At 43.7% G+C, this 471,982-nt stretch overlaps 3 protein-coding genes across 3 annotated transcripts; 1 reads left to right on the plus strand and 2 right to left on the minus strand.

Annotated features, from left to right (window-relative positions):
- Positions 1-20,610: 20,610 nt before the first annotated feature.
- On the minus strand, positions 20,611-165,536 carry ASPG (asparaginase). The gene is made up of 16 exons (XM_030213781.1): positions 165,235-165,536; positions 155,862-155,991; positions 134,299-134,410; positions 124,153-124,278; positions 119,359-119,442; positions 118,444-118,570; positions 79,080-79,192; positions 68,017-68,202; positions 57,955-58,068; positions 55,263-55,382; positions 54,529-54,624; positions 49,417-49,580; positions 43,352-43,438; positions 26,769-26,868; positions 24,202-24,262; positions 20,611-21,437 (listed from the first exon to the last, which is right to left on the minus strand). Exons 1-16 carry the CDS (start codon positions 165,491-165,493, stop codon positions 21,412-21,414), a joined length of 1,905 nt encoding a protein of 634 aa, XP_030069641.1. The 5' UTR covers positions 165,494-165,536; the 3' UTR covers positions 20,611-21,411.
- A 15,590-nt stretch (positions 165,537-181,126) lies between these two features.
- TDRD9 (tudor domain containing 9) lies at positions 181,127-444,958 on the minus strand. Its single transcript, XM_030214425.1, has 36 exons — positions 444,819-444,958; positions 398,786-398,892; positions 396,977-397,074; positions 393,714-393,935; positions 390,090-390,212; positions 368,258-368,338; positions 360,217-360,381; positions 358,686-358,786; positions 348,900-348,961; positions 342,547-342,601; positions 334,088-334,172; positions 331,526-331,583; positions 328,813-328,917; positions 319,413-319,510; positions 314,673-314,804; positions 311,937-312,102; positions 311,786-311,849; positions 311,339-311,402; positions 303,725-303,769; positions 299,394-299,447; positions 285,341-285,457; positions 281,268-281,375; positions 273,654-273,754; positions 252,408-252,581; positions 244,035-244,143; positions 243,575-243,787; positions 231,644-231,733; positions 225,558-225,818; positions 220,744-220,896; positions 216,120-216,190; positions 196,642-196,751; positions 194,427-194,523; positions 193,473-193,611; positions 192,572-192,690; positions 185,558-185,630; positions 181,127-181,417 (listed from the first exon to the last, which is right to left on the minus strand). Exons 1-36 carry the CDS (start codon positions 444,956-444,958, stop codon positions 181,319-181,321), a joined length of 4,059 nt encoding a protein of 1,352 aa, XP_030070285.1. The 3' UTR covers positions 181,127-181,318.
- On the plus strand, positions 408,394-411,338 carry RD3L (retinal degeneration 3 like). The gene is made up of 2 exons (XM_030214426.1): positions 408,394-408,692; positions 411,053-411,338. Exons 1-2 carry the CDS (start codon positions 408,394-408,396, stop codon positions 411,336-411,338), a joined length of 585 nt encoding a protein of 194 aa, XP_030070286.1.
- Positions 444,959-471,982: the final 27,024 nt, after the last annotated feature.

The following is a 471,982-nucleotide window of genomic DNA, read 5'->3' on the forward strand; positions in this document are numbered from 1 at the left end:
TTAATCAAATAAAAATATTTCAAAGTTAAATTGTGGTTAACTAATCATGAGGGTAGATTCTATAGAAACTATATATGGAATTGTCCAAACAATGCATCATCTTTAAGGGCAGTATGGAGGATTTGTAGAGAACAGCATCTGATAGCTGCAACTTCTTTCTCAGATTCTTGGGTACATTAACAGAGGACTTGCTTCAATTCATATTTACGCTTAAACTTTGAGTCTATGTTCAGCTGCTTGACAAAGAGTCACATAATACTCAAGCATTTCAGAGCAAGTGCTATGACAGCTGCCTTTGCATGGATTAGTAGCTAAAGCCTTATGTAACAAAATTTATTCCATAGACATAAAGAGGGCTTGGATACTTACGCTCAATTTCCCCTAATTAGATTATAAAGGCAAAGTACAAACACTGTGTTCTTCTGTATCTTGCCTTCAGTAGGCTGCAAGGATTATAGTGAAAGTGAGTCAGGGAACTATTCCATCACTTTTCTCTCAAATGGAGGTGTTTTCCTGCTCCTACTGGATTTATTAAACAGTTTTCCAAACCTTGAATACAATGTATTTTCATATCATCCTTCAGAACTTTAAAAAAGTGTAGTATATAGAGAACATAATAGTGTGACGAGGAGTCACGTGATGCGGTGATTGAGGCAGAGCATGTTTCTGGCCTGCTCTGAGGCTCCCTGTTCCAGCCACCTGCATTGAACTAGTTTCTGGGGCTGAAACACACAAACCTGAAAAAAATTCTTCTTCAGAGTGTGTGGACAAATTTGTTACTAAGCCTGGTGAAACAATGTCAACTAAAACGACAAAGAAAGACAAGGAGCATGTCAAAGCCATGGAGGACAAGATGGTGGAGGTGAAAATGGGATCTGTTTTGAAATTCATTGAAATAGCATTAGCAGAGTTAACAGCTGTGGTGATGCAAACATTAGAGCCCCAATTTGAGAAGCTGTCAGGTCAGATAATGAATTTGGAAAACTTGCTAGCAGAAACTACTTACTGAGTGGCTGAATAAAGAACCACAGGTCTCTGAGGTTGAAGACAACACTCATACCATGTGCTCTGACCTGGAGGCCCTCCAAGCCCAGAACTATGGCCATACAGACAAATTGGAAGACCTGGAGAACCACTCCAGGCAAGGAAATCTTCTATTTTGGGGGCTGCCAGAGATGGTGCCTAAACAACAACTCATCACAGCCATGGAACAGTGGCTTGAGAAGGTGTTGTCACTGTGCTAGGGAATAGGCCCAGCATGCCTGGAGCGGTTACATTGCCTGGGCCAGAGGAAGGGTGGTGCCCCAAGGCCTAGAGTTGTCATTGTGAAATACCATAATTGCATCCACAAGGCTGAGACACTAAAACAGTACAAGGTAAAGAGAGACTCATTATCTTATGAAGATACGCTGGTGTGGATATTTCAAGACTATTCAGCTGCTATAACTGAGAAGCATCAGCATTTCAATCCTATTTGCAAAAAGTCAAGCTTAAAAAAAAAAAAGGTGCACTTTATATCCTATATCCTGCAGTGTTGAAAATATTCCACAAAGGCAAATGGCTAACTCGACTCGCTGAACGGCGTGCAGGATTTTGTTAATAAATCAGAGCACCTCAGCCACTTCATCGCCATTGGGATTCATTCAGTTATTTGTTTGTTGAAACAGAGTACATGCTTATATTAGGGTGGTTGTTGCTAAATTTGCTTTCTGTGAAGACAACACTGATGGGGGGTCAGGGATCCTTACATTGACTTTTGTTTGGCATTTATCCACAAACTAGTTAAGTTATAAACTACTTGTTGAACAGACCCTATGGTACAACATAGTTGCATGTTAAGGAAATTTGTTTGGACTCAGATCATGTGGATTTACCTACAAGCATAGCTCACCTTCTGGATGTTGACAGTAATTTTGCCATTTGGCTGTCATCTTGGGTGCTGCAGTGTGGTTTATGGTTTAATGGATTTAATATACTGCTTTTTGCAAGTAGTGTCAAAGCAGTGTGCAATAATTAAATAAAACATATAAAAAAGGTAAGAAAGGAACTACAATACGGTATAGGAAAGTTAAAACAAGTGAGAGTACCAAGAAAATTAAGTTACATAATTACAATACAAAAAAATATGTGGAAAAGGAGAGAACCAGATGGCGGCATGAAGCTGGACAGTTGAGCTTGGCTTACCTTGGAGATGCATTCCTCAGGTACTACCTAGAAACAGAATCAGTTCATCGCGATCTTATCTGAACTTACATTACCCAGACTGCAATGGCTTAAAGCAAAAATCAATTTACACCTCAAACTTCACTTGCATTGGCACTCAACTGTGGAACGCCTTACCCAAATTAACAAAAACTACCCAGAACTACCTAAACTTTAGGAAATCATTGAAAACAGTATTGTTCAAGAAGGCTTACTCCCCAGGTTCAACATAATCAGAATTATCCCTTACTATTATAAGATCCAATAGACTCTAATTACATCTTATCTTTCATATTTACTACTGATTAATTGTTATTCATATCCTACTTCAATACCCATCGCTGTTTAACTGTTATTTTTTATTCTGCTAAATTTGAAAAATTGTACTTCTTGCATTGTAACTTACTACAATATTTTTGTAAGCCACTTTGAGCCTGCTATCAGTGGGAAAAGGTAGGATACAAATGTGATAAATAAATGAATACATCAGGACCAATGCCACATACAAAAAGGAAGGGGATGGTTAAGGCTGCAACTTTGGTGGCCAAAACATCTTTCCCAATGCAGTAAACGATAGTCAGGTATGCTGCCACACCTCCATCTGGAACCGGAGAGGTTTGCTCCGCTATTGCCGCAGGTGAAGGAGCACTTGAAGCCCAGGGCCAGGACACTATCTCCTCAGGTATTCAATCCTCCACCATGTCCAGCAGGCCCCATGGGCGACATGGTTTCCCTCTCTTGCGGAAGACACTAGTCAGAAGGGACTGAAGATGTTCAACCCAAAGGTGGCGCCATGCAAGAGAATAATTCTGGAGTATACACTAGAGTGGCTGCCAATGCTAGTGTTCCCATGGTAGTAACTTTAGAAGGCATTTGGCTGGCTCTCAGAAAACTGGATGCAACAGTTGCAAAGTCCACTGAAAATGTTGCTACATTAGTGAGTAAAGTTGACTTACTTTCTAAGAATTTGGATGGGTAAAACTGGAACATTCCTCTCAAATTCAACATATTCAAGGAGAGGTTCAAACTTTGCAGGACCTTACATCATCTATTGTTAAGGATAAATTAGTGTTACTTTGTCGGGTTGAACAGATTGAAAACTATAATGGAAGGACAATCTGTGTTTCTTGAATTTTCCAAGGTCCCCTGGCACACTCCCTATAGATATTTATTTGTTTTTTTTTTTTTTTAAGTATTTAATGAAAATATTGAATTATTTACCGGATTCCTCCTTTGAACAGAATGTACTATATTTCCTCTCCTATAAAATTAATATAGAAGGTGTACCAGGTGCCTTAAATCAAGAAGCAAAGTTGGATGTTAAAAATATATCAGCGATACTGGAGTCTTCAATATCTGATTCTGAAAGGGCCACCTTATTGGTCTCTCTTGTTTATGTTTATTAAAAACTTGTTATTCTGTATATTCCAAACATGTGGATCTAAGCAGTTTACAGCCATATTCAAAAATAGAAAGGAAGGAAAGGAACTCCATGTTAAAAAGGACAGAAGAAACCAACATTCTGAAACATCCACCCAGAGAAGTTATCCAATTCCAAGCAATTGAACCAACATCTAAAATCCAGATTTTCAACACTAGCTGTAGCTTCCCAGGTCAGCCCCTGGACAGAAAACTCACTGCAAATCAATCTGAGAAGCTAATGTAAAGTAATGGGTCTAACAAAGCCTTAAATCAGGAAAATGACTGTTTGGTACAAATATGTGCAGGAAGAGAGATCCATAGCAGGTGGGCCAAAAAATATAAAACAGTATGTTACGTAGACTCTAAATGTGCCAATCTTGGTCCAGAGAGAGTCATACAGTTGACATTGAGAGAGCAGGACAGGGAGTATGAAATAGTTAAGCTGAAAGATACAAAGAAGCACCGGAATAAAAGGCTTTATGAGTGAGGGTAAGGATCTTAAATGTGATTCAGAACCGAACCAGAAGCCAATGCAATTGAAAGAGGTGACGTGATCAAATTTACTAGCTTTACAAAGAAAATGTGCTGCACAATTCTGAAGAGTTTGAAGGCAGTTAATTTGAGATAATGGAAACCTACATAGATGAATTACAGTAGTCAAACCTTGAGATAAGGAAGGCATGTAATACAGTGTGCATGGACTTGCTTGGTGAATGTTAGCCAAGAGTCAATCCAGATACCTAGATATCAGAAAGATGAGATTGGAGTATCTGGGAGGTAAAAAAGGGTTGGAACTATGGTCAGCTGAGATGATTCAAGAATCCAGCAGGCATTTCCATTGTCTAATAATAGGGGTAGGAAATACAAATTACAAGAAACAATCAGGTAATCACACCAAAGAATATCAGTGGGCGTTTTCATTGTCTAGATTCAATTTAAGTTTATAAGAAGATAACCATAACAACTACATGAAGGCAGTGTTGGAGAGGTAGCAAGTCAATATCAAGAGGGGAAACAGAAAACAGAAGCAAAATGTCATCCATGTAAATGAAGAATCTAATATTAAAAGACTGAATTAAAGTAGCCACGGGACTAAAAAAAAGAGGTTAAAACAATAGAGGAATGAGCATAGAATCCTGGGGCACTCCACATCTGAGAGTGTATGGGGATGAGGTGCCAGAACCCATGAAAAATGAAAAGGAGCAGACAGACAAGAAAAAGGCGAACCAACTGTGCAGCACCCCAGAGATACCTAATTGTGAAAGCCTAGACAGAAGAAGAGTGTGGTCCACAAGATCGAAAGCCGAAGATCCAATGATACTAACAGAATGATATTACCTGTATTTGAACAGGATCTCAATGCAGTGTTGAGACTATATATCAGGAATTTACAAACCTTGTTCTACAGTCAAAGGATATAGGTGTATCCTTATGTGACTAAAAGTACTCAGGATCAGAGAAGAGTATTTTTCACATTGAGACAAGAGACTAAGGGGCTCATTTTCAAGAGAGAGAAAGTCTCAAAGTGGAATAAAGTGGCATTTGGATGTTTTTCTCCACCCCAAAATATCCAAACCGTGATTTTTGAAACTCTGATTTGAGACATTTTTCTCTGCAGTGTCCAAATCACAAGGAGGCATGTTGAGGGTGGGATTTGGGTGTTCCCAAAACTTGGGACTTTTTTTTCCTGTCATAACGTCCAGGGCTAAAAGTTAGATACTTTGGTCTAGACCTGTTTCAATCACACCTAAGTCACTGGAGGGATTAAGGCATGACCCCCTCCCACCTCCAAAGATGTGAAAGAAACAGTACATACCAGTTTCTTTGACAGCTTCAGATGTTGTGACCAGTCCTAATTAGAGCAGCAAGCTGGTCTCTGGAGTAGCCTAGTGGTTGATGCAGTGGCCTGTAGACAAGGGGGCCCAGGCTCATATCCCACTCTGACTGGTACACTTCTGTTGGAAAGTATGTGCCCTCCTGTACCTACTTATAGGTGACACCTGCTATTGTAGTGGTGTACAGTTGGGTACAGCAAGTTGCTGGTGTATTTTGAAGCAGGGGCGTAGCCAGCCTTCCGTGGGGGAGGGGGCCAGAGCCCGGGGGAGGGGGCACATTTTAGCCCTCCCCCCGGCACCGCCCCCCCCCCACCGCCGACATTGCCGCCCCCCCCTCCCGCCATGAACCCGCCACCGCAGCCTACCTTTACTTTTACTGGCGGGGAATCCCACTCCCCGCCAGCCGACGTCTTCTACTCAGTCGCTTCCTGCTCTTCAATTTGTTTGCTGACGTCCTGCACGACGTCAGACTCAGAGAACAGAACTGTTCTCTGAGTCTGACGTCCTGCACGTACAATTACGTGCAGGACGTCAGCAAACAAATTGAAGAGCAGGAAGGGCTGAGTAGAAGACGTCAGCTGGCGGGGAGTGGGATCCCCCGCCAGCAAAAGTAAAGGTAGGTGGCGGCGGGGGTGGGTTCGCCGGGAGGGGGGTCCTGGGGTGGATCTGCGGGGGCCCCGGCCCCCTCAGGCCCCACGTAGCTACGCCACTGTTTTGAAGGGCTTACCTTACAATGTAAGAGGGAAATGGTGAGATGGGTACCTGGGACCTTTTATATGACACCCACTGCAGTGCTCCCTTCTGGGATGTCCGGTTGGCCAGTCTACTAAGAATGCTGGTGCCCCATACATCCCAATGGCTTGTTTTTGTGTGTTTTTCCCTTGGCCTTGTTTTTTTGTCCCAATAATGGTCCTAAAAGAAATACACACTGAGCAAAAAAATGTCTAGCAAATGGCCATTAAAAAAAAAAAAGTTGGATATTTTTCTGGTTTGAAAATGGCCATGTTCACTACTGGAATTTTGGACTTTTTTGCAAAACATCGAAAACTGGATTTAAACTTCATATTGAAAATGCCTCTCTAAATCTTTAGGAACAACCTTTTCATTCAGTTTCCTTGCACATAGTTGGTTAGATATGTTGGTTTTTTTGCTCAGGAACAACTTAAAGCTTTCTTGGACTTAAAGAAGATCTTATAATTAAAGATTGAAGTATAGAATTATGGATGGGGGTATTTACATAATTGCTGTTTGATTTTGTTAATATTTTGGCTGTTTGATCTCCCTAGCTTACGTGCTGCTTCTCCATCTGATTTGTGGTCTAAGAAAGATTTTGATTTTCTTGGAAAATATTACTTACTTTACTGTGTTATCTCCTTGCCTTAACAAGTGTTTACTTGTGCTACATATTTCTGGAAAATAAAAATACTATTGTTCCAAAGAGGGGATGAGTCTACTGCGGGGAGTGGTTAATGTTGAGATGAATCAAAGGCAATAAAAAACAGGTGAGTCTTCAAGGATGAAGCATCTTGAAGCATCCTATCCACGATTTAAGTCTTCAAGGATGACTTAAATCGTGGATAAGATGCTTCAAGTCGGAGAAGTTTAGAAAGAGAATTCCAGTGAAAGGATGCAAGATAAAACATTGCAGAAGAACAAGTAGACACATGGATAGCATGGGGGTTCCTCGCAGCACAGAAAGCTAGACTGTGCTCTCCTCTGATGCAAAAGTGTTAGTGCAAGGCAATTTGTGGGGTTGGGGTTGCTGCTCAAAATTGTGAGGCAGCAGGGGAGTGGAAGAGGGAAGGCTTCTTGGATGTGAAGCTAATTCTATTTTAAGATCATGTTACGTTTTAGATCAAGGTGGTTGTATGGGCAATGGGCTGCTGTACATATTCTGTCATCTCATGATTGTTTGGGTGATAATCTCAGTAGCAGTTGGGTGAAGGCTGGGCACCCGAGTGCATTGCTGTATGCCTCATTTGGCCTTTTACAACAGATTTGGTTAATGTGATTCCAGTAGCAGGCTTACCTTAAGGAATGTGGCAGGGATCACCTCCCTGATCAAGCATGACAAAATTTTGACTGCACTAAAACACCATCATGTAGATACAACCTGTTTTAACAGACCTGGAGCATCAGAAACTGCAGAGGGGCTGGGTTGGCAAAGTACATTATGCCTCGTCCACACAGAAGCTGGGAAGAGTGGCAGTTGTAACCAAAAAGGCTTTGCAGTGTACTGCCATTTTGCTTACCAAAGATCAACATGATCATGACTTATTATTGCCTATCACCCTTACAGGGAAGGAGTTATTACTGTTAGTGGTGTATGGCCTCAACACCTATGACTCCAAATTTTATAACCATCTGATTCAGATTGGTACACCATATATAGGGATGCCCCTGATAGTGGTTGGTAACTTTAAAACTTGGCTTTTGACCCCTTATATGGACAGAGCGTTGGGATGTAGGGGAAGTTCTGGAACCGGTATCTGAGGTCTACATGCTTTTAATACTGCTTTGGACTTGGTAGTTCCCTGGTGTCTCCTCCATCATTGAAAGAGACATTTTATAAATTTATCTTGAGCACATGGAACACTTTCCCTCCCGTAATATCAGCAAAATTCACCCTTTCCTTTCTGAGCACACTACCAGAACCCTCATCCACACTCTTATCACCTCTCGCTTAGACTATTGCAACTTGCTTCTTACAGGTCTCCCACTTAGCCATCTCTCTACTCTTCAATCTGTTCAAAATTCTGCTGCACGACTAATATTCCGCCAGTGTTGTTATGCTCATATTAGCCCTCTCCTCAAGTCACTTCACTGGCTTCCTATCCATTTCCACATACAGTTCAAACTTCTCTTATTGACCTATAAGTGCATTCACTCTGCAGCTCCTCAGTACCTCTCCACTCTCATCTCTCCCTACATTCCTCCCCAGAAACTCCATTCACTGGGTAAATCTCTCTTATCTGCACCCTTCTCCTCCACTGCTAACTCCAGACTCCGTTCCTTTTATCTTGCTGCACCATATGCCTGGAATAGACTTCCTGAGCCGGTACGTCAAGCTCCATCTCTGGCAGTCTTCAAATCTAAGCTAAAAGCCCACCTTTTTGATGCTGCTTTTAACTCCTAACCCTTATTCACTTTGTTCAGAACCCTTATTTTATCATCCTCACTGTAATATTCCCTTATCTCTTGTTTGTTCTGTCTGTCCTAATTAGATTGTAAGCTCTGTCGAGCAGGGACTGTCTCTTCTTGTTCAAGTGTACAGCGCTGCGTACGTCTAGTAGCGCTTTAGAAATTATAAGTAGTAGTAGTAGTATTGATATTTTAGTGTCTATGACTCTTTTTCCTGCCATACAGTCTGCAGTTATAGGCCCCACATAAATATCAGATTATGCGCTTATCTGGATAGAATTGACATCTGATTCTATGTACAGTAAAACAAGATCGTGTTGGTATCTCACCTACCTAGATCAAGATAAGGAATTTCAGAAACATCTACGTCAAAAATGGGATGAATATTGTACACATAATGCTATACATATCAACGACGCTCTTTTTTGTTTTGGGACACCGCCAAAGCAACACTTAGGGGTAGTATTATTGCCTACATGAGTGCTAGCAACACCCATATATCCAAAAGCATTATAGCACTGGAAAAAGCACAAAGAAGGGTTAAAAAGTCCTATATTAACAACCTTACCCACAAAACAGAGGAGTTGGCCTCTAAGCAAACTGCCTTGAACGCTTTCATTCATGAACATATCAAAAAAATGTTCTCATAAATTTGGTAATAGACCAGGCAGACTATTGGCCCATATTACCAAAGCTTGGGGTGGTTCTTAGATACATAACTAGCTCTCAGGAATGCCCAGGAAGACCTTGCATCAAAAATTGAGAATACTTTCAATATTCTGTTGGAGTATTATACAGTAACATATAGCTCTGAAGAGAGGGCAACTAGGGAGCAAATTAGAGAGTTGCACACGGACAGAAATCTTACCCATCCCCGCCCGTCCCTGCTGGAATCTTACCCATCCCCGCAAAAATTTAACCCATCCCAACCCGTCCCCGCAAGAATTTAACCCATCCCCGTAAGAATTTAATGGTACATAAAAGAAAATTCCAGTCAGCTCCCTCAGTCTCTCTCTGGATTTGAGCCACAGCACTGTAGGCAAGGAAGGAATGGAAGTTGGAACACTCTGGTGCGCACATGCAAGACTTGTCTTCAATTCACTTGCACTGTGTGCTGAGAGGTCGCCACATGCACGCACCAGTAGCTCAGGTGACATCTGATTCTTGTGCCTGTGTCAGAGCTGAGGTCTGTGCACCAGCCTGGTAGCAAAGAGGATTAATAGTAACATAGTAAGTGACAGCAAATAGACCTGAACGGTCCATCCACTCTGCCAATAGTCATGATCAAGTCATCATTAAATCAACGACTGTGATATTATATACTTGATTATGGTCTTTCTTTTGTGTTTCTGGAACAAAGACCACAGAAGTCTATCTGGCCCTATCCTTATGTTCCAACTACTGGAGTTGCAGTTGAAGCCCACTACAGTCTATTTGTCTTCTCATTTGTGGGACACAGACCGTAAAAGTCTGTCCAGCACTGTCCTCATGTTCCAGCCACTGAAGTTGATGTCTAAGCCCTTTCCAGCCCATCCTAAACCAGATCGCCATGTATGAGACACAGACCATATAAGTCTGCCAGGTATCAGCCCTAGTTCATCACAGCCAGAGTCGCCATCTAAGCGTCACTTGACACATCCACACACATGCAGCCATTTAAGGTTAGGTTTTATATAACTTCCATTTTCTAATTAGAGACCCTCTGTGTTCATCCCACGCCTTTTTGAATTCCGTCATCATTTGTGACTCTACCACCTCCTTAATGGAAGACTTTCCACATTTGTGCTGTTAAAGCAAGGAAGAAGAAGAGGAGAAGACAGCACTCAAAGAAATTGGTATTCGGTAGATGAGAGGCTGGTGCAGGTGCAGCTTACACTTCTACGAGAAGACCGCCGAACTGCTTCCATCCCCGCAGGAACTGCCTCCGTCCCCGCGGAGCTGTTTCCATCCCCACGGGAACCCTGCAGGAACTGCCTCCGTCCCCGCGGGATTCCTGCGAACCCCGTTCCCGTGCAACTCTCTAGAGCAAATTAAGGATTATATAGAAGTGTCAGTAGTATACCTCACTAGCATTTGTCAACCATCAATTATCTTTAATTGACTTTGACAGGTGGCTACACCCAATTCTGGTCACATCAGCCAATCAGAATTGAAGATCCACCAAGGCCACACCCACCCCCTGCCCAAGCCCTGCTTTATCCCCCCTTATTTGTATAATCCTGCCCCATCCCCACCTTATTTGCAAAGTCCCACCCCAAACCCTGCCCCTTTGGTGACATCACAGGAAGTGATATAGCCACACTGTACACATCACATCACTTCCTGTTTCATACTACTTGCCATCTTGAATGGGGTCACGTGCCAAGAAGCAACATCAAAAGCACCCAGCACCACCCTCTGCAGCCTTGGAGGACCATGCATAACTCAAACTTTTTTTCTCTCTCTCTTTGTCAGAAAGAAAATAGTTTTGTTTTTTGTTTTTTTAGCCTTCACACTACCTTAAGCTTTTTTTCTGAATAGTGCAACAAAATAAAATAGACAAAAAGAAACTGGATGGCCATTTGGCCCTTATCTGCTGTCATGTTTCTATGTTTCTAAATGGCGGAAGACATGAGATTCACATTATTTACAATTAGCTAAAACACAATTTTATCAAAATAAGCAAACTCTTCAGGATACTAAGAACTATTTTACTCACAAACAAAGCACTTCATTCAGGTAAAATGTATAATTTATTGAAATCCCTACTAAACTCTCATTAGATTTCACTGTTGATACTATGATTCCCACATGGCAAATGAGAGGAAGCCCATAGGAATTGAATGGGCTTCCTCTCATTTGCCACTCTGGGAATTGCTACTGTGGTTTAATAAAAGAGGCCCTATATTAGCAAAATTCTTTCATTCTAAAATTTATGCTAGTCGAGCTTCTTTTAAATATTCTTCATTACTTACACAATCTGTTTTACCATCAAATGAAGAAATGGTTGTCAACTACCATTTTTTCAAAATTCTCCCTACTTTCAATGCAAGAAACATATAACTTTTTAAAAATTCTTTCATCAAAAACATCTCCACATGACACAATGCCCTCTACATTTGTTAAAGCTCTAGGTATGATTCTTCTCCCATATGTATCCCATCCATAACACACGATTCAAACAAGTCTTCGACTAGGTGAGGTACCTAAAGCATTGGAAAAGAGCAGTTATTACCTTAGACTTATACATCAGGTGACACATTTCATCAGCTTTGAATCAACAGTAGAATATGTAGTATCTCAACAACTTAGTATTTTTATGAACAAAACAAACACCCTTCATCCAAATCAGTCTGGATTTTGCAAAGGCCTACAGTACTGAAACAGCATTGTTAGCACTATTGACTTACATTGATCAAAATAAAATTGTTATTCTCCTGTCTTTAGATCTTTCTGCTGCATTTGTTGTAAATTGATCATACACCGATACTTTCTCAACTTCCTTCCATAGGAATCTCAGTAGTAGTTCTCTCATGGTTTAAATCATACCTCACCAACCGTGAATTCTCTGTACAATGGGCATCATCCCCACTCAGCTTCATACACACTTAGCTGCGGAGTTCCTCAGGGTTCTCTACTGGCACCGACTAACACATTTATGGCAGCATTACTCAGTTTTATTCAATCTCTTAACAGCTTTCACTTATGCTGATGACTTTTAAATACTGACAACACTTAATTACACAAGGCATTAGCAAATGTGCTTCCTTAGCTCTTATAGTTCATGGGCCACCAGATGTTACAGAATTAAACTTAATTCTAGCAAAATAGGAGAAGACAAGACGTGAAACCCAAATTTACAATTAGTCTTATAAAAGAATCAGTTTCACAATCTGCCAATTTTAAAATATTTATACAAAAATATTTATTCCAAATGAAACTAAAGGATTTCTAACAGTATAAGAACTGTATATGTAGTTCTTGCTTCATAGAGCTCGCCGGATGGTTAATTTCAAAACAGTTCTGTCTTGGGGGGCAAGGTGAGCAAAGAGGGGGAAAAAATCAGAGTAACATGATGACAGAACTTGTTTGTAAGTGCATTAAGAAAACAAATGTACTTGTTTTCTATCATAGTTTTTTGTTTTGTATCTATAAGCATGTAATTAAAGGCCTCAATATCTTAAGAACCAAAGAACAAAATGGGTACCAGATGAAAATCATACAGCAAATTTGCTATGTGACTTTCATCTGGGACCCATTTTGTTCTTTGGTTTGTGACTTACTTACGGATCCATAGTGCCTCTCCTTTTTTTTTTTTTTGATTGTACTCAAAATCTTAAGGACAATACATTCATACAGGTCAGTGGCAAAGCCTGGCACTGATAACTCTGACTCACTGCCATAATCCTAAATTCTGCCAGTTTTTGCTATTATAGCATATATTAAAATATCTCTCATTATTTAAAATCCCATTGGGGTTTTTTTTCCCCACATTTTAAAAAATTTTAAATTTAGTTCATACCTTTTCATTGGTAGCCCATGAGAAGATGAATTCCAGGTACAGTAATATTTCTCAGCAATCTAAGGAACCTAATCATGTACATGCCCCACGTTTTTCATGTAGAAAGCTTGCAATACGTAGTTCAAATTCCATATTGTTCAATGGAGGTGTTAATGGGAGTGTCTCATTAACACAGATTGTACACACTAAAGGGATGCCTTTGTAAAGCATGTTTTACATATGGAAACAGGCTTTATAAAACTGCACATGGGTATACACACAAGAAGTACTGCAAGACTGTTTGCTTTTGTGGAATCTAGACATATGTATTCAGAGGAGTATAGTTTAGGTGCAATCACAACGTAAGCATGTATTTAAAAAAATACACCATGTATGTGATGCAGGTGTGAATTTGTGCACTACTAGGGGATCACTGAACAAACTTATTTTGGCACATAAACAATCATGTTCCCTTTATAAAACATATGCCTTTATGGACTTTTTGCACAAGCATGCATTTGTGAATAGGGTCCCAAGTCTGTACTTGAGGCAGCAGAGGGTGTAGTGATGTGTCCACATCCTCCAAACTAACTAACATGAAAAACATAATACAGTATTCTGGATAGGCATAAATCTGATATTAATGTTTTTTATTCCTGAGAATTACATTCAAAATACAAAACAGTGAAATAAAATATTTGCTCTCACCCAAATTATTAAAATGGCACACTAACAGGGTCTTTTACTAAAGTGTGTTAAGCACTTACCACCCGGATTCTATATTGCGCGCCTAGATTTATGTGCGGTTCTGCACATAAATCTAGGCATATTCTATAACTACGCACATAGATTGTTTTAACAAACTGTTAAGTGTTAATAGCTCTTAATAAGCAATAACGAGCAATAATTGGCAAAGATTAGAATTTAAGCGCACAGATTGGTAAGCATATTCTGTAATGTACTGTGCCTAAATTCTAATGTACGCAGGTAAAAAGAGGTATGCATTGTTATAAAATACGGGCCAGTGCGCGTAAATCTACACACAGGGATTTACACCAGCTTTTCGTTGGTGTAAATGGATGCGTGTGGACTTAATCTCATGAACTACACCTAAGCATATTCTAAATACTGCGCGAAATTTTACACACGGTATTTAGAATATGCTTAGGCGTGATTTCCTAATGTGCTTTAATTTTAGGTGCCATATATAAAATCGGGCCCTTAATGTGTGAATTAAGTACATGTTAACTGCTACTGCACAAATGTGTCAATTGTCAGTACAGTGATTTAGTAGTTAGCTTGTGCTAATTCATGCAAATAAAATGGTCATGAAGTAAGATTACTCTTGCCGCGTAGCCATGTGGTGGAAAGTACTTACTGTCACTCACTGAAGAAGTGGTAAGGTCTCCCGCGGTAATCAGGCAGCGCCACCAGGTCAGCAACATGGTAAAAATAACAAATATTTTCCAGCACGCCAGAAATGGCGCACACTTGAAGTGGAACTACCACCGGAAATAGTTCTGGGTTGCCACATGGCAACCCTTTCGTAAAAGGGCCCCTAAGTGCAGGAACTAGGTGGGGCAAGGGCAGAGAATGGGCATGGATAGCATATTGCAGTTGGTGTAAAAAACATACTATGCGCTGTTAGCTTGGGATCACTTAGTGCTTCCTCAATAGTAGGTAGTATGTATCTGTGCTAATTGTGAGTTGTGTTAACACATGGTAATTAACATTTCAGTGTGGCAATTACAGAGGATTTGTTTAAGCTTAAAAAGGCTCTTCAAATACATATCTCCTCTGAATGAACCTGAAAAAAATCACTCATATAGAACAGCTGTTATTTGAGGTCAGTAGGACATATATTCTCACATATGGGTGACGCCATCTGACGAAGCCCCAGTGTGGATGCTACCCAGCATTCAAGAATTTTCACAAAGCCTTTGGCAGTGCTGCATCGCACATGCACAGGTGCCTTCCCGCCCGATTTAAGTGCACCGGACCAGCAGTATGGTAAAAAAAGCTGAAGGAATATAGCTCCTTCGGGAGGTAGGATGGTATGTGAGAATATATGTCCTGCTGTCCTCAGAGAGCACCCAATATAGGTGAGTAACTATGCTTTTTCTCAGGACAAGAGGACATTATCTTCTCACATATGGGAAACCCTAGCTACCAGGCTCACTGAAAAACAGCAACTAGAGGACAATAGGGCCTTGCAACAGGCAAGGCTGTGAATCAATTAACCTAGAACTCATATACAATGCTGTTTTGAGGGTACAGATTGGAGTAGAACAAAAATGGGCCTAGGAGGGTGGAGTTAGATTCTAAACTCCCACCAAATTCTGCAGAACTGTCTGACCAAACCAACTGTCGGGAATCTGAGATGAAAATGTGTGGACCAAACACCCTGCAAATCTCCTGAATGGAAGCTAATCTCAAATGGGCTACTGATGCAGTTACTGACATTGTGAACTGTACATGACCCTCCCGTGTCAGCCCAGCATGGGCATAAGTAAAGGAGATGCAATCTTCCAGCCTACTGAATAATATGAGTTTACCGATGGCTGCCCCTATCCTGTTTGGGTCAAAAGAAACAAAAAGCTGGGTGGACTGTCTATAGTTTTTAGTCTGTTCCAGAGAAGGCTAAGGCTCACTTGCAGTCCAAGATGTGTAGTGTGCTTTCGCAAGGTTGGGCATGGGGTTTTGGAAAAAATGTTGGTAGAACAATTGACTGGTTAAGGTGAAATTCTGACACCACCTTTGGAAGGAACTTAGGATGGGTGCAGAGAATCACTCTATTATGATGAAACTTTGGAGCCAATATTCAGACCATGGGAGTTAGCCCGGCTAACTCCTGCAATCACCACTAAACCCAGATATTCAATGTCGGGCTGTTTCCGGTGACCAGCACTGAATATACGGTTTATTTTTGGCTACTTAGAAGATAACTGGCTATGTTGATATTCAGACTTAGCCAGTTATATTCTAACTGACCAAAGATATCCCACATATTCACATGGCCAAATATGCTAAAATGAGGCTGAAAATTAGCAGATAGCTAATTATGTCGGCTGACATAACCAGTTATCTGCTAGCTGGTGATATTCAGTGGGAGATAGCCAGCTATCCCCCGCTGAATATTGCCAGATAGCCAGTTATAGGGCATTTAACTGGTCAGGTGTCGATCCTGACTGGTTAAATGCTTTGGAATATCAGGGGGTTTGTGTAAGGTAGAACAGCTACTAAGGCCTGAAGATTGCTAATCTTGCGTGCTGAAGTGACTGCCACCAAAAAAAGGATTTTCCATGTCAAGAACTTCAGGCGGTGAATGTCTAGCAGCTCAAAAGGAGCTTTCATCAGCTGAGTGAGGACAACGTTGAGATCCTATGACACTGTGGGAGGTTTGATAGGGGGGACTTGGTCAACATCAAACCTCTCATAAATTGAACAACCAAAGGTTGTAGAGGTGGGCTTACTTTCCACATCGTGCTAATTGCACTGAGATGAACCATTACAGAGCTGGTCTTGAGGTCAGACTCAGAAAGGTGTAGCAAGTATTCAAGTAGTTTTTGTGTAGGGAAAGAAAAAAGGATCCAAGGTCTTGTCCTCATACCAGACAGCAAACCTCTTCAATCTGAAATTGTATGACCTCTTAGTGGAATCTTTTCTGGAAGCAAGCAGGATCTGGGAGACACCTTCATGCAGTCGATGGGATGCAAACTCTACACTCTCAGCATCCAAGCTGTGAGGGTTAGGGATTGGAGGCTGAGATGCAAGAGGGACCTCTCATTTTGAGTGATGACTCCAATCTCCATGGGTCTTATGATGATTACTCCAGAAACAGAGGGAATCAAATTGGTCTCGGCTAGTAAGGGGCAATGAGTATCATGGTTCCTTGATCCTGCATGAGTTTCAGCAAAAATTTCCCCACAAGAGATATTGGAGGATACACATACAGAAGACTCTCCCCCCCAATGAAGGAGAAAGGTGCATGATGCTAGTCGGCCCTGTGATCTCAGTCTAGAACTGATGGACTTTGTTGTTGGCAAAAAGATCCACCAAGGGTGTGCCCCACTCGGAAGATGTGTTGAGCTACCCCCATATTCAGAGACCACTCATGTAGTTGCATCATTCTGCTCAGTCTGACCACCAGGCTGTTGTCTTTTCCAGTCAAATACATGGCCCTGAGCTCCATGCCATAGTTGGAGGCCCAATGCCACATCCTGACCACCTCCTTACAGAAAAGGTATGAGCCCATGCCTCCCTGCTTGTTGACATACTATATTACAACCAGGTTGTCCATTTGGATTAGAATAATTATGTTCTGCAGTCAATCTCTGAAAGCCTTTAGAGAATTCCAAATGGCTCTGAAATCTAGGAGACTGATGTGAAATTGAACCTCCTGAGCTGAGCAGTGACCCTGAGTGGGAAGCCCATCCATGTGAGCTCCCCAGACCAGGTTGGACGCATCTGTCATTAAGATCTTGTGTGGAGGAGAAAATTGGAATGGATGTACCATGATCAGATTGGACCAAATCATCTACAACAAGATCAACTCCTGTAGAACGGGAGTGATAGAGATGACATCCACTCAGTTCCTTGAGGCTTGACACCACTGGGAAGCTAGGGTCCACTTAACCTCTCTCAAATGGAGATAAATAGTGTGACATGAACGGTGGAAGCTGTGTGGCACAACAACCTCAACATCTACCAAGCTGTGACTTGCTGGCTGAGAAAGACCTGCAGGGTGATGGCTATCAATGCCTCTACCGTCCAAAAGGAAAGCCTACGCCAATGAACTCCAATTGCTGAACTGGAAGGAGGTGGAACTTTGGGTAACTGATAAACCCTAGAAGCTCCAACACTTGAATGGTTCTCTGCACTTCCTGAGCTCCATTTTTTTGATGTGTTCTTGAGCAGCCAATTGTCTAAGTAGGGAAACACTTGATTCTCAGTCTGTGTAGATACCCTGCGACTACAGCAAGGCATTTTGTAAAAACTTGAGGTGCATACATGAGGCCAAAGAGTACGTGATACTGGTAGTGTCGTTTTCTCCACTCATAACCTTACTTCCTGTGACATGGGCATATCCTTTAAGTGTAGAGAGCATTGTCAATCTTTTGCCTGAATCATGAGGAGCAGGGTGCCCAGGGGAAACAGCCTAGACTTTTCTTTGACCACATATTTGTTGAGGATCCTTAAGTCTAGGATGGAATGAAATCCTCCTGTCTTTTGGGCACAAAGAAATACTTGGAATAGAATTCCTTCCCTTTTCCCCCTGGTGGTATGGACTCAACCGCATGGGCCTGTAGGAGGGATGATAGTTCCTCTGCAAGTATGACCTGGTGCTGAGAGATGCTCCTAGAAGGCAATTTGGAGGTACTTGATACCAATTTAGGACATAATCCCCTCCATTATATGAAGAGCCTACTGGTCGGAGGTTATAAGGGGCTAGCTATGGAAATTTTGCCTCCCCCCTGAACAGCCACTTTTATTGCAGCTATGCTCTCCTGGAGCCAGTCAAAAGCTTGTCCCTTGCTTTTACTGGGGAGCTATCCCCCAGAGCACTGGGAAGGGTAGACCAGAGGAGTATACCTATGTCTTTGGGAGTAGCAGGATCTCCTTTCGCTCCCACTTGAAAACCTCTGAGAAGTGAAGACAGCAGAAAGGAGTAGGCTGACAGAGGAACATCATGGTATCAGCTCATTTCTTAATGAGGTCCATGACTTCCTCCACTTTGTCCCCGAAAAGATCGTCACCTCAGCAAGAGATGTTCGTCAGTTTTTCTTAAACCGCTGGTTCTAGGTCTGAGACATGCAACCATGTAAGTCTGTGTATGCCAAAACCTAATGTAGAAATCATGGACACCACATCGAAAGGATTGAAGATTGCCTGAGCCCAGTGCTTTTGGAACTCCTTCTGCTTGGCTACTAAAGCATGAAGGTCTGCAGCTTTGTCAAATGGCAGAGAGTCTACAAACTCTGCTAGACTGCGCACCAAATTCTGTGAGTAGATGCTCATGCAGAGCTAGTAGGCCTGTATGCAGAAGACGAGCATACAGGCCTGATGAACCTTTCTCCCAAAAGACTCTGGGTTCTAGTATCTCACCCCAGGGGCACCAAAGCATGGGTTTTAGAACTCTTAACTCTTGAGAGTGGTGGGGCAGTTGTTGTTTTTCGAATCCAGAAGCCTTTTGTATTCTGTACGTAGTCTGCCCTCCAAGGCTGCAGAAAAAGAGGGGCCTCCCAACTGTTCATCTGCACCTGCCAAAGGATGCCGTTCACAGGCACTGTCATGGACTCTTTAGGGGGATTGTTGTAGTCAAGGACATCCAACACTTCAGCCCTCGCCTCATCCTCAACCCCTAAATCAAACGGGATGAACTTAGTCATCTCACTTAAAAAACTGACAAAGTCCTCTGGTGGGGATTTTCTCTTTTCCTGAGTTGGGGAAGGATCTGTTGGTAAACCATGGGGAGCCTGCCTCCGAGACCTCCGCTGGCTCAACCTCAGACATCTAGGAACAGTCTGAATCAGACTCAGCAAAGTACTCCCCCTGAATAGGCCTAGTATTTCTGCCATAGTCTACTAGATTGATGTCTAGACTCCGGCCAAGAGCGTTGAGGGACAAGTTCTGTCCTGGATACCAGGAGCACTTTCTATTCCAGTGGCCTAGAGAGGAAAACTGCCTCTTCTGAGGCCGATGCTGGCCCCCATCGAGGCACCAGTGTCAGTACACGGGCAATAGACAAAGCATGGGTCTTGAGGATCAGTTGGGTGAAGCCATGGTCAGCATCAATGACTTCAATATTGCACCAAGCTAAGTTCTACTCTACCTATTCCTGCAGCATGGCCTGGAGACATCCCTCAGGGGCAGGTATTGGTAAAGGCGGGGTCGGTGTCAGGTTGGTGACAGACTGTGATGATGTCAGAATCAAATCAAAAGGCTGGTCCCAGCGTCTACGAGACTGGCGCTTCAGCACCAACTCCATGGAGAGGGAGAGGTCCTCTCAGTACTGATGACCTGGAGTTCCTGGCACTGTGCTTCATTAGCAGAACTAATGTCAATGCTCTTTTTACCTTCTCTCGATGCACAACATTGGGATCCTTCAGTGCTAATGAGGACGCTGTTGAAACTTGATGTGTCCTTGGTGTTGGGTATGATGCAGGTCAGACTGACAGGGCCCTATCGGCATCCAATATGAAGACCTCCTTGATGCTGGTGCGCCCCCCAGTGTCTGAAGCAGCTCCACCAGCCATAGGGACCGATGTTTCTGATGCTGGTCAATGGACCGGACTTAGAAACGCCAAAATCTTTCTTGCACTGAGCCTCAACCTTTTTGTGTTCTCTTCTGCATTTTAGAACAGAGATGACAATTAGAGACTGTTTGATCAAGTCCTAGGCACAGTACGCACCAAATATGTGCATCAGTCACAGAAATGGCCTTCCTGCACCTAGGACACTTTTTAAAATCAATGGGAATTTTAAGTGACATTGGTGGGAAAATAGTGGAAACATAGTCAAATGGTTTGATTTTTTTTTTTTTTTTTTTTTAACAAAAGGAAACCCAACTAGGTGCTCGAACCTAAAAGGGCCAAAAGAAGCTGAGCAAAAATAAAACGAAACTTAAACTGGCCAAAAAATACTAAGAAAAAATAGAGAGAGGAAAAACTGAAGAAATAGATGAAAAAAGATTCCTGCGCACCACTTGGGAAGGCACTAAAACTGAAGAAGAAATGCACTGAGGAAAGCTGACAAATGTGACTACTCTGCTCCATGGAGAAACAAAGATTTTTAGTCCCATGTACTTACATCACTGTGGAAAAGCACCTGCACATGTGTGGTACAGCACAGTGCTGCAAAAGGCTTTGAGAAAATTCTTGAACACTGGGTACCATCTGCGCCAGGGCTCCGTCGAATGACATAACCCATATGTGAGAAAATAATGTCCTGCTTGTCCTTAGAGAATATAACCATTTGATAATACTTTCTAAAATGTGCACACTGATAATAAAACAAATACTGACTTTTACTATACAGAAATGCTATAGCAAATGCAAATATACTCATTTCAAGTTCTTAATATTACAATAAAGATTTTTTTTAACATACAAAAGACTACTGCACTGAAATAAAACTATAATTTTGTGCTAATGTCAGGATGGAAACAGATGATTACAGTTACTCTTGTCTATGCTTTACAACATGTTAAAAACATACAATTAAAATTGATTGCTAACATACAAATATATTATGTTACTCTAGGTAAATACTTATTTCAATGAATACAGCATGGCTTTTGACAAAAAAAGCTAATTGTTGAAATTATTGGTTTTAGTAAGGCGTCCACTCTTCAAATCCTGTAGAAAAAAAGACACAAAAGAATAATGAATGCAAAAATCACCAGATCATACAGATTGTTAAGCTTTTCCTTAGCTTGTAAGAGAAAAATTGTCGCTACTCACTAGAGCTCTGAGTGTGAGATCTGAGCAATTTAACTTCATTACTATACCAGCCAATTTTAAAGAATGTGCGTCTTAATCTGGTAAAATAAATGTATCTCTGCTGAGCTAAATTCACTAAGCACCTAAATTTAGGATCCTAGCAAAGGGGTAAAGGCCAGGGGTGGTAAGAGATCAGGGAACAAATACTCAGTGCCAATTTCCAATGCTGAGTCCTTAATTTGGGAGTCTAAAGGTAGGAAAAAGAATAACATTACAGCACCACAAATTAAATTTACATACCTATTTTCAGTCTAAAACTTGGGTACCTAAATTGACTCACCGGCCAACTAGTGAATATCAGGCTAATCGCATACAAAGCCTTTTAAAATTCCATGGTAGAACTAGCAATTACTGAACTCTACAAATTTAGGATATTTCAGTTCAGAAATCTCACTTTTATAGATATAGATGTTAGTAAATCTATTTCTGGATACTGTTTAGTAATAATTGTAAGCCTTTGAAGAGTAGGGCAACAGCCTGACCAACCTTGTGCGTCTATGATGCCAGAACAAAACTAACATGAATTTACTGCAAAGCACTATGGATCTGTGACACTGCAGTTTTTGCCCATTCTGCCTATGTGTGAAGAATCATGGACTGCATATTTATTTCCCTGATGTGTACTTGGTGAAACTGGTGCCCGAGTGGATCTATCCAAGACGATCTTCAAGTGGCAGCAATGTTTTTATTATCTTCAGCCAGCTGTGGGACTTTCGCATTTTCAGTTGCATTCCATCTCTCCACACCGAAGATACTGTACTCGACTGGTAAAATGATTAGGTGATTTTTTTTTTACTTTTTGAGAATTTCAGAAAGGTAATTCAATATGTGGTACTATCTACTTCAATTATTGTAATGGTCTTTATCTGGGCTACTATTAAATAACTTTAGAGCATTACAGGTTGCACAAAATGCAGCCATTCGTATGTTAACTGGAGTGTCTCAATTTAAATATATTTCACTTATATTGGCTAAGTTTTATTGGTTTCCTATTATTTGAATTTAAATCCTGCACCTCATTCACAAGCTTTACATGGAGAGCTTCCACTGCCATTTATGTCATCATTAATGTCCAACGAGAGCTTTGGAATCAACGAACACATTTTTACTTGAAATATCTTCATTTATGTTAAACTGTATCTTCTGATCAAAACTTTGCAGTTTCCCCAACAAGAGGTTGGTTTGTTTGATAAACTGTATCTTCTGTATACCGTCTTGGGTGACTCTTTCTATAAAGGCAGTTAATAAATCCCAATAAATAAGTAAATTTCACTTCCATGCGATAGTTAATGTCTGTAAGGTTCAATGCTAATATCCGAGAGCTCCGATGCTGCCAATCACAGAGATTTCTTCTAGAGTTTAGGCAGTGCCTGCACACAGCACCAATAAAAGAAAAACTCCAAATTTGCAGGCAGAGAAAAGACTGAGTTTTTTTGCCACACCTACACTTTCATGACACTTTTGCTTTCTGGCCATTTTCTTTACTTGACTTTTGCCACTGGGTATTTGCTCTATTTCTTTTTTGACACCTGTCTCTCACTGGTTGCCCCAAGTCACTGAGTAGGAATACCTTGTCCTGCATTCCAGGTATCAACAACAAGATTCACAGTCTCTACTAAACACAGGACTTTATCCCTCTGTATGCCTCATATACAGCTTGCCAACTGAAGGATTTAGTGGTGGAAGCTGGAATTTTAAGAAGTGATTCAGCTACCTCATCTTAGAGATCTGGGAATAGACCAGTCTACATCTGGGGTCTCCCAAGGTTTAACGGTTTGGCTTGCGGGGGGTCCCCAAGCCCGGCCAGCAGAAGCTTTCCTGGCATTCCTGCGGTGATATCTGCCACCATGCTGCCCTGCTTTCCCCCTCCTCTGTGCGCATGCTCGTTTTTAGTGAAACTGAGCACACATGAGCGTCACGCATGCCCAATTTCACTAAAAACGAGCATGCGCACCTGGGTAGGAAAGCAGGGCAGGCAGCGATGTAGTGAACATCACTGCAGGAAAGCTTCTGCTGGTGGGGCTTGGGGACCCCCACCAGACCAGGTATGTGGTGTTATTGTGGGTCAAGAGTGGTGGGGAGGTGGGACAAAATGTGCCCCCCCCCCCCCACACTTTGGGCTCATTCCCATTACAACCCCTTATGACTCTGAGCAAGTGACTTAATCCTCCATTGGCCTGGTACAAAAACTTCGATTATGAGCCCACTAGGAATAGAGAAAGTACCTGCATATAATAAATGCAAACTACTAGGGTTGTACCACAGAAAGGCAATATATCGAGTCTATGACTTTTGCATCTCATTACTCCTTGGTTCTAGAACTTCCTGTCAAAAAATGCTTTCATCTTTTACATTATTTATACCTTCTGTCCTTCAGGCGATTACTTACCCACATTTTATTGTAGGTTCTTAACTTTCATGACATTGTACAATCTACATCATTTTAAACCCTTCTCTAAATTTCCTCTACTCTTTTTGAAGATACAGCCTTCAGAACTGAACATAATGGTCAAGATGCAGTTTTGCTAATGATTTCTGCAAAGGCATCATCTTCTCCTTATTTCTGCTAGTCTTATCCCCCACCCCCATACACCCAACCATTCCACCAACTCTTACTTGCCTTTTTTCTGATCAGTCTGATTTAGAAATTCCAAGACCTCTATATTTCCTGTAGCCTCTGCCTGTAATTAAAGATTTATAATAGTAATCACTATAATAGTGAAGAAATAAATACGTATCACCAGATATCAGCAAAGTATTCTAACTCATTGATCAGATGTAACTACTGCAACATTTAATGTATGTGTTGGTTTGAATTCTAATTATTTATTTAAAATAATTTACAATAAATCTTACCAATCCTCTAAGTTCTAAGCAGATTCCAAAAAAACCCAAAGGGGTTAATATTCAGGTTGGTTTAAACAGGCAAGAGAGGCTCCTGTCCACTTAAACTTTGGTGAAGGAGCCTTTATGACTTATCTTTTCCAGAAATCCTTCAGCTCTCTGGCTGAGCCAGAGACTATGGGCTTCCGGCCGGGTGGGGTAGTTCTGCTATTCTTTGAATTTACTATTCTATTTTTTTTCTCTTTCTTAGCTGTAAAATTGAATACGGGAAAGGAATGACATTAAGTTTGTAAACTGCTTTATGTGTTCATTTGTTAGGTGATACATTAATAAGAACCCAATAAACCATATTCAGTGGCACTTATCCAAATAGGGCTGCTAAATACGGGCTCAGACTGCACCATCAAAATCTGGGCAGTACCAGGACGGTTTGGAGGCAGAGTTGGGAAGGATGGACCTAGTCCTTATGCAGGCATGGCCCATATTTAGTGCTGGTGCATGCATAGCTTAGCAGCCAGATAGGACCATACTTGCATATCATTCAGTGAATATCGGCTGGCACCTGTGTAAACTTCTGGGTCACTGATTCCATATCTGAGCCCCCTCCCATTCCATTTCCCAACTCCCCATCTCGACAGCCAGCCATTCCCAGAATATACCCAGAGATTCCATATCTGAGCCCCCTCCGATTCCATTTCCCAACTCCCCATCTCGACAGCCAGCCATTCCCAGAATATACCCGGAGGTGATCCCTGCTATCTAGTGGGATGGAGCTGGAGTGATCCCCTTTCCAGTCCTGCCACACTGGCTCCAAGCTCAAAACGATGGCATTGACCCCAAGTGGTACGCTAAGGGGCCAGCACTACCGTTTTGAACCCAGAGCTGACGGGGCAGGAGAGGAAAAAGGGACCACTCCAGTCCACATGTTTTCTGTGCTACATATTGTATATTGTTAACTGTTTTGTTACTATTTGTATTGATTTTATGCTTGTTCTTATTGTAATCTGCTTGGAAATTTTAATTAGCAGGATATAAAATCGTAAATAAATATATAATCCGGGTTCCAGTCGTTATTCAGCCAAGACCCAAATAAGTGTCTTATGCGGGTCCCAGCTGAATATCGGCTAGGAATCTACATAAGTGCTGGTGGCTAGCTCTTGGCCAGTCATGCCTGGATATGGGCCAGCATTGAATATCCAGGTCTCAGCTCACAAGAGTAAATGTTTAAAAAAAAAATGCTGACTGCCACCAGCTGAATATTGACCAGAAATTTCACACATCATTAAAAAAAAGAAAACAAACTAAGATATATGAAGAAATTCTATAAAGAAGCAGCTAAGATTTACACACGTATTATGCACATGACTAGCATACTGGCACATATGCATGTAAATGCCAAAAAGCTGCCTGAGCACCATTCTGTAAATACACATGCCCATGTCTACACTCACCTGTAAAATATATGCAAGTCTGGATGGAGTGTGGGCAGATTGCAAACTTGTATGCATAACTTTAGAGAAATGCGCAACTTATAGTTATGCAAGTATCTTCACCAGCTAGACATACAAATTTAAACTTGCTCTACTGGTGCCATAAGTGCTTATGCCTAAGCGCAGTAGACCTGGTTACACTAGTACTCAATAAGGGAAAGGAGGTGTCTACTTTCCTTTATAGAAAGACACCACATTGGAGCCCTCTAAGGAGGTCTTTTACTACAGCAGGGCCCACAGGAATAAAATGGGCCCTGCTGAAGATAACTTGAGCTAAGCTTTAGTGAAAGACCCCCTAAGTGCCTAAATATAGTGACATAAAGGGGGTCTTTTACTTAGGTATGCTGGCGTTAAATGCTAAAGACGCCCATATATTCCTATGGGCGTCTTTAGCGTGCGCCTGTTTTTAACGAGTGCTAAAAACGCCAGCGCACCTAAGTAAAAGACCTCCAAAAAGTTGTATCTCATATAGGCTAATCATGTATCTCACACTCTAAATCAAATAAAAACTCTCTCATGAAGAGAGGTTTGTACTAGTTTTCTGAAATCCAGCAATCAATCATGAGCTGAAACAACTGGCAAAGAGGGTATACTATGAAATTAAGACCAAATTTTATTTTGGAAAAATAATCTAGTAATTAAGGCGTTACTTTCCAAACCTTAAAACAAGGACCAAAATAACAGTTTATACCAGGGAGCATAGGAGCCGACTCTGTGGGTGCTTGAGCACCCTCAATATTGAGAAAATTCCTTGTTTTTGTCCAAGGAAGGGTTATTTCCACTGGGCTTAGCACCCCCAATAATTTTGAAAAGTTGACTCCCATGCAAGTGAGGAACTAGTAGCCGTACTTACTACTTGTAAAGGAGTTTGTTGATCATAGCTTAATTCATCCATGCTTACACCTGCTAGAATCCATGCTTCCAACCCTTCCATATCACCACTGGCAGCCAAACTGTATATAAAACAGTAATATTTGTTATAATGGTGTAAAGTCATACACATTATACCCTTAAACTAGATGCTTTTAAACTCAAATTATCTTGTAATCAGATTTATGGCCCAAAAGGGGTTTACCTAAATGTATACATTTTAATTTTAGTAAATGTGGACATTTCCATAAACAAACACAAAAAAAATCTATATGTTGGGCAACTCATCAATAACACACATCTGAATATTAAAACACCTACTGGATGTATTAAATCAATTCCTGTGTTTTAAACTAGTTAACATCTACTATGATTAGACAGTGAATTATGTTAAAACCATGACTCTTAGATAAGAGTTGCTATTAAGGGCACATAATTTTGAATCCCGATTAACAGCACTTGTCACAAGTCTGAGGGTTACTAAGAGGCATATTTTCAAAGCACTTTGGGAGGCTAAGTTCCATAGGTTTCTATGGAACTTTAGGAGGCTAAGTGCTTTGAAAATATGCCTCTAAGTCTCTGCTGGTAAGGAATTCAGCACTTCTGACTGACTTATTCAACAAGTTTGTATATCTAGTTTAGAGCAGTGTTTCCCAAGTCCAGTCCTGGAGTACCCCTTGCCAGTCAGGTTTTCAGGATATTTACAATGAATTTGCATGAACTTGATTTGCATACACTGCCTCCATTATATGCAAATCTCTTTCATGCATATTCATTGTGGATATCCTGAAAACCTGACTGTCAAGGGATACTCCAGGACTGCACTTGGGAAACACTGGTTTAGAATACCTGATGAACCACATGTACAGAAAGCCAAGAATGGCGGAAGGGAGTAAACGAATGACAAGCACAATATTTCTGGCATCAAGTGTTGCTGGAGCATTCTTCCCTGACAAAATGAATATACGAAGAAAAACGACTACCTCAATATTAATGACATGAAAAAAAACAAACAAACAAAACTTGTCAAGTCCAAAAGAAGAATTAAGAAAATCTCACAAGCTAAATATTTTTATACTGGGATATCACTACAAAAAACCAAACAAAAAACCAAGACTCCACAGGAGGAAGTATATTCATGGAAAAGAAGATGTAGTTTAAACATCTTAGAGAAAACATACACTAAGGGCCAGGGGAAGTAAGAATTTTTCTGTTACACACGTGGAGGGTAAATTTATAATGGGGCACCTAAGTTAATTGGGCAGGAAGGCACATGTATTTTTACAAAATACAACACAAATCCAGCCTCAGTATCACCTACACTGAAGTAACTGACATTACACCTGCTCAACAAAAGGCATAAATGTCCACAAGAAGAGTATATAAGTTCATGCATAGATTAGTGTTTTATAATCAACGTGTGCACTTCATATAGCTTGCCCAGACCACACTCCTGGTAGTATGTACTTTTACTGTACTTGCCATTATATTAACATATGTATTTATGCCTTACTTTTATGTGCAAATATTGCCACATGTGTGCTAAAATGGATTTATAAAATTAATCTCTATCCTCAGATAACAAGAAACTTTTGGAATAACAAAAGATATCGAATACAGAAAATCCCCCCAAAATCTTTTCTTAGATTGTTAATAAGAGAACTCCAGTCCAGCCTGGTAACTTAAATATTAAATAAATGAAACATCGACTGCTGGGAACATCAGCAAATTCTGTACATTTCCATAAGGTTTCCTATCACAGGTTTCTGATACATATATTTGGAAAAAAAGAACAATAAAAAAACTGCCAATATAACTAAACTAAGGCAGAAAAGAGTGCTGAAAACACAAAACAGAACATTGGGTGTATCCAAAAGTATCAAAAAATTAATTAGCTCCTCCCAAGATCTCCTAAATAACAATCTCTTAATTAGAAGGCTAACAACTTAAAAAAAAAAAAAAAAGAGTAACGAATGACTGTTCACTTATCTGGCTGAGAAACATGATCACTGCTTCTCAAAATCCAGAAAGGAAATATATTAAAGATCATTGAGTCTGGATCAAGGTCTTTCCCAATTGCTGTAGCATAGTCGAAATTTCCCCAGTGTCATTATAATCCAATTATGTATGTATCAGAAACTTGTGATAGGAAACCTTATGGAAATGTACAGAATCTGCTGATCTTTCCAGCAACTGAGATTTCATTTATTTAATATTTTAAGTTCCCAGGCTGGTCCAGAGTTCTTTTATTAACAATCTAACAAAAGATTTTTTGGGGAGATTTTCTTTAGTAAATAGGGCCCTATGGGATTCATTTTACAAAGTGCAGTGAGGATTTTGCATTTGCTGCATGTTAATTGTCAGAATTAACCCATGGTAATTTGAAACCCTCTGCATTAATTTTTGGGGAGTGTTCCAGGTAGACTTCCATTCATAGAAACATATTTTACTGTGTATTAACTGCATCGCAGATAACACAATAGTTAGCTACATCTATTCAGGTGGGTGTTAATTGTGCTGCATTATCTGCCATGACAACACATGATAACTACCACTGTGTTTCAAACTAATACTGAAGGCAATCTCCCTCTAATACTTTCTATCTGAAAAACCCCAAAAAAAACGTGAAGGAGATAGGTGGAGACTCAACTGGCTTGTACTCTAATAATGAGTTCGTTAAATAAATAAAGAAAGAGGTGAAGCCTCAAGAAGCCTCCGGCTCAAAGATTAAAGAGCTCTCAGGAGGCTGGGCTGCTTCATCATCGGCAAACACCCCACTGGTCTACTGCAAATGTTCTTACAGATCACTATTTTGCTTCATTTTTCTTTTACACTTTTTCTTAAAGGTCAAGTGTGTGTATTTTACTTAGCTTAGTATCCAGGCTCTCAAGACGCTAGATATGACCATGACCAACGGTGGCCAGCGTTTCGTCACCTGCCTCAGGGTCAAATGGTCTGCGTCAATCTTAGCCCAAGTAGATACTCAGGACTAGCGCTAGTGCTGAGTATCTACTTGGGCTAAGATTGACGCAGACCATTTGACCCTGAGGCAGGTGACGAAACGCTGGCCACCGTTGGTCATGGTCATATCTAGCGTCTTGAGAGCCTGGATACTAAGCTAAGTAAAATACACACACTTGACCTTTAAGAAAAAGTGTAAAAGAAAAATGAAGCAAAATAGTGATCTGTAAGAACATTTGCAGTAGACCAGTGGGGTGTTTGCCGATGATGAAGCAGCCCAGCCTCCCGAGAGCTCTTTAATCTTTGAGCCGGGGGCTTCTTGAGGCTTCACCTCTTTATTTATTTAACGAACTCATTATTAGAGTACAAGCCAGTTGAGTCTCCACCTATCTCCTTCACGTTTTTTTGGGGTTTTTCAGATAGAAACTACCACTGTGTTGACAGTAAAGCTCAGTTCTCAGCCACTCTCTGCCCAGATCTGCATTAGTTTTTAGCACTCATCAACTGATGCATTAACAGCTAATGCAGTTTAGTAAATAAACCCCACAATGGAAGAAAACCTTTTGTATATCTGGCTGTTATTAAAAAGCACATGAAACAATTCAGATCAATGCAAAACATTAAGCAGCATTAGAAACAATGAAAGAAAACATCTAATGGTTGAGATTATTATTATTAACATTTGTATAGCACTACCAGATGATGCAAGCAGCGCTGAACATCTGACAGAGAGAGACAGTCCCTGCTCAATAGAGCTTACAATCTAAAAATAATACAGACAGACAAGACAATTAAGGGCGAGGGAAGTACTGGGTGAGAAGGAACAAGGGGAGGCAATTGAGTAGTGGTTAGGAGCCAAAAGCAGTGGTGAAAAGGTGGGTTTTCAGCATAGATTTGAAAACAGGTAGAGATGGAGCTAAACATGCAGGCTCAGGAAGTCTATTCCAGGCATAAGGTGCCGCAAGGGAAAAGGAACGAAGCCTGGACTCTATATTTTATATAGAGATAGGTCTCTATATAAAATGTCATGCCATGATCTCATAGGAGGGGAGTTTGAAAATAGCCCTCTAGGTACAAATTGCTTAGCTAATTTTCAAAATCATAGAACTTCTGTGCTTTACCTTCAAAAATCGTCCATGGGAACAAAATACCTGAGGATCCCACACCTCTCATGCAGGTGCAATTTCAATGGAAAACAACGTCAGTAGATTTGAAAATAGAATTTGTTGTGTGTGTTATTTCCCTCCCCCCACCCAACATGCCTTTGGGAATGCTTCCTCACAGTCCAGCTAAAATCACGCACACTACGCAACCCAGTATGTACTTTTGGTTAAACTGGCTGTCTGAAAAATGTCCTCCCTCAATTTACCTGAGTAAATCACTATCTATCCTGGTAAATAACTTTTAAAAAAATTGCTCTCTTAAAGTACAACCAGCATATCTTTAAGCTGATCCTTTCACTTCTGAAGCATCCACCTTAGGTCAACCAGTTAAACAGGATCAGTAAATAAAAGGAGGTGCTAAAATTTATGTGAAGGAATACTATTTCTGAGCCGCTCCTCTGGTGCTCCTGTAACAAAGCTAGCACTATCACATAAATTAGCAGCAAAGCAATTAGAGGGTGGACACATGCAATTCTTCATTAGGTGTTTACTGCAGAAAGAAAAATATTTTCATAATTGTCTAAACCTTAAGTTGTCTTAATCATCACTTTGGTAGCAGAAAGCATTGACACTGAGGAATTTTTATTCAAAAATGTACTTCTTTGTACAATACGAGAGAAGCTAAAGCAGCCTCTAGTCTGCCAGGGAAGTTTCTGTTGAATAGTCAGAACAATTTGCATTTATTGTTTATTTATTTACTATACCGTTTCTTATTGCATTCGCAAAACAGAACGGTTTACATCATAAAAACTAAAATTTATATTAAAAAAACATAAAGAAATCCATTAATTTGATAGGAAAGCACTGCAAAACACTAACATTCATACTAAAAATATATAGACAATAAACAACCATCCATGCCAAAAATATAATTAAACATATTACTTAATAAACCGTATTCATTCTGTCTGAATGCTAAAAGCAGAGCAAAAGACACGCTTCTGAATGCACGATTCATATGCACAAATTAGGTATTTTGGAGGCCTGAGTGTTCAAGCACGTGCATCTATCTGTATGTGCATGAACGAGTATAAGCGTATGGACGTTAGTAGAGTTGGGTGATTATGATTGCAGGCTGTTATTGTCCTCCCACCCCCGCACTCCCTAGGGATTCAGTGTTCACTTATTCCTCACTGACTGGACATGCACCTCTCTCCCAGAAACCACTAACAAGTCGCTTTCATTGTGCATCTGGCAGAAACTATCTATAGATCCCAAACTGGCTAGCTGGGTTGCTGGTTAACCTCACTCTGCCCAATCCTAACCTTGGATCTCCCCCCTGTAACAGCTCATCTCTTACCAATCTCATGCCTTCTCACTCCAGAACATAAGCAGCTGAGGTTCTGTTAAGTTGATGAGAAGCAGATGTAGGCAACCTGGATTATACTTTGTACACAACTCATCATCATATTAAAATCAAACCTATACAATATATATATATATATATATATATATATATACACACATACAAATGCAAATCTAGTAGTACACACATTTTGCACTCAGCATGCTAAATGAACATAGTAACATAGTAGATGACGGCAGAAAAAGACCTGCACGGTCCATCTAGTCTGCCCACGATAAACTCATGTGTATACCTTACCTTGATTTGTACCTGTCTTTTTCAGGGCACAGACCATATAAGTCTGTGCAGCAGTATTTCCCGCCTCCCAACCACCAGTCCCGCCTCCCATCACCGGCTCCGGCACAGACCCCGTATAAGTCTGCCCTCCCCCATCCTAGCCTCTCAACCACCAACTCCTCTTCCCCATATACGCAACATCAACATAAAAAATAACAAGGGGTTTTAGGTATCCACTCGTGTTTGCTCTACAAACACTGTCCCCTTGCCTTTTACTCTTCCCAGGCTGGTACTTCAATATCAGGTAAGAGGTGAACTAGTAGTAAGGGCTGCAGCTCCTCTCTGGAACAGACCCTCCATTTCCTGCACCCCAGATGGTACTGCTGGGGCTGACCCAAAGCAAGAGGTAGCAGCAGTTGTGGTGAGAGGCTGCTCAGGTAGGAGCAGGCAGCAGGGGGTGATCTGGGGCCTCATGTGGTCATATGACACTGGCAACAAGAAGACATCAAAATCTCTTTTGGGAAGTATGAACTCCCCCTCAAATCACAAGTCAGGAACCTTGGAATACAGTTAGATTCAACACTTACTCTGATTCCCCAAAGCCAAACAACCTTCAACAGCTGTTTCTACTATTTGTGACAGCTATACTGTCTCTCTCCTTACATCGAGAAGGTAAATCTTATCCCATTTGTGTACGCCATGATAACATCAAGACTGGATTACTGCAATGCACTCCAACAGTGACTACAAAGGGCCTGCACCAGCTCCAATTGATTGAGATTACTGCACCAAGACTAATAGAAGGTTGCAAGCAACGTGACCACATCACACCATTTTTGCTACCAGTACAATACAGGGCTACATTTAAAACTCTATGTCTATGCAGGTCACGTGATGCAGTTGGAGCAGTAGCCACGCTTTTGTGCTGCTCCGCGGACCCTGCTCGCTCCCGGCGCCCTACGAACTAAACTGACCTCAAAAATAACAAACTAGTCCCATTAAAGTGTTGCGGAAGGTGTATGGACCCATTCCTCGTTCCCATGCCGCTTGGAAGCACAAGGAAGAGCTCGAAGAACGAAAAAGAAAAGCTCCCGGTAGCGAGCGGCGAATCCAAGATGGCGGCCGCATCGCCGCGAGGCGAGGCCGAATTTACTGCCAGACAGCTTGCGCAATTAGTAACGGCGGAGAGCACAGCGCTGGAACCCCGATTTCTTACATTAGAGGGGAAGCTGGAGAAATCGGATGGCCGGTTGGGTGAGATCACCAGCAGAACCGCGGAGGTGGAAAAGAGAGTCTCCGAAATTGAAGAGGCTTGGCAACAACAGGAACCAGAACTTTCCAACCTCAAGAAACGCCTGGCTGCCCAAGAGGAGAAACTGGATGAACTGGAGAACAGAGCCAGACGATGCAATCTTAGACTGGTGGGTCTGCCCGAAACAATTCCTGATAAAAATCTGGGCACACTGCTTGAAAGCTGGCTTTCTAAAGAATTTGCTATCTCAGACAGCAGAGGCCCACTATGCATTGAAAGAGCCCACAGGCTGGGAAAACCACGCCAAAATGGATCAAAACCCAGAGTAGTAATTATGAAAGTTCACAACTATATCCATAAAGAAGAAATTCTACAGGGCTTCCGTCAGAAAAGAGATTCCCTAACCTACGCGGGTGCCCAAATCCGCATATTTCAAGATTACTCAGCCAACATACAAGAAAGAAGAAGAAAATTCCACCCGGTGTGTACAGCTTTGATTGAACAAAACACCAGATTTATGCTACTTTACCCTGCTACATTAAAAATCATGAAAAACGGGAAATGGATATCCTTTACATCAGAACACTCAGCATTGCAATACATTAACCAAGAACTGAAAAGCCAGGAAGCACCGGCTTGATCCGGTTTTGGACATGTGGTGGTGAGCATAACTTGTGATTGATTGAACTGTCCTGACGGGATAAACAATGATGTAAAGACATTATACATAGAGGTTATAACTTTATAAGCTTAATTGTAACATTGAGGGGCCTGGAGGTGCGCGGGGAACCGGCATGCTGTGACTCTGCCTAGATGGGGCTATCCCTCTCGAGGCAATTTTGGGAACAAGGGGGGGAGGAAAGGGGTTTAGCTATAGGGAGGGAGGGAAATGATAGGAGTGGGGATACGTAGCAAAATTGAGGGGAGGTTCTTAATAATGTCTGTTCTTGCATATGGAGTGTTAGAGACAATGCAAGTTCTCCCACACATTAAATCACACTTTAAATCATACACCCTCCGGGGGAGGCTGGGCTCCCGGAGGACTACCTTGATGATATTTATAATAGTCTCAATGAAACAAAGCAAAGATTAGTCGATCTGGACTTAAAATATTATCATGGAATGTTTCAGGTATTACATCACCGGTAAAACGATATAAAATCCTGACCCAGATAAAGCGGCAAGGTATAGATATTGCCTGCTTACACGAAACAAAGTTGTCCGACACAGAACATAAAAAACTCTGTCAACAATGGGTGGGTGAAAGCCACTTCTCCTCTTCAGGTAATAGGAAGAGCGGGGTAGTAATACTCATTCATAAGGGACTACCTTGTACAACCAAATTAATCCACAGAGACACTGAGGGACGAATTGTACTCTTACAGATAAACTACCAAGGGCAAAAGTTTTACATCTGTGCAATATATGCCCCAAATGCTTATAGCCAAAATTTTTTCCAGACCCTTATAGCATTAGGACTGAAACATAATGATGCCCCCTGGATATGGGCGGGAGACTTCAATCAAGTACTAGACCTGAGTCTGGATAGATCCTCATCCACGGCTATTCCAGGGTTGGGTAAAGGGAAAGGGATACCAGCGCTCTGTAAACATCTCCAATTAATTGATCCGTGGCGTGCCCTCCATCCTACCACAAAGGACTATACACATCAATCTAAAGTACACTCTTCCTGGTCTAGAATTGATTACATACTGATATCACAATCCTGGTTCTTTAAAGTCCAGAAAGCCAATATTGGCCCTATGGAAATATCGGACCATAACATGATCTGGGTGGAAATCAACGTAGGTGGGAGTGGTGGAGAGGGTAACAAATGGAGATTCCCGGCATATCTGTATCAGGATAAACAACTGCTAGCTCACCTGCAAGAAAAATGGCAATTATACGAAGATACAAACCTGATATCATGTGACTCACCTATAACATATTGGGAAGCTTCTAAGGCGGTTATGAGGGGAGAAGTAATAGCATTTCAGTGTGCTAGGAAAAAGCGCCTGGCGGCCGGGATACTACGCTCAGAAACAGTATATGTGAAGGCCAAGAGGAAATACTTGAGTAACCCAACAATAGCCAATAGAGACTCAATGTCAGCAGCCCTAGTAGCATTAAATTCACTGATACATGAGCAAGCAAAGAAACAATTAACAGCACGACGGCTAAATTTTCAGCGATTTGGGAATAAATCTGGGAAACTATTGGCAAGGGTAGCAAAGGCAACCACTGTACAGCGATTTATCCCAGTGATTGAAAACTCTAAGGGAGACAAACTTAACCAATTACAAGACATAGTAAATACGTTCTATGAACACTTTACACAGATGTATACTCCCAAAAATAGGATCCAAGGCCCCCTGACTAAAGATTATTTAGAAGATGCAAAAATGCCACGATTGCCAGAAGAAGCCCGTCAAATATTATCTGCGCCCCTACAAACACAAGAAGTACTTAAAGTAATAAAAGCCTTACAAATAGGATCAGCACCAGGATTGGACGGCTTCTCCAATGAATATTATAAAATGCTGACACCACAACTGTGTGGAGCGTTGGCGGACTATTTAGATGCAGTGGTTGCTAGGGGATCCTTTTCGCCCAGAGAGAACGAAGCGTTGATTACCTTAATTCCCAAGCCGGGTAAACCTAAAGATCAAGTAGAATCCTATAGACCCATCTCCCTTATAAATGTTGATGTCAAGATCCTGTCCCGAATACTGGCAAATAGACTGACGTATCACATACCAATGTTGATCGGAGAACACCAGGCGGGGTTTGTTAAGGGCCGTCAGGCGGTTCAACAGGTACGGAAAGCCCTCTTAGCAGTGGCGTATGGGCAGGCTACAGGAGATCCTCTCCTATTGGTTAGCCTAGATGCAGCCAAAGCGTTTGATAAAGTTAACTGGGATTACATGTTTCAGGTACTTGAACACACAGGTTTGGATGGCTGGTTTTTAGATGCCACGAAAACACTATACAAAAACACCACAGCCCAAATATTAATAAATGGCACCAGATCTAAACCCTTTAGAGTAGAGCGCGGCACCAGGCAGGGATGCCCTTTATCCCCTCTATTGTTCCTTTTATACTTAGAGCCACTCTTGCGCACAATGCTACTAGACCCGGACATACAGGGAGTCACTCTACACGGGACATTAATAAAAACACTGGCCTTTGCTGACGATATGCTCCTTACACTTACTCAACCGAAGACCTCAGTCCAACGCCTACTAGAAGTCATAGACGAATTTGGGTTCTACTCAGGGTTACAATTAAATTTGCAAAAATCACTGGCCCTTTCAGTACAGGAAACAATGCAAAAGGAGTGGGAGGGACCTTTTCCCTTTCAATGGGCCGTGGGCACGCTCAAATACCTAGGGGTTAATGTACCGAGGGATTTAACAAATCTGTACAAAGAGAATATAGACCCCTTGAAGAGACATACAAAAGAAGCTCTGCAGGGATGGCAGGGCCTACCTCTGTCTTTGAGAGGAAGAATCACCATGTATAACATGTTTATTTTTCCCAAATGGACATACATCTTCCAGATGATTCCTGCTATATTGGGATATAAAGAGGAGAGGTGGCTACATAAAACCCTTACAACATTCTTGTGGCAGGGAAAACGTGCACACATTGGATTACATAAGCTTATGAGACCGTGTCTAAAAGGGGGGTTGGGGCTACTTTACTTAAAACTTGTACCAATCGCCTGTAATTTGAGGCACTTATTGGACTGGTTTCGCTCAAGGGAGTTTTTCTCCTGCACGAAAGTGGAAACCTTGCTGATGGCCCCAATGGGATTTGCTTACTGGCTACATGCCCCATCAGAAGAACTCCCAAACTTGGGCCCATATAGATTTCTACTGAACCCTTTGCGGAAAACATGGAAATGGTTGAGTAAGAAAAACAAATGGAACAGTGTAGTGTCTCCACTACTACCCATTAAAGGAAACCTAGCATTCCCAGAGGGGGGGAAATCTGCTTTGTTTAGGAAATGGGAGATTTGTAATATTAAATTCTTATTTCAGGTGGTGTCTGAGACAGGGACTATTAAAACATTCCAGGCCCTGTGAACAGAATTCGGACTTGGACAGAAAGACTATTTTCAATATATGCAGCTCAAACATTACATACGAACATTGCCTGCATTGGCTCTTACTCAGCAAGTATGGGAATCCATGAGTGAGATGCTGGGCCTGGAAGCACAGTTAAAAGTACCGCTTAAGTACTTCCATCATCATCTAAGAGATTTACAGGGGACACTTGACTACACGCAAGTGTCACAACAATGGCATCAGGAGCTGCGGTGGAAACCGGACCCAGAACAGATCAAACTGTGCTTAATGGGTCTGTATCGGGTGACAGAGAATGTGACTTGGCAGGAAATGCACTACAAATTTATCATGAGACTGTACATATCACCACACAGGGCTTATAAGGCGACCCTGAGAACAACAGACGACTGCCCAAAATGTGGAACTGTGGGAGCCTCTCTAGGGCATATGTTTTGGTATTGCTCAAAAGTGACCCCCTTCTGGATAAAACTGGGACAACAAGTATCGCAAATGTGGAACATATACTGGCAACCAACGCCAGGACAGCTATTTGATGTCTATAGGATTCGTGGAAAGTCTCCAGAGGGACTTAAAGAGTTCTTGAAAAGAGTAGTCTTAATGGGCAAACGTACCATATTACAATTGTGGTTACAACCAGACTCACCTGGAACACCGCAATGGCGAGGAGCCATGATGCAATGCTGCATGCTAGAAAAGAAAAAAGTGGGAGACTTAGCCTCGAAAAAGGGAGACCAGTTCTGTAAAGTCTGGCTCCCGTTTTGGGACACTCTGACACCCGTTGCGAGAAGCAAGATATTGAACTGTTAACAGAACCAGTAGTGGGAAAAAGTTGAGGGTGGGGATAGAGAGGGGGGGGGGGAGTTGGGGGAAGAGGGAGGAAAATTATACGCTTGATGACATCTCTCATGTATTGTTCGAATTATTTGATGTATTGTGTTCAAGTGTTATCAATAAAAATTGATATGGAAAAAAAAAAAACCCTCTATGTCTAATCTTCAAGGCCCTTAAAGGAAATGGCCCCGAGTGCCTGAAGAATAGGATGATCCTCTACACACATCCAAGGACACTAAGATCCTCTCAAGGACTATCACTAACTACACCCTCTCCAAAAGACACTACACGATGTGATACCCGCAAGCGTGTACATTGGGATTTTCTTTTCGATGTATTTGAATAAATATGGGTTTTACAGTGCTTTTATATCAGTCATTAAGGCCTTATATTCTGCCTCTCGGGCTCGTTTATTGGTAAATGGCATAGACTTGCCTGACTTCTCTATTTTCTAGGGGGCAAGGTAAGGTTGCCCTTTCTCTCCTCTCCTTTTTGTATTATCTTCAGACCCCCTATTTCGGGATGTCATGGGCCATCCAGCTATTTCAGGGAGTGTAGGTAAGGCCTCTTTGCTTTAAGGTGGCAGCATTTGCTGATGATATTTTGGTCCATCTTACTAACATTTGAAACACTTCCTGCTGGCACTTTTGGAAACTTTTAGGGAATATGGGGATTATGCAGGCTTTAGATTAAAAGTAACTAAATCGGAGTCATTACCGTTGTCTGCGTGCCTGCGACGTTCCTAGGGCCAGGTATTTCCACTGCGTTGGGCGGACAGTTATTTTAAGTACTTGGACATAGTTAGCAATGGATGCTTCTTTGATATATCAGTTCTTATGGAGGCTACTAGAAGTCAACTGGAAAGCTGGAGGGATCGTCCCCTGACGCCGATAAGCTGAATAAGCTTGGTGAAAATGGTGCTCTATCTGAAATGGCTTTATCTGTTGCAAACACTATCTTTGCGCCTTTTACAAAAGTGTCTGAAGCATCTTAATCATCTTGTTTCCCAATTTTGTTTCGCTCACAGGAAATTGTGCCTTTTACAAAAGGGTCTTAAGAGTCTTAATCATCTTGTTTCCCAATTTTGTTGGGCTCATAGGAAACCAAAGATGCGTTTTTCTTTTTTGGTGGGAGGCTGGCATCAGGGGAGTTTTGGGACTTCCTAATGTGAAATTCTACAATCATGCCTGCTTGCTAAGGCACATGGGGGATTGGTTCCACCATAGCTCCAAACATACTCCGTTGGACTTTGAAAGGGCGTATTATGCCTCGTACTACTTTTATTCTTTACTTCATCATCGGTCAGTTTGGCTTACTAAAGACCTCCAGCGAAGCCTCTTGCTAGGCCTGATGCGGGATGTGTAGAAGCTGCTTGTGCAACATTTAGGGGGTGATCCTGTGGTCACAGACTAGGTTTCCATAAGGGAGAATGTAACTTTTGAACTCGGACTGAATAACAACATCTTCGCTTTATGGAAACAAAAAAAGTATATATTTAGTGGAGCATTTACTGAATAGAGAAGAGGGCTTGCTCCTGTTTGAAAAGCTACAAAATAAAATAGGGGTCACTTGGGGTAACAGATTTGCTTATTGCCAGATTAAACATTATATCACTTCCTTAGATAACAGGCTTTTAAATGGTAGAAAGGGAGACTGGACATGGGAATTTTTCATTGAAATATCTGATAATGAGCTTACAGTTTCGGGCCTTCACAGCACCCTAACTCAGCGGGAGCCCCCAAAGTAAGGGCGCATCCACAGGTGGCCTAGGTGGGCCCAGGCCCACCCAATCTGGGTTCAGGCCCACACAGCTTATTCCGATAGGCACAGGTTATCAGTGGGAGTACACAGCCTTTCTGCCGTGGCTTAACCACATGCTATTAGGCAGCCTGCAGCCAGAAGCTCTCCTCCAGTCCAAGTCTTTTTTTTTTTTAAGTGCACCGAAGTATGGGCCCTGATCCGGAAGTCCGTTGGGCATCAGCTGCTCTAGTGCGGTGCCACACACCTGCCCCGCACCACTACTGCCCTCCCTCAAGACCGACCATCCGGCGTCTGGTTTCACTCTACCTTATCTTGCCTGTCCCCCAATGCACACAAAGGCACCGCAGTGGTGCAAGAGAAAGTCTGCTGGCTGCTGCCAGTGTTGTGGTTCCTCTACAGTGCCCTCGATTGATCAGGATCAGCCTTTTTTTTATCCTCCCCAGGCCTCAACATTCCCCTGCGGCCCCCCCAACATGCACAGGAGCCAGCACTCCAGTCTCCCCCATCGGCCACCTGTCTAAGCCCAGGTAAAATAAATATTTTTTAATGTGTACTACTATACTGTAATGCTTGCTGGTGGTGGGCTTCTGGGTAGGGGTGGACTCTTCAATGCCTAGGGGGGAAAAAGGTATATTTAATTAATGATTAAATAAATATACCTTCCCCCCCCCCCCCAGGTAGTGAAGAGTCCACCCCCACCCAGAAACCCACCAAATTTTAATAGTACCTAGGTTAAAATGTTATATATATTTTTCATGTTGTGAGTTTTTCAGTGGAGATAGTCTCTGCAGGTTTAAAAAAAAATTAAACTTAATGTAGGCAAGCGACTGGGTGGAAGTGGGCTCTGCAGTGCCCAGGACATTAAAAAAATACAACAAAAACAAAAGGTCTTATATTTAATGCTGGTGTGCTTCAGGGTTGGGGGGGATGGGTAAGGCAAGGCTGACGCTGAGGGGAGGTAGGGTAGGGCCGATGGAGGAGTAGACTAGTGGTTAGTGCACTGGACTTTGATCCTGGGGAACTGAGTTCGATTCCCACTGCAGCTCCTTGTGACTCTGGGCAAGTCACTTAACTCTCCACTGCCCCTGGTACAAAATAAGTACCTGAATATATGTAAACCGCTTTGAATGTAGTTGCAAAAAACCTCAGAAAGGCGGTATATCAAGTCCCATTTCCCTTTCCCCTTCCTATGGGATGGATGGTGGAGAAGGGAAGGGCTGATGCTGGGCTACTGGGATAGATGGAGGTAGGGAAGGGAAAGGCTGATGCCAGGCTATGGGGATGGATGGATGGGTAGGGAAGGGCTGATGCTGGGTTATGGTGATGGTTGGGGGGAGGGGTAGGGAAGGGAAAAGTTGATGCTGGGCTACAGGACAATTTCTAATTTTTGGTCCTTTATTCTGTAATTGATGAGGGTTGGTTTGTGTTCTTCATGTGACCGAGTAGGTGAGAGATTCTGCTGGCATGTGGTTTGCATGGGGATCTCCGAGTCTGGCTTTTCCAATGGGGTACATATTGCTGTTGTGTATATTCACTGCTGCCTTTTTAAAGGTACTGTTATTCGAATTGGTGTTAAGGTTTGCAGCATAGGCTCTAAGAAGCTATAAGAGCCAAAGGAAGGGGAAAAGACTCAAAGGTATTTACCTGATCTGCTTAATCAGGCATTTACATTTGTGATCAAGCAAAGTTTGAAGGATATATGCCATCGCTGTAATTATTCTGCAGGATCCTTGTCTCGTGTGTTGAAATGTTTGCCATTATAGTAGACTTATCTCTGGTCAAGTTTAAGATATGGGATAATGTAACTATATTTATGTTTCAACATTTTTATTGGAGGCATATTCATATGGTCACAATAAAAGTAAACATATATCATTGCGAGACTAAATCCATACAGGTACTACCATACATAGAACCAATTAAACAATTTTCTCTCCATACACCCTCAACTTTATTCCGCCCCCTCCCACCTTAAGGCCCCTCCCCCACCAGCGAATTCCCTTTAGTTAACGTAATAACATCTCCCCTCTCCCTCCCAAACCCTCTCAGTCCCCTCCCAGTCCCCACCTCCCAACTCCACCCCACCCTCCACCTCCCCAGGGACTTATCTGATGGCCCAGGTCCCCCTCCCTCCCTCAATGTAACTATATTTTAAAATATCAGTTTTTTCATTATGTATGTGGTTTATGTTGATGCAGGGCAGCTGTTGGGCAGACTTCTTAGAAATCCATCATTAAGTGCATTCTAAGGCATTATTGTGTAGTATCCCAAGAAACACTATTCATATCTGTATACATAGTGCCCACCCATATTAGCCCTGGGCCTGGTTACACCACTGCCCCAAAGAACTTAGAGGATTTGTGATGCAGGTAGGAGAAGGTTGTAAGAACTCCACTGCCTGGTTAGGACATTTTGAAAAGTCTGAAGAGCATCCCAAGCCTCACACCTTGCACGCAGCTATGGTAATGTTATTTTAGAATATTACACCACGCTTATTGTGCTCAATCCCAACTTTGCCATATAGGGGGCATACAATCTTCCTTCTGAAGTGTGGGAGTGCAGTCAACTCTTTTTTTTTTTTTTTTAATTTAAAGAATGGGGAGAGAGAAAAGGAAGATGCTGAGTTGTTGCAGGGGAGGAAGTGGAATCAGTTAGGCACAGCCGAAAATTTGACCAAAGATGGCCAGCTAAAATTATGCAGTTATCATGTCTGCTCAGCAAGTGTTTGAGTATCTACCTATTAGGTGATGTATTTGGGCTTTGGAAAGTGAGACAGGGGAAAAGGCAAATGGAGAAGACTTCCTAACAATATTTTCCTTTCATTTCTTGGCCAGTAAGAGGACCCGATTTACACAATGGAATTCTCCTGGGGAGTCATGATAAATAAAATGAGATGAAAATACACACTTAAAAAAATATGTTTACCTACAAAGCTTCGTTCCAACATCTCCAAGTTCCTCCCTAGAAAGGTGAGCTCCAGTTTGGCGCAAAAGACGTATTACTTCAAAGTTCCTTTAAGAAAACAGAAAACATTGATTTTTCTCTAACAAGCTTCATTGAAATAATTGTCAAGACAAAAAAGGGTCTGATTAGAGACACATTTCAATTAGGAACTATTCTGAATGTACAGAATCAAAAATGACATGATATATCATGATGTCAGATACTGTATAAGAAATTGCAAAATGCATCTAAAGGAATAGCTAGATACAAAAACTTCTATATCATCCTAATTCATTTTGTATTTGCTCAGGTAATACTTGTTTTTCATTTCCAGTAAAAGTGAGCTTACTTTTCCTGTTTTCTCACTTCTTCAGATTAGAATTCAGCAATGCATTCTCAATTATGCCAAAAAGCAGTTAACAACCTCAAATCAACAAATGCATACCAGAACATACTTGAAAAAACAAAGAACTCAAAATTTAGCTGGATCCTTTTGCTATCACAGTTTTAAGCTATGCATGCATCACACAGCAACATAATTTTCCCAGTAAATGCAAAGAGACAACTGATAAAGTACATCACTCCCCCTATTTGATCCTCTAGTCAGAATTATATGAGGTGTTATGCAGAAAGGAATTTGAATGAAATTCAGTGAAACGAAAACTGTACATATCAGCATCAAGTGTGAAAAGCTGAGTCATTATTTCTAAACCAGTTAAATATTTGCAGTTGGCAGGAATGCACTTGACTCCTCAAACACCTTTTAATATCTAATAGAAAATCTCTCATTTCTTTTATTGAAAGGCTCTTGATACCTTCCTGTCAACCTTCACATCACCTTCATGTCCCTTCTTCCCTAACAGTTCACCCTGAAAAATTATTTGCACTGAGATCTTGCAGCCACTCAAAAGACTGTTGGTAAACAATTCAAGACACCTTTTATTTATTCATCAGTCTATTTATTTATTTAGCAGTTGCCAAAAATAACATCTCAGAAGGTTGGCTGATTTGTGCAGGACTGGAAAATTGTATTCTTTGCACATGAAAAGATTGTGAAGATACTTGGCAAAACAGGAACTATCAAAATGCATTCCATACTCCGTGCATGAAGAAAGAAAAAAAATGTAGGTGTGTCCAGCATGCCCGAATAAAAACACTGATTTGTGTCTTATTTTCAGCAAGTCCCCAGATTCAGCTCTTCTTTCATCCAGAAAATGATATTTATACCTTCAAACTAAATTACATGTCCTCACCATTCAAATGAAACACAAGAATGAAATAACTATTAAAAAAAAAATTTCAACATTTATAGTTCAGGAGAAAATATCCTAACTTATCATGTGGTAAAGCTAGAACACTTTTTTTTTTTTTTTTTTTACAGTTTAATTTCTTTTATTGATTTTTGATACAGATACAATCAAGAGCTCACAACATAACAACAAGTAACATTTTACAAAGTAAGGCAATACCGGAGCTCACATGTAAGAAGCAGCAATCTACATCCAGAATCAAATTAAGTGAAAACAAGAGAGAGGGAGGAAAGAGGAAAAGAAGAGGGAAAGGGGGGGGGGGGGGGCTGGAGAATACAAATCAAAGTATAAAGCATGCATATGCCAACAAATACATCAAATTTAGTACTTATCTTTGTACCGTATCAAAATAAGAGACAAGTGGTAGCCATTTTTCTCTATATGAAGCAAAACGAGAAGATTTCTTTGCAAGGTGTGATTCGAATTTGTAAATTTGGAGCACTAAGTTCCACCATTCCTGGTAGGTAGCCTGATGTAAAGACTTCCAATGGGAGAAGATTACCTTCAATGCTAAAGAAACCAGGGTGCTAACAAGAGCCCCTTCACTAGGAGTCAGTAGACTCTTGTAATACTGATCCCTGAGAATCACAAATTGATGAGTGAGTGAGCCAGGAAGGTGAAAAATGTCTACCAGCTGTGAGCAATACTTACGAAGGCACACACAATCAAAGGTAAGATGCTTTATAGTACCCACTTGAGACTGGCAAGACCAGCATATACTAGAGTTAGAGGAATTGATAACATGCAACTTATATGGTGTCCAAAGAGATCTATGCATAAAGAAATACATAGACTTTATAGTATTAGAAGAGTTAGAGAACCGGAAAAGGGACTTCCAAAGCTGTTCCCACAGCTTATCAGACATAGGTTGGTATATGTCTTCCTTCCAGCATCTACGTAAACCAGTACATTTAGTGCGGGAGTTGCTAAGAAGGTACTTGTAAATGTGGGAAACAGCTAGAACACTTCTAAAAGAATCATGCTATATATGTTGCTACTAATTGGGTTTCTGTCAGGTACTTGTTATCTGGATTGGCCACTGTTGGAAGCAGGAAACTGGGTTACAGGGACCATTATGACCCCGTACGGCTATTCTTATGTACTTATATGGGAAATTATACCTGTATGACTACCACAATTTGGCTGTCAATTGAACTGGACTTAGTTGCACAATATAATTCAAAGCCAACTATCCAAATAGGTTGATTCTTAACTGCTTATTTATCCAAATACTCTTGAAGCAAAGGACTCAATATTTTTTCACTTGTGTGTCTATAAACATGAATATATTCAGAAACATAAATGAGTCAGTTCCTAATCTGCTCAAGTAAAACGAGTTACTCACCTGTAGCAGATGCTCTCCAAGGACAGCACGATGCATATTCTTACAAATGGCTGATGTGACCGGATGAAGGGGTGGAGGGGGAGGGTGGATGTCATTCAACAAAGCCCATGCAAGAATGCTCCCCAGATTTTTTTCCAAAAGTTTTTGAATGCATTGCACCGCATATATATATATTGTGCGGGACCTGGTCACTATAATATGTACAACTTATAAAATTCAGCTTCAAAAAGAGACGGGCAGGTATGTACGAGTACGCATCCTGCTGTGCTCAGTAAACACATGCTACAGTTGAGTAACTTTCTCCAAGGACAAGATGTTTATTACAGCTGGGAATAGCTACCCAAGATGTCTTAAGCTAAAAATACAGAACACTAAGGCCTACAACAGGGAAGGCCTATGGGATTCTGCAATTATTTTCTCTCTCATTTTTATTTTTTGGGTTAAGTAGCCTGGAACAGAAAGAAACAGAACAGTTCTTGGACAGTTTCTATTCTCTAGTTAGATGCTATATATCTGTTTTGAGTTTTTTTCAGTGCTTGACTCTATATGTTTTTGTGCATTGTGAGGATTGCTAATAAGTTTATTAAAAAAAATTGACTTTATAGTTTATTAAAACTTGCTATTCCGCCTAAGCTAACTTGTAGCTCTAAGCAGTTTACAAACTTAAATTAAATTTCAGGGTAGGAAAGGAACTACAGTAAGAGATAGGAAAGAACAATGCACTCGTCCTAAAAGCTGTCATCCTCAAAAATCACCGCAAGAAAAACAGGGGGAAATAGAGTCAATAAAGGTAGGTGGGAAGAAAGGTAATGGAATAGCAGTGGATTCAGCTGTAGAAATCCTATATGGGATCTTATGTAGAGTTAAAAGCTTGATGAAAATGCCAGGCTTTTATGGAGACTTGAAATTTTTGAAAGATAATTTGGCACGGACGTTCAGGGAAAGCGAGTTCCAAAAGAAAGGGGTCATGAAGTAGAAGGGATGGTGCCTGGTAGATTCAAGCTGAGCAGATTTGGGACTGGGAAGAACCAGCCAATGATAATTTATGCAGCAAAGAAGACAGGTAGGAGATAATGGGGGAGACCAATCTTGTAGGCCTTAAAAGTAATTGTCAATAGTTTCCAATGAATCCACTGGCTCAAGGAGTACCTCCAGAGTCCTTATTCCATTTCCCTCTGTAGAACCAGAAAAGTGATGCATTTGTTGAGAATCCTTTGATTATGCAGCATGTAAAATATGTAGCAAACATTAGTATGCAAATGAGGGTGCAATGGCACTGTTTTCTAACCTGCTCGCCTCCTTTCCCAGAATCACATACATACCTTTTGAAGACTACTATATTATTGCATTAGATGATGTCATAAAACTGTTTTTTTTTCTTAAGCTGCTTGCCATTTCAGGAAATACAGCAGTTAAAGCAAACCTCAGCAGACTCTTTCCTTTTTCTGTGCTGCCAGTGCGCAACAGGGCGCTAACTGTCCTCCTGCTGCAAGGGGATTAGGCTGCTACAACTGTATAACAAATCACACTGCAACCCGGCACAAAAGATTGGTTCCCTGCTAAGATGTGGTGGTACTGGGGACACTTAAGAAAATACTACTGGTAGAAAGAAGTTAAAAGATAAACAAAAAGCCAGCGTGAGGGGCAGTAACATGCTGATAGAGGAAGAGAAGAGGAACTGTATTGTGAACTGTGGAAAGAAGATTGCTAGGGTAAAAAAGGCTGGAGGAGAAGTGAAAGAAGTAGCACAGAGAAGCTGCAGGAGCCAAAGAAGTCCTGCAACCTATGTTACCAATGAAATCAGGGACAGGAGGTGGCTGTAATCGGTGGTGCCAGGGACATCTGGTAACCTTACTACAGGAGCTTATAAGCTGGCTGCTTATATCACTGGCCTGAAAACACTTAAGAGAAGGGTTTTAGATGGGACAAACTGTTTGTTCACATCAGTGCCCACTTAGGAATGCTCAATCTCCCCAATAGGGAAACCCACCCCAATTCAGGCCCAAGAATACCTACAATACACAGGGATATACTTTTCCTGAAAAAGAAATAAGTAACTACAATACAAAACAAAAATACATATGTGGAGGAGCATTTTAGAAAGTATGTCTATCCTCAAAAATACATGTGGAAATAACTACATGTAGAATTTGGCTATCATTTTAGAAAGGCAGGTGTGCATGTGTAGGTCCCTTCCCTAAAAGTGTAGGTGCTACATGTGTGAGTTAGGTGCCAGCTATATGCGGGAGGAGGATCAATTTTACAGATTGTTTACAGTGCTATTTAATGCGTATATCTGTAATAGTATAACAAGTTACTCCTATTTCTAGGTTTCAATTTGCCAACTGCAAGTTTACCTCATTGATTGTACTTATGTCTATGATTGACCATTTCACTATTGTTATGCTATTTAACAACATTGTTAGTTTTATGTCAAGCTGTATCTGCTGTACACCATATTAGGTGAATCTCTTCATAAACTGGTTAATAAATCCAAATTAAAATATAAATGCAGGAAAAATACAGGAGGAAAGCATAGTTTCAAAATAGCAACTTAAACCTGCACATGGCAGCACATACACGTCAAACAGCCAACCTGAAAATCTATACATGTAGCATCTCACATGTTTAATCAACCCCCGCCCCCCCACATCAGGTTTTCCCTTCCTGCATCAGATTTCCCGCACATCAGAATCCCCCTCCCCCCAATTCCTGTCTTGCATTCCCTTCCCCAGGGCATTCCATGACCCTTCCCTAGCAATAGTACCCAAAACTACCATTAGGCGTCATGGGCACCATTTTTCTTCTCGGAGCCAGATGTGTGGAAGCAGAAGGCGACCACTTCCAACCCCCAACTTAGACCGCAAGAATCCCCTCTGGGTAGGCCCTGGAGATGGTGGTTGGGTTTGGGACTGCTGGGAGGGTCTACTATTCCGAGGGGGGTGGAGGTAATGCAAGACAGCATCAAGGGGGTCTGTTCTAGGGACGGTTTGATGCAGGGAGGGGAGTTGGTTCAACTCACTTACATGTTGTGGCATAGTGCTCCTTTGGGAAGAAGTGCAGCTTTACCTCCTGCCCACAGGAGAACCTTGCCACAAATATGTTTGTGGGATAGAGCAGGCGTAAATCCCGACATCAAGGTGTTGTGTAGTCCCCTTCTAAGAAGGGGAATGCATGTGTAGATTCCAGGCCCACCCATGGACCACCCAATATATAACCCCTTGTAAAGTATACGTAGATTGTGCATATTCATAAATTCCCTCATATAAAATTCTGAAATTGGAATTTCACATGTATGCTATATACACTTGTAAGTTCCATTATTTACATGTATATGAGTTTCTAAAATGAGGGCCTTAACATAGTGCAAATTATAATGTTTGATATTTTACCTGAATTTCACAGCATTTAGCAATGGTGTGCTCCCGTAGCGATCCTTAGCATAAACAGTAGCCCCATTCTTCAGTAAATACTCAACCACAGTAACATTGCCTTCACAAGATGCTATGTGCAGGGGAGTTCGCCCATCATAATCTTCACTGCTCAAATTACCACCCTGTTTAAACACAAACACTTATCAGCTACAACAGCACACTGAATAAGAATTTGGATATATGCCATTAAGTGGTTTTCTAGTTATGTAGAATTACAAATTTATACTGCACTTTACAAATATGGGTCAGCATTTCAAGTGCCCTTGGGTGCAAAAAAAATCTCACGACACAGGAATGATTGCTGTGAGATAGTGAACGGTCATTTAACCCCTCTGTGTTCAAGTTCAAACTCTAATCTCTTGGAGGAAGAGAAATGTTATCCATGTGATTTACAATGATGTGACACTAGATTAAAACACAAATAAAACAGAATCCAAGACACAATAGTACTCTCAGCACAAAATTGAGAACATGGATAACAGTGGTTACGATTTTCTTTTGGATACGGCAGAAAATGAAATATTTATATCTTATAATTAATGGAAGATACCTGTTGAAAATTCACAGATAAGATTGATAAGAACTTCACACCATGAAAATTCTTGCTTCTTCCCACCACCCTCACCCCATTCTTTTCTTAATTCCTTTTTATGAAACTTGTAAGTCTCATTATTAGAAAATTCTATCATAGTGACTGACCTTGCTCTGGCAGTGCTAATTTCAGACATCTAACTTCAACCAAATCATATTACAAACAGCAACAGTACTAGAAACTAATTAATATGCATTTCTAACAAAATCATTGTCTCCTTTTTGATCTAAATTTAATTTCAGCTAATTCCTGATGAGCCATTAAGGGCTCCTCTCTGTATAGACACTACCCTGCTTCAGAAATGTTTCATTGGCCACTTAGCTAAAAGATCACTAGCGCATGCTCAATCCCAATAAAACTGTTGCTTGCCGGGTCACTGGTCCACTGTCTCAGACCTCGCCTACCCCAGTTCCTTCTGATATTTCCATTCCTACGGTTACAGTTTTCCGATATCTTAGAGTTCTGCTTGACTCTAAGTTGTTTCATCAACAAATCTCTCATGTCCAAACTGGATCCTTCATTCTATGCAAACTTCATTATTTACACTTCTTTCTTGACTTTGATTTGTTCCATACACTCTTGTAATCTCTCGAATTGACTAGTGTAAAGCGGCACTCACTGGCATTGCTTCTTCACAGTTAAGGCGAATCAAATCTTTTAAAACACTGCTATTCTCTTACTTTGCCATGCTCATTGTTTTGATCATGTTACTCCGCTTTTCATTCATCTTCATTTGTTACCTATTTGCTTTTGTATCCCATTCAAATTCTTATGCTTCACTCACAACATTTATTTCATTCAGAACAACTTTCCTATTTAGCTGCTTCTACAATTCCATATATGCTATCTCGTATTCTTAGGTCTCTAGACTCAAATAGATTAGTTCTTTCAAATCCGAGGCAGGCTCATTATGAGTCCACACTTTCCTCTCTGCTTTTTATTTTCTTGCTCTAAAAGTTTGGAATGATCTTCCAACATTCGTTCTGAACACTCTTTCCTTAAATTCAAGGCCCAACTTAAAACTCACTTATCTGGACTGGGTTTCAGTGAGGCCGACTTGCATTCAGCTCGGATGTGAGCATGGGGGTTCCTCGAGGACGCACAATTGTCAATCTCTCGTATGAATGAGATTCTTTCCTTTTTTTTTAAAATGAAGTTCCATTTTACATTTGTTTTATATTATATATTTCTATTGTAAACCACACTGATTCTTGCATTGTAAAACGCAGTATAGTAAGCATTATTAAAACATTAAAAGGCATTTCTTAAGGAGCTTAAGGCACCAATTGTGTGCCAATACTTACACAATACTCACACTTATGTGTAAAACTGGCACCCTTAATTGGCAATACGTGTACAAGTGCTAGGCCCTGTTCTGTACAAATGGCATGAATGTCACTGAGCATGCAACTGCAAGTAGGGCAGACCTGTGGGCAGAGCATGGGTGTATCATAGGTGTTCTGCTTAGTGACACGCACAACTTATAGAATACTAGTGAGCTACACATGTTACAAGTGCAGCAACTTATGCCTGCCACTGACAAAGCGTAAGCAGTTGCGCCTAGATATCAGCACACCCAAGGCCACTTTGCGCTAGTAGTCTATAACAGGTTAGGTGTGTCCTAATGCCATTATAGAACTGGCACTTATATTTTGACATGACTTTACAGAATTGCCAACTAAGGATTCTTCCTCAAGAAATAAAATAGAAGAAAATCTCCTACTTGCATATAAGTGTGGGAGTGGCTAAGCAAATCAGAATTTTCTATATTGATTCTTATTGCAATTCCATGTACATATTAATAGCATGCCTAGAACTGAAGAGAGGGAAGGAGATTTTAGAACAGGGATTAGCATAATGGTTGACTTGTAATCCCCTCTAGACCGAGGTCTGACTGCACAATGACCACAAAATAATTGTGTTTTATTTCCCTTTTAGGGAATGAAACAATCCTTTCTAATGTGCTGAATGTTATTTTCTATTTGTGTTTATTCTTGGATATATATATAATAACTGCAATAATTAAAAAAAATACAGGAAGCTACAGCTATAAAGGGATCCTTTTACTAAGGTGCACTAAATGTTAAGACACACATTATATTCCTATGGGCATCTTAAATCTGTTAGCGCACCTTAGTAAAAGGACCCCAAATAGAGGTACAAACCTTTTACTCCTACAGAGGGAAAAATACAAATATATCTGAACACAAAGGAAATTTAAATCACTGAAGAGCAGCCTTCATGAACTACCCTAGTTAGGGTCAATGACCAGACAAGTTTTTTACTTTGCACTCTTGAACTTCCTCAAAAACTTCCCAAACAGAAGTATTCTGAGCCAGCTTATTTAATCGTGTCTTCCTGTACCAGATCTACCTGATTTGAGACAGATTGCCCTTTTGACAACAAAAAAAATCAGCACACATATCCGCTATTAAAGAGTGGTTATCATAGTCCACTCTGAATACCAGTCAGAAAGCGAACAGTGTTAAGCAACTCTCTTGGGGCCCTGTTTACTAACGTGCACTTGTGTTTCTAGCACATGCTAAAATTAGCGCAATGTAAACGATAGAGCCACCCATATATTCCTATGGGCGTCTCTAGCATTTGGCTCACGCTAAAAACGTTAGTGCGCCTATAGTGCAGCTTAGTAAATGGGGCCCTTGGTTTATTAAGAGCTTGAGACATTTTAGATTGAAAATAATTATTTCTAACAAGCACACAGGCACTTAAATATTCCTGCAAACACAGTTTATAAGAATCATAATCATCAGCATCATGCGATTTCCTCCATTTTCTCTCAAACTGTCTTTAAGACATGTAAAGTTTCAGTAACCTTATTCCTCCAAGGTCATAAACCAGAGCCATCAAAAAAACCTCATTACTAACACCTCCATAAAAACCAGCTTGTACCTCATCTAGGCCCTCTACTAGCTCTAAATGAGATTGCAATTGCCGCATGATTTAAGATTCTATCATTTTCACTACTTTTAACAAATTAGAATTGTTTCCTGGAACGTGGCCATGGAGAGCTTTTTAAAAATAGATGTCACGTGAACTTGCCTTGACTTAATTGGATAGCACCCCATCTATATATAAAAAACTCACCCTCAACGTTCTATTTGCACTGCCGTCACTGAAGCCAGGTTCGTAAGTTCGAAGCTCTGAAGCCACACAAAATCACAGTCTGTGGGCCCCGCCCTCGCGTCAAACTTTATGACGTTGAGGGTGGAGCACATTCTCAGCTCCAACGTTGTACTGCACTATAGCTCTGCTCCGCCCTCGCGTCAAAACGCGATGACGTCGAGAGCAGAGCACACGTTACTCTATCGGTTCCTACTGCAGGGGCATTCACATGACACTGAAATCTTGTTTCGCCAGGTCAGTGGGGTGGGGGGGGCCTTCGGAGAGGGGGGAGCGCTGGCAGCGATGACATCGGTGGGGGTGGAAGGGGGTGCACTGGCAACACACACACCGAGGGGAAGGGAACGGTCACGGACGCTGGGGGGCATGCCAAAAGGGCCAGGGTCACAGTACATTCGCATGGAGGCTGCAGGGGGGGCCGGCGACACACGGAGACACAAAGGGACGGAGGGGAGCCTTGCTAGCGCCCGTTTCATTGCGATTTGAAACGGACCTTCCTTACTACTATTTAAAGATTTATAAACAATTGTATTAACCATGCCACAGCTTCTTCTGTGAGATGAGTATATAACTATGTAGGGCCTAGATCCATACTTCAGTGACCATCAGCAAACTTATTACCAAATGTTGGATCTCTTCAGTTGCAGGGGTAGCAACTGCACCCCAAATAATGGATTACTTATGTTTCCCCTGAAGAGCAGTAAACACTTCCCTATCACTACTTACTCTCCTCAGGCTAAAGCATCTGCCCTAACATTGAGAATTCTGTAAGGATTCACAAATTTGGTCTACTTTATCTTTAACAATGCTGTGCTAGCACCTGACAACTTAGGGAACTATTCTTTTCTGAATAACTTCTATCTTCCCTGGTCACAGCTTTTAGGTAGACTTCTGAAGTTACTACTTGAATTTTTACGTCTGAATAAAAATATAGTTACTTTATGGTACTATCTTTGTAATGCAGTTAAAATTAAAAAAAAAAAACCCAGACATTTATTTTACAGTTTTACTTTTATCAGTGCAGAATTTAATGATGTAAATCAAGATTTAAATGGATTTAATTTAAATCAAACTTACCTTAGGAGAGAAAGGAATAAAGTCAAGGAACAGGAATGCTAATATGAGAAATCTGGGTAATATGAATATCAACATCAGCCTCTAAATTTCTAAATTTTTTTATTTCCTGAGGCAAGGAAGAAAGTAGGGAGAAGGGAAGTATGCTTGTAGAGGTCTTGCAACTACTTCTAAAGGCATAATTTAAGATTATTTTATACAAGAGTAACACATAAAACCTAAGTCCCACTAAAAAAAAATAATACAAAAAAATATATATATACCATTTCTCTTACGGCTTCAAGGGCAATAATGTCACCAGTTTTAGCAGCAGCACAAGCCAATACTGGAGTTAAAGTGTCTCTGATAACTTCTAGGTCCTGAAATATGAAAAATATGAAAAAAAAGTTAAGTATCTTCAAACAGATGTAGAAACTATAAACCATGTGTCACATTAAGAACAAATCAAAGTAATGTATATAAGCATTTCATGATCCAGAGAAGAGAAGATAACCAGCATTTGGCTAAAATGTGCAGTTTTCCAAGGGTGAAACTGTACTCTGCTTCTCCTTCAATCACAGTATTAACAATACTGTCACCACAGAAAAGGAGTAGGATGGTGTTGGGGAGATCATGATTGTTAGGGGAGGGGCATGAGCCCAATAGTTAATTGGGAAGCACAAGGCTGAAGATTTGCCTAGGGTGCTTAATACTCTTGCACTAGCACCTGCCTCTGAACACTACTGGGCTAAACTTTAGAGACCATACAAATTATATTATAAAGAAAAACAGAAGAGCAGTTCCAGCATTATTTTTCTTCTAGTCTAGCAGTTTTAAAAATATATTGCATGCATTTAAACTAAATATTAGCTTGAACTTGAAGATATATTTGTACCAACTTTAACTGTGAGCCCATTAGGGACAGAAAAAGTACCTGCACATAGTATATGTAAACTGCTTTGGTTGTACCCACAGAAAGGCGATATTTGGGAATCTTCAATCACAAGGGTCTAGTTACCTCTTTGCAGCTTATACTAAGACACTGGGCAATTGCTTGAATGAACTTGCTCTCTCTGAGAGAGATCTTTGCTCCTGTGTAAGCTGCCTTCATTTCTCCTCGTAGATTTTCAGAAAGCATCTAAAAGAGATCCACCCTTTGTTAAGTAAATCATATTTCACAAGTTGTATTTTTTAAGCTTCATCAGTTATATCATATCCGTCATTTCTTTCATGCTCATCACTTGCTGCTTTGGTGCAGGCTACTATATTATCTCATTTTGACTACTGTGATATTTTATATTTATTTATCTATTACTACTAAACGTCACTCAAAATTGCAACCAAATTGATACTGAGACTTAAAAGATCAGATGTTCCTCCTCAGCTCTTGCTTCTCTTCATTGGCTCCTATTTCAAGCTCGTGTTCTGTTTAAACTGTCCTGTATAACATTCAAAATGTTCCTACATATATTCTTTTTTTTCATTTTCTACAGTTGACAGTTTTGTTAGAATGAGGGACCCACTTCGCTTGTTTCTGCCTTCTTTTTTAGGAGTCAGATACAAGCGTTATCTTGCGGCTTCTTTCATTTATCAAGCTCCTCATTGTTGGTCATCTCTTCCATTGGAATTATGCTCTGGGTTCTTATTATTCTTTTCATAATAACTTTAAAAAATGTTTATTTAAGAAATTTATGGGTAACATTTTTTTCTCCTCTTTTTCATTACTTCTTTGTTACCCATTTTGAACCACTTTTTGTGGGAGTTAGCCGGATACAACAGCCATATTACATTACATTAACAAGTTAACTAAAAGGAAAGTCTTGAAGCTGTTTAATTCAAGCCAATAGGCCAGACTCTACAATCACTTATTCCTGGGGGAATTCTGAGCAATTGTGCAATGCAGAAGTGCGTAGAATTCCCCCATGGTATAGAATTTACCTTTTTTCCTATCTATAATTGTTCAAAACTGGCAGGAGATTGAGCAGGTGCCATCTTTTCTCTGCATCATGTGGCTCTCTCAAAAGTGTGATCTGTGGGATCCTGAACTTCTGTGCTGGTCTCATAGAAGAGCACAGAATTTCAAGCACCTGTGCAATGCAAGAGAACGGCAGCAGGCGATCTGGCTAAAGCATTGGGAGGGACAGGAAAGGCATAACAGGTAGAGACAAACAAGGAAATTGACTTGTGAAGGAGGGGAAATGAACTCTGGCCTTATTTATAGGGGGGAGTTGAGCTGGAGTAGAATGCAATGGGGAGGGAGAATGAGAAGAGCATGAACAAGTTATGATATTTTTGGACATTTCCTCAGCTTTTAACATCTTGGTCATTTGATTACGCTTGGTTGGTTACAACTTTTAGGAATAAATGGCATCCTACTGAAGTGGTTTTAAACGATAGCAAACTAATTCACACAAGTTGTGTAAGTACAGAACCTATTACCTATAAAAGGAGGAATTCAAACTCTGTCTGAAAGTAAACTACTATACAATGAAAAATACACCTAGCTAGAAAGAGAAAATGATCACTTATAGTCACAGAACTTCAAAAAACCTTAGCAACTTAGAATGCCTTCACCTATTAAAAACAAGAATTGCAAAATTATTCTTTAAAAGCAGGATCTTCATCTCTTAATGATTATTGTTTACTTCCCTCATACAGCTGTAATATCTTACATCTTCATAATTAAGCTGCACAATTAAAAAGGAATTTTAATTTATGCAGGTCCATGCATTCTTTGTCCTTATTAGTTCACAAAAGTTTTTTTCTAGCAACTCAACCACTGACAGGGTAGAGCCAGGTAATCCTTTTCCAGTGCTTACAATGTGCATGATGTCAAACAATAATTGTTGGGATCACATACCTACAACTGGCAAATGAAGTACAGAAGGCTCATGTGACTGAAACCCATCAAGTCAATGCAAAAGTTGATGTTTGATTAGAGCATTCTTGCTTTTAAATAGAGCAACGACAGTATTCTCTCCACATGTATATTTCAAAGTCTTGAATATTTGGTAAAGCTGGAAACAGCCCAGAGGTCAGAACCAGGAAATCTTGGATTTCTGGGTTCTATCCAGTTTTTGCTTTCAAGTATGCCCTTCCATTTTAACTTCCATACCTAGTTGTGTATCTAGATGCAAATATAATTGAGTAGTAAATTCAGATATAATTATTAATAGTTCTCTTTTTGCTCTTTGGTAATACATATACAGTAGTGTCCACAGCTACCTCAGAGAAGGTTGCCAGCCCAATAATTCAGTGGTACTTATTCAAATAACAAATCTCCACAATGAAAGATGATCTACAAACGGCCAGCGACGCTACAACAGTTTCAGTATTATGAGCCCTGACGTGCCCTTTTATTGCAATTCGCTACCCTGTTAGACAAAGCTGGCTTTGCTACAGAGATCTCAGGCTTACTGGTATCAAAAGAAAAGTGCAGCTAATCATGATACTCAATAGCACTATCTGAATAATGCTGCAGAGTATCATTACAGAACACCCCAGCAGTATCCAGTAGTGGATGGAGCTGGGATGAAGTCTGCAAGTATCCAGACAGCAGAAATACACAGTGCTCTGAATACTCAGATTCAGCAATGGCATTTTAAATAACGCTAGCTGCTAAGGCTGAATATTAACCCATGCATGTTTAGGGCTACGAACTAAGCCACATGAAATTGCTGACTTAGAAGCTTAAATTTTAAAAGTTGTACCTTCTTTTTCTCCTCTCTGTCAAGTTCACTTTTTCCTAGTATATAAGAAAGTTTAGCTAAGGCTGCTTCAGGTGTCATATCAAATCCAGGTATCACTCCTGCATGCGAAAGAGCCTGTAATTAGCAAAAGACAGAAACAGATTTAATCCAAACACTTAAAATTAAATATTTATGTCTTGCCTATCAAAATTTCTAGTTAAGTTACAATAGGATAGATATTTGGCTCACCAGAGTCATTCAGCATTAATTTGCCAAAAGTTAAACCATACCCTAGGAATTCCAAAGCATATTTTGTTTTAGCTAGGTAAATTTTATGCAGACAATAATTTGCTGAAAAAGAATTAGTTGGCTGAGAACAGGGACAGGAAGTTTAAAGGAATATGAAAACAAGGTTTCTCTGATGAATTCCCAGATTTAGCCACACTTTTTGAATATGGACCTCAGTGCAAGCATATGGTTAAATAGATAACAACATACTCTGTGATACACAGTTAACTGCTCCTCCTAGTTCTGCTAAATCCAAGTTTACTATACACATTATTTAAAAAATGTTCATAAATCTTTGTACATTAGAAGAAAGTTACTTTACACCTTTCAGTGGGGTATTCTGAATCCCATTAACATAGCTCACTCTAACCCTTCCTGCTCCTCTCTGCCTCATCCATAGAACTACATATCCAGTAAACCTACTGCAATAAGCGAAAACATTTCAACAGTGTTTGTGGAAATAAACCAGGATACAGCTCTATTTGCATCTAAGTCATATAAACTTCCAGAGCCCCTATTCTCTTCCAGATGCTACTAACCACTTGCCATAGAACCAGCCAGGTCCTCTGTGTTCCTTGCACCAACCTACATAAGACCAGCTAAGCAGATGGTATCTCCTCACAAAAGGCTAGAGGGTCTCCATTTGGTGCCGTAGCACTCAGCAAGAACCACTCAAGTACTAATTCTATAACTGTTTTCTTATATTTAGGTGCCTATTCTATAGTTTAGTTAATTTAAAATCTACATATCACAGCACTGTATACAATCCTATATAATAATTCTCACCTCCAACGTTCTAATGTGCCTGGTACCGTGGCTCCCTCGAAGGTAGTCTGCTAGGCAGTTTAGAATGCACTGACGTCAGTGATGTCACTGACAGCTGATTCCTAGGCAAGGGGAGGAGTACTCCTCCCCCTGCCTGGGAAACAGCTGTCAGTGCCCCCGCCTTGGTGCAACACCCAAGCCCCTGCCCTGCAAAACCGCGAGCCAGGCAAGGGGAGGAGTAGGGAAACACGCAGAGCCTACACGTGGAGTAGGGAAACCCCCTGCCTACCAATCAGCTCTCAGTGCCCCCCCCCTCGGCGCAACACCCAAGCCCCTCCGCAGCACTCAAGCCCCTACCCCCCTCTCGAGCACATCAACTCCTTCGCCACCCGCAGCCGCCAATACTAACGCTGTCCGGCCACTGCTGCTTCTCCTGTGGAGCAGCAGCAGCCGGTACAAAAAGAAAAAAGCCAAAAAAAGATTTTTAACCAGAAACGCAGCTCCGTAGACAGCCATCTGGCATTGGCTGTCGTCACTGCAGCCGCTCCTCCTCTCCCATCCACGTCACTGCCTCTGCAGGAAGACCCCGGAGGAGCGCAGCGACGTCAGAGGGGAGAGGAGGAGCGGCTGCAGAGATGATAGCCAATGCCAGATGGCTGTCTATGGAGCCGTGTTTCAGGTTTAAAATCTTTTTTTGGCTTTTTTCTTTTTGTAGCGGTCGCTGCTGCTCAACAGGAGACGCAGCAGTGGCCGGACAGCGTTAGTATTGGCGGCTGCGGGTGGCAAGAGGGTTGATGTGCCCAAGGGGGGGGTAGGGGGGTCACTGGACATGGGTGGCTGCAGGGGGGGCAAGGGGAAAGGAGAGGAGGGTCGCTGGACATGGGTGGCTGCAGGGGGGGGCAGGGGGAGAGGAGAGTCGCTGGACATGGGTGGCTGCAGGGGAAGCAGGGGAGAGAGGAGGGCCGCTGCACATGCGTGGCTGCAGGGGCAGAGGAGGGTTGGTGAGGAGGGGGTCCTGAGAACAGATGGGTGGCTGCAGGGGGGGCAGGGGAGACAGGAAGGACGCTGCAGGGAGGGGGGATTACCTTGCTAGCGCCCGTTTCATTGCCTACCAAAACGGACCTTTTATACTAGTAAATAATAAAAAAAAAGTAAAAAGAACTACAATATTTAAAAAGCCAGTATCACTCACACCATGCATGAGAAAGAAACCACAGTATCTGAACCGCTCGTTCCGGTTCCCATTATGTGCTATCAGCCTCTGCCTGAGCTCCATAAACCAAACCAAAGAAATGGGGTTTTCAACAATACTTAAAAGTTTTCATAGTAACATTCCATATGTACATATGGAAGGATATCATTCCATTGTTAGGGCGCTACAAAAATGCCAGGTAGACTCATAACGAGCCTGCTTAGGGTTAAGAAGTACTAACCTATGCAAATCAAGAAACCTCAAAGTGCAGTAGGGAGAGTATAGGGGATAGTAAATATAGAGAGATAGGGCGAAAGGCTGATATAGTAAGCTCTATGCGCTAGGCAGAGTATCTTGAATGGAACCCAAAAATAAACAGGAAGCCAATGCAGCTTTACTAACAATGGTTTAACATGGTCAAATTTTCCGGCTTTAAGTAATAACTGAGCTGCTGTATTTTGTAAAGTTTGTAATTCCTTAATTTGTGAAACTGGGAGACCTGCATAAGTTGTGGTACAATAATCTAATCGTGACATTTAGAAATGCATGTACTAGTGAATATAGTGCAGAAAAATCAAGGACATTATGACGATACCTGATCAACCGAAGAGAAGCAAAACCTTTCTTCAGAACTGTAGAGATCTGATCTTGAAATGCCAAACAAGAATCAATAACAACACCTAAATAGCAGAAAGAGTGAGGGGGTAGCCTACTTTACTTTACAGAATACTAGCAAAACAGCAGAAATGTACACCTTATAATTTAGCAAACTCACTTCAAGCTCATGTACTTAACACATGTCCATCAGATAATAACATTCAAAATTTATGTTCTGGGCTTGTGGTGCTAGAAACTAAAGAAAACCTTTTTTTAAAGAAGACCTCAGCTTGGCAGAGTCATGGGGTATTCTTTGGTTTTAGCCTCCACTCTCCAATCGTCACTAGTCTTCAAGCATATTTTTATGTATTTTTGTTTTATATACGGCTTTCTTAATATATTTTTAGTTGATCTCTTTTTGGATTCAAAACCTCTATTGGATGCAACCCTTATGTAAGAAATTGTAGTCACACTTATCAGATTAATGCCATAATAGCACTTAACTTAGATCACTTCACAAGGGGAAATCAAATCTATGTCCCCTGCATTCAAGTAACACAGCCCTAACCCCTATGTCAAACACACATCTGACAGTGTCCCATTGATTGTTCTCCGTCCACCAAGTCTCTGAGATTTCTATTATACCTACCTCATCATTTAGTGCTATATACTCTAACTCCCTCATCTTATTTTTTAGGCTTCTAGCATTTCTATACAGACACTTCAAAACTGTGGTTTTTCCCTGCATTTACAAGCTGCTTAGAAGTTGACAGGGATAATCTGCATCCTTTCTGCCCACTTACCTCCTATCAAGCTCTTCACCTATCTTTGCCATTGCTCAGGCTCACTTCTCCCTCTTTTTATCTTTATCATGTAGCCCCTCAGACTCCACCATTCATCTACTTTTCTCCTTATCACCAGCCTCATCCCCTCAGTCTCATCCCTCTTTCACAAGCTTTCCAGGCTCTCCCTCCCTGACGTCTCCTCCACAGATTCTTAATCTCTCTCAACCATCACTTCAGTCTCATTATCCTCTTCTCCCTCCTCCCCCAACACATCATTCCTCTCTCAAATATCCCTCCCCCTTTCATCCAATCTCTCTCTAAGACTCATTCCCTCACTCTGTTCTTCCTCCAGGACTCAATCATTCATCCTTTTCTCCCCCCAGTTTCATCCTCACATTCTTCTCCTCCAACTCAATCACTCATTCACTCCCCACCTAGGTAATCTGTTCTCTCTTTCAAGCTCAGAAATGCCACTCATCCATTCATCCCAGATTTAATCCATCTCCCTTCCCCACAAGGGTAACACCTGCCATGAATCCCCAGGCTCAACCCCTCATCCTCTCTTCCTCCTAAGCCAATTCCTTTTTCAGAACTACTCATTCTGCCCCATAAGGGTCTGTAAGGGGATACCGGTGGTAAACATCAGGGTAAAACAAAAGAAGGCAGTATGGTGAGATCAAGCCTGGGCTGGCAACAGAAGAACATGCCTGGGCTGGCCTAAGGTGACAATGGAGATCCAATGGCAAGATAAAGGAGAGCAGGTCTCAACCACTGATAAGGCAGTGAGGAGCGGGACAACAGGCAGTTAAGCTTCTGGCAGAGATCCACAGACAGGGTAAAGGCCAGCAGGCTTGGGTTGGTGGTGGAGATCTGGCGACAGGGTATGGGAGAACAGCCCTGGGCTTGCAATAGCATCAGTAGGGTCAGTTAAAACACATTTGAGCTTGCCAGTGAGGTGGAGTGGCAAGGAGACTGGGATTTATCCCCTAAGCCTGCCTTCCCACTTGCAAATTGAACAGAGCAACCGCCTCCCTGCACTGTGCTCTCCTCACATGTGTCCGAGAGTGTATGTTTGTAGGTGTCAGCTAGTTCCATGGGGCTGTACATGCATTTATTTTTTTCTCATTTTGTTATACAAATTTGCTCGCAACTCCAAATGAAAATTTATGGCCCATTTGGGGCTTAAACCCATGACTTGGAAACCACTGTTTTAGGCCTTTTTTTTCCTTTTCTACATCTCAAATTATATTATAACTAATGCATTGTTAAAACTGATCTGAGAACAAACTCAGTTAATGCTTTAAATTAATTTGAATTTACCTCATGTCTTCTCAGTAATTCAAGGCAAGTTATAGTCAGGTACAGTAGATGTTTTCCTGTTCCTGGAGGGATTATATAAGGCAATTATATAACTTGGTGACTCATCTATTGTGTTCCAATACCATGCGCTGAGGGCCAATTCTATAACGGCATCTGGGGACCAAGATTTAGTAATAGAATACTAGTGTAAGTCGGCACTGGAATGCCTAACAGCACCTTGTGATGCTTGTAACTTATAGTACTCTAAGTTACACATGTGTGTTGGAGACATGACCACAGCCAAACCGATGCTCTACCCACATATATGCCCCCCCTTGCAGTTCTGCATTTGTGTGTGTAACTGCCTCTGACACGCATAAGTGTAGGTGCCAAGTTATAGAATAGCTTTTTAATTTTGTAACTGAGGCAATAGAGGGTTACGAGACTTGCCTAAAATTACGATATCAGTAACAAGTATTCTTAAAACCAAGGTTCAAAGTCGTATAAAATGAAAAATTGTTGTAAATACATCCAGAGTTACTCCACGATCAAAGTTCTTTCAAGTCTCAAACTAATAAAATCTGGCAAAAAATGAAATGTCTGGCCCTACTTTACCAGGGCTTTAACTCAAGGACATTTGTCTTTGCAGCACAAGCTCAAGCAAGATGAAAAGCTCTACCTGGCTGGGTACTAGTTACAAACACTAATTGTTTAATAAATTAGCATACAAATTCCTGTGAGCAACTGCTGCATTTTGGGACAGACAACTAGCTCTGTAGAACAGAGCAATGTTTTCATTAGATGTGATCTATTACAGGAAAGAAACTGTCAAAACCTAGTCAAATTGGATTATTACTTCTAATGTATGATTTTTGTATTGTGTGTGTGTACAGTTAGGTGTGTCTATTTAAATCAAAGGGATTAAGTTTAGTTGCCATTTTATGTCATATTGCAGTATCTTAAGACCATAATGTACTTCTCCTCTGTTTCCTACAATGGTATGCTTTTCACTTAATAGTAACATAGTAAGTGATGACAGATAAAGAACTGAATGGTCCATCCAGTCTGTCCAACAATCACATTTATTATCAATTCAAGATTTAAATAAACAATGAACGTGATATTATATACTCGATCATGGTCTTTCTTTGATGTTTCTGGGACATAGATCATAGAAGTCCGCCTGGCTCTGTCCTTATGTTCTAACTACTGGAGTTGCCATCAAAGCCCAATCCAGCCTATCCAAATTTGTCTCGTCATTTGCAGGTCAAAGACCATAAAAAAAAAAGTCTGCTCGGCACTGTCCTCACGTTTCAAACCACTGGAGTTTCTGTCAAAGGTTTTTCTAGTCCATCCTAAATTGGATCGCCATATACAGGAAGACTGAACAAGGCAGCCAAGCACCGGCCTTAGCTGATGCAGCCAGAGTTGCCATCTAAGCACCACTTGACATGCAAACAACATATGCAACCCTTTAAGTTCTGTTTTTTATATAATTCATTTTCTAATTAGAGATACTTTGTGTTTGAATTCCACCACTGTTTTTTTTTTCTATCTCCCCCCTCGGGAGATCATTCCAGGCATCCACCACCCTCTCCATGAAAAATAATTTTCTGACATTACTCCTATGTCTACCGCCCTGCAACATCAATTCATGTCCTCTAGTTTTACCACTTTCCCTTCTCTGGAAAATATTTGTTTCTATATTAATACCTTTCAAGTATTTAAATGTCTGTATAATATCTCCCCTGTCCCTCCTCTCCTCTAGGGTATACATATTCAGGTCTTCAAGTCTCTTCTCATATGTGCTTTGGTGCAAGCCCCATATCATTCTTGTTGCCTTCCTCTGGACAGCTTTAATTCTTCTTACATCTTTAGCAAGATAAGGCCTCCAAAACTGAACCCAATACTCCAGGTGGGGCTTCACCAACGACTTTTACAGAGGCATCAACACCTCCTTTCTGATGCTAGTTACACCTCTCTCTAAACAGCCTAGCATCCTTCTGGCTACAGCCACTGCCTTGTCACACTGTTTCGCTGCCTTCACAAATATATAAAACAATCTGCCCCAGCACCGATCCTTGAGGCACTCCACTACTCACCTTTCCTTCCTCCGAGTGAATTCCATTAACCACCACCCTCTGGCATCTGTCAACCAGTTCCAAATCCAGTTCACCACCAAGTCTTAACTTCTGCCTGTCAAGTTTATTCAAGAGTCTCCTATGAGGAACCGTGTCAAAGGCTTTGCTGAAATCTAAGTAGATTATATCTAGCACATGTTCTTGATCCAATTCTCTGGTCACCCAGTCAAAGAATTCATTCAGATTTGTTTGGCATGATTTACCTTTGGTAAAACCATGTTATCTCGGATCTTGTCACCTACTGGATTCCAGGAAATTCACTATCCTTTCCTTCAGCATTGCTTCTATTACTTTTCCAATAATCGAAGTGAGGCTTACTGGCCTGTAGTTTCCAGCTTTTTCTCTCTCACCACTTTTGTGAAGAGGGACCACAGTCGCTCATCTCCAATCCCAAGGAACTTCCCCCATATCCAAGGATTTATTAAACAAATCTTTAAGAGAACCCACCAGAACTTCTCTGAGCTCCCTCAATATCCTGGGATGGATCCTGTCCAGTCCCATGGCTTAGTTCACCTTCAATTTTTCAAGTTGCTCATAAACACTTTCCTCTGTGAATGGTGCCATATCCACTTCATTCTCATATGTACCTTTGCCAGTCAATCGTGGTCTTTCCCTAGGATTTTCTTCTGAGTACACAGAAGTATTTGTTTAGCATGTTTGCCTTTTCCTCATCATTCTCCAAAAGATCATCCCGCAAATTTCTCAATCTGCACTTCCCCAGCTGTAAAGGACTAAAATACAGGCTAATGCATGCCACTACCTTCTCTTACATGAGCACGCAGCTATGGAATGCATTACCTACAGACCTGAAAACAACTGACGAAATAACTAACTTTCGCAAATCTCTGAAGACATATTTCTTCAACAAAGCCTACAAAGAGAACCTATAGCCTCACTAATCCACCTCACCAACCCATCCAGTTATTAAAGTCCACCTTCTATACTTACCCACCTAATCACTTCCTTCTCCTCCCCTTACTTATTCTCTGCACATTACTAATTGTATCTGATACCCTGGAATGAGAATGTCATAACTAAATTATGTAAGCCACATTGAGCCTGCAAAAAGGTGGGAAAATGTGGGATACAAATGCAATAAATAAATAAATAAAGTTCACAGCATCTTTCAATCTCACAATTCCATTTTTAGTCTTCCTCCTTTTACTAATATATCTGAAAAAATTCTTGTCACCCCACCTTACATTTCTAGCAATTTGTTCTTCTGTTTGCGCTTTTGCCAGACCTAACTCTCTCTTAGCTTCTTTCAGTTTCATCCATTATTCCTCTCTGTGTGCCTGTTCTTGAGTTTTTCTATATTTCATGAACACCATTCTCTTTAGCCTTTATTTTCTTGCAGAACCATATCTGTTTCCTTTACTCTCCCTACATAAAGGTTAGTAGCCATATTTATAGCTCAGCCTGGACCACTGCCTTTCCATTTCTCATATATCCCCCCAGCCCATCAGCTCTTTCTTCAGGTATTCCCCCATTTTGCTAAAGTCAGCATGTTTGAAATCCAGGACTGTGAGTTTTGAGTGGCTTCCCTCTCCTTTAGTTGTTATATCATACCACTGTTTGATGATCACTGCTGTCCAGGTCGGTGCCCACTCAGACATAACTCACACCTGCCCTATTTGAGAGCAACAATTCCAGCGTTGCTCTTTCCCTCGTGGGTTCTTTCATCATATGTCTGAGCAGAGCACTTCGAAAGGCATCCACGATCTCTCTACTTCTTTCCGATCTCGCAGATGGAACTTTCCAAGCTGCATCCGGCAGGTTGAAATCTCCCAGCAACAGCACATCTCTTTTCTTTCTCAACTGTTGGATATCTGTAACCAGATCTTTATCTAGTTCCTTCGATTGTGTCAGAGGTCTGTAGACAACACCCATATGGACAGAGGTTCCATCATTTCTCTTCAAGGTGATACATATTGCTTCTTCCTTTCCTCAGGTCCCTGGCATTTCAGTCACTGCGATATCGTTTCTCACATACAGAGCTACTCCTCCACCTTTACGATCATCTCTATCTTTCCTAAATAGATTATAGCCTGGTATGTTTGCATCCTATTCATGGGAATCATTGAACCATGTCTCCGTGTCAGCAACAATGTCTAAAGTCTGCCTCTACCATCAGGGCTTTCAGATCATGAACTTTGTTGCTTAGACTGCGAGCATTTGTGGTCATCGCTTTCCAGCTGCATTTCAGTGACAGTTTCATCTTCTGTTTAGTTTTGTATTTAGTATCACTTCCTGCTGTGTTAGTACGAAGTGATTCGCTAAGATTGTTGTTTTGTTTTCTTTACTACTGTCACACCTTGTCTTTAGCTGGGGGTGACCACTGGAAGTGACCTGCCTCCATATGCCACCCCACCGTCTACTTTAAACGCCTAGATACATATTGTCTGAATTTCTTAAGGATTTTTTTTCCTGCCACAGTGAGATGCAGTCCATCATTACAATATAGTGTTTTGTTTTTCCATGTATTGCTCTATCCTCCTATGTACCTAAAACCTTCTTGATGACACCACCTATTGAAATTCTTTGTATTTTGTAAACTTTTCTGTCCCTTTCCAAAAGTAGGTAGTAATGTGAACTGCTATAAAAGTGTGGAAGAGTTGTAAAACTTTCTGATAGCTTTTTACAGGGTTATACATTTTGAAGGCTAACAGAGTTTAAATTGACAACAAGTTTTCCTCTTATGCACCCTCATCCTCTCACCCTCCTCACCAAGGAAGTGATAGGACAAGACTTAAAAGGAGCTTCCTTGGAGGATGAACCCTTTACTGTGTCTGTGTCTCTATGGAGCAGCTGCAGGCAATAACAATTCTTTTTCAATAAACTCAAAACCAAAACTGTTTAGATATATACTGGGAAAACTGCAGGCCCACACCAGAGTGAAATTTGCTTGAACTTTCTTATTCACTATAAAATCTACATCAAGCAAGAAGTAATGTATATAAAGATAATAGTAATCTCTATGCACAACTGAAAAAAAATATACCTTTCATTGTCATACCTTTCCTGTAGCATAAGATTCACTGACGGATCCTCGTAGACACTGGGTACAGTTAATAATGAACACACCTCTTTCTGTGGCTCTCTTCAGTTCCTCCAGCAAATCAAAGCGATTATCTGGTGCGTTACCAGTCCCATAGGTTTCCAGTACTATGCCCTCCATTGGGGGCTGAAGAAATGCTTTAACCTATTAAAAACAAAAGTTGCAAAATTACTCTTTAAGAGGAGAATCTTCATCTCTTAACGAGTCTTAACTGTTTACTTCCTCTATACAAAATTAAGTTGTATGATTAAAAAGGAATACAGGATGACTTCCGGTCGGGACATGAGCTGAGCAGCAGCGTGTGGCTCGAGCTCTGAGACCCCTGCCAAAAACAGATATTAAACTAATCGGAAGGTGCTCAAAACAAGATCTTGCGGGAAGTGGAGGTAATTTATGGACAAATACCTCAGCAGGTCTCCATTAGCGATGGCACAAAAATCGGTAAAAAAAGAGAAAATAAAAACGACAGCGCAGGAGTCCAAGATGGCGGAAATATCCGCTCCGCAGACGGAAGGCTTTTCGGAAGCGCAACTCCAGCAAATCACGATGGCAGTAGCGAAGGCCTGGGACCCGAAATGGGAGGCGGTAGAACACAAGCTGGAAGAACTGAATACAAGGCTGGATGGAGTGGGCATTCGAATGGGGGACCTCGAAACCCGAGTGTCGGCCCTAGAGGATGAAGGGCGCGGATACGGCCCAGACATAGCCGCCCTCACAAAACAGCTCCACGAATATCACAACAAATTAGAAGATTTAGAAAATCGCTCCAGGAGGAGCAACATACGGTTAGTGGGGATACCAGAGACAATACCTGAAAAGAATTTAACCACTTGGCTTGAAACATGGCTAGCAAAAGAACTAGCGATAACAGACACCATGGGGCCGTTCGTAATAGAAAGAGCTCACCGCGTGGGACGCAAGGCTGAAGAACAAACGCGCCCACGAGTAATTATAGCCAAGATATTAAACTACAGACATCGGATGGAGATTTTACAGGGATTCCGGATGCGGAGGAACTCATTGACACATGACGGGCGCAAAGTGCTAATTTTTCAAGATTTCTCGGCCGAGGTGCAACAGAGGAGGCGGCAGTATCATCCGTTATGCTCTGCACTTGTGAGTAAAGGCATAAGATTTTCCCTCCAATTCCCAGCAACTCTACGGATGTTAATCCAGGGTCAGTGGAAAACATTTAAAACGGTGACAGAAGCAAAGAAAGCAGCACTGGAAGAAGGCTTACTAGAAAAAATCTAATGGTGACGTGATTGAATCGAGCACCAGAAAAGGTACATTGGACAGAGTGGGCAGGGGGCCTCATGTGCCTAGGGGGTCACTTCTCTAAGGACAGGCTAGACCTGGAGCGAGAGAAGGGAGGGTTAATAGAGAGGGGGGGAATGAAACGGGAGAAGGGTGGGGGAGGGGTAGGGAGAATAGAGGGTATGGGGGGGAAGGGAATGATAAAGATAGACAAAGGTAAAAAGATAAGGGAAAACAAAAGGACAAATAAACTTCCACATAGAACAAACGAGGGGGGATCACGGGTAACAGAACTAGCAGGTATGCCGGCCACAAGGAGTCACAATGCCAGTTAGAGTAACAACTTGGAACGTCGGGGGGATTAACTCCCCGATCAAAAGAGCTAAAATCCTAACGGCCCTAAAGCGGCATAACACAGATATAGCATGTCTGCAAGAAACACATCTATCAGACCTAGAACATGCCAAATTGAAAAGAAACTGGGTAGGGGAGGTGCTTTCCTTGGAGGCACTCGGGAAGAAAGGAGGGATTGCAATTTTATTTAGGAAAGGATTGACATATAAAGCAACCCAGGAAGAGTCTGGGGAAGATGGGAGATACTTAATAATAAAAATATGGCTACCCGGTATGGAACTTATTTTGGTAACAGTTTATGGACCGAACGTACATGACCCATTATTCCTGAGATCCTTAATGGCCAAATGTGCTAAATATAATAACAAAAGATTGGTGGTAGTAGGAGATTTTAACCTAGTGTATAATCCTCAAATGGATTGCTCAAACAGGGACTCTTCCCATCATATAGGTACAAAGGCTAGGGAATTAAAGTCGTTTTCTAAAACACTTAACTTGGTTGACACATGGAGAACGCTACACCCGACTGAAAGAGAATATTCTCATAGGTCTAGAGCCCATGATACGATGAGTAGGTTGGATTATATTTTGATAGACAGATTAACACTATCGCATTTAATAAGAGCAACCATTGGTCCAGAAGAAATATCTGATCATGCGGCCGTATGGATAGACTTAGAGCTGCAAACAGATAACCAAAGTGGGAGAGGGTGGAGATTCCCGGCATACTTACACACGGATGAGAAATTTATCAAATATCTACACGCGAAATGGGAAGACTACGCCCAGAACAATAGACAACACGTTCAGACGCAATCAGTCCTTTTCTGGGAAGCGTCTAAGGCGGTTATGAGGGGGGAAATCCTGGCATATTGCAGCAAAAAGAATAAAAGTAGAGTAGCCGGCATTTTGTTATTAGAATCCAGACTGACAAAAGCTCAGAAGAGATACACCCAGAATCCAACCAAGATAAACCTAGACACAGTGAAGTCATTGCAAATTGCCTTAAATACTAAATTACATGAAATTGAAAAAAGATCAGCTCTATACTTATAAGTATAGACTTCATAGGTTTGGGAATAAATCGGGACGCTTGTTGGCAGGAGTAATTAAAGGATGGGGGGGCTCTAGGACAGTGGCTACGATAAGGAATAGTCAAGGTAGACTAACTAGCAACCCTAAAGAAATTACCCAAGTCTTCACTGAGTATTTCCAAACTTTGTACACCAACAAAACACAATTATCAGAGACGGCTTTAAATGATTATTTGGGAAACATTAAAATACCACAGATTACTCAGCAACAGCAGGAAGGCTTGAATATGCCGTTGACATTAGTAGAATTGCAGAAAGCAGTAAAAGAGTTAAAGTTGCGATCAGCCCCAGGTCCAGATGGGCTATCTGGGGAGTATTATAAACTCATGCCACCACAGGCCCAAGCTCATCTATTAGCTTACTATGAAGAAGTGATTGAGAGGGGAGAGCTACCTGCTTATGCCAATGTAGCATATATAACACTGATTCCAAAGGCGGGCAAGTCACCAGAGAGGCCGGGGTCCTACAGGCCTATCTCGTTGCTGAACGTAGAAGTCAAATTATTAGCAAAAATAATGGCAGAGCGCTTGGCGCAGTGCTTACCCGACCTGGCAAGCCCGGACCAAGTGGGGTTTGTCCGGGGAAGACGGGCAGTACACAATGTTCGGAAACTACTGGTAGCCTTGTCGGTATGTAAAACAAAAAAAGTGCCGGTTTGGGTATTAAGTTTAGATGCCGAGAAGGCGTTTGATCACGTCAATTGGGAATACTTAGAACAAGTAATGACAAGAATGGGAATTATAGGATGGTTTAGGGAGGTAATAAAAACATTATATAATAACCCGACAGCAAGCGTAATTGTTAACGGGGGGAAGGGCCAAGAATTTCGGATCAGCAAAGGAACTAGACAGGGCTGTCCGCTCTCCCCACTCCTTTTTGTGATGGCACTAGAACCACTATTAAGAACCATCGTGAACAATCAAGAGATACAGGGAGTTACAGTGGCGAGCCGACAAATAAAAGTGCTGGCATACGCAGATGACCTGTTATTGACATTAACTGACCCAACACACTCTCTGGGCTGTTTATTACAGGAAGTGAAGAGGTTTGGGGGAATCTCAGGGTTTAAATTAAACATTACGAAATCTTGTGTTTTACCAGTGGGCGCAGAAGGGGTGGAGAGGGGGGCAGATGCACAAGCATTACAATGGACGGAAGGACCCATAACATACCTAGGGGTACAGATACCGGCAGATCTCAGACAATTATATAAAATAAATGTAACTAAATTGTTAAAAGAGACAGAAGATGGACTGGGCATGTGGGGATCCCTGCCTATCTCATTATTAGGGCGGATAGCCTTGTACAATATGTGCATAACCCCGAAGTGGTTGTACGTCTTTCAGTTATTACCACTGTTCCTGAAGAGACAAGATGAACAAAAACTAAATCAATTAATACAACGTTTCTTGTGGCGGGGGAGAAAACCGCGCATACCAGTAACTACATTAGCCATCCCGGTTGAATATGGAGGATTGGGATTGTTAAGTGTGAAGCAATTGACGGTGGCCAGTGGAATGCGGCACATCAACGACTGGTTCAGAGGGACGACAGAGTTCTCTAATACAGATCTGGAACTACAGCTGGACCCAGAGTGGCATTTCACAAATTACCTACACGTAGGAGGGACAGTAATTCCAGAAGTCTTGAAATATGCATTGATAATGCCCACTGCAAAAGCGGTGTGGAGATGGATATGCAAACTGCATAAATTTTCAACTAAAGTCACGCCCTTCCGATCAATATGCGGCAATATGGACTTTGCACCGGGACAGCTATATGGGACATTTCAGAAGTGGAAGCGACGAGGAGTGATATACCTCCTCCAAGTATTAACCACAGAAGGCAAGATGAAGAACTTTGCGGAATTACAAAGAGAATATGGTTTACCAGACCGAGACAGATTTCATTACCAGCAGTTAAAACATTATGTGCATTCTTTACCGTGGGAAGATCTAGCGGAAGACGTACAAATAGAAATCTCAGAGGCATTCTCCCTGGCAGCGCAGCAGAAAGTATCACTTACATTTCATCACAGGTATATCAGGGATACGGCCGCGGAATTGGATTACAAAAAGCTGGCGCAGCGGTGGAGTGAAGATCTGATGCAGACAGTAACAGAGGAGCAGATAAAAACACATGTCTCGAGAATGAGGCACTCCACGGCTGCCGCAGTACACTGGGAACAACAGTACAGACTGGTTATGCGGACGTATATAGCACCCAGACAAGCTTTTCACATGGGTGTGTCACCCTGGGGATCCTGCCCCAGATGTGATGGTGCTGGAGCAACTTTAGGTCATATGATATGGAACTGCCCAGCAGTGGTGGAATTTTGGAAAGGACTGCTCATATATGTGTCACAACTGTGGAATGCAACTTGGACTTATGATGTGGCAATCCTCTTTGGTCATTTAAGACTAAGCAAGCCAACAAAGAGAGGGTATTCAGAATTTGCTTCAAAGACGGTTATAATTGCTAAGCAAGTTATTCTGGCCGAGTGGCTCTCGCACAGGCCACCATTTAGACAACAGTGGAGGACGCGAATGATGATGTTGATGAGGGTAGAACGGATGGGTGTGAAGAACTGGGAATCGATAGAAGGAAAGAAATTTGAGGCGTGCTGGAGTCCTCTCTTAAACACACTCCCACATGCAGCCCGTAGTTACCTGATAAACTTCTAAATGAAGAAGAGGAAGATAGTACACAGGGAGCATGAACAGACAGAGACGAGAAATTCGGACAGAAGACTGAACTCTTTGAGTAAAGATTAACAACCCAATAGGCAAGACGAAGACAGAGAACAATGAGGGGGGGGAAGGGGGAAAGAGGGGGAAAGGGAGGGGGGGGAAAGGGGGGAGGGGAAGGGGAGGGGGGGGGGGGAAAGAAAATAGAAAATTAAGATTTAAACCATAATGTATTAAATTTAACAGTTGAATGCAATTACAAAACAGAAACGTTAATGAAGGTTAAGTTGTTCACGCTGATGTTAATGGGTTAATAAATTAAGGAAATTGGTAATAGAGAAGAAGGAAGAACCATAACGATATATAACAAAACCTGGACTCAGGAAGTTTATTCCTAAAAGAAGGTAGTCCAAGCAGAGCCCAGGATTAGGAGAACAAAGACATAAAAAGTTAAGACAATGAACAAATTCTACTATAAGCAAGAAGTTCATAGTTAAGATCAAATAATTTGACCTGAAACAGATCTTATGTGTTAGGAGTAAATGGATGTTTTATAATGAATACTGTATATGTAAACGTTCAATAAAAAAGAGTTAAACATAAAAAGGAATACAGAAGTCAGACTAGTAATGTCAGTCTGCATTACAGAAGTCTATGCACAAATTTTGTGCAATTCTATAATAGAATACTTAGATTTAGGCTTCTGGAGGGCACCACAGTAGAAACCTATTTATTCTATAAATAAAAATAGGCAATTACTTTCCTTTATAGAATACTAATGCAACTGGGTACATACTTGTCTAGCATTTAGGCACAACTGCTTATGATGCCATAGAGGTGATGTAAATGTGAGTGCTGGGTCTGAAGTTTCTTCCTGCATTCCTGTCCTCGACAATTAGGTTATTTATTGGCAATGAACATGCACCTCCAGAGAACCTACAACAGAGATCCTCCACAACTACACCTTAGAATGCGGCACAAGAGAGGGACCCTGGATTCATCTGCTGCGACTAAAGGAAAGAAAATTATCAGGTAAGACATCATTTTACCTTCCTTAGCCTCTGCAGTAGATGATTCCAGGAACTGGTGGGATGTAAAAAAAAAAAAAGAGTCCCTAAATATGGTGTCTCTTAATCCAACACCATAAGTACATAAGTACATAAGTAGTGCCATACTGGGAAAGACCAAAGGTCCATCTAGCCCAGCATCCTGTCACCGACAGTGGCCAATCCAGGTCAAGGGCACCTGGCACGCTCCCCAAACGTAAAAACATTCCAGACAAGTTATACCTAAAAATGCGGAATTTTTCCAAGTCCATTTAATAGCGGTCTATGGACTTGTCCTTTAGGAATCTATCTAACCCCTTTTTAAACTCCGTCAAGCTAACCGCCCGTACCACGTTCTCCGGCAACGAATTCCAGAGTCTAATTACACGTTGGGTGAAGAAAGATTTTCTCCAATTCGTTTTAAATTTACCACACTGTAGCTTCAACTCATGCCCTCTAGTCCTAGTATTTTTGGATAGCGTGAACAGTCGCTTCACATCCACCCGATCCATTCCACTCATTATTTTATACACTTCTATCATATCTCCCCTCAGCCGTCTCTTCTCCAAGCTGAAAAGCCCTAGCCTTCTCAGCCTCTCTTCATAGGAAAGTCGTCCCATCCCCACTATCATTTTCGTCGCCCTTCGCTGTACCTTTTCCAATTCTACTATATCTTTTTTGAGATACGGAGACCAGTACTGAACACAATACTCCAGGTGCGGTCGCACCATGGAGCGATACAACGGCATTATAACATCCGCACACCTGGACTCCATACCCTTCCTAATAACACCCAACATTCTATTCGCTTTCCTAGCCACAGCAGCACACTGAGCAGAAGGTTTCAGCGTATCATCGACGACGACACCCAGATCCCTTTCTTGATCCGTAACTCCTAACGCGGAACCTTGCAAGACGTAGCTATAATTCGGGTTCCTCTTACCCACATGCATCACTTTGCACTTGTCAACATTGAACTTCATCTGCCACTTGCACGCCCATTCTCCCAGTCTCGCAAGGTCCTCCTGTAATCGTTCACATTCCTCCTGCGACTTGACGACCCTGAATAATTTTGTGTCATCGGCGAATTTAATTACCTCACTAGTTATTCCCATCTCTAGGTCATTTATAAATACATTAAAAAGCAACGGACCCAGCACAGACCCCTGCGGGACCCCACTAACTACCCTCCTCCACTGAGAATACTGGCCACGCAATCCTACTCTCTGCTTCCTATCTTTCAACCAGTTCTTAATCCATAATAATACCCTACCTCCGATTCCATGACTCTGCAATTTCTTCAGGAGTCTTTCGTGCGGCACTTTGTCAAACGCCTTCTGAAAATCCAGATATACAATATCAACCGGCTCCCCATTGTCCACATGTTTGCTTACCCCTCAAAAAAATGCATTAGATTGGTGAGGCAAGACTTCCCTTCACTAAATCCGTGCTGACTTTGTCTCATCAGTCCATGTTTTTGTATATGCTCTGCAATTTTATTCTTAATAATAGCCTCCACCATCTTGCCCGGCACCGACATCAGACTCACCGGTCTATAATTTCCCGGATCTCCTCTGGAACCCTTCTTAAAAATCGGAGTAACATTGGCTACCCTCCAGTCTTCCGGTACTACACTCGATTTTAGGGACAGATTGCATATTTCTAACAGTAGCTCCGCAAGTTCATTTTTTAGTTCTATTAATACTCTGGGATGAATACCATCAGGTCCCGGTGATTTACTACTCTTCAGCTTGCTGAACTGACCCATTACATCCTCCAAGGTTACAGAGAATTTGTTTAGTTTCTCCGACTCCCCCGCTTCAAATATTCTTTCCGGCACCGGTGTCCCCCCCAAATCCTCCTCGGTGAAGACCGAAGCAAAGAATTCATTTAATTTCTCCGCTACGGCTTTGTCCTCCTTGATCGCCCCTTTAACACCATTTTCGTCCAGCGGCCCAACCGACTCTTTGGCCGGTTTCCTGCTTTTAATGTATCTAAAAAAATTTTTACTATGTATTTTTGCTTCCAACGCTAATTTCTTCTCAAAGTCCTTTTTTGCCCTCCTTATCTCCGCTTTGCATTTGGCTTGGCATTCCTTATGATCTATCCTGTTACTTTCAGTTGGTTCTCTTCTCCACTTTCTGAAGGATTGTTTTTTGGCTCTAATGATTTCCTTTATCTTACTGTTTAGCCACGCCGGCTGACGTTTAGTCTTTTTTCCCTTTTTTCTAATACGTGGAATATATTTGTCCTGAACCTCCAGGATGGTGAACTTGAGATGCATACAGAGCACCACCTTACCGTGATGAAATCTAGTATGAAGTACATAAATCATTGGGGCCTTGTTCTCAGTGGCTCTGCTGAATGAAGTAAATGTCACACAAAAAAGCAACCCTTCTAGTGCTTGAGCACGCAAGAATTCAGAGGTTCTAAGAGAGCTTTCCTCAGCTGGTTAGGAATAACTAATGTAATGTAGGAATTCCTTGACTGTTCAATCCAGCTAGTCCTGAGTGGTTTAAAAAGAATATGAAAGACCATGAAAGCAAAAATTGGACTAAAGATACAATAAAATAATTGTATATAAAACTAGTATATTCTATTACCATCATAAATCAAAACTAGCAGGAATTTTTCAAAAAGATTTCAATCTTTTCCTGAAAGAATAAGAAGAATCCATCCTTAGTTCTAAAGGCAAATCATTTTAAACAGCGACTAAAAAATATGAAAAAGAGGCCTTCCAATGTCTACTATACTGGAGTCCAGTAGGTGATGGAAAAAAAGTAAAAAATTATTTTTTGACTGACATTCATAATTGGAAGGAGAGAATTTGAGCAAATTAATCAGAGAATCAAGAGTCAAGCCATATAAAGCTTAATAAACAAAGGACTTTAAACACAATCCTTGCTTATAATGGAAGCTTGTAATGAAAGCCAATGGAGATTTGTTAACAGAGGAGATACTCTTTCATATTTAGCCCATCTAAAAATCAATCTTGCTGCTGTATTGTGAAGTAATTGTAATTTAGTCAATAACTTCCGAAGTAAACCTATATAGACTGAATTACAATAATCTAAATGGGAGAGCATCACAGCCTGAACAATCAGAGCATAATGCTCTTCATAAAATGAAGAATGAATAAGTCTCAGTTGTTTAAGATTAAAACAATCCCTTCTCTCATGATACTGTAGACAGCTCAATGAAAGGCTTCAACTGAAATAAGCAAAAGGGATGGGGTTTCCATCTACAGCCTGGTGGTAAATGCAAATTCCAAAGAAAATTTGAAAAACACTGAAATGTTCCATTTGCACATCACAAAGAAAGAAAATAAAATGCATTTCATACAGGACAGAACATGAACATACCAAATCTTAAATGGTGTCAAAAAATCTGCCTAAGAAAATGGATTTTTTTTTAATGAAGTAAAAAAACAAAACAAAACATGCTGCTGCTAAACCCAGTGCATCTGACATATCTGGTGAACAAAAATGAACTGAGGGGAGAAGCAGGGTTGCAGTACTATGGAACCTCCTGCACATGTACAGTCAAAGTCCATGTGGTGTTATGTGCTGCTAAATGACCTATTGGTGGAATTACAGTGAACTGCTGACCTGCAGAGAATACCTAGAAAGACTAGCTTAGTTCACAATATGTTCGCAAATAGACGGCAATTTCTTTTTTTTTTTTACAGGTGGTACTTGCAGGATCAGGGGTACAAGAATTTTCAATGGAAAACTCACAGGCCATTAACCTGCAAAATATGTGGATTGAAACTGAACAGCAGGCATGGGAATTTGAAAATCAAATCCATCTGTTTGCTTTTTTCAGGGCAACCCTGGTCTCTATCTACAGTATCATCTCTTTTCCCAGCAGACAAAAAGGAGGCATACTGTCAGCAGTACACATACTTTTCCCTGTAGAGGGCCCAGGACAATTTTTAAAGAGGGTGTTGCTCAAGTAAACACCCATTTGCCTGCAAAAATCCATTTGAAACTTGCCTTGTAATGACAGGTTAAATTAGAAGTGTATCCATAAATACAGAGTTGTTGAGTCTTAGCTTTATGACACCCTTTGCTAATGATGCATTTGAATAGTAAAACAGAACTACAAATACCACAATACACTGAGATTCAAGTTCAAAACTCTTTAATAGTCAAGTGTGCCCCTACAGAGAACTGGTCACTTAACTGCTCTGATAAGAGTTTCAATTTATCAGTCATGTTCACAGTTTTAAGTTCTTTCCTTATTTCTTTCAATCCATGTACTCCACTAATCTGACCTCTCGCTCTCTCTCTGCTCTTTTTGTTTCTAGATGTGTAAATATATTTCCTCATTTGACCAGACTAGCTACATGACATTATTGCTTGATGGTTAAATCAATGGTAAAAAAAAGTTTCCCAGCTGAGAACTTTCTTCAGCAAAAAGAAAAAAAACAGCAAGTTATGCATTCAATGGTGCAGAAGATAATAAATCAAAATAAATACAATATTATAAATTCCACACATGGCACGTTGCACAACTACTCCCTCTAAAAACAGACACTAATTTTAATGGTAACTAACATAGAATGAACATAGTAAACCTACAGTGGCGGCAGTGATCCCAGGGAAGAGGCGTAATAAGCCAACGTTCCTGTTCATGTTAACATGTACTAGAAACTTCTTCGTTGTATTGGCTCTCCACACAGTTTCCCAGTTAACTGTGAAACAAAGAGGAAGTTGTCAAAGCTAATCGAATATAAGAAACAAAACCACCCATTTTACTACGAGCACTATTCTTACACCAAACTGTAGTTTAGACTGAGGCTTTGTGGGTCTACGTAGATCTACGATATCTAGGAGCTCTTTGAGGCCCTTTTCCCTTCCTGCTCGGTGCTGCACGATTTATAGATAGTTTGAGCAGCACTTCTTTTTACACAACCTCATTAGGTCATTTTAGGTGAGTGGAAATTGTTGGCGCACTGTTTTCTAACAAATTTTTTATTTCCACACCCCACTAGTTTTGAGTTTTAGTGGATTCTTAACGTCATTATGCAGCAATATACATTAACTACAACCTTGGATGCTGATGCACTTTCCAACTGAAAATATCAAACACAGATGCAGTTCACCTACACAGCAGACACCACCAACTGATTCCAGTGCTTGGATATTGCTAACGGTTTCTGAAACAGAGAACTCAAGTACATGGATATGAACAGTCTTAGCTAAAGGTTACAGTCAGTAGAAAATGTTGAGAGGAACCTATGTGCCCCCCCCCCCCCCACACACACAGTTTTCAGCCCTATGCACTAATAAGTAGATTATACCTCTATCAGACTAGATTTGATGAATCTGTCTAAAGCACAGGATCCATTGATTTGATTACTACATGCATTTATCCCTCAAAGTCTAAGATTTCACCTAATTTATTTTAATTTATTGGCATTTTATATTTTTTTTTAGAGACACTGACTCAGCATTAAAACAAATTGTAAACAGAATGGGAACGATGCAGCACTGTTGAAAACTAATCTTTTTATGAATTCTATGAATAGATTCTAATCCTGATTTTCTTCATGACATTTACAGTATTTAGAAACTAAGATCTTCCTACTTCAGCAGCTTACTCAATTGAATTTTCTCTGGGCAATTTTCAAAGCCATTTCCATAGCTGGATATCTCACAATTGCCCTTATTTTTCTAACACATCAATATTTAAACGCTGTATTAAGTGTTTAAAATGATAGCTCCAGCAAATTTTAAAAACCTGCATTTTCAGTACTGCTATCCAGATAGATGACGGCACCGAATATAAACAGATAGCGCTCACCACAGGTGCTATATATATATATATAGCGAATGCTACATACCTGTAGAAGGTATTCTCCGAGGACAGCAGGCTGATTGTTCTCACTGATGGGTGACGTCCACGGCAGCCCCTCCAATCGGAAACTTCACTAGCAAAGTCCTTTGCTAGCCCTCGCGCGCCCGCGCGCACCGCGCATGCGCGGCCGTCTTCCCGCCCGAAACCGGCTCGAGCCGGCCAGTCCAGTATGTAGCAAGACAATACACTTCAAGGGAAGACACAACTCCAAAGGGGAGGCGGGCGGGTTTGTGAGAACAATCAGCCTGCTGTCCTCGGAGAATACCTTCTACAGGTATGTAGCATTCGCTTTCTCCGAGGACAAGCAGGCTGCTTGTTCTCACTGATGGGGTATCCCTAGCCCCCAGGCTCACTCAAAACAACAACATTGGTCAATTGGGCCTCGCAACGGCGAGGACATAACTGAGATTGACCTAAAAAATTTACCAACTAACTGAGAGTGTAGCCTGGAACAGAACAAACAGGGCCCTCGGGGGGTGGAGTTGGATCCTAAAGCCCAAACAGGTTCTGAAGAACTGACTGCCCGAACCGACTGTCACGTCGGGTATCCTGCTGCAGGCAGTAATGAGATGTGAATGTGTGGACAGATGACCACGTCGCAGCTTTGCAAATTTCCTCCATGGTGGCTGACTTCAAGTGGGCTACCGACGCTGCCATGGCTCTAACATTATGAGCCGTGACATGACCCTCAAGAGCCAGCCCAGCCTGGGCGTAAGTGAAGGAAATGCAATCTGCTAGCCAATTGGATATGGTGCGTTTCCCTACAGCCACTCCCCTCTTGTTGGGATCAAAAGAAACAAACAATTGGGCGGACTGTCTGTGGGGCTGTGTCCGCTCCAGATAGAAGGCCAATGCTCTCTTGCAGTCCAATGTGTGCAGCTGACGTTCAGCAGGGCAGGAATGAGGACGGGGAAAGAATGTTGGCAAGACAATTGACTGGTTCAGATGGAACTCCGACACAACCTTTGGCAGAAACTTAGGGTGAGTGCGGAGGACTACTCTGTTGTGATGAAATTTGGTGTAAGGGGCCTGGGCTACCAGGGCCTGAAGCTCACTGACTCTACGAGCCGAGGTAACTGCCACCAAGAAAATGACCTTCCAGGTCAAGTACCTCGGATGGCAGGAATTCAGTGGCTCGAAAGGAGGTTTCATCAGCTGGGTGAGAACGACATTGAGATCCCATGACACTGTAGGAGGCTTGACAGGGGGCTTTGACAAAAGCAAACCTCTCATGAAGCGAACAACTAAAGGCTGTCCTGAGATCGGCTTACCTTCCACTTGGTAATGGTATGCACTGATTGCACTAAGGTGAACCCTTACGGAGTTGGTCTTCAGACCAGACTCAGACAAGTGGAGAAGGTATTCAAGCAGGGTCTGTGTAGGACAAGAGCGAGGATCTAGGGCCTTGCTGTCACACCAGACGGCAAACCTCCTCCAATGAAAGAAGTAACTTCTCTTAGTGGAGTCTTTCCTGGAAGCAAGCAAGATGCGGGAGACACCCTCTGGCAGACCCAAAGAGGCAAAGTCTACGCCCTCAACATCCAGGCCGTGAGAGCCAGGGACTGGAGGTTGGGATGCAGAAGAGCCCCTTCGTCCTGCGTGATGAGGGTCGGAAAACACTCCAATCTCCACGGTTCTTCGGAGGATAACTCCAGAAGAAGAGGGAACCAGATCTGACGCGGCCAAAAGGGAGCAATCAGAATCATGGTGCCTCGGTCTTGCTTGAGTTTCAACAAAGTCTTCCCCACCAGAGGAATGGGAGGATAAGCATACAGCAGACCTTCCCCCCAATCCAGGAGGAAGGCATCCGACGCCAGTCTGCCGTGGGCCTGAAGCCTGGAACAGAACTGAGGGACCTTGTGGTTCACTTGAGATGCGAAGAGATCCACCAGGGGGGTGCCCCACGCCTGGAAGATCTGTCGCACCACACGGGAATTGAGCGACCACTCGTGAGGTTGCATAATCCTGCTCAACCTGTCGGCCAGACTGTTGTTTACGCCTGCCAGATATGTGGCTTGGAGCACCATGCCTTGACGGCGAGCCCAGAGCCACATGCTGACGGCTTCCTGACACAGGGGGCGAGATCCGGTGCCCCCCTGCTTGTTGACATAGTACATGGCAACCTGATTGTCTGTCTGAATTTGGATAATTTGGTGGGACAGCCGATCTCTGAAAGCCTTCAGAGCGTTCCAGATCGCTCGCAACTCCAGAAGATTGATCTGTAGATCGCTTTCTTGGAGGGACCACCTTCCTTGGGTGTGAAGCCCATCGACATGAGCTCCCCATCCCAGGAGAGACGCATCCGTGGTCAGCACTTTTTGAGGCTGAGGAATTTGGAAGGGACGTCCCAGAGTCAAATTGGAGCAAATCGTCCACCAATACAGGGATTCGAGAAAACTCGTGGACAGGTGGATCACGTCCTCTAGACCCCCGGCGGCCTGATACCACTGGGAGGCTAGGGTCCATTGAGCAGATCTCATGTGAAGGCGGGCCATGGGAGTCACATGAACTGTGGAAGCCATGTGGCCCAGCAATCTCAACATCTGCCGAGCTGTGATCTGCTGGGACGCTCGCACCCGCGAGACGAGGGACAACAAGTTGTTGGCCCTCGCCTCTGGGAGATAGGCGCGAGCCGTCCGAGAATCCAGCAGGGCTCCGATGAATTCGAGTTTCTGCACTGGGAGAAGATGGGACTTTGGATAATTTATCACAAACCCCAGTAGCTCCAGGAGGCGAATAGTCATCTGCATGGACTGCAGGGCTCCTGCCTCGGATGTGTTCTTCACCAGCCAATCGTCGAGATATGGGAACACGTGCACTCCCAGCCTGCGAAGTGCCGCTGCTACCACAGCTAGGCACTTTGTGAACACCCTGGGCGCAGAGGCGAGCCCAAAGGGTAGCACACAGTACTGGAAGTGGCGTGCGCCCAGCTGAAATCGCAGATACTGTCTGTGAGCTGGCAGTATCGGGATGTGTGTGTAGGCATCCTTCAAGTCCAGAGAGCATAGCCAATCGTTTTGCTGAATCATGGGGAGAAGGGTGCCCAGGGAAAGCATCCTGAACTTTTCTTTTACGAGATGTTTGTTCAGGGCCCTTAGGTCTAGGATGGGACGCATCCCCCCTGTTTTCTTTTCCACAAGGAAGTACCTGGAATAGAACCCCAGCCCTTCTTGCCCGGGTGGCACGGGCTCGACCGCATTGGCGCTGAGAAGGGCGGAGAGTTCCTCTGCAAGTACCTGCTTGTGCTGGAAGCTGTAGGACTGAGCTCCCGGTGGACAATTTGGAGGTTGAGAGGCCAAATTGAGGGTGTATCCTTGCCGGACTATTTGGAGAACCCACTGATCGGAGGTTATAAGAGGCCACCTTTGGTGAAAAGCTTTCAACCTCCCTCCGACAGGCAGGTCGCCCGGCACTGACACTTGGATGTCGGCTATGCTCTGCTGGAGCCAGTCAAAAGCTCGCCCCTTGCTTTTGCTGGGGAGCCGCGGGGCCTTGCTGATTCGCACGCTGCTGACGAGAGCGAGCGCGCTGGGGCTTAGCCTGGGCCGCAGGCTGTCGGGAAGGAGGATTGTACCTACGCTTGCCAGAAGTATAGGGAACAGTCTTCCTTCCCCCGAAAAATCGTCTACCTGTAGAGGTAGAAGCTGAAGGCTGCCGGCGGGCGAACTTGTCGAATGCGGTGTCCCGCTGGTGGAGAGACTCTACCACCTGCTCGACTTTTTCGCCAAAAATGTTATCCGCACGGCAAGGCAAGTCCGTAATCCGCTGCTGGATTCTATTCTCCAGGTCGGCGGCACGCAGCCATGAGAGCCTGCGCATCACCACACCTTGAGCAGCGGCCCTGGACGCAACATCAAAAGTGTCATAAACTCCTCTGGCCAGGAATTTTCTGCACGCCTTCAGCTGCCTGACCACCTCCTGAAAAGGCTTGGCTTGCTCAGGGGGAAGAGCATCAACCAAGCCCGCCAACTGCCGCACATTATTCCGCATGTGTATGCTCGTGTAGAGCTGGTAAGACTGGATCTTGGACACGAGCATAGAGGAATGGTAGGCCTTCCTCCCAAAGGAGTCTAAGGTTCTAGCGTCCTTGCCCGGGGGCGCCGAAGCATGTTCCCTAGAACTCTTAGCCTTCTTTAGGGCCAAATCCACAACTCCAGAGTCATGAGGCAACTGAGTGCGCATCAGCTCTGGGTCCCCATGGATCCGGTACTGGGACTCGATCTTCTTGGGAATGTGGGGATTAGTTAATGGCTTGGTCCAGTTCGCAAGCAATGTCTTCTTCAGGACATGGTGCAAGGGAACAGTGGACGCTTCCTTAGGTGGAGAAGGATAGTCCAGGAGCTCAAACATTTCAGCCCTGGGCTCGTCCTCCACAACCACCGGGAAGGGGATGGCCGTAGACATCTCCCGGACAAAGGAGGCAAAAGACAGACTCTCGGGAGGAGAAAGCTGTCTCTCAGGAGAGGGAGTGGGATCAGATGGAAGACCCTCAGACTCCTCGTCAGAGAAATATCTGGGATCTTCCTCTTCCTCCCACGAGGCCTCACCCTCGGTGTCAGACACAAGTTCACGGACCTGTGTCTGCAACCTCGCCCTGCTCGACTCCGTGGAACCCCGTCCACGATGGGGGCGTCGAGAGGTAGACTCCCTCGCCCGCATCGGCGAAGCTCCCTCCGCCGACGTAGTCGGGGAGCCTTCCTGGGAGGTGGCCGCGGTCGGTACCGCACGCGGTACCGACGTCGGGGACCTCAACCTGGGCGATGGGCCCGCCGGCGCCACGCTCGACGGTACCGGTGGCGCAAGCACCGCCGGTACCGGAGGGGTAGGGCGCAACAGCTCTCCCAGAATCTCTGGGAGAACGGCCCGGAGGCTCTCGTTTAGAGCGGCTGCAGAGAAAGGCTGAGAGGTCGATGCAGGCGTCGACGTCAGTACCTGTTCCGGGCGTGGAGGCTGTTCCGGGCTGTCCAGAGCGGAGCGCATCGACACCTCCTGAACAGAGGGTGAGCGGTCCTCTCGGTGCCGATGCCTGCTGGGTGCCGAATCCCTCGGCGACCCAGAGCTCTCGGTGCCGACACGGGGAGGAGACCGGTGTCGATGCTTCTTCGATTTCTTCCGAAGCATGTCACCGGAGCTCCCCGGCACCGACGAGGAGGACGTCGAATCCACCCGTCGCTTCCTCGGGGCCGAGACTGAAGAAGGTCGATCTCGGGGGGGCTGTACCGCAGGAGCCCTCAGGGTAGGCGGAGACCCACCCGAGGGCTCACCGCCACCAGCAGGGGAATGGACAGCCCTCACCTGCACTCCACCCGATGCACCACCGTCCGACGACATCAGCAGACGAGGTCCTGGTACCACCGACGTCGATGCAGCTATCCGATGTCTCGGCGCCGATGCAGAGGCCCGATGCCTCGATGCACTCGATGCAGGGGCGGCCGAGGAAGATGGTCTGGACGCTGACGACGTCGATGCACTCGAAGATCCCGGTGCCGATGCAGACGAAGAGCCCGAGAACAACACGTTCCACTGGGCTAGTCTCGCTACCTGAGTCCGCCTTTGAAGCAGGGAACACAGACTGCAGTTCTGAGGGCGGTGCTCGGCCCCCAGACACTGAAGACACGACGAGTGTCGATCAGTGAGCGAGATAACCCGGGCGCACTGGGTGCACTTCTTGAAGCCGCTGGAAGGCTTCGATGTCATGGGCGGAAAAATCACGCCGGCGAAATCAAAAGCCGAAATGGCGAAATTTGAAGCACCAAATTTAGAGGGAGAAAAAATCTCGACCGAGGCCGAAAAGAGGCCTACCCCGACGACGAAAGAAAACTTACCGGGGCAAAAAAGCTGGAAGTACGGGGAGGATTTACACGAAACCCGGCGGGGGGTTTCCGGAGCACTTCCCGACTAGGACAAAGCTTTCCCGAAGGAAAAAAACACGTTCAAAACAAATTGGACGCGCGAGGTCGACTTTCCGGGGCTCGACACGGCGAAAACACGACCGTACCGAGTGCGGACAAAAGAAGACTGGCCGGCTCGAGCCGGTTTCGGGCGGGAAGACGGCCGCGCATGCGCGGTGCGCGCGGGCGCGCGAGGGCTAGCAAAGGACTTTGCTAGTGAAGTTTCCGATTGGAGGGGCTGCCGTGGACGTCACCCATCAGTGAGAACAAGCAGCCTGCTTGTCCTCGGAGAAATATATATATAGTGGAATATTAAGCCACTATGAGGGCAATTCTATAAAGGGGCACCTATTTGGAGCATATTTTATAAAGGAAATAGGCACTTATTTTCCTTTATAGAATACTAGTGTAACCAAGTATATATGCACATAATGGAGGCAAATTCTATAAGTGGGCACCTCGATGCCACGCAGTGAAAGCCTAGTCTAACATCTGGACACGTTATAGAATACCAACATAACCCAGCATCGACGCACCTAACATTTATGCATCCGCAGTTACACTAGATAAAGACCTGATGTAACTGCAGGGCACAGTATCCTGCAGTGGCATAGCCACAGGTGGGCCGGGGGTGGGCCAGGGCCCACCCAACAGTAATACACATTTAGCGGTAGCTGGTGGGGATCCCAATCTCTGCTAGTTGAAGATTTCCCCCTGATGGTAATGAAAACACTACTCTCCACGATACCGGCACCTGCACATTCTCAGTTTTCAGCGCCTGCCTGCTGCAGACTGCCAAGGTGGAGAGAAGCATTTTTCCACCAGCTGAGATATTTTTTTGGTGGGGTGGAGAACACTTGGTGCCCACCCACTTCTTGCCTAGACCCACCCAAAATCTGCTGTCTGGCTACTCCCCTGGTATCCTGTACGTTATGCAATGAAGTGGGAGCCCCACCCATTGCCTGCCCATGTCTACTTACGTACTATTATACTTACACACATCCTTACAGAATAGTGCTAAGGCATCCTACTAGCATTTACACCATATGTATACACTTACCAATGGAAGTGCTATTACTATATTATTTTACAGGCACACATGGTGCGTAAATATAGGTGCTCTGTTATAAAATTGCCCTTTGTGTGTTTAGGCATTAACACATAGGTCAGCCATAGAACAGTGTAAATGCTCGTGCCATTTGGGAGTAACGCATGTAAAGCAAAGTTACTCATCTGTAGCAGGTGTTCTCAGAGGATAGCAGGACATAAGTACTCACATGTAGGTGATGGCATCCACGAAGCACCAGTAAGGACGCTGCCCAGTGTTCATATACTTTCCAGAAGCCTTTAGCAAGCCCGACCACACACATGTACATGTCTTCCCACTCAACCAACTTGCACAGGATCTGCAGTTGGACAAAAACGCATAAAGAATTCAACACCTAGAGGAGGTGGGAGGGTATGTGAGAACATATGGCCTGCTGTCCTCGGAGAACATTCTGCTACTACAGGTGAGTAACTTTGCCTTCTCCGAGGACAAGCAGGACATACTGTTCTCATATGTGGGAATCCCTAGCTACCAGGTTCACTGAAAACAACAAGCAGTCAATAGGGACTTGCAACAGCATGGCCAATGTGAACCAATAACATGAATAGCAAACTTTTCTGTTGTGAAGGTGCCGACTGAAACAGAAAAGAATGGGCCAAGGAAGTTGGAGTTGAATTCTAGACACCAAACTAATTCTGTGCAGCACTGTCTGACCAAACTGGCTATAACATTGGGTATTCTGCTCAAGACAGTAGCAAGATGTGACTGAGTGGTCTGAAGACCACATTACAAGCTCTGCAAATCTCAATGGAGTCTGACCTCAAATGAGCAACTGACACCACCATAGCGCTAATACTGTGAGCTGTGACATGGCCCTTCAGAGTCGGCCCAGCCTGGGCATGCGAAGGAGGTGCAGTCTGCTAGCCAATTTGATAAAGTGTGTTTACCGATGGCTGCCCCAATCCTATTTGGGTCAAAGGAAACAAAAGTTGGGAGAATTGTCTACGGGCTTTAGTCCACTCCAGATAGAAGGCTAAGGTTCGCTTGCAGTCCAAGGACGGGCATGAGGTGTCGGGAAAAATGTTGGAAAAACTGACTGATTAAAATGGAACTCCAACGCTTCCTTAGGAAAGAACTTAGGATGTGTGCAGAGACCTACTCTGTTACGGTGAAACTTTGTGTAAGGTGGATCAGCTACTAGGGCCAGAGTCACCGAGAGGGGGGGCCAAGATTCCCTAAGCCGGCCTCCATGAGGGGCCCAGTGACGGGGTTTGTCTCTCCTGCTCTTGTGTGTCGGGACCCAAGTGATTTAGTTAATGCAATAACCCAGGATCTGGCACGCAGGAGAGTGATAGGCTGAGGGAGCAGCGGACGCAGGAAGGTAAGGAAGGTGTGGGGCAGCAGCGGCTGCCCGAGTGGGGAGGAGTGGGGGCAGTGGCGGCAGCCCTGACTAGGGCCAGCAGCTCACTAACTCTGCGAGCTGAAGTGACAATCACCAAAAATAAGACCTTCCAAGTCAGATACTTCAGATGACAGGAATCAGAAGCCTAAAAAGGAGCTTTCACCAGCATGATAAGAACTACGTTGAGGTCCCAAGACACAGTGAGAGGTTTGATGGAGAGTTTTGTCAGAAGCACACCTTGTATAAAACGAACAACCCAAGTTGTACAGAGATGGGCTTACCCTCTACAGCGCTAACTGCACTGAGGTTATCTCTTACAGAGTTGTTTTTTTAAATCAGACTCAGAGAAGAGTAGTAGATACTCAAGTAGTTTTTGTGTAGGGCAAGAGAAAGGATCTAAGGCCTTGCTCTCAAACCCGATGGCAAATCTGGAAGAATCTTTCCTGGAAGCCAGCAAGACCTTAGAAACACCCCTGGGCAGTTATTTATTTGGATTTTGCTCACTCCTTTTCAGTAGTAGCTCAAAGTGAGTTACATTCAGGTACACTGAGTATTTCCCTGTCCCTGGAGGGCTCACAATCTAAGTTTGTATCCGAGGCAATGCAGGGTTAAGTGACTTGTTCAAGATCACAAGAATCAGCAGTGGCAATTGAATCAGGCACTTCTGAATATCAAGACCTGTGCTCTAACCACTAGGACACTCCTCCATTGAGGGGATGCAAATTCTATGCTCTTAATATGCAAGACATGAGGGCTAGGTACTGGAGGTTGGGATGCAGAAGAGACCCCTTGTTCTGCATGATGAGGGTCAGAAAACATGTCAATCTCCAAGGTTCTTCGGAGGACAACTCTAGAAGAGGAGGCAATCAAATCTGCTTTGGCTAACAAGGCACAATGAGTCCTGCTTGAGTTTCAGCAGTTTTCTCCCTATTAGAGAAGGAAGGCATCCAATGCTAGTCTGCCATGTGATCTGAGTATGGAGCAGTATTGAGGGCTTTTGTGATTGAGATGAGTGGCAAAGGGATCAAATGAGGAGATGCCCCACTCTCAGAAGCTCTTACGGGAAACACTCATACTGAGAGACCACTCGTGTGGTTTATTTATTTATTAGGATTTATTTACTACCTTTTTGAAGGAATTCACTCAAGGCGGTGTACAATAAGAATAAATCAAACATGAGCAATAGACAATTACAGCAATAAAATTATTCAAATAGCAATACAAAGTATGGCATAATATACTACTTACAATGGCAACACAATACGTAATAGAACATTTTAATTGACAGTGCAGGGTATAAGCAAAGATGGAACATATAGATAGGTAAGAGAGTAAGAGGAGTTGGAAAGTAAGGTGACTAATTTAAAGTTGCACATGAGGTCATAGAGATAGCATATAAATAGGTAAGAGAGTAAGAGGAGTTAGAAAATAAGGTGACTAATTTAAAGAAAGGTGTACATGAGGGGTCAGAGAGATGATTAAATATTATCTCAGCTTGGGTAGGAGTGGATAAACATGTCCTGCTTCAGTATGTGTGGGAAGTGGACCAATGACTCCAGGAGAACGGGAGATAAGATTTCAAAGAACCACTTTATTCAATGACTCGACACAGAAACTGTGTTTCGGCCAAAAGGCCTGCCTCAGGAGTCTTTGGTGATCCTTGTATTCCCGAAAAAAAAAAAACAACAACCTTAAGGTTGTTTTTTTTTTTGTTTTGTTTTTTTTCGGGAATACAAGGATCACCAAAGACTCCTGAGGCAGGCCTTTTGGCCGAAACACAGTTTCTGTGTCGAGTCATTGAATAAAGTGGTTCTTTGAAATCTTATCTCCCGTTCTCCTGGAGTCATTGGTCCACTTCCCACTCTCTCTGTGCTGTTATATTTACGAGGGAGTTAGTGTTCATCCACTTAGGTGGATTACTCTCTGCTTCAGTATGTGCAGCCCGTGTCACTCCTTGTGTGTGTGAGTGAGACTAACAAGTTAGTTACTTCTTCCATTAAAGGCCTGGTTGTATCACTGTAGTGGAAGTGAATTTTAAAGATTGTTTTTCAACTCTGCCTTGACCGACCAGTGCACTCGGGGTCTGTATTTGTGATTAGAAGTAATTCTGTTTAAAAATGATTGCTTAACTTTGATTGTGTGAAAATAAGTCGGAATGTAAAAGATAAGACATAGCTCTAACTAATTTGTTATGTGAAGGGAAAGATGGATCCTGTTTTCGAGATCAGACTGGCCACCTGGACTAGGAAACATGTGACCACATTAATTCTTGAACACCTTCCTTTAATGTGCTCTTTGCCACCCAATCATCCAGATAGGGATATACGTGCACTCCCAGTCTAAGTAGCGATGCTGTGACTACTGCAAGACATTTTGTAAACACTCTGGGAGCAGACGTGAGGTCAAACAGCAGAACACTGTACTGGTAGTGGTGTTTCCCTACTCAAAATCTGAGATACCTGCTGTGACTTGTACGTTTCTGGATGTGAATTTAAACATCCTTTAAGTTCAGAGAGCATAGCCAATCATTTTTTGAATCACAGAAAAAGGGTACCCAGGGAAATCATCCTGAACGTTTTTTTTGACAAGATAGTTGAACAGGGCCCTTAGCTCTAGGATGGGATTAAATCTCCCATCTTTTTGGACATGAGGAAGTACTTGGAATAGAATTCTTTCCCTTCTTCCCCTGATAGAAAGGGTTCAACCACATGGAGCTTTAAAAGGGAAGAATTCTTCTACGAACACTTCCTGATGTTGAGGGCTGAATTATGAAGCTCTAGGTGCACAATTTGGAGGGGATTGATGCCAATTCAGTGTGTAACTCACCTGGGTTATTTGAAGTACTCACTGGTCTAAGGTTACAAGGGGCCACCTTTCTTGGAAAAAATTTGCCTCCCTCCAACTGGCAGGTCATCCAGGACAGGTACTTTTATGATGGCTACGCTCTGCTTTAGCTTAGACTGGTGAGCTGGTTGGGACTTCTGGGCCCGTTGTTGCCGAAGACAGGAGCATGAGGCCTAGGCCTTCTGGGGACAGCAAGCTGAGAGAGTGAACCTACGCCATTGAGAGTAGTAGGAACCCTTTCAACATCCACCCAAAAACCTCCGAAAAGTGGAAGCCGCAGAAGCAATGGGCCAAGACAGGAATTTCATTATGTCAGTTCGTTTCTTAATGAGGTCAGTAACCTCTTCCACCTTATACCCCCAAAAGATTGTCACCTCAGCAAGGGACGTCTGTCAACTTTTCTTGAACCGCTGATTCCAGGTCTGGAACACACAGACATGAGAGTCTGAGCATGCCAATACCTATGGCAGAAAGTCTGGATGCCAAGTCAAAAGCACCAAAATTTGACCAGACTTATGTGATTTCGACACTCCTTCTGCTTAGTTGCTAGCTGGCAGAGTTCCAAAGCCTTCTCTGGAAGCAGAGTGACCACAATCTCCCGAACACTGCACACCAAGTTTTTCAAGTGGATGCTCATGTACAGCTTATAAGACTGGATGTGGGAAATGACCATCAAGTCTTGAAATGCTCTCCTTCCAAAAGATTCCAGAGTGCAAGCTACCCTGCTTGGGGGAGTCTAGGCATGGGTCCTGGAGCTTCTGGCTCTTTTGAGAGTGGATTTGACCCCCCATGGAATGGTGTGGATGCTGTGATTTCTCAAATCCAGGAGCCTTCTAGACTCTATACACAGACAGTCCACCCAGCTTTTTGTTTCATTTGACCCACCCACAGCTAGACCACTTATTGTCCATGTTAATTCCATTGGAACTTTAGCTGCTATTGCAAAGATATCATATGCATCAGATAGCACGAGCAAGGGTTAAGCACTAAGCCTTCAAAGAACAGCCAGACCAGGTAAGGAATTTAAAGAAGAATTCTTTTTTGTTACACCAAAATTACTGAAGCCTGTTTACAAGCAATATTACGTACAAGACATGCCTGCCTGTGCAGTAAAGTCAGTGAAAAGTCCTCCCAGGGTTAGCTTCTTACTCACCCCAAAACAGAGGATGCAGTAGGTTAAAGAGAACTTTTCACTAATGCTGGCCTACCTCTAGCCTGGCCACACAGGTTCATATTCTCCAAGAAAAAGACTATCTTGGCTGTCTTCTATCCTCTCACATATATAATGGGAGTTACGCATGTTACTTATAGTATAGTGCACCCTGCCAAGACTCGCCCAAGTGTATGCCCACCTGCAAAGTATGCAATATCAAAGTTACGAATGTACTTACAGAACAGTGCATAGCCAGACTGTTGTAAGTTATACATGTACGTATTCACGACATACTAAAATGTGGGTGATCAAAACATAATTATCATATATGAAGCCACATTGTAATAACTCAGTCAAAATTTATAAATTAAAAAGTGAAGGGGTATCATACCATACTACACTAGACAACCTTTATTATTTAATGTCAATCATTGCATATCATCATTTACCCCAAAGTGATATCACAAAAAATACAAAATAAATTGTGCACACTTTACAAAATCCTGATGCCAGCGTTTTGGCATTTATTAATGCCTTTGTCAAGGCAGAAGAGGCTTAGAAATCCATCATAAATTTTCAAAATCCCTTAACATGGCTGCAACAAATTTCAAAATACCAGGGATTCCATACATACATTTGAAAGCGCAATACCCCTTTGCAAAAAAACTACACTGGCTCCCAATCAAAGAACGCATTGCCTTCAAAATCTGCACTATGGTTCACAAAATCATCTACGGCAAGGCACCGGGATACATGACAGACTTGATCGACCTACCAACTCGAAACACATGCACATCAACACGAAAATACCTAAATCTTCACTATCCAAGTTGCAAAGGACTAAAATACAAATCAACTTACGTATCCAGTTTTTCCAACATCAGTACACAACTGTGGAACACGTTACCAAAAGACCTGAAAACTACGTACGATCACCAACAATTCAGGAAAAAACTAAAAACTCACCTGTTTCAAAAGGCCTACCCTCCCGACCCAACTTAAATGCCTGAACTCTGCGACACTACAACACTACAGTTCGTAATGATCACCAAACAACCTCATCTGTTCTTATTTCCTCTATGTGGACCCACCACATGGACCTTTTCCTACCACAACCTAATCTTTTATTTGTTTACTCCGGAGCCTACCAACACCTCTCTGGCACCATGTAAGCCACATTGAGCTTGCAAATAGGTGGGAAAATGTGGGGTACAAATGTAATAAATAAATACATCCCCTTTCAATGAAGGTATGAGCATTACAGTAGGCGTGTCCGTATCTTCTTAAGTCATCTGGGATATATCCGAACAGGCTCTTGGGTCCGTGGAGACTGTCACAGTCTCTGATGCCATGGAGAATGAGTGGTGCTCATGCTGAGTGCTTAAAAGACACCGGCAACCTCAATGCTTTCAGTGCCTTGCTTCAATGAGAGGAATGCTGAGGTGACCCAGCCTCAGCCGGGCAACTGGCATCATGCTCCCTTGGCACTAATGAAGATGAATACGAGTCATTCCTCTTCCTCAGGAGGAACTGGACAAGAACTGATCCTGATGGCCTCTACTGATGCTCAATGTCAAGAGTGATCAAGACACTCAATGTTGATGCTTCCCCCAGCATCCAATGTAGCTCCAGGACCCATGGAGACTGATGTTTCCAATGTCAATGTTGCTGGACCAGTCTCATCAGTGCTGAAAAGCTTCTTCTGATTTCCTCTCCCATGAATACCTCTCTTTGACATCTGGGAATAGAGTACAATGAGACAGGTCACGATCAGGTTCCAGGCCCTGCAAGCACCAATTGTGAGTGTCTCTTATAGATACAGACATAGGAGTCTTCTTAAAGATTTAATCTGGGCAAATATCTGCAGCCAAATGAAACAACTTGATGATGAAAAATACCCAGACAGGAGCCAAGGCCTGAAACTGGCTTATAACAAGCTAATGACAAAAATAAATAAAATTTAAGAGATGACTTGTAAAACCAGCCTAAGGAAGCTAACAGGAAAAAAAAAAAAGACTGCATTAACCGTGAGACAGGATTTACACACAGCAATAAAGAATTTTGATTAAGTAAAATGAGGCAAGCGTGAGCAAAACATGTCCATTCAGTTCTGTGGAAAAAAAAAAAAATTACATGATCCCATGCTACAGAGGAAAGCCTTCTTGATTCAGGGAAAGATGTTCTACTAATTCAGCTCAATCTCACTTCAATGGTTGATGCTGTGCATCATATACTACTGCAGCAACGCTCAAGGAAAAGTGGATTGCGTGGTGTTCCTTTAAAGTGGTTCCACTCTTACTTTTCTCAGCACACTTTTGAGGTTTCTAATGATGTCATTTCCACTACATACCCTCTATTATTGGGTGTTCCACAAGGGTCTATTTTGGGCACAACTTTTGTTTAATGTGTTTCTTGTCCCCTTAGCATAATTTGTCCATGATTTGAGAATTCAGATTTATATTTACATGGACGACATTCAGCTCTTGATTAATGATGAGGTTCGTGAGGTTTATGATTCATGTGTGCTCAATGGTATTCTTTCTAAGATTTCCTCCTGGCTTGCAGATCATAGACTGATTTTAAATCTATTAAGTCCAACGTTATGTGGCTGTCTATGGCTCACATTCCCCTGCCTTTTCAGCCACTGATAGATCATGTTCCAATTCTGGTAAAGGATCCTATTCTTTCTCTCAGGGTGTGCTTTGATTCTTCTCTGTCCTTTGCAACTCACATATCTTGTGTTGTTCAAAGGTCTTTTCCAGCCTTGCAACAAATACGCTCTTTGCATCCTTTTCGCGATCATTCTGAACTAAAAACTTTGGTTCACGCTCCTAGCTGGGGTTCCTCAATGTTCACTGCAATATCTTCATCTTATTCAGAATACTGCGGTTAAACTTCTTTACAGTGCTTGCAAATTTGACCACATTACACCTCTTCTAGTACAGCAACATTGGCTCCCTCTTTTTTACAGAATGCAATTCAAGATTTTGATCCTTATAAAGTAAATTATTCAGGAAACCCATCTTATCTTTCAATCCTAGTACTCTCTTACCAGTACCTTACAGCTTTGTGTTCTTCCAACTCCTATCCTTTGGTTATTCCTTCTTTTAAAGAAGTCCATTGGGAGTTTATTCACTCTACAGCCTTTGACTCCATCCCTCTGGAACAAGCTCCCACCAGACCTTCGGTCAGAGCCTTCTATCATCAAATTTAAAGCTAAAAAGTCTTTGCTTTTTCGCCATGGATATACAGGTTTCATATGAGCCGGGTTCCTTCAGAATTATCTTTTGAACAGCCCGTTGACAACCCTTGAGGATTATCCCACTTTTCCCTTCCTTAATGTTGCTCGGTATTAATGTCTCTGGTTATTGTTGTTCTATGTAGTCCTTCCTTTTGTTTCCTGTCTCTTGTGGTTAGGGTATGAGGTTTCCCATGCCCCTGTTTGTTTTTATAATTGCTACATTTGATTCATCTATTGTTAGCCGCCTTGATGGTCGTACCTGAATGTGCAGGTTATGAATCTTGCAAATAAATAAATATGGTGAGCTGGCTCAAATACCTGTAGAAATTCTAAGCTAGACTACAGTTTCCCTGGCTAAACTCTGTTGGTGATGTCACCCATGAGTGAAGATTTACTGTCCTGCTTGTCCTTGAAGAATTTTTACTTCACCTCCAGGGTGCAGTAACTTCCAGGTATAATAAAGATTCTGGAAGGGGGTGGGGAGACTGTAATTTAGCACCTTTTTTTCTTTTTTAAATACAGAGCAATTCCCAGTTCTGCTGATTTGCATGCTGACTGTGCTATCTTTAGTAGAGTGAGTAAATCATCACGCTAAAGGATAGCATTGAATTTAAGTTTCCAAAAGATACTAAGTTTTGTTCCACTGCTAAGGATCTTTTTATTGATAGAGCATTAACTTAGGAGCTCTTTTACTAAGCTGCAAGTTTGTGGCACACCAAATCCTGAGCAACCTGTTCTAACTTGAAGGTGCCATATCTAAAAAGTGTGTTTAACTGTTGCAGCATACTCCCTTAGATTATGCAGATTAAAGCACAAAATTAATGACTTTAGAATACAAATTAAATAAAACAAACTCACTCTGTGGCTGGGCCAAAGAGGGTTCAACTGAACCAAATGTTGGTCCAAAGGCACCAAGTGAGAAAAATTTTAACACGTCTGGCATAGGCGCCCGGTATAAGAGGCTTGGACAGGCTAAGCCTCCCCTGCTGTGCTCTGAGGGATTTAAATTGTTGATTTACCTCCATCCTCACAGCAGGAGCTGCAGTGAAAGCCCTCTAGCCTTGTGTAACCAGTTGTAGAAATTGGTTTATGGTTTGTTACCTTACTGCTGGGAGAGCTGGGGGGGGGGGGGGGGGGGGGGGGGGGGGGGGGGGGGGGGGTTTGCCAGGGAGATATTTAACGAGGATGACTTCCTGATCTGCACTGAGGACAGATAGCAGCAGAATCGGATACTGGGCCAGCATGATCAGAAAAAGTCACCAGACAACAAAGGTAGAAAAGATCATTTTATTTTCATTATAGTGTTTGGAATATGTCCACTTTGAGAATCAGGTGCTCAACATTAAAAATTTATATTTATTTACTTATTTATGGCATTTTATCCCACATTAAATATGAATTAGGGTGTTTTGTGGCTCTACATAAGAATTGTGATGATATGATCCCTTGTTTCATATTGTTGACGGTCTGCATTTTTCGTATGGGTGGTATATTGGTGTATCAGGTTCTGCCCAGTGTAATATTTATGATACAGTAAGGTTCCGAGCGTGATTTTGCACAAAGTTTTGCATAGTGTTTTGCAGTTGAGCGATTGTGCTTAGAATATGCTTTGAGCAACCACTTTATTCTTTGACATACGACACATATCTAATATCTAAATTTAATAAAAGGTATTGTGACTTTTATTTTTATTTATTTTTTTTGTGTTATCAGACAATTAGACTTTAGCCTCCCCAAACAGTTGGGCCACCGACCGCCTATGACATCTGGAGGCATATTTTCAAAGCACATAGACTTACAAAGTTGCATAGTAACCTATGGAACTTTGTAAGTCTAAGTACTTTGAAAATGAGCCCCCTGGCCACCTATATTTTAAATCTTAAGTATCTTTCAGTTTCTAAGGATTATACTGTGTCTTATGTTTTCATGCCTGAAATCAAAAAGGCTTATCATCTACTAGATAAAAGTATGCCCCTGGCTGTACAAAAGGTTCTAGAACTAAGCAAATTATGAAATAGCTTATCTTTAAGAGGTACTTTGCTGCTGATAGAAACTTCATTTATTCCATCAGCAGCAGAGCAAGCCAGTGAGGCTCAAACTGCTTCACCTTCCAAAAAGGTTTGGGTTTTCTGACAGCTGCTGCTGCTGCCATAAAAACAGGTCTTCCCAACAGTAATTAAGGGGTAAATTCAAGAGCGGTATCTAACTTTAGGTGACCTAACATTTGAGCGCTAAGCGTCAATTCTATAACAGCAGTTCTATATACAGCCGCCAGACTCATATTTGGTAAAGCCAAATATGAAAGCGCAAAACCACTAAGAGAGAAACTTCACTGGCTTCCACTGAAGGAATGCATTGCGTTCAAGATCTGCAAGTTGGTACACAAAATTATTCATGCAGACGCCCCAATCTACATGCTGAACCTCGTAGACCTACCTCCCAGAAACGCCACAAGATCATCCCGTAAATTTCTCAACCTGCACTACCCCAGCTGCAAAGGACTTAAATACAAGATGATGCACGCCACTGCCTTCTCTTACAAGAGCACGCAGATATGGAATGCATTACCTACAGACCTGAAAGCAATCAAAGAAACATCTATCTTTCGGAAATCTCTGAAAACATTATTATTCAACAAGGCCTACAATGAGAACTTATAACCTCACTAAGTCCACTCAACTATGAGCGCACACCTCCTACAATTACCCTAACAACTCTCTTCCCTCAACCCTTCCTAAGCGCTACACATTACTAATTGTATCCGATATCCTGTTATGACAATGTTATCAAATCTATGTAAGCCACATTGAGCCTGCAAATAGGTGGGGGAATGTGGGATACAAATGCAATAAATAAATAAATAAATATGGAACTGCCAATATAGAATACAAGCAGAAGTCTGCATTTATGTGCCTAACTTTAGGCAGAAGTACTTACATCAACTCAAAGGCTGATGTAAAGGCTCACACCTATGGGCAGAATAGGCGTATAACTACATGTATTCTATAACATGTGCATGCAAGTCCTGGGCACGCCCCTCCCCGGTCCAATCCCCTTTGCAGTTGCATGCTATGAATTTTGCAAGGTCAGTTGCACGCGTAACTGCAAATTGGTGCCAATTAGCACCAACATTAAGTGTCAATTAATGCTAGTTAACATACTGAGCTAATTGACATTCAGTTACATGTACAACTGACCTTATTCCATAACCTGTGTGTGCAACTTTGCTAAGAGAATTCTTTCACTTCACTGGACTACCAGCTGAATTTAATTTTAGATCCATTTCCCCTTTAAGATGTTATATTGCTATAGCCAGTCATATAGAAAAAACTGCTATAGCCAGTCATATGGAAAAAAAATAAAAGACGAACACATGCTCAACGCTTGGAAACAAATAAAAAGAAAATACAAATATACAATAAGACAGGCCAGAAAGTCATATTACAGAACCAAAATAGGACCAGACTACAAAGACACGAAGAAACTGTATCAACTCGTAAACAAACTACCAGACACCACCCTGGTCACCACAACCAACACAGACATCCCATCTGCAGACAAACTTACTAAATATTTCAATGAAAAAATTGTAAATCTACGCAATACACTTCCTCTTGACAATACTGATATTGAAGACTTCATCAACGGTCTGGACCCAACCCCTGGAGAATACCCAGCAGACCAAATCTGGTCAAACTTCGCCCCCCTCGCCACCAAAACAGTTACCCATGTGATTAATAAGTTCTCCAACACTCACTACAAATTGGATACATGCCCCAGCTACCTAATAAAATTCATCCCCGACTGCTTCATAGCAGACCTCACATCCCACCTAAACTACTTGCTCCAACAAGGTCTCTTCCCTAAGGAAAATGGTAACATCCTACTCACCCCAATTCCAAAAGACACCAAGAAAAAGACAAGTGAACTCGTCAATTACCGCCCAGTAGCATCTATCCCACTAGCAGTCAAACTGATGGAAAGCATGGTAACCAAACAACTCGGTGATTACATAAACAAATTCTCAATCTTACATGAATCACAATCAGGATTTCGCCTCCTCCATAGCACTGAAACAGTACTCGTTACTCTCCTGGCCAAATTCAAGCAGGAAATAGCAACAGGTAAAAGCATACTTCTCCTTCAATTCGACATGCCTAGTGCATTTGACATGGTAAATCATAATATACTACTAAGACTCCTAGATTACTTTGGTATTGGTGGAAACATACTTAGTTGGATCAAGGGTTTCCTAACCACTAGAACATACCAAGTGAAATCAAATTCAAACATATCATCACCGTGGAAAGCAGACTGTGGAGTACCTCAAGGATCACCACTATCACCAATCCTCTTCAACCTAATAATGACACCACTAGCCAAGTCCTTATCCAACTAAGGCCTCAACCCATTCATCTATGCAGATGACGTCACAATATACATACCTTACAAACATGACCTGACAGAAATCACCAACGAAATCAAACTCAGTCTAAACATAATGGACTCGTGGGCAAATGCATTTCAACTAAAACTCAACACAGATAAAACACACTGTCTCATCCTCTCATCCCAACACAATACGAACAAACCCACAAATATGAACACCCCAGACTACACCCTCCCTATCTCAGACAGCCTGAAAATCCTCGGCGTTACTATTGACTGTAACCTACACTTGAGAGCCAAGTTAACTCCACAACTAAGAAAATGTTCCACTCAATGTGGAAACTCAAACGCGTGAAACCATTCTTCCCGAGGGAAACATTTCGCAGCCTGATACAATCAATGGTACTAAGCCATGCAGACTACTGCAATGGAATTTATGCGGGATGCAAAGAACAACTCATAACGAAACTTCAGACCCCTCAAAACACAGCAGCCAGGCTTATATTTGGAAAAACACGATTTGAAAGCACCAAACCCCTCCGAGAAAAACTACATTGGCTACCAACATTGGCTACCAATCAAAGAACGTATTACTTTCAAAATCTGCACCCTGGTCCATAAAATTATCTACGGCAAAGCCCCGGGATACAAGACAGACCTCATAGACCTACCAACAAGAAACACAATCGGAACCACACGAACATACCTAAATCTCCACTACCCAAGCTGCAAAGGACTCAAATACAAATCAACTTATACATCCAGCTTCTCCTACATAAGCACACAACTGTGGAACGTACTACCAAAAGCCGTGAAAACAACGCACCACCACCTAAACTTCCGGAAATCACTAAAAACCAACCTGTTCAAAAAGGAATACCCTATCGACCCAACTTAAGTGCCTAAACCCAGCAACACAACGAAACCAAAGCTTGTTATAGACTCTGCATAACTCTTCCTCTCTACGATTCCCCAATTGTGTTTATAAACACATGAACCTTACTTGACCACAACAACTCTTTGTAATTGTCTCTGTACCAGAGATGGCGAACGCCTCTACGGTACAATGTAAGCCACATTAAGCCTGCAAATAGGTGGGAAAATGTGGGATACAAATGTAACAAATAAATAAATATAGCATTAAAAGAGACAATACCACGGAGCATCAGCGTGCAACCAGCTACTGTTTAAACAGGTCAGTGTTTGTTGTCATCCTTTGTTTCGGCAACGTGCCATCATATAATCTATAAATGCTTAAATTTCCTACACATACAGTGCTTTTATGACTAATTCTTTCGGTTCTCCTCTTTTTCATTTTTATCACCTTATGCTTCACTCTACATACAGGTATTAGAGTGATGTGAAGCTATTTATTTTGTTTACTTTTACTTAATTACATAATTCTTTTCAAATATCTGTGAGTGCTGTGAAGCTATTTATTTTTTATTCTTCTCTATTTTTTTTTTTACCTTTCTCCAGACATTTATTATTACACATATATTATGACCAAGTACACTGTTTTTACTCATTTACGTATGGTTTTATTAAAACTCTTTTCCGGACCATATTTATCATTCTACTCATATGTTATAAGGAAGTACATCATTCCTATGTATCTGTGTATGTTTTTATCATTCATTTTTGTTTTTATATTTGATTATTTTATGTCTTTAATTGAATTTATTATAGTGTTCAAATTTATTACTGTACTCGTATGTTATAACCAAGTAAATCGTCTCTATGTATTTGTCTATGATTTTATCATTCTTTTATTTGATGACTATGTGTTTATAATTGATATTCACTTATTGTAGTATACTATTTTCATTATGAATGTATATTTTTATTGTAGACTCCTGATGCAGGCCTAGCGACCGAAACACAACGTTTGTGTCGAGTCTTTTCATTCAATAATCTTTTGATCTTAAGTACACGTATTTCCAGTCTTTGGCATCCGTGGTCAAACTCCCACTTTTGTTGTCTTATCTCTGTGTTTTCCCGTGGGACATTTGAGTTCTCCATCTTCGGCGGATTCTCCTAAACTTATTAGTGAAACATAACCACAAAGGCATGGTATGGTCGCATTTTCAATATGATAATACTACATAAGTACATAAGTATTGACATACTGGGAAAGACCAAAGGTCCATCAAGCCCAGCATCCTGTTTCCAACAGTGGCCAATCCAGGTTACAAATACCTGGCAAGATCCCAAAAAATTATAAAATATTTTATACTGCTTATCCCAGAAAAAGTGGATTTTCCCCAAGTCCAATTTAATAATGGCCTATGGACTTTTCCTTTAGGAAGCCGTCCAAATCTTTTTAAAACTCTGCTAAGCTAAACGCCTTTACCACATTTTCTGGCAATGAATTCCAGAGCTGAATTACACGTTGAGTGAAGAAACATTTTCTCCAATTCGTTTTAAATTTACTACTTTGTAGCTTCATCGCATGCCCCCTAGTCCCAGTATTTTTGGAAAGCGTAAACAGACGCTTCACATCTACCCGTTCCACTCCACTCATTATTTTATAGGCCTCTATCATATCTCCCCTCAGCCGTCTTTTCTCCAAGCTGAAACACCCCAGCCACTTTAGCCTTTCCTCATAGGAAAGTCGTCCCATCCCCTTTATCATTTTCACTGCCCTTCTCTGCACCTTTTCTAATTCCACCATATCTTTTTTGAGATGCGGCAACCAGAATTGAACACAATATTCGAGGTGCGGTCACACCATGGAGCGATACAAAAGCATTATAACATCCTCATTTTTGTTTTCCTATCCTTCCCTAACATTCTGCTTTCTTAGCCGCCACAGCACAGTGAGCAGAAGGTTTCAACGTATCATCAACGACGACACCTAGATCCCTTTCTCAGTCGGTGACTCCTAACGTGGAACCTTGCATGACGTAGCTATACTTCAGGTTCCTCTTTCTCACATGCATCACTTTGCACTTGCTCACATTAAACATTTATTTATTTATTTATTTTATTTGTTACTTATATCCCACATTTTCCCACTCATGCAGGCGCAATGTGGCTTACAGAGAATTAAATAAGAGTACAAAGTTAAAAGCTTAGGCAAGCATAAAAGAAGCAAATAGGAGGGGAGAAACTAACAGCGTGAACTAGGCAGGGTAGGGGACAAGGGATGCAATCAATCAACATGGTAAGTTGGGGGGTAAGTCTTAGCAAAGAGGAATGTCTTTAACAACTTCTTAAAAAGGGCATGGTCCACTTGAGCTTTAAGGTGACGAGGTAACGTGTTCCAGTGTTTGGGACTCCAATAACGGAAGGACGAGGCGAAGATTTTCTTGTACTTGACACCCTTACAATTCGGAAAATGGAGGTGGAGATAGGACCGAGCAGCAGGGTTGGCATTTCTAGGCGGAAGGTCGATCAAGAGGAGCATGTAATCCGGGGCAGCCCCATAGATGATTTTATGTGTTAGGGAGCAGATCTTAAAAGCAATGCGCTCCTGTACAGGCAGCCAATGAAGTTTAAAGCGCAGGGGTTCGGCGTGTGCAAAACGCCTCTCTCTAAGGATGAGCCTCGCCGCAGTGTTCTGAGCCATTTGGAACGTTTTCAATAAGGAGGCCTGGCAACCCACATAAATACCACTACAGTAATCCAGATGGGATAGGACAAGCCAGTGGACAAGGGTACGAAACAAGTCTCTGGGAAGGAGGTATCTGATGCGCCGAAGCCTCCACATGGCCTGGAACATTTTTTTGGAGACCAAGTGTACATGATCAGCCAGCTGGAGATGTGAGTCCAGATGCACTCCTAAAAGCCGCAGGCTGTTGGCAATCTACTACTTAACATTTCTAGAGCGCTACTAGGGTTACGCAGCGCTGTACAATTTAACAAAGAGAGACAGTCCCTGCTCAAAGAGCTTACAATCTAATAGACAAGTGAACGGTCGGTCCGATAGGGGCAGTCAAATTGGGGCAGTCTGGATTCACTGAACGGTAAGGGTTAGGTGCCGAACGATGGCGGATAAAGGATTTTTTTTTAAAAATTGACATTTATATCCCACTTTATCCCAAGCAAACTCAAGTTCAATGTGGCTTACATTTGAAAATACAGTGAGACAGAATATAATTCAGTAACATCATGGGAGCAAGTTATAAGAGAGCATAAGAACATAACAGTAGCCATACTGGGTCAGACCAATGGTCCATCTAGCCCAGTATCCTGTTTTCCAAACAGTGGCCAAGCCAGGTCACAAGTATCGCCCCATCCCCTTCCTCCCTTTTCTATCCAAGATACTTGAACGTGTTGTTCACCACCATTGTCTTGACTTTTTCATCTCAAGCTTTTCTTGATCCACTTCAATCTGGCTTTCACTCTCTACATTCAACTGAAACAGCCCTTGCTAAAATCGATGGATATGTCTGAAACATGACATTACCATATATACCCAGCTGTCAGTTAATGATGCCACATGTTCAGAAATCATAGCCATAAGTATAGACAGATATTCTAACATTATCATATGCACACACCAGAACAAGCATCCATACACACATTGCAAAAGTAAACAATAACTTCTACAGCATAACACAGTTTATTCCAAATTGTTTAAACACCCATAGGCTTCGCCTTTGGGTTTAACAAACAATACCATGTGCATGTATGTACAAGGTCTTGATAAACATATTAAAATAATCAAAGTTTACAGCAAATGCCCATAATATGTAATATTTGGTAGCAATAATGAAACAGTGAGGGTATATTCACATAGCAGGCAACCAACAGATTTATTTTCCACTGAACATAATTAATTTTGTATGAACTTGGCGACTAATAGTGTGCTGTTGGCTACTGTACATTGGTGGCATATTGTTTACCTTCATAATAAAATCACACTCATCATATACAAACACAAAGCCGTGAGGCAAAGATTTTTTATCTGGAGTGGAGTGGAGGAGTAGCCTAGTGGATCCTGGGGAACTGGGTCGATTCCCACTGCAGCTCCTTGTGACTCTGGGCAGGTCACTTAACCCCTCCATTGCCCCAGGTACAGGGTATGATACATACCTGTAGCAGTTGTTCTCCGAGGACAGCAGGCTGATTGTTCTCACGACTGGGTTGACGTCCGCGGCAGCCCCCACCAACCGGAAGAAGCTTCGCGGGACGGTCGGCACGCAGGCCACGCCCACCGCGCATGCGCGGCCGCCTTCCCGCCCGTGCGCGACCGCTCCCGCCAGTTGAATGACAAGCAATAAAATATGAAACACACAACTCCAAAGGGGAGGAGGGAGGGTAGGTGAGAACAATCAGCCTGCTGTCCTCGGAGAACAACTGCTACAGGTATGTATCATACCCTTTCTCCGAGGACAAGCAGGCTGCTTGTTCTCACGACTGGGGTATCCCTAGCTCTCAGGCTCACTCAAAACAATAACCCAGGTCAATTGAACCTCGCAACGGCGAGGGTACAACAGAAATTGACCTACGAAGAACAACTAACTGAGAGTGCAGCCTGACCAGAATAAATTCGGGTCCTGGAGGGTGGAGTTGGATTTACACCCCAAACAGATTCTGCAGCACCGACTGCCCGAACCGACTGTCGCGTCGGGTATCCTGCTGGAGGCAGTAATGAGATGTGAATGTGTGGACAGATGACCACGTCGCAGCCTTGCAGATCTCTTCAATAGTGGCTGACTTCAAGTGGGCCACCGACGCTGCCATGGCTCTGACACTATGAGCCGTGACATGACCCTCAAGAGTCAGCCCAGCCTGGGCGTAAGTGAAGGAAATGCAATCTGCTAGCCAATTGGAGATGGTGCGTTTCCCGACAGCGACCCCTAGCCTGTTAGGGTCGAAAGAAATAAACAATTGGGCGGACTGTCTGTTGGGCTGTGTCCGCTCCAAGTAGAAGGCCAATGCTCTCTTGCAGTCCAATGTGTGCAACTGACGTTCAGCAGGGCGGGTATGCGGCCTGGGGAAGAATGTTGGCAAGACAATTGACTGGTTAAGATGGAACTCCGACACCACCTTCGGCAGGAACTTTGGGTGAGTGCGGAGCACTACTCTGTTGTGATGAAATTTAGTATATGGAGCATGAGCTACTAGGGCTTGAAGCTCACTGACCCTACGAGCTGAAGTAACTGCCACCAAGAAAATGACCTTCCAGGTCAAGTACTTCAGATGGCAGGTATTCAGTGGCTCAAAAGGAGGTTTCATCAGCTGGGTGAGGACGACGTTGAGATCCCATGACACAGTAGGAGGCTTGATAGGGGGCTTTGACAAAAGCAAGCCTCTCATGAATCGAACGACTAAAGGCTCTCCAGAGATGGCTTTACCTTCCACACGATAATGGTAAGCACTAATCGCACTAAGGTGATTCCTTACTGAGTTGGTCTTGAGGCCAGACTCTGATAAGTGCAGAAGGTATTCAAGCAGGTTCTGTGCAGGGCAAGAACGAGGTTCTAGGGCCTTGCTCTCACACCAAACGACAAACCTCCTCCACTTGAAAAAGTAACTCTTTTTAGTGGAATCCTTCCTAGAGGCAAGCAAGACCCGGGAGACACCCTCAGACAGACCCAACGCAGCGAAGTCTACGCCCTCAACATCCAGGCCGTGAGAGCCAGGGATTGAAGGTTGGGGTGCAGCAACGCTCCGTCGTTCTGCGAAATGAGAGTCGGAAAACACTCCAATCTCCACGGTTCTTCGGAGGACAACTCCAGAAGAAGAGGGAACCAGATCTGACGGGGCCAAAAGGGCGCTATCAGAATCATGGTGCCGCGGTCTTGCTTGAGCTTCAGTAAGGTCTTCCCCACCAAAGGTATGGGAGGATAAGCATACAGGAGGCCGGTCCCCCAATGAAGGAGAAAGGCATCTGACGCTAGCCTGCCGTGTGTCTGAAGTCTGGAACAGAACAGAGGCAGCTTGTGGTTGGTCTGAGAGGCGAAAAGATCCACCGAGGGGGTGCCCCACTCTCGGAAGATCTTGCGTACCACTCTGGAATGGAGCGACCACTCGTGCGGTTGCATGACTCTGCTCAGTCTGTCGGCCAGACTGTTGTTTACGCCTGCCAGGTACGTGGCTTGGAGAAGCATGCCGAACCGACACGCCCAACGCCACATACCGACGGCTTCCTGACACAGGGGGCGAGATCCGGTGCCCCCCTGCTTGTTGACGTAATACATTGCCACCTGATTGTCTGTCCGAATTTGGATAATTTGGCAGGACAGCCGATCTCTGAAAGCCTTCAGTGCGTTCCAGATCGCTCGGAGCTCCAGGAGGTTGATCTGCAGATCCTTTTCCTGGAGGGACCACAGACCCTGGGTGTGAAGCCCATCGACATGGGCTCCCCACCCCAGGCGAGATGCATACGTCGTCAGCACTTTCGTGGGCTGCGGAATTTGGAATGGACGTCCCAGGGTCAAATTGGTCCGTATGGTCCACCAGAGCAGTGAAGTGCGGCAACTGGTGGAGAGGCGGATGACATCCTCTAGATTCCCGGTGGCTTGGAACCACTGGGAAGCTAGGGTCCATTGAGCAGATCTCATATGAAGACGAGCCATGGGAGTCACATGAACTGTGGAGGCCATATGACCCAGAAGTCTCAACATCTGCCGAGCTGTGATCTGCTGAGACGCTCTGGTCTGCGAAGCCAGGGCCAAGAGATTGGTGGCTCTCGCTTCGGGAAGGTAGGCCTGAGCCATCTGGGAATTCAGCAGCGCTCCTATGAATTCCAGAGACTGAGTTGGCTGGAGATGGGACTTTGGGTGATTTATCACAAACCCCAGCAGCTCCAGAAGTTGAATAGTGCACTGCATGGACCGGAGGGCTCCTGCCTCCGAGGTGTTCTTGACCAGCCAATCGTCGAGATATGGGAACACGTGCACTCCCAGCTTGCGTAGGTAGGCCGCTACCACCACGAGGCACTTTGTAAACACTCGTGGGGCAGAGGCGAGCCCAAAGGGCAGCACACAATACTGAAAGTGCCGTGCGCCCAGGCGGAATCTGAGATACTGTCTGTGAGCTGGCAGTATCGGGATGTGAGTGTATGCGTCCTTTAAATCCAGGGAACATAGCCAATCGTTTTTCTGAATCATTGGCAGAAGGGTGCCCAAGGAAAGCATCCTGAACTTTTCTTTGACCAGGAATTTGTTCAGGCCTCTCAGGTCTAGGATGGGACGCATCCCCCCTGTTTTCTTTTCCACAAGGAAGTACCTGGAATAGAATCCCTGCCCTTCCTGCCCGGGTGGTACGGGCTCGACCGCATTGGCGCTGAGAAGGGCGGAGAGTTCCTCTGCAAGTACCTGCTTGTGATGGAGCTGAAAGACTGAGCTCCCGGAGGACAATTGGAGGCAGGGAGGCCAAATTCAGGGCGTATCCGTACCGCACTATTTGGAGAACCCACTGGTCGGAGGTTATGAGAGGCCACCTTTGGTGAAAGAATTTTAACCTCCCTCCGACCGGCAGGTCGTCCGGTACGGACACTTGTAGGGCGGCTATGTTCCCATGGATCCAGTCAAAAGCCCGTCCCCGGCTTTTGCTGTGGAGGCGCAGGGGGCTGCTTAGGCGCACGCTGTTGACGGGAACGAGCGCGCTGGGGCTGTCCCTGTGCCTGACGAGGCCTTCGGGCCGGCTGGTTGTACCTACGCTTCGCAAAAGAATAGGGTGCAGCCTGCCGAGCCCGGGAAAAACGCCCGCCCGCGGGGGCGGGTGCTGAAGGCGCCCGGTGGGAGAGCTTGTCGAGAGCGGTTTCCCGCTGATGCAGTTGGTCAACCATCTGCTCGACCTTCTCGCCAAAAATATTACCCCCCCGGCAAGGGACGTCAGCCAGTCTCTGCTGGGTGCGGTTGTCCAGGTCAGAGGCACGCAGCCATGAGAGCCTGCGCATCACTATACCTTGGGCCGCAGCACGAGATGCCACGTCACAGGTGTCAAAAATCCCCCTGGACAGGAACTTTCTGCACGCCTTCAGCTGCCTGACCACCTCCTGATAAGGCCTGGACTGCTCCGGCGGGAGCTTATCGACCAGGTCCGCCAGCTGTTGCACATTGGTCCGCATGTGGATGCTCATATAGAGCAGGTAAGATTGGATGCGGGTCACGAGCATGGAGGATTGGTAGGCCTTCCTCCCAAATGAGTCCAGAGTGCGAGACTCCCGCCCCGGGGGCGCCGAGGCGGTATCCCTCGAACTCCGTGCCCTCTTGAGAGCAGAATCCACGACCGCTGAGTCATGGGGCAACTGGGGCCGCATGAGCTCTGGGTCAGAGTGGATCCTGTACTGGGACTCTGCTTTCTTGGGAATGGTGGGGTTAGTTAGTGGTCGCACCCAGTTCCGAAGCAGCGTCTCCTTCAGGACATTGTGCAGCGGTACCGTGGAGGACTCTCTAGGTGGTGATGGATAGTCGAGGACCTCGAGCATCTCGGCCCTCGGCTCTTCCACAGAGACCACGGGGAAGGGAATGCTTATAGACATATCCCGCACAAAAGAGGCAAAGGAGAGACTCTCAGGAGGTGAGAGCTTCCTCTCCGGTGAAGGCGTGGGGTCCGAGGGAAGGCCCGTAGACTCCTCTGAGGAGAAATATCTAGGGTCCTCCTCTTCCCCCCACGAGTCCTCATCCTCGGTATCGGACATTAGCTCATGTAGCTGAGTCCTGTACCGGGCCCGGCTCGACGTCGAGGCACCGAGGTCTCGGTGTCGTCGAGCGGTGGACTCCCGCGCCGGCGGGGACGGAGCTCCCTCCATCGACGTCGACGGGGACTCCACCTGCGTGGCGGTCGAGACCGGCACCGCAAGCGGCGGCGGTGTCGACAGCCCCGGCGCCGGGCTAGAGCTCGCTGGCGCCACAGTCATCGGCGCCGAGGGCGCAAGCACCCCCGGCGCCGGCACAGCCTGGCGCATCAGCCCTTCCAGGATCCCCGGAAGGATGGCTCTGAGGCACTCGTCCAGGCCCGCTGCCGGGAAAGGCGGTGGGGCCGGTAAGGGTGTCGGTGCCAGAAGCTGCTGGGGGCCAGGAGACGGCACCGAGGTGCCGGAGCCCCGACGCGTCGGTACCTCCACCACCGACGGAGATCTCTCCTCTCTGCGATGACGCTTCGGCGTCGACTCCTCTTCAGGGTGCACCGAGGGCTCCCGGTGACGGCGCTTCTTATCTTTTTTCCGGTGCACGTCACCGGCGCCGGAGGGCATGGAGGAGGAGGAGGTCGATCCCCCTCGGTCTCGAGGTACCGGGTCCGACAGGGTTCGGTCCCGTGGCTCACGAGCTGAGGGAGTGACCGGGGCCGACTGCCCACGCGGCCTCTCAACCCCACTCTCACCGGCGGACCGGCGGGCCCTGTTCTCCTGGGGTCGCTGCCATCGGTGCCGATGTCTCGGGCATCGATACCGGTACCGAAGAACCGGCCTTCGATACCGATGCCGTCGAGGTCGACGTCGAGGGGGCCGGCGCAAGTTCCAAAAAGACGGTCCCGCAGAACTTGCCTCGCAACCTGAGTCCGTTTCCGGAGACCGAGACACAAAGCGCACGACTTGAGATTGGGTGTCGGTCTGCGAGATCGGCCGGCCGCAGCGACCACACTTTTTAAATCCACTCGGGACCTTCGAGGACATCGACGGAAAAATCGCGTCGGCGAAGTCAAAGTCGGCAATGGTGGCTAAAATCACACCACGAAAAAATCAATCGACCGAGCGGCCACTAGGCCGCAACGTGGCGTCCCCGCTAGTAAGCGAGGGAAAAAGGGAACGCGTGCTCCACACGCGCGAAAAATTTCTTTTTTTTTTTTTTTTTTTTTTTTTTTAAACAATACAAACAAGATGAGAGGGAACCGAACGGGAATCCAAGCAACGATCCGCGTAAACGCGGTCGAAAATCCGGCGGCTGAACAGAGAGAGAGGCAATTGCACAACTCTCTCAGTCGCGGAAAAAAAGTAACTGGCGGGAGCGGTCGCGCACGGGCGGGAAGGCGGCCGCGCATGCGCGGTGGGCGTGGCCTGCGTGCCGACCGTCCCGCGAAGCTTCTTCCGGTTGGTGGGGGCTGCCGCGGACGTCAACCCAGTCGTGAGAACAAGCAGCCTGCTTGTCCTCGGAGAAAAATAAGTACCTGTATATACTATATAAACCGCTTTGAATGTAGTTGCAAAAAAAAAAAAAAAAAACCCACAGAAAGGCAGTATATCAAGTCACATCCCCCCAACCTTTACAACCACACAGACTCGAAGAAGAAATAAATATATACAACAGAATTGGACAATGCTGGCACATTAGACTGATTCTGGACAGAACTTCTGCATGAAGGAAGAACTTCCCTCATTATTCAACACCCATCTTTGAAATAGTAATAAAAATATTAAGTGCATCTTTATAATATACCACTGCTTTCCACAAAACAAAAGGAGCAAGTTTCCATATACCATCTTTTTCTTTTGATGTACGCACAAGAAAAAATAAAGATTTTAAATGTTCCCAGGTTTCAAACTAAGGTTAAAAAAAACCCCTTTGTACTTATAAATAAAAACTCTGAATGTTGAATATCTGATTCTGATAACATGATGTCTGCTTTGGTAGCCCTCTACTAGGTGAAAACATCTATGCACGAATACAACACCTGCTAGGGAGTCCTTATAACAAATTCCTCCAAATGACACACTGATTACAAACAAATTAATACTCTAATCGATGAAACCGATCTTCCTGTGTACATCCTTATGCTACACAAGCTGGAATGTTTGAAAATATAAGTGAGATCAAACAAAAATGATACCAACAATAAAGAACAGCAACGTGGATGCAGCAGCTGAGCCAGATGCAAGATTTTTGACATCATGCCGTCTCCTGTTCTCAGTCTAACCTCCTTGCCTCTCTGTGTTCTTAAATGACTAGAAATCATAGCTATCTTCTTTCTATTTTACAAAAGTGAATCATATCCAGCTTTCAGTGTATCACAAATATGCAATCGTAGGGCCCTCTAGATGGTTCGTGTAATAACAGTGTATAGGACCCAAGCTATTATCACAACCTCAACGGACTTTCCGGAAGCAAACGCAGTGCATTTAGCACAAGTGACCGTGGCATCACTAACCTGCTGATGCGATGGGCTTGGTGCACCTTCTGTTTCGTCCCTGAGCACGTCTTCTGGGCTGCAGCGCATGTAGCTCTCTCTCTAGACATGTCCCTTGAACTATGGTATGCACAGCTCCTCTCCTCCTGAGGTCACGTCCCACCCATGACGTCAGATGCCTTCCCTTCTTAGGGGGAGAGCCGGTCTGGATCTCATCACCTCAGCTACAACTTTGTTGGTAAGCACTGGCGCATTTTTCCCTTTTGTCTGCCTGAACCTGTAAGCCAGAACCCGACTCTGACTTCTGCTAGTCGCCTGCCTGAACCTGTAAGCCAAAACCAGACTCTGACTTCTGCTAGTCGCCTGCCTGAACCCGACTCTGACTTCTGCTAGTCGCCTGCCTGAACCTGTAAGCCAAAACCAGACTCTGACTTCTGCTAGTCGCCTGTCTGAACCTGTAAGCCAAAACCCGACTCTGACTTCTGCTAGTCGCCTACCTGAACCTGTAAGCCAAAACCCGACTCTGACTTCTGCTAGTCGCCTGCCTGAACCTGACATTGTCTTTTGAAAGCCTCTGCCTGACCCTTACAGCCTGTACTGGAAGCCTCTCCCTGCCTGGCCGTCCAATGTCTTGCCTCACTCCTCAGCTGCCTGGACCTGCAACCAGCACTTGGGGCCATCACAGGTAATCTCCTCTCGCCCAGACTCTCAAGTCCTGTTGGCCGCCAGGACCCAGGGGGCTCAACCGCTGGGGAACGGCGGTTATCACAGGTGAATCACTGGGTTTTCTGACTGCTGGTCCCGGAGCAGACTCCTGCCAAGTGGCCGGATACCACTGGTCCCGGAACAGCGCAAGGGCTCACAACCAGTGGCAGTCAATGCAACCAACCTGACAGCCATGACAGCTAAATTCCTATTTCAGGTCTCTATTTCTGAAGTCAGAACCAGAGAGACAGAGCTTACAATCCCTTTGGGAAGAAGGTAAACACCTTCTAGCTGGTGAAAGGCATCCTCTTCACTTGATCCCTCAACCAAAGAAAAGTACAACATTTGAACTGAAAGATGAAAGGAAAAGGTGAGAAAGAACCAGGACTCTAACACAGACACTGTATGGTGCACCCTGCATTTGTGCAGGTCAGGAACAATCTTAATTGTAAAAAGGGAACAAACAATTGTACCAAAAATAAAGAAAGGTTTAGAAATGTTTCCTGTGCTATGATATATAAAAATCATCTAGAAATGCTTAAAACCTGGGGTGGTGCACACACATTTATTGCGTCAGAACAGCCTAGACTCACCATCATCAGACAAAAAAATGCACAAGACAAAATGGAATACTGGAGAAATGCTGTTCTAGAACGTGAATTAGTATCTATTAATAGTCATCTACAATATTTTCAGTACAAAAATGCTTAGAGCTAGATTTCTTTTCACATTTGGATTTCAGGTCCTTTGCTTTTAATGGGTGAGAAAGCTTGAGCATACATAAGGTGTTCCACTTTAGGTCATTTTTCAAACTATGTCAGTGTGGGAGGAGCAGAAGTACAAGCCAGCTTGATATAACATGAATACAAGGCAAAAACACTGCTGTACAATTGCTTTCCTTCCTCCCTCTACCTTTGACCAAATGTGAATCAAAAAATGCATGCAAGTCAGTTCTAGAAACTGGCAATAATTTGTTTGGACAACAATGCAAGTTTAAACTCACTGTATAAGAAGAGCATTTCTAAATGTGACACCTCCCTAAGGAGTGGTGACTATACTTTGCAAGTTAAGAAATCAAACAAGAAATGCAACTTTTAATGATAGCAAAGTTCCACACAAACAGGGCTGTCTTTTAAAGGTACAGACAAGTCATACCAGTATACCAACTATATTATTAGTAATCTGGCTGAAAGTCAAGGGGAAGAGGGCTAAAGGGGTATTCTGAGCCAACTCTTGGGTGGGAAACTTGAAAAAAAAAAGGTTGTAAGCCCCACAACCCTTTTGCATGCACTAAGTTTTTATTATAAAGGTCAACTGATATACACCTTTGATAATGTATTTTTCCCTTGTGATAAATATTTATATAAGATAATCCCAAACACCTGACTGTGTGATTTTGATGCTGATTAACAATTATACACAAGGCTTCAAAAAGTTAGCTTGAAAGGCTCCCTGAGGGTGCACTGTAGAGAATGACATGGAGACAAAGATTGGCCCCATCCCCGTGGGTTCTGTCCCCGTCCCCATGGGCTCTGTCCTCATCTGCAGAAGCCTCAAACAATTATGATTTTATATTTAAATCTTTTTATTAAAGTACAAAAAGGAATATGCTGTGCAACTATTGTATATAAATTACAAACAGAAAACAATAACAGCAAGCAGCTATAATAACCCTCCTCACCACCATCCTCTACCCTTCCAACCCCAACAATAGCTGATTTCTACTACCCCAATGAATCCTAATCCATCCAGTTAAAATATCCAGAGGTACAAAATACAACCCATTCTGTATGCCCTAGAGGGGAGAAATATGCCCTATGAAGCACTGTCAAGATTTTTTAATCTGTGGATGAATAACAAGTCATCAACAATCTCAGGATTCAGTCTAGCTCTCCTGTCTTCCACTGTACTTCCTGCAATAGAAGATGTCTTCTTAGAAGATGTGCTGGTAGCAGGATGTACAGGATCTCTCATGCAAATTTTGCTAGTTGTGTTCAGCATATTTGCTTGTTTTTCCCAAAAATCAAAATATTGCTGTCTGCATCAAACATAAATAACAGTCCAGTTCATTAACAGGTTTCAAAGTAGAAAATGACATGGGGACAAAGTTTGTCCCCATGGGCTCTGTCCCCGCAAGCTTTGTCCCTGTCCCCATCCCCGCGGTTACTGCAGGTCCCCGTCCCTGTGTCATTCTCTAGTGCACTGTGCCATTAACCGTATCTGTAATGTTTCCGCTGGAAAAACAAAGTAAGTAAAGCAAACACTTACATATTTATATTTCACAATTGAAAAAATTATAAAAGTCTATGTTTCCAAGCTCAGATTGATTTTTTTGATCCAGGCAGCTTTCTTCTTGCACTTTTGGACTTCCAGATCAATTGAAACCAAGACTCAGATCCTGTGACACAAGGCTTCATTTGCAACTGCATGGGGATTTTACTCTATTTTATTTCCATGTCTTGTTTTGTATGCCGTGATAACCAGGCATTCTACACAGTTTATAGATAGACAGATACACACACATAATAATTAAAATAGCAAACATACTTTCATCCGGTCATTATTGTAACAGCCCCAGCCCACATTAGGGCTCTTTCTCAAATCCTATAATCATCAGTCCTAAGTAAGTGTCTGCCACTGCACCATTCACAGCCCTAACTGCCCCAGAAAGTTAAAGGCCTGAGCCAGGTCCCTCTACATTTGGGATCTACATTCATTTGAAATTAAATAGGAAACATCAACAAACACTTCCCATGTCATTTTTGACCAAAAATTTTTTTTCCCATCCTCAATAATACACACTCTTTTGAGAGAGAGTGTTCTTTTGCCAAGTAACAGGGCACACTGTTCCAGCAAAAGAGAACACTCCTTTTAAAGTAGAGGCCGATTGAAACTGATGGTTTTGGTTCCAGCTAAAACCGAATCAAAGGCCAAAATTTGCTTGGTTTCGGCCCGGAACCAGAACTGAAAACAGTACTTCGCAGGTCCTCCCGGGCCAGCTGCTAGAACCCCCCCCCTCCCCCCAGCCTAAAAGAGTGTCAGCCAGCTGGCCAACCACCCGATCCCAAGCTGCCTGCCCTCCAACCACTGGAAGGCCCTCCTTGGACCTACCTTTAAATGGCCTGGTGGTCTAGTGGCTTCTTCTGGGCAAGAGCAATCCCCAGTTGCTCTTGCCCCCGCAGGTTCCTCAGCCAAAATGGCTGCAAAGTCTGCAGCGGGAGGTCCCAGCAGCCATCTTCGGATTGGAAGCAGCATATGCAGGAGCAAACATGGTCACTCTATGTTGCTTCTAATCTCAAAATGGCCACCAGGACCTCCTACGACAGTCTTGCGAGGCTGCAGCGGGAAGTCCTGGCAGTCACTTTGGCTGAGGAACCTGCAGGGGCAACTGAGGATCGCTCTTGCCCAGAAGCAGCCACTAGACCACCAGGCCATTTAAAGGTAGGCCCGAGGAGAACCCTTGGGTGGTGGGAGGGCAGAGAGGCTGGGGTCAGATGGCTGGCTGGTCCAGCAGGGGGAGGGGGGTGATGGAGAGTGATAGGGGGGTGTAAGAGAATTTCTGTTTCAGCTGAAAATGAACAAGCATTTTCGGCTGAAACTCATTCAGATTTCGGGTCGATTTCTGTGCCGAATCCAAAACCAAAATTTGGTCGGCCTCTATTTGAAAGAGTGCACTATTTTGCTGAAATAGGCCCCAAAACAGGAAAAACAAAAAAACAAAAAGAAAATTCCAGTAAACACACAGAAGCTAAATGAAAAGAAAAATTTGGCCTGTACATCCCTACTCCTCATGCCTGGTCACAGCACTACCACTGAACTGGCCTAATTTTCACATTTTAATCTGTGATTCTTAAATTGAGCTGCTCTTAAAAAAACAACACACAAGAATGAAAATATAAATTTTAACAAATTCTTTAAACAAAGTTTGGGGGGTAAGAGAACTTAAAGAATATTAGAGAAGGCATGTGTGAGACGAGCGGGAGTTGGGAGCGTCAGGAGGAAATAATACAGCTGGACAAAAAGGTAGAATGCAAAAATAAGTATTTATTTACAAGAACAGGAATTCCTGAGCCTGTTTCTTCACAGGGCCAGAGTCGTAGCAAGGGTATTCATCTGTGGTTCCAGAACACAGTTAATAGTAATGATGTTCATGTACCCTCGGGTCTGTTTTCTTCACAGAGTCTGAGGCATAGAAGGGAAAAACCCCTGTGCTTTCAGCAAACAGCAGTAAGCCGCCTCTAGTGGTAGTCTCAAACACAGTTCGCAGTTGTGGGGTTGCCACGCCCCAAACACTGCCTTTCAGTTCTATTTTACTTGACAGGTCTGGCTCCAGCCAGACCTCCAGCAAACTTTCAAAGTTATAACAGTTAGCAGCAAGGGCTTACCTCAGCCCGATCACAGCATTGGGATGTCTTCAGACAAGGCATATGCAGGAGCCTCTCCAACCTCTGCCTGACCTTTCCCTTTGAACTCCCCGATCTCAGTTCCGCCCCGCCAGCTCACTTCCTCCCATGGTGGGACCTGTGCTCTTAAGGTGGCCCTAGACACTTATACAAGGATCTTTCTTAAGGTGGCCCTATCGGGGGGGGGGGGGGGGGACTTCCTTAAAGAGAGAGGGACAATGTTCTGTAGACCCAGTCACAGCCGGATTCAAACTGATTATGGGCATGCAACTCCTGCAGACAGGAAATAGCTTCAGTAAAGACCAAACTGATTGGTCAATTCAGTTTTTCCCCAACATACAATTGTGTGGGGCAGATCAGTACCCAAGAACAAATTATGAAGTCAGTTCAGAACATGTAAGACAATGCATGCACTTAAATTCAGTTGCCACAATAAAGGTGTGCATCTTCTTTGCAATGTCTTCCAATTAAAATCCTGATCAAATTATACTAATATTGCACCTTAATTCATAGGTACTAAGTTAAATTATCTCTGACAACGTACAGTATCTGTCTCCTCAATTAAAATGACTACATGTATTCTGAATTTTAAACCTTTCAAAGTTCACTTTAAAAGAGGTGTCATAATATTTCTAGTCTCAGGAGAAGCAGATGCCTTCTCGGAGGATTGAGCTCAGGACCTTCAGATTATGATACTACTATTACTACTTATCACGTCTATAGCGCTACAAGGCATACGCAGCTGACGCACTACCTACTGCGCTAAGGCCACTGGCCATCCTGGCATTCTATTCATGGTATCTTCCGCTTCCTGCTGGGGTGCCATAATATTCAACATCATCAATTTTTGATTTTTAACTAACGCAAGACTATGTAGATCGTACTAAAAAAGTTTTAACTGCATTAGAACCAACATAAAATTTGAAAAAGTGATCAAGACCGCTAACATGCTCTTATGTGTGGCATAAATTACAGGGCTACAACTTACTTGTAATATCAACCTCAGCATTTGCAAGTGGAGGCAAGTTGGGTGAGGCGAATGCATTGAAACTCCCAGCATCCACCTTAGTCACTCTGTTTCCCCTGTAGAGTTTATGGTGAAAATACAGGCACACCTGCAAGACAAGTATTAAAAAAAAAAAAAAAAACTTTCTAAGTTCAACCCAATAACACACAAATCACAATCCACCCCTTCTATTATAGTCTTTAAAGTACTAAGAACACTTCTGTTATTATTTCAACTAGTTTGAGAATATATCAGCTGCGCAGAACATTAAGATCAGCAAGGATTACATGATTAAAAGTACCATACTGTGAGACTGGAAGAATACTGAACAGCTAATTTTAATATCATTGGGCTGAAGCTCTGGAATTCTATCACATAAGATGAGAATGATTCAAAATACTGAAACATTTAAAAGAACTTTTTTTCCAGCAGGTTTTCGGTGCAGATTAATTATCGCTGAAATATTTTTAGAGTCAACTTAAATTGATGGAACTTTTATTGTTTTACATCATATAGTTTTATTGTTATCATATTCTGGCACGATGAATATGCATGTTCCACTAGTTATCTGCAGATCGTGTGGGCTATAAATACTGTCACTTAATCAATCAATAAACAGCTACAGATTTAACTTCTGGACTTTTATAAAGGGGTGAATTTATTACTGAAATGCTATTAGTGCTACTGTGTACTTACCATATACTAATCTATCATTGACTGTGAGCCCTATAGTGCTATTTTTAAATTGCAAATATCAAACATTAAAACATTTTTCAGTTTATCTTTTGACAATATAACAACAAACATGGAAAACAGTGACATTTCAGATATTTGTAAAAGTGGACCTATGATAATGGTTCTTTTTTTTTAAAGCCAAAGGGCACTATAAATACAGACCTCAGGGATAACAAACTGTCCAGCAATCAGCAGTGCCCCCAGAAGATTATCACGGCCGTCATTCTGAATCTCATATATAGGCACCTATGGAACAGATAAATTAATGGTGAAATCTCTGCATAAAAGCTCAATAGCTGGTAATATTTCTTTATGATTTAACAATTTTTATTGATGAATGCTCATGTTAAACATTTCCATACCAATCCATACAAAACTAGTAATAAACATATTCAAACTTGTGCTAATACAACTAAACATTTATCAAATATTTCCTTTCCTCCCCCCCTACCCTATCCCCCTCCCCCCCATTCTCCTGCCCCCTTTTCTCTCCCGACTAATATTCCCCAACTAATATGTTATTAGCATAAGTACATAGAAGCAGAGGTTCCATACAGAACAACTGTTGATGACTTTATATGTTCGATTGTATAATGCAGAGTGCAGCCTAAGTATTATTCCACAAAATTCAAAATAAAAATATGAACTACTGACAGCGTTTGTAGTCATTATTTGGTACTGTACTGCTTACTAAGCATCATTTCTCCTCATTCTATACTGTAAGGTTGCCATGCAACTCAGTATCGCACACATATCAGGAGACACATCGCATCTTTTAATGCCACTATCACTTTCCTACCCCCCAGTGGTAATATTTCTTTAAAATGTGAATTACAAAAATAAAACATTCTGCCCATTATTCAAATGGATTTAAGTGGGCAGGAAAGGCTCTTGTCTGCTTAAACTGCTTGGGGCTACCTAACAGTTGATATTCAGCAACACTTAACCAGGCAGTGCTGTTAAGTATTGGCTCTGACTGACCATGTCCACAGTGGGAAGGTCAGAGACGGTAAGGGAGCAGAGTTAGGGAAGAGATAGCGGTTGTACAGGTGCCAGCAATATTCAGTGCCATCATCCACTTAACTAACCAGGCAAATTTAGGATACCTCAAAAGCTGTCCTAAATTCAGTCAGTTAGCTATACGGGTGCCAGAACCGAGAATTGGCTGGCATCCGTATATCCTTCAAATATGGTGCTTTAGCCCCTTCGATCCCCCTCTCTCCCCCCTCCTTCCAATTCCTTTCCTTCCTAGCCCACATCATCAAGATCCCCTCCCATCTTATCCCATTCCCAACCCCTCCAAAATAGCCCTCCTCCCATCCCATCCCAACTCCCCCTGCCCCTAGAAGCTGCATCATCAAAATGGCTGCTGTGAGTGTGGTTTGCTCCTGCCCCTATCACCCCCACTGAACCACCAGGAATCTGAGATAGGCCCAGGGGGCCTATCATGACCGAAGGTTTGGGGATGGGATGGTGGGGGCGATGTCACAGGCTGGGGGGAGGTGGATTGGAAGGAGGTAGGCTGTTTTATTGGGGGGGGGGGGGGATGGAGATCAGAGGGGCTAAAACAACATATTTGAGGGTTATGCGGGTGCAGGCCAATATTTAGCTGGGGCCCATGTAGCTCTCTTATGCAGGTCCCGGCTGAATATTGGCCAGGCCCCACATAAGCTCCAGCAGCCAGTGCCGGTGTGATTAGCATCGAATATTCAATGCCAGTGTCTGGACATAGCACAGCACTGAATATCTGGGGATGATTTAGCTGGCGATGGTCAGCATTTAAAAAAACAAACAAACTTAGGAATATGGGCCGGATTGATAATTAAAAAAAACTGCACCTTAACCTATGTTTTCTTTAGATGGAATAAATCAGATACACAAATGGAGCAAGGGCATAGCCAGACTTTGGCGGGAGGGGGGGGGGTCCAAAGCCCAAGGTGAGGGGGCACATTTTAGCCCCCCCCCCCTGCCACCACCACCACCTCTGACCCCCCCCTGGCGTTAACCCTTTCGATCCCCTCTTTCCACTGCCGCTCACAGAAACTGAAGCCTGCCCTTGCAGATCAGCAACGCAGCTGCACTGGAGAAGAGGACTTCGGCTGGGAGGAGTTGAGGACCCTTGCCAGCAAAGGTACCCGATGGTGGTGGCGGCGGGGGTGGGGGGTTGGTGGGGGGCCAGGGCCAAATCTACGGGGGCCCATGCCCCCATGGCCCCACGTAGCTACACCCCTGAAATGGGGGACATCATCTGACAAAATCGAGTACGTGTTCCTTCTCCCATGTTGTGTGTCTGGATACTTTAGACTATACCTTAGCATCAACTTCAGGGTGGCAAAAAGGATTATGTTTCAAATGTACCCTCTTGTCTACACAGAACACCTACTACAGATAAGCAATTTTGCTTTCCTCAGTTGACAAGTAGGATACATCATCCACACAACTGGATTCTATCGAGCTGAGGGCTGCAATAGGGCACATTGACACCAGGAAAAATAGTCTTTGCAGACTCTTTGCTGTATCTTAGACTTGAGTGACCTGCACTGTTTAAACACAGTGAGGTGCTAGCTATCATTCTTCCTTCATGTTATGTTGCTGTTGAAGTTACTGTCTGTTGGTTCCCCTAGTCTAAATTTTTAGGTATCCACTCTTCAATTTCTTTAATTTCATGGGGGCCCATTTTCAGAGCGGCGGTAAGCTCAACGTAGGCTTACCACGCGCTCTTCTGGGACTACCGCCGACCCAATGCAGCTGCTGGCAGTAGTCCCGCCCCAAGAGTGCCCCATTTCTGGGGGAAAAAAGAACACTTCTGGAAATGGCTTGTGCCGTGGTAACCTGGTGGTAACTGGGCATCGTCGCACGCAGCCTGGTTACTGCGGGAGCTCTTATTGCCACCTCAATGGGTGGCGGTAAGAGCCTCCTGTCGCATGGCCACGTGGTAAGAGTCGTCTGATGTTGAAGGTTGGTCCCGGTAGGAGTTGAGGGAATCTCCTGAACCTTTCCTCTCCTTTTCCCCATTTTCATGGTGATCTGGAGCCTTCCACAGCAGGACTCGGGTCAAAAATCTTGGCGCGTCTAGAGCAGTTAACACACTACACCGCCATCCTGGATCCGCCCATCACTTTCCCATCATTGGGAAAACTGCAGGCCATGTTCCCTAACCTACCCAATACCCAGCCAAGTCCCAAGTCTGTTCTACTCTCACATCCAATCCCCAAACTTTCACTTAACTCTGAGCCCTTGCTGTCTCTATCTCCATAGCACCTATCCTCCGGCCTTTCCCCCTTGCCCCCACAATCTCCTGACAACACCCCCTTTCCAAGCACCCATCCCCTGCATTTATTTTCATTTGTCCCTCATCCCTTTTCCCTGCACCTGCCCCCCTTGTATCCCACCTTGCTTTATTCCCAGTATACATTTTACTTCTTCCCTTTATTTCTCCTGCATTTTGCTCTGTGCATCTCCCTTTCCACATCTCCGCCATCTCCTTCCCCCCACTGCACTTGCTCCTGCCTTTAACCCACCCTCCATCAAACCACAAGTTCCAGTCCCCTGCCTTTCTCCCACTCACCACTGGCCTCTGCTAGAAACTGTCCCTCTGTATCCCATTGCTGTTCCCAGTTCACTGTTCTGATGTTAAATTGCACAAGTGTGCTTTGAAAACTCGAGGGCAGCACATCCCATTGGTAAACTCTAATGATCATTAACAGAACCACACTTGACACGTCACACACACGCACATTTTGACAAGAGGGCAGCAAATCAGAAATGGATTGACTGAGTAAGGAAAGATAGCTGCTCTGCTAACACTGGATCTTCACCAGTGACAGTATAAGCTTTCTGGTGAATTCTAGGGGCCTGTGCTTCTCCAAGCCCCCGCTCCCATGACTAAGCCCCTGCCAAGGAGGCCTCTTGTTCCCTGCACTTCAGGCATCTCCCATCAGTTGTAATTATTGCTTCCAATGCCCATTTTGGATACATATAAGGTAAGCCCTTAACAGGAACTTATATTGCTGTTCTTGTAGCCCACTATTCTGTGTTAAAAATAGGATCCTCCTTAAGCAGCTAAACACCCCACTAGTGACCAAACCTCCAGTTCTGCATTCCAATTACACACACAAGGGACGGGATTAAACTCCTAGTCATTTGTTTGCAATGAGCCACAAGTCTTGGATTCCCCTCTTCTCTAAATGAAAATAATCATCCAATATATCTCTTCTCTCAGATTACCCTCAAGTAACAACAAAATATAATGTCATTACCTAGAAATTCTCCTCAGGTACCTGGAATGTCTCAGCTAGGAAATATCCTCACTGTACATCACATCCACTATACAGAAGTCAGTGCTACTTAACTGGATAGGAGCCTCTCCTACTCAGAGCCAGATGCACAAAGGCAGCCGCTGCGGGAGAACTTACCAAGTTGCAGACAGCGACCGATACACAAAGGGAATGGCAAGCAAATGAGATACACAGATCGCCCTTTGTGCATCAGTTGCTGTTTGCGACTCAAAAGCTGTGAAATGCATTTGACACTACCACCATAGATTTTACAGTTGCACGAGGGAGGGGGCTCCTGGAAAGTTCTCTGATTGGGTGGTACATCAAAAACTTAATAAACTTAGAAACTTGGAGTGGACAAAACACCCCTAAAGTATTCTCCTCCTCAAGGTAAAAATCAATAAACTGTACAGAGATGGGCTTACCCACCACATGGTGACAGTAAGAACCGACTGCACAGAGGTGAACCTTTAGGGCCCAATATGCAAATCAATTTGAATGGTGAGAGGCTCCTGGCCGTTTAAATCGCCTTTCCATGGATAAGCAGGCATTTTCAGTGGCACTTAGCTGAACAGTGTCACTACAAATGCCTGGCTATTTTGTGGGGTGTTCTGGGGGCGGAGTAAACACTTAATTAGCTAAGATAACCACATAAATAGGATCACATAAAATAACTTACCTGAGAACCTGTTAAAATGATGGTTTTACCCAGATGTTCACACATAAAAGAGAGGGCTGATGCAGTGTAGGCCATTGTATCTGTGCCGTGAAGAATTACAAAGCCATGATAGAGTTCATAAAATTTCTAGGGATTGAAAACATTACAAAAAAAAAACTAAAAATTTACATTTGTTAAAAGTCAGATTTCAAAAATTTTACTTGTCATAACTAACCTCAGCCAAAGTGGAAATGTCTCCTATGAAAAGAAATTGCAATATGATGTATTTTGCACATCAATAATCACATAGAAATAATGGAAAAATTACCTGTTTTCTTTAGTCTTTAGTTTTACCAGACTAGTCCAGGATGAATGGGTTATGTACATCTACCAGCAGATAGAGACAGGGAAAACAGTTCCAACACCCTTAAGGGTATCGTGCAGCCCGGAATGTTCAGTATTTGGAATAGCCAAACAATAGTGCTCACAATTCCTACACTATCCTTTTCCTCTTTACACATGAATTTCAATTCATACGGATTCCAAGATGTGTTTTTGATTCAAGGCTCTCCTTAGTATACAGTGCTACCCCTCCACCAATTCGATCCACCCTATCACTACGATATTTGTACCCCGTTATGACAGTGTCCCACTGGTTATCCTCCTTCAACCAGGTCTCAGAGATGCCTATTATATCTAATTTTTCATTTAGTGTAATATATTCTAACTCTCCCATCATATTTCTTAGGCTTCTGGCATTTGCATACAGACATTTCAAACTATGTTTGTTGTTCCTATTTACATCATGCTCAGTACTTGCCAGTATTAATTTGCAATCTTTTGTCCGAGGGACCATTTTTCAGGGACCATTAAGGGACCACGGAGCAAGTGCTCTTAAGCTCCGAACTCAAGTGGCATCCAAGTGGCTAGTGCAACCCATGAGACCAGCCCCACTGATGTGCAAATTAGAGCACCGGCAGCACAGAACTGTAAGCGAAAAGAACGATAACCCCCAGACAAGCCCTGTAGCTTGAAGAAGCCTCAAGCTAGTGGGAACTGCGCCCCACAGCCAAGAGGGCTGGAGTGAACAACCTATAAGCAACCAAGAGAGCAGAAGCTCCCATTTTTTTTTAACTCAATTTCCAGTGCAGGCGATGGCTTTCGCTTACCACAGGTATGACAGGACAAATGGGATCATCACCAGTACACTGTGCACTGCAGAAGGAAATCGCCTTCACAGCAGCATATTAACCAGAGCCCCAAATTCTGCCCGACAGAACACAACAAACTACCAGAGAAAGCGTGGAAACCGAGGAGGAACCTCACTGAACCCTGAGCCAGAGAACAGAGACCTTCGGTACCTGTCTGAACCTCATAGCATAAAGTAACATAAATCAGGGAACACAATACCTAGAATAAGGCAGGAACACCAAATAAACACATACTTTCAAGTGTGAGGAAAAACAACGTTTACATGAGCACAGATGTCGGCGGGAAAGCAAAAGAGCACTTCTAAGGAAGGAATTATTCTCTGAATAAAAACTCCTCAAATTAAAAACAAAACAAAACGCAAAAGGAGAAACCCTGCCACTACTTGAACGAACCAACATACCAAGCAATGCCTAAACCAAACCATCATGAAGCCATGCCCAAATAGGAAATCATCCACCACCCTCTAACACTAAAATGACTGCTGCTAGTAAAAGTTCCTAACGAGAAATAATCAATCGATTGTCAAACCCGTTCCGTCATTCAACATTAAACGTTATCAACATGTAATTCATACATAGATGGAATCACTCTGTAATCCATATACCAGTGGTCCCTGGTCCTGGGGGCACCCCAGCAAGTCAAGTATTCAAGATACCCACAATGAATATTCATGAGAGAGATTTGCATGCAAGCAGTGCATGCAAATCTCTCTCATAAATATTCAATGTGGATATCATGAAAACCTGACTGACTGGGGTGCCTCTAGGATCAGGATTGGAAACCATTGCCATACACTGTTAGACACAAACTGTCAGTTCTTTGACTGTCACTTGTTTGTCTCCTACACCTCTATTGCAAGCCACATTGAAACAATTGAGTATTGCATAACATGGGGTATGAATGACAGAATAAAATAAATAAATAAATAAAATACTACTACTATTTAGCATTTCTATAGCACTACAAGGCATACGCAGCGCTGCACAAACATAGAAGAAAGACAGTCCCTGCTCAAAGAGCTTACAATCTAACAGACAAAAAATAAAGTAAGCAAATCAATTAATGTGTACAGGAAGGAGGAGAGGAGGGTAGGTGGAGGCGAGTGGATACAAGTGGTTATGAGTCAAAAGCAATGTTAAAGAGGTGGGCTTTCAGTCTAGATTTAAAGATGGTCAAGGATGGGGCAAGACGTAGGGGCTCAGGAAATCTATTCCAGGCATAGGGAAAAGGCATAAGAGAAAAGGGCACCCACCCCTCCCTTCTGCAAATGTGCAGTGAGTGAACAGCCTGGTAATAGAGAGAGACCAGAATAGAGAGAGAGGAACACAGGACAGGGGCCTGAAAAAGGGTGCAGAAATGATGGCATCCCCTAGTAACAGAGTTCACTTATATCTGCAACAGAAATTGAGAAACAGACTAACAAATGAAACGGTATACTTGCGGTTCCAAAGATCAAATAAGAGAAGAGTTATCCGCAGCTCTCTCTATATAATCACCTAAAAAATAGAGTGTAGCTGGGGGGGGGGGGGGGGGGGGGGAGACCCGGCACCATCAGGTGTCACCCAGGCTCGGGATAAAGGACCCTGAACACTGAATACCATCCAACTCAGAGTTTCCAAACAGCAAAATCAGCCAGCAATCATCCCTTGCTCGACCAACAGCCGGGTGCACCATTCATCCACTTGGAGACAGAAAAAACACAGAGCATTTCAGGCTGCAAGATACCCTAAAGGGCAATTCACTTGGAACTATTTTCTCTGTCTGCATCTGCTGGTAGATGGGACATAACCCTTTCATCCTAGACTCATCTGGTACAGACAAAAAGGAAACACTAAATATGGACATGTATACAAGCCCTGTACCAACACCAATACATAGTATATTCTAAACAGATAAGAAACAGCAAAAAGGTAAACAAATCACAAAATGCCCCTACAGTACCTTCAACCTTAAAAGGAAAATGGGCTGAAAATAAAAGTGTTTCCCTCGATATTCAAAACTATTTATCGGGCCAGGAATGGCTCCTGGCTGGTTAAATAGCATTTAAGCACCTAACTGCAGACATTCAACGGGAGATATCCTGGTTAGCAGCTAGCCGCTAACCAGCTATATCGCATAACACAGCTGGTTAGGCACAGATATTCAGTGCTAAACCGGCTATGTTGAGTGGTCAAAATAGGCCACTTAAATAGCAGGCCTATCTTTTACCGCTAAAAAGTTAACCAGTTAGTGCTAAATATCGATATAGCCAGTTAACATTTTAGTAGCCAAAATAAACTTGGATATTCCGTCTCTGTCACCAGAAATGGTCCAGCATTGATTATTCAGTTTCAGTGCCAATCGTGGCACTTATGCGAGCTGCCTTCCACAGACTAAATATTGGCCCCTTTTGCCTAGATCCTGCTACTGGCAATCTATCCACTGATATTCATGCCATAGAGCACGTATGGCTTGGCTGTTCACATCTACCTTTGGTTTATTTTAATTAACTTTTTTAAAATTGTATATATGAAAACAGATGTTTTAAAACAAAGGGGTCAATATTCAGCAGGATTTATCCAAGTAGGAATGGCTCCTACCCCTGGGAGTTATCTTAATGACCGGATGGGTCCATACCCAGATTTTCAGTGACATTAGGATAATGCTACGGAATACCTGGTCAGATCACTTTGGCGCTATCTGCCTAGTACTGGGGAGTCTACGGACGGAGCTACAGCAAGGTCCATAGTTACCCAATTAGCAATGATATACAGTTCACTATCAAGGGTAACTACTTGGATAAGGTGAGAACAGCAGAAAGGCATTATTTAGGTACCATTCCGAATACTGCTGGAACCCTGATAAGTGTCGGCAAATGCTTTATACTTGGATATTCAACACCAATAGCTAGGTAGGGCCTGTTGCTGATATCTGGGTCTATAAGACCCACAGCAGACAGCATTTAAATAAACACCGACTGCCAAAGGCTGAATATTGACCCCAAAATACATGTCTTTTTAGGTAGAGAAGCCATTTTAATCATTTATTTTATTTTATTTTTTGTCATTCAGAATTTTACCTTTATAATTAAATATGGTTGGCTGTATATCTTACATCGTATTTTTGTTGTTGCTGTTTTTTTTGCCACCCAAAACATTCTGCTGAAAGGGTAGTCTACAAACTAAATAAATATTTGTGCCTTATTGTTAAACCCATGTACTAGAAGCAATTAGAATAAGCTTAGGGAAGCGTCTGAGGAGGAAAAATGTTAGGAGGAATGCAAATTAGTCAAATGTTTTGATTTCTTGTAGCTGACTTTACTGGCTTTTTGCACTATTAACTGAAGCAGATCGTTCACCCTGGTGTCACACATACAGAAAGTAGAAAACTCATGCTTGCCAAGCCTATATGTTGGATTGCTAGTGCTATAATGCCCTCTTGTGTGCAAAATGGTGCATTCATTTTTCACTGTAAACTACTACTTCAGGTGATAGGTATCCAGCGGCTTAAAAGGAGCACTAAGGACTGGTGGTCAATATGGAGAAGGGATCCCTTGTCCTGAGTGATGAGCATGGGGAAGCACTCCAGTGTCAACAGATCTTTGGAGGTAAGCTCCAGAAGAAGTGGTAACCAGTTCTGCCTCAGCCAATAAGCAAAATAAGAATCATGGTTTCCTGATCTTGCTTCAGTTTCAGGAGAGTTTTCCCTATAAGAGCTACAGCAAGATACGTTTACAGAAGACATTTTCCACAGTGGAAGACAAAGACATCTGAAGCTGGTCTGCTGTGGGATCCTAGTCTGGAGCAAAACTGATAGAATTTTCTGTTGAAGTGAGTCACAAAGAGATCAAGGGTGGTGCCCCACTCTCAAAAGATGTTCTGGGCTACGCCATGTCCAGAGATCACTTCTGAGGTTGTATGACCCAACTCAGCCTGTCCACCAGACAGGTGTCTTTCCCTACCAGGAAAGTGGCCTGGAGCCACATCCCATGGGATATGGCCCATTTCTTGGTCGCTTCCTAACATAGGAGGTAGACCCCATACCTCCATGCTTGTTGATATAGCACATTGCAAATGGGTCGTCTGTTTGAACTAGAATAATTTGGTTAGAGCACTGGTCTTGACATCCAGAGGTGGCCGGTTCAAATCCCACTGCTGCTCCTTGTGATCTTGGGCACCTCACTTAACCTCCCATTGCCTCAGGTACAAACTTAGATTATGAGCTCTCCAGGGACAGGGAAATACTCACCTTGAGCTACTATTGAAAAAGGTGAGAGCAAAAATCCAAGTTCAAATAAATAAATTTGGCTCACTACCAATCTCTGAAAGCCTTTAGTACATTCCAGACTGCTCTTAGATCCTGAAGGTTTATCTGCTGAAGTTTCTCCTGAGCAAACCTTGAGGGTAGAACCCATCTAGATGAGCTCCCCATCCCAGACTGGATGCATCTATCATCCATACCTTTTGAACTTTAAGAATTTGGAAGGGTACACTTCTGGCCAGACTTGAGGCAACTATCCACAAGGTCAGAGACTCCTTGAGAGGAGTTGTGACAGATATTATATCCCGCAGGTTGTCCCTGCCTGTGACCATTGGGATAACAGGGCCCATTGAGCTTGCCTCAAACTGAGGTGTGCCATGGGAGTTACATGGAGAGTGGAGGCCATGTGGCCTAGAATTCTCAAAATCTGCCAAGCTGAACCTGCTAATTCTGGTGCACGTCTGTATACTAAACACAGAGATTCTAACCACCGCTGCAGAAGGAATGTGCAAACTTGAGTTGTGTTTAGCAGGGCACCTATGAGCTCCAATCACTGGCAACTGGGATTTAGGATAATTTATGATAAACCATAATAGCTCCAGCACCCAACTGATTATGTGCTATTCTTTTGCCCCTTCTACTGGTGTGCCCTTGACCAGCCAATCGTCTAAGCAGGGAAATGTGTGTACCTCCAAGTCTGCATAGAGATCCTGAGACAACTGCTAAGTATTTTGTGAATACCTTGGGTGCTAACATAAGGCCAAATAGCAGTACTTGTTAATGGAAGAGTTGTTTTTCTACTTTCTACGTCTTGGATGTATCTGTATGTAAGTACAGGCATCCTTCAAGCCCACAGAACATAGCCAATCTACTTTTTGAATCATGGGAAGCAGGGTGCCCAAGGAAACCATTCTGAACATTTGTTTGTTCAGGGCACTCAAGTCTACGATGGAACGAATGAAATTCCCTTGTCTTTTTTGTGATCAAGAAATACTTGGAATAAAATCCCTGGCCCCTTTTCTCTGGTGGAACAAATTGATCACAATGGTCCATACGAGGGAAGAGAGTTCCTTGTTAAATAATTCCTGATGCTGAAAGGTTATCCTTGACGCTCTCACAGGGCAATTTGGAGGAATCTTTCCCATTGTAGACTACTATTTTTAGAACTCACCAGTCTGAGATTATAGGCGGCCACCTTGCCTTGAAAAAATTTAACCTCCCTCCTAATGGTAGGTCATCTGGGACAGTTACAGAGATTGAAGCTATGCTCTCCTGAAGCCAGTTAAAAGCCTGCCCCTTGTTTTGACTGAGGAGTTGGCTGGGGTTTCTCATCCCTCTGTCTCAGGTGAGAGTGAGGTCCCCGAGTCAGAGCAAAACAGGAGGAGGCAGGATACCTACACCTGTGATGGTAGTAGAACCTCCATTGCCCCCACTCCCACTAAAATACCATCTGGATGAGGAAGCCAAGCTGGGAGTGGGCCTGGAAAGTGACTTGATCAGTGCTTCTTTTCAAGGTCAGTAGCCCCTTGAATCTTAATACTCACTCAGGAGACAGTGAAGGTGACACAATGAGACAATGATGCTATGTGGTCTAGAAGATTTATTAAACAGTACTACACCTTGACTCGACACAGCCATGTTTCGGCCCAACGACCTGCCTCAGGAGTCTGTGTTGTGTAGATCAGTCTGTCTGTGTCTCTTGTTATGAGGAATGCATGAAATACCTGTTGTGGTAGTACACAAATAAAAGGGAAGGCAGGAAGCACTACTAATAGCACCGAACGGTCACTAAAAATACGCTACAGGAACTTCTCAAGACTAGTGACGCTCAGTCTACAGTATAAAGAATGGCAAAAAATTGACTGTAGAAGTCTGCCCGGAACTATCCTTAGGTTCCAACTACTGGAGTTGCTGTTGAAGCCCACTCCAGCAAATCCAAATCCATCTTGTTATTTGCAGGACATAGACTGTAAAAAATAGTCTGCCCAGCATATTCCTCACTTTCCAATTACTGGAGCAGGAGGACAGTGCTGGGCAGTGCATAAAACTATAACATGTCCAATGTCTCTGCCCTGGGTTCATCCTCAGTTTCCAACTCAAATGGAACAGACTGGGTCATCTCCAATTTAAAAAAAAAAATTTTTTTAATCAAAGAAAGTCCAAGGGATCCCTCTGGTGCTTCCTCAGATGACCAGGCATGCTCAGAATTACTCAAAAACGTACTCCCCTGGAAACCTCCAACTCTCTGCCTGCCTCTAATGACCCACACCATGGTCAGGCCTCAGCTTGGGCCATCAAGGCACTGGGTACCTCTGGTATGTCGGAGAAGCTTCTGGGGGCATGTGGCCTAGACCACCATTTTAAATGCTGCACAGAACCAAAATGAATTAATTCAAGATGGATGTTATTGATTACACAACATTATGGACTGAACAAAGCAATTTTCCATTCAGCCTGTTTCTGTGTGAAAGATCTTCGACTCATGTTTGTTTCTGACGGGTACTGAATCAAACTGGCCTGAAAACTGACAGCTGAAGCTAGCCACTATAAGTACAGAGCAACTAGTCAAGACTAAGCACTGTGTTCCAGAAAGGACTCTTTGTCATGCTATGTCAGAGCCACTGTATCTTAGATACTCAAGTGGAGAGTACCTGACCAAGTAGTTCTGACAGCATCTGCGATTTCCACTGTAACTAAACCACAAAGACTGTTGGCAAATGTTGCGCAAACAGCATTGGTCACTAAAATTTAATAAAGACTTTGCACAGACAAACTGCCATAACTAAGCATTTTGTGTTGCATGACAAGTTGAATTGCTGCCTTGGTATTTGAAGAAATAAGCAATGCAGACTAATAATAATTAATAAATCTTTGTTTTAAAATTCACAAAGCCCAATGGGAGATCAGCCACATCAAAAAAAAATCCAGCAATTGTAGAGCATTTAATGAATCCAGTTATAAGAGATATATTTATCAAATTTTTTTTGTTGGTTTTTTTTTTTGAGAGAGTAGCAAAGGATAACTTTTATTACTAGCCTGCATTTCATCTGCTTATTCCTTTCTTTGCTCACCTTTGCAGTTGGCATCAAGTCATTTGCTTATTATCACACACACTTGCCCTGGACATTAAAGGGCGTATAACTTTGCGCTACCACCCTTGGTAGAGAGCCTGTGGCTTAAAGACTTCATTTGACATTTATCACATTTATTTGTATCTATCTGCCTACATGGCCCGCTGCTCACAGTAGCCTCTCTGCTCTCTGACTAGCACCCACTCAGCTGGAGTAGATTGGGAGATGCATTCCCCACACTTCTTCCCCCAAATGGCTGGAGATCAACATCGGCACAGTGTGCACCAATCCCAATGCAAGCAGAGCACAGGTTCTGAGGATCCACTGCCTACAGGCCTGGCATCAGTGGAGGTCAGGCCCGGAGAATCTTGCCCCCTCCATCCCCCCTCTCGGCAGCCCTGTTTACAACAGGAATCATGATCAGGTCTATGCACTAGTTAATGGATCTCCATAAAGACAGTGTTGTTATACTGGGTGTACTTCTTACAGAGCTTTCTTTCTACTGAACATATCAGGAAAAACAACTGCAGTGAAATCAAACAATTCGATTGTCAAAAACCCATCCAGCCAGCTGCCCGAGGCCTAAGAGGACCTAGTGGGCTACCAAAAAGAAATAAAGCTTAAAAAGTGCCGAAATAATCCTAACTATGAGGAATTACTGAGTATTGAAGCCCCGCACACCAGTGACAGGACTTAAACAGTACAGACGAGAAAATCTAAAGAAAAAAAAATCACTTCATCAACAGTCTCAAGAAACAAGTTGAAGGAGGGCTCAAATGCATCACTGTACTGCTCAGCGGAACAAGCAGGCAGGAAGGCACATGCATGCGTGGTGCAAAGCTTCCAAAAGCTTCTAGAAAATAAGCTGAAGGGGATCCAATGGACAATGTCTCCCAACTGTAAGAATATGACAGAGTGCTTAACCTCGGACAAAAGTTTGTGGTTTTTTTTAAATTCAATATTAGTTAAACTGAGAAAAGAGAATGTAGGGTCCTGACACTTACTACTGGTCGGGATAGGAGGATCCATTGCTTTTCCATAGAGAAAAATGCAATTACCTTTGAAAGGCAAGAAAAAAAGATCACCAATGAATACTCGTGAGGAAGCAGGAGCAGCAGACTAATGCCTGAATATCAATGGCCACTGCAGCCCCTCAATCAAAACAAAGAGTGATGGGGAGAGTGGATGATTTGAACACACAGTCGACTGTACAACCCTCTACCCATCCACCCCTTCCCCAAACCAGACATCTAGTGAGGGTGGAGAGAATGAAGAATGCTGGGCCTAGCCACCTGTACCCAACCCCCCTGCACAATCACTTTGGAGATAGGCATGGTATCTTCACCTTCGTCAGGTGTGAAGCACCTGTGCAACTGGCATTAACTGTAACATAAATTTAACAGTTCTAAGTTGTAGTTTTCAAAAACGTACTACAATGTTTTGCAGCATAACAAATTATATTACATCAAAAATGCACCTACACAATGTGACAATTTAAAATCACAAAGGGGACATAGACAAATCTGAATCAGGTCAACTAAGTGGTCCTTGTCCACTGACATCTATTATATAGATTAAAAAAAAAAAAAGATTTACCTAGAAACATCTCTTTCAACCAGAAGAATAATACACTCAGTCACTATACCTGAATATCCATGGCAATTTTAGCCCAGTCATCTGTCGTCATGTTACAAGAATCAAGCAAAGGAGAGTATTCCAGAATTGTGTACACAATCCGTAAATTCTTTTTAGCGAGACTGTGGGGAAATCAGCAGAACACCAGTCAGCTGACAGTGGTAATAACCATAATGTTTATAGTATAGTAACAAAATATAATCTAGACGAGAACATCCAATTTGTGCATTATTAAATATGCTCACAAGAAACTCCAACAAATTAAATCCTGTATCCTTAAATTATATCTTAATCAATTAAAAATAAAACATCTATGTTAACATATTCACAAACGTGACATAATATCTTAAAGACATCCCCTCCCCATCCACCCTGATATTTAAGCACCGTGGTTAGTGTTGAATTCAAATCATGACTGCAGCATTTAAACATATACTCAGATACCACTGCTGAATATCTAGGTATAAGGTGGCTGCCAGAAGTTATCCAGGTACTGTGGAGGCAAAGGGCCCCTGCACAAAGCACTATAGATAGCACTGTATGCTCCTATATAACTAAAGTATATGGGATTATAATACATGGCACTATGCAGCATTACCAGCCTGACACTAAATGCAGACTCTAGCTGATCTCATCTTTAATGCAGAGGAATGTCATCTAATAAGCCTCGGCCTTGTATACACACAAGAGAACACTGCCAAGGGTGCAAAATGTATCAGAATAACAATTTTGGTATCGATACTGACGTCAACGCCAGACCAGCAAAGGACTATTGGAATTTCCCTTACGGCTAGAGAGGTCTGTGGCTGGAAAGATACTGCACGTTGTTTATGCAAACTCTTCTCAATGTCAAGGTAACCCCTTCAATGTGAAGCCAGTGAGACAATGCTGTGGTCCCTCAAGACACAACATTCAAGACAAATAAATTTATTTGTGCATCAACAACAAGGCCAGAATGCATGTCATTAACTCAGCTGCAGCTTGTGATTTTTGTATAAAAGAGGCTCATATCTGAAGCAAAAAGGCTGTTGGTATTCCATCTGTTCTGCGTCTGATTGACCTGTCTGAGGAACACTCTGCCACCTGCTGGATACCTGGTACCATCTCCATTCAGGTTGTATAGTTACCATGTATAGTTGTTTTATAAGTGCTGTGGGTTTAGAGTAACTGGCTGAATAAGGCGCCTACCTTAGGGATCTATGTGATTATTCTGTGCCATTTTCACGATAAGACCATTTCTGTTTCATGACGCCTGAATTTACATGTTGCTTTTGCTGCTATTGTAAATAAATAAGCAATCTATTTTTACAATACCCTTGGGTGTGTAGTTCATTTATGAATTTGTTTCTATAGATAAAGGGAAAACAATTTCTTTAGACACTACACTGCCTAATACCAGAACGTGGCAGTTACGTTCCCAATAACATCCCAAAAGATGTTATCTGTGTACGCTCCATAGAATGGAGGTTGCACCGAGATGTAGAAAAGGGATCTAGATCAGATAAGAACTGTCTTGTACCTCTTCAGGGTTTGGGGCTTCACTTTACTTTCAGAGCTGTCTGTGTTAGTACAGCTATTAGGAGTTCTACCCAGAGTCTCTTTCTTATCATTGTTTTACAGTATGTTGGGAACATATTTTGTAAATATCCCTGCTTTGGCAGTTTTACTGGAAAAAAGCCCTTGAAACAAACAGTTGCTTTTTCTGGACAAGTAATAATCATAAGGGACTGCTTTTAAGCGAGAGCTCCTGGATTTAAACCTTGAGATGACACTGTTTCATACGTCCATAAGCATGGGTGCCTATCTGCTGTAGAAGAGCTGTAAGTAATACAGCTCTGTTAGAGCTCTTCCCTATTAGAACAATAAATTGCAGTGGCTAAATTAATATTGATAAATTTTAGTGTGAACAAGAAACTACAGAATAATAGAAGCAAAAGGAAAAGTTAATGCTTTCTGTTTATTAATGGAACAGTACTTCTGCTTTTTCATTTCACTAATGTAATTAACTTTTCACAGTACACAATCAATCCTTAATTCTGTACAGCAACATTTGTGTAATTTAAACAAGCTAGCATTCAGGATGGCAAAGGTGGTAGCACATATTCATTATCTGTCATTAGCAGATATTCCCATTTATATTAATCTGGTCAAGATACCACTGGAAGTTGCCTACCAGAAGGTATGTTCTGTGTTCAGGGCTGAGCGAGAGTGGATGCCATCAGAGATTAGGGGATGGATGAGGCAGAAAAACTTTGTGAACAGTATCTAGAGTTCTCTGATCCTGTCAAGTATTTTGATCTATGGCAGTTTGTACATATAAAAGCCATCATAGCGCTCGAGGTGATGAGCTCATGTAGAACCCACAGACCTGCCCAGTTTTCCACACGAATGACAGATGGCCCTGGAATTGTTATAGTTGTGATCGTGACACTAAGAGGCTCATTTTCAAAGCACTTAGCCTCCCAAAGTTCCACAGAAACCTATGGAACTTAGCCTCCCAAAGTGCTTTGAAAATATGCCTCTAAGGCACCTGGTCAGGAAAATAAATATGGCTCATTGATTTTGGCATTACTGTCTAAATACTCTGCTTATGGGATTATAACTAAGGGCCTCTTTTACAAAGCTGGGCTAGCAATTCCTGTGTGTTAAATGAAAGGACGGTCATTCAATTCCTATGGGCTTCCTCTCATTTGCCGCATGGGAATCACTAGCGCGGCTTTGTAAAAGAAGCCCTAAATGCATTATACCTGAGTCTGACCATTCAAAAGTTGCAAAAGAACTGTCATTCTCAATGGGTATCAGTGGTCCCACTCCTCCTGTAAACTACGGAGACAGCTCCCGGTTAGTATCAAAGTTTCAGGTTCCCATTTGAGACAAAACTAAGAAACTGACCTTTCAGTCGTTGCCTAGTCAGCAAGCATTCTCAGAATCAGACCCATGATAACAGCAACGGAGTCTCTGACTCATATGTCTGTGTTAACGAGGAGACAGAACCAGGTTTAAACACAGTATCTTCCTTTAAGGAGGGAAACACGTGTGGGATCCCATGGAGGATATGGAGATCAGGAAGAGTTGTGGGATGGAGCATACCATGTTAGCTTCTGTTCCCCAGCCAGAGAACAGTGTCCCCAAGCCCGGCTCTCTTTTAGTGGACGCAGGAAAGAGTCCTGCCTCCACCAGTGAAACCAACAGTGTTAACTTGTCTCCGGTACAGACTAACAATATTTTACCACACGGAAATTGTGACATAGTTCTAAAGCAAATTCCTTTGTTATCTGAAACTGACAGGGAAGAACACAGTGTTGAGAGAGAAGGCACAGTTTCTGACCCTCCCCCCTCCATCCCTTCTTTCAATGCTATGGGAGTCTGTGTGAAACAGCAAGTTAATGCTGCTTCTGTGCTCTTATCAGAAAGTGATTTAACTGTGTGTCAGTCTTTTCCACAATTAAGAACAGTAAGAAAACGACATCCACTGCTTTCCCTCTCTAAGGGAACGCTGTTCTCAGTCTGACTGAACCCAGATGTACAGAAGTTATAACACTGCAGGGATTAGAAAAAGGTGGGGTGGTGCAATTGCCTCTTCTGCCCAGCATTATAGTGATTCTGGCTTTAGTACAGATTTTGAGAAGGAGAATTTTGTTGCTAGTTTCAATAAGTACTGACAAATCTCTCCCTTTGTTAAAAGCTGTTTCTATTCCAGAGGGAAATTTTCATGCTGTCCCTCCAGGGAGTGATAAGAACCTGTCATAAGTAGCCACAGATCTCTGAGGAAGAATGTATTGCATCATAACTCTGTATCCATTTCTTCTAAGGCAAATGTATTAGTTATTGAAAGAAGGCAGACCAGTCAACCTAAATTGTCCCCAAAGGGACGGGTCAGTAAAGTTAGGCATAGCATGTGTAAAAGGAAAAAAAAGAAGCACATGTACCAGATGTACTGAGGAAAGGCCACAGGAAAAGAGCAGAGCCTCACTGAGATGTTAGAGAGAGAACCTGGCAAAAGACTATGTTTAAACTAGAGCAAGTAATCTGACATAAGTACATAAGTAATGCCACACTGGGAAAGACCAAGGGTCCATCGAGCCCAGCATCCTGTCCACGACAGCGGCCAATCCAGGCCAAGGGCACCTGGCAAGCTTCCCAAACGTACAAACATTCTATACATGTTATTCCTGGAATTGTGGATTTTTCCCAAGTCCATTTAGTAGTGGTTTATGGACTTGTCCTTTAGGAAACCGTCTAACCCCTTTTTAAAACTCTAAGCTAACCGCCTTCACCACGTTCTCCGGCAACAAATTCCAGAGTTTAATTATGCATTGGATGAAGAAATATTTTCTCTGATTTGTTTTAAATTTACTACACTGTCGTTTCATCGCATGCCCCCTAGTCCTAGTATTTTTGGAAAGCGTGAACAGACGCTTCACTTCCACCTGTTCCATTCCACTCATTATTTTATATACCTCTATCATGTCTCCCCTCAGCCATCTCTTCTCCAAGCTGAAAAGCCCTAGCCTCCTTAATCTTTCTTCATAGGGAAGTCGTCCCATCCCCGCTATCATTTTAGTCGCCCTTCACTGCACCTTTTCCAATTCTACTATATCTTTCTTGAGATGCGGCGACCAGAATTGAACACAATATTCAAGGTGCGGTCGCACCATGGAGCGAAACAACGGCATTATAACAACCTCACACCTGTTTTCCATACCTTACCTAATAATACCCAACATTCTATTCACTTTCCTAGCCGCAGCAGCACACTGGGCAGAAGGTTTCAGTGTATTATTGACGACGACACCCAGATCCCTTTCTTGGTCCGTAACTCTTAACGTGGAACCTTGCATGACGTAGCTATAATTCGGGTTCTTTTTCCCCACATGCATCACCTTGCACTTGCTCACATTAAACATCATCTGCCATTTAGCCGCCCAGTCTCCCAGTCTCGTAAGGTCCTCTTGTAATTTTTCACAATCCTGTCGCAAGTCTCTTTATTCTTACTCTGTGTCGTTGGGGGGGGGGGGGGGGGAATTACCCCTCGGGCCCATCAGGATCTAGAAGAGATGTCACTGTGAACAGTTCTAAGAATGAACTAATGAAGTACCGTCTTTTCTTTCAGAAACCTGGCCGCCTTGGCAAGAGACTAAGTTTTCCTTTCTTGATAAGCATAATGTACCCAGTCACAGGTAAATTAATTAAAAGGCATGTACTTGTAAACCCATCCCATGTTATATGGACCTGCTAAGGAGAAAAATGTTCCGTTCTTTTATGATGGGTATGCTATATCACGTGGGTCACCACTTGACACTTTGTGAGCTCTACTCATTAATCAATTCCTTCTGCTACTTTTTCTGAATCCAGCGATCTAAGTTTTCCCTAACATCTGTCTTCTTCTCCTATGTTAACAATTGATTCAGGAATTCCCACACGTCTTTTATTTTTCAGAAGTGCCTAGCCTCTGAGTACCAAGCAGACTTCGGGATGAGGTCTCCCAACAGAAGTAATGGATCTTGGGAAGAAGGAAGATTTACATGTTTTTCTCAGACCACACTTTGCTATAACAAGTTACTGCAGGGTGTGTGATGATGATTATCTCCAATGCCAGGTTCATATTCATCGCTAATACTGTTCTGTTTTGTTCTAGATTACAAACAGAAAGCAAGTACAGTCATCTCGTGGTTTGAAAGAGGCTTATTAATAATCTTTTCTTTCTTTACAGAGCTTCCTGCTTCTCAAACGGGGGAGGGGGAGAAGTGAAATACTAATATATTTTCTCTTTATTGTTAAAAAGAGTGTCATGTCTAAACACTGCCCTCTGGATGGTCACATGACTAACCATTTAATACCCAATAAATACACTGTAAGTGTCATATACTTTTTGAACAGTCTAATTGTTTATGCTGCCATGGTGGGTTTTTGTTTTAAGACTGTTACTTCTGTCCACCTAGTTGCTAAATAATTTTAGAAGCAACATTTTTGAGACCTTCCTTTTGAAGGTAGTACTTGTGCCCCAATGGCACAAACACAAAGTCATTTGTGCCAGTAGGTACCCCTTTTTACCATTTTAATTCTAATTTTTGTCATGTGTGTGATCACTGATTTTTGGAATACAGCATAACTTTTTTTTTATTACTATAATAAATAAAGAAAACATTAAGACAGCCTGATCAGGTAAGTATAAATTTTGATTGTATATCAATTTAATAGTTTCTAAAATGTATTTTACATAAACACTCAAATTAATTTTCTATCTGTATGCTATGAAATCTCTGAAGCGTTAAAGCTAAAGTCTGACTCGATCGTATGAGAACAGTTCTCATACGATCGAGTCAGTCAGACTTTAGCTTTAACACTTCAGAGATTTCATAGCATACAGATAGAAAATTAATTTGAGTGTTTATGTAAAATACATTTTAGAAACTATTAAATTGATATACAATCAAAATAACAGTTCACGATGTGTAATACTGTATTATGTCACAAGAGGGAGTGCCTTACCTAGATATGAACTCCCGGTGAGCAGCTCAAAGAAACTGGAACCAATATAACAGTAAACAAAACAATTCTTTGCTGGGTCTGATCACGATGCAAATCATATCCCTCTGTATACTGTTTCATTTTATTTATTAATATTTATAACTCCGCCCAACATTATAATCTGGGAGGCCTACAGCAAATGATAACATACAAATAATGGCATACACAACCACAATAGTTCAAATAAAAATTAAAAGAAAAACTTAGCAAATAAAAAAAAAAAAGTCAATCAGCATCAGTATACCCATATCATCCAGTAATTTTCAAGGATTCAAAGACTGAAGTCCACCAAATCCATCATAGTGCAAAAGGTCTACTGGTAGTTGAGTCCATAGCTGTGAACCAATAACGTACTTCACATTCATGCTCTTTTAGCCACCTGCAACAAGGAAACCAAGTAAATTCTGCCCCCGGAGTTGCAAGGCTCAAACCAGATAATGCCTACAAATAGGAAAAGCCTATAGTAGAAATCTGTCATTATCAATTCTCAAAACATTAACAGCATCTTAACATTGGTGCCATGCAGTTATATAATGTGTCAATGGAGTTAGGATCTTTACACTGTGCAGCAATCACAAGCCTAGCTGCAACATTTTGCATATTGATACTAAAATTTAATTTCAATAATTGCAGCCAGGACATCCAGCCTTTTCTGATCCTATTTCCTCCTGACATATTTAATTCCTGAAGTAAAACAATAAAGGAAAGTTACTCACCTGTAGCAGATGTTCTGTGAGAACAGGACAAGTATTCTCACATGTGGGTGACACCATACAACAAAGCTCAGTGCGGACACAACCCAGCATTCCAAAAAAACTTCTAGAAGCCTTCAATAGGCCCGCACAGCACATACGCAAGTACCTTTCTGCCTGCCCAAGTCACGCGGGACCCACAGTTGCATAAAGAATGCAACGCCAATGGGAGTGTGTGAAAATATTTGTCCTTCTGTCCTCGGAGAACATCTGCTACAAGTGAGTAACTTCACATTTTCCAAGAACAAGCAGGACATAGTATACTCACATGTGGGAACCTCTGGCTACCAGTCTCACTGAAAACAAAACGGTAAATAAGGACTTGCACTGGCAAGGCCAATCAGAAGCAACAACACTAACTTAACATTTCCTGTTGTGAAGCTGCAGCCTGGAACAGAATACAGGGCCGCCAAGAGACCGGGCCCTTCCCCCCCCCCCCCCCCCCCCCCCCGAATCGCCGCCCGGCACCCCCAGGGTCACTGCCGCCGCCAGGATCACTGCCGCCCGGCGCAAGTGGAAATACCTTGGGTGGTGGCGATCCCAAGGCCCCACCAGTAGAAGAGTCTTCTCCTCCACTCCAGCGCTGCTGCTCTTCACAGTTCTGCCATGTGGCCTGCCCCTGGGGCTGCTTTTTATCTCAGGTTGCGCATGCTCGGTTTCAAAACCAAGCATGCGCACCTGAAGGGAAAAGCAGCCACTTGGAAGGCAATGCGGCAGCTGACTGAAGAAGATCTCTTCTGCTGGCCGGGGCCCCCTGCCAGCCTGCTGTATCTGCTGTTCCTCCCCAGCCTCCAAGGGGAGCCCGATGCCGGAGTTTTCTCTCTCCTGCTCCTGTCGGGATGCAATCATCTGGGCCCCATCAGGAGCAGCAGAGAGAGACAGAGAGACCCTGGTACCTGGCCCCCCTTGGAGGCCAGAGTCCAGGGACTTTTGCCCCCCCCACCCCCCCCACCCCCCCCCTCTCGGCGGCTCTGAACAAAAAAGAATGGTTTAGGAAGGTGGAGTTGGATTCCAGACCTCAAACAAATTCTGCAGGATTGTCTGACCAACCCGCTATCACATCGGGTATTCTGTTCCAAACATTAATGAGAAATGAATGTGTGGACTGAAGACCACATTGCAGCTTTGCAAATCTGTTCAATGGAGGCCAACTTCAAGTGGGCTACCAATGCAACCATGGCTCCAACATTGTGAGCCATGACATGACCCGCCAGAGTCAGCTCAGCCTGAGCATAAGTGAAAGAGATGTAGTGTGCTAGCCACTTGAATACAGTTTACCGAAGACTGCCCCAGTCCTGTTTGGATAAAAAAAAATAAAAAGCTGGGTGGATTGTCTATAGGCTTTAGTCTACTCCAGCTTGAAGGCCAAGGCTCGCTTGTGGTCCAAGATGCACTTTTGTCAGGATGGGAATGAGGCCTTGGGAAGAAAATTGCCAGGACAATTGATGATTAAGATGGAACTCCAACATTACCTTAGGAATAAACTTAGGATGTGTGCAGAGAACAACTCTAATATGATGAAACGAAACAGTGTAAGGTATATCAGCTACTAGGGCCTGCAACTCACTGCCCCTGTGAGCTGAAGTGATCACCACCAAAAACAAGACCTTCTAGGTCAGGTACTTCAGATGACAGGAATTAAGTGGATCAAAATGAGTTTTCATCAGCTGGGTGAAGATGACGTTGAAGTCCCATGACATAGTTGGAGGGTTTGATAGGGGACCTTGTCAACAGCAAACCTCTCATGAAGTGAACTAGAAGCTGTAAAGAGATGGACTTACCCCCTACACATTGATGGTAAGCAATGATTGCACTGAGGTGAACTCTTACAGAGTTTTAAACCAGACTCAAAGGTGTAGGAGGTATTCAAACAGTTTTTGCGTAGAGGTAAGAGAGAAGATCAAAGGCCTTGCCCTAACTGCGGATGGCAAACCCCTTATAAAGCATAACACTGCTTAGTGGAATCTTTCCTGGAATCCAGCAGGATCCTGGAGACAACCTCAAGCAGCTGGAAGGATGCAAATCTTATGCTCTCAACATACAGGCCATGAGGGACAGATTACCCAAAGCTCCAAGAGATTTATGTGAAGCTTGTTCTCCTGAGCATACCAGTGTCCCTAGGTGTGAAGCCTATCTACACGAGCCCCCCAGTTAATATTGGATGCATCTGTGGTCAGAATCTTGGAGCACAGGAATTTGGAATGGGAGTCCCAGAGTCAAATTGGATCAAATCATCCACTAGAGAAGAAACTGAACTAACTACAGTGTGATCAAGACGACATCCGTCAAGGTACCCTGTGGCCTGACGCCACCAGGAAGCAAGGGTCCATTGGGCTACTCTCATATGGAGGCAAGTCATGGGTGTGAAATACACTGTAGAAGCCATACAGCCTAACAAGCTTAACAACTGCCGGGCTGTGACCTGCTGGCTGTGCTGGACCTGACTAGTGACATAAATGAGGGCACCCGACCGCATCTGAGGCAGTTAGGCCCGAGCTTGAACTGTGTCTTGCAGAGATCCTATGTACTCCGATTGTTGTGCTGGGAGTAGATGGGACTTGGTGTAGTTGATTATGAACCCTAGTAGATCCAGCACCCCAATAAGTTCTCAGAAAACATGGAAGTGATCTGCAAGCTCCAAGATGGCGCCGAAAAAAAGCAGATTGGACCAAACACTAAAACTGGTGCCACAAATAAAAAAAAAAGCAAAAAAATATGTTAAAAAAAAAAAGAAAATACTGATGAAGTCACTGCGTGTCAATTACGTCATTATGAGTTCCAAAGTCAGCACTTATTCAAAAATGAAAGAATTTTATTTTTTTAAAAAAAACTAAAAACAAAAAGGGAGGTAAAACAAAATAAATACAGTTAAATCTTTCAGATATCTAGGGGTCATTATTTTTATTGCATTTGTACCCCACATTTTTCCACCTATCTGCAGGCTCAATGTGGCTTACATAGTACTGTTAACATAATTATTCCAGTGTATCAGGTACAGTTAGTATTATGTAGAGATTAATTAAGGGAAGAAAGAAGGAAGGAAGGGATTTATTAGGGTATTTATAGAAGGTGGGCTTTCATAACTGAATGGGTTGTTGAAGTGGATTAGTGGGGCTGTAAGTTCTCATTGTAGGCCTTGTTGAAGAAATGTGTCTTCAGAGATTTGCGAAAGATAGTTGTTTCGTCGATTGTTTTCAGGTCTGTGGGTAATGCATTCCATAATTGCGTGCTCATGTAAGAGAAGGTGATGGCGTGCATCAGCTTGTATTTTAGTTCTTTACAGCTGGGGAAGTGCAGGTTGAGAAATTTGCGAGATGATCGAGTGGCGTTTCTGGGAGGTAGGTCCACGAGGTTTAGCATGTAGGTTGGGACGTCTGCGTGAATGATTTTGTGTACAATCGTGCACATCTTGAATGCAATGAGTTCCTTAAGTGGGAGCCAGTGAAGTTTATTGATTCTGCATTAACTTTTGAGGAAGAAACATCTGATGTAGTGAAAGTCTTTTTTTCACTTAAGGAAGCTTCGTTCAATTAGAAATCTAATAAGTAAGGACTCTCTTAAAACACTGACATATGCGTATATCACCTCACGCCTAGATTATTGTATTGTTATTTATGCAGGGATTACTAAAGCTAATTTAAAAAGAATACAAAGAATACAAAATACGGCGGCTCGCATGATTTGTAGGGCTCGGAGGGATGGATGATAGAATAACACCTCTATTAGACCAACTTCATTGGCTTCCAATTGAAGCAAGAGTCAAATTTAAAGTACTCGCTCTGACACATAAGGCTTTCCGTTCACTTACTCCTAGCTACCTATCAAAGTTGATGATTCCCTACTCTCCTATGCGGACGCTTAGATCATTAACAGATAATAGGCTAGTTATTCCTCCGCCTGCTAAGGCTCGTTGGGAATCTACATGGGGATCAGCTTTTTTCTTTCTGTCTCCCTCTCTCTGGAATGGGCTTCCAAAAGAGATTAGATTAGAGAAGTCCTACATTCACTTTCGAAAACTTCTGAAAACTTTTCTCTTCACAAACTATATTGAACAGAACTTATGATAGTAGAGAAGGTGTCGAAGTTTAGGCTTAACTGTATTTAAATTTGTAGATTTTACTAGGTATGTCCTTCTTTGTCATTTTGGGTTGCAGTGCTTTTCTATCAATGATTGGAGTTGTTATTTGTTTGTATGTATGAGTTGTATTTTTTAAAAATGTAAACCGTTCTGTTTTGCAGCAGCAATAAGAAACGGTATATAAAATGAATAAATGATAAATGATGAATGATAATACTAAGTTGGGCACAAATGCTGTGCAGAATCAAAAACATGTCTTAGTTCTAATGATTGGACATAATACATCTTATAAAAATATAGATAAATCTGTGTCTATATTGAGACCTCCAGGGAACCATGTATCCAATTTAAAATATAGGCCTCTGATCCAGCCTGAGCAGGAGGTTATTCATGAATCCACCTCTCTAGGATTTCCTTGATGTTTTGCCAGTAAACAGAACTTATATTCTTCAAACCTGTGATCAACTGCCACAAAGCGTTCCACCAGTCACTTCTCTTTGACATGTTTCTTCAAAGCGCTTTTAAGTTCCATTATCCTGATATTGAATCTCCTCTTGGATTTTCCATTGTAAGCCAAACCACAGGGACAAAGTGCGACATATAAAACACTCTCCATCTTACAGTTGGAAAATTGTTTCAAAACAAATTCCTTATGAATAATAAAAATTTTGGTATTCACATTGACTGTACACACTGAGCAAATTCCCATATTTAAAATACTCTGGTGGCAACCTTTTATTCTTATTAGATTGAGGCAAGGCAGATTGCTTACAGGCAATCATTTTCTTATCAGAGAAGGGTTTTAAACTTTGGACAACGTGCCAACGTTGTTTTGAGTATCTAAACAATGTGATTAGACATATGAGTAAATGGCAGCACGCATACAACCTTATTAGTTCTTATCTTCTCCTTAGGTTTTAATAGACTCTCTCTATCGCAGGCTGCAGCTTTCTGATAACACTTCTCAATACACGGAACATGATAGCAAAGGTACTTACTTACCTGTAGCTGATGTTCTCCAAGGACAGCAGGCCGATTATTCTCACATGTGGGTGAAGTCATTCAATGGAGCCTGATGCAAACACCGGTTCACTAGAAAAGCAAAAACTTCTAGCTTTGTCCCACCATGCACGCGCTGGTGCCTGCTCACCTGAAACTCAAGGACTGATTCTCTAGTCATCTGAAAAAGCATAAAGTTCATAACTAAATACAACTCCTAGGGGAGGTGGGATGGTACGTGAGAATCGGCCTGCTGTCCTCAAAGAACACCAGCTACAGCTAAGTACCTTCGCTTTCTCCAAGGACAAGCAGGCCTTGTTACTCTCACATTGGAATCCCTAGCTACTAGGCTCACCAGAAACAAGATAGCTAGCATAATCAAATCTTGAAATGTCAAGACTGAAATGTCAATCAACCTGAAACTATATATATACTAGTTGTGGAGGTGCAGCCTGAACAGAATAAAGCAGGGCCTAGGAGGGTGGAGTTGGATTCTAAACACTGAACAAATTCTGCAAAACTGTCTGTCCAAACCGACTGTTGCGTTGGGTGTCCTGATCCAAACAATAATGGGAAATGAATGTGTGGACTAAAGACCATGTGGCAGCCCTGCAAATCTATTCTATGGGGGCTGAATTCAAGTGGGCTGCCAATGCAGTCACAGCTCTGACATTGTGAGCCATGACATGGCCCTCAAGAGAGTCAGCCCAGCCTGGGAATAAGCAAAGAAGATGCAGTCTGCTATCCAATTTGAAAACGTGCATTTGCCGATGGCCACCCTCCATCTATTGGGGTCAAAAGAAACAAAAAGTTGGGTGGACTGTCTATGGGCTTTAGTCCACTCCAGATAGAAGACTAAGAGCAAGAAGTACACTTTCGCCAGGATGGGCATGAGGTCTAGGGAAAAATGTTGGTAGAACAAATGACTGGTTAAGATGGAACTACAAAACTACCATATGAAGGAACTTAGAGCGCGTGTGGAGGACTACTGTACTGGGATGAAATTTAGTATATGGGGGATAAGCTATCAGAGCTTCGAGCTCACTGACTCTGCGAGCTGAAATGACTGCCACCAGAAATACAACTTTCGAGGTCAAAAACTTCAGATGGCACGTATCCAGAGGCTCAAAAGGAGCTGTAATCAGCTGGGTGAGGACCACGCTGAGATCCCATGACACTACAGGAGGTTTGGTAGAGGGCTTTGACAACATCAAACCTCTCATGACACGAACAACTAAAGACTGTACAGAGATGCATTTGCCCCCATACATGGTGATAACCACCAATTGTACCGAGATGAACCCTTACAGAGTTGTTTTTTAAACCAGACTCAAGAGAGGTGCAGGAAGTACTCAAGCAGTTTTGTGTAGGGCAAGAGAAGGGATCAAGGGCCTTGCCCTCACACCAGACGGCAAACCTCTTCCATTTAGCAGACACCTCTTAGTGGAATCTTTCCTGGGAGCCAACAAGATACTGGAGACCCCTCAAGCAACCCAAGGTGTTCAAATTCTACGCTCTCAAAATCCAAGCCGTGAGGGCCAGAGATGGAGGTTGAGATGCAGAAGGGACCCCTCGTTTTGTGTGATGAGGATCTCCATGGATCTTCGGAGGATAACTCCAGAAGAAGAGGGAACCAGATATGCTGCAGCCACTAAGGAGCCCTGATCTTGCCTGAGTTTCAGCAAAGTCTTCTCTATGAAAGAATTACCTGAACTGGTTATTACTCTATTTACCATTAACTTTCTCTTTGCTTCATGTACAATTTCTCATTCATAATAGATTTTGTAAATGTTAAACATCCATAGTTATCCCAGTATGTTTATGATACTGTATTGTAAAATTGGATTCTTACAACTTACTTTCTTTGTTATGTATCCTATACTGCTTATTGTAAGCCACACTGAACTCAACTTGTTTGGGATAATGCGGGCTATAAATGTCAGAAATAAATGAAAAAATCGGAGGATACACAAACAGAATACCCTGCCCACAATGCAGGAGGAAGGCATCTGACACTAGTCTGCAATGCGATCTAAGCTTGGAGAAGAACTGAGGGACCTTGTTGAGGTGAGTGGCAAAAAGATCCTCTAAGGGGGTGCCTCACCTTTATCCACGTTTGTTCACCCCTTCAAAGAAATGTTGTAGATTGGTGAGGCACGATTTCCCTTCACTAAATTCATTTTGGCTTTGTCTCATTAATCCATGTTTTTGAATATGCTCTATAATTTTGTTCTTTATTTATTTGTTGCATTTGTATCCCACATTTTCCCAGGCTCAATGTGGCTTACATAGTACCGTAGAGGCGATTTATAATAGTCTCTACCATTTTGCCCGGCACCGACGTCAGGCTCACTGGTCTATAATTTCCTAGATCACCTATGGAACCTTTTTTTAAAAATTGGTGTTACACTGGCCACCCTCCAATCTTCCAGTATCATGCTTGATTTTAAAGATAAATTACATATTACTAACAATAGTTCTGCAAGTTCATCTGCAATTCTATCAGTACTCTGGGATGAAAACCATCTGGTCCAGGTGATTTGCTACTCTTCAATTTGTCAAATTGTGCCATTACATCTTCCAGGTTTACAGAGATTTCATTCAATTTCTCTGACTCATCAGCTTTTAATACCATTTCTAGCACCGGTATCTCTCCCAAATCTTCCTCGGTGAAGACCTAAGCAATGAATTCATTTAATCTCTCATGGCTTTGTCTTCCCTGAGTGCCCCTGTTACTCCTCAGTCATCCAGCGGTTCAACTGATTCTTTGGCCGGCTTCTTGATTCCAATATACCTAAAAAAGTTTTTAACTATGTGGGGGGTTTTTTCCTCCAATGCAATCCTTTTTTCAAAGTCTCTCTTTGATTTCCTTATAGCGCTTATCGATAGATCCAAATGGAAACTTGCCTTTTTTAGTTATCTAGTTGGTCAGGATAACCTTGACAATAAAAAACTATTCACCCCAGTCAGAAGTCTAACCGCCACCAACCATACCAACAAATCACTTCAAGCTACCCCCTCTGCACAAGAATTAGCAGACTTTTTTTTTTTGAGAATAAGATTGATCAAATCAGATTAGACTTAGACAAAAGCACCCCAGCAGAGGAAATCTTAAAAATCTCAAGGTCAGGAAGCTGTCCAGGACAAGACCCAAATCAGGGAATTAAAACAAGTCAAATGTGGCAAGCTTCTCTACCGCAATCATTTGAGGATGCAAAAAACACTGCTACTAAAATGCTTTCACTCACACTGCGACCTGGATTACTGCCCAGAAATCCTGTTCCGAACAACACTGCCAGAAGTGGTTCAATGGCTAACAGATTGCCTTAATAAGCTACTTGAACTAGGCTCTCTTCCATTGAAGGGCCCAGAGTTAGATACAACATCGAAAGCAAACTAACACCCAGTGGACAGCATTCCCCTCTTTACAAAAATAATGGAATCCTACGTTTGCAAACAACTTACCTAATACTTAGATACATACCCACTCTGCACAACTCACAATTCAGATTCTGAACTGCACACAGCACTGAAACCTTTCTTCTAGGTCTAACAACATAAGTCAAGCAATATCTATGCAAGGGGAAACAGGTCCAGTTCGAGATCTTGGCTGTGCTCAATGCAGTGGATCATGGAATACTACTTAAAAAACAATCAGATAGGAACAACAGGATCGGTCCTCAAATAGTTAAACAATTTCCTCTCCAATCGCTGCTACTCTGTAAAACAAAACAAGCTTCTTTCCAATCATTGGACCCCAATATTTGGTGTCCCCCAAGGATCCCCACTATCACCCATCTTGTTTAACTTCTTCATGTCTTCCCTCAGCTCAATACATTTTAGAACACTACTATCATACGCTGATGACATTATGCTGCTCCTTCCACCGACATCCTCACATAAAGACCCAGCCCAGTCCATAACAACTGGGATGAACACTATTCAAACCTGGACTTCTGAAAACAAAATGAAACTGAACGAGCAAAAGACGAAGATCTAGCCAAGGTCCCAACCTCAATAACTCCACCGAACAATACAACCTTCTCTGTGGAATCAGAATTAGAGTTGCACAGGGACAGAAATCCAAACTGTCCCTGCCAGAATCTAAGCCGTCCTCATGGGGAATCTAGCCCGTCTCCACTGCAAGTAATCCTCTCCATCCCAGCTCCTCGCGGAGCCATGCCGCAGTCACACTGACCCCCCCCCCCCCCCCCCCCCAAAGAAAGCCAGATTCTATAAGCAATAAAAATACTAGTAAAAGTATGTCTATTGTTATTATAGCTGAGCCTTGGTTCAAAGCCTGACTTTGGTTGAGGATTTAAAAATGACAGAAAAGTTTACAGGCCGGTAACTGTAATCTGAAGTTCCAGTAAGACCCCTGAGCTATTGGGACACCACCATGCAGCAAAATAAGGAAGGGATAGGGTGCAAAAACCTCATAAACAGGATGGTGCGGTTTACCAACAGGGCAGAATCAGTTACACCCAGGAAGATATGGTCAACTGAGTGGTCTCGCAAGAAGATGACTAAGCTTTCTGATCAATGCTGAAAAAAACAAGCATGTACGGTAAATGGTACTATATATGGTCACTAAAGGTGGTGACTACAATATATTATATCCGATAAGGTGTGTTACTGTCGTTTTGTCTGTATCCTAAATGGGCATATAAAAAAGGAGTGTACTTCCTATTTCTTCGGAGACACTTACAGCCAGTGGTTGTGCAAGCAGGGCTGCTCTCTCTCTCATGAGAAATCAAATCAATTGTATCTGCATTGGCAAGTAATCCTATTGCTTTCTCACAAGTGGTTTTGAATCTTTTATACATATATTTGGAGAATAAATAAAAGCACTTGATTGCTTGTATATTCTTTGGAGTCTCAGATATAGAGGTAATTTTGTGTAGCAATGTTCTGTATTCCCAGTGAGATATCACTGATCTGCTAATTGTACAAATACTTGATAAGAAATAAGGTATCTAATAAAGAGCAAACTGCTGCAGCCTTGGGTGATTTATTTCTTCCTAGGTATTGGTGGGTGGACCACTATATTGGGAGAGATAAATGCACCCTAAAAAAATTTCAAGTAACATAAATCATTTTCTTCCATACTTTGCTAAAATAGCAGATGTACAGATCAGCACAGAATCCAAAGCAGTCCAAATGCCAAAATGTCAGAAACAACACAATTATACCTAACTGTTCAACCACCATTAGGATTCACCTTTGGGATTATAAAGCAAAACCATGTGCATTAAGGACTGGATAAATGAATTAAAACTAAGTTTAAAGCAAATGCCCTTAATATATAATACTTGGTAACAATAATGAAACAGTGATGGGATATTCAAATATCAAGAAGCCTTAGGCAACAGATTTATTTTCTATTGAACATAATTAACTTTGTATGAACCGGACAATGTTGGCACATTTAGACTGATGCTGGACAAAAGTTCAGCATGAAGGAAGCCCTTCCCTAATTATTAAATACCTTTCTGTGAAACAGTAGTAATAAAAAAGGCAAGTACATTTTTATAATATACCAACCACCTCAATTCACAAAACAAAAGGAGTAAGTTCCCACATGCCATCTTTTTCTTTTGATGTAGGCACAGAAAAAAATGATTTTAAATGCTCCCAGGTTTCAACCTAATTCATGCTTAATGTGGGATATAAATGTTATAAATAAGTAAATAACCAGAAACTCTGAATGTTGAGTACCTGATTCTCATAACATGTCTGTTTCAGTAGCCCTTTACCAGGAGAAAAATGGCAGACTGATTACAATTTATAAAAAATTACTAGTTTATGAAAAGTTATTCCATCATTATACTTCATCTGTGTACATCCATATGCTGCATAAGCCGGCATGTTTGAAAATATAAGGGAGATTAAATAAAAATGCCACTAACAATACAGCAAATAGTATAATGTCCCAAACAAACATTAGTTTAGTAGACGGTTAATCTTCAAGAATAAGTATACCATATAACATTAAGTCTTCTTCCTTATGCCAAACTCAATCCAACCCAATTAATCATTATTCAATTTTTTTAACTTAAAAAAAATACTTATATGTATACCGTGGGATCTTCAGACTCTACTGCAACACACCTCATAGGAACATTATGTTCTTTTAGAAGCAATGGTAGCGGTGCAAATCCTCATCGATCCACTGGGTTTTTTTGGTTTTTAGACTATATTACATTGCATTCCAGTGCAATACTCATATTTAATCTCATTTGTAGCTTAATCCATCCCGTACTTAAATTGGCAGCGAACTTTCAACCAGGGAGAACCTCCGCTGACTTGGCCAGGTTTCAAAAAGCTTCCTCAGGGAACAGGTTCTCTAAACAATAAAACATATTCAAATGATGGTATTGTAGGTATATGTGGCATTTTTACTTCCCTTGGGGATAACTTCCCATGTGATTAGTGCACCTGTAAATCTGCTCCTATACGCTCTCCCACTGCGGCATGACAAACCAGCCCCTTAACCCTGGCCAGGTTTCCCTCTCGCTTCCTCAGAAGGGGACCTACAAATACACACACAAACAAACATCTATATCCACACCTTAATCCACATACTCCTACAGCACTATGTGCAATAAACCCCCCAAATATAAATATTTTCAACTACTTACAACACTCGACTTAAATTTATCTGCGGACACAAACCCAGGACGGGCTTCTACAGGGTTACGCCATCCTCAGGCATCATACGTATTTCCTCCTCACACACGCACATTTTTTAATGCCCAGCGCGTATCACCATTCGCTTAGCTATTGATTACTCGTACTCCCCCATCATTCGCTGTCACAGCCATTCAATATCTCTGTTCAGGCCACGCGGTTTGATAGTGTCCCAGGTGTAAATAAAACGCTGCTCTTTATGGATCAGTAAATCACTCAACAATCCCCCTCTTTCCAGCTTCACCTGCAGCAATACTGTATAGCGCAACTCTGATATCAAAAGATGACACAAAGTCCAATGGGCCGACAACGGAGCTTCGGCTTTAATTGTCCTAATATTACTGACATGCTCGCCAATCCGAGTTTTAATTTTGCGAGTTGTATGGCCTATGTATTACACGGGCATCATATGCAGTAGATCACTCCTGTGGTATTACAATCAGTTCTGTCCCGCATGTAGAACTGTCTCAAGCTGTGGGGCAACTGAACACAGTCCCCCCTCAGCCATATATTGACAAAATGAACAGCCACTGCATCTAAAATGTCCCGGTTGAACCTCCTGTCCCCTCCTAGAGCCAGATAGCAGCTCCCCCAAATTCCAACCCCTCCTATAAGCAAAACGCGGGGTCTCATTCAGGGGAGCATGAACCCGCAAAATATGCCAGTATTTGCAAATTAAAGAACGTGTGTTCCCCGACATGGAGGAGTGTCCTGTCCCTGAGGCTTAGATTTCAACAGCCATTGCCTATCCGCATTAGATGCTCTTTTGTAAGAATTGCGTACTATCTTTGCAGGATACCCCCATTGTTTAAATCTGTTATACATCTGCCCTGCTAGGTTCCTAAAAGTCTCCTTTGTTGAACATAGCCGCTTAAGGCGTAAGAATTGCCCCGCAGATGTCTTGGATGAAAACTGGAGTAGTGCAGCACCATATTACAGTCTGTATCTTTTCTATGCACAGAGGTGACTCTCTGTCCATGCATCAACCTGAAGGTGACATCCAGAAAGTTCATATGATACTTGTTCCAATTTGCAGTGAAGCGAATGTAGTTGTCCACATGATTGATATGCTCCACAAATCGTTCAGGTTCCTCCTCAGTGCCTCACCAAATGACCAAAATATCATCAATAAAGCGCTTCCATAATATGACATGTTCCATGTGCTGACTAGGGCAGTGATGGCGAACCTTTCAGAGACCGAATGCCCAAACAGCAACCCAAAATCTAATTATTTATCGCAAAGTGCCAACAGGGCAATTTAACCTGAATAACAGCAACGTGGGTTTTAAACTGGTTCTAGCCAGTTTAGAACGCAAGTAGTAAACCGGGGACATAAACAAAAGGGTATTTTCCTGTCACAGTAGCAGCCAACGAAAATGGTATGCAAATGAGCAAATTAGTATTAAAATACTAATCCGAGGCGATGCACTACCGTTTTCCAAGGAAGTCACTGTGGAAAACCTAACGGGAGGTCTGCACCTCCCGTTAGGTTTTTCTCGTTGGGGCTGCTGCCCTCCCGCCCTCCCTCCCAGCACCAGGCAGGCCTCCCTCCCTCCCTCCCAGCACCAGCCATTCCACCAGGCATCCCGCCCTCCGAGCACAAGGCCGTCTGCCTGCCTGCCCGCCCTCCCTCCGAGCACCAGGGCCCCCCTCCGAAATTTAAAAGTCATATCTGGTCTGGGTTAAGACGGCGTCAGCAGCGGCAGTGAAAACAGGAAACAGGGAATGAGGGCGGGACCAGAGCTTGAGAGACAGAAGGGAAGGCTGAAGGCGCGCCGAGCCAGCGCTTTTCACTGCCGCTGCCAACGCCGCCTTAACCCCGAGCAGGTATGACTTTTATTCGGAGGGGGGCTGGAACTGGCTGAGGCGACGGTGCGCCTGCCATAGGTTCGCCATCACTGGACTAGGGTATACATATTTATTCTCAAAACAAGTCATATACAAGCAAGCCACTGAGGGGGGCAACTGTCGCCCCCATGGCTACCCCCTTGATCTGTAAATAATACTGGTCTTCAAAAACAAAATAATTATTCTTGATCACCAACCATATAAATGTTAACACCTATTCTATAGAATTACTCTCTAAGGGAATAATTTTTAAGCTTTTCGTGTATGCAAAGCCTGTTAAAATACAGAAAAGGAGATGTATGTAAACTGTGCACCTTCTTTTATGCAATCTGTGCATAGGCATTCCTGGGGGGCATCTGGAAGGAGCGGAGGTTGCAATATACGAGTGTATTGTATAAAACATACAGGTACACACAGAGCATGCATGATATTTATACCTTTTCTACAGCAATTACAAATTTGTGCGTGGGCATGTGTGTGCTACAGGTGCTATTCTGGTCTTCTGTTTTACAGAGGGCACAAAGGAACTTTGTCTTTCTACACAGGTGCCTTTCTATATTTCTCAAACAGGCTACCTGTTATAAAATTACCCTGCTCCCCCCCAAAAAAATGCAATACAAAAAGCTGTGTTTACTAGTAGTACCGTGCAATATATTAAACACCACAGATACTTACGGAAGAACCAAGGTGTTTTCAGAACTATCTTGACACTCATAAAGTTTGGTTTGTTGTGCATATACTTCATCATGAAGAATTGGTAATGTTTTCAAAGCTTTTGCAAAAGAATTAGCCTCAGGAGCAAGCACTAGAGATGAAAGAAAAAAAAGTGTATGAATTATTTGCTCTCCATTAACATTGTCATTCAGCTAAATTACCCTAGTTCCTAAGTATTTCACAAAGGATCAGACTTAAAGATATACATGTCCATAGATAAGGACCAGGTAGGGGGCTGAACCCATGTCCAAGAGATCAGAATATATGTGAAGGTAATCCACATGTCCCTCTGGAAATCTCTGCTTGGCTTTTCTTCTCAGTTTTCTCTCGTCCACCAGAAAGAATTGACTATTGTGGTAGGTAACAGATACAGTAATGAAAGGTCTTCTGTTCCTAAGGAAACCCATGCTAGGAGGCCAAACTGCTGCAGTTCACCCACAGAACCAACTTTATTTTTTCCCTATTGTGCATCTGTAGTGGGCCTGGTTGACAGTATGGGCATGGCACCTTCAAGCTTTGGAACAGGATGCAGTTTGCCTATGCCAAAATCCAGGCCTCACCATGCAGTATGAATTTAGTGATCCCAGTGTCTCTATGGCAGCAGCTAACCAGCACTAGTCATCTTCTACCTAAGCCAAGGGAACAAGCACAGAATAAAATAAAAACTATCATACTGGGTCAGAACAAAGAGCCATCAAGCTCAGTATCCTGATTCCAACTGTGGCCAAGTTAGAACACAAGAATCTGGCAAGATCCAAAGTAGCAAGAATCCATGCCTCATATCCCCAAGGACAATCACTGGCTTTCCTCAAATCTGCCCTAATGGTTTATATATTTTTTCCTCCAAGAAATTGTACAAAAAGAATCCAGACCACCACCAAGAACTTTTGAGCTATCATCAACATATAATATTTTATCCTGAAACAGCGCAATTTCAGAAGGGACTGAGATGGAAGAAGGATTCTGAAACCAGAAAACTTTGGTCTTACTAGCATTTGAGTAAATTAGTATTTGCCCAGTTCTGAATTTTATCCATGCAGCAAGAAACTTTATCAAAGTATCCTTGAATGTAGCACATACTGGAACCAACATTAATATGTCCGGCATAAGAAAAAAGTCTATCACCCAGCAGACTCAAACAAATTGAAAAGTCCTGAGGAATTCTGCAGGATGGATGCTAACTTTGAGAAAATTTACCTTCTTTCCAGACACAAGAACAGTGATTCAGTAAAAAAAATCCTCGAACCATCTCAAAACAGGACCCTCCAACTCAATCTCACTATCTCTGCACCAAAAGCATTTTGGCTTGCATTCTTCACCTGGAAATTACCTTACATATGTGTGAGCCTAGTCTCCTAAGAGGCAAAAAGGGAAAATTAGGTTCTTACCATGATAGTTTTCTTTCCTTTAGTCATAACAGATAAAGCCATTACATTTGGGTTGTATCCATCAACCAGCAGGGGGAGATAGAGAGCACTCAACTTTTCACAGTGCCTCATAGCCAGCTAGCTCCACTGCCTCTTCAGTATTTGAAGCTTCCAAAGCAGCATGGTAAACCGCAATGGGAATAACATGAACTTCCCTCACAGCGAACGATAGCCCCTTAACAAGGGCATGAACTCAAAAAAGGAGGGAATGAACTCATCCTCCTGGAGTAACCAAAAAGGTTAAGAACTCCTGACATAATGTATGTATGTATGTATGATGTTCCACCAGAACACCTACAGTTATGTGAAAAATTGCATACTGCAGCTTCAAAACAGCATTAAGAACTGGTTATTTCAGACTTTTGAATGTCTAATATATTTTATCTGATTCTACATATTTTGGGACCCTTTTACTAAAGCGCAGTAGGTCTAATGCGGGCCTACTGCACTCTAAAAGAGCACTACTACAGGATGCACTAAGGCATCTCGTGGTAGGTTTTCTGCTTAGCGCGCTAATCCCACACTGGGAAATATTTATTTTCTAGCACAGGAGACGTGCACATGGGCGGAGAGTAGGCATGCCTGCACAATCAGGTAGCACAGGCACATTACCACACTCTACCCAATTAGTGTGGGAGCCCTAACCGCCTTCTAAACAGGTGGCGGTAATTGGGAAATTAGCACACAGCCATTACAACAAAATATAGAACAGCGGCCATTTTATCGCTGCGCTAAAAGTGGTCACAGCACACGGAAAACCCATATGCTGACAACACCACTGGCTTGGTAAAAGGATCCCTTAGTAATGTTTGTTGCTAACAGACATGCTTAAAAAAACACATAAAACATTTTTTTTTAAATTATGTATTCATTTTCATATTTAGTTAGTATTGACACATCAGGATAGTCTATGTGTGGGAGTTTTGTTTGGTAGGATAGATGTTAGTCTTAGGTTATGGTCATATCATAAGAGGTGTTCTCCTCTGATTTTCTTTTCGTTTTGCTTCAGGAAGAATCTTTCACTTCCTGCTGGATGTGGACTTTGAAAAACAATCCAATATTTTTTAAAGCTATTTCCTTAGATGTATTATGATTGCTTGTTTTTTTCTTTTTGTTTTTTCGCTTTTGTCTTTGGCAATTGCATTGAAAATTAATTTAAAAAAATTCTGTAGGCAATGCTCACTTGTTACTACAGCAGTGAAATATGGAAGGAAAATTAATAGAAGAGAAGGGGACCCCTGCTTTGTAGCACTCAGTACAATTACCTCTTGATTTTTTGGCTTCCATCAGCAAGTTCCACCCCTCTAGCACGTTCTCCGCCAAGAACTCTGGTGCTGAACTACACCACAACTCCTCTTAACAGCTTTACTCCTAGGGGAATTCTATGAACAAAGTCTAGGTTTTTTGTGTAGAATCCCCACCCCCCCAATCATAGGACACAACCCCTCCCAAGCTCTCTCGCCCAAATACAACTTGAACCCTTTCACCTCTCGTCGTAGAGTCAATCCCTGGCTTTCTCTGTCCTTTCTTCATCATGGACACCTCCCAGCTTTCTCTACCATGCTGCCCCCTTGCTCTTGCTCCCCTCTACCCCTCTCTGTTCCCTTGTTCTCTCTTTCTACCCTCCAGCACTCTGCCCCTGACAGTTCTCTCTCCCTAATTCTCAGCAAGACCCTTACATCTGGCAGTCCTCAAGGTTTCCCTCCCCCCTCCCCGAAAAGGGAGGGAGCTAACATATGAACATAAGGATATGTCTGTCACCCGTCTTCCCTCTTTTGATCTGAGTCATACAGCTGCACAGAATACCACACAGTTCAAAATCAGATGGCAAGAGGATGTCATTTCCTCTTACAGCATGATTGCCATTGGGAGGGGGGAGGGGAAGGAAGAGGCCACTGGAGAACAACTGTTGATACCCAAGACTCCTGTACAAATTCTGCACAGGGAGCCTAAAGTAATATAACTTACGTTAACAGTAGGTTATTGAACACACCTCTATAAAGACTGAAAGGGATGCAATACAGTTGGCAAGCAGCAACATGTTTATCAGAACTGTATGGATGATTCTGGCCTTCCTTTCCACCATCAGTGCTTGCATTCTTCAAATCACAAGTGGGCCAAGAGTCACTACTGCTAGGTTCATGCAACTCAGTGTGACATGCTCAAACAGATGCCACAGTCTTCCAGCATACCATAGCAAACTTCATGACAATCATAGAACATCTTAGGTCTAAACAAAATTACTTCTTGAAGACACTAGCTCTTTTAAAAGATTTTTGGTGGATGAACATCTTAAGCTATTTTATAGTAGATTACAGAAACAAAATGCACTTATTAGTTTACTCATAATAGGAAAACTTTAAGTTTTGTCTAAACAGATATTGCTTCAGCTTTCATCAGCAGTGTCTAAATAGTAAAATTCATTGGTTCACAGCAAACCTCCCATGTGTTTGTCTTGCAACACACTTCCCGTGCATTCTGTTAAAAAGAAACTAATTGAAGAGCCTTGACCTAGGTTACAAATTATTTAAACTGTTAAAATAATGACAACAATGACAGTCACTAATTTAATCACTGAAATCATGATCTCTCAGATTTCAGCCAAATCAAAATCAGTTCAACTGAAATACTAGATTTTTCTGGCCTCTTCTCTGGTATGCACCTTTTTATATTCTATATCAAAAATCTGCAACACAGCAGACATCCTGAAGGTGTGGATATTAGCAGCTATCTGTTCAGCAAGATCTGAACTGTATACAAGCTTGTGAAAGGGTCTAAAGCAGTGTTTCTAAAACCTGTTTGGGAGGGGCGGGGATGATCCCCTAGCCCAGTGGCACTTACTCTCAGTACTGGAAGGCTGTCAATGGGTTGGGTTTTCAGGACATACCCGAGTATTCATGAGAGATTTACACACAATTGAGGTAATAGGAATACAAATCTCTCTCATGCATATAGGGATGTCCTAAAAACCTGACCTATTGGCAGTACAGCCCTGGAACTAAGAGGGAAACAGAGACCCCCCCCCCCCCCCCCCCCAGTACTGTGCCTTGGGAAAGGCAGTTCTCCCTAGATTGGATATTCAGTCTGTAATGCTTAAACGAGAGTGACAGTCAAATACCCTCCAGTGCAAACATCCCAGCTTCTGCCCAAGAGGCCGCCTGCACCCTAGTTACAAACAAAGGCGCTCTAGCGTTTTTAGCACATGCTAAAAGCTAGAAACACCCAAGGAATATATGGGTGTCTATAGTGTTTAGCGCATGCTTATTTTTAGCGTGCGCTAAACATGCTAGTGCACCTTTGTAAAAGGGGCCCTTGAGTGAGCCCAGAGACCTGAAGGAGGCTCTTTCCAAGTCAATATGTAGACTGACCCAATATCCTCTTTGATCCACCAGCAAAAGACTGACGCTGTCCCATCCCTATATAGGCCTACTGACTAAATAAAACAGACAATCAGGCTTGTGAAAGAGATTCATGTTGATTTTCCAATACCTAAGTAGAACCTTCTTGGCCACTCTGTCCAGGACTAAGCAGCAAGACTGGCTATGATCCTATCTTTTCCTCATCTATTTCCTCCACATAGCCATTCATTGAGATCTCTATCACTGCCCTTCAAACAACATGAACAGTTAAAAAGAGAACTAGACGTAGGTGTGAGTATTAACCACCCATAACAGTGCTCTACCAAAGAAACTAAGCCTTGAGGCTTCATCCTACCACACAATTCTATGTGGGCTGTAAAGGGTGAACACACAATCCATGTGTGGCTCACTCATCCTGCTTGTCCACAGAGAATGAAGATTCTCTCTGCCTCCGAGAAGACAACATGTCCTCTTAATCCCATACCCTCAATTTGGATAGGGATTGCAGCCCATGGATTGGCTCTCCTTCTGCTTTCTATTGTCAACTGCAGCCTTTCTTCTGGCCAGGTCCCTCCAGAACTGAAGAGCGCTGTTATCAGTCTAAGACTGAAATGGGCAAAGCTTAACCCTTTATCACCTGCAAGCAATAGGCTAATCTCTAATCTTCCCTATTTAGCTAAGGTTCTGGAAAAGGCAGTTTCTAATCAACTGTTAAAACTTGTTGAGTGTTCTCATGCCCTTCATCCATGTAATTGAGCTTAAGGCCTGGACACTGCACAGAAACCTTCTCAATGATTTTCACTGTGTTTTTGAGAATGTGTGAATAGCTTTGATTGTATCTATCTCACAGCCATTTTTTATCTTAATATTCTTGTCTAGACTCAATGACCTTAGTATTTCTGGTACAATTCTTCAGTGGTTCATTTCTTTTCTCTGTAATTGCACTTTTTCTGTTAAATAACCCTCTTCTAGTTCGCCGGTGTGTTTACTTTCCTGTTGGGTCCACCAAGACTCTGTCTTAGCTCCTTTGCTATTCAACATTTTTCTCAGTCCTCTTGTCACCTTAATTCAGGAGCACTCAACAAGAGCCTACTTCTACACTTATTATATCCTGCTGGTTTCCTACCAAGACGCCAATGCCCCCGATCTTACTTCCATATAGGACTGTTTGGATTCTCTCTCTTCTTGGCTTCAGATCAATCACTTTATCCTCAATCCCAGCAAAACTATAACCTCCTAGATTACAAACCATCCTTTCGGTCTCTGCCTTCAGTTCTGGTACTCCTAAAGCTCTAGGTAATATGTAACAAAATTTAGGAGTTCAAATAGATTATCATCGTTCTTTTGCTCCTCAGGTAGCCTCTGCTGTGAAATCGTTCCCATACCCTCCATCTCCTACGATTCGTTAGGGATTGCTTGTGCCACCCTTCTTTACGCATTAGTTGCTACATGCCTAGATTCTATGCTGGCATTATGTCTGCCCTTTTGAAGCAATTATAATCTGTGCAGAACATCTCTATTTGTCTACTAGCAAAATCTGGTAGCTATAATTGTGTCATGCCTCTTTTTTTTACCAGCACCACTGGCTTCCAATCCCCTTCAGAATTCAATATAAATTCTTAATGTTGGCCCACAAAGCCCTCCATGAAGAACTTCCCCCATACCTACCTACTTTGATATCTCCTTACACACCAGTTTGGATCTTAGGTTCAGACTAAACATCACCTTGTGGCTCCTTCTGTTTATCACACATGGTTTCCTTTCAGCAGAGAAAATGGATTTTCTTTTTTGTTCCCACCCTTTGCAGTTTAGGGCCAAAATGCCATCCACTAAATTTATGTAAGGTTTGAAAACCTCTCTCTGGATGGACTGTTTCATGACAGTTTGCTCTGGCAGAATGTGATCCTAACCTCTCCCACCCTGCTTTTTTTTAATATGGATTTTGTAGTTTTCCATCTTTTAAGATTGTAAATAATTTTGTTGCATCTATGAAAAGACAGTTTATAAAATGCCAAATAAACATAACCCACCATGTGTGACTTACATTCTCCTGTCCACTGAGAATATAAAAATGGAAATCCTGGAAAAGGGATTAGGGGAAAAAACAAACAACAGGAAGTGGGAAGAGACCAGGATCAGTCCAGTGATTAAAGAAAATTAAAAAAATTTAAATTAAAAAAAAAAAAAAACACACACACACACATTTATCAAAGGTATCCTCTGGTGTGGAGTCATTCTCCGACATCCCCGAGGAACACAAGAGCAACAGTTAATGCAGGGTAGAGAATGACACGGGGATAAAATTTGTCTCCATCCCCACGCCGTCCTCGTGGATTCTGTCTCCGTCCCCACCTCTGTCCTCACCCCGTTCCCGCAGGCCTTGTCTCGGTTCCTGACCCGTCCTCAAGGGTTCTGTCCCCGTTCCTGCTCCATTCCCGTGGGCTCTGTCCTCATTTGCAAAAGCTTCGAACACTTGTGATTTTATATTTAAATCTTTTTATTAAAGTATAAAAAGGAATACGCTATGCAACTTGTGTATAAATTACAAAAAGAAAACAATAATAAGAATGAGCAACTATAATAACCCCCCACACACACACCCTCTACCCTTCCAACCCCAACAATAGCTGACTTCTACTACCGCAAGGAATTCTAATCCACCCTGTTAAAATGTCCAGGGGTACAAAATACAACCCATTCTGTACAGAAGCGGAGCCAGGTTGATGGCGCGGGGGGGGGGGGGGGGGGGAGCGAAAGCGGCACGAGAGTGGACTTCCGCTGGCGCCGGAGCACATTTTCAATGAAACACGAGGAGAAAAAAATAGGCGCCGGCAGAACTCAGTTTGGGGGAGCGGCTGCTCCCCTGGCGCTCCACCTAGCTATGCCACTGGTTCTGTATGCCCTAGAGGGGAGGACATAGTATCATAGTAAATGACGGCAGATAAAGACCTGTAAGGTCCATCCAGTCTGCCCAACAAGATAAAACTCATTTTTCATGGTATGTGATACTTTAAACCCGAATTTGATATGTCCTTGCCATTCTCAGGGCACAGACCGTAGAAGTCTGCCCAGCACTGTTCTTGTACAAAGTTCTGAAGCTAATGTCGAAACCCCTTAAAGTTTACACTCCAGCCCATCCATATCTATTCAGTCACGATCAGGGTGTAGACCGTAGAAGTCTGCCCAGCACCGGTTTTGCTTCCCAATTACCTACATTGCCACCCAATCTCCGTTAAGATTCCACGGATCCATTCCTTCTAAACAGGATTCCTTTGTGTTTATCCCACGCACGTTTGAATTCTATTACTGTTTTCATCTCCACCACCTCCCACAGAAGGGCATTCCAGATATCCACCAACCTCTCTATGAAAAAATATTTCCTGACATTACTCCTGAGTCTGCCCCCCTTCAACCTCCATTCATGTCCTCTAATTCTACCGCCTTCCTGTCTCCGAAAAAGGTTTGTTTGCGGATTAACACCTTTCAAATATTTGAACCGTCTGTATCATGTCACCCCTGTTTCTCCTTTCCTCCAAGGAATACGTGTTCAGGTCTGAAAGTCTCTCCTCATACAGTTTGCAACGCAAATCCCATACCATTTTTGCAGCTTTTCTTTGACGTGAGGTCCCATCCCTGTCCCGGTATCATTCTCTATTTCAGGGTGCCACAAACTTTTCAGCCAGCGCTGGAAGGCATGAAGGCACAAGAGGGCTGGCAGTAGATCTGAAAGTACTATCTTCTTAAAATCGTAACAGTCAACCAAGCAAATAGTGTGTATTGAAATGGAGGAAAAGCCTCAACAGACTCCTAACTTTCTGGCTATACAGCTCTTTTAATTAAAGGAGTTCTCACTGTCATCATAGGCACAAAAACCTCCATGAGAATTGTTATTACCACGGACTCTGAAGCAGGTTGGGAGAGAAGTACCGAAGCCTTGGCCAATGATGGCCGTGGGAAGGAGACTCTGCGATGGCAGTTTGAAGACGGCTCAAACACAGAGATAAGTGTTGATTACTTAAGATTTTTTTTGGATTAAAGTATTGATAACAATGGAGATTTTTGTGCCTATGATGACACTGAGAACTCCTTTAACTAAAAGAGCTGTAAAGCCAGAAAGTAGGAGTCTGCTGAGGCTTTTCCTCCTATTTGCTTGGTTGACTGTTAGGATTTTAAGAAGATAGTACTTGGGTAGTGGGATCCTAGCTCATTTATATTTAGGTGCCATAACCACTACACCTCTACTCAGGAAATCTAGACTGCCCCAACTTGACATTTCGTTCTTTAGATTGTAAGCTCCTTTGAGCAGGGACCGTCCTTCTTTGTTAACTTGTACAGCGCTGCGTAACCCTAGTAGCGCTGTAGAAATGTTAAGTAGTAGTAGTATTTAGTAGATCTGACAGCCCAAGATGGTACTCTGCATACACTCTTTGCTTATAAACCAAGTTAATGCCTCAACGCTGTAATACAAACCCACTTGCATTTGCTCTTCAGGGAGCCTCGTGCAAAGCAGAGGCGCAGCTCGCGAGCAGAGGTAGCAGCAGCACTCACCGTTGTCGTGGTAGACCATGCCGATGGTGCCGCCAGTATTGATGACCAGCACGCGGGCTTCCTCAACCAGGACGCTGCTCTGCCTCTCCTGAGAGCCCGACCGACTCTGGCTCCTGGACAGCCGTCTGCGGCGCGCAGCTGTCTGAGCCGACCCGCTCGGCGCACGGGACTGACGCTCGCTAAGCAGAGCTTTGTGCAGCTTAGAGGAGGAGGAGGATGGCGGTGAAGAAGAGCCGGAGGCATCGGCGAGCTCGGCCATTCTCACTCATTAGCGGTAGTAAAGACGAGGAAACAGGTAAGTCCGTTGGTTGGTCGACTGGCTGCCAGCGCGTGACACACCTCCTCCTATACGCACGGTCGGGCGCTCTGCCAGATTCGGCTGCAGCCAGGGTGCAATGAACCGGCAGCAAGAAGGGCAAATGACGAAACGTAGATTCGGCGCGAGGCCAGGAAAGAAGGGGTGTAACTCGGGAAGGGGGGGGGGGTGAGAGCTCGGCTTTTGAAGGTTAGTGCGAGGGCACGGAGCGCGGGGTCCGGTCTGCTGTAGTGTGGAAGGAGTGAGAGTGAGCGCGCGCGCACACCACCACCTCGTTATGGGCACGTGTTACCTGTTCACACTTCACCTCAGCAAGAAAAGCCACCGGGGGGGGGGGGGGGGGATAAAAGAGTGATATTAGAGTTAGACTAAATGCCACGGAAACCCCCAATTTTAATTATGCATCTTGTAGTATTTTATATCATACACATATCGACAGACACAGGTCCAGTATTATATGCTAACCGTCTTGACCTTTTAAGGCGACATATCAACTTTTAAAATAAACATTAAAACGTTAAAAGCTCACCATTAATATTAATAGGTATACATTATGCTTGCTAACATCGTCACTATTTACCACTTTTTTTTTAAACAGTGTAGCCCTCTCATTCTTCCTGAACCCTCCACGGTCCTCATAAAGTACACCACCCACCCCCAACTGTAACACCAAGACCCCCACCCGGTCTATCTTCTTTCTCCAATCCTACCTCTGAAGCTGCTGTCCAGAGCCCCCTGTGGCCCACATGATTCAGCCAGCAGTGCTGCTGACTCCACTATCATCTTGTGCTTCTATGCTCTAGGGGCTTGTCCTGAGCAAGTGCTACAGTATTATGTTAACAACATATGTTGCATATGCCACGCTCAAAGAGAATTATTTTTTTAACAGTAGATAGGTTGGGCAAATAGGCAAAGTATGTTTCTGTATTGTAGATTTTTTAATGTTCCATTATTATCCATATTTTATGTATTCCCACTTAGATATGATATAGGTAGGTTATTAAATAATAAAGCATGCATATCAATCATGGCTCTGACTGTGTGCTCTGCAAAAATCCAACCCCAAACACACCTATACCAGGTGCGTAACCATGAGGGGGGCTCCTCCAAAAATGTGGCACCAGATTCCTGGCTGGGAGGGATCCTCAAGCCAAAGAACTTCTCTACCCGAGCTTTCACCTGTACTACCTGAGCAGCAAGAAGTCAGCAGTGTGCTTCAGCCAAGCAGGTTTAATGACAGGAGACAGCATGATGCCAAAATGCTGAAGCCGCTCCCCCAGGAGCTCTATATTGGTGGATGGAAAACAAACTATTCGCTGCGGCTTGTGTAGTATACATGTACACAGAGAAACCGTCAGAACAGAATAACCTTGCATAGGTTAGAGACTTAGAGTAGTAAATTTTAATCAGTGTGTCATTTTGAGGGGCTGGTTATAGGGACATCCTAGTAGGCATTGTATTGGTGCTGAGATGTTTTCACCTAGTAAAGGGCTACCAAAACAGACATTTTATGAGAATCAGGTGCTCAACATTTGGATTTCTTATTTGTAACTACAAAGGAGTTTTGTTTTTTTTTACCTTAATTAGGTTGAAAACTGGGAGCATTTAATTTTTTTTTCTTGTGCCTAGATCAAAAAGATGGCATGTGGGAATATACTTCTTTTATTTTGTAGAATGCAGTGAGCTTACCAGACATAAGTTGGTGGAGTTCTGGGGTCCCGCGCCTCATTAGCTGATACTTTGGCATATCTCACAGAGCCATTAAAAATCAATAATTGGTGTTAATTGACAATCATTTGGGTTTACACACAGATCTGTCCTACATTCTTTTCAATAACATGCACACCTAAATTTTATAGCATGCAACTCAAAATTGGGCATGGCAATGGGAGGGGCATGGATAGGTCAGTGATGCTCTCAGAAATTAGGTACAATGTTATAAAGTAATTTATGTGCCCAACTGCCATTAGTTGTGCGCCAACATTTATATCAGATTTCCGCAAGCATGACACACCTAAGGTAGGCATGAGATCTGCGCTAAGCTAATATTCTGTAATGGGTACTTTGCAAAATACTAGTTTAGTACAAATCTTCCCAAAACCTAACTTAGAGTGCCATTTATAGAATTCCCCCCTAAATATATTTTCTTTCCTGTACAAAAAAAAAAAGATTCCCCTGTAGAGCGATATGAATAGAATGGAAGACAGAGGGACACACCAAATACTTGTTCCAGGTCCCTCTCCCCCCACCCCAACTGCTTAGACAATATTGGTTAACACGATAAACATAAAGGAATCCTGTTCAGAAGGAATGGATCCTCAGAAGCTTAGCTGAGATTGGGTGGCAGAGCCAGTGGTGGGAGGCGGGGCTAGTGCTGGGCAGACTTCTATGGTCTGTGCCCTGAAAATGGCAGATACAAATCAAGGTAAGGTATACACAAAAAGTAGCACTTATGAGTTTATCTTGTTGGTCAGACTAGATGGACCATTCAGGTCTTTTTCTGCCATCAACTACTATGTTACTATGAGGCTTATTTTCAAAGCACTTAGCCTCCCTAAGTTCCATAGAAACATATGGAACTTAGCCTCCCAAAGTGCTTTGAAAATATGCCTCTATGTAATTTAAAGTTAAAGAGTAGTAGTGTCAAACAGAATTTTCAGAATATTTGCCTTTTATTGAACCAACACAGAGAACTGTCAAAACACTAGAATGAGCTTTCGAGACCATGTGCTGGGCAGGCCTTTAACAGGAGCAATCAAGACAAATTGTTCTATGCCCCTATACCTCAGGAAGCCCCAGGACTGCCTGAAACAAAGCAAGTCCCAGCCTGTTGGTGAACTTTGGGGTCTGCACCCAAAATTGTGGCCCTGATCCCCTGCATGTCCAACACCAGTCCCACAGCCTGGGTCCCATTTTCCATATCCCAGCCAGCCCTGGCAGACAGGAAACTGCAACTGGAGTCTCCTTTGTTGCAGCAGATGATGCTATAGTTGAAGCCATGAAGCTGGTTCCAATGGTGTTTTACATTACGTTACATTGCATGCATTCTTATATTCTACAAATACCCAATCAGGTTTTATGAAGATTACATACCACGAGATCCAGCAATATCTGGAGAATAGCAGACGAGAACAGACATTATAAAATAGCGCCAAATCATAAACCTAACAACCAGATAAAAATCGCTTAAAAAGATACATTTTCAAGGCTTTCCTAAAGTGAAAATAACTTCGCAATGACCTATCCACAATGAATATGTATGAGATAGATTTGTATGCACTGCCCTCTTGGTATGTAAATCTACATCATGCATATTCATCATGGATATCCTGAAAACCTGTGGGGACTTGGTGTACCTCAAGGACTGGGCTGAGAAGCACTGCTCATCAGCAGACTAGATCAAATCAAATCAATTCTTGTATACTACTACTAAACATTTCTAAAGCGCTGCTAGTATACCACTAAAATGTCCTTTCCAGGATTCAGTGCGGTTTACATTCTAGGTGAGACAAAAGCCGATGTTAGTGTGAGGTATGAGAACAATTAGAGACCTTTGGTGTAATGCATGAGACCAAAAGCATTATAGGAAAGGATAATGGATGATACTAGGAGGCAGTGGAGTAGCCACAGGTGGGCAGGGGCCCACTCACTTTGGACTCTGGCCCACCCACAATTGTGACACTCTTGCTGTGGCTGGTTGAGATCCCCAAACCTTGCCAGCTGAAGATTTTCTCTCCTTGGGCAGCCAGTGCTCTTCCAAATATCAGCCAGCAGCACTTGAGCTGACGCTTTGACCAGCCCTTCTGCACATGCTCAGTTTTCACACATGCAAATCACTGAGCATGCACGACCTGCTGGCAGCAGCATCCGTTTGAGGCAAGTGCTGCCAGCTGCCATTTGGTAGAATGCTGGCTGCTTGAGGAGGAGGAAATCTTTAGCTGGCAGGGTTTGGGGAACCCCACCAGCTCAAGTATACTATTTGGGGTTTGTGGGCATGGAGGGGTGGAGAGAGGAGCAAACTGGAGGGGGGGGGGGAATTCCATGCCCACCCACCTCGGGTTCAGGCCCACCAAAAATTGGCCATCTGGCTACACCCCTGCTAGGAGGTAGAAGTCAATGGATTGTTATGAAGCACAGGATAGAGTATATATAGCTCAAGTCTCACCAGTAACTTGAAATTCCAGTTGGACTGTAGCCACCCATTCAAAATTTTTCAGGAATGTCACTTTTATTTTCAGAGCACATCTTAGCTTCCCCGCATCCAAAATAAGAACTACTGATGGCATCATGTACCAATGATTTGTAATGTGTGCTGTATAGATTAGTGCTTGATTGCCTCTGCCACAGTAACTGTTGGAATTGTGCACCCTAGCATCCACTTCAGCATTTTCTTTATCTGCATATTGTCCTGCAGGGAAGGGATTTTGTATTTAGCTTGTACCTTTTTCAGTAGTAGTTCAAGGTGAGTGACATTCAGGTAAGGGATATTTGCCTGTCCCTGGAGGGCTCACAATCTAGCCCCCCCCCCTTTTTTTTTTCTACAATGCCATACAGCAATGGTGACTGTGTTTGGCATTACCACACCAGCATCCGCTAGTACAGCTTTATAAAAAGGGGGGGGAGTTAATTTGAACCTGATGCAATGGAGAGTTAAATCAAATGACTTGCTCAGTATCACAAGGAGAAGGCGTGGGATTTGACTGGACTTTGCTGGTTCTCAGCCTGCTGCAGTAAGCATAAGAAACACACTGAAAGCACTAAACCTGCTGTACAGGTTTCAAGCTACTCAGCCAGGCATAGCAAGGTGGGGGGGGGGGGGGTAGGAGCAATGAAGCTCTTGCATATTCCTACAGTAACAAATATTTATAGTACTCAGCAGGTGGCAGCATATCCATTTTTATAGTCCGCTAATCATCTGTGTGATACATGCAGGACTTTATTTATAAAACTGCCAGTGTTTATGTTTATTATAAAAATACTGCCTGGCTTGATCAGCTCACGGCAGTTAAATACATATTAATATAAATTAAAAAAGAAAGAAACACAGTTACATATAGAAAAGACCTAATCACAATCTCTCATGACTCTATTCGAAAAAATTCACAGAATGACATCTTCATATTGACAGTATACTAATAGATCCTTATCTGCTCTTACCAATAACATTAACACCTGATGACAATAATAGCTTACCATTTTTTTCCAAAGCTTTTCAAGCCATGCTATGATCTCCATTCTCTCCTCTGGTTGTACAAGGTACAAAAAGTTACCTGGTAAAAGGGAGCAGGGCCAGGCGCTTTTCCAGGGTGGGTGTTTGAATTGGTGCATATTTTTGTCACCAATTACTTATACTTACCTCTATATCCCTGAATACTATAAAAAGCACTAAACATGATGTGTGCAAATTAAGGAGGTCTTTTACTAAGCCACGGTAGTGTTTTTAGCTTGTGTAGAAATCAGCTGGTGGTAAATGCCAGGATGTCCATTATATTCCTATGGGCGTCTCAGTGTTTACCACCAGCTGATTTGTACCATGAGCTAAAAATGCTACTACAGCTTAGAAAAAGGACCCCTTAGGTACATGTCCAAATTCCATGTGCAATTTAATTGAATAACAAGCCAATAGTTGAGCAATTATTGGTGCTAATTGGATTTAATTAAAATTTACTTGCATAAATTTTGCACACAGGTCCAAAAAGGGAGCATGGTCATGGCTGGATTGGGGCGTTTCTTTAATTTATGGGTGTTGTTATAGAATAAGGTGTGGGGATTTACACCAAGATTTTGTTGGTATAAATGGTCTCACTTAAATGTAGTCACGGTTCCTGACGCTAAGCACTATTCTATAAACAGAGCCTAACTTTAAGCGCTGTATATAGAACAGCGCTTAGTGCTAATTTTGTAGGCGAGATTTACAGAATTAGTCTATAACTCCAGCTCTATGCTGGCAGTCGTAATTCTAACCATTCAAATTACATGTAACCAGTCAGTTCAAAAACTAGCCAGTTCTGGCTGTGTATCTGAATCAAAATAACTAGGTAAAATTACCCTCTTACCCACGCAGAGGGTTTGTGAAAACTGAGGCAATCTGAGCATAAAATAATGCTTATGCTCAGCAATAGCCTTTGATAAAACTACATAAGCTATATGCACATACAGTCTATGAGCAGAGGCATTCCTGGAGATTAAAAATTAAACTGGGCAATAAGTGCGTACAAAATTGCTCATGTAAAATTGTGTGGGTGCATTCTATGGGTTAATTTTCAATGAATGCGAAAGCAGGAAAACTGGTGTTAACTTATGCACACACCTGCCACACAAGATAGGTGACCTGTTATAAAATGACACTCATACATTGGAAGTTAATTTCATAATATGGTGCCTGGGCTGTAAACGTTTGCTTGTTGCTTCAGTTTGATAAAGGCAACAAGACTATTGACCATTTTGGCAGCCACCCTCTGGACCAACTCCGTCCTGTTTATATCTTTTTGAAGGTGTGGTCTCCAGAATTGTATACTATATGTTAAATGAGGTCTCACCAGTCTTATTCAGGGACATCGTCAACTCTTTGTTCAAATTACAAGGAAGCATGTTGGGGCATTTCGAAAGTGGGATTAGGGCGTGCCTAACACTTAGACATTTTACAGCCATACTGGAACAAAACAAGTATATCCAGTACTAAAACCAAGATGTTTTGGTGTAGACCTGTTTTCAGAATGAACAAGGCACAAAAAGGTGCCCTAAATGACCAGATGATCACTGGTGGGAATCAGGGGTGACCCCCCCCCCCCCCCCAATCAGTAACCCCATCCCACCCCCTAAAAAAGTGAATAAAAATATGACTTACCAGCCTCTATAAAGTCAGGTCTATTAGAGCAGCATGCAGGTCCCTGAAGTAATGTAGTGGTCAGTGCAGTACACAGCGGGGGACCCAGGTCCCTATCTCCCTCTTCCTCTCACACTTGTGGTGGAAACTGTGACAGCTCTCAAAGTCACCAAAAACCTACTGTACCCACATATAGGTGCCCCCTTCACCCATAAGGACTATTGTAGTGGGGGACAGTGTGTTTTAGGTGGCTTTTGGAGGGCTCACAGGACAAGATAAGGGAGCAAAGGTGAGCTGTGTACCTGGGAGCATTTTCATGAAGTGCACAGAAGTGCCCTTTAGGGTGCTCCATTGCTCTCCTGGGATGTCTGGCAGACCAGTCTATTAAAATTGCTGGCTACTCCTACATCCCAATGGCATTAATCTGTATATTTTGCACTCATTAAAAAAAAAAACGGATTAAAAAAATAAAAATCATCCAAAGCACAAAGCCTCCCTGGAGGAGCTGGGCACCACTCTCACCTCAGAAGACCGAGTCAACGAGCTCCAGTCAAGCTGCACCGAACCAGAATCTCTGGAGAAAGCCTCAGAGCAGCCACGCAGTAAAAGCGCGCTCTTTTTTTTTTTTATGCTGTGAGGAAAGATGGACGCAGGCAGCAATAGAGGGACTCCGGGAGGAGGGGGGAATGGGTAAGGCAGGGAAAGGGTGAACCTATATGCCTTTAAAGTGGGCACCACCAGCCACAACACCCCTGCTCAACTGGCAAAGCATAGGAGCCACCCCAGGCAGAAATCCAGGAGCAAGCTACGTCCACACCTGCTGGGAGATAGAGAAATACTGAAGGCAGATGGGGCTAGCCGTCCAAGGGTCACTGTGGTTCTTCAGTGTTTTCTATCTCCACCTGTTGTTAGTTGGATACAACCCATCAGTTAATGGATTCATCTGCTGTTGATGACAAGGAATGATAATTTGACACAGGTATTTATTTTTTTTTCATGATGAAGTAATTGCCTATAAGTGTTTTTCCACAATCCTTAATCTATTAACTTTGATTTTATATTTTAGTTTGTGTTTTTGGCCTTCTTTTTGGCATTTCTGGACTCCTGATGCAGGCTATTAGGACGAACCACGGGCTGTGTCTGGTCCTTTGTTGATTTAAATGAAGCACAATTTTAAACAACTTGCTTGCACCCTTCTTGGTGTGTTCTCCACTGTTTTTAATTTCCAAAAGCTAACATATTGTAATGAATAAATTCAGAATAAAATACTTGTTTCCATCTTTGTTGTCTGAGAATTTTATTTTTCTATTCACTTTGAATCCATAAGTACATAAGTAGTGCCATACTGGGAAAGACCAAAGGTCCATCTAGCCCAGCATCCTGTCACCGACAGTGGCCAATCCAGGTCAAGGGCACCTGGCACGCTCCCCAAACGTAAAAACATCCAGTTTCTCTTTTCTGTTTTTGCAGGGTCTCCTGTTCATTTGATATTTTCTCTCGGGCTCCATGTTTACCATCCATATTCCCTCTGCGATCCTGTCCAGCATCCCCCCTCTGTATCTATTACTCCCGCCACATTCAGTATCTGCCCTGTGTGTTCCTATCCTCCCCTATATTCAACATCTTCCCTCTGTGTCCTTACCTTGATTGTCTTGTATCCCCCCCCCCACCAGGTCCCTACCCCTCCTTCTGGGATCAGCATTGCCCATGTTCCTATTCCCCCCCCCCCCCAATTCAGCATTGAGCCTGTGTGTCCCTTGCCCCCCTCCCTCACCACTGTCCAGCATTAATCCTGTGGTCTTATTACTTCTCTGTCCATAGGGGACAATATGGAAGAATCTACTGCCTCAAACATGGGGATATTACATGTTCTCCGAGGACAAGCAGGCTGCTTGTTCTCACTGATGGGTGACGTCCACGGCAGCCCCTCCAATCGGAAACTTCACTAGCAAAGTCCTTTGCTAGTCCTCGCGCGCCCGCGCGCACCGCGCATGCGCGGCCGTCTTCCCGCCCGAAACCGGCTCGAGCCGGCCAGTCTTCTTTTGTCCGCACTCGGTACGGTCGTTTTTTCGCCGTGTCGAGCCCCGGAGAGTCGACCTCGCACGTCCAAAGTTTTTTTGAGCGTGCTTTTTCTTCGGAAAAGCTTTCTTCTAGTGCGGGAAGTGCTCCGGAAACCCTCCCCGGGTTTCGTGTCAATCCTCCCCGTACTTCCAGCTTTTTGCCCCGATAAGTTTTCTTTCGTCGTCGGGGTAGGCCTCTTTCGGCCTCGGTCGAGATTTTTCTCCCTCTAAATTTTTGGTGCTTCAATTTTCGCCATTTCGGCTTTTGATTTCGCCGGCGTGATTTTTCCGCCCATGACATCGAAGCCTTCCAGCGGCTTCAAGAAGTGCACCCAGTGCGCCCGGGTTATCTCGCTCACTGATCGACACTCGTCGTGTCTTCAGTGTCTGGGGGCTGAGCACCGCCCTCAGAACTGCAGTCTGTGTTCCCTGCTTCAAAGGCGGACTCAGGTAGCGAGACTAGCCCAGTGGAACGTGTTGTTCTCGGGCTCTTCGTCGGCATCGGCACCGGGATCTTCGAGTGCATCGACGTCGTCAGCGTCCAGACCATCTTCCTCGGCCGCCCTTGCATCGAGTGCATCGAGGCATCGGGCCTCTGCATCGGCGCCGAGACATCGGATAGCTGCATCGACGTCGGTGGTACCGGGACCTCGTCTCCTGATGTCGTCGGACGGTGGTGCATCGAGTGGAGTGCAGGTGAGGGCTGTCCATTCCCCTGCTGGTGGCGGTGAGCCCTCGGGTGGGTCTCCTCCTACCCTGAGGGCTCCTGCGGTACAGCCCCCCCGAGATCGACCCTCTTCGGTCTCGGCCCCGAGGAAGCGACGGATGGATTCTACGTCCTCCTCGTCGGTGCCGGGGAGCTCCGGTGACATGCTTCGGAAGAAATCGAAGAAGCATCGACACCGGTCTCCTCCCCGTGTCGGCACCGAGAGCTCTGGGTCGCCGAGGGATTCGGCACCCAGCAGGCATCGGCACCGAGAGGACCGCTCACCCTCTGTTCAAGAGGTGTCGATGCGCTCCACTCTGGACAGCCCGGAACAGCCTCCTCGCCCGGAACAGGTTCTGACGTCGACGCCTGCATCGACCTCTCAGCCTTTTTCTGCAGCCACTCTGAACGAGAGCCTCCGGGCCGTTCTCCCAGAGATTCTGGGAGAGCTGTTGCGCCCTACCCCTCCGGTACCGGCGGTGCTTGCGCCTCCGGTACCGTCGAGCGTGGCGCCGGCTGGCCCATCGCCCAGGTTGAGGTCCCCGACGTCGGTACCGCGTGCGGTGCCGACCGCGGCCACCTCCCAGGAGGGCTCCCCGACTACGTCGGCGGAGGGAGCTTCGCCGATGCGGGCGAGGGAGTCTTCCTCTCGACGCCCCCGTCGTGGACTATCCTTCTCCACCTAAGGAAGCGTCCACTGTTCCCTTGCACCATGTCCTAAAAAAGACATTGCTTGCGAACTGGACAAAACCCTTAACTAATCCCCACATTCCCAAGAAGATCGAGTCCCAGTACCGGATCCATGGGGACCCAGAGCTGATGCGCACTCAGTTGCCTCATGACTCTGGAGTTGTGGATTTGGCCCTAAAGAAGGCTAAGAGTTCTAGGGAACATGCTTCGGCGCCCCCGGGCAAGGACGCTAGAACCTTAGACTCCTTTGGGAGGAAGGCCTACCATTCCTCTATGCTCGTGTCCAAGATCCAGTCTTACCAGCTCTACACGAGCATACACATGCGGAACAATGTGCGGCAGTTGGCGGGCTTGGTTGATGCTCTTCCCCCCGAGCAAGCCAAGCCTTTACAGGAGGTGGTCAGGCAGCTGAAGGCGTGCAGAAAATTCCTGGCCAGAGGAGTTTATGACACTTTTGATGTTGCGTCCAGGGCCGCTGCTCAAGGTGTGGTGATGCGCAGGCTCTCATGGCTGCGTGCCGCCGACCTGGAGAATAGACTCCAGCAGCGGATTGCGGACTCGCCTTGCCGTGCGGACAATATTTTTGGCGAAAAAGTTGAACAGGTGGTAGAGTCTCTCCACCAGCGGGACACCGCATTCGACAAATTCGCCCGCCGGCAGCCTTCAGCCTCTACCTCTACAGGTAGACGATTTTTCGGGGGAAGGAAGACTGTTCCCTACTCTTCTGGCAAGCGTAGGTACAATCCTCCTTCCCGACAGCCTGCGGCCCAGGCTAAGCCCCAGCGCGCTCGCTCTCGTCAGCAGCGTGCGACTCAGCAAGGCCCCGCGGCTCCCCAGCAAAAGCAAGGGGCGAGCTTTTGACTGGCTCCAGCAGAGCATAGCCGACATCCAAGTGTCCGTGCCGGGCGACCTGCCAGTCGGAGGGAGGTTGGAAGCTTTTCACCAAAGGTGGCCTCTCATAACCTCCGATCAGTGGGTTCTGCAAATAGTCCGGCAGGGATACACCCTCAATTTGACATCAAAACCTCCAAATTGTCCACCGGGAGCTCAGTCTTACAGCTTCCAACACAAGAAGGTACTTGCAGAGGAACTCTCCGCCCTTCTCAGCGCCAATGCGGTCGAGCCCGTGCCATCCGGGCAAGAAGGGCTGGGATTCTATTCCAGGTACTTCCTTGTGGAAAAGAAAACAGGGGGGATGCGTCCCATCCTAGACCTAAGGGCCCTGAACAAATATCTCGAAAAAGAAAAGTTCAGGATGCTTTCCCTGGGCACCCTTCTCCCCATGATTCAGCAAAACGATTGGCTATGCTCTCTGGACTTGAAGGATGCCTACACACACATCCCGATACTGCCAGCTCACAGGCAGTATCTGCGATTTCAGGTGGGCACACGCCACTTCCAGTACTGTGTGCTACCCTTTGGGCTCGCCTCTGCGCCCAGGGTGTTCACAAAGTGCCTAGCTGTGGTAGCAGCGGCACTCCGCAGGCTGGGGGTGCACGTGTTCCCATATCTCGACGATTGGCTGGTAAAGAACACATCAGAGGCAGGAGCCCTGCAGTCCATGCGGATGACTATTCGCCTACTGGAACTACTGGGGTTTGTGATAAATTATCCAAAGTCCCACTTTCTCCCAGCGCAGAGACTCAAATTCATAGGAGCTCTGCTGGATTCTCGGACGGCTCGCGCCTATCTCCCAGAGACGAGGGCCAACAACTTGTTGTCCCTCGTCTCGCGGGTGCGAGCGTCCCAGCAGATCACAGCTCGGCAGATGTTGAGATTGCTGGGCCACATGGCCTCCACAGTTCATGTGACTCCCATGGCCCGCCTTCACATGAGATCTGCTCAATGGACCCTGGCCTCTCAGTGGTATCAGGCCGCAGGAGGTCTAGAGGACGTGATCCACCTGTCCACGAGTTTTCTCGACTCCCTGTATTGGTGGACGATTTGCTCCAATTTGACTCTGGGACGTCCCTTCCAAATTCCTCAGCCACAAAAAGTGCTGACCACGGATGCGTCCCTCCTGGGATGGGGAGCTCATGTCGATGGGCTCCACACCCAAGGAAGCTGGTCCCTCCAGGAACGCGATCTGCAGATCAATCTTCTGGAGTTACGAGCGATCTGGAACGCTCTGAAGGCTTTCAGAGATCGGCTGTCCCACCAAATTATCCAAATTCAGACAGACAACCAGGTTGCCATGTACTATGTCAACAAGCAGGGGGGCACCGGATCTCGCCCCCTGTGTCAGGAAGCCGTCAGCATGTGGCTCTGGGCTCGCCGTCAAGGCATGGTGCTCCAAGCCACATATCTGGCAGGCGTAAACAACAGTCTGGCCGACAGGTTGAGCAGGATTATGCAACCTCACGAGTGGTCGCTCAACTCCCGAGTGGTGCGCCAGGTCTTCCAAGCGTGGGGCACCCCCTTGGTAGATCTCTTCGCATCTCGAGTGAACCACAAAGTCCCTCAGTTCTGTTCCAGGCTTCAGGCCCACGGCAGACTGGCATCGGATGCCTTCCTCCTGGATTGGGGGGAGGGCCTGCTGTATGCTTATCCTCCCATCCCTCTGGTGGGGAAGACTTTGTTGAAACTCAAGCAAGACCGAGGCACCATGATTCTGATTGCTCCCTTTTGGCCGCGTCAGATCTGGTTCCCTCTTCTTCTGGAGTTGTCCTCCGAAGAACCGTGGAGATTGGAGTGTTTTCCGACCCTCATTACACAGGACGAAGGGGCGCTTCTGCATCCCAACCTCCAGTCGCTGGCTCTTACGGCCTGGATGTTGAGGGCGTAGACTTTGCCTCTTTGGGTCTGTCAGAGGGTGTCTCCCGCATCTTGCTTGCTTCCAGGAAAGATTCCACTAAGAGGAGTTACTTCTTCCATTGGAGGAGGTTTGCCGTCTGGTGTGACAGCAAGGCCTTAGATCCTCGCTCTTGTCCTACACAGACCCTGCTTGATTACCTTCTGCACTTGTCTGAGTCTGGTCTCAAGACCAACTCCGTAAGGGTTCACCTTAGTGCGATTAGTGCATACCATTACCGTGTGGAAGGTAAGCCGATCTCAGGACAGCCTTTAGTTGTTCGCTTCATGAGAGGTTTGCTTTTGTCAAAGCCCCTGTCAAGCCTCCTACAGTGTCATGGGATCTCAATGTCGTTCTCACCCAGCTGATGAAACCTCCTTTTGAGCCACTGAATTCCTGCCATCCGAAGTACTTGACCTGGAAGGTCATTTTCTTGGTGGCAGTTACTTCGGCTCGTAGAGTCAGTGAGCTTCAGGCCCTGGTAGCCCAGGCCCCTTACACCAAATTTCATCACAACAGAGTAGTCCTCCGCACTCACCCTAAGTTTCTGCCAAAGGTCGTGTCGGAGTTCCATCTGAACCAGTCAATTGTCTTGCCAACATTCTTTCCCCGTCCTCATTCCTGCCCTGCTGAGCGTCAGCTGCACACATTGGACTGCAAGAGAGCATTGGCCTTCTATCTGGAGCGGACACAGCCCCACAGACAGTCCGCCCAATTGTTTGTTTCTTTTGATCCCAATAGGAGGGGAGTGGCTGTAGGAAAACGCACCATATCCAATTGGCTAGCAGATTGCATTTCCTTCACTTACGCCCAGGCGGGGCTGGCTCTTGAGGGTCATGTCACGGCTCATAATGTTAGAGCCATGGCTGCGTCGGTAGCCCACTTGAAGTCAGCCTCCATTGAAGAAATTTGCAAAGCTGCGACGTGGTCATCTGTCCACACATTCACATCTCATTACTGCCTGCAGCAGGATACCCGACGCGATAGTCGGTTCGGGCAGTCAGTTCTTCAGAACCTGTTTGGGCTTTAGGATCCAACTCCACCCCCCGAGGGCCCTGTTTGTTCTGTTCCAGGCTACACTCTCAGTTAGTTGGTAAATTTTTTAGGTCAATCTCAGTTATGTCCTCGCCGTTGCGAGGCCCAATTGACCATGGTTGTTGTTTTGAGTGAGCCTGGGGGCTAGGGATACCCCATCAGTGAGAACAAGCAGCCTGCTTGTCCTCGGAGAAAGCGAATGCTACATACCTGTAGAAGGTATTCTCCGAGGACAGCAGGCTGATTGTTCTCACAAACCCGCCCGCCTCCCCTTTGGAGTTGTGTCTTCCCTTGAAGTGTATTGTCTTGCTACATACTGGACTGGCCGGCTCGAGCCGGTTTCGGGCGGGAAGACGGCCGCGCATGCACGGTGCGCGCGGGCGCGCGAGGACTAGCAAAGGACTTTGCTAGTGAAGTTTCCGATTGGAGGGGCTGCCGTGGACGTCACCCATCAGTGAGAACAATCAGCCTGCTGTCCTCGGAGAATACCTTCTACAGGTATGTAGCATTCGCTTTCTATTACATCTATTGCCTTGGTTAATAGCCAAACCCCTAAATCTCATAAAATACATAGCACTAATGCTCTGTTGGTCCTGGACTAGAGGGAAAAGGGAAAGCTGACCTGAATATATGTGCAGATTTCCCTGTCCAGGTTAAGCTTATGAGCTGAGAAAGGAGTATAAAATAACATTTACTCAAGGAGCCTGGACTTCAGGTGAAGGACATGATGAAGTATGGGACAAAATATTTAGTAAATATAGCCCTAGGCTCAGTGAGGAAACCCTTATTTCTGCTCATTAGTTTTTAACCTTGGGCTCTTTGCTTGGAGAATTGTTGAGTCCTGAAGTGTCACTGGTCCCATTCTGTACATTGTACAGATGTCACATATCCAAAGACTCCTGACCTTACTGTGAATTTCTGGATATCTGAACAGAATCAAGGTTTTAAGACAAAGTTTACAGTACTGAACTCTGGGCACAGAAATCTGCTCAGAACTGCTTTTTCTAAAACTGGGGAGATCGATCATGACAAACTCAAAGGCCAAGGTTTGGGGAGGGGGAGGAATCACAAATCTTGACACAAAGGATTGTCATTTATCATCATCTGACCCACATTTCCAGCTGGCAATTCCTCTTATAGGTCAGTAATCCAGAAAAGTAGCAATAATTTCTTCCAGCCTTCATCAGCAGGCTATAGCCACATTTAAGACAAAGACCAACTAGAGATTTGCAAAAATCAAACAAACAAAACAAAAGAAAAAGCCCCTTTATTTGCATTCAAAATACCAGTTAACAAACCATTACAAAGTAACATTTACATTGCTCAACCACATATGTTTTTATATTTTTTTCCACAATTCTAAACCCATTGAATAAAAAAAAAAAAAAGCAAACAACAACAACAACGTACCACGGAGCTACTTGCTCATTTGTGTCTTAGCACTTCATGAAGCCAAGGTTGCCCTGATCTGTGGAATATCTGCACAATGATCTATTTTATCTAACATTACAAAAAAAACAATTTTTAAGTTTCTTCAATTCTAATCTTAAGACATGAACTAGCATTTTGTTGTATAAAAATAGAAACAGTTGCTACCCAAACAACCCAACCCAATCCATTTTGGAATTTGCTGCATTTTCTTCAGTGCTAATGATCAATATTATGGATTTAACATAACGAGCTTGTGCAGCTGGTAAAGACAATCATTTCTCTCTCCATGCTTGTCTGGATACTGATCAATGAGAAACTTAGGATCCACCTAAAATGATAAAATGAAATACAAAAATAAAATCACAAATAAAAAAAACATGTATACTTGTTTGCTATTGCATAGCAGTATTGAATTGTAGCTTTTTAAAATGCTGGATTAAGTAACATCACATGTTCTCCTGCATTACACTATTTATTTATTGGGATTTATTAACCTCCTTTATGAAGAGATTCACCCAAGGCAGTGTACAGCAGGTACAGTTTAACATAAAACTTACAATTTTGTTAAAAGCATAACAATAGCAAAATAATCAAGAATAAACAAATACAATAAATGAGGTAACCTTGAAAACAGTAAATTGAAACCTAATAATTGAACTACCATGAAACAGTATTAAAAATACGCACATTTAACAGCAGTAGAATTCAAATACCAGAGATATAATACAATATTAGCATAATACTAATGATACACCTAATAAGATGCATTAGAGCATTCAACTAACAGATATGATGCTTAATAGTTTCTACAGTACAGCTTACCATATAGCTGAGGGACCAAGAGCAGATATATGATAGGAAGAAGATGCGTGGTACACAGTCACTTGGGATAATTTGATGGTTAGCTAAAATCAAGGCAAGTTCTTTGTATAGTTAAGCAAGAGACAAGGAACTGATCTAAGTTACAGTATGTGTGGCAAGCTAGTCCAGGTGCAGAATGGGTGTATAGTCAGTCACCCTACATATTAAAGGCTTGGGAGAAGAGCCAGGCTTTCACCTACTTCCTGAAGTAGAGGTAATCTCGAGTTATATGTAGCCCCTCTGGGAGTAAATTCTTGAGCGTGGGGGCTACTTCTGAGAAGGCTTGCCGGTGGGTATCACACTGTACAATTTCTTTTGATGAGGGTACAGATAGTGATGATCCTTGAGAGGATCTTAGAGGTCTTAAAGGTGTGTAAAGGGTTAACTTATTCTTTAAGTACTCTGGCCCATTTTGTCTGAGGGCCTTGAAAATCAGAGTTTAAAATTTAGCCCTGTAAGGTACTGGTAGCCAGTGTTAGGACAGGGATTCTTAACCAGTGGTGCCCACGCCCCCTTGGGGTACAGAAAGTGGTCAAATGGGGTGCAGAGAAGGGTCTTGAAATCTGAGGCAATTCATTTACAATTTTTAGACAGAGTGAAGACAGTTACTAGTTGTTTAACTGTGAAATACTGTAATTTTAGCAACATATTAGTAGTTAGCACTGTTAGTGGCTAATAGAAACATGTAGCTGTCGGTAGTCACTAGTGGACACGTGATTTAGGAGGGAGTATGAGGGTTTCATTGATCAGTTAAAGGGGTGTGGAAATTAAAAAAAAAAGTTAAGAACCCCCGTGTTAGAGATTCAAAGAGTGCTGCTAACTCCAGCAGTTTGTGACACTACAGGACAAGGTAGGCAGAAGCAAATGCAGCAACCTGAATGACAGAAGATCAGAAGTACCAGAACCAACTTTGAGGATGTACAAAAGAATAAACATAGGGACTCTTCAGGCTCCCGTCATTTTGGATGACCACCCTCTATAAAGAATACTCCCAAGCTGTTGGGGACAGGTTCACCCTGCAGCTTGACAGGAGTAGTTCTTGCCTCCGAACAGGACACAAGGGTCTAAAAGGTCAATGTGACCAGGTAAGGGACTAAAATCTCAGATAGGCCCTCCTCACCAACCCTTAGAAAACAAATTAATTTATCACAAGAGCAAAATGGGGTACAAAAAACCTGTAGCAGGTATTCTCTGAGGACAACAAGCCATTTATTCTCTTATGTGGGTGACGTGGCCTGTGTTGCCCAGTTCAGAGCTTGAAAAAAGCTTTGTATAACTCACACCGTGAAAGAGCAGGGCCTCCAGAACAATAAAATAGCATAGAGATAACTCCAAGGGGAGGTGGGAGGTTATGTGAGAATATATAGCCTGCTGCCCTCGGAGAATACCTGCTGAAGGTAAGTATCTTTGCTTTCTCCGAGGACAGGCAGGCTAATAATTCTCCCATGTGGGAATCCCTAGCTACAAGGCTCACTGATAACAACAGTGGTCAATTGAATTGAACCTCGCAACAGTGAGGTCAAAACAGAGAGATTAACCTGAAACTATATACAAATTATGTGAGAGTGAAGCCTGAAAATAACACAACAGGCCTAGGGGGATGGAGTTGGATTCTAGACCCCAAACGAATTCTGCAACACTATCTGTCCAAACCAACTGTTGCGTCGGGTATCCTGCTCAAGGCAGTAGTGAGATGTGAATATGTGGACTGAAGACCAAGTTGCAGCCTTGCAAATTTCTTCAATGAGGCTGACCTACAAATGCCGCCATGGCTTTGACATTGTGAGCTGTGACATGACCCTCAAGAGTCATCCCTGCTAGAGCATAAGTGAAAGAAATGCAATCCACAATTGGAGAATGTGTGTTTTCCAATGGCGACCCCCCATCACATTTGGGTAAAAGTAAACAAAAAACTGGGTGGACTGCCTGAGGGGTCTAGTCCACTCCAAGTAAAAGGCCAGTGCTCACTTGCAGTCCAAGGTGTGCAGTGTGCTCTCACCAGGATGGGCATGACGTCTTGGAAAGAATGTTGGCAATACAATTGACTGGTTTAGATGAAATTCCGACAAAATCCTAGGCAGGATCTTAGGTTGTGCGCAACTTAGGGTGTGTGATGAAACTTCGTATAAGGTGCATCTACTACTAAAGCCTGAAGCTCACTGACCCTGCAAGCTGAAGTAGCAGCCACCAAAAATATAACCTTTCAGGTCAAGTACTTCAGGTGACAGGAATCAAGTGGCTCAAAAGGAGCTTTCATCAGCTGAATAGGGTCAGAGCGGGTGCCTGGTCCTAGCTGTGCAGAGACCCACACACCGGTACCTCCTGTAAGAAAAGGGAGTGGTCTTCTGAGCACCAGTGCTTCTCAGGTACCGGGTGTTCTCTTGGTGTCCCGGAGCTCCCAGCACCATGCATCGAGGGCAATCAATGCCGATGCTTCTTGGGCTTCCCCCGAATCCTCACGTTGCCTCAGGGTTGGGTTTGACTTAGATCAGTTCCAGGGGGCCTACACAGTAACTGGTGTCAAGGTAGGCAGAGACCGATGCAACTCTCGACACCAGTGCCAATTAGTTTGATCTTCTAAGTCTCCGGTCTTTTGGAGTTGCGCATTTTGTTCTAAATCAAACGCCTCCAATCTCTCGTGAGCTTCTTCAGCTCTGTCAAAGATTTGCTGCAGTTTTTTTATCCAATGCCACTTCCACCATGGTGGTGATCTCCATGGTTATTTTTGAAGACCAGGTTGAGCTAATGGAAGGACTTGGAGGCAAGCATGGAGCCGCCATCTTCCTCTCCTGAGCACGCTGCTTATCCGGGTCTTTTGCTTTCAATGATCGAGCTGCCATCACACGCCGAAAAGTACACCAGAGTAGCGGATGGCATCCCACAAGCAGGAAGTAAGGTAAATTCACAACTTTGGTGATTCAAACAGATTATCGACAAGAGAAGTCTGGACTCAGAGGAGCTTCGCTTTTCAGCTACCGCTCATTCTCATCCCGTCACGTGACCCCTATGACCTATTTTATTAATACAGCTTAATAAGGCATTTTATATTTGTTATAAAGTTGAGGGTTATGTGCCACTGAAGTAACTATTTTCCAGGATACTGTGATGTATGTTGAGAGGTTGACCAGACTCAAGTCTATTATAATGGTAAAGCTTAAGTTATGAGATAATGTAACTTCATCTAAAAATCTCAGTGTTTCCATAAGTGTGTATGTAAGTTTATGTTGATGCAGGACAGACTGTTTACTTAGAAATCCATTATCAAGTGCACTCTAAGGCATTATTTAGGAGTATACCAAGTACTACTCACTCCTATATGCTTAGTGCCCCCTCCATGTCAACTATGGGCTCCCCCAAAATGCCAGGTCTGACTACACCCCTGATCTGATGCCTTGGCCTACTTTTATTTCCTCAGTATGCAATCCACACAAGAGACAGAACTAAGCAATTATGGCTCCCCACCACCACCTAAATATGCAGCCTCGGTTCCTTTTGACTGGGGAGGCAGCGGGGAGAAAACAACTGTAGTATTTCTAAGTCGCAACCTAAAACCATTCAAAGCAATGCCAGATAAACTATCACATGGAAAAACAACAGCCAAACTTACCTGGTTCCACTCGTACGGTCTCTCATACCATTTAGGAACAATGATTTCTCTGGGTTTCTGCTTGCAGATTAAACTGAAACGAGCAAGCCATCAAAGTTAAACACACACAAAATATTAGTTTTAATTGCAACAGCAAAACAAAGAAAGTGATAAAAACCTAAACCAAACTGCTACATAGGAGGTATGGAGGCATATTTTCAAAGCACTTTGGGAGGCTAAGTTCCATAGGTTTCTATGGAACTTTGGGAGGCTAAGTGCTTTGAAAATGAGCTTGATGGTGTTCAGTCTGCTGAATTTTGGTTCAACAGATGAAACTGCCAAAACCATGCTACACTACTGAAATTCAGCAGTATGCTAGGTTATTATGATACACTAGAAATGTGGACCACACTGCAGGCCTGTGCCAATTTCCTCCAAACCCCCCCCCCCACCATGGTATATGCAACTTCGGCTTGCAGGATGTACTAGGGATTGCCCTCCAGCATGGAAGATCTATGGAAGGGCTGATGTGCAGCAATTCTGATAGTACACACCAGGTTCATTATGACAAACAGCAGAAATAGGAATATTGTCTGTTATCATTCCATTAACTTTCACACAGTCTGCACTAAGGGTTATGTATAAGTTATAGCAACATGAGACCAAGGTTTTCCATCCATCAGGGCTCCTGATTCTTATACTTGCTTAAACAGCTGAAAAAGGCTCAAAATAAAATTAATTATAGTAATAAAATATCAATTCATGTAGTTGAGTACATTGAACCTTGCATTGACGTGACAAAATAATTTATATTTGTAATCTGGAAGGGATGGTGCAGACTGAGGCTACGGAAAATAATTGACAATGATCCAAATTCTTAGTCCTTTTTAGTCTCAGTCTGCATTTGGGCTGGTTGCGACTTGAAGAATCCTTCTTCCAAACTGCATCTGCTGACGGCCATTTATTTATTCTGTGATGTCTGGTGAAGGTGTGTGTGTCTCAAACACCAATACACTTTGCAAATCTGTTCTGTTCATTTTCTGCACAGAAGGTGGCTACCAATCTAGTAGACAGAGGCCAATGTTACACAGAATATAGAGATCGCAATTGAGATCTAAAGGTCAGGGCATATTCAATTTCAGCTGTCATCAAAAAACCCTTTTCCAAAATACCTCCTGGAGTGCACATGTAGTGGGAACTGCCATTTTAGAAATCTACAAATTGATAAAATGAACAGCACAATACTGGCAACCTCCATATCTGTAGCTGCTTCATTTTACAAATCTACACATGTACGTACCACTAATTTAAGTGGTGAGGCTGCAATTTTAAACTGGTTTTATTTTGGAGGTGGAAATAAATAATACATAAAGACTTGGTTGAAAGGAGCCCCTTTAAAAACTTTTGTGCCTCTGAGCTGGTATAAAACCAGATGGGGGAGAAAATGTTCCCATACATATGCCTTCCTTTTGTAAAATAAGGCATGCACATCTAGATTTTTGTGTTGTCTAAACCACATCTCCATCAAGTCCCCTTGAAATAACTGCATGGTGTGGATCTCCATCTGTAAACAGTGGCGTTTTGAAATCTCCATTTAAATGTGTATTCAATCTATATGCCACTATTTACAAGTGGAGATGCTTAAGAGCTTCTGTGTACAAAAGAAGAGCTGGACATGGGAGTGATTCTGTCTGATGACATTAAGGTGGCCAAGCAGGTAGAAAAGGTGACGCTCAAAGCCAAAAGGATGCTCAGGTGCCTAAGGAGAGGGATGACCAGCAGGAAAAAAGAGGCGACAGTGCCCTTGTACAGGTCTCTAGTGAGAATACTGTGTGCAATTCTGGAGACCACATTTACGGAAAGAGATAAACAGGATGGAGTCAGTCCAGAGGGTGGCTACAAAACTGGTCAGTGGTCTCAGGCATAAAACATGTAGGGACAGGCTCATGAACCTCAACATGTATATGCTAGAAGAGAGGTGGGAGGGGATAAGACAGAGACATTTAAATACCTCAGTGGCATTAATGTACAGGAGGTGAGCCTTTTTCAAACAATGAAAACATATGGAATGAGAGGGCATAAGATGTAGTTCAGAGGAAATAGGCTTAGGACAAATCTGAGGAAACACTCTTTCACGGAAAGGGTGGTGGATGCATGGAATGGCCTACCTGTGGAGGTTGTGGAGACGAAGACCGTGTCAGAGTTTAACAAGGCGTGGGCCAGACATATGGGATCTCTTAAGAAAAGGAGTTAGTGGTTACTGAGGATGGGCAGACTAGATGGGCCATACGGCCCTTATCTGCCATCATGTTTCTATGTTTCTAAACCAAGGGCTTTAACCTTGACAGAACAGACTTAATGATCTTTAAAATGGGTCTGAAATCCAAAGAGATAGGGGCTACCATGGGTATACTGTAGCTCTAAACTGCTCAGGTCACTGCTGTATCATTTTAATCCAGTGCTGCTGATTTTTTTTGGTCTATTTCATAATATAGTTTGTTATGTTAGAAATTGTTGTGTATCTTTTTATGTATCCTGTCCAGAACTTTTGTGATGACTTTCAGATTGCTACATACTTTTTGCTTGCTCCATAAAGAACTACCACTGAGATTTTCTAAATATTTGTTCCTTAAAGCTCTTTGCATCTAAAGAATTATATTCTTTTTTTGGCCAAAGCAGGATTATGACATAGGATAAGCAATACAACCAGATGAAAAGCATAATTAATTTCTGGAACAAACAATGGAATAAGGTGCAACTCAGTTCTGCCTGGGGAGAAGTGTGGGATTACAAATGAAGAGCTTGATGACAAATGTCTTAACTTGCTAACTGTTCTTGCAGAATATACAGTAACCAAGTAATCAAGAGGAAAGGGTAGCGAAGCAACTTGCCAGTAGTAATCTTGACAATCGCTGAAGAAATAATTATAAACTATCCAAACAGTATGTAACTTTATAAAGTATACTTCAATAAATTTAGGAAATTAGTTAGAAGAAAACTAGAAGGAAAAGATGGAAAGATTAAAATTCTGATTGTGCAAAAGTATCACCTTGGAAGCCCAGATAAAAATATATTTCACAAGTTAAGAAAAAAGGTTGACTAATGACTAACTGGTCAATACCAGCGTTTTTTTTAAACAGTGCAAGGTCATGTCCAGGCACCGGAATTGAATATCTGGAGCTAATTTCTTATGTTCTGGCTGCTGGAGCATATGCAAGTTCCGGCCAATATTTAACCAGAATCCGCATAAGACACTTATATGGGCCCTGGCTGAATACAGGCCAGGACCCAAATAAGGGATGTAGGAGCCACAGGCATTTTTTTTTAGAGGCACCCACTAGAGGCAGGAATGAGTGGAGTTCGCTCCTGCCCCCATTGAACCACCAGGAACATTTGGTAGGGCCAAGAGAGGGCCTGTCATGAGTGGGGTGGGGGAAGTAGGTATGGACCTGGAAGGGGGGATCCTGCCTCGTCAGGCAGGATAAGGGAACCAGAGGGGAGCTATGTGCTTCCAGGAGATGGGAGGGAGGCAGGAACAACTCCCCATATAAAGATGGGACACCCTTTTTGTCCCAATTTTATATGGTTGCTAAACCGGTTAGCAGACTGAAAATTGCTGCTAACCAGCCTACCTTCAGCTCTGCCCCAACTCCACCTTAATAATGGATGTTGAGAACAAATTGCAGATAGACAATATCCGATGGAGGGGGGGGGGGGGGGGTTCCAGAGACTTCAGAGTAAACACAGAAAAATGAAGGCGGATAAAGACCATTTGGCCTATCCAGTCTGCCCATCCATGCCATCTACTATCTCTATCACTCCCTTAGAGATCCTACGTACTTGTCCCAAGCTCTCCTGAATTCAGATACAGTCTTTGTCTCTACCACCTTCACCAGGAGGCTATTCCACAATTTCTCCACCCTTTCCATGAAGACGTATTTCCCTAAGTTACTAATTAGCCTGTCCCATTTTGCCTTCATCCTATACCCCATATTCCAGAGCTTCCTTTCAATTGAAAGACTCATCTCCTGCTTATTTATGCCATGGAGGTATTTAAATGTATCTATCATCTCTCCCCTCTCTTGCCTTTCTTCCAAAGAATACACGTTGAGATCTTTAAGTCTGTCCCCATATGCAGACCATTTTAGCAGCCACCCTCTGGAGAGACTCCATTCTGTTTGTATATTTTTGAAGGTGCGGTCTCCAAAATTGTACACAATACTCTAAATGAGGTTGCACCAGAGACTTGTACAGAGTGCATTAACACCTTCTTTACCCTGCTTCTATTTCTCTCCCTATGCACCCATGTATCCTTCTGGCTTTGGCTATACAACCACACCAAAGTCCCGCTCCTCTTTTGTGCACAAAAGTACTTCATCCCCTAAACTGTCCTGCTTCCTTGGGTTTTTGTAGTCCAAATGCATCACCCTGCACTTTTTTTACCATTAAATCTTAGCTGACAATTTCTGGACCAAGCTTTGCTAGGTCCCTCCTCATGTTATTCACACCATCAGGAGTGTCTACCATATTGCAGATTTTGGTATCATCCACAAAGAGGCAAACCTTACCATGCAGCCCTTCCGCAATATCGCAAAACTGTTAACAAGAATTGGGCCAAAAATTGAACCTTGCGGCATACCATCGGTAACATCCCTTTCCTCAGTGTGAGCTCAATTGACCACTTGTTCCTAACCCAGTCACTTTAGGGCCCATACTGGAAGCACTCAGTTTATTTATGTCATCAAGTGGAACTGTGCCAAAGGTTTTGCTGAAATCTGAGTACACATCATCTAGCACTCTCACCTAGTACAATCCAACTTTCTGGTAACCCAAAGAAATGAATCAGATCTATCTGTCGAGATCTGCCTCTAGTGAATCCATGCTGCCTCAAATCTTGCAATCCATTGAATTCCAAAAAACTCACTAGTCTCTGTTTAAGAAGTGCTTCCATTAATTTAAATTTACTCATCACAGAGGTCAGATTAAACTGTTTGTAGTTCCCAACCTCCTCCTTACTTACGCTTTTGTTGAGAGGGATCACATCTGCCCTTCTCCAGTCCTCCAGAAAAGCTTCAAAAAAGGCCAGATAGCAAAGCCATCAGAACTTTCCTAAATTCCTTCAGTACCTCAGATGTATGCCATTCAGCCCCATAGCTGTGTCCACTTAGTTTAGATAGTTCAACTTTTAGTATATTCACTGTATCGGTGGGGTTAAGAAAGTCAGTCAAGCCAAGGGGGACAATCAGGGCCAAGTCCCTGTCATAAGCATAGATCATGCACATTGCTCGTTGGAGGAACCTACTGTACCCTAAGGACACTGTCTCCTGCTTTCATGATTTCCCAGTGAAAGAAATAGTTATCTCCTTAGCCAGGAAGCTGGGCTCAACAGTATGGGAAGGTCACAAGACTGAAGCCTGCGCCCCCATTCGATTATCCCCCTTCTCTGTCACCTACGAACCTTAATGCAATATAACTCTATTTCTCATTCCAGAAATGGCGATCGCCATTACAGAACAATGTAAGCCACATTGAGCCTGCAAATAGGTGGGGAAATGTGGGATACAAATGCAATAAATAAATAAAGCCTCTATAGATTTTGTGATTAACAGAGGCAACTCTACCCTGAAAAATAACCTAGCTACAGTAGGATCATCACCCCTGTCTGCCCTTGAAATGTCCCAAGTCAGGGTCATCAACTGAGTCCCGAGGAGGAGCATCCTCCAAATTTATTTATTTATTTATTTATTTATTGCATTTGTATCCCACATTATCCCACCTCTTTGCAGGCTCAATGTGGCTTACAATACATCATGGGTACTGGAAATAGACGTGAATATACATTAGGTTTACAGAGGGTTTGTGTTACATGGTGGTGAATTACATGATGGTGTTAAAGCAAAAGACATTATGAGACAGTACTAAAAGTTCAAAAGATTATACAGTTACACATGTTGATCTTTGTGATATATCTTGTCGAAGAGATAGGTTTTTAATAGTTTGCGGAAATTGGTCAGTTCATAGACCATTTTCAAGTTACGTGGCAGCGTATTCCAGAGCTGTGTGCTCGTATAGGAAAAGGTAGATGCATGCATTGATATTGTATTGATTTGTGAAACAAAGTTTTCGTTTCTTAGGAAGCTGCTCCTCAGAAGTTACATGAGAGAGAGAAGCAGCAGTTTGAGCTGACTTTAAATAAAAATGCCTGATGTAATATCAGAACAAATTCAGGTGAAAATGGCAGGGCAGACACTTTTACCCCTGAAAAACCAACATCCCGGAACAAAGTAGTAAGCGAGGAACCCAATGACAAAATTGCCGCTGAAGCATCATGGAATGCAGGAGCCACTGTCACTGAGCCCGCCAAAACCGCCACCAGAGCGGAGCCCATCTGAAACCCTAGAGATGGAGCACCAACGGCAATATTAGCGGCATGGCTGTGGGTGTAGAACATTAAGAGTGCAGGAACCAGGAGCTGAGAGCTTACCCCAGCAGCGTGCACAAGACTTAACGGGTTTGGCATAGTGAGTAAAAAAATGTACTAACAGAAAATGTCCAGTCTCGTGACTACCAAGGCACTGAAGCCCCACTTTTTTTTTTTAAAGATAGAGGCAGGAGAAAAAGAGTAGGGAAAAAGAGGGAGAGGTAGAAAGTGGCAATGGGAGAGCAGAGAGGGACCTAGACCACTAGGTTTACACCTGAGGCACAGGATATTCTCAATCCCAAACTCAAATGAACCTGCAAGCAGGACAGAAGGCCACACAAAGTCATCACACTGCACAGGAACTGCTATCTTGCCTGCTGGAGATAGAGAATACTGGCTTGTTTTCTATGCACAGGACCTTATAAGCCACAACTCATTGGTGTTCTCTATTTCCACCTGCTGGCGGATGATCACAATCCATTTGTCTGGTCTGATCCTTGGGACATAATGGAAAGCTGTGATGTACAGAACATAGTCCAGGGCCATCTTTGCAATGACCAGACCAAGTCAAATTGAACTGGCTTCTCCTGCAGACAGCCAACAAGTCTGCTTACTTCAGAACTTTCTGACGGGCTTCCTCTTGAAGCTTTGCAGTCCTCGCTCGAGAAAGATTGGCCAAGTCATTTGTCCTGCTACAAACCAACTTGTTAATAGCTGTTCGTATGAAATTTATCTGTGAACAAAATGTACACATTAAAAACGCTTCTTCAAAAACTGCAGACTGAGACATGTGAAAGTTTAAATCAAGCATGAATTTAAAAAGCAGCCCTATTTGTGCACAGCAAAACACGATCAGGTCAAGGGTTTTTGTTTGTTTCGGATCAGATCAGTGGATTTCTCTTGAACAGTTAAAACAATTACAGATTAAAATCTACTGCAAGAGATGATTTTATATATACTGTTTCATATCTAAAATAGGAACATACATGTTCACATGCAGAGTTGCCTTGTAACATGCTCATTCATGTAATTATTTATATTACAAATATGTTCTACAATAGCAATTAATGTCATAGAAATTATTTCATGTCATACCCTACCCCCTTTGGGAAATAGGAGTGTCTTAATTGGCATATGGACAGAAAAGATACCTTAAGGTCAGCCCTTCAGTATACTCTCAGTCTTTCCTCCTACCCCCAAAGCCCACCATACATCTAGCAGTATCATAAAAATTACAATTAATAGTAGAATCTTAATATGCCTTTTTTTGGTCTATTTGGAATTTTGACTTTACAAGGCAAATAGTTTAATGAAGTTGCACCAAGCCTCTAACTATAAGCTTACCCTCATCCTACTGACCCCCCCCCCCCTTTCAAAAACAAATGTCAAGCAATTTTCAAATTTCAACCAAACATTTTCAGACCTCCCATAATTAAAATAAAAGTAGATTGAACCAGCAGCTCTCATCGGCAGACTGTGCTGACAGAATAAGGGAAAACTTTCCGCCCATTTTACCTCATAGAGGTCCTCTACATCGATACGCACGTCAAATGCCAATTCAAGATTATGTTCAGGAAAAACTGGAGTCCCATCTTTTGCATTATAGCCCAGGCCACACAGGGCACCAGTGAATTCTCTTCCACTGTGATCCACCCTGGGACACAAGAAAGGAAGATGACAAAACAAAGTGTCCTGTAGGCTGCAGAACTATGTGATATCTGAAATCAGCGTTTCTGAAAAATGTTGTGACTGTTGATTCAAGTATTGCAAGTCAACTTATATTAAACAATCAGAAAACTAAGCGGAAGTGCATCACTTTACTTGTGTAACCATGTTTATTTGCAGGGAATGTTTTTAGCTACGTGCTGCTGTCAGGTACATTGTAGGCAGTATAGGGAGACATCCAGTAGACTGGAGTGACAAGCTCATTGCAGGATGGCGATCTGCAAGTATGTTCGTGATTTATGTAGTGTGTATACTCACCATTATATTATTTTTAAAGGTTAAGTACGTATGTAAACTGTTATCTGCTTAGAACTGTGAATAGGAAGATTATAAATATTTTAAAGTAGGACTGCATTTTGATTAAAATTTTAATCACGATTAAGCGTGTGATTAAAGGTATGTTATTATTTATTTAGTTTTGTTCCCACTGCAGCTCCTTGTGACTCTGGGTAAGTCACATAACCTTCCATTGCCCAGAGTCACAAGGAGCTGCAGTGGGAGCAAAACTAAATAAATAACAAACCGTTAATTGTTCGATTACAAATTTTAATCAAAATGCAGTGCTAAAAAAGTTTTTAAAGAAAAAAGTAATGAAAACATAATACAAATAGAAACTGAAAAATTACAAATTAAAGACTCTAAAACAGCATGCAGAATAATGAACAGCCTTACAGTTTTCACAGCCTACTTCAGAAATGCAGCCCTAATGTTAAGTAAGTAAAACAGATCTCAGCTATCTCATACCGCAGTTCCATCACAGGAGCAAACAGCATGCTGAGGAGAGCTGGGAGACCAGGAATGTTTGGCATCAGCGAAGTCTCCTTCAGCAGCACTGTAGAGCCTGATTAAAATGAGATCAAAGACAAGTACATCAAAATCCAATTTAAGGAAATTTCATTGTATCAATTTGAAATGACTGAAGACGACTTACAATGTCAGAAATTAAAAATCTGACAGATTGCAAAAATTACTTTTAAAAGCTTGTGTCTTGTAGGCTATCCAGCTTATTTTCGAAAGAGAAAGACGCCCATATTTCGACCCAAATCGGGAGATGGGTGCCTTTCTCCCGTGGACGCCCAAATTGGTATAATCCAAAGCCGATTTTGGGCGTCTCCAAACGCAATCTGTCGCGGGAACGGACAAAGTTGATGGGGAGCGTGTCGGAGGCGTGGTGAAGGCGGGACTGGGGCGTGTTTATCAGCCGAGGAGAGATGGGCGCACTCGGCCGATAATGGAAAAAAGAAGGGCGCCAGAAGCGAGAATTTGGGTCACTTTTTCTGGACCCTTTTTTTCACGAACAAGTCCCCCAAAAGTGCCCCAAATGCCCAGATGACCACCGGAGGGAATCGGGGATGACCTCCCCTGACTCCCCCAGTGGTCACTAACCCCCTCCCACCCAAAAAAAAAGAACTTTAAAAACTTTTTTGCCCAGCCTATATGCCAGCCTCAAATGTCATACCAGCTCCATCATACCAGTATGAAGGTCCCTGGAGCAGTTGTTAGTGGGTGCAGTGAACTTCAGCCAGGTGGACCCAGGCCCATCCCCCCCTACCTGTTACACTTGTGCTGGTAAATGGGAGCGCTCCAAACCGCCCCCAAAACCCACTGTACCCACATCTAGGTGCCCCCCTTCAGCCATAAGTGCTATGGTAATGGTAGATTTGTGGGCAGTGGGTTTTGGGGGGGGGGGGGCTCAGTACCCAAGGGAAGGGAGCTACAGACTTGGGAGGTATTTTAATTTTTTTTAATTGTTATAAGTGCTCCCTAGGGTGCCCGGTTGGTGTCCTGGCATGTGAGGGGGACCAGTGCACTACGAATCCTGGCCCCTCCCATGACCAAATGCCTTGGATTTGTTCGCGTTTGAGCTGGGCGCCTTCGGTTTCCATTATCGCTGAAAAACGATACTTCCCAGCTCAAATCCGCACAAATCCAATCCATTTGCCCGGCACAAACCGTATTATCGAAAAAAAAAAAGATGGACGCCCATCTTTTTCAAAAATACGGTCTGTCCCGCCCCTTCATGTACCCGTTCTCGAAGATAGACGCCCATGGAGATGGGCATTTGCGTTCGATTATGCCCCTCTATGTATATTTCTTGTCAACCAGGTCAGTGCAGCAGATTTGGCTAGAAGACCACAGGCACAAACTAGGCTAATATTAAAATTAAGAACCGTATGAAGTTTAGTGGTTAAACATGGGAAGATAGGGGTGCTGGGAGTAAATTAAATAAGGAAGCTTGCAGGTTCATTTCTACAGGAAGTGGAATACAAAGGAAGAAGATGACAGAAACCAGAAACTGCCCTTGCGAAGGAATAATATTTTGTTGGTAATGTTTACATTTTCTGATTAATATTTACATTATCCAAATGCCTCATTTCACCCATAACATAAACAAGTATGCAGCACACTATCTCCACTGAATGTATGGGTGAAGAGTAATCACCATTGCTTTTTACAGAGACCAATTTTAAAAGTCATGGGGGGGGGGGGGGGAGAGTTGGTGCCCCTGCAAGGTGTCTGCTAGTGAATATAAACAAACAATGGTCAGAATGTGAAAAGCAAATTAGCCTTTTCAGACAAATGACATTTAAACTTAGTCTTTGTGAAAGCAATGTCAGGAAATGTATTGACTCTCTGGCTTATACATCCAATGGAAATAGTATGCTATACACTTGCCCAAGGCTAAGGAAATACCCACTCATGCTGGGCAACAACAACCTTTACAAGCAGAGTGAAACCAGCAAGCACATGAAAACCTTGTATAAAGAAGCAGGAGTGGAGGAGTGGCCTAGTGGTTAGGGTGGTGGACTTTGGTCCTGGGGAACTGAGTTCAATTCCCACTTCAGGCACAGGCAGCTCCTTGTGACTCTGGGCAAGTCACTTAACCCTCCATTGCTGCATTGAGCCTGCCATGAGTGGGAAAGTGCTGGGTACAAATGTAACTAAAATAAAAAATTACCAGATGCATTTACTGACAGGGAAGCTGCCACAAGCATTCTCTGGTAAACCTCTTCAGGCGAATCATTGAACAGGACGGAGTTAATGCTTTCCTTTTGTATACAAACGCATCTAGGACAAACAAACAAAACAGATCTCCGGTCACATTAATAACTAATTAAACAGATGGAGCACAAGAATAATTCTTAAACTCCTATTCAGATTGTCGAAGCACATTCACTCAGGGAATAAAAAAGAATGGACTAAGTAAACTGCCTCTGCACTCAATCTAGCATGTCCAGAGTCAGCATGGAAAACCAAGGATACTGTATTAAACTAAAAAAATACTGGCAGACCATGCAAAATCTTCCAGGCTGTCCATTTCTCAAGGATAATCCTCATATAATGCTGAAAACCTTCCTGCAGCCAACTCACAAGTACTGAAATGTGTGCATCAATAAAAAGCAACATAACTCTTCCGATTATAACCAGAAGAACTCAAAGTACTCCAGGAGTCCTGTAGTTTGAGAGATTTAAGAAGCTCACCCTTTCTGTGTCTCTGAAACAAATATTTCTGGAGCTCTCAGTTTATGTAACTGTCAATTAAGGATAGCCAGAGGGCTTGGAGACAAATCAGACTTCAGTGCATCCTTAGCTTGTCCTGTGATCCCTGCTCTGAGGCGTTTCAAGAATGCCACTTCTACAGCTGTGCACTCTTATTGGGAATATCTTTTCTGTATTTGTTACATGTGGGGCAGCAGCAAATATACACAAATTGAAAAACACATTTGGCATATCCTGAGCCGCAGAGGAGTTTGTTGCGTCAAGTCATATATAGATGTCAATCATTCCCATTTACCTCAGTGGTTCCCACATTGTGGGCTGTGATCCCAAATATTATTGCAAAAATCTTGATCTGGGGTTGCAAGGTGTGGCATAGATGAAAAAAAAAGGCACATATAGCCGGCACCATATATTACAATTGCACATTTTCAGCCTCATGAGAACAGATCAGGGAAGATACTAGGTAGCAGCTGAAAAGAGGTAATTGCTACATCTTTTTCTTAGTCACTGCCACTGGCTAGAGCAGGAATGGACAACCTCAGTCCTGAAGGGCCACAACCCAGTCAGGTTCTCAGGATTTCCCCAATGAATATGTATTTCTCCGAGGACAAGCAGGCTGCTTGTTCTCACTGATGGGTGACGTCCACGGCAGCCCCTCCAATCGGAATCTTCACTAGCAAAGTCCTTTGCTAGTCCTCGCGCGCCTGCGCGCACCGCGCATGCGCGGCCGTCTTCCCGCCCGAAACCGGCTCGAGCCGGCCAGTCTTCTTTTGTCCGCACTCGGTACGGTCGTGTTTTCGCCGTGTCGAGCCCCGGAAAGTCGACCTCGCGCGTCCTTTTTTCGTTGACGTGTGTTTTCTTCGGAAAAGCTTTAAAAAATTGTTGGGAAGTGCTCCGGAAGCCCCCCGGGCTTCGTTTGTCCCTTCCCGTATTTTTCAGTCTTTGCCCCGGTAAGTTTTCTTTCGTCGTCGGGGTAGGCCTCTTTTCGGCCTCGGTCGAGATTTTCTCCCTAAAACTTTTTGGTGCTCAAATTTGTCATTTCGGATTTTGATTTCGCCGGCGTGATTTTTCCGCCCATGACATCGAAGCCTTCCACCGGTTTCAAGAAGTGCACCCAGTGCGCCCGGGTAATCTCGCTCACTGATAGGCACTCGTCGTGTCTTCAGTGTCTGGGGGCCGAGCACCGTCCTCAGAACTGTAGTCTGTGTTCCCTGTTACAAAGGCGGACTCAGGTAGCGAGATTGGCCCAGTGGAACGTTTTGTTCTCGGGCTCTTCGTCGGCATCGACACCAAGGTCATCGAGTGCATCGACGTCGTCAGCGTCCAGACCTTCACCCTCGGCCGCCAGTGCATCGAGTGCATCGAGGCATCGGCCCTCTGCATCGGCGCCGAGACATCGGATAGCTGCATCGACGTCGGTGGTACCGGGACCTCGTCTGCTGATGTCGTCGGACGGTGGTGCATCGTCAGGAGTGCAGGTGAGGGCTGTCCATTCCCCTGCTGGTGGCGGTGAGCCTTCGGGTGGGTCTCCCCCTACACTGAGGGCTCCTGCGGTACAGCCCCCCCTGAGATCGACCTCCTTCGACCTCGGCCCCGAGGAAGCGACGGCTGGTTTCTACGTCTCCTCGTCGGTGCCAGGGAGCTCCGGTGACATGCTTCGGAAGAAGTCGAAGAAGCATCGACACCAGTCTCCTCCCCGCGTCGGCACCGAGAGCTCTGGGTCGCCGAGGGAGTCGGCACCCAGCAGGCATCGGCACCGAGCGGACCGCTCACCCTCTGTTCAGGAGGTGTCGATGCGCTCCACTCTGGACAGCCCGGAACAGCCTCCACGCCCGGAACAGGTTCTGACGTCGACGCCTGCATAGACCTCCATGCCTTTCTCTGCAGCCGCTCTGAACGAGAGCCTCCGGGCCGTTCTCCCAGAGATTCTGGGAGAGCTGTTGCGCCCTACCCCTCCGGTACCGGCGGTGCTTGCGCCTCCGGTACCGTCGAGCGTGGCGCCGGCTGGCCCATCGCCCGGGGTGAAGTCCCCGACGTCGGTACCGCGTGCGGTGCCGACTGCGGCCACCTCCCAGGAAGGCTCCCCGACTACGTCGGCGGAGGGAGCTTCGCCGATGCGGGCGAGGGAGTCTATCTCTCGACGCCCCCATCGTGGACGTGGCTCCACTGAGTCGAGCCGGGCGAGGTTGCAGACACAGGTTCGTGAACTTGTGTCTGACACCGAAGGTGAGGCCTCGTGGGAGGAAGAGGAAGACCCCAGATATTTCTCTGACGAGGAGTCTGAGGGTCTTCCTTCTGATCCCACTCCCTCTCCTGAAAGACAGCTTTCTCCTCCTGAGAGTCTGTCTTTCGCTTCCTTTGTCCGGGAGATGTCTACGGCCATCCCCTTCCCGGTGGTTGTGGAGGACGAGCCCAGGGCTGAAATGTTTGAGCTCCTGGACTATCCTTCTCCACCTAAGGAAGCGTCCACTGTTCCCTTGCACCATGTCCTAAAAAAGACATTGCTTGCGAACTGGACCAAGCCACTAAGTAATCCCCACATTCCCAAGAAGATCGAGTCCCAGTACCGGATCCATGGGGACCCAGAGCTGATGCGCACCCAGTTGCCTCATGACTCTGGAGTTGTGGATTTGGCCCTAAAGAAGGCTAAGAGTTCTAGGGAGCATGCTTCGGCGCCCCCGGGCAAAGACTCTAGAACCTTAGACTCCTTTGGGAGGAAGGCCTACCATTCTTCTATGCTCGTGGCCAAAATCCAGTCTTACCAGCTCTACACGAGCATACACATGCGGAACAATGTGCGGCAGTTGGCGGGCTTGGTTGATGCTCTTCCCCCTGAGCAAGCCAAGCCTTTTCAGGAGGTGGTCAGGCAGCTGAAGGCGTGCAGAAAATTCCTGGCCAGAGGGGTGTATGACACCTTTGATGTTGCGTCCAGGGCCGCTGCTCAAGGTGTGGTGATGCGCAGGCTCTCATGGCTGCGTGCCTCCGACCTGGAGAATAGACTCCAGCAGCGGATTGCGGACTCGCCTTGCCGTGCGAACAATATTTTTGGAGAGAAGGTCGAGCAGGTGGTAGAGCATCTCCACCAGCGGGACACCGCATTCGACAAGTTCTCCCGCCGGCAGCCTTCAGCCTCTACCTCTACAGGTAGAAGATTTTTTGGGGGAAGGAGGACTGTTCCCTACTCTTCTGGCAAGCGTAGGTACAATCCCCCTTCTCGACAGCCTGCGGCCCAGGCTAAGCCCCAGCGCGCTCGCTCTCGTCAGCAGCGTGCGCCTCAGCAAGGCCCCGCGGCTCCCCAGCAAAAGTAAGGGGCGAGCTTTTGACTGGCTCCAGCAGAGCATAGCCGACATCCAAGTATCAGTGCCGGGCGACCTGCCGGTCGGGGGGAGGTTGAAAGCTTTTCACCAAAGGTGGCCTCTCATAACCTCCGATCAGTGGGTTCTGCAAATAGTCCGGCAAGGATACACCCTCAATTTGGCCTCAAAACCTCCAAATTGTCCACCGGGAGCTCAGTCTTACAGCTTCCAGCACAAGCAGGTACTTGCAGAGGAACTCTCCGCCCTTCTCAGCGCCAATGCGGTCGAGCCCGTGCCATCCGGGCAAGAAGGGCTGGGATTCTATTCCAGGTACTTCCTTGTGGAAAAGAAAACAGGGGAGATGCGTCCCATCCTAGACCTAAGGGCCCTGAACAAATATCTGGTCAAAGAAAAGTTCAGGATGCTTTCCCTGGGCACCCTTCTTCCCATGATTCAGGAAAACGATTGGCTATGCTCTCTGGACTTGAAGGATGCCTACACACACATCCCGATACTGCCAGCTCACAGACAGTATTGGCGATTTCAGCTGGGCACACGTCACTTCCAGTACTGTGTGCTACCCTTTGGGCTCGCCTCTGCGCCCAGGGTGTTCACAAAGTGCCTGGCTGTAGTAGCAGCGGCACTTCGCAGGCTGGGGGTGCACGTGTTCCCATATCTCGACGATTGGCTGGTGAAGAACATGTCCGAGGCAGGAGCCCTGCAGTCCATGCAGATGACTATTCGCCTCCTGGAGCTACTGGGGTTTGTAATAAATTACCCAAAGGCCCATCTTCTCCCAGTGCAGAGACTCAAATTCATAGGAGCTCTGCTGGATTCTCGGACGGCTCGCACCTATCTCCCAGAGACGAGAGCCAACAACTTGTTGTCCCTCATCTCGCGGGTGCGAGCGTCCCAGCAGATCACAGCTCGGCAGATGTTGAGATTGCTGGGCCACATGGCCTCCACAGTTCATGTGACTCCCATGGCCCGCCTTCACATGAGATCTGCTCAATGGACCCTAGCTTCCCAGTGGTTTCAAGCTGCTGGGGATCTAGAAGACGTGATCCACCTGTCCACGAGTTTTCTCGAATCCCTGTATTGGTGGACGATTTGGTCCAATCTGACTCTGGGACGTCCTTTCCAAATTCCTCAGCCACAAAAAGTGCTGACCACGGATGCGTCTCTCCTGGGATGGGGAGCTCATGTCGATGGGCTTCACACCCAAGGAAGCTGGTCCCTCCAGGAACGCGGTCTACAGATCAATCTCCTGGAGTTGCGAGCGATCTGGAACGCTCTGAAGGCTTTCAGAGATCGGCTGTCCCACCAAATTATCCAAATTCAGACAGACAACCAGGTTGCCATGTACTATGTCAACAAGCAGGGGGGCACCGGATCTCGCCCCCTGTGTCAGGAAGCCGTCAGCATGTGGCTCTGGGCTCGCCGTCTCGGCATGGTGCTCCAAGCAACATATCTGGCAGGCGTAAACAACAGTCTGGCCGACAGACTGAGCAGGATTATGCAACCTCACGAATGGTCGCTCAACTCCCGAGTGGTGCGCCAGATCTTCCAAGCGTGGGGCACCCCCTTGGTGGATCTCTTCGCATCTCGAGCGAATCACAAAGTCCCTCAGTTCTGTTCCAGGCTTCAGGCCCCCGGCAGACTGGCATCGGATGCCTTCCTCCTGGATTGGGGGGAGGGCCTGCTGTATGCTTATCCTCCCACTCCTCTGGTGGGGAAGACTTTGTTGAAACTCAAGCAAGACCGAGGCACCATGATTCTGATTGCTCCTTTTTGGCCGCGTCAGATCTGGTTCCCTCTTCTTCTGGAGTTATCCTCCGAAGAACCGTGGAGATTGGAGTGTTTTCCGACCCTCATCACGCAGGACGAAGGGGCTCTTCTGCATCCCAGCCTCCGGTCCCTGGCTCTCACGGCCTGGATGTTGAGAGCGTAGACTTTGCCTCTTTGGGTCTGTCAGAGGGTGTCTCCCGCATCTTGCTTGCTTCCAGGAAAGATTCCACTAAGAGGAGTTACTTCTTTCTGTGGAGGAGGTTTGCCGTCTGGTGTGACACCAAGGCCCTAGCTCCTCGCTCTTGTCCTACACAGACCCTGCTTGAATACCTTCTGCACTTGTCTGAGTCTGGTCTCAAGACCAACTCTGTAAGAGTTCACCTTAGCGCAATCAGTGCATACCATTACCATGTGGAAGGTAAGCCGATCTCAGGACAGCCTTTAGTTGTTCGCTTCATGAGAGGTTTGCTTTTGTCAAAGCCCCCTGTCAAGCCTCCTACAGTGTCATGGGATCTCAATGTCGTTCTCACCCAGCCGATGAAACCTCCTTTTGAGCCACTGAATTCCTGCCATCTGAAGTACTTGACCTGGAAGGTCATTTTCTTGGTGGCAGTTACTTCAGCTCGTAGAGTCAGTGAGCTTCAGGCCCTGGTAGCCCAGGCCCCTTACACCAAATTTCATCATAACAGAGTAGTCCTCCGCACTCACCCTAAGTTCTTGCCAAAGGTCGTGTCGGAGTTCCATCTGAACCAGTCAATTGTCTTGCCAACATTCTTTCCCCGTCCTCATTCCTGCCCTGCTGAACGTCAGCTGCACACATTGGACTGCAAGAGAGCATTGGCCTTCTACCTGGAGCGGACACAGCCCCACAGACAGTCCGCCCAATTGTTTGTTTCTTTTGATCCCAATAGGAGGGGAGTGGCTGTAGGGAAACGCACCATATCCAATTGGCTAGCAGATTGCATTTCCTTCACTTACGCCCAGGCGGGGCTGGCTCTTGAGGGTCATGTCACGGCTCATAATGTTAGAGCCATGGCTGCGTCGGTAGCCCACTTGAAGTCAGCCTCCATTGAAGAAATTTGCAAAGCTGCGACGTGGTCATCTGTCCACACATTCACATCTCATTACTGCCTGCAGCAGGATACCCGACGCGACAGTCGGTTCGGGCAGTCAGTTCTTCAGAACCTGTTTGGGCTTTAGGATCCAACTCCACCCCCCGAGGGCCCTGTTTGTTCTGTTCCAGGCTGCACTCTCAGTTAGTTGGTAAATTTTTTAGGTCAATCTCAGTTATGTCCTCGCCGTTGCGAGGCCCAATTGACCATGGTTGTTGTTTTGAGTGAGCCTGGGGGCTAGGGATACCCCATCAGTGAGAACAAGCAGCCTGCTTGTCCTCGGAGAAAGCGAATGCTACATACCTGTAGAAGGTATTCTCCGAGGACAGCAGGCTGATTGTTCTCACAAACCCGCCCGCCTCCCCTTTGGAGTTGTGTCTTCCCTGGTATTGTCTTGCTACATACTGGACTGGCCGGCTCGAGCCGGTTTCGGGCGGGAAGACGGCCGCGCATGCGCGGTGCGCGCGAGGACTAGCAAAGGACTTTGCTAGTGAAGATTCCGATTGGAGGGGCTGCCGTGGACGTCACCCATCAGTGAGAACAATCAGCCTGCTGTCTTCGGAGAATACCTTCTAAAGGTATGTAGCATTCGCTTTATTTACACTATTCAATACTGGGTAAAACGTAAATATTAATAGCTGTACTAAATATTGTTAATATATCACACTAACAGCTCTTATAAATGCTCTTTATTCTGTATAACACATCTCAAACTAATTCCTCATATATCAAATACCAAATATCCCACATACATGCACATTCACGCTCACTCACATACCACCACACCTTGTAACAGCTAGCTAATACATCAAATCGCTAACTACCCCCAAGAACCTGTTGACAATTCTTATAACAAACAGCAATACAGCTCGTTAAACAGTTCCCACTCACTGCATATGTGGGAGCTCGTTAATCAGTCCCCTCTCCATGCACATTTGGAAATTGCTCAATGAATCACTACAACGCTGTAGCCAGAACCACCAGTTGAGGTAGTGCAGATGATAGTCACTGCATACATCAAAAGTGTGGTGGTATGTGAATGTGCATGTATGTGGGATATTTGGTATTTGATATATGAGGAAATAGTTTGAGATGTGTTATACAGAATAAAGAGCATTTATAATAGGTGATATATATTAACAATGAATATGCATGAGATCTATCTGCATACAATGGAGGCAGTGAATGCAAATAGATCTCATGCATATTCACTGGGGAAATCCTGAAAATACAACTGGATTGCGGTCCTCAAGGACTGAAATTGCCCACCCCTATGCTAGAACCCACTCACCCTATTACTAATCGCCACCTTTAGCCTAAGTCTACTCTACCTCATCCTACTACCAGTTGCCACTTTCAGTCTGGGCCTGCTCTCCTTCACCCTGTTGCCAATCATCACCATCAGCTCGTGCATACTTTATCTCACTGTGTTACCAGTTGCTGCTGCCACACCAGACCTACTTGCCTTCACTCTGTTGCTAATTGCCACTGTCCTTGAGATAGTCTAAATCCCTGGTAACTTATTCACTTATTGTTTGTTTGTATGCCACACTGAACTTCAGTCTATTTCGGGCTAATATGGGGTATAAAAGTCATGAACGAATGATTGAATTAATAAATGAATAAATGTTCTCCCTCCCCCTACCCTACTACACAGCACTGCAGCTATTGATTGTGTAGGAGAAACAGATGGTCCAATGCGCAACTGCTCTCCTCCCATCAGCTTTGATCAGACATCATGATAGTTCAGAAAAGGTATTAGCAAGGAAGGGAGGGATTGAAGTAGACAAGGGATGTCAGTGGGACCGGGGAGCCAATACTGGAGCCAGGCCCAACAGAGCTGGAACTACGCTCCACGGGTAGAAAAGGTATACCCTGTGCCAGAAATGCAGCCATGCTCCAAAATCAAAGGTGTAGGCATGGTCTATAGCTCGAGAGGAATGCATTCGTCTCCACCATTCCTTAGGCCATACTCGACATCCAGAAAATGAGGGACCTAGACCATCCAGCATTAGAACCCTAGAAGGGTTCATGCAGTAGGCTGAGAGGACGACACCCCCATCTCCAGAGAGGGAGCCAAGTTCCACATCCAGTAAGAGATGCACCCTCGGCATGCAGGAAAAGAGTCATGCACCGCCTGCAGAAAAGGTGGTATGCTCTACTTTTCAGAGTGAAAAGGCAGAGCTCTGATCATCAACTGGAGGAATAAAAACTTAATAACATCAGCGATAGAAGCCTCTAGGTCGCCATAATTCAAAAAGGTATGGGATGAACACAGACGAACTCGATAACAAAAATAAATTAACTCCCCCCCCCCCCCCCACACACACACATTAAATGGCTGCAGGGGGTGCATGTTTGATTGACGCTTGGACGGCTACTCTGGCTGTAAAGAACTAAGTCTAGTACCAGGCAGACTTGTAGGTCTGTGTTTGTGTATAGCAATCCAGTTTAGGACAGGCAAGAAAGGGCTTCAATGACAACTTCAGTACTTGGAACTAAGGACAGTGCTGGGCAGACTTTTATGGTCTGGGTCCTGCAAATGACAAGACAGATTTGGATAGGATGGAGTGGGCTTTGACGACAACTCCAGTAAGTGGAACATAAGGATAGAGCCAGGCGGACTTCCACTGTCTATGTCCCAAGAATGCCAAAGATAGACTCTGATAATGTATATAATATCACATTCATTGTTGATTTAATCATGAATTGATAATGAGTGTGACTGTTGGGCAGAGTGGATGGACAGTTCAGGTCTTTATATGCCGTCACTTACTATGTTACTATCAGGCTCATTTTCAAAGCACTTAGCCTCCCAAAGTTCCATAGAAACCTATGGAACTTAGCCTCCCAAAGTGCTTTGAAAATATGCCTCTATGGTTTCCTGACCCCTAATGGCTCCATTAGGTGAAAGACTAGAGGCAGTGGGGTTCTGCACTTTTATTTATGCGGACAATGTCACAATCTATATCCCTTCCAAAAACTGTCCCTAAGATTAGGCTTGGTCTTGATTTGTTGGAATCCGAGGATTCCAAATTTAAATTAACCCCTTCATCCGTACCATAATAACTTTACCAGTGACAACGCGTACTACCCCCTAGACACTACGCTTAGGGTACTGGGTGAATTAATTGACAATCACCTCACGTTCGAACCTCAGGTTTCCTCAGTAGCAAAAAAAATCCTTCAGGTCTCTTTGGAAGCTGACGAGAGTCAGATTGAGAGGTCTCACACCTTTAGACTGCTAGTTCAATCTTTTGGTTTTAACTCAATTTGATTACTGCAATTCTATCTATGCTGGATGTAAGGAGGGTGTCCTAAAATGGCTGCAAAAGGCCCAAAATACAGCAGATAGGCTTGTCCTCAAGGTATCACGCTTTGATAGAGCCACTCCATTATTATGCAAGCTGCACTGGCTGCCCATTAAAGCCAGTGTTTTTTGTCTTTCAAATATTATATGGCATGACACCGGATTACATGCAGCCCTTAATAACTATTCCCCTATGCAATATAATCTCTGGTTCTAGAAACTACCTTAGACTTCATCTTCCAGATTGAAAGAGAGTGCACTTTAAGTTGGTTCACTACACAGACTTTAGAAACCAAGGTGCTAAATGGTGGAACTTATTGTCAATGGCAATCAAGGGTCAGCCTGATTACTTGGTTATTTCGCAAAAGACTGAAAACTTTCCTCTTTGAGAGGTTTCTACCCATTGACGGAGTGTGTTAAATTGTAACTGGCCATCAATGGTTTATTATTTAGTTCTTATTTATATCTTTTTTGTGCTACTCTGCTCTTACTTATTTTGTTTATGGTATTATAAACCTTGCCTGTTGTTTTATTTATTGTAAGCCACATTGAACTCGAGTATGTTTGGGATAATGTGGGCTATAAATGTCAAAATAAATAAATAAAAATCTCTGGTACACTGTCTTCTTCCCATTATTTTACAAATAATCGTAGCCTTACCTCTCCAAAAATGTGGAAATCTGTTATAGTTCGCCCAATTTGGGGACCCCCCCCCCCCCCAAACAAAAACACCTGCTTTGGCACATTACCACCCTATTTCAAATTTATGTTTTCTCTCAAAGATCACTGAAAAAGTTGTTCAACTATTTGAAAAACATGGTAAAATTATGTATAATCATACCTGATAATTTTCTTTCCATTAATCATAGCTGATCAATCCATAGACTGGTGGGTTGTGTCCATCTACCAGCAGGTGGAGATAGAGAGCAAACTTTTGCCTCCCTATATGTGGTCATGTGCTGCCGGAAACTCCTCAGTATGTCGATATCAAAGCTCCATCCACAGGACTCAGCACTTAGAGAATTACACCCACGAAGGGACACTCTGCCCAGCTCACCACCGCCGAAACGGGGGAGGGGAATTAACCCAGCTCATCCCCACACAAGTGGGGGAGGGGAATCCGTCCAGCTCATCCCCGCGGAGCGGGGGAGGGACACCACACCCGCCGATGCGGGGGGATCTGGCTTATCCTGCAACCGCAACCGCGGGAGGAGCTGACTGACCCGAACACCGCCGAAGCGGGAGGGGTACAAAACTGCCCTACAGCCGCACGAAGCGGGAGGGAGTGCCGGCAGAATTATAAGTCTCAATCCAGCCCCGTAAAACGGAGGGGAGAGGAATGCAGCAGCTCACTGTAACACAAACTCGTCTTAACTCTTGAAGAATCCAAGTGAAAAAACTTGAACACGAAGTCTTTCTGAAATAACTGAAGACTAAACTTGAACCTGAAATGCAACCAGAATAAAAACAGAACAGATATCTGGGAGGGGCTATGGATTGATCAGCTATGATTAATGGAAAGAAAATTATCAGGTATGATTATACATAATTTTACCTTCCATATCATCAAGCTGATCAATCCATAGACTGGTGGGATGTACCGAAGCAGTACTCACCCAGGGCGGGACATTGAAATCCCTGACCTCAACACTGAAGCTCCAAACTGGGCCTCCGCCCGTGCAGCCACAGTCAAACGGTAATGCTTGGAGAATGTATGAGCCGAAGCCCAAGTTGCCGCCTTGCATATCTCTTCCAAGGAGACGGATCCGGCCTCTGCCATCGAGGCCGCCTGAGCTCTCGTGGAGTGAGCCTTCAGCTGGATAGGCGGCACCTTCCCCGCGGCCACATAAGCCGCTGCAATGGCTTCCTGGACCCATCTTGCCACTGTAGGCTTAGCAGCCTGCAGACCCTTACGAGGACCTGCAAACAGGACAAACAGATGATCCGATTTCCGGAAATCATTGGTCACTTCCAAGTATCTGAAGATGACTCGTCTCACATCCAGATATTTAAGAGCAGAGTACTCCTCTGGGTAGTCCTCCCTACGAAAGGAAGGGAGACAGAGCTGCTGATTCACATGGAAGCGAGAACCAATCTTGGGCAGGAAGGAAGGCACTGTGCGAATAGTCACTCCTGCCTCAGTGAACTGCAGAAAAGGCTCTCGACATGAGAGCGCCTGGAGCTCGGAAACTCTTCTGGCTGAAGTGATAGCCACCAAAAAGACTGCTTTCAACGTCAGGTCTTTCAGAGATGCCCTCGACAAGGGTTCCAACGGCGGCTTCTGCAATGCTCTTAGCACCAGGTTGAGATTCCACGCAGGCACCACTGAGTGCAGAGGAGGGCGCAGGTGATTAACTCCCTTGAGAAAGCGCACCACATCTGGCTGGGAAGCCAGGGAAGCACCCTTCAGGCGGCCCCTGAAGCAAGCCAGAGCCGCTACCTGGACCTTAAGGGAACTGAGCGACAGGCCTTTGTCCAGACCTTCTTGCAGGAACGCCAACACTGAAGAAATTGGAGCAGTGAAGGGAGAAAGTGAGCCTGCTTCACACCACGCTGCAAAGATACGCCAAACCCTGGCGTAAGCAGTAGAAGTAGAGCGTTTCCTCGCTCTCAGCATAGTGGCGATGACCTTGTCTGAGAAGCCCTTCTTCCTCAGACGCTGCCGCTCAATAGCCAGGCCGTAAGACCAAAGGGGGAGGGATCCTCCATCACCACGGGACCCTGATGTAACAGGCCCTGCTCCACTGGCAGCCGCAGAGGATCGTCGACTGAGAGCCTGATCAAGTCCGCATACCAGGGACGTCTGGGCCAATCCGGACCCACCAGGATTATCCTGCCGGGATGTCTTGCCACCCGGTCTAGGACCCTGCCCAACATGGGCCAGGGTGGGAACACATAGAGAAGCTCTTGTGTCGGCCATTGTTGGAGAAGAGCATCTACTCCCAGGGATCGAGGGTCCCGTCCTCTGCTGAAGAAGCGTGGCACTTGGCAATTGGCCGATGACGCCATCAGATCTAGGCTCGGCTGGCCCCAGCGCTTCGTGATGTCCAAGAACGCCTGAGCAGATAGCTGCCACTCTCCGGGCTCCAAGGTATGGCGACTGAGAAAGTCCGCCTTGACATTCATGACTCCGGCAATGTGGGCCGCTGACAGCTGTTCCAGGTTCGCTTCCGCCCACTGGCATAGACTCATAGCCTCCTTGGCTAGAGGGGCGCTCTTGGTACCTCCCTGGCGGTTGACATAGGCCACAGCCGTGGCATTGTCCGACAGTACCCGTACAGGCTTCAGCACCAGTACCGGGATGAACTCCAAAAGCGCCAACCGAATGGCTCTGAGTTCCAGGAGGTTGATAGACCACTTCGCCTCTGCAGGAGACCAGAGCCCCTGCGCTGTCCTTCCCAAGCAGTGGGCTCCCCAGCCCGACAATGAGGCGTCCGTCGTGACGACAATCCACTCTGGGGTCACCAGAGGCATTCCTGCAGACAACTTGTCTGTCTGCATCCACCAGCTCAGCGCCTTGCGCACTGCTGGATCCAAGGGAAGACGCACCGCATAATCCTCCGACATCGGAGTCCAGCGCTGCAGCAGAGAGTGTTGTAGTGGTCTCATATGAGCCCTGGCCCAGGGCACCACTTCCATCGTGGCCGTCATAGAGCCCAACAGCTGCACATAGTCCCAAGCCCGAAGAGGAGAGGCTACCAGGAACTGGTCCACCTGAGCCTGAAGCTTGACAATCCGATTGTCTGGCAGGAACACTCTGCCCACTTGGGTGTCGAATCGAACTCCCAGATACTCCAGGGACTGAGTCGGACGCAGCTGGCTCTTCTCCCAGTTGATGATCCATCCCAGGGAGCTCAAAAGAGCAACTACCCGGTCCACAGCTTTGCCGCACTCTGCATAAGAGGGGGCTCGGATCAACCAGTCGTCCAGATAAGGATGGACTTGTACTCCTTCCTTTCGCAGGAAGGCCGCTATGACCACCATTACTTTGGAAAAGGTCCGCGGAGCAGTAGCCAACCCGAACGGGAGGACTCTGAACTGGAAGTGTCGGCCTAGGACTGCAAAACGCAGAAAGCGTTGATGAGGAGGCCAGATGGGAATATGCAGGTACGCTTCCTTGATGTCCAAGGAAGCCAGGTACTCCCCTGCCTTCACTGCCGCTATAACAGAGCGGAGAGTCTCCATGCGAAAGTGCCGCACTTTCAAGGCCCGATTGACCCCTTTGAGGTCGAGGATAGGCCGGACAGAACCTCCTTTCTTTGGTACCACAAAGTAAATGGAGTAACGCCCCTTGCCAAGCTGACTTTCTGGCACCGGAACGACCGCACCCAGGCGGATCAGACTGTCCAAAGTCTGCTGCACTGCCACAGCTTTGACCGGAGACTTGCAGGGAGAGAGTACAAACCCGTCTCTTAAGGGTCGGCAGAACTCTAGCTTGTAGCCGTCTCTGATGACTTCCAGCACCCAAGCGTCTGAAGTTATTGTGGTCCACTCGCCCAGAAACGAGGACAGCCGTCCCCCAATCTGCACTGGGGCGTGGACCAATACCCCGTCATTGGGTACGAGACCCTGGGGGAGGACCGGAGGGAGCACCTCCGGGACGGCGGTCTCTGCGAAAGGAACGCTGCTTGGGGGAGAAATGCCTCTTAAAGGAAGAGGGGGCAGAAGAACCCGACCTGCCCGGGCGGTACCGACGGGCTTCCTGAAACCGTCCTCTGGAGGTACTGGGACGAGCACTAGCCCGAGCCCTGACCTCTGGTAACTTCTTGCCCTTAGACGTGCCGAGATCGGTCACGATTTTGTCCAGCTCGACCCCAAAGAGCAGCTTGCCTTTAAAAGGCAACCTAGCCAGGCGGGATTTAGAGGCGTGGTCAGCAGACCAATGTTTCAGCCAAAGCCACCGCCGCGCAGAGACTGTCTGAGCCATGCCTTTAGCTGAGGCTCTCAAGACATCATACAGCAAGTCTGCCAAATAGGCTAAGCCCGATTCCAGGGCTGGCCAATCATCCCTCAAGGAATGATCCGAGGGGGAAGCCCGCTGCACCATAGTCAGGCACGCCCTGGCCACATAGGAGCCGCAAACTGAGGCCTGCAAGCTTAAAGCAGCCGCCTCAAAGGACGACCTTAAGGCCGCCTCCAATCTCCTGTCTTGGGCGTCCTTTAGGGCCGTGCCACCTTCCACCGGCAATGCCGTTTTCTTAGTCACCGCAGTGATTAAAGAATCCACGGTAGGCCACAGATAGGCCTCACGTTCACTCACAGCCAAAGGATAGAGGCGGGACATAGCCCTAGCCACTTTAAGGCTCGCTTCTGGGACATCCCATTGAGCCGAAATTAAGGTGTGCATGGCATCATGCACGTGGAAGGTTCTAGGCGGGCGCTTCGTCCCCAGCATAATGGCAGAGCCAACAGGGGCTGAGGGAGAGACGTCCTCCGGAGAGGAAATCTTCAAAGTGTCCATGGCCTGTAACAACAGGTTGGGCAAATCCTCTGGGCAAAAAAGCCGCGCTGCAGAGGGGTCATCCGCTCCATCCGAGCGGGGATCCGTCTCCTCCAAGGAATCCACAAAGGACCGTTGGGAGACCTCAGACACGCTGCCCTCATCTACATCGGAGGAGACAAATTCCTCCAAGGCCTGGGAATCAACCCGAGGGCGTTTACCTCTGGGAACCTCAACCTCTTTACCAGACGAGGGAGCGGGGGCAGCGTTGTGCATGAGGAAGGCCTGATGCAGCAGCAAAACAAACTCGGGGGAGAAACCCCCCAGACTGTGCACTTCCGCAGCCTGGGCAACAGCCCTAGGCGCACTCTCAACCGGCGCTCGCAACAGCGGGGGAGAGGCCTGCTGCGCATCCAAAATGGCGTCCGGCGCGAAACTCCGCGAAGGAGCCGCGCGGGAAGAACGGCTCTTAACTTTAGCCGCTTCTGTGCCGTCGCCCAAATTAAGGGCGTTCATGGCATTAATGTCTCCAACCTCAAGGGCGGCCCAAGAAGAAGTCGTCCGAGCCGCGTGGCCGGCCAAAATGGCGGAGGCGAGGAGCGGGGGATGGGCGTTTATGGCGGGAAAAACCGCCACGCCGGAGGAAGGACCGGGACATTCATCGGTCACGAAACTGCCACCCAACAAGGGCGAATCAGGCTTTAAGACCCCCGCATCCCCTCTAGAAGCGCTCAAGCGACCCGGGGAGCGACCCTTTGCGCCCTCGCCCTCCGACGCCATGTGCCACGAGGAGAAGAATCGGGGAACCCCCGCCCGCTATAAAAAGGTAAAAATTACCTGCTGTCCGCTCCGAGTTGTAACGACCTGGTGTCCCAGTGAGTAGCTGCAATAGACGCTTAAATAAACGTCGAAATAAACGCCTTTAAAGACGTTTAAAATTTTTTTTTTTTTTTTTTCAACGGAGCCAGCGGGAGGGGGGAGAAAAGGAGGGACCTGGCACCACCAGGTTTGCACTTGCTCAAAAGAGCCCTCAACCCCAGGCACTCAACAAAACCTAAAAATTAGGCTTGGAGGCCTAGCCAGAGCTGCTGCTGCTGTGTGTGACCACCACCTGCTGAGATAGAGAACATACTGAGGAGTTTCCGGCAGCACATGACCACATATAGGGAGGCAAAAGTTTGCTCTCTATCTCCACCTGCTGGTAGATGGACACAACCCACCAGTCTATGGATTGATCAGCTTGATGATATGGAACTTAGCATTACACCCATGCCAGTCAGGATTCTGGTCTCATAGCACAAAGACAGTTCTAGCTTCAGTATTAGGTGAAATTCATCAACACCTTGATAAGGGGTTGATGGTGGTATTGGATCTTATTGATCATAAGATACTGCTTACCAGCTTATCAGACTTAGGATTTGCAGGAACAAGTTTTGCTTGGTTTGAAAATTTTTTTTTAAGTAATCATACTTTCAATGTAGTGACATCCGGCTCATCATCCCTGGAAAAAGAACTCAACTGTGGAATACCACAAGGGTCTATCTTATCTCCTTTATTCAATCTATTCTTGAGTCTGCTACCTCAATTCAAAATTTTGCCATTTCTTCATATTTTTATGCAGATAAAATTTTACTACTATTTTATACAGATCCAGAACACATTCATATTTCTCCTTTGCAAGTATGTTTGAACTTGTTTCCCAATGGCTTTGTGTCCAATTGATTAGTTTTAAATCCTGAGAAAACTGTAGCATGCTGGTTTACTGGACGCCTTTCCTGTCCAGCTGTTAATCTCACACTTTTTGGACAGAATATTCAGCCAGCTGAATCATTTCACTATTTGGGAGTTGTATTAGATAATCAGGTATCTTTTTCCCCTAAAACCACTGCTGTACTCGGGTCCTATGTCCGTGTTCTCTGCCAACTATGCTCTGTGTCAGTTGTTCTGACCATGATGCCTTTCATTCCTTGCATCATGCATAACTTCTATCAAAGTTAGACTATTTTACTATAGCTTACTGTGGGATTTCTAAAATCAATCTGCAAAACCTTCAGACTTTACAAAGATACAGCTTTTTGCCTCTTATGTCATGCAAATAGATTCCATCATTCTACCTCTCGTCTAAAAAAAAAAAAGCTTCACTGGCTTCCTGTGGAATTTAGAATCAAATTTAAGGTCCTCCTACTCATTTTAAGGTACTTTGGATGGGTAGTCCACCTTATTTAAAAACTCTTTGATGATTCAATATGTACCTACTGGTATCCACCACTCTTCAAATGCCCAGACTGACACCTGCTCAGCTAGAATCCACAAGGAATTCTGCCTTCTATATTTTAGTTCCATTTAGTTGGAACAATTTACCATTGTCTACCCTTGAAAACTGTCACTAAATAAATTCAAGACAACAATTAAAACCTGGCTGTTTGAGCAGACTTTTGGGGCTTCCAATGGGTGACATGTTTGCATGCCATTTCATCTAAAGGGTGTTCTCTCTCTGGTATGTCACATCTAGAAGTGAATGATGGACTCTAGAGTCCTTTTCAACTGTTTTTAAATTAGTCTGTACATTGCTTTGACCTGTGAGTTAGTAAAAGCAGTATGGAAAATGTAAATAAACTATAAACTGCCCCCCATTCACAAGGCTTGACATGAGGAACTTCTACTGTAACTTATGTCATTATTACATTTATAGTGCCCAGCCAGAGCTTTACAATCAGTGAACAAATTTTTACTTGAAATACTAGACTGGAAGAATATTGTGCACCCATATGCTATATGATAGGATCTGCTCTGTGGAACTCCTTGCAAACTGAGTTAAGGTTGATGTCTAATCATGAAAATCATTAAAGGCACATTTATACAGGAAGGCATATATGGACTTACAATCTACTAATAGTACTGTAGATGTTCCAGTATGATTAAGTAGATAATGATTCTCTTCTAAATCGAATGGGCTTCATCACTAGATTCTCCTGGTTTTACTCAAGAAGTTTTTGATGATTTGCCGATTAACTGAAATGTGACATACTTTACAGTTTCTGTGAAAAAGGCAGTTTATTGATGTGATCGGCAAATGATGAGGGTGATGTATCTGTGTTATGTATCTTATTGATAAATATTATACTGTCTGCTTATTTTGTGTTTTAGACTTTTTATGGATATTTGTAACCCGCCTAGAATTGTATGACAGGTGAGATATACATTTTTTAAATAACTGCAGAGAGATTAGTCTGAGACCTTGCCCATGAAATAGAAGGGGAAGAGAAGGGGAATGAGCCTTGAAAAGATGTGAAAGAGGGTATGTTCCTGAAATGCAAGAGAAGCTGAGCTGGGAGTGGGAGTCTGTGGGGACTGTGAGCCTTGGTTGGAGGGTAAGGACAGGAAAAGAGGGAGGAGGAGGAGAAGGGTGAGTGCAGAAGGAAGAAAGAAAGAAAGAAAGAAAGAAAGAAAGAAAGAAAGAAAGAAAGAAAGAAAGAAAGAAAGAAAGAAAGAGGGCAAATCTAGTATCACATCATCTTACCCACTCATTCACTACCTTTACAATCATACATACAACACTCACAATAGGCTCATATTCACACTCACACTTCATGCACCCACCAACCCCATCTACACAACTGTTAACATATCCCAAATACTCAAAACACACACAGCAGCTAGTCACATATACCCCCACCCACTCACTACCCATAGTCACACCTCTCCCCAAAATCCACTCTTTCAGTCACATGCTCCTCCTGCATTCATTTAGGTATTCACCCATTCATCCCTCCCACACCCACTACTAAAAAATGTCTAATTTGCATATTCAAATCTTTAAAAAAAAGAAATAAATGCCTTTGTATTATGCTTCTAGTATGCACTTTCCAAAATGATGCCCTATTATGCTGTTTGAGCAATAATTTGCTTTGATCATCCAGGGTCCCATAAATTTTCACCTGCTAAAAAAGTTTGGGAAACTCTGCTGTAACTAGAAGTAATCTACTATACCTGAATCTTGAGACCCGTGTCATACTATGAAACTGTAGCTCATAAGGGTTGAAAGGGCCATGAAGTATGACCTGCAAAGAAACATTTTACTACTGACATTAATGAAATTACTAGCCATATTTACTTAATGCAACTCTACATTTAGGATTCATAGATCACGGTACAGCGTAGTTTAGTAAAAGACTAACAACTGAACTGAACACCAGGACAAATGTCCCATACTATAATAAGGCTGATTTCAACAGAAATGATTGTGCAGAGAGATTTGTTGCTTTCTCTTTGCTCTTATTGTCCATTGTTCTTCAGATTTTATATTTCTGATACGGGGGAACAATGAATCACAAAGGATCACAAAGAAGGGAACAACTTAACAATGGGGAGAACAAGAGAGATCATTGATTCTCCAAGGAGATAGCAGATATGTTAATAAGTAAAAAGACCAGTATTGACAAAACATATTTAAAATAAGTCACAAGAAGATAAGAGCAGGCAAAATTATCAAGAAAAACAAAAAGGCAGGGAAGGCAGCCAAATAAGCAAAACTCAGAGGAGAATACTATTCAAACAATAAGAGGAGGTTTTTTTGATATAGAAGGGAAAGATGTAGAACAAAGCTAAATATTTAAAATAAAGAAAAAATGGGACCAGCACAAAACTCTAATCTTAAAAGAAGTTCTTAATTTCAAGATATACAAAAGAAGGTAATATGTCTGATGCAAAATACTGAGACAGAAATTATTTTACCTTATTCATATACTTGATATACTGCCTTTTGAAAGTAAAAATAGTAAGACATTACAACATAGCCAAAATTTCACAGACAAGAACAAATAAAACTAATGCAAAGCAACAAATATTATAAAACCACAGAAAGTAAAGACATTCTGGCCACGTATTCAAAGTGGAAATGGTTAGGAGATCCTCCTGCCCATTCAATTCGCTTGTCCGGTGTTAACCACAAATAGTCAGCAGCACTTAACCAGATAGTGCCACTAAATGCCTAAGCTGAAACTGGCTGATTCGTGAGCAGTCCGGGGGCAGAGTCAGCACTTATGTGGTTACGTGCTGATATTCTGCACTTAACTGCATATATTGGGCTGCATAAAAAACTGTCCTAACTTTATGTGGTTCACCTTATGCGGTTAATATTCCACTTAACTGCATAATTGTTAATCAGCCAAGTATGACTGGACATTCAATGCCGGTGAATATCCAGAAATAAAGCCGCTGGTGGTCAAAAAACACACTGACCACTGCTAGCTGAGGGAATTGAGTCCAACAGAATAAACATTCTGCATAAAATATATAGCAGCACGGAATCCTTATGAACAGAGAGAGAGAGTGAAGAGAGAGTGTACTAGTGGGGTTATACTACTGTCCACCAGAACAGAATGAACAGATAGATGAAAAAATATTAAAAGAAATTAGGAAAGCTGTCACACTGGGCAATAGTCTAATAATGGGTAATTTCAATTATCTTACAAAACGTCAGAAAGTGAAGGATCAACCAAACACAATCCATAAGATCCTACCAACTGTTCAACACATGAGTCAGAGGGGTCTCCTGGGAATCAAATTTGAGATAGTATCTGGAGTAAAGTCACTGAAGAAATCTACAGTAGCAGCATTTAGATTTTGAAAGAGCAACTATGATAAAATTAGGAAAATGTTTAAGAAGAAGATAAAAGGATACGCCGCAAAAGTTAGATTTTTAAATCAGGCCAAAAGAACATCTTTCAAAAAACTGGGAAAATCCACCACTGTTCTGTTCATCTTAATTTCGTAATGAAACCGCCATGCTTACCTATCTGGAGCTGATCAATAACCATACAATGCATCTGGTCGAATGAATGCTGACAATGTTGTACAATAGGAGCTTCCAATTTATTATTATTAACACAAAAACAATGTTAATAATATGAGTCTTAAACTGCGAGACGTCTAGTCCACATATAAAAGATCACAAGGGTATCAAATAATATTAACATTGGTTGAACTGTAGGTGGTATATTTTAGCGACATTACACATTGCTTAGAATCTCATTTAAAAGTGGCACTGACGTTAGCAAACAAGACAAAGAGAACAGCGGTGGATTTATGATTTAGGCACTGTTGAACCTGGGTGTTTAAATTCTTAGGTAGGGTGGAATGCATTTTTTTAAAGATAGCACCAGTACACGGATGTTCCTATCAAATAGTTATCTGATTGGCTATATTTTTGTGTTCCTGGTTGGTAAGTCTATAAGGCCTGTCATGTAGATCGGGGCTTCGCTGTGAATAATTTTATTAACCAGGGTGCAGATTTTGAACTCAATAAGTTCTTTAAGTGGGATCCAGTGTAGTTTTTCTCTTAGGGGTTTGGCGCTTTCGTATTGCCAAATATGAGTCTGGCTGCTATATTTTGGGCAGTTTGGAGTTTCTTAATGATTTGTTCTTTGCATCCGGCATAGATTGCATTGCAGTAATCTAGGTGGCTAAACCCCATTGATTGTACCGGGCTGCGGAGTATTTCCCTTGGGAAGAAAGGTTTTAATCTTTTGAGTTTCCACATTGAATGGAACATTTTCTTTGTTGTATTTTTTGCTTGGCTTTCTAGTGTGAGATTTTGATCAATTGTAACTCTGAGAATTTTTAGGCTATTTGAAACAGGAAGGGTGTACTCTGGGATGTGTATAGTGGTGGGTTTGTTCGTGTTGTATTGTGATGAGAGGATGAGACATTGTGTTTTTTCTGTGTTCAGTTTTAATTGAAATGCATCCGCCCATGAATTCATGATTTGGAAGGGGAGTTAGAGGATCAGAAGTTGTCTATATTGAATGTATATGCACCCTGTGACCCTCCCGCTAGTTTTTGGAAAAACTTGAACACATTTTTGGGAGAACAGAATCTGGGTCATTTGTTTATTTGGGGGTGGGGGGGGGGGGGGAGACTGCAATTTTAGTCTTGGATCCCATCTGGGATAGACTTCCTAGGAGAATGGATGGAGCACAGATCTCGCACAAGCAACTGCTTAGGGTAATGCAGGATTTTCATTTAGCTGACCTGTGGCATAGTCGAGGCACAGCGGGTAAGGATTATTCCTTTTTCTCCCCTTGATATCAAAGCTATTCTCCCACTGATCTACTGTTAGGGGACCACAATTGGACCCAGTGCCTGTTAGATGTAGGCACAGAATCCCAAATCTGGTCTGATCATGTCCCAGTTGGGCTACATTTAACCTGGGCAATATACTCACTGATAGAGGAGTATGGCGTCTTAATGAAAGTCTTCTATGAGATGTGCAGGTAGCTGAGGAAGAGGTGCGGGATGGACTTGTATGGCAGGGGTTAAAGACTGCACTTCTGGAAAATCAACATAAACATGGTGGTCTTTCTGCCATATACCAGTCTTTGCAAAAACAGAGAACTGAGCTACATAAAATCTGGGTGGATGACCTAACTCACAAGTTGCAAAGAGCTCAACAGACTCAACAGAAACCTGGTAAGCTTCTTGCTAGGAAGACAGCAGAATTAGAAAAGGTACAGAGAAGGGCGACGAAAATGATAAAGGGGATTGGATAATTTCTCTATAAGAAAAGGCTAAAGTGGCTAGGGCTCTTCAGCTTGGAGAGGAGATAGCTGAGGGAAGATATGATAGAGGTCTATAAAATACTGAGTGGCTTGGAAAAGGTAGAGGTGAATTGCTTGTTTGCTTTTTCCAAAAATACTAGGACTAGAAGGTACATAATGAAGGCTCTAAGTAGCAAAATTATAACAAATCAGAGAAAATATTTCTTCAGTAAACTTGAATTCGTTGCCAGAGAATGTGGTAAAAACAGTTAGCTTAGCAGGGTTTTAAAAAGGTATGGATAATTTCCTGAAAGGGGAAAGGGTGATCCACCTAAGTGGATGAACACTAACTCCCACGTGGAAATAACAGCACAGAAAAAGAGTGGGAAATGGACCAATGACTCCAGGAGAATGGGAGATAGATTGAAAGAATCACTTTATTGAATGACTCGACACAGACAACTGTGTTTCGGCCAGGAGGCCTGCCTCAGGAGTCTTAAAAAAGACCTTTGTGGTGTTATATTGGCGCGGCGTCTCGATATACTTAAAATGGCTTAAAAAAAGACCTTTGTAGTATTATATTGGCGCAGCGTTTCAATATACTTGTGATAGCTGTAGCTATCACAAGTATATTGAAACGCTGCGCCAATATAATACTACAAAGGTCTTTTTTTAAGCCATTTTAAGTATATCGAGACGCCGCGCCAATATAACACCACAAAGGTCTTTTTTAAGACTCCTGAGGCAGGCCTCCTGGCCGAAACACAGTTGTCTGTGTCGAGTCATTCAATAAAGTGATTCTTTCAATCTATCTCCCATTCTCCTGGAGTCATTGGTCCATTTCCCACTCTTTTTCTGTGCTCTAATTTCCTGAAAGGCCATAAGCCATTATTAAGATGAACTTGGGAAAATCCACTGCTTATTTCTAGGATAAGCAGCATTAAATACATTGTACTGTTCTGGGATCTTGCCAGGTATTTGTGACCTGGACTGGCCACTGTTGGAAACAGGATACTGGGCTTGATGGACCTTCGGTCTGTCCCAAAATGGCAACACTTATGTCCTTATGTTCTTACCTTGCAGTTTGGATTTCCGAGCTTATTTGCTGAAAAGTTGTCCAACAAATAATCAAGGAGATACTTTCTGTCCTTCCTGATGCCACCCGATGTCAACGTATTGTCACCTTTCATTGCTGATGAAGACATTTCCTTCAACAGTTCATGGTTTTGCTTTAGAAACAAAATTTGGCACAGTATAACTTAATTAGAAAATATTTTAATAGATACAGTATGCAAGCATTTTACTTACATTTTTTTTGTGCTGGTTTAGATTAGGCCACACTACATTTTTTTTCTCATATCTTTCCGAGTGATTACTTAGCTGTTCCTCCTATAGTCATACTTTCCATTTATTAGTGTCACTGTTTACAGATTTATGTAGATTACTAACAGTTGAAGTGACCAGGCAGAAAAAAAGCTTTCAAGAATGTTGAAGACCAATCTCTCAAGAATGAAATACAAAAATCAAAAGAGAAAATGAGATTTTCATGATGTTTAACTGTCAAATGATATAACCTAAACAAAGTTTCCATGTTAAAACTGCTGCTTTAAGGAAGGGGACACTCACTTAACATGCATTTTCAGCAGGACACAGGCTTGAAGCATCATGCATATTGATTTGCTCAGAGAAACAGAAGATCATATGGGAATTTTCAAGCCAGGCAGTCAGTGGAGTTATGCGCCAGGATCATACAGAGCTGTAGTTCAACTTGTCCGATTTGCTCACTGGCGCCCCCTCTCCTACCTGCTTCGCCACCATCAATGAGAGGAGATGGTGGGCTTGGAGCAATTTTTCCACTTTCCATACCCTGGGTGGCAGCAGTGGTTGCATAACTCTTGGCATGGCACTGTTCTGCCCAATGGCTGCCAGAGTCACTGTTTCCCTTTTAAAAATACACATTTCCAGCTGTTTTGGGGTCCTCATACTCCTGGGCAATGGTATTAACAATTGTGTTAAATATGGACGATTGCCAACACCTCTATCCTATCCGTTTTTTTTTTTTAAGTATTTTTATTAAGTGAAAAATTCTCAAATTACATACAAGAACTGCCAACTTTGTTCACTTGCTACATGTATCGTTACATATTCTTGATTGCTACTGAATGCTCAACAAATTGGATTATCCTATCCGTTTTAATGTATGCTATTTGGATGTACACTACTGCCGGTTCAACAACAGGAATCTCCATGTACATGCAAATAAGAACGTAATCAAAATTATTTGCTATGCCCTTGTTAGTTATTAGTGCTGGAGATACTATACAGTGCAAACATCTATGAGGTCTAGCAGAACCCACTTATCACAGGCGATGTCATTACAAGGTTTCCATCTTTCATAATACCAGCAGCTCAGTTTTAGAATTGACAATGCTGCCAGCAGAAGACATATCGACTCCCTCCTGTCAAAAATTCCAGATGCTTTTTTGGGAGATGGGTGGGGAGCATAGGGCCTAGAGAAACAACTAAAGGGGGCACGGAGAGGGACAGGTTTCAGGGCCTAAATTTCTGTTTTTGTGGGAAAAATGGGCAGTTTTGGGCATGGGGGCCATGTGTTTTTCTTCAGGATACAAAAGGGAACAGAAAGCTCTCCTGATGGCAAGCCCACCCCTCCCCTTCCTCTCATCCACCCTGGGTCTGCTGCATTCCCATGTTAAATCAGCCCTGAGAAATATGGCCACTTAAAACAGTTGCAGGGGACAACACAAAAGGTGCAGGCACTAAAGTGTTCACACTTAGTTTAATATGGCTATTTTAAAGTCACCATATTCTGTATCTATTTCTGCACTTTTTACATTAAAAGCGGGATGTAATGCCCATGTTAGAGCTGTGAGCAATTACACAGCGAGTAATTTTAAAAGGTGTTCCTGTGTACAAAACATAATTTTTGAGGACAATTATATAAAGCTAGTAAAAAAGCCCCGTTTCTGATGCAAATTAAATGGGGGCTAGCAAGGTTTTCTTCTGTGTGCATGTGGGAGTGTGTGTGTCCATGCCCTCTGTCCTCTCTCCCTTCCCCTGTGCTGTCTGTCCTCTCTGTCCCCTCCCCCCTGGGAGTCGAGTCCTTCAGTGTTAAGTTTCCTGCTGTGCTGTGTTTGTGTTACAGAGATAGTGAGGGCTTCTGCCTTCTCTCCCCTCCCCCCTCTGAGTCCTTCACTGTTACAGAGAGAGCGATTTGATTTCGTGCTTTGCTGTGTTTTCCTTCACTGTTTGTGTTACAGAGAGAGCAAGGGCGGGGCAGACACTCATGGGGAAACCGGATATCTCTCCCCCTTCACACTTCCAGCTGGAGGCTTCATTTAGAACGTTGGTGGTGCCTTTTATATATAGAGATAGGGACTAATATTTATGTGCCAATTACATGCTGTTTAGAATACCGGCATATATGTGCACAAGTACTGTTTTGCAAATACACACGTGTCTTATATAGCATGTATTTTTTACAGGTAAGCGTAGATATAAGTGGCAATCACACATATGTAACTTATAGAATGATATATACGTTACCAAACATTAGGTGTGGAAAAGCGTTCTAATGGATGCAAGGCGCCGAAGCAGGGCAGAAACGCTAGATCCGTGCAAAAAACACATTTACATACCCATTTATAGAATAGCGCATAAAGTGCTTCCGTGTGGATCTGCAAAAGGGGCGTGTCCACGGGTAGGTCAGAAGCATTCTCTTAAAATGCAAACAGTGTTACAGAATAGTGCAGATCCACACTGGGAATAACACCTTGTTTCAATTGGTAAAACACCCTTGCGCCCAAATTGGAGTGTGGATCCAAGCATCAATCCCGGAACGCTCGTTATAGAATACTGTTAAGCGCCAATTTTTTTTCATTACCGAATTCTGAGCGCCATTTACTGAATGCAGCTGTATGTGCATACCTCCCTAAATTAAGCCTGAGCACTTGCACCAGCTCTATGGCTCATGTAAGGTCTTGTGCCTAGCCCCATATGCACATAGATAACCAGTTATGCTAGAATCCTGTAAAGGAAAGTAGGCACTTATTTTCCTTTATAGGACATGCTCCAGGAGTTTAGACGCACAGTTACAGAATTACCCCCTTTGGGCTAGATTCTATATATGGCTCCTTAAAAATCGGCGTGGAATAAGTTTCTGCCTAAGCATATTCTATAAGTGGCACCTAAATGTAGGCATGGTATATAGAATATGCTTAGTTGATATCACAGAGCTTAAAACTACGTGCATCCATTTACACCGAGGGAAACATGGCATAAATACCAATGTATAGATTTATGCGAGGGGCATGTTCTATAACAGTGTGCATAAATTTTGGAATGCCCACGAAACGCCCATTTCCCCGCCCATAACCACACCTCTTTTGGAAGCTGCACATGCAATTGGCAGAATCCAGACCAAAAGCAGTTATGCATATAACTGCTAATTAGTGCAAACATCAATTATTATATTAAGTTATATGTGCAACTGATACTGAGTGCTAATCCTAAAATTGGGCATGCAAGTTTACAGAATTGGGCAAAAATACGCTGGTACATGCGCCAAGTACACAAACATAATTTTTTTCTGAGCAGGGCCAAATTTGTGCGTGGGCATATTTACACTATAGAGGCTGGTTCTGATAATCTAGTCTATGAAAGCAGATTGATGCCTACATTGCCTTTAAACAGAAGGCCTAAAATTGGTGCATTTTTGAACATTTCTCGTAAGTGTCCCTCTTATAAAACTACCAACATGACTCTTCAACTAGGATAAAGCAATGTGGTTGCAAGTTAGTCAGCATGAATGTACAGAAATAAATGTTCATCAATAACAAAACAAAGAAAGGAAAATACAATTACACCTTTATAATGGACTAGCATATACTTTTAACTAGCTTTCAGGAACTGAACTCCCACTTCCTCATGTCTGGACAAAGTGAGATGATTAGATTGCTTATTTGTTTTCTCATATAGCTCTATACAGTATCTTCCATTACTCTGTCCTGACCAAGACACAGAATTTCCCACCGCTGGAGAATGCACAAACTTTTGCACTTGTTGTGCAGAACTCTGTGACGGTAACGGCATCAAGGTCTCTCCTTGATCTCTTTCCCCCTCCTCCATAGAGATTACACAGCAAGAGAAAGTAAACCATTGCATACTGGCCACCTCCTCCTCCTCTATGGGCCTAGACTTGTTTATGTGAACATGCGGGGCCTCCGTACAGCCCTGTAGTAAACCTAAATAGTTGGGTCTAGGCCAGCAGACAAGGAAGAGGAAGTGGCCCAATGTGTAGCAGTTCACTCTCTCCTCTTCTTGCTGCAGGGAAGGAGAGAGATCAAGGACAGGGCTGGATGTGTGCCACTGGGATGGGGGGGGGGGGGGGGGGGAGAAACCTGAAAGTATGCCATGGGGATGAGGTGGGCAGAAAAAGCTGACTGTACACCATGGGGCAAAAGAAGGGCAGAGAAAGTGGAGATTGTGCCATGGGATGGGAGCAGAACAAGCTGACAGTGTGCCATGGATGTGGGGGGAGATCAAGCTTGAAGGTGTACCCTTGGGGAGGGTGAAGGAGAGATACAATGATAGCTGGGGGGGAGGGGGAGAAAGAATAAGAAGTGGGAGTGTGTGCTTGGGAGGGCAGAAGAATTGAGAGGTGGGGGTATATATGCACAAGAAGACAGAGCAAACAGAATTAGGTATCTTGCTGGGAGTTAGAGAACTGCAGTTGGAATGAGAGGTGGAACACGGAAAGCTGGAGCCTGAGGAGGGAAAAGGCAGGAAGGGGATTTCAGGCCTTAGGAAGGGGAATCCTGCACAAAGACACTACAAAAACTATGCAGTAGTAACAACTTTTTTTGATAACTACCTTGGATTCATAAGATTCTTCTCCCGGTTCAGCAAAGCCTTCTGCAATTAGCATGTCTCGGATGCTCCGATCTTCTTGATTTCCACAGTGGCGATAAACATCCACATTCAGAATATTGTGAACCACGGAATAAACTTTTACAACCAGAGCGCAGCCATTGACAAGCAATGTGAAGCGCTGGCTGGCTGCGGAGCTCCACTTCTCTCCACACATAAGGGACTTGGCTGAAGGTCGCATCTTACAGATCTTGAACTCCAAAGCCTAAAATACATTTTGCAAAGCACCAATTTTAAATCCTCTATTTGAAATAAAGTAGTATGGCTGTTGAGTTAGTCCCCTTGGACGTGTAGAAATAAAGGTCAATGAACAAACTGAAGGTGACACCTTTTTATCAGAAACAATGTTAAGTTAAATGAACCACTGTAATGTTGGGCTTGATGCATCAACATCTGACCCAGCATGGCATTCCTTATGCCTTTATGCTTCATTCCTTCAACTCATTAGAGAATGACCTTTGGAAAACCACCGGTATTTTTAATTTCCCTGATTTGCACTGACCCCCTGTGGCTAAAAGAAGGGTGCAGTTTTACAGTTTATTTCAATACTGTCCCCATATTATATTGTAGCAAAAACAGAGCGCAATCAGGCTAAAGTAGATTGAAATCTTGTTAGCCGAACTTGGTGAGCATCAACGAAGACAGGTGTTTGCCAAGATCAAAGGTTGTGGATGTGCAGCTGGAAAACAAGTTAATACTATAATAAAAACTGTATGGCACTATCCCATGGGCAGAATATGTTTTCCTCTCCTTTAATTGCTGTATTTCTAAACCCAGCCAGGAACAGAAACCTTTGGGCTGATTTAACAAATATCTGCTCCTGTGAAAAGAACACATAAGAACTTAAGAATAACCATACTGATACTGGGTCAGACACAGTCCATCTAGTCCAGTATCCTGCTTCCAACAGTGGCCAATCCAGGTCACAAGTACCTGGCACAACCCCAAACAGAAGCAACATTCCATGCTACCAATCACAGGGTAAGCAGTGGCTTCCCCATATGTATATCTATAATAGACTATGGACTTTTCTTCCAGGAACTTGTCCAAACCATTTTAAAACTCAGATATGCTAACCGCTGTTACCACATCCTCTGGCAACGACTTCCAGAGCTTAACTATTCGATGAGTGAAAAATATTTCCTCCAAACATTTGTTGGGGAACTTAAGAACAAAACTTAGAATTCAAAGACAATACCCTAGACTTTAATGAAAGAAAAACATTCCTTTGGACCTGTTTCGCATGAGACACATCAGGAAACAACTGTATTTTACCTCCACAAAAGGAAATATCTTTTTTTATTTAAAGTAAGCTCTCAAAACCAAACTCAACTTTATCTGAAGAAAATGTCACCAATAGAATGGTTCTTGTTGGAATATTATCAGTTGAGTCTTCAAGAAATTCAGTCAAATTTAGGCTTTGCTGAGCTAAAGGGCCAGCAACAGCCTGTTTATCTGAGCCACTAACAACAGATTTAGTAGGAATGTGATAGTAATTAGAAATAATCAGTGAATCAGCTTCTGAAAGAAGCAAAACCTCCTTGAAATATTTTCTAAGAAGAATTTCTGCAGATAATAGATGAGAACAGGGAAAAATTTAAGAAACTAAGGGCAAGATGCACAAAGTCCTCGTTATAGCCGTTCCGTACCGAATTCCATAACGAATCAGTACGTAACGGCTATGCACGAAGGAAAGGGAATGCTCGTTGCAGCTCACTTGCATTCTCTAACCCGTCGTTAAAACTGTCGATAATCGGCCCGTAAAGCATGCGCAGAACAGCCAAGCATTATGCTGGCTGCTGTGCGCATGCCAAAAACATTAAAAAAACAAAAACACGTCCTTTATGGACGCCCCCCCCCCCCCCCCCAATCAGACGAGGGCGGGCCCAGGAGGAACGTCAGAGGAGGCGATCAGCTGTTCTTGCCCATGCAGCGCCTTCATACAGAGGTGAGAGGTGCTGCTCGGGCCCGGTTTCACGGAGGGGGGCCCGGTGGAGGGGGGGGAGTGGCGGCGACGACCTCAGGGGGGGGCGGCGGGGGCGGGTCACGGGGGCGGAGGATGGCAGGAGCTGTTTTTTCTAAAGAAGGAGAGAGAGAGTGGGAGGGAGGGGGGCCGGGGCTGCCTAAAAAAGTCACGATTTTAATGCAGGGGGAGCGGGGAGCAGCGGAGATCTTGGGGGGGGGGGGGCAAGGTCATCCATAAAGGACGCTCCTGATAAGTGTTTTTGCCCCCTACCGATTTTTTTTCACTTGTTCTGGAAGCCGGGCAGCCCCAACAAGAGGTACAGACCTCTCGTTAGCTTTCCCGGAGTTTTCCAGCGTTAGGGCAAGCGGAAAACCTTACTGCATCTCATTTCAATAGATTTTCTACACAATTTGCTCATCTGCATTCCGTTTTCGTTTGCTGCTACCGTCAACGGAAATTGGGCTTTAGTACATGCCAGGGTTAAAAACTTGTTCGTTAAAGTGTGGTTAAAGGCTCGTTTAGTTTAGTGCATCTTGCCCTAAGTTTCTAGATCTGCCTGCATTCTCCAGCATCTCAAGTTTCAAATGAACAATATGCGAATCCTTAAAAGCTGAAGAAGAAACTGCTTGCAGAGCAGAGACTCGAGGTTCCAATTTAGTAACTTGTTTCTGTAAGATTTCTAAATTAGTATCCACATTATTAAACTTTGACACGGCATCTTTAGAAAAAGAACACACTTGAGCAATAGTACCCCAGAAGGAACTCTCCAAAACACACATAGCATGCCATAAGTCTTGCAAAGAAACATTCTGCTTGCCTATGTTCAAAACTGCCATACCAGCAAAAACACTAGGATTCAAAGAAGTAAACTCTAACAAGCTCAAGCAATTACATGCCTCCATCTGTGCTTCCATCTTCGGCAATGAAGCAGTGTTCAGTACTGGTCTCCGTATCTCAAAAAAGATATAGTAGAATTGGAAAAGGTACAGCGAAGGGCGACGAAAATGATAGTGGGGATGGGACGACTTTCCTATGAAGAGAGGCTGAGAAGGCTAGGGCTTTTCAGCTTGGAGAAGAGACGGCTGAGGGGAGATATGATAGAAGTGTATAAAATAATGAGTGGAATGGATCGGGTGGATGTGAAGCGACTGTTCACGCTATCCAAAAATACTAGGACTAGAGGGCATGAGTTGAAGCTACAGTGTGGTAAATTTAAAACGAATCGGAGAAAATTTTTCTTCACCCAACGTGTAATTAGACTCTGGAATTCATTGCCGGAGAACGTGGTACGGGCGGTTAGCTTGACGGAATTTAAAAAGGGGTTAGATAGATTCCTAAAGGACAAGTCCATAGACCGCTATTAAATGGACTGGAAAAATTCCTCATTTTTAGGTACAACTTGTCTGGAATGTTTTTACGTTTGGGGAGCGTGCCAGGTGCCCTTGACCTGGATTGGCCACTGTCGGTGACAGGATGCTGGGCTAGATGGACCTTTGGTCTTTCCCAGTATGGCACTACTTATGTACTTATGTACAGTTACTGGAAGATTAAGGGACTCAGGCCCTCATGATCAAAAGCCCCGCGCTGTTCCAAACAGCTCCCTAAAAATAGCGCCTGGACAGCGCAGGGCTTTTCTGCATCGATGATCAAAGATAATGCATGCTAATCTAAGCAGCGCTATTATCTTTGATTATCATGTTGAAGTGCGGGAGAATTGCGCCCGAGCATCCGCTCAGCACAATCCTCCCGCACTTGTTTGACAGGTCTGGGCTGTCAAAAGCCCAAACCTGTCAAACAGCCTGGCCCGAGGCACGAACAACGAGGCCCCCCCCAAACCCCCAGAAAACGTCGTGGCCGCCGCCGCCGGCCAAACCCTCTCCCACCCAGCGACGGGGGGGGGGGGGGGGGGGGGGCTGGAGGATCGGTGGGTCTCCAGCCCCCGAAACCCCCAGTAATCGTTGCTCCATCGACGGGGGGGGGGGGGGGGGGGGGAAAGAGGATTTGGGGTGGGCTAGAGGTCCACCGGACCTCCAGCCCCCCCCCCCCCCCCTTGATGGATCGACAATTTCTGGGGGTTTCAGGGGCTGGAGACCCACCGGACCTCCAGCCCCCCCCCCCTTGATGGATCGACAATTTCTGGGGGTTTCGGGGGCTGGAGACCCACCGGACCTCCAGCCCCCCCGTTCGAGTTTGCCTTGGGGGGGGGGGGAAGGGGGGCTGCCAGCATGCAACTGCATGCTGGACAGGGCTCACCATTCCTCCCCAATGATCCGCAACATCTAACGCCAGCTCGGAGCTGGCGTTGATTTTGCTGCGGCCAGCGACCCAATCTTTGGCGCGCTGGTCGCTGATCATTGGGGATGAATGCGTTAAGCGCCAATTAGCATGCATTTGCAAGCTAATTGCGCTAGAAGCCCTGTTTAGCATGCATTTGCATGCTACTTGCGCTGAGAGCCCTCGAGTGCGCTGTTTCAGGCGCTCGAGGGCTCTGATCATGGGTCAGCTGCAAACTCTGGCGCTAGTATGGCGTTAACAGCCTCTAGCGCCAGAGTTTGCTTTTGATCATGAGGGCCTCAGATACATTAGTGGGGGTGGGGGGGAAGAGGGGTTCTAATGGCTAGACTTAACGAACTTCCTCTATGGAGGCGATTCCTCCCAAGGGAGTAGATAGTAACCCTCTTGGAAGCACATGCTTGTACATGGGACCTACAGTTACCGAAGCAGAAGAAACAGCACATTTTATTTTAACTTTGCTTGCGATGGAAATCTTCAGTCAAAAGCTGAACTCGAAGAGAAAAAAGGTATATTGTTCCTGCAGTGCTCCTAAGGGGCGTGGCGTACCCCTTTGGGCACAGCTGTGGCCGCACGCCACAACGGCACTGGATGTTAAAGGGCACTAAGCCCCCAAACCAATATCAGGCAGAGGTAGCCACAGCGATGCCTGCAAACTGGCTCCCGAGTTCAGGCTTGATGGCAGCAGCCTCTCTGCACCCAGGTCTTACTCGCTCTCCATTGAAGGCAACTCTTAAGCCCTCCCCAGTGGGACTGCTGCTTAATTCTGCTTTATCATTAGTAATACAATTATAAAGTGGACAGAGCAGTAGGTGATCAGTACTAAAAATCCATGACTACATATGTAATATTATGTGGGCATGGACAGAAAAGGATAATTTGACTTCTCTACCTATAACATAACAGATGATAGCAAGGACGGAAATGGCCCATCCAGTCTATAATCACTGAAGTGGAAGAATCTGAACAGGACAGTGAGTGGATCAACTTGGTCTTCGTGTGCCATCACCTAATATATTACTATGATAAACACTGAAAATGCAAAATATTTCTAGCTTAATTTACTTCAACACTTTTAGGCGTCTTTCACTTGGATGCTTTAAAAACTTGGTGAGTTCCATCTTTTAGGTTGTGATCACATTTTGAACCACTAAACCTACGTAACACTGTGTGTTACACTGACAGAAGGTGCAATTTAATGTCTTCTGCAACAGAATACGCCATGGTGTTATGCGGTGTTATGAATTTTAGTAAGAATGAGTTCTGTCAATACAGAAATACAGTTTCTGTATATTTTAATTTTACTGTTGATGACGACATCTTAGAGACAAAGTGGTCAATATCCAGTGTGATAGCCAACAAAGCCATACAGGTATCTTGTCCAGAAAACTTTATGCAAACGTTTGTTTGCATAACTTTATACAGGTAACTGTATAAAGTTATTCCTGCCATTTCTGCATTTAGATGAATGGATAAATTACCTGAAGAATGCGTGAATTTCCCTGCTCTTTATAACTTTAAACCTTGCTCTTGGCCCAACTCACTTTCAACTACATTACTTTGGGCCATATAGTGAGTTGTAAGACCAAAAGTTATCTGAATAAATGCTATAAATTTTTAAAGCACCATGTAGCTTTGCAAAACTACTAAACAGCCTGCAACCTAAAGGGCACCAATAACTTTTGATTTTTGAACAAGGGCAACATTAATATGCACTTAAAATGGACTATAACCTTAGGGCATAAAAATCAAATATTCCATTAGTTCCTCACCTGGAAAGGGAGCTCTAGTAGGTAACTTGGAATGCTCCTTAGCAGACTCACGCTCACCTTTGCTCTGTTACCATAATCCACAAAGAAAACCTAGTTTAAAAAAAATTTAATTTAAGAGGCAGTTATAAGAGGCTCTAATTAGCAAGCTTCTGTACGCTTACTGGATCACAAATTTATGAGCCAGAGAAGGTTCATCAGATATAACATACCTATAATCAAACTCATTTAGGAAGGACTAGAGCAGTAATGATTATCTGCACTCCACCACATCAAAAACAATCTAATATAATAAAACGCACCGTGAACGTTCTGAAGACAACGTTCTGAAGTCACTCAAACACTCCCTGTAGGGTTCGTGGATTCATGGTGTGAAGCCAGCCAGGCTGCCAGCCGTCTCTGCCCCGCCCTCGCGTCAAACGTCGAGGGCAAACGTCATGACGTCGAGGGCGGAAAAAAACAAAAACAAAGCGCAGCGTCAGGGAAGGAGGCGACGCTCCCGACGTTTCTAGCCTTCCCTTCGCTGTGTTCCGCCTTCTTCTGACGTCAAGGATGATGTCAGAAGAAGGCGGAACACAGCGAAGGGAAGGCTAGACGTCGGGAGCGCCGCCTCCTTCCCTGACGCTGCGCTGCCAGAACCGCCACAGAGGTAAATTTAAAAAGAAAAAAAAAAAAAAGGGATGTTGGGGGGGAGAGAAGAGGGTGGCAGTAAAGTTGACCAATGGGAGCGGGAGGGCAGGGGAGAAACAACAGCATGGATGCGAAGGGGGGGGGGCATGGATGCGAAGGGGGGGGAGAAGAGGGCGGGCCAGGCGGGGACATGGGAGAGAGAGGAGCATGGATGCGAGGGGGGGTCATGGAAGGGAGAGAGGGGAATTGCTGGAAAAGGATGAATGGAGGGGGCAGGGGACAGAGGAGCATGGATGGGCATGGATTGGGATGGCAGGGCTCAGGGAGAGAGGGGAATTGCTGGAAAGGGATGAATGGAGGGGGCAGGGGACAGAGGAGCATGGATGGGCATGGATTGGGAGGGCAGGGCTCAGGGAGAGAGGGGAATTGCTGGATAGGGATGAATGGAGGGGACAGATGGGCATGGATGGATATGGATTGCAGGACAGGGCTCAGGGAGAGAGGGGAATTGCTGGATAGGGATGAATGGAGGGGACAGGTGACAGGAGCATGGATGGGCATGGATTGGGAGGGCAGGGCTCAGGGAGAGAGGGGAATTGCTGGATAGGGATGAATGGAGGGGACAGATGGGCATGGATGGATATGGATTGCAGGGCAGGGCTCAGGGAGAGAGGGAAATTGCTGGATAGGGATGAATGGAGGGGGCAGGTGACAGAGGAGCATGGATGGGCATGGATTGGGAGGGCAGGGCTCAGGGAGAGAGGGGAATTGCTGGAAAGGGATGAATGGAGGGGGCAGGGGACAGATGGGCATGGATTGGGAGGGCAAGGCTCACACTCTCTCTCTCATATACAATGTCTTACTGACTCTCACTCTCACACACTCTGTCTCACACTGTATCACATTCACTCTCTATGTGCCACACAGTCACTCACACACTCGCTTGGTCTCATACACTCAATCTCACAGAGAATCTGTGTCTCACACACACTCTCTCGCACACACACACACTCTCTCTCTCACACTGTGTCTCACATACACACTTGCACACACTCATTCTCACACACACACTCTCTCACAAACACACTCACACCCAGACTCACTCTCTCTCTCACACACACACACTCACACTTTCACTCTGACTCTCACACAGTCACTCTCACATACACTCTCCCAAACATACACACTCCGAGGAAAACCTTGCTAGCGCCCGTTTCATTTGTGTCAGAAACGGGCCTTTTTTACTAGTATATGATAAATTCACTGAAGAAGCAACATGTTGCACTGTAAAACAGGAGAGAACACAGGCACACATGCAGGGACTCAGAACATGGGCTGCTTCAAGCCTGGCACGCCAATAAGTCATTCAAAAATAATGTTTAAGTCAAGCAATTTACAGAAAAGCATGGCACTGCTGTGCAGAGACAAGTAGAGAGTTGCACGGGGACAGAAATCTTACCCATCCTCACTGGAATCTTACCCGTCCCCACCCATCCCCATTGGAATCTTAGCCATCCCCACAAGAATTTAACCTGTCCCAAACCGTCCCCACAAGGTTTTAACCCATCCCCACAAGAATTTAATGGTACATAAAAGAAAATTCTGGTCAACTCTCTCAGTCTCTCTCTGGATTTGAGCCACAGCCCTGCAGGCAAGGAAGGAACAGAAGGTGGAACTTGGAACACTGTGGTGCACACGTGTTAAGATTTGTCTCTGCTTCACTGGCACTGTGTGCTGAGAGGTCACTACACGCACGCACCAGTAGGTCAGGTGACATCTGATGCTCATGCCTGTGTCAGAGCTGATGTCAGCACATCAGCCCGGGAGCAAAGAGGATTAAAAGTAACATAGTAAGTGATGGCAAATAAAGACCTGAACAGTCCATCCAGTCTGCCCAATAGTCAAACTCATTATCAATTCATGATTAAATCAACGAGTGTGATACTATATACTTGATTATGGTCTTTCTTTGGTGTTCCTGGGACATAGACCATAGAAGTCTATCCAGCCCTATCATGTTCCCACTGCTGGAGTTGCCGTCCAAGCCCACTCCAGTCTATCTGTCTTCTCATTTGTGGGACAGAGAGCTTAAAAGTCTGTCCAGCACTGTCTTCATATTCCAGCCACTGAAGTTGCTGTCTAAGCCTTTACCAGCCCACTGTGTAATCCTGTCCCTTGCTCCTGGGGAGGGGAAAACACTTCAGCCCTAGAGGCTGGAATAAGAGAGACAATCAGACTTAGATAAAGGCGCAACCAGTAAAAATCTTTATTGGTATCTCACTAAGCCAATACAAAATAATTGTTCTCTCTGGAGCAGGTTGTCACTCAGTAGCCAGACGAACAGACTGAATAACAAAACTGCTCAGCAAAAGCTTTATTAGCCATCACATATACACTGTTGTAAGTTTTGTTTCTCCTAAACTAACTTGTGATCATATATGGATTTTCCTGTTTCCTTCCATCCAGCAGCGTACCAAGGGCGGGGCGGTGGGGGCGGTCCGCACCGGGTGCACACCGTTGGAGGGGTGCAGAGAGAAGCTGCACACCTGTCGGCTCCACTGGCGTTTCCGTTGGGTCGGGGTACACGACAGGGGTGCCCGCTGTCTCCTTTACTCTTTGCTCTGGCAATGGAACCCTTGGCGGAGGCGATCAGAGAGCACCCGGACATTGCTGGAGTGAGGGTGGGAGCGCAGGAATACAAAGTCAACTTATTTGCAGATGACGTTCTCCTGTCCTTAACAAACCCTTTAATCTCTCTTCCCAACCTAATGAAAGTGATAGATGAGTATGCTGGGATATCCGGCTATAAACTAAATGCTAGTAAATCCATTGGACTAGCGGTGAGGGTACCTCTGGGTTTAATGGAAACATTGAAGACATCCTTTGCTTTCAAGTGGGAGGGTAGTGCATTCAGCTACTTAGGCATGAAGATTGAGTAATTTGTCTGCATTGTTCGATATTAATTATCAGGCTCTTAAGAGGGAGGTACAGAGGGATCTGTACAGATGGTCGTCTATGGGGTTATCCTGGTTTGGGCGAATTGCTGCGATCAAGATGAACATACTGCCCCGACTTCTGTACCTGTTTCAGGTACTTCCTTTGAAACTGTCCAGGTCCTTCTTGTCTGGGATGCAAGACATTTTGATCAGTTTTGTATGGAATCAAAAAAGGCCGCAACTGCCCCGAGCCTTGCTATACAAGAGTAGATGGGAGGGAGGATTGGGGGTACCCAACCTGTCCTGGTACTACTGGCAGCGCAAGCTAGAGCGGTGATAGATTGGTTTAGAAGGGAAGATCACAAAAGGTGGGTAGATATTGAACAAGCCTTGGTGGGGTCGCGGAAACTAGGGCATCTAATGTGGCTGGCTGGTAAACACAGGGGAAGGATAGATAAATTCCCGCCTACAGTCCAGTCTACTTTCTACTACTGGGATCGCATGTTCCCGGACCGACAGCCGATAGCATCGGGTCTAGCACCAATAGTGGATAATCCCTCGTTTGCACCCGGTATAGGCAATAGCATTTTTTGCAGATGGGCCGCTTCTGGCCTGGATATGCTGGGGCAAATGCACGTGGGAGAGGCTGTCGTGCCCTTTGAGAAACTGGTGGAAGATTTTGGGCTTAGGCCAGGCAACCGTAACGCCTATTCGCAGCTACAGCATTTTCTGAAAGGGCCAGCCTATGGAGTATGTCTGCGGCATGATATACATCCGATGGAGGAGGTGTGTGTAGACACTAGGGGCATGCGAGGACTGATATCCTTTCTGTACGATTATCAAATGAAACGTTCGAAACCGTCCATATTGCACAGAAAGCGGTGGGAACAAAAACTACAGTTTACCCTACCGGAGGCTAGTTGGTTGGCATTAGAGAAGAGGATCCGGAAGTCCTCTTTGGCCTTGGCTATGCAAGAAAATGCCGTAAAGGTATTTTATAGATGGTATTTGACACCGGCCAGACTACACCACATGTGTGCCCAGGTACCCCAGAGTTGTTGGCGGAATTGTGGAGAGGTGGGAACTGCGGGGCATATCTGGTGGACATGCTCTAAAGCACAGGCTTACTGGAGAGGGGTTCAGTCGCGTCTTCAAGTGTGGATCAGTAGGTCTGTACAGTGGCATCCTTTGATCTTTCTTCTGGGGGGACGGCCAGGGGGACTCACGTCTGGATCAGTGGCTCTTAGTGCAGGCCTCCCTGAATGCTGCCTGTGTAAACTTAACACATAGTTGGAAATCTCCGCTGGTTCCCCCGGTGGTGAGATGGATAACCAAGGTGCGATATATTTGCGAAATGGAGAGATTGACTGCTGTGAAGGAAAAAACTATGCCCACATGGCAGAGGGTTTGGGAACCCTTCTTGACCAAATGTCCTGAATAAAAGATGTACTGAATGAAGGACAGGAAAGACGAGGGCGAGGGACGGGGGGGGGGGGGGGGGGTTAGAGAATGAGAGGGGGGGATTTAGGATAACTCTGGGGGTTGTTAATACATAAAACTGGAAAAAGTATGAAGTATAATAAGGTAATGTTATGGCATTGTTATATGTTTGGATTGATCTTTTGTTATGCACTCTTTTCATGATCCAGAACACAAGTGGAATTGTGTATCCTATTGTATTGTATCGAGAAGCATAAGGTATGTTTTGATTACCAATGCTCAATAAAGAATTCTATAAATTAAAAAAAAAAAATGAAGGGGGGTCCAATCCTTTTGCTTTAGAGCACCCAGGGACGGGATGAAAGGCGGAAGGACACAAATAGTGAGTAAAATGCGCTTAAGGTAAAAGGTAAGAGCCTCCTGTGAAAACTCTTCTACTCCTTGGTCAGTGCTGGAGACGAAATAAAGCAGTTCATTTGTCATATGGTGATGTTAGAAGGCATAATGTAGTAGTATAGCTCATCCATCGCAAAGCTGCAAACACTATGAATAATTTTTAAAGACATCTTTATGAATAAAACAATGTTTTACAGACAGAAATGCTTCCTTTTAAAAAAAAATAGACTAGACACATTCCCCTGGATTCTATATAGCACGCCTAGAGATCTGCGCTGAAATCGGGACTGATTTTATAACAACACGTGCAATTTAATTGGCTTAAGTTAATCAGTGTTTAACAAAATGGCCGCTGAATAGATGGTCGCAGGAGCACCCAGCTCCGTAGACCCTCAGCAGACCTGTCCGAGATAGGCCGCAAATCGGCCCGTTTTCACCGGAGAGTGCAGCGGAAGAAGCCGCGGAACCTAAGCTAGCTTCTGCTCACCTGGTTCAGTCCGGGTAACCACAGAGACTGCACACACGTGACCGCCCAGGACCACGTTGCTGCCCGGCTGCACCTACCTCCTGCGTCGTCGGCTGGCCGCCAGGACACAATCACGCAATCACCTCATGCACTGCCGACCACTAGCCGCCGACGACCACTGCCTGCACCAACGGCCGCCCTCCCTTCGGCGCCCACCACCCGAACAGCTGATCATCCACTGAGCCTGCCTCTGGTACCGCCAGCCAGGCCTATCAGCGCTGATCACTGAAGGAAGCACCGGCCGACGTGGAGAGAGTGGAGCGAGGTGGACAAAGGGAACAGGTGAGGGGAGAGAGTATAAAGGCAGCCGGAGAGACGCAGCGCAACTCGGAGAGTGACCCGAGGCGGCCCGAGGCCTGATGGCACTGCCTCGCATGATACACAGCGGACGGCGTGACAAGATTTTTTGAGAACGGATAAGTGTGCTGGCCACAACTGGGGGATTTGCACGGGCGATCCTGTGCACCCTATTGCTAGTGCATCACCTGGAAGGACGCCTTTATTGCGAGGGTGACGGTGGGAGTCAGGAGAGCTGGACTGAGCCCTGAGATCGGTGATGACTTACTCATCTAAACCCCTCATCACCTAACTGTATCTACTTACCTCCAACTACACCAATTGAATACAGTCAACCTTCTCCTAACAATCTACTATCATTGATTCCCCTAACAATAACCATCCCACTCGCTCCAAACAATATCATACCCATTCTACAAACCCACCAAAGGCTGAACAGAACCTCCACACCTCACCAAATTGATAACCACCAAAACAAAGGAAGAATACCCATATACGGACAACACCAACAAAACGATATGAAAGATCATAACAAGCAGACACTAACTAAGGAAAGACAGCTAAAAAAAAAATCCACACACTACCAATTATAGAAACCCCATATCAAAAGATTCAAGTGGGCTATATCAATGCCAGATCCGTAGTTAACAGAACAATAACAGACTGGATCACAACAGAAAATCTTGACCTAATTTTCATTAACGAGACCTGGATCCATGATCAAACGGACCCCATAATTCTCGACCTATGCCCTCCAGGATACAAAATCACTCACTGGACCAGAAAGGAAAAGAGAGGCGGAGGCATAGGCCTAATCTACCGCTCCCACTTCACCACCGAAAACACAGCCAAGTCCATAACAACTCAACTTGAAATTGCCTCAATTAGAATCCAAAACAAATCCCTGCTAGCTCACCTGAACTGTGTCTTGTTTTACAGACCACCAGGTAACTGGAATGAAAGCCAGTCACACTTCATGGACTTCATTTCTAATACTTGCCTAACTAACTCCAACATACTAGTTTTAGGAGACATCAACCTTCACCTAGAAGACCTAAACTCTACCAATGCACGTGAATGCAAGGTATTCCTCCACTCATGGGATCTTAAATGGCCACACATACAGGCAACACACACTAAAGGACACACACTCGACCTCTTCTCACACAAATTGTCCACTAACCAGAACCTGATAATATCAGATATTAAATAGACAGAAACACCGTGGACCGACCACTATAAGCTAACAACAAACAACCTACTCCACAAGAGGCCAAATAGACCCGACCACATTCTGGCAACGTATATATGAGAACGACTGGACACCACAGACAGACGCCACAAATTTCCTTTCTGAATGGGACGAAAGATGTAGAAACATTCTAGATGAAATAGCACCCTTACGAACAAGAACTTCACATAGACACAATCCAGTACCATGGTTCAACGACGAACTGAAAAAACTAAAAACACAAACCAGGACGTTCGAACGAGCATGGATAAAAATAAAAGATGTGTAACAAAGACATTGTAGTTGTACATATTTTTATTAATATTATTTTTTATTTACAATATATTATATATACATAAAAAATACTTAGGAACTTTAAACAATCAGCTTTTAAAGGTATAGTTCTTAATGATAATATGAGATTCTTTGATAGATAAAATTAAATTTGTGTGATTGACATTATTTTTATTAGTTCTTTTTTTAAATATGCATTTTATCTGTGTAGCTTTGGCTGTTTGTATATCGTATTCAATTAGGTCTTTGCTTAAAACAATGTACCAAAAAACAATAGACTGTTGATATTAGAACACCTGCTTTTCATTCTTACTATATATTTATTTATCTTTTAATGGTAGTTCAAAGTTAGAAATTATAGAAAATTATTAATTTAATTTTAAAGACATAATTTGCGGTGATATTATGAAATACATTTATAAATAAAATAAAAATTTTTTTTCTAGTTTCTTATAAATATGCATTTTATCTACGTATCTCTGATTGTATTTAATTAAATTTCCTCCTATATATCATAGAGTAATAGACCATTTATAGTAGTACATCTGTTCTTTGTTTCTCATTATATATGTTATTATTTTATATGCAATTATTTTAATTTTTGTAAAAAATTGATATGTTGTAAATTAAATATGATTTGTTTCATTCAGACTCCTGACGCAGGCCAGTTGGGCCGAAACACAGCTGTGTCGAGTCATATCACCTTAATAAATTGATTCATCATTTTTTTAATTCATTTTACTTGTGTCGTCCACTTTTTCTCCTTTTTTTTGATTTGTATACTTCAGTTCCTTTTCCTTTTTTAAGTTTTTCTTTTTTAATACATATTTTGTAATTTTCCCTTTTCTTATTATTTTTTTCTTTTTCGTTTTTTTTGTTCATCTGTGTCATCTTCGCTGTTTTTTGATTAAAAATAAAAGATGATCACACACTCAGCGCTTGGAAACAAATACATAGAAAATATAAATACGTAATAAGACAAGCCAAAAGGTCATACTACAAAATCAAAGCAGGACCAGATCATAGACACACAAAAAAACTATACCAACTTGTACATAAACTACTGGACACTACCTTGGTCACCACAACCAAATCAGACATCCTATCGGCAGATAACCTTGCAAAATACTTCAATGAAAAAATTGTAAAACTACGAAAACAGTCTTCCCCGGAACACTGCCGACATTGAAAATTTCATCAATGGATTAGACCCAACCGTAGGAGAATATCCAGCGGATCGAACCTGGTCAAAATTCGCTCTCCTCACTACTGAAACAATGGCCCATGCGATCAATAGTGCCGCAGACAAGCGCTGCAAATTGGACTCCTGCCCCAGCTACCTTTTAAAATCTGCCCCCAATTGCTTCATAACAGATATCACATCCCACCTAAACTTCATGCTCCAACAAGGCCTCTTCCCAAAGGAAAACGGCAACATTCTACTCACCCCCTTACCAAAAGACACTAGGAAGAAAACAAACGATCTCACCAATTACCGCACAGTAGCATCTATCCCACTAGCAGTCAAACTGATGGAAAGTATGGTAACCAAACATACAAAAATTCTCAATATTGCATGAATCACAATCAGGATTCTGCCCCCACCACAGCACCAAAACAGTGCTAACCACCCTCCTGGCCAAATTCAAACAGGAAATAGCAGCAGGCAAAAGCATACTTCTCCTCCAATTCAACATGTCCAGTGCATTCGACATGGTAAACCACAGTATATTACTAAGACTCCTAGACTACTTCGGGATCAGTGGAATAATACTCAGTTGGATCAAAGGTTTCCTAACCACCAGAACATATCAAGTGAAAGTAAACTCCAACATATCATCACCTTGGAAGGCAGATTGCGGAGTACCTCAAGGATCACCACTATCACCGATCCTGTTCAACCTAATGATGACCCCCATTAGCCAAGTCCTTATCCACTCAGGGCCTTAACCCATTCATCTATGCAGACGACGTCACAATATACATCCCTTTCAAACACGATCTAACAGAAATCACCCACGAAATCAACCTCGGCCTCCATATCATGAACTCATGGGCAAACGAATTCCAACTAAAACTCAATACAGAAAAAAAACACTGCCTTATCCTCACATCCCAATACAACACGAATATACCCACAAATTTAGTCACCCCAGATTGCGCCCTCCCCATCTCAGATAGCCTGAAAATCCTGGGTGTCACAATCGACCGAAACCTTACACTCAAGGCCCAAGTTAACTCCACCATCAAGAAAATGTTCCACTCAATGTGGAAACTTAAACGTGTAAAACCATTCTTCCCGAGGGCAACCCTCCGCAACCTGGTTGAATCAATGGTATTAAGCCATGCTGACTACTGCAATGGACTTTATGCGGGATGCAAAGAACAGCTCATAAAGAAACTACAGACTGCTCAAAACACAGCAGCCAGGCTCATATTTGGAAAATTGCGATTCGACAGTGCCAAACCGCTGCAAGAAAAACTGCACTGGCTCCCAATCAAAGAACGCATTACTTTCAAATCTACACCCAGGTTATATGTCTGGCCTTACAGACCTACCAAAAAGAAACACAATTAAATCATCACGATCATACCTAAATCTTCACCACCCCAGCTGCAAAGGACTCAAGTATAAATCAATCTACGGATCCAGCTTCTCCTATATAAGCACACAACTATGGAACGCATTACCAAAAGCCATAAAGACAACGCACGACCACCTCAACTTCCGGAAATCACTAAAGACCTTACTGATCCAACTTAAGTGCCTGGACTCAGCAACACAACGAAACCAACGAAATTATATAACTCTTCTTCTCTCGATTCTATTATGTGTCTGTAACACATACATCTCTTTCTCTACCACATCACTCTGTATTTGTTTCATCAGCGGAGGCGGCTTATGCCTCACGGTAATATGTAAGTCACATTGAGCCTGCAAACAGGTGGGAAAATGTGGGGTACAAATGCAACAAATAAAAATAAAATAAATAAATAATATACAAAAATGTCAATTTCCTGTATTCTACCATCCTCTCCTACTTGTGTTCACATGCACACTTTGTGGCAATTGGCTAATTCCTTATCAGTAAAGCGTGCTCACAGCATGCAAAAACCATGAAGCATACAATTAGTATGAAACACCTGGTGTCCTCCTTCTCTGAACACATATTTCCATTGGAACCTCTTGGACTCGCAGGGTCCTCAGTCTCTCATCACCACCAAGGTTATATCCATGTGTATCTGCCATATATGGGCCGCATAGCCTCAGTTCCTCCTGTCACCTTGACATGTAACATGTACTTTCCATTTACTGAGAAAGCACTGTAGCTTACATGTAGCTGCAGGAAGAAACTAAAAATACGATGAACAGCAAGGCTAGGAAAACATAGGGCTAGCAGGGCCATATTACAGGCCTAGTATAGGAAGGAATATACACCATCCTAAAACAGATTACCATATATGAGACACAGACCATACAAGTCTGCCCGGTATCGGCCCTAGTTCATCACAGCCAGAGTCGCCATCTAAGCATCGCTCAACACGTCCACACACATGCAGCCATTTAAGGTTAGGTTTTTTTATACCTTCCATTTTCTAATTAGAGATCCTCTGTGTCCATCCCACGCTTTTTTGAATTCCATCATCATTTGTGTCTCTACCACCTCCTTAATGGAAGACTTTCCGCATTTGTGGGCCCATCTGTTTTTGGTAGTCCTTAATAGAAACTGTAATTAGAAAATGATCTTTCTATCCATGATAGGGGTGTTATTTTGATGCCACCAGCCATAAAAGTTGTCAACCCCTTTGCCGAACACCAAGTCTAGCATATGGGCCTTTTCATGGGTTGGAGATTTGATCACCTGAGCGAATCCTAGAGCTTGCAATCATTATCAAAGAAAGCAGCAGTGGTGGTGTCTGGAGTTTTGATGGGTAGGTTAAAGTCTCCCATGATCAGTAACCTGAAGTAGCTCAGGATTACCTCAGGACGCCAGATTCAGCAGTTCTTGCAGAGATGATATGTTGTTTCGAGCAACTCTGTAGACCACGGGCAGCCCCATGTTGTTGTCTATTGTTTCATTATGTATGTAATTTTTATACCTTGTCTAGAATTATGCATGGTATGTATTACAAATTTTTTAAATAAACAAATCCTCAGCAAGTTACAAATACATAACAAGTACCTCTGCACAGTCTCCAGAAATGTACAGGATTTGGGCTCTGTAGTATCTCTGGTTCTCTGAATCAGTGAAAGGAGCCAGGCACATTAAATCTGGATGTGGACGTTTAGGCAGAGGCAGGAGTTGCTGCTGGTTGATCTCACCAGTGAGATTTCTCAGTATATGCAAGTTCGTCTCATCAATTCTGAAACCCCAGAAATGACCAACTTCCACAACCTAACAAGGGAAAGAAAATGTTACATTCATTTCAATATTTAAAAGGTAAGCATATTTCTTTTTTGTATTGTCTGTTACAGTGTTGCCATAGTTTCTATCAATTATGTACTTTACTACATTTACTACGTACATTGCTTTGGATGGTGATGAGATGCAGCACTGGGAATGCGGTTTATGATTACTTCACCTCCACCCCCGCCCCAAAAAAGAGGAACAAACAGGCATTAACTTTATGGAACAAACTCACCTCTGTGACATTGATGGATAGATGACTTTTGATGAGTAGAGACTGTTCAAAGCTACTAAATGAAACTTGCACAAGGTCAACTGTCTGTTTCTGGAAGTCTACATTAACTCTGTAAAATAATCAATCTTTAAGTCAACTGAACAGCTGGTAGCTGGCATCAGATATTTATCCAGTGAGGCAAAGGGATGTCGGTCAACACTAACATTACCTAAGACATTGGAGTACTCCACTAATGGTTCTTCAGGGCCTTAATGTGAGCATTTTATAAGCAAAATATTTGTTTTAAAGCAACTGCATAAAATGGAACCAATATATCAAACCAATGGTTAAAATGAAAATGTTACTTTAAGATAGCTTCTAGTGAATCCACTGATCAACAGCATTCTCCAAGGACAAGCAGGCTTACAGATTCTCACGAGTGGGTGACACCGACACGTTTCACCTGGTCCGGGACTTATGAATAGCATAAGTAGAGCTTTATGGAGCGCAAGACACGTTCCACAACGCATGACCGAGTGCCTTCTCACCCACCGTAAGAACGTGGTCACCTCAGTTCTTTTTCTACCACGGTGAGGAAAGAGTGTGTTTTTATCACCGTCTCTTCATTTTCGCTCGGTCCAAAGAGCTTTGCGTCTTTTAGTGAGTTTTCTTTTCATCCTTTATTGTGTTCCCATTTGTGGAACCCCTTTATTTTAATATTTTCCTTTAGTTTCTAGTTTATTTTGCCCAGATTTAAGTTTTCTCTCTTTTTTGTCATCATTCGGCCGGGATTTTCCCCTTCATTTTTGCCATACCTTGCCCGTTTTTCAGGCACCATTGCTTCATTTAATCTAGTCGAGGAAGTTTTTCCTTCCATGTCCACGAAGTTGCCCAGTGGCTTTAAAGCACTGTACCCACTGCAATCAGATGATCAATGGGAAAGACACCCATTCTTGGCGTCTTCAGTGTTTCGGGTCCGACCATAGCCCCACTAACTGTGTTCTCTGCCTTCGTATGAAGAAGAGGATCAAAGTTTCCAGAGAGGCTCAATGAGAGAAAACGTTTGGGGCTAAGTCCAGTTCCTCAATGTTGGCATTGAGGTCGGAGGCGTCGGCATCAACATCAAGCACTGCACAGGCATTGGGAGCATCAGTAAGCATGGCTGCTGCTGGACTCAAACACTGGGAGCAGTGAAGCATTGAGTGGGTCTCCACCTGCCTAGAAGGCCTCCTGCTGTGCAGGGCCCCTGGGACCATCCATTGTTGGAAGCAGTCCTAGCCCTTTCTCTGCCTATAGAGTGGAAAAGGTGCTTGAGGCTTTTTCCTCCAAAAATAAATTTACTCCTGAGCTGTGGGCTTACACAACTTGTCTCTCTGGTTTATACTAGGAAGTTATTCTTTAAAGTAGAGGCTGGTATCCTGTAATATATATTATTAGCTCACCATCCATTGTTGGACACAACCCCGAGGTGATATGTGGATTTGACATTGTCCTCATCAGCACCGAGGAGCCTCAATGACAAGCATTCGGGCGAAGGACAAGAAGGCATTACCACTGATCGCCCTTGACGCACGGTGCCGGGAGCTCCAGGGCATCAAAGGATTCGGCAAAAGAGAAGTGTCAGTGCCAGGAGGACTTCTCCCCCTCCATACAGCAGGTGCCGATGCATCGGTCTCCCAGCAGCCAAGTTCCAGCTCCTATATCGACCCTAGCGGTTCTGCAACCTGCTCCTGAGCAAGCACCCCCAGCCTTTATGGTGTTGGCTCTCGATGAGGGCATCCAAGCCTTACTCCTTGAGCTGCTGGATGGCCTTCTCCAATGGTGTGCATCGACATTGGGGGTGCCTGGGCCTACCCTGCCTACTGTTACTGCCCCGCTTGGCCATCAGCCTGTGGTGCAGCATCCAACACCAATTCTGCATGCAGCTCTAGTGTCGACTGCCACCCAAGCTGGCACTCCCTCAATGTCGGTGTAGGAAGCTTCGCCGGAGTCGAGGTGGGAACAGACTGCTCGAGGACATGGCTCCTCCACATCGAAGCAGGTTTGGTCTTAACATTCCCACCAGAAGGTATTGTCTAACACCAAAAAGGAGTGCTCATGGGATTCAGAGGAGGATCCAAGGTACTTTTTCTCAGATGAGTCCTATGAAATTCTCTCTGAACCCTCCCCTCCGGACAGCCTTTCATTCCCTTCTTTTCTCAATGAAATAGCGGATGGGCCAATGTGCTCAAGGTCCTGGACTACACGTATCTTCCTAGGGAGGCTGTGACTGTCCCTCTCCATGAGATACTCCAGGAAGTCCTCGTTAGGAATTGGGAGTCCCCTCTGTTGGTCCCAGTCATGTCCAAAAAGATTGATACCATGTACCGGATCCACAGTACTGGTTTTGATAAGCCTCAGTTGCCTCACAATTCCATGGTGGTGGAACCCACTCTCAAAAGAGCCAGGAGGTTCCAGGGATTATGCCTCGGCGCTCCCAGATAGAGAAGCTAGAATCCTGGATTCTTTAGGGAGAAAGATGTTCCAGGATTCAATGCTCATCTCCTGAATAGAATACTACCAACTCTTCATGAGCATCTACTTGCGAAACTCGGTTGTCAAACCTGGATGAAATGCTCCCTTCTGAGCAGGCCAAGTCACTTCGCCAGCTGGTCAAGCAGAAGGCGTGTCAAAAGTTCTTGGCCAGGGGCACTTACAACACTTTTGGCGTGGCATCCAGGATCTTTGCCCGGCGTATAGCAATGCGCAGACTCTCATGGCTACGTATTTCTGACCTGGAACATTCTCTTCAGCAGAGGTTGGTGGATGTCCAATGCTGGGGGATAACCTTTTTGGAGAGAAGGTTGAGGTCACAGACCAAATCAAAACACACAATGATACCATCTCTTCTCTCGCCCGCCGGGCGCCTTGTGCATCTACCTCCTCAGCTAAGAGGACGTTTGGCAAACCAAGGAATACCTAATACTATCAGAGGCGCAGGTACAATCCCTCAGCTTGCCAGCCTGCTCAGGCTCAACCCCAGCATGCTCGTTCACGTCCACAGGGTGCGCCAAAGGCTCCTGCTGCCCCCCACGCAAAGCAAGGGACGAGTTTTTGACTGGCTCCAGCAGAGCACAGTTGCAGTAAAAGTGTCTGTCCCAGACAACTTGCCGGGAGGAGGCTGAAGTTTTTCCATGAAAGGCGGTCCCTTATAACCTCCGACTGGTGTGTTCTTCAAATACTCAGTCTCAGATATGCACTCAATTGGTATCTAAAACCTCCAAATTGCCCAACGAGAGCTCATCTGTTCAGCTGTCAGCACAGGCAAGTACTTACAGAGGAACTCTCAGCCCCTCTGAAGGCCCATATGGTCAAGCCCATTCCACCATGGGAGGAAGGGCAGAGATTCTATTCCAGGTACTTCCTTGTGCAAAACAAAGAGGGAGGATGCGTCCCATCCTAGACCTAAGGACATTGAATAAATTCCTAGTCCGAGAAAAGTTCAGGATGGTTTCCCTGGGTACCCTTCTCCCAATGATTCAGAGAAATGATTGGCTATGCTCTCTAGACTTAAAGGATGCATATACTCACATCCCCATACTTCCAACCCACCGGAAGTATCTTCGATTTTGGCTGGGAACACATCACTTTCAGTATCGCATGTTGCTGTTTGGCCTCACGTCAGCCCCCAGGGTCTTCACCAAATGTCTAGCGGTAGTTGCAGCATCTTTACGCAGACTGGGAGTCCATGTGTTCCCGTATCTTGATGATTGGCTGGTAAAGTGGAGTGGAGGAGTAGCCTAGTGGTTAGTGCAGTGGACTTTGATCCTGGGGAACTGAGTTCGATTCCCACTGCAGCTCCTTGTGACTCTGGGCAAGTCACTTAACCCTCCATTGCCCCTGGTACAAAAATAACTACCTGAATATATGTAAATCGCTTTGAATGTAGTTGCGAAAACCTCAGAAAGGGGGTATATCAAGTCCCATTTCCCTTTCCCCTAAAGAGCACCTCTTTGGATGGTGCTCAGGAGTCCATGTGGATGACTAGTTGGGTGCTCGAGCTACTAGGGTTCGTTTTAAACTACCTCAAGTCCCATCTTTGCCCTGCCCAATGACTGGAGTTAATAGGAGCCCTGCTCAATACTCAGAAGGTTCGAGCCTTCCTTCCAGAGCCAAGAGCAGACAATACTGTCACATTCGCTTCCATGGTTTGAGCCTCTCATCAGGTCACATCTCGGCAGATGTTGAGATTGTTGGGCCACATGGCTTCCACAAGAGATCAGCTCAATGGGCCCTGGCTTCTCAGTAGTATCACGCCACGGGGGGCCTGGAAGATGTCATTCAAATGTCCCCAGAGCTTATAAGCTCACTTCAGTGATGGACCATTCTATGTAATTTGACTTTGGAACTTTCATTCCAAATTCCTCAGCCACAAACAGTGCTGATGATGGATGCATCTCTCCTGGGATTGGGTGGGGGGGGGGGGGGGGGGGGAGCTCATGCAGATGGGCTTCACACGCAAGGTGTTTGGTCCACCCAGGAAATGAATCTTCAGATGAATCTCCTGGAGCTCTGTGCGATCTGGAACGCTCTACAGACTTTCAGAGATCTGTTATCTCATCATATCGTGCTCATCCAAACAGACAATCAGGTTGCAATATATTACAACAACAAGCAGGGGGGCACCGAATCACACCCTCTGTGTCAAGAGGCCATCCGGATGTGGCATTGGGCTCGCCACCATGGCATGTTCCTTCAAGCCATTTATCTGGAAGGCAAAAACAATACTCTGGCTGACAGATTGAACAGGATAATGCAACCACACGAGTGGTCTCTCAATATGGCCATAGCCTGCAAGATCTTCCGAGAGTGGGTCACCCCCTTGGTAGATCTCTGTGCCACTCAGAACAACCACAAGGTCCCTCAGTTCTGTTCTAGGCTTCAGGCTTCTAGGCTTCAGGCCCATGAAAGACTAGCGTCTGATGCTTTCCTCCTCAACTGGGAGACAGGTCTTCCGTATGCATATCCTCCCGTACCTCTAGTGGGGAAAACTTTGTTGAAACTCAAGCAAAACCACGGAACCATGATTCTGATTGCACCGTACGCCGTGGCAGATATGGTTTCCTCTATTTCTGGAGTTATCCTCTGAAAAACCATGGAGATTGGACTTTTTCCGACCCTCATCACTCAGAACGAGGGGTCACTTCTACATCCCAACCTCCAGTCTCTGGCTCCCACAGCTTGGATGTCGAGAGCCAATAATTTCCTTCCTTGGGTCTTTTGGAGGGTGTCTCCTGGGTCTTGCTGGCTTCCAGGAAAGACTTCACACTAAGAGGTGCTATACTTTCAAATGGAGCTTTGCCCTCTGGTGTGACAGCAAGGCTCTAGATCCCCTTGCTTGCCCTACACAGACCCTGCTTGAATACCTTCTATATCTTTCCGAGTCTGGTCTCAAGACCAACTACATAAGGGTTCACCTTAGTGCAATTAGTGCTTATCATCAACATATAGAAGGTAAGCCCATCTCTGGACAGCCTTTAGTTATTCACTTCATTAGAGGTTTGCTTTTGTAAAAGTCTCCTGTCAAACCTCCACCAGTGTCATAGGATTTCAACGTCGTTCTCACCCAGCTAATGAAAGCTCCTTTTTAGCCACTGAATTCCTGCCATCTGAAGTACTTGACCTGGAAGGTCATTTTCTTGGTGGCTGTTACTTCAGCTCGTAGAGTCAGTGAGCTTCATGCCTTAGTAGTGGATGCACCTTATGCTAAGTTTCATCACAACAGAGTAGTCCTCCGCATGCACCCTAAGTTCCTGCCGAAAGTGCTGTCAGAGTTCCATCTGAACCAGTCAATTGTCTTGCCAACATTCTTTCCCTGACCTCATGTCATCCTGGCAAAGCACCTTGCACACCTTTGAATGTAAGAGCGCATTTGCCTACTACATGGAGCAGATCAGGCCCCACAGACGGTCCACCCAACTTTTTACTTCTTTGGATGCGAACAGGATGCGTTCACCACTGGGAAACGCACAATCTCTAATTGGCTGGCAGATTGCATTTCCTTCACTTATGCCCAGGCTGGGCTGGCCCTAGAGGATCATGTCATGGCTCACAATGAGGCATATTTTCAAAGCAGTTTGGGAGGCTAAGTTCCATAGGTTTCTATGGAACTTTGGGAGGCTAAGTGCTTTGAAAATGAGCCTCAATGTCAGAGCCATGGCTGCATCTGTAGACCACTTGAGGTCAGCCTCAACTGAAGAAATTTGCAAGGCTGCGATGTGGTTTTCAGTCCACACATTCACATCATACTACTGCCTTGAGCAGGATACCCAATGCGATAGTCCTTCTGGGCAAACAGTGCTGCAGAATCTGTTTGGGGTCTTGAATCCAACTCCACCTTCCTAGGCCCGTTTTATTCTGTTCTAGGCTGCACTCTAGATCGTATATAATTTCAGGTTAATCTCTAATATGTTCTCACAGTTGCAAGGCCCAATTCACCAATGTTTGTTGTTTTTGGTGAGCCTGGATGCTATGGAATTCCCACTTGTGATAATCTATAAGCCTGCTTTATCCTCGGAGAAGTGAAGTACTTACCTGTATGTCATGTCCCCTACCTCACACAAGCGGCGTCCTCGGGCTGCGCGGGGTCCTGTCGACACGCACACTTGACTGGCACAGCCCTGAGCCATGTGTGTGTAGTTCTTCTCTGGCTACAGGCTCCTTGATTGCTTGCTTCCATGCACCTGGGTCTGCTCTCTCTCTCTGCCTGGCTTCCCTTGCTTCTCTCCTATTGGTCTTCCAGTTCCTCCTTCCCCTGCTCTTGTTCTATGGCCATGCTCCTTTTTCTGCCGGTCCCTGCTGATGTCAGACTCCAGCACTTTATCAGCTGAGCTCTTCCTGGACTCCATGCTTCGGCTTCTACTTTGGTAGGTGTTACTTGCTCAGTAGTTTGCTTCTTCTCTACTTTGTCCCTCGTTGCTGACTTTGCTGTACCTGGATTACTCTATTGCCGGCTGCCTGCCTAATGACTTTGCCTGTACCTGGATTACTCTCTTGACCGACTGCCTGCCTATTGACTTTATCTGTGCCTGGATTACACTCTTGCCTGCTGCTACTGACTTTGCCTGTACCTGGATTACTCTCTTGACCGGCTGCCTGCCTACTGACTTTACCTGTGCCTGGATTACTCTCTTGCCTGCTGCCTGCCTACTGACTTTTCCTGTACCTGGATTACTCTCTTGACCTGCTGCCTGCCTGGCCGATACGTTCACCACCCCGTTTTCAGCTCCATATTTTAAATCCACAGGCCGCCAGCACCTAGGGGTTCAACCTCTGGGGAACGGTGGTCAGCGCAGGTGAAACCCGGGGTTGTCTGGCCGCCAAGCAGAACCTGGTCCAAGTATCAGGCTCAGCAGCACTTTACTTGGTACAAGAACTCACACGTCTGACACTGTAGCAGGTATCCTCCAAGGACAGCAACCTTATATTCTCACAATCCCTCCCCACTTCCCCTTGGAATTGTCTTTCTTATTTTTATTTTTTTTTGCTGTAGTATAAAACTGAGGAGACCACACTCTCGCAGCGGGCAGGAAGGCAACCAAGCATGCATGGTGGAGCATGTCTCTCGCTCCACAAAGCTCTACTTATGCTATTCATGAGTCCTGGACCGGGTGACACGGTCGGCATCACCCACTTGTTAGAATATAAAGCCTGCTGTCCTTGGAGAATACCTGCTACCATAAGTATCTTTCTTTTACTCACTAATTGAAGACAATAGAGAGTGACTGTCACTGAAGCAGCAAACTCGGGTATGGTGAGAATACACCAATGAAGATTATCAAACTGTCTCCATCAAGATCAGTTCTGCAGATGCTACTCATTCACAAACTTTGCATTCATTTTCGAAGAGCAAGTACATGTTTATTTTTGAAAACTGGCATTGGTACTTCAACTGAAAATAATATCACACGTAGACTTGAAAATGCAATTAGCATGCACTGTTTTCTTCTTCTGACCCCCTCTGGAAACATGTCCTCTTAATGCAGCTAGAAGCATGCTTGCTGTGAAACCATGTACACACTTTTAGTCTTATACAGAGGAAGCAATTTTCAGACAGCTAACATAGATAAATCACTTTGAAAATTGCCCCGAGAACTGAATTTAACAAGGCACTCATTTAATGCCCTTTTTACAAAGGCAACGGAAAGGCCCTATCTGCTATCAAACAGGCTCTCAGAACAAATGCAAATGTGTTTGTGTGTTTATAAAAATACATGCATACATTGCAACTCTATCCCTGCTCTGCCCAAACTAGGCCCCAGGAATGCCTACACATGATCTTGATAAAATGTGTGTAATTGCAGCTGTCCAATTTTAGCCCTTTTCCGTGTGTACATTGGGAAAAGCTGTATATACCTCGTCTGTCTTAGTAAAGAAATCTTCTTTTCTTCAATCTTCCCTTCAATTTCATCTGCAGAATTAACATGCAGTTCAAGGGGAAGCCTCAGCTGAGTCATCTTAAGCGCCATATACACTGCAGGTAGCGTTTTAAACCGTTCTGTGGGATTCCTTGAAAACTCCACAAAGGCTCTGTCCAAGAATGGGATACAAGAAAGTGAATCAGTATTTCAAGCTACTACATACATCAAAGGAAAGCCACCCTACCTATACACAAAGAAGAAATTAGGTCTCAAATTCTTTTCCTTCAGTCTTTCCAGTTCAGTCCTGATGAGCAGACATATGCTCTCCTACCAGCAAATTGGAAACTGAGACTACTGAATGTGTAACGTCATCCTTTTAAGGGTTCTGTGCAGCCTGAGTCAGCCAGTATTTCTACAGACCAAGAAAATGGTAGAACTCAAATAAATCCCTACAAACCCAAGGAAGAACAACCAAGAGCTGACTTATTTTGTACTGAACTTACAGACGACAACATTTCTTTGTCTCCCCCCCCCCCCCCCCCCCCCCACACACTTTTTTTTTTAATAATCTGGAATCAGGTAACCAATTCTGTAATATATACCATAAAGCGAACGCTACATACCTGTAGAAGGTATTCTCCGAGGACAGCAGGCTGATTGTTCTCACTGATGGGTGACGTCCACGGCAGCCCCCTCCAATCGGAAACTTCACTAGCAAAGGCCTTTGCTAGTCCTCGCGCGCCCATGCGCACCACGCATGCGCAGCCGTCTTCCCGCCCGAACCGGCTCGTGTTCGTCAGTCCCATATGTAGCAAAAACAAAGGCAAGGGAAGACACAACTCCAAAGGGGAGGCGGGCGGGTTTGTGAGAACAATCAGCCTGCTGTCCTCGGAGAATACCTTCTACAGGTATGTAGCATTCGCTTTCTCCGAGGACAAGCAGGCTGCTTGTTCTCACTGATGGGGTATCCCTAGCCCTCAGGCTCACTCAAAACAACAACCATGGTCAATTGGGCCTCGCAACGGCGAGGACATAACTGAGATTGACCTAAAAAATTTACCAACTAACTGAGAGTGCAGCCTGGAACAGAACAAACAGGGCCCTCGGGGGGTGGAGTTGGATCCTAAAGCCCAACAGGTTCTGAAGAACTGACTGCCCGAACCGACTGTCGCGTCGGGTATCCTGCTGCAGGCAGTAATGAGATGTGAATGTGTGGACAGATGACCACGTCGCAGCTTTGCAAATCTCTTCAATGGTGGCTGAATTCAAGTGGGCTACCGACGCAGCCATGGCTCTAACATTATGAGCCGTGACATGACCCTCAAGAGCCAGCCCAGCCTGGGCGTAAGTGAAGGAAATGCAATCTGCTAGCCAATTGGATATGGTGCGTTTCCCCACAGCCACTCCCCTCCTATTGGGATCAAAAGAAACAAACAATTGGGCGGACTGTCTGTTGGGCTGTGTCCGCTCCAGATAGAAGGCCAATGCTCTCTTGCAGTCCAATGTGTAAAGCTGACGTTCAGCAGGGCAGGAATGGGGACGGGGAAAGAATGTTGGCAAGACAATTGACTGGTTCAGATGGAACTCCAACACAACCTTCGGCAGGAACTTTGGGTGAGTGCGGAGGACTACTCTGTTATGATGAAATTTGGTGTAAGGGGCCTGGGCTACCAGGGCCTGAAGCTCACTGACTCTACGAGCTGAAGTAACTGCCACCAAGAAAATGACCTTCCAGGTCAAGTACTTCAGATGGCAGGAATTCAGTGGCTCGAAAGGAGGTTTCATCAGCTGGGTGAGAACGACATTGAGATCCCATGACACTGTAGGAGGCTTGACAGGGGGCTTTGACAAAAGCAAACCTCTCATGAAGCGAACAACTAAAGGCTGTCCCGAGATCGGCTTACCTTCCACACGGTAATGGTATGCACTGATTGCACTAAGGTGAACCCTTACAGAGTTGGTCTTGAGACCAGACTCAGAAAAGTGCAGAAGGTATTCAAGCAGGGTCTGTGTAGGACAAGAGCGAGGATCTAGGGCCTTGCTGTCACACCAGGCGGCAAACCTCCTCCATAGAAAGAAGTAACTCCTCTTAGTGGAATCTTTCCTGGAAGCAAGCAAAATGCGGGAGACACCCTCTGACAGACCCAAAGAGGCAAAGTCTACGCTCTCAACATCCAGGCCGTGAGAGCCAGAGACCGGAGGTTGGGATGCAGAAGCGCCCCTTCGTCCTGCGTGATGAGGGTCGGAAAACACTCCAATCTCCACGGTTCTTCGGAGGACAACTCCAGAAGAAGAGGGAACCAGATCTGACGCGGCCAAAAGGGAGCAATCAGAATCATGGTGCCTCGGTCTTGCTTGAGTTTCAACAAAGTCTTCCCCACCAGAGGTATGGGAAGATAAGCATACAGCAGACCCTCCCCCCAGTCCAAGAGGAAGGCATCCGATGCCAGTCTGCCGTGGGCCTGAAGCCTGGAACAGAACTGAGGGACTTTGTGGTTGGCTCGAGATGCGAAGAGATCTACCAAGGGGGTGCCCCACACCTGGAAGATCTGCCGCACTACACGGGAATTGAGCGACCACTCGTGAGGTTGCATAATCCTGCTCAACCTGTCGGCCAGACTGTTGTTTACGCCTGCCAGATATGTGGCTTGGAGCACCATGCCGTGACGGCGAGCCCAGAGCCACATGCTGACGGCTTCCTGACACAGGGGGCGAGATCCGGTGCCCCCCTGCTTGTTGACGTAGTACATGGCAACCTGGTTGTCTGTCTGAATTTGGACAATTTGGTGGGACAGCCGATCTCTGAAGCCTTCAGAGCGTTCCAGATCGCTCGCAACTCCAGAAGATTGATCTGCAGATCGCGTTCCTGGAGGGACCAGCTTCCTTGGGTGTGAAGCCCATTGACATGAGCTCCCCATCCCAGGAGAGACGCATCCGTGGTCAGCACTTTTTTGTGGCTGAGGAATTTGGAAAGGACGTCCCAGAGTCAAATTGGACCAAATCGTCCACCAATACAGGGATTGAGAAAACTCGTGGACAGGTGGATCACGTCTTCTAGATCCCCAGCAGCCTGAAACCACTGGGAAGCTAGGGTCCATTGAGCAGATCTCATGTGAAGGCGGGCCATGGGAGTCACATGAACTGTGGAGGCCATGTGGCCCAGCAATCTCAACATCTGCCGAGCTGTGATCTGCTGGGACGCTCGCACCGCGAGACGAGGGACAACAAGTTGTTGGCTCTCGTCTCTGGGAGATAGGCGCGAGCCGTCCGAGAATCCAGCAGAGCTCCTATGAATTCGAGTTTCTGCACTGGTAGAAGATGGGACTTTGGATAATTTATCACAAACCCCAGTAGCTCCAGAATGCGAATAGTCATCTGCATGGACTGCAGGGCTCCTGCCTCGGATGTGTTCTTCACCAGCCAATCGTCGAGATATGGGAACACGTGCACCCCCAGTCTGCGAAGTGCCGCTGCTACCACAGCCAAGCACTTTGTGAACACCCTGGGTGCAGAGGCGAGCCCAAAGTGTAGCACACAGTACTGGAAGTGACGTGTGCCCAGCTGAAATCGCAGATACTGTCTGTGAGCTGGCAGTATCGGGATGTGTGTGTAGGCATCCTTCAAGTCCAGAGAGCATAGCCAATCGTTTTGCTGAATCATGGGTAGGAGGGTGCCCAGGGAAAGCATCCTGAACTTTTCTCTGACCAGATATTTGTTCAGGGCCCTTAGGTCTAGGATGGGACGCATCCCCCCTGTTTTCTTTTCCACAAGGAAGTACCTGGAATAGAATCCCAGCCCTTCTTGCCCGGATGGCACGGGGCTCGACCGCTTTGGCGCTGAGAAGGGCGGAGAGTTCCTCTGCAAGTACCTGCTTGTGCTGGAAGCTGTAAGACTGAGCTCCAAATTGAGGGTGTATCCTTGCCGGACTATTTGGAGAACCCACTGATCGGAGGTTATGAGAGGCCACCTTTGGTGAAAAGCTTTCAACCTCCCTCCGACTGGGAGGTCGCCCGGCACTGATACTTTGATGTCGGCTATGCTCTGCTGGAGCCAGTCAAAAGCTCGTCCCTTGCTTTTGCTGGGGAGCCGAGGGGCCTTGCTGAGGCACACGCTGTGTCTGCAACCGTGCCCGACTCGACTCTGTGGAGCCACGTCCACGATGGGGGCGTCGAGAGGTAGACTCCCTCACCCGCATCGGCGAAGCTCCCTCCGCCGACGTAGTCGGGGAGCCTTCCTGGGAGGCGGTGGCAGCCGGTACCGCACGCGGCACCGACGCCGGAGACCTCACCTCGGGCGATGGACCAGCCGGCGCCTCGCTCGACGGTACCAGTGGCGCAAGCACCGGCGGTACCGGAGGGGTAGGGGCGCAACAGCTCCCCCAGAATCTCTGGGAGAACGGCCCGGAGGCTCTCGTTTAGAGCGGCTGCAGAGAAAGGCATGGAGGTCGATGCAGGCGTCGACGTCAGAACCTGTTCCGGGCGTGGAGGCTGTTCCGGGCTGTCCAGAGTGGAGCGCATCGACACCTCTTGGACAGAGGGTGAGCGGTCCTCTCGGTGCCGATGCCTACTGGGTGCCGACTCCCTCGGCGACCCAGAACTCTCGGTGCCGACACGGGAAGGAGACCGGTGACGATGCTTCTTCGACTTCTTGGACCGAAGCATGTCACCGGAGCTTCCCGGCACCGACGAGGAGGACGTGGAATCCAGCCGTCGCTTCCTCGGGGCCAAGGCCGAAGGAGGTCGGTCTCGGGGGGGCTGTACTGCAGGAGCCCTCAGGGTAGGGGGAGACCCACCCGAAGGCTCACCGCCACCAGCAGGGGAATGGACAGCCCTCACTTGCACTCCAGACGAAGCACCACCGTCCGACGACATCAGCAGACGAGGTCCCGGTACCACCGACGTCGATGCAGCTGTCCGATGTCTCAGCGCCAATGCAGAGGGCCGATGCCTCGATGCACTCGATGCACTGGCGGCCGAGGAAGAAGGTCTGGACGCTGAAGACGTCGATGCACTCGATACCCCCGGTGCCGATGCCGACGAAGAGCCCGAGAACAAAACGTTCCACTGGGCCAATCTCGCTACCTGAGTCCGCCTTTGTAAAAGGGAACACAGACTACAGGCCTGCGGGCGATGCTCAGGCCCCAAGCACTGAAGACACGACGCGTGCCTGTCAGTGAGCGAGATGATCCGAGCGCACTGGGTGCACTTCTTGAAGCCGCTGGAAGACTTCGATGTCATGGGCGGAAAAATCACGCCGGCGAAATCAAAAGACGAAATGGCGGAAGAGCACCAGAAAAAACAAGGGGAAGAAAACTTCGACCCGAGGCCTAAAGGCGGCCTACCCCGACGACGAAAGAAAACTTACCGGGGCGAAAAAGCTTGAAATATCGGGGGGAAAAAGAGACGAAGAGTCTCCTTCCACACACAGGATGTTTTTTTTTTGTTTTTTTTTAACAAGCGAAAAGGACGCGCGAGGTCGACTTTGCGGGGCACGACACGGCGAAAACACGACCGTACCGAGCGCGGACAAAAGAAGACTGACGAACACGAGCCGGTTCGGGCGGGAAGACGGCCGCGCATGCGCGGTGCGAGGACTAGCAAAGGCCTTTGCTAGTGAAGTTTCCGATTGGAGGGGGCTGCCGTGGACGTCACCCATCAGTGAGAACAAGCAGCCTGCTTGTCCTCGGAGAATCTCTAGAATAGACTGGCACCCAAAGAGTGGGGTTGGGACTGTTCTGGAGAGACTCATGGAAAAAAATTAGCAGACAAGATCTAATTTCTGCTTCCTCATCATCTCTAGTCCTGATGAGTGGGAAGTACCAAAGCAGTACTCAGTGAGGGTGGGATACTAACAAGCTAGTCATCAACACCTTTGCGCCAAATGCTGCATCCTGTCATGTCTGCACATCCAATCTGTAATGCTCTGTAAAGGAACGCAATGTTGACCAACTTGAGGCTCTGCATATCTCCAGTGTTGAAATTAAGCAACATTCTGCTCACAATGAAGTCTGGGCTCGTCACATGGGCCTTCCGCACATCCATCACCAGGCTTCCATTCAACAGATAAGCCGAGGCAATGGTCTCCTTGATCAATGACCACCGTAACATTTGAAGCTGCCTCACCTCTATCCCGGGATCCAAACAACACAAAGACCCTGTGAGGATGAAGGCTGCTAATTAACACCTACCAAATATGTAACCCCAGCGTCATCAACAATCCATCTTGGTCTCACCTTGAGGATCCATAGAAGCATGAGATGGACTGGGATCCATAATCAATCTCAGTTTCAGGCATAGGCCAGGCCCAGAGCTACCTCCAGTAGGCTGGAGAGGCATCATACCCACAGTTATGTCTAGGAACTCAAATAATCCACACCACACCAGAGACAATGTAACAAACTGCTGGCTTTACTAAATAGACAAGAAATAACAACAGGTTCCAGGAACGCTCACAAGAGGGCTTAACTTTGTACATATTTATAACCCAATTTCTCAGATGTTGTTGTTGCTGGCTCTTGTTATTAATACTCTGCTCAGTCCAACATTCTGTTTACACTTTCACAAAGTCCCTTCCCTGACCTCAAAGGCTTCCTTGTCTGTCATCTTTGGACCATCTTATCCCTTATTAAGGGGAGTGGGGGTGGGAGGCGTAAGCCATCCTTCTCATTCTTTCCACCAGTACAGGGATCTCCCATCTCCTGCTCCCGATCCTGGGTGTCTCCTCCCTCCGGAATCTCATCACCATTACAGCCCCTTCCTTTGTGGGTGAGGGACTTTTTCCCTCTTCATCTTTGAAACACAAGTCCAATTCACATTCTCTCCTTTATTTCCTCTCTCCTTGAGGTCGGGGATCCTACCTTGCTCCCCTGGGTCTTGAGGGGATGCCAAGAACCAAAGACCCTTATTTCACTCCTAAATCCATTAAACTTCCCTCAATTTCCACCCTCCCCTACAGAGAGTGGGCAGATCCCAGTTCTTTGCTTCAGCTCTCACCAACAACCCATGACCTTGCTGTGAACCCTCTTGCCACTCACACCAGGCTAGTAACCCTCGGGGAATTTCCACACCTGAATACCCACAGGGGAAATTCCCCCAAGGTTACAAACACTTAAAACTACTACTTATCATTTCTATAGCGCTACTAGACATACACAGTGTTGTACACTTGAACATGAAGAGACAGTCCTTGCTTGACAGAGCTTACAATCTAATCAGGGCACATAAACAGGACAAATAAGGGGATAAGGGAATTACTAAGGTGGGAATGATAAAACAAACATGTGTACTGAATAAGTAAATAGGGGTTATGAGTTAAATGCAGGGTCAAAAAGGTAAGCTTTCATCCTAGATTTGAAGACGGCCAGAGATGGAGCTTGACGTACTGGCCCAGGAAGTCTATTCCAGGCATATGGTGCAGCATGATAAAAGGAATGGAGTCTGGAGTTAGCACTGGAGGAGAAGAGTACTGATAAGAGATTTACCTAATGAACGGAGTTCCAGGGGAGAAGTGTAGGGAGAGATAAGAATGGAGAGGTACTGAGAAGCTGCAGACTGAATTCACTTGCAAGTCAATAGAAGAGTTTGAACAGTATGCGGAAACGGATAGGGAGCCAATGAAGTAACTTGAGGAGAGGGCTAATATGAGCATAGTGACACTGGCAGAACGTAAGTCGGGCAGCAGAATTTTGAACAGATTGAAGGAGAGAGATGACTTAGTGGGAGACCTGTGAGAAGTTGCAAAAGTCTAAGCAAGAGGTGATAAGAATGTGGATAAGGTTTTTGGTAGTGTGCTCAGAAAGGAAAAGACGATTATTATAGAGAAAGAAACAACAGATTTTAGCAGTCTGTTGAATATATGCAGAGAGAGATAGAAGACACCAAGGTTGCAAGCTGATGAGACAGGGAGGATGAGAGTGTTACACACAGAAACAGAAAATGGGGGAAGAGGAGAGGTTGGTTTAGGGGGAAAGATAAGAAGCACAGTCTTGGTCATGTTCAGTTTCAGATGGTGATGAGACATCCAGGCAGCAATGCCAGACAGGCAGGCTGATACTTGGGCCTGGATTCCTGCTGAAATTTCTGGTGTGGAGAGGTAGATCTGGGCGTCATCAGCATAAAGATGATACTGAAAACACTTCAAAAATACAGTGGTCAGTTGAGCCGGCAATAGAAGGACTCATAAATTAGTTCCTCCCTAAACAGCAGAGAAGGAACAGATTATATGGGTAAGATATTGCTTACATAATGGGTTGGCTAAACATGAAACAACAATCTTATACAAAGATTAGGACATATCTTTATAAAGGAGAAATTAATCTAAGCAAAGATTATAGAAGTCTGAAATATATGTGATAAAGAAAAAATCTATTTCATAGTATGTTTAAACCTTTTTATTGGGTTTTCAACATACCAGACAAAAACAAGCGAACACAAACTTCAAATGCAAAAATTTCAATTACAGAAAGTCTCATGGATACACAACATTCCCTAATACCTCGTCTATCCTCAAAACTGACCCTTCCCAAGTGTTACCTCCTCCCTCCCCTTCCCCCGAGTATTCCTAACCAGATTATATTTCCAAATTGTCTAGTAATGCTGTCTGCACACGAGGTGCCATCGAGCTCAGAAAGGGTTTTATTACATAGTATTTGTCAACTAACATTTACAACTTGCCTGCTTAAGGTAAGCACAGTCTATGATTTCCTTTTCCAAAAGAAGACACCTATTTTAAATACTGATCAGTTTCAGATCTTCTTTACTTCTCTTATCAAAGGGCCCCTCTGTCAATACAGATAAAGGCGGCTGTGGTATATTATTTGCACATACAGGTCTTTTCTCTAAATTTTAAAGCATTTCTGTAATCACTGAGTAGTTGTGTCCGAAGAGTGTGCAGTAGTTATGACAATGTTCTTTGGTGTGACTGGGTTCTTTCCTATTCAGTTTTGGCAGTCTTTCTTTTTTTCCACATGGTTTTAACTATTTTTGATTTATTTGCTAAAAAAAGTGATTCATCGTGGAAATAAACAAACACAAAATGTTATTCTAACATTATCACATCCATATCTGTCAGATCTCCCAAACTCCTCTGTCCTCTGCAAGTAGGTGCACGCCGCCTATGCACACGCAAACGATACAAAGGATCCACGACTACCTCTTGAGCAAACAATGGAAGATGAACAGACTGATTAATGTGAAATGGGGAAACTACCTTGGGCAGAAAGGACAGCACCAGACAAAGAACCACCTTCTCCTGGAACATAAGAAACATCTCTTAACAGGAAAGAGCTGGCAACTCCAAAATCACCTAGCCAAGGTGACAGCCACCGAAAATACCACTTTCAAACTAAGATCCTTTAGCATTACCTTATGAAACAGCTCAAATGGTGCTTATACCAAGGATGACAAGACTAGATTCAAATCCCAGGGTGGGGAACAATTCGCCTGAACTGTGGTCTGAAATGCTCAACTCCCTTAAGAAAGAAAACAACATCTGGATAAAGAGCTAGAGCCCGGCCTTGCTCTATACTTCGGAAACATGCAATAACCTGCTCGAACCAGCTATCACGACCAGTATCCTGCTCAAGGCAGTAATAAGATGTGAATGTGTGGATAGATGATCATGTTGCAGCTTTACAAATCAACTCTATAGAGACTGACCTCAAGCAGGCTACCAATGTAGCCATGGCTCTGACATTATGAACCTTGACATTACCCTCCAGAGTCAGCCCAGCCTGGACATAAAGGAGATGCAATATGGTAGCCACTTAGAAAGTCTTATGCTCTACTATAATTCAATTTGATTTATCAAGTGCCTTTGATCTCATGGATTATTAAATCTTATTTGTTCTATTAGATAGCTTTGAAATAAGATGTGCCATGTTAAACTGGTTTAAGGCTTTCTCAATAGACGTTGTTACAGAGTTAAGATGCAGGGAGTTTTCTCTGATACCTGAGCCCCTGTTTGAGGGATACTGCAAGACTCACCCCTCTCACCAATACTGTTTAACCTTTTGTTACATTCTCTGTGGAAGGCACTTGAGAAATTGAAAATGTATTTGTTCATTTATGCAGATAATATTACAAAATTAATGCTGGTACTCAAAGAATATACTGAAATGTTACAATGAATTCAAAGGTGTGATGAAACCATTGACTGTTGGGCTAATGATTTTTGATTAAAACAACCAGGAAAAAAATATGGTTGGGTCCCTTTAAGGACATCATGAGAAAACACATTTTTACTATTGGAAATAAAAAGTTTTAAATCTGAATTTACATCTCAGATCCTAGAGATAGAGATGACAGTCAACTTACTATGGTTAATCAAATTAATAGGATAGTAAAAAATTCCTTTCTGTAATTAAGGAAGTTGAGATCTATTCAAAGATATTTTGAATTGTCCTCCTTCTGACTTGAGGTACAATCATGGTTACTTTCCAAAACAAACTATTGCAATATTGTTTACATGGGTTACACCAATTTATTAAAAAAAATTGCAAAAGGTCCAAATCAGGCGATCAGGATATTTTCTTTCAGACTGGATAAACCAGTTAGCATCATATTTTATAATCTACACTGGTTGACCATTATAGCGAGATCTTATTTGTTCCCGTTTTGTATTATTGTGATCTGCATGAAACTAAAGAGGATACTGCGGAATATAAGACCAAATACAATGTAATGCTTACTGGCCATCTGGTGAAGCTCTGCAGCCTACTCCTACAGTAGAGAATCCATAAGACTTGGTGTAATGCATAGCAAAGACTGCAAGTAAAGGCTCATGCAGAGCTGGTAGGACTGGATGTACGCAATAAGCATTGAGGCTTGAAAAGCTTTCCTCCCAAACAAGTCTAATGTCAGAGCCTATCTACCTAGGGAAGCTGAGGCATGTCTGGAGCTCCTAGTTCATTAAAGGGTGGATTCGACAACCAGAGTAGTAAGGCAGTTGAGCCCTCTCAAATCCGGGGCACTTCTGGATATGATACATATATGATATATATCCACCTTTTTAGGTGTGACCTGCAGTGAGAGGGGAGATTCCCAGTTCTTTGTCAGTGCATCTTTAAGGATAGGGTGCAATGGTACTGTGACCCCCTTCCTTAAGAGGTGAGTCATAGTCCAGAACAGAAACATCTCTGCTTTGGGCTCCTCCTCTGTATCCAACTTAAATGGGATGGCAGAAGCTATCTCCTTGATAAAACCAGTGAAAGAGACCCTTAGGTGAAGATTTATATCCTTTTTGAGGTGGGGAGGGATCAGAAGGTACCCCATAAGACTCTCCTCTGAGAAGTAATGAAAGTCTTCTTCTGAGTCCCATGAGCAGTCCCATTCAGACTCCTCACCATACTTTGATTGGAATGAATAAGTCTGCACCTGCATCGGCTGAATGGAACTACGTCCACACCCGGATGAGTGCTGAGGTACAGCCCTAACTTCAGACATATTAACATAATAAATGACAGTAGATAAAGACGTCAGATTAAGTCCATCCAGTCTACCCAACCAGATAAACTCATAGAGGCAGATGCAGCAACCAAACGTAAAAAAATCAATCGTTAAAGTCCCTAACGATTTTAAAATAACGAAAAATGCACCAAAAAAAAAAAGTCACACATGCTGAGATCGGTATTGAAACGTACAATGTATCAAAGAATCACAATACACATCGTTAATCGGCCCCCAAATCATGCGCAGAGCAGCCAAGCGTTATGTTAGCTGCTCTGCGCATGCCACAAACAGTCAAAACACAGTCAAATCACAAGCACATGGCTCCCAAATCAAAACAAAAATAAAAAAAAAGGGTCGGGAGGGGGCAAAGGCGCTGGTCAGGAGCGTCCTGTATGGCTGTCCTTGCCCCTCCCCCACCCGTGGTCGCCGTTCCCCCCGCCCCACTTCCCCCTGCATTCTAAATTAAAAAGCAAGAAGAAAAGCAAACGTACCTTTAGCAGCCCGGCCCCCCTCCCTTCCTCACTACTCTGTCTCCCCTCAGCTCCGCCTCCCGACATCCTCCGCCCTGTGCCCCGCCCCCTCTTGGGGTCGTCACCGCCATTCCCCTCCTCCATCGGGCCCCCCTCCCTCTTACTGGGCCCGTGCAGCGCCTCTCTCCTCTGTCTGAAGGCGCTGCACGGGCAAGAAGAAAGCTGATGCCTGCCTTCGCCCAGCTTCTGTCGTGCGTCTCTCTCCTCCTGGGCCCGCCCCTGTCTGACGTCGGTAACCTAAGCTGGGCGAAGGCAGGAATCAGCTTTCTTCTTGCCCGTGCAGCGCCTTCAGACAGAGGAGAGAGGCGCTGCACGGGCCCAGTAAGAGGGAGGGGGGCCCGATGGAGGAGGGGAATGGCGGGTGACGACCCCAAGAGGGGGCGGGGCACAGGGCGGAGGATGTTGGGAGGTGGAGCTGGGGGGAGACAGAGTAGTGAGGAAGGGAGGGGGGCCGGGGCTGCTAGAATTTTGCTTTTTCGGGGGGGGGGGGGGGGGGGGAGGGGGGGAAAGGGGGGAGCAGCGGGGGGGGGGGGCAAGGCCGTCCATACAGGACGCTCCTGATGAGCGCCCTTGCCCCCTCCCGATCCTTTTTTTATTTTTTTTATTTGATGTGTTTTCTGACGTCCTTTGGACCAATCACAGCGCTTTTAGCTCTGCTAATGCGCTGGGATTGGCTCAAAGTTTATTTTTTCACTTAATGATTTTTTCCTGGCACAGAGCTGTCCTAACGAGAGGTCCAGACCTCTCGTTAGATTTCCTGCCTTTTTCCTGCGTAAAGGCAATCGGAAAAGGTTAGTGCATGTCGTTTCAATGGGGTTTTCACACTAATTGCTCATCTCCATTCCGTTAGCTGCTGGCTTCCTCGATAAAAGCCCTTTGATGCATGCAACGGATCAAATTTTCCTCGTTGGAGGGTCATTAAAGGCTCATTTAGCTTTAGTGCATCTGCCTCATAGTATAAGGTATGATACGTATACTTGGTCAAGATTTGTCCTTGCCATTTTCAGGCTTAGACAACAGAAGTCTGCCTATCACTGGCCTTGTATAACAGTTATAGAAGCTGAGCCTGTCCAGACACGATCAGGGCACAGAACACAGAACTCTGCCCAGCACTGGATCAGGCGACCCTCAGGGGGAGGAATGCTGGCTTCAGCCTAACCCCTGGTAAGCCTTTCCTTGGCTGAGAGGTTCCCAGCTCTACCACCGGCTGTCTTTCAGGTGCTGTGGAGGACTTGCAGCTCATCTGCATATCCTTTACAGCCTTCTCCGGGGTGACTCCCAGGTCCACTCCGATCCACTCAGGGCCTCCGCTCTAGGTGCCTTTTCTCTTTACATTTTTCTCCCAGTTACTACTTATGGCTCCAGTACACGTTTTCTTCTTGGTACTGTCCCTTCCTAATCTGTTTCTCCATCTGAAACCACTGTGCACTGCAGGAACACAATGTCTACCCTCTGTATTCATCATCTCACCATCTCTTTTTTCCTCTTCCTTTTTCTCAGCTCTCAACCTTCAACATTTCCTTCCTTCCATTCATCCATCTCCTTTCTGAGTACATCTCGCCTTCGTCGCTGTCATCATACCTCTCCTACTCCGTACTCTCTTGCTCCTTCTCCTGCTCTCCGCTGGGGACATTAATCCCAATCCTGGTCCTCCACATCAGCTCTCATCCTATTTGTGCAGGTCACACCGTGATATCTCCAATGTAATTTCTATTCCTCTCCTCCCCCCTTCTTTCCTGCCTTTCTCTTGCACTCTGTGGAATGCTCGCTCTGTCTGTAACAAACTTTCCTACATCCATGACCTCTTATCTCTCGTACTCTCCATCTGCTTGCCCTAACTGAAACTTGGCTTTGCCCTGAAGACTCTGCTTCAGTCGCGGCCCTATGCCATGGAGGTTATCTTTTCTCCCATACTTCTCGCCCGGTTGGCTGCAGAGGTGGTGTGGGCTACTACTTTCACCCTCTTGTAGATTTCAACCTCTTCTTCCACCTCAGTCTACTGTATTTCTTCCTTCGAAGTCCACTCCATCCGTCTATTTGCTCCTCTACCTCTCCGAGTAGCAGTCATTTATCGACCCCCTGATAAGTCCCTTTCTTCCTTTCTCACTAACTTTGATGCCTGGTTTTCCTTCTTTCTTAAACCTTCATCTCCTTCCCTCATTCTTGGGGATTTTAACATTCATGCTAATGATCCCTCTGACTCTTATGCTTCTCAGTTTCTTGCTTTAACATCCTCTTTCAATCTTCAACTGTGCTCCACTGCCCCCACTCACCAGAATGGCCACTGTCTTGATCTATTCTCTTCTCAAACTGCTCACTCTCCAGTTTCTGTGACTCAACTCTTCCCCTCTCTGACCATCATCTGATAACTTAAACACCCTCCTCCCCAGTCCCATCCAATCTTAACCAGTACATTTAGGAATCTTCAGGCTATTCACCCTTCTACTCTGTCCTCCAGCGTTTCAAATCTCTTCTCTACCACCATGTTATCCAAGTCTGTCAATGAGGCTGTCTCTTCCTATAACACTATTCTCTCCTATGCTCTGGATACTCTCGCTCCTCCCATTCCCCGTTCTGTAAAACATACCAAACCCCAGCCTTGGCTGACCTCTAGAATCTGCTACCTACGATCCTGTGCCCGCTCTGTCGAATGCCTTTGGCTGAAATCCTGTGCCCATGCTGACTTCATACGTTTCAAATTCTTGCTGACCTCCTTCCAGTGTGCTCTTTTACTTCCCAAACAGGACTATTACATCCAGTTGACAAATTCTCTTGGCTCACACCGTCGATGTCTCTTTGCAACACTGAACTCTCTCCTCAAAGTGCCTTCACCTCCAACTCCCCTTTCACTTTCCCCCCAGACTCTGGCTTTCATGATAAGGTTCACAAGATTAAACTTGAATTCTCAACCAGGTCACTCCACCTCTCCTTCCCTTAGTCCATTCTCTCACCCTCCAACCCCTGCCTCCTTTCTGAAATCACTGAAGAGGACACTACACATCTTATTTCCTCCTCAAAACTAACTACCTGTTCCTCTGATCCTATTCCCACCCATCTACTTAACACTATCTCTCCTACTGTCATCCCTTTTATCTGTCATATCCTCAATCTTTCACTTTCCACTGCGACTGTTCCTGATGCCTTCAAACATGCCCTTGTCACACCACTTCTTAAAAAACCTTCATTGGACCCTACCTGTCCTTCCAACTATCGTCCCATCGCCCTCCTCCCTTTCCTATCCAAGATACTGGAACGTGCTGTTCACCGCCGTTGCCTTGACTTTCTTTCATCTCAAGCTATTCTTGATCCACTTCAATCTGGCTTTCGCCCCTTCATTCAACTGAAACAGTGCTTGCTAAGTCTCCAATGATCTGTTCATGGCCAGATCCAAAGGTCTCTATTCAATCCTCATCCTTCTTGATCTATCTGCTGCTTTTGACACTGTTGATCACAGCCTACTCCTTGATACGCTGTCCTCACTTGGATTTCAGGGCTCTGTTTTTTCCTGCTTTTCTTCTTCTCTCTCCCAGCGTACCTTTAGTGTATACTCTAGTGGATCCTCCTCTACTTCTATGCCACTGTCAGTTGGTGTACCTCAGGGATCTGTCCTGGGACCTCTTCTTTTCTCCATCTATACTTCTTCCCTTGGTACTCTGATCTCATCCCATGGTTTTCAGTATCATCTTTACGCTGATGACTCCCAGATCTACCTTTCCACACCAGAAATCTCAGCCGAAATCCAGGCCAAAGTATCAGCCTGCCTGTCTGACATTGCTGCCTGGATGTCTCAGTGCCATCTGAAACTAAACATGACCAAGACTGACCTTCTCATCTTTCCCCCCTAAACCAACCTCTCCTCCTCCCCCATTCTCTATTTCTGTGGATAACACTCTCATCCTGCCCGTCTCAGCTCGTAACCTTGGGGTCATCTTCGACTCCTCCCTCTCCTTCTCTGCACATATTCAGCAGACTGCTAAAACCTGTCGTTTCTTTCTCTATCACCAAAATTCGCCCTTTCCTTTCTGAGCACACTACCAGAACCCTCATCCACACTCATCACCTCTCGCTTAGACTATTGCAACTTGCTTCTCACAGGTCTTCCACTTAGCCATCTCTCTCCTCTTCAATCTGTTCAAAATTCTGCTGCACGACTAATATTCCGCCAGTGTCGTTATGCTCATATTAGCCCTCTCCTCAAGTCACTTCACTGGCTTCCTATCCATTTCCGCATACTGTTCAAACTCCTCTTATTGACCTATAAGTGCATTCACTCTGCAGCTCCTCGGTACCTCTCCACTCTCATCTCTCCCTACATTCCTCCCCGGGAACTCTGTTCACTGGGTAAATCTTTCTTATCTGTACTCTTCTCCTCCACTGCTAACTCCAGACTCTGTTCCTTTTATCTTGCTGCACCATAAGCCTGGAATAGACTTCCTGAGCCTGTACGTCAAGCTCCATCTCTGGCCGTTTTCAAATCTAAGCTAAAAGCCCACCTTTTTGATGCTGCTTTTAACTCCTAACCCTTATTCACTTGTTCAGAACCCTTATTTTATCATCCTCACTTTAATATTCCCTTATCTCTTGTTTGTTCTGTTTGTCTGTCCTAATTAGATTGTAAGCTCTATCAAGCAGGGAATGTCTCTTCATGTTCAAGTGTACAGCGCTGCGTACATCTAGTAGCGTTAAAGAAATGATAAGTAGTAGTAGTAACTTCCCAATTACTGGTGTTGCCATCTAATCACCGATAAGCTGGTTTGGTTCCTCGCCTTCTATACAGAAATCCTTTGTGTTTAACCCATGCATTTTTTAAAATCTGTAACTGTTTTCATCTCTACCATCTCCTGTGGGAGGGCATTCGATGTTATTTACCACCCTCTATGTGAAAAAGTACTTCCTGACATTATTCCTGAGCACCCCCCCAATTCTTGTTCTCCATATATACCACCTTCCCAGCTATGGAAAAGGTTTGTTTGTAGATAAATACCTTTCAAATATTTGAATGTCTGCATTATATCACCTGTCTTTCCTTTCCTCTAGGGTATACATGTTTATAGGTCCTCAAATCTCTCCTCATACATCTTGTGATGCAAACCCCATAACATTTTGGTCGCTTTTCTCTAAACCACTTCAAGTCTTTTTACATCCTTAGCAAAATACAGCCTCCAAAACTGAACACAATAGAAGTGGAGCCCCACCAATGACTTGCACAAGGGCATCAGCACCTCCTTTCTTCTGCTGGTTATACCCCTCTCTATGCAGCCTGGCATCATTCTTTCTGGCCATGGCCACTGCCTTGTCGCATTGTTTTGTCACCTTGAAATCCTCGGACACCATCACCCCAAAGTCTCTCTCCTCCTATCTGGTACATCTCCTCTGGATTTCTGCACCCCAAGTGCATCACTCTGCACTTCTTGAAATTAATTTTTTTACTGTCAGACTTTTAACCATTCTTCTAATCTCATGATTTCTACTCCCTCCGGGGTATCCATTCTATTGGCTATCTTCGTATCATCCGCAGAAAGGCAAACATTTTCCTCCAACCCTTCAGCAATGTCTCTCACAAATATATTAAGCAGAATCAGTCCCAATATCAACCCCTGATGCATTCCATTACTCACCTTCCTTTCCTATGAGCAGATTCCATTTACCACCACCTTCTGCCTCCTGTCAATCAACCAGTTTCCAACCTAGTTCACCACTTTGGGTCCTAAGCTCAGCCCTCTCAGCTTATTCAGAAGTCTTCCGTGAGGAACCATATCAAAGGCTTTGCTTAAATCCAAATAGATTACATCTAGCACACATCCTTCATCCAATTCTTTGGTCACTCAGTCAAAGAAATCAATCACTTTCGTTTGGCAGACTCTGGGGAAGCTTCCTCCCCCAACACCAACAGCTGTAGTGCATGTGTCGATGTCGACACCCTTCAAGGTAACGGCGTTGAGAATCTCTCCTCAGGCATGGATGGAGATTCAGGAAGAATCTGGGGCTGATCCGCAGTTGGCACAAGTGCCCTCGATGGCTGAGTGGATTGTAACTGCAGCATCTGTGCCAGCTCTTCCCTGAGCATTGCTTGGAATATCGAAGAGAAACATCAGCAAAGGTGGGGGAGCTGAGAGGCAGCCTGAGAAGGCAACAGTGCCAAATTGGAAGCGGAGAACTGGCTGCCCAGAGTTGGGCACTGGCACCTCTTCCAAAGATGGGAAGAGCTTCTCCCAGTGCCGGCGCTTCTCAGGTACTGGTGATGCCAATGCCCCGGAGCTCCCAACACCGTGCTTCAATGAGGACTGATGCTTATGTTTCTTGGGTTCCCCCAATGCACAGCACCATGATCCTTTGGTGCCAATGAGAACAACATTGAATCCATATATGCCTTGGTGTTGGGTCCGATGCGGACCAGTCCTGGGGGCCTACCTTCAGCACCTGATGTCAAGAGAGATGGAGACCTTCTCGATGCCGGTGCACTCCCAGTGGTAGACGAAGTCTTAGCAGCTATCAAGGTTGATGTTTCCAGTGCCGATGTATCGGCCCTTGAGGAGCCAAAAAGTCTCTCCTGTTGAACCTGCCATGCCCTTTTTGTGCTCAGCTGCATTTGCAAACAGAGAGCAAAGATTAAGCTCATGGTCAGACCCAAAGTACCAGATGCACAAATTGTGCGGGTCTGTCACGGAAATTACATTGGGCAAACCTCTTGAAGTCACTGGGGATCTTCTTGGACATTGAGAAAAGAATCACGGCCAAATTGTGAACAGTAAAAAGGGAAGCATTCAAACTGAGGTCAGTGCTCTGGCCTAAAAGGACCTAGCAACCCACAAAAAAGAAAGGAAGCTTTAAGAGCCAAAAACACAACAAAAAATAAAAGAGAAAAGAATGAAATTAGGAGTAAGGAAAAAAATAATCTAAAGGGACAAAAAATACTTGCATGGGAAGGCACTATCGATTAGTGAAAATCTCTTACTGAAAGGAGAACGTGATGACGTGTCCTCTCTGCTCTACGGAAAATGAACATTGGACCCGTGGCTGTTCATCAGACAGAAAAACACCAGTGCATGTGCGGTGGGATGCTGCTAGAAAGTTCTATAATAATCTCGCTAGTCAGCGTCCACACCTGGCTCCATCGGATGACATCACTCATCTGTGAATACAACTGGTTTGCTGATCCTCAGAGAAATGATTTTATCCTCTTTATAGCATGTTTTATACTCATCACAATAGGTTACCCTTTGAAAATTATGACTTCATATCCACTAAACAGCTCTGCAATGGTTCAAAATCATCCATGACTAGTAAAAAAGGCCCGTTTCTGACAGAAATGAAACGGGCGCTAACAAGGTTTTCCTCGGAGTGTGTATGCTTGAGAGAGTGTGTGTGAGAGATGGAGTGTGTGTGTCAGAGAGAGAATGAGAGAGACAGAGTGCGTATGTGTTTGTGTGAGAGAGTGTGTGAGAGACGGAGTGTTTGTGTGTGTGAGACTGTGTGTGTGTGACAGAGAGATAGAGTGTGATAGACAGAGAGTGTGTCAGAGAGAGTGTACGTGAGAGACAGTGAGTGAGTGTGTGCCCCCACCTCTCGCAGGTGCCCCCACCTCTCGCAGGTCCCCCACACCTCTCTGTTCTCAGGACCCCCTCCCCACCTCCCTCTCCCCTGCCCACCCCCAGCCATCCATGTCCAGCAACCCTCCTCTCCCCCTGGCCCCCTGCAGCCATCCATGTCCAGTGACCGTGACCCTCCACTCCCCCTGCACCCCTCCAGCCACTCATGTCCAGCGACCCTCCCCTCCTCCTCCTCCCCCCACCCCCCCGTGCATCAAACCCCCTCGCCACCTGCAGCTGCCACTGGTAACGCTGTCTGGCTGCTGCTGCTTCTCCTGTTGAGCAGCAGCGGCCACTACAAAAAGAAAAAAAGCCATAAACATTTTTAAACCTGAAACGCAGCACCGTAGACAGCCATCAGGCATTGGCTGTCGGCTCTGCAGCAGCTCCTCCTCTTGCCTCTCACGTCGCTGCGCTCCTCTGGGGTCTTACTCCAGGGGCAGTGACATAGAGGCGAGAGGAGGAGCAGCAGCGGCATTACCAGTGGCAGCTGCGGGTGGCGAGGGGGTTGATATGCTTCCGGGGAGGGGGGGGGGGTTTGATGTGCCGGGGGGGGGGGCTTGGGTGATGCTTCGAGGGGGTGTTTTCAGCAGCGCACTCACAGCTGATTCCCAGGCAGGGGGAGGAGTAGGGAAATACGCGGAGCAAGTTGCTCCGCGTGTTTCCCTACTCCTCCCCCTGCCTGGGAATCAGCTGTGACGTCAGCCTGGCTACGGAGCCTAGCTCAGCAACTCCAGGAGCCACAGTCACAGGCAGCTACTTTAGAACGTTGTTGGTGAGAATTATTATATAGGAAATGGGCATGTGGTCTGAGAATACTTGCTGGATACTTCTCTTATACTGTGCTGTAAAATATCTACTAATCGTCATTTGTTGACTTGTAACAGATGGAGGCCGAGATCTGGAACAAAATTTGAAATCATCTTAGGTTCCATAGATCTAATGCTTAATTGGGCAGCTGTCTCTTGTTCTCTATGACCCAAGTACTACAGCAAGACAGAAAATGTGAATCGAGGAAAAAAAAGAGAGGCGGCAAAAGATGGTATGAATAAGTGGGCAGGGAAGGGTGCCACGCATGGAAAAGAAACCAGACATTTGAACTGAGACTGCATAATATATTATAATCCACCTAGATTTTTACAAGGTGCATATTATGAATTTAAATAAATACTGAAAAGGGTGGGGAGAGGAGAAACAAGTGGTATGAACAGGGTCAGGAGGAGGGGGAGAAGAAATGGATGGAGTGAGAAAAGGGAGAGCAGACATCAGTTCTATGGGTGCTCGAGCATCCTCAACATTGAGGAACACTCTTTTCTCTCTCCTCCTGACCTTTCCCTTTTGGATTTCCAATTGCTCTCTCGCTTGCTGCGGATCAGAGCCATCAATAGAATACAACCTAAAGAAGAGTCTATAGCAGAAGTGTGGGAAGAAACAGAAGTGGTAAGTTCATCTTTTCTTTCTGAAATAAATCATTATTCATTTAGATTTCCCAATAGCATAAACTCAAAATCAAGTGTGGCAAAAGAAACGCGCATACTTAGCACCTTGCAAACAAAACATCAACAATATCAGTTACAAGCAAAGCCAATAATTTCTGGTACATAAGCTTAACAGGCTAAAGGGTGATTTCAGTACAAACTTCTGTTAGAGAGAAAAAAAAAATCAAAAGTCTTACTTGGATCCATCAAACACAATGGATTTGACTTGACCACACTGTCTAAACAGTGACTGGATCTGTTTATGATATAGGAATCCATAGGGAGGAATGTTTTTCAGCTGTTAAAAAAAAAAAAGCAAGGTAATTAAGATCAGTGAATAAAGTTAAGTTTCAATGGAATAATAGAACATACTATTAACAGCATGTTATCAATTATCATACCTGCTGATACTCTCACATGCCCAGAGCAAGGTTTATGCAGTGTCTCTCAGAGAAAACAGCATCTCTTGTTTACAGTAGAGTCCAATGACAGACAGCTGACAGCCCAGCCCTTAGGCCACATGCAACCCTCAGGCTACTTCTGTACAACTTGCCAACTGGACCACAGTAGGGAAAAACGTGATGAGCATGTAATGGTGCATTTCAAAGAGTATTTTCGAAGGCTTACTGGTTTAATTCATTCAACTCGGGAAAAAGTTTGAGATCAAGAACTGCAATGTCCAAATGGATGACGACCAGTCACACACACTGAATTTGTTGACATGGCTATGAAGAAATTGGAATGAACCACAATGTTTTGTATGTTCTGCCTCTAGAAAAGCCAATACAAGGGCCAGACTTAAAAACTGAATGACGTTCCAAAATGTGCCAATAGTGATACAAAATTTGAGCTTTCTTCCTAACACACATTTATTTGTTGTCTAGGCTATTCCTGGAGCAATCAATTCTGACTAGAATATAATATTTTTAAATGTGATATGTTTGCAGGCCAAACTACAAAAATTGTTGTTTTGTGTGTCTTTTTTTGTCATGTGCTACGAGAGTGAGGATGCTGTGCAGCTCAAGGGGGACAGAAGACTTCTCAACTGGTAAGTTGAATACTGTCAGCAATACTTAGGTCCCTGTTTACTAAGACGTGCTAGAGGCACGCTAGTGTGTTTAGCGCATGCTAACCATGTAGATGCCCATAATATTCCTATGGGCGTTTACATGGTTAGCATGCAAAAAAACACTAGCACACCTTAACACGGCCCTTAGGGATAATATGTGGGTATAACCTAAGACTCCATCATGCTTGCCTGCTTATATGGTTGACATGATGGAGACCTGACAACCAGCACTTAAGCAAGTGACTGGGGACCACAGAGAGTGGTGGGTGCAGCTCTGGCCACCTTGTTGGGCAGACTGGATGGACTGTGCGGGTCTTTATCTGCCATCATTTACTATGTCTTGCTTTATAGACTATTATATACGTTAGTTTTGTCCTCCACCCAGAATTGTAGATGGAAGTGGATTATAAATGGTCTTAATAAATAAATATAAGGCTCTAGTGCAGGGGTTCTCAATCCAGTCATGTTTACAGGATACCCACAATGAATATGCATGAGCTAAATTTGCAAGTGCTGCCTCTTGAAAACCAGAGGGGCATGGTGTGTTCTGAGCACTGGGTTGAGAATCCCTGTTCTAGTGTAAGCAGACCAAACAGAAGAATCTCTGAGACAGAAGACAAGCCTGCAATTTATATTCACCAACAGATTAACAAACACTACCTAGTTGTAAAAACTGTCCCATAATAAGTGTAGCCCCCTAATCTCTTATTTGTTCTGTTTGTCTACCTTGAGCAGACAAGAAGAGAGAGCAATTCTAGATCTAGTCCTTAGTACAGTGCATGATCTGGTGAAGGTAATGGTGCTGGTGCCACTAGATAACAGTGATCACAACACAATCAGATTTGATATACTCTCTGGAGTTAGTACACCCAGGAAATCCGATACATTAGCATTAAAAAAAAAAAAAAAACTTAAGAGAAGCATCTGCAAAGGTCAAAAATGTACATCAAGCATGGATGCTATTCAAAAATAACATACTGGAAGCTCAGACCAGATATATTCCATGTATTAAAAAAGGAGGAAGAGGGATTGGGATGTAGGGGCCACCTTAAAGAGTATCCCATCCCTAACAGCGGATGAACGATTACGGGAATGTGGATACCGGGGAATCATGAGGGCGTATATGACTGGTCAGCAACTTGCACATTTGGATGTTAGACTCACTGGTAGATGTATTAAATGCAACCAGGCGCCCCACACTTTATATCACGCTTTTTGGGGGTGCTCTAAGCTTAAAAACTACTGGGGAATGATCCAGAGATATATGGATTTTACTTTAGGAGGTACATCAGGGGGCACTTGGGATCATTACATTCTAGACACGCAAGCTGCTTTTAGAACACGAGATAAAAGGTCCCGGATGTGGTGCCGTAAACTCTGCCTAGTGGCTAAGAAAACCATACTACAAAGCTGGGTTTCTCCGGAACCGCCAGCCTACTGGCACTGGAGGAACCAAGTGCATTTACTGGCATCCTGGGAGGCTCGGGATGCGCGGGGATCCCCCAAGAGGAAAAAGGTCTTTTTACAGATCTGGAATAGATACATACATAACCTTAGCCCGCATGGGCGCAGCATGCTCCTGAATCTCCTATGATCAGCCCTGGGGTTGACGCTGGAGCTTCAGTAACTCTTCTGAATAAACTTTTAATGTAACTTTCTGAAGGCAACAAAAAGGGGAACTGGGGGGGGGGGGGGGAGGTATAGTAGCTGCCTGATATTCATTTTCTCACTGTTGAAAATGCTGGTATACCTTTAGGATACTTATTATATGGTGTTGAATCCTGTTTTGCCTTGTTTAGTAGCAACTTTAAATAATATATCAAATAAGGAAAAGGGGGGGAGGGAGAAGGGGGGAGAAAATAAATAAAATAAGTTGGTGACAGACTCTGTCGGTTAATTCTGCTGTGACTGTTTGTTGACGTTATGTTTAAGCCAAATGTTGTTTGTATTCTTGATGCATTGTCGTCAATAAAAAAATGTTGAAACATAAAAAAGGAGGAAGGTTGGCCAAATGATAGCTGGCATGGTTAAAAAGTGAGGTAAAGAAAGCTATTAGAGCTAAACGAAAATCCTTCAGAAAATGGAAGAAGGATCCAACTGAAAATAATAGGAAAGAGCATAAGCAATGGCATGTGAAATACAAAACGCTAATAGGGAAAGCACAAAGAGACTTTGAAAAGAAGTTTGTGTTGGAGGCAAACAAACATACACAGTAAAAACTTTTGTTTTTAGATATATTAGAAGCAAGAAGCCAGTAAATTAATCAGTTGGACTGCCAGATGGCCAAGGAGTAAAAGGAGCACTCAGAGTAGAGGAGAGATTAAATTTATTTATTGCATTTGTATCCCACATTACCCCACCTATTTGCAGGCTCAATGTGGCTTACATAGATTTGTTATCATTGTCATTTCAGGATATCAGATACATTTAGTAATGTGTAGCGATCAAAGAAGGGAAGAGAGAAGAAGGAAGAGAGTGATTAGGGTAATTATAGGAGGTGGACGTTCATAATTGAGTGGGTTGGTAAGGTGACTTAGGCCCAGATGCATCAACCATACGTAAAAAATTCTAAAACGTTAAACTCCTTAACGAATTTGAAAAAAACGAAGCATGCACCAAAAAAACAAGTCGCACATGTTCGGTGCAGTACTGAAAAGTACAATGTATCAAATGAATTCTTTGCTTCGGTTTTCATCGAGGAAGATGCGGGATACCAGTGCCAGAAATGGCATTCAATGCTGATGAGTCAGAGAAACCTTGCTGTTTTCAAGTTTACCTCATTTATTGTATTTGTTTATATTTGGTTTATATTTACTATTTTTACTACTGTAAGTTCTATGTTAAACTGTACCTGCTGTACATCGCCTTGGGTGAATCTCTTCATAAAGGCGGTTAATAAATCCCAATAAACAAACAAAATAAATCTCTGGAAACTGAAAGATGTAATGGGGTAATTTAACAACCTGAAGAGTAGCAAATCACCTTGGCTAGATGGTATACATTCCAGAGTACTGATAGAATATTGTTAGTAATATGTAATTTACAGGGCCGGCTTAACCATTGGACCAGGTGAAGCTCTGGCCCAGGGCAATTAAGGGTACCAAAATAACCAGTCACTGACCTCATCTAGTTTGCAAGTTTATACTTTCTTTCTTCTCCCTCCCTCTAGTTTGGCCAGCAGATGGTGCATGTTTATGCTTAAAGCTGTTACAGAGGACTGACTTCTCTTTCTTTCATTTGGCACACAGGTAATAGGAAGTGCCTGTAGTGATGTAACCAGTTTTTATTTGAAACTTGACTATTATGGGCTCTGATTGCTCTGGAGTTTTCAAATTGCCCCGCAGATATTGGCTGTTGCTTCAGTTTCAGCTTGGGAGAGAGAGAGAGAGAGAGAGATCTCTTTTTGCTGAAGCTCTGTGAACAAATATATGCCCTGATCTCCCCAGGTAATTTTTAGGAAGTATGTGTCACGCTGATGAGGAAAAGTGAGCCCTTGGGCCACTGCCGAGGAGCGGCAGCGGCAGGTAAATTCTGCTTTATGACACCCTAACGAGACTCTTCCACGAGAACCTATCTTACCACAACATCATTTTGTATTTGTTCACACCGGAGTCTATGAACGCCTCTCTGGTACTATGTAAGCCACATTGAGCCTGCAAATAGGTGGGAAAATGTGGGATACAAATGCAACAACTAATATCACCCAAACAGGAGGCAAAGCAGACCACAGACAGACAGGCACAGGCCAGATTGAAGCAGCTGGACTGGAACAGAAGCACTATGCAGAAGCAGGAGAATAGTCCATGAATCAAGCAGAGTCTTACCGGCAGGCAGCAAAGCAGAAGGGAAACCAGGGACCCAACAGAGTCTATAGGCTGGCGGCAATCAGTAGTAAACCAGGAATCAAGCAGGGACTTGGGCAGGCAGCAGACAGTAGAATAAACCAGGAAACCAGCAGAGTCTTGGGCAGGCAGCAGACAGTAGAATAAACCAGGAAACCAGCAGGGTCAAAGGCAGGCAGCAAAGCAGAATAAACCAGGAAACCAGCAGAGTCAAAGACAGGCAAAGCAAGCTTTCAGGGCAGGAACCGCAACAGACCAACAAGGACAAGAACACAACTGAAGACCTCTGTTGCCAAGGCAAAGTAGAAAGTTTCCAGGTGGTTAATACAAGGGAGTTCACCAGGTAAGGGTGCTGCTTAGTTCCAAAAATCCCAACACCCTGGAAGGCTGGAAAATCCGGACCGGACCGGACCGGCATGACTACTGGAACATGGGAAACACCAGACAGTCCATCACAGCCACCAGGTCTAACCACTAGGTGGCGAGATGCATGACAGCCTGAAACATAGGCACAATCATGACAGTATGCAAGTGTTTAGTTAGTGTTGTGATTGATCCTTATCTCAGTTACCTGTTATTGTTTGACAATTGCACTATTTTGTTCCTCTGTTCAATATCAAGAGAATAAACATAATTGTCTTTTCCTCCTTTTTCAGAAATTTAACTACAACATTGTAGATTACTGTGTTAAGCACATCTTTCATTCAATAAGGTTTTAATCAGATTTCTAGGATATCCATAATGAATACAAATAGGACAAAATTGCACACACTGCTTCCACTGTATGCAGATCTCTCTCATGCATAGTGGATATCCTGAAACCCTAAGTGGCTGGATGTGTCCTGAGGTCTGAGTTGAAAACCCCTGCTCTATTTATTACTCTCTCAACACACATTCAAATAGTTATGCTGATAATGCCTCCTGAATCTGGAAAAAAAGCATTTGCATTTCCTTCTGTACTATGCAGAGCATGATATTGAGAATTGCACATTTCCCAAACATCAGCATGGAAATCAAAGACTTCCCACAAAAAGATGTACAGAAGTCACTCTATATAACTGAGGGAAAATATATTGTATATTGCTACTATACCACAACTGTAATCTGGCCAGAAACAAAGACACAGAGCAGAACCAAGAATTGGAAAGGAAACAGCGGGTGTTTAATACTACACTGCCCTCAGTATATGCTGCAATTTTGTGTTTACTATTTTTAGCAACATACACATAGGGGACAAGTCTATAAAGTGGAGTGCCAAAGGTGCCATTAAATGACAGGCACCTATGTACATTAGCCACTATTCTATAAGGCAGCTCCTAACTGCAAGGGGGTGTACACATAGGCAGAGCATGAGAGGCCATGGGCATGTCTCCCAGGTACGCATATAGAGCCAAATTCTATAAATGGGAGTCTTAAAAATTGTTGCTGAAAAACCACACGGTTAGTGTGATTCTATAAAGTACATATAGAATATATGTACGTGCCATTCCTATGACTAAAATTTAGGTGACACTTAGGCCACATAAAACCAGGCCTAAATATCTGAACCCGATTGGGTATATTTCATAATAGTGTGCATAGTTTTTTGAAACGCCCACAACTCGTCCATTCCACTCCCTCTTTTTGGCTGTGAGCATTAGAATTTATGCACCCCGCATTATAGAATGCACCTAGGCTGTGAGCATAAATTCTAATTAAAGCCAATTAGTGCCGCCAATTGGTTAAGTACCAATTAATACTGACTGGCTTGTTAATCAAGTTGTGAGCACAATTTGGCCATGTGGCTGAATTAGCGTGCACAACTTATATGGGGGATAATTTATAGAATATTATAAATTGTGTTTGTCACTTGGCACACCAAAGAGTGCCAACTTACACCTGCCACTGACATGGCATAAGAGGGCATGCCTAAACATGGGCACACCAATGCTGACTTACACCAGTATTCCATAACCAAATGTTGACACTAAGGTGCTGTTACAAAATTGGTGCTAAGTGCACAGCATTGGTGTGTCTAGGCCAGGGGTTCTCAACCCAGTCCTCGGGACACACCAGATCAGCCTGGTTTTCATGATAGCCACAATGAATATGCATGAGATAAATTTGCATACATGGCCTCAATTGTATGCAAATTGGTCTCATGCTTATTCATTGTGAATATGATGAAAATCAGATTGTCTAGGTGTGTCCCTAGGACTGGGTTGAGAACCCCTGGCCTAGACCGAAGTGCCAATTCACAGAACTGTCACCATAATCATCCTATTTTTTTTAAAGATCACTTTGTTGGCAATTTTCAGAAAACCATTTTCTAGCTAAATACCGATTTGGAAACCTGCCCATTCCTTCTCCAGATAAAAATGTGTGTAGAGGAGGCGAAAAGGTGCATATTTTTACCCAAAAAGTGGGTGGACTTGGGCCACAGTTAGCTCAAAGGAGAAAAACAATGCAAGTTGATCTGAAAGGAAAGAAAACCTTCATAAAAACCAGGCCAGATCTCTGTGGGTGGTTTTCCTTAGGAAATTGTTTTGCAAAGGAAAGAAAGCTTAAAAGTGTAGCTGCAGGATTTAACAATAAACTTCTGAATACACTCAGCAAAGTTTCCTATGCTGTCTCAGAAGAGAACAGGGATCATTCTCTGGACGAATGGCCTGGAATGAAGGTCTGCCACTTTTTGGGCTCCAAAACAGCAGGGAACGTTCTGGTCCATGCCCTCTGGTCAGGCAATCTACAGGGAAGATCCTGAGCCTGGGGGCAGAGCAGAGAACAGTCACTCATCTCCTGTTGCTCCTGTACCATACCTCCCAAAATACTCCACTCCCTTTTTGTCTACAAGGTTTCATAGCCATCAGCATCTCTAACTAAGTCACACAAGTATAAGACAGCCATTGGCCGCTACAGACCGTAACAGTTGTTTTGTGATCTCTTCCGCCCAGCTCTCTCACAGCCATTTCTTCATCACTTTGTCCGTAAGTAAAGTAGTTTGGGTAGAAAGCACCAGCCATTACGACCTTAACACACAAACACAGGCAATTAAAATATAATCCTAGCTGAGCATATGCATGCATTAAAGATTTTCACAATAAAAAGTTTTACAATAATAGTTTGGATTTTTTTTGAGTCATTAAATGAAAACGCTCTATACTAGCCTGCTAGCATTTGTAGACCTAAAGGGAAAGTCTTAGTTCCATACTATTAGACAGCAGCAAAACCAGGAGTGTCAAACTGCAATCCTGGAAGGCCACAGACTAGACTATGCATGAGATAATTTTGAATGCATTGACTCCATTCTACGCAAATATTAAAATGCATCAGGGATATCCTGAAAACATGACTGGTTTTGCAGCCCTCTAGCACTGCAGTTTGACACCCCTGGCTTAAACAGTCTCTTAAATGTCCACATAAAGACTAGGATTTAAAGAACCCACTCTCCCTTATGTTCATAAATACAAATAATAAATCTGATTGAAGAAACCAAACAAGGGAGGCTAAGACATAAGGAGCAGGTCAGAGTGCTCCAGTATAGATGTCTTCATATGAGATTTCCATCTCAGCAGCTCCTCAGACTAGCAAATTTCCCATAGATGAAAGAGGACACCACCACCACCAAACACAACTTTCAGGAATGAGACAGCATAAAGGGCAGGACCTGATTAGTCTTAAATGACTTCTAATATATAATTTCTTTCAAGATGAAAACTAATTATAACTTGAAAGCAGAAGCTCTTTTTATCACTTCCAGAAGTAACAACTTGTGCGGCAATGCTTTGGCTTCTTCAACAAAAGAAGTTATAATGAGAAAAACTGGCAATTGTCTGAACAGAGGCAGCTGAAAAGAACTAGGAGATAAGGAAGTTGGAATAGGGCGAAACAGAGCAGGGTTACCCTGCTTTAATACGGCACAGGGTACAAAAGTACTGACCCCAGCCCTAAGGGTGGCTAAGGAGGATAATAAGTGAACAGGAGCCACACTGCCTACTTCTTGCCTGGGGAGGGTTAGAGTGCTACTCATTGTTCCCGTCCAGTGGGGTGAGGGCCACAAGGATGCATGCTGGCCTATGAATAATGTCAACACAACACTGCATGTTAAGGGACTGTAAGAGATGAGTTCTTACCTGATAATTTGCTTTCCTTTAGTCCCTCTAGACTGGTACAGGTGTATTATGCACTCCTACCAGCAGATGGAGACTGAGAACCAATGGGCCAAACTCCTCCTGCAGGGCTTGTTTTACCATTTGGGTCAAGCTCTAGAACCACAAAATCCCTGGTGGCCTCACCAGGACCCCCACCCCCAGCAGGTGGAAACAAGGTGGGTGGGAAGGCAAGACCCCCCAAACTCCCTAAGCCCCAAAGGGGGCTGTGGAGAATCCTGCTGCTGAGAAGTAGCTGAACAAGAAAAGACAAGCTGGCCCAAAATGTCTGCCATTCCCACCAAGGCAGGTCCCAATGCCTCTGAAGAGGGAGAAGCAGCAGCTCCTGCGACCCTTCAGGGGCTGTTACTGAAGTCAGAAACAGCCCATCACAGCAGGGATAGACAGCTGGCACATACAGGCTTGCCCTGCAGCTTGAACTAACTCAGGCCTGGGGCTCTAGCATCTTTGCCAACACCCTCTGCTCTCTTAGGTGCGCTCTGTTTTTTGTTTTTGACAAGGCTATTTAAGCCTTGGGGTTTTTTTTCTTTTTTTAGCAATAGCTTTATGCCCTGCACCAGGAAATAAAGTTAAGCCAATCAAAGCCAATTAGGATATATCTATATTCTTTTCACGATGTCTGGGAGCTGCAGGGGAGCCTGGGGGGATTACAGTCAAACAGGGTGAGTGGGCAAGGAGAGGTGGGGGAATGAGGACCCATAGGACCAAGCCACAAGCTACATCCTGCTAAAGAGCACCAGGTCCGGTCCTGGGACTGGATAACCTGTGAGTGGTCCTTAGCCTCAACCAAGCTGTGCAGCCATGGTCGGGCCAGGAGCACCAGACAACACGACAGCTGAGGTACAGAAAATATTGGATTTTTCCAGGGAGCACCACCAGGTAATACTTGTGAGGTCACTGGTAAAGCTCAGCTTTTTCTCTACCTCCATCTGCTGGTAGGAGGGGATAACACCCATTTCTGCAGAATATTGTAGCTAGATGCTAAGGAATACAAATTCCATTACATAGCTTCCCACTATTCCAGAACCTGCAAGATAGTTGTGTCCATCAACCACCAGCTGGAGATAGAGACTGGAAATTGAGCTAAGACATATCTCTCTTGGCATCAAGTCCAGCACCTCAGTATTTTCTATCTTTAGTAGGTGCGTGGGCACACTTTTCAGCCTCTGGTTCCAAGTGATTTGCTCCTGGTCCACAAAAGTGCAATCCCTTACAAATCCACGACAAGGGCCACTTGTTTCGCAGAGTAGCTGCATCAGGAGGAGGAAGAACAAACTGAACAGAGTTTAGATGGTTTTGGAACAAAAAGACGACAGCAGAATCTGCAGCTAATAGAATGCAAGCATAGAATTTAAAGAACCAGACTTCAATAAAAAGCCTGCCACTTAATCAGACCATTCAAACCATCCAGTATCACAGTCCTCAATTTGTAAATCCATTTCTGCTCTCTTTGATTTAACAATTTTTTAATATCGCCACAACAAATAGACTTTTTGATGTGGTCAATGACCATACTTCTCAAATCTGCAAACATGATTATTGTCTATGCAATGACGAACCATTGGGACTTCCAATGTATCTGTGTTAATGCAATATTTGTGTTCTGTCATCCTAGTTTTACATGTTTGCAAAGTTTGTTCAATGTAGATCAAATCACAAGGGCATTGGACTTTATTGTCATGGATTTGTAAGGGATTGCACTTTTGTTTGAAGCGCCGGGAAGGGATCAATTTGGTGCACGGTGGACCCTCGGAAGCTCGTGGAAGTCATTGGACATATTGATAATACTGGAACGTAAGTGACTTTTTCATTGACTAAGTGTTTTTTGTGTTTTTGAACTTTTTTACATTTTTATTCAGTGTGTGTGAACTTTGCATTATACTTTTTTTATTTCCTTTTGAGTGTCAAACACTTTTTTTTTTTTTTTGAGCAGCTACCTTTTCTTCCATTGGGAGTTTTTTCTGGCTCCTCTTTTTCATGGTTCAGACACGGAAACCTAAGACAGGATTGGACTCCATTTAGGCATTAAGCTTGTTTGCTAAGTGTGACGAAACAGTGGGTTCCTAAGCCTGTGACCTGTATTATTTTTACAGATGACATGTATTTCTAATTGGCCAGCAGAAGGCGCTAGTTTCGTGTTTTAAAGCTGTTGCAGAAAAAGAATTTCTCTTTTCCAGTTTAAGCTTATAGGAATGCAATTTGAAGTACCATTGGCCAAATAATTTCAAAGTTGGTGCTCTGAGCTTTGATTGGCCCTGGAGTTCAAATCTAGCCAGAAAGTACTGGATTTTCCCCCGTCTCACTTCGAACAATGCTGGACTGTCTTGCAGATATTTCAAAACATTTAATTAACAATTTAATTTGCTGCAATGCAAATTATTTCCACACAAGTGGATCAGAATATAAAATATATAATATATAAGATAAGAAGGAAAAAGACCTCAAAGGTCTACCGTGCTCACCGGTCAATGCCAAGGTAAGTTTAGCACTGACACAGACTATCCTTCATCATGCCTAAAAAAAAAAACCTCCAAATTTATTTAATGTATATTTTATTTTTGTTTTTCATTTTTTCTCATTTCTTCATCATGAATCTTCTTTGTTCTCACAATTATGGAAATTTTCATTCACATCAGGTTAACCTTCAATATTTCAGCAAATGCTAAACTTTGCAATCATTGTCACTTATCTGCTAATTCCCAACAGATCCCATTTCGCATTCATACTTTATCAAAGGAAAGCGTTTCACTGTGCCTTCATTTGTCTTTGGCTCCTCTCTTGACAGACTAATGAAGGCACAGTGAAATGCATTCCTCCAGTCTTACCTGTAAAATAAAGCGCTGCTTGTAGATATACTCGTGATCCATGGCAGGCTGCTGTGTGTCAACAAACATGCCAAATTTCTGCACCCTGTTCCTCAGCTCCTGATAAAGTTCAGCCACCTACACAGTACAATAGAAAGCAAATAATAAATGTAAAGCACATTTATACTCTGCAAGTTACCCAAGGGTATAATGAGGATTACAATAAGAAAAACTAGATATTCCTAGGAAGTACAAATCCATCATAGCCCATAATGAGACATAATTCAAATCCCAAAAAAATTTCCTCAACAAATAAACCTTCAATTTTTTTCGAGGGGGGCAGCAGACTCAAGAAAAATGTCAGGATGTATTTTTTCACGGATAGAGTGATGGATACTTGGAATGCCCTCTCGAAGCAGTTGGTGGAGATGAAAACGGTAATGGAATTCAAAAAAGCGTGGGATAAACAAAGGAATCCTGTTCAGAAGAAATGGATCCTCAGAAGCTTAGCAGAGATTGGCAGCACCGGTGGCTAGGAGGCGGGGCTAGTGCTGGGCAGACTTCTATGGTCTGTGCCCTGAAAATGGCAGATACAAATCAAGGTCGGGTATACATATAAAGTAGCACATATGAGTTTATCTTGTTGGGCAGACTGGATGGACAGTACAGGTCTTTTTTTTGCCATCACTAACTCTAGTAGGTTACTTGTGACCTAACGTCAAAGGGAAGATCATTCCAAAGAGGTAAGCGAAACACTGAGATAAGATCAAAGTCAAGTTCATATAAAGCAGCATCAACATAAAGGGGTCCTCAAGACATCAACCACTCTATTTCCCATTTCTGCTGCTAATGTCTCTGGACCTAAAGATATTTTTGAACATAAAAAGAATGCTCACTTTATTGAGGCTGAATCTCCCATTTTCAAAGTTCTCCTAGATTTGCATGATGTATTCATCCTTTAGGGGAATAATTTTATAAAGCTTTTTCTCCACACAGTATGTTTAATATAAGGAAACAGGGTCTTGTAAACTGTGTGCCAGTATACAAACGTAGTAAGTGGGCATGCAGCTTTTATGAAATCCACAAGTAGGCGTTCCTAGGGGTGTAGTTTGAGAAGTTCTGAGAGAAGAGGACACTTCTCTGGTAACAGAACATTATTTTGCTCTGTGCTTTGGGAACTTAAAGATTGGGGTTTAAAAGAGGAATTGTAGGTTATTGATAGGTAGAATAAAAAAAAAACAAAGGAAAAAGCAACCTTTATCAACTAGTGTCTATACCCTTTCCACACTAGTTTTCAAACTTGAACAGGCACAGCAGGACTTAGTTCAATCTTCATTCCCACTGCCTTCCCAGCTCCCACCCAACCCTAGCACAATTCTTCATTTATAGTCATTATTCTAAGTAAGATAGCAAGAGGAGTGTTTTCATTAGAGTTTTAATTATATTTAATTAGTTTCTGGGAAGCAGTAAATAAATTACACATTATACCATATAATCTGAGGCTAGAGTAGCAGACTTGGAGGAGCTGAGGGAGACAGAGAGGTACATAGAGGAGGCCTACAGGGACGTTGTAGAGAAGTCCCCTGTGCTGCCTTGGAGGAGGAAGACCTCCTAAATGGACAGCATCACTCAGGTGAAGGTAGAAATAATCCTATAGTCAAGACCAGCCCACCAGGGAATGCAATATCCTCTCATACCGAGGATGTGTATCCAGGAGCTTCTGCCCAAAACAGAAAGGTTAGGACGGCAGTTTTAGTTGGTGATTCGATCATTAGGCATGTAGATAGCTGGATGGCGGATGGACGTGAGGATTGCCTGGTGACTTGCCTGCCTGTTGCGAAGGTGGCGGACCTCACGTGTCACCTAGATAGGATTTTAGATAGTGTGGGGAGTTGCTGGCTGTCTTGGTACATGTAGGTACCAATGATATAGGAAAATGTGGGAGGAAGGTTCTGGAAGCCAAATTTAGGCTCCTAGGTAGAAAGCGGAAATCCAGATCCTCCAGGGTAGCATTTTCAGAAATGCTCCCCATTCCACGTGCAGGACCCAAGAGACAGACAGAGTTCCAGAGTCTCAATGCGTGGCTGAGGCAATGGTGCATGGAGGAGTGTGGCTCCACCTTCAGGGTGGACCAGGCTGCTGGCATCGGCATTTAAACTAGAAACTAGGGGAAGGCCAACAGTCGCTCAAAAGCGCATGGTTCAGAATAAGGTATCAACAAAACAGGGAAGATATGGGTATCCCAATAGTGAGGTTGCAAAACAGACTGTAGTAGATCAGGTGTTCTTAAATAAAAAGCAAACAGATTTTCAAGATTGCACATTATCACTGTCAACTGAGCAAGATATAAAGAGGAACAACAAACAGAGTCTGAAATGTCTATATACGAATGCCAGAAGCCTACGAAATAAAATGGGCGCGTCAGAATATATTGTACTAAATGAAAAAATAGATATAATAGGCATTTCTGAGACCTCGTGGCAGGAGGATAACCAGTGGGACACTGTCATACAAATTATATTGCAGTGATAGGTTTGATCGAACTGGTGGAGGGGTATGGTAAGGAGGGCCTTGAATCGAATAGACTAAAAGTTCTACAAGACATGAAATACATCTTAGAATCCCTATGGATTGAAATTCCACGTGTAAAGGGGAAAAGGATAGTGATAGGAGTGTACTACTGTCCACCTGGCCAGTTTCCTCTCTGCTGAGGCAGCACGGGTGGGGGGTAGTTCATGCAGCAGATCTGTTTGACTGGTGGCGCATGGGCATCCCTGCCAGTCATTCAATGGGTTTTGCAGTTGTTGGGAGAGCCCAGGCTCCCAAGGTTCCCCATGGCTATACCACTGCTTTAACCTAATGATTGCAGGGGGAAATGATTAAAGACGTTTGCAGATGTGTGGTTTTAAGATTGTATTGAGTGTTCACCTTTTAGATGATATTGTGGACAATGGCCCATAATAGAAGACAAACTATTGGTGGTGTATATTTGTGCATGTACTGTGTGTACACCTGTATTTTGTAAAATTACCATAAGAACATAAGTGTTGCCATACTGGGACAGACCGAAGGTCCATCAAGTCCAGCATCTTGTTTCCAACAGTGGCCAATCCAGGTCACAAGCACCTGACAAGATCCCAAAACAGCACAATACATTTTATGCTGCTTATCCCAGAAATAAGCAGTGGATTTTCCCAAGTCCATTTTAATAATGGTCTATGGACTTTTCTTTTAGTTAGTTATCCAAGCCTCTTTATAAGCCCCGCTTAGCTAACTGCTTTTACCACATTCTCTGGCAACGAATTCCATTCCAGAGTTTAATTACACATTGACTGGAGAAATATTTTCTCCAATTTGTTTTAAATTTACTACCTTTGTAGCCTCATTGCATGCCCTCTAGTCCTAGTATTTTTGGAAACAGTAAACAAGCAATTCACATCTACCCGTTCCATTCTACTCAGTATTTTATATAGCTCTATCATATCTCCCCCTCAGCCGTCTTTTCTGCAAGCTGAAGAGCCCAAGCCATCTCAGCTTTTCCTCATTTGGAAGTCATCCCATCCTCTTTACCATATTTGTCGCCCTTCTCTGTACATTTTCTAATTTCACTGAGATGTGGTGACCAGAATTGCACACAATATTCGAGATGCAGTCGCACCATGGAGCGATATGAAGGCATTAATATCCTCATTTTTCTTTTCAATTCCTTTCCTAATATCTAATATTCTATTTTTTTTTGTTACATTTGTACCCCACGCTTTCCCACTCATGGCAGGCTCAATGCGGCTTACATGGGGCAATGGAGGGTTAAGTGACTTGCCCAGAGTCACAAGGAGCTGCCTGTGCCTGAAGTGGGAATCGAACTCAGATCCTCAGTTCCCCAGGACCAGAGTCCATCACCCTAACCACTAGGCCACTCCTCCACTTGCTTTCTTAGCAGCGGCCACACACTGAGCAGAGAGTTTCAACGTATCATCAACGATGACACCTAGATCCCTTTCCCAGTTGATTACTCCTAATGTGGAACCTTGCATTACGTACAGTGGGGGAAATAAGTATTTGATCCCTTGCTGATTTTGTAAGTTTGCCCACTGACAAAGACATGAGCAGCCCATAATTGAAGGGTAGGTTATTGGTAACAGTGAGAGATAGCACATCACAAATTAAATCCGGAAAATCACATTGTGGAAAGTATATGAATTTATTTGCATTCTGCAGAGGGAAATAAGTATTTGATCCCCCACCAACCAGTAAGAGATCTGGCCCCTACAGACCAGGTAGATGCTCCAAATCAACTCGTTACCTGCATGACAGACAGCTGTCGGCAATGGTCACCTGTATGAAAGACACCTGTCCACAGACTCAGTGAATCAGTCAGACTCTAACCTCTACAAAATGGCCAAGAGCAAGGAGCTGTCTAAGGATGTCAGGGACAAGATCATACACCTGCACAAGGCTGGAATGGGCTACAAAACCATCAGTAAGACGCTGGGCGAGAAGGAGACAACTGTTGGTGCCATAGTAAGAAAATGGAAGAAGTACAAAATGACTGTCAATCGACAAAGATCTGGGGCTCCACGCAAAATCTCACCTCGTGGGGTATCCTTGATCATGAGGAAGGTTAGAAATCAGCCTACAACTACAAGGGGGGAACTTGTCAATGATCTCAAGGCAGCTGGGACCACTGTCACCACGAAAACCATTGGTAACACATTACGACATAACGGATTGCAATCCTGCAGTGCCCGCAAGGTCCCCCTGCTCCGGAAGGCACATGTGACGGCCCGTCTGAAGTTTGCCAGTGAACACCTGGATGATGCCGAGAGTGATTGGGAGAAGGTGCTGTGGTCAGATGAGACAAAAATTGAGCTCTTTGGCATGAACTCAACTCGCCGTGTTTGGAGGAAGAGAAATGCTGCCTATGACCCAAGGAACACCGTCCCCACTGTCAAGCATGGAGGCGGAAATGTTATGTTTTGGGGGTGTTTCTCTGCTAAGGGCACAGGACTACTTCACCGCATCAATGGGAGAATGGATGGGGCCATGTACCGTACAATTCTGAGTGACAACCTCCTTCCCTCCGCCAGGGCCTTAAAAATGGGTCGTGGCTGGGTCTTCCAGCACGACAATGACCCAAAACATACAGCCAAGGCAACAAAGGAGTGGCTCAGGAAGAAGCACATTAGGGTCATGGAGTGGCCTAGCCAGTCACCAGACCTTAATCCCATTGAAAACTTATGGAGGGAGCTGAAGCTGCGAGTTGCCAAGCGACAGCCCAGAACTCTTAATGATTTAGAGATGATCTGCAAAGAGGAGTGGACCAAAATTCCTCCTGACATGTGTGCAAACCTCATCATCAACTACAGAAGACGTCTGACCGCTGTGCTTGCCAACAAGGGTTTTGCCACCAAGTATTAGGTCTTGTTTGCCAGAGGGATCAAATACTTATTTCCCTCTGCAGAATGCAAATAAATTCATATACTTTCCACAATGTGATTTTCCGGATTTAATTTGTGATGTGCTATCTCTCACTGTTACCAATAACCTACCCTTCAATTATGGGCTGCTCATGTCTTTGTCAGTGGGCAAACTTACAAAATCAGCAAGGGATCAAATACTTATTTCCCCCACTGTAGCTATAGTTCAGGTTCCTCTTTCCCACATGCATCACTTTGAACTTACTCACATATAAACGTCATCTGCCATTTGGATGCCCAGTCTCCCAGTCTTGTAAGGTCCTCTTGAAATTTTTCACAACCCTCTTGCGATTTAACAACTTTGAATCACTTTGTGCCGTCAGCAAATTTAATTACCTCACTAGTTATTCCCATCTCTTGATCATTTATAAATATGTTAAAAAGCAGCGGTCTTAGCACAGACACCTGAGGAACCCCAGTATCTACCCTTCTCCATTGAGAATACTGACCATTTAACCCTACTCTCTGTTTTCTATCTTTTAACCAGTTTTTAATCCGCAACAGAATGCCACCTCCTATCCCATGACTCTCCAATTTCCTCTGGAGTCTTTCATGAGGTACTTTGTCAAATGCCTTTCGAAAATCCAGATACACAATACTGACCGGCTCACCTTTATCCACGTTTGTTCGCCCCTTCAAAGAAATGTAATAGATTGGTGAAGCAAGATTTCCCTTCTCTAAATCTCTGTTGGCTTTGTTTCATTAATCCATGCTTTTGAATATGCTTTGTAAGTTTGTTCTTTATAATAGTCTACCATTTTGCCAGCACTGATGTAAGGCTCACTGGTCTATAATTTCCCGGATCACCTCTGGCACCTTTTTTAAAAAATCAGCATTACATGGCCACCCTCCAATCTACTGGTACCATGCATGATTTTAAAGAAAAATTACATATTACTAACAATAGTTCTGCAATACTCTGGGATGAATACCATCCAGTCCAGGTGATTTGATACTCTTCAATTTGTCACACTGCGCCATTATATCTTCCTGGTTTATAGAGATTTCATTCAGTTTCTCTGATTCATCAGCTTTGAATACCATTTCTGGCACTGGTATCTCTCCCATATCTTCTTTGGTGAAGACCGAAGCAATTAATTAATTTAATCTCTCTGCTATGGCTTTGTCTTTCCTGAGTGCCCCTTTTGCCCCTTGGTCATCTAGCAGTCCAACCAATTCTTTTGCTGGCTTTTAGCTTTTAATATAACTGAAAAATTTTTTTACTATGTGGTTTTGCCTCCAACGCAATCTTTTTTTCAAAGTCCCTCTTTGCCTTCCTTATTAGAACTTTGCATTTGACTTGCCATTCCTTATGCTGTTTCTTATTATTCTCAGTCGGATCCTTCTTCCATTTTCTGAAGGATTTTCTTTTAACTCTAATAGCTTCCTTCATCTCACTTTTTAACCAAGCTGGCTGTTGTTTGGTCTTCCTTCCTCCTTTTCTAATACATGGAATATATTTGGCTTGGGCTTCCAGGATGGTAATTTTGAACAGCATCCACGCCTGATGTAAAATTTTGACCTTTGCAGCTGCTCCTCTAAGTTTTTTTTCAACGTTCTTCTCATTTTATCATAGTCTTCTTTATGAAAGTTAAATGCTAATGTACTGGATTACTCCAGAACCGATATCATATTATGATCACCCTTATCAAGTGACCCCAGCACAATTGCCTCCTGCACCAGATCATGCACTCCACTAAGGACTAAGTCATTTTTCCTCCTCTTGTTGGTTCTTGTACCAGCTGTTCCACAAAACAGTCCTCAATTTCGTCAAGGAATTTTACCTCCCTAGCATGCCCTGATGTTGCAACCAGCAATTTAAAGGCATCCCTGAGACCAAGGCTTTTAAGAACTGTATTACTGCCATTACAGAGCTCTGCAACTTTATATTCAACACTTCAGATGAAGGTGAACCTCTAGACTATAAAACTCAGCGCACACACTGCAGTGTGGGTCCAACACGGGGGGTCGCCATGGGACATTGTGGTTTGTTTTGCAGATTTCCCCATAAATGAACGCATATTATCTAACGTGCGCCAACAGCCTATGATAGCATGGAATAATTGCAAAGTGGGGATCTCTCAAGACTTAGCCTGGTTTACACTTCAAAAAGAGGTTACACAATATTGCGAGCACTTGGGATTCATTACCAATGACTCTTTCCATCTGCAGTGTGGTTCATGGTTGACAGGAAGTCTCACTGAGTCAACACAGTGGAGGAAGCTTGGTCAGCGTTCAGAGCATTTAGTTGTGATAACATTCCAACCCAGTCTGGCGGGGCAGGATCTCAAGCCTCGTGGAGATTCAGCATAGCAGACAGTGGTGGGTCGTGGAAAAAAGCCAAATAAAAGAGCTGATTGATTTTTTTGCCTTTTTTTGCACCATAGCTGTTTTGATTTTTTTTGCACCATAGCTGTTCTGCCTCTTTATTATGAAGTCAGCCACTAGATATGAACCATGTGTTTGCATTTCATTTTTTTTCTTTCCCCCTGGCTTCCATTTTCTTGATCTGGGGGGGGGGGACTTCAATTCTGGCCTTGTAGTGTGAGATGGAGATTATTTCTACTACATATTTGTGTACTGTGTCTGGAAGTGGTGCGTTGAGTGTATGTGGTTGTAAAGGGTGATCTATGAGTGGTGATAGGGGAAATCTGCTTTGGGTGAGTGTATTCTGATATGGGGGGGGGGGGGGGGGTTTGGTGGAGGCAGGGGAAATGAGAATTATGTAAGAAGATTGATGCCTACTAGGGAGACTGGCGGTTCCTCACGGTTTGGCTGACCCACTGGGGAGTAGACTAGCAGGTTCCAGGGATGGAAAGCGGGAGGGTGCAGGTGGGCTGGGGGGGGGAGAACAGGTAGGGAATCCTCGGGTGATAGTGGATCGAGGTCAGGGGGGCAAGTGAAGGGCAGTAGGGCTCAGGTGGTGGTAGGGACTTGGAATGCAAATGGGCTTAACAATCTGGAGAAACGTAGCGTGGTGTTTAAGGAATTGGGTAGATTGAAGTGGGATGTTGTTTATTTACAATAAAACACATTTAAAGCCAAAGATATATTCACGTGTTACGTACACATCCTTACGATAAGGTGGTGTTCCATCAGGGAACTGGGGGTAAACTTATAGGAGGGGTGGCCACCCTAATTAGACAAGGTCTTGGCTTCCATCTGCAACAGACATTCAGAGATTCTAGTGATTGCTGTTTAGCTTTGAGGGAATTATATCAGGATCAGGAATTGAAATTGGTTAATTTGTATACACCGAAAATGGGTCAATCATTTTTCCCGGAAACTCTTGAGGGAACTACAGGGTTTGTGAGGAGGGCGGTCCTTGTCGAAGGAGACACTAATGTGGCTCCAGACGCCCGACTAGATCGTTCCACGGGAGGCAGACAATACGGTAAGCAACACCAGAGAGCTTTGATGGAGTATTTTCAGGGCCTGGAGATCATAGATTGTTGGTGTTTAATGCATGGGGTGCAGCATAATCATATATTTTACTCGCATGCTTCTTGTCCATACACTTGTATTAGTCCAAGAAAACAAAGGGGCAGACGATCTGCAAACTCCAAGATGGAAACTGTACAAAGCAGATCGTAGATAAACCAAAAAATATTTATTGATATAGTAAAAATCAAAATAAAATATGCATACAGTGGATAGCCCGACACAGGCCGTGTTTCGCCCAACTGGGCTGCTTCAGGGGCTAAGAAATAATAATAGATAAATAAATATAAATCATATGACAATAATATTGTAAAAAGATATCATACAAATTATATAACTTCTTGGAGACAACAAAATTAGTATAACTTAGATAAATAAATATATAAATAAAAATCATATGACAATAATATTGTAAAAAGATGTCATACAAATTATATAACTTCTTAGAGACAACAAAATTAATATAACTTCTTAAAGACAACAAATTAATAATAAAATAAGATCCCACAGTATTCAAATTATGATAAAATCCCACAGTATTAGAATTTTAAGAAAATATATATGTATGGTAAAACAATAATAACTACTAATATATCTGCGACATATATATACATATATATTACAGAATTGCAAAAATATATTATACCAACATCTAAAAAGGACACATGGAAAAACAGAGATAATTTCTAATTATGAACTCAAAAATACCATATGCACCAGACAGCCATCTTCTACAATATACTATATCAAACACCCACCTAGAGAAATGTTTCCTCACTACCAAGCACGGGATATGCTTTGGAAAAAGCAACTATAGATATGAGGGAAAAGAGAAAGAAAAAATGATAAAAGAAAAAACATATAGTGAAAAGATCTCTTGAAAGAAATGTATATATATGAAAAACTCACGTGTATGAACAGAATCTTTAAAAAAACGGCTCATTCAGAGATACAAAAGCAAAGGATTGATAAACCTGCATGAAATAAAACTTAAATGTAAGGAGGACTGTTTAAAGCAGACGGGCAACAACTACATCGGGGGACAACTATATCGGGGGAATACTATGAAAGGCTATATTATTAAGCGTAGATCTTCTTACTTAAATAAAAGGAGTTAAATCCCAAGCCGTGAACCTCCGTGGTAGTATCACAGCGTCTGCTATCGGGAGTATAGTAACTATGTTAACCTGTTTTAAAACGATGATACGGTGACATATTATTTTATTTAATCCGGGCTCAGTATTGAAAGGTATTATAATCAAGAAGAAGTAAATAAAACTTACCTGAAATCATATGAACAGTCTCTAAACTCTGAGTTTGCCGAAAAAGCTACGTCGAAGAACCGGAAGTATATTTAAAGGGAAGTGGAGGTCAAAAGTCAAATGCCATGTTATAAAAATATTCATTATTCCGAATGCAGGTTATGAATAATGATCACCAATGGATAAGAATATTAAAACGTACTTATATTTAAAAATTACTAACGTTGGAAGGACATAGGAGTATGAACAAATAGACAGGCTTAGAAAATAGCCAATCAGAATGGCCGCAATGACTCAAACAACGGGTCATAATTTGAACCGAAAAAAAAAAAAAAATATATATATATATATATATATGTAAACTGGAAGAGACAACTTATATAGTGGAAAATTTGATTAAAAAGTCAATGGACACCACGAAAATAAGGGTCATCTCATTTTTAAAAAAATTTTTTTTAAAAACCACGGAGATGGGGGTTAAAGGTCATCTTGTTTGCTTGCACATGTTCATTTAATCAATGGGAAGGCACAAATCGTCACTATATTAACAAACAAATAGAATGGGGGACAATATAATTAAAGAATAAAAATAAAAGTAAAGAGAAAAATGTATGGAAAAAAATAATGATAATAATAATAATAATAATAATAATAATAATAAAAAATCAAAAATAAAAAATCAATATAATGATAATAATAAAAAATCAACCAAGGGGCACTAAAAATTAGGTAAAAAATCGAAAATAATATAGTATAGTATATTATACATTGTTAAGATGGATGTCTAATGTACCTACTTATACTTAAAATCATAAAAATACAGAATAATCCGTTTCTACTTACACTTAAAATCATAAAAATACAGAATAATCCGTTTCACCATTTAGACCATATGGATGGAGGGTATTTAACATAAAAATAAATTCTTGTTCTTTCCGTAATAGATACATATCAGTCGGTCCACCTCTCCATTTGCTTTTATATACAAAAATTGCACAGAACCTATAGTCATCAAATTTATGACCTAATGATATTGAATGTTGTACTAGTGGTTTGTCTATTAGTTTTCGTTTAATTGCACTTCTGTGTTCAATAATTCTAGTATTAAGTTTCCTTTTTGTTTTTCCCACGTACACCAATTTACAAGGACACATAGCAGTATATACAACGTTGCTAGTTTGGCAATTTGAAAAATGTCGAAGATGAATGTCTCTATTTGCTGATGGTACATAGAGATTCTTGGTCTTAGTATTAACTTTACAAACTGAACATTTCCCACAAGGGAAATGGCCAGTTGGCAATTTATTTAGTGTATTAGGAACATCAGGTAATGCAGAGGGAACTAAAAGGTCCCTCAAATTACGTTCTCGTTTGTATGCAACTATTACTCTCTTCTGATGAAATGGTTCTAGACCTTCTAACAGGTGCCAATGTTTTTTAATAATATTGACTATAGAGCTGGACATACTGGTAAATGGTAAGGTACAAACTATCTTATTCTCATTTGTTCTCTGGATTGGGTTGAGCAGTGATTCTCTCGAATTATTGGATGCTTTATAGAATCCTTTTTTAATGCATTTTGATGGGTACCCTTTCTCTTTAAACCGTCTGGACATATCCTGGGAGCGAAGTGTATATGTTCTTTGTTCTGAACATAGCCGTCTTAGACGTAGGAATTGGCTGTATGGTAAATTAGCTTTCAAACTTCTACTATGACAACTTTCATAATGCAGAAATTTATTCACATCCGTGGGTTTACGGTATATGTCAGTAGTGAACTTGTCTCCCATTATGTTTATATTGATGTCTAGGAAAGGGATTTTTCTTCCATCAAAGTGCATTTTAAATTTTAGATTGGTATCCAGAGTATTTAGCCAATTATAGAAATCTTTGAGCTCCTCTTCTGTACCTCTCCATATCATAAAGATATCATCAATATATCTTTTCCAAGTGTGTATATGATCTATATATTTGTTCCTTACAATGAATTTCTCTTCAAATTGGGCTACATACAGATTAGCAATTGATGGTGCAGCAGACATCGAATCTATTCAGATCTCAGACCACACTCTGGAGTGGATTTCGCTTCAGGGGTTGGGAAGGACCTGGGGTAAGGAGTTTGGAGAATCAATGAATCTCTTCTAGGGGATGAATGGGTTTATAGGGCAGTACATAGTAACATAGTAGATGATGGCAGAAAAAGACCTGCACGGTCCATCCAGTCTGCCCAACAAGATAAACTCATATGTGCTACTTTTGTGTATACCTTACCTTGATTTGTACCTGTCCTTTTCAGGGCACAGACCGTATATGTCTGCCCAGCACCATCCCCACCTCCCGCCACCGGCTCTGTCACCCAATCTCGGCTAAGCTCCCGTCCTAAAATTACAGGGGCAGATGTGCAGCACTTCTATTCTCCTTGGGAGTATGATTTAGTCATGTAGTTTAATAACAGATTATGACTCAAATCTGTGTATAAAGACAATATAAATTTTATACTAAATTACCTGCTGGTAGCAGAGATACAGGATTCTATTTCCTCCCTCCCTGGGGCAAAGAAGCAGAGCTGGGTATTCAGTACTTTAGCATCAATCTATGGCCTTGCCACAGCCACTGATCTCTCCCTTCAGCCCCTCCCTCCCTAACCTTTAAGCTTCTCAATTACCTTGATCAAGAGAATGCCTTCACCTGCCAGGGCAGTACAATTTGTTATTCAGGATTATGGCCTGCTTAATGACACTAGGGAGGATAATGATGTTATTCTTTGGGATATGCTGAAGGCGGTGTTGAGGGGAGCATTAATTCAGTGGGGGGGGAGGGGCCAGAAAAAAGAATAACAGCAAACAGTCCCTGGTGGGAATGTTATTTTGATCATTGTTCAGTGGGCGACTGGCTGGACCTAATGTGCATATGCCCAGAGTTGTGAAGGGAACCCTAGCCTGAAGCCCTGGCCTAGAACTATCACTGTAATGCCTGGACTATATGAGGGTACTAGATAGGTGCTGTGTCAAAACAGTGGGTTTTAAGCCTCTGTACTGTACTGATTATTTCTTGAAGTGTATTTCTCTAGTTTGGCCAGCAGGTGGTGTTTTTAAAGCTGTTACAGAGAAATGACTGTTCTTTCTTTAGTCTAACAAAAAAAGGAAGTAAGATGAAGTATACTTTTTGAATGTTGTTCTGGGCTGTGACTGGCACAGGAGCTCAAATTCATCAAGAAACACTGGGGTTTATTCCTCCAGTCTTAGCCAGGGAGAGAAGAGAGAGAAGATCTCTTTGCTGAGGCCCTGTGAACAGTTATATTTGATAAGCTGTGAGCAGCTATAGTCCTGAACTCCCCAGGTATTATTTAGATAGTAAACAAATGTTTAGATAGGGTTACTTATAAAACTATTTCAGTTACCTGTTATTTGTTTGCTGATTGCAGCTTTTCTGTTCATTGTTATAATTTTTCATGGCAATAAACAGTTTATTGCCTCTGCTTGTCTGGAATGACTTGAATCCTCGTGGTTTGTGTGTTGGGTCTGAGAGTGCTTTCTAGGAACTGTGGGACCACTGGGAATTTGGCCCCAGTAACCTAGAAATCACCAGGGAACACCCTGAGAGTGGGAGATTTGCCCAGAGGCAGTAGGGACCCAGTTAGTGGGAGGAGGGTGCTAGTTTACAGCACAAGCGGCAGGTGTAGGTGGACCTGAGCTGTGCTGGGGATAGACCCTCTAAGTGGCTGCGGGTAGCCTAAGATGAGTGGCAAGGCGTTTTGTGACAGGTGCAAATGAAGGTTTATGATGCTGTAACCTAAATGGAGGCTGGTTGAGCTGCATGTCTACAACCAGGAGCCACAAAAACCTCACACACACACACATGAACAGATCAGAATGCAGCTCTCTTTCCACCCACCTCTCGGACTCTCTTGATTTGGAAGTAATTTGATCGTCCCCACTCCAGTTCATCCTGTTGAGGTATGGAATACATGAGACAGATGTGCAGAACCAATGAAAATGCCAAATATATCAGAAACTATTTCTTTACTGTAAAATCTCTATAGCTTCACTTGGTAAGCTTCATTACATGTCACTTTTCTATCACTCAGATTTTAACAACTGAAGAAAAACTATTACCGCCCAATATTCAAAGGCAGTTAAATTGTTTGCAGCCACCTAAGCTCCGATATTTAGAGGCACTTAACTGGAAAATGCTGCTTAATATCACCACTAACTGCCCCTGCACTGTCCAGTCAGTACTAGGGGAGTCCATAGATGGGGCATGGGTAGAGCCTGAGAGGAACTGGTACTTAGCTGGTTAGCAGCAATACTCAGCTTAGTATCTGGTTAAGTAAGCAACTAAAGTTAAGACAGCAAAAAGGCTGTCCTAACCTTAGCCATAGAGCTAACTGGGCACCAGACTGAATACTGGCCAGTGGCCAAATTCTCGGTAGTAGCAACAGGGCTTTCGGGTGCCCCCTGCCCCAATTTTCCCTCTCAAAAAGAATAGGTCCAGGCCAAGCCCCCCTCCCCCGAGCCTACCTGGAATCTCTCTAGTGATCTAGGGGGACATATGAGCAGTTCCCTGGTCTTGCTTGAGTTTCAGCAAAGCCTTCTCTATGAGAGGTATTGGAGGATACGCATACAGAAAACCCTACCCCCAATGCAGGAGTAAGGCATCTGATGCTAGTCTGCAGTGTGATCTGAGCCTGGACCAGAACTGGGGGACCTTGTTGCTGAGATTAGTGGCAAAAAAATGCACCAAGGGGGCGCCCCACTCTCAGAAGATCTTGCGGGCTATGCCCATATTGAGAGACCACTTATGGTTGCAAAACCCTGCTAAGTCTATCTACCAGGCAGTTGTCCTTTCCTGGGAGGTATGTGGCTCGGAGGTCCATCCTGTGAAGGAAGGCCCACCGTCACATACCATTGCTTTCTGACACTATAGGATCCCATACCCCGCCCTGCTTGTTTACATAAAACATTGCAACCTGGTTGTCCGTTTAGATGAGAATAATTTGGTTTTGTAGCCAATCTCTGACAAACTTTAGAGTGCTCCAAATGGCCCTGAGCTTGAGGAGATTGATATGGAGATCTGTTTCCTAAGCAGACCAAATCCCCTGGATATGAAGCCCATCTACAAGAAATGTTTATGTTTATTATAAAAATTTAATATACTGCCTAGCCAACATAGTTCATGGCAGTTTACAATACAACAACACTTCAAGGGAAAGGAATACTATCCTAAACTCTTGCAATGACGTAAGTACCCTTCCTGGAATATATGGATGGTCAGGGTACTTAAATATGATGGCTTCAAACCATAAAAGGCTTTATTAGCCAAAACTAGAATCTTAAAAAAGATTCTATATTTAACGGGCAACGAATGATAATGCATGAATAATGGAGTAACATGGTCAAACTTTCGCTTATTGCCCAAAAGTTTAATTGCTGCATTTTGTAAGGTTAGTAATCTTTTTAACTTATTCCCTGATATATCCACATAGATTACATTTGTGTAAGCTGACCTTGATATTAGTAACGTATGTATTATTGTAAGTTTCTTTATTGAAGTTTCCAATATAACCATCCATCAATATACCGTGGATATTCTCCACAAATGGAACAGTAAGACATCAAAATAAAAGTCCTATACAAACATTATACTGAAGAAACAACACGACAACCCAACCACTTCCCTCCCCTCCATCTCCTCTGCTCCTCTCTCACAAAAGGCCTGTACAAGCGCAGCTGTGATTAAAGAATAGTGAAGGACCATCCACCTGTCCTGTGTGTCAGTATAAAAAATGATGCTCTTGAAATGGAACAGCCCTATTAATCAGAATTGCCACCCGCGCTCAAGGGGACACTGGGGCTACCCATTCTCTCTGCAGCTTCTGATGTTCCTGCAGGGTCAGATGCGTCTCCTGCAAAAGGGCTGCCCCGATGCCTCATGGCCGTAAGAAGTTTTTTCCTCTAACTCGAGAGTTTATCCTACAAACATTCCACGTTAAAACGTTAAAGGTCATCGGGTCGAGGGGTGGGCAGCGAAGTCCTCCAGAAAGCATCCCCCCAGATCCCACCCAAGTGGTCCAAAAAAAAAAAAAAGGCAGTCCAAATGTACACTCAAAGAAATTCAATGCAGTTATCACAACCAAACACAATGTGCACGTTGCAATCCTCACCTCACCATTCCTCCCAACACCCCCCTTCCCCAACAAGAACCATAAATCAAGAATTTGGATAACATGTGCTCTCCCCCTGTATTTTGAGGAACACAATTTTTACATCCCACACTACCAACAAAGAAATTAGTGCATTCTTACAAGAGCGGGACTCACGTTTGAGTCTGTGAAATTTCCTTCAAGTCGGAAGATTTGCACCTCAGCCAACTGCTTCTTGTTGCAACTCAACTCCAGCTAGACTGATGCACATGGCGGCAACGCAGGCTGTGGGACAGGTTCCATTTGCTTCCACAGACCTGCTCTCTTCAAGCATTCTTGTGCTTCCTGCAAGGTTTTAATTTTGTGGGTTTTTTCTTGTAGTAAAAAGGTGAGCCCAAAAGAAAAGACCCATCGATAGCAGATACATTCTTGTTGCAGAAGCTGAGTAAAAATGGTACAACCAACTGAAATGTTAAAGAGATATTTTGCTGAAATTTTGGGAGTTCCTGAATCTGCCATGCCTCCGATAACTCAGGCATATTATATTCCTCAAAAAGAAGAACAAAACGACTTAAATGTGACTGCTTTACTGGAAACCTCTGAAACAGAACTAGCCAAACCGGCAACATTGATAGCCAATGAGGCATATTTTCAAAGCACGTAGGCTTACAAAGTTCCATAAGATGCCATGTAATTTTGTAAGTCTAAGTGCTTTGAAAATGAGGCCCACTGTGGCTTTGCTGCCTGATAAGCAGTGGCTTTTCAAGATGTTTTTCAAAAACAAGGACAAATTGTTCTTGGGTCTGAAAATTAACCTGTTTCCTGATGTTTCACGAGAGACCCAGAAGAGGCGGAAATAATTTTTGTTACTGAAACCAGCTGTTCTCCAGATGGGAGGTGTATTCCACCTGAGATATCCTTGCAAATGTATCATAAGATACAACTCATTTAAATATGTTTTTATGGAACCTTCACATTTGACATCATTTGTTGCCTCGAAAAGGGTTGAAACAGCTTAAACATAAATAATTTGTTTGTCCTTAGTCATAGGCGCATATACCTTGAATTTATATCTTTATTTCTCCTCAGTTTGATTATCTTGGAATCCATTATTATGTGGACTTCAGTATCATTTTTTAGATAAATTGAATATGTTTTTGAAATTTTTCTTTTTCTTCTCTAGATACTTTTCTTGATCAAGTGTTAATTCTTGATAATGTAATGTGAAAAGATTAAAATAAAAAATAAGAAAGAAATGTGATGTCACCATCATGGTAAGAGATCTGTTTCATTTTCCGTGCTAGGGTGGGAAAGAGAGGAAGCATGCAATAATGTCCCTTTGGTTTACTGTTTGCTGGTGTCCCTAATGCACGGTGTTTGCATTCAATTTCAACATCTGCCACTTTAGAAATACTATGTTCTGGGAGTTCCGGTGAGGCCAATAAAATTTGATAGGATATCGCTTGCACTATGGCTGTTCAGTCCTCGACTCCTGCAGATTCTGGAAGTCCGCAGAATCTTATATTGGCCTGCCTCGCTCGATTCTCAATGTCATCTGTTTTACCTGCAAGTTGAGCGAGGTGCTCTGTGGTCATATCCATGTGACTATCACTTTAAATTGTTCTAATGTAGAGTAATAGTAAGCTCTCACAGCCAATTGTATTATTTGTTTTATTAATATTATTTTGTATATCTTTTTTATATTTCTTTTTTTTAAATATATTGTGTTGCATTATTGTTTTAAATGTTATGGTTTTATTTGTAGTGTTTCATGACCTCTGAGAAAGGTGGGTTTGTATTGCCGAAACACAGCCCCATGTCGGGTCCATATTGGTGCCAATAAAGATTTTCTCCTGGATAGTTACTTGTGTGGGATCTCCTTGCATATACTCCCAGAGCTGTTACTTTTGTTGTCTTCTCTATTTTTTTTGTTGTGTTTGGATTTTTGTAGAGGTGGTTTCCTGTTTTTTGCTTTGATTTTTTAGCACCAGCTTCCCGAATTGAGAGGTGGGACCTGACACGGGAACTGGCACACATCAATGTAACAAGCTCAAAAGAAAAATTGCTTCAGTTCACAACTAACCTTAGGACGCCTCAATTCTCCACTTTCTCTGCAGGTCTGCCATGTCTAAGTAAACAAGAGATGGTTACAATTACTAGTTGCAATGGACCTTGCGGCAGATAACACTAGAAAACAGTGGCACGTACAGTCAGTAAACCACCACCTATTTGCTTTACATTTGACCCCAGCATCATGCTCACTTTTGAAAGAATTAAGGAGGTGTCTGCACATACTGAAGACCAGGGCTTAATTTGTTTTTGGAACACACTAGAGTACTGTTCTGGTTCATTTTTATATCTCACATCTGCAATTAGCTCTTAAAGTGGAAACATGCCTTCAGCCTTTGTAGGCCCAATGGGGACAGTGGCCTCACAACCCCCACACACTTATCACAGGCCAGGCTATAAAGCCACTGCCAGAGGCAGCTATTAGTACTCACTGCTATTTCCCTAATAAACTGATCATGGCAGAGATGCCCGGGAGAAAATAAGGCTCCTATTTCTCCATTCCAAAAGCCCTAAAAACTGATCACACTGAATGAGTCACAGGAGAAAGCCAAGAGAGTTGACTGGGCATTTGGTTAGCACCACAATATTGACCCAAAAGCCTACAAGGAAACAGCCAAAGACCTGCTATTTAAGAGGGCAGCGTATTAATTAATTAAATAATTGCTGTACCCTGCCTTAGGTGTATTATGTATTTCTTCAAAAAGATGGTAAATTAATCCTAATAAATAAAAGGTTTGAGCCACTGGGTCACAGGAGAAGTGACATGATTGGTCCTGAGTAGACCAGGGGAGGGGAGGGAAGAGGGAGGATAATGCAGTGGCCCTTGGGGGAAGTAAAGCTGCTGCTGTGGGGAAGACAAAGTAATTGTGTGACTGGTGAGGACAAGGCTGAAGAATGAGAGAGAGACTGGCAGAGAAACTGACGGGTGTAAGTTTTTGCCTAAGTGGAACCCAGGGAACAGCTGTAAAGGTGATCTACTGTTTTATTGAGCATCACACAGTTCCACTTCTATGTAGGGAAGGAAGGGAAGAGATTTTTGATTCAGCGCTCGCCCTTTTCAACTGTGGCTTAAAGCAAGTTACATTCTACATTCAGTAAAGTAAACATTTTCCTGTCCTCAGAAGGCTTACATTCTATGTTTCTATCTGATCCAACGGAAGGGTTAAGTGACTTGACCAAGATCACAAGGTGCCACACTGGGATTTGAATCAGCCTTCCCTGGTTCTCAGTCCATTGCTCTAACCATTAGGCCGCTGCTCCTCAAACTCCTCCCCTGCAGAAGTTGTGTGGCTTCAGCACTAAAAGTCAGGGCTTACACTGGAAAATATAAGCAAGCTGAGGGAGTATTTTAATTACCTTCAGTTCAAACAACGTTTATTGTTGCATGTTAAAAATATATTGCAAAATTTAAAAAAAAATTTGGGTGCTGTTTGAACTGTGAATCCCACATCTGTAAAAATCACTACCTCATTGCATGAAGCCCAATTGGCATTTAGCTATTGCTTGTTTTACATTTTTGAAAGGTTTTATGAGTGTCAGTTTATTTTTGAAATGTTAAAAAAATTAAACTTTTGACAGCATAAGATTCATTATCTTGAAGCACGTTCCCCTGGATTCTAAATGTGGTGCCTAGATTTGGGCACATAAATTTGGGCGCAATCCTGAGATGCCTGAGCAATTTAACCAGCTAACAAGCCTTAACAATAATTGGCTGCTAACCCACAATTACTGACATTAATTGGCACTATTTATTTATTTATTTTAGGTCATTTATACCCCGCCTTTTGCCACAGGATTTGTGAATGCATCTGGCTGCACGCTGTACTTTAAAGCATGGAACCCAAATCCCATAGCGAACTCAAAGGGGGCGTGGCTATGGGAGGGGCAGGGGTACGTCAGAGACGTTCCGAGAAGCTGAGCATGTTCTTACAGAATGCGTCAGTGCACCCAAGTTGGGCACCAGCATGTACTCTAGGTTTTACAAGGTTTAAGTCTGGTGTCCAATGTTAGGGTGAGGGAATCAGTGCACCCTTTATAGAATCATGCATTTATTGCATCTGGCCCATTATGTCTACAAACCAGACACCACAGGAGCGGACCAAGGCAAACTGATGCCCGAGGCAGGGATAAGATGCTGCCCCTGCCTGATCTGGCATCTACCCCCTCTTCCCTCCTCAACCCTTTTCCCCCCATGTTTACCTTCTTTTTTACCTTTTCCAAAAGCAGCAGTGGCAACGATTCCTATAGGCTGCCCTGCCGCCGGCACCGGCCTCTTCACTCTACTGCGTCCCGCCTCTGAGGAAGCAGGAAGCTACATCAAGAGGCAGGCCGCAGTAGGGAGCGGAGGCCGGTACCGGCGGCAGGACAGCCTATGGGAATCGCTGCCGTCTTTTGGAAAAGAAAAAAACAAGGTAAATGTAGAGAAGAGGGTTGAGGAGGGAAGGGGAGAGTGCGGCTTTATTAAGAAGATAGCTTTTGAAAAGCTTTCTATATGTAAAACTTTACACATTTATATGCAAGTATAAGGACATGCAGGGACAATTTATTTTGTTTTAAAATGACTTGATATACCGCCATTTGCAAAAAAATTGCAGCAAAGCGGTTAACAATATAAAAGCTCAAGAAAGAGTGGAAGAAAGAAGAAAAAACAAAAGGAAATGAAGGGTCACGTAATCAGGTGTTAAAAGTAGTGAAGTAGCTACAGGGGGCCTCAGAGGCCCAGGCCCCCTCATTAATAGTGGCCAACCAAGCGTTTTTGTTTTTTGCTTCCTCAGGCTTCCTGCTCCCTGTCCCCACGTCAGGTAGCTGAGCTCTCCCTCCCTTCCTTCCGGCCAGCTACATCTTTCCTCCCTGCTTCCAGAAGTGAGCTGTGACATGGGCAGCACTGAAGGCTGCTGCTTCCGGCCTCCACAGTCCAGTTTGCTGCTTCATCCCACCTTTTCAACTTCCCGTGAGTGGGATGAAGCAGCGAAATGGACAGGGGCAGCCGGAAGCATTTCTGTTCAGCGTTGCCTGCGCAGCTCACTGCTCCAGGAGGTTTGATTGAGAACAGGAGCAAGACATCAAAAACGTGAAGCCACAGAGGTTAATCTCTCTTTCCACTCCCCCATGCAGCTGTCATATCAATTCCCCATACCCTCAAAACAAAGCAAATAAACCTATAAGCCACTGCATCCATGTTCTCGTTGGTACCATTTTTATTTGATCCCACATATATTTTTCAGTTTGAGATTGAGGGAGAAATACTGGACGGTTGAACCACGTGGGTTAGGGGAGTGGAGCGATACTGGACCACAGGTGGTGACGAGAGAGGTAGACGTGCTGAACTAGGGACAGTGGATGAGTGAGAGGGAAAGATACCAGACTGACCCTGGAGCAAAGGGGGGGGGGGGGGGGGGAAACCCTAGACAAGAGGGGTGCTCAGTGAGTGAGCTCTTGAGGGCGGTGAAATGTGTGTGCCTTGCTATATCGGGGGGGGGGGGGGGTCCCTGCTTCCTGCCTCTTTTACGGATCCTGCTGGAGCTTGGAGAGAAGCGCTGCTCGCTATGTTCCCGCATCCTCAGCTGTTCATGAGCGAGAGGTGTAGTTGAGTTAGGGCTATTAGCTCTCTTAGGGTGAGGGAGACAATGTGCATTAGATTTTTGTGGTATGTACCTTGTTTTAGTTAAAATACTTTGGAGCTATCAATAGTTGAAATTTTTTCAAGTATGGTGTTCATGTTATAAAAAAAAGAATAATGTATGTAGACTTTGGCGCTACAGATGTGTTTTGTCGAGCACTGGTTAACACAAACTATCCATGATGGAGTTTGATATGCACCCCCTATAAATTTGAAGTATATCTAGCAAAAAAAATCCAATAAGATAAATAAATTCACAGATAAATGGTCTCCTAAATCTTCTTTAGTCCAGGATACTGCCTGACTATATCTTATCTGTAATGTGTGTCACAATGTCAAGGCTTTCAGTTTGATGTTCTACATTGCTGTTTCTTGTTTCTCTTTTGTATTTTAAAAAATCTTTGAATAAAGAAACTTAGGTAACAACTGTTCGGCTCAGCCCAGGGCTGGTTTTAAGATAGTTCCTGCAACAAGATAATGGAAGACAGGAATGACCACATTTATGTAAAATATTGTTTCAAACTTTACCCTGTATAATTGCTTATAATTGTGTGTTATACAACTATTTTTTGTAAAGGTTTTTTATATAGCTGAATATAGAAGACTTATAAATCTTCTGATAAAGGAAAAATGTTGAGTAACTATAAAATGTATATACTAGATTGGACTGTAAGCCACACTGAACCTGAACTCTGGGATAATGCTGGATACAAATGTCATTATAAATAAAAATAAACACACCGACTTCTGCAGCATATGGATGTACACAGAGAACGTATAATAATGGAATAACTTTTCATAGGTAGAGTAATTTGCTATAAATTGTAATCATTGTGCCATTTGGAGGGGGGGATGGTTTTATGGACACCCTAGCACGTGTTGTATTCTTGCAGAGATTTTTTTCTCCTGGTAAACAGCCACTAAAACAGACATCATGTTATGAGAATCAGGTGCTCAACATTCAGAGTTTCTACCTATCTATTTTACTTATGATATTTATATCTCACATTAAACATGAATTAGGTTGAAACCTGGGAGCATTTAAAATATTTTTTTTCCTGTGCCTAGCTCAAAAGAGAAATATGGTTTGTGGAACCTTGTTCCTTTTGTTTTGTGGCATGCAGTGGTATATTATACAAATGCACTTAATATTGTTTATTACTATTTATTTAATTATTCTTTATTAGTTTCTTACAGTTTACAAAATAAACTTATAAGTTGCAACACAGCAGTAATTACAAAAGTAAGTAGTAATAGCCAGAATTATTAACAACAAAATCTTTGTATCAGTTATAAAGAAATAAAAAAAATATATGTATACTAAAGGCAAATACTCAGCTTCCTTAGACCACCATCAGTTTGGGAGGAGTACTCAAATAAGGAGTCTAATGACATATAGGTAAAAGGAAAAATGGCCTGATCCACAAATCCCCAGTATCTTTATATTTCCCTTAGGACCTTTACACCAACTATCTGGACAATTTCTTATTTTCTATGAACTTTTTAAGCTGATCTGGATCAAAGAAAATATATTTATTCCCCATGTACTTTATACAACATTTACAAGGGTATGCTAACAAGAAGGTAGCTCCTAAAGATCTAACTTCTTCTCTATAAGCTAGGAAAGTTCTTCTTCGGTCCTGCGTAGTTCTCATCACATCTGGAAAGATCCACACTTTTTGTCCACAGAATATTTTTTGTGAATTTTTGAAGTATAATTTCAAAAGAGCCTTCAAATCTTGTTCAAAAACAAATGATATCAGTAAAGTCCTTCGAGTAGACACTTCTGAAATAGATTCCTCCAATAAAGCTGAAATATCTTGAAGATTTAATTCAGGATTTTGATCATTAACTATTGGATTCACCTCAGAATGTTTAGATTCTGGAAGGTAATAAATTCTATTAATTGGCGGAATAGCAGACTGAGGGTATGCCAGAATTTCAAGAAGATATTTCTTAAGAAAATCCATTGGTGAAATTCCAATAGAAATAGGAAAATTTAGTTTATTACTATTTATAAGAGAGAGATTGAATAATGAGGACAGAGCTACTACCTTCATGCAGAAGTCCAGAGTCAGTCTAACTGTGCCAACATCTTCCAGTTCTGTGGTTGTGGTATACATTTATTTCTTCAAGTCTATTTGGTTGTAAAAGTCATGTTTTTTTTTCTGGGGGGAGGGGTAATCTTTGTTATATAGATGAGTCCCTGGAATGATGGCGGCTATGGGAAAGCAGCAGCAGAACATTTGGAGCTGAATGACATTTATGTTCATACAAAGTTAATTATTTTCAGTGGAATTTAAATCTGTTGGCTGCCTGCTGTGTGAATATCCCATCACTGTTTCATTATTGCTACCAAGAATTACATATTTAGGGCATGTGCCTTCAACATAGATTGTTTAAATTCATTTATCTAAACCTTACCTGCAGATGTTATTGCTTGTTAAACCCAAAGGCAAAACCTAAGGGCGGGAAACAACCTGGCATTGAATATCCAGGGTCAGTGTTGATCGCGGCACTTATGCGGGCTGCCTACTGCGGTCTGAATATCGGGCCCACTGTGTCCTAAAAGTTTTTTTTAACATTTCATGGGTATCCAGATAATTTATTTGTGGGTTTTATTTTGCTTCCTACAATAGATAATACATTATTTTTTCTCCTGTGCTGTACTGCTTATAGAGAATGTGATTTCTTAGTGTTTCTTTTTCTAATTTTTGGTTCTTTATTCTGTAATTGGTGAAGACTGGCCTGTGTTCTGTGAGTGACCGAAGTAAGAGATTTAAAAATGTCAGTGTTTCCAAAGTTTCCGTAAGTGTGAATGTGGTTTATATTGATGCAGAACAGATTGTTTACTTAGAAATCCATCATAAAGTTCACTCTAAGGCATTATTTTGTATACTCCTAAACACTAGTCACACCTAGATATGAGAGAAGAGACGAGGTCCTTAGGGGCAACTTTCCTGTTAGTATACCCATGCAAATGTATGGTGAAATATTTGGGAATTAAATATGTCTTCTTTCTACCAGATCAATTGAGATCTTTCATAGACCTGAAAAAAGTAACAAGATAATAACATCAGTATGGCATAAGAAATAGAAGGTGGGAGGGCATTGAGCCTTTTCTTTAATTTTGATATATTTGTTGTTTGATTTCCCTGATCTATTTTCCACTCCCCTTTTAGTTTTTTGTGGTCTAAGGAAGGGACAAAAGAGAAGTTATTTTTTATTTCTTGGTTTGAACAAATCTCTGTGTAAGAGTATATGCTATGTATTATTTGAACTCTTTTTGTTTCCTGTGTTGCATGTAACAAGATGATTACTTGTGTATATAATTATTGCATAAATAAAAAAAAACACTAGTCACACCTATATGCCTAGTTTCTCCACCCCCCCCCCCCCCCCCCCCCCCCCCCCCCCCCCCCCCCCATGTCAACTCTGGTCCCCTCCCCATCAAATGTCAAGTCTGGCCCCCTGGTTAAAAGGTGCATAAAAGTAGGCGTTCCTGGGAGCAGAGTTGCACAGCATTTGCGATTTCCAACATGCATTTTGGAAAATGCAAACTATTTATGTATTGTATGGCAGACATACAGGTGTAGGAGCAGGTGGACATGCTGTACACTGCCTTGGGTGAAACTCTTCCACTTGTGCAGCTAGTTCTAAAATAAACTCCTAAACCTGACTTGGAAATTACCAAAATCACATATGTGGGATGAAATTAACAGATTAAATGGCTAAAATATTCATGCTACAGTAGGTTGCATATTGCATTACTCCACTCTGCATACATTTCACTATTACTAATTTAAATTTATTTTCTTCCAAAGACCCAGCATATGCAAATTTCTCTCACATTTAGTCATTGTGAATACTCAGAATCTTCAGGTCAGTGAAAGTAGTTTAATTTCTACATGAGCGACTGAACGCACATCACCAGCACCAACTAGTTAACATGGTGAACACTGCTGCCACCCAGCTATATTTTACCAATACATTTTCTTCTATATTTACCTTAAAAGCATTTACAAGTGCAATGCAGTCACTTCTGCTGCTCCCTGAAAAAGACATTTTGTTCCTGTGCACATAAAGAGAAATACTTCAGGTATTATAGGTGTAGTTTGAGTGAAGGGCACAGGGGAGTGCTGCCCCCCCTCCCTTGCCCATAAGCCTTCCTTATTCTATGCCGTCTCTAAAGTAAGAAGGCAAATGACGCCCATGATCAGGTATCTAACCTGGTATTTACACAAAGAGGAGAGTTCCCCATTTCCTTGAACTAGGCCCAGCTACCACCGAGATCTTAGAAAAGTTACTTTTTACATTTCTGAATCTCATGTTACCTAACTACAATATTTTACTTCTAGAATAATTAATGAGTACTATTAATGTGGAAGGGCCACATCACTTATCTCCAGGTAATAATGGATATTAATAAATGATCAAATAGCTAATATATCATACCTATATCCATCAAGATATTGCCTATAAGGCATGGCAAAGAAATTCTTCAGAGACAGGGCTGCAGCTAGAGAAGAAAGTATAAAAATAAGATTGGATACTATTCAAGAATGTGCTAGCTGAGAATACTATTAAGGAGTGTTTCGCACTTTACCTATGATAAGGCATTCTTCCAAACATCCAAAGACATGTCCTAGAACAATAAGTTTACCGAGGTACAGATCTACAGGTAACTGTGCCAGCACTCTTCCTAGGAAGGTCAGCTCTCCATCATAGGCGTTGTAGTCTTGACCACTCCCACTTACAGCAAGGGCTCCCATCTACACAGAACATGGCCAATGTTACAGCAGGTTGTACCAGGTTTATAACTAACCTTGTTCAAGCAGCATCTATCAATTTTTTTAAATTTACAGTTTTATTGATTTTTCAACTTCAAGAAAGAATGCAAACTACAAATAAATGCTATCAGCCATAACAGGTGTCCTCATTCCCTCAACACCCAGCTTTATTATACTATATGGGGCTCATTTTCAAAAGAGAAAAACTTCCAAAAAGTATCATAAAGCACCATTTGGATGTTTTTTTCTTCTCAAAATGTCCAAATCGGTATTTTCAAAACCTATTTTGCAGACGTTTTATTTATGCAATTCGTCTGCAATGCGTCCAAATCACAAGAGGACGTGTTAGGAGCATTTCAGGGGTGGGATTAGGGCGTTCCCAGTACTTGGTCATTTTACAGATATAATGGAATAAAACCAAAACGTCTGGGGCTGAAACTTCAACGTTTTGGTCTAGATCTGTTTTCAGAATGAATAAGGCACAAAAAGTTGCCATAAATGACCAGATGACCACTGGAGGGAATCAGGGGTAACCCCTCCCCCCCAATATACCCCCAGTGGTCAAAGACTCCCTCTCAAGCCCCAAAGACGTGAATAAAAATATGACTTGCCAGCCTCGAGGTCTATTAGAACACCATGCAGGTCCCTGGAGTAATGTAGTGGTCGGTGCAGTGCACTATGGAATGGGAGAATCAGGTACCTATCTCCCTCTACCTGTCACAATTGTGGTGGAAACTGTGACCCTTCCCAAAGTCACCAAAACCCAACTGTACCCACATACAGGTGCCCCCTTCACCTTCACCAATAAGGGCTATTGTAGTGGTGTACAGTGGGGGCTCTGGGGACAAGATAGGGGAGCAAAAGTGAGATGTGTACCTGGGAGTATTCTTATGAAGTGCACAGCAGTGCCCCCTAGGGTGCCCCACTGCTCTCCTGAGACGTCTGGGAGACTAATCGAATGGCTTGATTTTCAATGTTTTGCACTTATTTGGGGGGGGGGGTCCGAAAATGGACCCAAAAAAAAGTACAAATCCTTGTTCGAAACAGTATATTTGAAAAAAAGATAGGCATTTTGCTTTTTTCAAAAAATAGACATTTCTTATTCAGATTTTGTATGTTTTGCACAAATCATCCAAAGTCCAACTTAGACGTCATATCGAAAATGCCCCTCTGTGTATCCTCTTTCCTTGATCGCTTCCCTCCTCAGATAAGATTACCTTCAGACTCTTAGCTTGCATCTTCCCAGCTGACCATGGTTCCTTTAGAAAGCTGGCAAAATAACCCAGTAATCACGCCCTTACCCCATTAAAGCATCACTGAATGGAACTACCCAATATTACATGCCTTCTTTCAAGTTCTGCAGGTACTGCTATTCTTTTCCCTTCCAATCATACTTCCCCCATGCTTATCTGTCAACTTTTCCATTTCACCTAGTAATCCCTATCCTAAACCGTGAGGAGAAACTATCAATTCTTAAATATTAACGCTACTAAACCAATCATTTGCCACTATTAATGATGGTCACTGTTCTCCATGAACAGAGGCATCATTATTTCTGAAGTTAACTCCTTAATCAAGAGACTTGCGGACCTGAACATGTATACTCTGGAGGAAAGGAGAAACAGGGGTGATATGATACAGACGTTCAAATATTTGAAAGGTATTAATCTGCAAACGAACCTTTTCCGGAGATGCGAAGGCAGTAGAACAAGAAGACATGAAATGAGATTGAAGGGGGGGCAGACTCAAGAAAAAAGTCAGGCAGTATTTTTTCACGGAGAGAGTAGTGGATGTTTGGAATGCCCTCCCGCAGGAGGTGGTGGAAACGAAAACGGTAACGGAATTCAAACATGTGTGGGATAAACAAAGGAATCCTGTTCAGAAGAAATGGATCCTAAGGAGCTTAGCTGAAATTGGGTGGCAGAACCGGTGGCGGGAGGTGGAGATGGTGCTGGGCAGACTTATACAGTCTATGCCCTGAAAATGACAGATACAAATCAAGGTAAGGTATACACAAAAAGTAGCACATGTGAGTTTATCTTGTTGGGCAGACTGGATGGACCGTGCAGGTCTTTTTCTGCCGTCATCTACTATGTTACTATGTTACTAAACCAATCATTTGCCACTATTAATGATGGTCACTGTTCTCCATGAACAGAGGCATCATTATTTCTGAAGTTAACTCCTTAATCAATATCCTCTTGTCAGGTGTCCAACAGAAAAGATGCAAGTGGGCAGATGATGTCCAATTTCAATTCCAGAAATATTTTAATTGGAATCCATACTTTTTCTATATAGTGTTCCTCTGTGTCTCCAATGTGTAAATAGCATTTCACATAATCATATACAGCTATTTTTTTATTTCTAGAACCAAAATATAATTACTTTTTGCTTGACTGACTCACTATGACCCCATACAGCATGTTATTCCCTAGGATTATCTGAATTATATATTTTCGTAGTGATATTTATTTTTGCACAGCCCAATACAGGCAGAGTGCGCTTTAATCAAAGTCAAGCAGAAGTACCAAAATGAGAAATAAATATGTTACCTCTTTCAGCAGGAGGATGGTATGTTCAATGTCACTACTGCGTGGGGGAGAAAGAGCAGTAGCTAACAAAGCTCTTGGCTCCCCCATGTCCAGCAGTTTTACTTTCAAGATCACACTTCCCAGAGGGCATCGCTGAAAAATAAAAACAGGGTCACATTTAACATACAAATTCCTCAGAACGCACACACCTTCATATTTTCAGAGTTCATCTATTTAAAAAGCCACTCTCTATGCACTGTTCAAACACATGGCCTATCCACTGCATTTTTTCTAGCGAAAAAGGTGCTGGTACTCAAATGCCAGGCCACCCCTTCAGGGGTGAGAGATCCACCCCTCAATAGCCAGGCCCCCTGCAACAAGTCACAGAATCTATGACAAGGCAGAATTGGTATGTAGAGCCCCCGATCTTTCATTAAAACTTGGGGACCATGGGTCAATTTTAGCAGACTATGGAAAAGGTACCAGTATTCAGTATCCCCAAGTACTCCCTCAAAAAAATCTGTCCACGTTAAGTACTAAAAATATATTTCAGGTTTATTATTTTTCCAAATATTTCCTTGCATTTACAAATGTTGGCTTTCAATTCTATATACAACCCTCGCTCCCTAAGGCCTCTTTCCTAGGTCCTGCTTCACTGGAAGTTCACAAGGGAATCACCACGGTGTTCAGTGGTCTCCACTTTCCAAGCAAAAGGCCAAGCAATGCCATGAACTCCAGGGATGAAATCAGGGTATTTATGTGCCTTAAAAGCCACTTCCAATACTGCTTCAACCAGGTGACCAGAAACAGGAGCACTAGACTATTCCTCTTTCCAGGGGGCTGAACATTAGAGTCATGTTTTGCAGAGACCATTCCACATGTAATTCTTCAGCTAACACTGGTATTCAATATGCAATTAATGCTGGATGTAAGCTCATGTGTTTACAGTGATGTGAAAAGGTTTATGCCCCCTTTTCTGATATATGTTATACTGAATGGTTTCTGATCTTTACAGTTTCTACATTATTATATCACTTATTTAAGGAACACCCATGTGAAAAGTAACTGCTCCCTAAATTTAATTAATGGTTGCCCCACCTTTAACAATAATTGTAACCAAACACTTCCTATAATTTGATATCACATCACTATTGAGGAATCTTAGCCCTTTCTTCTTTTTTTATAGAACTGCTTTAATTCAGATACATTTAGAGGTTTTCGTTCATGAACTGCTCGTTTCAGGTCCAAACACAACATCTCTATTGTGTTCAAGACAGGACTTTGAGTAGATCAATCCGAAACTTTTATTTTGTTTCTCCTCAGCCATTCAGATATAGACTTGCTTTTGTGTTTTGGATCACTGTCTTACTGAATAACTCAATTATCCTTCAGCTTCAACTCCAGGCCACAGACAGATGAGCGGACATTCACCTTAAGAATTTTCTGGTACAGTGCAGAATTCACGGTTTCTTCAATAATGGCAAGTTTTCAGAATCCTGAGGCAGTAAAGCATCCTCACACCAGTACCATGTTTGACTGTTGACATGAAGTTTTTATTGTAGAAAGCAGTATTAACTTTATGCTAGACACAGTGGGACCTGTGTTGTCCAAAAGAGTTTCACTTTTGACTCATCTGTCAATAGAACGTTATCCCAAAAGGCTCAGGGATCATCCAGATGTGTTTCTCAAAATGTGACACCAGCACTGCTGTTACTCTTGGATAGCAACAGTTTCCGCTTTGCTACTCTCCCATAAATCCTATTTTTGCCCAATCTCTCTCTTATTGTGGAGTCATGAACACTAACTTTAACTGAGGCTAGAGAAGCCTACAATTCTTTTGATGTTCCTCTAAGATATTTTGTGACGTCCCAGATGAGTTGTCGCTGTGTCCTTGCAGTAATTTTGGCAGGCCAGCCACTCCTGGGAAGATTCACCTCTGTTCCAAATTTCCATTGTGAGATACTGGCTCTCACTGTGGTTTGGTGTCCTAGAGCTCTTGAAATGGCTTTGGGGCTCATTTTCAAAGCACTTAGCCTTCCAAAGTTCCATAGAAAACCTACGGAACTTTGGAAGGCTAAGTGCTTTGAAAATATGCCTATTTGTAACCCTTTCCAGGCTGATATATTTCAACAATTTTTCTCATCTCTTTTGGAATTTCCTTTGATCGTGGCATGGATCTAGAAACGTTGTGGTGAATACTTCACTCTCATATTAAGCTTCATTTTATAGTAAAGTTTAGATTCCATAGGGCTGACTAAAATCAAGCCTGGCTGTGTTCAATCTGCTGAACCTAATTATCAATTTAATTTGGTCAATTGAGTAACTAAGGTTGATATGGGTGTTGGGTAACAATCAAGCTCATTTTCAAAGCACTTAGCCTCCCAAAGTTCCATAGAAACCTATGGAACTTAGCCTCCCAAAGTGCTTTGAAAATATGCCTCTTTGTTCCTTAAATAAATGACATAATAGTGTAAAAACTGTGATGTATTTACTCAGGTTCCCTTTGTCTAATATTACATTTTTTTTAAATATCAGAAACTATTTAATTTGGCATTTATAACCCTCTTTACTGACAAGTTGTAAATGGTTTACATTTAACAGTATGTTACCAGAAGATTAGCTAACATTAGTAATAACTTACAGTGGAACTGTTCAGTATACAGCAAACAATATTACATTACATCTTATTAACTAGCTAGACATTTAGTATGACATATATGCAATAATAGGGGAATCAGGAGGTGGGGAGCAAAAAATGTTTTGATATCATTGTATGTAAAACATTGGGAACAAAAAAATGCTCATTTTTTAAAACAAAGTTTAAAATATTTTATCGTTAGATAAATCACTTAAAATTATTTTCCTTTACTCACTCTCCTCTTACAGTCACTTACATCAGTGTTTCTCAAGGCAGTTCTAGAGGACATCTTAGCTAGTCTAGTCATCAGAATATCTATATTAGATATGCATTACGTAGATTTGCATACAAGCTGCATTTCGGAATATCCACAAGATAAACTTGAATGCAATGGAGGCAATGAATACAAATCTACCTAATGCATATTCCCTGCAGATAGCCCAAATGCAATTCTATGTAGAGGGTACTTCAGGACCAAAAACAAAAAAAAATCAAAATAGCGAATCTAGTGAAAAACTGAAAATAACCAAATCAACACACAATGAATGTTCAAAAAGAAAAAAAAGACCTCATAAAACTGGTGCAAAGTCCTTGAATTGCTTAAAACATTTTTTTTCTTGAACAATCATGGGCTGCAACCAGTTAACAAGTAATCATTGGTCAGAAAAAAATCCTTTATAGTGTTCAAAATCAATCAAAAACTGCTCTTTGTAAACTCAAATCTTCATTATAATCTGTGCTATCTGTACTTAAGTAGCACACTTAGTTTTAAGTGAAGTTTTATAGCAAAAACACTCTTCTCCTATATGGCTGCCGCTTTGAATGCCATCTAGCCTTATAGCTCAAGTAGAGCAGTCAGGGCCGGTCTTAGCAAGTGCGGGGCCCTATGCAGACCAATTTGATGGGGCCCCACCCTAGCCCCGCCCCCACCCTAGCTCTAGGGCCGGCTGCGGCTCCCTCCGAGCTGCTCCCTCCCAGCTCCAAGGCCCCCTCCCCCCTAGGGCCCCCAGCTCCAGGGCTTCCCCCCCCCCAGGGCCCCCAGCTCCAAGGCCCCCCTCCCTGCTCCAAGGCCTCCCTCCCTCCTTCCCAGCTCCAAAGGGCCCCCTCCCAGCTCCCAAGGCCCCCTTCCTCTCACCCAGCTCCCTCCCTCCTCCCTCTGAATTTTAAAAGTTACCTCGTCGACGTCGGGATGGGTTATAGCGCCGGCAGGTTACAGCAGCAGTCAGTGAAAAGTGTGCGAGCTGCTCGGCGCTTCCTTTCCCTCGCTCAGCTCTGGTCCCGCCCTCATTTCCTGTTTCTATGAGGGTGGGACCAGAGCTGAGCGAGGGAAAGGAAGTGCCGAGCAGCTCGCACACTTTTCACTGACTTCTGCTGCTGCTACCTGCGCTGTAACCCGTCCTGATGTCAACACGTGGTAACTTTTAAAATCCAAAGGGAGGGGGGACTGGAGCTCGGGCGGTCGGGGCGGGGCGACTTCAGGTGTGCCGCACGGGGACCCCTTGAGCGTGAGGCCCTATGCGGTGGCCTCAGTCGCCTCACCCTAAGACCGGCCCTGAGAGCAGTGCTGTGTTCAAAGCGGCAGCCGTATGGAAGAAGAGTGCTTTTGCTACAAGACTTCAATTAAAGCTAAGTGTGCTACTACTTAAGTACAAATAGCACAGATTATAGTGAAGATTTGGGTTTACAAAGAGCACTTTTTGATTGGTTTTGAACACTATAAAAGGAGATTTTTCTAACCAATGATTACTTGGTTAACTAGTTGCAGCCATGATTGCTCAAGAAAAAATGTTTTAAGCGATTCAAGGACTTTGCACCAATTTTATGAGGTCTTTTCCTTCTTTTTTTGAACATTCATTATATGTTGATTTGGTTATTTTGAGTTTTTCAAGTTTCACAAGATTCACTATTTTGATTTTAGGTTGCACCTACAAAAGTACTCTAGCGAACAAGATCTTGTGGGGGGTTTTTTTCCTGTGGTACTTCAGGACCAGTCTGAGAAACACTAGATCCAGCTTTCACCAGGATTAGTACAACTAATAAAACTCTATATAACCAGAATCAGAGAATGTTTAGCACTCTTTAAATATAAATTCTAAGCAAGCATTATGGCACTAGTTACTGACCAGCAGCTCAGGCATCATATTCTCTGGTATGTATTCCCTCCAGAAGGCTTTTGATACAAGTCTATAGCAGTATCCCTTAGAGACCCGTCCAGCACGGCCTAAATACAAAAATGTAAACATTGCTTAAGTTAATTTGTGCCTTAACAGCCAACTGGGTACTTAAACGTACATCCTGCTAACATACTAATAACATTTTATTCCGTTATATTTTATTAGATATGAACTTTTATTTTAATTTCTTACATACCGCATGCAAGCCCAAAAGGTATCAAAGCAGAGTACATTCAGGTACAGTAGATATTTTTCTGTCCCTGAAGGACTCTCAATCTAATTTTGTACCTGAGGCAACTGAGGGTTAAGAGAATTCTCCTTTTGTGGATCATGCAAACATTAGCAACACAGTTGACACTCCAGGAAAAGTGCTGAGAAGTGATCTACAAAAATCAGAAACTTGGGAGATAAGGTTTTAATGTGAAGAAATGTAGAGTGATGTATTTGGGGTGCAGAAATCCAAATGAACTATATGTGATTGGGGGGCAAGAAGCTAATGTGCACAGACCAAGAACAAGACCCTTTGGGTGACAAATGTCTGACAATCTCAAGGTGGCAAAACAATGTGACAAGGCCAGAAAGATGCTTGGTTGCATAGAGAGGGACAAAACCAGTAGGAGGAGTCATATATTCTTTGATCCTAAACATAGAGGTGTGAAAGCTTTGAATACAATCTAGTAGATATATACGCTGTTAAAGTCAGCTGTTGGTTTTCTCTGGAATCTCTCTCTGTTATTGATTAATATTGATGTATTCTTTGTTTTTGTTGGTACACTCCCAAATAATGTGATTGAATTTATTAGGTTTATATTTCCTTCTTTATTAGCTTTTTTGCTTCTTTAATGCATTGTATTTCTTGTCACTTCTAATGATGTGATGGTATATTTGAAATTATAAAGAAGTAAAAAAAAAAAAACAGTAGAAAGGAGGATGTGAATGCCCCTCTACAAGGGGCATAGCCACGGGTGGGCCTGACCATTTTCGGTTTAGGCTCATCCAGCAGCGTCTGGCCTAGCTGGTTGTCAAATGGGGAGGCCAGCAGCAGGCAGAACAGAAAACCAGCCACTGTCATTCTGCTTTCATTCTCACAGAGTACTTGCTTCCTCCCTCCCAACCTCACTCCTCTTCTGCTACTGCCAAAGACATATAGCAGTCACTCAACTCCCTTCTCTGTGGCCCCTCCACTCCTCACCCACTGCTATTGTACAGTGGTTACATCCGTCTGGGTTGCATAAGCTGCCTGGGTTGTGCACTTGCACCCACTGGCACAGTTGCTTGAATGGCAGCTACAGGCTATCAATGGCCTGGTAGCAACCATGGGGGGGGGGGGGGGGGGCTGGCAGGGCCACAGGGAAGGGAGCTGCTGCAAGAGATAGGGAGAAATTGGGAGGAGGTGGAACAAAGGACCCAGAGGAGCATTAGAAGATACAAAGGACATGCTGGGGTGGGGGTGAGGAAAGGAAAGGTTCTATCTTACCTAACAACTTTCTTTCCTTTAGTCCTCTCAGACCAGTTCAGACCAATGGGTTGCGTCCCTCTACCAGTGGATGGCGACAGAGGAAGAAAATAGTTCCTGTGACTCACCCCTTAAGGGTATTATGCAGCACAGAATGTTCAGTATTTCAAATAGCCAAGCAATGGTGCTCAAAATCTGCCTGATGGCCAATACAGAAACTTTGAGACCAAGTAATTCAATCAGGTAATAACCTTACCAGCTAGTGAGGCATATATACTCTACTGATATGCAGATATCTCACTGAGTCAGGAGACGTGTGAAATACAACACGTTAAGAAAAACATACAAGTAGAATCCGTGATATCTGAAAAATACAGATTGTAAACAAAATAAAATGAATCAACCAGGACTGGTCCAATAGGACTGGAAAGAAAGGTATCAGGTAAAACACAACTTTTTTCCCCATAGCATCCTATCAGACCAGTCTAGACCAATGCTATGTAGCAAAGCAGTGTCCCCAACTAAAAGATCTAAATACTCAAAAAAAAAAATTAGCAAATAAATGCATCATTAATCTCCCGTCTAATTAACTGACAGAGAGATACAGATAGAATGGACTTTAAGGCTATTCCAGTTTATCAGTACCTAGTAGAGAGAATGAAGAGCAATCAGAAGGGCTCTGAAAAGACAAAAGGTATGGAAGAGGAGACAGATGAAAGTCCCATGATAAGAAGAAATAATAGAAAATAGCATTGATAGGCCATGGAAGAGATAAGCAGACCAAGAAACAAACCCAACTGATGTTTTCCTTGAAAGAGTTTTTGAAGACAACAGCCTAAGTACATCTATGAAGGAAGTATTGCAACTACAATGGAAGTCCTGGAGGAGCTGACTATCCAGACAAGGCAATACAGAAAGAAAGCAATTGGGGGACTGAAAAACCACTGTGCTTCCCTACCTACATCTATGACAACCAAGTAAAATTAACAGGTACCCTTCGCCAAGAGTTAAAAAGGGAGACCAATGAGAATAGCTGTTGACTGACCTGGTGTCAGAGTGCTCTAATCAGATATGAAAACCCAAATGTCATTGTAACAGCAAGACGAGGCAATAAGGGCCCTGAGACACAAGACACTTGGCAGCACAACCCTTGATGGGAGCCTATTAAGTCTGAGAATAAAACCACAAGATTAGAGACTTCCTGCAGTTGTAGAACAGTGGAGGCTAACGCCACTGCTATCATGTTAGTTGTGCAAAACAGATAGACTGTAGAATCACACAAAGTGACACAGCCTGAACCATATGAGCGACCAGCCAAACTGGACTAAATAGTTGTCCAGAGTAGAGGAGGCACCTAGTCAGTGACCAAAACCAGCGAATAGCGTTTACTGAAACAGCCACGTACCACAAAGTAAAAGCATCAACAAATGTTATGTGTGTAGAAGTAGTAGCTAGAGCTATAGACGTTACTGCAAAAACTGGAGACATCCAGGCCCATCGCTAAAGCAGAAGTCAGAGGTGGCTGTGGTGGCTGGTGCCAGCAGCATCCATACAGGCATCCACAGTAACTGGTGCCATGTACTCAGCTGCAACTGAAGACATATCTGCCAATACTGCATGCAATACGATATAACATGGACTTGAAATAGCTAACATATGCATGGATGCTGACTCTGATCCCCTACTTATTTATTATAACATTTATATCCCACATTTTCCCACTGATTGCAGGCTCAAAGTGGCTTACAATAAATCTGTAATAAGGCTACAGTACAAGAGGTACAATTATACAATTGAGAAGTATGAATAGAATAACAATCAAACAGCAATAGGTAAATGATAATAATGGGTAATTAGTGTCCTTGAATCATATAAATGGTAAGAGTTAGTTCATGAAAGGAAGACTGGGGGAGATACTGGAAACAGGAAGGACAAGACACAGGATGCTGGACACAAGGGAAGGTATGAGGTAGAAACTGGACACAGGGGAGGATAAAGACAGAAAAGATAGGGATAGGGGATGTGATCTGATAATACACCTTTCTGTGGTTACAATCAAAGTGCCATACATGAAGATTCCATAACTGGCACAAACAATGGCAGTCTTTACTATGGAAAGGTAGACAAAACACGTTTCCAGAGTGTTCAATAAATAGTAAATCTACCAATCTCAGGTGAGATTGGTAGACTTACTATTTATTGAACACCATGGAAGCTTCCATAACTGGGTTTCACAAAAAGCCTAGCCACCCGGCTGGGGTTACCCCGCGGCCACTTAGAGGGTCTATCCCCAGCACGGCTCAGGTCCACCTGCACCTGCCGCTTGTGCTCTACACTAGCACCCTCCTCCCACCGACTGCGTCACAATCACATCTGGGCGAGTCTCTCACTCTCCAGTTATCCCCAGTGATTTCTAGATTATTGGAGCCACACTCCCAGTGGTCCCACAGTTCCCAGAAAACACTCACAGACCCAACACACAAACTGCCAGGATTCTTTATCAGTCCACACAGAGTCTCAATAAACTAAATATTGTTGTCTTTAAAAAAAATTGAACAATGCAACAAAATAGTGCAAATAGCAAACAGTAACAGGAAACTGAAATATGGATCAATTATAACATTAACTAAATATTTGCTCACTTCCTAGAAAGTACCTGGGGAGTTCAGGACGTATATCTGTTCACAGAGCCTTAGCAAAGAGATCTGTCTCTCTCTTCTCCCGGGCTAAAACTGAAGCAACAGCCAGCAACAACTGCTGGATAATTTCAAACTCCAGGCCAATCAGAGCCCAGTCAACGTTTTAAAAGTATACTGCTCACAGTACTACAGATTCACTTCTTCACTAAGTGAAACTAAAAGAGGGCAGGCACTTTTTTATAACAGCTTTAACATAAAACATACACCACCTGCTGGCCAAACTAGAGAAATGCACTTCAAGAATTAATAAAGGCAATTTTACAGGTTTAAAACACACCGTTCTGTCACACTGAGCTGTATAGACAATCTCTGGAACTGTACAATACAGGCAGCTGGTGCCATACCTGCAGCAGCAGCAGTTGTACACACACGGTAACAGAGTAGCTGTGCTACACACCTGGGACTAGAGCAAAGCTATATAACTGACTTGGAATGCAGCGACATGTAGGCGACTGCTGAAGGTAAAAAGGAAATTCGGCCATTTCAGCCGCACAGCACAGCTGATTACACAGTATAAGACAGATGATTGTTTTATCTATGAAATACCAGTACTGTGCAGACACAGAAAATAAGTGGCTGCTTAAGCTGAATAGTACCAGCAGTTTTTTGCAACTACACAACAGAGGTGATAGTAGCAAAAGCAACACAAGTAGATGTTGCAGGACAGCTAGACTGGCAACTGCTTTAGGAGAGCAATACAGGTGGTTGCTGCTATAGGGGAGCAACCCAGAGGAGTGCTGCCATTGTGAAATACAGGTGGCTGCCACCACTGTGCAACCAAGATGGTTACTGCAAATGTGCAAAGGTGCTTGCTACCATCGTGTAACACAGCTGGATGTCACCACTGTGCAATACCAGTAAGGGGCAAAATAAATTTTTTAACACAAGAAGAGCTAATAAATATCTGGCTTTGCTTACTGTGAATCAAACAGCCAGGAAACACTTGAAAAAAACAAACACCAGTTGTGACAGAAATGGAGAAAGAATTTTGGTGGAAAAATTCTAACAGTCTGAAATACTGAGGAAAATTTAATGCCACACAGAAACAGTAGTTGCTATACCTCCACATAAAAGAGAGTCAAAGAAATATTTGCTGATTGTAGTCAGTCACATAGAACATTTCACTGCTTATAGAACCCAGAAGAACAAAGGTTTCCGTCAGTGATCTCTGCTGTAAGAAAACTCAAACCAGATACCAGTGAGAGCTTAATAAGGGAACAGAGGCACAAACACCAGAGCACTGAAATAAATCAGGCTCACCAAATGCTGGTTGACTTCCACAGGAGATGTTGGTGGTCGGGATCTCAGAGACCTCTGAGATATACCTCAGCTCTATGAAACAACTACCCTTTTTTTTTTTAAACAGGAACTTATGCCAAAGAAGGTACCCCAAAACTCAACTGTAACACAGCTGAGAAGCTGGTTCAGGAGAACAAGCGAAAAAGGCACCCCTAAACTCAACTGAGTCTCAGTATAAAACCGGCTCAGGAGCAGAAAACCCCAAAAGGGTAGTTAAATCTCAACTGAAACTAGTTATAAACCAGGTAAGGAGCAGGGCTGTTAGCCCATCATCCATCCACTTGTGAGACAGAGGAAATGCTGAACATTCTATGCTGTGTAATACCCTTAAGGGGCAAGTCACAGGAACTACTTTCTTCCTCTGTCTCAATCTGCTGGTAAAGGAACACAACCCATTGGTCTGGACTGGTCTGATAGGATGCCAAGGAAAGAATATATAGAGGGCTTGGTGGACAAGAGAGAAAGAATGGGGGGGGGAGGTATGATCACAGGGAGGGATAGGACACAGAGAGGGAATGCTGGATATGAGGGAAGAAATGGGGAAAGATTCTACACACAGGGTGGGGGCAGGACAGAAGAGATACTGGGCATGAGGGAGGGAAAGGCGGGATATTCTGCATACAGATCGGGGCATGACAGAGGGGATGCTGGACAAAAGGGACAGTGAGGGGAGATTCTGTATACAGGATAGGGTAGGACAGAGGGGACGCTAGACATAAGGGAAGGAATGGAGGAGATTCTGCACACAGTGTGGAACAGGACAGAGGGGATACTGAATATGAAAGGAAGACTGGGGGAGATATTGGAAACAGGAGGGACAAGACACAGGATGCTGGACAAAAGGGAAGGGTTGAGGTAGAAACTGGACACAAGGGAAGGGTTGAGGACAGAAAAGATAGGGATAGGGGATGAGATCTGATAATACGCCTTTCTGTGGTTACAATCAAAGTGGTTTACTTATTATATACAAGTACTTATTTTGTACCTGGGGACAAGTGACTTGCCCAGAGTCACAAGGAGCTACAGTGGGAATCAAACCCAGTTCTCCTGGTTCTCAGGCCACTGCACTAAACATTAGTGATGGAGAGAGAAGAAATGTCAAATGGACAAGAGATACTGGAAAGAGAGTTAAGAGAAGATATAGGAACACAAACCATAGACACTGAGCTGCCAATGCTGGCACTACGGGCATGCTCACTTATCACACATGCTCGGTTCACGCGCGAGAACTAAGCATGCCTGGGGTGCCAATATCAATGACTTCACACATGCTCAGTTCATGCACGAGAACTGAGCTTGCCTGAGGTGCCAGTTTTGGTGGCTCAGGGCACTGCCACAATTTGCTAAACATGCGTTGGTGGGCTGTTAAGTATCTTGGTAATTCCCTGCCAGCTAAGGTATTTAATTTTTAAATTTCATAGGGAAGTAGTGGCAGGGGATGGACATAAAATGTATGCCCACCTAACCTGCCTGTTGGGACCACCCGAAAATTAGCTTCTGGCTATGACACTACCCTCTACAAGTCCTTGGTGAGACCTCACATGGAGTACTGTGTTCAGCTTTAGAGGCCATAACTTACCAATGACAAAGTGACTAAATTGGTATGGGGTCTGCATCAGAAGATGTAAAATAGACTTGAAGACTTGAATATGTATACCCTCAAGAAAAAGATAGGGAGATATCTTTCAAATATTTAAATGTCTGTATCATATTAATGAGCAAACAAACCTTTCCTGAAAACAGAGAGCCTATACAGATCTAGAGGACATGAAATAAAACTGCAAACAGAGAAACGGTGGTGGATGCCTGGAGTGCTCTTCTGAGGAAGTAGAGGGAACAAAAACAGTAACAGAATTCAAAAAAGCACGAAATAAACAGAAGATCCCTATATGGCATGACAACGTAAAGACCTTACAGAGTATTTCCACTCAAAGCAAAAATGTAAATGATTTACACACTTTAAGAAAAGGCACAGAAGGGTGGAAACCTACATAGGGTGGCAGTTACAACCCTAAAAACAAAAGGAGGTGTGCAACCTGCATGGCTTGACATAATAAATACACAAAAGGAAGATGCTTACCTGTAGCAGGTGTTCTCTGAGAACAGCAGGCCTTATATTCTCATAAGTGGGTAACGTAGCGTGGTGTTGCCCGGTCCAGAGCTTATAACAAGCTTTACAGAGCTTTGTGGAGAATGAGACATGTTCCACCACGATTCAGAAAAGAAACCAAAACCTCTCTCTTCAAAAAACTCTACGGCTAAACACAAAGATATTGCCGCCTCCTTTCCACACTACTTCCTCAAAACTATATGAATAAATACCACCAAACTCAACACATGAACACAAGAACCACCACCACCTTTTCCTCTTCCAATCTGTCTCTTCAGAAACTATATAAAACAACTACACAAACTAAGGTTGACCTCTCCACATTGCACAACGCTATTATAACGCTACCAAAATTAAAATTGTAAGCCACTTTGAAGCGAAACTTGATTTTGGATAATAGTGAGATACAATGAATGAATGAATGAATGAATAAATAAATACGTAAAAGACAAGATGGCGTCTGAAAAAAAGGGACAAGGCACCAGAAAAAAGTCACAGGAAAGACCCTACCGGAGACTAGGTCTAAATGCGGCCTAAATCTTGGAAAATAAAGGACACTTAAAAACCGGCAAAAAGAACTAAAAATATTCGGGCAGAGAAGGGGACAAATGCCTAAATAAGGCACAGTGAAAAATTGCAAACAAGAAGCCGAGAAGGCACCAAAAAAGAAGCTCTTCCAGACCAGGAGTGAAGAGAAACCACAGATGCAGTCTTCTCACCACTGCAGAAAAACAACTGCGGTAACAGTGCCCTCACAGTAGGCAGGAAGGCACTTGAACATGCACGGTGGAGCATGTCTGATGTTCCACAAAGCTCTGTAAAACTTGTTATAAGCTCCAGACCGGGCAACGCGTTACCAACGTGTGAGAATTAATTGACTGCTTGTCCTAGGAGAAGATAGATTTGCATACACTGGGTGTCTTATGTATATAAATCTATCTCAGAGTCATTACAAATTTCTTGAAAGTAAGACTTGTTAGGTACGGCTCTGGAATACAGAAACCAGGAAGGACAAACAGAACCAGAGATAAAGCAAATGCTCCTTAAAGATGTCTGGATAGACCTGGCTGAAAATAGAGAAAACCCTTTACTAAATCCAAACAGAAAGTAGTAACTGAAGAACTTCTATTCCGCCTTTAAAGATACGTTCATCAAAGCAGATTACAAACTAATCTGACCGATTGATGAAAGCAATTGCAAAGAACATTAAATGAAAATACAGATAGTCTTCACATTTATTTTCTTCTCGTTTGTAGCTATTTCAGAAAAGTTTGAGCCCACTAGGACCATGCATCTCTCTGGCACCATACGTAGCTTTCACATCTGTGCCTTAATCTTCAGTACTACATAATCCTGTATTTTACACCAGAGCCTAGTAGTTAGACCAGCAGCGAGTCACTTAACCCTCCATTGCCCCAGCTACAAAACTAGACAGTCTTCTGGGGAGACAGAGAAATAGTTACCATACCTGAATTTAATTTGCCCTAAACTACTACTAAATAGGCATTTGCCAGATTCCCGTCCTGCCCCTCCCTCCCCCAAACAAAACACACACAGACCAGGAGGTAGTTTTAAATACTGAATCACCATGTTCCATTTTTTCTCCAAAACGTTTCCCTATTATGATGTATTTCAGAAATTACTCAAAATGAATGACTTAATGGATGTACTTTTGATGTATAACCTAGCATGCTGTAACACACTTCACTAGAAAATATAAATGTCATGACGGCAGAGCTTAAACACAAAGACTCTTGTTCCCTCAACTGAAAGCTCCCTCGATACCTTTTCTCTGATTGCAGTTGGTCTTTGAGGCCCAGTTCAGTCTCAGGCTCCGATAGTTTGTGTCCTCATCACAAACCAAAGTCCTAGTTAGACAGAAGTCTATCACTGCAAATGCAACAGTAGAAGCATGGCTTAAGAACTGCAGCTAGCCTTTCTGTCATCAAATTTTAATACAAGTAATATACAAAACCTGAAAACTATGAGCACACAAGTCACAGCTCTATAATGTTCAAGTAACATTTAACAACAAATAATTTTATCAATAAGGATACATCAAGACACGGAATGGAGATGAAATGCTGGAATAGGAAAGGTGGCAAAGTGGCACTATCTTTTGATATATTATTCTCTTTCATCTAAATCCATCAAAACACAATTTCTGGCACTTTACTAATCCAATCTAGAAATATAGATGTGGAGTTGATTTCCGAATTCATACAATTTGGAATTTTGCAGTAATGTGACTGATAGCCATTTCCATCTGTATGAAGTAAGATATTACTGGGTATAAGCCGTAGGTGGTGGAACTACACCTGTACTTCTACAACACACAGGGTAGGATTTTAAACATTTTTGTTTGTGATGGAATGGCTTTGAAAATTGCCTTCTCTGTGTACTTATATTTCACATTCTCCACTTTTTACCTTCTCTTAAGCAGCAGTAAAGCAACACACTAGTAGTCAAATTTAAACTTTGGGTTTTAACAGGCAAATGGGAGTGAGAAGCAGCAGCATTTATACACAGTAAATGATAAATACTTTTAGAAAGTTTATTTACAAATATCTGATCTTGTTTAAAAAAAAAAAAAAAAAATTAGGCCGACCGAAACCAGCCCCCAATCCATTTTCTACCCAGTTTTGGCAAAAGGTTATTTTAATTTTCAGCCATGTTTTTGGTTTTGGCCAAAAATGACCATGTGTTTTCAGTGAAAGCTGAAATTTTGTGCTTTGTCCCATTGTTTACTCTCCCTCCCCGAAACCATTTTGCCTGGCATTGACCTCAGGCTCACTGGTCTGTAAATTTCCCGGATCACCTCTGGAACCCTTTTTAAAAATCGGCGTTACACTGACCACCCTCCAATCATCAGGTACCAGCTAGGAAGACACTAGGAGGTCTGGGTCCCCTACCCACAGGTCCACTCTTTTTCTTGGGTGGCAGTTATATGCAGTGAAATGAGGCCTGCGTGTGGCCATTATCCTCAGCAAGTATGCAATCTTTATTTATTTTCAAGCTGAGGTAAGCAGTACTACATTATTTCTTGTCTGCAGCTTTTCCTTCAGAAAACTGGGGGAGGGGTGGTGGGTTTGAGTGTAGAAACCAGCCACTGCCAGTCGTCTGACAGCTGTTGAGCCCTGAGCCCCTTGAAATTGAGTTTACTTCCTATGTGTGGTGGTTCTACACACCCACTTCTGGTGCCTTTTCTGAAGGTGTGCGAGTGAATGCCTACAAGCAGTGAACTAGAATCTCTGCTCTAGTCTCGGCAGGTACATTTTCTACCAGTCACTTTGTACTTGCTCACATTAAACATCATCTGCCATTTGGATGCCCAGTCTCGTAAGGTCATCTTGCAATTTTTCACAATGCTCTTGCAAGTTAACAACTTTGAATAACTTCAAATTTAATTACCTCACTAGTTATTCCCATCTCTAGATCATTTATAAATATGTTAAAAAGCAGCAGTCCAACACAGACCCCTGTGGAACCCATCCAACCTTCTCCATTGAGAATACTGACCACTTAACCCTACTCTCTATCCTTTAACCAGTTTTTAATCCACAATAGGACACTACCTCCTATCCCATGATTCTCCAGTTTCCTCTGGAGTCTTTCATGAGGTACTTTGTCAAATGCCTTTTGAAAATCCAGATACACAATATCGACCAGCTCACCTTTATCCACATGCTCGTTCACCCTTTCAAATTGGTGAGGCAAGATTTCCCTTCACTAAATCCATGTTGGCTTTGTCTCCTTAATCCATGCTTTTGAGTATGCTCTGTAATTTTGTTCTTTATAATAGTCTTTACCATTTTGCCTGGCATTGACCTCAGGCTCACTGGTCTGTAAATTTCCCGGATCACCTCTGGAACCCTTTTTAAAAATCGGCGTTACACTGACCACCCTCCAATCATCAGGTACCATGCTTGATTTTACAGATAAATTATCTATTACTAACAACAGTTCCGCAAGTTCATTTTTCAATTCTATCAATACTCTCGGAAGTATACTATCTGGTCCTGGTGATTTGCTACTCTTCAATTTGTCAAATTGCCCCCAAAATAAAAAAAAAGCCCCTCTAAGAACAAATTGATAGCCCACACACTGTATTATGTTTATGTAATTTGTGGTTGGTTAATTAAGCCTTGGGGTGTTTTGTTCTCTTTAATGGATTACCTGGAAAAGCTTTGGGACCTTACAGCTAAAAAGTTTTTGTGACCTTACAGCTATTGTCAAATGTTAATAATTATACAGCAACCCTAGCAAAAAAACACACAAAAAAAAGAAATACATCAGTTTGGTAGCCAAACTATTTTATTGAGGCTCATTTTCAAAGTGCAGAGACTTACAAAGTTACATATGTTACTATGTAGATTTGTAAGTCTATGTGCTTTGAAAATGAGCCCCTTAATCTATTATTTCCATTATAAGTGGAGACACTTTGGTTTCTACTCCCTCATATTAAACACTCTTTATAATAAGAGATAAAGAGTCTTACCATATTTGACATCTGGAACAGTTACAGAGCTTTCTGCAATGTTTGTTGACAAAATGATCTAACACAAACAGGAAAAAAGAAAGAGTTAAGAAAGGACAAAACAAAAATAACATCACTTTTCATGCTTTCAAAAACATAACATCAGAAGGCTCAGTTTAAAGCACTTCCAGAAGACTCAATCAAACTAAATACAAGTTTTCAAAGCAACACTTTTTGACCTATAAAATATTCAGTGTGAACTTGGTCCTGTGTGTGTTTTGTACACAAATATTCATGAGAGAGATTTGCATACACTGCTTCCACTGCATGCAAATCCCTCTCATGAATATTCATTATGGATATCCTGAAAACTGACTGGCTGGAATACCTCCAGGACCAGGTTTGGGAACCACACTGGGTTATATATTTTAAATTGCAAAACATTTCAATATTTTTTTGTTACCGTGTTATCTGTTGCATATTCCATACAACACCATGAGCCCAGACAGCTGTATAAGTTTGATAAAAGAAATCAAAAGTTACACAGAAATAATTTTCCAAAATTACTAAAGGTACCAATGTAGTCTAATTCTCCTCTATTCCGAGTTAAAGTGGTGTCAATAAGAACGTAAGCTGAGAATGTAGAATGTTCCTATTTTAGCCCCTCAGAAGCACACTGGATTTAGCGAGGTTAACCTATACTTCACAATACGGGATTTGTCTACCTGACAGAGCAGTACTTCTCAACACACTTAGTCCATCATGTTTTCAGGATATCCACAATGAATTTTCATGAGATAGTATGAGCAGTGCATGCAAATCTCTCTCATGCATATTCATTGTGGATACCCTAAAAACCTGCTGGGACTAGCAGACCGCCAAGACCTGTCGTTTCTTTCTTTACAACATCCGTAAAATCCGCCCCTTTCTTTCCGAGCACTCTACCAAAACCCTCATCCACACCCTTGTCACCTCTCGTTTAGACTACTGCAATCTGCTTCTTGCTGGCCTCCCACTTAGTCACCTCTCCCCTCTCCAGTCAGTTCAAAACTCTGCTGCCCGTCTCATCTTCCGCCAGGGTCGCTTTACTCATACTACCCCTCTCCTCAAGACCCTTCACTGGCTCCCTATCCGTTTTCGCATCCTGTTCAAACTCCTTCTACTAACCTATAAATGTACTCACTCTGCTGCTCCCCAGTATCTCTCCACACCCCTTCCCGTGCACTCCGCTCCATGGATAAATCCTTCTTATCTGTTCCCTTCTCCACTACTGCCAACTCCAGACTTCGCGCCTTCTGTCTCGCTGCACCCTACGCCTGGAATAAACTTCCTGAGCCCCTACGTCTTGCCCCATCCTTGGCCACCTTTAAATCTAGACTGAAAGCCCACCTCTTTAACATTGCTTTTGACTCGTAACCACTTATAACCACTCGCCTCCACCTACCCTCCTCTCTTCCTTCCCGTCCACATTAATTGATTTGATTTGCTTACTTTATTTTTTGTCTATTAGATTGTAAGCTCTTTGAGCAGGGACTGTCTTTCTTCTATGTTTGTGCAGCGCTGCGTATGCCTTGTAGCGCTATAGAAATGCTAAATGCTAAATAGTAGTAGTAGTAGGTGTGCCTCAAGGACTGGGTTGAAAAGCACCGTGAAACTCAATTTATCTCCTACATTTGCAAATGTACCAAATGGTGGAATTCCCTCCTGAAATTCATCAGCTGGGAACCTAATTATTTGAGCCTCTCTGTTTAAGCAATTTCTCACGGATGATCATAATTAATTTAAACCCCTAATTATTCAATTTCTCAGTTCATGGAGAAATTGTACATGGATGACTATAAATTGTTACCTTTTTGTGTCTAGCATTCGTTTCCATATTACATATTATAATTACTCAATCCTCATTTATTTTACTACTACTTAATGTATATTATCCCGCATCACTTTTTGTACTATTAATCACAATAAGTTGTTAGCCACACTGAGCCTAATCTATTGGGATAATGTGGGATATACATGAAATAAATTGCATAGTATAGAAAATATTTTTTGCATTCTATTTTACATCAAAAATTAATAGAGAAGTCATCCATGTGACACTTAAACAACACTCCCTGAGGAGTGTTTTCTATCGATTTATGACCTGCCTAGAATAGCTGATGACCTGAAGCTTTGTTTGGGACCTTCAATGGATAGTAGATGATATTTCCAGAAAGGATATTGTTATAAGCTAACATTTGTTCAGGGATTCTTTCTTAACCAACACATAATCAAATATGTACATTTCTCTATCCAGGGGGGAGGGAGTCAGAATGGAAAAGGCACAAAACTTGGGTGGAGAATCTTAAAAATTCTGATCAAGTCAATGAAAAAGGGCAAATTCTAAGGAATTAAATTCCCACATTTCTAGCAATCCAGGTCCTAGCAATTCAGGTTGTTTGGACTCCAATATTCCTGACTATAACAGTTCTGCAGAGTTTTGTTTTTAAGTTTCACTAAATCCTTTTATTAAGGTTAAAGTCAACAGAGATGCTTCAGGTCACCTGTGTTCAACAATGTACCTACATGTCAGTTGGTGCTTACCTTTCTGTAGCCAGTGACGGGAGACACAAATACATTGTTCTGTTCCTCCAGAGTGATACTTGAATGGAGGGGATACACATGCAACCTACAGGATTGAATTATTCAATTTATTTTTTTATTTGGATTTAGCTCACACCTTTTTTTACAGTAGTAGCTCTAGGTGAGTTATATTCAGGTTCACTAGGTACTTCCCTGTCCTCAGAGAGCTTAGAACCTAGGAGATCACAAGGAGTAAGTGGGATTTGAACTGGGACTCTAACCGCTAGGCTTACTCCTCCATTCCACTTTATCACATTATGTCTTCAGGTCTCACAGCTAGCATAGCTGGACACATTAAAGGCAATTTGCAAAGAAGTCATCATTATCTTTTATAGCCTGTTATAACAGGTTATTTTCTATATTGCTTGGTAGACAAACCATATGGAGGAGGAGTAATGGGATTTGATATACCATCTTTTTGTGGTACAATCAAAGTGGACGCCTCAACTGGGGTGTCCATGCTGCAGGATCATCTGGAAGCAAGTGGCTTTTGGATTCTACAGGAAGAATTGTTCCAACAGAGGATGGCATTATTCTAGACTTGCTTACAAACGGCGTGTCATCATTTGGCATCTAGTGATCACTGAATGGTGTGATTCAATGACACAGGAGAGGGCTTATTCAAGATTGAAGGTTCTAGACTTCAAAAGAACTAACTTTGCCAAGATGGGGGAAACATCTCAAGAAAGAGTTAGTTGGATGGGAACAGCTGAATGAAATAGAACATCAGTGGGCAAAACTGAAAGGAGCCATTTTAAAGGCGACAAACCTTTATGTCAGAAAAGTACATAAAAGTAAAAGAAGGTTGCTTTGGTTTCCAAATGCAGCAGCTGAAAAGGTAAGGGAAAGAAGGTTCATCTTCATACATTGCAAGATGACTCAGAAAGGGGCAAAAATACCTAGAAAAGCTAAGAGAAGCTGGAAAATTTGTCAGGAAAACAAAGATGTAAATAGATGAAAAAATAACCAGTACGGTAAAATTGGGGGGGGGGGGGGGGGGGGGGGGGGAGTCATTTTCTTTAGATATGTATGGGTTAGGAGGACATGCCAAAATTGCATTGTGAGGCTCAAGGATGAAAGGGAGGAATAGGTACCAGCTGATACGGATAAAGCTGAACTGCTTAGCTATTATTTCTGTTCTGTGTTCACAGATGAAAGGCCGGGGGGGGGGGGGGGGGGGGGTAGGATCGCAGAAAACAAAGGCTAATGGAGATGGATATCTGGTAATCCAGGACTGACTGTGTTCATGAGGAGTTAGCTAAACTAAAAACAGACAAAGTGGGACCTGATGGGATACATCCAAGGGTACTCAAGGAACTCAAGAGAAATTCTGTCTAACCTCTTCAATGCTTCTTTAAAGTCTGAAGTGGACCTGGAGGATTGAAGAAGGGAGGATGTGCTCCCTCTGCACAACAGCAGGAGGAGGAGGAGATTGATGAGTTTGTGATGAGTAAACTAATGGAAACGCTTCTAAATCAGAGGAGTGTGAGGCTTCTAGAATCAAATGGACTGCAGGACATGAGGAAGCACGGTTTCACTAGAGAGAGGTCTTGTCAGACAAATCCAATTGATTTCTTTGACTGGGTGATCAAACATTTGGACAAGGGAGAGGTGCTAAATGTGATGTACTTGGATTTTAGCAAAGCCTTTGACATGGTTCTGCACAGGCAAATGATAAATAAACTGAGTACCCTCGGTATGGGCCCTAAAGTGACTGACTGGGTTAAAAACTGGCTAAATGGAAGAAGACAGAGTAGTGGTAAATGAAGTTTGCTCCAAAGAAAAGGATGTTATTAGTTGTTTGGTCATTGGGCCGGCTCTTAACAACATCTTTGTGATTGATATTGTGGAAGGACTGTCTGGTAAGGTTTGTCTCTTTGCAAATGATACCAAACTCTGTAATAGGGTGGACAACCCGGAGGGTGTGGATAGCATGACAAGAGTTCCAGCAAACTTTGAAGAATGGTCCAGGAATTGGCAACTAAGATTTAATGCTAAAAAAATGAAGGGTCATGCACTTGGGCTGCAAAAATCCAAGGGAACAGTATAGTATGGGAGTTGAAGAAGTACTGTGTATGAGAGAAGAGCGGGACATGGGGGTGATTGTATCTGATGATTTTAAGGTGGCCAAATAGGTAGAAAAGGTAAAGGTCAAAGACAGACGGATGCTCAGGTGCACAGGGAGAGCAAAGGTCAACAGAAAAAAAAAAAGAGGTGATAGTGCCCTTGAATAAGTCTCTGGTGAGGCCCCATTTAGAATACTGTGTTCAATTCTGGAGACTGCACCTACAAAAAGTCAGTCCAGAGAACGGCTGCAAAACTGGTTATTGGTCTCTGTCATAAAAAGTATAGGGACAGAGTTATACACCTCAATATGTATACTCTGGAAGAAAGGAGGAAGAGAGGGAATATGATAAAGATGTTTAAAGGGAAAGGGAAATGGGACTTGATATACTGCCTTTCTGAGGTTTTTTGCAACTACATTCAAAACAGTTTACATATATTCAGGTACTTATTTTGTACCTGGAGCAATGGAGGGTTAAGTGACTTACCCAGAGTCACAAGGAGCTGCAGTGGGAATTGAACTAAGTTCTCCAGGATCAAAGTCCACTGCACTAACCACTAGGCTACTCCTCCACTCCTAAACACCTCTGTGGCATTAATGTACAGAAAGTGAGCCTTTTTCAAATGAAGGAAAACTCTGCAATGGGAGGGCACAGGATGAAGTTAAGAGGTTACAGGCTCAGGAGTAATATAAGGAAATATTCACAGAAAGGGTGGTGGACACATGGAATAGCTTCCTGATAGAAGTGGAGGAGACAAGGGTGAAGTCTGAAATTAAGAAAGCGTGGGACAGGCACATGGGATCTCTTAGGGAAAGAGGGAGATCGTGGTTGCTGAGGATAGGCAGAATGGATGGGCCATTTGGCCCTTACCTGCCGTCATGTTTCTATGTCTATACTGTACCAGAACTTAAGTAAAAAAAACTTTAAAAGTGGTAGCCATGATAGTCTGGTGTAACAAAACTGACAATCAAGTGGCACCTTATAGGCAGAGAAATCAGGTCTTACCTAATTTTCTTTCCTTTGATCCCCACAGATCAGTCCAGAACTTGCAAGTTGCAAGAAAAGATGTCACCATGCAAGATGGACACCCATGTTTGGTAATCCTTTGAGAGCCCGTGTTACCCAGCTCCAAAATTGTGCAATCCTGATCTATCCATTCACAGAAAGCGGTGCCTGAGTTGCTTGAGTGACGCAGATTCATGATGTCCATGAAAAAGAGAGCTGACGAGGGTAAATTAGCGCCTAAGACCTCTGAGCAGTTTGCCAGTCGTGGACCATATGGTAACTGTAGATATGGGACATGCTGGACATGAACCCAAACCACAGGACTGCTATGGCAGCCTGACTGTTGTGAGTAAAGCTAGGCCTCACAGTACAGGTCAAGAGGGCAAGTCACTGAGAAGCTAGTTAACAAGGGTGACACTGAATCTCATGTCCTTTTTTACTTATGAAAGAGCAAAATAAGCTGATATGTAGAAATAATAGAAAAATGCTTTGTAGGAGAATATGGTTTATAACTTTGCTAATCTAAGGGGAAATTTCTGTTAACCTCTGTTAACCACGGAAGCAGGTGGGTGGAGAAACACAAATATGGTTACTGGGAAGATTTTTCGCAAACAAGAATGACTTTGTTGATGTAAAGAAAAAATGGTATTGCTGATTATAAGTAAAAATGCTATAATATGATAATCTACGATTATAGTTTAATGAACCTTAATGAACCTGTAACCCCAATGAAATATGCATTGACATGATGATTTTGCATTTCCTATTATAAGTATATGGGACATGAAGTTATAAAAGTTAGACCTATGGACCAAAGCAGCCAGAGAACTAATGTCAGTGGTCACGCTTGTGTCTCGGTTAGTTTCTCATATGAGATTTGATTGTATTACTCAGCCTCTCCCCTGTATCATTGCTTGGTAAGTGAAATAAATAATTAATTCTCATATATCCATAGCCTTCTGAATCTTTTTGTCTCCTCACTTAGTGAGTGATAAGTACATTATTGCCTGGAGTGGTGGACACTCCAGGCTATGGGTAATTAGTAGTTTATTACTTGGGGAGGGCAAAAAGACTTTACATAACGCAACCTACACAGAATGGGGCCGTACTAGACCTGGTACTTACGAATGGGGAGAGTGTTTCTGATGTTATAGTGGGTGATCATTTGGCATCTAGTGATCGCTGGATGGTGTACTTCAATATTAACACACAAGTGGAGAAGGCTTATTCAAAATTAAAGGTTCTAGACTTCAAAAGAATTAACTTTGTCAAGATACAGGAATACTTCAAGGAATTGTTAGCTGGATGGGAACAGCCGGAGGAAGGAGGCAGTGGGCAAAACCAAGAGGAGTTATTTTAAGGGCAACAAACCTTTTTGTTAGAAAAATAAATAAATGTAAGAGGAAAGGAAAGTCACTTTGGTTCTCAGTAATTGAAAAGGTAAAGGTAAACAGATTCATATTCATAAATTACAAAACATTGCAGAAAGTGGAAGACAGGTAACAATATTAGGAAACGCTAAGAGAAGCTGGTAAAATAGTGAGGAAAGGAAAGATGCAAACTGGAAGAAAAAACAGCCAATAAGGTAAGATAGGGTCTGTGTCCCACAAATGGCGAAAGAACGAAATAAGATTCGGCAACTCAGCATTGAGGAACTGAGACCGATGTCGGACAGACTTTTACAGTCTGTGTCCGCAAATGGCAAAAGACAGGTGAAGCTTCAGCAACACCAGTGTTGTAGATCACTTTATTGTCGTGTGCTGCGAGTGAGGCTGCTGTGCAGCTCAGGGCGCAAGGGAAGACATCTTGTCTGGTAAGTTGAATACTGTCAGCAATACTTGTAGTCTTGGTTATAACCACATATCATCCCTATAATGCTTGGCTGCCTTTATATTGGCTTGAAGGAGACATGACAACCAGCATTTAAACATGGGTGATTGGGGCCCGCACAGAGTGGTGGGCATGGCTCTGGCCACCTTGTTGGGTAGACTAGATAGACCGTGCAGGTCTTTATCTGCCGTCATTTACTGTGGGATACTGTGTATTGGGGGACATGACAATCTGTATAAATGAGATAAGAGGAAGTGCCACAATGGTATTGCGAAGCTCAAGGATTAAGGAGACAATATACAGAAGCTAAAAGATAAAGCAGAACTGCTTAACAAATATTTGTTCTGTGTTCACAGAGGAAGGGCCGGGAGTAAGATCACAGAAAACAAATGTCAATAAGAATGTATGTGTGGTAAATCTTCACCGATTTTCAGAAGACTGTGTTTGTGAGGAGCTAGCCAAACTAATGGTGGACAAAGCAATGAGGTTGGATGGCATATATTCAAGGGTACTGAAGGAACTTAGAGAAGTTCTGGTGGTTCAATTGCCTGAGCTTTTCAATGCTTCTTTAGGGCATGAAGTAGTTACTGAGGACTGGAGGACAGACGTGGTCCCTTCTCAACAAAAGTGGAAATAGGGAGGAGGTTGGGAACTACAGGCCAGTTATTCTGACCTCTGTGGTGAGTAAATAAATGAAAACTCTTCTAAAACAGAGGACAGTGAGGTTTCTGGAATCAAATAGATTGCAGGACCTGAGCCAGCATTGTTTCACTAGGTCTTGTCTGATAGAATTTCTTTGACTGGGTGACTAGAGAGTTGGATTTAGGGAGAGCACTAAATGTGGTGTGTACTTGGATTTTAGCAAAGCCTTTGACACGAATCCACATAGGTGACTGATAAATAAACTGAGTGCCCTTGCTATGGGCCCTAAAGGACTGACTGGGTTAGAAACTGCTTACGTGGAAGGAGACAAGAGGATAGTGGTAAATAGAATTCACTCCGTGGAAAAGGATGTTACCATTGGTGTGTTGCACAGATCAGTCCTTGGTCTAGCTCTTTTTAACATATGACATTGCAAAAGGAATGTCTGGTAAGTTTTGCCTCTTTGCAGATGAAACCAAACTCTGTAATAGGATGGATAACCCTGATGGTGTGGCAAGAATGAGGGTCTAGTAGAAATTAGCAGTAAAAAAAAAAAAAATGCAGGGTCTTGCATTTGTGCAACAAGAACCCTAGGAAGCGGTAGAGGGTTAAGTATATCTGTGCACAAAAGCAGTGCAGGACTTAGGAGTGATCACATTTAATGATCTTAAGGTGGCCAAACAGACAGAAAAGGTGATGGCAATGCCAGAAGGATGCCTGGGTGCACATCAAAAGGAATGGCCAGCAGGAAAAAGGAGATGATAGTACCCCTGCATACGTCTCTGGTGAGGCCCCATTTAGAGTACTGTGTATAATTCTGGAGACCACACCCTCAGAAAGATATAAATAAGATGGAGTCAGTCCAGAAGGTGGCAACAACTGAGTGGCCTCCGTCAAAGTACACGTGTACAGATTTATAGAATTCAATATATCTACTTTGGAAGAAATGAAGGAGAGAGAGGAGGTATGATAGAAACATTTATATATCTCTGTGGCATAAAAGCACAGGAAGTGAGTCTCTCAGCTCTGGAATGAGAGGGCATGAAGTTAAAAGAGAATAGACTCAGCAGTAATCTAAGAAAATATTTATTCACAGAAAGGGTTGTGCATGCATGGAATGGCCTCCTAGTGGAGGTGGTGAAAATTGTATCTGACTTCAAGAAACTGTGGGACAAGCACATGGGATCTCTTAGGGAGAGGAAAAGATAGTAGATAGGCATGGTTTGTTTCAGGGTAAATCTATATTTTGATTCTATTTTCTTGCTGAAGTTATTCCTTTGGTGATAAGAAGGCAGGAGTTCCACAATGTTTCTTCTTATCTTTACTGCTTGGATATTGAATACTGGCTGAGAGGAGATGCACAGTAGCCTTTAAGGCAGAGACCTGCCTTACTCTCTATCTCCACCTGCTGGTAGATGGGCAAAAGCCACAAGTCTGGACTGATCCTTTGGGACTAAAGGAAAAATGTTAGCAAGTAAGGACTAATTTTTCCATGGCTGGGGGGAGGGGGAAATAGAGTAAGTGTTGGTTAGTCTTGGAAGGAATGAAACAAGAAATGAATCTAGGAAGAGAACAGAGCATGGATATAACTAGCAAAGGTAAGTGAAGGTGAGAAAATGGAATGAACCTTTGTGAATGAGAGAGGATGAGTCTGGGAATTTGAACCTGAAGAACAGTAAGAGAGAGGGAATGAGCCTAAGAAAGATCAGAATAAGGAGATGTTGCTGGGGAGGAGTGGATGAATGTTTCAAGCCTGGGGATGAGAGTGGATGTGTGGCTAAATCTGGGTGTTGGGGATCATGAGCCTTTGGTTGGTGAGGGAAAGAGAGGGGACATAAGGAAAAGAAAGGGATAAATAAGTTGAGAAGAGAAAGAATAGAGAGGCAAGCTAGGAAAGCATGAGAATGAGGGGGTGAACCTGTAGGAGCGACCTTGGGGTATGTGAGAGGTGTTAAGTTGGGCTGAGAGAGGATGAGTGATCAAGTCTGGGGGGAGTCGAGCCTATGATGGGAGGGTTATAAAATGACGGGGAGAGCAAGAGGGAAGTGATAAGCCTGAAGGCATGTAAGGGGAGGTATGGTAGATGCACAGGGATGGAAAAGGTGGTGGCATGAGAGGGGAGGTAAAGGAAGATAAAACAAAACAATTAAATGAGTTACCAGAACCATCAATGTAAAACTGGTTCAAAACACACTAAAGCCATAATTATACAATAACCTGAACAGATATATACTATAACCTGAGTAACAAATGTACAGTTTACCCAACCATAAAATAAATGTTTGGATGTGGGGCTCAAAATACCGCAATTACCTGTCTAAATAAATGGGCATCATCTACTCCTTCATACATAGATCCCAAACACACAAACTTGTAGATATCCCCCCCCAATTCACTCAAAAACACAGTCACATACGCCCCTACCTACAGTAAAAATCCACTCAGTCACACACACATACCTAATACTCATTCATATAGGCACACTTGCAACACAACAGCCTCAGTTATATACTTGTAGGCTTCCTCTCACTTCCTCCCTCCCTCCCTCTACCCACAACCTCCAGCTAAAAAAAGGAAGGCTGACCCCATCAATAGCAGTGTGTGCTGCGGGTGAGTCACAAACTGAACCTATGTGTTGGCAAGTCTGTAAGTCTCTGGCCTGGTGAATACATCAATTACACACACACACATTACTGAATCATTAAGAAACACAATGAATGTGCTACTTATATGAGTAATAATTGACTATTATCCGGGGTCACATGAATTTTCAATTGTTACAATGGGGTCACACTTTGTCAAATAGGTAAAAAAGAATACATATACATCTTTTAGAATTTGAAGTGTTGTCAGTTTGCATCACTTAATCCAACTCACCTCTTAAGAACCATATTGGTAAGAAGTTCATGTATAAAATTTATCTCAGCCAAACCTGAAGAAAAACAAAACTAAAATTAAAGCTAAATAACATTTTACCTCCAATAAAAAAACAAATGGTTAGATTTACCGAATTCCAATGGGTTTTCAGAGGCAACACTGAAGACTTGAGCATGAGATTTTCACAAAGCAATATGAAGAATACAACAGTAGCAGCATGGGATGCAGTCAGGCGTCAAGGATTTCAGTGTCCCCACGTTGGCTGCAAGTTGGTACTGTATTGTATTATCCCTTCAATGACAGCTAAAAAGTGTGTGAACCAGCCCTGCTGGGTTCATTTACTATATACTTTACTGGGTAAGATGCATCTCAAGCCCCTCGTGCTTACTTCAAACTCCAACCAGTAAATAAGCAGATCATCATGGAGGACAATTACAAAAGCTTAAGTATAATGCTGTGATAAGGTTCTATGTTTGTTACATTCCTGGAACAGATTATCTTTTAAGACATTTCACTGGATAAGGACCAATTGGCTAAACTACGGAGAACTTCAGATGATTACAAAGGGTTCTTTGAAAAAATTTACAACACACACGAACGTGCAGAGAGGAGAATCTGACCCTTGTAAGATGAGATATGTTAGTCATTTTGCGTGCTGAATTTATAGTCCATGGAGTTGAACACATTTTTCATTAATGTGAGTGATGGCCATTATTCTGCATACAATACCAGCAGTAGCTGAATAATACGAAGCAATTTAAGAAACTACAAACAGTGTGTCAGAATATAAAGTTGATATTCGCATGTAACCAATAAAAATAAAAATCTTGGCCGTCAAGACTCTACACACTGGCTTTATCTTATGAGCTTACGGGCACATTTAATCAATCATCAGTAGATCAGAGAACATGCCTTTAAGTAAGTTTATTGAGAGTACTGAGCTGGCCGCTGACATGAAGATTAATAAGATACTGTAATGCAATATTCACTACACACGTTGGTAATGCTAAATAAGCACCACCACTCTTGCTGTCACTTTGCCTGAGTATCATTCATGTTTTCCAGCAGAAATACTCTTCCCCTTACTGAATGCACACCATGCCACGCCCTCTCTTTCGGAACTCCTGGGCCTCCTGAAGTACTAGGGATTAGCAAATTTGAAAAATTTCCAAGTGATTTCCTTTTTTTTTTTTCTTATCAGTTTTTTCCTGGTTCTTGAAGAATTGAAGAAACCCACAAACTCCAGCTGATGGAACTTAAAGTTCTACACTGGAGACCTGTGTTAGGAAGCACTAGTGGAGGACAACACTGGGAAATGAGGGTTCAAGGAACGTGAGGAGTGTGTAGGACAGGACCTAGAGGTAGATGGCTAGCTGAAAACTACTTTCACTGAATTCACCGTCAAGGAAGGATTTGTGTCTAAAGTTCCACATAAAAAGCACAAGCGGGTATCTATTTTTAGGTGTTTATAAATTTAGGTACTTATTAGCTGTTTATTAGCATACCCTTAAGCTGAGTATTGATAAAACCTCATTTTTAGGGGTCAGTGGGAAAGAATATTTCATTCTACCACGGGACCAGTCATAGGGAAAAAGGAAATACTTTCACATACAGTTATTGATAGCTTACGTATTTCAATGGATTCATCACTGTCATTTGAACCACAGATCAATCAAATTATAAAATTCTTGTATTTGTAAACTGAAACTACTACAACATGGCTACTTTTTCTTGAATGGTTTGAAATTGATTGCTCAGGCTTTGATCCCTTCTAGGTCTGATTATTGTAACAGTCTTTATTTAGGCCTTCCTAAGAAACTTCTGAATACAGTTCAATTAAGGCAGAGCACAGCTGGTAAATTCATACTGTATCAGAGTAAATATGACACAGTAACACTTTTTTTTATTTCTTTACATTGGCTGATTACTGTGTGAATAGAATTCAAAATGTTATATTTGGCTTTTAAGATCACGTATGTAATTTGTCCTTATTTATCTTGGTTTTTAACTCTACTACTACTACTACAAATCACATTTCTATAGCGCTACCAGTCGTACGCAGCGCTTCACAATTGAACATGAAGAAAATACAGTCCCTGCTCAAAAGAGCTTAAAATCTAAATCAGGACAGACAGACAGGACAAATAAGGGATAAGTGTAGGACAGACACACAGAGAAAAGGGACTATTGAAGACAGGAAGACAAGATAAGGTTACGAGCAGGTGACAAGTTAGGAATTAAAAGCAGCATCAAACAGGTAGGCCTTTAGCCCGGATTTGAAGGCGGCCAGGGTGAGAAGATTAGAAGGTATCTGATAATTCAATATGACCCTGGTATCTTACTAGAGGGAAGCTTTGGAAGGAGGGCTCTGGTATTGATAAGACATTGGGGATCCTGTTATTGTGTTCACCTTTTCTGAGTACAGATGGCTGACATAACATTTGTAAGTTTAAATGTTAGAGGTCTTGTACATGTTCTCCATTACAAATTTGGACAAACCAGTTTCAACTTCTAATTTCAACAACTAGAAAATTACTCTCATTTAAGTTATCTGGCTATTGATATTGCACCCAATTTGTAGAACTCTCTTCCTTTGAAACTTCATACTGAAACACGTTACCAACAATTTAGAAACAAACAAATCCTGGCTGTTTACAAAATGTTATTCTTAGTTTATTTCTAAAAAACAATTTTATTATTGCAATTTTAGTATTTCTGTCTTTTTTTATATATATAACTTCTAACACACGGAGGCAGAAAGGGGCATGGTTATGGTATGCTCTCCTGGAGTCAGTCAGCAGCTCATCTCTTGCTTAGACTGGGGAACCAGTTGGGGCTTCTGAGGGCAGGACTGGCGAGACTGAGCACGCTAAGCCTAGGTGTTCTGGGCAGACAGATAAGGCAGCAGAAACCTTGAGAGTAGAAGGGTTGTCACCTAGGCCCACTCAAAACCTCCGATAAGAGGAAGCTGAAACTGTAGGTTGCCGAGTCCAGGTTTGGATGGGATCAGTATGTTTCTTTATGAGGTCTGTCACCTCTTCTACCTTATATCCAAACAAATTGTCACTTCAGCAAGGAACGGTTGTTAATCTCTCCTGAACTGCTGGTTGTTGGTCAGACATGCAGCCATGAGAGTCCATGCCTCCCCACACCCACAGCGTAGAGTCTGGACACTATGTCAAAAGAGTCGTGTAAGCCCCTGGCAAGATATCTTCTACACTCCAACTGCTTACTGGCAAAGCTCTGCGGCCTGCTCCTATGGGAGAGACTTGACAAGATTTAGTGTACTATGGACCAAAGACTGCAAGTAAAGACTCGTGTAGAGCTGATAGGACTGAATGCGGGCAATGAGTCTGGTGCCCGGGCCTAAGTCCTGGAGCTCCTAGCTCGTTTGAGGGCAGATTCAACCACCAGATAGTGGTGTAAATGTTGAGCCCTCTCGAATCAGGGAGACTTCTGAATACAATACTGTGAATCCACCTTCTTAGGTGCGACCTGCACTGAGAGGGAGATTCCCAGTTCTTTGTCAGTGCACTTTTAAGGATAGGGTGCAATGGTACAGTGATCCCCTTCCTTAGGAGGAGGACTCATAGTCCAGGACAGTCAACATGTCCACCCTGGACTCTTCCTCCACCTCTAACTTAAATGGGATGTAGAAACCATCTCCCTGACAACACTAGCGAGACCCTCAGATGGAGATTTACGTCTCTCGAGGAGGGGGGGGGGGATCAGAAGTATCCCCCATGACTCCTCTTCCAAGAAGTAATGTGGCTTTCCCCAGTGATCAGCATCACGGTCCTTCGGTGCCGTGGAGGATGACGTTGGACCCATATGTGCTCTCAGTGTTGTGTCTGATGCCGACAGGTCCCAGGGCCTACTCTCAGCGCCCAGCATCAAGAGAGGTGAAGACCTTCTCAATACCAGTGCACTCCTGGTGGATGTTGAAGCCTTGGCAGCCATCGAGGCCAATGGTTCTGGTGCCAATGTCCATGCACCTTTCATTGAGGAGCCAGAACGTGTCTCCTGTTGGACCTGCTGTGCCCTCTGTATCCTGTAAATAATTGTCACAAATTGAATGCAGTGAAAAACAGGTTCAGGCTTTCTAAAGTAAACTAGGCCTCTAAAATCATATCATCTCTCAGTCCTGATACTTCACTGAAGAAATGTGCCAGCCTGCTTAACTTTGGCAGAGTTACAAAGTTGGCAAGGATTGTGTATAGCTGGACATAGGCATACTGAGAAACTATAAAAATAATTGGGCCAGGTGAAGAAAAGTTCAATTTAAGAGTAAGCGAAGTTTGGAGACAGGAGAGCTGAAACTTGGTCATAATTGGATAAGAGATAAGAAAACTGAGACTTGGTCATGATTAGATAAGAGATAAGCAAACTTGCTAAGGTTGAAACTCGGTCCTAATTGGATGAAAGATAAGAAAAGTTAGAACTTGGGCATAAACAAGAGTTAGGCTCATGATTAGGACTGAAGCACCCGATGCAGCAAGAGTGGGGGTCCATCATGGAAATCATTCAATTACATTCAGGGCACCTTTTGAAGCCACTGGAGGTCTTCTAGAACATCAAGAAAAGAATCATGGCCAAATTAAACTCCTTAATTGTGAACAGTAAAAAGGGGCAACTTTCAAACTGAGGTCAGTGCTCATGCCAATACAGCCTAGTCACTTGTGAAAGTGAAAGGAAATTAAGTGCCGAAAAAACTATGAAACTTAAAGGGAAATAAAATTAGGAAAAAATGAAAAATTTTTAAAAACAGGGCAAAAATACCAGCACAGGAAGGCACTGCAAACAAGAAATGCATGCACTGAGAGGAGCACACGAAGATGTGTTCTTCTTGCTTCATGGAAAAACAAAGACTGAGGAACCCATACTCGTGCGTCAGGGGGGAAAACACTAGCGCTTGCGTGGTGGAACACTGGTCGAAAGTTCTAAGCTAGTATCACTAATCAGCACCTGCACTGGGCTCCACTGGATGACATCACCCAGCTGTGAGAATACAATGGCCTGCTTGTCCTTGGAGAAATATTTCTTCATTCAACATGTAATAGTATTTAGCTTAGCAAGGTTTAAAAAGCTTTAGATAATTTCCAAAAAGAAAAGTCCATAAGCCGGACTTGCGAAAACCCATTGTTTATTTCTAGGATAAGCAGCATAAAATTTGTTTTACTCTTTTGGGATCTTGCCTGGTACTTGTGACCTAAACTGGCCACTGTTGTACACAGGATACTGGGCTTGATGAACCTTTGGTCAATCCCAGTACACCAACACTTACGTTATTATGTAATTTGTTTATACGTGTTTTGGGACAAGCAAATTTAAAGCAGTAGAAGTAGGCCCAAGTTTGAAAAATCGTTGTCTAAGAATTTCAACTCAAAGAGCTAGTTGGTCGATGCCTGCCCTCTGCAGCACAGACCATGAAAAACATGCCAGGTAAAATCATAGTACCTCAAGACACAGTTTTTATTCCCAGCATGAAAAAGTTTGTTTAAAACTATGAGAAAAGGGTTGTACACAATGAAAACTAGTTAATAATGTGTGCTTCTCTTTTCTTCCCCGCTAAGACACTGAACTAGGCCCTGCTGTGCCTGCTAGAGGCTGTTAATGCTGTAGTTCAAAGTTCAAGTTTTAAAACAAGGGGGCAAAGGGAATGGAGACTAGTTGATAAAGTTTGCTTTTTTTTTTTATTCTGCCTATCAATAACCTACAATTCCTCCTTTAAACCCCAATCTTTAAGTTCCCAAAGCACAATTCTTCCTTTAAACCCCAAGTTTCCGAAGCACAAAGCAAAATAATGTTCACTTACCAGAGAAATGTCCTCTTCTCTCAGAACCACCACACTTGGATTATCTGTAACTCACTTTATTGTTCTCTTACTTTGCAGCTGAGAAGGCGGCTTCAATTACTTCAAAATACCTCTGCACAACTGATATTTGGTTTAGGGAGATATTCTGAGGCTTCTCCATTACTAAACGAACTGCACTGGCTTAGGATCGATAACAAAATATATTTCAAAGCTTGCATGTTTGATTTATAAAAGCTTATATGGGTTGAAGTCAGAGACTGTGGGTCAACTATTAATATTCTCAAATAATAGATCTCATTTGAAAAGTGAGAAGAGATTGTTGATAGATTTTCCATCTATGAAGAATATTCATTGCAAACCTGTTAGGCAGCGTTCTTTTGATGTTCAAAGCATTAGGTTTTGGAATATTATTCCAATTCAACTCTGTCAGGTTACTCCATATTTTTATTTAGAAAAACTCTTAAAACCCATGTCAAGAAGGTTTGCAAAGTAAACGTAATTCACCAGAATTCTTTCTACACAATAAAAAGATACTTACCGGGTAAGAAAACCAATACACTGTTAGGCACTGTCTTACTGCATCCATGCTGCTTCTCATTCCTGTTTGAAGAGTATTACTTTAGTAATCTGTCGTACTGTACACTAGTGTCTGCTCTCCTCTTATACATTACTGTATAGTAATTGCAAGTTAGCTCACGAGGGCAGCACAGTTTGTAGGGAACATATTTTAGTTAACTTTGAAAAAACAGGAAGCAGAACATGACCAAAACAGTTATTTTAGTACCTAAAGGACAAAGTGTAAAGTAGACCTGATCTTTGGCATGAACAACCATGTTGGAACAAGGACATTTTGATTTTAAGGAACCTACAAGTTTCCTGCAAAGACCAGGAAGAGTCAAAATTGTCAGCTGGCACAGTCATTGTATTAAGTGACAGCATCAGCGGTTTAGTTAATATATGTATTTAGTGCCACAATCCATATACACAGCAGCAGCATTGAATATCTAACTATATAAATAACAAGTGACCGACTCACCCGCAAATGCGCAGTAGAGATTTCCCTCTCAGTCCCGCCTTCGCATCAAGACGTGATGACATCAGATGGCGGAACAGAGAGGGAAACGGACGCTGCCGCTGGAGCCTGGAGACGAAGCAACATCGCCGGCACACCAACCTCCACCCCCCCCATCCCCGACATCGCTGCTCCCGCCCCCTGCACTGACATGACAGCGCCTCTCACCTCCGTGTGAAAGCGCTGCAGGCAGCAGCAGATCGATCTGCTGCTGCCTGCAGCGCTTTCACACGGAGGTGAGAGGCGCTGTCATGTCAGTGCAGGGGGCCCGGCACGGAGGGGGGAGGGAGCGCCGGCGAAACATGTGGGGCGGGCAGGGGGGAGAGAAGAGCGTTGCTGGACATGGGGAGAGAGCAGCGCAGAAAGGAGGGTTGATGGACATGGGGAGAGAGGAGGGTTGATGGACATGGGGAGAGAGCAGTGCAGAGAGGAGGGTTGCTGGACATGGGGGGAGGGCAGGGGAGAGGGCAGGGTTGGTGGACGGGGGGGGGGAGGCCAAGGGAAAGAGGAGGGTTGCTGGATATGGGGGGAGGGCAGGGGAGAGAGGAGGGTCGGTGGACGGGGTGAGGCCAGGGGAGAGAGGAGGGCTGCTGGACGGGGGGAGGGGAGGGCAGGGGAGAGAGCAGGGCTGCTGGACATGGATCGATGGAGGGGAGGGAGGAGGGTTGCTGGACATGGGGGAGGGCAGGGAGAGAGGAGGGTTGCTGGACATGGGGGAGGGCATGGGAGAGAGCAGGGTTGGTGGACGGGGGGAGGCCAGGCGATACAGGAGGGCTGCTGGACATGGGGGGGAGGGCAGGGGAGAGAGCAGGGTTGCTGGACATGGATCGGGGGAGGGGAGGGCAGGGGATACAGGAGGTTTGCTGGACATGGATGGAGGTGAGAATTATTACATTTTGCAAAACACCAATCTCGCCCTTTTTAACGGGTTTAACAGCTAGTATATATATATATATATATATATATATATATATATATATATATATATTGAGTGGTGACTGCATCAGCACTATCCTTTTTGCAGCTGAATATAACCGCCAAACAGATAAATTTTCGCACTATTTCTGCCCCTCTCCTAAACTAGCCATTATTTGCACAGAATCTGTCCATTTAACAATTTAAACAGCCTATTTTATTTGGATCAAATTTTTTAAACATCCAGACAAACAAAATTATACATTTGTCACCTATCACCACATACGTAACTCGTACTGAAAATTGGGCCCATGGTTATTCTTGCAAAATAAAATGTGGGAGAAAACGTAAAGCATTTGTGAGCAAGTTGGGTGCAGGGCTCTGATGTACAACGTATTTTCATCTATACACTGATGAGATTGCAGCACTTAAGATGAGATTATAGATGACATTTTCAAAAGGACTTAGGAGCCTAAGCCATCACCTTTGAAAATTGATTGGGTATGGGCACCTAAATTTAGGTGTCTAGAGAAAAGAGGCACCTAAGACATATGCATCAAAAAAAGAAGTGGAGGAAAGATGTGAGGTGCCTGGTTCTCTTTTCCAATACAAGGCACCTAATTTTGAAATGTGCAGCTAGGTGATTGATTTGCAGATCTACAACTATTTTTTTTTCACTAACCTAACTGAAATTTAGCTTTTTATTCAATCATGAATGTAGGCAACAAAGTAATTTATGGCCTCTAGACTTAAATATGTTTATTAACGTTAATAAATCTCACTATCTAAAATTATTATACCTTAGAAAAAGGAAACCACAAAACATCTGTTTGTGTGAATACCTTTTTCTCTGAAAGCATGTATATTTAAACGGTTTTTATTAGATTTGCAACAAATATAAACACAGCCACACAAGGCTCTGCAGTTAACCCTTAACATATCTCAAGCTAATTATACAACCATTCGTTAATAAACATATGTCATTTATGCATTTTGTGGTACAGCCTTTTATTTATTGCTCTTATCCCACTTATCCTTCCCCTCCCTCTCCCTCCCTTCCCCCCACCCCCCTCTCGACCTGGGAGTTATTCAGTGTAGTCTATGGTTTTATCCTTCATTTAAGAGCAAACTTCGACCTCTCTGGCTTAGACTTTTCAGATAAGGGCCCCAAACAGCCAAGAACGTGACTCTCTTGTGCTTTGAGAGCCGGGATTCTCTAGTCTCCCAAGAAGCCATCTGGTGTAGTTGATTCCTCCAGTGCCAATATGCTGGAGGATCTTTACTTGTCCAGTACTGTAAGATACATTTCCTGGCTAGTAAACTCATCTTTCTGAGCAATATTGTTTCAAATTTATTCTGCCCTCTGAAGGCCCCCGGGATGTCCAAGATCAACTGCTCAGCTGTCCCCAAAATCCGAAGCCCCAGTCGCTCCTTCCAAAAACTTCGGACCTGTGTCCAAAATCTTTTCAAGGCGGGGCATCTCCAAAACATGTGTAACATTGTGCCAGGGTCTTTTCCGCATTTGAGACACACTGGTCTCCGGTTCTCTCCCATGTGAGCTAGTTGGACAGCAGTTATATATCCCCTATGGATACAACGATAGGCACATTCTCTTAAGCGAGCATCAGCTACTAGCAAAGGTATTCTTGCTGTCGATTTAGTAATGTCCCATGAAACTACTCTAGTCCCTAATTCTTTTTCCCATGCGCTCTTCAGATTCCTATAATCTCTGGGGGGTCGCCATCCTGATATTGTTTTATAGAGCAGGGATATCGTAAGTTCACCTTCACCCAAAGAGTGAAAATAATTTGTTACCCTATCCCCAATCCGGGTTCTCAAAGGCTCTCCCGGGAGAGAGGCCATATAGTGCCGCACCTGTCTTATAGCAAATCTGTTACCCCAGGAATCACCCACTTTCCCCAGTATTTCTACTTCTGTAAGGGGCTGCCCACCTCCATCCACCAGATGTGCCAGGTTGGAAATCCCCTTCTTTGCCCAAACTACAAAGTGTCGGCTCGACAAGCCTGGTAAGAATTCACAGTTCCCACATATTGTTAATAGATCCGTTATTTCAGGGTCTCCCCCTAGGTGTCGTATAAGCACTCTCCACATCTCCCTGAGCGGCCGCAACAGCACACATTTACTGAGCCCTTCTGGCAAATCACCTGTTTTGTGGTGTAAGAGTGAGAATAATTGATAAGGTTCCCAGAGTGCCGCTTCCAGCACAGTGGGGGTGTATCGCTGTGTTTCCAAACACCAATCTCCTAGATAACGCAATTGGCATGCCTGGTTGTATAGTTCTAAATCTGGCATCCCCACCCCCCCTCGACTCCAATTACCTACTAAATTCGAGAAGCGAATTCTTGGTTTTTTGCCCCTCCAGCAAAACTTTGATGCTAATTTATAGAAGTTCTGTAAGTCTTTTCGTCGAAGCCACATCGGGATGGTTTGCATTACGTAAAGCCACCTGGGGAATAACACCATTTTAATCAAGTTCACTCTACCTAGCATTGATAATGGTAGATCCAGCCATCCTTGTAACACCTTCTGAGTTTCCTGCAACAGCCTATTGATATTAAGGTCATACAGCCTTGCCGGATTTATGGGCATCAGTATTCCTAGATATTTGAAAAAAGTTTGTGCTTTCCTCAAGGGAAACTCGCCTCTCCACTGTTGCCATACTTCCTCCGAAGAGGCTAATGCCTCTGACTTCTCCAAATTTAAACTAAGGCCCGCATAGTCTCCGTATTCGGAGAAGATCTCCAGCAAAGCTTCCAGAGAGTTCTGGGGGTCTGATAAATGGACCAAAATATCATCGGCAAATGCTGCCACCTTAAAGGCCTCTCCCCCTATTGATATCCCCGCTACCGCCTTTTGCTCCTCAATGTCTCTCAGCAAAGGATCCAAAGTTAATACAAATAATAGAGGCGATAGAGGACAACCTTGTCTAGTTCCCCGATTTATTTCAAAATCCCTTGTTGTTATACCATTGACTGATATTCTGGCCTTCGGTTTTGCATACAAAGCTTTGATCCCGGACAAAAATCTGTCCGTGATTCCATATTCTGAAGGACCGCGTATAGAAACTTCCATTTTACTTTGTCAAAGGCTTTTTCAGCATCAAAGCTTATTAACAAAGACTTTTTATTCCCTCGATTTCTGGCTTCTAATGATGCCAGGACCTTACGGACATTCCTAGTAATTTTCCGTCCCCTCACAAACCCCACTTGGGAGTCATGTATAAGTTTCGGCAAAAATCTTGCTAATCGGTTTGCTAAAATCTTAGCCATCAGTTTCACTTCATAATTTAGGAGCGAAATAGGTCTATATGACTCAGCTAACTCCGGATCCTTCCCTTTTTTAGGAATTACTATAATGCAAGCTGTATTTAGATCCGGAGGCATCCTTTCCTTCTCTATTAAAGTGTTAAACATTGCGGCCAGGGGTTCTGTTATTTCTTCTCCCATGATTTTATAGAATTCCGCTCGGTACCCATCTACTCCCGGCGCCTTAAGCAGTTCACTTTGGTTAATCGCCAGGTACACCTCATCTGGCGTGATAAGTGTGTTAAGCCATTGCCCTTCTTGGGGAGATAATTTTGGCAATCTGATCTGATCTAGATATGAATCTCCCTCTAGGCCATCATCAGGTGGGGCCTCATATAGCCTTTTGTAATATTGGTAGAAATTCTCACTGATTTCCTTATCCGTATGAATTTGTTCTCCCTGTCCCTTCTTCATAGTCAAGATCCTAGCTTTGCCCTGTTTAGCTGCAATCAAACGCGCCATTAAACGACCGCACTTGTTTCCATGCTTATATAACTGATATTTGTAATATGTTTGTGATTTCGCAGCTTTATAGTGAAGTATTTCATTTAATTTCGTCTGTAAAAGCATTAAATGCTGCCTATTCTCGGTGGAGGCTTGTTGACCATACCTTCTCCGAGCTTTGCACACTAATTGACTTAGTCTCAATATCTCTCTATTCTGAGTTTTGCGTTTATGTGCTGTGTAGCTGATAATTTCTCCACGAAATACTGCCTTAGCCGCCTCCCAATACAAAACTGGGTTTTCCACATGTATTGCATTATGTTTTTTATAATCTTGCCAACTCTGCTGTATAACGGCCTTAAATCTCTGATCTCGGTATAACTCTGCAGGAAAAACCCATCTCTTTTCCCCTCCCTTCTCCTCATTGGGCGCCCAAATCATCTCCACCCAGGCATGATCAGATATCACATCTGCTCCTATAACCGATTTCGTCACTGAACTAAATATCTGTTCTGAGATCAACAAATAATCAATCCGTGCCTGTGTGCTGTGCGCCCGCGACAGGTGTGTATAATCTTTCCCCTGTGGATTCAGTATCCTCCATACGTCTACCAGTCCCACCTGTCGGCAAAGATTAGGCAGCCCTCTGGATGCCTGATTAAGCTCTTGCCTCCTAATCCCCGTGCAATCCATCAATGGGTCCATTACCATATTGAAATCCCCCCCTGTTATTATGGGTAACGAATTATTTATTAATAATTTCGAGGTGATCATCTTGTAAAACTTCCTCTCATATTGGTTCGGGGCATATACATTGCCAAACAGCACCATCTGGCGTTGGATATGAGCCTCACAAAGTATGAATCTACCCCCAGGATCAGTAAAATGCACTTTAACTTTGTCTGCTATTCCCTTTCGAAACAAGATGGCAACCCCTCCTTTCTTCCCCTGTGCTGCTGCAGATGCACATTCCCCCACCCACCAAGTTCGGAGTTTGGCATGTTCCCCCGCCGATAAGTGTGTTTCTTGTAGCATGGCTATATCAACTTTGTGTCTTTGCAAATGTTGCAGAATTTTAGAGCGTTTTATAGGGGACGAGATCCCTCCCACATTCCATGTAACTACTTTTAGAGGTCCCATATCATATATGTTTCCTGTTCATGAAATACATACCAATTACTCAAGGAAAAGGGGTGTCCCAGCCCCCACCCCTCCTCTCTCTCCATTCTAAGCCATATTAAATTCTTACTAGGTCCAATTAATCGTATCCCCCAGGTCTCCCATCCTCCCCGTCCCCTAAACCCTCCCGCTTCTCCCCTTCTACATTCCTCTACCCCCTTTGATCCCAACCTCCCTTCTACGGAGTCTAGGTCTCGCAATAAGACCATCACGTATAACGCCTCCTACCCTCTCCCTCTTGCAATCTAGGATGCATGTAAGTATTCTTCTTCCCCCCCCCCCTTCTCAGTATATCTCTCTTTTAAATTCGCTTAACATATCAACTTAATTCTGTTAACATCAGTAACAACTTCAAATCGAGACAAGAGAAAGAAGAGAGAGAGAGAAAGGAAAAAAAAAAAAAAAAACCTCTCATTTCAAAGTTTCCAAGTGTCACTCCAAACTTTGAGCAGGCTCCTCTACGCCTCTCTTTAATGGCACTTCTGGGTCTCTCTCCAACACTGTTACTGTTAGAACATCCAGGGCTTTCTAGCAGATTATCCCGGTTCTGTGATGTAACTTTCTTGAAGGTCTCTTGAACAGTTATCTCAGTCCTCACTGGCATTCTGTTCAAATATCCCGGTCTGTCTTTCAAAATGCAATCCATTATAGAGTCCCGAGGGTTTTAGTTATTCTTCGTGATCTCCTAGGATTTTTTCTCAGGATTTCGTCTCTCTTGCCAAACCAATAATTCTAAGTCCTCATTCCGGATTCTGAGATCCTTCAGATTCACTTAAGTCTTTGTAATCCAACTCCTGTTGCGATTTACCTTCTTCTATCCATCTTCCATGATATATCTGTAGTTCCTGCACATAGCCTCCCAGTTAGCGATGTTCCACAGAGTTCAAAAATACTTGCGCTTGTTCTACTGTATTATACACTTGCGTGGCCGCCTGGTAAGTGACTCTTAATTTGGCTGGATACTGTAGTGCAAATCGGATTTTCTTTTCAAAGAGTTTTGAACATATGGGAGAAAATTTCCTTCTCTGCATCGCCACCGATGCAGAGTAGTCTTGAAAGCATAAAATCTTCTTATTCCCATAGTGCAGTTCTTGTTCTTTCCGCAAAGCTTGTAGTATTGCATCTTTGTGTGCAAAATTTAAGATGCGGCAAATTATCACTCTCGGGCGTGTTGCTTCTGCACTTTTAGGCCCTATTCGATGCGCTCTCTCTACCTGAAGGGCTCCAAGGTCTTCTGGGAGTTGTAGTTGTTCTGACAGCCATTTTTCTAGAAACACTCGCAGATTTGTTGTTTCTAATGCTTCAGGCAGCCCGACAAATCTTAAGTTATTTCTGCGGGAACGGTTCTCAAGATCTTCAAGCTTCTCTTCATAGCCTTCCACCATGGTTCTGAGCTTAGTGTTTTCCTCCTCCATCTTGAGTACCTTGTCTTCCAGGGCCCCATGTCGTTGTTGATATTCCATCAATTCTTTGGTAAGCTGCCCTAAATTTTCTTGTACTGCAGTTATTTTGCTATCTATTGGCCCTAATCGTCGATCAAGTAAGGGTTCCATAGCGGCTGTCACCTCCGCCGCTACTTCCGCCACCCACACTGAGCTCATGGCAGTCGCAGTCGGGCTCGCCGGAGCCGCCATTTTTTCTTCGCCGGCTCGCGTCTTTTCTTTTTCTTTTCGAACGTTCCTCGCCGCCATTGATTCCCTGTATGCTTCGTACCGATTTTGTACCTTAACTTCTTGCGTGTGGTGGTTAGTTCAGCGATCTGTTTTCAGGTCAATTTCCGCGGTTTCGAGGGTTTAACGGGCAGGTTGGCAGGAGCGGAGACTTTCTCAACCGCTCCTAGTCATGACGTCACGTGATCTCCCCTCTGAAAGCATGTAATTGATAATGAACAACACTTATTTTGATAAAGGGTAAAGGGTCATTCATGGATAACTATATTTGAGCATAATTGTATCACAAAGGAAACCAATCTGTCTATTTAATTTAAATATATTTTTCTGAGAAAATGTAGGTTTTCAGACTCTCGAAGGGGTCCATGGAAGGTCCACTGTAGCCTGCTTCTCCCTTGCTGCTGCTCATCAGAGGTAGCAGCAGTAGTTGCAGGAGAAAGGCGGGGAGATGCTGAATGGAAAGGGGGAGGGGGAGAAATGATGGGCAGAAGAGGGGAGTTGCTGGATGGGAAAGGGGGTAGAGGAATGCTGGATAGATAGAAAGAAAGGGAAAGAGAGGGGAAATGCTGAATGGAAGTGGGGAGGAGAGAGGGGCAAGCTGTAGGTAGACAATCAAAAAAAAAAGAGTGAAATTAAGATTGGACAGTAAGAATCTGAACACAGGCAGAAAATAAATTGAAGAAAGCTAAAAGGAAAAGGAGGAGAGAAAAATGACAAATGAACAGGAAATCCTGACAATAGAGTTAAGAAAAGACGAGGAAAGTAGAAACCAGAGACTGGGACCAACAGAACTGATTAAAAAAAGTATGTGGCCAGACAACAGAGGTAGAAAAAAAAGAATTTTATTTTTAAAAAGTAGTGTCGTAGTTTTGTCAATTTTTTTTTATTTATTTGTAGTTGATAATTTATAGTATACTGAGTAGAATACATCAGTTTTTGAAATTTATGTCTGTCTTTAAAGTAGTAGAACAGCAAAATATTTTTGTTTTTCTGGTTTTGTCCTGCATGCCAGTCTGGTTTTGGGGGGTTTCAGCTGAATTTTTGTCTACATATTTTATTAATTTGTGGTCACTCTTAGGGGTTCTTTTGCTGGACCTAGGGACTTGTGTACTATTTTCAATAATGCCTTTTCATATGCTCCATGGCTGGTTAAATGGGTGTGGCTACATTTGGGTGTGGTTACTATAGGGGTGGAGCTATAGTGACCCTGCCCTTAAGGTTTACCCTGTATGAGTACTGGTACCATTTTTCCTACAAAAAAAGTACTGCCTGTAATAATCCTTACCAGTCCCTCTTCTGAGACAGCCCTAGTACACATCTGCTGACTGAAGATGTACCAACCTTTGACTCGCGCTGGTCTCGCACTTGCCTCCTCTCCTGTTTTCAGCGTGCCGTGCACTGCATGCTCGTTTTAATGGAACTGAGCATGCGCGAGAATGCTCAGTTTCATTAAAACAACAGCATGCATGGCGCGACTGGAAACAGGAGAGGAGGCAACTACAAGACCAGCGCGGGACAGATACACACTTCAGCTGGCGGGGGTTGAGGTTGGGGGCCCTCACCAGCCAATTTGGGGGGGGCAGGCTTCCGTGGCCCCCCATAGCTATGCCACTGGTGTACAGCACTTTGAAAGAACCTCTGCTTTTAAGCACATAGAGAAATTTCTGAAAAGCCTCAAGTTCTTCACGGCTAGCAACTACATCATAGCACCATCTTACCCATTCTCCTGCTCCAAGTCATCAAACAACTGGAGCAGGGAGATCGCAACCTCGTACATTTCTTTAGAAATCACTGGTTCTTCAAAGCACAGAGGAGGAAGCTGAAAAAAGCAGATGTGCATGTTAAAATGAATGGAATACTGTCTTCAGAATGGAAATCTGGATGTGGGGTGCCTCAGGGTTCGCCACTGTCCCCAGTTTTATTCAATTTGCTGATGGTGTCTCGGACTGAAACTAGAAGCACTAGATTTCTGTTCATTTGTTTATGCGGACATATCAAGGGGATTTTTTAAATAACTGAAATATGGATCAAATACAACACTAACTAAACATTTGTATACTGTCTAAACAATACCTGGGAATATCAGGATATATAACTGTTCATAGAGCCTCTGAGATCTGTTCCTCTTTTCTCCCTGGTTAAGACTAGAGGTAAAACCAGTACACTCTAAAGGAAATGAGCTCCTGAGCTAATCAGAGTCCAGTCAACGAAGATTTAAAAGTATACTGCTGCTTGCTCCCTACTTGTGTTAAAGAAAAAGAACATTCAGTTCCCTGCAACAGCTTTAAGGCAAAGAAACACCACCTGCTGGCCAAACTAGAGAATTTTTTTTTGTTACATTTTTACCCCGCACTTTCCCACTCATGGCAGGCTCAATGCGGCTTACATGGGGCAATGGAGGGTTAAGTGACTTGCCCAGAGTCACAAGGAGCTGCCTGTGCCTGAAGTGGGAATTGAACTCAGTTCCTCAGTTCCCCAGGACCAAAGTCCACCACCCTAACCACTAGGCCACTCCTCCACTCCAGAAATGCACTTCAAGATTTAATAAACGCAGTTTTACTGGCTTAAAACACACTGTTCTGTCACAGTGCAGAATTCAATTAATGCCTTTATAATGCACTGCATCCACTTAGAGCAGCAACAACACAGGAAAAGTAGAGGTTATCTTAGGGGCTCTTTCATTAAGCTACGATAAAAAGCTGACTGTACTGCTTTTGACATGTGAAGTTGGCGCACACTGGACCATTTTTTTACCACAGTGGATAAAAAGACCTTTTTTTTTTTTTTTTTAAATGGGGCAGTAAATGGCCGTGCGCTAATATTGAAAACAGTATGCGGCTATTTACTGCCTGAGCCCTTACCGCCACCTATTTACTAGGGCTCAAGCGCTACTTGTGTGGCAATGTGGCCAAGCTGCCGATTACTGCCAGGAACGCCTCCCGCAGAGAAAATAGAAAACTATTTTCTACCAGGAGAAACAGCATGCGTCAACTTCAGAACTACCACTAGGTGCCTATGCTACCCCGGTGTAGGGTTGATTTCATTTAGCCCTACTGCAGCTTAGTAAAAGGGTCCCGCTTAGAACCTATGACACTGACGGTTACCAAAGAATACCATGGGCTTTCAGAGGGAAGATAGAGATATTGGAATTCTACATCATATGTAACCTGAAAACAGAAAGATTCAACTTCTATGTCATTAAAGCCTGAGCCCCTCAGTACTAAAAGTAGCAGAAAAACCGTGCCATACCTTAATGTGATTAATATGCTTCAAATCATCCAGATAATATTCTTCAACAGTGTAGGGCTTCCCTTCCACCTCAAATACGTGTGCTGGGGTCACTTTGTTGAGAACAGGTATTGCAAAATAATTAGCAAATTCCACACAGTTTATGGTGGCAGACATCAGAATCACCTGTTTCAGAAATAAGCAAAAAAGGAACAAAATTTGAAAGCTGTACTAGTGCAGAGAAGCAAAGGGTTGCAGCACTGGCAGTATCCAGCTCTTTTGCATTTATTTCAGATTTCAGTTGAAGATGTCATCTTCGCAGGTCATCACCATATTCTTCTGGGTTTTGGGGTTCAATGGTATAATTTTTTTTTTTAGTTTTTTATTTATGTTTTTTCCATAACCATATAAAATCGACATTAAACATTTACCTTTCACAAACTACCGTGTTTCCCCGAAAATAGGACATCCTCCGAAAGTAAGACCTAGTAGAGGTCTTGCTTAAATTTGAAAATATAAGGCCTCCCCCGAAAATAAGACCTAGCAGGGGAGGCCTTATTTTTCGGGGAAACATCGGGGTCACCCCCCCACCCGAGATCGCCGGCTCCCCCCCTCGATCAGCGGCTCCCCCCGCCCTCAGTCGCTCCCGAAACTAACCTCTTAACCGCTTCCTTTCACCTTCACACTCGCCGCAAGCAGCAGGGCTGGCCACTCCTTCCTTCCGTGTCCTGCCCTCGTCTGACGTTACGTTACGTCAGGCGAGGGCGGGACACGGAAGGAAGGAGTGGCCTGCCCTGCTGCTTGCGGCGAGTGCGAAGATGAATGGTGAAAGGAAGCATTTAAGAGGTTAGTTACTTCCGGGAGCGACTGAGGGCAGGGGGAGCCGCCGATCGAGGGGGGGAGCCGCCGATCGAGGGGGGGGGGGGAGTGACCCCGATGTTTCCCCGAAAAATAAGGCCTCCCCTGAAAATAAGACCTAGCAGGTCTTGGGGAGCAAAATTTAATATAAGACAGTGTCTTATTTTCGGGGAAACACGGTAGATAACATTTGGAATGATTGCTTTTTACAGTTCCATGTCTCTTCAGCCATTAACATCATTGTGCTGATCTCCATCTCCCACCCTCCCCTCCCCCCTTCTTCCCCCCCCCCCCCCCCCCTCTTTCCCTGTTAGCAGTCTCTATGTCCTTGTATGTTCGTTGACGATGCTGACCAAGTGAGATATGAATCCCATATCTTCCGGTGTTGGGCCATTCGTCCTTTATTCATCGCTGTGAGCTTGGACATCAGTTGTATGTATTTCAGTTTTTCCAGTACCACTGAAATGTCAGGTAGGCTAGGTTTTTTCCAGGACGCCGCCAGCGCTAATTTGCCTGCCACAAACACTTGTGTGGCAAACTGATGCACATGTGGTTGGATTGCCGGCGGTTTGAAGTGGAGTAGGCAACATTCTGCCTTCAGCTGGTAGTGTGCGGCAGTCACTAAGTTTAAATAGTCCACAATTGCCTTCCAGTATCTCTGTGCATGTACACATGACCACCATATATGATACATATCGCCCTCACATCCACATTCCTGCCAGCATTGGGAGGAGCCCGACCCAAACATCTTGACTAAGCGACTTGGGGTGTGATACCAACCATATAGGATCTTATGCCCATTCTCTACCATAGCGCTAGAGACCGACACTCTAAGTAGGGATTTGAGCGCCCTTCTCCATTGTGCGGAGTCATATGTGGTCCCTATCGCCATTTCCCATTTTTGTGTGTAATGTTCTACTGGGTTTTCTCGGGCCAAGAGGGCTTTATATATTCTGGATATACCTCCCTTATTCCCCCCACTTGTCATTCCTTTTTCCAGTTGTGTCTCGGTCAGCTCAAGTTCTTCCCTCGCTTTGCATTTAATAAAGTTCTGTACCTGGTGGTAGTAAAAGGCCTGTATGGGGGAAAGTCCATGTTCCTGTCACAGCTGCGAGTATGAGGTGGTCTTGCCTTCCTCACACATTTGTCCTAGTTCACAAAGTCCCATATCCTCCCAGTCCTTATACACAGTGTCTAAATTGCCTGGGCCAAATTGAGGGGCGTATCTGAGATATGTATGTTTGAAGTATATATGTTCGGGGATGAATTGTTCTCTAATCTTATACCAGATTTTTAATGGCCCCTGCAGGAGGGGAGGACTTCTCTTAATCAGGCCTCGTAGAGTGTGTTTTGGTAGCCATGGTATTGCCCTAAGGGGGTATGGCTCCAGCCAACTTTGTTCTATGTCCGTCCAAATTTTCCCTAAATTTTGGAACCAAATTGCTAAGATTCGTAGGTGGGCTGCAGTGTGGTATTCTTGGATTGAGGGAACCCCCATGCCCCCCCGCTCTCGGAATTGGTACATCGTTTCTCACCTTACCCGGGGTGGTCTTTTCTTCCAGATAAATGAGAACACTCTGCCCTGTAAACCCCGGAAGAAGGCATCTGGTATTTCGATTGGAAGGGCCGTGAATAGATACAGCAATTTTGGGAGTATTATCATCTTTAGTGCATTGATTCTGCCCACCCAAGATAATGTCAGACCCTCCCAGCGTTCTAGTTCCCGAAAAAGTTCCCGCACCTTACCTGGAAAGTTAAATTCAAATATATCTTCCACCTGGCGTGGTATATTGACCCCAAGGTATCTAACATATTTGCTAGCCCATCTATATGGAAATTGTTTTCTCAATATATCTAAAGAGGTTTTAGGTAAATTTATATCTAGCGCCTCAGACTTTTCAAAATTAATCTTGAAGCCTGATAGAGCTCCATATGCCCGTATTTCATCCACTAGAGCCGGGAAGGCAGCCAGGGGGTCCCTCAATAGGAGCAAGATGTCATCTGCAAAGAGTAGTACCTTCGTTTCAATACCTCCCCCTATGAGGCCTCTTATTCCCTGGTGTGCTCGTATCCTGATTGCCAGTGGTTCCATTACTAGGGCGAACAGCAGGGGCGATAAAGCACACCCCTGTCTGGTGCCTCTATATAAGGAAAAAGGGCTAGTTAATGTACCATTAATCCTCACAGCCGCACTTGGAGCCTTATATATTAGATGCAGCCATTCCACAAAACGCCCTCCCACACTAGCCTTTTCTAGTACTGCAAAGAGAAACGACCAGCTAACCCGGTCGAAGGCCTTCTCCACGTCTAGTGACAATATACATAAAGGTGATTTGAGTATTTGGGCCCCCTGAATGACTTGCAGAGTTCTCCTAATGTTATCAAATGTCTGTCGTTCGTGAACAAAACCTGCCTGGTCTTCATGTACAAGCTGTGGGAGATACTTCTGTAGCCTAATGGCCATAATTTTGGAGAATATTTTATAATCTACTCCCAACAGTGAGATGGGTCTGTAAGAGCTGTTAATGGTATGATTTGACTATCAAAATATATAAAGTTTGCAACTGGGTGAAATAAGAAACCAAGCATAAAAATACATACACTCCTACCCTAGCTGAGATAACATTTAATCATCTCTCTGACCTCATGTTTAACTTTCTTTAGTCACCTTATTTTCTAACTCCTCTTATGTTACCTATCTATATGTTCAATCTTTGCTTATACCTACGCTGTCTATTAAAATGTTCTATTACATATTATGTTTACATTAAGTAGTATACTATGCCCTATTTATCAGTGCTTTTTTGTAGGAAAAAAGGTACTAGTACTCATTACGGACGGGGTCCCCATCTATGGCTTCGTCCCTGATAGCCACACCCATAGTAGCCACACCCATTATAACAGCCATGGCAAATATAAACAGGCATCATTGAAATTATACCAGTATAGGAGAAAAAAAATAAACTTGTGATTTTTTTCATTATAATTTCTGTAAGCTGTTACAGCTCCAGAATACCCAGTGCAAAATAAGACAGCAGATGTAAATTCTCAAATTGAACATATTCCAAACACTAAAATGAAAATAAACGATTTTTTCTACCTTTGTTGTCTGGTGACTTTGTTTTTCTGATCATGTTGGTCCCCGTCTCTGATTCCACTGCTATCTGTTCTATTAACTCTGTTTCCAGAGCTTCCTTTCCATTTACTTCTTTACTTTCCTCCTTTTTTTTTTCATTTCTTTCCCTACACCCATAAGTAAAAGCTGGGTCTTCCTCCGTGGAATTGACTGGAGGAGGTATAACGTGGATCCAGCTTTTGCCTATTTTCTCCATCCATGTGCAGTTTTTCTCTTCTCTTTCTCTCATCTCCATCCATGCACATCTTCTTCTTTTCTCTTTCCTCCCTTCCATCCATGTCCAGCATTTCTCCTCTCTCTCTCCCCTCTCCCTGTATCCATATCCAGCAATAATTCTCTCTCCCCTCTCCTCCAAGTCCAGCAATTCTCCTCTCCTCTGCCCCCAATCCTTCCCACCATCCATGTTCAGCAATTCTCCTCTCTCCCCTATCCTCCCCTCCAACAATCTATTTCCAGCAATTCTCCTCTCTTGCTTGCTCTCCTCTCCATCCACTTCCAGCATTTCTCCTGTCTCCCCCTGCTCTCCCCTCCCTATCCATGTCTAGCAATTCTCCTCGTCCCATCCTCCCTTGCCATCCATGTCCAGCAATTTTCCTCTCTCCCCTGCTCTCCCCTCCCATTCATATCCAGCTATTCTCTCTTCCCTGCCCTCCCCTCCCATCCATGTCCAGCAATTCTCCTCTGCCCCCTGCTCTCTCCTCCCATCCATGTCCAGCGATTCTTCTCTTCCCCCTGTCCTCCCCTGCTATCCATGTCCAGCGAATCTCCATCCCCCCCGCCCATCCTCCTTCGCTCACTGCCTGCCTGCCTGCTTGAGAGTCCGGGCCCCCAGCATCAGCCAGTGCAGCTATTAAGAGAGGCTGCCAGCATCGGGGCCTTCTCTCTGCGAGTCCCGCCTACTTTGTTTCAACTTCCCGTTTCCACATAGGCGAGACTCGCAGAGGGAAGGCCCCCATGCCGGCAGCCTCTCTTAATCACTGCACCAAGTTGCTAAAGAAAAGTAAGGAGGGTTGTGGGGAAGAGGAGAGCGAGAGGAAGGGTGCAGACCAGCTGCAGGACTCACCGGGGAAAAAAGGTGCCGGTACGCCGTAATGGTGTGTGCCAGCACAAAAAAAGCCCAGCTTTGTATTGTTATTTGAATATTTATAGTGCTGTAATTTATTGCTTATGTTTGAATTATTCTTACTGTACACCGCCTTGAGTGAATTTTTCAAAATGGTGGTAAAGAAATCCTAATAAGTAATAATAAAGACAAACTCAAAGTAGCATAATTGTTTAACAAAACACAGGATCTTCAAGTTTTGTGTTCAGTATATACTCTATGAAACTTTTGTCAACCTCTGCAGAATGTGAGCAAACCAGGGACAGAGCAATTTATATAGTATGTAAACTGCTTTGGAATTATCACAGAAAGGTAATCCAGACCCAGACAATAGGTTAAAACAAGGAGAAATCAGACCTTACCTGCTAAATTTCTTTCCTTTAGATCTCCAGACCAGTCAAGACACTTGGGTTATGCATATCTACCCAGCAGAGGAAGACTGAGTACTATAGGACTTTCCTGTGCAGACCCCAGCCAGTCAGTATTTTGATACAGCAAGGAACGGAAGGAAGAATCCTCCCCCCCCCCCCCCCCCCCAGCTGTACCTTACCCAAAAACTAAAAGAATATTGTGCTTCCCAACAGACGGGCAGAAAAAAAGCACCTGTTCTGCAACTGTCAATAGATTTGCTCTTTTTGGGGGTTTTTTTTTGGGGGGGGGGGGGGGGTTAAAATTTTTTAATAGTAAACAACTACAGCAACCAGAAAATTAAAAATAATCCAACCAGTCAACTGACCTCAACAGACCATGAGGCCCCCCGCCACCCATCCCACCAGCACCTGTCCATGACCATTTTCATGGCATAAGGGTGGGCTCTTGACTGGTCTGGAGGGTCTAAAAGCTTCAGCAGCTTCAACAACTTCAGAAATCTACAGTAAGGACAGTGCCGGGCAGACTTCTATGGTCTGTGCCCTGAAAATAGCAAGGACAAATCAAGGTCAGGTGTGATTATATATATATATATATATATATGACGTATCACATCATACCATATGTAATGTGTTTATCTTGTTCGGCAGACTGGATGGACCATACAGGTCTTTATCTGCCGTCATCTACTACGTTACTGTGTTAGAACAAGTGAAACTGCAAAAAGATCTCTACACAGAAACTGTATACTAGCAGAATAGCTCACCTTGCTCACATGATACAAAGGCAAAAATATGAACTGGAAAACTCAAGGAGTCAGCAATATTAGAGAAACAGAAATGCAAGTGCAAGGTATCAGAGATGCATATTTCCCAAAGCCAACATGCTCCAACTGATAAATTCAAAATAATTTGTTTTCTACTTTTGTAGTCTGAGCATTTTATTTTTCCATTCAATTTTCTCTCTCTCTCTCTTCTGCTTTTCCAGGATCTCCTGTCCATTTGACATTTCTTCTCTCTCCTTGTCTGTCATCCATCTTTTCTCTGTGTCCCTCTCTGGCCTGTCCAGCATCTCTCCTGTGTCCCTGCTCAGCTTCTGCCCTCTTGGCGTCCCTATCCACTCCTTTTCCAGCATTGCCTGTGCGCCCAACTATACATTTACTCCATGCTCAGCAACTCTTGTCTGTGCCCTGCCCATCCCTGCTCTCCTCCCTTCCTCCCATACCCTACAGGTCCAGCATTACTCACTCTCTTTCCCCTGCCCCTCCTTGTGTTCTGGCATAACTCCTTCTCTCCATCAGTGGGTCCAGTATCTCTCTTCCTCTTTTCCACTCCCTACCCCAATCCGGTCTGTTCCCCCTCTTGTGCTCCCCTTCCCAACAGATCCAACACATATTCATCTCCATCTTCCTCAGCCCCCGTCCTCTTGGTCCAGCACATCTCCATCTCCCTCCAACACCCCACCTCCTGGTCCAGCACATCTCCATCTCTCTCTAGTCTCCCCCTGGGTTTAGCACATCTCCATCTTGCAGTCCCCACCCCCACAGCCCAGCATATACCCATCTCGCTCTTATGCTATCCCTCCCACCTCCTCCCTCCCCACAACAGGGCTAACATATTTCTCCCTTCTCCCCACCTCGAATCCAGGTGAATAAACTATTTTTCTCAACATTGCATGGGCCTATTTTAAATAACGTGGTGAACAGATTATTTTTATCAACATTGCCATTGGCAATTCACATCTTTTTTCTATTCCGTGCTGGATCTTGAGAATTGCCTGCCTATTTGTTTTCTTGTGATATCTTAAGGGAAATGGCTGAACAAGCAAATATTTGAGGACTCTAGCTAGAGTACTGTAGGGGGAATAGGTCTACCTAAGTTAAGGCTGTTTGAAGTTTGAAATGACAAGACCATCAAAAGCCCCCAAGAACTCCTGAGTAAGGTGGTGTTCTTAAACGGTATTGTACATGAAATCACAGGAGGACTCCTTTTTTCCATCATAAAGAATTCTGTTATTTGGAAGAGAAATCCTATTTCAATGAACCGCTCTTTTGGCTACAGGGAAAACCCAGAGGAAGAAAGGAAATCCAGGTCAGAGAAGCCGTGCCTATGACAATACATTATTATGATTATTATTGCTGAAAAGCATTGGTGCAACCTAATTTGAAGGAATCTGATAACATGATTCAGATTTTTATTAGGGGCATCAGTGACTTATGTGAGCTACTCATTTTTGCGCTCCCTTTTCTCTCAAGTAAGGATCCCCAGCAATGATGCCATTGTTATAATTTTTTTTTGTCTTGTTATTGTTGTTTTGGTTTACGACTATAATAAGCTCTTATAAAACAGTAATAATATGGCTCGTGTGGTTTCAGTATGTGTTTGTGTTAGTGCCTTAATGTTGAATGTGAGCAAGATTACTTGAAATGTTAGCACAGTCGGGTAGTGTTTCTTTTCCAATATTAGTGTCTTACGATAAAGCACTTTAAAAAAAAAAGAGCAGTAGAATGTACTGTAAAAAAAATAGTAATAATAATTTTGAAAGCACGCTCCTACAGCTTCCTTGAATTTCTACTAACTTCAAACACATGTACCTACCTTTACATACTGCGAGTTTGTACGCAGAAGTTTACGAACCACCACCAGCAAGAAATCCAAGTCCACAGTGCGCTCATGCACCTGCAAAATAACACAAGCTTGTCCATAAGGTTCTGGTCCAGCATATTATTTTGCACAATCTACATGGGATATATTCTTTTCTATCATTTTGCTGGCATTCTTGTCTGTTTTTTTTATTTTTATTTTACTAATTGTAAATCGCTTTGATCCTCCTGCTGGAAATTGCAGAAAATCAAATATTTTAATAAACAAACATACAGAATATCCAAGACAGTCACTGCACATACGAACAGGAACATGGATTTTTGTTTTGTTGGTTTCTTTTCCTGAGATATTTAAACCACCCAATCTAACCAAGGTTTAAACAATTTCCATGTCCCGATGGGGCTGGCCAGCATAGAACTAAACCTATGCCTCCCCCATTTTATACAGTTTCCCAGTCTCAGCCTTATCTACAAAGGACAAGTGTTACTAAACTTGCAGCACAGGCCCGCGGGACTCGGCCCATGCCACTGTCTCACCCCTTGCCAATCCTGCCCTTCCCCCTGCACAGCTATGAGTAGGATACTAGTGTTACTGAGATCCTGATGGCCTTATGGGTACAATTCAGAAAATCATCATCAAAAATAATTTAAGAGCCAAGGGGATATCACCATACTGGCTGATTCTCACATGATCAGTGAATATGCTGGCAGTTTCTTATCAAGGGGTGTTATCAGCTCTGTTTCAGTGGTAAAGTGTACCTTGTTTTCACAAAATTATTTAACTCTTCACCAACTCTCTTTCCAACACAAAATAAAGTTTACATAGAATGCAGAGTAACAGCACTAAAAATTGCATTTCAATCACAGGATTCTTGGCTGCATCAGCACACAAATAATCTAAAAATATTGAATAAGAGCTTTCGAAAATCAGGGAGATCCTTTTTTTGGATGAGGTACTTTCATCTTCTGAAGAAGGGAGAGTGCTGCATGGAAGCAAGGACAGCGGGAATCCCACGGGTAGCCTCTTCAGGTCCACAGGGATCCCAAGGGGATGGACTGGGGTCTTGCGGGATTCCCATGGAACCACACAATTGAACCGACCTATGCTTTCCATCCCTGCACATACCTGAAGTCACCCTGGTGGTCTAGTAGCTTGCTTCAAAGGAAAGAAAGAGTCCCTCTCTTTCCTGCCCGCTGCCAATGATCCGTCTCGCTGCTCCCGCTTGTTTAACATGGCTGCCGAGACTTCAGCGGAAGTCTTGCGAGGCCACCGCTTTTAGTCTAAGCTGCCATTATAAACAAGCAGCGGCAGCGGGCAGGGAAGAGTAGGAATCTTTCCTGCCCCAAAGCAAACCACTAGACCACCATGGTGACTTCAGGTACGTGTGGGGTGGGCACACAGGGCTGGAGGGAAGGTGGATGCAGAGTGTGAGTGCAGGAAGGAGGGGGGGTGGGGAATGAGGCAAGGAAGTTAGATTGAGAATAGGAGACGGTATGAGGCTTATCTAGTCCAATGGGTTGAAGCCAGTAGGTGGAGATTGCTGCCACACTGGTTCACCCAAAACAATAGCAAATGCTACTGAAAACAATAGCAAAATATTTTTATTAATAAGGTACTGCCTATGCATGGTCCATCTGTAGTCAAAAGCTGTTGCAGTTAATAGGAAGTGCCTTAAAAGGTGGAGGACAAAATATTTTATTTTTTTTCTTTACTTATTTGACAGCTTTTTAATTTATTTTGAAAGCATTCCCATATGTAGATATAAATATCATGAAATAAAAACTGCTAGAAACAGCAGGCTGTGTTTTGAGATCATTTTTCTACACTGCTCTATACAATACAGTAATACGTGGCCCAATTTCAGAGAGGATATCCTATTTACTGATGGGTTCATCTTAACTATTATAATCTGCCTTGGGAAGACTGGTGTTATAAAGATTGTAAGTAAAACTAAACTCTCCTTTCATTGAAGCACATGGAATCGCATCTTCACCTCATCTCTTTTGTACAAATAGATTACTCTCTTTTCAGCATGTTTCAGGGACAAGTAGTTTTCATAAGTCATAATAATAAAAATAAATTATTTCATGCCGATCTCTTTCTTGGATGGTGGGGGGGAGGTGAAGCAGGGCTGGGTGGGCTGGGGGGACAGGTTGGATTCTGATGGGGATGGGTGGGGGTAGGTTAGATTTATAGAGTTGCATGGGGACAGAAATCTTACCCCGCCCTCGCTGGAATCTTACCATCTCCACAAAAATTTAACCCATCCCCATTCAGTCCCACAAGAATTTAATGGTACATTAAAAAAATTCTGGTTGGCTGTCTCTCTCTCTAGCTTCGAGCCACAGCACTGAAGGAAAGAATGGAGGTTAGAACTTGGAACACTCTGGTTTGCACATGCAAAGCTTGTCTCTGTGTGCTAAGAAGTCACAACAGGCATGTGCCAGTAGGTTAGGTGACATCTGATGCTTGTGCCTGGGTCAGAGCTGAGGTCTAAGCATCAGCCCAGGACTAGAGAGAGACTTTTATGGTCTGTTTCCCGCAAATGAGAAGACAAATAGACTGCAGTGGGCTTCGACGACAACTCCAGCAGTTGGAACATAAGAATAGGGCCGGGCGGACTTCTATGGTCTATGTCCCAGAAACGCCAAAGAAAGATCATAACCAAGTATATAATATCATGTTCATTGTTGATTTAATTATGAATTGATAATCAGTGTGACTATTGGGCAGAATGGACCTTTCAGGTTTTTACCTGCTGTCACTCACTATGTTACTATTAATCTTCTCTACTCCCGGGCCGATGCTCAGACCTCGGCTCCAATACAGGTACAAGCATCAGATGTCACCTGACCTACTGGCGTGTGCATGTGGCGACCTCTCAGCACACAGTGCCAGTGAATCAGAGACAAGTCTTACATGTGTGCACCAGAGTGTTCCAAGTTCCAGCTTCTGTTCCTTCCTTGCCTGAAGGCTAAAGCTTGAACCCAGAGAGAGACAGAGAGCCCACCAGAATTTCTTTTTATGTACCAATACATTCTTGCGGGGACAAGTAGGGACAGGTTAAATTCTTAAGGGGATGGGTAAGATTCCAGTGGGGGCAAGTGGGGACGGGTAAGGTATCTGTCCCTGTGCAACTCTCTACCCCAAAGCTTATTAGCACAATATCGGTGCAATCCTGTGTGCTTTCTCCGCTGATTTCTGGGGATCAGTAGCTCCACAGTGCATCCAAATTTCAAGGTGGCATGTTTTGGGCAGGACATGGGCGGCACCAAAAAAGATAGCCAAAATTAAGACTTTTTGGCTAGACCTGTTTCAATCACGACTAAGTGACCAAAATGTGACCTAAATGACCACTAAAGGAATTAAGGCATAGCCCCCCTTACTCCCCCAGTGGTCACTGACCTCTCCCAGCCCCTTACATGTGACTGTGACAGTACATACCAGTCTCTATGACAGCTTCATACATGACCATTCCAAGTAGAGAAGGCAGGTTCCAGGAGTGGACTGTAGAGAAGGGGACACAGGCCCATATCTCACTCTAACTGGTACACTTGTGGTGGAACGTGCGCTCCCTCCAAAAAACACTAAGTACCTACTGTATCTACATATAGGTGATACCTGCAAACTGAGCTGTTATAGTGGTGTACAGTAGGTTTATTGTTTATTTATGACTTGATAGATCACTAAATCCTGGGAAATCCCATATCTCAGCGAATTCAAAAATTCAAGTTATATATACATCCAAGGTATGGCGACTGAGAAAGTCCGCCTTGACATTCATGACTCCGGCAATGTGGGCTGCTGACAGCTGCTCCAGGCTCGCTACCGCCCACTGGCATAGATTCATGGCTGCCTTGGCTAGAGGGGCGCTCTTGGTACCTCCCTGGCGGTTGACATAGACCACAGCCGTGGCATTGTCCAACAGGACCCGTACTGACTTCAACGCCAGTACCGGGATGAACTCCAAAAACGCCAACCGAATGGCTCTGAGTTCCAGGAGGTTGATAGACCACTTTGCCTCTGCAGGAGACCAGAGCCCCTGCGCTGTCCTTCCCAAGAAGAGGGCTCCCCAGCCCGACAAAGAGGCGTCCGTCGTGACGACAATCCACTCCGGGGTCACCAGAGGCATTCCTGCAGACAACTTGTCTGTCTGCGTCCACCAGCTCAGCGCCTTGCGCACTGCTGGGTCCAAGGGAAGGCGCATAGCATAATCCTCCGACATCGGAGTCCAGCGCAGCAGCAGAGATTGTCGAAGTGGTCTCATATGAGCCCTGGCCCAGGGCACTACATCCATCGTGGCCGACATAGAGCCCAACAGCTGCACATAGTCCCAAGTCCGAATAGGAGAGGCTACTAGGAACTAGTCCACCTGAGCCTGAAGCTTGACAATCCAATTGTCTGGCAGGAACACTCTGCCCACTTGGGTGTCGAATCGAACTCCCAGATGCTCCAGGGACTGAGTCGGGCGCAGCTGGCTTTTCTCCCAGTTGATGATCCACCTCAGGGAGCTCGAAAGAGCAACCACCCGGTTCACAGCTTTGCCGCACTCTGCATAAGAGGGGCTTGGATCAACCAGTCGTCCAGATAAGAATGGACTTGAACTCCTTCCTTCCACAGGAAGGCCGCGATGACCACCATTACTTTGGAGAAGGTCCGCGGAGCAGTAGCCAACCCGAACGGGAGGGCTCTGAACTGGAAGTGTCAACCAGTACTGCAAAACGCAAAAAGCGTTGATGAGGAGGCCAGATGGGAATATGCAAGTACGCGTCCTTGAAGTCCAAGGATGCCAGGAACTCTCCTGCCTTCACTGCCGCTATAACAGAGTGGAGGGTCTCCATGCGAAAGTGCCGAACTTTCAAGGCCCAATGGACCCCTTGAGGTCGAGGATAGGCCGTACAGAACCTCCTTTCTTTGGAATCACAAAGAAAAAGGAGTAACGTCCCTTGCCAGGCTGATTCTCTGGCACCGGAACGACCGCCCCCAGGCGGAACAGATTGTCCAAGGTCTGCTGCACTGCCACAGCTTTGACCGGAGACTTGCAGGGAGAGAGTACAAACCCGTCTTTTAAGGGTCGGCAGAACTCTAGCTTGTAGCCGTCTCTGATGACTTCCAGCACTCAAGCGTCTGAAGTTATTGTGGTCCACTCGCCCCTAAACGAGGACAGCCGTCCTCCAATCTGCACTGAGGCGTGGACCAAGGCCCCGTCATTGGGTACGAGACCCTGGGGGAGGACCGGAGGGAGCACCTCCGGGACGGCGGTCTCTGCGAAAGGAATGCTGCTTGGGGGAGAAGTTCCTCTTGAAGGAAGAGAGGGCAGAGGAGCCCGACCTGCCCGGGCGGTACCGACGGGCTTCCTGAGCCCGTCCTCTGGAGGTACCAGGGCGAGTACTAGCCCGAGCCCTGACCTCTGGTAACTTCTTGCCCTTAGACGTGCCGAGATCGGTCACGATTTTGTCCAGCTCGACCCCAAAGAGCAGCTTGCCTTTAAAAGGCAATCTAGCCAGGCGGGATTTAGAGGCATGGTCAGCAGACCAATGTTTCAGCCAAAGCCACCGCCGCGCAGAGATTGTCTGAGCCATGCCTTTAGCTGAGGCTCTCAAGACATCATACAGCAAGTCTGCCAAATAGGCTAAGCCCGATTCCAGGGCCGGCCAAACAGCCCTCAAGGAATGATCCGAGGGGGAAGCCCGCTGCACCATAGTCAGGCATGCCCTGGCCACATAGGAGCCGCAAACTGAGGCCTGCAAACTTAAAGCAGCCGCCTCAAAGGACGACCTTAAGGCCGCCTCCAATCCTCTGTCTTGGGCGTCCTTTAGGGCCGTGCCACCTTCCACTGGTAACGCCGTTTTCTTAGTCACCGCAGTGATTAAAGAATCCACGGTAGGCCACAGAAAGGCCTCACGTTCACCTTCAGGCAAAGGATAGCGGCGGGACATAGCCCTAGCCACTTTAAGGCTCGCTTCCGGGACATCCCATTGAGCCGAAATTAAGGAGTGCATGGCATCATGCATGTGGAAGGTTCTAGGCGGGCGCTTCGTCCCCAGCATAATGGCAGAGCCAACAGGGGCTGAGGGAGAGACGTCCTCCGGAGAGGAAATCTTCAAAATGCCCATGGCCTGCACTAACAGGTTGGGCAAATCCTCTGAGCTAAAGAGCCGCTGCAGAGGGGACATCCGCTCCATCCGAGCGGGGATCCGTCTCCTCCAAGGAATCCGCAAAGGACCGTTGGGAGACCTCAGACACGCTGCCCTCATCTACATCGGAGGAGACAAAGTCCTCCAAGGCCTGGGAATCAACCCGAGGGCGTTTACCTCTGGGAACCTCAACCTCTTTACCAGACTAGGGAGCAGGGGCAGCGTTTTGCATGAGGAAAGCCTGATGCAGCAGCAAAACAAACACGGGGGAGAAACCCCCCAGACTGTGCACTTCCGCAGCCTGGGCAACAGCCCTAGACGCACCCTCAACCGGCGCTCGCAAGAGCGGGGGAGAGACATGCTGCGCATCCAAAATGGCGTCCGGCGCGACACTCCGCGAAGGAGCCGCGCGGGAAGAACGGCGCTTAACTTTAGCCGCTTTTGTGCCGTCGCCCAAATTAAGGGCGTTCATGGCATTAATGTCTCCAACCTCAAGGGCGGCCCACGAAGAAGCCGTCCGAGACGCGTGGCCGGCCAAGATGGCGGAGGCGAGGAGCGGGGGATGGGCGTTTATGGCGGGAAAAACCGCCACGCCGGAGGAAGGACCGGGACATTCATCGGTCACGAAACTGTCACCCAACAAGGGCGAATCAGGCTGTAAGACCCCCGCATCCCCTCTAGAAGCGCTCAAGCGATCCGGGGAGCGACCCTTTGCGCCCTCGCCCTCCGACGCCATATGCCACGAGGAGAAGAATCGGGGAACCCCCTGCCCGCTATAAAAAGGTAAAAATTACCTGCTGTCCGCTCCGAGCTGTAACGAACTGGTGTCCCAGTGAGTAGCTGCAATGAACGTTTAAATAAACGTCGAAATAAATGCCTTTAAGGACGTTTAAAATTTTTTTTTTTTTTTTTTTAAACGGAGCCAGCGGGAGGGGGGAGAAAAGGAGGGACCTGGCACCACCAGGTTTGCACTTGCTCAAAAGAGCCCTCAACCCCAGGCACTCAACAAAACCTAAAAATTAGGCTTGGAGGCCTAGCCAGAGCTGCTGCTGTGTGTGACCACCACCTGCTGAGATAGAGAACATACTGAGGAGTTTCCGGCAGCACATGACCACATATAGGGAGGCAAAAGTTTGCTCTCTATCTCCACCTGCTGGTAGATGGACACAACCCACCAGTCTATGGATTGATCAGCTTGATGATATGGAAGATGGCTTTAAGCTTTTTCTTGAAGGTTTGAAAGGATAGCTCAGCACAGAGGTCCAAAGGTAAACTTTTCAAGAGATAAGGAGCCAAAAAAAAAAAAAAGCAGAGGATCTTGTGGATTCCCAGTGAATCTGAGAGGGAGAGGGGAGAACCAGTCTGTGACCATTAAGAGATCGTAACTTGTGAAGGAGAACAAGGGCTCAACAAACAAGGTAAGTAGTCAGGAGTACTGTAACATAAGGCCTTAAATAGTTAAAGAAAAAATCTTAAATTGAATACATGCTCAAATAAGAAGCCAGTGCAGTTTCAGAAAGAGTGATGAGTCCAGCGTCCAGGCATCTAGCTTTACACAGAAAGCAGGCAGCCTTATTTTGTAATGATTGCAAATGTTTAAGACTACATTTATTAGGATTTATTTACCACCTTTTTAAAAGAAATCACTCAAGGCAGTGTACAACCAGAATAAGTCAAACATATGCAATAGACAATTACAACAGTAAGAATATTCAAACAATACAAAGTATGGCATAGTATGCTACATTATAATGCCAACACAATACCCAATAAAACATTTTAATAGACAGCATAGGGTGTAAGCAAAGATGGAACATATAGATAGATAAGACAAAGTAACAGGAGTAAGAAAATAAAATTGAGAGAGTCCAGCGTATACGATGTTACAATAGTCCAATCGGGAAGTAACAAAAGCATGATAAATGGTATGTAGAGACTTCAAATATAAATTAGGTAATTTTCTGCTCCCAGAGGGCTCACTGTACAATGTAAAGGGGTTAAGGTGAAATGTGTACCCGAGATCTTTTATGTGAAGTCCACTGCAGTGCCCTTTATTCTGCCCCACTGATCTGCTGGGATGTTTGTGTGGCCAGTCTACTAAGAATGATGCCGCCCCCCCCCCCCCCCCCCCCCCAGACATCCCAGTGGCTGGTTTTTGGGTGTTTTTCTCTTGGATGTTTTATTTTCCAAAATGATCTCAAAGCATAAGAAAATAAGAGAACCATACTGGGTCAGACCAATGGTCCATCTAGCCCAGCATCCTGTTTCTAACAGTGACCAAGCCAGGTCACAAGTACCTGGCAGAAACCCAAATCGTGGCAACATTCCATGCTACCAATCCCAGGGCAAGCAGTAGCTTCCCCATGTCTGTCTCAATAGCAGACTGTGGACTTCTCGTCGAAGAACTTGTCCAAACCCTTTTTTAAACCCAGATACGCTAACCACTGTTACTATATCCTCCAGCAAAGAGTTCCACAGCTTAACTAATCATTGAGTGAAAAAATATTTCATCCTATTTGTTTAAAAAGTATTTCCATGTAACTTCCTTGAGTGTCCTGTAGTCCTTGTACTTTCGAAACGAGTAAAAAAAAAAATCCTCTTTTATCATTTTGGCTGCTCTACTTTGAACCTTTTCTAATTCTACACTAGTACCTAACAGCCACCTCTGGTCGTCATGGAGATTGGGTGATGGAGAAGGGGAATGTGAATGTTCAATAACCGATGGATTAGATGAAGCAGATAGCACGGGAGAACTGAAAGCCAACTGGAGATATCAATCATCTGTAGGGAATGCCTTTCATTCATACTTGCAGTGGACTCCTGGATTTTGTAGATCTCTATCACATCTCCCCTCAGCCATCTCTTTTCCAAGCTGAAGAGCCCTAACCTCTTTAGCCTAGCCTCAAGAGAGAGGAGTTCCATCCCCTTTATCATTTTGGTTGCTCTTTTTTGAACCTTTTCTAATTGAAAGCAATACTCAAGGTGAGGTAACACCATGGATCAATACAGAGGCATTATAGTATTCTTGCTCTTATTTACCATCCCTTTTCTAATCATTCCTAGCATCCTGTTTGATTTTCTGGCCTCCACCGCACATTGAGCAAAAGATTTCAGCGTATTATCTACAACACCTAGATCTTTTTCTTGGGTGCTGATACTCAAGGTGGACCCTAGCATCAGGGAACTATGATTCGGATTATTCTTTCCAACGTGCATCACCTTGCATTTGTCCACATTAAATTTCATCTGCCATTTGGATGCCCAGTCTTCCAATTTCCTAAGGTCTTCCTATAATATTTCACAATCAGCTCATGTTTTAACAAGCCTGAATAGTTTTGTGTCATCTCCAAATTTAATCACCACACTTGTTCTGATTTTCATATCATTTAAAAATGTTAAATAAGCAAGATTTTAGTGGAGGAGCTGGCTAATGTCTCTGGAATTAGCTAGGGGAGTTCTCTGTAGGGAGGGGACGGAGGGAGTAGTTATTATGAAGCTAGGGGTACTGGGTCGAGGAGACTAGTTGTGCAACAGCAGGTCCTAGGGTCTAACTGGTATCTACGTAGAGTAATAGCAAACTCAACAAATATCTGCAGTCGCAATAATCGCAAATTATAGCCCTCATTTATTTTGTACATGGCAGACATGTTGAACTCTAGGATAAGGCTATATGAAGTACGGGCCCCCTTTTTGCTATATAAGGTTAACTTGTTTCTGCCAATATAACATAGTTTATTTGGTTTGGAGGTCCAATTGTGGTTGAAGTCTAAGTGTGTCAATCATCGGATTCAAACAAACCTAAAGGAAGTGGGAGAGAGGGAAGGGGGAGAATTTATCGTGATGCTAAGGGGGGAACGTGGGGGGGGGAAGGGAGGTTGGACAGGGTATTGGTTGTAAGTTGCGATGATGGAGGTTGTGGGGGGGCACTTAAGAAGGGGATATGGTACACTGCTTTGAGAACTCTAGTTCAGTTGGTTTCCGTTTGTTTGGAGGGAGTTGTGCATTGGGTTAAACTTTGATGAGGACACTTATTACGATGTGTTCTTTTTTGATATATCTGGTAATTTTAATATCATTGTTCAACGCATTGCTGAATGATGTGTATTTTGCTGATACTGTAATAAAAAATGTTTGAACATAAAAATGTTAAATAGCACCAGTCCCAGTACTGATCCTTATGGCACTCCACTGTTCACCCTCCTCCATTGAGAGAATTGACTATTTAACCCTACCCTCTGTTTTCTGTCCAATAACAAATTCCTAATCCACACTAGACCCTTGCCTCCTATATCATGACTCTAATTTTCTCAGGAGTCTCTCATGAGAAACTTTATCAAAAGCATTCTGAAAATCTAGATACACTACATCAACTGGTTCATCTTTAACCACATTCACACCTTCAAAGTAATGAAGCAAATTGGCGAGGCAAGCCTTCCCTTGGCTGAACCCATGCTATGTCCCATTAATTGTCTTTGTGTTCCATAATTTTATGCACCGAGCACAAAACGTCTAGAAAAAGGCAATTTTCAAACCAAAATATACACTTTTCAGGTTAAAAAATGGTTACATTCACCACTCAATTTCTGTATGTTTTTAGCAAAACTTCCAAAATCAGACTTAGATGTTTTATCGAAAATACCCCTCCACGTGTACTAATATTAGTATTTTATATACTATATGGGATGCAATGGGTAACCAGTGCTCCATTTTCAGAAGCAGAGGTAACATGATCAAATTTTTTAGCATTGGTGTCAGCTTAACTACAATATGCTGCATTAATTGCAAACCTTGCATCTTTCTTGTACGTAGTCCTTTAAATAAGGCATTACAATAGATATGAAATTACCAATTAATGTAACATAGTAGATGACGGCAGAAAAAGACCTGCACGGTCCATCCAGTCTGCCCAATAAGATAACTCATATTTGCTACTTTTTGTGTATACCCTACTTTGATTTATACCTGTGCTCTTCAGGGCACAGACCGTATAAGTCTGCCCAGCACTATCCCTGCCTCCCAACCACCGGCTAGGGCACAGACCGTACAAGTCTGTCCAGCACTATCCCCGCTTCCCAACCACCAGTCCCGCTTCCCACCACCGGCTCTGGCACAGACCGTACAAGTCTGCCCAGCACTATCCCCGCCTCCCAACCACCAGCCCCGCCTCCCGATCTTGACTAAGCTCCTGAGGATCCATTCCTTCAGCACAGGATTCCTTTATGTTTATCCCAAGCATGTTTGAATTCCGTTACCGTTTTCATTTCCACCACCTCCCGCGGGAGGGCATTCCAAGCATCCACTACTCTCTCCGTGAAAAAATACTTCCTGACATTTTTCTTGGAGTCTGCCCCCCTTTAATCTTATTTCATGTCCTCTCGTTCTACCATCTTCCCATCTACGGAAAAGGTTCGTTTGCGGATTAATACCTTTCAAATATTTGAACGTCTGTATCATATCACCCCTGTTTCTCCTTTCCTCCAGAGTATACATGTTTAGTTCAGCAAGTCTCTCCTCATACGTCTTGTAACGCAAATCCCATACCATTCTCGTAGCTTTTCTTTGCACCGCTTCAATTCTTTTTACATCCTTAACAAGATACGGCCTCCAAAACTGAACACAATACTCCAGGTGGGGCCTCACCAACAACTTATACAGGGGCATCAACACCCCCTTTCTTCTGCTGGTCACACCTCTCTCTATACAGCCTAACAACCTTCTAGCTATGGCCACCGCCTTGTCACACTGTTTCGTCGCCTTCAAATCCTCAGATACTATCACCCCAAGTCCCTCTCTCCGCCCGTACCTATCAGACTCTCCCCGCCTAACACATACGTCTCCCGCGGATTTCTATTCCCTAAGTGCATCACTTTGCATTTCTTCGCATTGAATTTTAATTGCCAAACCTTAGACCATTCTTCTAGCTTCCTCAGATCCTTTTTCATGTTTTCCACTCCCTCCCGGGTGTCCACTCTGTTACAGATCTTAGTATCAACCGCAAATAGGCAAACTTTACCTTCTAACCCTTCGGCAATGTCACACACAAATATATTGAACAGAATCGGCCCCAGCACCGATCCCTGAGGCACTCCACTACTCACCTTTCCCTCCTCCGAGTGAATTCCATTCACCACCACCCTCTGGCGTCTGTCCATCAACCAGTTCCTAATCCAGTTCACCACTTCAGGTCCTATCTTCAGCCCATCCAGTTTATTTAAGAGCCTCCTGTGGGGAACCGTGTCAAAAGCTTTGCTGAAATCTAAGTAGATTACGTCCATAGCTCGTCCCTGATTCAATTCTCCTGTCACCCAATCAAAGAACTCAATGAGATTCGTTTGGCACGATTTCCCTTTCGTAAAACCATGTTGTCTCGGATCTTGCAACTTATTGGCTTCCAGGAAATTCACTATCCTTTCCTTCAGCATCGCTTCCATTACTTTTCCAATAACCGAAGTAAGGCTTACCGGCCTGTAGTTTCCAGCTTCTTCCCTATCATCACTTTTGTGAAGAGGGACCACCTCCGCCGTTCTCCAATCCCTTGGAACCTTTCCCGTCTGCAAGGATATATTAAACAAATCTTTAAGAGGACCCGCCAAAACCTCTCTGAGCTCCTTCAATATCCTGGGGTGGATCCCGTCTGGTCCCATGGCTTTGTCCAAGTTGTTGATACACACTTTCTTCCGTGAACGGTGCTCTATCCACTTCATTCTCAATTGTACTATTTCCAGTCCATCGCGGTCCTTCTCCAGGATTTTCTTCTGTGAAAACAGAACAAAAAGTATCTATTTAGCAAATTTGCTTTTTCTTCATCATTTTCCACATAGCGGTTCGCAGTATCTTTTAGTCTCACAATTCCCTTTTTAGTCATTCTCCTTTCACTAATATACCTGAAGAAATTTTTGTCACCCCTCCTTACATTTCTAGCCATTTGTTCTTCCGCTTTTGCCAGTCGTATCTCTCTCTTGGCTTCTTTCAGTTTCATCCGGTATTCCTCCATGTGTTCCTTTTCTTGAGTTTTTCTGTATTTCTGGAACGCCAACTCTTTAGCCTTTATTTTCTCAACCACTTGCTTGGAGAACCATATCGGTTTCCTTTTTCTCTTGCTTTTATTTACTTTCCTTACATAAAGGTTTGTGGCCCTATTTATAGCTTCTTTCAGCCTGGACCACTGTCCTTCCACTTCTCGTACTTCCTCCCAGCCCATCATCTCCTTCCTCAGGTATTCCCCCATTTTACTAAAGTCAGCACGCTTGAAATCCAGGACTTTGAGTTTTGAGTGGCCGCTCTCCACTTTAGCTGTTATATCAAACCAAACCGTTTGATGGTCACTGCTGCCCAGGTGGGCACCCACTCGGATATTTGACACGCTATCCCCATTTGTGAGCACCAGATCCAGTGTCGCTCCCTCCCTCGTGGGTTCCATCACCATTTGTCTGAGCAAAACACTTTGGAAAGCATCCACGATCCCTCTACTTCTTTCCAATTCCGCAGACGGAACCTTCCAATCTACATCCGGAAGATTGAAATCTCCCAGCAACAGCACCTCTCTCTTGCTTCCCAACTTTTGAATATCTGCGATCAGGTCTTTATCTAATTCCTCCAATTGTGTCGGAGGTCTGTAGACAACACTCACGTGGGCAGAGGTTCTATCATCTCTTTTTAAGGTGATCCATATCGCTTCTTCCTTTCCCCAGGTCCCTGTCATTTCAGTCGCAGTGATATCATTCCTCACAAACAGAGCTACTCCGCCACCTTTACGACCCTCTCTATCCTTCCTAAATAGATTATAGCCTGGTATGTTTGCATCCCATTCATGGGAACCATTTAGCCACGTCTCTGTGATTGCAACAACATCCAAGTCTGCCTCCAACATCAGGGCCTGAAGGTCATGAACTTTATTGCTTAGACTGCGAGCATTTGTGGTCATCGCTTTCCATCTACATTTCCTGGTATGCGTTTCAACATTAGTGATTTGGGGGTTTCTTTTCTCTTTGGGTACCTTCATATCTTTTTGTTCCACTTTTATTATTTTCTCTTTGGCTTCCGTTCTGTTTTCAAGAACATCACAGTGCTGTAATGGAGTAAAAGAATTTTGTAAGGGCAACACTTGTGAGGTCGGATGTTTTCTTGTCACATAACGAAGTCTGCCTGAGCCTACAGTAATCCATCTGTTTTTAGGTGGTTTTATCCTTTGTGGTAGTGGTGATAATTTGGTATGATTCTGTGCAGTATGATATTGTGCGGTCCTAGATGCTGCTTTAAGTGCATCTAGTTCCTGTTTTACTTTACTGAGCTCGTGTTTTAATCTAGTGAGTTGCAGACAGATAGGACAAGCCTTAAGTCTCCAGATAATTGGTCTTGAAACTAAAGCACCACAATTATTACAGAGAATAAAAGTCATCCTGATTGGTTGAAATGGGTATGAACAGGTGTGATACAGTGAGAACAGCAGCCTATGGATCTGTTGGCTGAGATTCTTATTATTAGAGCAGTAATCCTTAGCTGGTGAGTAGAAGACTGGGGATTCCTGTGATAATGAGGGGTTTTCTTTTCAGAGACAGTTGTAATATGGGTGGAGTTAATTTGTGATAAGTAGTGTATTTGTGGAAGTTATTTATGAAGTGTCCGTCTTGGGGTGGGTGGGCTTAAGCTTAAGACTATAGGAATGTCTCCGCTGTAACCTATCTGAAAAGCTGCACTTAAATTCACCAGAAGAAATGTCCAGGTATACAGCTCTAAGGATTGGGACATGCAAATCACAATTTTAGCAGAGTATGTAACAAAACAGGAAAGATATAAAGATATAAATGCAGAATTAAGCCAGAATTAAGCCAGAGCAATTCTTATCTGTGTGTATCATTTAGGCAGGAGTCAGTAAAGACCATGTATGAAGAATCCTAAGGCCTTGGCTTCAGGCAAGATTCAAATGGAATGAATCTGGCATAAGTTGAAAAAGCATTTCCCAATGACAGAGAAAATATATGGATGCAAATTCAAGACCAAAAATCTATAATTACACCTAAGAGTTTTGTAGTCTTGCTGATTGGGGTTTCTTATGTCTGCAATGTTAACCGATTCTAAGAATTTTTTTCTTCTGGCCTCTGATAAAAAGTAGAGTGTTTTTATTTAAATTCAGTTGCATTCTGTTAGCCTTCAACCAGTCAGAAATGACCATCAGTTTAGAAATGAGTGATGCAAGATCTTGCAAGGATCTACAGTTCTCAGAATTTATATATTTGCATAGATGTATGGGGTTAATTAAAAAGTTTGTATTCATGTTGCCAGTGAGCCATGAATATATTAAATAGAAAAGGGGCCAGAATTGAGCCCTGTGGCATTCTGCACGTGTAGTGGAAACAATTTGGATTATTGTCCATAGCCCTTTGGCTTGCCTATTTATTTATTACATTTGTACACCGCGCTTTCCCACACACAGCAGGTTCAATGCAGATTACATAGTAAATAGAATTACAGAGTCTTGTAAGGAGAATATTACAAACTGTAATAAACATAATATATTATACTGTAAGCCACATTGAGCCTGCAAATAGGTGGGAAAATGTAGGATACAAATGCAGCAAAATAAATAAAATAATACTAGTAAGATTTTAAGAATATATGAATTGGACACAGGAAGGTAAACAAAGATAGGATAGACAAAAGGAAAGGAGATTGGGAGGGGTATGGTGTAGGAAAGATGGAGAAGGAAAGACTGGGGGATGAGTATAAGGAGATTACATTATGTAAACAGGTCAGCTGACTCTTGGCACATTTTCTGTCCTGTAAATGACCCCAGTAGCTTGCATATGCTCTACAGTTATATATCACATAAGCTGTTTTGTTCAGATCATGATGTAAACGCGTGATCACTGCATGCTTACTGAGAGGGAGACCCATAAAAGGAATTAAGCAAGGCATGCCTGTCTGGGTTTGGGCCCGACCCCGACAGCAGGATGTGAATAAGGAAGAACACTATTATTTAACTGAAAGTTGGAGTCTCATGCACCAAGGCAGACGTGTCGCTGGGCTTCCTGCAATATTACTCCTGACTTCACCCGCTGGACAGAAGGATCCCCCCAGCTTGAGTTGAATAAAGTGACTGACAGCCAGGTTGCTGAAATATATATTGTGATGATGTATTACTATTTTTTATTAAGCTGTAAATATAAATATTGCATTTGTTTTTATATATATTCAGATATATACATTGCATTTCCTTTTAAACCTTGGATATCTATCTCTGAAATATTTTGTGTGTACTCTCTCTTTCCTGGGCATAGCTCCAGGTCAAAACAGCATGTGAGGGGAAAAGTCTTAAGATATTGTCCTGCCATGATATGTTCTATCAGAAAGATGGGAATGGAACTCTTTCCAAGTCCTATCAATTATTTCTATTTCCTTTAATCTGTTGAATAGAATATGATGATCTACTAGATTGGAAGCAGCTGAGAGATCGAGTAATAAAAGTAGTACAGTTTTGTTTTGGTCCAAAGTAGAGAATGACACAGGGACAAAATTTGTCCCCATCCCTGCCCTGTCCCAGTGTGTTCTGTCTCCGTCCCCACCCCATCCCATCCCCACAGGTTCTGTCCCCATCCCATCTCTGTGGGCTCTGTTCTTATCTGCAGAAGCCTCGAACACTTATGATTTTATATTTAAATCTTTTTTATTAAAGTATAAAAGGAATATGCTGTGCAACCATTGTGTATAAATTGCAAATAGAAAACAATAACAATGAGCAGCTATAATAACCCTCACACCACCACCCTCTACCCTTCCAACTTCAACAGTAGCTGACTTCTACTACCCCAAGGAATCCTAATCCACCCTGTTATTTATTTCCATACATTTATACCCCGCCTTTTGCCACAGTGATGCAGCCCCAAAGCGGCTTACAATGAACCAATTAAAATAAATACATTACAGTTACATTTTAGTAATTAGAGTTGGAAAACAGGAAAAGAAGGGAAAAGGAATGGAGGCAAAGGGAGACAGAGATGAATGGCGAAAATCCTGGCAGGCCAAGGGGAAAGATGAAAATCCAGGCTGACACAGATAGGACCAGCAAGATGATCCCCATTCGGGACTGCAACACGGCCCAGGTGGAACAAATGAAGCTGAAGACAGGCATCCACAGCGACGGAGTCAGCAGAGCAGGAAACAAGATGGCGGACCAACGGTCATCCTCCGCAGCCTCAACCGTCGGGGCACTCCAGCCAAGGACTTCCACCACTGCAACTCCAACAGTCCGGCTGAAGAGGAAGAGCCAGGAAACTAATCCTGCAGGTTGCCAGAAGATCGCGAAGGGGTACAAAATACAACCCATTCTGTATGATTCAGTGAGAAGAAATATGCTCTATGAAGCACTGTTATGATTTTTTAATCTGTGGACAAAGAAGTAGTCATCAACAATCTCAGGATTCAGTCTAGCTCTCCTGTCTTCCACAATCCTTCATGCAATAGAAGGTATCTTCTAAGAAGATGTGCTGGTAGCAGGATGTACAGGAGCCCCCATGCAAATTTTGCTAGCTGTGGCCAGCATGTTTCCTTGTTTTTCCAAAACATAAAAATATTGTTGTCTGCATCAAACAAACATAAATAACAGTCCAGTTCATTAACAGGCTTCAAAGTAGAAAGTGACATGGGTACAAAGTTTGTCCCCATCCTCATGGGCTCTGTCCCCATTCCCGCCCTCGCCCCCGTGTCATTCTCTAGTCCAAGGCTGCCTAAATAGATGTTAGCATACTGATGAGAACTGTTACGGTATTATATTGTCTACGGAAACCAGTCTGATCAGGATGCAGAATATTTGAGTTTTCCATAAAGTTTGTCAAATGATCTGATATAATGTACTCAAAACAAAGGGATGATTTGCACTAGAGCAGAAGTTAGAAGCTATATCCCTGTTAAGGTGAGGGTCTTTTTTGAAGTGGTCATATTACAGAGGATTTCCAGTATTTGAGACAATCCCATCATTGAAGCTTTTTCAAAATCATAGTACAGATAAAAGAGAAGCAAAAGATCACTGAACTTTAAAATCAGTATTGATGGAAATGGATCTTGTGGTAGAACTGTGGATCTTATTGCTTTTTAATATTATGTGCTTATTAGTGAGATCTGATCCAAGTCAATGTGCTGGCAGAAATTTCTGTAACCTCTATTGGTGTCACCTACATTAGAATGACAAGCGTTACTCAAGCTAATATGCTCGATGTAGATGTTACAATTATCTGAATTCAAGTTAAGGAAAAATAATAAATTACATTAAAATGGAAGTGCAAGAGACCTGAAGCTCATACATCTCAAGTTCAGTCAAACAGATAAAGAAAAACAATCAGAAGGTACTTTGACTTGCAGATGCAGGATTTACAAGGTGCAGAGGCTGTAAGTGTCTTCATGAACTCAAAGCTTCTGGAAACACATCACTGAACATTTCTTACATTATTTTGAGAACTGAAGATTGCAAACTAGCTATTAAATCTGAAGAAGAAAGGGAATATAGGAAGGAGCATAAGAGTAGCCATACTGGGTAAGACCAATGGTCCATCTAGCCCAGTATCCTTTCCAAACAGTGGCCAGGCCAGGTCAGGTCACAAGTACATACAGATACATACAGTATTAATCAGGTTTAAAAGGGATTCTGCATTTATAAACAGGAACACACAAGATGTGAAAATGTTTCTCCAGTAGGACTGGTGCTTTTTAACATAATTTACAAACAATCTGGAAATGCGAACAATAAGGGGATCAAATCTGCAGACAACACATAGTTAGTCAAAATTGTTTCTGAGAAACTGTAGGAGGATCTTACCAGACTGAAACACGAAATTTAATATTGACATGTGTAAAGTGAATCACACAGGGAAGAAGCCGCCAAACTATAGTGATGTGAAAAAAAGTTTTTGCCTTCCTTTTTATTCCCCCTATTACTGAACATGTATCACACTGAATGGTTTCTGATCTTTAAACAAAATAATAGACAAAGGGAACCCACAGTTCCTAGGAAGTACTCACAGACCCAATACACAAACCACCAGGATTCTTAGTCAGTCCAGACAAGCAGAGGCAATAAACTAAAAATGCTTATTCTCATGAAAAATTAGAACAATGAACAGAAAAAGTGCAATCAGCAAACAGTAACTGAAATATGGATCAATAACAACACTACTATCCAAACAGTACCTGGGGAGATCAGGACATATAGCTGCTCACAGGATATCAAATATAACTGTTCACAGGGCCTCAGGAAAGAGACTGCTCTCTCTCTCTTCTCCCTGGCTAAGACTGGAGAAAAGGCCAATACATCCTAGCTGAGTTTTAAAAGTAGCTGGCTACATCACTGCAGCTTACCTCTTATCTGTGTTAACTAAAAAAAGGAACAGTCAGTTCTCTGTAACAGCTTTAAACAAACATGCACCATCTGCTGGCCAGACTACAGAAATACACTTCAAGAAATAATTAATACAGTTTTACAGGCTTAAAACCCAGTTTTGTCACAGACATCAAAGCCAATGCCACAGAACAAACTGATTTTAGAAACAGGAGATTATGATTTTGGAAAATATAATAGTGGAAGTAGCTAAATGACTGGCAAACAAGCAAACCCTGTTATCTCACTGAGACATCATCACCATTCACCTTTTACCAGTTTGGTGCCTATGGAGCAAGCCCCCACTCCAGAGCCTCCTGACATTTTAATTCAAGGGTAGCATAAGGTATGTATTTGCTCTAGGAAGGGATACAGAACAAAAGACAACACATTGACAAGGGGTAGGGAATACTCCTCAGAGGAATAGGTCAGAAGCGCTGAGGTATACAACAGTCTTATGTTACTCACAGGTTAGGTTTTCAGATTATCTTTAATGAATATGCATGAGCTAGATCTGCATACTGTGCATATCCATAGGGGTATCCTGAAATCCCTGACCTGTTTGTGGCCCTCGAGGGCAGTCAATGAATACCATCGAGTTTAAAGTGTACTATAGTGAGTACAGTGTATGTAAAGGTCGCTGTTCTCACTGATCTTTCACTGTTCAGATGCCACTAACTCCCGTCTCAGGCTGTAACAAGCTGAAAAGACAAACAAAATTCTCTGTAAAAAGATTTTTCCAAAGTCAAGTCTACTTGTGAGGAAAAAGTCAGCTACTGGAAAATCAAGTCAACCTGTGTGTTTTTTTGTTTTCACATTTTTAATGAAGCCTATTCTATAAAGACAACTCAGCCTGGAATGAAAGCATATACCTAATTATGTCTAAATATAACCTTCCCACTTCCTCCCTTCCTGAGTTAATTGGACATCTTTAGAAGTGGACTTATCCTGCTCAATCATGTCAGAGCTACAGAGAGACAAAACAACACTTTTATACCATTTGTGCCAACCATGACATCAGTTGTTTAAATTGAGGGGACAACTGTAAAAGGAAGCCTACTCTTACTCTTTCTTCCTTTTGAACCAAATCACTCCAGCAGCAGTAAATGACAAGCATCCTTCTTCCTGTACAGCTGCACCACACTTATATCAAACCAAAAGTCAAACAATGCACTTAGCACACAGATAAAATACTTCTTAGACATCTAGGCCCTCACCAACTGCCTAGCCTAGTGAGGTGCATGGCAGCTCTCTACACATCCTTGCTTTTCACTTCGTTGCGACCACCAATTGGACTTGGGGAAAATCCACTATTTCTGGGATAAGCAGTATAAAATGTGTTGTACTTTTTTGGGATCTTGCCAGGTATTTGTGACCTGGATTGGCCACTGTTGGAAACAGGATGCTGGGCTTGATGGACCTTTGGTCTTTCCCCTTATGGCAATATTTATGTAGGTTTTTATAAGATCCCTAAAGAATAAACATGAAGGAGATTTGTATGTCTAGTACCTCCATTCTATACAATTCTCACTCATGCATAATTATTAGGGTTATCTTAAAACCTGACCCATTGTCCCGTCCAGTAGGGAATGTGTCTAATAACGTTTTTCATATTTTCAGATTGAGTCATCCAATACAAGTGTAGATTTTCTGGTTTGACAATTATGATACCATTGTACCGAAGCCAACTGTTTTATTGCACTACATATTTTTGATAGCACACCAGACAATCCTCCTGTAACGGTTGAGTAACACTGCACCCAATATGACTCAGTGGCTTAATTTGCTGTATGCTATTATGATTTTAGAAAAGCACAAAGCAGGAAAGATGCTCCCCGCACAATGGAAAAAATTCCAACAGATAAGGGAACTACTATGGAATGACATGCCATATAGGGAACAAAGCTGGATTCTTAAGTTGTTGTCCGATTCGTGACATTGACGACTCACCCATTACTGTGAATGCTCTCAGACTTAGATCAACATGACACAAGGTCTGGGGGACTTTTGGTCTCTTTTGGGAGGGTGAAGGGGGGGATGGTGAAGAGGGGACAGGCTGGGTTATCATCAAAAATAGCTGTGTATATTTGGCTATGTATTGTTCTATTTGTTGTGTTCTTAATAAAAATAATGTTTGAAGAACACCTGGCCCACTGGCAGCCCTCAAGGACTGGAAATGAAGTCTAAGGTTCTATGTAGTTTATTGCTTTTTTCTTCTTTTAAGTGGCGAACATCTCAGACAGTATAGCTTACAAACCAAGGCTGACTAATAACTTCAAAGGGTAGTTTTACTAGATAAAAGGAAAGGGAAGAATTTGCTCACTTCATCTATGAAAATGTGCGTGAACTCTGAAAGACTTTTGGCAGCAACAATTTTCTGGAGGAGGACGCCAGTTGTCATGTAGATTAGCCTTGTGTCTTTTGTGGCAAATTTATCTAAACCAACCTAAGAGAAGAAAAAAAATGTACATTATGTCAAACCTTTGTTTTAGTATGGTATAAAAGTACCATACTGTTTCTGAAGGTTTACAATGGCTTGTTTATTCTTCTGTCTTTCTCCTAATTAAACAGAATTACAAAAAGGAATAAAGAAACTCTTCATCCAAGATCAGCAGAAAGCAACAAAAATTGAGCTCAGCCCCTACTGATTTCTTGCCTGTGCCCTCAATTATCAATTATTATAAAATCGTAACACAAATCTTTGGCGTTATGCAGGTTATGACACTATGGGCCTGATATTTAAAACTATTTAAATGGCCATAGGAGGCTCTTGGCTGTTTAAATTGCCTGTCTGAGGCTACTTGGGCATATTCAGTGGCACTTAACCGGACAGTGCACCTGAAAATGCCCAGTCAGCACCTAAGCCGAAACCGGCTACTTTAGGAGTGTTCTGGAGGGGACGGGTGTCAGCACTTGGCCGATTAAATGACAATATTCAGCACTTAACCAGCCAAGGTAACTGCATAAATGGGACTGCATAAAAGTCAGTCCTATCTCCATGTGATTCACCATAACCGGTTAAGTACTGAATATTGTACTCTACTGGCTATGTTTTCGCAGCCCCGTATAACCAGAAATTCAAAGCCAGAGCCCAGACACAGCCCAACATTGAATTTCCAGGGATAATTATGACCACTGCTAGCTGAATATCAGACCTTATGTACTTTTTTCCAGACACAGCCCAACATTGAATTTCCAGGGATAATTATGACCACTGCTAGCTGAATATCAGACCTTATGTACTTTTTTTCACTAGGAGTGGCCTAATTGTTAGTGCAGTGGGTTTTGACCCTGGTGACCTGGGTTCAATTCCCACTGAAGCTCCTTGTGACCTTGGGCAAGTCACCTAACCCTCCATTGCCCCAGGTACAAAAAAACTTATTGTGAGCCCTCTAGAGACAGAGAAAGTACCTGCATATAAAGTGTACAGCGCTGCATACCTCTAGTAGCGCTATAGAAATGATTAGTATAGTAGTACTACCCTTCAACTTATATACATAGGACTTACAAATGGCAAACAAATCAACCACTAATATTCTTAGCAGTAAATATTCAGACTTGGCATCATGCCAGAATCTGGTTCTCACAACAGGGTTAAAAGGGTGACAAAAACAACCAGGAACCATCTTATGCCATCAAAGTAATATATTATTATTATTATTAACATTTGTATAGCGCTACCAGACGCACGCAGCGCTGAACACCTGACACAGAGAGACAGTCCCTACTCAATAGAGCTTACAATCTAAAAATACAGACAGACAAGACAATTAAGGGCGAGGAAAGTACTGGGTGAGAAGGAACAAGGATTTGAGTAGTGATTAGGAGCCAAAAGCAGTGGTGAAAAGGTGGGTTTTCAGCATAGATTTGAAAACAGGTAGAGATGGAGCTAGGCGTACAGGCTCAGGAAGTCCATTTCAGGCATAAGGTGCCACGAGGGAAAAGGAACGAAGCCTGGAATTAGCAGTGGAGGAGAAGGGTGACGACAAGAGAGATTTGTCCAGCAAGCGGCGTTTACGGGGAAGAATGTAGGGAGAGATGAGAAAGGAGAGGTAATGGGGGGGCTGCAGAATGGATGCATTTAAAGGTCAGTAAGAGAAGTTTGAACTGTAAGCGGAAGCGGACAGGGAGCCAGTGAAGTGATTTGAGGAGTGGGCTAGTGTGGGTAAAACGATTTTGGTGGAAAATAAGTCTTGATGCAGAATTTTAGACAGAGGAGAGAGATGGCTGAGCGGAAGACCAGTGAGAAGCAAATTGCAATAATCCAAGCGAGAGGTGACAAGGGTTTGGACAAGGGGTCTGGTATATTCAGAGAAAGAGGGGTGAATTTTGCTAATGTTGTAGACAAAGAAGCGAAAGGTTTTGGCCGTCTGCTGGATGTTAGCGGAAAAGGAGAGGGCGGAATCAAAGATGACTCCTAGGTTGCGAGCAGATGAGACAGGGAGGATGAGGGTGCCATCTATTGAAATAGAGACTGGGGGGAGGGGGCGAGGTGAGCTTGGGGGGGTTATGTAGTTGCTGGCAGGTTGCATTTCCATGGATTTTAGTAGCAATCTTCAGCAATTGATATAGTAGGAATACACAAGAAAACAAAAGAATGGCAGAGCAATTCCTATCAGCATTTGACAAAAAAAAGTATAGATTGCAAAACATGTTTAAGTTGGTTCAAGTTTTAAGATGTCAACTTTTATTTTTTTTGGGGGGGGGGTGGTGATTCTGTGATGCTGTACTCCCCCCCCCCCCCAACATACAAAGGGTAAAGGGTCACTGACTTAACATACTATATTTCTATATTCTATGCAGGTACCTTCTCTGTCCCTACTGGGCTCACATCTAAGTTTTTGTACCTGAGGTAATGGAGGGTTAAATAACATGTTGGGTCACAAGAAGCAGTGGGAATCAAACCCAGTTCCCCACATTCTCAGTACAGAGCTGGACAGTGACAGAAATTTCACCCATCCCTGCTCATCCCCAATGGAATCTAATTCATGCCCGCTAAGATCCATTCCAGCCCTACCCATCCCCACAATTAATCTTCTCCATTCCCACCTGTACCCGCAGAAGTCGACCCTATTATATACTTGCTTGCAGCCTCTCGTGTTTTTTTGGATGGCATTCACTAATGAGTGTTCCAAGCCTCAGTCTGGCCCTCCAAGTGCCTCTCTCCATAGGTTACAAGCTTTATTCTGGTGTTCCAATTGCCCCTCTCAGTGCATTTCAAGCCTCATTCTGGTGTCACCAGAGGTTTTGACTACACTCCCATAAGAATCCCACAGCAACTTCTTCCATCCTCACGGGAATCCCACGGATTCCACAGGATTCGTGCAATCCCCGTTCCTGTGCAGCTCTCTAGTTCTCAGTCCACTACACTAACCATTAGGTTATCCCTCCACTAACATTACTACTACTACTACTACTTATCACTTCTAAAGCGCTACAACGCATACGCAGCGCTGTACATAATACATAAAAAGACAGTCCCTGCTCAAAGAGGGACTTACAGTTACTTACAGTTCTGCTGAACCAGGGCGTCCCTTTGAATGGCTCTCAGTCCCACACCCACCTGTCAACCCTGTCTCTGGAATACAGTTTCCACATGGAACTAAAGTGCCAGGTTACATGAATATGATATTCTTTGCCTTAAATATAGAAATTCCAATTTTACAAAGTAATTTATGAGGAAAGTATTCACAGATGTTGAGTAAACTGAGAAATGCTGCTGGATGTAAAAGGTTACTAATTTTCAGCTTTTGATTTTCAATTTTTGTTCCTATATTTTATATAGATGTGCCTATCCTGAAAATGTGGTGGTTGTATCTTAAACAGTTCGGGGGATAATAAATACCCAGATGAGACAGACAAAGGAGCAAATTTTTTTTTAAGAAAAAAGGCATAAAATAGGAGTATGAAACACAAAGAAGTAAGATTTGGAAGGGGGTAACGTTACCTGATATCCTACAATACCACCTAATTTCCAGTGCCGCTCTTCACTAATCCACCTTGCAATGCTACTTGCACCTATTTTCCGAGGCTGAGTGACCACGATGTTGCAGTAGGAAGAGTTTTGAGCATAGTAATCCAAGATTATCTGTGGAAACTGAGTACTTTTACCACTGCCAGTTGCCCCACGCACAATCACAACAGAATTGGTCTCTATCAGGGAAATCAGCTGCATATATAGCAAAACAAAAACAAACAAAACAAAACACACACCACCTTTAATACATATATTCACAAATCACAAATAACTAACTGTTACAGAAACAGGTTTTCATGTTGCATACTGCAAAATATAGAGTGGCATTTTCGAAAGAAACGTCCAAGTTGCCATTTGGACGTCTTTGCAAAACGTCGAAATCCAGGGGCGGGGAAACCCGTATTTTCCAAAAAAAGATGGACGTCCCATCTTTCGTTTCAAAAATACCGTCAGAGACGTCCAAATCCTTAAATTTGGACGTCCTTGGATCTGGACGTTTCTGACTTTCGGCGATTTTTGAAACCAAAGACATCCATGTCTAAAATGTCCATATGCAAGCCGTTTGGACGTGGGAGGACCCAGCATTTCTAATGCACTGGTCCCCCTGACATGCCACCAACCAGGCTCCCTAGGGGGCACTGCAGTGGACTTCATAAATTGCTCACAGGAACATAGCTCCCTTACCTTGTGTGCTGAGCCCCCCAAAACCCACTACTCACAACTGTACACCACTACCACAGTCCTTACAGGTGAAGGGGGGCACCTATATATGGGTACAGTGGGTTTGTGGTGGGTTTTGGAGAGCTTGTTGTTTCCTTCACAAGTGTAACAAGTAGGGGGGTATGGGCCTGGGTCCGCCTGTGAAGTGCACTGCAGTACCCACTAAAACTGCTCCAGGGACCTGCATGCGTTGTCTTGGACCTGAGTATGACATCTGAGGCTGGCACTGAGAGTGGGAGGGGGTTAGAGACCACTGAGGGAGTAACGGGAGGTCATCCTCAATTCCGAACAATGGTCATCTGGTCATTTCGGGGACCTTTTGTGCCTTATTCGTAAAAAAAAAAAACACGTCCGGGTGAAAACGTTCAAATGTTCGTCAAGGACGTCCTTGTTTTTTTCGATTATGGGTCAAAGACGTCCAAGTATAGGCACGCCCAAGTCCCGCCTTCGCTATGCCTCCGACACGCTCCCTTGAAATTTGGACGTCCTTGCAACGGACTGCAGTTGGAGACATCCAAAATCGGGTTTCGGTTATACCGATTTGGACGTCTCTGTGAGAAGGACGTCCATCTTCCGTTTTACGTCGAAAGATGGACGTCCTTCTCTTTCGAAAATGAGCCTGATAACCACCCACTGGTGTAAAGATTACTAAAACAGTATCTTTATATCATTTAAAACTTAAGAGGAAGCTACAGAACCAGAGAACATGAGATGAAGCTAAAAGGAGGTAAACTAAACTTATGGGATAAACAAAAGATCATGGCAGTCCTTTATTGTGAAAAAGACCCGACACGGGCCGTGTTTCGGCGCACAAGCGCCTGCCTCAGGGATCAAAGTGTGCCTTCACAATATATAAGCAGGAATGTTCAGACAGTCTGAGTAAATTGCCAGCCACCACTGAGCGTTTGTTCAATCCTACCAGAGGCTGTCTGTGTGAAAACTGCCAAAAGATCCGACATAAAACGCAATATAGCAAGTTTTTAAACAAATAATAAACAATTTCTAAAACCATCAAAATGGCCAAGAATCAGCTTCCTGATCTAGGAGTTTGCTTTTACCAGTATCTTTTCTATCCCTCAATTACCTGATTGCTCTTGTAAATAAAAAAAAAGGAATTTCCTACCCACAGATTGTAAGCTCCTTTGAGCAGGGACTGTCCCTTCTATGTTAAATTGTACAGCGCTGCGTAACCCTAGTAGCGCTTTAGAAATGTCAAGTAGTACTACTACTACTACTACTTCTTGACATTTCTAAAGCGCTACTAGGGTTACACAGCGCTGTACAATTTAACATAGAAGGACAGTCCCTGCTCAAAGGAGCTTACAATCTAAAGGACAAATGTACAGTCAGTCAAATAGGGGCAGTCTAGATTTCCTGAAAGGTATAAAGGTTAGGTATAAAGGTTAGTAGTAGTAGTAGGAGAAAGGAAATGTTATTCATTTCTGATTATTTTTTTTTCAACACTGTGCAATAACTCTCTCCAAAGGGTACTTGTCTGGCATAGACTGAACCACTGAACAAACATGCCAATGACATTTTTCCAGCATCTAGCAATTATTCTCTAAGCCACACCTAAGACTACCGTTCTTTCAATTTACAACTCAGTACATGAAAAAATTCCAGGCACTGTTGATTTTACATTCAATGGTGTCAGTCTATGCCACCACATGGGACATCCGGGGTACGATTAGGGTGGGTTCAGTTTCTAGGGGAATAGCCTGGAATGCAATTCAGCCACTTCTTTTCAGACTCCAGAGCAACAGGGGTGTTCTGCCCCAAACCCTCCCTTCCAGGCAGTCTGTTCCTGGTCTGTCCGTCCCCTTCCTCAGCTCCTCATTTCCAGTTTCTTTTTGTCTATAAATTGAACTCCGATTAGAGCCCGGATTCTGATCCTTGTGATAGCTACAGACACTGCAAAAGTAGAGCTTAGAAGTCAAGAGCAGGGACGAGGAAACCTCAGACGCTGTTCAATACTGCTGGTCAAACTTTGGTTCATTCATACCAGTTCCAGAAAGGAAATGAAGCCCCCAGGTTAGAACCTGGACAAATTTGCAGCAGTGTATGGGGAGGAACGTGAGGGGGGACAGAGAATGCAAAGAAAGCCATAGTGGTTGTGAATAAAGCTTCACAGCACCATAGCTCCAGTATGGTTCAGCTAGGATTGAGCTGGAAACCGAATATTATAGTACACTACCTGGAGCATGCTAGGGTCAAGAGACCCAGACATTTAACAAAATAAAGCAAAAACAAGGTATGTGCTGTAAAAGCGTCACTGGAAATCCTTGAGAAATACATGTGGTTCCCAAGCTACAGACCGATTATCATTGGTATAAGGACAGTATTTCCTGAGATGACCTTCCTCAAATAAGATAGTTTTGCTGCTATCTTCTATATACAGTGACTACCAAAAAAAACACTACTTTCTCACTTTTTTTGTCAACAGAACATTCAGCCTGACCAAGATTAACAAGTTCTACAAATATATTGTGACTACATAGATGCATTGCCATTACCTCTTCTTTACACTTTGTCACAGGCAAATCAGGATACTGATAGCTTTTATTCAGCAAACAAGTCTCATCACTGAATCCAACCGGAACAGGTCTTGGAACTAAAACACACACACAAAAATCAATAAACAAGTATTCTGTATCAAAATTTCCTCAAAGTAACTGAATGAACCTCATTACTTATCTACAAGGAAGGAGAGTTTACAGGGGAACATTACAGAGGCCAATCTAATAACCTATGCTAACCTTAATGCCATGGGTTACTTTGAGGTTACTGCAGACGTTTTGTGTGCAAAGATTTTTTTTCTTTTAATTTATTTTAATTTAAACAAGGAGTCTTAATGTACAACCCCCCTCCCCCCCACACACAATAATAACGCTCAACTCACAATATTACAATTCCACTTTAAAACAAGGCTAGACTAGACATTAATAGAACTTACTGCCAATAAAATTTCTGAATCTCCCCCCACCCCCCATTTTACATGAAAGAACCAAAACAAAAGAAAAAAGGAGGGGGGGATAAGAGATTTAAAAAGCAAAAACAAAAATATTTCTCACAATACATATAAATGGGTGAAGGCGGGGAGGCAGATGAGAGAGAAAGAGAACAGATGAAGGCAGGGGGGTCACAGAGAGAAAGAGAGAGAGAGAAAAATGGGTGACAGAGGGGTATACATATCAGAGAGAGAATGGGCTCAGGCCCCCTCCAAAGCTGCAGTACCTATTCAATGGCCGGTGGGGTAGCTGAAGCCCCCACCAGCTGAAGAAATCTGTTGCCCAAGTCACCCCCTTCCTCCTTATATACTGCCTCAGGAGCGAGGAAGTCAGCAGGGTGCTTTCAGCCATCAACACTTGCACTTTCTAATCATGCTCAGTCCGTGCATGTACTGAGCATGCTCGGGGAGTGCCGGCATGTAGCACGGAAACATTTAGCAATGAACAAGAGCTGCTGGTGAGGTCCCTCAATCACTGCCAGCTCTTAAATAACCCATCTTATGCCTCTCTGGTAGGCCAGTTCTCTTCCTATTGCTGCACCATGACCTGAATGAGACCTGCTTCAGATGAGCAATTTCGTGCAAAGGTCCAAGCTGACAGTGGGACCACACACATTAGAGCTCCTGTTCCTTCCCCTTCAGCCCTGTCACCTTCAATGCCTAGTGCTCAGTTAGCCAGCTACACAGAATATACCCTCCCCCCACCCTTATAGTGAGCAGCACATCAGGTCATATGGGACTCACTCATCCTCCTGCCCCCCCCCCCCACACACACACACATTTCCTGGGCTCCAAGACTGCTTCCGCTCTTCCTATGGGTACCTCCTGAGCCATTAACTCCTCAAGTGGTGTCATCCAATATAAATGTGTAAAGAAAAGACAGAAAAAGAAAAGGATGCAAGCATCATCTAGCTTTCTAGGTGGAGATACAATGGGAGAGGCATGGGACGTGGGTCCTGCATAGCTGCAACAGCCTGGCTGACTGGTCCCCTTCTGGACGGCAAGCTAAGGGCAGCAAAAAAAAAATTAAGCTGAGAACTGGAATTGGCTTTGTTTGTGATGTTATACCAATAAAGTGTGCTGTGTAGTATGTTGGGGACAGGATATTGGAACATAGGTAGGGAAAGAGAACTCACAGCATGCTACTGAATAAAAATAAAATGCCTACATTGTAGGTGGCACCTTTCCAACCTGTGACATCAGTATTCATTATGAGAAAAATGCACACTACTTCCTCCAGTTACAGGACTCTGAAACCATCTTGCACGACCCACAGCCCTCATAACCAGCCTCTCTGAAGTCTATGAAGCTTCACCTGGTTTCTGGTCAGTCTCAGAGATACTGCATGCACCCAGTTCTTGCTCTTCCAGACGTCTGTACTTTTCAACATATTCACTGCCTGCATCCTTTCTGAGCTGCTCCCTAAAAAAAAAAAAAAAAAAAGGCTAAGAGATGAATTAGATAACAACAGTATGTTTAGCAATTAATGGAGGAGAGGGAAGTCAAATCATTAAGAAAATTACACTCCTGTTTACTAAGCCGCGCTGGCGGCTATCCCAGCGCTAATGCCGACAGAGCCCAAAGTGAATGGGCTCTGCCAGCATTAGCGCCAGGTCGGCCGCTAGTGCAGCTCAGTCAACAGACCCCTTGATGTCCTACAGTTTAACTTATGGTTGATTTCACTCAAAGAAAAAAAAAATATGAGAAAGATTTTTAAAAAAGTTACTGGAAAGACAAAATTTCCATGGCAGCTGTAACCAACAGTCAGTCTCAGTTTTAGTTCCTTGGGTTTTAAGAGACAATTAAGCACTAGATTTGACATGGAAATAATCCAAGTGCTCTTCCCTGTAGGCAGTAAGGTTATCAAATTTGTGATGCAGAGAGGCTCATGGCAGCCTCAGAATGCTGAAAGATCTTCAGATCTTGCTGAGAGTGTCTCTTGATTTTAAGAATGCCACCGTATGAAAGTTAAGCTACCAGGATTCATCCACGTCAAGCTTGGCCTATAAAACCTACACACAGTGACACACACTCAGCACACCAGTCAACAACTATGTATTAACTCAGTATGAAATGTCCGTAAGTTTCACATTTTTATGTGCCTGACAAGAAAATTGAGAAAGAGAAACATTCCTTGTGATCTGAAGTGGCATGGTCCAACTGCTGGTAAGGAGCTCAACTAAGCAGCAAATCAAGATAAAGCTGAGGGGAAGGATAATCAGAAGATGGAGCATAAGAAGGAAAAAGAACAAGGCCTTTGAGAAGGTCCAGCACAAACTAGAGGTAGGAAAAGGTCAAGACAGTCACCCCCCCCCCCCCCCCCCCCACCGATATTCAAAGCTATTTAACCAGCCAGGAACGGCACCTGGCTGGTTAAATGGTACTTAGTCGGCTATCTGGCGATATTCAGCGGGAGATAGCTGGTTGTCGCCCACTGAATATTGCCAGATAGCACCTATAAGATAGCTGGTTATATTATATAATATAACCAGCTATCCGCCGATTTTCTGCACATTGCCAGCTAAGTTTGGCTGCGTCAATAGCAGGCCTATCTTTGGCTGGTTCCAACTTAACCAGCCAGCGCTGAATATTGGTTTGGCCAGTTAAATTGGAACTGGCCAAAAATAAACCGGATATTCACCGGAAACGGCCCAGCACTGAATATAATGGCTCAGTGCTGACTACGGGAGACAGCCCGGCTACCTCCCATGGTCTGAATATCGGCCCCAGCGTATATATATAGGGTAAATAATGTAATGTATCAGAGGAATCAAAAGGGACCCTTGTGATGGGCACAAGACCAAATTAGTATGTGGCAAGTGAATGGGAAGGAAAGAGAGAATGAAGCACAATCAAGAATAAACTAGAGAAATAGAAGATGAGAAAGAGGGCCAGCAGAGAGAAGCAACTCCAACAATCCAGTCTTGAAAGAGCAAGAACCTGAGAACCTGAAACAAAAGTTATTAAGAGAGGAACGTGAGTGATGAAATATTAAGGCAACAAGTCTGAACAAGGTGAGCAATACAGGTATTAAGGAAGAGAAATGTTTGCATGTCGTCCTGTGGGTGCCTCCTGTTTTGGAACACAAATAGGAATGTGCACATTCAACCCTAGCAAACGTACTTTTGATTGCTTTTCAGGAGGGTCTGATTAATTGGTGCAGACTAATGTAGTGTTTCAACAGCTTGGTACAGGCAAGATGCCATGTAGGAGAGAGGAAGATTGATGGTACCACTGCCACAAATTAACATATTTTCAACAATTCTTTCCATGCTTTGATGGGAGACAACAACTTTGCTCAACTAGGACTTTGGTTATTTATTTTTTTTATTTTTGTTACATTTGTACCCCGCGCTTTCCCACTCATGGCAGGCTCAATGCGGCTTACATGGGGCAAGGAAGGGTTAAGTGACTTGCCCAGTGAAGTGGGAATCGAACTCAGTTCCCCTGGACCAAAGTCCACCACCCTAACCACTTGCAGTCTTCTGCACTTTAGATACCCAAGTAAACAAGCAGCAAGTGCAGGACAGGCAGCCAATAAATGAAGGCAGTGAATGAAGGAGCAGAACCAGCCTGGAGCGGTAGTATGGATTCACCTAAGTTTAATGAAAGCACAATCCAACATAGCCATGATTTGGCAAAATGCGCCTCTAAATTGAAATACATATAAAATACAAAATTTCAACTTAGACTAATACACAAATTCATAAATATCAAAACTGAATAAAGTACAAAAACATATTGATAAATAAAAATACTTTAAAATAATTCAAATCTCAATAAAAGATCTGCATATAGATGCAAATAGCTATAAAAATGAAGTGAAAATGTGGATGGAAATCCATAAAGACTATAAAAATGACTGAAATTTATTAGTGTAGCAGTAGTGTAACTGTCTTAGGGAAAAACATGTTTCAAGAGAGACCAGAGAAGAAATATCTATATTTAAGATATATTTTTGTTTTATTAAGAACTTGAACACTTTTGGATTTTGATACATATTTGGTCCATTATACAAGGAAGAGAAAAATGAACAAAATGTCCATTTGGGTAATGTGTTTTCTGTCTCTATTCCAGACAAAGGCAAACTAACGTTATGTGGAGGGGTATTTTCGATATAATGTCTAAATCTAATTTTGAATGTTTTGCTGAAAACATCCAAAAATCAAGTGGTGAACGTGGTTATTTTCGAACCTGAAAAACATCTTTTTGTTTCAAAAATGGCCATGTCCTAGACATTTTGCCCATATGGCTGCAGGTGTCACCTATAAGTGGTACAGCAGGGTTTTGGAGGGCTCAAACTTTCTACCACAAGTGTAACAGAGTGGATTATTATGGGCCTGGGTCCCCTTCTCCACAGTGCACTGCATCAACCACTAGGCGAATCCAAGGACCTGCTTGCTGCTCTAATAAGACTAGTCATAACACCTGAAGATGTCAGAGGCTGGTATGTATTGTTTCATTCACATCTTTGGGAGGTGGGTCATTCCTTTATTCCTATGGCTTAGTCGTTATTAAAACAGATCTAGAACAAATGTTCGACTTTTAGTCCTGGATGTTTTTGCTTTGTTGCATTATGGCAGAAAAATGTCCAACTGTCAGGAACGCTCAAATCCCACCCATAACATACTCCCTGATTTGGATGCACTGCAGATGAACAGCACAGAAAATGTCTAAAAAATGGGTTTTGAAAATAGCGTCCATCTGCTGGTTTACACCACTTTTAGGATCATTTTCTGTTTTGAAAATGAGCCCAACAGGATGCTGCTGCTGTGGTCTCCCCTTTGAGCATGTTTACACTAAGACAGATACATATATACTACACTAAGATGCACTAGCATTTTTAGTGCACGCTAAAAGCTAGAGACACCCATGTATTCCCTATGGGTGTCTTTAGCATTTTGCGTGCACGAAAATCACTAGCACGCCCTTAGCGCTGCTTAGGAAACAGTGCCCCAGTACTTTTCATTAATTGTTTTTATAGGCAGCAGGGGTTTTTATTCACATTTTTTCGTAGCTGTTCACATCTATATGTGTGGATCTGTTATTCAGATTGGATATTTTAATATATTTTTTTATTGATTATATCATATTTTTATGCTTAATCTGACAGTCTAATAAGCATAAATTGTAAAATATCAATGAGGGTCTTTTACTAATGAGTACATGATATCTACAGCAGGGCCAACAGGAATAAATGGGCACTGTGGCAGAAACCATACGCTAATAGTAAAATACCTCCTAAGCTGAGATTTTATGCAGTCACATTTCACCAAAACACAGCCATGTCCAGTTGTCCTTCCAATAAATTTAGGTGAATCTATACTACCACTCCAGGCTGGTTCTGCTCCTTCATTCACTTTCATTATGCTGAGGAATTTACTCCTGCTCCTGTTTCTTCCAGCAAATGAGTGATTTCAAGCCCAAATTGAGGCACAGGCAATGTAAGACAACTGCCCAGGACACCAAATTTTGAAGGTGCCAAAGAGGGGCCTGCTCCTGCTTGCTTGCTTTAGTATCTTGTGTCAATATCACCGTGTTTTCTAATCTCTGGGAGTAGAGGAGTTACCCCCCCCCCCCCCTTCCTCATGGTCCAAATTCACATTCTATGGGCACCAAATAATCTGGACCCAAGTAAATGTCCTTCTTTCACTCTACCTCCTTCCTTAGAAGTATCAGAAGGATGACATGAAAGAAATCCAGTTACTTATGAGACTTGCTGTAGGAAGCAAGACAGTATTGTTCTGTGCATTAAAACATATATAGATCTCACTCCCCACTTCCCAAATTCTATAGCTAGGGTAGTAACAACTGGTCCTTATCACAGACTTTAGCTGGTTGTCATAAAATTACTGCAGGAAAGTAGGGCCCAGTTTGGAGATGCCCTACTATCTGCCAAACCTGTACCAAAAAGTGAAAAGGCGGGAGCAGCTGGGGAAGAAGGGGATTCCAGACGGAGATGCCTCCCACCTTCTCGGTTATGGGATCTTCCAGCTACTTCCTAGTGATCTAAATGGACCACCGTCCAAGGCAGGAAGCTGGGTTTTATGGGCCCTTGGTCTGATCCAGTATGACATCTTATGTTCTTATGGAGGGAAGGGAGTGGCTACAGCTCCATACTTAGGGAAATATTATGGGGACAGATCCTCTGTGATGCTAAGCATGGGGACTCAAGTGGAAGCTTTCACAAACCACTACCCCCTCCCAAAGACCCAGTTGGGTTACAATACTCCCTTTACCTCAGAGGGATAGCCAAAGAGCCAGATTAACTTATTAGGAACAGTCTGAAGTACAGAGTCGATAAGATAGCAGTCATAGGAGTGGAGGAGTGGCCTAGTGGTTAGAGTGGTGGACTTTGGTCCTGAGGAACTAAGGAACTGAGTTCAATTCCCACTTCAGGCACAGGCAGCTCCTTGTGATTCTGGGCAAGTCACTTAACCCTCTATTGCCCCATGTAAGCCGCATTGAGCCTGCCATGAGTGGGAAAGCGTGGGGTACAAATGTAACAAAACAAACAAAAACATTTTAGAAATTAAATTTAGTGGCTTTGGCCCCTCTCAGAGCAGGAATTCCAACTTTTGAATATGAAAATGTTACATAAGTAAGCTATTAAGAAAATTAACAAACAAAAAAAAACAAGTAGAGGAAAGAAGGGATAAGAAACTCAGCAGCACAAGACAAGAGAACCCTAGATTTCAATTTTATTTTTAAATCTACAAGGACAGTTGTGACATTATAAGCCTGGCTCCCTTAGTCTTTCATAGTACCATATACAATGCAATGTGAAAACCTAACCACTTGACGCTGATTAATCCTGACATCTGATTTTTTTTTCCCAGTGTATATAAGATCAGTTTTTGTAACTGCCATGCGTATCATTTTTTATGTTGTAAGGCATCTAATCATAGCAGAAAGAGCTTCCATCCTCCAGTTCAAAAGCTAGGCAAAAATAAAACATTTTTAAATACTTAAATGGGGGCTTCAGGATACACAGCAATACAGTGAACTAAGATGGCAGAAGCAGCATCAGCATTTGTGTCCTCTTATATCCAATCAGACAAAGGGATTAAGAGAGACCACTTCAGCAACATTAAGCACAAGTATATTATTACTGAGCATACATTTAAGAATGAACGTTTCCCAAAACAATGGGAAGATAAATACAGACTCTTAGGAATTACTACTACTAATCATTTCTATGGTGCTACTAGACGCAGGCAGCGCTGTACACTAAACATGTACGAGAGACAGTCCCTGCTTGACAGAGCTTACAGTCTATTTGAGACAAACAATACAAATAAGGGATTAGGGAATTACTTATTGTGGGAATGATTAACACAGATCTGGGTACTGAACAAATGACTAGCTGTTAAAAAGCAGCCCCTTTAGCACTCAAAAATAATCTTTATTTTCTTCCCCACTTCTAAGCACGGTGCAAAATTTGGCCCTTCATTACCCTGTCCTCCTGCTGCCCTCTACACCATTCACCTCAATGCAAGAAAATATCACGTGCTTTCCTAATAATAATAATAATAATAATAAACAAGATCTAGCCAAACTACTTGCCAAGTTTACTGCCTGCGTAATAGAAGCCCAGTATTACCTACCCATCTGTAACTTTTAGCGAAGCTGTGTGCATGCAGTTTTGCTTTACAGGGCTGTAAGAAAAAGAACAGCCAGAAAGTTTAGATAAAATATGTAAAAAAGGTGGTTATTTTTAGCATTCTGCAACCATTACCCAAATAAAAAAAGAACAAAAAAAAAAACACAACAAATATCACTAAACCGTGACCCGGGCTATACACAGCTTAACTCCTATCAAATGACAGCCTGCAGTCACACGCAGCTGCTGTTCATCTGTAGCTGACTCAGAGTAGCTTTCATTCTGCTACCAATGATAAGTCTACATAACTCTTCCTATCCGGATTTATGCCTCTGCCGTAGGCAAAACAAAGCTTACAGGGAGAGAACCTTCAACAGATTTGCGGTCAACCCTGCCTTTCTATCACTTGCTCTTCCTGCCCAATAAATCAAGCATCTTTCCGAAAGCTGCTCACAGTTCAGAGGATCCATCTTCAGGAGGGGAGAACGCTTCAATTCTCAAGAGTGGACATCTTGAACAGGAAATCCTACTTTAAATCTATATTTTTAAAAATATTTTCAAAATCCAGAAAAAACTACAAATTGCAAAAATAAGATTACATTTGAGGTAAGTCGCTTTATGCATTTTTGATAATTATAGCTTCAGGAGAAAATCCTTTAGATGACACAATGGCCCGGTAACAGAACTTAGAAACAAAGAAAATCTAAATTGACTAATGGCTGATTACGCTGCGGGAGAAAACATAAAAGAGTACACAGAAAATGGAAATACCTTTTAGAATGCTGTAAGTTCCTAACTAATTAGACAAAAGAACAATTGTGTTAGTAAACTAATTTCAGCTGCACAAATATTAGTCTTCACTTTTCATTAAAACGAGATTTCTTGTAATGACAAGCAAACCATCATGGTTATTCCTGGAGTGCAACAGTTTTAACCATTGCAGGAAGGATCAAGTCACTTGTGCAAAGTAAATTATTATTATTAGCATTTGTATAGCGCTACCAGACGCACGCAGCGCTGAACACCTGACACAAAGAGACAGTCCCTGCTCAAAAGAGCTTACAAAGTAAATCTGCTGCAATCCTGCATTACTTCAACAATTCTTATAACAGCTACTACACAGTAGATAATAAGGGTGGGGGGGGGAGGGGGAGGTTGGAGGTAATAAAGGATTTTTTTTTTAATGACAGAGTTGTGATGTACATGTGTGATTTATAAAATGTGCGAGTACATTCACAGCAAGAATGAATTTGTAAACTGGTATCTGCACACTTTAGGGGCTGGTTCCAGCTGCCTATTTTAGAAAAGCACCTTATGTTGCTTCTATAAAACAGATATACAAATAGTGCTTATTTTTGACATTTCACCTAGATAATCTATGATTAAATTACCCCTTCAGAGAGCAATTATCACCCCTTGTTTGAAAAGTGCACCACTATAAACACAGGTGTGTAGGGGAAGAGGGTTAAATTGACTGGATATAAAACTTACAGGCCTAGGTGGTACATTTTAATGTTCATACGTGGGTTTGCACACCTAACTCCGTGCACAGCCAGCCAGAGCATTTCTGTAACGTCATACCATAGCAAATTCTCAGAGAAACTACATGGGTATTTTGCTGCCATGAGACTTTGTGGAAATTGTCTCCTCTGTGCTTAACAAAGAAAATTAAAAATTAAACAACTGATTTTCATCAAACTGATATTTTTACAAATATTAGCTAGCTAAGTAAGATGCCACAGCTTATAGAAACTTATCAAAGCCTCCAAAGGGCCCTTTTACTAAGCAACGGTAAAAAGTGGCCTGCGTTAGTTTGGACGTGTGAAATTAGCATTCGTTGGGCCATTTTTTTTTTTTTAACAAGGCTGGTAAAAAGGCCTTGATTTAAACGGGGCAGTAAATGGCCATGCACTAATATGAAAAGCGGCGAGCTGCTATTTAGTGCCCGAGCCCTTACCGCCACCTATTTACTTGGCTGCAAGAGCTCACGTGCTGCTGATGCGGTAATCAGGCAGCGCAAGTTAATGTGGTTGAACCAGTGGCGTAGCTACATGGGGCCACGGGGGCCTGTGCCCCCGTAGATTTGGCCCTGGACCCCCCCCCCCCCCAGCCGACAACCCTCTCGACCCCCCCTCCCGCTGCCAACCCGCAGTCACCTACCTTTGCTGGTGGGGGACCCCAACCCCCGCCAGCCGAGGTCCTCTTCTTCCAGCGCAAGGCTTCGTTCTGTTTCTGAGTCTGACGTCCTGCACATTTGTGCAGGATGTCAGACTCAGAAAAAGAACGAAGCCTTGCGCCGGAAGAAGAGGACCTCGGCTGGCGGGGGTAAATGTGCAGGACGTCAGACTCAGAAACAGAACAAAGCCTTGCGCCAGAAGAAAAGGACCTCGGCTGGCGGGGGTTGGAGTCCCCCGCCAGCAAAGGTAGGCGACGACGACAGCAGGGGAGTGGGGGGGTCGAGAGGGTCGTCGGCAGGGGGGGGTCAAAGTTGTTGGTGGTGGTGGCGGTGGGTCAGCAATGGCAGGGGGCTAAAATGTGCCCCCTCACCTTGGGCTCTGGACCCCCCTCCCGCCGAAGTCTGGCTACGCCCCTGGGTCGAACTGCCAATTATCACTGGGAACACCCCCCCCCCCCCCACCCCCGGGAGAAAATTATTTTCTACCGCTGAAAGCAGTGCGTGCTAGCTTCGGAATTACCACCGGGCACGCACGTTAACCCAGTAGTGTCGATTTGGCACACACTACCCGCACATTAGCCCTACCGCAGCTTAATAGAAGGGTCCCTGAAAGACAAAGGGCTGGATTCAGTAAATAGTGCCCAACATTAAGTGCCATTAAGATCCATGGTAAGCACCAATTCTGTAAAGGTCACTTAGCCTTAAGCGACCTTAGAGCGGATTCCCAACTTTGAGTGCCAGGACTTACACCTGCTGAAACCTGGTATAAATCCTCATGCCCAAATGATAGCAGTTGTGTTCTATAACATCACATCTAATTTCTGAGACCCTCCCTGACCCGCTCATGCCCCCATTTGAATTGCACGCTATAAAATTGAGCCTGCAAAAAGGTGGGAAAATGTGGGATACAAATACAACAAATAAATAAATAATTATTGATTGTTGACACCTCTAACTCATTAATTTGCATGCACATCTGTTCTGCACAACCAACTCTGGGAAAACTATATAGGATCCAGGGAAAATGTGTTCATAGCTATTGAACAACGGTGGATACTTTTGGTAGGTCTCAGTTGACAATATCTATATTGACTTACATCAAAATAAGCCGTTTTAAATGTGAATTTCTTCTAACAGCTCAAACATGCCATTTTTTAGCTGGATTAAATGGTCAAAGAGTGAATCCGACAAAGTCACACAATGTCCTAATTCCGAGGTAGTGGCAAAGACTTTGCTCCGGGAGCTAAAATGGCACCTGAAAGAGCGTGGGAGACTAATACAAGAGATTGAAAATGAACAGAAGCTCCAGAAAGCAGAAGTGGATCACAACTGGCTGAGAAACTATCCATGCCTGAAGCCCAGCATCCCAGTGACTGAACAGAGGCAGCTGGAATCTCTCTGCGCCCAGATCCAGCCTGACCACACCACAACAGTTCTCAGCAGGTGCTGCACGAGTCTCTCTCTCTCTCCTTTGCATTCCCCACCATAACTCAGGAAAAGTACATTCTCACTTATTGGCTTAGTTCAACTCTTAAAAACTCTATCTAGAAGTGGTTCATGATTCCTGGTTCTGACACAAAAAATACAAAATAGAAATACTTTTAAATTCTTGATTATTAAACTGTGATTTTTAGGATCCTGGCATCATGAGGCTTTATTCACCACCACCTGAGGTTTGGGGGTTTTTTTTTAACCCCCCCCCCCCCCCCCCACCATCATCTAGTTGCTATAGTAACAGTCCTCAGCCAGGGACCAACATGCACTTGGGCTTCTTTTGGAACCCTGCAAACAAGGGCCCTGAATTCAGCCACTAAGGGGCCCTTTTACTAAGGCACAGCAGGCCTACTGCAGGACACACAGAGGCATCCCACAGTAGTTTGGCCATCAGCGCACACTACTCTCAAAGTAAAAAAAAAAATCTTTATTTTTGACACAGGAAGCATGTCTAAGGGGAGGGGGGGGGGGACGGACAGTAGGCATGCCTGCGCTAACTGGGTAGCGCAAGCACATTACCGCGCACTAACTGATTAGCACAGGAGCCCTTACAATCTCCTAAGTAGATAGCAGTAAGGGCTCCCAGCGGTAATGGCCACATGCTAATGAAGAAATTAGCGCCTGACCATTTTTTTAAAAAATGGACGCGGCCATTTTACTGCCACGCTAAAAGTGCCTGCAGCGCACGGGAAATCTACACGCTGACAGCAATGCCAGCCACTTTTTTTTGCCAGCTTAGTAAAAGGGCCTCTAAGAGAGGTGCACAAGTGCATTAAGTGAAAATCCTGTCCCAGGAACATCTGCACACTATGGTAGTAATTATACAAATTGGCGCCCTAAAGTCATGCACTTAGTGCCAATTCTATAACGGCATCTTGATGCCAAGATTCCATTACAGAATAATCGCACAAGTCAGCAGTGGCGTGGTCACGTTTAGGTGCACTTTCCTGTGCTATCCCCGTGGCAGGCATAAGTTGGTGTGTCTAAATATATAGTATTCTATCAACTACGCATGCAACCAGCAGACACGTCCATGGCCCACCCACATGTACACTCCCCCTTGCGATTACACACCATGGCACTAAGGTGATATCTTATAGAATGGTACCTAGTGAACACAGGCATCTGTCAATCAGTGGCACCTTCCTCTAGTGTATAGAGTTACTTTCTGTATAGCTTGGTGCTTGTTCCTAAATGCATATACCCCCAGGCAATTTTAGATGTGCCTATTTATTTAAGCCTACAAAACACTGTCCTTCACACTGATGTTGCTTATGAAACCATCATGACTAGCTCTCCTCCAAGGGCTCTGTACATCTGTCAGCTCCAGTGGAGGAGTAGCCTAGTGGTTAGAGTTCCAGTCTTGACAGAGGTGACCGGTTCAGATCCCACTGCTGCTCCTGTGATCTTGGGCAAGTCACTTAACCCTCCTCAAGTACAAAATTAGATTGCGAGCCATCCAGGGACGGAGTGGCCTAGTGGTTAGGGTGGTGGACTTTGGTCCTGAGAAACTGAGTTTGATTCCCACTTCAGGCACAGGCAGCTCCTTGTGACCCTGGGCAAGTCACTTAACCCTCCACTGCCCCATGTAAGCCGCATTGAGCCTGCCATGAGTGGGAAAGCACGGGGTACAAATGTACATAAGTACATAAGTACATAAGTAGTGCCATACTGGGAAAGACCAAAGGTCCATCTAGCCCAGCATCCTGTCACCGACAGTGGCCAATCCAGGTCAAGGGCACCTGGCACGCTCCCCAAACGTAAAAACATTCCAGACAAGTTATACCTAAAAATGCGGAATTTTTCCAAGTCCATTTAATAGCGGTCTATGGACTTGTCCTTTAGGAATCTATCTAACCCCTTTTTAAACTCCGTCAAGCTAACCGCCCATACCACGTTCTCCGGCAACGAATTCCAGAGTCTAATTACACGTTGGGTGAAGAAAAATTTTCTCCGATTCGTTTTAAATTTACCTGAATGTAACTCACCTTGAGCTACTACTGAAAAAGATGTGAGCTCAAGCCAAATAAAATAGATAAACTGGGCAACAAATCTACGACTTGCTTTTGAACACGGCAAATTAGGACTTATATGCATACTTGATTTAAGCCCAATTTACAATACAGGTACCGACTTCATTTCAGGTTTAAAATTCAACTAGTTGTAAACTACCAAGGGATAACTTAAGTCATTGCCAAATTAATTTCATCCTGGACTATGAAAGTAAAGTAGTGCGAGGACAGATGCATATGCTCGTAGAAGGATTAACTTTTACTATCAATGCAATTTTTCTTCATTTTTTTTTTCAGATTTCGTGAAGTTTTGGCAGAAAATGATGTCTTGCCTTGGGAGATCGTTTACATATTCAAACAAATATTGAAGGACTTCCTCGCCACTATGGATACAGAAAACCAAGAGGTGAAGCTGATCGATGCACGGCACGCCAGCTGCTCACTGCATCTCACGGCACCTGGAGAGCACACCTGTCAGCATAGCAAAGAAGAGATTCCCACCGTCTCCAGCTACGTTGATAAACACACACACGGCATGCTTCCGACCTTCTCTCAACAAGTCTGGAACCTGCCATACTATTAGCCACCAAGTTAAGGTGCTTATTTTAAAAGCACTGTTTGGGTTTTAGACATGCATAAACCAGCACTTAGATATTAAATACTGTATAAGTGTCTAAATCCCCATTTTACAAAGCTAGGATATACACATCTAAAACTGAAACCATGCAGGAGGAGGTGTGGTCTGGGTGTGTTTTGATTGGGACTAGGGAAGGCCTTAAAATATAAACATATTTCTAATTTCAGAAGGGAATTTTTTAAAAAAATCGATTTCAGGATTTACATCTGCTACCTAGGATGTCTAAGTTTCAGAAAAGGGCTGGTATCGAGGAAGTCTCAGCGATTGATATCCCCCTCAAAGTGAACCTAGCAAGGGACACTAGTTTCCGTGACAGCTTAGGAAAAATAAACGTTTGTGTTTCCAAAATAGCTAACATTTATATTTATGTTCTGGCATAAAAATATGTATATGCGTATTTTGACCTGTTGATATTTTAGATGTGTGTTTCTCAAATAGATGCTCCTTCTGAGAGAGATTTGCATGCAGTGCATGCAAATCTCTCTTATCAATATTCATTGTGGATATCCTGGAAACCTGACTGGCTGGGGTGCCTGCAGGACCAGGTTTGGGAACCAATTGTGTAATATATCTTGTAGGCTTTAGCAAAATATTTTAGTTCTTTATCCCTCCTGATGAGTTTTTTTCTACCAGGTATTGTAACAATTTTCCTATATGTTTCATACTTTTAAAAGTGATAAATGCGTGCTAGATGGCAGATGGTTTCTCAAATTGCATATCATTTTCTTTTTTGAGACAACCCCAAACGTTAAAGCATCAATTCAGCACACCAGAAATCGCTCTAATAACCAGTATTACATTTTAAGATCGGTAACTGAAAATACTGTGCAGAAACAATTTGCAAAACCAACATATCATCTAATTGGAATAAAAGGGTGAGAAATGTCAGATAGCATCTGATCATTGCAACGTGGTAAAGCACTGAGATCCAAGGTGGTGGCCAGTGCCAGAGGAATACTGAGGCACACTGGGAGAGGCATAACCAGCAGAAAGCAAAAAGGTGATAATGCCTCTGTAAGATGATGATGAGACCTCAAATGTATTTATTACAAAACTTGTATTCCATTTAATCCATAGTTCTTAGTGGATCACAAGGTTACACTCATAATATTTAAAAAAAAAAAACTTACAACATAACACCATTAAAAATAAAAATCAGTAACGACTCCATTCAGTTCTGGAGGCAGTTATCTCAGAAAAGGATGGTTACTGGCTACAGGAGCTTCAGAGAAAGGCAACCAAAATGTTGTGAGATGAGACTTAAAGAGCACAGGGATAAACACTCAGCCAGCGGTGAGCAGCATTTTTTGGCTACTACTGCCATAATGCCCAGATATTCAATGACAGACCATGTCAAATAACAGGCATTGAATATCCAGGTTTATCTGGCTAAGTGCGATATTCAGCACTTAATCACCTAAGTCAGTGATTCCCAAACCTGGTCCTGGATGCATCCCAGCTAATCAGATTTTCAGGATATCCACAATGAATAATCATGAAGGAAATTTGCATGCAGTGGAGGCAGTACATGCAAATCGCTCTCATGAATATTCGTGGATATCCTGAAAACCTGACTGGCTGGGGTGCCTCCAGGACCAGGTTTGGGGACCACTGGCCTAAGTGAAACCGTATAACCGTATATAGAGATAGGACTGAGTTTTATGTAGTGGTTAACCGCATAAGGATCAGACCCTATTTCTCATCACAAACATTCAGACTATTGCTACAATCATTAACATTATGCCAATTTGATTATTGCAACGCCATATATGCTAGCTGCAAGGAGTACCTGTTGAAAAAACTCCAAACTCCTTACCACCCAAAATAATATACAAGAACATACTAGATTCTGCAAAATCCTCAAATTGTGCCTATTCAAACAAACCCTCACAAAGAACAACCATATCTCAAACAACTAATTATTACTTGAATTGGTTATTACTCTATTTACCATTAGCCTCCTCTTTGCTTCATGTACGATTTCTCATTCATAATAGACTTTCTAAATGTTAAACATTCATAGCTATCCCAGAATGTTTTTGATACTGTATTGTAAAACTGGATTCTTACAACAAATTACTTTCTTATGCATTATTCTTTGTTATGTACCCTATACTGTTTATTGTAAGCCACACTGAATACAAACTTGTTTGGGATAATGTGGGATATAAATGTCACAAATACTGTAAATAAATAAATAAAATGCCAGACTGCCCACAAAATAGCTGCTTTTCACTTCAGCAGTTAGTACTGATATTCAGCAGTACTACCTTGTTAAGTGTTGCTGAATATCAGCGGATAACCCTACCCAAGTGACTTCAGCAGCCAGGAGACTCTTCTGGTCAGTTAAATCGCTTTGAATATCAACTTGCTAAATACATAAATAGATGAGGAAGGGGAGGCAAGGGAGGTATTAATAGACTAGAAGCAAACCTTTTCCAGTGGAGAGTGAACTGCACACTTAGTGCTCATATTATGAAGCTCCAAGGGGGTAAATTCAGGAACATCAGGAAATACATTTTCATGGAAAGGATGATGGATGCTTGGAATACATTTCCCAGAGTAGGAAGTAGAGATAACAACAGTAAAGAAATCAAAAAGGCACCAGATCCACACAGAGGATCCTTACTGGCAAAATGATGCTAATGAAGCACCAAAGTAACCTTCACAGAACAGCAGTTCAACCCAGTCTTTTATAAGGACTCGGCTGAAAAACAAAAGGGGGATAAAAACAGGATAGAGTCGGTCCAGAGGGTGGCTACTAAAATGTTCTGTGTATGGGGACAGACTTAAAGATCTCAATATGTATACTTTGGAAGAAAGGCGGGGGAGGGGAAACATGATCAAGACGCTTAAATAGCTACATGGCATAAATGCACAGGAAGCGAGTCTCTTTCAACTGAAAGGCAGCTCTAGAATGAGGGGGCATAGGATGAAGGTCACAGACTCAGAAGTAACCTGAGAAAATACTTCTTCACGGAAATGGAGGTGAATTCATGGAACAGCCTCCCAGTGGAAGTGGTGGAGACAAGTGGAGCTTGGGACAAGTACATAGGATCTTTAAGGGAGCGATAGGGAGAGTAGATGGCATGGATGGGCAGACTGGATAGAGCATACAGTCTTTTATCTGCCTACATATAGTACAATTGGAAAAGGTGCAGAGAAGGGCGACTAAAATGATAGCGGGGATGGGACACCTTCCCTATGAAGAAAGACTAAGGAGGCTAGGGCTTTTCAGCTTGGAGAAGAGACGGCTGAGGGGAGACATGATAGAGGTACATAAAATAATGAGTGGAGTGGAACAGGTGGATGTGAAGCGTCTGTTCACGCTTTCCAAAAATACTAGGACTAGGGGGCAGGCGATGAAACTACAGTGTAGTAAATTTAAAACAAATCGGAGAAAAGTTTTCTTCACCCAATGTATAATTAAACTCTGGAATTTGTTGCCGGAGAAAGTGGTGAAGGAGGTTAGCTTAGTAGAGTTTAAAAAGGGGTTGGACGGTTTCCTAAAGGACAAGTCCATAAACCGCTACTAAATGGACTTGGGAAAAATCCACAATTCCAGGAATAACATGTATAGAATGTTTGTACGTTTGGGAAGCTTGCCAGGTGCCCTTGGCCTGGATTGGCCGCTGTCGTGGACAGGATGCTGGGCTCGATGGACCCTTGGTCTTTTCCCAGTATGGCATTACTTATGTACATGTTTCTATGTAAGGTTTACAACCTATACGAAACCACTTTCCTCCAGGATAATCAATGCAGCTTTTAGACATCTACATTGCAGCTAATAATCCAGTTTCAGGCCTGAATTCTGGCCTGCACATAATACTCCTGGGGGAATTCTACAAAACTGCACATTGCAGAATTTGAGCAGAACTTACCATTTACTGCACAGAATTGTGGAGCCAGCGTTGAAATCCAGCTGCTGCTGCACCACGTAACTCTTGAGCGTTCTGCTCAATTCCTGTGCTGTTCTAACAAGACTTTAAAAACAGCACAGAATTATGGGTACCAAGCTTGATTGCAGCCTACAAGAGCCGTGTAGTGAAGGAAGGCCGTGGCACCAATTGAATTTAATAGAAGGCTGCCCGTGTAGCAAAGCGTGTCTGGAGGTAGGCTGCAGAGAGGGTCTCCCATTTTTCAGCCAAGCTATCCATAATGCTGGCATTGGAGCCTGTAGATACAATGGTAGCTAAGAGATAGACAAACTTCGCATTACCCACGGGAACAATAGGCTTGATACAGCTGGTAGAGGGACTAACTTTGGAAGGAAATAGGCTATAGGAACATAGGGAAAGAAGCTTTTATATGATATGAAGTCCACAGCAGTGCCTCCTAGGGTGCCCCATTGCTCTTCTGGGATGACTGTGTGGCCAGTCTACTAAGATTGCTGGCTCCTCCTACATCCCAATGACTTGATTTTGCGCATTTTGCATGTGGATTTTTTTTTCCGAAAATGGACCAAAAAGATAAATGTACAAAACACAAAACCATCTAGAACATGGCCATTTTCGAAAAAAAATAGACATTTTGCTGTTTTGAAAGTGGCTCTATTTCCTATTCAGATTTGGGATATTTAGCCCAAAACATCCGAAGTCCAATTTAGACGTCATATTGAGAATGCCCCTCTAAGTCAGGTCAGAAACTGAGATTTGTGATAGCAGTTTGTAAAACCTAAAAATCTCTTAAAACGGGACGAGGGACTCCTAACCCTCCATTGCCCCATGTAAGCTGCATTGAGCCTGCCATGAGTGGAAAAGCGTGGGGTACAAATGTAACAAAAAAAAAAATAAGTAATTTGGCATCGGTGACGCAAATAGATGTCACTTTACACACGTAAAATTTTAATTAATTTTGGTGTAGGTTTGAGGTTGTTATTGCAAAATGTTTAGGGGGCTCACTTTTTACCACAGAAAAGTGTAGAAAGTTAGGAATTATTAGGTAAGGAATGGAAAACAAAAGTGAAAATGTTATAATGCCTTTTGAATTGCTTCATGGTGCGACCATACCTCAAATACTGTGTGCAATTCTGGTCTCCGCATCTCAAAAAAAGATCCAGTGGAATCAGAAAAAAGTACAGAGAAGGGCAACAAAAATGATAAAAGGGATGGGACGACTTCCCTATGAGGAAACGCTAAAGTGGCTAGGGCTCTCCAGCTTAGAGAAGAGACAGCTAAGGAGAGATATGATAGAGGTCTATAAAATAGTGGAGTGGAGCAGGTAGACAATCGCTTGTTTATTCTTTCCAGAAATACTAGGACTAATCTAGAGAAAATATTTCAGCAGTCAATGTGTAATTAAACTCTGGAATTTGTTGCCAAAGAATATGGTAAAAGCAGTTAACTTAGCAGGATTTAAAAAAAAGGTCTGGATAATTTCCTAAGAGTCCATAAGTCATAATTAAGATGGACTTGGGAAAATCCACTGTTTATTTCTAGGACAACTGTTCCAGGTACTGTACTTGTGAACTGGACTGGCCACTGCTGAAAACAGGATACTGGGTTTGATGGACCTTCAGTCTGTCCCAATGCTTATATTCTAGTTTTAATCACTTCCTGAGAATCCTCCAGGAATCCTGTCAAATAAAAAATTAAAAAATATATATTAGTAATAACTGATCAAGCCCACCTTCCACCCCTTCATTTTGAATTTTCCTCCCTGTTGAGTAATACAAATTCAAGAAAAAGTTGGACTTTGGTGTTTTACATATAGGGTTTATCCAATACATTATGGACCAATTGCCAGTAACAGGAATGGATAATTTATACGTGTGACAGGCACCAGCGATGTCCTGTCTTGGACTGGCCACAGGAGGGAACTCTGGATTCCTATTTCTATGCTAAAGCTAGAATAGATGAAAGGAATCATGTTCCCTCTTTTAAATTAGGGGGTAGGTTGAAGCAGGTAGAAAAGGTGCCCAGAGAAGAAGGAAGGAAGCCAACACATGCTGCTGGAAAAATAATTGACTTGGATAGCAAAGGAAATTGTTATTCATGGACTTTACATTTTCTTTTTGGTGAACTGGAACTAACAGCCAGGGATGGAGAACAGTAACGTAAAGTCAAGGTTGCGTGTTGTCCTGACCAAGGGGTGGTAGCTGTTTAACTGAGTCCCTGCTGTTCAGTCAAAAGGGCTCACTATTCATGGTTTGCTAATTGGGAAAAGAAGCTGACTGAAGAGAAAAACCTCCACAGAGATGGTTAGAGAAGATGCTGTGGGAAGGCTAATATGCATGAGGCCTGGAACAGGGAGATTAATTTGCAGATTCCCCAAACTCTCTAATCAAGTTTGGTTCTTGTTGAAGGAGAGGAGCCAAAATGCTCTAGAAGCTAGAAAGATGACTTCCAGACACACAGGAGAGCGCTGAGTGGAGGATGTCCAGCTTAAGAATTCTGGGAAGTCACATTGACTGTACAGGAAACTGGCAAAGCGAACTACTGCAGAAGGAAAAAGTTCACCGTTTCTGAGTTCTTAGAGACACAGACTCTCACTGGTGCTCTGAAGGATTGCTGGCAACATGATGAGCTTTAGGGAGATACAGGAGAGATATAGTGTGTGAAATAAGACCCCCACTTCGCCTACTTCCAAGTTTCTCATTATTTTAGAGGGGCATAACAAATGGAGAATGGGTCGAGAGGAGAAAATTTGCACAGGTCTTGGGTTGTTTTTGTTTTTAAAATTGAGAGCCCTAAAAGATTAACAGTACCTAAGTTGCACTGAATGTTAGTCAAATAAGAACCCAAAAAAGATCTCAAATCAGTGGAACGGAGTTGGAGAGAGAATATTGGGGGTTTAGGTGGCTCATTTCAATTACTACAACATTTGAACCATACACCAAAGTTAGTAGTGAGCACAGACCTCAGAGAATGTCAATACAGAATATTTTCTCGGGTATACTTCATACAAAGTCAGGTATTCCATGTGTGAGCACACCAAGCCTCAAACTGGCGCCAGATCCAAGCATAGGCCACGGAAGTGGAAATGACCTTGTTAGAATAGCCCTTGTCTCTCAATTGCACCCTCTCAATACCCATGCCGTAAGACCAAAGTGGCATGGATCCTCCATGGTCACCGGGCCCTGCATCAACAGGTTCAGTACCAGAGGCAAGGGAAGGGGAGCCTCCACCGGAGGTCCGCATACCACGGCCGCCTGGGCCAATCCGGGGCAATGAGGACCACTCCTTAATGCAGCCGAATTCGCAGGAGTCGCCCTATTAAGGGCCAAGGAGGGAACACATACAGGAGGCCCTGAGGCCAGGGTTGAGCCAAGGCATCCAACCCCGCCGAGCGAGGATCTCTCCGTCTGCTGAAAAAGGACGGGACTTTGGCATTTGTGCTTGAGGCCATAAGATCTGCTACGGGCGTTCCCCATTTGGCACAGATCTGAAGGAACACTTCGTCTGCCAGTTCCCACTCCTCAGGGTCGATTTGATACCTGCTTAGAAAATTGGCTTGCACGTTGCTCTGACCTGCTATGTGAGCTGCTGACAGAAACTGCAGATGTAGCTTGGCCCAGTGGCATATCTGAGCGGCCAGTGCTTGGCACTGAGTGCCGCCTTGATGATTTACGTAGGCCACTGCTGTCGTGCCGTCCGAAAGAACTCTAACATCCAGTCCCTCCAGAGTCTTGTGAAAGGCCAGAAGAGCCTGGAATATCGTTTTCAGTTCCAAGTGATTGATGGACCACCCCGTCTCCTCGGGTGTCCACAGACCCTGGGCATAGCTTCCCTGGCAATGTGCTCCCCAGCCCTTCAGGCTGGCATCCGTTACCACCAGGCACCAATCGGGAAGCGCTAGCAGCATTCTTCGCCGCAGCATGCTGTCTGAGAGCCACCACTCCATACTGAGTCGGGCCGCAGGGAGCCACGTGAGTCTGTGTTGATAATCCTGGGACACAGAAGACCATCGTTGAAGCAGGGCAATCTGCAGAGGTCTCATGTGCACTCTCGCCCATGGCATCACTTCCAAGGTGGTCGTCATCAACCCCAACAGCTGGACTATGTCCCAAGCTCGTGGGCGAGGCATCCTCAGGAGCAGACGGACCCGATTCTGAAGCTTGCACCGCCTTTGGTCAGGTAGAAAGACAAACCCCGAGGCAGTGTCGAACCGGACCCCCAAATATTCTAGAGATTGAGAGGGGGTCAGGTGACCTTTGGCCATATTGACGACCCAGCCCAGAGATTGCAGTACTGAGACCACTCTGGCTGTTATGTGATGACTCTCTTCTGCAGAGTCCGCTCTGATGAGCCAGTCGTCGAGGTACGGGTGAACCCGTATACCCTCTCACCTGAGAAAGGCAGCTACTACCACCATTACCTTGGAAAAGGTTTGGGGAGCTGTGGCAAGGCCAAAAGGCAAGGCCCGAAACTGGAAATGTTTTCCCAACACCACAAACCGGAGAAACCATTGGTGCGGGGGCCAAATAGGAATGTGCAAGTAGGCTTCTTTCAGGTCCGGAGACGTGAGAAAATCTCCTGGCTGTACCGCCGCAATGAAGCAGTGCAGGGTTTCCATGTGAAAATGCCGCACTCTTAGTGACTTGTTAACTTCCTTTAAGTCGAGTATGGGCCAAAAAGACCCTCCTTTTCGCGGCACCACAAAGTAAATGGAGTAACAACCGTAGCCAAGCTCGGCGGGAGGCACAGGGACCACCGCCCCGAGGTGCAACAAGCCTTGCAAGGTCTCCTCTACTGCCGCCCGTTTGATGGCAGAGCCGCACCGGGACTCCACAAACACGTCTCTCACCGGGGCATTGAATTCTAATCTTTAGCCATCTCTGATCAGGTCCAAAACCCACTGATCTGAGGAAATCTTAACCCATTCCTCGAGAAAGAGGGAAAGACGTCCTCCAACTGCAGGAAATCGAGGAGTGGGCCGCCCATGAACTCCAGGCTTTGAGCCGGCCGCTACAGAACCTTTGTCCGAGCGAAAGGAGTTCCTCTGCTGAAAGCGGGCACGTGAAGTAAACCCAGCATAACACCCTGGGCGGTACCTTCGAACTTCACGGAAGCGAGGTCTGGAAGAGGAGGGAACCGCCTGACCCTTGGAAGAAGGCCGCAGCCTATCCTCGGGTAAGCGCTGGGGTTTAGCATCCCCCAGGCCCTTGACAATTTTCTCCAACTCCTCACCAAATAGGAGAAGGCCCTGGAAGGGCAACTTCACCAACCTTTGCTTAGAGGCCATGTCAGATGCCCAATGCTGTAGCCATAGAAGGCAGCGAGTGGCCACCGCCACAGCCATCTGTTTAGCCGAAGCTCTGACCAGATCATAGAGGGCGTCAGCCAAAAATGACAAGGCCAACTCCATCCGTGGTGCCACCTCTGCAAGGGGCTCCGCTCCATCTCCGTGCTGTTCCACTGCCTGTTGCAACCAAGTGAGGCAGGCTCGAGCAGCATAACAACTGTACACAGATGCCCGTAAGACTAGGCCTGAAATCTCAAAGGACCGCTTCACTGCTGATTCCAGACGTCGGTCCTGCATGTCCTTCAGGGCGACCCCTCCCTCTACTGGGAGGGTAGTTTTCTTCGTCACAGCCGTGACTAGGGCATCCACTTTAGGCATGGCCAAGCGTGCCAAGTGCCCCTCACAGAGAGGGTATAAGTGCCCCATTGCCCTGGCAACTTTCAAAGGCCCCTCAGGGTCAGCCCATTGAACCAAAATAAGCTCTTGGATGGAGTCATGCAAAGGAAAGGCTTGAGCAGGTTTCTTAGTACTTGCCATCCTCGGATTACCAGACGAGGCTTCGCCCAACACAGGATCTTCAATAGAGAGGGCCTGCAAGGCATCAGAAATAAGCGCTGGCAGCTCCTCGCAGTGGAAAATCCTAACCGCATTGGGATCATCTGGATCCAGTGGCAATCCTACACTTTCCTCTGGCTCTTCGGACCACGAAGGCCTGCCAGACCCCTCAGAATCCCCACAGCCCGACCGGGGGGGGGAGGGGGGTGTGCCACTTTCTGAAGGGGAATTTACCCTTCTGCACTTGGTCTTGCGGCCAACTGTCTGGGGAAAAATTGCCTGACGGCAATCCTGGGCCGGTCTCCACCGGAGGGAAACCAGGTAGCAACGCAGAGTCAGCCATCTGCGGCAGAGCTCTTTTTAACATGAACGATTTATGTAAAAGCAACACAAACTCAGGGGAGAAAGGCTCACCCTGGCCTCCCAGTTCCAATCCAAGGTAAGCAGCCCCTCTGGTAGCCTCCATTTGAGGCTCCCCTCCGGCCTCAGACCCCTCCGCACCTGCGGGGATCGAGCCACACGGCACATCCAAGATGGCGCCCATTGCCAGCTCCACCGAGCAGGAAAAAACATCGCTCGCCATGCTCGGGCCGGCCCTGACGTCTGAAGAGCACAATTTACAGAGCCCCGCTGCAGATCTGCATTTGCCACAACGTGAACAGCGCTTAACAACCTCCGCAGCCATCGCCGAAAACGGCGGAAAATTCAAAATGGCGGATTCGCACCAAAAACGTCCCGATCGTGGGCCCTCCCCGGAGGAGCTACAAGACTTACCTCACCAGACCGAGTCCCAAAGCTCCGGTCACACTGCAGACAGGAGGAAGCCTCAGAATCGCAGCGCTAAAAAGCGCGTCACTTTTTTTTTTTTTTAATGCTGTGAGGAAAGATAGAGGCAACAGCTACAGAGGCACTCCGGAGGTTCAGAAGAGTGGGAAAGGCAGGGAAAAGACGAACCAATGTGCCTGCATCCACACAGAAAAGTGTGAGAAAGGCAGGGATAGGGCAAACCTATATGCCCGCATCCACATAGGGGGCCGGGTAAGGCAGGGAAAGGGCAAACCTATGTGCCTTTAAAGTGGGCTCCATTTAGCCATAACACCCCTGCTACAACTGGCAAAAGCACAGGAGCCACCCCAGGCAGATTTCTGAAGGAGCTGAATAAGCTGTGTCCAACTCTGCTGGGGAGATAGAGAATACTGAGAGGCAGATGGAGCTAGCTGGCCAAGAGGCACTATGGTTTTCAGTGCTCTCTATCTCCCCCTGCTGGTAGGTGGACACAACCCATTCGTAATGGATTCATCTGCTTGATGACAAGGAACAGCAGAATAAAATTCAAAATGGCGGCTTCGCACCAAATTCACCCCGATCGGAATGCCGTCCGCGGGCCCTCCCCGGAGGAGCTGAGTACCGCTCTTACCTCAAAGGACCGAGTCCATGAGCCCCAGTCACACTGCAGTCACAAGAAGCCTCAGAAATAGCAGCGCTGTCAAAGCACGATTTTTTTTTTTTACGCTGTGAGGAAAGTTGGAGGCAAACAGCTACAGAGGTACTCCGGAGGCAGAAGAGGGTGGGAAAGGCAGGGAAAGGGCGAACCTATATGCCTGCATCCACACAGGGGGAAGGGTAAGGCAGGGAAAGGGCGAACCTATGTGCCTTTAAAGTGGGCTCCATTTAGCCATAACACCCCTGCTACAACTGGCAAAAGCACAGGAGCCACCCCAGGCAGAATCTTCAAGGAGCTGAACAAGCTGCGTCCAACTCTGCTGGGAGATAGAGAAATACTGAGAGACAGATGGAGCTAGCCGTCCTAGAGGCACTATGGTTTTCAGTGTTCTCTATCTCCCCCTGCTGGTAGGTGGACACAACCCATTCGTAATGGATTCATCTGCTGCTGATCACAAGGAAGATAGAGAGCCATAAAATGAGTGCAAAGAAAAGCTACGAGAATGGTATGGGATTTGCATTACAAGACGTATGAGGAGAGACTTGTTGACCTGAACATGTATACCCTGGAGGAAAGGAGAAACAGGGGTGATATGATACAGACGTTCAAATATTTGAAAGGTATTAATCCGCAAACGAACCTTTTCCGGAGATGGGAAGGCGGTAGAACGATAGGACATGAAATGAGATTGAAGGGGGGCAGACTCAAGAAAAATGTCAGGAAGTATTTTTTCACGGAGAGAGTGGTGGACGCTTGGAATGCCCTCCCGCGGGAGGTGGTGGAGAGAAAAACAGTAACGGAATTCAAACATGCGTGGGATAAACATAAAGGAATCCTGCTCAGAAGGAAGGGATCCCCAGAAGCTTAGCTGGTGGTAGGAGGCAGGGCAGACTTATACGGTCTGTGCCAGAGCCGGTGGTGGGAGACGGGGCTGGTGGTTGGGAGGCAGGGATAGTGCTGGGCAGACTTATACGGTCTGTGCCCTGAAAAAGACAGGTACAAATCAAGGTAAGGTATACACAAAAAATGGCACATGTGAGTTTATCTTGTTGGGCAGACTGGATGGACTGTGCAGGTCTTTTTCTGCCGTCATCTACTATGTTACTATGAGTTGGACTAGTAGACATGAATTGCTCATTTACTCTTTCCAAAAATACTAGGACTACGGGGCACACAATGAAGCTACTAGCAAATAAATGTAAAACAAACCAAAGAAAAAGATTCTTCACTCAACGTGTAATTAAACTCTGGCATTCGTTGCCAGAGAATGTGGCAAAAGCAGTTAGCTTAGCAGGGTTTTAAAAAGGTTTGGATAATTTCAGAAAAATCCGTAAGACATTATTAAGATGACACATGAAAATCCACTGATTATTTCTAGGATAAGCAGTATAAAATCTATTTCTGACATGGATTGGCTACTGTTGGAAACAGGATACTATACTTGCTGGACCTTTGATCTGTCCCAGTATGGCAATGCTTATGTTCTTATGAAAAGGGGGCTGGTACGTTGATTGAGAACCTTAGGCTAAGAGGAAAAAGACCAAATAACAACTACTTATAAATACCTGTTATGAAGATACCTAGATGATCTGCACGAAGTTCAGGAAACAAACATCCAACGCCAGTCAGTTGATTACTATATAAAAAGGCTCAGCAAGCACTGAAACTAACACTAAAACAAGAAGGAATGTAGAAATCCAATCAAGCCTCTGTGCTGTTCTAGCTTCTGAAAACTGTTCTAGCTGAAAGGCCAAGACAGTGGAAAACTAAATCAGATTTATTCCTCACTGCATAACAGGTACATGAAAAACATTTCATTTATTAAAATATATGGTTTCAGAGCTCTAAGCAAGCTTCTCATGCAGCAGAGAAGCTTCTCTTGGCTTTCTGAGAAAAGTGTCAGAATCTCTAAACAGGATATATTAACTTGAGCAACAGAACTAGTCAAACACTCCAAAATCTGCAATTTGCCTACTCCTTCCATCACATCTCCTGTATCATTTTCCTTTCAACCAACATATTTACAGAACAAAACACAAATAATCGTTCATTGTGCTCACAATGCACAACTTCTCAGCTTTCGCAGTGAATTCAGATTTTACAGTGAATGCAATCGTGGTTTACTAAAATTCATGATAGTGGGGATGATTTTTTTTTTTAAATTTTTATTTATAACCATTTAAATTTTTACAACCGATAAAACAACTTGCCGGAAATACAGAGAAAGTAATATATAGGAATTATTTCAGTCAGGTAATTTTATTCTTTTCCTTAGACCACTAAATAGGGAGAGTGAATAGTGGGGATGATTTAAGTAAGAGAAACTTTCAAACACTTTTAGACAGCAATATGTCATAAGGAATTAAAAAATATCAAATAAGAACTCTCAAAATTGATTTAATTCATGTGTTACTGAAACATGCTGGACTGCAGCATGTTCGGTTTTTTTTTTTATACCACTAACATAAAAAGGAAAAAAGGACTTATTTTTCACTTTTGTGTATATAATGTATATCTATCTATATCCTGAAATTATTTTCCAACATGTAATGCCAACAGTGGGGTACTATCTGGAGATACAGTGGGGGAAATAAGTATTTGATCCCTTGCTGATTTTGTAAGTTTGCCCACTGACAAAGACATGAGCAGCCCATAATTGAAGGGTAGGTTATTGGTAACAGTGAGAGATAGCACATCACAAATTAAATCCGGAAAATCACATTGTGGAAAGTATATGAATTTATTTGCATTCTGCAGAGGGAAATAAGTATTTGATCCCCCACCAACCAGTAAGAGATCTGGCCCCTACAGACCAGGTAGATGCTCCAAATCAACTCGTTACCTGCATGACAGACAGCTGTCGGCAATGGTCACCTGTATGAAAGACACCTGTCCACAGACTCAGTGAATCAGTCAGACTCTAACCTCTTCAAAATGGCCAAGAGCAAGGAGCTGTCTAAGGATGTCAGGGACAAGATCATACACCTGCACAAGGCTGGAATGGGCTACAAAACCATCAGTAAGACGCTGGGCGAGAAGGAGACAACTGTTGGTGCCATAGTAAGAAAATGGAAGAAGTACAAAATGACTGTCAATCGACAAAGATCTGGGGCTCCACGCAAAATCTCACCTCGTGGGGTATCCTTGATCATGAGGAAGGTTAGAAATCAGCCTACAACTACAAGGGGGGAACTTGTCAATGATCTCAAGGCAGCTGGGACCACTGTCACCACGAAAACCATTGGTAACACATTACGACATAACGGATTGCAATCCTGCAGTGCCCGCAAGGTCCCCCTGCTCCGGAAGGCACATGTGACGGCCCGTCTGAAGTTTGCCAGTGAACACCTGGATGATGCCGAGAGTGATTGGGAGAAGGTGCTGTGGTCAGATGAGACAAAAATTGAGCTCTTTGGCATGAACTCAACTCGCCGTGTTTGGAGGAAGAGAAATGCTGCCTATGACCCAAAGAACACCGTCCCCACTGTCAAGCATGGAGGTGGAAATGTTATGTTTTGGGGGTGTTTCTCTGCTAAGGGCACAGGACTACTTCACCGCATCAATGGGAGAATGGATGGGGCCATGTACCGTACAATTCTGAGTGACAACCTCCTTCCCTCCGCCAGGGCCTTAAAAATGGGTCGTGGCTGGGTCTTCCAGCACGACAATGACCCAAAACATACAGCCAAGGCAACAAAGGAGTGGCTCAGGAAGAAGCACATTAGGGTCATGGAGTGGCCTAGCCAGTCACCAGACCTTAATCCCATTGAAAACTTATGGAGGGAGCTGAAGCTGCGAGTTGCCAAGCGACAGCCCAGAACTCTTAATGATTTAGAGATGATCTGCAAAGAGGAGTGGACCAAAATTCCTCCTGACATGTGTGCAAACCTCATCATCAACTACAGAAGACGTCTGACCGCTGTGCTTGCCAACAAGGGTTTTGCCACCAAGTATTAGGTCTTGTTTGCCAGAGGGATCAAATACTTATTTCCCTCTGCAGAATGCAAATAAATTCATATACTTTCCACAATGTGATTTTCCGGATTTAATTTGTGATGTGCTATCTCTCACTGTTACCAATAACCTACCCTTCAATTATGGGCTGCTCATGTCTTTGTCAGTGGGCAAACTTACAAAATCAGCAAGGGATCAAATACTTATTTCCCCCACTGTATGTCACTTCTATTTTCAAGGTGATGTATTTAGCCAGCTAAGGTGCTATACAAGTCATTTTCTGTTTATTTATTGGGATTTATTAACCGCCTTTATGAAGCAATTCACCCAAGGCAGTATACAGTAGGTACAGTTTAACACCAAACTTACAATTTTGTTAACAGCATAATAGTAAAATGAACAAGTAGAGAGAGACTAACGGGCTCACTTCCTACCTGCTGGGAGACTAAGAAAATACTGAGCAATGTTGCCAGGTGGAAAATTTTTTTCCCACCCAAACCAACCTAAATCCAAACTCAAACCCCGCCCCCGACACCCCCACCCCGCATCATCACCCCGCCCCCGCCGTCATCAACCCCGCCCCCGCCTCCCCATCATCGGCCCCGCCTCCCCATCATCAGCCCCGCCCAGAATGTCACTAACCCCGCCCCCCACGGCCGAAAAAAACGCCAAAAAAACCGCCCAAAAAACAAAAAAGAAGCCCAAAAAACCGCAACCCGCCGTGGGCAAAAATTTCCCGCGGCGGGTCACCTGGCAACACTGATACTGAGGCAAGGGTCACATGACCAGGGCTCTTATTGGCTCTCTTGAGTCAGAGTTTTTTTCTCAGTCTCCACCTGCTGGTAGGCGAGCACAACCCATCAGTCCAATCCTGGGCTGGTCCGGAAGAATGCTAAGGAACAGTAAAATGAACAAGTATAAACATAAATACAATGAAAGATGAAAACTAGAAAACTGCAAATTGAAACCTAATAATAGGACTACCATGAAACATGATCAAAAATATACACATTTAACTGCACTGAAATTCAAATAATAGAAGTATAACCTAAGCATAATAGTGACGGAATATCTAATTAGCACACAATTAGAACATTCAAATAACATTGCTCTACTAATGCTTTTCTACCCATCAATGGAATTGTTTCACTATAAGCTCTACAGCAAGGGCTGTTGGGTAAAGTGATTATCACAGTGCCTGGTGAGCTCATAAACCTCTACAGTTCTGTTTCTACAGGGAGAATCTCCTGCAGGAGAAAGGGGATAAGTGTTATCTGTAGTCTAGCAGGAATAGGCTGTGGCTGGTGCCAAGAACAACCAAGATGGGCAACGGTATCCGCCAGTTCTGGCAGAAGGTAAGACGTAGGGCTGGCTACTACTTCTTTTTCTATAATGCTATTAGATGTACGTAGCACTGTACAGACACACATAAATCCATTCTCAGGTGAGCACGTAATCTACTCAACACAGACAAGACAAATACATTTCCTGACAAGTGGAAGAAGTATGGGTAAAAAAAAAAGGCTACGATAAAGAGCCAAAACATTTTTTTTTTAATCAGCAACAATAGAAGGCTATGGGTAACATCTGTTTTATGAGGAAAAGCAGCTGGAGGTAAGAGACCCAAGAAATTAAGTCAACATTACGAAAAAGGGTGTGGAAAAGCAAGAATGGCGACAGTGTCATGAGGGACAGAAGAAGCCAGACAAACAATAGTTCTGTAGTGCAAAAAGCCCAGGAGCAGCAACACCAATATGAGGCGAGAGGGAGAAACCAGACCTGACAGAGGTGAGGGGCCAGAGAATAGCAGTACCTTGAAAGGGAACCAAAGAGTGACAGTAGCAGCAATGTGAGAGGAAACCAAAGAGTGACAGCCAGTTTGGTGGCAAGGCAAAGAAGAAACTGTTGAAACTGTGGGTCAGAAGAATGACTGTTAGAAATGTAGGCTAGGAATACAAGTAGATGTGGGATGGGGCTGAAAGGCAGGTGCAGTGAAGTGGAAGGTGGAGGCAGAAGCACAGTCAGGTTTTGATGTTGGGGGAGCAGGCTTTTTATAAAACAGGCATCAGCATCAACAGAGGCGTAGCCAGGTTTTGACGTGTAAAACCATTGCTGTGTAATTTTCTGCTGGGCTTTCACAAGGGCGAAGCTTGAACAAAGCCGAGATATACATTAAGTAGATGATAAAATCCTACAATTTACATGTGTCCTTTTGAAATCTAAGCTCAGACATTGCACCAGCTCCAGGGCTGGTATAAACATCAAGCGCAGTAGTATTTTATAAAGAAAAGTAGGTGCTCCTTATAAAAATTACCTCCATATAAAACTCAGATATCCCCTTTGTCATCCACCTGTCATTTGCCACATTTCAGTCCTCCGGCATGAAGCTGTCACTGACTCCATCTCCAAGCTTTAGTCTGTTGCTGTGCGTTTCCTTTCTCCCATGCCTGGTCTGTAGAGCTTCCTTCTGTTCTCTCTACTTCCCCATGGCCTTCACTGTGCATTGTATAAAGGGAGCCACTGAGGCCATCTATGTTTGCAGTAACAAACAGATGTAACCTGGGCTAGGGCATACTCACCTTGGATAAAGGCAACCTCTTTGGCAGAGGCCCAGACAGTCTCCCTAGAAGATATCTGCCATTCCTTCGTGACGCATGGCAGACTTTGGCAGAGTTGTCATTCAGGTGGCCTTGAACCTAAGAAAGGCTCACTGGGCAGGGGAAGACATCCCAATAGTTCAGGATGGTACAGTCTAGAAGCTAAAGGTGGTGAAATTTAGTCCTACCTGTTAATTCCTTTCCTTTAGTTAGGCTATACTATCTGGAGACCCTCTCTCTGAAGACTAAGGTTACCGGGACTCAGGGGGACCTCTGTATTTCTCTCCAGTGGTGTTCAAGAAATATTTTTTCAAAAATATTTTAAAAAGGAATATGTCTATAGCTGCAATGGTTGATAGGCATGGGTGTGCATTCTGGGTCCTTCTGCCGCTTTGGCAGAGGCATACTGGAGTTTTCCACCAAGTACCAGCCCTCCTTATACTGGTGATGTTACTGGACAAGATCCATTTCTCTAGCCCCATCTACTACCAGGTGGGGATAACAACTCAATAAGCTCAGGATAGTAGAGCCCGACTAAAGGAAAGGAAATTAACAGGTAGGACTACATTTCACTCTTTATATAGCACTGTTCTCTCAGGACCATATATCTCATTCTCTACATATCACTGTTCTACACAGGACCTTTCAAATAGGCACATCACCTGGCTAACATACCAATAAGTTTTAAAAATATGTGAAGTTAATTTCCCGCCTCCACCTGGCTACTCCTTTATGCCATCCAACTGGTAAAAATTTCTAGGTAAAATACTGGATGTTAAAAACAATTTTTGTACCTTTGTTGAATCAACATTTTTTTCGCACCAACTGTGTAGTCCCTGCTCTCTCTCTCTCTCTTCACCACTTCATCTTTTTGGTTTTCCCTCAAGTTCTTTTCCAGGATCTCATTTCCATTTTCTGTTTCTTCACTGTCCTATTTTCTTCCCTTTTTCCCTTATATCTAACTCTGACAATGATCCTTCTTTTCATTTATTTTCTCCAATTCTTTTCCTTTCCTTTGTCCCTCACTCTCTTCATAGTCCTATCTTTTTACCCTTATCTCAGCAAGGTTTGCCTCACCTCTTCTCCCATACTTTCTTCTCCCCTTCCCCAACATTCGCTCACCTACTTCCTTCTCCAAAAGTCATTTACCCTGTCTTTCCTCCATCTTAACCACAGCATCCATCCCCTCCGCCCCTCCATCTTTGCTTTCTCCTGTATGTACCCCTTGCTTCTCCCCTGTCAAGTATCAGTCCTCTCCACAAACCTCTCCTCCCATACTTACCCTATATCTACCACCTGTCCCCTTCTCAGCCCCCTTCTCCCAGGCCCAGTACTGAATCCCTTCTTCAACCCCTATCCCTAGTCCCTGTGTTTATCTCTGAGCCCCCTTTTCTTACCCTAGCATCAAACTCTTCTCCCAGCCCTAGAATCAGCCCTCTGCCATCCCCAGCCTCGGTCCTTGCATCAGAACTATCTCCAAGCCCCTGCTCTCTTTTCCCACCTGTCCCCCTATTGGCCCCAGCCCTACTGCCAGCATCAGCCCCTTCTCCTACCTACCCAGCTCTTTTAAGCCACTTATGCCCTGCTGATTAAATCCCCTGTGCTGTTCTGAACAGCGCTGAAAAATTAACACCAGAACAGCACGGGGAATTAAAGCCCTCATGATCAAAACTAATACCATGCAAATTTATGCACAGTATTAATTTTCATCATCCTGCAGGATTGTGCCTGGACATGCGCAAGAAGGCACAATCCTCCTGCAGCAGTTAAGTTTGACAGGTCCAAGCTATCAAAAAAAAAAAAAGCCCAGATCTGTCAAACAGGGCTGAAGACCCCCATCCCACCTAGGACACGAGGGGTTGGAGGTCCGGTGGACTTCCATCCCCCTACGCGACAGAGCAACCCCAAACTCCCCCCCCCCCCCCCAGATAGAAAAGGCTTGAGGGCTGGAGGGCCAGTAGATGTCTAGTGCCCCCCTGAGCCCCCCCTTGTACCTCGCAGTGACGGAGGAGAGAGTACCACTCCCTCCTCCTTCCAGCGTTGCCTCCAAAATGACAGCACCCTGCCCTGTGCATCCTGGAATACACTGGGCGGGGTTTCCCTACAATATAAGGGAGCTTCTCCCTTATATGATAGGGAAGGCCCACCCAGCACATCCCAGGATGCACTGGGCAGGGTGTCGCCATTTTGGAGGTGGTGCTGGAAGGAGGAGGGAGTGCTACTCCATCCTCCTTCATTGCAAGGTACATTGGGGGGGGGGGGTTTGGTCTGCTAGCACGCAAATGCATGCTAGTCAGGGCTCTCCATCCCTCCCCAATGCTCTGCAAGCCCTAAAGCCATTTCTCAGCTGGCGTAGGGCTTGCTAAAGGAGCAGCGCCTCGTTTGGCACACTGCCTGCTGAACACTGGGGAGGAATAGGTAACGCCCTGTTTAGCATGCATTTGCATGCTCATAGTGTTCAGATGCAGCGAGCATGTTGTTAGGCTCACCAGCTCTGATCATTGAGTGGGAGCAAACATGGGTGCTAGTATGGCACTATTGACCTCTATTGCCTGCGTTTGCTTTTGATCACCTGCCTGCAAGTGCCTTCACTCTGCTTGTCCTTGGTTGGCTCTTGCAGTCAGCACCACGTGGTCATTAAAATTAAAGAGCAACTACTTCCTGTTTCTTGTGAGAAACAAGATAATAAATATAAATAAAACAAAACATAGAAAAGAAAATAAGATGACACATTTTTGATTAGTTTTCGAATGTAATCCTTCTTCAGATCAGGAATGAGCAAATATTGACATATCAGAATATATAAGTGAAACACAAAAGCATTCCAATGACAGTCTCACAGGAAGAGGGTGGATGGAGTGGGTTAAGTGAGAAACAGGGAGTGCTGGATGGTGAGAGATGGATGGGTGATAAGAGGGAGACAAACCTGTATAATTTAATGGTTTATAATGGGGTCAACAACCCAGATCTTTGTTAAGTCCTGTCTATCGGTGTCAAAATATTCAATCATTTTGACTTCAAAGATCTTACATTCCTGGGTTGTCTTAAAATTTCCGTTTAGTATTCTCACTATAAAATCAGCGATGCAGTGTTCTGGTTTTGTAAAATGCTGTTTAAAAAAACAAACAGGAAAACAAAAACTACCACAATCAATAGTCAAGGGAAAACACCATAAAATAAGTACCAGGATAGCTAATAGCTCCGTTTATTCTTTAGATCAAATATATAGAAAAAACTGGAAAAAAAATCCACAAAAAAAAAAAATCTCCAGATGCAATATACAGGGTGCACTGTAAGTAAAACACAACACGGGCCATGTTTCGACATGCAGGCCTTCGTCAGAGGTCCTGTCAACACCACAACTGATGCTTAAAATTTCAACATTTTCAATAAAGGTTTAAAGTTTAAAATTCTGTATGTGAATTGACCTATCAATGCATAATGCATTGAATATAAGCATCAATTCTGTTGCACACTGGAAAGAGTGAGATTCACATACACTCCTAATAAAAGTGCTAATGCTCTGCAAAACAGCCTGCTTGCTCTCTCTGCATAGTTACGCAACCTGTTAAGTGTACTGTTTTAGTCTTGATTATCCCAATCTAATTTTACTCTTGATACAAGATAGATTAGTGCAGGTAAATCAACATAAAACTACAGTGCAACAAGGTAACAACAACAACAATCATTTCTAAAGCGCTACTAGGGTTACGCAGCGCTGTACAATTCAAACATAGAAGGACAGTCCCTGCTCAAAGAGCTTACAATCTTAAAAGACAAGAGAACAAACTAAGGACAAGTGAACAATCTAGAGGACGAGTGAACAGTTAATCTGATAGGGTGGTTAGATTGGGGTATTTTATATTTCTCGAGCGGTTAGGCGCCGAAGGCAGCATTGAAGAGGTGAGTTTTAAGCAGAGATTTGAAGATGGGTAGGGAGGGGGCCTGGCGTATGGGTAAAGGAAGATTATTCCAGGCATAGGGTGAGGCAAGGCAGAATGAGCAGAGCCTGGAGTTGGCAGTAGTGGAGAAGGGTACTGAGAGAAGGGCTTTGTCCTGTGAGCGGAGGTTGCGGGCGGGAACATAGGGGGAGATGAGGGTGGAGAGGTAGTGAGGAGCTGCGGCCTGAGTGCATTTGTAGGTAAGGAGGAGGAGCTTGAATTGTATGCGATATCTGATCGGAAGCCAATGAAGTGATTTGAGGAGAGGGGTGGTGTGAGTATAACGATTTTGGCGGAATATAAGACGTGCAGCAGCGTTCTGAACGGATTGAAGGGGGGGATAGATGGCAGAGTGGGAGGCCGGTGAGGAGTAAGTTGCAGTAATCGAGGCGAGAGGTAATGAGAGCGTGGACGAGAGTTCTGGTGGTATGCTCAGAGAGGAAAGGGCGAATTTTGCTGATATTGAGGAGGAAGAAGCGACAGCTCTTGGCAGTCTGTTAGATATGCGCAGAGAAGGAGAGGGAGGAGTCGAAGGTGACTCCGAGGTTGCGGGCAGATGGGACGGGGAGGATGAGGGTGTTATCAACAGAGAAAGAGAGTGGAGGAAGAGGAGAAGTGGGTTTAGGAGGAAAGACAAGGAGCTCGGTCTTGGACATGTTCAGCTTCAGGTGGCGGTTGGACATCCATGCTGCAATGTCGGATAAACAGGCCGATACCTTGGCCTGAGTCTCCGCAGTGATGTCAGGTGTGGAGAGGTATAGCTGGGTGTCATCAGCATAAAGATGATACTGAAAACCAGAGTGGACATGCAAATCGCAGTATAAAAAATGACTTCCGATGTAAAAAAAAAAAAACTGTGTGGGAACAGAGGTTGATCTGAGGTGAAGTGCAGCATGTCATCTCAGACCACTAATGATCCCTGGTGGCCTAAGTGGGTCCCAGATCACTCACTCACCCCCTTCCTCCTGACCCTCACAAGCATCCCTGGTGGCTCAAGTGGCCCGCCCCTGACCTCCCACCACCCTAACCCTACATATGACCCCGGGGTGGCCCAAGTAAGGTCTCCCCAATCATCTCTAATTTGGGAGGCAGGAGCGATCACCACTTCCCTCCTGCCTTCATATTACCATCTTGAAAAATAGTGGTGCCTTACAACGCACCTTGTGGGGTCATCCTGCAATGTATTGCAGTATTTGGCAAAATGACCCCAGGCAGTTTATCCCTTTACACTGTACAGGGTCAGACACAGCCACTATTCAAGATGGCAACACAAACACAGGCATGAGTGGGCATTGCTCCTACCTCCCAATTTAGAGGTGGTTGGGAGGGTGGGGAGCCGCTGGGTCACAGGGGTGTTTATGGAATCGGATTGGGGGGGGATCAAATTGAGAATGTTGGGGAAGAAGGGAGCAGAAAAGGAATGAGGAGTTTAGACTATGTGTGTGTGGGGGGGGGGTCATCTCCATCTTCTCTCTGCAGAATGTCGGTGTTTTTTCCCCCTTAGCTCACACTTTTTAATCAGTAGTAATTTACATGCCATTAGTTTACTGCACTGGAAGTAAAAATTTGTTTTAATATGTGTGTTAGAACACTACATGCTGAAGCTTCATAGTGCTTGCTAGTCATGGTGGCAGTTTACTAACCTTTTCTGCTGCCCATTCCTACCTCCCCAAGATCAGATTTACATATAAGATAGACGAAATACAAATTAGGGCAGGGGCAGCCCTATAATGAGGCCAACTGATGGCACTACAGAGTGGCATCTTGCCACCAGCCAGCCTACCTGCTAGGTAGATATCTCTGCCAAACTACTCTCACCATATCTTATCTTTTCCTTCCACTTCACGTCTCCCCCCGCCCCAGCATGCATCTCCTCCTTCATTCCTCAACCCCCTTTCCCCAAGTCTACCAGGTGGGAGGGAGCAAGGAGGTTTGAACAACAGATGGCAGGAGTGTGTTTGGTCCATTATCTGGCCTGAAACCAGTAGGTGGAGCTTGTCACCCTATCAATTACATCGTTCTGGGTGTACCAAGATGGCAGCAGTTGCATTGGAGAGAATGAAAACCTCGAGTGGACCAGTGTCAGCTTTGTGATGTCACGCTATCTCCTGGTCAACAAACTTCCTTGGGAGGGAGGAGGTGCTAGGAATCGTAGATCCATGTGGGAGAAGCCATGAGTGGGTTGTCAAGGAGATGAGTGAAAGGAGGTGTCTCGGTTGTCGTCGTCGTCGTCCGTGCCTTGCTCGTCAATGCCCTGCTCCATCTAGATCCATTAGATTTACCTGCACTTCTAGCCAGTGACCTGTGGGATCACTGTAGGGTGGTGGAAGCCAAGCTGGTGAAGTCATCAGTGCTCAGCCCTTCTTAAGCCGGTCTCGGCGTGTACTTGCTGTTCTGGCAATAATTCCTGATTGAGCTCAGGCCTGCCTGAGGCTCTGCTAGTTCCATCTGCTGTTTCTTTGTCAGGCCGTGGCCTGAAGCACTGCTGCAGCTTTCACCTTATTGCTCTGTTCCAGTGAAGTCTGCCTCCAAGTCTTGAAGTCCTGGGAGCTTCTTGCACTTCAGCTGTGTCCCCAGTCGTCCTCAGTGAGCCGTGGTCGCTGGCTGCAGTGAGTAGGCTCTGTGCTGAGTTTTGGACTGTGTGTGCTGGGATGGCATGAAGTGCTGTAGGTCCTGTGGTCGTGGCTGCATCTCATCGTATCTCTGAACGAGGAGGCTGTGCTCAAAGGGATCCACGAGGGCTGTTCCTGGTTCTTGTTTTGCCCCGCTGTGCCTGTGTGTCTTTTGCCCTGGAAGCCTTTGGATCAGGCACCTCACAGACTGTTTTGACCTGCTTGTCCTGGGAGCCTTTAGCTCGGGCACCTCAAATACTGTTTTGACCTGTTAGCCCTGGAAACATTCGGCTTGGGCGCCTCAGAGACTGCTTACTTTTCTCTTGTGCTATTCTTTGCCTCTAGCGAGTGGAGTGGTCTGCTCAAATTGCCTACCTGTGGTGCGGGTCTACAAGAGACTATTTTAAAGTTCCTTTTTTTTTTTTTTGCTTTGCTGCCGCTCCTTTCCTGTTTCCGAGAGTACTTGCCGCGGAGGGTCCCGCTGCTTAAATGAGAGTCATGACAGAATTAACCTTATCTGACAGCCAGTGGTTTTTCCGCTTCCAGCTAAGTGCCCCCTCTGCTTTTGTGTTTGCTTTTCCTGTACAGCTAGGACGTCCTTCTAGTTGCCATTATTGTATGCCTGATGTTTTGCTTTGCTTTAGTTAGCGTTAGGATGTGCAGCTAGGCTGCTCGTTCTTTCTCCTCTCACATTTTTCTGTGCCATTTTGTTCACCCTTTTGACGTATTTCTGTTGCTGCCAATAAAGCTACCCTAGTTCACCTCCACTGGCAATCCAGTTCAGTTCTTTGGGATACTCTTGACTCTATGGGGCTCCGTCTGGTTGAGTGATCCTCACACGGCCACCTCTGGGCCAAGGGCTCATAAACATCACAGGAGGATAGTGAGCACATAAGGTAGAAATGTGGTAATGAAGAGCAGATGCAAGAGAAAGAATAGGGAATAGGAGGATGGGAAATGTGAGAGTTAGGGGATGAAATAAGGAGATAGAAAGTTGGTAAGTAAATGAAAAGAGAAAAGGAATTGAGCACGAAGATGAAATCTGAATAGAGGCAGAAAAGGAAACAAAATGGAAGAGAGAAGAGAAAGATCGATATGTCAAAGACAGGTGTAGTGAGGGAACGTAAAAAGACAGAGGAGAAATAACAAATGGACAGCAGCCACTGGAAACAGATTTAGCAGAAGACAGGAAAGCAGAAAAGAGAAACTGGGACCAGCATTATGGAAAAATAAAAAGCCCAGACACACAAAGTTAGAAAAAGTGTTTTATTTTGAATTTCTTAACTGGAATATGTTAGCTTTGGGAAATATGCATCACAGATGTTTATATATTGTGTTAAGTACAAAAGAAAGTGTATTTGGTTTTGTTTCTCTAGTGCTGCAGCATATGGTGAGCCTTAACTTCTTAGGGTTCCCAGTTCAATTTTTGTCTTCACATTTTTCTCTCTAATTTGGGATCCCTTGTTCTGTATTTGGTGAGGGTCTGTCTGTGTTTCGCATGCAACTGAGATGTGATATTTGTCTGCATATAATTTCTGTGTTGAGATCTGTAGCAGTCCCACTTGTTCTGTTTTACTTGTATAGATGTTTTGGTGTTTTAGGGCCCAGTGTAATATCTGTAGTGCTGCCTATTCATAGATTACTCCCGGGGGAATTCTGCACCACTGTGCAATCCAAAATTTGTGCAGAATTCTGCAATTGCCTAGCAGAATTCTGCACAGTGAACAGAGGGGAACAAAACATTTGTCAGGTTTCTGATCTCCCTTCCCTTGCGGCACACACCCACAGACTGCTCATACAAAACCCACCTCCCCCTCTGGATCATGTGGCATAAGGAAGAAGCAAGCAGCTGTGCATCAGACCACTTCCTCCTCTGCTAGCCTGGGTTCAACTGCTGTAGAGTCCGGCATGGTTCAAATAAGCAGTGGGCCTAGGCCAGAAGGAGGGTCAGATGTGCAGCCGCTTATTTTTTTCTTATGCCACATTATCTGGGAGGAAAACTCGGTAATGTAGAGGCAAGGACAGAAAGAACACAGAGAAGTAGGGGTCAGGATTGAGGGGAAAGAAAGAACTAGGAAGGCAGAGCAAGCTGGGAGAAGGAAAGGGGAAGGGGCTCAAGCTAAATCAGAGTGGGGAAGGTGGAACCTGAAGCTAAGTACGTGTGAGAGAGAACTGGGCAGAGAGAAACCTGGATAGCGATATTACTGGTGAAGAAAGAAGCTGAGGGGGGGAGTGGTTAGGCCTTATGACTGAAGAAATTATGCACAAAAAAATTACAAAGATGCAGAATTTTAAAACGTTGTGCACAGAATTTTCAATATTTGTGCGCATAATTTTTCCATTTTGCACCAAATTTCCCCAGGAGTAGTAGGTAGAGTTCTCGCTGTTTGAATCATAGCATTGGTGCTACAGTTGTATGACATGTTTGCTAAATGTATGTTGAGTGGATTTTCTTTAGGTTTTGCATTTCACAATGTGCCTGGTAGAGATTTATTGCTCTGATGGTCCAAGGGAGAACAGGAAGATAACCTCTACAAGAGTCTACAGAACAATAGGAAGGAAACCAGAGAAGTTGAGGATAACACACTGATTTCCAACAGGGAGTGTCGTCCAAAGTATTCTTTATTACTATATTATACTTTTTATGTATCACACATATGATTATATTGATTTTTATATTTCATATTGTCTATGGTTTTACAGTTCTGTTATATTTGACCCCTGAGACAGACAGGCTTTCCCACCAAAACATGGCCCCATGTCAAGTCTCTTCTGGCGCCTAAATAAAAAGAACACTTTTGACGACACGCCCTACTGGAAAGTGTGTTATCCTCTACTTCTCTGGTTTCCTTGATAATGCTCTGATGACATGAGAATGAGAATGAGAATTTATTGGTACTTCCATAGAGAAATATGATCTGCAACTGTTGGGGGGGGGGGGGGGGAGGTTTGACTTTTGTAGACACAGAGCATGTTTACATTTAACATGTAAGAACTGCTACACCGTGTCAGACCGAAGTCACTCTTTGGGATGGACCACCCTTTTCATATTGTTATGATGCGCCAGCCTCTTGGCGCCAACACAACTTCTGCCAGCTGCTCCTTTCTACTATATGCCAAGTTTGGTACCACTAAATCATCTGCAGAGTGAAGAGTTCCTTGCCAACACCACACAGCTCCTGACATAATAGAGAATTTACTTCCCGTTTCATGTGGGCTACAGGAAGTATCCATTCTCTACTTTCAACTCCTGTGTGGTGCTGGTGGCTAGAATGGATTGAGCGAAGACAGGAGATCTCTTCTCTGCAGTGGATTTAGTGCTGAGCTGATAGAAGAAGGGAGTTGATGAGACCAATTTGCTGCTGGGGATGGATAAAGAGGGCTGGGGGCAGGTGGGAGATGAGAGATGGGGCCTGGCGATGAGCCTGATACAGGGGATGGGAGAAGGACAGATATTGATGGGGGGGGGGAGGGAATGTGGACGTATGCAGGGAAGGTGAAGATGGAGGGGCAGAGAGACAGATGTTGGGGTTAAAGTTTAAGAAAAATAGGGTAGTGGATGCTAGGGAAGCAAAGAAGGAACTATGAGAGAAGAGGTAAGGACAGTAGCTGCTGGGGAAAGGGGAACAAGAAGTCTACAAACAGTTTTTGAGGGATAAAAGTGGTGGAAATAGGAGAGGTAAAAGAGGGAATGGGAACCTGACAAAAGGGGTAAGATAAGAAAGGGACTTGTAGGTGGTGAGATGAATAACTGGGAAGAAATGAAAAGGAGATTGATGAGGTCTGGGAGGTGATGAATACAGAGGCTGGAAATGGGGGACTGGAAAATAAGTGAAATTCAGGGAACAGATGGCTGGGGAAGGAATAAGAGAGGGGTGGTGATGAGAGGAGAAAAAAGGAAACTGTAGGAAACTGAAAGCTGATAAGTAGGTGAAAGAGGAGACTGAGGATTGTGGAGAGAGGGAGGGATGTCAAAGTAATGCTTTGATGTTTCTCTTATATATACTATCTGCTACCACATTTGCTTATTTCCGATCTGACGAAGAAGGGCAACCTTCGAAAGCTAATCAAGAAATGTATTAAGTTATGTCCAATAAAAAATGTATCATCTTATTTTCTTTTCCATGTTTTATTTTGTTTGATTTCTATTGATAACTTTTAAGAGTGGACTAACACGGCTACCACACCTCTCTACTTAAAACAAGGATACAAATGTATTTTTGATATTTTGAGAAAAATGTCAGCTTTGAAAATGTGCACATTTTGTGTTTTGTTCTGCATTAAAGAAAAATAATCTGTTTCTCTAGGATTTCACTGCTCACAAGTCTGATTTATTATGTTTTCCTTTTTTTGTTTTTTGTCTACATTATCTTTCTAGTTTGTGTGTGTGTGTATATATATATATTATATATATATATATATATATATATATATATATATATATATATATATATATATATATATATATATATAATATATATATATATTTGTTTATATTATACTTTTTATGTATCACACATATGATCTCTCTCTGCTGAAACTGAAGCAACAGCCAGCAGCATCTCCTGGGTAATTTCAAACTCCAGGCCAATCAGAGCCCCAGAACAGTCAAGTTTCAAATAAAAATTTGTTACATCACTACAGGCACTTCCTATTATCTGTGTGCCAACTAAAAGAAAGAGAAGTCAGTTCTCTGTAACAGCTTTAAGCATAAACATGCACCATCTGCTAGCCAAATAGTAAAAATACACTTCAGAACATAATCAATGCACGGAAATATCCAATACATTTTACAGGCTTAAAACACACCGTTTCTTCACAGATGGCCTGTGTTTTTCCTTGTGTGACAGAGATACAGGATCCCATTGATATGTAGGTTCCATATAGGAATGTAGCTGTCCATCTTTTCCAGCTGGAAAGGAGCTCTTCACCCTCTAGGCTTATTAAAAGACCCAAACCGCTGATCCCTGGAGGTGGGCTGGTGCTCTAGAACATCTGCAATGTTAACTTTTCATTAAGTAGGATTGGTGTAGTTTCAGTTCTTAACTTGGTGCTGCTATGGTAAGCTTCTGAAGGTCTATTTGCAAGGTTTTGTCTTACATCACACAGTTTGGTAATACAAGGAATTTGTGTTGCTGTCACTGATTTGATACCAGTTTGTATGTTGAGTTGTCAATAGAAATCAAACAAAATAAAACATGGAAAAGAAAATAAGATGATACCTTTTTTATTGGACATAACTTAATACATTTCTTGATTAGCTTTCGAAGGTTGCCCTTCTTCCTCAGATCGGAAATAAGCAAATGTGCTAGCTGACAGTGTATATAAGTGAAAACATTCAAGCATTACTATGACAGTCTGACAGGGTGGGAGGAGGGGGTGGGTAGGAAGTATGCATGGGGACATCAAAGCATATCATTGATATTCTAACAGGGTGGGTGTGGATAGGTGAGGGGAGGGTGATCAACAGAGACATACAGCTTTATGGTTTATAATGGGCTAGGAACCCCAGATCCTTGTTAAGTCCTTTCTGTTGGGTGTTAAAATATTCAATCATTCTGACTTCAAAGGTCTTACGTTCTTGTATGGTTTTAAAGTTACCTTTGAGGATTCTCACTGTGAAATCACTGGTACAGTGTCCTGGTCCTGTAAAATGTTGACCAACAGGCGTGGGAACCCTGCTGGCACCAGTATTGTTCATATGATGTCTATGTAAATTGAATCTTGTCTTAAGCATCTGGCCTGTTTCTCCAATATAGCATCCTTCGTTACATTTTTTACACTGAATGATATATACCACATTGGAAGATGAGCAAGTGAAAGATCCCTTTATGTTGAATATCTTTCCTTTGTGGATAACTTTGGGGTCCTGTGAAATATTTTGGCATAGTTTGCAACTGGATAAATTACAGGGAAGTGTGCCCTTCTGTTCCTTTTCAGTCTGTGAAGGAAGTTTACTTCTGATTAGCTTGTGTTTTAAATTGGGTGGCTGTCGGAAGGCCAGTACTGGTGGGGATGGGAATATCTCTTTCAGTAATTCATCCTCCTGGAGTATAGGTTGTAGATCTCTTATGATTTTCCAGCTCTGGATTGTATGTCACTACAAGCGGGATTCTGTCTGTGGATTTTTTCTTTTTGTACTGTAGCAGATTCTCCCTGGGTGTTTTGAGGGAGGAGGCAATATTCTTGGAGATTATTTTGGGGTTGTAGCCCTTCTGTTTGAAGGATTCAGTCAGGGTTTTAAGGTGTCTGTCTCTGTCCCCTGGGTCAGAGCAGATACGGTGGTATCTTGTGGCTTGGCTGTAAATGATGGATCTTTTTGTATGTGAAGGATGGAAGCTGGAGTTGTGGAGGTAGCTACATCTGTCTGTGGGTTCTTGTATATAGATGTTTGTATACAGCCATCACTGATTGAGACCGTGGTGTCCAAAAAATTGACTTTTTCTGGGGAGTAGTCAATTTTGAATCTGATTGTAGGATGGTATGTATTGAATGCAGAATAAAATTGTTTCAGAGTTTCTTCACCCTCCGTCCAAATCATAAAAATGTCATCGATGTACGGGTAGTATTTTAGAGGTACCAGTGATTTCACAGTGAGAATCCTCAAAGGTAACTTTAAAACCATACAAGAACGTAAGACCTTTGAAGTCAGAATGATTGAATATTTTAACACCCAACAGAAAGGACTTAACAAGGATCTGGGGTTCCTAGCCCATTATAAACCATAAAGCTGTTTGTCTCTGTTGATCACCCTCCCCTCACCTATCCACACCCACCCTGTTAGAATATCAATGATATGCTTTGATGTCCCCATGCATACTTCCTATCCACCCCCCTCCTCCCACCCTGTCAGACTGTCATAGTAATGCTTGAATGTTTTCACTTATATACACTGTCAGCTAGCACATTTGCTTATTTCCGATCTGAGGAAGAAGGGCAACCTTCGAAAGCTAATCAAGAAATGTATTAAGTTATGTCCAATAAAAAAGGTATCATCTTATTTTCTTTTCCATGTTTTATTTTGTTTGATTTCTATTGATAACCTTAAGAGTGGACTAACACGGCTACCACACTCCTCTACTTATGTTGAGTTGTAAAGTGAAAAACACTCTATTCTGCTCTGTACCTCTTATTGGGAGATTTTGTATTGGTTGTTCTGGGGAAACACATATGAATGGATAATAATAGCCATGTGAATTAACAATTACCTACCTACAACTGACTTTTCTGTGAGTACTTGTGCTCCTTACCTCAGGCCTTGGAGCTGTGCAGCTTGGTCCTGGTAGTCACCAGAACCAGAGGGCTCAACCCTGGTGGAATGAACTGATTTTTTTTCTTTTGTGTGTGGCTTGACTCCATTAGGTTGTTTGACTTTGGTTTTATGTGTGTACTAGTAAAAGAGGCCCGTTTCAGAGCAAATGAAATGGGCGCTAGCAAGGTGTTTGTCGCCAACACCCCTCCCTCCCTGGCCAACCCCTTCGTTATTCTTCCATTGCTCCACCCCCAACGTCATAACATTTGACACGAGGGAGGGGCCCGGAGCGATTTCCCACCCCCCCTGCCTCCCTCCCTGCCAACCCCTTCGTTGTTCTGCCATTGCTCCGTCCTCAAGGGTGGGGCCCGGAGCGATTCTGGTGGCTTCACCACCACAAACCTTCGAACCTTTTTGAAGGAAGTCAGGGCTTGGCTTCACTGACGTCAGTGTCCCCAGAACGTTGAGGGTGAGTTTTATTATAGTAGATAATATATGAATATATAGTTTATGTATTTTCATAATAAACTTAACTGCTTGGCTCCTGTCAGTTTACTGTTATCTATCACTCCCAACCTCTAGAAATATCTAGGGCACCCCGGGTGCCGGCAGCAACAGGATGTGCAGAGCAGGCGCGCACTGTAAGTTCGGCCGGTCCACTGCCCCGGAACAGGAAGTTGACATCTGACAGGGCAATCTGCGCACGCCTTTGTTTGGAGGAGGGCATGTATGCTGTCTGGGATAGGGTGCACACTCCAGCCAGCGGGAGGAGTGTGCTCTGCCCCATGTAGGCAGGTACACTGCTGCCAGTGTTGCCAGGTGGGCGGTTTTCCCGCCCAATTGGGCGGTTTTCCGCGACCCGCCGCAGGAAATTTTTGCCCGCGGCGGGTCGCGGTTTTTTGGGCTTCTTTTTCTTCTTTTCCGCGGTTTTTCGGGCGGTTTTTTTCGGCCGCGGGGGGTGGGGTTAGTGACGTTTTGGGCGGGGTTAGTGACATTCTGGGCAGGGCCGGTGACTGGGGAAGCGGGGCCGATGACGGGGGAGGCGGGGCCGATGACAGCGGGGGCGGGGTTGATGATGGCGGGGATGATGACGCGGGGGTGGGGGTGTCGGGGGCGTGGTTTGAGTTTGGGCGAGTTTTGGGCTGGTTTTGGGTGGGAAAAAAATTTTCCACCTGGCAACCCTGACTGCTGCTCCCAACCACTTTACTCCCTGATTGTAGCTCTGAAGAGAGGGAAGAAGTGGAGGGGAAAGGGCAATCTCATCACTGGCCTCGGGCAGCAGATTGGCTTGAGCCACCTCTGCCTTAGGGCCTGGCATTACAAAACACTTCATACTTCACTAGCATCGAAAACAATTAGGCCTAAAAACTTACTTCATACTTTATCGAGGGACGCCTCTTAGGGTTACAGCTTAGGGTCCACAATTCAACACAAACCTGCTCCCATTGCTAATTTTATCATGTCTGATCATAAAAATGACAACACACATGTCGGTAGACAATATTTTTTTACAGTTTGATTTTTTTTCATGCTGGATCGAAAAATTGCTTCAACGGTGCTACAACTTTCCCCTCGTTTAAATAATTTGCATGCGTAGGAGCCAATTTCTGAGAATGACTGGGGGTGCTAAAGCCTTCACAAATTACCCATTGGGCGAAGTGAAAGCACTTGCTCAATATTAGGGGTGCTGAAGCACCCACAGAGCTAACATCTATGCTTGCATACCCTTAGTTTGTTACGAGGAGCTGCACATTTTTTGGTACAATACCAATCTAAGCCCTCGTCCTAGGCCATGGTGCACAGTACTGTCATCGCTGCCCCTATAAGGGTATTAAAGTACACCGAAAGACCACGGCTTCCGTTGCATCTCTCTTTGTTGGTTACTTACTCTTTGCGATCGGTGATAGAACATGCTTTAGCCAAGGTAGAGGGGGGCCGGGCCAACTCTCCCAGTAGTTGGATGTTAGTAACATTTTTACCGATGGTGAACCAGTCATTGATCTGATCAACGCTAAGTTTCTTCAACATCTTCCTCGGTGCGCTGCTCCGAACCCGAACGTTCCAAAACCTACACCCAGCACGCGTGGAATTCACAGTCGCACGTGCTGCTCATAACCTCATCATGCCGACGTAACTTAGGGCGTGCGCGCGCGCGCGCAACTTCTCGGAGGGAAACCGTAGCTGCTCAGGGAATCTCCAAGGCAGGGGGCGCTCTGAGTGCGCTAGAATAGCTGTAGGCCTTGCTTGCCGCTCTTCTGAAAGTAGGCTCCTTCTCGATGCCCGGAACCTGTTACGTGCTTACATCCGCCGGGTAGCGCGATTCCGGTGACCTTGCTTCGCTGCCTGGTACAGCGTGTAACAAATCACTGAGCAGCGACAGGAACGAGCGAGCTTGTAGCCTACGGTGAGTCTGCGAACGCTCTTTAGTCGTGGTAATCATGAAAGGGTAGTGCTGAAGGTTTTTTCGGATCGTTAGGTAGAATAATGTCGTAGGATGGACTGGCGATTTCTCGTGCTTTCCCTAGGCTCTGTTATAGATTAAAAAAAACAAAAAAAAAATATATAGCGAAGTTTGTAGGTGTTTTATTTCCATGTTATGAACTAATAATATATGTGGATGAGATGAGCTCTGCAGAAGAAACCGTATCCTTTGGGGTTGTGGCCTCTCAGTTTCATGACATTTTGTTAATTTATAATGATACAGGGATAAGAGATGCAAAATACAAGGAATAATCAAATAGTCAGATCAAAGAATATCAATATGTATGAGGAGGGAAAGGGTAAGAAGGTAAAGGGGGGGAATAGGGAAAAGCAAAATTATAAATAAAATCAATACAGAACCTGCAATTTACATAGAATTAGATAAAAATTAATAAAAATTAGAACCAAAAGGCTAGGTACAAAAAATACAATCGAATATTATGGAGAGCTCTTGTTTAAAGAAAGATAAGTTTTTTAAGACAACCACACTTTGTCAAAATATAAGGAATTTTTAGCTTTGATGGCTAAAGATATGTTAAATTTGTGAATTGGTAAAACAGAATGCCACCAAAAGTGAGAGTTAAGAAAGGAGTTATCCTTCCAATTTGCTAAAACCATTTTTAGACCTATAGCAATTAAAGTATCTCACAATTTGGAGGAATATTTATCTAAAACCTTTTCAATACCAGGCGAACCAAATATGATTTTACTGATTGAAAGTATTTTAGATAAATGAAAAATATCAGAAATCACACACCAAATATTATTCCAAAATTTGAAGGTTTTAGAACAATCAAAAAGAATATGATTAAAGGTTCCTATAACTGATTTACAAGACCCAACACAAGTTATTATCCAAGAGACCAGCAATTTTCATTTTATGAGGAGTCCATAACAACCTGTGATGAAGAAAGAAGAGAGATTGCAAATAATTTTGCAGATGCTGTAGGTCTGCTGATTTTGGTCCAGAACAAACTCCACTGCTGATCTGTCAAGTAGCATTTCAGCTCAGATTCCCATATAGATCATAGACTAGATTTACCACTGTAGAGTGATCATGAACTTGTATAACTTGGAGACAACATGACCTTTTGATGTGGAGGAGTGGCCTAGTGGTTAGAGTGGAGGACTTTGGTCCTTCGATTCCCACTGCAGGCACAGGCAGCTCCTTGTGTCTCTGGACAAGTCACTTAACCCTCCATTGCCCCAGGTACAAATAAGTACCTAAGCTGCATTGAGCCTGCCATGACTGGGAAAGCGCGGGGTACAAATAAAAAATAAAATAAAATTGGAGAGACAAAATCAAAAAGAGAAGGAGCAGCCAGTCTTAAGGATGATAAATAAGTCTGGATGGAGTCAAAACAATGCTTCAACTGAACCCAACGGAAATATTGAGTAGATTGCAGATTGAACTGAGTTTGAAGTGCTGAGAACGGTTTCAATTTGTTGTTTGAAAAGACATCTTCAACAGACCAAATGTTATTGTGAAACCATTCTTTCCATTGGAGAGGACAGAACCTTTTCACCTCCAGGAAACCTTGCTTAAGGATTACAGATAAAACTGTAATGTCCAGGAGAGCAAAATATTATACTAATTACATGCATTAATATAGCTGAAAAGATAGCTCACAATTGAGCTGCTATAAGAAACCACAGGTATGATGCTGTGGTAGTATATGGCATATGAGAACCATACTACATCTTTAAAACAAACAATGAAAACAAGATATTTCATGTGATTGAGATAATTACGCATTAGAGGCAGTATCAGCACATATTAGGCATATATCAGGAGGATTTAGAGTGCACAAATTTCAGCCAATCATGTTAGAATTTGGTGATCGATGGAGACTGGAGAATAGCAGGATCATGGAAAACCCGTGCATGATTATTTAAAGGGATTATCATTTTTTCTGGATAGTGCAGACCATACTTTGTGCCCAGATCTTTACGTTTAGATCGCATGGATAGAAACTGCTTCCTTTTAATAGCTGATGTTTTAGCAAGATCCACAACCATCAGAATTTTCCGACCATTAAGCATAAGAGAGGAGTAGTGGGCCACCAACAGGATTTGAAGAGCCTGAGTGAAATGGAGCAACCTGGCCACAATCGGGCGAGGTACATGCATGTCAGGCTTGGAGAACGATGGGCGCGCTCCATTTCGAGCGGTTTTTCAAACTGTATGTTCAGAGCGTTTGGGAGCCAGTTTTCAAAAGAAATTGAATAATATTTACTCCTTCATCCCCTTCACGCACCCCTAAAATTTGGATATTGTTTCTGCGATTCCTGGTTGAGGAATCCTCTATCGCTGCTTCCATATTACCCAGCCTGGCCTCTGAGGCAGCATGAAAATCCAAGAAATTCCTTGGTGTGATGCAATTTAGACTCTCAATTAGCAATATATGATATCCCAAGATAATCCTGATATGTGTTTATAATAGGAGGAAAAACCTCAAATTCAAAGGGAACACTCCGTTGTTAGAAAACTAACATAAGGGAGGACCCTTAAATTATCATGGGTAAAAAAACCTCCTTTTTTTAATGGCTACTGCTCAATATTTTTAGAAAATGTTATATTTATATACCGTTTGCACTTTTTTTTTTTTAACGGATCAATATGCACTTATCTTTAACTTTACAGTCATAAAGACAGCGTCCACGGTCCGACTTCGGCCCAAGTTTCACATTCTGCCAGAATGTGAAACTTGGGCCGAAGTCAGACCGTGGACAGTGTCTTTATGACTGTAAAGTTAAAGATAAGTGCATATTGATCCATTTTTTTTTTAAGTGCAAACAGTTCATAAATATAACATTTCTAAAAATATTGAGCAGTAGCCATTAAAAAAAAAGGAGGTTTTTTACCCATGATAATTTAAGGGTCCACCCTTATGTTAGTTTTCTACCAACGGAGTGTTCCCTTTGAATTTGAGGTTTTTCCTCCTATTATAAACACATATCAGGATTATCTTGGGATATCATACTGCTAATTGTAATTCTTTATTATTGGATATCCAGGACAGCTCTATTTTGAGATTTAGATTGTTCTAGCAATTTAGACTCTGCCATTTCAAGATGTATTTTAAATTTGCTCAAAAAGACAGATTATTGATTTCAGTACTTAGCTCACATGTCTTCTCATAGTGGCGCATATTTAAATCGCTTATGTTTTTCAGCTCTTCCATTACAGCGTCGTTAGGGCATAACAGAACTTTTCCAGACACCATTTTGTCTGGGCTCAAGAAATCACTTTTAAGTCTTTTGGAGCCCGGTAAAGGGGACGCAGATGGATCTTGTAACGAAGGTTTAGAGGTTGGCATGGCAGTGAGGAAGGATGTAAGGAACAAGATCTGTAAATAAGTAACGTTGACAAGATCCGATTTACTTTCCACGTGAGGGGAGCAATAATCCTATGTTGCCATCTTGTCCGGCGTCATCGCACCCTCCTGGGGTAGTGGCCTCTCGATAGGATTCTTTTCTTTACGCTATATGTTGTTAGGAGCATTATTATTAAATTGTGATCTTTGGTCCGTGGCGTCTCTTGACAGAAATATTTAGGGTATCAACAGGGGACAAGTTAGGTATGAGAATGCCAAAGCCAAAATGACCCTTCTGCACATCAATGCTCTCTTCTCCGCCCCCTCCCCCACCAGGGCCTTCCATGCAGAATTATTCACACCGCCCCCACCCCTCCAGCCAGTTTTAGCTCCTAAGTAAAACCACCATGATGATAGCATCATTCAACAAATTTTTCTGTGTGGGAGTATAGATTCTCTATATTTTTGGTCAGAATCTCAATATAAACTCTGAAGCTCTACTTCTGTATCACAAACTCCATGTTCCCCAACAATAGAGCATTCCCTTTGTTACCATAGAAAAATTTATTCATATTGTAATTAGCACCTCAGGAACAAGCACACTGCAAAATAACAGAAAACCCTGCAACAGACACTTAAGACCTATACAGAAAACTTACCACAGTATAACTCCAACCAACACCCCTCTCTGAAAAGACAATGCACTAAATATTACACTGGGATTTAAAGCATCAATATACCTGTTACTGGGAAACTAGAACAAACTGAACTGCTAAAGATTCCTAGACAGAGACTACATGCTAGCAGTCTTTCACCTCAGTCACACGTGGAGAACATGTACAGACCTTCACCTGATAAAGAATAAAGAACTGCAAAAAATGCAGATAATGAAATTAGCCACAAATAACATGCATTCAAAAACATGGAAGGCACCATCCAAAAAATATTCTCATGCCAGCTGAGCTATAGCAAAATAAAATTCTTCACTAATAAGCACTTTGTAAAATTCAAAACCTGAAAGAAATCCTAACATCCATGTACAAATGTCATACAACAGTAGCACTGATTCGTATGATTAAAATAGCAAGAACCCTACATATGAATAGGCAACAATATAAATTACACTGGGCCCAAAACACCAATACACCTCCCCCTACTGGTAAAACAGAACAAGTGGGACAGCTACGGATCTCTACACAGAAGCTACATGCCTACAGAATACTGTACCTCAGTCACATGCAAAACACAGACCATCGCCAAATACAAAACGGGATCACAAATTCAAAATAGACATATTGAAGGAAACCATATGTCCCGTCTTCCGCCGGGACCAACGCGCGCCTGCTCGCCGCTGGCGCCAGGGGACCGTGGGACCCGGGGCCGCCAGGGATGGCCGGCCTTCGCCGCGGGTCCTCCGGTGGCCGGCCATTGCCAGCCAGAAGGGAAAGGCGGCCATTACCTTAGTCCGGCGGCAGAGGATCGCCGGTTGTTCCCGCCAGTGGCCGGCTTTCCAGTTCCGCTATAGAACCCCTGCAACATGGTGCCGGCGGTGGATAGCCGGCGTCTCTTCCGGTTGCGGGGCCAAGCAGGGGAAGCGGTGACTGGCGTCATCTTGGATTGGATACGGAAAGGCTCATCCGCAGGAAGCACCAGCTGGGGCCCCACGCTAATGGGAAGGCCTACTTAAGGAGCACCACTCCTCTTGGCCAGTACTTCGGCTTCTCGTTCCTGAGAGCTCCGCATCGTTGGATGGAACTCTGTACCTTGTTATCAGACTCTGCCTGTCTCGACCACTGCCTGCTACTGACTCTCCTGGACCGCTGCCTGTCTCGACCACTGCCTGCTACTGACTCTCCTGGACCGCTGCCTGTCTCGACCGCTGCCTGTCTCGACCACTGCCTGCTACTGGCTCTCCTGGACCGCTGCCTGTCTCGACCACTGCCGGCTACTGACTCTCCTTGTTCACTGTCTGCTTCTTCCAGAAGCCCTGTCCGCCCCCTGTTCCCGAAGCCCTGTAGGCTGCCCGCACCTGGAGGCTCAACTTCCAGGGAACGGCGGCCTTCCCAGGCGAAGAGTGGGGGTGGGTCGGCTGTCCTCTGGAGAAGGAGGGGTTTACTCCGCCATCTCCGGCTGGATCCTAGAGCTCACACCCGTAATCTGCTCAACCTTTGGCGGAGCAAGACACCATAGGCCTAAGTTTTGTGCAATTATGTGAATTGTACAGTTAGTGAAGGAATGCGGGAGAGTACAGTTACAAGTATTCAGTGTTCCCCACTGAAGTTCATGTAAGGAAGGGGTCTGCTCAGAAATGAAATGAGATGATCATGTAAATAATGGGGATGGTGTCTTATGTAAAATACCTGGCACGCAGCAGACTAGAAATCCAGCATGTGGGTCCAACCAACACCCAGACTTCCTGCACCTTGCCCTTCGCTTCAGTTCCCAGGAACTGGAGCGAAGGATAGGGTGCAAGAAGTCTGGTTGCCGGTTGGACCCATGTGCTGGATTTTCCGTCTTAGTATGGGCTAAGGTTGGTCCAACTTAGGTTCCTTTCTGGCCGGTGCTCTCCAGAGGTCCCACCCGAGTCTGACTCCCAGCTGATATGTGTGACACATTGAAGTTATATAATGGAACTGATTTGGTGGTTCAATAAATGTCACATCATTTTGCTTCAAAATTGACCCCCCCCCCCCCCCCCGTTCCTCTTTATACACAAGACTCACCACCCCTCCAAAATAGCATCACAAGCTTAAGCCCTCCTCCCTTAGCCTTTTTAAGGCAGATTGAGAGCTCAGGAGGCTTGTGTTTCCCTTTGCTGCATCTGGTCTGCAAGCACTGAGGAATTGGCACAAAAGGGTTTGAGGACTGGGTAGTGAGACGCAGGATCCCTGGGGGGGGGAGGGGCTTTTATCACAGCACACTGCACACTGGTTGAAAAATGCTGCTCTAGATAGATGAAACAAAGGCACAATTGCCTCTGTTTCACATGTCACCAAAACCTGGGTCTCACTCGCTTGCTTGCACATGCCCGCCTCCCCCAGTCTCTCACTCGCTTGCTTGCATATGCCTGCCCACCCCCCCTAGTCTCTCACTTGTATATGTCTGCCCCCCCCAGCCTTCACCCGGTGTCTCACTTGCTTGCATATGCCCTCCGCCCCCCCCCCCCCAGTCTCTCGCTTGCATATGCCCTACACACACACCCCCCCCCCCCCCCCCCCCCCCGTCTTTACTCAATCTCTATCTTTCACCCTTCACCTCGCAGGCTATGTTTGCAGAGAAAGCAGCATGCTTCCTAGCCCCCGCTGTGACGTAAACTTGAGGTGCGAGGTACAGGAAGTTCGGGCTGGTCTCACAGTTTCAAGTCCCATGAGACTCAAAGCCGTGAGACTCCAATCTTCCTGCACCGCACGGCTCAAGCTTACACAGAGAGCCGAATCGTGGTGCAGAAGCATAACAGATGCTGGGTAGTGTTACCAAAAAAAAAAATAAAACCACTAAAATTAAATCCCAGGTGCCAGTGTGCAGTTTCTAGGTAACCTGGCACTCTGGATTTGTTGAGCCCTGCCTTAGAGCATAAATTGCCCCAGGAGTCCATCTAGTCCAGTATCCTGTTTTTAACAGTGGCCAGTCTGTGTCACAAGTACCTGGCAGAGTCCTAGAAGCAAGATTCCATACTATTTAACTTAAGGGGTGCATTAATAACCATTTATGGACTTTTCCTCCAGGAATTTCTACAGACCTTTTTTTAAACCCAACTATATGCCCTCGTTGAGGGCTGCACAATGCCTTTTTGAACAATGGATGACTTTACCCTTTTCAGCTTAAGAAAGGGCACACCTCATAACATGATTCTTTTGTTAAAGTGGCTATATCCCTTGCAGTATTTGCTGCTCATTCTGAAACTTAGCGATCTCAAGGTGTGAAACAAGCAGCCACATCATTTCTTTGGCTAGAGGAAAAAGCCTAGGATGAGTGTAGGCTGGCTACAGATCTTGAAGTGGGAAGGAGGCCTAGGTCTGCCAGATCTATGGGCTTATTGCTTAGCATGCCATTTGAGATATGTTTGGGATTAGATATTTGGTACCACAGAATTCTGTGATTGGGCCTTGGAGAGTACTGTAGGTGGCTCGTTGCCAAGTCAGGGGCCCAACCCAGGGGGGTTGAAACAGCATGTCTTACTGAAACCATTGAGATGGGCTTGTGGCTTATGCAGAAAGAATTTGGATTGAACCAAAATTGCTCTAGATATTTACCAATTTTAGGCAATGCTAATTTTCAACCAGGAATGATCAACACTGGAGTCAAATGGTTTAACCTTGCTGACTCATGTGCTAGAGGAGGATGGATTGCAGGTTTAAGATAGTCATAATTGCATACAATATCATTCCATAGCATCCCACAGATCAGTCCAGAGACACATGGGTTATGTCCCTTTATCAGCAGGTGGAGATAGAACTTCAGAGGTTTACTATATGTAGGCATTTGCAGCCATCTTAACCTCAGTAGTTTCTGTATTTAGCAGGTGGATAGTCATAACCATGCAGCAGTGGATTGATTAGCTCCTGGCCTGGTCCCCCCACGTCCAGTAGAGCTCTTGGGGTTGAGGCAGGCCTGGTGTACACCTGGTGGCACCAGGTCCCTCCCATCCTCCCCCCAATCAGTACCCTCCTGGTCTGCCCTGAAGACCTTGCATGTGGTGATTGAGATACTGAGATGGTCTTTGGCTCCTGCTTCCTCTCCTTCCTCTTTAAAAAAGAAGGGGGGGGGGCTGACACGGAGCACCTCTGCAGCCTGCACAGGCTAATGCAATGACCTCGTGGCAGGGGACCAGCTTTGCCTACAGCAAAGACTCCCAAGGGGGGTGAGTAGGTGTTCATGCGCTGCTCCCGATGAGGACACATTTGTTACAAGAGAATGTTCTTCTCTCCCGGTCCCTATTGGTGGGCACGTGTTTTTTGTTTGTTTGGGGGTTTTTTTCTACCTCGGTGCATGCGTACAGGAGCCTTCCTTTCCCGGGCAATGCCTTCGCAATTGGTGCCACATGTTAGTGGCTGATCCGGGGCTCGAGTGGCCAGAGGGGGGCACTCTGCGCCTTTTTTGGCGGGCTTTGGATCTGTTAGTTCTCCAGTCATTGCCATCTTGCCTTGCATGCATCGGCTGGGTTTTCAAATAAAATAAGAGACTTGGTCTCAGTGCTCCAGGCTAGCGTGCTGAGTGGTTCCTGCTTGGTGCTGTGGGGGGCCTTTTCTCGGACCTGAGGCGCACAGGTAGTGGTGACAGGGGCTGCCTTGTTTCTCGCATTTGATCCCTCCGGCTGTTTTATTAGTGCTGTGGGTGCATTTTGGAGTGGGTCTTGTGCTTTACAAAAAAAAAAAAAGGGCGCCGCCCGCCTCACAATGGCGAGTCAGTGGTTCGGCATTTGCCTGCTAGCTATGATGACTGGGCCTTTGTGATAGTTCTTACTGAGTCCTCCTCAGATCATTTTGCTCTTGAAGAGCTGGGGTTTTTGGCACGATCTCTTCTGGGGAATGTCTCCCGGAGCCCATACGCCAAGCCCCCTCCCTGCCCATCTTCAAATCCTTGCTCAAAGCCCACCTCTTCAATGTCGCTTTCAGCACTTAACCGTTGTACCTCTATCCAGGAAATCTAGACTGCCCCCAATTTGATTGACTGCACTTTTTTGTCCTTTAGATTGTAAGCTCCTTTGAGCAGGGACTGTCCTTCTTTGTTAGATTGTACAGCGCTGCGTAACCCTGGTAGCGCTTTAGAAATGTTAAATAGTAGTAGTAGTTTTTCCTTCCTTACATCACATAGGTTTGGTTTCTCTGCTACCTTTGCTGCTTCTTGTCAGCCTCTGTTGCTTGTTGGCTTCTCCATATCCCTCCACCACGTGGGGACCATCTCGGGGCACTCCATATTTCCTGGAGGTGGTTAGCTCCAGTTGCACACCTCCAGTAGAGGCTCGGTTCCCTCCATCTCCTACAGGGGTTTTCTTTTTTTGTTTTGGTCCATCCTTGTCCATGTCAGATCTTTGCTCCCTCAGGCCTCTGGGCTCTTCTCTACAGTAGCCTTCCATTTTCTCCCTTGGCAATGTTTAGATAGATAAGGCTATCAGAGCTGGTCCATCCTTGTCCATGGCAGATCTTTGCTCCCTCAGGCCTCTGGGCTCTTCTCTACAGTAGCCTTCCATTTTCTCCCTTGGCAATGTTTAGATAGATAAGGCTATCAGAGCTTGCCATTTTTCTCTGTTTGGTCAGCAGTTCTCTTTGGCTCTGTTTTTCCCTTTGGCTCTGTTTTTCCTCATCCTGCGGCCTTCCTTGCTTGGGTTGTCGGGCCCTTGTCTCTCCGTTGTTCAGGGGATTCCAGCATTTCACAGCCTTGCCCCCGTTCAGGCAGCAGCAAGGGTTCTCCTGCTGCCCCCTGGGTGCGAGTGGTCTGCAGTTTCAGTCCTGTGCTGGTTTGCTGCACCCATCTTGCCCTCTCAGCCTGTCTTAGGTAGGGTTGCGGGGGGGACTGCTGGGCTCAAGGTGTCCATCTTCAGCCGTTTTCCCCTGTCTCCAGCAGACGGGGTGCCTTGATGGTTTAACCATTTTGCTGGACCTCACTCCACTTCTGGCCTGCTCCCTGATTGGCCTTTGCTTGGATTTCAGTTCCGGGACTCCACTGTAGCCTAGCTTAGCCTCAGGCCATGCCGCCTAGTTCTTTCGTATGGCCGTTGCTCTTCTGGTCGACCTGACCCTAGTTCTGGCTTTGCCATCCAGGATGAACTTTCTGCAGTGCCCTCCAGTGGGTCTGGCTTTTCTCCAGATGGTCTTTAAGCCTGGTACTGGCATGGGCCATTGACCTGATCTGGCTCTACTCTGGCCGTTGGGTTGCTCTTGGTTCCGATTTTCGTCAGTCCCTCCTGGTTTAGGGAAGGCGCATCTGTTGTCCCAGAGTTTTGTGGCAGTGCCAGCTGTAGCTTCTAGCTCTGGGGTTGGTTTTCCAACCTTGCCTTTGCCCGATCCAGATCTGTCTGTTGGGCCTCGCTACCGCCGACTTTGGCCTTCGATCCGTGCCTGTCTCTGGTTTCACTGTTGTGCCCGATTGAGCCGTTGAGTCTTTTCTGGCTCCGGCTTTGGGCGTGAGCCTGGCCTGTCTCCATCTTAGGTCGTAGAGTATCACCTTCCTCCAGCTTTGGCCGTAGGGCTTTGTTTGGCACGTGGCCGGCCCTTAGAGGCCTGCCTAGCTCTGGCTCTGTCTGTAGAGCCCTGCCTGGCTCCGGTGGGGTGGGAAGGCGGGAATTAGAGAGAGAGAGGGAAAAGGAAAAGGAGTACTATCAATATCAGTTTGTGTAGGTCTAGGGTCACAAGAGTCAAGTGATCCATTGTTATGATAGTTATATTTACTAATATCATTTTCTGATGTATTGTTCAGACGGAAGATGTGGGTGGGGGTTCATCTTTTCTCAGTATTGTATAGTTTTGATATGTAATCTTTATATAATTAAAATGGCTGTCAGGACCTCCTGTGGCCGTCATGGCAACCATTTTAAAGCAGCTGCAACAGCGGGTGGGAAAGAATGGGTTTCTTTCCTGCCCCTGAAGAGGCCACTAGACCACCAGGGTTTGTCAAGGTAGGCCTTGAGATGGGCTACTAATGCTCGGGAGGAGGGCCAGTGGCAGTGGTCCGCAGGGATCCATCCTCCGTTTGGAGGGGGGCCACAACTTTTTGGTTTTGGCCATATCCCTAATCGTCTGCCCGCTCACACCAGCAAAGAACTTCAGTCTCACACCCAGGCATCTCACAGGCTTGCTCTTTTTCCCTTCTTCAAACAAACAAACAAACAAAAAAAAAAAATCCTCTTTCAAATTTGTGCTGTTACTGATATCCACTAGTACTAGATAGCCTTGTTTGGCCTGATAATTTTCCATATGAGTCGCAGCTGCTTCCTCTCTATGGGTGCTGATGTGACTGCTGCTGGTTGTTAGATCAGATGAGAGTCTAACGCATCTCTGTCCTTAATTGGCACTGATTAATGACGCTATCGTTCCTTCAGTTGGCACTAACCAAAGACACCACTTCCCTTTCCAGCACATAGGCTAATTACACCACTGCCTTTCAAGAGCTGTACTGGAGCCACTGACGCTGTTCTTCATACTGGCTGCTACCCTCCAGGTGCTCTGCACACGAGACCTAAGTGCGAAGTCCAGCTTTCTAGTTGCCATAGCAACTTGGCATCTGTAATTTGTCAAGCCCTGTGTTAAGAAATCACATGTTTTGTATTTAGTATATATAAAAAGACTAAGGAGTAGGCTTTGAATTTTATGCATTAAAGTAGTAGTTTGTCATTTGTCCCATGAGTTAAAAAAAAAAGCTGTCAATGACTGACTAGGAAGAAAACCACAACTTTTTACTTTCTGACATATTTCAGATGGCAGGATCTGAACTTGCTGCTTGGTGGTCCGTAATGAAGCCATACTATACTAAGGCTTATCAAGAGTTGTGGGTTGGCATTGGCCTTATAGGCATAATATACTACAAAATTTCTTACGGTGGTAAGTTTTGTGCATTTTTTTTTTCTTTTTATCTACTGTGCTTTACTTTGAAGCTTTCCAGGATTACATCAAGACATGTCTGTTCTGTGTAGTTAAGTTTGCATTGATCTAGACCTGATTGTCGTATTAATGAATGTGATAATTACTGCCTATGCCATTGCTTGACCTGATCGGGTCCTTCATAATTGTATTAGACTCTAGAGTGACTAGCAAATGCGCACTGGCCCACTTGATGGCTGTAGTTTCCACTAGTGTGAAAATACAGGCATGCCCCCCCATCCATCGCCATCTTTGTCACCAATGTTAATTTTTGTATTTCAAACTTGTGTGCTAGTATCACAGTAACTTACCCAAAAAAAAGTTATTTCATGGAAGTTAAAGACTAATTGAGCAGTTTAAGCAAATGTAAAGTGGTTTTTTTATACCCCATTCTTACACATCACTTAGGAAAGTGATGGTTGACATTTTAAAATGGCCCCATTTCAACCAAAATATATGCAATTTAGCTCCGTATCACTATAAAGACAATTGTTGTATTGCAGTCTTTTTGATCAGTTTATATCTGCATGTATAGTTTGTAATTCTTTTGATGTTTTTATCATTTTGTAAGTTTTCCTAGTCTGTTAGCTGATTTAGTGTGGTGATGTGAAACAATGTACACGCTGAATTGTCTCATATTAAAGTTTATAATATGAAACTTAAACTTTTTTTATTTTTTTTTAGGTAAAAAAGCAGTGAAAGACAGTAAGTACTTAATGTTAATATTGAAGCTGGGTTGTTCAATACATATCTAATAAGAATAAGGGTACAGCTGATGTCGAAGGAGAAAGTTTTTATATAGATATTTGATTTCTCTTCTTGTAATTGTGGCATAATTTAGTTTTCCAAGAATAGAATCTGAATGAATCCTTAGCAATTCAGATTTGAACAGCAAGGGTCTAAAACTGCAGTGCCAAACAAATCCACAGTTCAGTCCTGTTTTATTTCAAGACCATGCTTCCAAAATAGCCCAAAGCAATAGCAACACTGAAGATATCATATATATCCAACCCCACACTCACACACCAAATAAAACCTCCAGTGTCAAAACTTAGGGGCCCTGTTTCTAAGCTGCTTTATCAGCATGGGGGACAGTAGTGCAGGCCCGCACTACTATCAACTGTACTAAAAACAGAGGCCTTTACATTAAAACTATTACTACTAATAATACTTATCTTTTCTATAGCACTACTAGACTTGCCCAGCGCTGTACACTTGAACATGAAGACAGTCTGTGCTCAACAGAGCCTACAGTCTAATCAGGACAGACAAACAGGACAAATAAGGGAATTACTAAGGTGGAAATGATAGATCAAATATGGGTACTGAACAAGTGAATAGGGGTTAGGAGTTAAAAGCAGCATCAAAAAGGTGGGCTTTTAGCCTAGATTTGAACATGGCCAGAGATGGAGCTTTACTTACTGGTTCAGGAAAACTATTCCAGCCATATGGTACAGCAAGATAAAAGGAATGGAGTCTGGAGTTGGCAGTGAAAGATAAGGGTGCAGATAAGAGAGATTTATGTAATGAACGAATTCCCGGGCAGGAGTGTAGGGAGAAATAAAAATACCACAATAGCTGTCTGACACTGGAGTGGGCTGGGGCCAGGTCTAGACAAGACAGAAGCAGGAGGAGGTGTAGCCAGCTGGGACAGCTAGTGCACAGATTTTTACTGTGTGCTACCTGTCCCAACTGCAGATTTAACACAGCCAAATTTACCGCCACCTCCAAGAGCAGGTAGAAAGAGCAGCTGAGCTATCAGCAGTTCACTAGCATGGCTGCCAACAGGTTCAGCTCCCTGGCTATCTTTTTCCAGGTGCATTGGAATCACCTCTATTTCCCCCTTCCTGTCAGGTCTCTCACATTCTCCCCTCCTATAAGTTCTGTGTTCTTCTTTTTTACTCCAAAGCTATGGAATGCACTTCCCTTCATGCCTCTATTCGGTCAGAGGGATTCCACCAAATTTTAAAGCCAACCTTAATATATATATATATATATCTCAAGGAAGTTCTGACCATCTGTTGACTGCAGTCTCCTTTTCTTTACCTCTCTTTTTATTATGTTTGTTTGTTTGTTTTATTTGTTACATTTATACCCCACATTTTCCCATCTATTTGCAGGCTCAATGTGGCTTACAAAGTATCGTAAGGCGATTGCCATTACGGATGATAACAAATAACAATATGTTGACTGACTTTCTGAATTGTTTATCTCTATTATTTGGTATGAATATATGCTGTCCTATTTTTAAAATGGAGTTCTCTTGATATTTTCTGAAATTTAGTATGTAAACCACATTGACCTGCTTGTCAGAAACTGTAGTATAGCAAGTATGTCTAATAAACAATTCCCCTCTCCCAGTCAAAAGGTGGGAGACCTGCCAGCGAGGGGGATCGGGAAGGTGGGTTAGAGGGTGATGGAGTGGAGAGAATATGTTCACGGGGGGGGGGGGGGGGGTATTCCACAGCAGCTTTTTTCATTTTTTACATTTTGGATTGGGCCCCCACCACGTTACCTGCAGTGGTAGATAATGCAAGTGCTCCCACACTATCTGCCATCACGTGTCATGCAGTACCTTTTACTGTGGTAATTCTCTGCCTTGTTCAGTAAATGCATTTACCACACAGCCCACTTACATGGTAATTTTAGTGTTCCATACGGTAAGTGCAAAATTTACCACAGATTAGTAAAAGAGCCCCATAGTCATATAACTGAATGAAATTCCAGTTAATCAAAAGAGACTTGGGCAAACAGCCCAGGACTTAATCCTTTTTTTTTCTTTCCTAAGGCATAAATGTTTAATGAATAAATATAATTAGGGCTTCTAATTTTCAGTAATAACGGGAAGACCACAACACACCCTAACCTCTCCCCCCTCCCATACATAATGGAGGATTAGAGTTTTTCAGTAATAACTGAAATAACCCACCCCCTACCCCCCAATAGAAAGCAAAACCTGCTGTGTCAGGCTACTGTCCTCATAGTCTGATGTCATTGGAGCAAGATTTGCTTTTCTTGTTTCAAGAGAGGAAATCTCTTAAGCCACATTGGTCCTGAGAGATGGTGGCTGTCACATGGGCTATTACAGGGCAGCTGTATAAATAGAGAAGGGACTGAGGCAGCTTTTGAAGACAAGATTTGGAAAAGGGGGAGAGTATGCTGCCATCAGGGTAGTTGAGAAAGCATAATGGGTTCAGAGAAGGGTGATGGGAGTGTTTGCTGTGGCCAGGGTGGAGGAAGGGTATCTGTGCAGCTATGAGGGGAGCAGGGAAAGCGTGCTGAGATCAGTCTAGGCAGGGAAGGTGAGTGTGGTGGCCTTATGAGAGTTGAGTGTATGGGTGTGAGAGAATTATTTCTATCTGTCTTCCACTTATAACTTATTCAACTGTGCAGGCCTGGGAATGAGCTTAAGAAAGAGTGCATAGGGAAAATGCAGGGGCAGGGATTGTATGTAAAAATAACATCCACCTTAAGTGTTCCTAAAATTTAACCTCGTATTATAAAACCACCAATATTCACAGATCGTTAGTACCCTACCAGAACCCTAAATAGCTTGAAAATGCCTAGATTTATAATTTGTAAACCCCTAGAATCAGACAACCTATAAATAATACTTTGGGCATGTTGTTCCATTGTTATAAGGCTATACTAAATAAAACCTCTGCCATCTAGTACTGAACAACTTTCAACTAGCTCTTTACAAACATTCACTACCATTCTAATGTAGGTTAATGCCACTGTTAATTTCAAATCAAGGAGATTCAGAACAAAAACTGGTATGCAAAACATTTTTTTAATCTATAGGGACAGTTATAAAGAACATTTTTCCTAAGTGATCTTTTCCACCCTTTTCACTCAGTCAACCATACTACAATCTATGGGCCACATCCTGCCTGCAACCAAGTTTCTTCCAGACCGTAGTGACAATGGCAGGAAAAGCAGTGGAAGTGCATTCTGCTGCCTGCTCTGAAAATGACTAAAACTGATGGGCTGGCATTTCCTCCCTGCTTATCTTGCAATGCAAGAGATCAACATGGAGAAGAACAGCTAGCACTGTCAACAGTGTCAGAAATGTAGCAGCAACATGTCACTGGGCCAGAGGCTTGGATTCCTGAAGGTGCGGCAGAGCTGCTGAGCTGCAACACAAACTCAATTTTCTATGCCTCCTTTTCCTTCCCCATTCCCAACATTTCAAATCATCAAGCACGGTCCTCCCCTGCTATTCCTCATGGTGATAAAAATGTTAATATAACTCTTGTCAAAAGTTTTGGGATCCCTGCATTCACTTGCAGAAAACAGTTCTTTATAAACAAATAAGGTATGTAGATTTATGGAATCCTACTCGTTCACATGTGGTCTTTAATCTGGCTATAAAATAAAAACATCTTGTATGTGCCCTAATAAGGAACAGGGCTTTCTGTTAGATCACATCAGTTGTGTGTCACAGCTTTTTCCATGTAGAAATTAATCTAGATCTTTTTTTCTTAAAATACTGTCCTGAGAAGGAAGCAAACCTTTGCCTGTCATTTTACATTTTGAGCAGTGACTTATAACAATAAACCGCTCAAAACATAGCAGCTAGGCTTATCTTCGGAAAAAACGTGATTTCAAAGTGCAAAACCCATCCATGAAAAACTACACTGGCTCCCAATGAAAGAACGCATCGTATTGCTTTCAAAATCTGCACTCTGGTTCACAAAATTCTACGGTGAAGCCCCGGGATACATGACAAACTTGATCGACCTACCAACTAGAAGCACATCCGAATCAACACGGACGTACCTAAATCTGCAGTACCCAAGCTGCAAAGGACTCAAATACAGATCAACTTACGCATCCAGCTTCTCCTACATAAGCACACAACTGTGGAACGCATTACCAAAAGCCTTGAAAACTACGTACGACCACCTAAACTTCCAGAAAATAACAAAAAACTAACCTGTTTAAAAAGGCATACCCTACCAATCCAACATAAATGCCTGATCTCTGCAACACAACAAAACTAAAGTACGTAATGGACATAACACAACTCTTCCATTATACGATTCCCTAATTTGGCTGTACCACATGAACTTTATCTTACCACAACATCACTTTGTATTTGTTTACACCGGAATCTGCAAACGCCTCTCAGGTACAATGTAAGCCACATTGAGCCTGCAAATAGGTGGGAAAATGTGGGATACAAATGTAACAAATAATAATAATCATAGGAATCATTTCCAGAGCAATATTCAATATTTGCTTGTGTTTAGTGATTGAAGCTTGATATTAGCTTATTGTTCAACGTTATCAAAAACACTAATTATGAATATCTTGGGTAAATATGCACAGAAATGGGTCTTATTACCTTTATTATGAAAAAGACAATCTGCATTTTGTAGGGCTGAGTGGCAAAATCTGTAATTGCTCTCCAAAAGTCATCACGTCCTGGTAGTTTTATTGTAATGGGAATAAAATATTTACACACAATACTTTAGCATTAAATTGTGATGGGTGGCTAGAAATTATGCATTATAACAGCAGGAATGGATTATAAGTTGTCTTCTCCTGGTTGTTTGGCAAAAAAAAAAAAAAAACACTGGGTAATAGTAGACCAGAGAGAGAGAGCAGCTTTGGGATAAATAATAGGCTAAGTGAGACTAACGAGCTATTTAAGCCACCTGTGAAGATGTGCAGGCAAGCCAGGTTAAGAGCACAAGAGGCAGACCTGTTTAATTGGGTCCATTTAACATTGGAGCTGGGTTTTTCTTCTCATGCATTCTGGAGACCTTTCTGCTTTAAGTATTTTTTTTTTCATCTATTTTTGTGTTTCAGTAAAGTATTTTACTTAAGTAACCAAATTTTTTTTGTGTGTGTTTTAGAACCTGCTGCTGGTCATGGCCATCATTAGGATGCTTTTCCTTGCTCCAATTAAGAATTGAAATGGAGATCAACTACAGAAGAAACTCCCTGTGCAGCTGTAATAACATTTGAACTGTACTGCTAGTTTTCTTTATTGTACATCAAAGAGATGTGTGTTCAAGGGTAGCATTTTATATTTCAGGGCAAAATAAAATCTGACCGGCATGTTAATGTGGTTTTAGAAATCAGTTTGTGGGGGTTTTTTTTTTTCCTTTCAGTATCTGTATAAGGGAGTTGTATACACGTATATCATACATCCTATATTTGTAAAGATGCACTGCCAAACCAGGGGTTACATTTATTAACGTGCACCATCGTGTGCTAAGGTGCATTATTTACTGTGGATCTAGTTACTAATAACGTACGTTAATACACTTTAGTACATTAACCCTGTGTGCAACATGATTAAGGGCACATTCACACCAGTGCTTCAGCTTTGAGAAGTTCAAGATGGTTGGGAAAGTACTGTCATTTTTTTAATCAGTCCCTCTACTATACAAATTTTGCTTAATTTGTCTTTATTTTAAATAACAAATTTCAAATAAAGACAAATCAAAACTTGTACAGAAAAACTAATTCAAATAAGCACAATGCTGTCAAAGGAAACCTTTGGGTGTAAAAAGCAAAACCATGTGCATGTAAGGACTGGATAAATGAATTCAAACAAATGCCCTTAATATGTAATACTTGGTAGCAATAATGAAACAGTGATTGAATATTCACGTAGCAAGCAGCCTGAGCAAACAGATTTTATTTTCCATTGAACATAATTAACTTTGTATGAACGTGGCTGCTAATAATGAGCTGAACTGGACAATGTTGGCACATTTAGACTGATTGCACAGTTGTGCATGAAGAAAACCCTTCCCTCATTATTCAATACCTTCTCTGTGAAATAGTAGTAATAAAAAAAAAAGGCAAGTACATCTTTATAATATACCACTGCATTCCACAATGAGCAAGTTCCCACATGCCATCTTTTTTCTTTTGATGTAGGCTCAAGAAAAAAAACAAATTTAATGCTTCTAGTTTTCAACCTAATTCATGATTAATGTGGGATATAAATGCCATAAATAGAAACTCTGAATGTTGAGCACCTGATTCTTTTAACATGATGTCTGTTTAGTGGCCCCTTTTACCAGGAGAAAAAAAAATCTCTGCACAAATATAACAGTATTAGGGTGACCCTTTAACCAGCCCCTCTACATGGCACACTGATTTACGATTTATAACAAATTATTACTCTACCTATAAAAGTTATTCTCTTATTATACTTCCTCTGTGTACAATCCGTATGCACAAGCCGACATGTTTGAAAATCTAAGTGTGATTAAATACAAATGCTACCAACAATAAAGAAAGACAACGTAGATACAGCAGCTTGCTTGCTTGTTTTGAGAGCACATGGATTCAGCTGCATGAGGAAGGGGAAACAGGTAAGTTATCTTGTGGGTTTTGTTTGTTTTTGTTTTGTTTTTTTACAGTACCCTCCCCTCCTTCCCACCCACATATTCCAGACCTCCCTGGTCCCCTAAGCTGCAGGGTGCCCTCCTGGCACATACCTCAAGCCACCCTGGTGGTCTAGTGGATTCTTTGGGGCAGGAACGATCCCCAGTCTTTCCTGCCCACTGCCGGTGGTGACCTTCTTGCTGCCGCATTTTCCTTGAAATGGCTGCGGAGGCTTCCAGTGGCGGTAGTCTCGCAAGGCCACTACTGGAAGTCTCGACAGCCATTTTTAAAAAGTGATGTGGCAGCAAGAGGGTCAGCGGCAGCGGGAGAGAAAGACGGGGGATTGTTCCTGCCCCAAAGAATCCACTAGACCACCAGGATAGCTTGAGGTATGTGCTGGGTGGGCACCCTGCAGCTCGGGGGAGAAGAGGCAAAGCTTAGATCATTGTGCATTCTCCCCGGTCCTGTGCAGCTCCCTAAACAGGAGAGGAGACGGCAATAGCAGGGAGCGGGAGGGAGATGCCAAGACTGCCGCAGGCCCCCTGGGAGTGCGAGGCCCTGTGCGACCTCCCCTGCCTAAGACCGGCCCTGGTGGTTAATGGAATTTACTTGGAGGAAGGAAAGGTGAGTAGTGGCGTGCCTCAGGGATCAGTCTTGGGGTCAATTTCTGTTCAGTGATATTTTTGAGTGACATTGCTGAAGGGTTAGAAGGTAAGGTTTGCCTTCTAAGGGAGTGGAAAACATGACAAATGATCTGCAAAAATAAGAGGAATGGTCTAATGTTTGGCAATTAAGGAGTATAAATCCAGCGGGAGCCATATGTGCTAGGAGGTGAGAAACTGATATGCATGGATAGGGAGAGGCACTTTGTGGTGATAGTATCTGAGGATCTGGAAGCAAAGAAACAATATGACAAGGCAGTGGCCATAGCCAGAAGGATGCTAGGCTGTATAGAGAGAGAGGTATAACCAGCAGGAGAAAGGAGGTGTTGATGCCCCTGTACAAGTAATTGGTGAGGCCCCACTTGGAGTATTGTGTTCAGTTTTGGAGGCCGTTTCTTACTAAGGATGTAAGAAGACTTGAAGTGGCCCAAAAGAAGATGACAAAAATGGTATGGGGCTTGCACCAAAAGATGAATGAGGAGACTGGATCACGTCAATATGTATGCCCGAGAGGAGAGGAGGGATGGGGAAAATATGATACAGACATTTTAAATACAACAAATATTTTCCAGAGAAGGGAAAATGGTAAAACTACAGGTCATTAATTGAGGCTGCAGGGTGGTAGACTTAGAAGTAATGTTAGGAAATTCTTTTTCACAAAGAGGCTGGTTGATGCCTGGAATACCCTCCCATGGGAGGTGGTAGAGAAAAAAATGGTGATGGAATTCAAAAAGGCGTGGGACGAACACAGGATCTCTAATTAGAAAATTAATGGTATAAAAAAAACTTAAATGGTATATGTTTGCATGTTGAGTAGCATTTAGAGGCAACTCTGGCAATGAAGAACTAAGGCCAGTGCTAGGCAGGCTTTGGACGGTCTGGGTCTCGTATATGGCAAACTGATTGAGGATAGGCTGGAGGGGGCTTTGACGGAAACGCCAGTAATTTGGAATGGGAGGACAGGGCTGAGCAGGCTTTTATGGTCTGTGCCCCTAAATTACATGATGGATTTGGATAGACGAGTCGGCTTCAACGGCTACTTCAGTAGTTGGAACCTAAGGAAAGGCCAGATGGACTTTTACAGTCTGTGTCCCAAAAGTGCCAAAGAGAGACAATGATCAAGTATTTTATATCGCATTCTTTGCTGATATAATCATGACTTGATAATTAAGGAATGTGACTGGGCAGATTGGATGAACCGTCAATTACTATGTTACTGTGTTAACTACTTATTACACTTTATTAGAAACTAGTGGAACCCAACCCGTTTCCTCAACAATGAAATGGGCCCTAGAAAGGCTCTCTTGTAAGCAATTTTTTTGTCTCTCCCCTCCCCTCCCCTCCATGACCCACGATTCTCTCCTCTACTGTCCTCTCATCCATGTCCATCAATTCTCCTCCCCCTCGATTTGTACCTGAATGTTCTCTTGCTGGCGCTGGCTTCCGTTCCGTTCGTAACATCCCTCCTGACATCAGCTCACCTCCAGCATTCCCTTCCCTCTCACTGTTCCGCCCTCTGATGTCATTATGTTTTTACGTAAGGGTGGGGCAGTGAAGGGGAATGGAACGCTGGAGGCTGGCTGATGTCATCAGATGTTACAAAGCACAAAGGCAGACGGTCTGCAAGCTCCAAGATGGAAAATGCACAAAGCAGATCGTTAGGAACGTAATTTATTAACACAATTCAAATAAAAATATATATACATACACATATATATATATATAATAGCCCGACACAGGCCGTGTTTTGCCCAGCAGGGCTGCTTCAGGGGCTACAAGAAATAATAACACAAATATAGTTATACGGTTACTCTTCTAAAATCATATTAAAATAATGTGTATACACAGTTAAAAAGAAACTCACTAACCGCTCATAAAGTAACATGCATGCGAAAAAAAAAATATATATATATGTGTGTGTGTATATATATTTTTATTTGAATTGTGTTAATAAATTACGTTCCTAACGATCTGCTTTGTGCATTTTCCATCAGATGTTACAAAGCCAGACAGCGATGGAACATTGGAGCTGCAAATTATTATATAGGATAAAACATTAGCTTATATTTCTTTTTTTTAAACCAAACAAGTAAAATATATTTACATTATGCCCTTTTTATTGTTTTGAGTATGTCTTTTTCAAATAACACAGATTTAGACAAAACAGCCCTTGGTGTTCTCCCTTATTTCAGTCAAGTCCATCCCTCTACGAGTTGCAATTAAATATTTTAATGTATAGATGCCCTGCTGCTTTACATTGCCCTGTACAAAATTATCTCCAATCTTATTTGAGGGAAAAGACCATTGAACATTATTATTATTATTTTTTTTTTTTGGGGGGGGGGGGGGTTGCCAGGTTCTTGAAGCCTGGATTGGCCGCTGTCGGAGACAGGATGCTGGGCTTGATGGGCCCTTGGTCTTTTCCCAGTATGGCGGTACTTATGTACTTACTCCTCCATTCAGTTCTTTTTTTTTCTCTCTCCCCCCATCCCACCTCACCTCACCCCCCCATGGTCCAACTCATGAAAGACTCCAGAGGAAATTGGCAATACTTATGTACTTATCTAACTCTGGTGGCATGTCCCTTTCACTCTCAGATCCCCAAACACCTTTACTTGCATCAGCATAGACAGCGGCAGTGATTTTCTTATCCTTTTGGCTGCTGCACCCAGAGCTTGTTCGCTGCCGTGTCCTGTCCTTGTAGAATCAGGAAATTACATCTAAAGAGGGCGGGACACAATAGCAAGCAGGCTCCAGGCTCGGCCGCCGACAGTATATCAAAATCACTGCCACTCTCTTTGCTAAAAGATGCACTTTAAGGTACAAAGTGGGGGCGGAGGGTGTTCCAAAACTGGAACAGACATGCTGGGGCCCCTAGGAGCTTGGTGCCCTCTGTGGCCTCAACTATTACCCCTGCCTGAGACTGGCCCTGGGCCTGTATTCAGCTTACTTCCTTAGCAGCACATCCTGATGTTTTGCGTTTTCTGAGGGGGGCGTCAAGCAATTGCGTCCTCCACGTAGATGTAGTTGCCTAAAGTGGAATCTTAATTTAGTTCTCCAAGCCCTTTAAAAGTCTCCATTTTAACCTCTTCAGAAAGCTACTCTGAACAACATTACTTTGAAGTCGGTGTTTTTAGTGGCCATGTCTTCGGTCAGGAGAGTGTCCAAAATTCAAGCCCTATCTTATGGACATTCCTTTTTTTAGATTTTCTGAGGCTGGTGTTACTTTTCGAGTGGTTCCTTCATTCTTTCCAAGATTGTTTAATCATTTCATCTTAAGCAGCCTCTCTTCCTTCCTTTCAAAGAGAAGATTGTGGTGCTGACTATTCTTCCTTTAAATTGCTGGATGTTAAGGTTATGTTCTGCTATTTAGAGGTCACTAATTACTTAATTGTTCTCATTGCAGGACCTAAAAGAGATATCTGCCTCCAAAGCAACCATGGCTTATTGGTTGATGGAGGCTATCTTCGCTTTTGTCAGGACAATCAGTCCCTTTAGATTTAAAGGTGCATTCTACCAGAGCCCTTTCCATATCCTTTGCCAAGGCACAGGCAATGTCTGTGAATGAGATTTGTAGATCTTCAACATGGTCATCTTGCCATGCATTCTCCAAACATTAGCGTTCTTAGAATTAAGTAAAGTAAAGGTAGTATATCAAGTTCTAATAAAACTTAAACTTAGATGTTGCAGCTACAGTGGAGGCTTCTTTCAAGGCTTTGGTGCTTTCAGCGAGGGTGTCTCTCCCTCCCAACTTATGGACTGCTTTTCTACATCCCATTAGTCTGGACTGATCCTTTGGTAATGAAATGGAAGGAAAATTTAGGTCTTACCTGCTAATTTTCTTTCTTTTAGTGCTAAGGGATAAGTCCAGAACTCACCCTATACTGTTTTGTATTTAGTTCTGGTTTGTGTTATTCACAGGCACAAATATTTGCAATTTACTTAGGGCCTCTTTTATTAAACTGCGCTAGTGATTCCTGGCATGGAAAATGTGCCGCAGCGAATGGGCTGTGTCACTTTTGCCAGTGGGAATTGCTAGCATGGTTTAGTAAAAAAAAGGCCCTTAGTTTCTCTCACCTGTTATACTTGTTCATTTTTAAGAGGAGGCAGGAAGTTTTATTACTAAAGGCAATTTTCACTGCTTGGTTATCAAGATACTAATTGAGACAAGATGTGCACAACACTACGGGGCACAGCTCAATTAAGTTCTCTATCTCTTGGCAGATGGGGATAGTATCCTTTGGAACTAACGGGAAGAACATTAGCAGGTAAGATCTAATTTTTCCATAAAAGGAAGCATTTTCCTCACTAGAGGTCTCTCTTTCAACTAAGGTACATATCCACACAATAGAACATAAAATCTAGTCTATACCAAAACATTTGTTTGTAACATAAGACAGCCATAGCTGTAGTTTAGCAGGGGGAGGAGGCAAAGGGTAAAAAAAAAATGCTGGCAGCAGAGAGAGAAGAGGCCAATTCAGCATTAGCAGCTGCAACCTTTGGGAGAGAACTACCCCATATTCCCATCCCAAACTACACCTGTATAGGCTGCAGTTCTATGTTGAGCCCTCCTTTGCTGTTAGTAAAGAAATAGAAATATCAACAAAACAAAAGGAGAGGACAGGAATCAATAAATATGAAATATAAATTAACACACTCATCCAGTTTTTCTTATATAGGAACGCAGCTTTGGAATGCATTACCACTTGAGAAAAAATAAGCAACCTAATCAACTTTCGGAAATCACTGAAGGCCTAACTCTTTTCAATAGAACATATCACAATGACCCTTACTGTTTTTTATTGTTATTTCATTATTGATTTTGTTATACCCAATGCTTTATCTCACTGTTACTCATAATTTTGTGTAATTATTGTTTCTTTATTCAGCTATGGCAATAGCCAGGACGGAATATTGTAAGCCACATTGAGCCTGCAAATAGGTGGGAAAATGTGGGATACAAATGCACCAAATAAATAAATAAATACAATGTTTTTTTTCCCAAGAGAGTTACATAACTGTTGGGGCCTTCAGTGTTTACATATAGGCACCTGCTAACGTGTGATTTCTGCTAGATGGAGGATACAATGGCCCTCATGATCAAAAGCCCCACGCTGTTCCAAACAGCCCTCTAAAATAGCGGAGGAACAGCACGGGGCTTTACCGCACCAATGATCAGAGATAATGCATGCAAATTTAAGCAGCACAATTATCTCTAATCATCGGATAGAAGTGCGGGCGAATTGTGCCTGAGCATGCGCTCAGCACAAGCCTCCTGCACTTGTTTGACAGGTCTGGGCTGTCAAAAGCACAAACCTGTCAAACACCCTGCCACGTCAACTAATACCCTGCACCGAGGCCCGAGCAACGGGGGCTGGAGGTCTGGTGGACCTCCGGTCCCCCCGACGATCCCACCCACCCCCAAGTTCAGGGAGGGCTGGAGATCTGGTGGGTCTCCAGCCCGCCCTAACCCCCCAAAATTGTTCCCTGGTGGTCTAGTGGCCGCCGGCAAAACCCCCTCCCACCCAACGAGCAACGGGGGGGCTGAAAGTCCAGCGTACCTCCAGCCCACCACAACTCCACCCCCCCCCCCCCCCCAGTGTTGTCCGAGCGATCCCTGGTGGTCCAGCATAATGACATCCCACCCTCCCGGCCCCCCTACCTCAGTTGGAGGAGGGACGCAGCCTGCCTCCCTCCTTTTGGTTGACGACACAGCAAAATGGCGGCGCCCAGCCCCGCCCAGTGCACCCTGGGATGCGCTGGGCAGTGCTACAGACCATCGGGGCTGGGCGCCACCATTTTGCTGTGTCATCAACCAAGAGGAGGGAGGCAGGCTGCGTCCCTTCTCCAACTAAGGTAGGGGGGCCGGGAGGGGGCTGTCCTTATGCTGGACCACCAGGGATCGCTCGGACAACACTGGGGGGGGGGGAGTTGGGGTGGGCTGTAGATCCACCGGACCTCCAGCCCCCTCCCCCTCCGTTGCTCGCTGGGTGGGAGGGGGTTTTGCCGGCGGCCATTAGACCACCAGGGAACAATTTTGAGGGGTTTGGGGGGACTGGAGACTCACCGGATCTCCAGCCCTCCCTGAACCTGGGGGGGGGGGGGGGGGATCGTCGGGGGGACCAGAGGTCCACCGGACCTCCAGCCCCCTGTTGGCAGGCTGGCAGGTTTGCTTTAGGGGGGAGCGGGGGCCTGCCAGCATGCAACTGCATGCTGGACAGGGCTCACCATTCCTCCCCAATGATCGGCAAACCCTAATGCCAGCTCGGAGCTGGCGTAGGGTTTGCCGCAGCCAGCGACCCAATCTTTGGCGTGCTGGTCACTGATCATTGGGGATGAATGCGCTGAGCCCTGTTTAGCATGCATTTGCATGCTACTTGCGCAAAGAGCCCTTGAGCGCGTTGTTTCACACGCTCGAGGGCTCTAACCATGGGGCGGTAGCAAACACCGGCGCTAGTATGGCGCTAACAGCCTCTAGTGCCGGCGTTTGCTTTTGATCATGAGGGTGAATGTGCTGCTCAGTTTGGAGAAGGCAGTTGCATGGGCTGATGGAAGACCCAGTACTGTCTGAAGCAACAAGGATAGTTTCACTGGATGACAACTAGTTTTGAAATAGAAAATAATTACAGTAAATACAAAACAGGCCTGACCACACCCTGCCACC

This window comes from Microcaecilia unicolor, chromosome 9 (assembly GCF_901765095.1).
Source record: "Microcaecilia unicolor chromosome 9, aMicUni1.1, whole genome shotgun sequence".
Classification (NCBI taxonomy): Eukaryota; Metazoa; Chordata; class Amphibia; order Gymnophiona; family Siphonopidae; genus Microcaecilia; species Microcaecilia unicolor.

What these genes read in the sequence shown, in the direction of transcription:
- ASPG (XM_030213781.1), bottom strand. Translation starts at nt 165,493, where the DNA reads ATGGCCGAGCTCGCCGATGCCTCCGGCTCTTCTTCACCGCCATCCTCC. An exon ending in AATCTTATGCTACAGGAAAG is followed by an intron (nt 58,069 to 68,016) that starts GTATGACAATGA and finishes TGCTAATTACAG; the next exon opens with GCTCTTTCGCATGCAGGAGT. An exon ending in GTTGGAACGAAGCTTTGTAG is followed by an intron (nt 26,869 to 43,351) that starts GTAAACATATTT and finishes TTTTATATACAG; the next exon opens with TTTGGCTGCCAGTGGTGATA.
- RD3L (XM_030214426.1), top strand. Translation starts at nt 408,394, where the DNA reads ATGCCATTTTTTAGCTGGATTAAATGGTCAAAGAGTGAATCCGACAAA. An exon ending in ACCACAACAGTTCTCAGCAG is followed by an intron (nt 408,693 to 411,052) that starts GTGCTGCACGAG and finishes TTTTTTTTTCAG; the next exon opens with ATTTCGTGAAGTTTTGGCAG.
- TDRD9 (XM_030214425.1), bottom strand. Translation starts at nt 444,958, where the DNA reads ATGTTGAAGAAACTTAGCGTTGATCAGATCAATGACTGGTTCACCATC. An exon ending in TGTTCCAGATGTCAAATATG is followed by an intron (nt 328,918 to 331,525) that starts GTAAGACTCTTT and finishes TTGCATTTGCAG; the next exon opens with TGATAGACTTCTGTCTAACT. An exon ending in TATCCATCAATGTCACAGAG is followed by an intron (nt 243,788 to 244,034) that starts GTGAGTTTGTTC and finishes TTCCCTTGTTAG; the next exon opens with GTTGTGGAAGTTGGTCATTT.